This window comes from Elephas maximus, chromosome 20, assembly GCF_024166365.1.
Source record: "Elephas maximus indicus isolate mEleMax1 chromosome 20, mEleMax1 primary haplotype, whole genome shotgun sequence".
Taxonomy (NCBI): Eukaryota; Metazoa; Chordata; class Mammalia; order Proboscidea; family Elephantidae; genus Elephas; species Elephas maximus.
In genome coordinates, this window is record NC_064838.1 from 57,632,054 (window position 1) to 58,208,769 (window position 576,716).

General features: G+C 42.6%; 6 protein-coding genes and 1 non-coding gene across 20 annotated transcripts; 4 read left to right on the forward strand and 3 right to left on the reverse strand.

Annotated features, from left to right (window-relative positions):
- The first annotated feature begins 32,216 nt into the window (after nucleotides 1–32,216).
- LOC126064446 (U6 spliceosomal RNA) lies at nucleotides 32,217–32,323 on the forward strand. Its single transcript, XR_007514522.1, has one exon. It is a non-coding gene; the product is annotated as a U6 spliceosomal RNA (small nuclear RNA).
- Nucleotides 32,324–36,893: 4,570 nt separating this feature from the next.
- On the forward strand, nucleotides 36,894–423,388 carry CACNA1D (calcium voltage-gated channel subunit alpha1 D). 11 transcript variants are annotated; one of them, XM_049862927.1, is made up of 50 exons: nucleotides 36,894–37,338; nucleotides 38,906–39,007; nucleotides 39,234–39,543; nucleotides 43,551–43,656; nucleotides 258,422–258,561; nucleotides 268,119–268,261; nucleotides 272,873–273,025; nucleotides 273,548–273,744; nucleotides 281,057–281,160; nucleotides 314,938–315,107; nucleotides 330,537–330,624; nucleotides 330,904–330,963; nucleotides 332,187–332,213; nucleotides 336,172–336,332; nucleotides 337,372–337,597; nucleotides 337,730–337,937; nucleotides 340,522–340,642; nucleotides 344,666–344,780; nucleotides 345,310–345,379; nucleotides 346,239–346,305; nucleotides 347,042–347,189; nucleotides 349,493–349,622; nucleotides 352,623–352,682; nucleotides 355,874–355,980; nucleotides 357,640–357,727; nucleotides 358,331–358,438; nucleotides 358,529–358,581; nucleotides 360,868–361,014; nucleotides 363,055–363,256; nucleotides 365,430–365,588; nucleotides 367,388–367,498; nucleotides 375,694–375,777; nucleotides 376,251–376,334; nucleotides 382,576–382,620; nucleotides 383,030–383,158; nucleotides 385,451–385,516; nucleotides 385,858–385,949; nucleotides 386,898–387,057; nucleotides 387,655–387,782; nucleotides 387,919–388,015; nucleotides 390,386–390,488; nucleotides 392,015–392,116; nucleotides 397,344–397,474; nucleotides 410,870–410,983; nucleotides 411,681–412,048; nucleotides 414,022–414,171; nucleotides 415,771–415,931; nucleotides 418,762–418,883; nucleotides 421,205–421,525; nucleotides 422,558–423,388. In XM_049862927.1, the coding sequence occupies exons 1-50, from the start codon at nucleotides 37,275–37,277 to the stop codon at nucleotides 422,849–422,851; spliced, it is 6,696 nt and encodes a 2,231-aa protein (XP_049718884.1). In that variant the 5' UTR covers nucleotides 36,894–37,274; the 3' UTR covers nucleotides 422,852–423,388. The 11 variants fall into 11 exon arrangements, with proteins under 11 accessions (XP_049718884.1, XP_049718885.1, XP_049718886.1 ...); XM_049862928.1 differs by lacking the exons at nucleotides 281,057–281,160; nucleotides 382,576–382,620 and adding an exon at nucleotides 280,384–280,487 and having other exon boundaries at nucleotides 422,558–423,387; XM_049862929.1 differs by lacking the exons at nucleotides 281,057–281,160; nucleotides 330,904–330,963 and adding an exon at nucleotides 280,384–280,487 and having other exon boundaries at nucleotides 422,558–423,387.
- Nucleotides 423,389–429,273: 5,885 nt separating this feature from the next.
- On the reverse strand, nucleotides 429,274–465,933 carry CHDH (choline dehydrogenase). Of its 2 annotated transcripts, none has more exons than XM_049862938.1 (8): nucleotides 465,650–465,933; nucleotides 436,362–437,104; nucleotides 435,489–435,640; nucleotides 434,487–434,616; nucleotides 433,417–433,551; nucleotides 431,074–431,216; nucleotides 430,427–430,529; nucleotides 429,274–429,692 (listed from the first exon to the last, which is right to left on the reverse strand). In XM_049862938.1, the coding sequence occupies exons 1-8, from the start codon at nucleotides 465,931–465,933 to the stop codon at nucleotides 429,274–429,276; spliced, it is 2,109 nt and encodes a 702-aa protein (XP_049718895.1). The 2 variants fall into 2 exon arrangements, with proteins under 2 accessions (XP_049718895.1, XP_049718897.1); XM_049862940.1 differs by lacking the exon at nucleotides 465,650–465,933 and adding an exon at nucleotides 439,259–439,335.
- On the forward strand, nucleotides 442,709–443,216 carry LOC126064193 (60S ribosomal protein L32-like). The gene has a single exon (XM_049862945.1). It carries the CDS (start codon nucleotides 442,760–442,762, stop codon nucleotides 443,165–443,167), a length of 408 nt encoding a protein of 135 aa, XP_049718902.1. The 5' UTR covers nucleotides 442,709–442,759; the 3' UTR covers nucleotides 443,168–443,216.
- A 164-nt stretch (nucleotides 465,934–466,097) lies between the features above and the next one.
- Nucleotides 466,098–480,766, forward strand: IL17RB (interleukin 17 receptor B). Of its 3 annotated transcripts, none has more exons than XM_049862943.1 (11): nucleotides 466,098–466,167; nucleotides 469,206–469,230; nucleotides 469,948–470,046; nucleotides 471,693–471,820; nucleotides 472,204–472,330; nucleotides 474,416–474,463; nucleotides 475,655–475,797; nucleotides 476,142–476,207; nucleotides 477,194–477,293; nucleotides 478,368–478,466; nucleotides 479,833–480,766. In XM_049862943.1, exons 1-11 carry the CDS (start codon nucleotides 466,108–466,110, stop codon nucleotides 480,381–480,383), a joined length of 1,446 nt encoding a protein of 481 aa, XP_049718900.1. In that variant the 5' UTR covers nucleotides 466,098–466,107; the 3' UTR covers nucleotides 480,384–480,766. The 3 variants fall into 3 exon arrangements, with proteins under 3 accessions (XP_049718900.1, XP_049718899.1, XP_049718901.1); XM_049862942.1 differs by having other exon boundaries at nucleotides 466,107–466,167; nucleotides 469,906–470,046; XM_049862944.1 differs by lacking the exon at nucleotides 474,416–474,463 and having other exon boundaries at nucleotides 466,107–466,167; nucleotides 469,906–470,046.
- Nucleotides 480,767–483,846: 3,080 nt separating this feature from the next.
- On the reverse strand, nucleotides 483,847–499,754 carry ACTR8 (actin related protein 8). The gene is made up of 13 exons (XM_049862941.1): nucleotides 499,516–499,754; nucleotides 495,771–495,941; nucleotides 494,165–494,275; nucleotides 493,464–493,568; nucleotides 493,006–493,179; nucleotides 492,253–492,346; nucleotides 491,902–492,034; nucleotides 490,518–490,671; nucleotides 489,643–489,738; nucleotides 489,034–489,174; nucleotides 487,717–487,981; nucleotides 486,731–486,894; nucleotides 483,847–485,915 (listed from the first exon to the last, which is right to left on the reverse strand). The coding sequence occupies exons 1-13, from the start codon at nucleotides 499,636–499,638 to the stop codon at nucleotides 485,772–485,774; spliced, it is 1,875 nt and encodes a 624-aa protein (XP_049718898.1). The 5' UTR covers nucleotides 499,639–499,754; the 3' UTR covers nucleotides 483,847–485,771.
- Nucleotides 499,755–502,023: 2,269 nt separating this feature from the next.
- Nucleotides 502,024–507,976, reverse strand: SELENOK (selenoprotein K). Its single transcript, XM_049862548.1, has 4 exons — nucleotides 507,868–507,976; nucleotides 504,957–505,047; nucleotides 502,929–503,012; nucleotides 502,024–502,114 (listed from the first exon to the last, which is right to left on the reverse strand). The coding sequence occupies exons 1-4, from the start codon at nucleotides 507,884–507,886 to the stop codon at nucleotides 502,024–502,026; spliced, it is 285 nt and encodes a 94-aa protein (XP_049718505.1). The 5' UTR covers nucleotides 507,887–507,976.
- Nucleotides 507,977–576,716: the final 68,740 nt, after the last annotated feature.

Sequence of the window (576,716 nt, forward strand, 5' to 3'; positions counted from 1 at the left end):
TGTTTCTCCTTCACTACTCACATACTTCTGGTAACAGGTGACATAGAACATGTTCATTTCATAACGTGGCTTCATCTCTGTACCTTCATGTCATGAGATAGACAACGAAGTTAGTCAACATGTTGTTGTTGTTGTTAGGTGCCATCGGGTAGGTTCCAACTCATAGTGACCCTGTGTTCAACAGAATGAAACGCTGCCCTGTCCTGTGCCATCCTCGCAATTGTTATGCGTTTTTTTTTTTGCTGTGATGTTGCCAAAATCTGGGTAAGAAACCACTTATATTTTTTAAAACTGATTTTTACTACTGGTAAAATAAGATATGCACACTTTTTTAAAATTCAAGTAAGGCTAGTAACAAAAAACAACAGTGTCTTGGCTTCTCCCAGTCTAAGAGGCAACCACCATAAAGTTTTTTTTTAGCCATTTCTTGAGATTTTCCTTTATATTTTAAAAAATATTATTTATATACTACTGTCTCTTGAGTCATCACTTTTAGTCATTATTTGTTTACTTTATATGTGATCTACAGCTAATCATCGTATGGCCAGGTTTGGGCAGCATTTTGTTCTGTTGTGAATAGGGTCACCATGAGTCAGGGCCAACTTGAAGGAGCTACCAACAACAGTCATGATATATGCCAAGTTTACCTTTTAATTTAATTATTTCTTTCCTGGAAACATTCCTTCTGGAGCCTTCTGTCATTCTTTTCCAATCTTCCATTTCTTTTTATTTCTTACGACTTCCGTACAGGTGTTTTCCTAGGACTTCTGTTTGCCATTATTATGAGAATCCCTTCCTCTCTGTGTTCAATCCCCTGATTCGTGGCTTCTGTGTCTTTCTTCTTTCTAGGTTTACTCCTCTATTTTGGTGAAATACATCCTCCAGTAGCTTTCTGAAAAAACTTATATAGGAAATAAATCTTTAGTTTCCACTCTTGTTTGACTGGGCATAGAGTTCTTGGTTGAAAATAATTTTTATCACATCAGAATTTTGAGGGCATTGTTCTAATGTTTTCCAGCTTCAATGTTGCTATTGAGAAGCCTGATACCATCTGACTTCCAGGTCTTCATAAGTTACCTGCTTCTTCTCTCTGCATATTTTTAGGATCTTTTTCTCAATATCTTTTTTCAGCAACATAAAACGGCGACTATACATGTGGACCTCTCCAGATGGATTTTACAGGAATCAAATTGACTACATCTGTGGAAAGAGTTGATGGAAAAGCTCAATATTATCGGTCAGAAAAAGGCCAGGGGCCAACTGCGGAACAATCAATCAATTGCTTGTATGTGAGTTCAAGTTGAAGCTCAAGAAAACTAGAGCAAGTTCACAAGAGCCAAAATACAATGTTAAGTGTATCCCACCTGCGTTTAGAGACTATGTCAAGAACAGATTTTTTCTATTGTACTTTAAATGAAGGTTTACAGAACTAACTTCTCATTAAACAGTATGCATGTTGTTTTGTGACATTGGTTAACAACCCCATGACATGTCAACACTCCCCCTTCTGGATCTTGGGTTCCCCATTACCAGCTTTCTAGTCCACTCCTACATTGTAGTCCTTGCCCCTGGGCTGGTGTGCTCCTTTAGTCTCATTTTCTTTTATGGGTCTGTCTAATCTTTGGGTGAAAGTTGTACCTCAGGAGTGACTTCATTACTGAGCTAAAAGAGTATCTGGGGGCCAGGCTCTTGGAGCTTCTCCAGTCTCTGTCAGGCCAGTAAGTCTGTTTTTTTTTTTTTTTTTTTTGAGAGTTAGAATTTTGTTCTACATTTTTCTCCAGCTCTGCCTGGGACCCTCTATTGTGATCTCTGTCAGAGTAGTCAGTGTGATAGCCGGGCACCATCTAGTTGTGCTGGACTCAGTCTGGTAGAGGCTGTGGTAGTTGTGCTGTTAGTCCTTTGGCCAAATCTTTCCCTTGTGTATTTAGTTTTCTTCATTCTCTCTTGCTCCCGGTGGGGTGAGACCAGTGGAGTACCTTAGATGGCTGCTCAGAAGCTTTTAAGACCCCAGATGCCACTCACCAAGTAGAATGTAGAACATTTTTCAAGAATAGATTTGATGCATTGAACACTAATGACCGAAGACCAGATGAGTTGTGGAATGACATCAAGGACATCATACATGAAGAAAGCAAGAGGCCATTAAAAAGACAAGAAAGAAAGAAAAGATCAAAATGGATGTCAGAAGAGACTCTGAAACTTGCTCTTGAACATCGAGTAGCTAAACCAAAAGGGAAAAATGAAGTAAAAGAGTTGAACAGAAGATTTCAAAGGGCAGCTTGAAAAGACAAAGTAAAATATAATGACATGTGCAAAGATCTGGAGCTAGAAAACCAAAAGAGAAGAACACGCTTGGCATTTCTCAAGCCAAAAGAACTGAAGAAAAATTCAAGCCTCAAGTTGCAATGTTGAAGGATTCTATGGAGAAGATATTGACTGATGCAGGAAGCATCCAAAGAAGATGGAAGGAATACACAGAGTCACTCAAAATAATTGGTAGACATTCAACCATTTCAGGAGGTAGCATATCATCAGGAACCAACAGCACTGAAGAAAGAAGTCCGAGTTGCACTGCACTGAAGGCATTGCTGAAAAACAAAGCTCCAGGAATTAACAGAATACCAGTTGAGATGTTTTGACAAACGGATGCAGTGGTGGAGGTACTCACTCATCTAGGCCAAGAAATTTGGAAAACAGCTACCCGACTAACTGACTAGAAGAGATTTGTATTTGTGCCCATTCCAGGGAAAGCTGATCCAACACAATGTGGAAATTATCGAACAATTTCATTAATATCATACGCAAATAAAATTTTGTTGAAGATCATTCAAAAGCACTTGCAGCAGCACATCCACAGGGAATTGCCAACAGTTTAAGCTGGATTCAGAAGAGGCCATGGAACCAGGGATATCATTGCTGATGTCAGATGGATCTTGGCTGAAAGCAGAGAATACCAGAAAGATGTTTACTTGTGTTTTATTGGCTATGCAAAGGTATTGGAATGTGTGGATCATAACAAATTATGGATAACATTGCAAAGAATTGGAACGCCAGAACACTTGTATTCATGCTGAACCTGTACCTAGACCAAGACGTAGTTTTTCGAACAGAACAAGGGGATACTGCATGGTTTAAAGTCAGGAAACGTGTGAATCGGGGTTGTACCCTTTCATCATCCTTATTCAATCTGTATGCTGAGCAGATAATCCGAGAAGCTGGAATATATGAAGAACGCAGCATCAGGACTGGAGGAAGACTCATTAACAACCTGCCATATGCAGGTGACACAATGTTGTTTGCCGAAAGTGAAGAGGACTCAGCACTTACTGATGATGATCAAAGACTACAGCCTTTGGTATGGATTGCACCTCAACGAAAAGAAAACAGAAGTCCCCACAACTGAACTGATAAGCAACGTCATGATAAATGGAGAAAAGATTGAAGTCGTCAAGGATTTCATTCTATTTGTATCTACAGTCAACACCCATAGAAGCAGCAGTCAAGAAATTAAAGGATATATTGATTGCATTGGACAAACCTGCTGCAAAAGACCTCTTTAAACTGTTCAAAAGCAAAGATGTTATTTTGAGGACTAAAGTGCGCCTCAGCCAAGCCATGGTATTTTCAGTTGCCTTGTATGCATGCCAAAGTTGGACAATGAATAAGGAAGACCAAAGAAGAATTGACATCTTTGAATTATGATATGGCAAAGAATATTGAGTATACCATTGACTGCTAGAAGAATGGACAGATCTATCTTGAAATAAGTACAGCTAGAATGCTTGTTACAAGCAAGGATGGTGAGACTTTGTCTCACGTAATTTGGACATGTTTTCAGGAGGGACCAGCCCCTGGAGAAGGACATCATGCTTGGTAAAGCAGAGGGTCAGCGATAAAGAGGAAGACCCTCAATGAGATGGATTGACATGGTGGTTGCAACAGTGGGCTCAAGCATAACAAGGATTGCGAGGATGGCAAAGGACTGGGCAATGTTTCCTTGTGTTGTACATAGGGTCACTATGAGTTGGAACAACTCAGCAACACCCAGCAACAGCTTAATCCTATTGTTCTGGAAATTTATAATAATTTCCCTTTTATAGGTAGTTTTTCAGTCACTAAGTTGAATATATGATGGGTGAACCCTTTCAGTGCGGAGGCCTCTAGTTCTAGAAAGTTTTCCTGTATTATTTCTTAGACAGTTTCCTCCCCTCCGTTTTTTTCTGTTATCTCTTTCTGGAACTATTACTTAGATGTTCAACCTTCTGGATTATTTCTGATTTATTTTTCTTGTCTTTAGTTTTGTTCATTTCTTGATGTTTTTGTTCTACTTCTACTTTGTAGATGTTTTCCTATATTTTAAAATTTCATATATATATTTAATTTTATTTTTGGTGAAAATATACACAGTAAAACCCACACCCCTTCCACAGTTTCTAGACATAGTGATCAGTGACATTGGTTATATTCATAAAATTTTGTTTATTTTTAATTCTGAAGAGCTCTGTTTTGTTCTTGTATTGTTACTTTTAAATTTTTGTACTTTAAGAATATCTGATATTCTTAATGAGTTTTCTTCTGTTCCCGGAGTTGTGCCTATTTTTTCTGAGTTTTTGATTTTATTTATTTTCTCTTATCATATTAGAAATATTTATAATATTTCTCAAATGTCTGATGGTCCTAATCTCTCTATTCTTTGTTAAGGATAAGGTTTAAAATGCTGTTTGTGTATCTTAGAATATATCTAGAATCCAGCTATTTCTTGCCACCTTCACCTACACCATCTTGCTTCAAACTACCACCATCTCTTGACTAGATTATTGCAATAGCCTCCTAGTTGGTCTCTTTGCTCTCGTATGTGTTCCTTACATACTATTCTCAGCATGGATGCTAGAGTGATCTTTTAAAAATGTGAGTCATATTATATCACTTGTGCTCCAAATCCTCCAACAGCTTCGGATTTTATCCCAAATAAAACTTTAAGTCTCTACAATGGTATATTAGTTTTCTGTGTTGTATAACAAGTTACCACATTCTTAGCAGCTTAAACAATACACATTTATTATCTCACAGTTTCTATAGTTCAGAAGTCTGGGCGTGGCTTAGCTGGGTTGTCCTGGGCCTCAGAAGGCTGCAGTCCAGGTATTGGGCAGGATTAGGTTTTCATCTGGAGGCTTGACTAGGGAAGCTTCTGCTTTCTTGCTTGTGTGGTTGTTGGCAGCATTCAGTTCCTATGGTTGTAGGATTCATGGCAGCTTGCTTCTTCGAGACAGCAAAGGGATAAAGAGAGATTAGGGAGAGTCTTATATAATTTAACCTTTTATGGGAGTGACATCCCATCTCCTTTGTCATAATATTTCAGTTAAAAGCAAGTCACAGGTCCTGCCCACACTCAAGGGGAAGAGATTATATAAAAGAGTGAATAGCAGGAGGTGGGTATCATGGGGCGCCACTTTAGCAGTCTGTCTGCCGCTAATGGCCTGTAAGGCTCTGTGTTGTCTGGCTCTCCGTTACCTCTCTGACCTCCTGCAATTTTCATCCTTATTTTCTTTGCTACAGCCACAGGAGTCTTCTTGCTGTTTCATCATTCTAGTCAGGCTCATGCCTTAGGACTTTTGCACTTTCTGTTCCCTCTGCCTGAAACTCTCTTCTCCGGGATGTCCACATGGCTCGCTCTCCCATCTCCTTCAAGTCTGTGTTCAAGTGTCACCTTCTCAGAAGGTCCTTCCCTGACCACTTTATTTAGAATTACTGGCACTTCCTATGCCCCTTTCCTGCTTTATTTTTTCTCCATATGATATGAAATTTACTTATTTGTTGTGTTTGTTATCCTCAACTAGAATGGAAGCCCCAGGAAGGTGGGGATTTCTGTCTGTTTTGTTTACTGCTGAATCGCTTGTTCTTAAAATAAGGTGGTGATTTCATAAATATTTACTGAATGAATGAATGTGTTGTGAAAGACTTGTTGCCTGATGGACTTTACAAGAGGACAATTGGGTAGCTGCCTGGTTTTTTTATTAGAAACTCCAAATGTCCCATCTTTGCTCAGGTGTCATTCAGTTTCTTCAAGAAAGGACCTTCCAGTTTCCTGTCCAAGGTATGTAAAAGGTTTGGCTGCCATTATTTTGTGGTTATGCACTGTGAGGGAGCTGAGGTTCTCGTATTCACTATGCAGATTTTCGCCTTATCTTCGAGTTTTTAGCTCTTCTCCGCACCGACAACCCCTTTGCCTCTAGCCTGTTGTTCTCTAGGCTGGATCTTCTCTGGTTCATTTTCTCCAGACACTTTACTTTCTATTCCCTGTGGGAATGGGAGACAGTTGAATATGCTAGGTATAGGTTAAGGAACCCTGATGGTGCAACAGTGAAGCGCTCAGCTGCTAACTGGAAGGTTGATGGTTCAAACCCACCCAGTGGCTCTGTGGGAAAAAGACCTGGAGATCTTCTACCGTAAAGATTGTAGCCTAGAAAACCCTATGGGCAGTTCTGCTTTGCCACATGGGGTCACTAGGAATCAAAATCAGCTCGATGGCACCTAAAAGGTAGAGGTTGGGATCCGGGGGTTTCCGTGCTTTCTGTGGTTCACCTCTGCTTTCTATCTGGTATTAATATTTCCTGAGTTTTTTTTTTTTTTAAGAGTTTTTGAGAATTAGCTTCTCTTTCACTGACATCCTCTTTTATATGCCCTCAGGTCTGACCTTTCTCTGTTCTTAAAATCCTTCTTCCAACCACTTTCTGACTTTATGTGGGGTTTATGTTTTTTCTTTTTCTTCTTCTTTGATTTAGAGAGAGTTTTGAGGGGAGAGGAAGGCCATCTCGGTAGTTAAAATTCTAAAGTGTTTTTTTATCCAGATGTTTAACATCTTCTTGGGGGATAGATTTAAAGTCTTAGAATATTGACGGTAGGTGGAAAATCTTCAGAGGTAGCTAAATTCCATACGAAGGTAAACATTAGGAAAAGGATTCCAGATAACCCAAATGGATTAATGGTTAGATAATAGGTTAATCAATAACCCAAATGGGTTAAATGGAAATATAGGGGAAGCTGAGAGATACCTTCCACACACAACACTTCAGATAATTCATACGTTTTGACCCTGTAATTGCCATTCCATGACTCTATCTTAGAGAAGTAAGCAAAAACTTGGAAAAAAATAAAGGTGCAATCATGTTCACCACAATACTAGTTATATGGTGAAAATTGGAGAAACTAAAAAAAAAAAAAAAGGTACATTCATTAAAACAGAATGTTAAAAGAAAAACTTTTAAGACTGTAAACTTCTAGTAGTAGCATCGGAACCTGTCTCGATTCTTTAGTGATAAGAACCCAAAGCTGATCCCTGCAAGGTGGAGGTCAGACATACTTCCACTCTCAAACCTTTTTACCAATTCTGACACCAGCCATCCTCCCCACAGAACTCTTTATTTCTCTGCTAGGTTCAATAATTCATTGCAGTGGCCACACAGAGCTCACAGACCATTCTCAACAGTTAAGTAACAGGGTACGACTCAGGATTAGGATCAATAGGCTACAACTTGGAATCCGGAGCAGGAAGCATAAGACAAAGTCTGGAAGGCTCCCCTGAAGTGAAGAACACATCCTTTCTTCAGGACAACTTTCTCTCAGCTGTGCAAGCAAGAAAACCTTTTCCTCTGCCATGCATTCCTCTTCTCTCAGCCATGCAGACGTCGTCTCAGCCTCCTCAGGACAGGCCTTTCTCAGTCCCTTCAGGACAGGCCTCCTCTCCGCCCCGCACAGCCCCTCTCAGCCGTAAAGAACTTTCTCAGCCCCCTGAGGACAGGCTTCCTCTCGGCCTCCTCAGGACAGGCCTCTTGGCTCTGCACACCCCTTCCCAGCTGTATAGGCCTCTCTGCCTTTAGGCTCCCTGCCATCAGCCTCTCCACTGCTAACTGACCCAGCTCATAACCAGTGTGACAGCTTCGTTCAGTTCTCCTAGCTGCATTTCGAGCAGCAACTTTCTGCCATCACCACTGACTCTGCCACAGTGCCCCTTCTGGGCCTGTTACCACCGGCTCTGCCACAGAGCCTCTTCCAGACTGCTCACTGTCTTCAGAGTTACAGCCCTTTCAGGAGGTTCCTCACCCCCTCTCTCTCTGTTTCCTCTTCCTTATTGCCTCTTTTGCATTTTCTCCTTTCTTCCTTCTTTCTGAAACCTCTGTGGGGTTGGCTGCATATATACAAAAACTCCTTGTCAGTTTCAAGGCATGAACCTCACAGCAGATCCACTAACTGACCAATCCCCTTGGTGGACCATAGTCACTTCATTTGCATAATCTATAGTCACTTCGTTTGCATTGTCTATAGTATAGTATAGTGGGAAACCCTGGTGACATAGTGGTTAAGTACTAGAGCTGCTAACCAAGAGGTCGGCAGTTCGAATCCACCAGGCGCTCCTTGGAAACTGTGTAGGGCAGTTCTACTCTGTCCTATAGGGTTGCTATGAGTTGGAATCGACTCCACGGCAGTGGGTGGGTTATAGTATAGTGATCAATCCCAGCAAGGTGTGTAAAACAAACCAATCATAGGGCAGACTTCAGCCCAGGGCCAGAGAAAAATAATCAAACCATCAAGTTGTTTATAATTTATCCAGGAAATGTCAGTCAGCCTGGACAAAAGTATCAAACCCTCTATGGTAGAAAACTAGGGCAAAGGGAACTCTTCAGGGCTTAGGGAAAAAAATCTCTCAAGCTGTTTTTTCAAAGAACCAAGGCATAAGGCCACATAAAGAAACACATTTCACTACACTGTTTAATGACATGAGAAATGTTAAATGAGAAAAACAATATGAATGCATGTTTTATTTTAAGAAAGCTTTTTAAAGTCACAGCCAAATTAGAAACAATTTATTTTAAACCATTTAAAAAGATCCTTAAAGTACTCAAAATGAGTGTTATATAGACCAGAAGTTACCAAATTATGGTTTATAAATTAGTTTAAAAGAAAATGAAGATTTCCTTTCTTGGGTACCTATTGCTCCTATAGGTAGATGTGAAAGGGAATAAAGAAATTACTCCTTTTCAAGGAAGCCAGTTACCTTTCCTTGAGACTGGTAAACTTTGCTTTCCAGCTTTCCAAAATAATATTTGTACTTTAAAAGAACAGCCTTTTCTAAGAGTCTGCCAAGCTTTTAAAAAAAAGAACTATTCTTGACCAAGTTTGGGCAAGTACATAAGTATTCTCTTCAAATAAAACCAGTGTGTCCCATTTCCTAGGGAAATTCCCCAGTATGTAGGACACGTTTAGAGTATGCAGATCTGTACTCTACTGTTATTAGTGATTAGTGCTACAGCAGCTTAACTTAGGGAGAAATTTATTTACTTTGTGAAGATGTCAGTTCTTTTACATAAACCCTTAACTACATAAAACGGCTGTTGGAAAATGTCATGGCTTAGGAAATAATCATCACAATAAACTCTCATGCTTAGCCTGCATTCATCTCCCTGATTTGTAGTCATGGAAACTATGGAAGTTCTAAGAGGGTACTTCTGGCCCTTGGGGGAAGCAAGAGCTAGCCCACATGACAAGCCGAAGTTGAATTATGGTATATTTTGTGTCCCTGTTTCTCTTTCTGTTATTCTTTTTGTTCTTTCTCTCCTCCCAGCCCTGTCCCTGACCTCCACTAGAAATGGGAAGGATAAGTAGTTATCTCTTTGTATTTGTTGTTCTCGCCTCAGAAGAGCTCCAACACTCACAAACTGACTCTGACTATACAATTATGTATTTCTCTCGTTCATCTTCTATGTATATTTACTGAACAGAGCATTATGTGAGACACATGGGCCTAAGGAGTTTAGAATTGAGCTAATGATTCAAGGTAGTTCATTAATACTGTGTATAGTTTTTTTTATAGTGTAGGTAGACTGGGAGAGAAAGCATTGTGGGCAGGTGTCATAGGGAATAACTTCTTCTCTGGGTAATTAGCTTTTTAGAATAGGAAGACATTTTCTTTTGTTAGCTTGAATTTTATTGTTACAACTATGCTTTTATATATACCCCATGAAGCTGTATGTATTGGACTCAGGCTTATCAAGGCAATTTCTCTGCCTAAGCAAGTTGGAAGTCGACTGCTGCAAATTTAGAGAGGTGAATTTTCCCGGAGTTTCTACAGATTGCGAGGATTTGTTTGGTAGAAATGTTGACACAGGTACTTTAAAAATAAAGAAGCTGGACTAATTAGAAATATGTTGAATTTCTCAGATTTTGTATTAGTTTTAAACCTTTGAGATGTCTATGTTGAGAAATTTTACTGGCCATGCTCAAATATCCAAATTTGTCACTTTGGAGCTTCCATATTCCAGACACTTTAATTCTTTGACTTGCCTTTGGTGGACCTGGCATCTCTTCATTATTGTTGGATCTATGTGGCAAGGGTTATTACGTTTATAGGTTACATAAAGTGGGAGGTTTGGAAGGACAGTAGCATTTCCTAGTTTACTATTAAATCTTGCTCACAGGTCTCTAAATACAAAACAAATCATCTTAGAACCCCACTGCAATATTCTTGGCTGTGGAGATGAATTAAGTATTAACTTAGTCTGTCTTCAACCTTCAAAAAGCAAATGAGTTACTGAAAGGCACTTAACACAATACTATGCACACAGTGTCTGTGGAAGCAGCATTTAAGAAATAAAATGGCATATTGCATTGGGCAAGTATGTTGCAAAAGACCTCTTTAAAGTTTAAAAAATCAAAGATGTCACTTGGATGACTACAATGCATCTGACCCAAGCCATGATCTTTTTAATCATCTCATATGCATATGAAAGTTGGATGATGAAAAAGGAAGACAAAAGAATTGATGCATTTGAACTGTGGTGTTGGTGAAGAATATTGAATATACTGTGGACTGCCGAAAGAACAAACAAGTCAGTCTTAGAAGAAATATAATCAGAATGTTCCTTAGAAGCAAGGACAGTGTGACTTCGACTCACTTACTTTAGATAAGTCATCAGGAAAGACCGGTCGCTAGGAAAGGATACCACGTTTGGTAAAGTAGAGGCCCAGCAAAATGAGAGCAACCAATGAGATGATTGACAGAACAGCTGCAACAATGAACTCAAATATATCAACATCATGAAGATGGTGCAGGACCAGGCAGCATTTCGTTCTGTCATGCACGAGGTCGCCATGAGTCCGAGGTGACTCTGTGGCGGCTAACAGCAACAACAGCATGCACACCAAGCCAAAGCCCATTGCCGGCAAGTCTATTCCGACTTACAGCGACCCTTTACGACAGGGTAGAACTGCCCCATAGGGTTTCCAGGAAAGCAGCTGGTGGATTCGAACTGCCAATGCTTTTGATTCACAGCTGAGCTCTTAACCACTGTGGCACGAAGTTGCCATCATACACACAGTAGGACTTTAATAGATAGTAATCCCTTAACTGATGAATCTTTGAGGAGCAATACTGATATAACTTTGGAGAATTCTCACATATCATGTAAGGCAGTGATCTTTCTGAACAACTTGTTTGTGCAGCTACACAGGACCAAAAAGCTACAGCTGAAAGTAAAGAGATCCTTCTCTACTTATTGAAGAGAAAAGAAGGGAAACTTAGAGCCATTTCAGAGCCCAGCTTAATCCCATGAAGCCTTCTCTGTCCACTTGAGTGCTCATTATTCTCCCTTAGCTTTCAGATCTTACAGTCACTGCACACAGTTCATCGCTCGATACATACATACAGCAGCAGTTCTGGTAGCTGCTTCATGCCAGGTGCTATACTAAGTGCTGGATGAGCAAAGCAGACAGTGATTCCTGCCGTCCTGAGTATTACAAAGTAATGGGAGAGACAGACAAGGAGCAAGAAACAAGAACAGTTCATTGAGGGTTCTGAATTCCTTTGGATATCAACTTGAAACAGCTTTATTATTTTTTTTTTTTTCTCAGTAACTGCTGTCAACCGTGTTCATTCAATTTTCTGTCTCTTAGTGAATGTTTGACATATCCTATAACTTTCCAGTCTGCTGAGTGGTTAAAATGCAGTCTAGGCAAGCTTAAAATTCAACCTGATTTCTGATTCAAAGTAACCCCCTTCCCCATCACGTGCCGTACTTCTGACTCCAGGGACTGAGAGTGGGGCATGGTTTGCTCTTTCACTTCTTCTCTTCCTCCTCTTTCTGGGTCTACCTAGAGGCAAGGGTTCTCTTAATTGGCCAGATATTGGTGGCCCTATTCCAGTTTGGTTCCGTTGATGCTGGTGGCCTCTACTGATGTAACGGTCTTTACAGAGATTCTGCTCGTGGCTTTCCAGGAGCAGGTTCTCCATGTTACTGAAGACCACTTCAGAAAAAGGCTGATGTGTCTCCCTGTGACCCCACCTTTAGTCCATGCTTCCAGTGCCCTCAAGTAGGATATCATTTCACTAGACTTGGCAGCCACCTTGGCAACTCCACACTTCCCACCCCTCCTCACTTTCTTTCTCATTATCCTGGAGCTATGGAAACTGCTTGAGTCCTCTTCCATGCCTTTAGAAGGTCATCGAATGGTATGAGCAGGGGGTTGCTGTCATTCTTCTCCTCAGGATCAATACCATGGCCCCTTCAAGGCCTGCTGTCACTGGCTGCTCCAGTGAACCTCCTGTCTTCAGAACTCTCTAGGCCAGAAACAGGTCTCTGTGTTCACATATACCACACAAACCCAGGAAACACAGGTCAAGCTCTTTCAAGAACTCTCCTTAGCAGCCTAGCAAGCATCTAGCTAAGGAGATGCCACAGTCTCAGGTAGATGAAGAGAAACCTGTTTAAAGCATGTCTGAAAGGAACTGGCCAAGTGATAGATGGAAAACGAGGAGGGAATAATATCTTGAAGCGAAGAAAGAAGAGCATTTTAAGAAGGAAGTAGTGATCACCTGCAATGAGTGCTGCTAAGACGTTGAGTAATATGAGAGCTGAAAAGTGTCTGTTGGATTTAGCTATGTGCAAGTCTTTGAGCAGGCCCAGTGTTGGGCACAGAATTTACCTTGGAGTGAGATGATGAGTGAGTGGGAGCTGAGAAAGTGAGAACAGCACGTGTAGAGCAGCTTATGTAGATGTTTGGCTGTGAAGGGGAGCAGAGAACTAGGATGGTATTGGGTGGGGATGTGGTGTCAAGAGAACTTTGTTTTTGTAAAATTTTTATTTATTTGATAGCTTATTTTTTGTTTTAAGGATAGGCAATACTAGAGTTTCTTATATGCTGTTTGGAAATATTTATTAATAAGGGAGAGACCATCAATGGAGAATGAGGGGATAATCAATGGGCACCTTTGAGAAGGCAAGAAGGGAAGGGTCCAGTGCCCAAGTTGATGAGTGGGCCAAGTAGGAAAGACACTTCCTCCACTTTAACAGTAGAGAAATGGAGAATAGGTTCAGATGTGAGTCAGCTAATAGATTTGGTGGAGGAGAGATGAAGTGATTCTGATCAATGGCTTTTGGTTTCTCAACCAAGAATGAGACAAGGCTGAGGGTGAGGCAGGTAGTAGATGGTCTGAGGGCAGAAGAAGGTATGAAATATTCCTCTTAGAGAGTGTAAAAGCAAGATTAGCATAGAAATGCAATAGAATTTCCATAAATTGTTGAGAGCCATTTGAGGACTGAGACTATGAATTTAAATTGAAATCGTTCTGCATGTTTGTGGAGTTTCTTCAGCAACCTACAGTTACTCAGGGACAGACGTGTGAAGGAAGAGTCCTGAATATATCCAAGCAGGATTGAGGTTTTGTCAGGGGAGTATAACAATAGAGGGAAGGAGGAGCCAGAGTTTGGGGGGATTTGCAAGGAAGCGATTATATTTCAAGATGGAACACGGAATACAAAGGGTGTAAGGAGGAAAGTAGAGAAAGAGAGGCTGATGGGTTTTAGAAAGTGCTTTGCAGTTTCAAAATGATGTTGAAGAATTGCTGTAGTTGGGGTATTTGAGCAAATAGACCAAAAAAACAGGAGGTTGGAGTTTGAACTTGTCATGTTTCAATTTGGAAAAAAAGAAGTGGGGTGTGTGTGTGTGTGTGTGTGTGTGTGTGTGTGATGATGATGATAATGTCTAAGGTATTATCAGGAAGGTAGGTAGGTTGCTGTGGAGGATAGAGTCATTTTAGAAGATGGAGAGGCCAAAACACTCTTCTGTATTGTGTGATGTTTTATTTCATTGCAGTGTGTGTCTTTCCAACTAGACTCCAAGTTCTTATACTTGGCATCTGACACAGTGCTGAGCCCATAGTAGGGATTCAATGTGTACATGAGAGAAACAACCATAGGATCTAATGTTACACATGAAAAGAAAAAATATGAGATTCCAGACAAAGAGCTAGAGCTGTTTATTTAAACTGAGTGTACAGTGATACATTTATTTACCTGTTAGCAGATACAATGTCACAGTTTGTTAAGAGGCCAGAGGAGCAGCTATGGAGAATAAGTTTGACTATATGTTGCATCTGGCGGGATGACCGGGGAATAAGGAGGCAGAATGCAGAATCCTTACAGAGGTTTTATTGTTGTGTGTTATTTCCAAACCTACTTCTTTTCTTGTAGACAGTTGTCTGGTTAATCATTTTTAATGCCAAGGAGAGCCTTACAGATATTTCTTTTTCCCTTATGTTACAGATTTGTGTTACTTTTTTCTCATTTATGTCAAAGAAAATTGGGGATGCTTTCAATTTTGGGAGCACGAAGAAGCATCTTTAACTGGGGTGTGTGCCTGTCAAGGGGTGGCAGATTTTCCTTTGAGTGGTTGGCTATGCTGAAAATTCCTGTCACAAATACAGGTGTTTTCCTCCATTAAAGAAAGGGCTTAAAACACAAACTCCTAGAAGAAATAAAGTAGCCCCTACTATCCGCGGTTTCCCTTTCTTCAATTTCAGTTACCCACTGTAAACTGAGGTCAGAAAATGTTAACTGAGGAAAAAACAAAAAAAACAAACCCACTGCGGCCCAGTCGATTCCGACTCATAGCGACCATGAGATCTCACGCTGTCCTGCTCCTTTCTGCCTGGGGACCATACTCACATAAATTTTATTACAGAATATTGTTATAATTGTTCTATTTTACTATTAATTATTGTTGTTAATCTCTTACTCTACCTAATTTATAAACTTTAGCATAGATATATATGTATAGGACAAAATATAGTATATATAGGGTTTGGTACTATGCGTGGTTTCAGGCATCTACGGGGTCTTAGAACATATATCCCTGTGGGTGAGGGAGGACTACTGTATAACATAAAGCCTTAAATACACGCTAAGGTGCAAATGACTGAAACTAGAGTTTTTAATTTTTTTTTAATGATAGAGGGGTATATTGGGGAAGAGGGTCAGCAGACAGTGACGGTGTGGGTGTGGGGAAAAATTGCTCTAAGGAGATGGGAACGGGAAGCTGTAGTGCAGCAGCTAAACTTTTTGCCCAGTGCTGCTCTGCCACCTGTGAGCCTCTGGGCTATGAACATCGTTTGTAAACTCTGAAGTCATGACAGTACTCTCTGAATAATTTTGAGGTGAGTAGACATTTAGCCCCCTAAAGGATTGTGTTCACTTTCTCTCTCTCCTTTAGGAGTTCTCCTGGCCTGTGAAATCTACATTTCCTCAGATGCCTGAGAATTTTATGTCTGTCTAGTTTTCCTCTCTATGTATTCCAGTTCAGTTTTTCAACTGTTTTCTATAGCCCATGTATGTAGAAATGAGTCAGTTTACACAGGGGCTATTTAGTCTTCAACTTAAAGTGAGATTTGTCCAAATCCTGAAGACCTGAACTCTGAGCTGTAAAACAAGTAAAATCTTTTTAGAAACTCTTTATTTCAAGCTTAAATGAGTCAAAATTCCAAAGATCTGAGTTTTGTTTCTAGTTCTACCACTAAATAGTTGTATGACCTTCGATGAATTATTTTATGTTTCTAGGCCTCAGTTTCCTCATCACAATATGAAGATGAAAGAATTAATGCATGTGAAAGTGCTTGGTTATTAGATATTACTAATGTTGTGATTTGAATTTTGGTAAATATCCCAGAGTTCACAGTCGCTTTGGGGTATTTGGTTAGGCTGTTTCTCTCTTGTTTGGTTGTTTTTTGCGCCTGTTCAAAGCATTTGAGACCCACATTAGAATCATTGGTGAGCTCTTTTTCTGGGCATACTATCCTCTTGAAATCTAATTCCCAGGCTTATGAGTTATTGCTGAATCAGGTCTCCTCGCCTTTTCTCTCCTAGAAGTGGTGTTGATGTTTCTGGCTTTTTACTTCTGCTCTCCCTTGAGGCCTCTTAAGTTAGAGACTCATTTAATTCCCTGTCTCTAGCCAGGAGTGTTCTTGAGTTCTGCATTTCCTCCAAGATCTGTGAGGAGACTGCTTGCTTATTCCTAGATACTCTTTCCTTTATATTTTCAGAACCGAGCACACTACTTGACTTCTATTTTCCCTTCTTCCCGTTAGTCTATTTTCTACCCATTGCTACTTCCATCATGAACCTTTCTTGCCTTTGGTTAGATTCAATGCATACCGGACATCATGGCTCTTCCAAAGTATGTCATTAATATCCTAACTACTCTACTTCAGTTCAAAGACACCTGAAGAGGTGAAAATTTAGAAGTCACCTTTTCTGCTTTCTTTCCATTTCTAACCCTTATGACTCTGGCTTGACCAAGGGATCTGGCAGCATGCATAGAATTAAACCAATCTGTGTTTTAGGTGGACTGAGTTTATCTACCAACCTTGGTAGATAAGTGTTTTTATCCCAATTTGCCATTGACTTACTGTGAGATAATAGAGAATTCACTTAACCTCTATGAGTCTCCTGATTTCCTTATCTATAAAATGGGTGTAATAATTTCTTCCCTACTTTACAGAGTTATGAGGATGAAATGAAGTTCTGGAGTCTGTAAAGGACTATATACATGTAATTGGTCTTTGTCATTATTATTTTTGTTGTAGCTGATTTTCCATGAGTTTGTCATTAATATTATCAGTGGTGGTGCTCTGAGATTGGCTGACCCACTGGAAAGTAGGAAAGGGCATTGTGAGAATATTGGCAGTGTGGGCAGAGTGGAGCAGAGGTATCCAAGTTTCCAAATGTGAGCATGCTGCTAAGTAAGACAACAGATGCTATCTCTAGCCCCAAAATAAGGGCCCTTCTCCGCCTCAGTAATGCCTTCTCCAGTGTCTATAGTTTTAGAGCTCAGCATCAGCTTCTCAATTCCTGGAGTAATGGCTGTCCATACTACTTATCTGACTAAATCAGGGCAATATATGCTGTTTATCTTTTGAATTTTTGTATTATTTTTCCCCTACCAGATTACAAGTTTTTCAGGGCTAGGACCATGTATATGCATGTCTGTTATTCGAAAATGCATCACTGTTATTTATACCTGATAGGCACTGGAAATGTGTGGTATTTATGCAAAGCTGGGCCATGTTTTTTTTTGTTGAAGGTTGAAGAGAAGAAAGTCTTCTGTATGTGTTCTGTTATAATTTAATTTTTTTTAATTTTTTACAAAGTCAAAATGAATCTACATTAAAAAGATAAATAGTAGCAAAAGGCTTATAAAACAGTAGCCCCTGCCAACCATACTTTCCAATCTGTTCCTCAGAAGTTCTTAACTCTTCAACTGTCTTTTTTCCTCTTGATGTTATCTTCCTTATTTATAAATATTATATATATACTATTATCTCTTGGTTCACGTATTTTATGCATTATCTACTAACTTTATATATTGGTAAAACCAAAAACCAAACCCATTGCTGTCGAGTCAATTCCACTCATAGTGACCCTATAAGATAGAGTAGAGCTGCCCCATAGGGTTTCCAGGGAGCAGCTGGTGGATTCAAACTGCCAGCCTTTGAGTTAGCAGCCATAGCTCTTAACCACTGTACCACCAGGCTTCCTTATATATTGATAGATGAAGATTTTAGCTCTTTTTCACTCCCTGCCCCTCTTCCCGTAATCCCAGTGTAATTTTATCTAGGATTTTGGTTAACTTGATTGTCAGTATTCCCAGTTATCTATCGCTGCTTAACGAATCATAAGGAAAAGTAGTGGCTTAAAACAACGACAGTGATTTTACTCTCTCTCACAGTTCCTGTGGGTCAGGAGTTAGAGAGGGCTCAATTGGGGGGCTGTGGCTTGGGGTATCTCATGCAGTTGTAGTCAGGCTGTGGATGGAGGTAGAACGGCAGGGGCTAGCCAGGCTTCACTCTCTCCGTGTCAACTCAGGGCTTCTCTGCGTTATGCTTTTATTTCATTGAGTTCAGAATATTTTCTAATTTCCCTTCTGATTTCTTCTTTCATGCATAAGTTATTTGGAACTGTGCTTTTTGATTTCCAAATGTTTGGAGCTTTTATATATATTTTTCAAAATTGTGATTTAGGTGAAAGATTACAGAGCAAATTAGTTTCTCATTGAAAAAATTTGAACATGATATAGATTTTTAATGTTATTAATTTCTGATTTAATTACATCGTGGTCTGAAAACATACTCTGAAGTCTTTTTAAACTTATTGAGACTTGTAAGACCCAGTGTATGGTCTATCTTAATGAGCATTCAACGTACATTTGAAAAAAATGTGTATCCTGTAGTTGTTGTGTTTAATGTTCTATAAACATCAGTTAGGTTAAGGCGGTTGATAGTGTTATTCAGATCTTCAGCACAACTTTTGATTTTAAAAAATCTAGTTGTTGTGTTAATTTACTGAGAGAGGGGTGTTTAAACCCCAAACAGTGGTTGTAAATGTGTTTATTTCTCCCTTTAGTTCTTTCAATTTTTGCTTCATGTATTTTGAAGCTCTGTTATTAGACACACATTTATAATTGTTATGCCTTCTGATGACTTGACCCATATCATTCTTTGTCTTTAATAATAGTCCTTATCTTGAAGCCTTTTTAGAAAATTTATTGTATGTTAAGTGAAAGTTTACAAATCGAGTCAGTCTCCCATACAAAAACTTATACACACCTACTATGTAACCCTAGCTGCTCTCCAGCTAATAAGACAGCACACTCCTCCTCTCCATCTTGTATTCTTCGTATCCATTCAACCAGCTTCTGTTCCTCTCTGCCTTCTCATCTTGCCTCTAGACAGCAGCTGCCCACATAGTCTCATGTGTCTACTTAAGCCAAGAAGCTCACTCCTCATCAGTATCGTTTTCTGTCTTAGAGTCCAGTCCAATCCCTGTTTGAAGAGTTGGTTGAAACCTATTTTGGCTGATATTAATCTAGTCACTCTAAGTTTCTTATGATTAGTGTTTACATGATATTTCTTTTACCACCCTTTTACTTTCAATCTGTATGGGTCTTTGCATTTAAAGTATGTCTCTTGTTGACAACATATAGTTGGATTATACTTTTTTTTATCTAGTTTGAAATGTCTGTTCTGTTTAATTGAACTGTTTTGTCCATCTACATTTAAAGTGATTATTGATATGGTTAGATGTAGGTCTCATTTTTTATTTGTTTTCTATATCTCTGATATGATTTTTGTTCCTTGGTCATTCCTTTCTTGCATTGTTTTGGGTTAATTTAATAGTTTTTAGTATTATTTTTTAATTCTTCTTAGATATGTTGCTTTGCCCATTTTTAGTGGTGGTTCTAGGGATTATAATAGGCATTTTTAATCTATCTTGATCAGCTTACAATTAATACTGCATTGTTATTGTTGAGTGCTCTCGAGTCAGTTTTTGACTCCTAGTGACTCTGTGTCAGGGACAGATTGCCCAATAAGCAAGGTAGGCACGGCCTTACTTACTAATCTGTAGTGCACAATTTTGTGGTGAAACCCATGTGAAATTGTGCGCTACAGATTAGTAAGTAAACACAATTAAGCCTGTGCGTACCTTTCTTAAGGGGCCCTGGTGGTGCAGTGGTTAAGCACTGGGCTGCTAACCACAAGTTCCCAGAAAGTTAAACATAGGCAGCACCTGGGGATCTTGTTAAAATGTAGATTCTGATTCAGTTTATCTGGGGTGAAATGCAAATTCTCAGCAGGGAACTTGTTAGAAATGCAAATTCTCAGCAGGGGTTTGAACCAGAAGGAGTGGTTGCAAGCCCAGGTTTACTCTGGATATAGAAATATGAGTTGAATGATTTTTTTTTTTTTCTTTTAGCACTTTAAAGATACTATTCCATTGTTTTCTGGAGTAAATTATTTCTGATGAGAAGTTGTCTGTCATTTGTATTGCTCAACTTCAGTCTGTATGTAATGTGTCATTTTTGAGATTTTCATCTTTGGCTTCCAGCAGTTTGACCGTGATGTGACCTGGTGTGATTTTTCTTTGTATTTATCCTGCTTGGATTTTTCTGAACTCCTTTGATATTTTTCACCAAATTTGGAAAAATTCTAGCCATTATTTCTTCAAAAAAATTTTTTTTGTCCCATTTTTCCTGCTCTCGGTTTGGAACTTATATACTAGACTCACAAGTCCCTGAGTTTCTGTCAATTTTTCTTTAGGCCTTTTTCTTTCTGTACTTTGAATTGGATAAATTATTACCAATCAATCTCATTCATAAAGTCTTTCTTTTGTCATCTCCAATTTTTTCTTAAGCCCATACTAATTAAATTTTTATTTCTGTTATACTTTTCAGTCCTAGACTTGTCCTTTTTTAGTTTCCTTTTTTTTTTTTTTTTTTCTGGGACTCTCCATCCCTTCATTCATTAGCTAGTTTAAAAATCTTTCTGCTAATTCAACATTTGAGTCATCTTGAGATTGGTTTCTATTAATCCTTTTCCCTCTTGACTATGCATCACATATTTCTGTTTGTTGTATGTCTAGTAACTTTTGATTGCGTAGTGGACATTGTAAATAAATTGTATGACTCCGGATTGATATTTTCATTCAAAAGTATTGATTTTTGTTCTTGAAATCATTTTACTTCGCTGGACTCAGACTCTAAACTCTGAGATCAGTGATAGCTGAGATCTCCACTAAGTTCTTTCAGCTTCTAGTGGCTATTTTTGCCGAGTCTTCTGGAGTCTCCCTCATGCAGTAATAAGAAAACATCGGTCAGCCAAGGATTTGGGTAGAGTTTATAATCAGTTCCGTGGGATCATCCCCTGTGTGGATCCCTCCTTTCTGGGATTTCCCCTGTAATTTTCTAGCCTCTCTCCCAGCCTGAACTCTCTCCTCTAGCACCTCAAAGCAGTCAGGCTATAGGTTTTTGCCAACCTGCACTGTAGAGATAGGGGAGTGCCCTCAAGCAAAAAGCCATAGATACCAAATCTTACCCAGTGTAGGTTCTGTTTTTCAAAGGTTAACTTCCCTCTAGTTTGTGCTTCCTTTCGGTCACTTTTTAATGTCTTCATACAATTAAAAATCATTTTTTGGTCTTGATTTTATAATTGTTATCTCCCCAATTCCTGTGATTGTCTGTTCTTTTTGGGGGGTTGAATTGTTTTGCCTCTGTTAGAATTTCTCTCTGGAGTACTAAATTCTTATCTTCTTCTGCCCTGCTAAGTCATTTTCCTTTCTTCATGTACTTACTATCTTCATGTATTGTGGTACAGGGTTACAGATGTCTTTAAGTTTCATCAAAGAAGGATTTTGTGCTTTTTTCCCCCTTATTTTTAGAGTAATTTCTGGGAGGAGAATGGGCGTGGAAATATCTTTACTCTGTTGTTTGAAATCTGAAGTCTCTTTAATTATTCTTAAGTTTGTTTAGATTATAAATTCTTCTCGGACCAGCATAGCACCTCTTTTGTAGCCTCTCATCACCATGCATTTATAGGGGCTACATGAACAAAATGCGTGTTGAAATTCTGGTGCTTTGGGCATACAAAGCTCTCTGAAACGGATGGTGTTTGTGGCTGGTTTGGCATTGTTGCTGTATAAGAAAATAACTTCAATATTCCTGTCTTCTCTGAGCTACTGATCTTGGCCTCCACTTAGCCAGTTTTCTTACAGGGCTATAGTTGCCCTCTATGCTTTCAGTGATGTATGTATCATACTGAGAGAAAAATGCAAACCTTTTCAGAGGCAAAGCTGAAAGGTTCCAGGAAAAGTAACATACCCCAAGCCTTTAAGAGTAGAGGTGAGAGGGAGAAGCCTTAAAGTTCAACAGCAAGAAAATATGTTAATTCTCAAGTTTTCTCCTATCTAAGATCTTTCTGAAGAAAAAAAAAAAATAGTGTGAAGGACTCACTTCATATACCTGGTGACAGATCTGGGTAGACTGGGTAGACTGTCAGAGCACTATTTACCTTGAAGATGAATCTAATAATCTGGGTTCATGGTTATACTACATATATCTGAGTCACAGTTGCATCCATGGGTCTGCCCCTTTTAGCCTTCTTGAACCTATAAACTTCCCTGTGCCTAGAAGCAGCTGAGTGTATAGATACCCTCATGTGTACTGGAAACATGTCTGTGTTTCTGTGTAAAGTGTCAATCCAAAGCTGAAGGGTGGATGTGGGGACCTTTGTTTTTAATTAGTCTTTAGGACACAGCCTCTCCATGCCTTGTCACAACAAAAGGATCTTTGTTTCTTTGGGGAATAGTATTCAGATGCAAGAATTGGAATTGTATACATGTCATGTGTGAAACAGCTTTTTGTCTCCTGTTTCATCAGTGATCTTTGACAGCTGATCTCCAGTTCTTGCTTAACCATTTACAAGCTGTATAACCTTGGGTAAATCTCATCTCCCGGTTTAATGAATCTCCTTTACTCCTTTGTAAGCTGACAGTGATAATATCTTCCCTGCCCATCAACCTCAGAGGCTTTAAAGGGTAGCATGGACATGAGAAAGTGTTATAAAAATATAAAAATAAATTATTAATATCACAGTGTATTGACTGGACTGTAAGATAGACAATCATACTGGTGGTGAGTGAGCTTCTTGGCTCAAGTGGACACTTGAGTCTATATGGGCAACTCCTGTCTGATGGCGAGATGAGAAGGAAGGGGGGACAGGTGCTGGCTGAATGGACATGGGGAATACAGGGTGGAGAGGAGGAATGTGCTATCTCGTTAGGAGGAGAGCAGTTGGGAGTGCATAGCAAGGTGTGTATAAGTTTTCATTTGAGAGACTGACTTGATTTGTAAACTTTCACCTAAAGCACAATAAAAATAAAAAGAAAAAACATCACAGTGTTTTTGTTTGTCTTAAGAAGAGGGATAAATTAAAAAGGTAAATCTTTGTTGCCTCCTGAGAGAGCCCAATTCTTGGAGTAAAAACAGAGTATAGATCAATCAGAATATAGGACAATCTGAGTCTGTTAAAGGCATTACTGCTGCTGCTACCTTTCTCCTTCCCTCCCTTAGACCTCACAGCCCCACAGGTGGAGATAGTAATCCACACTGGGCAGGTCACCTCTCCTCTGTGTGCCTAGGCCACCTGTGTCTCTCTGTCTTGTCAGAAGGCTGACAATCAGCTCCCTGCTGCTTCCTCATCTTTTCAAATCCAATTAAACATCTCTAGCCACAGCGTGACAATTGTCTGGGCTCCACACAGTGCAACTTCACCTGAGGTGGCATCAGGAAGCCAGAAGAGGAGAAGCTCTTTTATCCTAGAAAGATCATGTCCACAGTTTTTTAAAGGGTGGAACCATTGTGAGGTCTGACCCTTGTTCAGATGGAGCAATTGCCTAGCACAGTTACAAACTTCAAGATCTCAAAGAGCATGTAGCAGATCTCACCAGGTCCACGTAGGCTCTTGCGCCCAGAGGCAATCCGGTGGTTTAAGAATCAGCAATGGCATAAGGAATTCGGGAGAAACAGTGAGTTTGAGTAGAATTCAGGGTGAACTAGGGAGAGGTACTGGAAGGTCAGGTTGGGGCCAGATTGTAGAGGACCTTGAAGCCAGGGTATTTTGATCTTTAGGAGCATTACACTGGGCTGTAGGCCCTGACCTTTTGTGGAAAGGCAAGAGTATTCTGCTATGGATGGATGTCCTGCCCTGCACATTGCCATCCTGGTAACGTCTTGCCTCTGAGCATGTTTCCTGAGGTTTGTCCAGGCCAGCTCTAGTCATAGTGCATTGGCACATTATTTGCTCAATACAGTAGTGGCTCCTCTTAAACACTTAGGAGGATGCTACCTCTAGGAGAATCAAAAACCTCTCATTTCAAAATGAATGCTGTGTGGTTATTGGGAAGAAGAAGCAGGAAGAAGACGGGGGCAGAGGGAGGGAGAGGAGGGAAAAGAGAGAGAGGAGGAAGAGGAAGAAGAGAAAGAGAAGAAATTTGGACTCTGGTCCTGAATCTGCTACTAACTGATTGGGTATGTGAGGAGCCTTTTTCTCTTCTTGGAACCCCAGCTTCCTTATCAATAAAATGAAAAGGTGACAGATCAAGTGATCTCTAAAGTTCCTCTTAACTTGAATGTTCTTGGGAATAGACTCACTGCTGGCATGTCTGCATTTTGTTTATTACCATTTGTCTTACATCTCCGTAGAATCATTCTGTTGGACCAAGTTTCTGAGGATGTCTGAAAGATAAAGTAAGTGACTTCAAAAGAAAGTACAAGATCACTGATCTAATTTAGCCTTTAACAGGTGGACTTTCACCTGCTAGTACTGCCTTGAAAGGGAAAGTGACTTAGCAGCAGTTACAATGTGTCGACAGTGGTACTCAGATTCTCTCTTTCTCTGTCCACTTCTCTTCCTGCTGTCAGTAACAGAGCTTATTATATGATGAGAAGATCACCACAATTTTATAGTTGTGGTAGACTGGAGGAAAAAAAGATTAATAAACCTCAGACTGGTTAACAAAAAAACCAAACTTGTTATTGAGTCAAATCTGACTCACAGTGACATTATAGGATGGAGTAGAACTGCCCCATAGGGTTTCCAAGGCTGTGATTTTTATGAAAGCAACTGCCACATCCTTCTCCCATGGAACAGCTGGTGGGTTCGAACCACTGACCTTTCAGTTATCATCCAAGAGGAGGGCCTGGGCTGGATTCTGACGGAGGAGTGAGATTTAACTGGGCAGAGAGAAGGGAGTCAGACATTCCAAGTAAACCAGGATGGTGAGGCAGGGCCTGAGGGTCAGGATGAGTCAGGAGTTGTCCTGATGAGAGCAGGAAGCGATGGGAAATGAGGTGTTAAAAGCAGGCAGAAGGGGAGATTACGTTTGATGCTCTAAAACTTTGATACTCAAAGTGTGATCTGGGAACTAGGAACGTCAGCATCACCTGGAAGCATGTTAGAAATGCAGTTTCCGGCCCCACCCCAGCTTTACTGAATCTGAATCTGCATTTTAACATCCAAAGGTGATTGGGTTTGAGATAAAGTTTGAGAAGTGCTGTAGTTCGGGACAGTCATTCTCATTGATACTGATGACTGAACCCCAACCTAGACCACTGAATCAGAATTTCTGGGGATGGGACTTGGACATTGGAATTTTGTAAAAGCTCTAATGTTTAGTCAGGGTTGAGAACTACTGTTTTCATGGCTGTAAAGCAAGAATGAAAATGTTGAATCAAGGAACAGCAAGGTGAAAGAAGATTTAATGAAGATGAGTCAGGTAGCAGTATGAAGAGCGTACTCAGGAAAGAGAAATTTGTGGCGACAAACTAAATATATAGAACAAAGGAGAAAACAACTCCACCATGTTGTGTCTTGACGGCTGGGCTAGAAGTTGCTGTAGGGAGCTGGCCTGTAGAGGATGATGAAAAGTTAGTTTGGTTTTAGATGGTGATACCATCTGGCAGGCATTAAGAGGTGTGGCACTGGAGGTTGGGTTCCAGGGCAGAACTAGAAGTATGAATCTGGAATCCATATAAATGGTTCAGGATGACCAGGTAACTGAATAAAATCTTTTTGTTCTGTAAAAGTTAGAATTGTAGTCTTGAAAGGAATTTTAGAAAACCTTAGGTGTAAAACTTCTAGAATCCTAGGAACAAGGAACTTGGAGTGAATTCTGGTTGTACATCAAGTGTGATGACCTCTGATAGTGCAAAGAATGTCTTTTTTGCTCGGCCTCAGCAATCCTCTGCCTAGAGTCATGAAAGGGCCAGACCCTGGGCCTCCCTGTAGAGCCCTATGGAGTCCATTTCTAGAAGGGCTTGACCTGTGTAAAGTTTCCCTGCCAACTCTGTGACTCATCGACACACTTCTGCAGTGATATTTTTGGAGTACAATTATGTGTAGCACAATCTCCTTTTCATGGCTGACATTGTTACCCATCTGTGATGTCATTAAGCTCTTGGGATCTAAAAGCAGGGAGGAGGTAAACTGCGTGAGCAAATTGGGAACCTGCGTGATTGATGGGATCCTGGGATTCACTCTCTGAGTGAGGGCTGTGTAGCCCTGGTATCCTTCTCTTTAAGGGGATGTGGGAGTTGAGTAGTGATGATGCTTACCTATCATGGTTCATGTCAACAGTAGGGTGCAAACCGATAGAAAATAGACACTGAGGTGAAAGAAGTACGTAGTAGAAAGACCACTGTGCTTGGAGTTGGAAAATCAGGGTTCAGATCTAAGCTCTGCCACTTACTGGCAATGGCCTTGTGCAAAGTTTCCACCTCGGTTAAAATGAGGAATTTATCTTCCCCGTAGTACTGTAATGAGCAAATGAGATATTGTATGCGAGAGTGCTTTTTAAGCTCTAATGTACAATATAAGTCCAATATATTTTTTAAAAAGGACATCAGAATATCAAATGAATTGATAGGTGAGGAAGAAGTGGACCAAATGAAACGGGGACATCCGTTTCTAAGATAGTGTTGGTTTTTTTCCTGTCTTTTCTAATGTACCGAAAAGTAGGAATCTGCCCCTTTGGTTCTGTTGTGTTCTCATTCTTCCTCCTTCAAACTGTGCACCTTAGATGCACACCTGGTTATATGCTAAGGTGACCTGGCCTTTGGCAAAATTGTGAAGGAAGTGAAATGTGCCTATAGTGTCCCTAGAAACTCACTTTGAGATATTCTTCCCAAAGCAGAAGTGGGTATTGCACTTCCTGAGAACGAGATATTTATGTTCTCTTCCTTCCCTCTCCCCTACTTGAGAAGTGAAGGACCTGAGGACATGTTTTGATGTTTTCAGGGATATTTGCTTTTCAGGTAGAGGAGCAAAGCTTTAAGCTGTGATGATGGAATTTTTTGCATCAGTGAGGTGGGGGGAGAACTGTAGAATTTGATCTTTCTGGTACTCTTGAAATCACAGTACATAGGCTTTCATCACATTGGGCTTGCCTTGTCGTAGAAATTTGCCAGCCCTCAAAGATGTCATCAATGATTTGATCCACATTATAAGTACTGTGGGGTTCTGTGAAATGGATCCAATTGCATTACTTTGTAGGGATTTTATGAGAATCAAGAAGAGAACAGAAGAGAATAAACTATTATGCTCGTCACACAATAAGTACCATTGAGTTACATGGGCACCAACTTTCCTTACACTGGCAGAATGTATTCAGAGCCATAGAAAGCTACAACCTGAAGAAATCTTATGAAAAGTAATTCATCTGTATAGTGCAATGTCGTCAAACTTTTGCATGTATCGGAAATCAGTAAGTGATTTGTTAAAATCCAGATTGCTGGGCCCTGCCCCCAGAGTTTCTGATTCACTAGGTCTAGGGTGACTTGGAGAATTTGCATTTCTGACAAGTTCTCAGGTGATGCTGATGGAGCTGTTGTGGAACTGCACTTTGAGAACCGTGGATCTTGTGCCTTACAATTGATAAAATACTTTCCCATACAGATCTCCTTTAATCATCATACATCTCGTGACCTCATGAGATAGGTACTTCATAGATGAGGAAGCAAGCTCAGAAGGACTTGAGTGCTGAAGTTCACATAGCTGGTGGAGAGCAGAGCTGGGATTCTGAGCTTCCTACTCTTTCAGTTCTTTTTCTAGTTCTAAATTATACTATTGCAGAATTCTAGAATGGCAACTAAGTGTGGCCAAAATGAGAACTTCGATCTTCTGACTCTTCCTGTAAAATTATTTTTATTAAATATTCTCTGTGATGGTCACCTACCTTCAGCAGTGAGCTATAGCGATTGGGACATTTTGGAGATGTATGAAGATATTTGGGGGAGGTAGTAAAATGACTGGAGGGAAGAAAATACCAAGAAGCATTGCTGATGGGTGATGAAAGAAACCTAGTTAGGCAGAAGGAGCTGGGAAAGGAAACCAAGGAGAAGCCTGATGAAGGGAAGGGGAGAGAGGGGTGAAGAAAGTTAAAAATCCTGAAAGATTCTTTATACCACTTACGCATTTAGTTTCACTGGACAAGATATACAGCCTTTTTTCCTTTAGCCACTTGGCTACTCTACCATATTGTGAGAGGTCTAGTCTGTGATGTAGTATAACAACATACAATTAATTGTGCTTGCAAAAACTCTCCCATATACCCTGGTGTTCCTTGTTGTTTGCCATTACAGTAGTGTCAGTCCCTGAAAAATTATGGAGCTCTTGATATGTTTCCTTTTCAGCCCCATGTGTTCCTTGTATTTATCAAAATGGAACACTAACAAATATTTATTCAGTTTTATAGACAAGTTGACAATAAAGACTACCATGTGTGTCTCCCTGCCATGGTGACTATTTTGCTCAAGACATGATTGACTGAGATGTCTTTAGTGTATTATAAACACATATTAAAAATAGCAACCTTAAAAAAAAAAAGATAAAACTGACAAGTAGAAAGCTCTGTATTTTTGGATGTACCACAGTGCCAACCTGGTTATTAGAACATGAAACATAATTCTTAATAAGTTGTCTAAGTTTGTATAATGATTCTTTTTAAAATAAGCTTTTTTTTGGCTCATACATTTTTCCTCTTCATTTATAACAGTTTCTTGAATTGGAACCTGTTTAAATATTGCATTTTTTTCTGTGTGTATATTCTAATAACCTAGGAAATATAAAGATCTGGCTATTTTTATAGAAATTTCAAACACAGTCCAATTCTCAACTCTTAGCATCCATTTATGACCATAACCATGAAGCTGAGAGAGGTTACTGTGTTTTTATATTGCATTTTTTTGTCAAACAAAATGTTCCTAAACGGGCTGCGTACTCTCTACTTTGTTAACCAAATGGAGCACTCAAGATCTGTGCTGTTTATTTCTAAGGGTTTTATTAGCAAAAGCGTGGAAATGAAGATCCTTAATATCTTTTTGATTGCCCATTTAATGCTCACCCCTCCCAAAAAACATTTATTTAAAAGTTGAAAAGGCTTCTGTCAGTATAAAGGATTTGTGACTTAGATTTTTTTTAAGTAGTAAGAAAAGGAAACAGGCCCATATATATTGTAGGTGCCAGGTCTGAGAGTTCTTGGTGTCATTTAAACTTCAGTTTTGTTTTGTGAATTAAATATTTAAACAATGGTTTTAAGAAACAAAAAAAGGAAACTGTAATGTTTGAACTATAAAATTTCAGACGTTTATTGACTTTTTGACTCTCCCAACCAACTTCCTGTCCTCATAAATTGCTCCCGCGGTTGATCAGAAGTGGATTTGTGTTATTTTTTTCCGTTACAGTGTGTGCACGTACCAGTTTTATTCCCAATGACTGGCTAATGCTTTTAACTAGAGGTGGTTGTGCAATAGTGTTGACTAAACTCACTGTGGGGCATGCTGTGTGTGCAGGTCCCCACTTTCAAGTTCAGCATGTGCTATGGGGGTGCACTCACATACGTGTTTGTAAATACCTATTTACCGTTGTCTCTGTCCTTTTACGTTAACTGCTTCAAGAGATATCGGTATTGATACTGGAAATTAAAATTAAACAAAACACAAGGACTATTCAAAAACCCACTGTCTTCTATTGCTTTGGGACTATAATGGGTGACAGAATGCTGTTAACAAAAAGGAGAGTCACTGCAGTGGATTGTATCTTAATGGAGTTGGGAAGTTAAGGGAGTTAAGTTCTAAAGTCGGGGCATAAAGGCAAGAACTGAGACCAACCAAAGGAAGGGCAGATTCACTTCTGCCAGTACCGTTTCAATGGTTCTCTTTTTTGGAATATTTAAATTCAAATATGCTGTATGATTCAGCTTGATAGTACGTGTCAGAGAATCTACAAAATTATTCTTAATTTTTACAATATATCGATAAGATGGGTGATATCATCCGTATTTTAAAGGCGAGAAAACTGAGGCCTCAAGAGGGTAAGTGACTTCTCCAAGGCCACCATAGCTAGTAGCCAGCTAGTAGGGCCAGGATTTGAGCCCAGATCTACCTGGTTCCAAAGTACTGGCTGTCCAGTATACCATATTAGAATATTAAGAATGCTTAGAGATCATGTTTTATAAGCAATGTATTTCACAGATGGGGAAACTTAAGACTTGCCCCTTTCACTGCTTCCCTTATTCAGCGTGGATAGTGGGGTATTGACTGTGTATACTAGGCTCTGCCAGGATTTCCCAACTGGTAGGGTATGGGGAGGATTTAGTGCATCAGAGAGTGATGGATAAAATTTAAGAATTGGGTCAAGGGGGGTGGGAATGAACCAGTTAAAGGAACTGGAATTACATAGTCTGATGTGAAATGTAATCCTTCTCTTCAAGGGAGCAGCGACTTGCTGAAGGATAAAGACCAGCTGGGCTGTACTTTCAGTGCAGCCAAAGCAAGAAGAAAAGACTTTAAATTGTGCTGGGTGGGTACTTATTTGAACCCTTGCTGAGAATTTTGCATTTCTAACAAGTACCTTGCTAAGAATTTGCATTTCTAGCAAGTTCCCAGGAAGTTATACATAAGAATCACCAGGGGACCTTTTACACTGTAGATTCTGATTCACTACATCCAGGGTGGACATGCAAAGCACTGGTTTGAAACCGCCACCGCCCCCCCCCCCCCCCCCCCCCCGCCCCGGCATGTAGTCAGTTGTAATTAAGAACTCCTGACAGTGGTGAAGGGATGTGGTTGCAGGGCTAGTTAACGTGAGGGGTTAGGGGAACTCATTCCTCTTTGGAAATTTATAAACTAGGATGAGAGCTACCCTTTGGAGGGTTTTCTGTTTTCCTGCCAAAACTTAGAGTAGTGTTGTCCTTCTCAAGAACTATAGTTAACAAGCAATATCTCAGTTGACTCGTCAGAACTTCCTGTGCCCTACAAATAATTTTACCCTCTGATTCCATCCTCCCCACTGGGGTCAGAGCTGTTTCATGAAACACAAATCTGATATCACTCCTCTGCTCAAAAATGGCCCAAAGCAGCTCTTTTCGAAGTGTGGTCTATGGATCCCCAAGGGGAAGTTTGTCAGTTGTAGCAAATAAAAATACAGGATGCCCAGTTTCATTTGAATTTCGGATAAACAACAAATAATTTTTTAGTGTAAGTATGTCCCTTGCAATATTTGGATGGGCATACTGTATTTCATCTGGCAACCCAACCCAGGGGTCCCTGAGACCCTTTCAAGGAATCTTTGAGGTCAAAACTGTTTTCATAACAACAATAAGACTTATTTTCCTTTTTCACTGTGTGACATTTGCAGTGATGGTTCTAAAAATACTGGTGTCTTAGCATGAATCAAGGCAGTTACACCAACTTGTACTAGTGGTCATTGTGTTATTCTCTATCAGACACTTCAAGTTAAAAAAAAAGCCAATTTCACTTAAAAATACCCTTGATAAAGCACTAAACATTAATTTTATTAGATCTTGATCCTTGCATAGATATGCTTTTAATACTCTGGATGATGAACTGGGAAGTCTGCATAAAGCACTTGTGCTACAAACAGTGACCGTCTCACTTGTGTGATGGTTTGAGGTGCAAAGTGGAACAGGTTACTTTTCACAGAACACCATTTTTGCTGACAGACTAGGGTTATTCAAACTTAGGCCTTTGGCAGCTATTTTCTTGAAAATGAATGAGATAAGCCAGTCACTTCAAAGAAAAATCTTGACAGTATTTGTGCCAATTGTAAAATTTGAGCTTTCAAGTGAAAATTAGACTTTTGGAAAACTTCTGTCTACCACTGAGAGCTTGACAGCTTCCCAATACTGAAGACCTTTCTGATGAGATTGGTGGTGATATCGGTGAATGTGATTTTTAAATATTGTATAATGAAATGTGTTAACATTTGGAAAATCAGCATAAAACTCCAAAACTGAAACCAAGCCCATCACCACTGAGTCGATTCCGACTCATAGCGACCCTACAGGACAGAGTTGAACTGCGCCATAGGGTTTCCAAGGAGCAGTTGGTGGATTCAAACTGCTGACCTTTTGGTTAGCAGCCAAGCTCTTAAGCACTGTGCCACCAGGGCTCCAGTTGAACCAATAATTTCCAAATGATCAATGTGTTATGTTACCATTCAAAGTGCAAAATAGACTGATAGATTTTAATGTAACAAAGTATGAGTGCTCACTTGGGCAGCACATATACTAAAATTGAAAGGATACAGAGAAGATTATCATGGCCCCGGTGCGAGGATGACATGCAAATTCGTGAAGCATTCCATATTTTTAATACTTTCTTTTCCAAGGCACATGGAACATTCTCCAGAACAGACCACATATTAGGCCATAAATTAGGCCATTAACAGAATCCAAAACATTGAAATATTACAAAGCGTGAAATATTTCACTAAAATAGTTTCAAATTCTACATTTCGACTAACCTTTAAGAGTCAAGTTTTAGTGTTTTATCAATGAAGAACATCCACAATTATCTACCTCTTCTTTTCAACTTCGTATCGTGTGAGGCTAGATATTCTTCATATACTTCAACCCAAACATTCTATCACTATGGATTGAATGCAGAAGCAGATATGAGAATCCAGTTGTCTTTTATCCAGCCAGACATTAAAAAGGTTTGCAAAAATGTAAGAGTACCACTCTTCTCACTATTTTGTTTTGGGAAACAGAGTTACTTTTCATAAAAAATATTAACATGTAATGGGCTTATTATGATGTTTACATGAATTAGTAATTTAAAAATGTTCTGTTTTAATTTTGAATATGGCAAACATCAATAGATATAATCTACATAAACAAAAGCTCATTGAAGTCTTAGATAATTTTTAAGAGTGTAAATGTGTCCTGGGTCCCAAAAGTTTGAGAACCCTTGGTCTACAGGATAACACCCAGACTTGTAAGCAGGACATTATAGACTTTCTACGATCTGGCTCCGTCCTGCCTTTGCAGCCTCACTTCTAAGTACCCCTAGGTTGCAGCCTAACTACCTACTTACTGATTTATACACATATTCTGGACTTTTCTGCCTCTGACGTTGTAGATATGGCACCTCTACCTGGAACACATGTGCCCACCCGCTTTGTCCACCTGTACCGGTTGTTAGTGGGTCAGGGCTAGGTTCTTAGCACAAGGGCCTGTGGATGGACAGCCTTCTTCAGATCTAACTTCACAGTATGTTTATGGATATATTCTGCATATTAGCTTTCTTTACAATTACCTTCAGGATCTGTTTGTCTGTCTTCCTTAATTGGAATTCTTGGAGGGCAAAGGATCCAATTTTCCATCCATTTTGTATTCTTACCATCTTAGAGCTAAGTGTCCTGCCATCAATGTTATGGAATTTTTGTAAATATTAGCTAACAATTTCTAGTCACATCTATGGGCTTTTATGATTCTGTGCAGGTTATTTAGTATCTGCTGTGAACATAACACTTGGCAGTTTGGACAGGGGGCTAAGGAGGTGAGACTTGCACTGTGGTTGGAGAGAGTACTTACGGCCAAGAAGCAATCAAACAAGACACAAACGGTATGTACAGTAGTCAGAGGGCAAACTAGCTGCTACAGGACTTCAGGGACGGGGCTGCATACATATAGGTGGATGGAGTAATCAGAGAAGCCTTCTGGGAGGAGGTAGGGACTTGATCAGGGTCTTGTTAAATAGGGAGGATTTCGTTGGGGTCAGCAAGGCAGGGATTTCAGGTCAGAGAATAAACACGAGCTGAGGCAGAGAATCAGAAATGAGTATAGCGTGTTCACGGCTTAATGAGAATGCTGACCACAGTGAAGGCGAGTGGTGTGAAATGATAAGGCTGAAAACTAGCAAGAGGAGTTTAGACTGGACATGGAAGGAAAGGAGAGCTCATAATATTTTTTGGTTAGGGTAGTGACTTGGTGTTTTTTGAATATAAGATGGATTATCTGTGGGAGGTGGAATGGAGATGGGCCATCTAACTAATGATCCAGGGGTATAAGGTGGTAAGGCTGTGGCATGGGCTTCTCAGCAAGGCTTTTAGAAATACATGCAGGGTAACCACATCTGAAATTACATCTCGCTGCTTTCAAGTGGCAGTGTTTTATATATAATGGCATGGGGACTAAGACCACACAACAGTGTATTAATGACATACTTGGGTTTTACCAGGTTTGGCTGACTAGAGCTGAAACATTTTATTCTAGTATTTTCTTATGTTTATTGTCTCAGCCACTGAGTAGTTGTGTATGGTTTTGGCCAAGTTACTTAACCCTTCAGTGCCTTAGTTCTGTCATCTATAAAATGAAGGTATTACTAGTTCCTACTGTGCCACCAGGGTTTCTGTCTTATAGTTAAACGTCTACACAAAGGAAGTCTTTAAAAAGATTAGCTATTTATTTATTCAGTAATGTTTAAATTACCCAATGTACCAAACATTCCAGAGCCATGGAGCTGAATGAGGGCCCTCAAAAAACTTGCTGGAGACATTTCAAGGATGGCACTCATTCAGAAGCTGGGACAGAATAACTTTAAAAACTCTAGTTCCATAAACTTATTTAGATCTAAAAGGTAAAACCTTTTTTTTAAAGGGAGACCTTTGTCACAATTTTAATCATGTCACTTATCAGCTTAAAAACCTCCACTGACTTCCACTGCAGAAAGGATGGATAAGCCATCTTTGACTGGGTCTGAGTCTGTCTTTCCAGCCTCCTTCCTTCCTACAGTCCAGGCAGCCTGTGGCTCAACCACAGTGTACTCCTGCTTATTGTCAACCTCATCCAACATTTCACACCCATCTCCCTTCTGCTTTTCCCCAAAAGCTTGTTCCTGTTACTCCTATTTCTACCGCTCTTTAAGAAGCAAGTAAAATGTTTCTTCTGTGAGAACTTGTCAGATACCCCCAATTATAATTAATCCCTTTGATGCATGCATAGTACTTTCTTTGTACCATTTTATTTTATTCATACCTCCTATGTTCTGTATGGTATTAGACATATAGACACACTTTTCTTTTTCCACTAGATCTTATGTCCTTGAGGGACCCTCTGTATCACAGATTTGTCCTGACAACACCTGGTCCAGACACAGGTGCCTTATGAATGTCGGCTGAACTGAATTGAATTGTAAGCAAACAGGGTAGAATTTTGTAGAAAAGGTCTCAATAGGCAAGGCTTTAGACCTGGATTCCTGAAAGTGACAGGTATACTGGAGATTTTCTGTTTGCTTCAGGCCTGAGGAGTCCTTGGAATTCTTTGAAGGGAACCTTCTTCTATTCCTTCAGCTGTTGGCTCAGAAGCAGCCTTAGATGAGGTGGCGCATGCCAGCTTTATATTATTACTACACCACAGGGCTATTCCTCTGCTGCTTCTCTCCAAAACATGAAAATAAAAAAAAAGGAGAGGGTTCCTCTATCCTTCCCGTCTGGACACCCCTCTCAGGAAGGATGTCTGGTCCCCACTCCCAGATGCCCCCCAAAATTGTGCATGCCCCCGTTGTTCACGCAGTGTGCCTTCTTTAGCCAAAGAGTGCCTTCTTATAAACACTTTAATTTTCTTAATTCACCCTGAGCTTTTTTGCTTTAAAAACAGTTCTAAAACGCTGTAGGAACATGTAGATGGAAACAAAAGCAAATAAACTGAATCCTGTGAAGTAACAAAGCAGACACGCTTCTATGATAGCACAAAGCTAAATGAAATTATCGGTCATCCACTAGATACAGTATTTTTCCTTTTAGACAGGAGCTGCCGTTTGCAACCCCCACCCCCAAATACAAAAGGCAATGAAGGTATCATAAAGCTATTCTCCACAGCTCCCAGAGGGGAGTCAACAGTTTCAGCAGCACTACCTATTTCTATAGGCAACCCAAGCGCTTTGAAAAATCTTGGTTTTTACTTTCTACTACCTGCCTCCAAACACACGCGTAGAAAGAGCGAGCAAGCACCCCCCCTCCCCAACTGCCTTTGAGCCTTAGAGTCCGCGGCGCCAGATCTGGCGCAGGGCTGAGGAGGGGGAAGGGGGTGCGCTCTGGAAACCCGATTAAATCCAAAGGTGCGGCTACCTGGGGGCAATGAGTGCTCTCCGGAGAGCCGGGCTCCCCCACCCTCCTCGACTAGAAAGAGCCAAAGGTAAAAAGGGCGCCGGCCCGGCTCCGGAGCTGTAGGAGAGCCAGGTAGAGAGCCCCGCGAGGGGGGCGCGTCGACACCTGTGCTTCCAGGGGCGGGGCCTCCTCCAGGTGTGCCGAGGGGGAGGATGATACCGACAGCCTAGCGAGGCCAGCCCTGGGACCCCGAGGTCCCTTCCCCCGCCCCGGAAAAAATGCAGGGGGAGGAGCGGTTAACCCGCACCTCAGTGCCGCGGGATCCACAGGCCCCGCCCGCCTCCTTTGGGGGACTGCGGGGGGAGCTAACCCTGCGGCGCGGAGGGGGTTAACCCGGCGGCCCGCGGCCGGAGCGCGCTTAACCCTTTGGCTCCGTCAGGTCAGCGGCGCAGGCGGCGGTGGCAGAAGCCCGAGTCCCAGGCGGCGGCCACCCCGACCCCACGGGACGTGCGGGAAGAGCCCGCCCGGCCGCCCCCAGCTGGGGCGCGGCGCAGCCGTGGGAGGCTCGGGCGGGCGGGCGGGCGGGGGAGGGAGGGGACGGCGGGCGCGCAGCGTCGCCAGGGCGAAGCCGGCGTGCGGCGCGGCGCGGCGCGGCGCGGCGGGCGCGGAGCGAGCGAGCCGGCGAGCGGGCGGGCGGGCGAGCGCCTGCCTCCGTCCCCGGATGTGAGCGGGGCTGCCCGCGGTCCCGAGCCAGCGGCGGCGCGGGCGGCGGCGGCGGCGGGCACCGGGCACCGCGGCGACGGCGGGCGGGCGGGCGGGCGGGCATGGGGGGCGCTCCGTGCGGCCCCGGCGGCCGGGCCGGCATCTCTGCGGCGTCCCTCCGCTAGAGAGGGGACCAAGCCGGTTCTCCTTTGCAGCAAAAAATTGCATGTATATATTATTAAGATAATATATACATCGGATTTTATTTTTTTAAAAAGTTTATTTTGCTCCATTTTTTTTGAAAAAGAGGGATCGTGGGTGGCGAGCAGTTTTTTTAAATTGTCCTTATTTTCTGTTATTTGTCCCCGTCTCTCCCCACCCCCTGCTGAAGGAAGACTAAGGGCAGGGACCGCGGCTCCCACCTATTAGTAACCCCCTTCCCCGTTCTTCCCCCGCCCCGACGCCCAGCACAGTGCCCTACACACAGTAGGCGCTCAATAAATGTTCGTGGATGATGATGATGATGATGATGAAAAAAATGCAGCATCAACGGCAGCAAGCGGACCACGCGAATGGTGAGCAGCCAGAGCCTGGGCACCCGCTGCCACATCTAATCCTTGTCATGGCCCTCTTCTCACCCCCTCGCCCCCTCCCGCCCCACACTTCTCCGTCTCTGATGCCTGGGTGGGTTGAGGGGGTTGGAGAGGATGCTTCTTGCCCGGTGTCATCTACATAGAAGGGAGAGATGCGTGAAAAAACCACTCCGTTCTCCCCTTCAGGCCCTGAATGTCGGAGTTAATTCTGCATTTGTGGGGTGGGGGCGGCCGTGAGTCTCTGGTGTTCTGTGCAGCAGGAGGGGCGAGCCGAGGTGATTCGGGTTCAGTGTCCTCGGGCTCAACTTTCCACCAACGCAGCCGAGTAATGAAGGTGGTGGTGGGGTTAGCCTCTTCTCCCTTTCCTCTCCTCCTTCGCCCCCTGGCTGACTGGGAAGGTCTCTGGTGGCATCCGGAAAATTCTAGGATTGCCGGGTTTCACTCTTCGCGCCGGTGGGTGAAGCATACCCCTCCCCTTGCGGGGGGAGGCCAGGTCTCAAATGGGGGGGGGGAGGGGCGGATGGAGCGTGTATTCCCACTCCCGGTGCCGGCACTGTCGGTAACCTAGCAATGCCCGGGGAGTCGCTGCCGCTGTGGGGCTCCCCTCCCCAGTCAGGGCACCACGTGCAGTTTCCACACCTGCCGGGGCTCTGTCTAGGGAGGCTGGAGCAGCTCCTGGCCAGCCCTCCCCCCTCTTACTTGGAGGTCACCAACCCCTCTCCGTCTCCCACTGGGCTCGAAGCCTTCCTGAGCTAGCGCTCTCCAAGGGAGGGCTTGGCACGACTCATCCTGGGCTCCCACTGTCAGCTGCCCTCCCCACTCTGCCCCCTTCTCAGGCTGCTGGGCAGCAGACCCGTGCTTGCTTTGACTCTGCCTTGCTCTTCACTTAACAGTAATTGGTTTTTCAAACGCTCATGCCCCTACCTCTCACTTTGGTCTCTGCCCTCATAAAGAAATTTTGGACAAGAGTGGGTGCAGATGCCTAGGATACCTGCCTGGGCTTTGACCTGACTCAAAGCTAGTGGGGGCTTCCCACAGAAGGTTCCCTTGGGGCTCTGCCCTTTGTGCACCTGGGTGCCAGACTGCACTCAGGTGACTCCTGTTCAGGCCTTGAGGGCCCTTGTCATAACCCAGGCTGTCATCCTAGGTGTAGGAGCGCAGGGTGCCTGCCTCTCTCTGGATGCTGGCTTGGCTGATGCTGCTGCAATTTAAAATGCAAAAAAGCCCTAAAGATGTTTTCTGTTTTCGGAAGCCTGTGGAGGAAATGAATCCCAAGCATCATGAATTTTCATTTGCAGGAAGCGTCAGTGCATGATCTAGATATTTGTTACGGGGCTTTTGGTAATGCCTGGGTGCCTGTGGAGGATTTTTCGTTTTTTCTTTCATGCTGAAAGAACTGCAATTATGGCTGTGGAAAGATATTGGAGAGATGATTAAGATTATTGAATTATTGGCACTGCCCCCCCCTTTTTTGTAGTGGTGGTAGTTATTGTAGAGCAGAGCTGTTGTACGTATCTGTTAAGTCATTAGAGATACATGGGTTTTACAGATTGGAAAGAGTGTGGAATAAATGTGGGCATGACCTCAGTTTGTCTGAAAATGCCTAAACGACTCCTGGTGAAGACACGGGTGTGGAGGGGCACTAACGATGGTGAGTGTAATGGTGTACTGCTCCTGGGTGACCGACCGACACTCAGGCCAGAGCTGACGGACTTTTCCTGCAGCTCTGGCTGACCAAATCCCTGCTTCTGAAACACAGCACATGAAGTTCAAAGTGGGCCCATGGGTGTGATCCCCCCTGTTTCTGTTGGACACAAGCTTGGCTTTTTTTCTAGACACTAGATACTCATTGTTATTTTTCTTTTCCTTCTCCCCAGAGGCAAACTATGCAAGAGGCACCAGACTCCCTCTTTCTGGTGAAGGACCAACTTCTCAGCCGAATAGCTCCAAGCAGACTGTCCTGTCTTGGCAAGCTGCAATCGATGCTGCTAGACAGGCCAAGGCTGCCCAAACTATGAGCACCTCCGCGCCTCCACCTGTAGGATCTCTCTCCCAAAGAAAACGTCAGCAATACGCCAAGAGCAAAAAACAGGGTAACTCGTCCAACAGCCGACCTGCCCGTGCCCTTTTCTGTTTATCACTCAATAACCCCATCCGAAGAGCCTGCATTAGTATAGTGGAATGGAAGTATCCTTTTTTTTGGAAAGTCTTTCTCATTTTCTCTTTTACCATCTGTTCTTTAAAAGGATTTGCTTTCTGAAATGGCACTTACCAAAGCTGCAGCGGTCTGGAATGTGAACCACAGAAGAAGCTGTGTGGAAGGGGTTTCATTGTATATACCTTCAGATCTCCTAGGGTTGCAGAGGCCTGGCTCTGTGGGTATATTTAGCCCACCCTCTGGGTGGGTGGGTGGGGGTGTGTGTGTGTGTAGAGCAATGGGGGGAGGGAGTATGTGTGTGTGTGTGTAGAGTGATGGGGGAGGGAGTAGCAGCCTAAAACTTCAAAGTGGCAGATAATTAAAGTATGAAAAGTAGTCTGGTCATTTGATACTCTGTGGTTAGTTTAAAATCCACTGTTGTTTTTTGGCAGTGGCATGCATTGAACCTATTATGAAGAAGCTACGCCAATTAAAAAAATAGTCTGCATGAGACTGTACTGGAAGTGAATACGTTTTTGACCTTTAGCAAAATCTTCTCATTCTGATGTTTTGGAATTTGCTTCCACAACACCAGTTAACACTAAGGTTGCTTCTTCCTCTGACATTAGGTGATTCTAGTTGTTTAGGTAGCTACATACAAGTAAGAACACTTGCTGCGGGGGGAAGGAGGGAGCACTTTTGAATTTTTCGTGTTTTTTTGGCTGATCAATGCTATGACCTCCTGGAATTTCCTTTTGACAAGCTCCAAGAAAGCCTATGAAACGTGAGCGTGAGGGGACACGTGAAGGGAGAAGTTTGTATTGCCTCTTCCCCCTGCGCCCTTACGGGTTGTAGAGCAGCCCTTGCTGTGGAGGAATTTGCAGTTGCTGCCTTTATAAAAAAATTGTGTCCTTGGACTGGAGTTACATTTCTGGGTGTCTCCTTTGTATTTTTAAAACTGAACTCCAAATGCCCCAGGATGGTTGTTATGTCCCAGATCTTGGAAAACTATTGTGATTCGGTTTGTATATCCCTTCCCCCAAATCTTGAGGCCGAGGTCCAGCCACTGCCCTCCTTCAGGAAGGGTTGACTGAGGCCTTCTTTCTGAGCAAACGGCTTTCTAATTAGTCAGATGATTCATTGGTCTGGGTAAAATAAAGCATTTCCTTTCCCTAGAAGTGTTTTTGGAGCTGGCAGGAACCTTAGAGCAGTTCAGTTCCTGACCATGGGAAGGAGTGAGAATATAGGGCTTTTCCCCCACGATTCCCGTAATCACAGAGGAGCCATGCTTGAAGGGGAAGATGTTGGCAGCCTGCTTGAAAGTGGAGCCGGAAACCCCCCAGTAACTTGATTACCTAGCTAGGCAGCTATTTGGATGCCCTTTGTCTTCTCTGGCTATTTTCTCTGCTTAAACCAAACCAAACCAAACCAAACCAAACTCAATTCTAAGTCAATTCCAACTCATAGCGACCCTATAGGGTAGAGCTGCCCTATAGGGTTTCCAAGGGGCTGCTGGTGGATTCGAACTGCTTACCTTTTGGTTAGCAGCTGAGCTCTTAACCACCATGCCACCAGGGCCCTTCTCTGCTTAAGGACAGGAGTTAAAATGAGTTAACTGTCAGAAAGGTTTTGGAGAGAGCAGTCTGGTGCTAGGGTAGGATATAGGGGGTTTTCATGTGCTCTTTCTTTTTGGAACAGATGTCTCTCCTTTCGAATGAGCTATGGCGTCTCTTACATAGCTGGGTTTGTGTGTGTGTTCCCTCTTTGAGTTCTTCTGTAGTCTGAGGACAGAACTTCAGTGTAAGCCCAGGAGGGAGCTAGGTAAATGGGCATTCTCTGGTGGCATCTCTGGATCAGAGGCAGTAACTGCACCTAGAAAGATCTCCTCCTCTGTAGGTTGGTTCGATGTGACTCAGAGTAAGCAGAGACCTCTCAGTGGGTCATTAATTGTATGCAGAGTGGGGTGGGAGGCCTGATGCTGTTTCTCTTTGTGCACAGTAATTTGTATATAGCAGTTTATGTGTACAGAGTGAATTCCTGGTCCTACTGCCATCTCCCTTTCCGGCATTGCCAGATACGTGTGTATAGGAATCAGAGGACATGGCTGCCAATTCAGGGAGAAGCCTGCTTACAAATGAGATTGTTCGTGAACTAGATTCTTAAACAACATATGATCCATTTGTTTTTTCCAGTGGCAGTTTCCTTCTAATTCAGGGAGCAGGTTCTAAAAATCCTCCTAAGGCCAGCTCTATCAGACCAAGTCGACACTGAGAGAGTGAGGAGCTGGTTTGCTTTTGCGGCAGACAAGGAGGAGTGTGCTGCACCTTGGAGAAGTAAGGGGTGCGCTCTTTGTTTTAGAAGGAGGTGATAGGATCAGACTCATCTATTTCTCTATCGTGATTGGCTTGTAGAAATCTTGTGGCAGTGGTGGTGGTTTCCACCAGACTTAGGGACCGAAACTGAACCAGCATAAAGAAAAAAGTACACCTTATGTTGTGCCTTCCTGAACAGTGTTAGTATTTCTCAGATGTGCCTGTTTATCATTTAGGTATCGGGAAATTTAAAAGGGAGGATGGTGGCGTGGGAGAATGTAGAGTAGAGACAATGTGTTTCTACTGAATGTTGGTTCAGTTGACTTCTTAAATTCTAGAGGGGAATTGCCAAAAGGAAAAATGAAAAGGGGATTCTGAAGGTGGACTGTCTTAAAAGTGGATCCCTGGGTAAAAGATTCTAACTTGCTAGATGAGTTAAAAGAATAACTATGAATTAAAGCTAACCAGCTTGAAAAATAAACCCATCAAAATTAGTAAGGGAAAGTGTTCATATCCTTATATCAAATATTGAAGTTCTTCAAGGGGCTGAGGTTTTATGAAACCCAAGGTATCTCCAGAGGAGTGAGGGATATTTGTTGCATTTATCATTTTTGGATCTCCTAGGAGGGTATCGGGATGAATGGAGAATAGTCTGTTGGCATTCTTGAATCTTTAGTACCTTGAGGTATTTAGTCAAGCCAGCGTATGATGGCCTTGCCTCTTGTGAGTGAATGTATGGAAGAGACACACACCATTGTCAAATCAGGCCTGGCAATTGGAGATTAGGTTGGTTACTCATGAAACTTCACGTTGGAAAGGCTGAAAACCAGAAGAAGAGTCATTTGGCAGATGTCAGATTTTGTATTGCTAGTTTTGACAGTGTCTCTTAATAACACCCAAATATTTAAGCAAGTATCTGTTGAAATCTGATCGCAAAGCGATTCTTCCAGACAGACCCCCAACATTTAGAATTGTTAAATAGTGCTTTGAAAGTGTCTGGTGCTGATTTCTTGTGGCTTTTTATTTAATTTGTTTATAAATTGAACACAGTAACAGCACATTATAAACTGAGCTCCAATCCAGCTCTAATCTGAAACAGTTTTAGTCATTTATTACTCTGGTAAAGAATGCAGAGGAAGAAGCTGAAGCCTGCCTTGCTTACTCCCGTGTCCGAGGTATTGGACTGTGGCCTGAGAGAGTCATAGGGAAAATGGAGAAGGTCCTAGTAACCTGGCCTGCCCCAATCCAGAGAGGGAGATTGAGACTGACCCAGCCAAGAATAGTCCCCAAGAAAATGGCTCTAACACATGGAGCCAAGGATCTGTGGAAGAGGTTTGTTCCATGATGACTTCTCTGTGTCTGCAGCAGCCGGGAATTTAGCTTTCCAAGCTAAATTTTAAAATTACAAGAAGCAGAAACTTGGTGCCCACAATTCCCTAATTGTTCATACTTTCAGATTTTAATATAAAATGTGCAGCAGTAGAATGAGTGTAACATGGTCCTTGCAACAGAAGAAAAGGACCTGGAGAGGTCATCTGATAGGAAGATTTACTATGAGATGACCGATGGTTACTTCTGCTGAAAACCTGGTAGTTGCAATAGTCAGTCAGAAAATGATTCGCATGTTTCTTTCTTTCTTTTTTTTTTTATCCTAAAAGAGATTCAAAAGTGGTGTGATTGGGGGTGTGATGAGAGAGATGGTTTATGTTTGCATAATACATATATACCTTAACACAATTTTTCAGACCATTTGACATATTTATATTATTGGCTATTTTTGCCAATTGTGTGGCCTTAGCTATTTACATCCCATTCCCTGAAGATGATTCTAATTCAACCAACCATAACTTGGTAAGTGTCCTTAGAGTTCTCACTTGTTCTCCTGTGTGATCGTCATTTGCCTCTATACTTGGGCTGCTGACTTTCTGAGCCATTGGTGCCTACAGCCATGCATGTGACGTTTCCTGGAGCTTTGCAGCAGTGTTTTTTTGACCTGTATTCTCAAATTTATACTCAATGGAAGTGTTGAAAGCCACGAATCTTGTGTAAATAGATGTGGAACTTTTTATGGGAGATGTTTGTAGCAGATTTTTAAAATAACGTTTTTTCTCCACGTAAGCTTTTGGTGTCTACCATCCTTTTTCTGATACTAGCTATGGTTATGTTTTTTTAAATCCAGTGTTATTTGGCAATGACCAAAATTGTTTGGTCAATTTTTCTGGTAAGTAAAAAGTTATCATTTGTACATGAACTGTTCATTCTTAGAGAAGCATTTGGTTGCTAACTGAAAGGCTGGGAGTTCGAACCCACCCAATGACTCTGCAGGAGGAAAGACCTGGTGATCCGTTCCTGTAAAGGTTAAAAAACAACAACAACAACAAAAAAAACCAAACCAGACACCGTTGAGTTGATTCCGAACTCATAGTGACCCTATAGGGCAAAGTAGAACTGCCCTACCCCCAAAAGTTTCCACGGAGAAGCTGGTGGATTCAAACTGCTGACCTTTTGGTTAGCAGCTGTGCTCTTAACCACTGTGCCACCTAGTATCACTGAAATTCCTATTCCTAGCCCTGGTGGTGCAGTGGGTTAAGCATTAAGGTTGCTGACAAAAAAGTCGGCAGTTCAAATCTACCAGCCGCTCCTTGGAAACTCTGTGGGACAGTTCTCTGTCCTATAGGGTCGCTATGAGTCAGAATCGACTCTATGGCAGTGGGTTTAGTTTTTGGTTTTTAGTCCTTTGAAAAGTCCCAAGATAAAATGAGTCTGTGGTTAAATAAATTGGTATACTTTAGTATAGTTTATTGCCCTGTTAAAGATTTACCGTGCACATTAGCCTAGCAAAAGCTCTAGGAAGGTCTGCAGCTAAAAAACAGTTCATTTTGTTTAATTCAACTAGTCCCCAAAAGTAATTGGTCATGAATTGTTTTGTGCATTTTCTTGGCAGAATAACATAATGGAATCAAGGTTCCATGGAGCTTTCCTTGGGAAAGGTTGATATAGTGGGGGGCAGGGGTAGGGAGGGGAAGGCCTAAAGAGCACTGGGCTGGGAGTAGCAGCTTGTTCTGCTTGCCATCAACTAGTTTTGTTTTGGGGCACTTCCCATGCCCTTTCTTCATTGCCATTCACCCATCTGTCACTTAAGGGGATTGGACTAGAAGATCAGTAGGATTGTTTTTACTTCTGACTTTCTGTAATCTTTTTCTGATGATTCAGAAGCCATTCCGAGATTTTCCTGGTGCCACAGCATCCTTCCTGGGAGGGTCAGTACTTTATAATTGGAGGTCATGTCAAATGGCAGATAAAGGAGGGAACCAATGCTGGTTAACAGGAACCTCCCTCCATTTTGGTGTCTTTGCTTTTTCCTCTTTGGCTAGTTCTTTTTGGTTTTTAGTAGGGTTGAATGCTGAATGTTCTTGACTAAGTGAGTGTTGTAAAGGCAAGACTACTGTGGGGAGCGTTCAGCTGGCTTCTGAGGATGTTGAAATTACGCTTTTGTGAATTTAGCCTTAATGGTTTACATATAGGATTTCATGGTACGTTTAAAATGTTGTGGCATATTTCTGATCTAACATGATTTCTATTTAGATTTGCACATTTGTAGTTTGATTTCTAGAGAATTAAAAAAAACTTTCGGATATTGTAACTGAAAATATGACTGTAAGTGGAAGTTAGATACAGATATGAATGCTTTCTGTTAGTGTCTATTTATATTGTGTTAGAGATTACTTGTGTAACTTTGGATATTTTAAAGAGCCTTTGATTTGGTTATACCCATTAGATGTGACATTAGATGATCATTTTAAAGGACAAGCAGAAGTAGTGAAAAGCCTCCCATCGATGGAGATGCTTCATTGTAGTGGAGGCCGCAGATGGTGTCAGCCTTGTTACCAAATTTAACGACGTGTATGGTGACCCAGTTTGTTGCTATTTGTTGCTCAAGAGAACGTGATTAAACAAACTTAGAAAATAAATGCCTTTCAGAAAGGCAGATTAATTTAGATCAATGGAATAATTAATGTAGCTGCATGTGTAAGCCAATTAATACTCTGATTTTTTCCCAGGGAAATGCAGGGCCCTGATGTAAGTGCTGTTGAACCATTTGAATTTTTCAGTTAAGAAGTGAGGAAATGCAATATTAAAGGAAATGGATAAACCTCTTTTCTTCCCCCTTGCCATCCCTCTGCCCTGGGTCTCTTAAAAACAACTTTTTTGGGGGACTGAGGGAGAAGGTGAGGGTTTTTGGTTTGGCAGGCCTTTCTAAAAACCAATGTCTATTCCGTTGACTTCTTTACTTAGTATTCTTACAGTCATGGCATTCAAATTTGTGTCTTATTTTCATTGGGATGGTCACATGACCAGATGAGTTTATACTCTGCTTGACTCTTTAAATATCCCCTTTCCCACTGTGGGAAGGGAAGATCTTTGTGGACCTCCCCCCTGACTCTTAGCAAGGTCCCATGCCATGTCAGCTCCCACCAGGGAGCTGGGTTTTTTTTATGTACATTTGACCCAATTTGTGCCAAAATGATTGCTCTATTTTTGGGATCGGTTTAGAGGCAGCTGAAGGAAGCTTATTTTTTATCTGTAGTAAATACCTTTCAATTAACGTGAATGGCAAAAAGACTGATATGAGTTTCTTTGCCTGATAGTTCTGTGGGAAATGTATACATCAAGCACTTAGAGTGAGATTCAGGGCCAGCTTTTGTGTAAGATGTTTCTGCCCATTAAAGATGGCTCATGTGAAATTATTGCTTTTGTTGGATAAGAAATGTGGCCATCCCCATTGGTCTAATGTGTGTCTGGTCTGGGTTTATATAGCAAAGCCAACTCTGGGGACTTAGAGACTACCTAGGGGGTAGTAAGTTTTCCCAGAGTTAGATTTTTTTTTTTGAGTATAAACAATCTCGAGTTTTTATGTAGCTTTCATTTGTGGGCTTGCAGGAAGTAGTGGAGGCTGAAGCCATGGAAACAGTGCAACTCAGTTCCCACAGTCGTATCCCTCTTAGTTGGATCAGTAGCAGTATTTCCTCAGTTCCACTTGAAAGACTATCATTTGTTTTCTTCTTAACAGAGGTGGGGGAGGGGGGGAGAGCTCTTCTGTATTGAGTATCACACCGGGGATGATTATAACACTGTATTTCACTGTGTTGAAAAACACTTTATTTTGTTTTTTCAAACTTAAGTTTCTCACAGACACGCTTTCGTGGTTGAATTAGTCAGTGCAACCTGTTCCTGACACTCTCTGCCGAGGCAGGCTACCTTACAGCTAGCTCTCTGTAGTGCTGAACTGCCTGAAAGTAGAAATGTCCAAAATAGGGATCGTCACCTGGCATGAGAAACCCTTCTTTGATATCTGTTGTGGACTGTACCCCTTCTTGCCTCTAAACTAGCATGAAGGGACTGGAGGGCCAGGCTATGGCTTGTGCCTCCCTATCCCTTCTTCTGGAAAAGTGCCTGGCTCATATCAGGTGTTCAGTAAGTATTGGTTAAACTGAACATAAAGTTTAACTGTGATTTGACCCTGTGGATCATCTTAGACCCCTTTCTCGCCCTTTTTCTCATTTTGTTGAGGCCCCTTGGTTGGTTGCTTTCTGTTTTAAGGCCTGTTGACATTTTACCTCTACAACATCCTTCATGTCTTCACCTTCCTCTCCATTCACACCACTGTCAGATGACTTTTGTGAGAAGAGTGATCCCAAGGCTTCACTGGCTACCCACAGAAGAAACACCCTACTCCATGGCTAGGTACTCCCTCTTTGGTGAGACCTTTTTTGGTTTATCCTCCATTCCTCCCTTTCATAGTTCCTACCGGAATTTCCTAAACATCCCCCACCCCTGACTTGTGTGCCTCCTGACTTTGCCTCCAACTTACTCCTTTCTGCATCTGAAATGCCTCTTGCTTGCTACCACCCCATCTTCCTGTGTCACTGTCCTTGCAGCTGTTCAGGGATAATCTCAAATTGTCTTTCTCCCATGAAGCCTTTTTTGACCCTGACCCTAAGTTACAACCTTGTCTGAACCTCTCTTGTGGCACTTTATATTTTGACCCTGAATTTTAGCTATTTGTATTTTTATGTTATCTTTCTCTTAAGATATCAAGCATCTTGAGACCATAATTCATAGTGAAGCATCTATGGATCCCCAGTAGTGCCTGGCATGGTGGCACATTGTATATGTTCAGTAAATGCATGTTGTTGATGATCACCAAATGAACAGCTCTCTCAGGAGAGGCACTGTCACTCATTCTTCTCTGAGCCATATTCAGAATTTGCTTGGGTGTAATATGCAGGTCCCTCTTGGGGGTTCTTGTGTGGGGGTAGATAGGAAGTTATAAACGTTTATTCCTGAAAAGTTTAGGGTCTTACTGTTGTTTTTCTTGTGTAGCTCTGGCCAGAGAAGCCCCCAGAGCTGGGTTTCAGAGCTGAGGAGTCTAGCATGTTCTGTGCTCTGGTTCTAGGACTAAAAGTGATAGAGAGTGGCATAGCGTCCCTGGGGACCAGCATTGGGCAGTGAATGTTTGTCAGTGGGACTGGATGCTTGAAAACTGCCAGGAACACTGTGGGACAGTCTACATTGATTGTATTCTGTCCACCGTGGCTGAGATTTCAATGTGCAGTGTTAACTGGACTTAAAGTAAGTTCATTGGATCTGCATGGTCATATGGTTTAGCATCTCATAGTTTTGCCCATAGTAAGGTAAATTTTAATACCTGAAACATAATTTTACAACGCAGTTCATTAGACTTAGCCTGTAAGGTGGGTGTTAGTTCTGTAACTCATCTACACTGTATCTTTGTTTTCTTTCCATGTGAGTTGAACGTTCTTATTTCTGCATGCCTACATTATTTCTAGAAACCTTGGTGATGTAGTGGTTAAGAGCTACGGCTGCCAGCCAAAAGGTCAACAGTTCGAAACCACCAGGCATTCTTTGGAAACTCTGTGGGGCAGTTCTCCTCTGTCCTGTAGCGCCACTTTGAGCCAGAATCAACTCGACAGCAATGGGGTGTTGTATTGTTTGTTAGATTATTTCTGTTCTTCTAGTATAGCGTATGTGCTGCCTCCTCCGTTAAGCCTCCTATGATTCTTGTCTCCTCCCTACCTCCCACTTTCACTCTAGACTGCCGTAAGCATGGTAAACTTTCCTCTTTACAGACACTGGCCCCTTTCCGTCTTGTTTTGAAGCTGTTATGGAAAATAGCTTGGTGTGCGGTGGGTCTGACAGCCTGGATTTAAATCCTGGCTCTTTGGCTGACTAGATGAGTGATTTTGGATGAAACTAGAATATGAGTTCCTAGAGACTGAGACTGGAGTCTGATTTGTCTCTATAACTTTGTGAGTCTAACCCTGCACCTGGCACACAGTAGGCACATCAGAAAATGTATGTTGAATGAGTAAGTAAATAAACACATGACCATACAAGGGCTCCACAGCGTATCCGTATAGATCATTAGTTAATTTGCAGCAACTGGCTATTGATTGCTGTTTGCCTGTGAGGCTAACATTGGTTGTCCAATATTAATGAGAATCCCAGGAAACACCTGTCAGAGTTTGCCTTTAATTTCAGGATTATATTATTCTTTCCTGGCAAATTTAACTCCTTACATCTGAAGCAGAAGAAAAGAAAGACTTTGTTGTACTTGTCCATACTTTTTGAGTCCCTGAGCCATAAAATGGTTCCTGCGTTCAGTGCTATACATTGTATTTGGGTAGATGTGTGAGCATCACATATCATGTAAAGATTGGGGGAAGGAGAGCAGCCGTGGCCAGAGCAGATGGGCTTGTGTAGTAAAACGTTACGCAGCTGGTTTCCTAATAAAATGTGAACCAGTTTATGTGCTAGACAAATAATTGCATCTCTTTTGTAGTCTTACCTCATTTTGACAAAGAAAAGGTTACCTAGCTTGATCTTTTGTTGAGCAGACATTACTTAGATTGAATATGGATGTTTTTTTTGAAAACCAAATCCAACTCTTAAATAGTCCACGTTCGCTATTACTAATGCTCCTTGAGAAGAATTTCAAAAGGGTTCTCACTCATTTGATATGTTTGTTGAAAAGCCAGTTTCAGTTTTTTATAGTCACACCTTATGCAGTGGAATCTCTCTGCTCTCAAACCCGTTAGCAAACTGAGACTGCCTTAATGTGAGGATATTTTGGTGTATATATGTTTTTACATATATGTTTCTTTAAATAATATTTTTAAATAATATTTAAATAATATTTTGGTGAAAGTTTACACAGTAAATTATGTTCCTATTTGACAGTTTCTATTCATATTTTTTTCAGTGACATGAGTTACATTTTTCATACCGTGTCAGTATCCTCTTTCATTGCATTCTGGCTATTCCATTTCCAGTACTCTAGTTTCCCTACCCCCGTATCTTCTCATCTTTGCTTTAGAGTAAATGTTTACCATTTTGTCTCTTATAGATGGTTTTTTAAGTAGAGCATTGTACTTATGGGTAATATCCTTTATTTTGTGTGCCACTCTGTCATTTTGCTAAAAGGATAGTTTCAGTTCAAGGTTTTCAGTAATCTCAGGGTAGTAGTCTCACGGAGTCCTCTGGGCTCAACTGGTCCAGTAAATCTGGACTTTTTAAGAATCTGACCTCTGTTCTGCATTTTTCTCCCCTTTTATCAAGGTCCGTCTCTTGTGGCCCTGATCAGAATGGTGAGTGTTGGTAGCCGGGCACCATCTAATTCTCCTGGTCTCAGGGTAGATGAGGTCATGGCTTGTGTAAGCTGTTAGCACTGTAGACTAGTTTTCTTCTCTGAGACTTTGGTTTTCTTCTTAGTCTTTTGCCCTTGACAAGTAGAGACCGATAGTTGTATCTTAGATGGCTGTTCTCAGGCTTTTAAGACCCCAAATGCTACTCACTTCAGTGGATTGCAGAACATGAAAGTTGTGAACTATATTATGCCAGTTGACTGAGTTGCTCCATGGACTAAGGTCCTAAGCCTTCAAACCTAGAAAAATATTTTGGTGTATTTTGGATTACAAGTTATAGAAACAACTGAAGTTGGCTTAGCTTGGAAAAAAAAAATGTACGTGTATGTGTGTGTAATTTATTATCTCAGCCAACTGAAAAGTCGAGGCCATAGAAATTGCATCAGACACAGCTGGAAAGGGGGTTTAAAAGATAGCATTACTAGTCCATCTCTGCACCCCGCCCTTAGGGTTCTGAGTGCAGAGTCTGACTGACTTCCAGTGGGTCAGTCTTACACACTGCCTTAAATGTGCTTCCTCTTTAGCCCATTTGGCGGGAGGTGGGGGCATGTGGGGAGATGCATTCCTTTTTAAACCTCAGCTCAAGCTCAATATTAAAAACACGATTATGTGAGCAACAGACCCCTGTAGCAAATTTGTGGGTAGTTGCCTTTTTTTTTTTTTTTAACCTTTCTCATCGGTATTTGTTTAATGAGCTCCCTCTCTTCATTTTTAACTGTTTGCAAAATGTGAGAACTGTCTGATACAGAGGGGAAAACTTGCCCAGCAGTAGAGACACTTACATTTCATTAAATACTGGTGGTGGGGAAAAACTCCCAAACAGACACCCAACAGTTCCTCACCAAAGAAAGTTTCTAGAGAAATTACAGAGCCTCTAGGATTCTCGTGACTGGGCATGTAAGAAAGGCCCCTGTGTGGTGCTTCTGTGGAGTGGAAGGAGGTGCTGTGTCTCCTGGGGAAGGAGAGGTTGGCAGGTGACCCAGGAATGGATGCTAGCATTTCCACCCTAGCGTCCTACCAGGCTCAGACCCCTGGGGCTCTCTGCCATCAGCAGTTGCAGGTGTGCCCCCCAGGCCTGCGCTGCTCATGTGACTGAAATAAGGAGAGTAGCAGAGGATGTCCTCCCTTTCTAATTCAGGTGAGATTGGTATTCTCGCAGCTGGGGTTCTTGCAGGCAGTGAGGCTGTTTGGCTCCGCAGGCAAAGCCAGGAATGGATGGTAGGAGGAGGAAACACTGAGAAGAAACTGAAGATGGAGATGAACAAGGAAACTGCTGTGGCGATCCAGCCTCTGATACCAAAAAAAGAAAAACCAAACCCGTTGCCATTGAGTCGATTCCGACTCATAGCGACCCTATAGGACAAAGTAGAACTGCCTGTGTTAGGCAATCAAAGTCTCTGTCTGTGTATGTGTCTGTGGGGGGGAAGCTGGGAGAAAGGTGGATGTAGGTAGGTGCATGATGTCGTAGATGCACATCTTTTAGGATGAAGCTGTCTGTTGGTCGTTTTAATTAAGCAGGGCCCTAGACACTGCCCACGGGCTGGGAAAATGACTTTCTTCTTCTCCAGAACCTCACAGCAGTTATTTCTGCTCATATTTTTTTCCTCCTCCCTGCTGGCTGAGTTGTAATTTTAGAAATCACAGGGCATCTGTTGAAATGATTGAATGAATGAATATGATGGTCAGGCTGGAGGGGGGCCGACCTGAGGGAGGGAAGGCAGGCTCCAGACTGCTCAGGGATAATGTGGTAGGATCCCAGGCTGTGGTTGGCCCTGGAGGAACCTAGCCTGGGAAGATGTCCTTGCATAGCTTTGCCTGGGGATTCAAAGCAGCTAGGTGAGAGGCTCACACTCTTTCTCTTTCTCAGCCTCAGTCGTCTTCTGAGGGAACAACTCTGCCTCTTCCCAGTGTCCATGGGGAATTCTGGTACAACTTAGACTCACAGAGATTTTCTTCAGAGCTCTTAGGGTTCCTGTTTATAAGAAAGGACTATAAGGCTCCTTTATGCAGCAAATGTTTGTTGAGTACCTGCTGTGTAGACAGAGCACATGAGCACCCCTGACTTTTAGGTGCTGCTGCTGCTGGCCTGCCATGCCGTTGCCACTTTTTCATTCAAGAAAACCCATAGCATGGGTTCAGAGGATAGTCTTATTTGTTTTTCATATTGCTTTCTAACCAGTGTGGTGTAATCCTCTCAGAATTGTTTTTTACTCTGTGTATGTGTATATTGTGTGCCCTGTGAGATATATATATCCACCAGCCACTCCTTGGAAACCCTGTGTGGGCAGTTCTACTCTGTCCTATAGGGTCACTGTGAGTCAGAATTGACTCTATGATAATGGGTTTGGTTTTGCATTTTGATATATATAGGTGTGTATGTGTGTGTGTATGTATATGTAGTTTCAGTTTTTGACATCATGCAAGCGGGAACATAATACATGCATTATATGATTTAGTTTTTCCCACTTAATGTGTCTTACAGATCTTTCCATATCAGTATGTAGATATCTAACAGCTTCTAAATGGCTGTAAAATATTCCATGTAATGAATATACCACGGTTTATTTAATTGTTCTCTTTCTGATGAACAATTTGGTTAGTTTCTAAAGCTTTGCTACTTCAAACAATGCAGCATTGAATATCCTGCATGTAAGTAAACATTTCTCTAGGATAAGCACCTAGAGGTGAACTCTCTGGGTTGGAGGGTATGAGCATTTTTAATTCCATCCTTACTGCCACGTTGTCCCACACTGAGCCTATGCCTGTTTACACTCCCACACCACATCTCATTGAGATCACAGTCAGTTTGCTCTGATGGTTCTTTATCTTTGGTCGTAGGAAAGGAAATCTTGGGGATAGGGTGTGGCTGCTCTTCTTGGATACTGGCGGACATCTGGAGACTCTGGTGAGGACAGAAAGCCCATGAGCCCTGAGTACTAGGTTTTGTAATCTCTTTTGAACCACTGACCCAGATAAAAGGCACCAAATGTTTCAAGTGAAACATTCATTCTGTGTAGCTAATAGGTAAATAAATTCTTTTTTTTTTTTAAATAATTTTTATTGTGCCTTAAGTGAAAGTTTACAAATCAAGTCAGTCCCTCGCACAAAAACCATATTGCTACACACTCCCAATTACTCTCCCCCGATGAGACAGTCTGCTCTCTCCCTCCGCTCTCTCTTCTCATGTCCTTTTCCCCAGCTTCTAACCCCCTCCACCTTCTCATCTCGCCTCCAGGCAGGAGATGCCAACCTAGTCTCAAGTGTCCACCTGATCTAAGAAGCTCACTCCTCACCAGCATCCCTTTCCAACCCATTGTCCAGTCCAATCCATGTCTGAAGAGTTGGCTTCGGGAATGGTTCCTGTCCTGGGGCAACAGAAGGTCTGGGGGCCATGGCCACCGGGGTCCTTCCAGTCTCAGTCAGACCATTAAGTCTGGTCTTAGGAGAATTTGGGGTTTGAATCTCACTGCTCTCCTGCTCCGTCAGGGCAGTCATCGGTTGTAGCCGGGCACCATCTAGTTCTTCTGGTCTCAGGATGATGTAGTTGCTGGTTCATGTAGCCCTTTCTGTCTCTTGGGCTTGTAATCACCTTGTGTCCTTGGTGTTCTTCATTCTCCTTTGATCCAGGTGGGTTGAGACCAATTGATGCATCTTAGATGGCTGCTTGCTAGTTTAAGACCCCAGATGCCACTCTTCAAAGTGGGATGCAGAATGTTTTGTTGATAGATTTTATTATGCCAGTTGACTTAGATGTCCCCTGAAACCATGGTCCCCAGGCCCCTGCCCCTGCTACGCTGACCTTTGAAGCATTCAGTTTATTCAGGAAACTTCTTTGCTGTTGGTTTAGTCCAATTGTGCTGTCCTCTCCTGTGTTGTGTGCTGTCTTTCCCTTCACCTAAAGTAGTTCTTATCTACTATCTAATTAGTGAATGCCCCTCTCCCACCCTCCCTTCCTCCCCACTCTCGTAACCACAAAAGAATGTTTTCTTCTCGGTTTAAACTGTTTCTCAAGTTCTTATAATTGTGGTCTTATACAATATTTGTCCTTTTGCAACTGACTAATTTCACTCAGCATAATGCCTTCCAGGTTCCTCCATGTTACGAAATGTTTCACAGATTCCTCACTGTTCTTTACTGATGTGTAGTATTGCATTGTGTGAATATACCGTAATTTATTTATCCATTCATCCATTGATGGGCACCTTGGTCGCTTCCATGTTTTTGCTATTGTAAACAGAGCTGCAGTAAACATGGGTGTGCATATATCTGTTCGTGTAAAGGCTCTTATTTCTCTAGGATATATTCCAAGGAGTGGGATTGCTGGATCGTATAGTAGTTCTATTTCTAGCTTTTTAAGGAAGTGCCAAATTGATTTCCAAAGTGGTTGTACCATTTGACATTCCCACCAGCAGTGTAGAAGTGTTCCAGTCTCTCCACAGCCTCTCCAACATTTATTATTTTGTGTTTTTTGGATTAATGCCAGCCTTGTTGGAGTGAGATGAAATCTCATTGTAGTTTTGATCTGCATTTCTCTAATGGCTAATGATCGTGAACATTTCCTCATATATCTGTTAGCTACCCAAATGTCTTCTTTAGTGAAGTGTCTATTCATATCTTTTGACCATTTTTTAATTGGGTTATTTGTCTTTTTGCAGTTGAATTTTTACAGTATCATGTAGATTTTAGAGATCAGGTGCTGATCAGAAATGTCATAGCTAAAAACTTTGTCCCAGTCTGTAGGTAGTCTTTTTACTCTATTGGTGAAGTCTTCGGATGAGCATAAGTGTTTGATTTTTAGGAGCTCCCAGTTATCTAGTTTTTCTTCTGCGTTCTTTATAATGTTTTCTATACCGTTTATGCCATGTATTAGGGCTCCTGACGTTGTCCCTATTTTTTCTTCCGTGATCTTTATCGTTTTAGATTTTATATTTAGGTCTTTGATCCATTTTGAGTTAGTTTTCGTGCACGGAGTGAGGTATGGGTCTTGTTTCATTGTTTTGCGAATGGATATCCAGTTATGCCAGCACCATTTGTTAAAAAGACTGTCTTTTCCCCCATTTAACTGTTTTGGGGCCTTTGTCAAATATCAACTGCTCATATGTGGATGGATTTATGTCTGGATTCTCAATTCTGGTCCATTGGTCCATGTATCTGTTGTTGTACCAGTAGCAGGCAGTTTTGACTACTGTGGCGGTATAATAGGTTCTAAAATCAGGTAAAGTAAGGCCTCCCACTTTGTTCTTCTTTTTCAGTAATGCCTTATTTATCCGGGGCCTCTTTCCCTTCCATATGAAGTGGGTGATTCGTTTTTCCATCTCATTAAAGAATGTCCTTGGGATTTGGATCGTAATTGCATTAAAGGTATAGATCGCTTTTGGTAGAATAGACATTTTTATAATGTTAAGTCTTCCCATCCATGAGCAAGGTATGTTCTTCCACTTATGTAAGTCTCTTTTGGTTTCTTGCAGAAGTGCACTGTAGTTTTCTTTGTATAAGTCTTTTACATCTCTGGTAAGATTTATTCCTAAGTATTTTATCTTCTTGGGGGCTACTGTAAATGGTATAGATTTGGTGATTTCCTCTTCAATGTTCTTTTTGTTGGTGTAGAGGAATCCAACTGATTTTTGTATGTTTATCTTGTATGCTGATACTCCGCTGAACTCTTCTATTAGTTTCAGTAGTTTTCTTGAGGATTCCTTAGGGTTTTTTGTGTATAAGATGTCTTATGCAAATAGAGATACTTTGACTTCTTCCTTGCCAATCTGGATGCCCTTTATTTATTTATCTAGCCTAATTGCTCCAGCTAGGACCTCCAACACAATGCTGAATAAGAGTGGTGATAAAGGGCATCCTTGTCTGGTTCCTGATCTCAGTGGGAATGTTTTCAGGCTTTCTCCATTTAGGGTGATGTTGGCTGTTGGCTTTGTATAAATGCCCTTTATTATGTTGAGAAATTTTCCTTCTGTTCCTATTTTGCTGAGATTTTTTATCATGAATGGGTGTTGAACTTTGTCAAATGCCTTTTCTGCATCAATTGATATAAATCATGTGATTCTTGTCTTTTGTTTTATTTATGTGGTGGATTACATTAATCGTTTTTCTAATGTTGAATCATCCCTGCATAGCTGGTATGAATCCCACTTGGTCATGGTGAATTATTTTTTTGATATGTTGTTGAATTCTATTGGCTAGAATTTTGTTGAGGATTTTTGCATCCACATTCATGAGGGATATAGATCTATAATTTTCTTTTCTTGTGTTGTCTTTACCTGGTTTTGGTATCAGGGATATGGTGGCTTCATAGAATGAGTTTGGCAGTATTTTGTCCTTTTGTATGCTCTGAAGTACCTTTAGTAGTAGTGGTATTAACTTTTCTCTGAAAGTTTGGTAGAACTGTGCAGTGAAGCCATCTGGACCAGGGCTTTTTTTTGTTGGGAGTTTTTTGATTACCTTTTCAATCTCTTCTTTTGTTATGGGTCTATTTAGTTGTTCTACCTCTGTTTGTGTTAGTTTAGGTAAGTAGTGTGTTTCTAGGAATTCATCCATTTCTTCTAGGTTCACAAATTTGAGTATAGTTTTTCATAGTAATCTGATGTGATTCTTTTAATTTCAGTTGGGTCTGTTGTAATATCACCCATCTCATTTCTTATTCGGGTTATTTGCTTCCTCTCCTGTTTTTCTTTTGTCAGTTTGGCCAATGGTTTAACAATTTCATTGAGTTTTTCAAAAAGCCAGCTTTTGGTGTTGTGAATGCTTTCGCTTATTTTTCTGTTTTCTATTTCATTTAGTTCAGCTCTAAGTTTTAGTATTTGTTTTCTTCTGGTGCCTGTGGGTTTCTTTTGTTGCTCTCTTTCTATCTGTTCAGGTAGCAGGGATAGTTCTTTGATTTTGGCCCTTCTTTTTGGATGTGTGCATTTATTGATACAAATTGGCCTCTGAGCACCGCTTTTGCTGTGTCCCAAAGGTTCTGGTAGGAAGTGTTTTCATTCTCATTGGATTCCATGAATTTCTTTATTCCATCCTTAATGTCTTCTATAACCCAGTCCTTTTTGAGCAGGGTATTGTTCAGTTTCCGGGTGTTTGATTTCTTTCCCCTGCTTTTTCTATTACTGATTTCTACTTTTATGGCCTTATGGTCAGAAAAGATGCTTTGTAATATTTCAGTGTTTTGCATTCTGCTAAGGCTTGCTTTATGACCTAATATGTGGTCTGTTCTAGAGAATGTTCCATGTGCACTAGAAAAGAAAGTATACCTGGCTGCTGTTGGGTGGAGTGTTCTGTGCATGTCTGTGAGGTCAAGCTGGTTGATTGTGGCATTTGGATCTTCCGTGTGTTTATTGAGCTTCTTTCTGGATGTCCTGTCCTTCACCGAAAGTGGTGTGTTGAAGTCTCCTACTATTATTGTGGAGCTGTCTATCTCACTTTTCAATGCTGATAGAGTTTGTTTTATGTATCTTGCAGCCCTGTCATTGGGTGCGTAAATATTCAATATGGTTATATCTTCTTGGTGTATTGTCCCTTTAATCATTATATAGTGTCCTTCCATATCCTTTCTGATGAATTTAACTTTAAAGTCTATCTTGTCAGAAACTAATATTGCCACTCCTCCTCTTTTTTGATTGTTGTTTGCTTGATATGTTTTTTTCCATCCTTTGAGTTTTTGTTTGTGTCTGTAAGTCTAAGGTGTGTTTCTTGTAGGCAGCATATAGATGGATCTTGTTTTTTAATCCATTCTGCCACTCCGTGTCTCTTTATTGGTGCATTTATTCCATTTACATTCAGGGTAATTATGGATAGGTATGAATTTAGCGCTATCATTTTGATGTCTTTTTTTGTGTGTTGACAACTTTTTCCCACTTGATTTTATGTGCTGAGTAGATTTTCTTTATATATTGTCCTTTCCTCATATTTGTTGTTGTAGATTTTGTTTCTGCTGAGTCTGTATTTTTCCCTTGTGTTTTATTTTGATGAGTAGGATAGTTTGTCTCCTTTGTGGTTACCTTATTATTTACCCCTATTTTTCTAAATTTATAACTAACTTTTATTTCTTTGTATTGCCGTATCTTCCTCTCCATGTGGAAGGTGTATAATTACATTTCTTAGTCCCTCTTTATTATTTTAATGTTGTCTTCTTTTATGTAATAACATTGCCATTACCCTGTGTTGGGCTTTTTTTTAAATCTTGCTTTGTTTTTTTTTTTCGATTTCCCTGTCTGGTTTGACCTCTGGTTGCTATGCCCAGTGTTCTAGTCTTGAGTCGATACCTGACATTATTGATTTTCTAACCAAAAAACTCCCTTTAGTATTTCTCGTAGTTTTGGTTTGGTTTTTCCGAATTCCCTCAACTTGTGTTTATCTGGATATGTCTTAATTTCACCTTCATATTTAAGAGACAGTTTTGCTGGATATATGATTCTTGGCAGGCAGTTTTTTTCCTTCAGTTTTTTAAACATGTCATCCCATTGCCTTCTTGCCTGCATGGTGTCTGCCAAGTAGTCCAAGCTTATTCTTATTGGCTCTCCCTTGCAGGTGACTTTTTTTTTATCCCTCGCTGCTCTTATAATTGTCTCTTTATCTTTGGTTTTGGCAAGCTTGATTATAATATGTCTTGGTGACTTTCTTTTAAGATCTACCTTATGTGGAGTTCGAGGAGCATCTTGGATAGATATCTTCTCATCTTTCACAATATCAGGGAAGTTTTTTGCCAACAAGTGCTCAACAGTTTTCTTTGTTATCCCTCCCTGTTCTGGTACTCCAATCACTCGTAGGTTATTTCTCTTGATAGAGTCCCACATGATTCTTTAGGTTTCTTCAGTTTTTTAAATTCTCTTATCTGATTTTTCTTCAAATATATTAGTGCCAAGTGATTTATCTTCGAGCTCAGAAATTCTAGCTTCTACTTGCTCAATTCTGCTCCTCTGACTTTCTATTGAGTTATCTAATTCTGTAATTTTATTGTTAATTTTCTGAACTTCTAATTGCTATCTGTGGATTTTTCCAGCTTATTAAACTTTTCATTATGTTCCTGAATATTCCGATGTCTTCAGTTGCTTTATCTGTGTGTTCCTTGGCTTGTTCTGCGTATTGCCTCATTTCCTTCCCGATGTCTTGAAGGGTTCTGTATATTAAACTTTTGTATTCTGCATCTGGTAATTCTAGGAATGCACTTTCATCTAAAAGATCCCTGGATTCTTTGTTTTGAGAGCCTGTTGAGGTGATCATGGCCTGTTTATGTGACTTGATATTGACTGTTGTCTCCGAGACATCTATAAGTTATTGTATTAGTTTATGCTTGCTTATTGTGTTGTAGCTGCCTGCTTTGTTTTGTTTTGGTATACCCCTGTGGGTTGCTTGAGTGGGCTAGCTTGATTATTTTCGCCTTTGGAGCTCCGGTGTCCTGTCCCCAGCTGGCTAGAGCTGTTACCAGGTGTATCAGTCTAGGAGTCCATTCAGTTTTCTTGTATGAATTCAGCTCAGGTTTCCAGGTGGCTGATATCAAGTGTGTGGTACAGGCTGTGTCCTACAGTCTTAGAGGGGGAGGGGTGATTGGCGTATATACCCATATCTGATTGCAGCAGGGGGTCACGCTCTGAACAAGGCAGGGGTCTGAGAACCAACCCCCAACTGTCTCTGAAGAAAACGCGTCTCTGTTCCCTAGAGCATGCTGGTGGGTGGGCTCTGCAGAGGGACCGTGGGCACCCAAAGTTTTTGTTGTAAGGACTGGGAGGTATCAGTGATCCCTGGACCCCTGTTGCAGATGGCTGGGCAACCCAAGTGGAGCCACCAGTCCTTAGGTCCCTGTTGTGGGTAGGTGAGGACCTTGTTTAATAGGCAAAACGATGTCAAACATCAAATACCCACCTTTCCACCACACCACTGAAATGGCTGGAGTTTGCCAACAAGGGCCTATTCTCCTGAAATAGGCCCACACAGGTCCATGCAGAAGGGAAAGGTGCTCAAGGTCCACGGACAGTTTATGCCTGGACAGGAGCTGCTTCTGTCCTGCGCTCCCCCAGTTAATGGAGCTAGCAAATTATCTTTCCCCTCAGTTGCAAATTTTTTCCTTCCCCAAGGCTGGGAGGATGGCTCTAGGTGCTCACCAGGGTCTATCTCAGGCCCAGGGATTCAGCCGCTGAAGCCAGCTTGGGGGTGGGGGTGGGTTGCAGTAAAATATACGCAAGTACTTAGCTTTTGCAGAGGGAGAGCCATTCTCCTCAGGTTCTGGAGGTGTGAGTGGGCTGTGTGGCTGGCTGCTTCTTCCTGAGGAAACTGTGGCTGAACGCTAGGATAAGCCTACTGCCGCCACCGGAGCTCCAGGAATGGTGCCTGAGGGCTCTCCACGATTCAGGTCTGGTAACTCCGCTTCTGAACGGCCTCTTCCTTCCCCTGCCCCTCAGTTCGTTGTCTAAGCTTGCCTTTGATGCTCAGGGCTCCCAGCTCGTCACAAATATACTCGTTTCACCTGTTTTTTTGGGTCTTTGTTGTAAGGAGGGCTTGTCAGAAGCGTCTGTCTATTCCGCCATTTTGGCTCCGCCTCTCAGTAAATAAATTTTCAATACAAAAACCAGGGTGTTCCTTCTGGAAAGTTAGCTTGCTGCAGTTCAGTTCTGAGATGAATACTGCTATTATGTCTGCATTGGTTGGGGAAGAAGCACGTCTAGTCTGGTATGTTTTGGCTGTCCCATGGTCTTTGATTATGAAGGATTTTATTTTCACATACAGTAAAATCTTGCTATTATTATAGTTTTGATATAGGGCTTTGCCCCTCCTACTTCTGAAAGCTCTGAGGTAGCGTAGAAAATGGAACTCGATGAAAACCAGGGCAATTGGAAATCAAAACAAAGTAGACCTATCAAGATACCCAAAGTGAACCAAGTGCTACACCTGGGCACTGAATTGGCCTTTAGTTATCCTGGCAGTTGCGGTAAAAGGGAACACATCGTAGCTTAGGTGGTTTTTATGCTCATAATAAGGGGAAACGTGCATTCATTCAGAAAAGTACTTTCTAGGAATCAAACCTGAGGAGAAATCCACAGAATGGGTCCTTGTGTAAGGTACATTGTTCAGGCACCAGGAGCCAGGTCTTCAGCTGTGCTTTTGTCAAAGAATCAGAAATGCTGTCAAAGCAGATGATCTCTGGATTCATATTTTCCGAAGGGTGAGGGCACATCACCCTTAAACTGGAATAATGAAGGCACTCCTACATTGTATAAGAATTTTGCTTTTGGATTATATAAATTAGTATAGAACTGAAGCTGGGAAGATTAAAGATGAGTAGTTTAACACAAACCCAAGAAACCAAACCCGTTGCTATCAAGTTGATTCTGACTCATAGTGACCCTGTAGGATGGTGTAGGTCTGCTCCGTAGGGTTTCCAAGGAGCAGCTGATGGATTCGAACTGCTACCCTTTTGGTTAGCATCCAGGCTCTTAACCACTGTGCCACCAGGGCTCTGGTTTAACACAGGTATCATTTAATCATTCATAAAGTAATTTTTTTGAGCATTTATTATGTGCAAAACATAGTCCATGAAACACATTTGTTCATTTTCCTAACTTGGTTTAAATCATATTATAAAAGGATAGTCTGAATTAATTCAAATACCAATAAAACCTCTCATTTTTGAAGCGATGTCATTTTATTATTACTCTCATGCAGACTAAGGAAGTGGCCAATATTTTTTAAAGATGACATCCTTGAATGTTCTTCAGTAAATAGATAACAATGGGGTATAATGAAACACTTATATTTAAATGACTGCTCCTACATTGTACAAAAACAGTTTAGATGGGTAAATGAGCAAAATGCTTCCCTTTCATGCCAGTAATTAGCCCCGTAGTCTTTTTTTCCATTATAATGCAAAAGAGAACTTCTCTTTGGGCTTTCACCAATTCTGAATTATTGAAACAGAAATTAAAGGTGAATCTATCTAAAGCTGCTATCAGAATTTTTATCTGGTAGGAGTGAAATTAAAACATCAAAAATTCTAAAGCAGAATGCAGAGAAGCAGAGACACCCAGAGAAAATTTGGAGAAAAAGGATTGTTTGATAAATCTTTTTATAGAAAGCCACATGGAGTAGTACTAGTGTGGTCGGGGTAGAGAAACCTCTCATGGTATGGTGAAAACTGCTTATATTTTAGGTTGGTCAAATGAATAAATAATTGATGTCATTAAAGCCAGTTGGGCAATAGTAGATTAGCTGGCCTGGTTTTGATTTACCCTCAGTGGCACTGAATGAGATTGAGATTGGAAAGAGCCTCAGAGACTTTAGATGGATCTCTTTCTTTTTTTAGGCCCAGCAGTGATGTGACTTGCCCAGGGCCACACAATGAGAGAGGAGTTACTTGGGGACTTAGGCCAAGACATCTGTCTGCTATTTCATTTTCTTCCCACTCCAGTTTTGGTTGTGAATCTGGGTTGAAGCCAGGCGCTTAGTACCTGACCTAGGGGCAGGGTCTGAGAACTGAAGGTCAGGAGCAACATCTGGAAAGTCAAAGGACAAAAGATTGTCTCTTCAAAGCAAGCTGGATATTGAGTCCACTTTGATTTTTTTTCTTTGTCCAGTCTTTCAAGAGATAGTTTTGATCATTCCCTCTTCCCCCTTTAACTGTATGAGTTGTTACTTTCTTTGTACATACCAACACACAGAAATCATTTAGCCCTACTGCCTCATGATTTCCTGGCCAGTGGCTATAGAAGGGCAAGAGAGGGCCAGCAGGGCTGGTTAACAAACAGCAGGTCTTTCCTCAGTTATCTTGTTTTAGTGTGTCTGGTGTGACCTGTCTTTGACCATAATTGAAGGCATAGAGATAGTTGCCTTTGTTACGAACTAATGGCTGACATTGACTGAGCTAGGTGGGCTTTCCATAAATTTCATTTAATCCTTACGTTACCATCCGGACATCCGCCTATGAGGAAGATACTGTTAAATATCTCCATTTTACAGGTAAGGAAACAAGGCTCAGAGCGTTTCAATTGCTTGTGCAAGGTCACACACCTAGTAACTGGCAGGGCCAGGATCACACCAGGACATTCTGACTCCATAGTGAGCCCACACTCAACCAGTAGGCAATGAAGGGAAGTCAAGGCTCACAGGCTGATGCCATCTAAACACTGAGCAGGGGAAGGTGAGGCCAAGGGGCAGAGAACCCCCGAGGACGAACATCAACACCTCAGGGTAGGTCCGACTGGGGCTTCCCATTCATGATTTTGGTCAGGACTTGAACCTGGACTGGGGACTGGCATAGAAACTGTTTCCATACCACCTCATTCTCATCACGTAGAGGCATTTCCAGACTTGTGGGCGAGAAGGAGGGGGAGACGGGAGGATTGTGGTTGGAGAGAACCAGGGCAGAGGTTTTTAGCAAACCTGCAGCCTAGCCGAACTTCTGAAGTACCTTCTGAATGATCAAATTAAAATGGAAATGATTAGTAGGAATTTACATTTGGGCATGAGATAGGTTTTATTGCATTTTAATTCTGTGAAAAGCACTTACCTGTGAATGGCAAATCCAGGACCTCTTTTAGTTCAGCAGTGTGTACTGAGCACTGGGACGTTAGACACTTAAGGTTATGGGCCTTGGAGTCAGGCAGGCAGCCCCTAGCTCTGTCATTCACTGCCTGTGTGACTGGGACAAGCTACTTTTCATTTCTGATACTGTTCCTTTTCTGTAGAAGAGGAAAAAACAGTAGATAAAGGTTTTAACCCAGGCCTTGAGTCCTGGAAAACATTCACTAAATGTGGGCTGTCTGTATTACTGCAAGCCACGGGTTTAACATGTCCTTAAGCCTCTCAGCAGTCCTGTGAGGAAGGCATTGTTGTCCTCACCTTTAGTGCAGAAACTGAGACTCCCAGTGGCCGACTGACTTGCTCCTGGGCACCCAGAATGGGGATTGGTGAGGATAGGATCCTTCTAACCACACCAGAAAAGTTTCCTGGACAGTTGCTGGCTTGGGGGTTTGCTTTCCAAAGCCATTTTAAGGAAGATGTTTTCACCAGACTGATCCATTCCATTTGTCCCACTGAACAGTAATAGTCATGGAGAGTGTTGTCGCAGAGATCTCATTGGGGTGGACATTGGTGAAGAAGTGAAGTGAAAGAGGATCTAGACCTGGATTGTTTAAACAAAAAAAAAAAAAACGTTGTTTATTTCCTTGGGGACACAGAGGAAAGGAAAGTGGCTACTTTAATGGTCAGGACTGATTCCATTGCAGCTGAGAAGACTGAAGCCTGCTTCTACATAGTGAGTTATTTTTAGGCAGGGTAGAAAAACTCAAAGCTTAACGCCTGGGTGTTAGCAAGATCCCCGGAGTGATTCTTGTATACATAAGAATCACCTGGGGATCTTGTGAACCTGTAGATTCTGATTCAGTATATCTGGGGGTGGAAATGCAAGTTCTCAGCAGGGGTTTGAACCAGAATGAATGGGTTTGAAACCCAGCACCCACCCATAGGTCTTGGTGGTGTCTACGCATACCACTTTCTCAGCTCACCTGGAATCCACGTGACCAGCTGTCTCTTGTTTTCTGCTTGGTCCAGGTGGCAGACCCCTGATCATCTATTGACTTAAATGTTGCTCAGAGGGCAAAGAAAACAAGAGCTAAGTATCAAAACAGACGTCAGGGGAATTTTGGCCTGATTCCTGTGCTCTGAGAAAGGAAGATTGGGCAATCCCTAGAATTAGAATAATGTCACTGTCATGGATTGAATTGTGTCCCCCCAAAATGTGTCAACTTGGTGAGGCCATGATTCCCAGTGTTGTGTGGTTGACATCTGATGTGATTTTCCTGTTTGTTGTAAATCCTACCTCCATAATGTTAATGAGGCAGGATTAGAGGCAGTTGTGTTAACGAGGCAGGACTCAATCTACACGATTAGGCTGTGTCTTAAATCAGTCTCTTTTGAGATATGAAAGAGAGAAGTGAGCAGAGAGCTAGGGGGACCTCATACCACCAAGAAATAAGAGCCAGGAGAATAGTGCGTCCTTTGGATTTGGAGTCCCTGCACTGAGAAGCTCTTGGACAGGGCACGATTGATTACAAGGACCTTCCCCCAGAGCCGACAGAGAAGGAAAGCCTTCCACTGGAGCTAGTGCCCTGAATTCGAACTTCTGGTATCTTAGATTGTGAGAATAAATTTCTCTTTGTTAAAGCCATCTGCTTGTGGTATTTCTTCTGTTACAGCAGCACTAGATGACTAAGACTGATGCTGATCACTAACACCTGTGTGGTCACATACAGCCTACACGGGTGCCTCTGTCATACTGCCTGGTTGCATTCTCACAGCTAGCTTGTGGGTATTGATCACTTGTTATAGAAGAGGCAGCCCAGGTTTGGGGCTGTTGAATGAGTTACCCCAGATCAAGCAGCCAGGAAGTGGCAGAGCCAAGGACGTAGACATCTTGGGCCCTTCTCATCACACTGCGCTCTTGGGCGTCATGGAGTCCATCTGACACCTTGTACAGGTAGAAATTGAGGCTCACGGGTGGCCTGTGACTTTTCAGAGCTAGGACTTGCCAGAACTCTCTTCTCTGCCGTGTGAACCTTGACCTCAGCTTCCTCACCTATAAGATGGGAATGATAGTAATGATATTAGTCTCACATTGTTGAGAAGACTTAAAAGTGATTTTGTAAGGGAACCTTCTGTGCAAGTGCTCTACCATTAATTTCTTGACACATTGGACCTCATCTTCTGGGGCTCTTAGGGCCAGCTGTGATCCGACTGCCCCTCCCCCCGCCCCCGCCCCCAGCCTGTGCCTTTCCTCGGAGAGCAGAGCCTTTGGAGGAAGACACATCTGCGTTTGGCTCCCAGGTTTGCTGCGGTCTAGCTTTGTAACTGAGCAAATTATTTAACCTCCCTTCGCCTGAGTTTCCTCATCTATAAAATAGGGATAATTATCCTTTTCTTATCATTAGCATGAGGTTGTTGGGAAGTTTCAATACAATAATGCCGTATTTTACCAAAGATGTAATTTGGTCAAAAATGGTCTCAGGGAGTGGCTTTTACCTCTCAGTGAGGTTCAGGGTTTGGCATTATCTGAGCATTGGGGGACCCTCATGTAGCTTCCTGTTCCCCTACTTGTAGTGCTGTAGGGTTTTTTAAATTCAAAATCATGGCACACCTGGGAAATCCCTGTGTTGGATTTCTTTGGCCCCATGATCTTTTTCATCTCATTGTGGCCCAGCTCATGGAGTTGGAAAGAGGAGCGTACCCCTTCCCTTTTCCTCAGTAAGGGGCGCATCACTGCAGATGGCTCAGGGCTGGCCTGCAGCAGGAGGAGCTGCATCGGAGCCTGGCGGGGCAGCCTCAGTGAGTGGTGCTGCGGGGACAGGCTGCTGTGGAGCTTGTGGAGGCACTGAGGTCAGCGTTTTCGGCAGCGGGGAGGCCTGCATGCACAGTGCTCAGTGACTGAAAGCAGAAAGACGGGCACAGTCTGGGGACTCTGCTGTTTGTGGCCACATCGATTTTTCAGATGGAAATGTGTTCCGCTGTGTATAACAAACCAGGGCCTGTGTCTCAGAGCTTGCACCCTTTGGTTTCAGGCCCCTGGCAGAACATTTTGTAGGTGTTTTCTTGTCTGATCTTCATAACAAGCTATACTGTTATTACGGTTGTTGTTAGTTGCAGTTGAGTCACTTCCAGCTTGTGGAGACCCCATGTGTTATAGAGTAGAACTGCTCCACGGGGTTTTCTTGGCTATAATCTTATTGGAAGCAGATAGCCAGGCTTTTGCTTCTGCAGTACTTCAGGGTGGGTTTGAACCATCAACTTCTAGGTTAAACAACCATGTAGCATCCCCATTTTGCAGATGAGGCAAATGAAGCTCAGAGCGGGTAAATGAAATGGCTCTTTGCTAAAGGAATAAGCTTTTAAGAATGTAAGTGGGCCTGGTAGCCGCTGTCTCCACTGTGTCGGTGGTGAGGTACGTATGGAAAGAGTGCTGAACTTGGAGGTAGGTGACCTGGCTTTGAGTTCCTGCTCTGTGACTTTACTATTGTGAAGGCCCCAGTTTTCTCATCTGTCATAAAGTAGGAATATTACTTAGGTTTATAGGATTTTCACTGGAGTCAAAATTCAAACAGAATAATACATATGAAAGTGTTTTGTGTAATCTAGAAAGCAGTATACATGTGCAAGGTGTTATCACTATTATTATTTGTCTGTTGAAAGAGTGATTTCCAAGGAGAAGAGTCAGTCCTCACCTTTCTCTTATAGAGACCAATGCAAGGCCCTGAGTCCCAGATCCACTCATGATGCCAGTACCACAGTTTTGGCCCCCACATGGACAGAAAGTTACGCCCATGGTGCAGTCACAGTGATTATGCTTGGGATACTGGGGAGTGACTGAGGGAGTGGAAAGGAGATCACTGTAGGGACTGAAAACGCCAATCCCACCTAGAGCTTGAGATGACCCCACATTCCCACCCAGGACTCCAGAGAGGAGCTGCTTTACTTCTGGTGAGCCTTCCCTTTGTTTTTCAAAGACCGGCTTTAATATTTGAAGTCTGGACTGTTCCTTGAGTCCCTGGAGATTTGTGGACTTCACCATGCTTGTAAAATTGCAAACCACGAACAGTTTTGCCTAGTGATGGATAGGCTTGTGACCCAGGCCGGCCTTTTAGGTAAGCGGACAATGTTTCCTGGTTTTAAATGTGAGCGCAGCGTAGTTAGTATCTTCCTTGTTTTTTGGAATGTGTCACATCTTTGTTCTGTTCCTAAATCTTTCTTCATTTTGTATGTGATGAAAAACTGAAGTACGTAATCGAAGGTCATGGCCTGAAGCTGGGTAAGATATCTGAGGCTGGAGGTCCTGATATGTGGGCCTTGACATTTTCCCTTCCCTTCCACCCTGGTCTTGCACGTAGTTTGTGAATAAAGCCAAGGCAGTGAAATCAGCCGGCGTATGCTCCTTAGAACTTAACGGGCTAGTCCACTGGGGTGGTAGCAGCCCTTAGGCATCTCAACCATAGACCTGGTGGTATTTGAACTTAAGCTGTTTTCTCATTATTTCTTACAGAAGCATGAACTTCTTGTGGGCAGAAACCCGGTCGTCTTTCTCTCTTAAACCTTCCATGGCTCCTGGCTTAGAGTATTCACTAAATGACTGATCATTAAAGAAGCATCACTGTGTCTACACCAGGCACCCAGAGGCTGTTTTTAATTGCTTTGACCATTTTCTTGACATGTGTCTGATGGTCTTTCTTTCCAGCTGGGGAGCAAAATTACGGAGGTAGAAAGATACCTTTGAGCGAGGTTGTGATTGCTTAATGAAAACATCAGAACTTACACAACCAAACAGTAGTGCCCCTTCACAGTAGTCATTCTAGGGGCTGCACTCTCATCCCAGGGGTACTGGGATGCTGGTTTTCAGAATTGTATTCAGAACCAGTTTATACTTTTCATTTTGCTTTGCTTCTGATGAAAAATAGGTGATCCAGGTTGATCACTGACCTTATTCACCAGTGTTTTCTTAAAGAAACTCTTGGGTATTTGTAAGAAAATAAAATCTGTCTTCATTGAACCAAGTTTTCTTTTCTTTGAGGATTTTCAGAGGAATATGTCATGGGCTCTGAAGACGGTCTTAAATTAGAGTTTCGGAAATGTTCTAAGGAATGGCAACATTATCGCAGCTCTGTGTGCAACTTCCCAAGCTTTCTGCTGTGAAAGGAACACCACCTGTTTGCATGGTTCTGGTGTGTTTTTTAGAAGCTCTGGTGGTGCAACGGTTAAGCGCTTGGCTGTTAACCGAAAGGTTGGCAGTTCAAATCCACCAATTGCTCTGAGGGAGAAAGATGTGGTAGTCTGCCTCTATAAAGATTTATATCCTTGGAAACTCTCCGGGGCAGTTCTACTCTGTCCTGTAGGGTCACTGTGAGTTGGAATCGGTTTGACAGCAGCGTTTGGATTTTGGTTTGTTTATTGAACAAAACTGCCTTACTACCTTGCAGTCACCCTTCTCTAAGCCTGTGATCTCTTCTGGCCTGATTTTGGCCTGGTGACAAGAATTCTTCCACCAGGGCTTTTCTCTTTAGCTTCTGGCCCCAGGAAGATGGGAAAGTGGGGTGTTTTACTTCGGCCATAGCCTTGTTTTTAAAGGCCTACCTCATTCTCTGGGTAAGGCACGTTTTCATGTTACCTCAGAGTTAAGGGACTCTGCTCTGGGGTTCTGCAGAGTAATAATACGTGCATGACTCTTGTAGGGGCTCGGGGGTCCTTGGGAAGAGATGTAATTGTACCGTTCACAGCTGTCGTTCTGGTGATTTACAGAAGTAGACAGAATTACTTCAGTTCCCAGTAGGTCTCCTTGGGCTCCACTCAGAATAAGATGTAAGCTTCTGAATTTCTTTTTCCTTGCCTTTTTTTTTCACATGCATTTTTGATACCAAGAAAGTTAGACATCTTAATCTTAGCTATAGCAGAGAGAGAGCTCCACCCTTGCTGCATGTGAAGCGGTGCAAGACAACAAAGATTGCTTTAAAAATAGCCCCTTGTTTATAAGTGAAGCATCTTTGACCCAAGTCAGTGTTCTGTAGCTTGAGTCAGGCGATCACCACTGATCAATGGCACCTGACATTGGGACTGGCTGGGAGGCGGAAGGAGTGGAGGGGGGCAAGGAATAAAAAAACCGTTCTCCACATGTTATCAGGAGGGACCAGTCCCTGGAGAAGGACATCATGCTTGGTAAAGTAGAGGGTCAGTGAAAAAGAGGAAGACCCTCAATGAGATGCATTGACACAATGGCTGCAGCAGTGGGCTCAAGCATAACACCGATTGTGAGGATGACACAGGACTGGGCAGTATTTTGTTCTGTTGTATATAGGATCCCTATAGAGTTGGGACTGACTCAACAAGACCTAATAACAACAAGAAGTAGATAGGATGGTGGCACGTATCTTTTTTTTTTTTTTAAGCAGCCTTATTGAGATATAATTCACATACAATACAATTCATCAATTTAAATTATGTAGCTAAATGGTTTTTACTATATTAACAGAATTGTGCGACCATTACCAAAATCAATTTTGGAGCAATTTTATCACCCTGTAAAGAAACCCCATACACATTAACAGTCACTGCCCATTTTTCCTGAACTCCCTCCCCCACCCCCCACCAGCCCTGGGCAACCACTAATCTATTTTCTGTCTCTTTGGATTTGCCTATTCTGGACCTTTCATATAAATGGAATCATACAGTATGTGGCCTTTTGTGTCTGGCCTCTTTCACAGAGCATAATGTTTTTAAGGTTCATCCATGCTGTACCATGTATCAGTACTTCGTTCCTTTTTGTTGCTGAATAATATTCCATTATATAATGTGTTTTTCCATTCTTCTGTTGACGGATATTTGAGTTGTTTGTACCTTCAGACTATTATGAATAATGCTGCTATAAGCATTCCTGTACAAGTTTTTGTGTGGACTTATGTGTTCAGTTATCTTGGTTTATATACCTAGGAGTAAAATTGCCGGGTTATATGGTAGCTTTATATTTAACATTTTGAAGAACTGCCAAACTGTTTTCCAAAGCAGCTGCATCATTTTACATTCCTACGAGCAATATGTAAAGGTTCCAATCTCTTTACATTCTTGCCAGCACTTGTTATTTCTTGTAGTAGAGCTTTGTAGTTTTCTTTGTATAGGTCTTTTACATCCTTGGTAATATTTATTCCTAAGTATTTTATCTTCTTGGGGGCTACTTTGAATGGTATTGATTTGGTTATTTCCTCTTCGGTGTTCTTTTTGTTGATGTAGAGGAATCCAAGTGATTTTTGTATGTTTATTTTATAACCTGAGACTCTGCCAAACTCTTCTATTAGTTTCAGTAGTTTTCTGGAGGATTCCTTAGGGTTTTCCGTGTATACGATCATGTCATCTGCAAATAGTGATAGCTTTACTTCCTCCTTGCCAATCCGGATACCCTTTATTTCTTTGTCTAGCCTAATTGCCCTGGCTAGGACTTCAAGTACGATGTTGAATAAGAGCGATGATAAAGGGCATCCTTGTCTGGTTCCCGTTCTCAAGGGAAATGCTTTCAGGTTCTCTCCATTTAGAGTGATATTGGCTGTTGGCTTTGCATAGATGCCCTTTATTATGTTGAGGAATTTTCCTTCAATTCCTATTTTGGTAAGAGTTTTTATCATAAATGGGTGTTGAACTTTGTCAAATGCCTTTTCTGCATCAATTGATAAGATCATGTGGTTTTTATCTTTTGTTTTATTTATGTGATGGATTACATTAATGGTTTTTCTGATATTAAACCAGCCTTGCATACCTGGTATAAATCCCACTTGATCAGGGTGAAGTATTTTTTTGATGTGTTGTTGGATTCTATTGGCTAGAATTTTGTTGAGGATTTTTGCATCAATGTTCATGAGGGATATAGGTCTATAATTTTCTTTTTTTGTAATGTCTTTACCTGCTTTTGGTATCAGGGAGATGGTAGCTTCATAGAATGAGTTGGGTAGTATTCCGTCTTTTTCTATGCTTTGAAATACCTTCAGTAGTAGTGGTGTTAAGTCTTCTCTGAAGGTTTGGTAGAACTCTGCAGTGAAGCCGTCCGGGCCAGGGCTTTTTTTTTTTTTTTGGAAGTTTTTTGATTACCGTTTCAATCTCTATTTTTGTTATGGGTCTATTTAGTTGTTCTACTTCTGAATGTGTTAGTTTAGGTAGGTAGTGTTTTTCCAAGAATTTATCCATTTCTTCTAGGTTTTCAAATTTGTTAGAGTACAATTTTACATAGTAATCTGAAATGATTCTTTTAATTTCATTTGGCTGTGTTGTGATGTGGTCCTTCTCGTTTCTTATTCGGGTTATTTGTTTCCTTTCCTTTTTTTCTTTAGTCAGTCTAGCTAATGGTTTATCAATTTTGTTAATTTTTTCAAAGAACCAGCTTTTGGCTTTGTTAATTCTTTCAATTGTTTTTCTGTTCTCTAATTCATTTAGTTCAGCTCTAATTTTTATTATTTGTTTTCTTCTGGTGCCTGATGGGTTCTTTTGTTGCTCACTTTCTATTTGTTCAAGTTGTCAGGACAGTTCTCTGATTTTGGCTCTTTCTTCTTTTTGTATGTGTGCATTTATGGATATAAATTGGCCTCTGAGCACTGCTTTTGCTGTGTCCCAGAGGTTTTGATAGGAAGTATTTTCATTCTCGTTGCTTTCTAAGAATTTCCTTATTCCCTCCTTGATGTCTTCTATAACCCAGTCTTTTTTCAGGAGGGTATTGTTCATTTTCCAAGTATTTGATTTCTTTTCCCTAGTTTTTCTGTTATTGATTTCTAGTTTCATTGCCTTGTGGTCTGAGAAGATGCTTTGTAATATTTCGATGTTTTGGACTCTGCAAAGATTTGTTTTATGACCTAATATGTGGTCTATTCTAGAGAATGTTCCATGTGCACTAGAAAAAAAAGTATATTTTGCAGCAGTTGGGTGGAGAGTTCTGTATAAGTCAATGAGGTCAAGTTGGTTGATTGTTTTAAGTAGGTCTTCTGTGTCTCTATTGAGCTTCTTACTGGATGTCCTGTCCTTCTCCGAAAGTGGTGTGTTGAAGTCTCCTACCATAAATGTGGAGGTGTCTATCTCACTTTTCAATTCTGTTAAAATTTGATTTATGTATCTTGCAGCCCTGTCATTGGGTGCGTAAATATTTAACATGGTTATGTCTTCCTGATCAGTTGTCCCTTTTATCATTATATAGTGTCCTTCTTTATCCTTTGTGGTGGATTTAAGTCTAAAGTCTATTTTGTCAGAAATTAATATTGCTACTCCTCTTCTTTTTTGCTTACTGTTTGCTTGATATATTTTTTTCCATCCTTTGAGTTTTAGTTTGTTTGTGTCTCTAAGTCTAAGGTGTGTCTCTTGTAGGCAGCATATAGATGGATCGTGTTTCTTTATCCAGTCTGTGACTCTCTGTCTCTTTATTGGTGCATTTAGTCCATTTACATTCAGCGTAATTATAGATAAATAAGTTTTTAGTGCTGTCATTTTGATGCCTTTTCATGTGTGTTGTTGGCCATTTCATTTTTCCACATAGTTTTTTGTGCTGAGACGTTTTTCTTAGTAGATTGTGAGAGCCTCATTTTCATAATGTTTAACTTTATGTTAGTTGAGTCGTTACGTTTTTCTTGGCTTTTTTCTTGAGTTATGGAGTTGATATTCCTTTTTGTGATTACCTTATTATTTACCCCTATTTTTCTAAGTAAAAACCTAACTTGTATCGTTCTATATCGCCTTGTATCACTCTCCATCTGGCAGTTCAATGCCTCCTATATTTATTCCCTCTTTTTGATTATTGTGATCTTTTATCTATTGATTTCCATGATTCCCTGTTATGTGTATTATTTTGTTTATTTATTTTTTAGAATTAATCTTAATTTGTTTGTTTTTGTGCTTTCCCTATTTGAGTTGATATCAGGGCATTCTGTTATGTGACCTTGTATTGTGCTGGTACCTGATATTATTGGTCATCTGACCAAACAATCTCCTTTAGCATTTCTTGTAGCGTTGGTTTGGTTTTTGCAAATTCTCTAAACTTGTGTTTATCTGTAAATACCTTAATTTCTCCTTCATATTTCAGAGACAGTTTTGCTGGATATATGATCCTTGGTTGGCAGTTTTTCTCCTTCAGTGCTCTGTATATGTCGTCCCATTCCCTTCTTGCCTGCATGGTTTCTGCTGAGTAGTCTGAACTTATTCTTATTGATTCTCCCTTGAAGGAAACCTTTCTTTTCTCCCTGGCTGCTTTTAAAATTTTCTCTTTATCTTTGGTTTTGGCAAGTTTGATGATAATATGTCTTGGTGTTTTTCTTTTTGGATCAATCTTAAATGGGGTTCGATGAGCATCTTGGATAGATATCCTTTCGTCTTTCATGATGTCAGGGAAGTTTTGTGTCAGGATTTCTTCAACTATTTTCTCTGTGTTTTCTGTCCCCCCTCCCTGTTCTGGGACTCCAATCACTCGCAAGTTATCCTTCTTGATAGAGTCCCACATGATTCTTAGGGTTCCTTCATTTTTTTAAATTCTTTTATCTGATTTTTTTTCAGCTATGTTGGTGTTGATTCCCTGGTCCTCCAGATGTCCCAGTCTACATTCTAATTGCTCGAGTCTGCTCCTCTGACTTCCTATTGTGTTGTCTAATTCTGTAATTTTATTGTTAATCTTTTGGATTTCTACATGCTGTCTCTCTATGGATTCTTGCAACTTATTAATTTTTCCAGTATGTTCTTGAATAATCTTTTTGAGTTCTTCAACAGTTTTATCAGTGTGTTCCTTGGCTTTTTCTGCAGTTAGCCTAATTTCATTTGTGATGTCTTTAAGCATTCTGTAAATTAGTTTTTTATATTCTGTATCTGATAATTCCAGGATTGTATCTTCATTTGGGAAAGATTTTGATTCTTTTGTTTTGGGGGGTTGGAGAAGCTGTCATGGTCTGCTTCTTTATGTGGTTTGATATGGACTGCTGTCTCCGAGCCATCACTGGGAAACTAGTTTTTCCAGAAAATCCACTAAAAAAAAATGCAGTCAGATCCCTATCAGAGTTCTCCCTCTGGCTCAGGCTTTTCGGATGTTAATGGAGCTGCCTGGGGAGGGTGGGGGAGGGATCAGAGAGCTAGGAGTGTAGCACCTCAGAATATAGCCAGAGTTGTTTGTCTTACTTGGAATGACTCTTATATCTGAGATTTCCGCGGGGCGCATCACCTATATGTACTGGGTGTGTGGAGATTGCCCCCCAGGGGGTCTGGCCCGCTGGCGTCACTGTCATATCCTCCGCTGTCAGCCCCACCCCCAAGGTTAAGCCTCCCTTACTGGGACGGTGCACTCCCGTCTCCAAAATCCGTCGCTGCCTCCCGGGGGCTCCCCGTCCCTCCAGCTGCGTCGCACGCTGCTCCCACGAACCGGGTGGGTGCTTCCCAGCCACTGCCTCCTGGGGACTTCTCCCTCCGGCGCGCCACGCCGCTCGCGCGAACTGGGTGGGTGCCTCCGGCACTAACGACTGGACCCCCCCCGGGGTCAATTCAGGGAAATGTAGGTGGTCCCCGCGCTCGCGCCCTGCCCTGCTTCCCGCCAAACTCCCGGTGGGACGGCTCCCTGGCTGGGACGGCTCCCTGGCTGGGACGCTGCTCTCCTTGCGCCAAGACCAGTCACTGCCTCTCGGGGACTTCTCCCACCAGCTGCGCCGCCACGCTGCCCGCACCAACCGGCTGGGCTCGCTGGCGGGATGAGTTCGGGGGCTAGGGCTGGGCCCCTTGTCTGTGCCGTCTGCCCCCCTGGGCTCTGCCCCAACTCGGGCTCTGAAGGTCACCTGCCTGGTGTGCTGGCTCCTGGCTCTGAAAACAATCGCTGTCTCCCTGTATTTGTTCGTTCTCCGTCTCTAAATCTGTGTTTGTTGTTCAGAGTTTGTAGATTGTTATGTATGTGATGGATTCACTTGTTTTTCCGAGTCTTTGTTGCAAGAGGGATCCGCGGTAGCGTCCACCTAGTCTGCCATCTTGGCCCCGCCTCTCCCCAGCACTTGTTATTATCTGTTTGATTATAGCCATCCTAGTGGGCATGAAGTGGCATCTCAGTGTGGTTTTGATTTACATTTCCTTGATGACTAATGATGTCAAGCATGTTTTCATGTGCTCATTGACCATTTGTATATCTTCTTTGGAGGAATATCTACTCAGATCATCTATGAATTTTTGGGGTATTTTTTTATTATCATTGAGTTGTAAGAGTCCTTTATATATTATGGATAATAGGCCGTTATCAGATACATGGTTTTCTCCCATTCTGTGGGTTGCTTTTTCATTTTCTTGGTGGTATCCTTTAAAGCACAGAAATTTTTACTTTTGATGAAGTGGCATGTATATTATCTTAAAATTTTAGAGTTGGATAGGGCATTCAAGATTGCCTGTTCTAACTCTCTTGTCTTAGTGATGGGAGACACTGTGGTTCAGAGAAGTGAACCTTGTTCAAGGTCATAGACCAAAAAAAAGAGTCAGGAGTGGAATGCGAGTCTCCATCTCGGGGCAACGTAAATTTCTACTCCACTGTGAAGATGGGAGAGATAGGGATATGTTTGTAGGGAAAGGGAATTGGTAAGCTGTGTGGCATTCTGGTCTCCTCTGAAGCACACAGATTCCTTACTCCACTCTGCTTATATGTGGGACTGACCCTAAGCCCCCTCACCATAGTTCATTTGCTTTAAAACAGAGAATGCTTCCATTAGAAATTTGGTCCTTTCCTACAGAGAGTCTACTACAATAGCTAGAGTGGTGCTGTCTAAAATGGTAATCACCAGCTACATATGGCTGTTAGAATCCAACGTAATTAAAATGAAATAAAATTTAAAATTCAGCTCCTCAATCACACAAGCTGCATCTCAAGTGCTCAATAACCATATGTGGTTAGTGGTTACCATATTAGACTGCATGCATATGGAACCTTTCTATCATTGTAACAAATTTCGTTAGATGGCACAGGCCTGTAGAAATTTGTATCCCCAACTCACTTGGCCTTCTGCCCATGCTCCTGACCCAGGGTGATGCCCTGACTTGTCCTCCATACACTCCTCATCCATCTGCCCCTCAGGCGTCTTATGTAGCTGCTTCTGGGCTTCTTGGCAAGCACCCTCCTCATACTAGATGGTTTGTAGGTCCTGCTGGCAGAGATACTTCTTTTGAGTAGTTCCTGAGCTTGGTTATCAGTAGAGACTAGTGCCTTCCCTCCCTTCAGCCGATAGATGTGACTTTGGGAAATATAGCTGCAAAATGCTTAAGAGGAGTGTGTTATGTCTTGGAGAGGCTAATTTCTAAAAGTGAATAAATAAGTAAATAAATTGGTGTACTCTTTGAACAAGGGGAGGACATTGAAAAACTCTTGAGTTTAGTTCTTTTGGCTGCATTAGTTGGTGGACTTTTGGGTGAGTGCTTCCTTTTAGAGGTTAGTGGTTCCGAGAGTTTGCAAGATTGCTAAGTACAAGAGGGTAGGAGACAGAAGTCGAGAGACACTGGGTATTCTGAGACAGTGATGTGGGAGACTCTGTCCTAGACCTGCTTAGTGCCTTGTATGGGGATTGCCATTGGCTCAGGTGCCTGTGATACTGAGGGCCATCTCAGCCATTGATCCGAAGGTCACCAGGACTACAAAAAGAATCTCAAAAGAAGTGCTGTATTTAAAAGGATATTCTACCTTGTCTTAGTAATGGGAGACACTGTGGTAGTACCAAGCTAGAATATTAGACCAGAGATGAACCAAAGAATATCTCAGAGAGGAAAAGGGTCTCACCCAGGGGCACAGCAAACTAGTTGTGACAAAACTGAGATTGGAATTCAAGTCCTCTGGCACCTTACCTTATGCACATTCCAGATTACCATGTTGTATGTCTTCAAACACACACACACAAACGCAACAAAATGACTTTGTGGGGATATCGCCCAGGCTTAGGTATTAATTTAACCCACATTTTTTTTTTTTTAGGCGCTAGGTCCTGCCTTATAAGCACTCCTTTGCTACTCTTGCAAATACAAAGTATTAAGAAGACCCTTCATTTAAACCAAGATGATCCAGAGTTCTCATTTCTTCTCTCTTCCCTATCTCCAGGATCTTTTTTCTGCAGGGAGGTCTGTCCTTGACTTTCAAGAAAGCATTAGGAAACAAAGACTTGTTATTTTTGAGTTAGTCTCCTCCACCAGACTGTGAGATCCTTGAGGGCAAGGACGCTGTCATCTTTGTCACCACTCAGGGACTGGCATGGAGTGTTCCTTGGGGGAATATCTGTTTTTCAGGAAATTTCCCCTTTTGTTGGTTTTCTGAGATATGTGGTCCCTTCTCCCTATGGTATTAAAACTTTTGTTGATTTGGAAATAGCGACAAAAAAAATGGGATAATTTTTCTGTCTGTTTAAAGGGGAGTTGCCCACTTTGTCTTTGAGCTTTATAAGAGCTGGAGAACTTTCACATTTGTGCTGCGTATGTAAGGGTTACCCCTTTGCTGAATTGAACAGTGGGTGGACGTAGCCCAACAGGACATCCTGGGAAGGATTCCCAGAGCAGTGAGGGGGCAAACACAGAATTGTGGAAGAAATTCATGCCATTAACACAGAATGTCTCCTTAATACTGGAAGTTTAATGCTTTCTCCTTTAGAGGTGGAAAACAGTTCTTTTCAAAGACAAGCTTAATGACTACTGTGCGAGCACACAAAAATACAGGATAAATTAATGTACCAGTTTAGCACTAGCAATGCAGTTTACAAAAGATCTGCACGAAATCTTAAAAACAGGTTGCAAGTGTCAAGCTCAGCTGGTGTACTTTTAGTTTAGTTATTAGGGACAGGGCTCTAGGGTCGAGATCATGGAGAGGGATGTGACCCAGGCCAGAGCACTTGTCTGTCTGGACTTTAAAGCCTCTTTTAGGGTTTGTTTTGATTAATTCCTTGTTCAGCTTTTACCAGGGACTAAGTTTCTCTGGTTGGAGCAGAGTAAGTTTTCAGGTTGAATACCTTGGATCGTTGCCTTTGTTTTCTTTTTCACATAGTCTGTGGATATCTGGCCTTTTCAGCCAAGGAAAATGGAAATGGGCTTAAACCCTCACTTGAGCCATGAATTTCAACCATGTATTAATTTGCTGCTTATTTTTTATTTTTATATCTTCTGAGAAGTGATGAAATGGTACTGAGGCAAGCCTCTGTTTTCAAATTGTTGAAATGAACTCTAGCTGGGTCCTTTGAAGGCCCCTCAGGGGCCTGGAGCTGGGGAGAGAGGTCAGGGGAGCTGCACCCTGCCGTTGAACTACCCTTCTTCCCTCCCTTCTGCTCCTCTCCCTTCCCCGCCTTTCCTCTCTCCCTTTTTATTCCATTTTGTGTGTGTGTGTTTGAGGTTCCTCCTTCCCCTCCTTTCTTCCCTCCTTCCTTCTTTCCATTCCTTATATATGTGTTTGAGGTTCCACTTAAGATTTCAAAGCTTCTGTTGGAGGCGGTATAGGAGAGATTGGTCTCTGTCTTCTCACTGAAGCAAGCCAGCGTCGAGCCTGGATTAAACCTTTAGGTCTTGGTTCATGTTGTTCTTTCTACCTTGCAGGGATCCACAGGGTCAGCTCTATATTCAGGTCTCAATTTTGCCTTTCTTACCTATTGCTTTGCTCTTCTGGGCAAAAAAAGTAAGAAACCTTGTTTTAGGAATGAGCAAGGCCCTGTTATAGTGAGTTTTTTCTGTGTATTATTAACATCTTGAAAAGTATACAGTGTTATCCCTCCCCATTTTGTATATAAAAAAAGGGCTAAGTCAGGATATGCACTGATACCTGTTTTCTTGCAGAACTTTTTTCCTAAAGAAGAGGAGATCCGGGGGATGAAGAGTCAATAGCAGGCTGTGCAAAACACGGCAGCTTTGCAGTAGGGGAGGTGGGGAACACGGCGGAAATAAGCTAGAACTAATGGTTAAATGAGTAACCATTAAATGCTGGTTTTTGATATTTTCTGCTTTGTGTGTAGGTTTTGCTCTGCAAAGCTGGGAGGTGGCCTATTTAATCACTGTATATTTTGAGCTCTCTGAATAGGCTAAGGATCAGCCCAATCCATGAAATATTAACTGAGGGAGTTAGAAGTCACCTTCTGACCACAAGAAGCTCATAGTTGATGGGAGGACAGGTGGCCCTTAATGAGTCTGGTGAGCCCTGGTGGTGCAGTGGTTAAGAGCTTGGCAGCTAACCAGAAGGTCAGCAGTTTGAAGCCACCAGCCACTCCTCGGAAACGCTGTGGGCCAGTTCTACTCTGCCCTGTAGGCTCTCAGTGAGTTGGAATCTACTCAATGGCAATGAGTTTTGATTGCAATAGGCCCAAAACCTGCAGAGACTGGATTAAATAAAGAAGGAATTTATTGGCTCATGTAACTGACCAGTCCAGAGACACATCTGGATTCAGCGCAGGGGCTCAAATGATGTCATAAGGATCTGGTTTCTCTCTCCTCATCCTGGATCGACTTCCTGTGTGTTGACTGTGTTTTCAGATATGCCCTCCCCTCCTAATGTAGGATGGGGGCCAGCAGTTCCTGGGCTAGGTCCTTCTTTCCACCTTCCTTCCAGCAAAATTGCTTCTGAGAGTCTTTGTCTCAGCTGTAGCAGGCAGTCTTGTTTCATTTCATAGGCTCAGGTTGGGTCATGTGTACAATCTGAACCAATCATGTGGTCAGAGGTATGTGAAACACTGACTGACTTAAGCCCAGGTCAGGTGCTTCACCCCCGAACCCAGGGCGGAGCCAACTGTACCCTAAGCCCCTGAGCTAAAAAAAAAAAAAAAAAAGATAGAGGAAAATTGAAGTATTGATTACTGGAGAAAGGTTACAGTGTCAGGCTTGAATCTATCCTGATCCATTGTTAGGGCAGGCTGAACCTGGACTGTATTCTTGGCTGACATACCCTTGAGTCATCATTTATTCCATTCTGAATATCACATCTTGTTACCATGTGGTTTTAACTGCACTACTTATTTAGACACCAAATCTTGTCTCCTCTGACAACATTGTTCTTTGGGGGGATTCAGGGACCTATTTTGGATGAATGTTAGGACCTTGACTCCCAGTATTAGATACTGAAGTACCATGGCGATTATATTTGAGATTATCCATTTATAAAGGGTAAATAAGGACCTTGATACAACGGCCTTTCCTCCAGCTGGCCTCGTTATTCAAGTTAACGTATGTTACTCTTTCTAGGGCTCTGTATAGCAGAATGGGGAACGGTACAGGCTTTGGAGACAGACCTGGGTTTACATCCTGACATTATCATTGAGCCTCTGGTTCCTTATGTGTAAAATAGTAACCACCTCATAGAGTTATTATGAGAAATAAATGAGATGATGGGAGAAAAAGTCAGTGCCCGGAACGTTGTAGGCAGTTCGTAGAGATAGCTATTGTTATTATTTTGTACTCTGTCAGATGAGTAGGGCAAACTGTCACATAATCTCTCTGAAGTTGTAGTTTTAACATTCTGTAAGTCTGTGAAAATTTTTTCTTCACTGTCCACTCCACTCAGAGTTTGAGAGATGCATCTTCACTGATGGAATGGTAGAGAGTTCTCAAACATTATAGCCCACACAGGGTGCAGCACTTTATAACTTACTGAGTACTTTGGTGTTCATTCTTTTATTTGATCCTTAGAACAGCCCTGTGAGGAAGCAAATCAAGAATCACAATTCCCACTTTATAGATAAGCAACTCAAGGCTTGGAGAAATGAGATGACTTACTCAAGGTCATAGTGGCTGACAAGTCGTAGGGCAAGGTCTAGGGCCCAGATGGTCTGACGTGTCCCATGCCCACCGTAGCATTGTGCTACTTCATTGTGGATTCGCCTTTCTAATATGATTTATTAAATTTGTTAGATTATCAGCCAGGTTTCAGATGGAATTGACTGGAGAGCCATATTGTGTAGTTCTTCAAAATAAGAAGCCTTGAATTTATTTAGTGAAAAATAATATTGCCCTTTTACTTCTACTTTTTTTATTGGCCTGATTTATCAATATTGTAACACAAACCTCTCCTCCCATTAAAGCAAATTAACTCTATTTGTATTGTATGAAAATACAAGCCAGGTTTACAACATTTCAAAGTTATATTCACTAGCTTCCTAATTAGAACTTGAAAAGTTTGCCTAGCTGAGGTTGAACTGTGAAAGACAGCTAAACCCTAAATTCTTGGTGTGTTTCTTCCTATCCACACCTCTCTTTCCAGCATTATGCATTGCTAGTATTTATGGTACTGGATAATAATTATGATGGCATTAATCATGTTGAGAAAAATTGAGTGTGTCAGCAGCCGACAGCCTCTTGTTAGAACATTATTAATGTTATTATATATGTGTTTCGGATGGACTTCTGTTTCAAGAGATGAAGCTGTAGACCCCTTTGTCAGAAGCATCATGCACGATAAATGTCCATGTGTGTGCCCTCTCGTTTATGGGTGGTGAAATGGTCACAAAAACAAGCAAAAGCCAGATCCTCTGGGGCAAGTTTATCAGTTGTTGGTCAGTTTTAGGGTAACATCTAGTTGACTGAGGGATGAGACTGCAACCAGATTACTGGGCTCATGATACACCAGAAACTGGTGTGTACGAAATTCTGTGAAGACACACAAGGCCTTGACCCAGACCTCTAGTCTAAAGGTCCACAAATCTGTCTGTGAAGACATTTCCTACAGGAGTACCTGAGACCAAGCACAGATTTCTTTCTTTTAATAATATTTTGTATTTTTGGTGAAAGTTTACATAACAAATTAGAATCCAGTTTTACAATTTCTACACAAATTGATCAGTGGCATTAGTTACATATTTCACGTTGTGTCAACACTCTCTTTAATTGTGTTCTGGTTGTTCCATTTCCAGTGCTTGCCCCCTTATCTTCTCATCTGTGCTTTACACATGGTTTTTTAGTTGAGCACCAATCTGATGGGTATTATCCTTTATTTTATGTGTCACTCTGCTTTTCTGCTAAAAGGTGATCTCAGGGATAGTTTCGGTTCAGGGTTTAAAGACCATCTCAAGGCCATAGTTTCAGGGAGTCCTCTGGTCTCATGTGGTCCAGTTAGTCTTGCCTTTTTTTTTGTTGTTGTTAAGAATTTGAGTTTGTACTGTATTTTCTCCCATTCTCACTGAGATCATCTGTTCTGCCCCTGGTCAAATTGGTCAGCCAAGTATAGATTAAAAAAAAAAAAGTTTTTCAGGTATGCCATACATACTGTGAGGTGCATCAAGTGCACAGCTTGGAAGTATGCAGCTTATTGAATTTTTATGTACATGAGCCCACATAACCACCTAGATCAAGATACAGAGCATTTCCATCATCCCAGAGGACACGTTCATGCGCTTGCCCACCCTACTCCCTCTGGCCCTCAGCCAGGTAATCGCTGTATTGACTTCTGCCAGCATCAGTTAAGCTTTGCCTGTTCATGAGCTTCATATAAGTGGAACCATATACAGTATGCACTGTCGTATGTCTGGCTTCTTTCACTCAGCACAATGCCAAAAGCACAGGTTCTCTGCGGTCAGATTTGATTTGTGAACTCACCAGGAATAAAAAGGTTTATATTGGTGGGCACATACATTCTGAGATAACAGACACCCTGGAACCATTATGAGGTGAAATCACGTAAAGACCAAGGAAAGCAGACATCCCCTAAGGAAGGACTTCCCTGGAATTGGAAGCTGCTGGTGCTGTACATCCTCTTTACCTGGTGCAAGGTATTCTCTTGTCACCTCCATGCTCTCCACATAGGGTCTGAATGGTCCTGGCTGCTTGTGTCTATCAGCGTGTGTAGTAGATAACATTCGAATGAATGTAATACGGGGTCGCCATGGGTCAGAATCAACTCAATGGTAGCTAGCAACAACATAATAGGGGTCCAATGAACGTTTTACCTGGTATTCTGAATCAATTTTATCCTTCTTATCTTGGAGTAATTTCTTCATATGTAACGTGAACACATGTAGAACTCAGGTTTGTTGGTAGCCACCTTTCTCTGTTTTTTTTATTATTATTATTACTTTGTTGTATAAGTTCCCTCTTTCTTCTAGACATTAGTTGTTTCCTTTTTTTTTTTTTTTTTTTTAATCCTCCAGAAACCTTGAAGAACCAGCCTCTGTTTTGTGCAGCTGGAATCCCTCAATTTGGAGAAGCTACGTCTTTGGTATATTTGGACATATTTTTTTTTTTTAAATTTTGATTGTGCTTTAAGTGAAAGTTTACAAATCAAGTCAGTCTCTCACATAAAAACTTATATACACCTTGCTACATACTCCCAATTACTCTCCCCCTAATGAGACAGCCTGCTCTCTCCCTCCACTCTCTCTTTTCGTGTCCATTTCACCAGCTTCTAACCCGCTCCACCCTCTCATCTCCCCTCCAGGCAGGAGATGCCAACATAGCCTCAAGTGTCTACCTGATCCAGGAAGCTCACTCACCAGCATCCCTCTCTAACCCATTGTCCAGTCCAATCCATGTGTGAAGAGTTGGCTTCGGGAATGGTTCCTGTCCTGGGGCAACAGAAGGTCTGGGGTCCTTCCACTCTCAGTCAGACCGTTAAGTCTGGTCTTTTTATGAGAATTTGGGGTCTGCATCCCACTGCTCTCCTGCTCCCTCAGGGGTTCTTTCTTGTGTTCCCTGTCAGGGCAGTCATCGGTTGTAGCCGGGCACCATCTAGTTCTTCTGGTCTCAGGATGATGTAGTCTCTGGTTCATGTGGCCCTTTCTATCTCTTGGGCTCGTAATTACCTTGTGTCCTTGGTGTTCTTCATTCTCCTTTGACCCAAGTGGGTTGAGACCAATTGATGCATCTTAGATAGCTGCTTGCTAGCGTTTAGGACCCCAGAAGCCACTCTTCAAAGTGGGATGCAGAATGTTTTCTTATTAGATTTTATTATGCCAATTGAATTAGATGTCCCCTGAGACCATGGTCCCCAAACCCCTGCCCCTGCTGCACTGGCCTTGGAAGCATTCAGTTTATTCAGGAGACTTTTTTGCTTTGGAGTTGTGCTGACCTCCCCTGTATTGTGTGTTATCTTTCCCTTTACCTAAAGTAGCTCTTATCTACTATCTAATTAGTGAATACCCCTCTCCCACCCTCCCTCCTTCCCCTCTCTCGTAACCACAAAAGAATGTTTTCCTCTCAGTTTAAACTATTTCTCAAGTTCTTATAATAGTGGTCTTATACAATATTTGTCCTTTTGCAATTTACTAATTTCACGCAGCATAATGCCTTGCAGGTTCCTCCGTGTTACGAAATGTTTCACAGATTCGTCACTGTTCTTTATCGATGCGTAGTATTCCATTGTGTGAATATACCATAATTTATTTATCCATTAATCCATTGATGGGCACCTTAGTCACTTCCATGTTTTTGCTATTGTAAACAGAGCTGCAGTAAACATGGGTGTGCATGTATCTGCTTGTGTAAAGGCTCTTATTTCTCTAGGATATATTCCAAGGAGTGGGATTGCTAGATCATATGGTAGTTCTATTTCTAGCTTTTTAAGGAAGTGCCAAATAGATTTTCAAAGTGGTTGTACCGTTTTACATTCCCACCAGCAGTGTAGAAGTGTTCCAGTCTCTCCACAGCCTCTCCAACATTTATTATTTTGTGTTTTTTGGATTAATGCCAGCCTTGTTGGAGTGAGATGAAATCTCATTGTAGTTTTGATCTGCATTTCTCTAATGGCTAATGATCGTGAACATTTCCTCATATATCTGTTAGTTACCTGAATGTCTTCTTTAGTGAGGTGTCTATTCATATCTTTTGCCCATTTTTTAATTGGTTATTTGTCTTTTTGCAGTTGAGTTTTTGCAGTATCATGTAGATTTTAGAGATCAGGCACTGATCAGAAATGTCATAGCTAAAAACTTTTTCCCAGTCTGTAGGTAGTCTTTACTCTTTTGGTGAAGTCTTTGGATGAACACAGGTGTTTGATTTTTAGGAGCTCCCAGTTATCTAGTTTTTCTTCTGCGTTCTTTATAATGTTTTCTATACTGTTTATGCCATGTATTAGGGCTCCTAACGTTGTCCATCTTTTTTCTTCTGTGACCTTTATCGTTTTAGATTTTATATTTAGGTCTTTGATCCATTTTGAGTTAGTTTTCGTGCACGGAGTGAGGTATGGGTCTTGTTTCATTGTTTTGCGAATGGATATCCAGTTATGCCAGCACCATTTGTTAAAAAGACTGTCTTTTCCCCATTTAACTGTTTTGGGGCCTTTGTCAAATATCAACTGCTCATATGTGGATGGATTTATGTCTGGATTCTCAATTCTGGTCCATTGGTCCATGTATCTGTTGTTGTACCAGTAGCAGGCAGTTTTGACTACTGTGGCGGTATAATAGGTTCTAAAATCAGGTAAAGTAAGGCCTCCCACTTTGTTCTTCTTTTTCAGTAATGCCTTATTTATCCGGGGCCTCTTTCCCTTCCATATGAAGTGGGTGATTCGTTTTTCCATCTCATTAAAGAATGTCCTTGGGATTTGGATCGTAATTGCATTAAAGGTATAGATCGCTTTTGGTAGAATAGACATTTTTATAATGTTAAGTCTTCCCATCCATGAGCAAGGTATGTTCTTCCACTTATGTAAGTCTCTTTTGGTTTCTTGCAGAAGTGCACTGTAGTTTTCTTTGTATAAGTCTTTTACATCTCTGGTAAGATTTATTCCTAAGTATTTTATCTTCTTGGGGGCTACTGTAAATGGTATAGATTTGGTGATTTCCTCTTCAATGTTCTTTTTGTTGGTGTAGAGGAATCCAACTGATTTTTGTATGTTTATCTTGTATGCTGATACTCCGCTGAACTCTTCTATTAGTTTCAGTAGTTTTCTTGAGGATTCCTTAGGGTTTTTTGTGTATAAGATGTCTTATGCAAATAGAGATACTTTGACTTCTTCCTTGCCAATCTGGATGCCCTTTATTTATTTATCTAGCCTAATTGCTCCAGCTAGGACCTCCAACACAATGCTGAATAAGAGTGGTGATAAAGGGCATCCTTGTCTGGTTCCTGATCTCAGTGGGAATGTTTTCAGGCTTTCTCCATTTAGGGTGATGTTGGCTGTTGGCTTTGTATAAATGCCCTTTATTATGTTGAGAAATTTTCCTTCTGTTCCTATTTTGCTGAGATTTTTTATCATGAATGGGTGTTGAACTTTGTCAAATGCCTTTTCTGCATCAATTGATATAAATCATGTGATTCTTGTCTTTTGTTTTATTTATGTGGTGGATTACATTAATCGTTTTTCTAATGTTGAATCATCCCTGCATAGCTGGTATGAATCCCACTTGGTCATGGTGAATTATTTTTTTGATATGTTGTTGAATTCTATTGGCTAGAATTTTGTTGAGGATTTTTGCATCCACATTCATGAGGGATATAGATCTATAATTTTCTTTTTTTGTGGTGTTTTTACCTGGTTTTGGTATCAGGGATATGGTGGCTTCATAGAATGAGTTTGGTAGTATTCCATCCTTTTCTATGCTCTGAAATACCTTTAGTAGTAGTGGTGTTAACTTTTCTCTGAAAGTTTGGTAGAACTGTGCAGTGAAGCCATCTGGACCAGGGCTTTTTTTTTGTTGGGAGTTTTTTGATTACCATTTCAATCTCTTCTTTTGTTTTGGGTCTATTTAGTTCTACCTCTGTTTGTGTTAGTTTAGGTAAGTAGTGTGTTTCTAGGAATTCATCCATTTTTTCTAGGTTTTCAAGTTTGTTAGAGTACAATTTTTCATAGTAATCTGATATAATTCTTTTAATTTCAGTTGGGTCTGTTGTAATGTCATCCATCTTATTTCTTATTCGGGTTATTTGCTTCCTCTCCTGTTTTTCTTTTGTCAGTTGGACATATTTTTCAATAATGTTAAATATGATACGATCCATGCAACAGTTTTGTTCCTTTCCAAAGGTCTTAGAACATTCTGAAAATGCTTTCATATTTACACAGCCAGACCATACTGAATCACAGTAATAACTAAAAAAGGAATACTTGAGTTTGAATTATAGACTATTTGAAGAGAAATCTAGTTTTACTACTTTTAATTTTGAAGTTAGTTTATTTTTTTCTTTTATGGTCTCTGTCTAAGGAAGTTGCAAAGATACTCTCCTATAATTTCTTCAAGAAGCTTAATAGGTTTAACTGTTTAGGTCTGTGGCACATTTCAAATTTATCTGTTTTCTATGGTATGAGGTACAGGTCAAGGTTCATTGTGGATATCTAGTTGTTCCAGCAACATGTATTGAAAATACTTGCCTGTTCCCATTAAATTGCTTTGGTAACTTTGTTGAAAATAAATTGACCATATAAATTTGGTTCTATTTCTAGAGTCTCTATTCTGTTCTGTTGATCTATTTGGCTATCGTTATGCCGCTTCTACACTGTTTTGGTTACTGAAGTTTTATTGTTGTAAGTCTTAAAATCAGATGGTATAAGCTCTCCAATTTTTGTTCTTCTCCTTCCCCTCTAAAATTGTACTGACTATTCTAGATCCAGAAACCCTGGTGGCGTAGTGGTTAAGTGCTACGGCTGCTAACCAAGAGGCAGCAGTTCAGATCCGCCAGGCGCTCCTTGAAAACTCTATGGGGCAGTTCTACTCTGTCCTGCAGGGTCAGTATGAGTCGGAATCGACACGACGGCACTGGGTTTGGTTTTTTGGTTTATTTTAGATCCCTTGCATTTCCGTGTAAATTTTAGAATCAACCCGTCAATTTCCACCAGATAGTGAGCTGGGATTTTTATTGGGATGTCACTGGATCTATAGATCAGTTTGGGGAGAAGGACAAGAATATTGAGTCTTCCTAATCACTGAGCACAATGTATCTTTGCATTTATTTATGTCTTCTGTAATTTTAGAAATGGTATTAGTATAGAGATTCTTGCACATATTTTATTAAGTTTATCTCTAATATTTTGTTTTTGTTGCTTTTATAAATAGAGTTTAAAAAACCAATCAGTTGTTTATTGCAGGTATATAGAATTATGTTTGATTTTTATATATTGGCCTTGTATCCTGTCTCCTTGCCACATTCACTTATTAGTTCCAGTAGTTGTTTTGAAGATTCGTTAGGATTTTCTTTGAACACAATCATTCTGCAGATAAAGATAGCTTCACTGTTTTCTTTCCAATATTTGTTTATTTTTCTTGCCTTGACTAGACTGTCCATGTAGTACAGTGTTGAAGTAGAAGTGGTGAGAGTAGGCATTCTTACCTTATTATTGAACGCAGAGAGGTGTTTAGTCTTTCATCATTGAGCACAACAATGTTAATCGTCAGTTTTGCATACGTAGATCTCCTTTATCAAGTTGAGGAAGTTTCCTTCCGTTTCTAGTTTGCTGGAAATTTTTGATATGAAAGGGTATTGTATTTTGTCAGATGATTTTTCTGTATGTATTGAGGTAATCATGATTTTTCTCTTTTATCTTATTGTGGTAAGTTTTCATTGAGTTTTGAATGTTAAGGCAACTTTGCATTCCCCGTGTATACCCTATTTGGTCTTGGTATAGCATCTTTTTTATATTTTGCTGGATTTGGCTTTTTAAAATATTTTGTTAAGGACTTTTGCATTTATGATTTTGAGAGATACTGGGTCTATAATTTTCTTTTTTGTAATGCCTTTGTCTGGTTTTGGCCTCATAAAATGAGAGATAGCCTGGTACCAGTAACTCCATCATGACCAGTGGCAGAATTCTAGTTTTCTTACTTTTAAGCGCGTGGAGTGATGGCTGTTAGGTAAAAGAAGTGGAATTATTTTAATATCAGCTAAGAATCTATGCTTATTAGCGTGAGATTTATATGGAATAGTATACTTGTTGTGTATGACGTAATGCATCAAAGATGCTGGAAGATAGTTCATTTTAAGTGGCTGAAGCAACTCACACTGTCTCTATGCTAAAATTGCATTTATATTGTATTAGCAAATTTTATCACTGAGGAATGACTTACCTAGCTGATAGCTACTTATTTGTAATTTACATAAAGTATTCAATTAATAAGACTTTATTGTATGTTAGTATTGGCATCTCAATTTTTTGGTTATATTTCTCCCAAATAGAAGCTTATATTCAGAAGTCATCTAGTATTTTACCTGTTGAGTTATTTTGTATAAAGGGGCTACATGGCCTCGGAGAAAATAATAATATTTTTTCATCTGTATTGGTGGCATTGTAGGTTGCCACTACTGCTGTGGTTTCTGTTTTTGAAAGACTTATGTGCAAAAGTAAAGATTATAAATTCAGTTTAATTCAGAGCAGAGGTTCAGTGTAGAATGGAGTTAAAAGAAAACACACCATCACTTTTGGTGAAGTACAAGTCTGGTGTTAAGTCAGCAATGGTGAGGGGGATTTGGGAGTACTCATCCTAGTTCCTATAGTGGTAGTGCACAGGCAGGGGAGTCCAGGCAAGTACAGGGAGAAAGGGTATACCTCAGGTGGAATAAGAGATTAAGGAAGAGGGGAACATGGAGTGGACAGAGGATGCTTCCTGGAGTAGGTAGGACTTTACTATAATCAGTTCCATTTACAGAGTATTTTTGCTCTGCTCTAGGTCTGTTTCCTATAGTCAAAGATTTTTTTTCTACTCCATTGAGGAGTAAACTGAGACTCCAAGAGGCTGTATTGAGATGAGTGTTTAAAATTTAGAGAGAAGTGTAAAGTGGGCATTTCAAGGTAGGAGAAAAGATTAGTAAGAACTTTTAAGCAATTTTTTTGTAATGTTAGAATTTTATTCTCTCTTGCTTTTAAAATAAGTGACCCAATGGCGAAAGTTTGAGACTTTTGTTATATTGTTAAATTAGCTTTTGCATGTGTCTGGCTTTTTTTTTTTAAATATAATTTTATTCATTTTGTTGTTTTTGATCATATACACAGCAAAACATACACCAATTCAATAGTTTCTGCATGTACCATTTAGTGATACTGATTGTATTCTTCGAGCTGTATAACCATTCTCACCCTCCTTTTCTGAGTTGTTCTTCCCCCATTAACATAAATTCACTGCCCCCTAAGGTTCCTATCCAATCTTTTGAGTTTCTATTATCAGTTCAATCCCATATAGATAGATAGTTCTTAAAAGAGCATAATATTCAAGGTAGACCTTTTTTTTTTCACTATTTGTTAAACTATCGTTTGGTTCTGAGAAGACTTCAGCAGACATTTTTGGTTTAAGGTTTAAAGATTATCTCAGGGCAGTAGTTTCAGGGGTCCATGTAACTGTCATGACTCTGAGAAGTCTGGAATCCATGAGAAATTAAAATTCTGGTCTTTGTTTCCCCCTTTTTGCTCAGAATTCATCTATGGAAACTTTGATTCAAGTGTTCAGTAATGGTAGCCGGGCACCATCCAGGTCTTCTGGTCTCATGGCAAAGGAGGCAGTTGTTCATGGAGGCAGTTAGCCACACATTCCATATCCTTCTCCTATTCCTGACTTGCCTTTTTCCTCTGTTGTTCCAGGTGGCATGTCTGTGCCTTTTAAGCTTTGATTTTAGTTTTTTCCAAACACTTTAAATGGATTGGATTTTGTATTTTTAAGCTTGATGAGGTAGATACTTTTGTAGCAGGAAATGGAGAGTCAGAGAGTGTGTTGAACAGAATGCAGTGAACTTAGATTTTCATCACTCCTCTGGTGTTACCTAACAGTGTGACTTTGTGCCTCATGTGTACCATGTCATTAAGGTGGGTGTTGATACTTAACATCTGGCATGGGAGTCAGGCCCAGCGGCCTTTTGTCTGGGACCTTTGACCAAACTCACATAGGGTTGTTGTTGGGAGGTGCACTCGAATAGACTCAGACTCATAACGACCACATCTGACAGAGTAGAACTGCCCCATAGGGTTTTCTTGGCTGTAATCTTATGGAAGCAGATTGCCAGGTCTTTCTCCTGTAGAGCAACTGGGTGGGTTTGAACCACTGGCCTTTCAGTTAGCAGCTGAGTGCTTAACCATTTGCACCACCAGGGCTGCTCTGCCAAGGTTTAGGAGAAGGTTTTTGTTCTGGTGACGTTGTCGACAACTGCACAGCCAGTTAGTGAGCACAGACAGTAATTAGACTGAGAACCTCACACTGCAAACTAAGCTCTTTACTGGATCAAACTTTCATTTTTTATATTGTGGCAAAACTATATATAGCAAAACATTTTCCATTTCAACATTTTTACATGTACAATTCAGTGACATTAATTACATCCATCATATTGTGTAACCATCAGCACTATCTGTTTTCAAATGTCTTTTGATGTCTTAACTCTGCCCCTTCTGAGTTATCTCTCTGTTAGAGTTGTTAGTATATCAGTGTTTCTCATCATAATTTCCTTCTTGTCTTGGCTTCAAAGTAGCTCAGAGCTAAATTTATTGCTTGACTGTAGTTGCTGGATTGGCCAAGGCTTTAAATAAATATATTTTATGTGATTTTTTTTTTTCTATTTTTATTTTGATACGATTATCAAAATTATATCTTTATTGTTTATCACCTTAAATCATTTTGAGAAGTAGGCTGGGTGTACATTTTAAAAAATTTCTGTGGGAGGAGGGCCATAAGACAAATGGAAAACATGTTTGGGTGACTTTGGTCAAAAAGTTTGGGACAGGTTTTGTATTTAAACTCTTTTTTTTTTTTAAATGTTATTCTGATGCCTAACGACCCTATGAGTCGGAATTGTCAAGAAGGCAGTGGGTTTGGTGGTTAGATTCCCTGTTAAATGGTCTGTATGGCTCGTTTTTCTTTCTTCTCACATGTGGTAAGAGTCAGAGGACAGTTTTTCTCTTTTAAAAATTATTTGTTTTTCTGATTATGAAAGTACTGGTGGGATAACCTTCAGTTCCGACCTTGTAGATAGACCTGTGATTCCCTGAGGTTGTGGGACCTACACCCCTGCTCTTCTTTGTGAAAAGCCTGAGGCAACTCCTCAGGAGTCCCAAGGTGGCCTCCTCCACTGCTGCTGCTGGTGGTGGGAGACGCAGAGCATGTGCCGCTGCTGGCTAATACAAACTCTTTAAATATGTCACTGGGCCTTTTTTTCAGTCTGAATCATAGAAGTAGCTTTTATTCACTTGACACACAATTATTTGGCATCTACTCTATGCTGGGCACTGATAGGGGTGCTGTCTTTTTAGGTGCTTAATGATGATGGTGAAGGAGCCTTGCTGGCACAGTGGTTAAGTGATCAGCTGTTCCACAGTAGAACTATGTGGCAGTCTGCTTCTGTAAAGATTACAACCTTGAAAACCCCATGGGGCAGTTTTGCTGTATCCTTAGGGTCACTATGAATCTGAATCAACTTGATGGCAACAGTTTTGGGTTTTGGTTAATGATGGCAGAGCTTCTGGGTGGTACAAATGGTGGACACTCAGTTGGTAACTGCAAGGTTGGAGGTTCGTGTCTTCTCAGAGGTGTCCTGAAAGAAAGGCTGGCAATCTAGTTCTGAAAAATCAGTCATTGAAAATCGTATGAAGCACAGTTCTACTCTGACACATATGAAGTTGCCATGAGTAGGAATTGACTCAACAACTGGTATAATGATAATGGCAGCATCATTAATAATTCTAAATATGATAGAATCATCATATAGGCAACCAATTTCAGAGGAATAATATTGGAAAGACTCATAGTAGCAGATGTAGGCAGCTTTAGTAGAGGGACTGAGGCCAGTGTAGAAACTGAGAGACATTGCTTATTCTGGGGCAATGGAGGGGAGCAAGATTCCCATTTCTAGGTTGTGTTACTAGCCTTCGAGGGCCTACATTGACACCTCTTGGCCATAATGGCAGATATTTAGGTTTATAAAGAAAAATACCATGGGCCAGACAGCCCTTTGGCATGACCTGGAGAGATCCCTTAGTTATTTCTTGAGGTTATGTTGGGGGTGGAGTATGTAAGATGGCTTGCTTGTTCCCCTCACCCCTTGTGGTTATCTCCTTTCTATAATTCAGCTGATTGCTTTTCTTTCCAAATTGCTGGCTTAAGCTTTATCTTATCTAATTTTATCTCTTCTAGCCTTGTACCTCCAGAGCGTCATTAGGGCCTGCGCTCATTCTGTCCCTTCCATTTCTCCTGTGTTCCCTCTGCAGCCCCGGAGGGACAGGGCTAGATTTGCATAATCTGTGTTTTATGGCACTGGCAGGGTGGCTGGGGAACTTTTTCTACCTCTGGAACCTTTCATTCATGTATTTTACCACTTCCAGGATCTGGCCCTGTTTCTCTTTTCTCACTCCGTTTCTTATGACCCCTTCTCCTTCCCAACCCCACTCTGCTTTCTTTTCTTCCCTTCCGTCACATTTACATGCTCACTATTTCTTTTTACTCCAAGCATCTGTTCATCTAAATCATGAACTGCAGCTGGTATAATTAAATATGTAATAATGTCTCTTTTAATATCAATATGTTACCTGATACACATGTTAGTAAGAGACTTGGCTGTAACCACTGGCCAAATCACTGTGTGCAACTGTCCAGTCTTGCCAGCTCCCCCTCAGGATGCTTGTTAAGCATTTTCTCAGTTCTTGCTCTTTCTGTGTCTCTTTGCACTGTGTATATCTCTCTGTGTTTGTCTTTCTCTCTGGCACAGGTCACTCAAATAGGCTCATACCTTTTCCTCTCCACAAATCCCTGGGTAAGTGGGGAGGAATACAAAAAAGTGTTCAGTCAAGTGGCTGCCCACAGAGCCAATAGTTAATTGCCATCAAGTCAGTTCTGACTCATGACAACCCCATGGGTGCATAGTAGAACACTGCTCACAGGGTTTTCAAAGCTGTAACCTTTCGGAAGCGTATCTCCAAGCCTGTCTTCTGAGGCACCTCGGTGGGTTTGAACTGCCAGCCTTTCAGCTAGTAGTCAAGTGCTTTAACCATTTGCACCACCCAGGGACTCCATACAAGAACCAATAGAGACTAGAATTTCATACCCACACCTTTATTGTCCTTCCCACTACCTCCTCTAATGAGGCGGCACTTTGATAGCTTGGAACTCAGAGCCTGGGCATGCTCCCCTGAGTAGATTGCTGGTGCAAAGGTGGGACAGCAGGAGCAATCAGAGCCTACCTTTGGCTGGGTTCCAAGTGGTCCCCTTCCCCAAATGAATGCAGTCAGAGCCTACCTTCAGCTGGGTTCCAAGTGATCCCCTTCCCCAAATGAATGCAATCAGAACCTACCTTCAGCTGGGTTCCAAGTGATCCCCTTCCCCAAATGAATGGTGGGGAAACCTGCCCATCTGTGAGGCATCTGGAGCAGAGTGACAGGAAGCAGAGGATCCAGTACTAGAATAGATTGTGATAGTTGCTTGTCTCTTCCATTTAAAGGTAAATAAAAAGCTACCTTTGCCTTAGGATTCTAGCCTCCTGGCCTGTGGGTGGATATTGACTGACAAGCATTACCTCCCATGTAGAAAAGACTTGCATGCAGGGATATAAATTAGAGCTCAGCTTTGGCTGTATCTTCTTTTTTTTTTTTTTCCGAGTGGAATTAGAACATGTAGTTTCTTTTGAGGTTACAAAAAGCAAACAAGGATCCCTTTCCCCCCAGACTGGAGGAAATAAACTAATTACTGAAATCCTGGTTTATCAACCATAAAAGATTAAAGCTGGGGCAGTTATATTAGAAGATCCTGATGTATCCCGGACCACAAAATTCGATTCCTTTTCAGGAAGAGAAAAACTTCATTTTAGACTTAGGTAACTGGGTCCAGCTTTTTTAGGATATCAGATACAAAGAACACTGGACTAAGGTTGTAGAGCTGAATTTTTGCACAGTGATAGGCAGTCAGTTACCTTCCCCGAGCTGTTTCCTTGGCTCTCTAAGGGGAATATAAAGTCCTGCCTCAGAGGTGGTAGTGAAGATCAAGTGGAAGAAGCCTATGCCAAGCACATAGTAAGTGTTCAATAAATATTAATAACCAATAAGCCCTTTGATGGGTCTGCTGCAGCACTGGGTGGTTCCTTTGTTTTTGTTGGTCGGTTTATTAATGACTGGACCTAAGTAAAGCGTGCTTCTTGTGCTTCTGTGGACACTGGTGCTTTTAGGGCCTTAACTGTATTGTTTTCATGGAAATTTTGAAACCATTCATGGCTCTGAAAAGGGCAGAAAAGCTTTGAATTTCCTTTTTTCTTTCTTTGCAAAAGATTTTGAAGCTTAAGTCATGTAATTAATAACAGGGGAGGTTAAAAGTCGAAGATTTTTCTCTTACTCCGGTCATTTTTAAAGCTGAACTTGGCATGGGTTGAAGCAAATTCGTGTCTTCTTGACCATTCACTTTTTTTTTTTAAACTGAGAAAATAGATTCTATCGCTAATAAAATAATTACAAACAGCCCTGTTAACATCTGGTACTGATTTTTCACAGCATTGTTGAAACACATGGGAACTACCAGGTTAAAAGATGTAAAAATAGACACCAATCCATATAGTCCAGATGATATCTCCAGGCTGGAAGGTCCAAGTGGCATGAGAAGCTGTCTAGAGCAGGGCTGGGCAAACTGTGGTCTGCACGCCACACTCGGCCTGTTGCCTGGAGTTATGCGGCCTGTGATCTAAGAAAGATATTTCACGTTTTTTGGTGGTTGGAAAAAAATCCAAATAATATTTTGTGATATGTGAAAATTATATAAAATTAATATTTCAGTGTCCATAAATACAGTTCATTAGAACACACCATACCCATTCATTCATGTATTGTCTATGTCTCTTTCCTACTACAATGGCAGAATTGAGTAGTTGCCCCAAATATTTATCTCTGTCCCTTTACAGAAAAAGTTTGCCAGTCCCTAGTCTAGATAATGAGGTGTTTTAGTTCTAATATGTATTAATTGATAAATGATCTCTTTTTAAATTTCAGCTTTTAACTTTAGGTTTTTTTTTTTTTAACTTTTATTTTTTACTTATAAAAAAGAAAAATAAACCTGGCCGATTAATAAATACACATGGTAAAATTTTTTCAGTGTAAAAAATGGTATAAAGTAAAAACCTGTCCCCATGCATTCCCCATCCCAATTCTTCTACACTATCAATAATTTAATATTTCAAAAATTGTTTTCTGGCTATACCAAGATGTATTTGTATATCTTTTTTTTTTTTTTCTTTCAGGTGAAGTTAACATTTAAATTGCACACATTAAAAAATTTTTTTTTACATTTATGTTTTTATGTTATATGTTCAGTTTTTCTAAATAATTTTTAGTATATAAGTCAAACAAAAAGAGAAGTTTGGATTCTTAAGGTTTTTGTGTATCTTCATCCACTTTCTTGCCTATGTTATTTTGAAGCAAAACCAGGTACATCTTTTGTCTATAAATATTTCAGTACTCATCTCTAAAAGATAATGACTTTTTAAAAAGTAACCACAAACCATTAACACTTCTTAAAAGTGACAGCCATTCCTTAATATAAATTTGTACCCTGGATATTACCTACAGTTCTCTCTCTCTTTTTTCCCCCACAGTTGTCTCTTATGTGTCATAATTTCTTTTACTCTTTCTTTGAATCGGGATCCAGATAAAGTTCACACATTGTGATTGGTTGCTATCTTTTTCTTTCTTTCCTCCTTGCTATTTATTTTACAAAGAAACAAAGTTTTTGTTACATAGTTGTTTAACATCTCTGTGCTATCATTTACATGTTCCTCTATCTTAAATTTCCTGTAAATTGGTAGTAGTTAGATCTAAAGGCTCGATCACATTCAAGCTTTATTTTATTACCATTTTTTAGATAGGCTACTTCATAGGTGGTGAGTTCTTCCAACTTCATAGGTGGTGAGTTCTTCCAACTTCATAGGTGGTGTGTTCTTCCAACTTCATAGGTGGTGAGTTCTTCCAACTTCATAGGTGGTGTGTTCTTCCAACTTCATAGGTGGTGAGTTCTTCCAACAGGAGGCGCTCAACATCTGGTTGTCTCTTTTTGTGGTGTTAGCACTTGCTGCTGTTTAATGCCTAAATTCAGTCATTCATTATCGTTAGTTGCTGTCACATCTATTCTAACTCATGGCAGCCCGGTGTGTGCAGAGTAGAACTGCTCCATAGGGTTTTCAAGGCTATGTGATCTTTTGGAAGCAGGTCACCAAGCCTGTTTTCCCAGGTGCTTCTGGGTGGGTTTGAACTACCAACCTTTCAGTTACTAGTCCAGCGCTTAGACATTTGTGCCACCAGAGGACTCCTAGTCATTCATTATGGGCTTTAAAATCATGATACTCTGTCATTCTTTCACCATTTATTGGCTGGAATGTTTGATTTGTCCCTATATTTAGCAGTCTTCAAAGTAATTAATTGGCTCATTAGCATTCCTTAACATTTAGTGACTGGCTTGGTTTTTTGGTTTTATTTATTTTGTAAGTATTAAGGATCTAAACATATTGTGTTTCAATTCATTGACCCCCACGTGTTTGTTTTTCCTCCTGTGGGGCTTGTGTATTGCTGTGATGCTGGAAGCTATGCCATAGGTGTTAAACTACTAGCAGGGTCACGCATGGTGGACAGATTTCATCTAAGTGCCAAGACTAAGACATATTAGGAAGAAGGACCTAGTGGTCTACTTCTGAAAAAGATTATCCTGTGAAAACCTTATAAATAGCAGTGGAACATTGTCTGATACAGTGCTGGAAGATGAGTCCCTCAGGTTGGAAGACAGTCAAAATACAACTGGGGATGACCTGCCTCCTCAAAGTAGACGTGGGTGGAGTCAGGCTTTTGGGACCTTCATTTGCTGATGCAGCATGACGCAAAATGAGAAGAAACAGCTGCAAACATCCATTAATAATAGGAATATGGAATGTATGAAATATGAATTTAGGAAAATTGGAAACCGTAAAAAATGAAGTGGAACTTATAAACATCTCAAAAGAGAAAAAGAAAAAAAAATCAGAAAAAAAAAAAAAAAGCAGAGCCCCCAGGGATCCCACCGGGTGCGGCTGCAAAGACGGGGGAAGTGCCTCCCAGGCCACACAGTACGACCTGGCTAGAAGGGGCTCCCAAGTTGTGAAAAGAAAAAGAAAACAAACAAAAAAGGAAATGCCCCCAGAGATCCCACCCAGTGTAGCTGTGGAGACCAGGAACTGGATCTCAAGCCAGGTGGTACAGACCAGCTAGAAGGGGCCCCTAAGCCTTGAAAAGAAAAAGAAGACAAACAAAACTGAACAAAAACACAAAAAGGCTCCGGGAATCCCACCAGCATGGTGGTGCGGTCCGGGGAAGCAGTACCCCAGCTGAGTGGTGTTTCACAGCCTTTCAAGAAGGAAAGCTGGCACATGGAACCAGGTGTTCAAGAGAAAGGGAGGGGGTGGTGAGAGGCAGGGAAGAAACCAAAAGAAGCCAAAAAGAGTAACACCAGCAACAAACAAATGATGGAGCTGCCCAGCGTGGAAGGGGCAAATCCAAGGGACATAGACCCTGGTCTTGATGTGCTGGAGGCCAAGCAGCAAGGGGGAGAAAGGTGGGGGTGGGAAAGTGCATATTGCTGGGTACTGGATGTTCTGTCTCCTACTGGGAGCTCTGTGAAGCTATTTTCCCATACTCCTTGTCTGCCGATCTCCGATGTGGGTGGGGTGAATCCAGGCGGCAGGGACCCTGCACTTCCCAGCCAGCCTAGTGACCGCAGCCAGCTAGGAAGCTGCAGAGGCTGAGCAGTGGGGAGAAGAATGGGGGATGGGGAAGCGTATATCGTATATCGCCGGTTACCAGGTGTTCTATCTCCTGCTGGGAGCTGTGTGAATCTGCTTTCTTGTACTCCTTGTTTACCGATCTCTGACTGGAGTCAAGATGGTGGATCCATCCTGTGTTAGCTGATAGGGGATCTCTGAACGTATCTCTCCTCGAGCTCTGTTCTCTGTTAGTTTTTTATTGCATTCAGTGCTTGGCTGAGTTCCTTATCTCTTCATTTGATGCTTAGGGTTCCAGGATTGATGTTTGTCTCTGTTTTACCTAGTTTTTTTGGGTCTTTGCTGTGGAGGGACGATGTGGTGCTTCTGTCCATAGTGCCATGTTGGCTCCGCCTCTGTTGTGTTTTATTGACTATGCAAAGACTTTCGACTGTGTGGATCATAACAAATTATGGATAACATTGCAAAGAATGGGAATTCCAGAACACTTAATTGTGCTTATGAGGAACCTGTACCTAGAACAAGAGGTAGTTGTTCAAACGGAACAATAGGATACTGAGTGGTTTAATGTGAGGAAAAGTGTGTGTCAGGGTTGTATCCTTTCACTATCTTTATTCAATCTATATGCTAAGCAAATAAGCGGAGAAGCTGGACTAAGTGAAGAAGAAAGGGCCATCAGGATTAGAGGAAGACTCGTTAACACCCTGTGATATGTGTAGATGACACAGCCTTGCTTGTTGAAAGTGAAGAGGACTTGAAGCACTCATTGATGAAGATCAGAGACGACAGCCTTCATTATGGATTACAGCTCAACATAAAGAAAGCAAAAATCCTTACAACTGGGCCAATAAGCACCGTCACGATAAACAGAGAAAAGATTGGTGTTGTCAAGGATTTCATTTTACTTGGGTCCACATTCAATGCCCGTGGAAGCAGCAGTCAAGAAATCAAATGATGCATTGCACTGGGCAGATCTCCTGCAAGAGATCTCTTTAAAGTGTTAAAAAGCAAAGACGTTACTTTAAGGACTAAAGTGTGCCTGACCCAAGCCATGGTGTTTTCAATCGCCTCATATGCATGCGAAAGCTGGACAGTAAGTAAGGATGGGCAAAGAAGAATTGATGCCTTTGAATTACGGTATTGGCAAAGAATGTTGAATATACTATGAACTGCCAGAAGAATGAATGAATCTGTCTTGGAAGGACGAGCAAAGAAGAATTGATGCCTTTGAATTATGGTATTGGCAAAGAATGTTGAATATACTATGAACTGCCAGAAGAATGAATGAATCTGTCTTGGAAGAAGTACAGCCAGAATGCTCCCTAGAAGGCACGATGGTGAGACTTCATCTCACGTACTTTAAACATGTTACCAGGAGGGACCAGTACATAGGGTACATTGGATCACTATGAGTGGGAACTGGCTTGACAGTACCTTACAACAACAATCTGTTGAAGTTATTCATGGTAAAATTGCCTCCTTTTGGCTAGTTTAAGCCTTTTCAAGTTGCACCAACTTGAAAGTCCTTTTGACATGACCCCTAGTTGTCTTTTTTTCTATCTGTTACAAGATGTTCTGGCTTCATTTTGCACATTTCTTGCCCCAGATAATGGAATCATCTGTTTCTCCAAGGAACCCTGCTTGTTTTTAGTGGGAATATGTAATTACCACCTGGGTGAAGAAACAGAACATGGCAGAAGTTCAGAAGTCCTCAGTGGGTCCTTTTCTGATCACAATCCTCTCCAGGGTCACCACTCTCTTGACTTTTATGGTAATCACTTCCTTTTCTTTTTTGTTTTATTATTTATGTATGCACCCTTAAGCAATATAGGTTAGTTTTGTCTGTTTTTGAATTTTATACAAATGGATTATACTGCTTGCATTATTTCATACCTTACTTCTTTCATTCAACATTACAAGATTCATTCATGTCTTTACATGTAGTCATAATTCATTTTCTTTGAAATATATTCCATTGGACAAATAGACTGTAATTTACTTACCTCTTCTATTGTGTATTTCAGTTGTTTCTAGTTTTGAGTTGTTACAAGTGCTGCTAAGACTTTCCTTGTACCTGTCTCCTGGTGCACAGGTGCATGTATTTCTGCAGGATAACTTTACATAGAAGTAGAATTACTGGGTCAAAAGGTATACATATTGTCTTTCCAAAGAGTTGTACCAATTGATACTCCTAACAAATGGTGTATGAGTATGCTTACTGCTTTATATCCTTGCCTGCACCTGGAATTTTCAGACTTACATTTTTGTCAGTCTTTCTGGTGCAAAGTGGTGTCTCACTGTGACATTAGTTTGGTGTTTTTTCAGATTATGGTGAGGCTGAACAACTTTTTATGTTTAACTGACAATTTGGATTTCTTTCTTTGTGAAGTTTGTGTTCAGGTTTTTGGCACATATCTTCAGTGGGTTGTCTTTTTCTTACTGATTTGCAGATGCTTTTTTATAAACCAGATAAAGGTTCTCATTGGTTGTATGTGTTGTGAATATCTTCTCTCATCCTGTGGCTTATGTTTTCACTTTACGGCATCTGTTGATTAACACAAGTTCTTATATCTTGTTTTTAGAAAATCTTTCTCTGCTTTAAATAGGACATATAATAGAGATAAAAAATACTATATAATAAAGTTATAGAGTAAAACATCTTTTAAAAGCTTTATAGCTTTACCTTTCTCTGCACATCTTTTTCTAAATATTTACACAAAAGAAATACTGTGACTTTGTTCTACACTTTACTTTTTCACAGAAAGTTTTATTTTACAGATTTTGCCACATCATCAAATACTGATCCACCTCATCCTTTGTCACGGTGGCATAGTATTCCATTGATGTAATTAAGGTTGTTTCCAGTTTTATTTCCTATTAAAATGGTACTTCAAGAACTTTTTTACATAATCTTAGCATAATTTTGTGAGTATATCTCTAAAGCACATTCTTAGCAGTGAATTTCTGTGTCAATTTGGTTGTTTTCAATACTGACAGATAATACCATATTTCTCTCAGTACATGTAAAAATAGTCAGCAGTTCATATTGTCTAAATTAGAATGTCCAGCTGGCCACATCCGGAGGAACTACTGAATGTGAAGTGATTTTTAAACCTGTTGTTGTAAGTGGCCGGTGAGCCAGCTCCGGCTCACGGCAGCCTCATGTGTAACGAAATGTTATACATGCTGTCTTCATAATTGTTGGTATGTTTTAGTTCGTTGTTGTGTCAGTCCATCTCATTCAGGATTTCTCTCGTTTTAGCTGACCTTCTGCTTTACCAAACATGATGTCCTTTTCAGGGACAGGTTAAGGCATGTGAGGGCCCTAAACACTAATGATCTCTGGTGCCCTTCCTGTGCTTACTCATGTATTCCAACAGGATACAGACGGGATATGTGAGTTATATGTATACATGTATATGTGTGTGTGTGTCTTCCCTATCCATCATGTAATTTCTTTTTAAATGCAACCATAGTATTAGCGATTGAACGGAAAAATGGTACATGCCATTTTAGCAGAATGAGGTGAACTGAATTATAAAATTTTTAGTGGATGTTGGGTACTAAGATTTTTACTATATACTACATTTTCTACAAAAAGGGTATTCCACATATTCTACAACAAAGAAAATGAGTCAGCGAATTTAGTCGTTTGAATAATCAATGTAAAACTCTATCTGCCACAATGAAAAATTGACTTTCACCAATTTTGCTTTAAATGGCTCATACTTCAATTTGATGCTTGTTTCATAATAATGCTATAATTATAAATGAACAAATGAAGATGCCATAAAAGAAAATTTAATGATCAGAAAACAAATATTACAACAAATTATTATATTTTTAGATAGATCTTTCATCTCTAACATGTTTTAATTAAAAACATTTCATTGTTCTTTGCTCTTACAAATTTTTCAGTGATTTTCTCACAGTTTAGCTGCCAAACAATACCTACTTCCATACATAATAAGGATAATGAATCGAATCTTTCTTGAATCATTGTTGTACACTGAAGGTTTTTGAATCTCTTTAGGGGTGGAAATGAGTGTTCGGTTGAGCAATTTGTAATCATTAAAATTAAGAATATGTGTAAAGCAATTCCAGCGTTTGGAAATACGAATTGTATTTTATCTTCTGTTATGGAATCATGCGTGCCTACATAAGTAAAATTTGCCTTTCCTGAGTCTGTAAACTTAGTTCTCATGTAAGACTGAAATTGTCGGACTTTTCCGTAAAGATTTGTATTTAAGTCATCAGGATCAGCCTGCACTAATTTCTTGGATGCCTTCATGCATTCTTCATCAGGTACATCCACATTGTTTAAGAAGGAAAATCTATTTGAAAGAACTTCATACACTTTTGCCCTTCTTTTCATGCAAGATTCACGTGTGTCAATGATGGTAGGATGTGGTTACGTGAGATTGATCTCTTGGCAGTCAGTACTTCTGGAGGACTTCAGTCATTTGTTTCTTCTGGATGCTTCTGCAAAGGTGAACTGCTTGGTAATCAGTACATGGCAGTGTTTGTTATTTTTTCAAAATCTGGCAGTGTTTGTTATTTTTTCAAAATCTTCTCTTAAATTATGTAAATACTTGTAATCTGTGCATGTCTTTAAATTTACTTTTGAATCTTGGAGAACTTGACTCATTTCATGAAAATGCTGTGATATGTTATTCCTCATAACTGACATAAATGCATGCTCTGGTGTTTACATTTTGTTGGCGATGTTTTCAGCTTCTCTGTTGGTATCTCCTTTTTGTGCTTGGTCTTCAGTCTTTTCTAAGGCATTTAGAATCTGAATGTATGATTTCAGGATTGCATTCGTTGCTACAGCATGTGCTTCCCAGTGTGTATTAGAAAGACATTTTAATACTCGATCATTGCCTAAATATGTTTTAAGAACTGTCCATAGGTAAGTAAAGGCAGCAAAAAATGTATAGAGTAACTGAACAGTAAAAAAATCAACTGCTTCCGGACAACAATTTACTGTGCTATGTCGTACAAGGTTAAGTGAATGAGCAGCACGTGGTGTGAAAATAGCATACTCATTATGTTCTAAAATTTTCTCTTGCATGCCTTTATTGGCAACATTGTCATAGGACTTGGCCTCTGCACTTCGAAAAATCAATTTTGCAAACTTCACATAAATAGTGAAGTACTTGGTTTGTAATTTCTTCACCAATATGACTTCTTAAGCTAGCAAATGTGGTAAGTCACTTGACATGTTTTTCATCTGTTGGAGATACATATCTTAAAACAATTCTTAGCTGATCTGTATGAGAAAGACCAGGAGTAGAATCTACAGACAAACTGAAATATTGAGGTATACTTATCTCGCTGAAAATAGTTGATTGAACTTTATCACTTAGGTTTATTAATTCTTCACATGGTGTTTTAGACATATATAATGGGCTGCCCTTTCCTGTGTTACAGTATTTTGAGATGTAACCTACTAAAAATGGATCAGACTGAGCAACAAGCAAATCCCCCAAATTTCCATTTTGTGAGGACCCAAACACTTCATTTCTTCCTCGAAAAGATAACTCAGGTTCAGCGATTGTTGTGATAGCAACAACATGTTGCAAAATGGCTTTCCAGTACTGATGTTCTTTGTTAATTTGTGTTTCCACTTAATGAGTTAAGCCAAACCATGTGTTTGGTTTGAATATGATAATATACAGTCTCTGTGAATTGAACCGTTTTCATGTTTATCAGTCATATTCAAGTTGCGTCAATTGCTAAATCCATCCATAGCAAATCGAGAATTAAATGATTTAGGACTGAATAGCTTGCAAACAAAACATCTGACTGATGGAAGATACTATGGCCACTTCCTCTTAAAATTTTCACCCTTAGCTTTGCACCCTAGGAATATATTCTGGCTACAGAACCTTGTTTGTTTACCGTCCAGAAATTTTTGACATGAATTTTCAAATGGTCCACTGTGATGTTGACAATCACTTGGCCCTCTTTTGATCCAATAATTTACATCATTAGAAGAAAAACTTTTCCACAAAGCAGGATTTGTATTTCTGTTGTTTCTGAGGTCTGCAGGTACAACAATTTCAGATTCTGAAATAATTCAACTTTCTACACTATTATTAATTTTTTTACTACAGGGAGGAATGGATGCAGAATTTGGAACAAATTCTGTCATATTCTTATTGTTATTAGTAATTTTAGCACTAGCGGTACTAATACGATGATTTGTACCCATTAAACTCGAGCGTTCAATGGAAGAAGTTTCTTCTGGTTCATTAAATTTTAGAAAGGAAGTTAATTTTGGAATTGTCTTTTAGGAATTTACAAATTCTTTTTATCTTCTGCGAGCTTTCGCCATTTCATTTTACCTGGATTTAAAATTACGTCACTTCTTAAATTTGGTTCTATTGTAGCAAATACATTTGAATAATAGAAAATAAATAAAATTTATAAAACAAGTAAAATTTGTAGTATAAAATTTATACACAAAAAAATTTATTTGAAAATTAGTAAGTTAAAAAAATGATTTGGAACATGAAATTTTATTCCTCAGGTCTGAGATAGTCAAAAGAAATAGTACTTTCGAGGTAGTCGGAAATAATTTTATTCATTTGTGGTACAATGTTTTTTGGTGGGTCCTTTGCAGATCTCACAAGCGTTTTTCATCTTGAAATAGTACTAAAAAACTTGCACTTGCAAACTCACTTTCCACTGATGCTGCGCCTTCACAGTTCATTGGGCGACTGCTGATACCTGCCTGGGGCGAAAGTGATCAAAAAGAGCATGGTAAAAATACAAGGGTGTGCTCAGTCTGGAGATGCATTTTGGTTCACTTTTCGCAAGACAGGACCAGATACATCCTGAGTCACATGATAATAGCACTGCATGTGTGTTCTTATGTGGTTGAAGAGAGTTGAATGTGAGGTTATACCCAGTGGGTCCAAAATGAGAAGGAAAATATAATTGTTGTCGTACACAAAATTTATAAAATGTACATTTTATTTGTGGAACTGTTCAACTCCCTTATTTGGAGATTTGTACATAATTTTCGTAACCATCCCACAACTTCTTGACTTGCATTTTTTTTTTTTTGTCGTAACAGTAACAATCAATTTCTTAAAAGGAAGTCGGCCTGAAAGGGAAATGAAAAATAAGTTACATTTATATAATTTTTATTTTCTAAGTATTGATTTAATTTATTTTCTGGAGGAATTGTTCAGTTTCCTTACATGGAGATACGTAAATATTCTGACAACATATAAATGTAACGTTCTGATAAACTCCCTTTGCTTTCTTGGAAGACGAATTTAGAAACACACTCATGCTTGCAAAACAAACATATTTTGCTCCATAAATAAATACTGAATTTTGCATCCTCTTAAGGAGTCCTAGTGGTATGGTGGTTAAAGTGCTCAGTTGCTAAACAAAAGGTCAGTGGTTCGAACTCAGCAGCTGCTCTGCAGGAGCAAGATGTGGCAGTCTGCTTCTGTAAAGATTTACAGCCTCGGAACCCCTGTGGGGCAGTTCTACTCTGTCCTGTAGGTCTCCAGGAGTTGAAATTGACTTGAAGGCAATGGATTTGGTTTTTGATAATGTGTCTAATATTAGCATATATATTATTAGCATACATAGACTAATGTTAAGCACTGTGTCCCACGCAACAGACAAAAAACAAAGCTCACTTGATACATAAATTAAAACTTTTTGTGTTAGGTAGATATTAATATTCCCAGTATTCTTTGGATGTTTGCTATGTTAGTATTATATTACATTATTACCCATGTTAGTATTATATTAAATGTATGCTAGGTTGTGTCCACATGTATGCCAGATGTATTTTAAAGTTATAAATATTGTTTACAAAACTTGGGACATAGCTCTGTACATAAATGCAATACAGTTAAAAAGTAACTTGAGGAATTCATTGCAATGGTCGTCTTACTTGAGTTCTTTTGCTTTTGCAAAGACTAGAGTTCCCGTTGGTTACTTACCAGGACGTGGATGGGCAAGAGCGTACCCTTGTGTTTGTATCACGGCAAAGGGCATTGCTGGTCCCCCTAACTGGAACTGCTGGATAAGCAGACGTGGATTATACAAGACAGTTCCCTCAAAGTGGATCAGAGACCTGTTGTCTATTAATATAATCCGTCCTTGTCCGTTAACCACTTCTGTTGGATTCCATTGTAGATTGGGTGAATGTAGCAAGAGTTAGACTTGACAGCCCACTGCCACCCCTTGTTTATTAGAAAGACATAGTATATGCTGAAGAGACCTGCCAAGAAAAGAAGTTTCAGTTATATGGGAGGGGACCGTAGGAGACAGATGTCAACGAAGGCCTCATAGCTTAAACAACCTTGTGCCTGGGCGCCCTCTTGATCCTTTGTAAACTTTATTTCTGGCCTGCACATTCTCACACAATGGAGCTGGTATCAGTTTCATCCAGTTGCCTTCTGCTGATATGCTTGCTTTTCCTTTGTCCTGTCTTCTTGGCATCTGTGGGTCTTTGCTTTGGACAACTGGTGCCCCTGTTTTGTTGATACCCTAAACATGTGAATACCTTGCTTATTGGGTAATCTGTCCCTGTCCTTCTCTAGAGATTGGTCTTTCATGATGATGTGTCCAAAGTAAGCAATCTGAAGTCTCACCATCCTTGCTTCTAAGAAGCATTCTGGTTCTATTTCTTCTAAGACTTATCTGTTCTTTCGGTATATTCAGTATTCTTCGCTAATACCACAGTTTGAATGCATCAATTCTTCTGTCTCCCTCTTTCTTTGCCCAGCTTTCACATGCATATGAGGTGATTGAAAAGACAGTGGCTTGGGTTAGGCACACCTTAGTCCTCAAAGTGACATCTTTGCTTTTCAACACTTCAAAAGAGATCTTTTGCAGCAGATTTGCCCATTGTAATAAGTCCTTTGGTTTCTTGACTGGTGCTCCCAGGGACAATGATTGTTGATCCAAGTAGAAAGAAATCATTGACAACTTCAGTTTTCTCTCTGTTTATTGGTCCTGTCATGAGGATTTTTGCTTTCTTCATGTTCAGGCATAATCCATACTGAAGGCTGTAGTCTAAGTGCTCAGCTACTAACCGGAAGTTTGGTGCTTGGAATCCATCTAGAGATACCTCAGAAGAAAGGCCTGGGTGGCTGTCTGCTTTTGCAAGGTCACAGCTTTGAAAATCCTATGGAGTGCATTTCTACTCTGACACACATGGAGTCACCATGAATCAGAATTGACTTGATTATAACTGAATTTTTAGAGGTATTCTGTATTAATTGCAATATGATTGTTTTTAAAAGGTTGAAACTTGCCATTCTCTGTGTTGCAAAACAAGAAATCTAACTTGTGCAGCCAAGCTAATTCGGAGCAAATTTTGTGGGAGAGTTCTGAGCTTGGGTAGGGTGAACATCATAAAGAACAGTAAGGCAGGCAGATACTTAATTGTGGTGTAAGGTTAGCACAGAGAGCCTCTTCTGTTGACTAGGTGTTCTTTGGAACAACTAAGTTGTGAGCTCTTGGCTTGTTGAAGAATCACCCTCCCCAAAGTAGGGCCTGCCACTAGCCTTTTGGATCTTTGAATTTATTCCCATTGAAATGTTTTTTTTTTTCTGTTGTTTTAGTAGTTCTTTGAATATATCTGTTTTTGTACCAAACATTTCCCTGAACAATTAACAGTCTTCTAGAGATTAGTAGATGCTGTGGGGGGAACTCCAAAGATTGATCATGAAATTTACTCTTCTCCAGCAGCTTGCCATCTCATCGAGGAACTCAAGGAGTATACTTATGTAACGGACTTTTACCATTAATGGGGTATTACCCCCTTCAAACTATCAGTTAAAGCAGTAGTTTTTTTCTCAGCTAGCTCAATGGAATTTTTCTTATAAGTTCCATGGTTACTTTAAAGAGTGGATTATATAGAATCCCAGATCTGGAGGAAGGGTAGTAAATCAGATACCAGTTAGATATAAGTGAAGTGGCCAGTTTACTTACCAACGGATAGGAAAATAGGAGTCGCAGCTGTTCAGATGTTCCTTTAAGAAGAGACAACGTCGTTAGTTCGTGTTGAAGGGCAAAAAAACCAAACCAAAACAAAAAAATCTCCCCAAAACCAACCTTCCTAATGCTTCTAACTCAAAGCTGTTCAGCTTCCCTGAATTGATCATTAACAAGGAGTTAAAATGGTACTTCCCCTTGTCACCTTCTCCCTGCTTTGTGAGGGTAAGCCTTTTTTGTTGTCGGGAGGGGATGGGGGCAGAGGAGGAGTAAAGAACTTTGGTGTTTACATTTGATTTAGTATTTGTTATTCCCCAAATTTGCAGAAATTAGGGCTGTCTCTTTGGATAGGTGTATCGTGTATACTTGGTATATATACACTACAATTTTACGCAGATCACGTGCTCCTTTCGTGTTTGTTTGCTGGCCGTGCCCTCCCCCCTGAAATATTTCTGAAAGCGTGCTATGCTCATTTTTTTTTTTTTTTTTTACAGCAACCTGTGGAAGAGGATTGGCAGGTGGCATTTGTTAAGCTGCCTAGTGGGGGGAGGGTGCAGCTGGGAAACGTACAGGGCTTACATTATTTGTGTAAAAATGTGGCACTCAATGTCTGTATCTTGCTACATGCTTGACCTTGTGTAAGACGCTCTGGGAGTACTCAAAAATATAGTACCCAGGCTGAGATAAATATGTGAGCAATAATTATTACCCTCATAGTAATAAATATTATCCTAATAGTGTTTACTATGTGCAATGGCTGTAAATTTTAAAGTTGTTGTAAATGCTGGGAAAAACCCTGTGGCAGTCAGATGGCTCATCTCGTTTAGTTCTCGCAGCTGAACTGGTGGAGTTACTCTTATTGAATTTTACAGGTGAGGAAACTGAGATTCAGAGAGGTTAGGTAACTTGCCCAGTGTCACGTGGCTGGTATTAGATTCACACCCAGATGTGTCCAGGGCCAGGGTATGAACTTTTTCTTGAGGTGGGGAAAGGGGGCGTGGAACTTAAAACATTTTTATTATACAAATAATACAAATTAAATAAAACGAAGTACAAAGAAGAAAATAAACTTACTCGTAATTCTACCATACAAACATGCCCATCTTTAATAGTTTTATTTCCTTCTAGTTAGTGTTTTCATGTCTTCTGATTTATTTCTATATCCAGCCAACCTCTATCAGCCTGTCAGTGAAGCCAGCTGCTAATTCATTAAAAGACCTTGGGACTGAGGACATACAAGTAATAAATCAGAATGCTTTATTTGGCTTCGGGGCTGGGGAGGACACAGACCTGACGAATTCATACCATGGTTCAGCTCAAGGAAGGACTTGCCCCAAAGTGTTCCCTTAAGCTTTCTCCACTCCCCCAACCATTAGACTCTCTCTACTGTGAAACAGTTGAAGAAAGCTGTCTATAAAGGGGCAAATTCCACAGCATGTACAATCATAGAAAGTCTGCCGTACAATATAGAAAAGGACAGGGCTAGCAATAACTACTTGGGGATTTCATAGAAGGGTGAGATGGTGGTGGGAGGTAAGGGCTGGCTAGAACAAAAGGGAAGCCTTCCTGAGACAGATGGGACCGGGGCTGGGTGTCATCCAGTTGAAAACCTGCAAAGCTGCGGGAGAAAGTTCCTGTACTATGTAAAGGTCGTGAGAACCTCCAGTCCTGGGAGGATCTAGGCGAGGGAAAAATCAGATGGGACTTTACTCAGTGAGCTGTCAGCCATTTGCCTGGTGATTGGTGAGGGTTACCTGCATGTCATGCCTATTTCCAGTGACAGAATAGAGCTTCCCCTTGTATTAATATCAAAAGAAGAGTTGTGTATTATGGATCAGTGTACATTTCAGGTATATGGCATATTTAAATGTAAAAGCTGGAATAATGGATGGAGTGGTTTGAGAATCGTGAGCCATGTTGGTTAAAGGATCAGGTCATCAGACCTTGGGTTCTAATCTCAGCTGTGCTACTTTCTAGCTGTGTGACCTGGCAAATTGCTTAGTCTCTCATTTGTAGAATGTGGTGCCACTAACAGCCCCTACTTCATAGAATGTTGGGAGGCTTAAGTGAGATAGGCACATAAAGCTTCAGCACAGTGCCTGACACAGAATAAGTGCCCAGTAAAGATTGGCTAATATTTTATAATTCCACAGAAGGGGGAGAGAGATATTAAGCTTTGAAAACAGTTCTGCATTCTTCCCTTTGTGCTCATGAATAAAACCATGCTTTGAGACTTCAGGCGAGTCTCACTTTACCATTTTGGGCCTCAGTGTCCTCAGTGGTGAGATGATGGGGTGGTTCTACATGACCCATGACTACAATGTTATGATTCTGTAGTTGTAAAGACTGTCTTACTGAATACAAAGTTCTTCTCAGAGTCTTTCCTCCCCACATGTTTGATCCTCCCCACAACACTGACAGGGCAGTGATTATTTCTGTCATTTTTCCAGTAGAGGAAGCAGGCTTGGAGATATTTAATGACTTGCTTTCACAAATCATCAGAGAGTATGTTCTAGAAAATGAAAGCTAGGTTCCCTTTAAAATGAACACATGTAAAATAGATGCACCTCGATTGAGTTTTGGCATTGTCATGAGACCGAGCCTGAAGGGGGTTCTTAGAGGAGCTGGGTGAGGATTTCATGAGAGACAGTTCCCAGTGGAGCTTCAGGCTAGGACTGTCACGGTGCGACAGTAATTTACAGGCCACTGACAGCGGGAAAAGGTCATTGTGTTCTTTATTTATAAATGAAAATATAAAGCAACTTGGGGTGCAGGGGAAAGTATAAGGGCTTATAAAGACACTGACCTGAAAATCCCTGGTTGTTTTCATGTAAAAATTCAATTTGTTTGATGCAATTAGCCAGATCTGGACTTTTTTTTTTTTTCCTTCTAAAGCAGTTGTGATTCAGGGCACTGGGTAAACACAGTGCTGGGCTTGGAGATGGAGAGGAGGCACTCTGGCAGAAGTGGAAAGTCTGATTCTTTCTATTGTGTGCCCTGATGTAATTCTTTTTCTACGTGCCCTTTGTGGTTTATCACTTTCCGTTCTGCACACCCTTTTTGTAAAGCAATTGTAATTGTTGTTAGGTGCTGGCCAGTTGATTCCGACTCAGCGACCCTGTGCACAAAAAGTTGCCTGGTCCTGTGCCATTCTCACAGTCGTTGCTATGTTTGAGTCCATTGTTGCAGCCACTGTGTCAATCCATCTGGTTGAGGGTCTTCCTCTTTTTTGCTAACCTGCTACTTTACCAAGCATAATGTCCTTCTCCAGGGACTGATCCTTCCTGATAACATGTCCAAAGTATGTGAGAAGAAGTCTTGCCATCCTTGTTTCTAAGGAGCATTCTGGCTGTACTTCTTCCAAGACAGATTTGTTTGTTCTTCTGGCAGTTCATGTTACATTCAATATTCTTTGCCAACACTGTAATTCAAAGAGGTCAGTTTTTCTTTGGTCTTCCTTATTCATTGCCTAGCTTTTTTTGCATGTGTATGAGGTGATTGAAAATACCATAGCTTGAGTCACGTGCACCTTAGTCCTTTAAATGATATCTTGGCTTTTTAACACTTTAAAGAGGTCTTTTGCAGCGGATTTGCCCAGTGCAATACGTTGTTTGATTTCTTGGCTGCTGCTTCCATGGGCGTTGATTGTGGATCCAAGTAAAATGAAATCCTTGACAACTTCAGTATTTTCTCTCTTTATTGTGATGTTACTTATTAGTCCAGTTGTGAAGATTTTTGTTTCTTTATGTAAAGCAATTACAGAAGCAAGGAAAAAAAAATAGCAGCAGTAGTGTGAATCAGTGCCTTTTGGATTGGATAACTGACATAGACTGGGCATCAGCTTGTAGAGGGTGAGGAATGTGTAAAGCCTATGGATGGGGGAGGGAGAGGTTTTTTCTCAGAGGGATGATGGTGGTCACACGGGTCACAGAGATTGCATATCAGGCCTCTTTGCAGGCCCTCCAGCACTTGAGTTCCTTCTGAGCTGCTCACAGGCTGCACGAGGACTGTAATTGAGATGTGACCACAGCTCCACCATGAAAGGTCAGGACCAGGCTGCTCTGTCGTCTTTCTGAGAAGGAGATGTGGGCCCTGGGGGAGCTGGAAGCTGGATTTGGAGTTCAGTTGATTTGGACACCAAAAGAGTGGTGCTGGGTCTCTCACCTCTGTGGGTCAGAATTTGGGGTGGGAGTTTCCTTTTTATGTAGGCACTTTATGTATTGCTATTTAATGGTCAGGGTTCAGAGTCTTCTTCCTCCTTGGTTTTTTTATTTTAGGGTGGCTTTTGGCTTAGACTTCTGGTGACCAGCTGCTCCTGTCCATAATGTAGCCTCTGAAGGCTGCGATAGCCAGGGTTTGGCTGGCAGGGATGATAGGAAGCCACCTCCAAAGAGATCCTGTAGCATTTATGATGGGGCATTTCCTGTGCATTAATTTTTGCCCCCTGTCTCCTACTCCAAGTCATCCTCCCCATGTCTTTAAAAGCCAAAAGTTTTGGGTTACAAGGTTCAACTCACCAGCTCAGCTCTGTCAGCGTGATTATTACTGTGTACACTGCATCTGAAGACACAGCAAGTCAACGGATAGGAAATGGCCATGCTTCCTAACAGGGGGCAAGGGACTTGACTTTCCTAAGTCTCAGTTTTTTTCATTTTCATAATGGGGATAATAATACCAGTTTACAGGTTGATTATGAATAAACATATGCATGAGTTATTCAAAACAATGAAATGTCTTACAGATTTAAGATGTCGTTTTCACATGTGAAGGGTTTTGTAAAATGAAACCTGTTCAAGAAAAGTGGTTTGTAGTGAACTGTGTTATCATGTAATATGCTTATGTAGTACTTATTTCGTTACTCCTTTTTGATTCCATCAACAGTCCCATGCAAGAAAGAGGTGGAATTGTTATCTTACCATTTTACAAATAAGGAAAACTGGGGCTCATGGATGTTGTGTGACTTTCCCAGAGTTATATACTGAATAGATGCCCAAGTCAGTAATACAAGTAGATGTCCTGAGTCCAGTGCTGTCATCATTAATGTGTGCTGAGTGCAGAGCATGAAGGCAGATGTGTGCTATTGGTTGTGGCCTTAATTGCTCACCTGCCTCTGCCTGTCTCCCTTCCATTCACTCACTAAGTAGCTATTTACTGAGAGCAGATGTAAGCCAGACCCTTTGCTGGGTGTTAGAAATAAAGTTAACAAGGCAAACATGGCTCTTGTACTCTTGGAGCCTACAATCTAGTGGGGTGGTGAGGGCAGATTTTAAAAAATAATAATATGTTGTCAGTTGTTCCCCTTTCCTTTCTGCATGCTGTGAATGTGCAGAGGCCCCAGTGGTGAGACACTTGGTCCCTTCATCTTGGGCTTTGTCTTACTTTCTCTCTCTCCTCTTCTGGGAAGCCTTGAGACAGCTTTTCAGATGGTGCCTCAGTTAGGGTCATGCCTGCCTGTATTTGAGGCTTTGTGTACTCGGCACTTGGAGACCATGGAGGTTCCATTTTTGTGGGCTGAAGGAATTTGAAAAAGACAAGAATCAGGGAGGTTTTTCCAAGAGGCATATATATATATATATATATATATTTTTTTTTTTTATAAATTTTTTATTGTGCTTTAAGTGAAAGTTTACAAATCAAGTCAGTCTCTCGTACAAAAATTTATATACACCTTGGTATATACTCCTAGTTGCTCTACTAATGAGACAGCATATTCCTTCTTTCCACTCTGTATTTTCATGTCCATTCGGCCAGCATGTGAACCCCTCTCCCCTCTCATCTCTTCTCCAGACAGGAACTGCCCATATAGTCTCATGTGTTTACTTGATCCAAGAAGCTCACTCCTCACCAGTATCATTTTCTATCCCAGAGTCCAGTCCAATCCCTTTCTGAAGAGTTGGCTTTGGGAATGGTTCCTGTCTTGGGCTAACAGAAGGTCTGGGGACCATGATCTCCGGGGTCCTTCTAGCCTCAGACCATTAAGTCTGGCCTCCCACTGCTCTCCTTCTCCCTCAGACGTACTTTGTTGTGTGTGTTCCCTGTAAAGGGCAGTCATTGTTTGCAGCCGGGCACCATCTAGTTCTTCTGGCCTCAGGCTGATGTAGTCTCTGGTTTATGTGGCCCTTTCTATCTCTTGGGCTCATAATTACCTTTTGTCTTTGGTGTTCTTCGTTCTCTAAGAGGCATATTTTGAACCAGCTTATCAAAGATAATGACGGAACTTGGTGAGGAGAGGGCAGTATGGAGTGGCTCCTTGTGGGTAGCTGCCTCTCCTGCTGGCTGACAGGAACAAAAGGTAGGCATGGGCAGCTTGACCTTTCATTGTTTCACTTGTGAAATTTCATTACTGCTCTGTTTTCTCTGAGCAGAGTTGGAAATGACGAGGCAGTGAAGTCCTACCTTATGCTTCTGTAACATCCTTTCTCAGCCAGCACCATTCCACCTGAGTTTGTATTAAAATGCTTACTATTTCCTTGGCATTGCTGGGCAGCCTTTCTAGCAGGAGCAATAGGGGTAGTTTCAGAAAAACAGGAGCCTCAGCCTAAGGAGGATTGTCCCAGATTTCACAGCTGGGTGGGTAGAAGGGTGGTCTGGGCTCATTAAATAATGGAAGTTTCTTTTCCTTCTATCAAGGAGTAGAGCTGACATGATTGAGTAATTTCTCTGTGTTTTTGGCTTTCCTCTTCCTCTCCTGGTCCTTTGATTCATTCTGCCTTATGTTTTTCTTTACTCTTCCTCTTTGCACCTTTCTTTCCTGAAAGGTCATTTGGCAGAATGGTTGCAAAAATCATGTTAAATACGCTAGCTTTGAGACTTGGTTGATGGTGCACAAAACAGCTGAAGAAGAAAACTCTCCTTGGCTATGTTCTTTTCACAGATCGCATTCTTCCAGAGAGCTGAATTTTCCAGAGTGCTGAAGCTGAATTTCATCCATCTTAAGCAACAAACATTTTCCTTATTTTTAAAAATTTCATTTTGGAAGAAAATTCTCTGAAATATATTACACACTTAATCCCCTTCTTCAGCAGACTGCTGGGAACCCAACCTGATGTGTTCTTCATCACGCACGGTCAGTGTTATGAACCCTGGAGGTTATGCCGTGCTACAGGAGTGATACCTTCAGGTCGTTTGCCCCTACACTAAATGGCTCCAGAGCCTTGCCTTTTGTTGGTTCTTGTGTCTGGTTCTGTCCTGTCTGGTTCTCACCACCCCCCCTCCCCCCACCTGTTAGGTGCTACTTTCATTTGTAATTTCTCTTCCCTTCTAATTTATGTATTCAGAAACAAGAGGATTTTAGTTAGAATTACAAGAACAACATCTACCATATAGTGGGTTCTTACTGTAGGCACTGATATAGTAGTTTACATGAATGTTCCCATTTAGTACCCACACAGTGCTGTGGGATAGGTACCGTTGTCCTTATTTTACAGAGATTGCTGAGCAGAAGAGAGTAGGGTGACCATTTATCCTTCTTGCCTGAAATGTAGGAAATCAATTCAACAGGCATTCATTGAGAGCTTCTTTTGTGGTTGTTAAACATCATTAATTAAAAAATAATTGGTGTTGGTGATGGAGGGGGGTTTGAGCAATGACAGTAAAAAGTTTGAATAATAAGAATATCTTAAATAGTCTGGTAATTTACAGGGCTTCATAAATCTTTGTGTTGTTTTAGAACACTTAAAGGGCTTTAAGAATGATAGAAACAGCCTGTAAATTAAATTAAAAGGCAAATGCAGTCTTCTTGCTGCTGCTGTGGGGTTCAGCTCTGAAGATCAGAGGGTAGCTCATTTCCCTGAGTACAGTAGTCATTTTTCATTTGTCACAGGTACTGATGTCACAATACATTGTGTTCATTTATGAGGTCTAATTGTCCTCAACTTGAATATGCTTTCATTTAAATCCATTTACATTGCTTTTGCTAGATGAAAAAGAAACTTTGAATTTGCGTATGCATAGGACCTTGAACCCTGTGGATATAGTGAACCCCAGTTTTACCTGTTACCAACTTGTTGTGGGACCTGAGCAGAGGCCACTACTTTTCTGAGCCTCCTGCTCCTCAAGTGTAAATGAGGAGATAAGGAAATCTGATGGAATTTCTAGGATATTCCGTGAAGATTCTGTCCTGAATCTCAAACGATTGCTACCAGAATTGTAGGTCCTTAGGTGCTTACTCTAAAGAGGACTGTTAAAAACAAGAGTGTTTAAATGTAAACCACTGACCACACTATGAGTTGGAATCGACTCCACGGCATTAGTTTTTTTTTTTAACCACTTACAAAATTCTCCAAAAGTTGCTTTTATTAAGGATATTATACTTTCCCCTTGGAGTCTAATTTATTTAAAAAAAAATTCCTTTTCCCATGTTCTCCATTGGCTTTTCAAGCATTTTCTTTGTAGACGGTGCAGGAGTGATATTCATACCATTTCAGATTAATTTATCATAAATTCTAAATAGATTTTCTGTTAATGGTCCTTGCATTGTGTGTTCACCTTGTGCGTATAACTTTGGGCAAATTAGAGAACATAAAAGTCTTCTTCCTTTCAGATACTCAAAGGATTATTTTTTCTTCTTGAGCAATTCTGGATGGGAAACCCTGGTGGTGTAGTGGTTAAGAACTATGGTTGCTAGCCAAAAGTTTGGTAGTTCGAATTCGCCAGGTGCTTCTTGGAAACCCTATGGGGCAGTTCTACTCTGTCCTATAGGGTCGCTATGAGTTGGAATTGACTTGATGGCAACAGGTTTTTTGGTTTTAGTTCTGCACGTCTGTATAGAATGAAGGTAGAATAAAGGGATTTAAAGTAGAAGAGATTTTAGTTGGATGCAAGGAAGAGTGAAAGCAAACTTGGTCACTGTCCTCAAACCTTAGCAGAGCTGCTGGGAGGAGGAGATGTTGTGTGGTGTTGATCTGTTCAGATTGCCACTCGTAAAAAAGAGCATTCTCTTTTTCCTCACTGGCATCCATGGTAGGGCCTGTTGGAGGAGAGAGTGAGCCCCTCCAGGGTTGCTGATGAGGGCAGATGGGAGCCACGGGGCTGACTGGCCTTCAGGGTCCTTTTCTACACATGAGGTCTGTAGATGCAGCTGAGATACAGCTTCCAGACTGGCAATGCAGAGAAGTGGTCAAGTTTTCCTTAGTGTTCTTAATGGTCCCTGATTACCAAGATGATTAAGGGCAGTGGGTAATGGTGCTAAATTACCTTGTAACCACGGAGCAGGGTTAAACAGCATAGATCTTTCCCTTCACCCCAAGCCCAGAATTCCCTGCCAGGACAAGATTTTGTTCCCTTAACACCATGGGTGGCACCCCTGGAGGCTGTGTGAGCTGCCCCCTTTGCATCCCTTGACTTTTAATGAACAATAAGGCTTTCCCCTATAATTGGGTCAGGGAGCCATGTGACCTACCCACTGCCAATATCTTCTTTGAAAAGATGTTTATTTTATGGATCGTTTTGATTCTTCATGAACATGCAACATGGTTTTAGAATGTTGGGTAATTTTTCGTTAGTTCTTTGAGATTGGTTGCTTTTCAGTCTTCTTTGCAGTGAGTTGCTTTAGGCTTTTTAAGGGGTTCTCTCTTACCGTCTTCATTTTATTGCTTTTTGTCTGAGGAAAACCACATGAGAAGTTCCCAGACCCATATGAGTCTAACCTGCCTGAGAGGTGGTGAGAGAGTATGCTTGAGGAAAATATTTTTGAGCTATGGATATTTTAAAAAGGAAGAAGAAAAAAAAGACTCAGAAGTGTTTTTTACTTAAATGAGCAATTATATTCTTAAGTTGGGGATAGAAATATGTTCTGAAATTTGTCAGCTCTCTCTGAAATAAAATTACAGTGATGATATCATTCCTCTTTAAAATGTTTGAAAAGGTATGAAGGCAAAGTGATTAGGACCTAATTGTTTGCCAGATTTTCTTAAAAGCTACATTTTTGGGGGGATTTCTATGCCAAAAAACATCTTAAACTTGAGGAACATATAGTTCTTCTCATGTATTTTGGTTTATTTTTAATTAGATGACTATTTTCATAGTTGAGGAAATAGATCTTTTCTTGGGCCTAAGCCCCAGAGTACCAGATTTCCATCCAGAAAAAAAAGTTCTCTCTTGGTTTAATGCTGACACAGACACTTAAGTAGCACAGGTGTGAGACGCTTTCCTTGGCCAAGGTCACATGGTGACTTCCCAGAGGCTTGGTTGGTTCCTGAGTTGGGCAGTTTTAAGGTCAACGCCCAGCCTGCTCGCTATCCTGAGGAGCCAACTCTCTAAAGCTCCCAAAAGCAAAGCCTTGAGAGGAAGTTATCCAGGTTCCTGAGCCTCTGTTATCCAGGCCAGAGTGACGTGAGCACAGTGGGCGTGGCTACAGAGCCTGCGTCGTCGTTGTGCAGTACAACCCGACCTTCATCTTGTGCCTACTCTCTGATGCCAGTGCTGTGTGAATCACCTGCTCCCTGCCATGTGCTTGTTCACAGTAGGTGCTTGTAAGTGAACCATGAAGTTATTTACTGTTTGCACACGACTGTGATAGACGCTGGGAGGAATACAGGAGCAATTTTCCTAAAACATACTTTGAAGCTTACAGTTATGAAATTTTGTGGTTCTTTGTTGACCCGCCTGCTCAAGAACATTCACTAGTTCCCTTCTTACAGAGGGTATGAAGGCTGGACTCCTGACTCCAAACCTTCCAGCTTATTTTCCTTTCTAACGCTGCTGTCCACTCAACAAACTGGCCTTACCTCCTCCCCCTGAACTACTGTGTTTGCATATTTGCTGGACTGGTTCTTTTCACTGGGCTGTAGCTGACAGTAGGCTTTCACTTGGCTTCCATGGTGAATGGTGAATTTTCCCAGACACCCGCCTGCCTTATCTGGAGCAGTGTGTGTTCTCCTGGGGCTACAGTTTGAGTACTGTGAATTGTTTTCAGTCCTCTTTTCTGCAATCTGAAGGTGCAGAGGTGGAGATGCTGAGTTGTGGCTGGCAAGGGCTGAGCATGCCTCTCAGCTCTTGTTGGGGATCCTGGTTCATGCTCCCTTTTTTGATATCCCTTTACTGACCTGTATCCAGCCCACTTTACCATCTGGGGGTGGATCTACCGTCTGAGCAGCTCAGTCCAGTGTTGTGCAAGATGGGAAACCCCAGGACACTTCTTGGCTTTGCCAAGGTCCCTTTGTGTTGTATGCATGGGTTCCACTCTGGAGGGTTTTATTTTGCGTTTTGGAGGCTGCAGGCTTACCTCCTCAGCCTGTTTTTCTCCAGCTTGATGCCTGTGAGTGAGAATGCTCTCAGGATTTTGTTGACTCCCATTTTTTTCTCAGAATTGTGCCCTTGCACCAGATTCTTCTGTCTCAGTTCTTGACATACACAATGTAAGATTGACTTCCTTTCTTATTCAATTGCTGCTTGTACTTTTTGGGGTTCTTTTCCTCTTAACTATCTTTTATTCATTTTACTTGGTATTGTAGTGGAAAGAGGACGTGTCACCAGTTCACTTTCCATTCCAGACTCAGAACTGCTGTAATACGGTTTAAAAGGGTTTACTCTTCTTGTAAATGTTCTTCCTTCCTGAACTATAAATTTCATCAGGTCAGGAACTACATTTTATTCTGTGTGTCTCCGGTGTACCTAACTCTACCCCCTGCACCTGCTGAGTGCTTCGTGTACACGAGGGAAAGAAGAAAGGAATGCTGAACTTGTAGAAGACAGCTATTACCTTCAAGTTGTGTTAAAAACTCCCAGGCACACTAAAAGATTACTTGTAGAACAAATCAAACTGCCTGCACATGGATTAAAGCAAATCCAGTAAAAACCACCATGAGATGACAATTTTGGCTTGGAAAGCAAGATTAAAGTAGTGCTGTTTTACTTATTTTAACATATTCTAGTTGACACTTTACACTGTTGCAGAATGGCCTTGTAACCAGTTAGTGGAGTATTTTAGTGAAGGTTTTCATAAATTCCTCATTTCTGCGGCTGACTAATTAGGCTTGTTTTCCACACAGTCCCTGTTTTTCAGTTATCAGGTTATAAAAAAAGGTGTTTACACTGTTTACTGCAGCAGCCTGTCTGTCTGCTTCACCACCTGGCTACAGAGTTTCCAGGAGCACTGCTGCTCCCCTGTTCCTCCTGCATTTTAGAACCAGCTCCCGTCAAGGGCGTATGGCGCTGGAGCCATGGAAATACTACTAGCACAGATAACACTGCCACCACCACTCACTCCTACCACCAGCGATAACGAGTGTTTGTTGAGTACTCCCAGTTACAACAGGTACTCTTCTAAGGTATTTATGCTTTTTGTTCCCATTTAAGCCTTAAAAGAACCCTATGAAGAAGGTGCTGTTATTATCCCTAGTTTAGAGGAAACTGAGGTTCAACGAGGTGAAGTGACTTGCTGAGGTCACATATTTGAAGGAGTAGGGTGATGGAGCTTTTTGTTTAAAGCTACAAGCAATGGACTGCAAGGTTATGAGAACCTACTCACTGGAGAAGCACTTAACACCAGCATGGGGGCCCAGGATAAACATTATTATCTTGATTGTAAATGAGACCCAAATGACTGGAGGTGGGGGTGGGATCAGGGAGGACCATCAGCTGAGAGGTACCTGTGGTTCAGGTGGAAAGTAGTGCAGGTACCAGAGTTATGATCAGAAAGTACAAATCTGAAATGCTACACCCACATCATAATGACAAAGGAAACATAAGGACTGGAAAGGAGGAAATACTGTAAAAATTTAAAATATCTTGAGTAAATACAGCTTATCTGTTCATATGCATGTGTAAACACATCTTTAGATTCATAGCAAGGAGACCCCATGGACTTGCTTACCTATCCATGTAATGTGTGTGTTTCCCAAAATTTCTACAAGGAACACTTTATGATTAGGAAAAAAGAGTTACTAAAAACTTGTGATGAAAACCATTCTCCCCCCAAAGCAATTGAAATAGTGTAACACTAAATATGGTCTTCTTCCAACTACATTACAAGTCACATGTACAGACGCCACATATGCCCTAAGGTTCTGTAATATTTAGCCCTATATGCAGTTGGCTTATCCGATTCTCCGGCAGTCAGCCTTTGCATTAGAAGAGGGTCACCACTAGATCTGTTAAGATGAAGTTCGTAGCATCCTCCGAGGGCTGTGATAAGCAATAGCAGCTCTCCATACTGGCTGTGTTACCTAGAAACTTGTGTCAAGTTGAGAACTACAATATAAAACACAACCATGTGTATACTTTTTGGAAGTTTCCTAAACTCTGAGTATGCATATATCTTTGTTTTAAAACTGCAACTTGCAGTTAGCACACCACAGGAAAAAAATATGTAAGCTAAATGACAAAACTGATTCATAAAAGCGGACAGAAATTGTTGTCGGTAAACTGCTTAAACAATAACCGGATTCAGTGCTATTAACAACCACATGTGATTCCTATCAATCATCCGGGATCAAGCCTCACACCACTCTGACAGATGGGGGAATTTTTCCTACTTTCTGTTCAAGCTTTTCCGCCAAACTCAACTTCTCTGTGAACCTTCCCTGATGCATTTAAGAAACTCGTTCCATCATGTCACTGTCTTTCAGCCCATGAACAGGATGGCCATTGAACGAACGTGTACTTGGGTTTCCTTACTGTTTCCTAGGTCTTTTTCAAATGCATTCACCTTTTCTTTTCATTATATTCCGGTCTCCTCAAGAGTAGGGGTTAGGTTGTTCGTCGTTCCTTCTGTGTTAGCACAGTATATGTGGCTTTCATGCAGGAGGTTAAAACATGTTGGCAGCTGGGATATTTACCCCTTTGTCAGTGACAGGATAATATCCATACGCCTACAAGGAAGACCAGTTAATACGACTATTATTCAAATTTACACAACAACCGCTAGGGCCAAAGATGGAGAAATACAAGATTTTTATCAGCTGCTGGAGGCTGAAATTGATCAAACATGCAATCAAGATGCATTGGTAATTACTGGCGATTGGAATGCGAAAGTTGGAAACAAAGAAGAAGGATCAGTAGTTGGAAAATATGGCCTTGGTGATAGAAACAATGCCAGAGATTGAATGATAGAATTTTGCAAGACCAACGACTTCTTCATTGCAAATACCTTCTTTCACGAACATAAATGGCGTCTATACACAGGGACCTCGCAAGATGGAACACAGAGAAATCAAATTGACTACATCTGTGGAAAGAGGTTGGAAAAGCTCAATATCTTCAGTCAGAACAAGGCCAGGGGCCAACTGTGGAAGAAACCATCAATTGCTCATATGCAAGTTCAAGCTGAAACTGAAGAAAATCAGAGCAAGTCCACGAGAGCCAAAATATGACCTTGAGTATATCCCATCTGAATTTAGAGACAATCTGAAGAATAGATTTGACGCATTGAACACTGGTGACCAAAGACCAGACGAGTTGTGGAATGACATCAAGGACATCATCCATGAAGAAAGCAAGAGGTCACTGAAAAGACAGGAAAGAAAGAAAAGACCAAGGTGGATGTCAGAGGAGACTCTGAAACTTGCTCTTGAGCATCGAGCAGCTAAAGCAAAAGGAAGAATCGATGAAGTAAAAGAACTGAACAGAAGATTTCGAAGGGCCTCTCGAGAAGACAAAGTAAAGTATTATAATGACATGTGCAAAGAGCTGGAGATGGAAAACCAAAAGGGAAGAACACGCTCAGCATTTCTCAAGCTGAAAGAACTGAAGAAAAAATTCAAGCCTCGAGTTGCAATAGTGAAGGATTCCATGGGGAAAATATTAAATGATGCAGGAAGCATCAAAAGAAGATGGAAGGAATACACAGAGTCATTATACCAAAAAGAATTAGTCGATATTCAACCATTTCAAGAGGTGGCATATGATCAGGAACTGATGGTACTGAAGGAAGAAGTCCAAGCTGCTCTGAAGGCATTGGCGAAAAACAAGGCTCCAGGAATTGATGGGATATCAGTTGAGATGTTTCAGCAAACAGATGCAGCGTTGGAGGTGCTCACTCATCTATGCCAAGAAATATGGAAGACAGGTTCCTGGCCAACTGACTGGAAGAGATCCATATTTATGCCTATTCCCAAGAAAGGTGATCCAACTGAATGTGGAAATTATAGAACAATATCATTAATATCACATGCAAGCAAAATTCTGCTGAAGATCATTCAAAAACGGCTGCAGCAGTATATCGACAGGGGACTGCCAGAAATTCAGTCTGGTTTCAGAAGAGGACGTGGAACCAGGGATATCATTGCTGATGTCAGATGGATCCTGGCTGAAAGCAGAGAATACCAGAAGGATGTTTACCTATGTTTTATTGATTATGCAAAGGCATTTGACTGTGTGGATCATAACAAACTACGGATAACACTGTGAAGAATGGGAATTCCAGAACACTTAATTGTGCTCATGAGGAACCTTTACATAGATCAAGAGGTGGTTGTTTGGACAGAACAAGGGGATACCGATTGGTTTAAAGTCAGGAAAGATGTGTGTCAGGGTTGTATTCTTTCACCATACCTATTTAATCTGTATGCTGAACAAATAATGTGAGAAGCTGGACTATATGAAGAAGAACGGGGCATCAGGATTGGAGGAAGACTCATTAACAACCTGTGTTATGCAGATAACACAACCTTGCTTGCTGAAAATGAAGAGGACTTGAAGCACTTACCAAGGAAGATCAAAGACCACAGCCTTCAGTATGGATTACACCTCAATGTAAAGAAAACAAAAATCCTCACAACTGGACCAGTGAGCAACATCATGATAAACGGAGAAAAGATTGAAGCTGTCAAGGATTTCCACAATCGACAGCCATGGAAGCAGCTGTCAGGAAATCAAAAGATGCGTTGCCTTGGGTAAATCTGCTGCAAAGGACCTCTTCAAAGTGTTGAAGAACAAAGATGTCACCCTGAAGACTAAGGTGCGCCTGACCCAAGCCATGGTATTTTCAATCGCATCATATGCGTGTGAAAGCTGGACAATGAATAAGGAAGACCGAAGAAGAGTTGATGCCTTTGAATTGTGGTGCTGGCGAAGAATATTGAATATACCATGGACTGCCAAAAGAACGAACAAATCTGTCTTGGAAGAAGTGCGGCCAGAATGCTCCTTAGAGGCAAGGATGGCGAGGCTGCGTCTTACATACTTTGGACATGTTGTCAGGAGGAATGAGTCCCTGGAGAAAGACATCATGCTTGGCAGAGTACAGGGTGAGCAGAAAAGAGGAAGACCCTCAATGAGGTGGTTTGACACAGTGGCTGCAACAATGAGCTCAAGCATAACAACAATCGTAAGGATGGCGCAGGACCGGGCAGTGTTTCGTTCTGTTGTGCGTAGGGTCGCTATGAATTGTAACCGACTCGACAGCACCTAACAACAACGACGACCACTCAGGAACCAGTACACGGCCTTACACCTGTAAACGATCAATAAATATTTTACTGATTAATGATTCCTATATGAGTCGAAACTGACTCAACGGCAGCTGGGGTTTAGGTTTGGTTTTTGTGTAATTAAGGTTCTAGGATCCTGGATTCAGTTGAGCACAAGGACTGTTTGCATTTTGATTGTGAATGGGAAGGGGCTCTGTTGGGTGGGGAGGGAAATATTATATGCTTCTGGACGCCTGTCCTTCATTTAATCCCAAATCACAACCTTCCTCTTTTTTTTTTTAGTTGTGGCAAAAATATAACAAAACATTTGCCAATTCAACGATTCTGACATGTATAACTCAGTGACACTGCTTGCGTTTAGCATGAACAACACCCTCTTTTGATTTACATTCTGAACGTTAATATTATTGGCAAGTATATAGGATTATATGAAATTTTAAAGGGCATATACTGAAATGTGCAATAAAGGTGAAAAAATTTTAATGACTTTGGAGCAAAACCATGTTTCCCATGCTTATATCCACACTATTTTAGTTAACGTATCCAACATTGTCCCATGAGTGTGCTATATCTGAATGATTGAACTAGAAAGTGAAAAAGACTTATGAGGCATTTAATGTCACAGATTTGAGAGATGAATCAATATTGGGATTTCCAGCTACATTTTTTTTTTATGGCCTCGTATTTCATAAAACCATGGAAAGTATTGACCACTTGAAAAAGGATCTCAATCATAGTGATATAACAAGGTCCAGGTTAGGGCTCTGCTAATGGAGTTTAGTTGGAAAGTGGCTATAGATTGTGGATAGTAAACCTCCTGCCCTTTTCCCTATATCTTTCTGGCTGCTTTTTCTGTTTTCTGATGGAGTACTTCCCAGGTAATGGAGAAATGAGTTGACAAAAGGGAAATATAAAAGACGGATTTGTAACTTTCTAAACCTAAAACTCAGAGCCGTCTCATTTAATGCTATGTTGACTCATCTCTTTCTCTCTTCATCGCATTCTCAGTGGTGGTGCATTTCTCATTTCCCCCCCTCTGTTATCAGTGGCTTATGACCAGTTGGGGGTGAAGGATCTTTAAATCATGTTTGCCTCTCAGCAGGTAGAGTGCCACCTTCATCTCAACAAGGACTTACTTTCTTTGCCCTTAGAGATTATTCTTTAGTCTGTCCAGCTTTTCCTCCCTTTTTCCCTCCCTCCCTTCCCCTCCTTTTCCCTCCACCTTCCATTCATTTTTTTGTTTTATTTTTTAAAAATTTCTGTGAGTTTTAACACACAAATAGATTCTTATACCCACCACAGCAATCTGGATACAGAACAATTCTGTCACTCCCGCGAAATTTACTCATCCTGCCTGTAGTCACCATAGTCTCACTCTCCCTTCATCCCTAACCCTTGCCAACCACTGATCTATTCTGTGTTGCCATAGTTGTGCCTTTTCTAGAATGTCATGTAAATGGAATCACTCAGCATAATGCCTTTAAGATTCATCTGTGTTCAGTAGCATGTATCAGTAATTCCTTTGTATTGCTGAATAATATTACATTTATGGATATTATTTGTTTAACCATTCACTTGTTGAAGAACATTCGGGTTATTTCTAGTTTTTGGTGATTATAACCAAAAAAAAAAACCAAAACCCAAACCCATTGCCGTCGAGTCTATTGCGACTCATAGTGACCCTATGGGACACAGAAGAACTGCTCCATAGAGTTTCCAAGGAGCGCCTGGTGGATTCGAACTGCTGACTTTCTGGTTAGCAGCTGTAGCACTTAACCACCGTGTTGCCAGGATTTCCTTTGGTGTTTATAGAGCTACTATAAACACACAGCTTTTTGTGTGAATATGAGTATACTCACGAATATGAGTATAAACTTTCATTTCTCTTGGATAAATACCTAGAAATGGAATTGCTGGATTATATGGTAAATGTATGTTTAACTTTATAGAATAAACTGCCAAACTGTTTTCCAGAGTGGCGGTACCATTTTGCATTCCCACGAAATGTCTGAGAGTTCCAGTTACTTTTCATCCTTGCCAACGCTTGATAGTATTTTTCAACAACAGTCCAGTTCCATTTGATAATGGGAATGGCATAGGATCATTGTGCATGGGATTGCCATGAGATGGAGGCTGATTCAGCGGCAGTTAATAACAACAATAGGTTTGTAGCGGTGTCTCATCTTGGTTTCAGTTTGTTATTTCCCCAGTGGCAGTGGCTGATGATGTTAAACTTCATTTCGTATGTTTATTTGCCATGCGTATATCCTTTTTGGTGGAGCGTCTGTTCCAGTCTTTTGTCCATTTTTTATTTTCTTATTGTCAGTTTTGAGAGTTCCTTATGTATTCTAGATCTGACTCTTTTATTAGATATGTGATTTGCAGATATTTCCTGCCAGCCTGTGGCGTGTCTTTTCGTTCTTTTAACAGTATCTTTTGCAGAGATATTTCGCTAATACCAGTTTTTCATTTTGTCTTTTATGGGATTATGCTGTTGATGTCATATACAAAAACCCTTTGCCCAACCCCAGGTCATGAAGCTTTTTTATTTTTTTCAAATTTTTTTTTGGTAAAAATTTTAAGTTTAGATCTGTGATCCATTTTGAGTTAGTTAGGTTTTGTATAAAGTATGAGGTTTACGTTGAGGTGTTTTTGTGTGTGTGTGTGTATGTGTGCATATCAATTATGTGTGCATATCAGTGTCCAGTTGTTCCAATAACATTTGTGGAAAAGACTGTTCTTTTTCGATTGAATGGTCTTCCTACATTTATCAAAAATCAATTGGCTATATTTGAGTCCATTTCTGGACTCTGTTCTGTTCTTTTGACCTATGTCCTTATCCCTTGACAAGTACTACACTATTTTGATTACTGTAGATTTATTGGAAGTCTAAGGAGCCCTGGCCCTTGTGGCGCAGTGGTTAAGTGCTTGGCTTCCAACTGAAAGGCTGGTAGTTTAAGCTCAGCAGAGACTCTGGGGGAGAAAGGTGTGACAGCCTGCTTCCGTAAAGACTGCAGTGTTGAAAACACTTTTGGGCGGTTCTACTCTGTCCTGTAGGATTCCTATGAGTTGAAATTGACTTGACAGTAGCGGGCTTGGGTTTGGGTTACTGATTATCACAAAAAAACAAAAACCTGATGTGATTTTGATTTGGATTGCACTGATTTGTCAGTTGATCAATTTGGAGAAAATTGACGTCTCAGCTATGTTGAGTTTTCTAATTCATGAACATGGTATGGTTCTCCATTTATTTAGGGAATTAAGAAAATCTCTTTTCATTGGTGTGTTTAGACCATTTACATTTAATATAATTATTGGTAGATTAGATTTAGGTCTGGAGCCCTGGTGGCACAGTGCTTAAGAGCTACAGCTACTCACCAATAGGTCAGCTGTTCGAATACACCAGCTGCTCCTTGGAAACCCTGTGGGGCAATTCTTCTCGGTCCTTTTGGGTTGCTATGAGTTGGAATTGACTTGATGGCAGTGGGTTTGGTTTTTACATTTAGGTCTACCATTTTATTATTTGTATTCTATTTGGTCCCTATGTTCTTCATACCTCTATTTCTTCTTTTCTGTCTTCTTTTGGATTATTTTTAATATTTTTTAGTATTCCATTTTAATTTATTGTTTTTGATCTTAATGGGAAGCCTTTCAGTCTTTCACCATTAAATATGCTGTTAGCTGTGGGTTTTTTGTAGCTTGACTTAATCAGGTTGAAGAAGTTCCCTATTCTAGTTTGTTGAGTATTTTTTTTTTTTTTCATGAAAGGCCATTGGAGTTTGTCAAATGCTTTTTCTGCTTTGTTTTGAAATGGTCATGTGATTTTTGTCCTTTATTCTGTGTTTTTACTTTATTGGTTGATTTTTATGTTATCAACCTTGCATTCTTGGAATAAATCCCACTTGGTAATGGTGTATAATCATTTTTGTATGTTCCTGGATTTAGTTTGCTAGTATTTTGTTGAGGATTTTGTGCCTATATCCATAAGGGCTGTTGGTGCATAGTTTTCTTTTCTTGAGATACCCTCGTCTGGTTTTGATATCAGGGTAATATTGGCCTCATAGAATGAGTTGGGAAGTATTTCTTTCTCTTCTGTTTTTATTGGACGAGTTTGTAAAGGATTGGTATTAATTCTTCTTAAACATTTGGTAGAATTCACCAGCTAAGCCATATGGGCCTAAACATTTCTTTGTGAAAAATATTTTGATGACTAATTCAATCTCTTTACTTATTATAGGTCTATTCAGATTTTCTGTTTCTTTTTGGGATAGTCTTGGTAGTTTGTGTCTTTATAAGAATATGTTCATTTCATCTAGGTTATCTAATTTGTTGGCAGCATTTATTTTACAGCAGGTCTTCTGGGGAATTAATTGTCTTAGTTCTCATTCCTCTGAGAATATCTTTATTGCACCTTCATTCTTGAAGGATATTTTTTGCCGGGTATAGAATTTGGGGTTGAGAGTTCTTTTCCTTCAGCACTTTAAAAGTATTGTTCCACTTTCTAACCTCCATGGTTTCTTCTAGGAAATCCATAGTCACTCAAATAATTATTCCCTATTTTTTTTTTTTTTTTATATATAATAAGTTGTTTACCTCTAGCTGCTTTCAAGATATTTTTTTTGTCTTTGTTTTTTAGTGGTTTGATTATGATGTGTTTGAGTATCGATTTCTTTGACTTTTTCCTCTTTGTGGTTCACTGAGTGTTAGACCTTTTGCTATTTTTCTGCAGGCCCCTGAGGTTCTGTTTATTTTTTTCAATTGTTTTCTCTTCGTTTTTTACATTGGAGAGTTTCTATTAGTCTGCTTCAAATTCAATGACTATTTCTTATATCATTTCCATTCTGCTGTTGAATCCATCCAGTGTCTTTTTTGTTATATATTTTTCATTTCTAAAATTTCCATTTGGTTCTTTTTTTAGGTATTTCTCTTCCTCTTCCTCCTTGTCTTAGTTATCTACTTCAGCTGTTATTGAAATACCACAAGTTGATGGTTTTAGCAAACAGAAATTTATTCTCTCCCAGTTTAGGACGCTAGAAGTCCGAATTTAGGGCACCACCTCCAGGGCAAGGCTTTCTCTCTCTGTCGGCTCTGGGGGATGGTCCTTGTCATCAGTCTTCTTCTGATCTAGGAGCTTCTCAGCACAAGGACCCCAGGTCCAAAGGACGTGTTCCACTCCTGGCTCTTCTTGCTTGGTGGTAATGAGATCCCTCTCCCATGTGCTCACTTGTCTTTTTTATGTCTCAAAAAAGTGACTGAAGGTACAACCTAATCCTATAGATTGTGCCTCATTAATGTAACTGCCTTTTATCCTGCCTCATTAACATTACAGAGTTTAGGCTTTACAACACATAGGATAATCACATCAGATCACAAAACCATAGACAACCATACAGTACTGGGAATCATGGCCTAGCCAAGTTGATACACATTTTTGGGAGACAGAATTCAATCCATAACTTTCCTCCTCCATCTTTTTTGATGAGACTTACTATCTTTCCATTTTTTTCAGCAGGGTTCAGTCTTGCTTTTTGGAACATGATTATAATAAAAACTACTTTAAATTATTTGTCTGATATTTCCAACATCTATGTCTTCTTGGAGTTTGTGTTTATAGATTGTCTTTTCCCTTGCAAGTTGAAATTTTCATGTTTTTTGTATGCTGAGTAATTTTGAATTACATTCCTGAAATTTTGAGTATTATGCTTCTCTGGGTCTTGTTTATATTTATGGAGACTATTTATTTTTTAAAGGAGACAACTGACCTGATCAGACTAAGGTTGCAAGTTCTGACCTGCCTTCTGTGGGCTGTGTTTCCAATGTCATTTTGCTTTTTAGAGCCTATGCAGTGCCATTTGCATCCGTCCTGCATGTGTGCAATCCGTTGATCAGTCTGGGACCTGGGCAGTGACGTGTCCCATAGAGTATATTTCAAAGCTGTTGGCATGTTGTTTAGAGTCAAATCCACGATGCACAACTTGCAAGTGAGCTCTGATATTCATATACCACTTTATGGAATAGCTCTCTTGAGCTCCCTTGTTTGTGAAATCTCTCTGACAGTTTCTGATTACCTGAGGCAGCCTTTTGCTGTCCTCCAGTCAGAAATCCAGGACATTGGTTTTCCCACTCTGCTGCTCACTTTCTGTGACTGTGTCCAAAACTAAGTGGCAGAAGGACAGAGAGAAAAACAAGCAGTGGAGAAAAACAAGCAATGGTGTTTGCCCCATGCTCTTGGGACTAGCATTTCTCGTGTTAGAGAGAAGCATTCCTCTTTCTCAGAGTTTTACGTCCTGTTCAGCGTTTAATGTCATTTCTCAGTCTTCACTGGTGCACTACTCTGGAATTGCCTGAGGCTTGGATGGGAGAGACCAGAAAAAAGAAAAAAAAAAAAAAATATGGAGGATTTCTCCCACTCTCTCCGAACCTTTGGAGTCTCTTTTCTTGTTAAGCGAGGATTTTTCTTGAATCTCTTTCTGTCCATACCCAATAAGTACTTCTGGTTTCCAGGCCACCTTTGAATCCAGGGTGGGTAATAATGAAGGGGGAAATTCACCACTGATTTGGTGATTCTGTTCTCTTTCCCCAGTCCACACGTGTTATGGGTTGAATTATGTCCCCCATATGATATGTTGAGGTTCTAACCCCTGGTACCTGTGAACATGACATTGTTTGGAAATCAAGTCTTTGAAGATGTTATCAGTTAAGTTAGTATGAGCTCTTACTGCACTAGGGTGGGTCCTAATCCAATCATAATGGTGTTCTTATTAAAGAGGAAAAGAGACAAAGACAGTCGGAAGGGAGATGGCCCTGTGACGATGGAGTTATGCTACAGCTGTGAGACAAGGAATGCCTGGGGCCCCAGTAGTCAGGAGAGACAAGGAAGGATGTTTCTGTAGAGCCTTTGGAGAGAAAACATGGCCCTGAATTTGGACTACTAACCTCCAGAACTATAACACAGTAAATTTCTATTCTTTCAAGCCACCCAATCTGTGGTACTTTGTTATAGGAGCCAGAGGGAACAGATACAACCTGCTACTATTTTCAGTGTCCTCAGGTGCTCCAAGTTTTCTGTCCATCTTTTATATTTGCATCAGTGGGAGAGATGGGGTGGATGTACTTACTCCATCTTGCCCAGAACCGGAGCCTCTGTTTTAGTCTTAACAACATCATTTATAAACCAAACCCTGCATAAGGGGGATTTCCCAAGCTTGGTTCTGTATCCAGAGGTTGGCACAGTGCCAAAGCTGTTGCTGTTTACGCTGTAGTACTGTACAGACTTCCTTTCAACATTTTGATTTGTCTCTGTACAAAAAGGTTTCATTGGCAGCTGTATAGGTCAGGGAACAACCTTGTAATCAGGACCCCTGTGTCCTGTTCTGGACTCGTTTGTGACTTATTGCATGAATCTGGGTAGTCTCTTCATTTCTATGGGTCTCAGTCTACCTGGCCATAAAATAAGGGATTGGACCAGTTAATGCCTGTTTTTGTGTTGTATTAGTTCTGTGGGTTTTGGCAGTGATTGTCATAGTGGTGGACAGCGACCCTGGGAAGAGGTGGTGCACCTCATCATTAGAAGGTTGGGGAGAGTTGTATAGAACAGGCTTGCTCCTGGGACTGTCCGCTTAGAGCTCCATAGCTAGAAAGGAAAATGGAGTAAACATATTACTTCCTTTTGATCTTTGGCTTTTCAGTTATATTCCTAGATTATGCTTTGCTTGATTTAGTGTTAGCCATGTAAGTTTGTGCCATTTTCTTTGAACTGTTATCAGTGGAAGTCAGTGAAAATGCTAAAGAAATCATGGGCCTTGATGAAATAGTGGTGCAACTTGTTTGAAGTCTGTTATATAAGTGGTAAAACATTTCTTAAAGACTTTATGCAATAGTGTAAAAATATTCATGGCTTTCATTCATTTTGGCATTTTTAAAAATCATGTGCACATTGGTTGTCTTGATTAGGTAGTTGATTTAATGTTCTTTCAATTGTGATGAAAAAGAAAAGCATAAACAGTCATTAAAAAATCAGAAGGAAGAGGAATGAGGTCACATTTTGAGTGCTGCTGTGTGCTAGATATTTTTGTAAATATTGTACAAAGCAGCATTCCCATTTTACCAAGATGAGTAAGACCTGATCCCTAATTTTAAGGAACTTAGAGTGTAATAAGCTTAAGGATTCTCAACTGGGGGCATTACCCTCCCTTGAGAGCATTTAGAAATCTGTGAGGCATTTGTAGTTGTCACAAATACTGAGGGATGCTGTTGGAATTTAGTGTGTGAGATTGCCTTACAATAAGGAATTGTCCCACCAAATATTCTTGTATAGTCCCTGTTGAGAAACACTGGGCTAGGTAAAATAATAATAATGATAATAATAAACATTTGTGAGTTGAGTACTTCCTGTGGGTTTCCAGAGCTCTACAAATACAGGTCCGTATTTTCCGATCTGTACCTCTAAATCAAAAAAATCTCTAATACTGAAAACTGAATTGGGTTTTTTATTAACTCATTTGGTTGCAAAACATGACCTGGACTGATACGAGACTGCCTAGAGTGTCCATTGGGAATATACGCCCCTTGTCTTGGAGCAATGTCACATAGAATGTGTATTACACCTTTTCAGGGGCAAACTGCTCTCTGCTATGACCCTCCTCATTTCAGAAAATATTGATGTTGCAAATAGCAGCTGTCAAATAAAACCAGTATTCTACATCATAGCATTTCCCAACCTGGTGGGTCAAAGTAAAGCATGATTAGGCTTTATGAAAATTTACAATTGCTGTTCCTTTTTTGACAAAGGGGCTGAGCACTCCTAGACAATGGGGAGACATTTCTGTAAGTAAAACCTGACAGACTGAAGTCTTTTCAGCCTTCAGACTGTGGTAAGGTCTTACCACGGCCCAGGGAAATTTGTGATCTGCCAGTGCTGCTGCTTCTTCATCTCTTAACAGTGTCCCCTTTTCACTCTGCTCCAGCCACAGTGGCTTCCAAATGACTGTTCCTCAAAATGCCAGGCGCACACACTCTCACCTCAAGCTTTGGCCTTTCTTTTTCTCTGCCTGGAATGTGTTCCCCCAGATGTATGTTTGGCTCCGCTCTGATCACTCGGGTCTCTGCTTAAATGTCATCTTCTCAGGGAAGTCTTCCCTGACCACCCTTTGAAATAGCTGCCTTCATGCTCCTCCCTGCCCTCCCACCCTGAGCTTTCTCCCCACACCCTTACTCTGCTTGTCACCACCTAACACGCTGTTCATTTATTGCCTGCTCCTCCCCCCCCCATGCCAGGAAGTTAGCCCCTCCAGGACAGGAACTTTGTCTTCTTCACTGCCGTATCTTTAGTGCCTAGAACAGTGTCTGGCACATGGAGGCCACTTGATAACTCTTGGTGGAGTGAGTAAAGCTGCTTGCTGAAAGGAGGAAGGCAGAGAAGATTGCCTCTGGGGCAGGCTTGTGTCTGCTACCAGCGAGCTGGCTCCTTCCGGAGAGCTCCTGCAGCATCCTGCTTGCCTCTCTGTTAGAATCCTCACACCATTTTGTTAGCTCTTTCCATGGATGTTTCTTCCATTACACTGCAAGCTTCTTGAGGCAAAGACCTGTCTTAAAGTTTTTCACCCTCTGTTATCCTCCCCCGTCTTCCTTCAGGGCTCAGGACTGAGCCTCATATGCTGCTTCGTTAATGGTAGTCTTTTTTTTTTTTTCTTCATTTTATTTTGGTGAAAATATACATAACGAAGCATATACTATCTCAGCATTTTCTACATGTACAATTCAGTGTCAGTGACATTGATTACATTTTTCAAGTTGTGTAACCTTCTTTGCTATCCTTTTCCAAATCATTTTACCACCAGTAACAAACTCAGTGCCTCCTAAGCAAAAACTCCCCTTTCCTCCCTCCCTCCCTCTCACCCCTGGTAAAGCTAATAATCTTTGGTGTCTATATATTTGCTTATTTAATATAAGTGAGATTGTACAACATTTGTCCTTTCTCATGACTGGCTTATTTTGCTTAGCATGATGTTTTTAAGTTCCATGCATGTAGACTGGCATGCATCAGGACTTCATTCCTCTTTATGGCTGAGTAGTATTCCACTGTGTGTATAGACCACATTGTGTTTATCCATTCATCTGTTGATGGACATTTTGGTTGCTTCTACCTTTTGGCTATTGTGAACAGTGCTGCAGTGAACATTGGCATATAGGTTTCTGTTTGTGTTCCTTTCTTCACTTCTTCTGGATATATACCTAGAATTCAAATTGCTGCATCATGTGATAGTTCTATGTTCAACTTTTTGAGGAACCACCAAATTGTTTTCCACAGTGGCTATACCATTTTACATTCCTACCAGCAATGGATGAGCGTTCCAGTTTCTCCACAGTGTTGCCAATACCTGTTGTTTTCCATTTTTTTGATCGTTTCCATTCTAATAGGGGTGAGGTGGTATCTCATTGTAGTTTTGATTTGTATCTCTCTGATGGCTAATGATGTGGAGGATCTTTGATGTGATTATTGTCCATTTGAATATCCTCTCAGGTGAAATGTCTGTTCACGTCCTTTGCCCATTTTTTAAAAAATTTTTTATTGTACTTTAAGTAAAAGTTTACAAACCAAGTCAGTCTCTCATACAAAAACTTATAAACAGCTTGCTATATACTCCTAATTGTTCTCTCTCTGATGAGACAGAACATTCCATTCCTCCACTCTGTATTTTTGTGTCCATTCGGCCAGCTTCTGACCCTCTCTGCCCTCTCATCTCTTCTTCAGACAGGAGCTGCCCACATAGTCTCATGTGTCTGCTTGATCCAGGAAGCTTACTCTTCACCAGTGTCATTTTCTATCCCATAGTCCGGTCCAATCCCTGTCTGAAGAGTAGGCTTTGGGAATGGCTCCTGTCTTCGGCTAAAAGAAAGTCTGGGGACCATGACCTCTGGGGTCCTTCTAATCTTAGTCAGACCGTTAAGCCTGGTCTTTCTACGAGAATTTGGGGTCTGCATCCTACTGCTCGCCTTCTCCCTCAGGGGCTCTCATTATGTTCCTTGTCAGGGCAATCATTGGTTGTAGCCAGGCACCGTCTAGTTCTTCTGGCCTCAGGCTGATGTAGTCTCTGGTTTATGTGGCGCTTTCTGTCTCTTGGGCTCATAATTACCCTGTCTTTGGTGTTCTTCATTCTCCTTTGCTCTAGGTGGGTTGAGACCAATTGATGCATCTTAGATGGCCCCTTGCTAGCGTTTAAGACCCCAGACGCCACTCATCAAAGCGGGATGCAGAGCGTTTTCTTAATAGATTTTATTATGCCAATTGACTTAGATGTTCCCTGAAACCATGGTCCCCAAACCTCCGCCCCTGCTATGCTGGCCTTCAAAGTGTTCAGTTTATTCGGGAAACTTCTTTGTTTTTGGTTTACTCCAGTTGTGACCTCTCCTGTATTGTGTTTTGTCTTTCCCTTCACCTAAAATAGTTCTTATCTACTATCTAATTAGTGAACACCCCTCTCCCCCACTCCCTCCCCGTTCTCGTAACCATCAAAGAATATTTGCTTCTCTGTTTAAACTATTTTTCGAGTTCTTATAATTGTGGTCTCATACAATATTTGTCCTTTTGCAACTGACTCATTTCACTCAGCATAATGCCTTCAGGTTCCTCCATGTTATGAAATGTTTCACGGATTCGTCATTGTTCTTTATCGATCCATTGTGTGAATATACCATAATTTATCCATTCATCCAAGCAACCTTGGTTGCTTCCATCTTTTTGCTATTGTGAACAGTGCTGCAATGAACATGGGTGTGCATATATCTATTCGTGCAAAGGCACTTATTTCTCTAGGATCTATTCCAGGGAATGGGATTACTGGATCATATGGCAGTTCTATTTCTAGCTTTTTGAGAAACCACCAAATTGATTTCCAAAGTGGTTGTACCATTTAACATGCCCACCAGCAGTGTATCAGTGTTTCAGTCTCTCTACAATCTCTCCAATATTTATTATTTTGTGTTTTTTGGATTAATGCCAGCCTTGTTAGAGTGAAATGGACTCTCATTGTAGTTTTGATTTGCATTTCTCTAATGGCTAATCATCATGAGCATTTCCTTATGTATCTGTTAGCTACCCAAATGTCTTCTTTAGTGAAGTGCCTGTTGATATCCTTTGCCCATTTTTTAAATTGCTTTGCCCATTTTTTGATCGGTCATGATAGACTCTTTAGCTCTGTGTTAACAAGGGATGCAGGGAGTAGCTGTCTTCCCAAAAGAGGAGAGCAGTAAACTAGGCAAAACTGTAATTTCTTTTGCAACTTCTGACTGAAGTAGCATTTCCATTCTGAATTTCTCTACGTACTTTTCTTGTAAGAAAATTTCATTGACTATAATCTTGATGAGAGAAGGGACCAGTCTTTTTTGTTCACTATAATATCTCTAGTGCCTAGCACAGTGCCTGGCTTATGATACCCACACTCAGTAAATGCTTACTGATCATTCATTGTTGAAATTAACTTTGCTTATGTGAAATTTATTATTACTATTAATGTCAGAAATTGTACCTTAAAATCACAGGAATTATTTACACTATACATACAGAATCTGTAGGCAGCAAGCTGTGTCTCATTGTGAAAGAACCTTTGTTGCTCACCTGACCTCCTGTGATGTTGGACAAAAGAGATTAGAGAGACGTGCTCCCCATACTGTAATTGGGGAATAATTAAATTTTCAGACCTCGAAGTCTCCTCTTAGTAAACTACTGCTTTTACTTCATTTAAAGGTGCCTTTGGGACCATAAAAAGTTTAAACATCTTCCAAAATAGAGCTCTTTTCCTACTGGAGTGCTTGATTACAGAGGATTGAGAACCTCTGCTCTAGGATTAACATTAGAGATCAAGGGGAGACAGCACAGCCACTGGTAGGAAAGTGTATCCCTAAAAAATAGGTAAAGCCAAGTATCTACACTTCATTCCAGAACATCCTCACTAATAAATATTTGATCGCAGTGAAAAACAGCTTAATGAGTTAATCTGCATGTAATTGTAGATATGTCTCATATACATTGCCTAAGAGTAGGGCTGGGTGGTGCCTAGGCCAAAACAAGGGCCCAGGCTTGTGCTGGTGTTCCAAGGCAAGATCTTGTCAGGAATTCCTAGAAGGTGAGGAGATCTAGTTTATGGTTTTCTTTCTGACTGGGAGTGGCATGGCACAGTGGACAGAGTACTAGGGTAGGAGTCAGAAGACCTGTGTGACCCCGAGTAAGTCATTTAGCCTAATTGCACCTCAGTGTCCTCACTTAATAGAGGCAGAAACATCATGGCAGGATGGGGGGGGGGAGGTGGGTGATGTTTGAATCAAATGAGATCATGTGAACTAAAACCGTTTGTGCTTTGTGGATGGTGAGATTCTGTGCAAAGAAGGTAGTGCAGTAGTCTTCATACTTGTTTGGCAGGACTCCAGGCTTGATTACCTGTAACTATTCACCTCTTCTGTACCTGCGCCCGTGCAGCTGAGCATGGCTGGAAACATCTGCAGCTAGGATGATTGGTGTTCTTTAAAATGGTCACTGACATCAAGCGGGTACTTAATGCCACTGGCATTGATACGGTTATTTATCAAACCCATTCTCTTTTTCTCATTTCTAGACAATTATTTCATATATTCTCTTTTCAAATCACCAACGTATCCTTTCTGTCTTCACTTTCTACCGATGATCTAGCTTCTCATTTTCCTGAGAAAATTGAAGCCACTAGAAGAGAACTTCTCCAAGCTCTCGCTGCCACATCCACCTCTGAGCTACATTTCTGTCCTTAGGTGCCTCTGTCTCCCCTGTTAATGTGGGTGAACCATCCACGACTGCATCCCTTCTGGCCTGCCCAAGTACGTGGCACTGCAGTTCTCCTGTTGCCCTCTTGCTTCATCAGTTTATTCTTCCAAACTGGATCTTTTCTATCAATACTCAAATGTACTTTTATTTATTCCTTTTAGAAACAAACCCTTTATCCCTCTGCAGTTATCAGCCACTACCCCATTTCTCACCTTGCTTCTGTAGCTAAACTCTTCAGGTTATTTTCTGTTTTCACTGTTGCCTGTTGCTCTCCTCTTATTCCTCTTTGAACTCATTGTAATCAGGATTTTTGTAGCACCACTCCACTCAAACTGTTCTCATCAAGATCACTAACGATCTTCATGTTGCTATATCCAGTGGTCAATTTTCATCCTTCCCTATACTTGATCCGTCTGTAGTATTTGACACATATAACACCCTTTTCCTTCATATGCTTTCTTCTTGGGCTTCCAGGATACCACACTGTCTTGGTTTTCACTGTGTCTTACTGGTTGATCTCTGTTTCCTTTCCTGATTTCCTTCTGGGCCTCTTCATGTTGGAGTGCTTCGAGGCGCAGCCATCAGACCTCTTCTTGTTTAGATCAGCGCTCACTCCTCAGTGATCTTACCAAGTCTTAACATCTAGAAGCTAAAACCCCATGTACCTCTAACTCAGGCCTCCCGTCTTCATTCCAGGCTCATGTATCCATCTGCCCTTGGAGGGGAACACCCTATCCTACTTACCTTGCTTTTTCTCCTCCAAAGCACTTACTACCACATGACGGGCTATGTATGTACTTGTTGCTTGGTGGTCGTCATCTCTGGGCTCTACACTAAAACATAAGCTTGACAAGGGAGGATTTTCTGTTTATTGCTGTATCCTCAGTACCTAGAAGAGTAACTGATACATTGTAGGTGCTTAATAAACGTTTACTTGGGTGGATGAATGTGTTAGGTCTTGATATATAGTAAGGACTAAAATAACTCACTGTTCCCATGCCTTGTCTCATCTCTCTCCATTCCCAGTGGTGCTGTGCCCCTTCATAGATGGTCCTTGTCTTGGAAATTTCTTAATTAATTTGGTAAAATGATGTGATTATTTCTCTCTCTAAAAAAAAAATTTCTTTATAACCCCGTTTGATTATATCAGACATTTTACTATGCAGTTTTAAGTATATTCTTTATGATTGATTTGGTGAGGTGATTTGGGGTAGTAGAAGGAGCTTTAACTTTAGAGTCAGATACCCCTGACATCAAATTCTTACTCTGCCATTAAATAGCTGCATGGCCTTAGAACAGCAGTACGAGGCCTTTGTTTTCTCACTTGTAAAGTGAAATGATACTTGTTTCATAAAGCTTTTGGGAGAATTAAATGTTGAATATATGAGATGCATCTAGCGTAATTCCTGGCACATAATAAGTATTCAATAATGATAACTCCTATAATTACTGTTCTTAGCTGTACAGATGGTCTTTAGGATTCCTTGTAATTCCAAACTCTCTGAAATAGAAATTTTATAGTTCTTCCTTTTAAATGTTGGCTTTTGGTCTTTGGTCAAGAACATAATTGTCTAATATAATATTGTGTGGTAAAAATTAGATTTGATTTACATTGTTGCAACTTACAGAGACTCTTTTAGGAATTTATTCTGCTACAAAATTCAAGGACTACCTTTCAGTAAAATTTACTTAACTAGAGTACTTAGGGATGGAATGTTCTAGAGAAATTAAATCTTCTAATTAATAAGAAGGGAACTCATTTTGTGGGGGAGGCTGTTTCTAAAATGCCTTTATATGCACACTGGACATAATTCCAAAGTGTACAGTGAGCCCTCAGTAGATACTTGTTGGTCACTTGTCTTTGACCCATGTATACTTCTGTGAGCTCCTAAATTGATTGCTCTGAGCAATAGCTATAGAAAATGTAGGCAATGCTACTATATACGAATTCACCCTGGCCTTAATAATATCTTGAAGGAGCTTTTTGGCTTTGACCCCTAAATATCAGTAGTAGCTACATTCATGGTTATTTATTGATTGTACCTGCTTAGGAGAAGGATTGCGGATGGCCCCAACTCAAAGGAAGTTGAGCAAAGAAGCTGAAAAAATACATGTAGGTACACATTCCATGTGTGTACATGTGCATACATGCACTGACACACACTACTAAATGCTAATGAAAGAGCAAAATATTAAGTGGAAGATAAAGTTCAATACGTATCACTGGGCAGTATGTATTAAGTGCCAAGTTAATAGGGTAAGTTTAAATACTGTAATTTCAAAGAAGACAAGGGCTAAAAATGATCAGGGAAGGCTTCCTGGAAAAATGAGATTGGAGCTGGGCATTGAAGGATGAATCGGTTTGTGTTTCATGATGCAATTTAGGAGATTCGCCCAGCCAGGGACAAGAAATGAGGCCTCAGAGCAGTTGATACCTACCTCTGGGAACTGGTGCAAATCTGGTAATCTCACAGCTTCCTTGTGAACACATCTCGTTATCCCTAACTCATGTCCTTGTCTGGCACTTGATTTGGGGCATTCGTGGGACTTGGGTTAAGGCAGGGAGGTCTTAAGCTGGTAGGGCAGGAAAGGGAGTTTAGGACCAAATTAGGAAGTGTTTGAACCATTAGTGTCCCGTGTTTGTCTGACTCTTTCTCTAGAGATGGGTCCATGAAGGCAACCTTTGGCTGTGGGTTTCTCTCTGGTGTTACGATTTGATGTGATGGATGATCATGCGGAAGAAGGAAAAGGAGATTCAGACTTGAGACAGAGAGAAACACGGCACCATTTGTAAATACTTTCCCTATGCCCTGAAAACCAAACAGATACATCAGGCCATGTGGCAGGGGCAGAAGCAGTGGGGTGGCTGGAGGGATTCTGAAGGTAGTGATAAAAAGGAATCCAAAAAATTCCCAGGTTTGCGGTGTCAGCACCTAGGTTGATGGGACTTTTTCCACTGGAATGGGGATGGCTGGGAGTGCCAGACTTGGATAAATGCCAGACTTGTCATGTATTGATTCTCTTGCCCAACTCCCTGGTTTGTTTACTTGGAAACTGTAGCCATTAATAGTTGGTTGTACTAGCTTGGTGCATGTGGTCAGGAACCCACAGTCTTCAGAAGGCATTTCACTTTAGTCATGAGTTGTTCTCTCTTGGCAGCCATAACATGAAATGGAAGCAGGGGAGCTGGAAAAGGAAGGACCGTGACTGTCCTGTTCCCATGACGATAGCCATGCTGCTCCAGAGAAACTGCAGCTGTAGCTGCAGGTTTAAGTTAAACATGAACCCTGAGCAGGGAAATAGCCTTGTCTCTTTAGGACCTTCTCAGCGTATGTGTCTCTCTGCATAAGACAGAGCTTCATGGCGCATTCCTAATTATGAAGAAGCATGTCCCATGTGACAGTGATTGTGAGTGTCTGGTACTGTTCCACTTTGACAGGGTACTGCCCACCATAGCTGGTGTCACATGGATATCTGACTCAGGCCTGTTTGGCAAATATTTATTAAAAGAATAGGTGGTGAGGAACTACTACTGACCCTGAGTGATTGGGACTCATACATCTCTGGAAGAACCTCAGAGATCACCTAAGTGTAAGCCCCTGGTTTTACAGCCAGCCTGTAGATGGATTTGTTTGAGGTCAAGAAGCTCTTCTTGTCTGTCTGCCTGCCTATCCCTGTTCATATACTGTCTATTTGCTCTTGATTCCTAAACTTATATATGTACCTCTGGCCTTCGTCAAAGTTATTCATGTTTCAAAGACACTTCAAACTGAACTCATTGCACGTGGAACTTGGATCTCCTCCCAGGTAGGGTACTCCCAGCCTTCCCCATTCCCGTGGACATAGTCCCATCCACCTAGGCACCACAAACCTGAGAATTTTTTGGATTCCTTCTTATCCCTGATCCTACGATCAGAATCATGAACCTGTCTTGTTCTCTCTGCCTCTGAATTTATTTTGAACCTCTCCACTTCTCTTTATCTCTACTTGTTGTTAGTCAGCTCTGTCTCATGGTGACCTCATGTATAACAAAACAAAACGTTGCCTGCTTCTGCACCATCCCCGCCAACTTTGGTATTTTTGAGCCCATTATTGCAGTCACCATGTCAGGCCACCTGTCTTGGAGGGTTTCCCTCATTTTCACGGACCCTCTGCTTTACCAAACATGATGTCCTTTTCTAGCAATTGGTCTTTCCTGATGATGTGTCCAGAGTAACCAAGGCAAAGTCTCAGCATCATCCCTTCTAAGGAACATTCTGGCTGTACTTCCTCAAAGGTGAATATGCCCATGGCATATCCAGTATTCTTCTCCAGCAACACAATTCAAGTGTGTCAGCTCTCTTTCAATATTACTTTTTCATTATCCAGCTTTCACACACATACGAGGCAGTTGAAAAGACCACGGTTTGGGTTAGGCACTCCTTAGTTATCAAAGTGACATCTTTGCCTTTTTAATACTTTGAAGAGGTCTTTTGCAGCAGATATTCCCAATGCGGATGGTTGATTTATTGACTGCTGCTTCCATGGGCGTTGGCTTTTGATCTGCTACTACCTCCCTAATCTAAGCACTTCCACCTTCTTCACACAGCGGCCACAAAGGTCTCTTAAAGTACAAATCTGAACATCGTACTCACCCATGTAAACATCCTTTTATAGATTGTTGCTATTCTAATACAACTCAGGATTCATATCAGGTTCTATGAGGCCCTATGTAAGCCTTGCCTTCTCCCATGTCCCTGTCTACTTTCCCCTTTGCCCATGATGCTTCAGCGACATTGACATCACTTTAGTTCCTTTAAAATAATAAGATCTTATTGTCACAGAGCCTTCAAACGTATTTCCACCACCTAGAAACTCCTTTTTAATCCATTAGTTCCTAGCTTAAGTGTCATCTCCTTAGGTATTCACTGATTATCTAAAAACTTCTCCCATTTTTTTCTGTATCATCGTACCCAGTTTCTTTTCTTGACATTATTTATAGTTGCTGTCAGAGAAGGTCCTATGTCTCTTTTGCTCGTGCCTGTGGAATCCCCCTTTGCCTCTGACTCATGCGAGGACCCTGTCTGTCTCCCTTGGTGCTCTCATTAGCCCCTTGGAGATTGTGCCGTTGAAGGCAGGGTGGTGTTTATTTTTAATTCTAAAGTAAACTAGATCACATTGAAAACAAAAGTGTGGGTCAGCATCATTGATTATGAAGTTCTCCTAGATGGGTGAGAAGCAAGGTTGTTTCTGTCCTTTAACAGTTTCTTCTCATGAGCTTGTTGAGTTCTACAGGAAATCTCTGCTTCTGTGCATAGCACCATTGCAGGCCCTTGCCTGGGGTAGCTGTGGTTTGAATGGGGACGAGCCCCTTCCAGATCAAGGCATCTTTACCCCTAAGCTCCCCTCCGCCTAGAAGATAGGAACATTCTTGGGTGCTGATTGTCATTCATGTGCACTCTTTCATGCAGATCTTCTCCCTCATGTCACTCATATGCGCTAACTAACCCAAGATGCTCAGCCTTTCAGTTTGCTTTACTCCTTGGGGGTTATGAGGGAAGAGCCATAGAGCTCAAAGCAAGTCTGGGATGACTTAACATTTTATGAAGCCTGCAGGGGTAAGTATCCTGCACTAACCCTCGTGAAAGGCTCATGCCATTCTCTATCTTATGTCCTGCTCTGTATTCTTCAGTGACATCACAGTGGTGGTGTTTCTTCATGACCCCATTGAAACTTTGAGACAGAAGAATAGGGCAGAAACATTGAGGCATTTGGGGTCTTCTCTGTTGGATTCTCCAGTATTGTGTATACCCTCATGGTATACCTGACACTTTATTGGGCTGGGGGTATTCAGAGAGAGGCCAGGCATAGACCTGGCCCTAGAAAAAAAAAAAAAAAAGGAGCTTATAATACAGTACTGCAGGTAGAAGTATGCATACCATGAGTGCGATGCCTGTTGTGTGCATAAAAAGCTTTGGGAGTTCCGAGGACAGAGAGAAACTTCCTGTGTGGAGTGGGGATACAGGTAGGTGAGGGAGGAGTTCACATAGGTACCTGTCAAAGCTAGAGGCCTGAAAGTGTGACCGAGCTTGGGCAGAGAGGAGGAGCAGGGAGCCAGTGCAGGGTGTTGACTGTGGTTCAGGGCAGCTTTCTATTTTGTCTTAGCAGTGGTAGATAGGAACTGGATTTAATTGGTCGGGCAGTGGTTAAGAACTGTGGCTGCTAACCAAAAGGTTGTCAGTTCGAATCCACCAGCCGCTCCTTGAAAACTCTATGGGGTGGTTCTACCCTGTCCCATAAGGTAGCTATGAGTCAGAATCGACTGGACGGCAACAGGTTTTTTTTTTTTTGGTTTATGTTCATTTTCTTTTGTCAACCCTAATCATTTGTTCTTTGACCTGCTTTCTGCCTTCTTAGAGATATTAGTACTTGTCAGGGAATTTCTGAATATCCACAGGTGTGGCTACAGTGCATGGCCTTGCCGGGACCAGATCAGTCATCATTTTTCTGGTAATGAAGTCATTCGGTGTTTCCTAAGCTAACACAAAATTACCCTGCCCGGTAGAAATACAAACACAGGGAATATCCCAGTGTCTCTTTAGGTTGAAATCTGTGACTTCCTGAGAGTAAAGACACATCATTTGCTTTAATCTACTTTGATAAATTTTTTACTATCAAATCAATTAAAAAAATTACCAGTCAGTTCTCTTTGTTTATCTAAAAGGTACTTGTACAAGCACACTTGTAGTTATTTATGTGAAAAGATGCTTGGCGTTTGATTGTTAATTGAAACATTTGATAATACTTGTGCTTTCACAGCAGAGTATGTGCCTTTACTTTTTGATCAGCAGAAGTCATTAAGGAAACCCTTGAAATGTCTTGTTGGGATGGTGAGAAATAGTCTTTAATTGGTTATATTTTATTTTATTTTTTTAATGTTCCTAATTAAGCTTACAAATGACTAAACAGATGATGAAAAAATTGTAATTGTTCCAAAACTATCTGTTAAATTCTAGTTAAGGGGGATTTCTGTATTCACTTCCCTCTCCCTATTGAAATTTGCCAAAGCACACAGTATTGATGCAATCTTTGCTGCCTTGGTTCTCCTGAATGTTTTGGTGAGGCAAGACACACAACACGGAGCGAGTATGCTGCTCTCTTTCAACTAGGAAATGTTACTATCTGATTCCATCACAGTAGTCCACGAAGGAGTTGGAAGATGCCACCGACATTTGTTACGTTACAAAAATAACAAGAGCCACATAGGTCAGTTTGCTTTCTTAGAACAAAATGACGACCAGTGGAATTTTTCCTGTGAGTGTACCCTCTGCAATTTTAAATAGATTTGAAATTATTTGGTCTGTGGATAAGATGATGCTAAGCAAAACCTTCAGTGTGTAGAATTACTAAAAGCCATTGCATCGAGTCCGGAAAGTCATTGCTTTCTGTAATGTTTTCCCGTAAGAACATGAGAATCTCCAGCCTCTGTCACACTAATGGTTTTTCTAGTCCAGGACGTGACGACCTTTCCTGCCATTACCTTAAAAATTTAGGGATGTGGTTCAAATATGTATAACTTGCCTTAATAAGCTCTTATGGAGCCATTACTCATATTATTCTTGAATTTGCCTAAAATGCTGTTGCAGCAGTTTTTATTTTTGGTCTTTACCATCTGGTAGAATTGAGTGGCCAGTCTGAGCAATAACCAGTCTGAATTTACCCATGTCACCCACAAGGGATTGCAGCCCTTCATTCAATTTTCATTCCTCTTTATTTGCTTCACCAAGCACCCATTACCTGTTGCTGTCTAGTGGATTCTAACACATATCAATCCTATAGGACAGAGTAAAACTGTCCCATAGGGTTTCCAAGGCTGTAATCTTTACGGAGGAGCCCTAGTGGTGCAGTGGTTAAGCTGTTTGTTGCTAACTGAGGTGGTGGACGTTTTGAACCTACCAGCTGCACCCCAGGAGAAACATGAGGCAGTCTGCTTCCATAGAGATTATGACCTTGGAAACCCTATAGGGCAATTCTGCTCTGTCCTATAGGGTCACTATAAGTCAGAATCAACTTGACTGCAACTAGCTTGGTTAATCTTTACGGAAGTAGACCGCCACATCTTTCTCCCTAGGAGTGGCTGGTGGATTCAAACTGCCGACCTTTAGGTTAGCAGCTGAGCACTTAACTGCTGTGCCACCAGGGCTCCTTTTCACTAAGTAGAATTGATGAATGCTTACATTGTTCACCTATGTGTCATTTTAGATCTTTCTAAGGGCACATTACTTTAAATCGTATCACCAGTACAGTTCATAATGATATTCGCCCCCTTTCATCTGGGTATAGGGGCTCTCAGAGCTGTAGAGCCTCTGGTTGGTAACTCCCATCTTAGAATAGTGAGATGTAGACATCTGAGCAGTGGCATCGCTCGGTGGGTGCGGACTGCACTGGGTGACACTTTCAGAGGGGGTGACACCAAAATAAGTGTCTATAAAAATTTTGTGCAGTGTTTCAGCAGAAATTTATTATTTTTTATAAAAATACCTCTGTAGTTAGTTACAACAGGTTTTTTTTTTTTTTGTAAGCCCAGCTTACATGTATCAGTATAGCTACAAGCCTAAAACCCTGTGCTAATTTACTTTTGAGCCTTCTAATGTACTCTGGTCAGAGCTGTTATTATTACCCAATTACAATGATGCTTAGAATCATGTGGTTTCCTCTGCATGCGCAACAAGCACGTGCTGTTTTCATCGCTGCAGGTGTTTTTATTGTAACTGATTTTGTCAAATTTTCTGGTGTTTTAGCTTACAATATTGTGGTAATTAGCATGGCGGGGCGATACCATGAGTTACTGCACTGGGTGACACCAACCCAAATGACACCACTGCATCCAAGGATTTAATTTCTGGCCCCGCCGTTGACTGGCTGTGTGGTTTACTGAATCTTCTTAAGGCTCAGCTTCCTCATCTGTAAGGCAGGACTAATAGCAGCTTCTCATAGAGTTGTAGTCATTCAGACTCCTCTAAGTTGCAAATGATAGAAGCCCTATTCAAGTGGAGTTATGCAAAACAAGGCATTATTAGCTCTTGTATCTAAGAAGCCAGGGGTGCAACTGACCTCAGGTGTCAGTACTCCATCCCAGATGCTCAAACCTTGAGGAGACTCTTTGTCTCTCAACAGCGGTTGACTCTCCTTGGCTTTTTTCTTAGACATGGTGCTAATGTGGCCACTAAAAAAAAAGCCCCAAATTCATATTCTACCAGCTCAGCAACCCCAGTCGAAAGAGACACCATTTTCCAGTAGAAAGATTAGAGAAATCCCATGGAAGTTTCTGAGTACATTGGCTTGGGACACATCCGTTTCTGTCCTAGTCACTGTGGCTGGGGGAGTGGAGTTTTCTAGCCCTGCAGTTGCCAGAAGAGGGAGTTACCTCCACCCAAATCACATATGGAAAGAATACTCCGCAGAAAAGGAGGTCCTTTGATCAGGAGAAGTGGTGGGGGGCATGCACAATAGTGTGGGTCAACGACACTGTCTATCCCTGGCCGTGATGAGTACTGTGACGTGATGCAGGCAAGGAACTTTGTACAGTGCCCAACATACAGAATTCCCAGTAAAATCGAATCACCTCCTCCATCCTGTCTTACTGATTTTACTACCTAAAGAATTAAACATCTTTATATTGGTCCTAAAGCCACCTCTTGAAATCATTAGGATGATTTCTACCATTAATACTTTTATAAAATTTTAATTTTGCTTACTTTCAACCTTTCTGTATTTTGAAGAGATGTATTTTGGGGGTCGGGGTGTGACAGAGAGACATTGAATTTAATCAGTTTTTGTTATCCAGTCAACAGTTACTCATGGAGAACCTACTATATACAAGACACGCTGTGAGTTCTGCGGAGGATGTAGAGGAAAGAGAGAAAGCCCTTTCCTGGGGTGTCTGCAGCCCAGTTGGTGTGGGTGGTAGGTCAAATGTATAGAAACTGTGGTATAAGGTGGATTATGAAAGAGTGCTGTTAAAGAAGTTGGAAAGTATAGGAAGTACAGTCCAATCCGCTGAGACAATTCCGACTCATAGCGATCCTATAGGACAGAGTAGAATTGCCCTATAGGGTTTCCAAGGAGCGCCAGGTGTACAGAGTAGGAGTACAAAGTAGAGCAGAATCCCATCCAGCTGGGAGAACACAGGACTTGATGGAGGAGGTGGTATCTGAGCCCAACTGTGAAGGAGAGATGTGGTATTACAGGGACAGGTTGGTAGGAAGCAAGATGGGGTCGAAGGAGGCAGCGGGCAAGCAGAGGTAAGGGAGAAGGAGCTAATTTATTCATTCTTGGGGCTAACTTTGCCCCAGGTTCTATGCTTGGCTTTGGATGTCCAAAAACAAATAACGGTTCCTTACTGTAGCAGAGAAGGCTCATGGGTGCCCAGACCAAAGTCTGTATGGGGTCCGATGAAAGCATGAAGGAAGAAATCATCCACTCTCATTCCTGATGGTAAAGGATATGAACAAAGGCATAGAGGTAGGGTGGTTTCTTAGGCTGGGCTCTCCAGAGAAGCAAAACGTACAAACATATATATAAAAATCTACGTCAAGAAAATAGCTCACATGGTTGCAGAGGCCAGAATGTCCCAAGTCTGTGGGTCAGGATAGAGGCCTCTCCCAATTCGTGTAGCTGTAGGGGCTGGCGAACCCAAGATGCACAGGTTAGAGAGCAGGGCTCTTGCTCACAAGCTGCGAAGACTGACAAATCCCAAGATTGGCAGGCAAGACCGCAGGCAAGCTGCTAGCTCAAGTCCCAAGAACTGGAAGTCAGACGAATGGAGTCAGCTGCAGGATCCAGAACGAGCAAAGCCCACAAGGCTTGCCAGGATATCCACCCATATTCAGTGCAGGCCACATGCTTAAGGAAACTGCCCCCCTCAACTGATGGGCCACCCATAGCAGATCCCACCGTGGAGGTGATCACATAATACCAGATCTCATCATGGAAGTGATGACAACATCATGCAACTGTCAAACCATCAAGAATCATGGCCCAGCCAAGTTGACAACCCCAGTTATCACAGATGGTGAAAGATGAATCTGTGAAATAGTTTTTTGTGTTTCTGGAGCATGAGGTTCATAAGACAGAAAGTGGAGCAAGGCAGTGGAGGAGCTCGAAGGCAAGGCTTAGAAGTTTGGCAGTGAAGACGGCTTGAGTGTAGGGGTCAGTCTGGCTCCAAGAGAATTTGAGCTGTGCACTCATACAGGGTAACGCACTTAGAAAGGCTCCACACTTGGTTTGATTCTTTGCTAATGTCATCTAAAAGTCCTTAATACTTTTTAAACAAGGGGCCGTACGTTTTCGTTTTGCCCTGGGCCCAGCAAATTATGTTGCTGGTCCTGGCAGGGAGTGGCATTCTATCTGTCTGAGCTGTACTTTGTGAGCTGTCTAGGTGAAGTGAAGAAGAGAGCAGAATCAGAGGTGGGGCAGTGGTTGGGAAGGTGTTTTTATAATTTTGAAGTAGAGAAAATAAAGGCCTAGATGAGGACTGGTATGTTAAAGATGGAGAGAGGTGGTGCATCTGACACCCTGTGCCCAGGCCAGAGCAGCAGACTGGATGTGAAGGGTTAGGGAGAGGGAGGAAGCAGAGTTGGCCTTTAGCTCTCGAGTTTAGGGACTTCGTGTGTTCGTTGCTGCTCCTCTGAGCCAGAGACTGCAGGTGATTTCCAGGGGAGAATGCTGGTTTCCCAAATTGAAATTTGGAAGTCTGTCTTAATATTTTTACTTACAACAGTAAGCTAAAGCTGACATTGGCAGGCTCATTCAGCGAATGTAAAATAACCAGAAAAGACATTCTTAGGGATTCTGGACTCAAACAGATGGACCAAGCAATCATGTTAAAAACAGTAAATCACAACTTGAACTTCAGTAAATCATAATCCAATGTCTCTTTTCTCGTTTAATTTTGAAACATCTTCCTCAGTAGTTCCTATTTTGGTCTCTCTTACTTAAAAGATCTTGTTATCATAGGGACACTCCAGTTAAAGATGCCTTGTACATGGCATCTGAACCAAGAAACTTTATCATTTAGGAAATGATATCCTTTCTGAGGTTTCCAAAGTGGTTATTTTGTCTCTTCCAAAGATTCATGAGGAAATTTGTTTCCCCCGTTCAGTTAACACAGAACATAAAAAAAGAAACAAAAACTGTATTTATTACCTAATGATTTTCAAAAACACCCTTCAAGTAAATCAAGATCCCTTGAAACTTAACCTAGAGTCCCAACTAGCTGCTGATTGGTCATGTCTTAGCAAACAGGACTTTGAGTAGTGGGTGAGAAGGGAGTGGGGTTTTGACCTGTCAAGTCTGGTTCATTAATACTGTACTCTGTTTCCTATCTGGTACAGACACAGGCAAAGCACCTTCATTGCAAGGTCACCAGGTTAAGGCAGTGGTGTTCAGGCCCCAGATACTGTGGTGGGTGAGTTATCTTGAAACTGAGTAAGCAGCTCAGTGCCAGAAGGAACCAGGTGAGGTTTGTGAAAAGATGAAAGGGCTTTACTCCATTCACACTCACAGATTGGTATACCTCTTCATAGTTTCATAGAAAATGGGCTCCAAGTAGGTAGAAGACACCACTGCACCTCCTCGTGCCTTGGTTGTATTGCCCTATCTTCAACTGGTCGTTCAGAATGACTTTCTCTGACTCATGCACCTTCTGGTACCATCTAGATGTGTCATACTCCAAAAATGAAGATTTTACCTGTTTCCTTTTTGAGGGGGTTGTGGAGGAGAAATAAATGATGTCATAAATGGGAGGCCCGTACAGTTTCTTAGATGAAAAATCAAGAGTTCTCTTGCTTTACTCTTTTGCCCTTAATGACTGAAATGTACTTGACTTCATCTCCATACTCCTGTTGACACTGACAGTTCAGTGCCTGGCGCTGGTAAGTTAGGAGAGTCATAATGTTTATCACAGTGAACAGAGGAAGTGCTTGGTAGACACTTGGGCAGCTCCTTTGTGACTTTCATGGTACCAAGTACCATTGTGTTTTATACGTTAAGCACTTGTTTGTAGGGCGAATAAGCAAATCTGCAGTTGAATTGTGCTTCGCTTGTCTAAATAAAGAGATATTCACCACCTGAAGACTATGGATTATGATTTCTTCCAGGTGTGGGACAGCTTTTTGCTGAAGTCCCCTCATATCCTCACTTGACCCTTTTGGGGACCAAGAGCTGTGAGAACATTTATTTCCCCATGCCTAGCACTGTGCCTGGCACATAGCAGGCACTTAATAAATGTTTGTTGAATGAATGAATACGTGAATTGGATAAACCTGTCTTCATTACATTACAGTGATTTATCATTACAGCAGAAACTTAATTAGTACAGAAAGGAGTCATATATGAATGTCTCCATTTAAGTTCTTTTATTTCTCAAGAACTTCATGTTTGGTATCTCCAGTGCCTAACACAGTGATTGGCACATAATGAGCATTCAGTATTTGTTCAGGAAATAAAGTTAATTAATAACAGTAGGTAAAAGAAAGTGCCCTGACTAGGCGTTAGAAGATCTGGATTCAAGTCCAGATACAGCCACTTAACCAGCCTGGAGACCTTGGATAAGTAGGACAGGTATCCTGTCTGGACCTGTCAGAGTGCTGATCTGTGACATCGGGCTACTTATTGCTGCTCTGCTTATCTTGAGGGGTGTTATGCAGCTAAAAAGAAAGAACACCTGGAGGTCATGGTCCCCAGACCTTCTGTTAGCCCAAGACAGGAACCATTCCCAAAGCCAATTCTTCAGACAGGGATTGGACTGGACAATGGGATAGAAAAAGATGCTGGTGAAGAATGAGCTTCTTGGATCAAGTAGACACTTAAGACTATGTTGGCATCTCCTATCTGGAGGGGAGATAAGAGGACAGAGGGGGTCAGAAGCTGGTAGAATGGACACAAAAAGAGAGAGTGGAGGGAAGGAACGGGCTGTCTTATTAGGGAGAGAGCAATGAGGAGTATATAGCAAGGCGTATATAAATTTTTGTATGAGAGACTGACTTGATTTGTAAACTTTCACTTAAAGCACAATAAAAATTAAAAAAAATGGGGGCAAAAAAAAAAAAAAAAGAACAGGTGTGAAATACTTGGGCAAAGTTAAGCCTTGTGCATGAATGAGGGCTTTTGTCACCAAAGCATGATGGATTCGCCTTTCGTGTTGGATGTGCAGCTAATATGTATGCCCCTCTTCCCGAGTCTACCCTGAGAACAGGTGGCTTTATTTTACATAAATAAATAGGATAAACTCTCAGCGTACAAAATTTGGGAATCTGAGAAAAATATAAATAAGGAAAGTTATCCATAAGGGATAACCAGTATTAACTTTGTGGAGTATTTCTTTTAGTACCTTTCCTAGATACGTATATACACGCATATACGCATGTGTGTGTGCACGCACACAGTAAGATTTCCATCACCTAGCAGGTTTTTTTTTTTTTTTTTTTTTATCTTATTTCCCCAGATAGATGGCTAATTGCTGGAGAAGAAAGAACATTGTCTTAACATTTCTTCTGTAACTTTTCCATGGCATGACAGAGCATTGCTAAACTACTTAATGGATTTCTAGAATTTAATAAAAGGTTATGAGTTATAATCTATTTAAAGCACAGGGACGAAAAGGGCCCGGGGCCCAGGACTGGACAGTGGCAGAGCTGGAACTCAAAACTGCCTGCTGTTTCCTTGTCCACTTCTACTCCCTGATAAGGACTAAAAGTGAAGATGCAGGAAGGTCTCCTTGGTTACTTTTAGCACATAAGGCAGTCAGTCGGTGGCTGATTCTGTCTGCATCTCTAGATCTGTGGTTATTGCTCTGTCCCAGGATAGTGTTGGATGTCTCGAAACAGCTGTCTCCAGTGGAGCCTTGGGACTGTTCTCACAACATTATGCTAATAATGTATCAGTCTACATCTGAGGGTTTCTTTCTGGTTTTTGTTATTTGTATTTTGTGTACAAACTCTGTACACTTTATTTAAAATTGTAGTTGTGGTGGAAATGTATTCTCTGTGTTTTCCATTTAAACATCCTAACATTTCTCTTTCCTTACCCTGCCTTTCAAGGACAGTGGAAAGGGGTCTGTCTTGGGCTGGGTTCTCTAGAGGAGGAGAAACCAGTAGAAATACACAAATATGTGTAGAGGGAGAGAGAAATTTATTTCCAGGAAATGGTTCACACAGTTGTGAAGGCTGGCAAGTCCCAAATAAGTGGGTCAGGCATCAGGCTGGAAGCTTCTCCTGACTCACTTGATTGCAGGGGCTGACAAACCCCAAATTGGCAGGTCAGACGGCAGACTGCTGGCTTATGTCCCAAGAACCAGAGGTCAGAGGATGAGGAGTCAAATGCAGGATCAAGAGAGGGTGAGCTTTGCCAGAGCATCTATATATATTGGATGCAGGCCACACCCCCCAGGGAAACTCCCCTTTCAACTGATTGGCTGCTCACATCAGATCACAAAATGGAAGATGATTATTTAATATCTGCCAAGCCACTGAGAATCATGGCCTAGCCAAATTGACACACAACCTTACTCATCACAGGGTCCTTTTTTCTACAGGTGGTTCTTCCCTCACACTCTCATCTGTATGTAACCCCTGCCCCTTTTCCTTTCTGTGACTGTCTTACTGGGCAATCTTTCATTCATTGACCACCAAGCATATCATGTTTAAGCCCCTAAGCTAGGGCTAGACTACAGAAGATTTAGCAGAGAAGCTTATGTGAAACCCTGGCCCTCAAAGATATGTCTAAAGAGATGGGAGACATGCGTATAGAAAAATTATAACAAAATTTAGAAAGCGTCCCAAAAGAGGGGCAGAGAAAATGCTGTGGCCACTGAGTAGCAGGAGCCCTTTTTAGGGATAGGGAGGGGGCAGACAGGGCTCTTAAAGGGGAAGCATTTGATCCTGACTTGGGAAAGATGAATAGGGTTTGAACCTTTGAAGGCTGAAGGAAAAGCATTCCAGGCAGAGGAAAGAGTGTAAGATGAGAAGGGCCAGGGTGAGTCTTGCAGTGGGGGCAGCCAACTAGGAACCGCAGGAATCCTAGGAACTGGGATTCAGTAGAGGCGAGTGAAGTTCTTCCCTTTTGCAGGCTGTGACTCAGGGGACACTTCATCTTCCCAAACCCACCCGCACTTTCTCTTTCCTGGTTTAAAACTGTTGGTACATAGCCTGGCAGTTTGGTACAACGAACTTTCCACTACTCGTCTGTCAATTCGTTCTTCTCTGGTGGCTTGTGTGTTGCTATGATGCTGGAAGCTTTGCCACCGATACTTCAAATACCAGCAGGGTCACTCATGGAGGACAGGTTTCACCAGAGCTTCCAGACTAAGACAGACTAGGAAGAAGGACCTGGCGGTCTACTTCTGAAAAACCTGTCCAGTGAAAACCTTACAAGTAGCAGTGGAACATTGTCTGATACAGTACCAGAAGATGAGCTCCTCAGGTTGGAAAGCACTCAAAATACGACCAGGGAGTCTCTGCCTCCTGAAAATAGAGTTAAACTTAATAAGTTGATGAAGTAAAGCTCTTAGGACCTTCATTTGCTGATGTGGCATGACTCAAAATGAGAAGAAACAGCTGCAAGCATCTGTTAATAATCGGAACGTGGAATGTACAGAGTCTGAATCTAGGAAACTTGGAAGTCATCAAAAACGAAATGGAACTCTTGAAGATTGATATCCTAGGCATTAGTGAGATGAAATGGACTGGTATTGGCCATTTTGAATAGGACAATCACATGGTCCACTATGCTGGGAAAGACAGTGGCGTTGCATTCATTGTCAGAAAGAACTTTGCTAGACGCATGAGACTATGTGGGCAGCTCCTGCCTGGAAGGGAGATGAGAGGGCAGAAGCTGGCCGAATGGACGCGAAAATAGAGAGTGGAGGGAAGGAGTGTGCTGTCTCATTGGGGGAAGAGCAACTAGGAGTATATATAAATTTTTATATGAGAGACTAACTTGATTTGTAAACTTTTACTTAAAGCCCAATAAAAATTTAAAAAATTAAAAAAAATTGATAACTTTTCATTGTTATATGGCACTTACTGAAGTACTTACACCTGACATGACGTGATCATGTCTAGAATTTGCTTCAAAATAATGTGAAGGGAGGGGTAGTTCTGAGGGTATAGCTGTAAGGAGATTGGCTGTGAATTGGTTGAAGCTGGGTGATGGGGATGGGAGGTATGGTCCATATACTATTCTCTGGACCTCTGTGTTTAAAATGTTCTATGATTAAACAAATCATAGAAAAAAAAAAAAACTTTACAGGATCTGTCCTGAAGTACAACTCTGTCAGGGATAGGATAATAGCCATATTGCTATAAAGAAGACCAGTTAATATGACTATTACTCAAATGTATGTACCAGCCATTAATGCCAAAGGTGAAGAAATTGAAGATTTTAACCAACTTTTGCAGCCTGGAATTGACCAAACATGAGATCAAGATGCATTCATAATTAGTGTTGATTGGAGTGTGAATGTTGGAAACAAAGAAGGATCTGTAGTTGGAAAATATGACCTTAGTGCTAGAAACAACGCCAGACATCATGTGATGGAATTTTGTAAGACCAACAACTTCTTCATTGCAAATACTATTTTTCAACAACATAAAACAGTGACTGTACGTGCAGACCTTGCCAGATGTAATATAAAGGAATCAAATCGACTGCATCTGTGGAAAGAGATGGTGTAAAAGCCCAATATCATCAGTCAGAACAAGGCTTGGGGCCAACTGAGAAACAGACCGCCAATTGCTCATATGCAAGCTTACGTTGAAGCTGAGAAAATTGGAGCAAGTCCACAAAAACCAAAGTACAACATTGAGTATATCCAACCTGAATTCAGAGACCGTCTCAAGAACAGATTTGAATCATTGATCACTAATGACCAAAGACCGGGCAAGTTGTGGAATGGTATCAAAGATACACATGAAGAAACCATGAGGTGATTAAAAAGACATGAAAGAAAGAAAAGATCAAAATGGATGTCAGAAAACTCTGACACTTGATCTTGAATGTAGAGTAGCTAAAGCGAACGGAAGAAACGATGAAGTAAAAAGCTGAACAGAAGATTTCAAAGGGCAGCTAGAGAAGACCAGGTATTACAGTGAAATGTGCAGAGATTTGGAGTTAGAAAACCAAAAGGGAGGAACATACTTGGCATTTTTCTAGTTGAAAGAACTGAAGAATAACATTCAAGTCTCGAGTTGCAATATTGAAGGATTCTACAGGGAAAATATTGAACAACGCAGGAAGCATCAGCAAGAAGATGGAGGGAATACACAGAGTCACCGTACCAAAAAGAGTTGATCAACATTCAGCCATCTCAGGAGGTAGCATATGATTAAGAACTGGTGGTACTGAAGGAAGAAGTCCAAGCTACACTGAAGGCATTGGTGAAAAGCAAGGCTCCAAGAATTGATGGAATACCCATTGCGATGTTTCAACAAATGGATACAGCACTGGAGGTGCTAATTCGTCTATGCCAAGAAATTTGGAAGACAGCTACCTGGCCAGGCAACTGGAAGAGATCCATATATGTGCCCATTCCAAAGAAAGGTGATTCAGTAGAATGCAGAAGTTACCAATGTCATTAATATCACACAAGTAAAATTTTGCTGAAGATCATTCAAAAGTGGCTGCAGCAGTATATCAACAGGGAGCTGCCAGAAATTCAAGCCAGATTCAGAAGAAGATGTGGAACAAGGACTATCATTGCTGATGTTAAATGGACCTTGGTTGAAAGCAGAGCATACCAGAAAGATGTTGTCATGGATTGAATTGTGTCCTCCAAAAATATGTATTTCAGTTTGGCTAGGCCATGATTCCCAATATTGTGTGATTGTCCACCATTTCGTCATCTGATGTGATTTTTGTATGCGTTGTAAATCCTACCTCTGTGATGTTAATGAGGTGGAATTGGCGGTAATGTTAATGAGGCAGGACTCGATGTACAAGATTGGGTTGTATCTTAATCAATCTCTTGTGAGATACAAGGGAGAGAAGCAAGCAGAGAGACGGGGGAACTCATAACCACCAAGAAAGCAGCACCGGGAGCAGAGCTCATCCTTTGGACCCTGGGTTCCTGCCCAGAGAAGCTCCTAGTTCAGGAGAGGATTGATGACAAGGACCTTCCTCCAGAGCCAACAGAGAAAGCATTTCTCTGGAGCTAATGCCCTGAATTTGGACTTCTAGCCTACCAGACTGTGAGAGAACAAACTTCTGTTTGTTAAAGCCATCCACTTGTGGTATTTCTGTTACAGCAGCACTTGATGACTAAGACAGGTGTTGGCCTGTGTTTTATTGACTGTGCAAAGGCATTCGACTGTGTGGATCATGACAACTCATGGGTAACATTGCAAAGAGTGGGTATTCTAGAACACTTAATTGTGCTCATGTGGAACCTGTACATAGACCAAGAAACAGTCGTTCAAACAGAAAAAGGGGATACTGCATGGCTTAAAGTCAGGAAAGGTGTGCATCAAGGTTGTATCCTTTAATGGTATTTTTTCACTCTGTATGTTGAGCAAATAATGCAAGAGGCTGGTCTATATGAAGAAGAATGGGGCATCAGGATTGGAGGAAGACTCATTAACAACCTCTGATATGACACAGCCTTGCAGATGACACAACCTTGCTTGCTGAAAGCGAAGAGGACTTGAAGCACTTACTGATGAAGATCAAAGACTACAGCCTTCAGTAGGGATTGCACTTCAACATGAAGAAAACAGAAATCCTCACAGCTGAACCAGTAAGGAACATCATGATAAGTGGAGAAAAGACTGAAGTTGTCAAGAATTTCATTTTACTTGTATCCACAATCAACGCCCATGGAAGCAGCAGTCAAGAAATCAGATGACATACTGCTTTTGGCAGATTTGCTGCAAAAAACCTCTTTAAAGTGCTAAAAAATAAAGTTGTCACTTTGAGGACCAAGGTGTACCTGACCCAAGCCATGGCATTTTCAGACGCCGCTTATGTGTGCTAAGCTGGACAGTGAATAAAGAAGACTGAAGAAGAATTGATGCCCTTCTATTATGGTGTTGTTGAGGAATATTGACTCTACCATGGACTGCCAGAAAAACGACCACGTCTGTTTTGGAAGAAGTACAGCCAGAATGCTTCTTAGAAGGAAGGGTGATGAGACTTCATCTTATGTACTTTGGGCATGTTATCAGGAGGCACCAGTCCCTGGACAAGGACATCATGCTTGGTAAAGCAGAGGATCAGCGACAAGAGGAAGATCTTCAACGAGATGGATTGACACAGCGACTGCAACAATGCCCTTCAAGCTTAACAATGATTGTGAGCATGGTGCAGGACCACGCATTCTTTTGTTCTGTTGTTCCTAGGGTTGCTGTGTGTTGGCACCAACTCATTGGCATCTAACAACAATGACTTAACCTTGGGATGGGGCTCTTACCCCACAGGGGTCCATGGACTCCTTTGGAACCCTCAGATGGGTTTCAGGTGATCAGAGATTCTCTGAAATTACGTATGAATTTCTTGCGTATAGGTACCATTTCCCTCCAGTTTTCAAAAGTCTCTGTTACTTTTGAAACGATATGCACCTTAGTGTTTAGAAGGAAGAAGATTGGCACGTGAATTAATTTCAAAAACTTACGTAAAGCAAAAAGCCTCTGAAAGCATGTAAAATTTCATTCAACGTTAAGGCTTCACTATTCTCAGGTTCAGTTAGTTTTTTTATTCTCAGGTTCAGTTAGTTGACCTTCTTAGATTTTGCACCCCAGTGGACAGGACTGATTTTATTCTCTTTCCCCCCAGGACTTGGCCTCTAACACTGATTATTTGTAATGTTTGTTTAGGGAATAGAGTATCTTCGATGTTGATATAAATCCACTGTATTTTGATTTGCAGTAGAGTGGACTTTTTACACCAACTCGCTAGGATCCTGAGGCCAGCCATGTGTGGGCCAGACGTTTCTAATGCCAGCCTCCCTGCTTGGTCCCTATCTGACCTCTCCTTTTACAGCACAGGGAATGAGCCTTGGCACATCCTGCCAGCAGGCTGAGTGCTAGGGCTGGCTGTCTGGCCAGCACCTGCCAAATGCAGTCCAAGGTGTCTTTTTTCTCAAAAAGGCTCTTAAGCTCCTTGCTCCCCAGGAATAGAGCAGAACCCAAATGTAACTGTCCACCTGTTGGAAGAGGGGCATGCCTGGAAATCTCATCTAGCCCCCTCCTTGCCTTGAGAACCGCCAGTGCTAGCAGCAGTCCATGCCCTTCTGTGGTGGCCGTGTAAGGACTCCTCTGGCTGCAGAGCTACCAGTTGGAGTGCTTCTCAGGGGCTTTCTGCTTGAGTGAGTCTGCACTCTGTAATCAGGAGCTCTTCCAGGTATATGTGGGGTGCCCAGCAGGGGATAGGGGTACTGGCAACTGCCTTGGCATTTTGTTAAGAAGGCATGCAAGTTGCTGGCCCACCAGGAAGCTGCAAGGTACTGGCCCAGCAGAGTCATTTTTTTTCCTTTCTGACTTAGACAGCTTTGTAACGCAGGGGGATGAAATCCATGGAGAAGAGCAGGTCGCTTCATAGTTTCTCAAAGTCATTTTTGCCTTTTTAGAAAAGTGCAAGAGAGAACATTTGGTTTCTCTTCTGTCAATGGCATTGGGCTCTCAAAAAGTCAGCAGCTGTTGTGTGCAGTGTCTTTGGGTGACGAGTTAAGCCAGGCAAGTCCTACCCCATGTTACTACTCTCATGGCCCTCTCCTCTAGCTAGGCTGTTCTCATTCATTCAGTAGCTCATTAAAGAGTGTCTAGTATGCCAAAGGAGCTTGGTGGTACAGCGGTTAAGTGCTCAGCTGCTAACCAAAAGATCAGCAGTTGGAACCCACCTGCCCTCTGAGGGAGAAAAGACCTGGTGATCTGCTTCCATAAAAATTATAGCCTCGGAAACCCTTTGGGGCAGTTCTACTCTGCTCTGTAGGGTCACTGTGAGTCAGAATCAACTTGACGACACGTAACAGTAGTATATGCCGAGCACAGACAGTGAGTGACTAGATGTAGACCTTACCCTCGGGGAGTTTTCTGACCAGGAGGGAAAAAACAAAAACAATGATCATGCAAGATGGTATGTGAATGTCTTAAGACACCTTGAAATCTGTGCTGGCAGGGCAGGCTTGTGGTGGGCTGAGGATGTCATCAGATCGATGCTCCTGATTCTGCTTTGTATTACGCCAAACCTACAGGATCTTTAAGAATTAGAGCACGCCACTTGTTCCCATCTCTAACATTGTATTGCATTTGTAACCTTCCTCCCTCCTCCCGCTCATCTGCCTGTTCGTTCCAGCCATCTCTTTATCCCCTAACACTTACAGGCCCTAACGCAGAAAGAAAGAAGACTCAGTCCCTGCTCCCAGGGAACTCCCCTCTAATTGCTTGCTCCTTGTCCAAATTGTATTGGGATTTCGTTCCCCAGCCTAACTGTAAACCCCTTGAAGGGCAAAGGCTTGTACTTTTGAAGTCGTCTGGGAATATTGAAAGACTGGTTGTTCAGTGGATTGCTGGAACTGTAGTCTTGGGTGTATTTACTTAATGAAAGGGTTAAAGTAAGAGTGTGTGTCTGGAAGGCATACCTACCTTCCTGCTTGCCATGCTGCCAAGATGTCTCTATTAGAGGCTCTACTTCTGGTTTGGAAATCCAGGGTAGTGGGAGGGAAGGGACGGACTTGAAAGAAAAATATAATTAATGTCTCAATAGGCAAAAATCCCCGAAGTATATCTGTGCTGGAGGCTTTCCTCAAGAATGAGAACCTCGATTCATGCCTTTTCTTTGTAATTCCACTTCCTTTTTTTTTTTTTAATAAAAGAAAAGGATGTGTCGATTTAAGCGCCTAATTCATTTTTAATATGGGTCAGAGCTGCCATCTTCACCCGCCTTTGTCTAATCACACCTAGACTTCTGCTGAAATGCTTGCTTCATAAATTAAGTTTAATTAATAGAAATGGGAAGGTGAAATTCAGGGTTGATGACTCTGGTGAGACACGACTTCCTGCCTGCCCAAAGAGGCCTTTGGGTCGGCACCCCTCCTGAGCCTGTCATCTGAGGCTGATTCACACTTTCGGGGCCAGGATCCTGGGAGTCAGGCTGGGGCATTCATCAACAGTGTGTGGCATAGATTTGTTTTTGCTTCTTAGCCGATGTGGCCGGCCCATTTACAGTCCTTATGTCAGAATTGGCATAATCTTAAAGAATTGTCATTGTCTTTAAAAAAAAAAAATCAGAGTCTGGGTTGAGGCCAGGTTTGAATCTTAAAGCAGGTTGACCTATTTTTATAACAGCATTATCAAAGCCTGCTTTGTGCTTCTGTCTCCCTAACATGCTTTTATTGGTGTCACATGAATTGAACACCTGATTCAAGCAGAAGAGTGAAGACCTTGTCAGGGGGGAGCTCTGTTTCCCACTGGGGCTGGAGAGCCCTCAGCTTTATGCTTCCCCAGAGTCAACCTGCTATCAGTCGCTCTCAGCCTGGGGGAGGTTTTCTGGAAGAGAATGAGAGTTAACCACCCCAGGCATGCAGGGTTTTACCTTTTACATCTCCCTCTTTGACCTTGAAGTTGCCCAGTGAAGGAGGCAGGCAGACGTTGTTATCTTTGTTCCATAGAGGAGGAAACTCACAAGGCAAGTGGTGAGAAGGCTTAGATGAGAATGTTCAACACTGCCACAAGGAGATATCAGAGCACCCACCCCAGGTCCCTGCCACCGGGAGTTTCTTCTTTCCAGATCCTTTGGTCTTCTCCTTGTTAAGTAGTTCCAGCCATGGCTCAAGAACATCGTAACCCACAAACTGGGTGTAAGATCTGGATAGTATCTGTGTGTAATAGGCCAGAAAACTCACTCTTCTGGAAAACATTGGAAATTAAACTCTGCTGAGCATCTTAGTGACATCGCTGGGCCCCTGGTTGATATGAGGAAAAAGGCTTCAGTTCTTCTTAGGTTGGGAAGACAACCCAACGGTAAATGCATTGGGCCAGAGGAATTCATGCAATGGAAAGGAGGTGAGGGGATTTTTCCACTGAGTTTTCCTTGCCTCTATTCTGTCTCCCTCATTCTCCCCCACCCTCAACACAGATAGCTCCTAATCCCAAGAGGATGTATCCTGTTTATTAGTAGCCTCCTTGTCTATTGCATAGGTTTTCTTTTTCTAACTTTTATTTATTTTGTGGTTATTGAGAATATATACAACAAAACATATACCAATTCAACAGTTTCTACATCTACACTTTAGTGACATTGATTACATTTTTTGAGTTGTGCAACCATTCTCACCTTCCTTTTCTGAGTCGTCCCTCTGCTATTAACATAATCTCATTGCCCCCTAACTTTTCTATCTATTGAGTTTAAAGATTGTCTCAGTGCAGTAGTTCTGAGGGTTTATCCACCCTCTGTGGTTCCAGAAAATCAAGAGTCCATGAGAATTTGAAATTCTGTTCTGCATTTCCCCCCTTTGATCAGAATTCTTCTATAGAATCTTTGATCAAAATGTTCAGTAGTGGTAGTCGGGCACCATCCACTTCTTCTGGTCTCATGGCAAAGGAGGCAATTGTTTATGGAGGCAATGAGCCACACATTCCATATCCTCCTCCTATTCTTGACTGTCCTTCTGTTGCTCCAGATGAGTAGAGACCAATTGCTGGGCCTACGATGGCCACTTACAAGCTTGTAAGACCCCAGGCACTATGCAGTGAAGTAAAAGGTAGGACAGAAGCACTAAACACATTATAAGAGCAGGTAATTGGGATGTCCCATGAAACCATGCCCCGGTGAGTCAGAACTGACCCAGTGGCACCTAACAATACACTTAATTCATTGCCAGGCCCCTTGGGAACCAAAAGGGTGAGGATATCAAATCTTATGACATATTTGGTTGTATCCAAATAAGCAGCCTCAGCAGTTACTTTTTTTTTTTTTTTCTTATTGTTGTAAATACATCTGTGATGGTTAAGGTTGTATGTCAACTTGTCCGTGATTCTCAGTGGTTTGGCAGTTATGGTACAGTTTGGCAGTTATGTAATGATGTAATCACTTCTATAACGAGATCTGATATAATGTAATCATCTTCATGATGAGATTGGCTATGAGCAGCCAGTCATTTGAAAGGGAGTTTCTTCGGGGGTGTGGCCTGCATCCAATGTATATGGACTTTCTGGCAAAGCTGGCTGGCTTTTGCTGTGCTCTGGCTACTAGATTTGGCTTATCATCATCTGACCTCTGGTTCTTGGGACTTGAGCCAGCAGCCAGCCATTTATCTGCCACTCTTGGATTCATCAGCCTCTGCAGCCCATGAACCAGCAGCCTGCTGTCTGACCTGCTGATCTTGGGTTCGTCAGCCCCTGCAGTTTTTGAGTCAGGAGAAGCCTGAAGCCTGACACCTGGCACACAGACTTGGTACTTGCCAATGTTTACAGCTACATGAGCCATTTCCTTGATAAATCTCTCTCTCTGTGTATGTATACTGTTATATATATACGTATACACACACACACACACATATATACAGACACACATGAGTACATACATATATATATGTAAAATACACACACACACATACACATAAATACATATGAAGCCCTGGTGGCGGAGTGGATAAGCATTCGGCTGCTAACCAAAAGGCTGGCAGTTCGAATCCACCAGCTGTTTCTTAGAAACCCTATGAGGCAGTTCTGCTATGTCCTGTAGTGGCACTATGAGTTGAATTGACTTGACGGCAATGGATTTATATATATATATAAAATACACACACACACACACACACACACACATACATATATATACACACACACACACATACATATATGTATATATTTATATATATGTACACACACACATACATAAAATATGCTTTACTGGTTTTGCTTCTCTAGAGAACGAAGCCTAAGACATTTGTTACCAGGAGTGGGGTCTAGTGCAACAAAATTGTAGGGATGAGTTTTCTAAATTGGTTCTTAAGCCTGCTTAGTCTTAAAGATGTTGATGACTGCTTCCAGTAGTAAAGAGGGCACTTGTAATCCATGGTGTGAGGTGGCAATAGATATATGCAAAATATCACCACCAATGGATCAAGTATTGGTGAGAGGCAAGGCTCTGGGTGATTGTATGCTTGATAACTTTTCTATAGTTTTGTCAAAATAAGAAGTATAAGGAAGCTTGTTGGTTGGTCCTATTTTGGCTGGAAAAAGTAGCAAAAGGAAGAGATGCACTCAGTCAAAGTTCAAGTGTCACATAAATGACCTCAGAGTTGCAGTTGTGTCCTGAAAGAAATCCTCATTTCTTGTAGTAACAGAACGGCTGTCTAAAGACACAGTTACGGTGCAGGGTTGGGGCAGTGGTCTCCAGGAGGCTATATACCCTCTAAATCAATGTCCAATATATGGTGCTGTTTCTCCCATAGCTAGGATTCATGGGTCCATGAATCAAGCGGTGGAAATGGGAGTGGTACCACCCACTGTTACCCCTAGTGACCCACTTGCAAAGTTTTTGCTTCTTATCCGTGTGACCCTATGCTTTGTGGATCTAGAGGTGCTACTTCCAAAGGGAGGAATGCTCCCACCTGGAGACACATCACTGATTCTGTTGAACTGAAAGCTAAGAATGCTACCTGGCCACTTTGGGCTCCATATGCCTCTGGATCAACAAGTAAAGAAGGGAGTTACCATGTTGGCTGGTGTGATTGATACTGATTACCAAGAAAAAATTGGATTGATATTACATAATGTAAGTAAAGAAGAGTGTGTCTGCAATGCTGGAGATGCCTTAGAGTGTGTCTTAGTACCACCATGCCCTGTGGTTAAAGGAAATTGAAAACTACAGCAACCTAATCCTGACATGACTGCTTATGACCCAGACCCTTCAGGAATGAAGGCTTGGGTCATCCAATCAAGCAGAGAACCACAGCCAGCTGAGATGCTCGCTGAGCGTATAGGGAATTTGGACTAGGTGGCAGAAGAAGGCAGTTCTAAATACCAGCTATGACCACATGACCAGTTGTAGAAATGAGGACTGTAATTGTTATGAGTATTTCTTCCTTATATGTTTTATCACATATTTTTGCCATTGCCTTCAGTGCAGCTTGTACCTCTTCCTTCAGTACCATTGGTTCTTGATTATATGCTACCTCTTGAAATGCTTGAATGTCAACCAGTTCTTTTTGGCGCAGTGACTCTGTGTATTCTTTTCATCTTCTTTGGATGCATTCTGCATTGTTCAATATTTTACCTGTAGAATCCTTCAGTATTTCAACTTGAGACTTGAATTTTTTCTTCAGTGCTTTCAGCTTGAGAAATGCTGAGTGTGTTCTTCCCTTTTGGTTTTCTCACTCCAGGTCTTTGCATATTTCATTATAAGCCACCATTTTGAAATCATCTGTTCAGCTCTTTTGGATCATCATTTCTCCCATTTGCTTTGGCTACTCAGCCATCAAGAGCAAGTTTCAGAGTCTCTTTTGTAACATCCATTTGGGTCTTTTCTTTCTTTCCGGACTTTTTAATGCTCTTTTGCTTTCTTTGATGCCCTTGATGTCATTCCACAGCTCATCTTGTCTTTGGTCGTCTTTGGTCATTAGTGTTCAGTGAGTCAAATTTATTCTTGAGATGGTCTCCAGATTAAGGTGGGATATACTCAGGGTTGTATTATGGCTCTTGTGAACTTGTTTTAATTTTATTCAGCTTTAGCTTGAACTTGCATACGAGCAGTTGATGGTCTGTTTCACAGTCGGCCCCTGGCCTTGTTCTAACTGATGATATTGAGCTTCTTCAACATCTTTTTCCACAGATATAGTCTGTTTGGTTCCTGCATATCCCATTTGGCAAGGTCCATTTTTTTTTTGGTATGTATAGTCACTGTTTATGTTGTTGGAGAAAGGTATTTGCAATGAAGAAGGCATTTATTTTACAAAATTCTGTCATGCGATCTCTGGTGTCATTTCTGTCACCAGCGCCATGTTTTCCATCACCCAGTCCTTCTTCTTTGTTTCCAACTTTTGCATTCCAGTCACCACTAATTATCAATACATCTTGATTGCATGTTTGATCAGTTTCAGACTGCAGAAGTTGGTAAAAATCTTCAGCTTCTTCATCTTTGGTGTTAGTGGTTGATATGTAAATTTGACTAAAAGTTGTATTAACTAGACTTTCTTGTAGGCGTATGGATATTATCCTGTCACTGACAGAGTTGTAGTTCAGGATTTTGAAATACCGTTTTTAATGATGAATGTTACGCCATTCCTTTTCAATTTGTCATTCCTGGAGTAGTAGACCATATGATTGTCTGATTCAAAATGGCTAATACCAGTCTGTTTCAGCTCACTAATGCCTAGGATGTTGATCTTTATGCATTTCCTTTCATTTTTGAGGACTTCCAATTTTCCTAGATTCATACTTGGTACATTCCACGTTCCAATTATTAATGGATATTTGCAGCTGTTTCTTCTCATTTTGAGTAAAGCAGCATCAGCAAATGAAAGTCCTGAAAGCTTTACTCCATCCATGTCATTAAGGTTGCTTCTAGTTTGAAGAGGCAGCTCTTCTCAGGTTGTATTTCGAGTGCCTTCCAACCTGAGGGCTCATCTTCTGGCACTATATCAGACAGTGTTCTGCCGCTATTCGTAAGGTTTTCACAGGCCAATTTTTTTCAGAGGTAGACTGCCAGTTCCTTCTTCCTATATATCTTAGTCTAGAAGCTCAGTTGAACCCTGTCCTACATAGGTGACCTTGCCTCCAGCATCACAGCAGCACGCAAGCCACCACAGTATGACAAACTGACAGATGAATGGCAGGATAATACGTATGGAAAACTGAAAGGTCAGTGGTTGGAGTCCACCAAGAGGCATCTCTGAAGAATGGCCTGGTGATCTACTTTGGAAAATTCAGCCTTTGAAAACCCCGTGGAGCACAGTTCTACTCTGACACATGAGTCAGAGTTGACTTGACGGCAACTGAAAAAAAAAAAAAAACCGAAAGTGTACATCTGTTACTATACTAGGTGTTAGGGAGTCACTGATGAACAGGACAGGCCTTGCCTTTGACTTCATGAAGCTTAGAATCTAATGTAGAAGAAAGACATTAAACAAATATAATAAGAAATATAAGACACTGAGGGATATGTAATAAAGGACCTAACATAGTCTGAGGAGTCAGAGTACGCTTCTCTGTGATAATGTTGAGTATATGAGACCTAGGTATTAAGTGGGCTTTTGTTAGGTGAAAACAGACATGAAGATTATGCATGACACATTCCAGGGCCTGGATGAAGCTTCAAGTGGATGGACAAGAGTGAGTAGGGGGGAAAGGGCCATAGAGTAGTCACGTCGTAGAGGGTCTTACAAGCTAGGATAAGTGGTTTGATCTTGTTCCAAGGGCTGTAGGGAGATGCTAAGAGTTTTAAGCTGTGGAGTGACACGATCAGATTTGTGTTTTAGAAAGACTACTTTGGCTACTGGGTGGAAAATGTGTGGGGTAGAGGAACAAGATGAAATTCAAGATCCTGATCGTGAGGCTGTTGGAGTCATTCAGGGTGGGACTAATGATGAGGTAGACTACAGTGGTGGCAGCGGAAGTGGATAGACTCAAGAACTACTGAGTAGTAGAATGAAGAGGAGTTTGGGATTGTTTCGCTGTGGCAGAGAAACAGAAGAAAAAGTAAAGACAGACTTTCAGGATTTTGGCTTAGATTGGTGATGGGGCCATTTTATGAGTTAGGAAACTCTGAGGAAAGGGTCAGTTTGGGGAAGAAGCCCAGAATCATGGACTGAGTTTGAGACATGCTGAGTTTGAGATGCCTGTAAAATATCCAAGTGGTCAAACATCACGTAGGAGCTTAGACAAGTGGGTTTGGAGCCCAGAAGAGAGAACTAGGTTGGAAGTACAAGGTTTGGATTTATCGATACATAGTTGTAATTGAAATCACAGGAGTGAGTTAGGCCACTAAATTCTGTGTTCTTTTACCTTTACTACACTTCTTGAGAGGATGTTAATACTCAAGCCCAGATTAGAAACCAGGCCTTATGGGAGATATAACCATGTTGGACTTTGTTTAACAAGGCTATTCCTCAGATCCCAGGACAGGCCTTGTAATGCAAAAGAAAAATCTAATGGGTAAGGGGAACCAAAAAATGAGCTTAATATTATATCTGAATGTTAATTTAATAATTAATAATAGGCTGAAGGAATGCTGGTACATGGTCTCTGTAGTGACATTTTTTATGGCTCTGTATATTCCACCAAGTTGTTCTACCACACTTTACTTAATTAGATCCTTGTGGTATACTTCACAATTAGAAATAATTCTGAAATACATTCATAGTGTTTTCAAATTTTGGGTTCTTTGGATGAATACTGAGAGTTTTACCTTCTTTGGTTATAGGGTACAAATATATTTATGACTGTTGTGTTATTGAGGCAGCCAGTTGTTCATGTCAAGAAGAACTCTAGACTGGCTGGGACAGGAGCTTTTTGGCCTCTCCTGCTGAAGCCCTCAAAGGGTTGCTTTCCCTGGGTTTCAAAGGACCCTCTCTGTGAGGCAGCCTGGAGAATTGGGAACCATCACTCATTCATTGACTCATTCATCAGCTTTCGATGAGCACCCTGTGTGCCTTCTCCCTTGCTTGCCACCAGGGACATCACCATGACTCGGACCTAGGCCCTGCATACAGCCTGGGGCCGGTAGCCTAATAGATGGTGGGTAGCTGTTACACAGGCGATGGCAGATGGGGACCAGCTCTGCTTTGTTTGAATTATAGATGAAGGGGTGGGAGTTTAGAGTAGGGAGACCTTCCTTCTGCCTGGGGGGTAGAGGAGTGCTTCACAGAGGTTATGGCAATACATTGAACTTGCAGGGTGATTAATAGCTTTCAACCCCCCATTTCAGTGTTGCACTGCCTGTGTGGGAGAGTCACAGAACTTTAGCTGACAGGACACAGAGGTCAGCCAGTTCAGCCTTATTTTGCATGCGAGCACTGTAGGGCCAGCGAGGTTGAGTGCCACATGCCTAGCTAGCTTTTTTTACCTTTTAGATTTTGTAGTGTGAACTTTTAGCCAGACATTTTCTGACCTTAAAGCTATTTAGTGTTCATGAGAAATTATTCTAAAAATATGTTTTACGTTTCTTGTGGTTGTTGAGTTGAGCCATAAATAACAGTAACAGATTCTGGTCTCCGTATGTGAAGAAAAGCAAAGATCTCGTCGAGTAGAAAAATGAAAGAAAGGGTCTTGATTAATATTTTGTCGTGTTCACATTTTCAGAGAACACCTTGTCCGTGTATGTTTCCATCTTGCTCAGCGCTGCTGCTGTAATTACTAAAGCTTCTGAATCAAGGCAGATGTGTCATTCTTCAGTTTTGCAAATCTGTTGGGTTTTCCCTCTTTAGAAATCAGTGTCTTTTTTTTTTTTTAGTTTAATTAAACCTTTAATGAACATTTTACAAATGAACATCGCATCTTGTATTTCATTATTGATGTTGTTTATGAGACCCTTTCTTCATTAGCATAATTTAGAAACCAAGACTTTACTAGAAAAGGAGTGATATTCTAGAGACAATGGATGGGAGTTGGTGAGGGAACACCTGTAGGTCCTGAACGGTGCAAAAATTGGCACTTAAAGATGCTGCAGGAGTTAGCTGGCTGCGGAAGTGTGTGTTTGACCGCGGGTGGCAAATCGAGCGTTTGTGTCTGTGAGAGTTGAGCTTTCCTAAGTGTGTGGCTGCTCCTGCAGTGTTTTGGAGGGAATGCAGCTTTGAGGTACGCAGAAAGAGCGTGACTGTGGAGACAGAAGAGCGGAGTGTGAGTCAAGGTTGGTCTCTTCCCAGGTGAGTGTCTTTAGCCAAGTCCTGCTTGCCCCCACTTAGGATCATTTTGTTCTGCCATTGCCGAGACAATCCACTGGTTCACTGATAATGCTGGCAACGAGCTCGGAATCTACTTCTCCACCTGTTTTGGCTGAACTCTGTGAATGTGCCATTCAACACTCTGGCCTCTCATCTCTAGGGACCTTCTTGCTACCCCCTGCCTACTCCCGCTATCATACCTTGACACTGTAGTCACGGGTAACTCTTCCAGCTCCTAAACCTCTGACTCGCATTCACCTCACTGCCTGTACCCCTCTCCTTCCACCTGCCCGGCACCTGTCCTCGCTCCTTTGTAACCCTCATGGACTTTTGCTCATCTTTGACCAGCTTAGAGTCTAGGTTTTTTTGAGTACACTTTTGCTTTTGTCCTTTTCCTTTCAGCTGAGCAGGAAATTTTCAGCCTTGGATAAATCCAGCTAGTTGTTCTGTCCTGCCTGCCGATCCAGCCTCAGCTCGTGCCTCCTTGTTCATAGCTCTTTTGCCACATTAGCCTTTTTTGTGTTCCTCTAGTTAATCATCTGCCCAGCTCTGGGCGTTTTTACGTGCTCTTCCCCCTGCCTGCATATCTCTTCCCACATGTCACGTGCTGCTGCTTTGTGTTCAAGACTCTCTGCTGCTTCCCAGGGCAGCCTTCCCAGACTACCTGGTTTAGGTCACATTTCTGTCCTGCTCTTTGCACCCTGTCCTTGTCTTTCCTATACTCAGGATTGTTACTTGTCATTTGTGTGCTTATCTGTTGAAGACCTGGCCCAGGTTTTACGGGACAGACCTGATTTCTGACCTGTTCTTTCATGCCCATGAAATGTCCCAGAAATCCTATTACTTTGGCATCCAAATACCATCGCCCAGGCTGTCCCTCATACTCAGAAGCAGCTGAAAAATCTTTTGCCAGCATGAGTGTCCTGATTTTTGGTTCATAAAGTGTGGGCATTGTAGTTATAATTCTGTTGTCTGGGATGCAATGCAGAGTATTAGTGAAGGGCATGGGCTTTGGACCAAATTGTTCAAGTTAAATTCTGACCTCATCGCTTATAACTGGGTGACCTTGGATCAGGTAACTGCTTAGAGCCCCAGTTTCCTCATCTACAAAATGATAATAGAGTACAGCCCCTGGTATTGTTGAGAGGACTAAATAAGCTGTTGCTCGTGTGGGGCACTTCGAGGCAGTCTAGGCACATGCCGAGCATCCAGGCAATGTTGGCTGTGGTTACTGTGAATTGTTCTCCATCACATGTAGTGGTACATAAGGCTCTGAGGCTCTGATGCCTTGGGCTTACTTTATTTCCCTTGCATGTAGGCTTTCAGTAAACGTTTGTGGATTGAAATAAACGGTTTCAGAAGGCATTGAACCCAGACCTTGGAGACTTTGATTCAGAACTCTTGCCACCTGTCTATAGCTCCTCTCCTCACTCCCCACATCACTCCAGTCAACCCCTCTTAGCATCACTCCTGTCATCTTCTCTCCATCCTTCTCACTCAAAACAAGGGGTCCCTCGTGTGTTTTCTTATTCTGTCTGTTTGGAACACTCTCTCCATTTCTTTTCTTGAGTTTTAATGTTCTGTCCACCACCTCCTTTAATGCCAACTACACAAACGTTCTTCAGCATGTCTTCACTGACTGTGTTGACCGTGTATGTGTTGCTCTGTGTCCACTCTGTGCTTTGTTGATTTGCCCTAGTTTGTTGCTTTGTTATTCTAAGACTCTAAACTATTGAATGGTGTTTCCTCTTTCCTGGCAAACACACAAAGCATAGAACTCATTTCTTCCTAGGCATTCAGGAAAACTTGTTGACTGAAGGAAATAGCCAGTTGACCTAGTTTTGGTATTAATTTCCTACACTTGGTTATAAGGTGTACCCTGGGATGCTTATTAAATTCCATGTCACTTAGCATGTTTTGTCACCAGCTTTTGGCCAAACAGAGTAGCAGGAACTCTGTTCCCCTGCCCCTTTCTTTTCTTTTCCCACTTTCTCAGGGATGCCTGATCTTCTTCTATACTACGATGTCATTGCTGTCATTCATTCATCAGTTCAACAAGAACTGCTGATTACCTACCCATTCAGGCACTGGTGGCAGGCACTAGTCTGAGCCACAGTGAACAAAACTGCCAGGGTGTCTGTTTTGTGTAGCATACGTTTTGGTGGGAAGAGGCAGACAATAAACAAATACACACATACACAAACACATTGCAAATGGAGCTTAAATTCTAGTGGAGGAAACAGAGTAAGGAAATGAAGAGAGAAGAAGGCTGATGCTACTGTACATTGGTTAGCCAGGGAAGGCTTCTTTGATAAAGTGATAGTTGAGCAGGGATGAATGAACTGAGAGAGCACACCTTATGGATTTCCAGGGAAAGGGTATTTCACGCAGAAGGGACGGCCCCTGAGGTGGGAGTGTGAGTTACCTTGGTAAAATAGTAAGGAAGTACTTTTGATTGGAATGGAGTGAAGTGAGAGGGGAGAATGGAAGGAGCTGGGGCAGAAAATTATGGGAGGCCAGATTATATAGGACCTTCCAGGCTCTTGTACGGGCCTTGTATTTTAGTCTGAATTAGATGGGAAGGCATTTGAGGGTTTTAAGGAGAGGAGGGACACAATCTGATTAATGTACTGTCACCTCAGGTACCCGATATGCTGAAGGAAATTGAACTTTCAGTTCATTTGTAGGAGGAGAGAAGTCATATTTGAACAGAAAGGTACTTGCCTAATTACCGTAAGGGTAAGGCCCATTCCGTTACAGGGTATCTCCTGTTCATTCAGCAAATATTTATTAAGTACCTGCTGTACATGAAGTCTTGGGCCAGACTGTGTACTCTGAATTGTAGCTGCAAGGGTCCAACCCTGGTTCTCTTACTTCCTTGCCTTTGCTTGGTCTTTGAGCAGGACTAGCAGTTTTCAAATATAACTCTGGTGTTCAGACAAGAATTAATATATTCACAGTTTTTTCATGGTCTGAGGAGCTAAGCAGGTACAAGATAAATGAAGGAACCAAACGACGTGGGACCCAAAGGCAGTCATTTGAACCAAAGTTTATAGTCACTGTTCTGAAACTGTCATTCCTACCTGTAGGTAGATGAGGAAGAAGTATTTTTGAAACATTGCCAAGAATCTTATTTTATGAGATAGCATGATGATAGAAGGAATAATGAAATGGTAGGTGAGAAGTATGGAATTCTGCATCCTCCAAATACCAGCCATCATTTCTTCCTTATGAGTTTCTTCCCTAGGAATTGTTTTAGGCCAAAATGATAAGCAAAAAGAACATAGCATAAGTGAAATTAAGTAACTCCCTCCAATGCCGTCTGCCTCTCTCTGTCACGGAAGATGTGTAAATGGTAAACACTATGGAAGAACTTCACCCGAAGCCCAGTGTGCCCACTTTACTCCCAAAGGCACTTGAGCATTTGATGGTGATGAGAATTCCGTTTATGACTGCCCTGTACATAAGGGTATGTCCCCTTTTCTCAGATGACTGTAAAATTGTCAGGAACATCCTGTTGGTGTCAAAGTCATGAGCAAATGAGGGAAAGGAGAGAGAGCAAGGCTGGTGGCTGTTCTTTACTCTTCAAGTATGAGAAGGGTGGTGTTCCAAGGCCACCCAAGCAGCTGGAGTTTGTTCTTTCTAAGACTTTCCCGACCAGCAGGTGGGTAGGGGTATTGCCTCACCTGCCTCTGGGCTGAGAAGTATGCCTTGTATCCTGCCTCAGTACCTCAGCACCAGCAGTGATGGCTGCAATCCCAGCCAGCTTTGCCAGAGCCTCGGTCAGAAACGATGATGTTAGAATCCATTCTTCAAGGAGTTGCTGCTTTTCTTAGAAGGTGTAAAAAGAGAAGGATGTATATGAGGTAGAATCTTAAAAGAAGGAAGAAACAGAGTTAAGTTCAGTGATAGAATCTATCAGATTTGGCAGAGCCTATTTTTTTTTTTAAGAGCCTAGGACTAGGAGTGTGTGAGGGAGTGTGTGTGTGTGTGTGTGTGTGTGTGTGCATGCGTGCATGAGCGTGTGCTTGCGTGTTGTATGTAAAGGCTAAAGGCATGGGAGACTCTTTAACAGCAAGGCCATCACCATAGGTGTGAAGTCTGGTTCATATTAATGGCATAACTTAGAGAACAGCTTTAAAGCATATAACTGTATTACTTTAAAGTGTTTGGACTGATCAAAGGAGCCTTGGTGGCACAGTGGTTAAAGCATTTGGAGTAATCAGAACTGGTGTAAAGGTGGCAGTTTCAAGCCTTACTTGAGGATGGGGACAAAGGCACTCAAATGCTCTGTGCTTATTGAGACTCAAGTCAAGACGAGAAATTAGATCCTAGTCCTCAGGCCATGCTTTTCCCACCAGTTAATCCCATCGCTTCCACAGACATTACCGAACACTCACTGTGTAGCAGACCCTGTTCTTGACGCTGCGGTATGCGGTGAACAGGCCATGTGTGAGGTTTACATCCTGCTGAGGGAGACAGACAGTAAATAGGTAAAGAAGGTAATTGCAGAGAGCACCCACTTTATGAAGGAAATAAAATAAGGTGATATGATAATAGCTGATGAGGAGGGGGCCGGAGAGCAGTGTGAGCCCATGTCTTCCCCGGGCAGTAACTGCCCCTCACTCCTCAGGCTGCTCTGCTGGACCTTGTGCAAGTGAATAAGTGGCCTGAGTGTAGGAACATTTCGCCCTGTAGGATGAGAGCAGAGATTTGGTGAGATTGGGGGAAGGGGAGCATATCAGGCTGAGAGGTGGGGCCAGGCAGCAGTGTCTTAGAGTTGGGGTGATCCAACTCTAAGGGAGGCCACATGGGGGTCTGGAGACCAAGTTTCCAGGCAGGAGGAAGATACAAAGACTTTGAGGCAGAAAGAATCGTTTTTATAGAATAAAAGGAAGGCCAGGTGATACTACTTTTCAGATGTAGAAGAGAACAGCAGTCTCCCTGAATCCTGCTTAGTTTTCTTGCATTCCAGTGCAGTTCCACAAACTCGTATGTACGTATCAGTCACTGTCGTGGGCACTGGGGACCCTCTTTTTCTAAGCCTCTTTTCTTCTTCTTGGCCAAGATGTAAAGATTTCCAATCAAAGCATGAAGTCCCTTGAGACTTGGAGGCTGTTTTCCTGTCATTTCCTTCCCGATATCCCGAATATGAAAATTAGATCGCCTTCAGTTTCTCCATTGATCTGCAACTATGCGTGGTGGGGGTTTTCTCCCTTGTGGCTTTAATGTCCTCTTGAAGAAATCCTATCGATTTCTTTCCTCAGGTTTCCATTTGGTTTTTTTTTCATGTTGTCTGTTCACTGGTTGTCTATTTTAGTGAAGCTAACTGTTTAACCTTTAAAATGGTGCATTAGTTTAGCATGATTACTACAAACAGTTGTTTAATAGGGAGTTTTTTTTTTAAAACTTAGTTTTAGTCCATCTTGGAGTTAGTAGTTAGGTTTGTAACAGCCAGCTCAGCCCTCTCCCCCAGCAGTTCAGTTTCCCACTGAAGAATGCCTAGGACGCAGTCATGACGGGACACTGGTGAGAAGAGCTTGGAGGGATTTGAGGGAGATATTAAGAATCTGCTGTATTTTCTGGGTCAGAATTTGGGTCCTGGGCTTAATCCTTGCTGCTCATTTGGAAGAAAAGGATGAGCACAATGTTGCACCAAGGAGTGAAGAAAAGAATGGCATTCTCTACACCTCCCCCCATGCCCCGCTCCACACACTCCTAGAACCCTCTCCCACAGTATAGGGTCATTTCTGAAGCCCTGGATCATAATGGAGACCCCTGAGGAGCTAGAAGAATATTCCGTTTGCCCTTAATCTCCAGATGGCCGCAAGAGCTATTCAGCATCTGGGATCACTTCCCCTGGTGCTCCCTGTTCTAAGGTGTTTGTCTGCTTGCCTTCAGTCACCTAGTTCCATGTGACCCTGCCTGGCTTCTAGTGACACCTGCCGTCTGACCTGACTCAATTTGTCTAGAATGGGAGATTCAGGGTAAGAGTTGATGAGAATTGTTTTTAAAAAGTGTTTTCATAGTTCTTGCTTTCAAGGAGTTTACAGTCCAGTTCTAGAGATGAGATTTGGCTTATTTAACTATAAAGGCATTTTGTCATATGTGCCCAGGGTGGGCAGGAGGGAATGCTGAGGCGTGCTGGTTAAAATGTTTTATTAAATGGTGGTATCTGTTGCCAACAATCCAGACTGGTATCAGTCTACCTTCTTGATCTCCTGGGATCTCTTTTCCATTGTAGATTTGTATCATCATTGAGGAAACAAGGCTTTTCAGCCACCTGTTTCCTTAAATATCAAAAATATGTAGAGAATGAGGTTGAGACCCATGGGCCTTGGGAGACTAGTGGCATGTGCATTGTAGAAACACCCTTCTGGCTGACAGAGAAGACAGTGCGACCTGGGGTGGGAGAACTGTTCCAGTCACATCATGCCGCAGGCTCACTGTATGACCCGCAGCTTTGTTCTCTGCCCTTTGAGCAGCCCTGTTTTCTCACTCTGCAGTAATAACCTCTAGTGTATGTGTGTGTGCATGCACACGTGTGAGTGTGCACACCCATAAGTTTGAAAAATGGGAACTCTAGTGTTGGGTGAGATTCTGCTAGGAGGCAGGCATCCGGGGTAATGGACCCCTCTTTGTCATTTACTAACTGTGTCACTTTGAGCAAAATCACTTGTGGTAGGTAGAAGAATGGTCCCTCAAAGATGTCCACAGAATCTGTGAATATGTTACCTTAAGTGGCAAAAGGGGCTTTGCAGATGTGATTAAGTTAAGGATATTGAGATGGGAGATTGTCCTGGATTATCCGAATGGGCCCACCAAGTCCTTATAAGAGGGAGGCAGGAGGGTCAAAGCCAGAGAAGGAAAACAGACGATGGAAGCAGAGGTCAGAGTGACGTGCCCATGCGATAGGGAATCCTGGCGACCTCTAGAAGCTGGAAAAGGAAAGGAAACAGACTTTCCCCATGAGCCTCCAGAAGGAATGCAGCCCTGCTGACACCTTGATTTTAACCCTATGAGATACATTTTGGACATTTGATTTCCCCAGAACTCTAATATAATACATTTGTATTGTTTTAAGCCACTTAATTTATGCTAGTTTGTTACAACAGCAATGGAAAACTAATTGCCACTCATACCCATCACCGTCAAGTTGATTCTGACTCATAGCAACCCTATAGGACAGAGTAGAATGGCTCCACAGGATTTCCAAGGAGCCCCTGGTGGATTTGAACTGCTGACCTTTTGGTTAGCAGCTCTAGCGCTTAACCACTATGCCACCAGGGTTTCCAGGAAACTAATACATCACTTTATTCCTCTGGATCAGTCGCCTCAGCTCTAGAATGGGGACAGAATATTTTATCTGCCTGAAGACCAGGAACTGGGCCATGTGATTTTTTTTTTAGTTCTTTCCAATTTGGTCCCATGAAATGAGGTAATAGACCTAAAAGTGCATTGAAAAGTTTGAAAGGAGAGGGAAGGAAGAAATGTTCAATTATTGACTGTCAGGTGTTTTACTGTGTTATGTCATTTAATTCTCACAACCATCTGAGAGATATTTTAGTATTCTCATTTTTTAAATTAATTCAGCAAGTATTTGGGCACCTGCTAGGTGCCAGACACCCCAGTCAACAAGACCGACTAGAATCTCTGCCCTTTTGAAGCTTATATTCTGCAGAGGAGATAGACGATCGTCCGTAAACACAATAGCGGAGTAAATTATAAACGATGGTGGAAGTCGGTAAGTGATGTAGAAAAAGGAAAAATAGGGTAGGTTGGGGGAACAGGCACACCCGTGCTGCAGATGAGAGAGCAGAAGCTCAGAGGGCTGAGCAGGTGCCCAAGCTTACAGCACCAGAAGATCTGTTGGAATCCAGAGTCCTGACGTGCTCTTCCTTTCAGTTCAAGAGCAGTCTCTGCTCCCCTCTGCCTGTTTGCATTTGCCCACGTCACTGAGGGAGAGGTGTCCCCACCGCCAGATATTGCTGTCAGTTTGGGCTTCATATTGTAAGTCCTTTTTCATTTCTTCAATAAAAAATACCAGAGAGTTAGGGCCAGTTCCTACCCTGGTGATGAGCCTAGGGTTACTGGCAGCCCTGGTAAGCTCATGCGTTCTGGCGGGCTTACACTGTTTCTGTTCCCTCTGAAAGAGATGTAACACCAGCATCTCCTCTCAGAACTCACTAGCTGGTTTTCAGTGCAGCTGAGGCCTGAAAGCGAGGCTATAACTCTGGGGGAAATGATGTTCAGTAATCAACAATTACTGCTAGTTTTCTTTGGCATGGCATTTTTCTGGGAGTTTGGTATTTATCGTTTCCTCTCATTTAGAAATATGTTTTTCTAGTGAACTGTCAAGGTCTTCACAGGGAAAACTAAAATTTGTTCCTTTGAACTCTTCCTTTATTAGGTTGGCTTCTCAATCAAATTCTGATTTGAAAATGAAAAGTTTTGGCAGTAAGAATAACGGAAGTAAAAATATTGACAACTAATAATAAGTTTTTAATTCTGGTTTCTTCACAAGCTCAAACAGTAGATTTTAGAAAGCTGTTTTTAGATGGTGCTCTGTCGAAGGGGGTTTGAGGAAGAGCCTTGTCCTATTGTATTCAGTTTGTGACTGTATTTCCCTTTTGTTTTTGCCTACTGCTGCTCCTATACAAAGCCAAAAGAAAGACTGCAGAAGAATTACATAGTCAGCCCCTGGGATTAACTGGCTGGGAAAAGAATTAAACATTTGATTAATCAGTGAAGGTTGGGATGCAGCTGGCAGAATGGGAACGGGACATGCACAGGCCTGGGAGTTGAGAGACTATGTCTTGGCATAGCTCTTCTACTGAACATCCACGTCATCCTGGATGACTTTTCTGGGCCTCAGTTTGTTCAGTCTCTACAAGGGAGACATTTTCTTCCTATCTACTTCATGGGGAGGGGGGGTGGGGAGTGTTATTCTAGGGTAACATTATTATTCATTAGGAATTTTTTCCTACTCTTGGGTGTGACTTCTAGACTGACTCAAAAGGAGTCAGACTTAAGGTGGGCAAGAGAACAAAGGACTTTGCGTTTCTTAACTTTTTCTGCCAACACTTACTTATTAGAAGAGGAAAAAGTATGTGCTATGTCCTTGTCCCCAAGAACACCCACACTAGTCATGGGCACCCAGATGTAGACCCAGAATTTAGCTACGGTGAGTCCAAAATATACTTGTCTTGGGACAGCCGAGACACTAATCATTTGAAAACATTCTTGAGGGCAGTAATAGTTTAGCCCATGAAGGAAGTAAACAAATTTTGGCTGCTCAAATGTGAATGTGTTATTGGTGTGCCCTTTTTTATACCACAGGTGTGTTTCTGGTAGAAAGCTGTGTGTAAATTCAATTTTAAGTAGTTTTCCAATGAACATAATCTTTCACTTTTTTATATATTAGATTCTGCTGAGGGGGCAGCTCCGTCTGCATTATCTATTTGATACTAGCTTATGAATATTTTAAAATAATGCATGTTCATTTCAGAGCATATAGGAAGCATGTATAAACAAAAATAAGCAAGATAATGTATTTTTAAATAAAATATGACCATTTAAAATAAACTCTTGAAACTGGACAACATACTGTGAATATCTTTTAGCATGTTGTGTGATCTTCTACACCTGTTCTGACTGACTGCTTCGTTTTCATTTTCCACTTAACTCATGTTCTATTCTTGGAACCCTAGGCTGTTTTTCTCTTTTCACCGTTACAAATCATGTTGTGTTGAATACCGGGCTTTGAACCGGTTTCAGTCGGTTCAGTCACGGCCAGTGAGGCAAAACCAGAACGGACTTGAATTTGTAGTTTGGGTGATCTGGAACAATAACTGGAAAAGGAGAAATTATGGTCCAAGCCCTGGAATGGGAGACTCAGAAAAGGTCTAGTGAGCCCTTTCAGGAGCCTGATGTGTGAGACTGGATCATTGGCAGGGCTGTGGAGAGCGACACACATTCAGAGTGGCACAGTCAGCTGCTGTCTTTGAGTAAAGCACCGCTGTTCCCAGGTCCGCTCAGAACCCTACGGACAAGACGTTTTTTTGCTGTGCCCCACATACGCTACCCTTGTTTTCTCAGAGGAAGACTAGGGCTCTAGCAGGACTTCAACCTGTAATTTTCCCCTTTCTGTTTATCGTTCCAGTTTACCCAAATTTTTAAAAATTTGGGTCTGTTCCGTTTTCACTTCCTTGGCTATCGCTAGACTGGGAAGAACTGGTTCAAGCCCTGATTGAATATCTTGATAGCAGTATCATGGTGCACATTCACAATTATTTCCTTAAAATAAATTCTTAGACATGAAATTACTGTGACAGTTTATAGAATTTTATGATTTTTGATTAAGTTGCAAAGTATTTGCTTTGTTGCTGATTTTTAAAAGGGATATACTTCACCCCAATAGGATGGCTATTATCAGAAAAAAGGAAATAACTATTGGTGAAGATGTGGAGAAATTGGAACTCTCCTGCATTGTTCGTGGGAATGTAAAATGGTGGAGCTGCTATTGAAAACAGTTTAGCAGTTCCTGAAAAGTTGAACATAGAATTCCTGTATGACCCAGTGGTCCCACTTCTAGGTATATACTTAAGAGATTTGAAAGCAGAGACTCAAGTAGCTACGCGTATATCAGTGTTGATTGCAGCATTGTTAACAATAGGCAAAAGATGGAAACAACCCAAGTGTCCATCAACAGATAAATGGATAAACAAAATTTGGTATATACTTACAATGGACTATTATTCAGCCATAAAGAAAAATGAAATTTTGATACATGATGTAATATGGATGATCTTTGAAAACATTATACTGAGTGAAATAAGTCAGACACAAAAGGACAAATATTATATGTCTTCACATGTGAAATAGCTGGAATTAGATATTCCTACATGGTGTATTAGTGGTTACCAGAGGCTGGAGGTAGGGTAATGAAAGTTATTGTTGAAGGGGTACTGAGTTTCTCTTTGGAGTGATGCAGGGCTTTTGGAAGTAGATAATGGTGACAGTGGCACAAAATGGCAAAGGTAATTGTACATATACAAATGATTAAAATGGCAAAATTTATTTTTATTGTGTTTTATTATGCTTTAGATGGTTTACAGAGCAAATTAATTTCTCATTAAACAATTAATACACATACTGTTTTGTGTCATTGGTTACCGATCCCAGAATGTGTTAACACTCTCCCCTTCTCGGCCTTGGGCTCCCTTTACCAGCTTTCCTGTCCCTTCTAGCCTTCTCGTCCTTGCCCCTGGGTTGGTGTGCCCGTTTAGTCTCATTTTGTATTATGGGCCTGTCTAATCTGGTGTTTTCTCCAGTCTCCGTCAGACCAGTAAGTCTGGCCTTTTTTTGTAAGTTTGAATTTTGTTCTACATTTTTTCCCAGTTCTGTCTGGGACCCTTTGTTATCGTCCCTGTCAGAGCAGTTGGTGGCAATAACTGGGTACCATCTAGTTGTGCTGGATTCAGTCTGGTGGCTGTGGTAGTTGTGGTCCATTAGTCCTTTATGTCTTTGGTTTTCTTCATTCTCCCTTGCTTCACATGAGAGGGGACCAGTGGAGTAGCTTAAATGGCTGCTCACAAGCATTTAAGACTCCAGATGCTGCTCACCAAAGTAGGATGTAGAACGTTTTCTTTATAAACTGTGTTATGCCAGTTGAGCTTGATGTCTCTGAGACCATAGTCCCCAGCCCTCAGCCAAGTAATCTGGTCCTTTAAGGGAGTTTGGATGTGTCTATGAAACTTCTATGACCTCGCTTTGGTCAAGTTGTGCTGATACATTATTCTCGGTTGGCAGTTTTTTTCTCTGAAGGTTTTATATATGTCATTCCAATGCCTTCTTGCCGGCATGGTTTCTGCCGAGTAATCAGAGCTTAGTTTTATTGTTTCCCCTTTGTGACTTCGTTTTTCTCGAACTGCTCTCAGGATTCTTTCTTTGTATTTGGTATTAGTGAGTGTGATTATGACATGTCTTGCTGATTGTCTTCTCGGATCTATCCGCTATGGGGTTCCTTGAGCTTCTCATAATATGAGGGAAGTTTTCTGTCAGTAAATCTTAACTGATCGTCTCTGTGTTTTCTGTTTTCTCCCCCTGTTCTGGAACTCTGATCATATGCAAATTTTTGCTTTTGATTGTATCCTACATCATTATCAGGGTTTCTTCATTTTTCTTTATTGTTTTCTCTAATTTTTCCTCAAACAGTGGTATCCAAAGATTTGTCTTCCATTTTGCTGATCCTGTCTCCCATTGTTTTAGATTTGCTCCTAAAACCTTCTATTGCACTGTCCATTTCTGAAATCTTGTTTATCTTTTGGATTTCTAATTGCTGTCTTTGTACGATTTCTAGTTGTTTAACATTTTGTTCATAAAGTATTTTTCTGAATTCTTCCATTGCTTTGTCTGTGTTTTCCCTCATCTTGTTTGTTCATTTTTTCATTATTTTTGTCTGTGTTTTCTTTCATCTCTTGGAGAGCCCTGACTTATTAGAGTTTTGAATTCCCTATCAGGTAGTTCCAGTGCCTTTTCTTCTGCTGGAAGGTCCTCTGGTGTTTTATTTTAGTTGCTTTCTGGAGCCATCTTGTCCTTTTTTGGTGTATTTTGATATGTCTGCTGTCTTCAGGACATTCAGGAATTATTTTCTTCATTTTTGATTGTAGATTTGATTGTTTTGTCCTGCCTTTTTTGTTTGGTTTGGTTATCTGGGCAGGCTGGCTGGGTGTGCTTTATTGCTTGCTCATCTGTGGGGACTATACTTCTTACCACCTTGTCCAGGTAGGCGGGGCTGATCACTCAGCTATGATGCAGCAAGGAAAGTCCAGCAAGGGCAGGGGGAGAGGCAGGAGTGGGTTGTTTGCAGCACATACTGGGGCCAATGAGGTGGGCTGGGGGCTGTGCAGGGTGGAGTCTGATGGTCCGTGCCTGTGCTGCTCAGGGAGCGGTGCTCAGTGTGCATTGCAGAAAGGGAAGGGAGTGGATGTGATGCATGGTGCTAAGTGGGTGAGAGAGAGAAGCAGAAGCAAAAAAGAAAAAAATGAAGGAAAAAAGAAAAAAATCATGGGATATGATTTGGTGGGTGGGGGCGGGGCAGACCTGGTGAGGCCCTGTGTCAGTGGCTCTCTAGGTGACTGGTGTGGCTTGGCCTGTTGAGAAGGGATGAGGGTGGCACACAGGACTAGGTGGGCAGGAGAAAGGAAAGAAGAGAAAGAGAGAAATAAACAACAACAAAAAACCCCAAAACAACAACAGAAATAAATGTGGTGCTGGAGGAGCTGGCTGTTGGAGGCAGGGCAGAACTGGGGTAGTGGTGAGTTAACATCTCTCTCCCTGGGCAGTGCAGGATGGCCTGTCAGGAAGGGGTGGAGGCAGCACAGGGCATAGATGGGAGGGAGAAGGAAAAGGGAAACAGGGAAAGATTAAAATGTCAAAATTTATGTTACATGTGTTTTATCACAATAAAATTAAAAAAGGGATAAAAACAGAACTTTTGACATTATAATAATTGAATAGCCAAGAGCCCAGAGTTTCAAGTTAGATACACCTGAGTTTGAAACTTAGCTTCGCTATAAGCAGCTCTGAGGCCCTGGGAAGCTTACTTTACATCTCTAAGCCTCAGTTACCTCATTTATAAAATGAGCATAACAGTATCCTTAAACAAAATGTCAACATTAATTGAATGATATAAGTACACTCTGTATGAACTCTCTATATGTAAGTTTTTATTAATTTGTATCTGAACCTTTCCTTATTTACCAGAAGAGTGTGGAATTTTAAACAGTATCTTCCCCATTCCACCCACAGCTTCGTTAGCAGTTACCTCAGGCACAGTAAGCTTGCCCACCATCTTGGTGCACTGTAACCAGGGTTGAGATGCCTGTCCTAATTTTGGAAGCCTGCCTTCAGACATTTATATGTTCAGACAAACTAATCAGGCTGAAATTTCTCATGCTTATTTGCAGCTAGATGAAGCAATTCATTTAGTTGTTTTGGAATTACCCAGGCATGGAGGAAATTGCTCTCTCAGCCTTGAGAAATTTTGTAGATACTGAGGTACAGACAGACACCAAGGCCAACTTGGTAAAATCAAATAAGGGAGCCTGGACGTGGACCTTAGCCAGGGCCTCTGCCCTTGGCAAAACTGGTGATTCCTCCAAGGATTCAGCATAAGCTTCAGCTCTCCATTTGGCCAACATAAATCATAAAATTACTTCTTCTCTAACCCTTTGAGGAACTCTGAGCTTCAAAGAATTTTCATATCTCATTAGGAAAACAGCTTTTATTTTTTCAGCTACCTCATTGGTCAATAGAAAGAAAGCATTCGCTGACTTTGTTTCTCTTTTTCCTAAGTGCAAGGCCCAGAAGTGCTCAAGCAGTTGTTTTCTGTTAAGACTACGCCGATAAGTATTTGGACTGCCACTAATGGCCGTAGGGCAGGAGGGCTTGAGTTTTGCTAGTCCACCTTCCAGCATGTGTTCCGTACTCTGGTCCCAGTGCTAGACTTCAGGGCTTCTGTGGCTAGCATTCTGTGTCTGTACATTTCTTCTAAGGAAAGGAGTTTTTGTTGTTTTTTTTTAGTCTCAAGGAGTGTGTGACTCCAGAATGTAAGGATGGTCCTCAGGCATCCTCTCTTTCTCTTTCACCTTCTTGTAGTCAGTTGCCCTTTGGGGTATAGCTCAAGTCCCAATTTCTCCCACCTGAAACGCAAATTCCCCAATACTTGAGTTTTTGTTCATTCTTCACAACTTGGGTAAGTGATATCTCCTGCAGGAAGACTTTCTTTTCCTCCAGGTCTTGGTTGGGTACCTTTTCTAGGAGTTTAGATACCATGGGGCTTTTCCTATTACAGGACTTCTCATACGGTATTGTAATTGCTTGTTCACTTGTCAGAATCGCCTAATAAACTGTAAGCTGTGTGAGACTGAAGGCCGTACCTCTTCTGTTCACAGTTGTATCTCTGGCTCCCAGCCAACAGTATGTCACCTGGTAGAAGTTTAATAGTAGTAGTGGTAGCAATAGCAGCATCTGTATCACTAACATTGGAGTTCTTACTGTGTGCCAGGACCTGTTTTAAGTTTTTTACGTGTAATACCTTATTTAATCAATCTTCACAACAACCAATGAGATAGGAACAGATTTAGAAACTGAGATACCAAGAGTAACATGTCCAAAGACGTGCAGCTGGTAAATGGCAGAACTGGGATTTGAATCCTTCAGAGTATGGTCCTGTTGTTGGTGCTGTTAACTGCTATCACCATTCCATCTTCCAATGAATATCTATTGAATAAATTTTACATGCGTCTCTTCCAAGAACGCTCCTTAAAATATAACATTTCTCATTTTTACCAGAATGCATCTGGTATCAATCTACACCATGGAATTTATCATTCACTCACCAATTAGCATGTAATCATTGTATGGGAGGATGCAAAGACAAAAAGATATGGTCTCTTAATTCCCATTAGGAAATGTTCATATAATAATAATAATAACAGAATCAACTAAAATAACTATAAATTATACTATGAAAATACCTCACCTGTCTAATATATAACCCTAAACCCCAAATTCTCTGAAGAATTTTGGTATGAGTAATCAAAATAGATGATTCTTACATAATACACATATATATCCTTTATGCATCAGATGCCCCACGCCCACCCTTCCTGAGGCCCTTAGATTCTTGTTGATTCTTTCCTTTATTGGAAGTTCTAACATGCTGGGTTATATATACAGCCGTGCTTATGAAAATACCTCATCGAAGGAGGGCACAGTTGAAAAACAAATATAGAGGGTATACATTATGCATAAAAATATGGTACCTAGGAGTGGAATTGCTGGGTCATAGGTAGTTCTATTTGCAGTTTTTTTAAGAAGTGCCACACTGTTGTCCACAACAGCTGTACCATTTTTCATTACTACCAGCAACGGAAAAAGGTTCCAGTTTCCCCACATCCTCGCCAACATTTATTTTATTTTTTAATCTTAGTTATCCTAGTAGGACTGAAATGGTATCTCATTGTGGTTTTCATTTCTAACTTTCTGATGGCTAATGACACTGGGAGACACTGGTGGCGTAGTGGTTAAGTGCTATGGCTGCTGATCAAGAGGTCGGCAGTTTGAATCCTCCAGGCACTCCTTGGAAACTCTATGGGGCAATTCTACTCTGTCCTATAGGATCGCTATGAGTTGGAATCGATTCAACGGCAGTGGGTTTTTAATGACATTGAGCATCTTTTCATGTGTTTGGTGGCAATCTGAATGTCTTTGATGAAGTGTCTGTTAAAGTCCTTTGTCCATTTTATGACTGGGTTGTTTGTCTTTTTGTTGTTGTCGAAGTTTTATAAATATTTTGGTTAGTACATTCTTATTGAATATATGGTTTCAGAAGATAATTTCCCTGTCTGTAGCTTGTCTTTTTTACTTTTTTGGTAAAGTCTTTTGGTGAATAAAAGTGTTTAATTTTTATGAGATGCCATTTACTTATTTTGTCTTTTATGCTTTGGACATTATATTAGATAATCCATTATTAAAAGTTAGGCCTGACAGCATTGCCCCTGCATTTTCTTCTAAGAATTTTATGGTTTTAGTTTGCATATGATAAGTATTGTATTACTATATCGCTCGAGTTGCCAAATCAAGTGAGGATGCTTTGTGAATTGTAATATACCATTCAGATACTCTTAGTGACAGAAGATGGATAGAATGGCCTGTCACAAACAATAGGAGTCCCTGGTTGGTGTGAACAGTTAAATGGTTGACTACTAACTGGGAGGTTGGTGGTTAGAACCCCTGCAGAGGTGCCTCAAGAGGACAGGCCTGGTGATCTGCTTCCAAGAGGTCACAGCCTTGGAAACCATCCGATGCTACTTTGCACACATCAGGTTGCCAAGACTGACTCAGTGGCAACTAATACCAACAACAGCATTCTAAACTATAATTTAATAGTTTATGCAGCAGCAGTAAAATTGGCAACTTGGGGATGATGGAGAGCCCACTGACACAGCGGTGTCACTAGAGAGGTGCAGGGGTGTGTGGATTGCACCCACTGACACAGTCAAAGGAGATGACACCAAAATGACCCCTGGGCTGGTACCATTGGGGGAGGGGCCTTCCAAGGCAATGGCATCAGTAGGGTTGGTGTCAGTGGTCACGCAGTGCAATAACTCCTCACACTCCCCTCTCCCCATAACCTGCCAGCCAGTGTGCAGTCGGCCAGGCCATGGCACCTGCCAGTAGGTGGAGAGGAGTGTCTCCACCTTGGCCAATGGGTGGGAGGCAGGGCTGCTCTGCTCATGGAGCAGGGGAGGTGGGGGGGCTTGCTGGCTGGCTCCACCCACCCCAGGCAGGGGTTGGGGTGGAGGTGACACCAACCCTAGTGTTGCCACTACACAGACATGCCAGGGCTCCCAGAGCTGTGATGCCTTAACTTGCCTGTCTGTTAAAGCCCCTGGGGAACTTAAGATACATATCCCTTGGTTACTTTCCAGAGCTCCTGAATCAGAATTTTGTGGAGTAGAGGGAAGAGTGGATCCAGACATTTTTTTTCCATAAAGCTTTCCAGGTAATTCTGATGCAACTGGTATGGACCAGTGTTTGGGCACCTCTGACTTGGGCTGTCTAAGGAGGTTAGTTGGTTATATTTAATAGCATGTGGGAGTACAGGGTCTGACAGCAGGTGTCTGCATTTAAATAAGTTTCATTAGGTCATGTCGGAGAGGCCACACAGGCAGGTTTGTCTGGAAGAAATTTTAGACATCTGCAGACACCTGAAGCCTGGAGCAGAGTCTGGCTCTAATTCTTATTGAGGTCAGTTTTTACTGGTTGACTGGTTCCCTTGCCATGGGGTAAGGTGGTGATGGAGACGTTAATTGGGTGAGGAGTGGGAAGCAAGAGTAATCGAAAAGAGATTTGGAAGTGGGTAGTTTTTGGATCTTGGATTGTATTAGGCTCAGTGGATTCCCACGTATGAATGTGCAGATGTAATGTTTGCGTGGGTGTAGGGTTTTGCAGAAATGGAAGCTGCAGGTAGAGGGAACAGTGCAGAAGATTCGGTGAGCACACATTTGGATGACCAGCCAGAAGATGGGAAGGAGCACTCAGTACAGCGTCATTCTAAACTCATTAGTCTGTGAGCAAGGAACAATCTGGAGGCTATGTGCTAAGTAAAATGAGGGGGCTGGCATACTGCAGAGGAAGATAAGAAGGCTTAAAATGGAGGGCTTTTTTGAGAGTCACCGAACACCCCTTCACCTCCTTTTCTCCACTTCTCCCTTTAGCTACAAAGTCTTATAAAGCCTCTTATTGAAGAGATCATAAAAGTTAGGTGAGATGCCAGAATGGCTCAATGGTCACACTTGTATACTAGCACCTAGCTAGGTTGGTTTGGTTTTGTAAGATGGGGGTAAATATACTTATTTTTCAGAGCTACTGTGAGAGTTGGATGAGATGATGTATATGAAAGTGCTTTACTAACTGTAAAGTGCCATTCACATGTATGGAAGCATTGTCTGTGACCAGGACGGTAGTATGGCCCTTGGTATTGGTAGGAGAGAGCTGGCTCTGCCCCTAGGCGGAGGTGCAGGTGCTTGAAACATTTACCAGCAGCTCTGTTTCATGGTCTGTAACATAAGAATACAGACCTTCCTAAGACCAATCACAGGGCAGAGCGCTGCAGTAATCCCTGATGGTTACAGCCGTTAACAGTATGTCTGTAATGGTTTCTCCCTCTGGACTGTTGCAGTTGGGCTGCTGGTTGTACCCCATTTCTAGAGCTTATGCTGTAATTCCAATCTTTTTTTCTCCTATACAAGAAAGGCTATCATACTACAGGTGAGCAGGAGTGGCATCATTAAGGAGGTAACCCTGAATCTATCTAACTGCCAAAAACAAAACAAAACACAGTAGATTATTCACAGGTTTTGATACTATATCATTAGAATTAAAGATTTAAAGCATACCACACAGCAGTTCTCAAGTTGAGAACCATGACTCCAGGTAGGGAGATCTTTCCAGACATCAGCAGTTAACATGCACGGTGAGACCAGCGTGGAGGCCTCCCCGTGACCTGGCACTGTGTAGAGCCCGAGGGAGACAGGTGGGGCCTCATTTGATGCTTCCTCACAGTAGCCTCTGCAGGAACACAGAAAATGATCCTGTGCCCAAACGAATGGCCAGGCTCCTAGGTTCTGTAGGAGTTGTTAAGAGAAAGAAGGGACTTCAACTAATTGAAGTAGCCCAATTGATCAGCACACTGGAAGATAGGTAGCTGGCTGTCCAAAACAGGAATAATAATATTTATGCAGAGCATTTTTCATTTTACAGTTTTTTTTTTTTAACAAGAATTCTGAACTTTGATGCCTTCAAGGAGCTAGACAAGTAACACAAATGAGAGCAGTTAGGATTACTTCAGTTAGGATGGTGGGGATTGTGGCAAACCAGAGAGGGAGGGAATAGCTCACCTGAAACCATGGCAACCCGAAATGTAAAGCAGAAGCATAACACATACTACTTCTGATTTTCAAGGAACTTTTACAAATATGATTCCATTTAATGTACACAGCATCCTTATGAGGCAGGTCTTAGTCTCCCCTTCCAAAGATAAGAAAACGAGCCCAGAGTGGCATTAAAAACCACATAAAAGTGGAGAGATCATGTGGCATCAGGTCTGCAGTGCTACTTGCCGGAGGTGTGAACTATTTCCCCGAGAGGCAGTGGCTCTGAGGACTGTGCCCTTTGGGAAGAAGGTGTTGTGCTTTCCGGAAGGGTCTACCTCCTCTCCCTAGAGCTGCTCCGGTTCTTGTCAGAGCCCAGCTCTGGGGAGATGGGCCTCTGGGCCTGTTTGTTTCTCCTCTTTCCCAGTTCCTTAAATGGACCCAGGAGGAAAGGGCTGGGAAACACTGGCAAGGTGGGTGTGGGAGTCAGAGAAAGCCAACAGCTGTGTCAATGTTCAGGTCCTTTTGGATCTAACAATAGGTGCAAACTGCTGAAATCAGCTTTGCTATCACATTTAATTGGCTGACTTCAGATTTCTCAACGGTCTCTTTATCTTTTAACCATCTTAGTCATATTTTAACTTAAAAAGTAAAAAGAGAGAGCTGTCCAGAGATCTCCATGGGGTTACTTGAACCCAAAGTGAAGAAATCCCTGCACCAGGGCTGGATTACCCTGAAGGAGGGAGGAGGTGTCAGTTACCATTAATGTGAGCAGCCTCTCTGGCTCTAGAGATACGGCCTCTGGTTACAGCAAACATGACAGCATGAATTACCTTCAATTATCATGAACTAAATTTTGCTACGTTATTGTCCACACACCTTGATGAAAGCTGGCTGCTTTGATAGCCTTGACCATAGAAGAAAAAGATAGGAGGAGAAACATGGAAATGATAGATACCTAGGATCTGGATCTGGGCCACAGTGGCAAGCCAGAGATTGTGGACTTTCCTGCCATCACCAGAGGTTATATATGGTTTGGGGTCTGATTTCCGCAGTGCTTGAGGAAGGGACAGTTACCTACTTAAAAAAAAAAAAAAAAAAATCACCTTTTCTACATATAATAAAATAGACACTTTTAAGTGTACAGATTCAAGAGTTTTGATAAGGGTATACACCCACACCACCACTCCAGTCAAGACGTAGAATATTTCCATCATACCATCAGATTCCTTATGCCTCTACCTAGTCAGTCCTCAACCCCAATTCCTGATCCAAGGCAAACATTGATCTGCTTTTTACTATTATTGATTAGATTTGTCTTTCGTAGAGTTTCATATAAATGAAATGATGCACTATGTACTTTCTTGTGTATGGCTTCTGTTGCTCAGCATGGTTTTGAAATTAATCCATATTTTTGTGTATATCATAAGTTTGTCCTTTTTGTTGCTGAGTAGTAGTCGATTGTATGGATATACCACAGTTTGTTTATCTGCTTAGCTGCTGTTGGACCTTTGGGTTGTTTCCAGCTTTTGGCTGTTACAGGTAAAGCTGTTATGAACATTTGTATACAAATCTGGAATGAATGTTTTTGTGCTCTGAAGTAACATAGTAAAGATTGTAACTGCTGGGTCATATGGTATGGTAGGCAGGATTTTGGCCCCATTACACTTGCCTGCTGTTGATATACCTGTGAATATGTTAGATTACGTGGTGTCTTAGTCCCGGTTCTCTAGAGGAGCAAAACCAATGACACACATATAGATATAAAGAGAGAGATACTTACTTCAAGCAAATGGCCATGCAGTTGGGACTGGCAAATCCCAAGTCTGTGGGTCAGATCACAGGCTGAAGAACTCTGCTTGCTCATGTGGTTGCAAGGGCTGACGAACCCAAAATATATAGGTCAGACTTCTGCAGGCTTAAGTCCCAAGGACTGGAGGTCAGGTAATGAGAAGAGTGCAGGGTCAGGAAAAGAGAGTGAGCTTTGCTAGAACATCCAGTTATATACTGGAGGCAGGCCACACCTCCAGGGAAGCTCCCCTTTAAACTGATTGGCTGTTCTCATCAGACCACAAAATGGAAGGTGATTACATAGTGTCTGCCAAACCACTGAGAATCATAGCCTAGCGAAGTTGAGATATAGCATTAACCATCACACATAGTAAAAGGAACTTTGCAGATGAAATTAAGATTGTTAATCAACTGACTTTAATATAGGGAGAATTCCTAGCTTAAATGGGTGGGCTCAGTGTAATCATATGGACCCTTAAAATCAGAAGAGGAAGGCAGGAGAGTCCCTCAGAGAGAAGTGGTTTGAAGAAGAGGCATGAGATATGAGGCAGAAGGAGAGGTCAGAGAGATTCGAAGAGTGAGAAGGTCTTGACCTGCCATTGCTGTCTTCGAAGATGGAAAAAGGCCACGAGTCAGGCAGTGTGGATGGCAGATGGGAATGATCCCTGACTGACAGCCCGCAACGAAAAAAGGGCCTCAGTCCTACAACCATATGTAACTGAATTCTGTCGTCAGCCTGAATGAACCTGGAAGCAGATTCTTCCCCAAGCCTTTGGATTTGAACTCAGGCTGGCCTACACCCTGATTCCAGTCCTGTGAGACCCAGAGCAGAGAAACCAGTCAAACCTACTGGATTTCTGACCTATAGGACTGTGAGATAATTTGTGTTGTTTTAAGACACTGAATTTGTGGTAATTTGTTATGGCATCAATAGAAGACTAATACAAATACATATAGTAAGTGTATATTTAACTTGATAAGAAATTGCCAAAATGTCTTGCAAATGCATTTTACAATTTTGAATTACTATCAGTGATGCCCATGAGTTCTGGTTGCTCCATATCCTTGTCAACACTTGATATTGTCAGTCTTTTTTTTAAATTCTAACCATTCTGGTGTTGTGTAGTGATGCTTCATTATGGCTTTAATTTCCATTTTGTTTATGTATCTTCTATTGTGATGTAAGGAGTCCTGGTGGCGCAGTGGTTAAAGGACTCAGCCGCTAACCAAAAGGTCAGCGGTTTGAACCTACCAGCTGTTCTACAGCAGAAGGATGTGGCAGTCTGCTTCTGTAAAGATTTATGGCCTTGGAAACCCTGTGGAGCAGTTCTACTCTGTTCTTTAGGGTTGCTGTGTGTCGCGGTTGACTCGACGGCAGTGGATTTGTTTTTTTATTGTGATGTAGCTGTTCATATCTTTTGTACATTTTTTACTGTATTGTTTGTCTTCTTATTGAGTTGTGTGAGTTCTTTATATATTCTGTGTACAAGTTCTTGTAAGACATATGTATTGTGAATATTTTCGCACTGTATGTGACTTGCCTTTTCACGTCCTCAATGGTGTCTTTGGAAGAGCAGTTTTTATTTTGAAATGAATTTTAATTAATTTATTTTTTTCTTTTATGGTTCATTCTTTCTGAAGCCTGAGAAATTTTTGCCTACCCATTATTTTTAAAGTTTGCTTATATGTTTTCTTCTAGAAGTTTATGGTTTTAGCTTTTATGTTTAGGTCTGTGATCCATTCTGAGGTAACTTTGTATAAGGCATGTGTGAGGTAAGAACTGAAGGTTTATTTTTAAAAAGGAACCAGTTGTCCTAGCAGAATTTGTTCAAACAGTATTCTTTACCTATTGAATTACTTTGACCTTTCTTTGTCAAATCAATTAACTGTGTATATATGGGGTTGTTTTTGGACTCTGTATTCTGTTCCATTGATCTATAGGACTATTATATGCTAATAATATATGCGAATAATGATGTATATGCTAATAATAATCATTATATGCTAATAATAACACTATCTTGATTATTGTAGCTTTATAATATGTCTGGAAATTAGGTAGTGTTCTTTTTCAAGGTTGATTTGGTTTTTTGAATTAACATATACATTTTAGAATCAGCTTATCAGCTTCTACAAAAAAGCCTTGCTAGATTTTGATTGGAATTGCATTGAATCTGTTGATCAATGTGGGGAGAATTGACATCTGAAGAAAATTGAATCTTCTGGTCCATGAACATGTATGCTTCTCATCATTTATTTAGATCTGATTTAAGTCTTCTCAATTTTTTTTTAGTTTTCGGTTTCAGATCTTCACATATTTTGCTAAATACATTCCCAAGTATTTTACAGCTTTGGATGCTGTTGTAAATGGAATTTATTATTTTAATTTCCAAGTGTTTGTATGTAGAAATAAAGTTAATTTTTGTACATTGATTTTGTATCCTGTGACTTTGATAAACTTTTATTAGTTCTAGTAGTTTTTTTTAATTAGGTGTTTCTACATACACATCATGCCATCTGTGAATAAAGACACTTTTAGTTCTTTTATGGTATGTAGGCCTTTAATATCTTTTTCTTGCCTTAATGACACTCTTTAGAACCTCCATTAGGATGTTGAATATTAGTATGGCAGTGAAATCTTTGCCTTATTCCTGATCGTAGGAGAAAACATTCAGTGCTTCACCATTAAGTATCATGTTAGCTGTATGATCACTGTAGATGTCCTTTATCATATTGAGGGAGTTTCTTTCTATTCCTGTTTGCCTGGACTTTTTACTTTGAATGGGTGTTGAATTTTTTTTCCAATGATTTTTCTTTATCTATTGAAACAGTCATACGGTTTTTCTTTTTCAGTCTGCTTATAAACCAAAAACCAAACCCATTGCCATTGAGTTGATTCCAAATCATAGCAATCCTATAGGACAGAGTAGAACTGCCCCATAGGGTTTGTGAGGAGCGACTGGTGGATTCGAACTGCCGACCTGGTTAGCAGCCAAGCTCTTAACCACCAGGGCTCTCTGCTAACATGGGGAATTAATTGATTTTCGAATGTTAAAACAACCTTGCCAGCCTGAGATAATCTTTACTTGATTGTGATGAGTTACCCTTTACAAAAAAAAAGTATATGTATAAAAAATTATTATTAAATTTGCTAATATTTTGTCAAGAATTTTTTATGTCTGTATACATGAGAGATACTGGTTAATAGTTTGTTTTTTTTTTTTTTCCTTTAACTATCTTTGTCTGGTTTTGCTGACCTCATAAATTAGGAAGTGTTCCTCTGTTTTCTGAAAGACTTTATGAAGGCTTGGTATTATTTCTTCCTTAAATGTTTGATAGAATTCATCAGTGAAGCCATGTCAGCCTGGAATTTTCTTTGTGGAAAAGTTTTTGATTAAGAATTTAATTTATAAATTAGATGTAGGACTACCCAGATTTTCTGTTTCTTCTCAAGTGAGCTTTGGTGGTCTGTATCTTTGAAGGAATTTTCCAACTTCACCTGAGCTGTCAAATTTACTGGTGTGAAATTGTTCGTAATACTCCTTACTATATTTTCGAAGTCTATAGGACCTGTAGTAATGCTCTTTCCTTCATTTCTAATATTAGTAGTTTATTTCTTATTTTTCTCTTGGTCAGTCTAGCTGGAGATTTATAAGTTTCATTGATGTTTAAAAAAAAAAAACCTTTTGCTTTCTTTGATTTTCTCTGTCCATTTTTAATTTTATTTATTTTTGCTCTTTCTATCTATTTTGGATTTAATTTGGTCATCTTTTCATCTTTTTGTAGATTCTGTGGCAGAAGCTTAGATAATTGATGTTAGACCTTCCTTCTTTTCTAGTATCAGAATTTAAGCTACAGGTTTTCCTCTAAGCGCTGAGCTAGCTGTATTTCAAAAATGTGATACGTTACGTATTATTTTCACTCAGAAATATTTTCTTAGTTCTCTTCTTTGGCACTTGGGTTATTTAGAAATGTGCTTTTAAATTTCCAAATAATTGGGGTTTTTCAGATATTTTTATATTACTGATGTTTAATTTAATTCTATTATTATCAGATAATGCTCTTTGTAGTCTTTCAGTCGTTTTCAATTTACTAAGACTTGTTTTATGACCCAGCATGTGGTTTATGTTGGTGAATGTGCCGTATGAAATTTAAAATAATGTGTATTCTTCTGTTGTTGAGTGGAATGTTTTCTAAATGTCAGGCCCTATAAATTAATCAAGTTGGCTGATAATCTTATTCCTATCTTTTACATACTTCCTGACTTTATTTGCTTTATCAGTTAGTTACTGAGAGAGAAATGTTGATGTCTGCAGCTCTTAATGATGGCTTTACTCATTACCACTTTTATTTTTCCCTCATATATTTTAAATTCTGTTGTAGGATGAATACACATTTAGGGTTATGTCTCTGTGATGAATTAACCAGTTTATCATTGTGAAATGTCTGTCTTTCCCCCTATTACTATTCTTTGTTTTGAAGTCTATTTTGTCTAATATTAAGATAGCCCCTACTGCAGCTCTCCTATGATTAGTGTTTGAAATTTATATTTTTATTATCCTATCATTGTTTCTTTTAACCCATGTATATTAATTTGGTCTTACTTTATTATTCATACGGCAACTCTGCCTGTTAATTAAACTTTTCAACCCTTGAGTTTTTGTGCATATTTCTTTTGTTCCCATCTCTGTCTCCAGTACTCCAGTTACATGTATGTTAGCCTAGTGTTTGGACTATTTATGTCAGTGTGGCTGATTTTAAGTTCTTCATTTTACTATTTATTTTCTATTTGTCCCATCTATTCTTTGTTCCTCTTTATCTCTTTTTCTGTCTTCTTTTTGAATGATTGAATATTCTTTAACATTCTATTATATCTCCACTTTTGCCATATTAACTCTACCTATTTTATATAAGTCTTTTACGATTATCACATATTTAGCATTTCTTCAGGTCTCTTCATTTCTTTGTATAGATCCAAGTTTCCATTTGGTATCATTTTCCTTCCATATGGAGACTCTCCTATAACTTTTTTTTGTAAGGCATTTCTTTTGGCAGTGAGTCCTCTTTTGTTTGTCTTACAAATGATTTTACTATTATCTGGGATAATATTTACACTGGGTGTAAGATTTTAGGTTGGCAGTTTTCTTTTCAGCGTTTTAAAGATGTCTTTCCATTTTCTTCTGGCTTGCATTTTTCTGATAAGAGCTTCGTGCCTGTGTACATAATATTTTTCCCCTGTTTTAAGATTTTTCTTTATACCAGCTTTCAGATATTTGATTATGTGAGGTTTTCTTTGCTGTACTTTTGAATATGTGGGTTATAACCCATTGCCTTTGAGTCGATTCCAACTCATAGTTGTCATCGGATTTGAAAAGTTTTTAATCATTAATTTTTTCAATATTTTTTCTGTTTTGACCTCTTTTTTCAGCACTCCAATTACATGTATTTTAGCTTAGTTGATGTTGTCTACAGATCACTGAGACTCTGTTCGTCTCTTTTCCCCATCTTTGTTTTTTTGATAATTTCTATTGCTATATTTTTACGTTCATTAATCTTGTACAGTCTGTGGTCCAGGGTTTGGCAAGCTTTTTCTGTAAAGAGAAAGACAATAAATATTTTAGGCTTTACAGGCCAGATGGTCTCTGTCACAACTGCTCAACTCATCCATTGTACCATGAAAACATTCATAGGCAATACACAAATAAATGAGTAGGCCAATAAAACTTTATTTATAAAAAAAAGTCTGTGGGCCACATTTTGCCCGTGGGCCATAATTTGATGACCTCTTGTCTAATCTGCTCTTAATTCTGACCACTGAATTTTTTTTTATTTCAGATACTTTTCATTTCTAGAATCTCCATTTGTTCTTTTCGATATATTTCATTTCTCTTTTCTCTGTGTTTTTTTTTTTAAGTACTTAATAGTTGTTTTAATATTCTTGTTTGCTATAATTCTATAATTTCTGGGTCCATTTCTGTTAATGTATTTTATATATTTTTTATTGCTTATGAGTCCCATTTTCCTTTTTTCTTGGCAAGTCTAGCAATTTTTAATTGGATGCTGGACATCACAAATATTGTTGAGCACTTGGTTTTCTTTTTTGCTTTAGAGAGTGTGGAACTCCTGGTTGGCAGCTGTCTGTGGTTCAGGGCAATTCTTTCAAAACTTGTTTTTAAACTTTGTTAGGGTGCTGTGAGTCAGAACTGACTTGACAGCAATGGGTTTGGGGTTTTGTTTTTTCTTTTTTGGTTTTGGGTGGACTTAGCCTTTTGCCGGCCTCTGCTGAATTCCCCAAAGGATCAGCAACATTTCTTGACTCTGGTGGGAAGTCAAATGATACGCCACCCTGTGTGAGCTCTGGCAACTGTTCAGCTCACAGTTTCCTTATTTCTTTTTGCTCGACCTCATAGAGTTTTACTTTAACATCTGTGACTTAGTATCCAACAAAGGCTGAAGGATTCTTCTATTCAGGTTTCTGGGTTCTTTGCCCCAACATTTAGCCACCTCAGATTCCCTGAACTCCAATTTTCCTCCTTAACTCAGTGAGACCTTTGTTCTCTGCTTGGGGTCTCCCTCCTACTCCATGTTACAGAATGTACCTCCAGGCAGAAAATCAGGGCAATCATAGGGCTTGCTTAGTTTTCTTCCCTTTTCTCAGGAATTAGAATCGTCACAACTGCCTGTTGTCCAATATCTGAAAACATTTTTTAAATGCATTTTGTCCAGATTTCTGGTTGTTTAAGGCAGGAGTATAAATTTGATTCTTTGTATTTTATCATGGCCAGAAGTGGTACACAGAAACCACCTTTTCAGGCAGAGCATGAATACCCCGAGAAATGCCGTTCTGTAGGATTAAAAGGCAAATTTCAAATCTGAGTTATTTGAAATGAGATAGTTAATAATCAGGACATGCAGCTAAGAAGGCACCTTGCTTCTGCGCAGACACCACAGATAGTGCTGTGGGATTGCTTTGATGTATCTAATCCTGAATGAATTAATTTAAGCTTGTAAATTAAATCGTCTGCAGCATCGAGTACCTACCTATCACCTGCAGGACAGAGCTGTTATCATTTTTCTATTCTTTGCATTGAATTCTGGCAATTAAGTTTCATTTACCCTTTTGACCACAAAGGAAATGGCCCTGTTCGAGACACCCCTCCTTCAAAATGCCTCACTGTATTATCGCTTTCTCATTCCCTTTCTTCCTCCAGCCTTAGTCTCCCAATAATGATGGTTGTCCTTGTTGTCTGGTAGAATGGAAAGAGCCTGGGACCTGAATAAGAAACCAGTCATTTTATTTGTAAGCCACATTTGACTTTCTGTGTGTATTGGGACAAGACACATAATCCCTCAACATCTTCTTCATTTTCCTTATTTATATAATTAACATAGTCATCCATGTTGTGTACAACTCTTTGTAGGTGTGGATTCAAATAAAGCAGTATGTGAGAGGTCTTTGGAAACCTTGACATCTCATCATTGAGACTTAAATAACCCCAGGATTGAAATGTCTTCTTCTAGTCCATCCAAACATCATTGCTAAATTACCATTGAGTCCTTGCTTGGACTGGAAACTCAATTCTCTCACGTTTTGACAGTTCTTTATATTATATTGATATATGGTTTCCTGAAGTATCTACTTGTCTGTTATAGCTAGGTTATGGAACCCCACACTTGCTGTATCAATCTGGGTCTCCAAGCAGGAGACGGAAACCACAGGTAAAGTTTAATATAAGAAATTAACAATAATGGGATTAGAGTCAGTACGAAGTAGAGAGAACTCTAAAACAGATAGGAATAGCGGGTATAAAGGGCAGGCACTACTCAAGAATACTCAAGGAGGACACCTTCCCAGGGCGTAGATCTAGATCTTGTTGGAGATAGCTAGGCTGTGGTTCAGTGAATGGCAGAGAAATGGTTTTAGTATCGTAGCGGGTGATGAAAAAGTCCCTCTGATGCTCTGCTATTGCTGGAAGTCTCTCCTCTGGAATTTGCCAGAAATTTACCCTCTAAGATGTTGAGGAAAGCTGTTTATGGGGAGATATCTTACTAGAGGCATTCCATTTTGAAATTGCCCAAGGTGGGGGTGGGGATGCTGAGGAAAGCACTGGCTGCTGGGTGCTGCTGTCCACCTTAAGCTGTAGGAGTTGGATGTTGGAGAAGTACATGGTATAAGATCTAGGCACTAGAGAAGCCACGTGCAGTGCTCAACCCACTACATGTGCAGTGCTGGAGCTTGCTAAATAAGCACATCAGAACCAGGAAGCACAGACCTTTGTTCTAGCAGTTTCTCCTCAGCACAGAGAGCTTAACATCATGCCAGTTCACAAAAGAAAATACTTAAAAGGCCCAGATACATTTTCATAGAGTGGACAGAAAGGACATGTTCGGAACTGAGAAGCAATCCGTTTGTACCCGGCACAGTCTACTCCTTTGGCTACTCAGCTTCTGCATACACCCTTCTCACACATCTGGACTCCTTTAAAAACACAAAACAACTCTGTTTCTACCTAACAAGATACACCTAGCTTTCTTACAAGTGAAGAAATTCTCACCCATTTCCCAAAATGAGAAGATACACACAGTCCCAAGAGTCATTGTACTCCTCTCTGCCTGTATTAATTTTCAGATTCAGTCACAGTCCCATTGATATTCTCTTAGCTAAATACTAAGTTGTACTTCCAACAACTTGAGCTAAGTTATCTTGCAACGACTTGTATATAAAACAAAAAATGGAAAGTCTAGAGAAGAAGGTAGCTAACATATGCAAATGAACATACGCATATATAACAGGTAAGTAGAAAATATGCAAAGCTGACTACAGTCCTCAGTTCTGAAATTGGTCACAAGCCTGCAGTTGACATTTGTGGCTTTGTTTTTCTACTACTGATTCTGTATTTTCCCTGCTCTTAGCTACAACCTCAGCTGGTTGGGATTCTTTACCTGGTAGAGCAACCCAAACTTTCCTGAAGGGTCTGAATCTTCAGTTTCTTGCCTATTTTTGGTTATTATAGTTTTCTGTTACCTTTTACTATTGAACATGAAAATACTAAGAGGTGACCTAGAGAATCCTCCGGGTTCCAACATAGTGCTTCTTGCCCCCATTGTGTAGTAACAACACGATTTCTCTTTGGTAATCAGAAACAATCACTACAACCAGTGGATTAACCCCTTTTTTTCTGCCAGTTGGTTTAGTACCATAAGGGCCCCCAAATGTCCAGGTGGTAGTCTCATGTTCAGGTTCATTGCAACCATTGTTGTGCCCCCCTGGTGGAAGCATTCCCCCCTTGGGATGTAATAGTGAGAGGAGACACCCTTACTCCCACCCCTTGATTTCCATACCCATGTATTTTGGTTATGGGAGAGATTGAACCGTATAATTGTTTCTGATTTTCAAAGCATATACTGGGTCCTATAAAACGGAATCCCATCCTTTCAGGTTATTTTGTCCCAGCCATCAGAAGTCACCATAATGAGTCTTTAGGAAGCTACTGCACATCTCAGTTAGGCCAGGAGCTCCCCAGTGATAGGGCGTTGACAGTTCTTGGCATTGTTCTGATATCTGGTTTCTATTTTGTTGTCCTTACAACTGGTTTGTTGACTTGCACACTTGCTTATCTAATCTTCTTTCCACTGTAACTTCATTTGCAACCGTAGGCAAGTCCTTTCCTCGCCCCAGACCTTTGAGTCTCCACCTGAAGAGTGAGAGGTTTGGACTAGATCCTTTAAGAACCTTTCACATCTAATACATTCTTGTTCCAGTGACTTTGCAGCGTTGTGAGATCAAATGGGACAGTGCAGGTAAAAGTGGATTGTCAACTCTAAGGCTTATGCACATGGGAGCAACCAGGCACGATATAATCTCTTCATTATTATTCCAGTTCCCAAGGCCGGACTTTGGTTCTGTCTGGAGCCGAGGAAAGGGAACCAGCCCTCCAATATCATCTTTCTTTCTCAGGACTCTGAGGATCAGTGCTCATTCCTGTGGCGGTGGGTTGGGACTTATAGGTGGTGGTGGGGGAGGGGCAACATTGTTTAGAGAAGGCCAGAAAAGGAACGTGGAGGAGTTTGACATTTCCAGCCTGTATCTTCTGCCCCCTTCCCACTCCTCCTTATGCAGAGGCACACACGCACACATGCTGGTGTTCTCTCTCTTTGTCTTTGTTTCTCTGTCTCTCTCTCTCTTTGCCCCAAACACATGCAGGCTGCTCTGTAGTCAACCAGACTTAATGAGGTGACAGCCATTTCAGTTGCTTCCTGCTCCCTCCTACCCGCTCCCTGGCCTAATGCTGTGCTTTGGCAGTTACAGCAGGCCTACGAGGGAATGCAGTGTGCTCTCCCTGGTTTTTCTGAGACGAAGACCTAAAAATATTCCACTTTGTAATTGGTTATCCAATCAGCCATGCAAATAAGCACTGTGCCAGAACCTATAGGAAATGAGGCAGGAGGCCTGAAACTTGGAATCATGCCAGCTTTGCCTTTTATTTTTTCTTTTTGCCTTTTTTTTTTCTAAATGTGCCTCTTGCAGTTGGGGTTTGGGGATTGAGGGAAGAGGATATACTGGGTGGGTTTCCATGGAGGCAGGTGCTGGGCACTGATTTTTTGTATTCCTGGTGGGTTGAGGGGAAGGGGCAGGGTCTGGTATCACAGGAGGAGTTATGGAGGTAGTCTTATTGAGTATGGTTGGAATGATCTGGTTTACTGTGTACTGAACTTCGATTCCGGTTTCCAGGCCTTTGTTCCATATGATGCCTACCTTCCCCAGTACATCTGGCCTAAAATGCCCTCTTTCTTCATTTCTGCCTCTCCAAATACTGCATATTCCTCCAGACCTAGCACTTACATGATAGCAGGAGGACCAACCATGCATAGCAATTGCTCCCTCAAAATGCTCACTGTGTATAACAGAACAGGCTCCTGGGTGGTGCGAATGGTTTGTGTTTAACTGCTAATCTAAGGGTTGGCAGTTTAACCCCCCCCAGCGGTGCTATGGAAGAAAGGCCTGGCGATCTCCTTAAATATTTCAGTCAAGAAAACCCTGTGGAGCCGTTCTGCTCTGTAACACATGGGGTCACCATGAGTCAGAATTGACTCTACTTTATAACAGAAATGCTACCCACCCCATGTGCTTGTGTATACAGAGTATGCTGTGACTTCCCTTCTCCATTGTCTCCCAACTCTCCCCAAAGCCCTCCCAACTCTCCCCAAAGCCCTCTGATATCAGTGTGGGGAGGGGAGAGTGGGAGGGGAAGTAGGAAGAGCTAGTTTTGTGTTTGAGCTAAGAACACATGCTTTGGAGTGACAGACTTGCCACTTCTGTGTGACCTTGGTTAAGTTACTTTACCTTCCAAGCGTGAGTTTCTTCATCTGTAAAACAGAAAGAGTAATATTTCCAGTTTCATAGGGTTTAGGATTGTTACAATTGAGTAACATGATGCCTATAAAAAGAGTTTAGCATAATGACCGGCTTAGAGTAAGTGCTCAATAAAGGTTAAGTGTTACTATTACAATTATCATCATTCCATTTCACAGTTGAGGAAAAAGAAGTGGGAGGAGAGTAGGCAACTCAGTCCACTTGTAATCAGTCAGAGGCTGCTGGCAAGGACCATAGATGGTCACCTAACAGGATTCTTCAGTCTTGGCTCCAAGCTCAGCCCAGTGCTAGGCCCTGTGCTGGAATAGTGACCTTAGTATGCCATGAGGGACGCCACTGGGGGGAAAGGACTCACACAGGCAAGCACCTCACGTGCTAGGAGAGACGTGATGGAGGCATCTGCCTATAGTGGGAAGAGGACTTGACTCTGAGATGGAATAGAAGCTCCAAAGGAGAGGGCCTGTGGGGTCACTCTCGCCCCTTGGTCCTTAGCACCCAGGACAGAGCCGGGCACATTGTAGGTACTCAGTAAGTCCCTGCCAAGGAGTAACCAGAAGCCCTGAGCCACTGCTTTGGCTGGGCCTCTGACTTGGGTGACCCTGAACAGCAACTTGCATCCTCTGAGTCACACAGGACACACAGGGGTTGAACCTTCAGGGCCCTGCCAGCTCTCGTGGTCTGCAACTCTCTGACTCGGTAGACTTGAAGCCTCCCAGCAGCCTCATACCATCTTTACCTCAGTAGTGCTTTTGGAGAATGAGGTGCAGAGGTGAGACCATGAGAGGCCCGAAAGGGCTGATCAGCAGCAAGGTCGCCCAGGTGCTGGCGGTGCCACACACAGCGTGCAGCTGTTCTCATATGGCCCAGGGCTAGCTGGGCTTTGCAGGAGTGCTTTAGCTTGTGGACATTCTTGATTTGTGCTGTTGCTGAAAGATTTCCCTAGCAGTCAGATTTGTTGTTGCTGCTGTTGCTACTGCCTACTCACAGTCAAGAGAGAGTTCTGACAACAGGCACCATACCTCAGTGTCTCTCCGCCTGTTGGAAACCTCTAATGTCTGGTTGACCACAGGATAAAACTTCTGAGCATGACATTTAAGTTCCTTGAGATATGCTGGCCCCCATCGGCATTTCTCATGGTACCTATGACTACCAATCCCCAGGCCCCAAGCCTGAGCTGCAGCTACCTTGACTATTTGCAGGCCCCCTATGCATCGCAAACCCTCCCTCTTGTGGTTTTTCACATAGGCCGTTCATTCTCATATCCCTCCATGCCTCCAAGGGAAAACCATTGCTCTTTGGGCTTCTACCCATCCCTGCTCAGCTATCTTCTTTCATAAGGAGTTCCCTCCCCTTGTTCAGAATTCTTTCCATCCATATAAACTCATAGCACCTGGACTGTGCTTTCCTCCATCTGACATTTATTACATCTGTGAGGTGTGGTATTTGCTGATGTTTCAGGTGTTGGCTTTGCTTTTGAACAGACTGGTATTCAAACTCTGGCTGCCATTTATTAGCTATATGACCTTGAGCAAGCGGCTTAACCCCTCTGGCTTTAGTATCGGTATTGCTGAATCAGGGTTCATAATTCTTCTGTCATAGGGTTTTGTGAGATAATGCGTATGTTGCCTTTTACAAGTGGCAACTAGTAGATCCTCACTTGGTAGCTCCCACCACTGTCATCCCTCTGTGTTGGTGCCAAGCCTGTTTCACCAACCAACTTAACCTCCTTCAGAGCAGAAACCACCCTTATCACTCAGGTCCATTCAGGAGGCAGAAACAACACAATAGGACAGGCACACACCCCATGCCTCTAATTTCTACACCTTCTCCCACCCTACAGCCCCTGAACCTTGCATAGGGCTTTTCATGAGCTAAGCCTCAATAAAAAGGGGTTATTATCAAACTTTGAATTTCCCCATGCCTTATTTCTCCTGGCCTGCAAAAAACTAATATTTAGAATTAGAATTAAAAATTCTAATATTTAGAATTAGAATTAGTTGTGGAAAATCTCCATTCTCTCGCCTTTTGTTACTCTGTGACGATCATAGCTGCAGGTTATTTTCCTTGAATTAATCAATTTGTCAAACCTTCATAAAGCACTGGTAATGTGCCTGGGGCTGTGACGTGCTGGCTATTATAGGCAGCATTCTTAGATGGGTGTGCATTTATTAAGCACCTTCACCGATGCTGACTGATTTGGCCCTCACAGTGCTTTGAGATGGCTACAGGGGCATTACTATTATTATTACCATTCTCATTTTACAGAGGCTGGCATTCAAGCCCTCATCTTCTGGCTCTAGGTGGGGGATCCTCTTTCTGCCCCACTTGGCCTTTCTTGCTCATTTCTCATTCCCTGGCATTTGTACCCTGGATTGAAGGGTTGGCGAGGACCCCTCTGCAGAGCTTCACAGGCCCACCTGTCCAGAGTGGAAGGCTTTCTTTTGATTCGTTTCTCCAAGAAGTGTGTAGAACACTGGGCAGGTGCAGAAGAAAGGGAAGACATGGTCCCTCTCTACCAAAAATGTGTAAACTCACTGCAGAGGACAGGACATGTACATCTCTATTAAACAAATATTTACTGAGTGTCTGCTCTTGCCTAGCACTCTGCTGAAAGTTAGCAGTACAGTGATGAACTAGACGGAGAAAACGTCTCTTACATTTCTAGTCTCAGGCACAGACAGTTAACAAGGAAAGATAAACAGGATCATGACAGATTGTTATAGGTGCTATGAAGAAAATTTATGAAAAACTAAATAGCAATACAAGTAGAACACAATAAAATAAGAATACACTAAGATAAATTGTAGAGTCATAATGTATCAGTTCTAGAAAGGCCCTGGCCCAGCCTCCCGCCCTTTATAAGGCTCTGAGAGAGTGGGGACAGAGCCAAGACTTAGACTTTAGTTAGTGATTGGCCATGGGCAGTATGTGTGAGGGGCTCTGGGGGGAGGCGTGTGGCCTTTTTGAGGTCGTTAATTTCTACCATTCAAACCCAGTCTGGTCCCTCTTTTAAGCAAAACTCACAGAAGAAAACTCAAAGGAACAGAATTTGTAATTTTGTGGTATGGGAACATTTCTGTCAAGTGGGAGCTCTCCAAAGCATTTGCAGTCATAGATTGGTCTAAGAACTTGATTTGCATGCTGCATTTTCGGGACGTAGCTATTACATAAAAAGATACACCTGGGTTTGCACAACAGAAAAGACTAGTTCAGGGTGGCTTCTGAAATATCGGGCTGTTGTTTGAAAGTGCTAGGAAATTTAACATCAGGTCGGAGTTCAGATCTGGGAGCAAAGCAGAGAAAGGAAGCAAGATGGGGGCTAGGGGAAGCTCAGGCTCTGAAGCCTGAGGAAGAAGCTGGATGTGGAAATTCTCCCATCCCAGGAATGCTCAAGCATAACAACGATTGTGAGGATGGCACAGGACTGGGCAGTGTTTCGTTTTGTTGCATGTGGGGTCATTATGAGTCAGAGGTGAATGGATGGCACATAACAACAGCCACCATGAGGGAGAACCGTGACACTGTGATAGAAGCGTAAAGAGGATCAAGAAGGTACTTCCTAAATTAGAAAGAGAATACACAGTTGCACACAAAACCTCAGACACTAGTTTGAAACTCTTATTTCCTCTTCTGCACCATTCCCCAGTAAGTACAAGCTTAGAGGATATACTTTTATTATAAACAAAAATATACCTTACTTTAAACACTGTGATAGACACCTGTAGACGCAAATAAAGGAAAAGAACTGACTAAACCACAGGCGTGAATTCATGGAAATCAATCTGGATATGACTAGGATACATCTCCCTCCGCTTCTCTCTTTATGGCCCCCTTTTGAGGTCGAATCTAGGCAGCCCTGTGTTTTTAATTCAGTGTTGTTCTGTTTCTTCAAAATTTCTGTCCCAGAACTAAGACAGAGCCATAGAGGTCAGCTTATGTCCAGAGGCAGCCCTGCCTGTTTTTCCAGTTTTTCCGTCTGCTGACAGTTCAGGTTGGTGGGGTTGGGGTGGAGGAGGAGGGTGGCGATGAGGAGAGCCAAGAGTATGCTGCTCGGAAGTTGCCTTGGGAGAGGAATGAGCTGAAGCAAATCCAGGTGACAAGTATAACAGAGTTAAATATGCTCACGTGAAAAGAACGAAGCACTAAGGCACAGCAAAGGTTTCTAAGACAGGGCACAGGGCACGATAAACATAAAAGAAAAAATTGGTACAGTAGACTTCATCAAAATTAAAAACTTTGCTCATCAAAAGATGCTCTTAAGAAAATGAATAAGCGAGCCATCAGTTGGGAGAAAATATTTGCAAAATGTCTTTCTGATGAAGGACTTCTGTCTAGGCCATATAGAAGCTTTGTACAACTCAATAACAAAAAGACACATTATCCAGTTTTGTAGATATTTTTTAACTGAAGATGCAAGTGACCAAAAAGCACATGAAAAGATTTCAGCATTATTGTCATAAAACAAATCCAAGTTAAAACCGTAATGACATACCACTACATACCCATCAGAATGACTAAAATGAGAAGGCTGAGAAATGTTGGTGAGGATGTAGAGCAGTTGAGAACTCTATACATTGTTGATGGGACTGTACAATGGTACAATCACTGTGGAAAAACCTCTGGCAGTTTCTTATAAGACCTATCATCTAGCGTTTTTATTTCTAGGTATTTACCTGAAAGAAATGAACACATATGTACACGAAAAGACTAATACACAAATGTTTATGGTAGCTTTATTATTATTATTGTGCTTTAGGCAGAAGTTTATAGCTCAGATTAGTTTCTTATACAAAAATGTATATACACATTGTTACGTGACCCTAGTTGCTATCCCTATAATGTGACAGCACGCTCCTCTTTTCCACCCCAGATTGCCTGTGGTTTAATGCCAGCCTTGTTGGGGTGAGATGGTATCTCATTGTAGTTTTGATTTGCATTTCTCTAATGGCTAATGATCGTGAGCATTTCCTCATGTATCTGTTAGCTGCCTGAATGTCTTTGGTGAAGTGCCTGTTCATATCTGTCTTAGTCATCTAGTGCTGCTATAACAGAAATACCAAAAGTAAATGGCTTTACCAAAGAGAAATTTCTTTTAATATAATTTTTATTGTGCTTTAAGTGAAAGATTGCAAATCAAGTCAGTCTCTCACACAAAAACCCATATACACCTTGCTACACACTCTCAATTACTCTCCCCCTAATGAGACAGCCCTCTCTGTCCCTCCACTCTCTTTTTTTGTGTCAATTTTGCCAGCTTCTAACCCCCTCCACCCTCTCATCTCCCCTCCAGACAGGAGATGCCAACATAGTCTTAAGTGTCCACCTGATCCAAAAAGCTCACTCCTCACCAGCATCCCTCTCCAACCCATTGTCCAGTCCAATCCATGTCTGAAGAGTTGGCTTCGGGAATGGTTCCTGTCCTGGGCCAACAGAAGGTCTGGGGGCCATGACCACCGGGGTCCTTCTAGTCTCAGTCAGACCGTTAAGTCTGGTCTTACGAGAACTTGGGGTCTACATCCCACTGCTCTCCTGCTTCCTCAGGGGTTCTCTGTTGTGCTCCCTGTCAGGGCAGTCATCGGTTATAGCCCGGCACCATCTAGTTCTTCTGGTCTCAGGATGCTGTAGTCTCTGGTTCATGTGGTCCTTTCTGTCTCTTGGGCTCGTAATCACCTTGTGTCCTTGGTGTTCTTCATTCTCCTTTGATCCAGGTGGGTTGAGACCAATTGATGCCTCTTAGATGGCTGCTTGCTAGTGTTTAAAACCCCAGATGCCACTCTTCAAAGTGGGATGCAGAATGTTTTCTTAATAGATTTTATTATGCCAGTTGACTTAGATGTCCCCTGAGACCATGGTCCCCAGACCCCTGCCCCTGCTACGCTGGCCTTCAAAGCATTCAGTTTATTCAGGAAACTTCTTTGCTTTTGGTTTAGTCCAATTGTGCTGACCTCCCCTGTATTGTGTGCTGTCTTTCCCTTCACTTAAAGTAGTCTTATCTACTATCTAATTAGTGAGTGCCCCTCTCCCACCTTCCCTCCCTCTCCCCTCTCGTAACCACAAAAGAATGTTTTCTTCTCAGTTTAAACTATTTCTCAAGTTCTTATAATAGTGGTCTTATACAGTATTTGTCCTTTTGCAACTGACTAATTTCACTCAACATAAGGCCTTCCAGGTTCCTCCATGTTATGAAATGTTTCACAGATTCGTCACTGTTCTTTATCGATGCGTAGTATTCCATTGTGTGAATATACCATAATTTATTTATCCATTTATCCGTTGATGGGCACCTTGGTTGCTTCCATCTTTTTTCTATTGTAAACAGAGCTGCAGTAAACATGGGTGTGCATATATCTGTTTGTGTAAAGGCTCTTATTTCTCTAGGATATATTCCAAGGAGTGGGATTGCTGGATCGTATGGTAGTTCTAGTTCTAGCTTTTTAAGGAAGTGCCAAATCGATTTCCAAAGTGGTTGTACCATTTGACATTCCCACCAGCAGTGTAGAAGTGTTCCAGTCTCTCCACAGCCTCTCCAACATTTATTATTTTGTGTTTTTTGGATTAATGCCAGCCTTGTTGGAGTGTGATGAAATCTCATTGTAGTTTTGATTTGCATTTCTCTAATGGCTAATGATCGTGAACATTTCCTCATATATCTATTAGCTACCTGAAGGTCTTCTTCAGTGAAGTGTCTATTGATACCTTTTGCCCATTTTTTAATTGGGTTATTTGTTTTTTGCAGTTGAGTTTTTGCAGTATCATGTAGATTTTAGAGATCAGGTGCTGATCAGAAATGTCATAGCTAAAAACTTTTTCCCAGTCTGTAGGTGGTCTTTTTACTCTATTGGTGAAGTCTTTGGATAAGCATAGGTGTTTGATTTTTAGGAGCTCCCAGTTATCCAGTTTTTCTTCTACATTCTTAATAATGTTTTGTATACTGTTTATGCCATGTATTAGGGCTCCTAACGTTGTCCCTATTTTTTCTTCCATGATCTTTATCATTTTAGATTTTATATTTATGTCTTTGATCTATTTTGAGTTAGTTTTTGTGCTGTTTTGCAGATGGATATCCAGTTATGCCAGCACCATTTGTTAAAAAGACTGTCTTTTCCCCGTTTAGCTGTTTTGGGGCCTTTGTCAAATATCAGCTGCCCATATGTGGATGGATTTATGTCTGGATTCTCAGTTCTGTTCCACTAGTCCATGTATCTGTTGTTGTACCAGTAGCAGGCTGTTTTGACTACTGTGGTGGTATAATAGGTTCTAAAATCAGGTAAAGTAAGGCCTCCCACTTTGTTCTTCTTTTTCAGTAATGCCTTATTTATCCGGGGCCTCTTTCCCTTCCATATGAAGTTGGTGATTTGTTTCTCCATCTCATTAAAGAATGTCATTGGGATTTGGATCGGAATTGCATTAAAGGTATAGACCGCTTTTGGTAGAATAGACATTTTTATAATGTTAAGTCTTCCTATCCACGAGCAAGGTATCTTCTTCCACTTAAGTAAGTCTGTTTTGGTTTCTTGCAGGAGTGTACTGTAGTTTTCTTTGTATAAGTCTTTTACATCTCTTGGGAGATTTATTCCTAAGTATTTTATCTTCTTGGGGGCTACTATAAATGGCATTGATTTGGTGATTTCCTCTTCAGTGTTCTTTCTGTTGGTGTAGAGGAAACCAACTGATTTTTGTATAACAGAGAAATTTATTCTCTTACAGTCCAGTAGACTAGAAGTTCGAATTCATGATGCCAGCTCCAGGGGAGGGCTTTCTCTGTCTTTCGGCTCTGGAGGAAGGTCCTTGTCATCAGTTTTCCTTGGTTTGGAAGCATCTCAGTGCAGGAACCTCAGGTCTAAAGGACGCACTCTGCTCCCGGCACTTCTTTCTTGGTGTTGTGAGGTTCCCATGTCTCTCTGCTTGCTTCTTTCTTTTATATCTCAAAAGAGACTGGCTTAAATCACCACCCAGTCTCGTAGACCTCATCGATATAATTGCTGCTCATCCATCTTATTACATCATAGTGATAGGATTTACAACACATAGGGAAGTCACATGAAAAGATAAAATGGTAGATAATCATACAAGGGAAGCATGACCTCGCCAAGATGACAGATACGTTTGGGGGACACAATTCAATCCATGACAGTATCCTTTGCCCATTTTCTAATTGGGTTATTTGCCTTTTTATGGTTGAAGTTTTGCAGTATCTTGTAGATTTTAGAGATTAGACCCTGATCAGATATGTCATAGCCAAAAATTTTTCCCAGGCTGTAGGTTGTCTTTTTACTGTTTTTGGTAAAATCTTTTGAAGAGCATTAAGTGTTTCATTTTTAGGAGCTCCCAGTTATCTAGTTTTTCTTCAGGTGTTGGTACATTGTTGGTGATGTTTTGTATTCTGTTTATGCCATGTGTTAGGGTTCCTAGCATTGTCCCTGTTTTTTCTTCCATGATCTTTATCATTTTATTTTTAGGTCTTTGAGCCATTTTGAGTTAGTTTTTGTGCATGGTGTGAGGTGTGGCCCTTGTTTCATTTTTTTGCAAATGGATATTCAGTTATGCCAGCACCATTTGTTAAAGAGACTGTCTTTTCCCCGTTTAATGGACTTTGAGGCTTTGTCAAATATCAGCTGCTCATAAGTGGATGAATTTACATCTGGATTCTTAATTCTGTTCCATTGGTCTGTGTATCTGTTGTTGTACCAGTACCAGGCTGTTTTGACTACTGTGGAGGTAAAATAGGTTCTAAAATCAGGTAGTGTGAGGCCTTCCACTTTGTTCCTCTTCTTCAACAATGCTTTACATCTCCGGGGCCTCTTTTATAGTTTTTTATTATTATTATTTTTTTATTCTTAATAGAAAGAGACTGAAAACAGTCTAAGTGTCCATGAATGGATAAATGGTGGTGTATTTGTACAAGGAAATACTACTCAGTAGTAAAAAGAGATAAACTAATGGTACAGAAACATCGTTATGCTCAGTTTAAGAAGCCTTTCATAAAAGAAACTGTGAGTCCATTTATATCAAGTTCTTGAACAGCCAAAACTAATCTGTGGTAGGAAAAGTAAGAATAGTGTTTGCCTCTAGAGAGAACATGGGATGTGAATTGGCTGGGAAGAGGTTTGGGGACTTTTTGAGGTGACGTTCCATATCTTGATTGGGCGATACGCATTTGTCAGAACTTAGTAAATGGTTGTCGTTAGGTGCCACCATGTTGATTCTGACTCATAGCAACCCTGTGCACAACAGAATGAAACACTGCCCTGTCCTGCACCATCCTCACAATTGTTGCTATGTTTCAGCCCGTTGTTGCAGCCACTGTGTCAGTGTGTCTCAATCCGGGTCTTCCTCTTTTTTGCTGACTCTCTACCTTACCAAGCATGCTGTGCTTCTCCAGGGACTGATTCTTCATGGTAACATGTCCAAAATATATGAGACAAAGTCTCACCATCCTTATTCCAAGGAGCACCCTGGCTGTAATACTTCCAAGACAGACTTGTTTGTTCTTTTGGCAGTCCATGGTATATTCAATATTCCTCACTAACACCATAATTCAAAGACATCAGTTCTTCGGTCTTCCTTGTTCATTGTCCAGCTTTTGCATGCATACAAGGCTATTGAAAATATCATGGCTTGGGTCAGGCGCACCTTAGTCCTCAAAGTGACATCTTTTCTTATCAACATTTTAAAGAGGTCCTTTCCTACTAAATGGGACACTTTTGTTGTTGTTAGGTGCCGTCGAGTCAGTTCTGACTCATAGCGACCCTGTGTACAACAGAATGGAACACTTCTCGGTCTCGAGCCATCCTCACAATCTTTGCTATGCTTGAGCCCATTGTTACTGCCACTGTTGCCATTTCATTGAGGGTCTTCCTCTTTTTTGCTTACCCTCTACTTTACCAAGCATGATGTCCTTCTTCAGGGACTGGTCCCTCCTGATAACATGTCCAAAGTACGTGAGATTAAGTCTTGCCATCCTAGCTGCTAAGGAATAGTCTGGCTATACTTCTAAGACAGGTTTGTTCATTCTTCTGACAGTCCATGGTCAGTGTTCTTTGCCAACACCATAATTCGAAGGTGTCAGTTTTTTCTTCGGTCTTCCTTATTCATTGTAAATGGTACACCAAGCTTTATGCATTTCTCATATATATATTTTACTTAAAAAAGTAAACAAATATTGAACTCTAGATAGTGATAAGCCTGCTGAAGTGTTTGGGGTGAAGTATATTGAGGCCTGCAACTTATTTTGAAAAGCATCAAAAATACCATGGATTGATGAATGAATTGAGCATCACATAGATATGTGATTTAAGCACGTATAGCAAAGTCTTAATTGCAGAATTTAGGTAGTAGATATACAGGTAAAAAAAATTTTTTTTTAATTCTTTCAGCTTTTCTGTTTGTTTGAAAATATTTATAATAAATGTAGAAATAAATATGCTGAAGTGGAGATATAAGTTGCATGAATGAAAGATTAATGTGCTTTATTACCCTTCATTACACAGTGCAATTTTACTTATCTTCTTCAAAGTGCTTTTAAAACCTGCCACGGGAGCCTCTGCAATACAGTTGGTTTATCAGATTCAGAAGAATCCTTCCAGCATCTCTAACTCGTTTGTATCACCTGAACACCTTTGAGTTCATTTTCCCACCACAGTATGATTCTTTTTCCCCCTTTGAATATGATCATCCCTAAGGTATATTTCCCTGAGTGTCGAGTGCTTGGAGTAGCTTTGGAATCGTTGCTCTCACTGTCCGTTGTTGTGGAGAACAAAGGTCCAAAAAGTAAAAGGAGATTGGGAAATAGTAACGGGGGAGGGCGTGGAGATCTCAGAATGATTTGAAAGATACTTAGTGGCCAAAATTAAGTTTTGGCTTTTCGACGAAGATTTTTTTTAAAAAGAATTTTTTTGAAAAGTGTATTGGTAGATAATGTCATTTACAAGGGTTGAGATGGTTATCATTTTAACTTTTAGGGCCTTCGACAAAAATGCCAGATATGCTGTTCAAGTTAGCAATATCAGGCAGCCTTTGTAGAGGGCATGGGAAGTTACAAACCACTGTACATAATCGCGAAATGAACTGAGGGCAGAGATTAGATCAATGCTCATTCCTTTTGTTGTTTTCTTGGCATAAAGTCAGAAGCAACATTGTTCTTATTTTTATTTGCAGTGAACCTAAGTTTTGAACTGTTCTATATAATAAATAAGTACAGGAAAGGAAAACTAGAAGAAAGGAGATTCAGCATATTGGCTCATTAGGCTTTGCATGATAATAAAAACAGTAAAAGAAAACACATCTAAGCCTTTTTGGCTAGTAAAGTTGGCTTTTCCCTGCTCCCATATCTCATCTACTTCTGCCATGCTAATGTAGAGACTGTTAGCCTTACCTGACCAGGTAGTTTTTTGAGGGACCTTTACTATCCCTCTTCCTGCCAGGTCAAGTCCAGCAGTAATAGTCTATCAGAAGGTGTTTTCTCCTGGTATTTACCTTCCATTGTATGGCACTTCACTTGGGAAATACTCCAGCAGAGACACTGGGTTGTATCCCAATAAACCCCTAATTGATATTACAGTTATTCTGATTATACAACATACCCCTCAGTTCTTGAGCTGTGGCCTTGATGAGTTCATTAATTGAAAACAGAATTTCAGGGAAGGACAGCAGTTCCCCAGATGATAGGCCTGAGATTGGACGTGTCCAGGTGGTGCCAGTGGAATTGTATAGGGGCATCATGAAATGAATGCCCTGTTGATACATTGAGAAACTCTAAGCATTCTGGTGACAGTGAAAATAGTATTGATAGGCTGTGGCTGTTAGAAAGCCAGTTGGTGGCTTTATTTTCATGGATGGGAAGAGGGAAAAAGAGAGGAAATGAGAAAAAGCAAGAGAGAAACAGAGACAAAGGAGTGTCATGGTAGCTGATGTGTTTCTTCTGTTGTTCTCAACCTGCCTCTGAATCACTGGCACTAGACAGCTCAGTACACTAGACTGTACTCAGAATGCAGAGCATCTAACAAGCAAAGGCCACACCACATTCACCTCTGGTCCTTGAGGTCCTGGCATTGAGAGTGTGCTCTGGAATGTTTGTTAAATGAAGGAGCCCTGAAGGGCAGTGAAGTTGGCTGAGACCAAGCACTTGTACTGAGGATGGTGAAATAAACTTCAAGGTCTGCCCTCCCTGAATTCGGAAGAGCCACCCAGTTATAAATGAACTGATGGCAGTGTTCACTGTGTCTCCTGCACTTTTCTCTTGACACTTTAGGTATGATATTTTCCTATTTTCCAGCAACCACCGAATATGTCTCTTGTCTCTAGCATTTCCCCCAAAGACCCATTTCTTGCTCCCTGTATTGATCTTTAGCTGTCACTGTGTGTGGGCCATAGTGGCACTGATCACTTTTCCAGGAAGCTTTGCTGCACTGGGAATCCTGGAAGTGTTCCAGGATTTAACCCTAAATCCACCTCTACACTACCCCTCCCCCATACCCCTTTCTTTTCCAAGTTTGTATCCTTTTTTTCTAAGGATGGTGAGGGACATTTTTTTTCCATATATTTGTTCACTAACAAGTTCCTGTGTTGTCAGGTGTAGACAAAAGGAATTTGCTAAAACTTTATACATCACCTACCATCACCCAGATTTCTGTTTGACCTTCAAATCCATTTATGAGTTTGCAGCAAATTAAGAAAATAAATCATATCGTGGGACAGCTGGTTACCTGATGATGTGGTGTTGTGTGACTGGGCTAATTGGTTGTAGCAGAGGTTTACAAGATCCAGTGCAGAGAGATCTTGGAGATACGTGGAGGTCATCTGGTTCAGCTTCCTGGCTGCACAACAGGAGGGGAGCCAATTGAGAAAATTCACAGACTGATTGTGGGGAGCTGGTTTAGAGAGCCCCAGGGCGGGGGAGGTATCTAGTCCTAGTTACTGGTTTCTTAGAAAAGGAAGTACTTAGGACTTTTTATTTTCAGCAGGAACCCTGCTTTCTAATACCTACGTTATAGGAAACATCTCACCCGACTTAGTGTTATGTACAAAATGAAAAATTCTGCCCTAACCCACATTGCCATGACTTACCCTAATATATACACATATCTACAAGTATCAAATGGTAGAACCTATACCCTTTGTTTGGGGCTATATTTGCATGGGTTTTGTGTTCTGTCTGTGATGGTATTATTTGTCAAAGTTGGAGGGTGACTTCTAGTAGAAGAATGGATGTTGAATCTTATTAAAGGCCAATCTTTCCCTACCACACATCTGTCAGTTTGTCATACTGTGGTGGCTTATTTCAAATAACAGCAGGGTCTACCATGGTGGATGGGTTTCACTGGAGCTTCCAGACTAAGAGAGAGCAGGAAGAAGGACCTGGCAGTCTACTTCTGAAAAAATTGACCAGTGAAACCCTTATGAATAGCAGCAGAACATTGCCTGATATAGTGTGGGAAGATGAGTCCCTCACGTTGGAAGGCACTCAGAAGATGACTGGGGGAGAGTTGCCTCCTCAAAGTAGAGTCAGTGTTAATAACGTGGGTGGAGTCAAGCTTTTGGGACCTTCATTTGCTGATGTGGTGTGACTCAAAATGAGAAGAAACAGCTGCAAACATCCATTAATATTCTGAATGTGGAATGTACGAAGTATAAAGCTAGGAAAATCAGAAGTCATCAAAAATGAAATGGACTACGTAAAGATCGATATTCTGGGCGTTAGTGAGCTGAAGTGGACTGGTATTGGCCATTTGAATCAGATAATCACATGGTAGTCTATGCTGGGAATGGCAAATTGAAGAGAAATGTCATCCCATTCTTCGTCAAAAAGAACGTTTCAAGACCTATCCTGAAGTACAACTCTGTCAGTGATAGGATAACATCCAAGGAACACCAGTTAATATGATTATTATTCAAATTTATGTACCATCCACTAATGCCAGATATGAAGAAATTGATGATTTTTACCAACTTCTGCGGTGTGAAATTGATCAAACATGCAGTCAAGATGCACTGATAATTATTGGTGATTGGAATGCAAAAGTTGGAAACAAAGAAGGAGGATCAGTAGTTAGAAAATATGGCCTTCGTGATAGAAATGACACCGGAGATCACATGATAGAATTTTGCAAGACCAACGACCTATTTACTAGAAGTACCTGTTTTCAGCAACATAAACGGCAGCTATACATGTGGACCTCACTGGATGGAAAACACAGAAATCAAATCGACTGTATCTGTGGAAAGAGATCAGAACAAGGCCAGGGGCTGACTGCAGAACATATCATCAATTACTCGTATGCAAGTTCAAGTGGGAGCTGAAGAAAATAAAACAAGTACGCGAGAGCCAAAATACAGCCTTAAGTGTATCTCACCTGAATTTGGAGACCATTTTTAGAATAGATTTGACGCATTGAACACTAGTGACTGGAGACCAGACAGGTCATGGGATGACATCAAGTACATCATACAAAAAAGAAAGAAAAGACCAAAATGGTTATCACAAGAGACTCTAAAACCTGCTTTTGAATGTTGAGCAGCTAAAGTGAAAGGAAGAAATGATGAAGTAAAAGAGCTGAACAGAAGATTTCAAAGGACAGCTCGAGAAGATGAAGTATTATAGTGAAATGTGCAAAGGCCTGGAGTTAGAAAACCAGAAGGGATGCACACACTCGACATTTCTCAAGCTGAAAGAGCTGAAGAAAAAATTTAAGCCTCGAGTTGCAATGGGTGAAGGATTCTATGGGGAAAATACTGAATGGCACAGGAAGCATCAAAGGAAGCTGAAAGGGGAATACACAGAGTCACTGTACCAAAAAGAATTGGCTAACGTTCAGTCATTTCAGGAGGTAGCATATGATCAAGAACCAATGGTATTAAAGGAAGACGTCCAAGCTGCAGTGAAGGCATTGGTGAAAAACAAGGCTCCAGGAATTGATGGAATACCATTTGAGATGTTTCAACAAATGGATGCAGCACTGGAGGTGCTAACTCACCTATGCCAGGAAATTTGGAAGACAGCTACCTGGCCAACCAACTGGAAGAGATCCATATTTGTGCCCATTTCCAAGAAAAGTGATCCAACAGGATGCGAGAATTATCTATTTAGTATCACATGCAAGTAAAATTTTGCTGAAATAATTTAAAAATGATTACAGTAGTACATCAACAGGGGACTGCCAGAAATTCAAGCCGGGCTCAGAAGAGGATGTGGAATGAGGGACATCATTGCTGATGTCAGATGGATCTTGTCTGAAAGCAGAGAATACCAGACTATGCAAAGTTTTCTTGACTGTGCAAAGGCATTTGACTGTGTGGATTATAACAAATTACGGATAACTTTTTGGAGAATGAAGATTCCAGAACACTTAACTGTGCTCATGTGGAACCTGTACATAGACTAAGAGACAGTCGTTCGAACAGAAAAGGGGATATTGTGTGGTTTAAAATCAGGAAAGGTGTTCGTCAGGGTTGTACCGTTCACCATACTTACTCAATGTGTATGCTGAGGAAATAATCTGAGAAGCTGAACTATATAAAGGAGAATGCGGCATCAGAATTGGAGGAAGACTTACTACACATATCACAACCTGTGATATGTGTAGATGACACAACCTTGCTTGCTGAAAATGAAGAGGACTGGAAGCACTTACTGATGAAGATCAAAGACCACAGCCTTCAGTATGGATTACACCTCAACATAAAGGAAACAAAAATTTTCCCAACTGGATCAGTAAGCAGCATCATGATCAACAGAGAAAAGATTGAAACTGCAAAGGATTTCATTTTACTTGGATCCAACAATTAATGCCTGTGGAAGCAGCAGTCAAGAAGTCAAATCACGTAATGCATTGAGCAAATCTGCTGCCAAAGACCTCTTCAAAATGTTGTGAAAAGCAAAGATGTCACTTTGAGGACTAAGGTGCTGCGCTTGACCCATAAATTAAAACCAAGTCGTGATATTTTCAATAGTCTCATATGCATGCGAAAGACCGAAGAATTGATGCCTTTGAATTATGGTATTGGCAAAGAATATTGAATATACCATGGACTGCCAGAAGAATGAACAAGCCTGTTTTGGAAGCAGTACAGCAAGAGATCATTCCTTCGGAGTGAGGATAGCCGGACTTTGTCTCACGTACTTTAGACATGTTATTGGGGGGACCAGTCCCTGGAGAAGGACATCACGCTTGGTAAGGTAGGGGGTCAGTGAAAAAGAGGAAGACCCTCAATGAGATGGATTGACACAGTGGCTGCAACAATGGGCTCAAACATAGCAACAATTGTGAGGATGGTGCAGGACCGGCAGTGTTTTGTTCTGTGGTAGGTAAGGTCAATATGAGTGAGAACCTACTTGATGACACCTAACAACAATCTCCCTTTCCCCCAAACCCTCACTGTTTTGGTCTGCTTTATGCTTACATCAGTGCTGAGAGACCAAATTATAGCACTCTGTAGCCCATTTCTAAAGGGTGAATGTCATGGCACTTAAAATATTTTGCAACAACTATTATTTAAACTCATTTTCACAGTGGTTATGGCTTTTTTTATAGTCTTACAGGGACTTTGGTAAAATACAGAGTAAAAACTCTAAGTGCCTTTGGGAATAATGGGGACTCAGCTCCTTCAAGGTCTTTTAAAAAATATTTTCTAAGTAGCAGTTTCTTTTGAGCCAGTAATTCAGAATTGTAGTGTATACCTCCAAACAAAGCTGGGTGCCGTATGTAACTGTGCACATGTGTGTTTTGGAAAACCTCAGCGGTCACTGTAATCTTAGTTCCTGTAAGTTTTCACAGGAGGCAGTAGGGGAAGGACTGTCAGAATCTGTTTTTAAAAATGTTTGTGTTTGCAGAGATTTCTGCTGGTATTCCACACATATCTTAAATATTAAGCAAAAATGTTACAGCATTCATTTTAGAAGAAGAAACAGGACTTAGACAATCATTAGCATTCTCTTTGGCAGGGAAGTGAAGGCCAAGAGCATTTTGTCTCACGGGCACAAAGAGTCTAGAGCAGGGACCAACAAACTTTTTCTGTAAAGGGCCAGATACTAAATATTTTAAGGCTTTGTGGGCTGTGCGGTCTCTGTTGCAACTCCTCAACTCTGCTACTATAGTGAAAAAGCAACCTTAGACAACACATTCATAAATGAGCTGGCTGTGTTACAGTAAAAGTTGGCTTACAGAAATTGGACTGGTGGGTCAGATTTGGCCTGTACATCATGATTTGCCAACTACAGGTCTAGTGAAAAGGACAAGTTTTGAATGGTCACTGATAGTCTAATCTAGCCCGTGAATGTAGCTCTGCTTGCCTGATGACCTTCACCCCAACCCAGGGCTTTCTAGCAATTATTAACTTGGACATAAGTTTAGGCTAGTCTTTAGGATGAATTTAAGAAAGCGCTCCTGTCTGCAGGAATTTTTGTTAAGCCTCTGGAGGGAGAGCCTGCATAAGAGCCTGAGAGAGAATCTTATTTTCTTTATTCGCTCTGCCTTGTGCACAGCAGATGCTCAGGAAGTGTGTATCAAACATAGAAAAAAATATAGAATGAAAGGATTTTGACGGTTTAAGCGGAGTCATGGTGGGGGTCAGGAGTTAGCAGTCTGGCACCTGGCTGATTTTTGTGGGGAACTATAAGCAGTTGTGAATTTCTGCCAGTAGCTGCCATCCTCCTTTCCCACATAGGATACTGGGCGGATCTTTCTTGCTCAAATGCTTTCTCTCCCTCTCTTGTGCTCATACACATTCTCTCTCTGTTTTCCTTCTTCTCTCCCCAGCATATGATGCCAACACACACACACACACACACGCACGAACATTTTCCCTTCCTCTGGTACTAAGAGGACAGAGGTGGGTGACATTGCATGTAACTTTGGAAAGTTTGCCAACATCGAGCCCAAGAACATAGGTGGTGGCACTTGATACTCTCCTAGTGCAGTCAGAAGCTGTCATTAAGAACAGAGTGGTACTTCTGTAAGTACACACTGCACTGCTGACTGATGATACATCTGAACTTCATTGTACTGTGTGCTGGGCATTGCACATTTATTCTGACTAACAATACTTTGAAGTATGTTGCATTCTTTCATTAGACTGGGAGGGCTCACGCTTAGGAGGGTGAATTGATTGCCCAGGCTTTTAAAAGTTGAGCCAAGTACGGATTTTGAACCCAAACTCTTTGACTCCAAATTCACTATGCTACCCAGCTGAGGACAAACTGGTGTCCAGGAAGTCATCTGGCTGGTTTTCAGTTTACCTCATCCCCTCCATTATTTCAGTCAGTTTAATGGGTGTCTCATCGTTTAAAAGTCAGTAGGAGATGAGTGGCATGCATGCCCCCTGGAGGCAGTACAGGTCAGTTTTTTTTTTTTTTTTTCCTAGAAACCCCCAGTGCCCACCCGTTTACCTTCTACTAGGTGTAATTAGGGATAGTCTTCTCACATCTCTGCCTCTTTCTCTCTGTAACTCTCATATGTCTGGGCCATTAAAAAAAATGCAGGATTAGATTTTACAGTGATTTGGATTTTTGAAGCTTGGCATTTGGGCAGAATCACAAGTTACAGAATAGTAATTTCCAGACATTTAAGGTCTGATTCACCAACATTACTTTTTTTTTTAAATTGTGGTAAATACATGTGTAACAAAACATTTTGCCATTTCAACATTCGTCACAAGTACAGTTCAGTGACATTAGATTATGTTATTTATGTTGTTCAGCCATCTTATCTGTTCCCAAAATTTTCCATCACCCTTAACAGAAGCTCAGTGTCTCCTCACCAGCATTTCTTCAGTGAAAGGAAAACCCGTATTTGTTTGCTGCATTTTATCCTAACTCACTAGGATATTTTAAAAATCATAAACCTAGATATTTAGAAAATAGCATCTATTTAGCTGTTTAAGCTTTCATGGGTTCTTTCTGTTATGATGTTTCAAAGTGATCCAAAGGATGTGAGTATTCCTGAAGACTAATTCATACGGAAGTGACACTGGGAAGTGAACTATACTGACATATAAAAAAGGCAGCTTTAAAATACAGGGTCTAGAAATTGAGTAGCTTGACAATTCCCTTAGAAGGTACATTTATGAGGTATAAAGCTCAAGTATAATGACTTCAATTGGTCACAGAATGTTAATGAATTTTGAATTGAGGCAGTTGTGATTAGGCCTGTTGCCTTTTCCAGCACTAATCATTGTAAAAATGATGATTGATCTCAGTGATTATGAAACGATTAAAAAGGCATCTGCCTGTGCCTGGATTAGCAAGATGGATGTAGTTTTGAGCTTTCAGTTAGCCCAAAAGGACTTTAATGGGTTGTGATTTCAAGGTGCATGTTTATTTACAATCTTCTCTGTGTTTTCTGAGCCTTCAATACTACTTTTTGTCATAGGATGCAAACACGGGGAGAGTAGGTACTTGGTGTGCCCCCTTTGGCCTTAGCATTGTGGCAGCTTTGAGTGAACCTGAGTTGGATGATTTTTCAACTTTCCAAAGCCCCTCCAGCCCTTGATTTTTGAGAGATTCCTCTCCCCTGGGAGCTTGTGGAGATTCTGCTTTGTAACATTCACAGCACAACAACTGTAATGACAGCAGCCGCTTTATTGAGTGCAGGCTGTGTGCCAAGCGTTTCTTGCCATCAGCGTTAATCCTTAATACCATGAAGTTGGTGTTATCATCCCCGTTGTGAGGACAAGGAAACTGCTGTTTGGAGAATTTAAGTGCTTTGTCTTGGGCCACACAGCTGGTAACGGGGCAGAACGGGTATTTGAACATGTTCTTTGTTTCCATGCAGCCTGGGCTGCAGCCAATCTTATACTTCCTTAAAAGATTGTTCTTTTGAGAGGACTCTGCATTCTGCTGCAAGAAAGCCGAAGGAGGAATTTATGTCATTCGGTGAATGAAGATGCAAAAACATGCTTTGTAAAATACCTTTGGCTCTGTAGAGCCTGCCTGGCTGCAGAGGCCCTATTATCCTGTGCTGACCCCTCTTCGCATAAAGCAGCCAGGTAAGAGGAGAGCTTCCGTTTCTTGGTTTCACCTTGTGGATTGCAAATGCCCCTCACTCAGACAGCCCTGTCCTAGCTAAGAGATGTTTGTGTGCCTGACTGTAAGCAGCGCCCTGCCTGCCAGAGGACACACACAACATGTGTCTTCTCTGGGTGCTCCTTGGCCTACAGGCTCCAGTCTTGAGGGAGGGACACGGTGCAGGTTTTCAGATGCCCCCACGCTGCCCTGCCCTGTTTCTCTCTGACCCTGCTGCCGTACCTTCAGTCCCAGTGGGAATGTGGGTTTGCTTCCTGTCCTGGACAGTTGTTCTTAAGAGCCATTCCCTATCTGGACTTGAGGTGGATAGGGAAAAGGAGCAGATCGCGAGGCAGATAACATCTGCTAGGTACACTCCCACCTTTCTGTGTCCAGCTCCCAGATGTTTGATGCTTTTTTTCCTGCCTCCAGCAGTGCTCAGTGTGCTGGTGCTGCCTTTTTCCTTTCCCTCTGTGGGTCTCAGTGTCTCTGGCTACTAAAGGAAAGTGTTATTTGATCTCCAGAGTGCCTTCTAGTTTGAACACTCTGGAGCTGTGATTCAAAGCCGTCAGTCTGGTGCTCTTGCTCATCCTGTCCTGCCTTCTACCCTCAGTGTACCATTGCAAGCATTATGTACTTCCCCTTCCCGTATAGACGCCCATCCTGGCCCCACCCATTCTCCTCTCTTTCCTCCCCAGATGACCCTAGAGATAGCTGACTCCTGAGATAGTCCCACCTTGAGCTCCTAGGATGGGCAGGGAATTCACTGTCCAACCCTGGCCTTAGTCTGTTTCCTTGTCTGGAAATTCAGTTCTTCCAGTTGGTTTCTTTCTTCTAGAAACCTCCATCTCTACCACAACCTGGGTTGGTCCCTTCTGAGTATTGAGTTTGCTTCTTGGGTACTTGGCTCTGCACATGCATTAATTAGAGGCTCTTTAGATACCTTATAAGTTTAGGTTGTTGTGTAGGTGTGTATGTGCGTGGAAGACAGAGTATACATTGGCAAGCATAAGAGGAAGACAGTTGATATTTAGCCCCAGTGGCGTCCAGTGGTGGATTGAGATTATTAGCTTCTACCCACCACCACCACCACCACCACCCATTGCTGTTGAGTCAGTTCTGAATCATAGCAACCCAGTAGGACAGAGTAGAACTGCCCCAAAGAATTTCCAAGGAGCAGCTAGTGGAGTCTGAATGCTGACCTTTTGGTTAGCAGCCGTAGCTCTTAACCACTATGCCACCAGGGGTGCTAGGACTTCTAGAGCTGGATTTTTCAACCTTTGCCAAAAGTAATGAATATGTTTTATATTGCAACTCCCAAATACGTATGTGAAACGTGAATTGATGAAAATAATACAGTCTTCACGAAATCCAGTGCATTCTGGTATTTTTCATTCTACTTTATTTCATTTTCAAAAACAGCTGGATGTAAACTACTAAATTAATTTCATATTCCATTTTTAAAATGCCCTCTCCTCCATTAGAGTATGAATTCCATGAAGACAGGCAAATATTCTACTCCTCATAATTGGTGCTCAATTCATTTTGCCAGTGGATTCCTTTCCCTGTGCAGATCTCTGGGGAAACACTTTTCTGTTCTGAGAAACAGTTTCATTCAAAAGATAAGGTTACTTCCATCACTGGTCTGATTTTTATCTTAACTGCTAAAAATCATAGACATATTAATAAATATGTCTTCACAGTATATATCTTATATAATGGTCTTATTTCTGTTTTCATTTTCTTTTCCTTCCTAGATATTTAGAGTTTCAGCTGATTTTAAAGTGAAAGATGTTCAGTGGGAGAAGCTCAAGCAAATATATATTTTTTTTTTTTTAAATGTAGAGGAGCCCTGGTGGCGAAGTAGTTAAAAGCTCAAGCTGCTAACCAAAACTTGGCAGTTCGAATCCACGAGCTGCACCTTGGAAATGGTATGAGGCAGTTCTACTCTGTCCTGTAGGGTCACTATGAGTTGGAATTGACTCGACGGCACGCAACAACAACAAAGGTAGAGTTATAAAATCCCCCAGAAGGCCACATAAAGCAGAGACTACATCAGCCTGAGACTAGAAGAAATAGATGGCGCCCAGCTACTGCCAGTGACTGCCCTGACAGGGAACACAACAGAGAGCCCCTGATGGCACAGGAGAAGAGTGGGGGGGACAACTCAAATTCACGTAAAAAGACCAGACTTACTGGTCTGATTGAGACTGGAGGAACCCCGGAAGATGTGGCCCCCAGACTCTGTGTTAACCCAGAACTGAAACCATTCCCAGAGCCAACTCTTCAGTTAAAGAATAGACTGGACTATAAGACTTAAAATGGTACTCCTGAAGAGTGTGCTTCTTAGTTCAAGTAGATACATGGGAATAAATAGGCAGCTTCTGTCTGGAGGCGAGAGGAGAAGGCAGAAAGGGATAGGAGCTGGTTCAAAGGACACAGGAAATCCGGAATGGAAAGGAGGAGTGTACGTTATAGGGATAGCAACTAGGGTCATATAACAATGTGTGTATAAATTTTTATATGAGAAACTAACTTGAGCTGTAAACTTTCACCTAAAGTATGATAAAAAAAAGAAGAAGTCCTCCATGACCTCGCTCTCAGAGACTAGCCTTTGCACTTGTGGGTGTGTGTGCTAGAGACTGGCTTATGAAGAGGTCAGCATCTTTTCAGACATCTAGAGGATTATATTATTTGTGCTATTCCTGTAACCATGTACCATGGACTCTTTTCCCTGCCCATTCAAATAGATCTGCCTTCCCTTTTTAAATGGCTATTTAGTGTTTCATTTCTCACCTATTGTTATTGTTGTTAGGTGCCGTCGAGTCGGTTCTGACTCAGAGCGACCCTATGCACAACAGAACGAAACACTCCCCTGTCCTGAGCCATCCTTAAAATCGTTGTTATGCTTGAGCTCATCGTTGCAGCCACTGTGTCAGTCTACCTTGTTGAGGGTCTTCCTCTTTTCCGCTGACCCTGTACTCTGCCAAGCATGATGTCCTTCTCCCGGGACTCATCCCTCCTGACAAGATGTCCAAAGTATGTAAGATGCAGTCTTGCCATCCTTGGCTCTAAGGAGCATTCTGGCTCTACTTCTTCTAAGACAGATTTGTTCGTTCTTTTGGCAGTCCATGGTATATTCAATATTCTTCACCAGCACCACAATTCAAAGGCATCAACTCTTCCTTGGTCTTCCTTATTCATTGTCCAGCTTTCACATGCATATGATGCGATTGAAAATACCATGGCTTGGGTCAGGCGCACCTCAGTCTTCAAGGTGACATCTTTACTCTTCAACATTTTGAAGAGGTCCTTTGCAGCAGATATACCCAGTACAATGTGTCTTTTGATTTCTTGACTGCTGCTTCCATGGCTGTTGATTGTGGATCCAAGTAAAAGGAAATCCTTGCCAACTTCAATCTTTTCTCCGTTTATCACGATGTTGCTCATTGGTCCAGTTGTGAGGATTTTTGTTTTCTTTCTGTTGAGGTGCAATCCGTACTGAAGGCTGTGGTCTTTGATCTTCATTAGTAAGTGCTTCAAGTCCTCTTCGCTTTTAACAAGCAAGGTTGTGTTATCTGCATAATGAGTCTTCCTCCAACCCTGATGCCTCATTCTTCTTCATATAGCCCAGTTTCTCGTATTATTTGCTCAGCATACAGATTAAATAGGTATGGTAAAAGAATACAACCCTGACGCACACCTTTCCTGACTTTAAACCAATCAGTATCCCCTTGTTCTGTCCGAACAACCGCCTCTTGATCTGTGTACAGGTTCCTCATGAGCACAATTAAGTGTTCTGGAATTCCCATTCTTTGCAATGTTATCCATAGTTCGTTATGATCCACACAGTCGAATGCCTTTGCACAGTCAATAAAACACAGGTAAACATCCTTCTGGTATTCTCTGCTTTCAGCCAGGATCCATCTGACATCAGCAATGATATCCCTGGTTCCACGCCCTCTTCTGAAACCAGCCTGAATTTCTGGCAGTTCCCTGTCGATATACTGCTGCAGCCGTTTTTGAATGATCTTCAGCAGAATTTTGCTTGCGTGTGATATTAATGATATTGTTCTATAACTTCCACATTCAGTTGGATCACCTTTCTTGGGAATAGATATAAAGAGAGATCTCCTCCAGTCAGTTGGCCAGGAAGCTGTCTTCCATACTTCTTGGTATAGACGAGTGAGCACCTCCAAAGCTGCATCTGTTGGTTGAAACATCTCAACTGATACTCCATCAATTCCTGGAGCCTTGTTTTTCGCCAGTGCTTTCAGAGCAGCTTGGACTTCTTCCTTCAGTAGCTTCGGTTCCTGATCAATGCCACTTCTTGAAATGGTTGAATATCAACTAATTCTTTTTGGTATAATGACTCCGTGTATTCCTTCCATCTTCTTTTGATGCTTCCTGCCTCGTTTAATATTTTCTCCACGGAATCCTTCACTATTGCAACTCGAGGCTTGAATTTTTTTTTTTTCAGTTCTTTCAGCTTGAGAAATGCTGAGCGTGTTCTTCCCTTTTGGTTTTCCATCTTCAGCTCTTTGCACATGTCATTATAATACTTTACTTTGTCTTCTCAAGAGGCCCTTTGAAATCTTCTGTTCAGTTCTTTTACTTTATCGATTCTTCCTTTTGCTTTAGCTGCTCGATGCTCAAGAGCAAGTTTCAGAGTCTCCTCTGACATCTATCTTGGTCTTTTCTTTCTTTCCTGTCTTTTCAGTGACCTCTTGCTTTCTTCATGGACGATGTCCTTGATGTCATTCCACAGCTCTTCTGGTCTTTGGTCACTAGTGTTCAATGCGTCAAATCTGTTCTTCAGATGGTCTCTAAATTCAGGTGGAATATACTCAAGGTCATATTTTGGCTCTCATGGACTTGCTCTGATTTTCTTCAGTTTTGGCTTGAACTTGCATCTGAGCAATTGATGGTTTCTTCCACAGTCGGCCCCTGGCCTTGTTCTGACTGATGATATTGAACTTTTCCATCCTCTCTTTCCACAGATGTAGTCAATTTGATTTCTCTGTGTTTCACCTGGCAAGGTCCATGCGTATAGGCACCATTTATGTTGGTGAAAGAAGGTATTTGCAATGAAGAAGTCGTTGGTCTTGCAAAATTCTATCATTTGATCTCTGGTATTGTTTCTATCACCCAGGCCATATTTTCCAACTACTGATCCTTCGTCTTTGGTTCCAACTTTTGTATTCCAATCACCAGTAATTATGAATGCATCTTGATTGCATGTTCGATCAATTTCAGCCTCCAGCAGCTGATAAAAATCTTCTATTTCTTCATCTTTGGCCCTAGTGGTTGGTGCGTGAATTTGAATAGTCGTATTAACTGGTCTTCCTTGTTAGGCGTATGGATATTACCCTATCACTGACAGCGAGGTACTTCAGGATAGATCTTGAAACGTTCTTTCTGATGATGAATGCAGCACCGTTCCTCTTCGAGTTGTCATTCCCAGCATAGTAGACTATATGATTTCCCAATTCAAAATGGCCAATACCAGTCCATTTCAGCTCACTAATGCCTAGGATATCAATGTTTATGCGTTCCATTTCATTTTTGATGATTTCCAATTTTCCTAGATTCATACTTCGTACATTCCAGGTTCCGATTATTAATGGAGTTTAGTAGCTGTTTCTTCTCATTTTGAGTCGTGCCACATCAGCAAATGAAGGTCCCAAAAGCTTTACTCCATCAGTGTCATTAAGGTCGACTCTACTTTGAGGAGGCAGCTCTTCTTCAGTCATCCTTTGAGTGCCTTCCAACCTGGGGGCTCATTTTCCAGCACTATATCAGACAGCGTCCTGCTGCTATCCATAAGGTTTTCACTGGCTAATGCTTTTCAGAAGTAGACTGCCAGGTCCTTCTTCCTAGTCTCTCTTAGTCTGGACGCTCAGCTGAAACCTGTCCTCCATGGATGACACTGCTGGTATCTGAATACTGGTGGCATAGCTTCCGTGTTGCTGTGATTTCTCACCTACATCACATTTTTATATTTTTGCTCCCTTAAGTTCAGCTTTCTGAGGTTTTTTTCTTTAGAGAAAAGCAGGCAATGAATAAAAAAAAATTTACTTTAAGAAGAAAAAATTGTTGTTATTGTTAGGTGCTGTTAAGTTGGTTTTAACTCATGGCCACCCTGTGTATAACAGAACAAAACACTGCCCAGTCCTGTGCCATCCCCTCAGTCATTGGTGTTGAGCCCATTGTTGCAGCTACTGTGTCAGTCCATCTCATCAAGGGGCTTCCTCCTTTTTTGCTGTTTCTTTAACGTTACCAAGCATAAAGTCCTTCTTCAGGGACTGGTCCCTCCTGATAAGAAGTCCAAAGTATGTGAGACTAAGTCTTGCCATCCTCACTTTTTTTTTTTAATTTATTTATTGTGCTTTTGGTAAAAGTTTACAAATCAAGTCAGTCTCTCACACAAAAAACCATACATACCCCGCCATGTACTCCCAGCTGCTCTCCCCTTACTGAGGCAGCACATTCCTCCTCTCCACTCTGTATCTCCGTGTGCATTCACCAGCTCCTACACCCCTCTTCCTTCTCATCTCGCCACCAGACAGGAGTTGCCTGCATAGTCTCGTGTCTACTTGAGCCATGAAGTGTACTCCTCACTAGCATCATTCTCTGTCTTATACTCCAGGCCAATCCCTGTCTCTAGAGTTGGTTTCGGGAATGGTTCCAGTCTTGGGCTATCAAAGGGCCTGGGAACCAGGACCATCAGGGTCCCTCTAGTCTCAGTCAGACCATTGAGCCTGGTCTTTTTATGAGAATTTAAGATCTGCATCCCAGTGTTCTCCTGCTCCATCAGGGATTCTCTGTTGTATTCCTTATTAGGGCAGTGATTGGTGGTAGCCAGGCACCATCTAGTTCTTCGGGTCTCAGGCTGATATAGTCTCTGGTTTATGTGGCTCTTTCTGTCTCTTGGGCTCATATTTACCTTGTGCCTTTGGTGTTCTTCATTATCCTTTGCTTCACGTGGGTTGAGAATAATTGATGCATCTTAGTTGGCTGCTTGCTAGCGTTTAAGACCCCAGATGCCTCTCACCAAAGTGGAATGCAGACTGTTTTCTTAATACATTTTGTTATGCCAGTTGATGTAGATGTCCCCTGAAACCATGATCCCCAGACTTCTGTCCCTGCTACTCTGGCCTTCAAAGCTTTTGGATATATAGAGGAAATTTCCTTGCTTTTAGTTTAGTGCAGTTGTACTGACTATCCATGTTATGTGTTGCCCTTCTCATTACCTAAAAAAATTTTTGTCTACTATCTAGTTAGTGAATGTCCCTCTCCCTTCCTCCCCACCCTTGTAACCATCAGAGAATATTTTCTTCTATGTTTAAACTTTATCTGAAGTTCTTATAATAGTGGTTTCATCCAATACTTGTCCTTTTGCAACTGACTAATTTCACTCAGCATAATACCATCCAGATTCCTCCATGTTATGAAATGTTTCACGGATTCATCATTGTTCTTAATCGTTGCATAGTATTCCATTGTGTGAATATACCATAATTTATTTATCCATTCATCCATTGATGGGCACCTTGGTTGCTTCCAGCTCTTTGCTGTTGTTAACAGTGCTGCAGTGAACATGGGTGTCCATGTACCCGTTCGTGTGAAGGCTCTTATTTCTTTAGGTTATATTCCAAGGCGTGGGATTGCTGGGTCATGTTCTATTTCTAGCTTTTTAAGGAAGTGCCAAATTGATTTCCAATGTGGCTGTACCATTTTACATTCCTACCAGCAGTGTATTAGTGTTCAGTCACTCCACAACCTCTCCAGTATTTATTATTTTGTGTTCTTTGAATTAATGTCAGCCTTGTTGGGGTGAGATGGAATCTCATTGTAGTTTTGATTTGTATTTCTCTATTTTTTTTAATAGCTAATGATCGTGAGCATTTCCTCATGTATCTTTTAGCAGTGTGAATGTCTTCTTTGGTGAAGTGCCTGTTCGTAACCTTTGTGCGTTTTTTAATTGAGTTACTTGTCTTTTTGTTGTTGAGTTTCTGCAGTGTCATGTAGATTTTAGAGATCAGGTGCTGTTCGGAAATGTAATAGCTGAGAACTTTTTCCCAGTCTATAGGTAATCATTTTACTCTTTTGTTGAAGTCTTTGGTTGAGCATAGGTGTTTGACTTTTAGGAGCTCCCAGTTATCTGATTTCTCTTCTGGTGTTTGTACATTTTTAGTAATGTTTTATATACTGTTTATGCCATTTATTAGGACTCCTAGTGTTCCTGTTTTTTCTTCCATGATCTTTATCATTTTAGATTTTATATGTAGGTCTTTGATCCATTTTGAGTTGGTTTTTGTGCATAGTGTGAGTTATGGGTCCTGTTTCATTTTTTTTGCAGATGGACATCCAGTTATGTCAGCATCACTTGTTGAAGAGACTGTCTTTTCCCCATTTAACAGACTTTGGGCCTTTGTCAAATATCAGCTGCTCATATGTGGATGGATTTATGTCTGGATTCTGAATTCTGTTCCATTGGTCTATGTATCTGTTGTTGTACCAGTATCAGGCTGTTTTGACTACTGTGGCGGTATAATATCTTCTAAAATCAGGTAGAGTGAGGCCTCCCACTTTGTTCTTCTTCTTCAGTAATGCTTTTCTTATCCGGGGCCTCTTTCTCTTCCATATGAAATTGGTGATTTGTTTCTCCATCTCATTAAAAAATGTCACTGGTATTTGGATCAGGATTGCATTGTGTCTGTAGATTGCTTTGGGTAGAATAGACATTTTTACAAGGTTGAGCCTTCCTATCCACGAGCAAGGTATGTTTTACGTAGGTCTCTTTTGGTTTCTTGCAGTAGTGTTTTATTTGTATAGGTCTTTTACATTTCTGGTTAGATTTATTGGTAAGAATTTTATCTTCTTAGGGGCTATTGTAAATGGTATTGATTTGGTGATTTCCTGTTCGACGTTCTCTTTGTTGGTGTAGAGGAATCCATCTGATTTTTGTATGCTTGTCTTGTATCCTCATACTCTGCTCAACTCTTCTGTTAGTTTTAGTAGGTTTTTTGAGGTTTCTGTAGGTTTTTCTGTGTATAAGATCATGCCATCTGCAAACAGATACCTTTACTACTTCTTTGCCAATTTGGATGCACTTTATTTCCTTATTTAGCCTAATAGTTCTGGCTAGGACCTCCAGCACAGTGTTGAATAAGAGTGGTGATAAAGGACATCCTTGTCTGGCTCCCGTTCTCAAGGGAAATGCTTTCAGTCTCTCTGCACCTAGGATGATGCTGGCTGTTGGCTTTGTATAAATGCCCTTTATTATGTTAAGGAATTTTCCTTCTATTCCTATTTTGCTGAGACTTTTTATCAGGAATGAGTGTTGAACTTTGTCAAATGCCTTTTCTGCATCAATTGATAAGATCATGTGGTTCTTATCTTTTGTTTTATTTATGTGATGTATTACATTGGTTATTTTTCTAATGTTGAACTGTCCCTGCATACCTGGTATGAATCCCACTTGGTCATGGTAAATTATTTTTTTGATATGTTGTTGAATTCTATTGGCTAGAATTTTGTTGAGGATTTTTGCGTCTGAGTTCATGAGGTATATAGGTATGTAATTTTCTTTTTTTGTGGTGTCTTTACCTGGTTTTGATATCAGGATTATGCTGGCTTAGTAGAATGAGTTTGGGAATATTCAATCCTTTTCTATGCTCTGGAATACCTTTAGTAGTAGTAGTGTTAACTCTTCCCTGAAAGTTTGGTAGAATTCTCCAGTGGAGCCATCAGGGCCAGGGCTTTTCTTTGTTGGGAGTTTTTAAATTACTTTTTCAATCTCTTCTTTTGTTATGAGTTTATTTAGCCGTTCTGTCTCTGTTTGTGTTCGTTTAGGTAGATAATGTGTTCCTAGAAATTTGTCCATTTCCTCTAAGTTTTCAAATTTGTTAGAGTACAATTTTTCATAGTATTCTGTTACGATTCTTTTAATTTCAGTTGAGTCTGTTGTGATATCACCCGTCTCATTTCTTATTTGGGTTATTTACTTTGTCTCCTGTTTCTCTTTTGTCAGTCTGGCCAGTGGTTTGTTGATTTTGTTAATCTTTTCAAAGAATCAGCTTTTGGTCTTGTTAATTCTTTGTTTTTCTGTTCTCCATTTCATTTAACTCTGCTCTAATTTTTATTTTTTGCTTTCTTCTGGTTCCTGTGGGTTTCTTTTGTTGCTGTCTTTCTATTTGTTCAAGTTGTAGTGATAATACTTGGATTTTGGCCCTTTCTTCTTTTTGTATGTATCCATTTATTGATATAAACTGACCTCTTAGCTGTGTCCCAAAGTTTCTGATTTGAAGTGTTTTCATTCTCTTTGGATTCAATGAATGTCTTTATTCCATCCTTACTTTGTTCTGTAATCCAATCTTTTTTGAGCAAAGTGTTGTTCAGTTTCTGTATGTTTGATTTCTTTTCCCTGATTTTTCTGTTATTGACTTCTGTTTTTATGGTGTTACAGTCAGAGAAGATGCTTTGTAATATTTTGATGTTTTGGATTCTGCTAAGGCTTGGTTTATGGCCTTATATATGGTCCATTTTAGACAGTGTTCCATATTCATTGGACAAGAAAGTATACTTGAATGTTGTTCGGTGGAGTGTTCTGTATATGTCTATGAGGTCATGTTGGTTGATCATGACATTTAGCTTTTCTGTGTCTTTATTGAGCTTCTTTCTGGATTTCTGTTCTTCACTGAAAGTGGTGTGTGTTGAAGTCTCCTACAATTATTGTGGAGCTATCTCACTTTTCAATGCGGTTAGAGTTGTTTTTTTTTTTTTGTATTTTGAAGCCCTGTTGTTGGGTGTATAAATATTTAATATGGTAATATCTTCCTGGTATATTATCCCTTTGATCATTATGTAGTGTCCTCCCTTATCCTTTGTGGTAGATTTAAGTTTGAAGTCTGTTTTGTCAGAAATTAGCATAGCCACTCCTATTTTTTTTTTATTGTTTGCTTGATATATTTTTTCCATCCTTTGAGTTTTAGTTTGTTTGTGTCACTAAGTCTAAGTTGTGTCTCTTGTAGGCAGCATATAGACGGATAGTGTTTTTTTTATCCATTCTGCCACTCTCTGTGTCTTTATTGGTGCATTTAGTCCATTTACATTCAGCGTGATTATAGATAGGCATGAGTTTAGTGTTGTCATTTTGATGTCTTTTTTTGTGTGTTGTTGACAATTTCATTTTTCCAGTTTTTTTTTTGTGCTGAGTAGTATTTGTTTGTAAATTGTGTTCCTCTTTTTCATTGTCATTGATTTTGTTTTTGCTGAGTCTTTATGTTTTTCTTGTATTTTATTTTGATGTGTAGGATTGTTAGTCTCCTTTGTGGTTACCTTAATATTTACCCCTGTATTTCTAAATTTATACCTAACTTGTATCTCCCTGTATTGCCTTGATGTCCTCTACATACGGAAGATCTGTGACTGCTTTATTTAAAAAAAAATAATAAAAGTCCATCTTTATTGATTTAATGTTGTTGTCTTTTACATAATGACATTGCTGATTCCCGTTTTGAGTATTATTCTATCTTGATTTATTTTTGTGATTGCTCTATCTGGGTTGATATCTGGCTGCTCTGTCCTGAGTTCTAGTGTCGGTATGAGATCTGATATTATTGATTTTCTAACCAGAGAACTCCCTTTAGTATTTGTTGTAGTTTTGGTTTGGTTTTTACAAATGCCCTAAGCTTCTGTTTATCTGGAATTGTCCTAATTTTGCCTTCATATTTGAGAGACAGTTTTGCTGGATGTATGATTCTTGGCTGGCCGTTTTTCAGTGCTTTATATATGTCATCCCATTGCTTTCTTGCCTGCATGGTTTCTGCTGAGTAGTCCGAGCTTATTCTGATTGACTCTCCTTTGTAGGTAACTTTTTGTTTATCTCTGGCCACTCTTAAAATTTTCTCTTTATCTTTGGTTGTGGCAAGCTTGATTGTAATATGTCTTGGTGACTTTCTTTTGGGATCTACCTTGTATGGGGTTCAGTGGGGATCTTGGATAGATATCCTTTCATCGTTCACAATGTCAGGGAAGCTTTCTGCCAGCAAATCTTCAACAATTCTTCCTGTATTTTCTGTTACCCCTCCCTGTTCTGGTACTGCAGTCACCTGTAGGTTTTCTTCTTGATAGAGTCCCACATGTTTCTTCATTAAAAAAATTTTTTTTATCTGATTTTTCTTCAACTGTATTGTTGCCAAGTGTTTTATCTTCAGTCTTGCTAATTCTGACTTCCATTTCCTCAATTCTGTTTCGCTGACTTTCTACTGGGTTGTCTGTTTGCCGTGCTTACTTCTAAGGAGCGTCCTGGCTGTACTTCTCCTAAGACAGATTTGTTCATTCTTCTGGCAGTCTGTGGTACATTCAGTATTCTCCGCCAACACCATAATTCAGAGGCATCAGTTCTTACTTCTGTCTTCCTTACTCATTGTCCAGCTTTTGCATGCATATGAGGGGACTGAAAATATCATGGCATGGGTTGGGTGCACCTCAGTCCTTAAAGTGACATCTTTGCTTTTTAGGACTTTGACAAGGTCTTTTGCAGCAGATTTGCACAGCACAGGACATTGTTTGATTTTTTGACTGCTGCTTTCATGAGTGTTAATTGTGAATTCAAGAAAATGAAATCCTAAACAACTTCAATCTTTTTTCCGTTTATTGTGATGTTGCTTATTGGACCAGTTGTGAGGATTTTAAAAAGAACGATAGAGATTATTAACTAATCCTAACCACCTAACCTAATTGAATCCTCTAGTAATTGCCTTGGGAACCACCAGATTTCCTGTGAATGAAATTGCTTATAGAAAGCCTATGTGGATTCTGAGTTTGGGGAATGGTGGCAGAGTCTCTCCTCCCATTTTGCCCCAGTCTATGGGAGACAATAAACGATGAGTGATGGCCAGGTATGACTGGCAAGACTCAATTGATGCTTCCTAGCTCAGAGTAGGTCTGCAGAAACTCATTTTTGCTCAGTAGTTGACTTGTTTTTTGTGTCTAGTTTTTAAGCTTCACAGTGTCTCTTAATTAACTCAATTTTACTTTATAATACTAAATCAGTGGTGTTATTAGACATGGAATTATTAGTGTTCTGAATAAATACATCAAACACTTTGTCTCAATTACAGACTTCACAATTTAAATATTTTAAAACTTTGATTCATAAATTTTCTTACAAAGAAATTACCTATGTTCCTATGGTCTTAGTACTTTTACTGGGAAAGAGATGACCACAAATTAGGGTTGTTCATCCTAAAGGAATAGTTTTTATGCTTTAGAGTAATGACTGGTGAGATGAATGTTGCTTGACCCCACTGACCCACAGGCATCCTTTCCTTCACCTTCACAATGAAGGGAGGGGGTAATGGGACCAGGGTGCTGAGTCCTTATTTCACCTTCTGACTAAAACTTTTATGCCGATAGACCGCAGACAGACTTTTGCTGTGAAATGATAACCCCAAGGATAAGAATCAGCACAAATCTGGTTCCTATGAGGTGGAGATAACATATACCCTTGTTCCCCAGCAACTCCACCATTTCTCACACCAGCTGTTCTCTTTCTTTTGGGTTTGATAATTTATGGCAATGGTCATAGAGAAATCACAGAAACACCATAGCTACAATAACAACTTTAATGACAGAGAAGGATATAAACAGAGGTATAAACAGGAAAACACATAGGGTAAGTTCTGGGTGGGGTCCCTGGAGCCTCAGCATCTCCAGGGGACCTGCTTACCCTTATAGATGTTCACTCTCATCAACCAGGAAACCATTCAACAAGGAACTGTTCTGTGGTGTCATTCAGTGGTTCTCTCAAATGGCTCCTGGCTCTCTTGGCTGGAGTTCAACCTTTACACTCTGCTTCCACCATCTCATTGTCTCTACCTCTTCTGCTAGCGTCTCAACCACGGCCTCCATCGTCTTTGCAAGTTTATTCAGTCTGAGAGGTTCTTAGCACAGGGCCCTCATGTCCAAAGGATGTGCTCCCTTCCTGGCTGTCATGAATTAGGAGGCCCTATCTGAGCCTCATGTTCTAGGGTTTTTATCAGTCATTGGGTGGGCCCCCTAGCCAGTCCTGGTAAAGGTCAACTACTAGACAGGGCCCCCCAGCAAATCCGGGTAAAGGCCAACTGTTTGACACTCCCCCCAGCCAATCTCGGTAAAGGTCAGACCTCCCACCCCAATCCCAGTGAAGGTCAACTACTGGCCAAGAGCTCCCCTATCAGTCTAGGTAAGGGTCAGTTACTGGGTGGGCCCCCAGCCATTCTTGGTAAAGGTCAGTGAGTAGGCTGGGCCCCGTAGCCAATCCATATACAGGTCAGCTGGGGCTGGGCTCAGGAACCAGGACTAAAAAGCCACAATGCTTTTGGTAAGGTGATTCCATAGTGCAGCTGAACAGACCAGGAAGGGGTGGGAGCAGGTTTAGTTGGGCATCCATCTCTAAGTGGAGCTAACCCTAACCTGGGGCAGGGCCTACCTCAGGGGAGATGTCTGCTCTTACACTGTTTGGACCTACAGGGTCAGCAGTGAGTTCAGTACATTGTCCTTGTACTTGATGAATATTTAGCAGTTACCCTGTGCCAGGCACTATTGCTGTTCCTGGGTAGTTGGGAGGACAGTGCAGAAAGTGTTAAACATAGGACCTGATAGCAGTAGCCAACGTTCCGTGACAATTTGCTACACGTAGACCCTGGCTCTGTGTCTTACATGTGTTGGCTCACCTAATGTAACAACAAACCTGGGTAGCTTCTGCTCTTATTATTCTCATTTTGTGATGAAGAAGCTTCAGTGAGAAGGGGTAGTCATTTGCTCGAGTCCAAACCCAACCAAACCCAAACCCATTGCTATCTAGTCAACTCCAACTCATAGTGATCCTATAGGACAGAGTAGACTGCCCCATAGGGTTTCCAAGGAGTAGCTGGTGGATTCAAACTGCCGGCCTTTTGGTTCACAGCCAAATTCTTAACCACGGTGCCACCAGGGCTCCTGCACGAGTCCACACAGCCAGTAAGTGGCAGAGCCAGAACCTGAAGCCAGGCTTACTGCCTCCACTGTGCAAGGTGAAAGTGAGTGGTTCTCATTCTAGCCAGTGACTGCCTTGTGGTAGGAACTCAGCAAATGTTTTTATATAGGAGCAGCCCCCTCCCACAAGGTACAGATACATTTATAGTTAGTGACTGTGACTTGGATGGCTCCACCTCCAAGTTTTATCCTGAGGTTGCTCATTGGAAGTTGGCTAGATCACCCTAACTATCTCCAGGATCCTTTGAACAGCTGAGATCATCCTGTCTGACCTAGGTGGAACAATGTGGAAGCCCAGGTGAAATTTGACAGGCATAGGATCATGGTGGAGTTGTGATTTTTCCTCACTAGTTGACTGTAGTCCGGTGTCTTCAAACCAGGGGCCGCTATTGCTCTTCCTAGTTCTTTTTGACTGTGGCCAGAAGTAACCCAATGTCTACAAATGTAATATGTGAAATGAGAGGATTTTAAAAATGAAATAATAATCCTTTCTCTGCTTATCTTACCCTGTATGTGGTTTGGAGAATCAACTGAGATAAAAGATGTGAAAGTACTTCCTTAACCCAAGTGTACAAGTATTGCGTTTATAGAAATAAGAGTGAGCATTAGGGAAATGAGATTTCATATCATAATAATAATACAGAAGTCAGTGAATTTAATCATATAATTTGAAAAGCTTTTTTTTTTTTTTTTGATCTATTAATGAAGAAGAGGAATGGGTGCTTTTTCCTTAAGATGAAAATCTTTGGTGGTAAACTTATCCGGTTACTGCCTTTTTGAAATGATTGCTCACTTTTTACTCTCAGCAAAGAGGGTAGATATGTTGGCGTATTAGCTGCAGGCTAAGCAATGCTAAGAAGAGACTTCTGAGATGATGAGTGTTTACAAGGATGGATTATCCAGTAAGCAAGTTAAGCCAGGGTTTACTTGTGTTTACTTACTAATCTGTACTGAAAAAATTTTCATGTTCACCACACCACATCAAAGTGAAAGCCTTGTGGAATTGTTTACTGCAGATTAGTGAACACAAGTAGGCCCATGCTTACCTTGCTTACTGAGACATCTGCCCCTGTCTGGGACTGTAAATTTGAAAAGAGGCTTTAATTCTGTAGGAAGGTGCTGTGAGATTGGGCGAGAGATAGATGCCAGCCATTCCTAGAAGCACAATCTTTGCTGTGGTGAAAAATGTGAAATTGTTCACTACAGATTAGTAAGTAAGCACAAGTAAGGCTGTGCTTACCTTGCTTATTGGATAATCAGCCCCTGGGTGTTTGCCAGTTGTCACATGGCATGGGCCTCATAGAGTACTAGGGAGACGGTGTGCTACTTTGACCAGCCCCATGTAGGGCCACGTAATCCCATTGCTATCCAACTTGATCTGAGCTGTCAGAATGGGATGTAAAGACCTGACATGGTTTAGGAAGAAAGGGTAACTGAACTCCAACTAGGGGAGCCAAGTGGAATTTTGGCCTGGGTGCTACAGCTGCTGTTAGAGCTCTTGGGTGGTAAGACAAGGTCTTTGGCCCAGGTACTTAGAAATGTAGCCTTGAGATCATGGCTATGTTTCTCCTTTTTTTTTTTTTTTTTTTGGATGAGGGATGGCATCTTGGTAAGAAACTAACTGCTCAGTTCCCTACGTGGTACTGTGAAGGGATTCTGCAGAAGTAGATAAAATGGTTCCTGTCCTCAAGGCACTGATAATTTAAAATAATATAAAGTAACGTATCAATAAGTTAATCTTTCCAAGTAGACTAGGAACTGCTGAAAACAGGGACAATGCCTTGCCCTTCGCAGATTTCTCTCATGGCCTTATACATAGTTACACTCCACAAATATTTGTCGATATCATTTATATTTGTGACTAAATACCAAAACATGTGGTATAACTTTTAACTCTGTGATGACAAACAGATTGAACTCACACACCAACTCCAACCAATGGGTAATGCCTGACTAGGGTGCCATGTGAAGCCACTTTAGGGCACAGTGGGAAAGAATGTCAGTTGAGGTGACTGATGGATGGTGTCTGCTACAGGGATGATGGGGAGCAGAAGCAGCAAGCCTGTGGTGGTCATTTGTTTATCTTGCTAAATGCCTCAGGCTTTCAAAACCCATGAAAAACCTACTGTTGAGTCAATTATGACTCATAGTGACCCTATAGGACTGAGTAGAACTGCCTTATAGGGTTTCCCAGGCTATAACCTTTATGGAAGCGGACCGTCACATCTTTCTCCCATGGCGCAGCTGGTAGGTTCGAACTGCTGACCTTTTTTGGTTCGCAGCTGAGTACTTAACCAGTGTACCGTGAGGGCTCCTTAGGCTTTCAAAAGAGGGGACAAAACAGTGATCAGAGGAAATGAAGCTCCCTGTTCTTCACTTAAAGGGTGGAGCAGGATTTAGATAAACAGAGAGAAGTGCTTTTAGTCATGGAGAAGAAAAACCACAAAGACTTTAAGTTCCACCGAGTATGATGTGTACACGGAGTGTTGTGGGAACTGGCAGACTGGAACAGAGGGAGATGGGGAGAAAGGGGAATGCGGTAGGGCAGGGGTCCTGTACACGGTGGGGCCATAACAGATAGTCAGTTGTTGGTAGGTAGAGCATAGACAGATTGTAGGGCTCCTTGGGGATGCCAGATGGAGAATTGTAGACATGATATAAAACCAAAATTCCAAACCCATTGCTGTTGAGTTGATTCCAACTCATAGCGACCCTATAGGACAGAGTAGGACTGCCCCATAGGGTTTCCAAGGAGTGCCTGGTGGATTCAAACTGCCGACATTTTGGTTAGCAGCTGTAGCACTTAACCACTATGCCACGAGGGTTTCCAGACATGATATAGTCCTACGCTTTTAAAGCAGCTTTCCAAAATGCTCTAGACACAATCGGTTTCTCTATCCCTGGTTCCATCGGAGGAGATTCCCAGTACTCTGCTTTAGCTTTGATTGTTGTCTGCTGTGTCTTGAAATCTTTACATATGCATCTGCTGCCCTCCTTAACGACATAAACGATATCTTAACCATCTTTGTATCCCTGGTACTTAAGACTGTGCCTGGTACAGAGTAGATAGAATGTTACTGAATTAAATTGAAATAGGGTGCCTAAGCCTCCAAACAAAATGGGATATAGATGGGCAGTGCATTAGAGGTGAAGCTGGGTGAAGAAGTGAAGGGCTGCTAACTGTAGAATGCACCCACTACCAAGAAAATACAGAGTCCATGTCCACAGCATGGATGGGAGGGGGAAACAAGATAAGTGTGAGGCATCAAGTTTATAGGAGTATATGGAGCACAGAAAACTGATTGAAATTGAAGACAGCAACCAAGAATGAACTAGATTGGAGAAGTACATTTGGAAAGCTGAGCCTAGGTGAACTTCCAGAGGCAATAACTTGCAGGGCTCAAAGGTCCTCTGTATAGAGAGCTATTGCTGAGCCCCTGGGTCACAGGGAATCATCCACGTTGAATCTCTTGAGGAATGAGGAACTACTGAAGATCCTCTCAGGTGCTTCAACTTTTTAGAAAAGCACAATGATTTTGCAGGGCCAGCGTGTTAGCTAGGACTTTTTTCGTTGCAGTTGACCAAAAACCCAGTCTAAACTGGCTCAATCCACTGGCTTTTGCAACTGAAAAGCCCAAGGGTGAGGGGAGATGTTGGCTTAAAGCTCAGCTTGATTCAGGGGCTCATACAATGGCATCAGGGCTAGGTTCTTGCCTCTGAGTTTCTCTGTCTGTGAGACACTCTCTCTCCCATTTTTTTTGGCTTGGCTTCCTTCGGTGTTGCACTTCCTATCCATGTACCCCCTGGCAACTCCAGGTTTATAGCCTCTCAGAGCTAAATCCAGCGAGTGACAGAACTTGTCTTGCTGCTGAAGTGAAAACTCCATGATGGGTTCTAATTGAACCTGGTGGGTTAGGTCATATGCCTATCCCTGAACCAGTAATGTGGACCACATGCCTACTCCCATAGCACCTGGACCAGGCGTAGGAAAGGAGCAGTGCCTGGAGAAAAGTCAGAGTGTGATAACTTGAGAGTTTTGCTGGGTAGCAAAAGCCATAGCTACCCGCCTCTCTCAAGCTGACTGCTTTAACCTTGGCAGCAAAGCAGCAGTTGACTCTGCTTTGCTGATGAGCAAAGAGACTACATCCAGAGACTATTTTGTGGATCAAACCAGAGAGAGTTCCCTGTCAGATTCTCAGCCCCAGGCCTGATGCTGACCCTCTTCCCATGGACTAGGTGTCTTTGAAACTGGTCTCCATGGAGTAGTCAGCCAGACCACCCCTGCTGGCCTCCTCTGTTTGTCATCTCTGGGCACATACTGGACAGTATCCTGGGCACTTCCCCTACCTGGGTGATCACTGAACTCACTGGGCTATTACGGAATCTCAGGAAAAACCTTCTTGAAGAGTTCTAGGCCCTCCTATCAGGGCTCTGTCCCCAGGGAGAAGAAGCTTATTTATGCTTCCCAGAGCCTGGGAGAACTGCCTGGCCTCTGTCTTCAACCAGGGTGAGCCTTTGTGCTGCAGTGATGATCCTTTGATTGTGGAATGTGTTACAGTTTGCAGAGCTCCTTCCAACCTTTTACTTAATCTGAATGTCACTGTAGCCTGGGTGAGTAGGACAAGGGTGATTATTCCTGTTTTCTAGATAAGTAAATTAAGAATAATCATAAGGGATAAATGACTTAACCAGGGTCACACAGCTGCAGAGACCAGAATTGGCCTCTGGGGGCACAAATGGTATCTACAATTTGTACTTGTAAATAAAAAAAAAAAAAAAAAAAAAACCAAAGGTGAAGAAAAAAAGCAAACTGACTATTCTAGCCTGTTTCTTCATGTAAATGTGGTGTGAACCTACCCATTGGAGGCCCTCTAAGTACGTATTTCATTAATACCTGCAGGGAAAAAAATTACCCCTGTTCACATCCAAGTGCTCTGAGCCCAGGCATACCTGCTGGTCACCCTCCTGTGGTTCACCCACCAGAGTTTTACTAGAAGTTAAATCAACTTATGGAAGCTGTGTAACAGCAGCACTGGGGTACCTGAGGTCACCTCTTTAAATGTGTAAGGCCAGTATATGGGAGGGTCTCTCAGCAGAACAGGCCTGGATGTGCTGCGGTAAGCTTGTATAACCCAGCCTCTTGGAAAAACAGCAGCTGCTCTCGTCCCTTGCTTGTTTTGGCTGCTGTCTTCCCGGGAGGTCTCGGGGTTCTCACAGAACCGCACCGTTAAGTCTGTGTTTGGACTTTGCTCAGCAGGTCACTGAGAACTGGGGTTTTACAGCTGGAAGATGATCTGGTTCATTCTGCTCATTTCACAAATGAAAAATGGAGACTAAACCAGTAATGTGGAACTTCAGCCTTTTACTGTCTCTGTGTAATCTGCCCCTTCAGCCTCACTCCTCTCCCTTCCTGCGCATTCCTCACGCCGATGCTCCAGCTGCTATGAACCTCTTATCACCCTTGAACAGTGTGCCTTTTGTGTGCCCTCCTCTCTCTGACAGGAAGAACCCCAGCCCCACTTTTCTTTAGTCAGAAACGCCATAGTTAGCCCGATGATAGCTATGTTGGGAGACTTTTTGCTGACATTTAATCATGGAAGTTTTTCGGGAACAGGGCAAAGCCAAGGCTGTGCTTGTATTATGGAACTTAGTAGTAGGAAGGGACATATGATAATGTTTAGTCAAAAATTCTCTTTTTGCAGAAGAATGAAGAAAACTAAAGACACAAGGGAAAGATTAGTCCAAAGGACTAATGGACCACATCTGCCATGGCCCCCACCAGACTGAGTCCAGTACAACTAGATGGTGCCCGGCTACCACCACTGACTGCTCTGACAGGGATCACAATAGAGGGTCCTGGACAGAGCTGGAGAAAAAAGTAGAACAGAATTCTAATTCAAAAAAAAAAAAAAGACCAGACTTCCTGGCATGACAGAGACTGGAGAAACCCTGAGAGTATGGCCCCCAGATACCCTTTCAGCTCAGTAATGAGGCCATTCCTGAGGTTCACCCTTCAGCCAAAGATTGAACAGGCCCATGGAACAAAACAAGACTAAAGGGGCGCAGCAGCCCTGGGGCAGGGACTGGAAGGCAGGAGGGAACAGGAAAGCTTGGTAATAGGGAACCTAGAGTTGAGAAGAGAGAGTGTTGACATGTTGTGGGGTTGTTAGCCAATGTCATATAACGATGTGTGTACTAACTGATGATAAACTAGTTTTTTCTGTAAACCTTCATCTAAAGTTAAAAAAAAAAAAATCCTTTTGTGCATTTATTTACCCATTTGTAAATATTGAGCATCTTTTATTTTGTGACAGCCCTTGGGAATACAAGGATCCATGGTGCAGAAATGATCTCTGATCTCAATAGAAATTATGATTTATTGGGGGCTTTTTTTTTTTTACTCATATTAAGTAGGTAATTAAAAATTTAAATTCCCACTGTGAATAAGGGCTATGAAGAAGTGTAAGGGGCTTTGACAACATATAACGAAGCCAACCCAACCCGTTGCCGTTGATTTGATTCCAACTCATGGTAACCCTATAGGACAGAGTAGAATTGCCCCATAGAGTTTCCAAGGAGTACCTGGTGGATCCAAACTGCTGACCTTTTGGGTAGCAGCCGTAGCACTTAACCACTACACCACAAGGGTTTCCAAATTTTGTCTAGGAGGTCAGCAAAGATCTTGTTGAGAAAGGGTCATTTAAGCTGGGCCTTGAATGACAAGTAGAAGTTAGCAAGAAAAAGAGGGGTGGGGAGACCATTCTCGAAAGAGAATAGGATGTGGAAAAGTTCTGCTGTGGCCCAAGGCCACAGAATGAATTAGTAGCTGAGCTGAGTCTAGCAGAGAACAGTTATTAAATCTCCAGGCTCTGTGTTCTTTCCACTCAGCTGTGCTGGGCTTGTTTCTAGCCTGTATCACAGAGTTGTATGCTTACTCTGTGTAAAGAGGGATGTTTACATACGTGGGAACAGGCCCTCTAGGTAGGCAAAGGCATGGAGATGGTAAGGCATCTGGTGTGCGTGGGAGATAGCAGATTGGCCCATGACCTGAGTGGAGGGCTCTTGCAGAAGAGAAGTAGGCAAGTTGGAAGGGGAAGCTAAGAGAAGGATGGGAGGGATGAGGACCTTCACTAGGGGGCTGCAGTTTGGGATTGAGAGGGAGGGACAGGTGAGATGTTAAGATCAGCTGTTGTCTCAGCAGTTGGACTGTTTATTTCTGTTTATTTGTTCTACAAAGGGTTTAAGGTAATTTAGAAAGATACATACCCTGTTTTACTTTTTGATAACATACACTGTGATCACAAAACCTCATGTTTTTACAGCTCCCTTTACGTCTTTTTTTTTACGTCTAGCTTTGTTGCTTTATACCTTTCCGTTTTCTTCCCTACTTTCTGTTAGTAATTATCGAGTACTTTATGTATGACCAATACGGTGCTAGGTGCTGGAGTTATAAAGACGCATGGGAGATGATCCCTGCTGACAGGTGGCCCAGGACTGCAGGACACTGGTAGGGCACAGAGAGGTGTGTGGGAATGGGTGGGAAGGTGCAGCCACTGCCAGGGCATGAGCTAGGAGTTGTTCCAAAGAATTAGGGCCATGTGAATGGATGAGGAATGCAAAGAGGTGAGTCTTACTGGCTGCATCAAATCTTTTTTGACCTTCTGACAGAATGATGGTTGTTTGAAAGGGGAGGCTTGACTGGCCCTGCCAACCCAGGATCCCCTGCCAGGGAAAAGTCATCCCTGCAGGTGGGTGAGTAGCATAAGCACATGGTTCTGGCTTGACAAATGGAGGGAGATTGGGATATAGGAATCATTTAAGCTTTTTGTTTAGCCTGAGGTAGGGTTTTTAAAAAATATAATTTATTATTTGTTGTTGTTTAGAATATACACAGCAGAACACACACCAGTTCAACAGTTTTTACAAGCACCATTTAGCGACACTGGTTATGTTGTTCGAGTTGTGCAGCCATTCTCACCCTCCTTTTCTGAGTTTTTCCTCCCCCATTAACATAATCTCATTGCCTCCTAATATTCCTATCTAATCTTTTGAGTTGCTGTTGTCAATTTGATACCATGTAAATAGATCTTAAAAGAGCACAATGCTCAAGGCAGACTTTTTTACTAGTTAATCTATTGTTTCCTTTTAAGAAGACTTGAGGGGGTATTTTCCGTTTAAGGTTTAAAGATTATCTCAGGGCAATAGTTTTAGGGTTCATCTGTCTTCTGTGGCTCTAGAAAGTATGGAGTTGATGAGAATTTGACATTCTATTCTATATTTTCCCTCTTTTGATCAGAATTCTTCTGTAGAATCTTGAAATGTTCAGTAATGGTAGCTGGGCGTCATCCAGTTCTTCTGGTTTCATTGCAAGGGAGGCAGTCATTATGGAGGCAATTAGCTACACATTCCATTTCCTTCTGCTCTTCCCGCCTCTCCTTCTTTCTGTGTTGCTCCGGGTGAATAGAACACCCCATGCTCTATGCAGTGAACTAGAGGTAGAATAGAAGCACTAAGCATGTTGTTAGGCCAGTTAACTGGATGTCCCATGAAACCATGACCCTAAATCTCCAAACTAAAGAACCAAATCCCATGAGGTGTTTGATGTACATAAGCAGCCTCAGCAGCCACTTTTTTGGGTTTTTTTGGTCATTGTTGTAAATGTATCTATCACACAACTTTTGCCAGTTCAACTTTTTACAGTGCATAATTTATTGACAGCGATTACATTAATCGCCTGTGCAACCCTACCCTTAATCAATGTGATTTTTCCATCACCATAAACTGAAAATCAGTACTCCTTAAGCTGTAATCCCCTCCCTTTCTCCCTCCCCCTCCCCAACCCCTAGTAACCACTAATAAACTTTGGTCTCTATACATGTGTCTGTTCTTTTTATATAAGTAAGGGCATATATTTTTCCTTTCGTGGTTGACTTATTTCACTCATCATAATGTCTTCAAGCTCCATCCATATTGAGGCATGTATCAAGACTTCATTTCTCCTACTTGCTGAGTAGTAGTCTGTTGAATGTATATACCACATTTTGTTTATCCATTCATCTGTGGATGGGCATTTAGGTTGTTTCCACCTTTTGGCTATTGCGAAGGGTGGTACAGTGGACATTGGTGTACAAGTATCTCTTTGCATCTCTGTTCTCAACTTTTGGTTATATACTTATGAGTAGAATTGCTGGGTCATATGGTAGTTCTATTTTTAGTTTTTGAGGAGCTACCACACCGTTTTCCACAATTGCTGTACCATTTTGCATTCCTGCCAGCAGTGGATAAGGGTTTCAGTTTTCCCACATCCTTGTCAACATTTTGTTATTTTCTTTTTTTTTTTTTTTTAATGTTAGCCATCCTACCCAGAACCAATGGTACCTTATTGTGGTTTTGATTTGCATTGCTCTCATGGCTGATGGCACTGAGCATCTTTTCACGTGTTTGGTGGCCATTTGAATGTCTTCTTTGGTAAATTGTCTAAGTCCTTTGCCCATTTTTTTTTTTTATTAACTTTTATTGAGCTTCAAGTGAACAAATCAAGTCAAACTGTCACATATAAGTTTATATACACCTTACTCCGTACTCCCACTTGCCCTCCCCCTAATGAGTCAGCCCTTCCATCTCTCATGATAATTTTGCCAGCTTCTGACTCTCTCTATCCTCCCATCCCCCCTCCAGACAGGAGATGCCAACACAGTCTCAAGTGTCCACCTGATACAAATAGCTCACTCTTCATCAGCATCTCTCTCCTACCCACTGTCCAGTCCCTTTCATGTCTGATGAGTTGTCTTCAGGAATGGTTCCTGTCCTGGGCCAACAGAAGGTTTGGGGACCATGACCGCCGGGATTCCTCTAGTCTCAGTCAGACCATTAAGTCTGGTCTTTTTGTGAGAATTTGGGGTCTGCATCCCACTGATCTCCTGCTCCCTCAGGGGTTCTCTGTTGTGCTCCCTGTCAGGGTAGTCATTGGTTGTAGCCAGGCACCAACTAGTTCTTCTGGTCTCAGGATGATGTAGGTCTCTGGTTCATGTGGCCCTTTCTGTCTCTTGGGCTCTTAGTTATTGTGTGACTTTGGTGTTCTTCGTTCTCCTTTGCTCCAGGTGGATTGAGACCAATTGATGCATCTTAGATGGCCGCTTGTTAGCATTTAAGACCCCAGACGCCACATTTCAAAGTGGGATGCAGAATGTTTTCATAATAGAATTATTTTGCCAATTGACTTAGAAGTCCCCTTAAACCATGGTCCCCAAACCCCTGCCTTTGCTCCGCTGACCTTTGAAGCATTCAGTTTATCCCGGAAACTTCTTTGCTTTTGGTCCAGTCCAGTTGAGCTGACCTTCCATGTATTGAGTATTGTCCTTCCCTTCACCTAAAACAGTTCTTATCTACTAACTAATCAGTAAAAAACCCTCTCCCACCCTCCCTCCCTCCCCCCCTCGTAACCACAAAAGTATGTGTTCTTCTCAGTTTATACTGTTTCTCAAGATCTTATAATAGTGGTCTTATACAATATTTGTCCTTTTGCCTCTGACTAATTTCGTTCAGCATAATGCCTTCCAGGTTCCTCCATGTTATGAAATGTTTCACAGATTCGTCACTGTTCTTTATTGATGCGTAGTATTCCATTGTGTGAATATACCACAATTTATTTAACCATTCATCCGTTGATGGACACCTTGGTTGCTTCCAGCTTTTTGCTATTGTAAACAGAGCTGCAATAAACATGGGTGTGCATATATCTGTTTGTGTGAAGGCTCTTATTTCTCTAGGGTATATTCCGAGGAGTGGGATTTCTGGGTTGTATGGTAGTTCTATTTCTAACTTTTTAAGAAAACGCCAGATAGATTTCCAAAGTGGTTGTACCATTTTACATTCCCACCAGCAGTGTATAAGAGTTCCCATCTCTCCGCAGCCTCTCCAACATTTATTATTTTGTGTTTTTTGGATTAATGCCAGCCTTGTTGGAGTGAGATGGAATCTCATCGTAGTTTTAATTTGCATTTCTCTAATCTTCGCCCATTTTATGATTGGGTTATTTGTCTTTTCATTGTTAACTTGTCAAAGTGTGATATATATTTTGTTTGTTAGATTCTTATTGGGTATATGGTTTGTGAAGATATTCTCTCAGTTGGTAGCTTGTCTTTTCACTTTTTTGGATAAAGTGTTTTGATGAACAAAAGTTTTTAATTTTTATGAGGATCCATTTATTTTGTCTTTTGCTGTTTGTGCTTTGGTTATTATATTAGATAATCCATTGTTAAAAGATAGGGCCAACAATGTTGCCCCTGCATTTTCTTCTAAGAATTTTATGGTTTTAGTTTTCACATTTAGATCCTTAATTGATTTTAACTTTGTTTTTGTGTATGGAGCGAGGCGTGGATCTTGTTTCATTTTTCTGCATGTGGAAATCCAGTTTTCTCAGCACCATAAGTTAAAGAGACTCTTCTTTCCCCATCAAATGGACTTAGCACCCTTGTAAAAAAATTAGTTGACCATAGATGTGTGGGATTATTTCCAGACTCTCAATTCTATTCCACTGGTCTGTGTATCTGTTGTTATACTAGTACCAGGCTGTTTCGATTATCGTAGCTGTATAGTATGTTTTAAAATCAGGGAGTGTGAGTCTTTCTACTTTATTCTTCTCTTTCAATGTTGCTTTAGCTATTCATGGCCTTTTGTTGTTCCATATGAAGTTGAGGATTGGTTTTCCTATTTCTGTAAAGAAGGCTGTCAGTCTGGGTACTGTAGAGAAGCAAAACCAGTAAAGCATATAAATATATAGAGATTTATAGCAAAGAAACAGCTCGTGTGATTGTAGAGGCTGGAACTTCCCAAGTCCGTGGATTAGGATAGAGGCTTCTCCTGATTCACATAGCCAGAGGAGCTGGCGAGCCCAAGATTGGCAGGTCAGAGAGCAGGGCTCTTGCTCACAGGCTGTGAATATTGACAAATCCCAAGATTGGCAGACAAGACCTCAAGGCTTCTCCTGATTCAGATAGCTGCAGGGGCTTTGAACCCAAGATCAACAGGTCGGAGAGCAGGGCTCCACTCATAGGCTGTGAAGATTGGTGAATCCCAAGATTGGCAGATAAGCTAATAGCTCAAGTCCCAAGAACTGGAGATCAGATGAACAGGAGGCAGCTGCAGGATCCAGAACGAGCAAAAAGCCGGAATGTCTGCTTATATGCTTGTATTTGGAGGCAGACCACACCCCCAAGGAAACTCCCTTTCAACTGATTAGCTACTCACAGCAGATAAACACTGAGAATCATGGCCCAGCCAAGTTAACACGCAATCTTAACTATCACAAAGGCTGTTGGAATTTTTAATCAGTATTGTGTTAAATCTGTAGGTCACTTTGGGTAGTATTGATGTCTTAGCGATGTTAAGTCTTCCCATCCATGAAGATGGACCATCTTTTCATTTATTTAAGCCTTCTTTAATCTTTTTCAGCAGTGTTTATAATTTTCATTATGTAAGTCTTACACATCCCCGATTAAATTTACTCCTGGCTATTTTATTCTCTTGATGTTAATGTAAATGGAATTGTTTCCCTGATTTCTCTTTCAGATTTCTCATTGCTGGTGTATAGAAACCCAACTTATTTTTGCTTGTTGAACTTATACCCTTCAACTTTGCTGAATTCATCTGTTAGCTCTAGAAGCTTTCTGTGGACTCTTTGGGCTTTTCTGTTATCTGAGAAAAGAGATAATTTTTCTTTTCTAATCTAGATGTATTTTACTTCTTATGTTATTGCTCTGGCTAGGGCTTTTAATACAATATTGAATAGAAGCAGTGATAGTGGGCATCCTTGTTCCTGATTTTAAGGGAAAAGTTCTTAGTTTTTCTCCATTAAGTATAATGTTGGCTGTTAGCTTTTCGTATATGCCCTGAATCATATTGAGGAATTTCCCTTCTATTCCAGTCTTCTTGTGGGCTTTCATTAAGAAAGCCTGTTGGATTTTATCAAATGCTTTTTCTGCATCCATAGAGATGACTTTTTGGTTTTTTTCCATTGTTCTATTGATGTGGTGTATTACATTGATTGATTTTCTAATGTTGAACTATTCCTGTATTCCTGGGATAAATCCCACTTGATTATGGTGTATAGCTCTTTTAGTATGCTCTTGAGTTCTGTCCACTTGTATTTTGTTGTTTTTCACTTGTATTTCTGTATTCATAAGGGATATTGGCCTGTAATTTTCTTTTCTTGTGGTGTCTGGTTTGGGTACCCAGGCTGTTTGTTTCATAGAATGAATTAGGGAATATTCCTTCTTTCTCTATCTTTTGGAAGAGTTTAAACAGAATTGGTGTTCTAAATGTCTAAATATTTTGTAGAATTCCCCAGTGGAGCTATCTGGCCCAGGATTTTTTGTTGTTGTTGTTGGGAGGTTTTTGATCCCTGATTCAATCTCTTCACTTGTTATGAGTGTATTGAGACTTTCTGTTTCCTCTTGACTCAGTTTGGATAGGTTGTGTGCTCCTAAGAATTTGTCCCTTTCATCTAGGTTATTTGGTTTTTTGTTGTACAGTTGTTGATAATAACAGTCTATCATAATTCTGTTTATTTTTATTGGGTCAGTTGTATGTGTCCTCTTTCATTTCTTGTTTTGGTTATTTGCATCTTTTTATCTTTTGTCAGTCTAGCTAACGGTTTGTCAATTTTATTGATCTTTTCAAAGAACCAACTTCTGATTTTGTTGATTTTGTTTTGTTTTGTTTTTATTTATTTCTGCTCTGCTCTTTGTTATTTCCTTTCTTCTGATTTAGGCTTAGTTTGCTTTTCCCTTTCTAATTCCTGAAATTGTCTAGTTAGGCTGTTGATTTGAAGTCTTTCTTCTTTTTTCATGTAGGTATTTACTGCTGTAAATTTCCTTCTTGAATACTGCGTTCAATACATTTCAGAAGTTTTGGTATGTTGTCTTTCATTTTCATTTGACTCTAAGAAATTAGTTAATTCTGTTTTGATTTCTTCCTTGACCCGTTGGTAGTTTAGTAGTGTGTTGTTTAATTTCCACGTATTTGTTTATTTTCCAATTTTTTTTTTCTTTCCTGTTTTTGATTTCTAGCTTCACACTGCTGTGGTCAGAGAACATGCTTTGTATGATTTCCATCTTTTTAAATTTATTGAGACTTGTTTTGTGGCTTAACATGTGGTCTATCCTGGAGAATGATCCGTGTGCACAGGAGTAGAATGTGTATTGTGCTGTCGTGGGGTGGAGTGTTTTATATATGTCTGTTAAGTGTAGTTGGTTTTTAGTGCCATTCAGATCCTCTGTTTCCTTGTTGATCATCTTTCTAGATGTCCAATACTGAAAATGGTGAAGTGTCAACTATTATTGTAGTCTCTCTCTTCAGTTCTATCAGTGTTTGCTTTATATATTTCGGTGTTCTGATGTTGAGTGCATATATATTTATGACTGTTAAATCTTCTTGATGACCTGATCCTTTCATCACTATATTATATCCATCTTTGTCTCTTCTAACTGATTTCCTCTTAAAGTCTACTTTGATATTAAGATTGCCACCCCAGCTCTCTTTTGGTTATTATTTGCATAGAATATTTTTTCCATCCTTTCACTTTCAACCTATTTTTGTCTTAGGTGTGTCTATGGTGGGGCTTTTAAGGTAAAGCCCCTGCCCAGGCCTCATAGAGAAGAGGCACATCATTTTACATCCAGTTTTTGAGGATTCCAGCTTGCCTTTCCTCCCTTCATACCATTCCTCATCCTTGCCATTGCTGCTTCTTCTGTGCTGTAGTCTGCCTCGACTGCAGACCTCAGTGTCTTCTATATGTGGTATCTTACCTGGCTTCTTCTGTGGGGTACGCATTTCCCACCTCACCCACTTAGGAGCTTGACTTTCTTGTTGGCTTATTTTTCAGATTACTTACTCAAACATTCTTGTCTCAAATAAACAGTTCTTTTGTAAAATAAATCATTAAGTTTCCTTCCCCTGATTATGTTGTTTTGTAATTTTTTATTTTATACTACATTTGCTTAATGTGGAGGACACTCGTTTCTTAGAAGTCCTTTTTGATGGTAGGATTGGGATGGCCCTGACTTCTAGGCAAACTGTGGTCTTTTGTGCTGTCCAGGCTATGATTGTTCAGTTTCCATTATGCTTGAATCTCTGTAATAAAAAATCACATTAATGCAAGGTTATGTTTCATCTTATAATCAATTCCATCAAGTAATTCTCTAAGAAATTTGGAAAGAGAAACCAAATTCTTTAAAAAGAAAGGGAGCAAAGGGTAAAGGGGAGGTGGATAAAAAAAACCCTAAACAATTCAGTTTTACTAATGGTTCTTGTATTATTGTAGCAAATTACTTTAAAAGCCAAAGAGGAAAAACAAGCAGTGTTGGGTAGGTGTACTCTCTGTTCTCTGTCTTGTTTTTCTGCTCTGAAGTATAGTGCAGTCTTGACGTAGGGATGTAACTGCTATGAATATTGATGGCAACGAAAGGCTTTTTTTTCCTGTCTGGCCTAGTAAATAAAGCAGAAAGGATAAAAAGGGGAGAGGAATTTTAAAGTGAATGTGCTGTTTTTAGCTTATCTTGTTCCCTTAGAACTTTGAATGTCAAAACATATTGATGCTCTACATTTGTTGTTCAGAGTCTAATTTCGGGGATTTTAGCTTTTCTTTTAACATTCAAAGTTAACATCACTCCCTCAGTGAAGCCTTCCTGGATCTCTTGTCCCTGTCCACTATCAAAGTTGGTGCCTATTCCTCAGATGATCCACAGTGGTGTGAATGTATGGTTCTTCCTCCAACAGATTATTTATTGTGTGCCTACTCTATGGGAGCACTCTGGGTGTACAGGAGTGGGCTGGATGACAGGCCTCTGGTCTTATGAAGCTTACAGGAAATACAGATGTTAAACAGAGGAATTCTTGTAGGTTTGTTGTGTGGTATAAAAAAGGGTAGACACACAGCTCTGGGAGTACTTCACATGGCTGCTCACCCCGGCCTGGGGATTGTGGCAGGTAAAGGGGGTGGTATTGTGGTCAAGGGACATCTTTACAGTTGGGCGAAGGGAGTGGATGCAAAGGATGAGCCAGGCTGGGACAAGACCTGTTGGATGGTCTGGAGGAAGCAAGAGTGTAGAGGCTGGAGATGGACTAGGCTTTTGAGATTAAATACACTGACTCTGGCTAATGCACACCAAAAAATGGTTCATTAGACAGACAGCTACGAGGGTGTTTCAGAGGATCAAAGTGAGCCCTGTAGGGCATATTTAGAAATGACAGGAATAACAATAGCCTTGGGATCTGGTGAATAGGAACCTGTGAACTAGTGTTTTGGGCATGATCGGTGGAGTTGAGAATGGAGGTAGAGGCTGGGATATGGCTGGATAGCTCCCCTAATGGTAAAGGGAAAGGATACAGTGATAAGACATGAGAAGTTCAGCCTGGGACTCCACAGGAGAGGGCTAGAGCCCAGGAGTGACTTAGGCAAAGTTGATATTTAAATGTAAAGGATACTGGGGCTTCTATTAGTTTCCTAGGGCCACCGTACCAAATTACCACAAGAGAAGTTTATTTTCTCACAGTTCAGGAGGCCAGAAGTCTGAAATTTGTTTGACCTCTTGCACCAGGTATTAGCAGAATTGGTTCCTTCTGGAGGCTTTGAAGGAGAATGTACCGCATGCCTTCCTCCCAGCTTCCAGGGGCTGCCAACAATTTTTGGCATTCCTTATCTTGTAGACATATCATTCTAGTCTCTGCCTTCATCTTCACATCAGCTTCTTCTCTGTGCACCCTCTTCTTTCTCTTTTAAGGACACTCTCATTGGATTTAGGGTCCACTTTTTTTTTTTTCTAGTCCAGTCCAGTATGATCTGATCTTAATCTTTAATTGCATATGCAAAGACCCTATTTCCAAATAAGGTCACATTCAGAGGTTCCAACTGACATGAATTTTTCGAGGGGACACTATTCAACAACAGAGCTATTGGAAGCAAATATCAGGTGGCAATTTTGTAAGGGTCAGGCCCGTGGAAATCATCCTAGAGTGCATATTTCAAAAATGTTTCTCTTTAGAAGCTCGTTGCCCTTAAAAAAAAAAAAAAAAATTATATTTATAAAAATATATCCACAATAGTCACATTTAACACAGCAAAATCCTTGCCTCCTCCTCCTCCTCTTAATGTTTTTTTTCAATCCATTGTGAAAAGGAAGGTTGGTGGATAAGTGGGCTTACTTTGCGCATCATCAGAGGGCTAAAGACACTCTTTGTCAACTACTTCCTTGTGACTCTTAGGACGTTCTCTGTGTGAACATCCAGAACACTCCCCTGCCCCCCAGACCAAACTTCCCAAGGACAGGTTCCACACTAGGAACTTTTTTCTGATCCTGGCACCTAGTATAGTGTCTGTCAGAAGGGGTGCTTACTAAATATTTCCAGAACCAAATTTATTTGACCTCTTGCACCAGGCATCTCAATAAGTGAATCATATGTCTTCCACATCCCTAAGGTATTGGTAACTTTACCCAGGTCTACAGAGTAGAATTAATATTAGTTGAGCACTTTGTGGCCCATATTGAAGAGTTTTAATTACTGATGATTTTTCATTTAGTTAATATTTAAGTAGCTTCTTGCCAGGGACTGTCTCTTGTAAAATTAACAATACACATCCCAGTCAGTCCATATTTCTGTCGAAACTGAAACTGTGTAAACCTTTTTAAGCCTTTGTAAACTGAAACTTGTAAACCTTTATAAAGGGGAAAAGAGTCAGAATTTTTAGCCCTCATGATTGATGTATCTTCCACAGCTCATAGAGTCATGTGAGTTGGGACTGGAAAGGTTCTGAGAGTCAGCTAGCCTCAGGAGGGTGGCATGTCAGAGGTCTATGGCAACTGGATGGTAACAGGACGGTGGCACGTCAGAGGTCTATGGCAAGTGGATGGTGACAGGGTGGCATGTCAGAGGTCTATGGCAACTGGATGGTAACGGGGGTGGCACATCAGAAGTCTATGGCAACTGGATGGTAACAGGAGGGTGGCATGTCAGAGGTCTATGGCAAGTGGGTGGTAACAGGAGGGTAGTATGTCAGAGGTCTATGGCAACTGGATGGTAACAGGAGGGTGGCATGTCAGAGGTCTATGGCAACTGGATGGTAACAGGAGGGTGGCATGTCAGAGGTCTATGGCAACTGGATGGTAACAGGAGGGTGGCATGTCAGAGGTCTATGGCAACTGGATGGTAACAGGAGGATGGCACGTCAGAGGTCTATGGCAACTGGGTGGTAATAGGAGGGTGGCACGTCAGAGGTCTATGGCAAGTGGATGGTAACAGAAGGGTGACATGTCAGGTCTATGGCAACTGGATGGTAACAGGAGGGTGGCATGTCAGAGGTCTATGGCAATTGGATGGTAACAGGAGGGTGGCATGGCAGAGGTCTGTGGCAATTGGGTAGTAACAGGAGGGTGGCATGTCAGAGGTCTGTGGCAACTGGATGGTAAGGCATGTCAGAGGTCTATGGCAACTGGATGGTAACAGAAGGGTGGCATGTCAAAGGTCCCTGGCAACTGGACAGTAATGGCTGCAGGGAATGTTAGAACAGAAGGATTCTAGGGCTTCCTGGGAAAGTGCAACCAGTCAGCAGTGTCGGTGTGGGTAGGCCTAGTGGCAGAAAGCGGGCAATATGTTAGTCATCCTGAATTCACTCCTCTGTGCAGGTGAAGGAACTTAGGTCCAGAGGAGGGAAGGGACTTATCCGAGGTCACCTTGCTCCTCAGTGACAAAGGTGACTCTGCCTTAGAAGTCAGACATAAACCCCAGAGGAAGAAAGGGTCAAAACAGATGCATCTTCAGTTCTTCTAAAGGATATTCTGCTCAAAGCTGCCGCTGGAATCTGTGTTGCACCCTTGCGCTTTTCTGGGCCTGATTTGGCACTCTCAGGAGGAAAACACGCTGCATCCTTCTGCAAATGTGTGTAGATAACAAACATGCCTGTTATGTACTAGGCAGACTCATTGTCCGCACATCAGGGCAGGTGCAAAATGCAGTCATGCAGCCGGAATGAAAAGTGTTTTACGTTTAGTCGCTTATGACAAATTCAGTGTTAGAGTTAAAATGCCTTCCTGACCCAGCTGTAGTGTAACTGTTCTGTTTCTCGTAATAAAACTTGGCTTAGATAAAAATGCTTAGATTTCTGAGATATTGATTCTAACCCCTGTTTTCCCCTTTCTTTTCCCCCTTTGTTTCTTTTCACAGGAAAAAGTAGAATATGCCTTCCTGATTATTTTTACAGTCGAGACATTTTTGAAGATTATAGCTTATGGATTATTGCTACATCCTAATGCTTATGTTAGGAATGGATGGAATTTATTGGATTTTGTTATAGTAATAGTAGGGTAAGTCTTTTTTATTTTGGGGGAAATGCTTATTTGGAAAATGGGAGGGGGTAACAGAGAACATAGTCTTTTGAGGGACTGTGGCTGCTCTTTTATGCCAGTGATGGTAGCCAAAACCTGTCAGTTCTTTTAAGACTGGTGATGCAGCTGTCAATCTCTGGGCAAAGACTGGTTTGAAATTCTCTCATTATTGTTACTCCCCTTTCCAGTAACATGCTACAGAAGGGAGCCTAAGCCCCAGATGTAAGAGGATTCATCTTGCAAGGCCTCAGATCTCCACAAATAGGCCAGTCCTGCAGATGATTAAAGTCAAATGCTCTTAATACTTTGCGCCCTGTTCAGTTAAATAAATAAATAAATGTAATAAAGCGTTCATAGCAGTGAGGTACTTTGCTATTTAACATCCTTCGAGCAAGGATAGAAATTTTTCTGCTGACTTGTGGGGAAAAATTCTGGCATGCTACTCTCCTATTTTAAATAACAAAAACAGTATCTAAATAATGTCAGATATATGGCATGAAACTGAATAAGGCAGAAAATGCAGAGAAGCCAGCTGTCTCCCTAAATCCTGTTATGGGAGAAGACACCGGTAGTTTTTAGTTAAAGGAGAACATTAGCATCAAGCATAGTGGCCTGCGTTCTTCCGGTTCTTCCACACGTGGAAATGCTGCCAGCAAGAGAAAAATGAATCAGTGTTAGAAGAATGCTGGGCATTTGGGCCAAATGCCCACTTAGGAAGATAAGGTATATCGCTTTGTTGAGTCTTAGTTATCCTAGCTGTAAAGTGGGTTACTCCTAAATTTATGCTCCTTCCTGGAGAGAGAGAGATTGTTAAATGGCCTCTTTTTTTCATCTCCATGGCTTTGTTCAACTGCTTTTTGCAGTTGAGCAAGGTTTTTTTTTCCTTTGGATTATTTTTTTATTATGAATCCTTTGGGTTTATGGGAGACTGATCCTGCTAGATGTTGAGAGAATAGGATAAATTTTGGACTTGTCCTTTCAACCTAGGAAGTTAAAATGGGATCCAAAGTGATAGCCCAGACAGTGGGATAGTTACACTTATAGGAAAAAAGATTAGCTTTGCAAAAGCTACCACGGTACTTTGACATCTAAGATGTTACTGCAGAGGTAGTATGTGCCACATTCCTATATTTGATGGGTTCTCAAAAAAAAAAAAAAAATTTTTTTTTTTTTCTCTTAGAATGGCAAGCAAGCCTGGCAGGTCTCTTGGCTTTGTAATAAATAACCTTACTGTACCTCTCCTGCCTCCTGGAGCTTCTAGTCAGCTAGAGCACGGAAATGCTTAGCTCCATTTCTTTTGCCCCCACCCCACGATTGTCTTCGCTTTCTGCCTGGAATTCTTTACAGAGTACAACACAGCACAAGAACAGAGAACCAAGCCACCTTAGTGGCATAACTGAGTTGACCAGACAGAGACAAGAGTTCAGGAAGGCTGAGATTGCTGACATTTGAGAGGGAGAATTGGGAGAGGAAGGAGCTATGCAGAGAAAGGGATTCATAAATATACCTTGGGGTCCCTTTGAATTTAAGCTGAAGACTAAGCAACACTTACATAGGGTTAAAGTCTCTGAGGCTAGGCAACTAACACTACTAGGCAAAATAGAAAAACTGGGGATCTTAATAATAACCAGAGCTCATACAGGGCTAAAAGGTGTTCAAGTTCTAACCAGTAAGAGTGGAAAAACTTCGCTGAACATTCAGCTTTCAGTAGAGACTCAAAAAGGGCCTTGTCTTACTAAATTAGCTCTAGAGCAGGGGTCAGGAAACTATAGCTGAACTGTAGCTGTTGGGCCAAATCCAGCCTGCCACCTACATTTATAAATAAAGTTTTGTTGGAACACAGATTCACTCAGTTGTTACATATTGTCTATGACTGTCTTTGTGCTGCACTGGCAGAATTGAGTAGTTTAGGCCCACAAAGCCTAAAGTATTTACTATCTGGCCTTTTACAGAAAAAGTTTGTTGACCCCCTACTCTAGAGTAAAAAAAAAAAAAAAAACCTTAAATCCTTGCTAACAATGCTTGCAAACAAGCCTGAAAAGTATCAAACTGATACACAAGTATTTTAACTACCTACCAAAACAAAACTCAACACCTCATTAAAGGAAGACAACAAAATCCAGACACTGAACAGAGTAACATTTACAGTATCCAGCATCCACTCAGAAATTACTAGACATGTGAAGAAATGTGATCCATACTCAGGAGGAAATTACTTCAATAGAAACAGATTGAAAAATGACAGAGATGATGGAATTAGCAAAAACTTCACACTACTTTAAAACAACTGTTATAAATAATGGTTTATGGATTTAAAGGAAAACATGACTATAATGAGGAGAGATGGTATTATATAGAAAAGAATCAAATGGAATTTTGAGAATTGAAAAATATCAGAAAGGAGACATTCCCTGGATTGGCATAACAGCAGATTAAACACTATAAGAAACTCAGGGAACTTGAAGACAAGGGATGACAATAACAGGAAGAGTAATGATTGAGAAAAAATGAACAACAGTGACCTGTGGTACAATACCAAGTGACCTAACAGATGTGTATTTGGAGTCTCAGAAGGCGAGGAGAGAGGGGAGACAGAAACAAATATTTGAAGAAATCACGACTCCACATTTTTTAAGTGTGATGAGAAATGTAAATTCACAAATTCAAGAAGCTCAACAAAGCCCAAGCAAAATAAACACGAAGAAACCACACCAAGGTACATCATAATCAAATTGCTAAAAGCCAAAGATAAAGAGAAAATCTTAGAAGCAGTCAGAAAAAAAACACGTCACAGTCTTTTTGTCAGCAACTACGCAAGCCAGAAGACAGTAGAGATACATCTTAAAGTACTGGGGGAAAGTGTCAACATAGAATTCTTATTCAGTGAAAATATTTTTCAAAATTGAAGTCACAATAAAAACTTTTTCAGACAAACAAAGCTGAGAGAATTCATCACCAGTAGACCTGCACCTCAAGAAATGTTTAAGGAAGCTCTTCAGGCTGTAGGAAAATGATCCCAGATAGAAATTTGGATCTACACAAAAGGAATGAAGAATACCTGAAAGGATAAGTCTATGGGTAAATATAAAGACTTTTTTTTCTCTTTCAAAAATCTTTTTGAAGATACTTGATTGTTTAAAGCAAAAAAAAAAAATACTGTATCCTGAGATTTATAGTCTCTGTAGAAGTAAAATATATGACAATAATAGCACAAGAGATAGGAGTAAAGAAATAGCCATATAGTATTGAAAAGTTATTATACAGTAGGTAGAATGACAAAATAGTATTTGAAGGTAGACTGTGATAAGTTAAAAAAATGTATTGTAAACCCTAGAGCCATGGGCCAGTGAATTATGGCCGGTAGACCAAATCTGTTTTACTACCTGTCTCCCCCTCCTCCGCACATTGACAAATTAGTTCATTTGCTGTTTGTTTTGTATATAAAGTTTTGTTATAACACAACCACACATATCTGTGGCTACTTTTATGCTATAATGGTAGAGTTGAATACTTGTGACAGTGACCCTATGGCCTGCAAAGCCTAAAATATTTACTATATGGCACTTTATAGAAAATTTTTGCTGATCCTTGCCTAGAGGAGCCACCAGAAAAATAAAGATAGCTAATAATCCTGTAAAAAAACAAACCCTTTTCCACTGAGTTGATTCCAACTAATAGTGACCCTATAGGACAGAGTAGAACTGCCCTATAGGGTTTCTAAGGAGTGGCTGATGGATTCAAACTGCTAACCTTTTGGTCAGCAACCTGAACTCTTAACCACTGAGCTACCTGGAGAAAAAAAAAAACCTGTTGCTGTTGAGTCCATTCTGACTCATAGTAATCCTATAAACCAAAAACCAAACCCATTGCCATCGAGTCAGTTCCAACTAATAGCTACCCTATAGGACAGAGTAGAACTGCCCCATAGGATTTCCAAGGAGCACTTGGTGGATTCGAACTGCCAACCTTTTGGTTAGCAACTGAACTCTTAACCACTGCGACACCAGGGTTTCTAGTAATCCTATATAAAAAAAAAATATAGCGCAGATTAAATGGAATCGTTAAAGCAAAACAAAACAAAACAAAAAACCAGCTTAATTTAAAAAAGGTAGAGAAGAGAAAAGCAACAATGGACAGGATAAATAAAAAACAAATAGCAAGATGGTAGAATTAAACCCAGCTATTGGAAACCCTGGTAGCATAGTGGTTAAGTGCTATGGCTGCTAGCCAAGAGATCAGCAGTTCAAATCCGCCAGGCGCTCCTTGGAAACTTAATGAGGGCAGTTCTACTCTGTCCTGTAGGGTCGCTATGAGTCAGAATCAACTTGACAGCAGTGGGTTTGGTTTTGGTTTTTTAAACCTCAATTAAAATCCAGAGATTATCAGGTTATATATATTTTAAAAGAGCCAGCTCTATACTATCTACAAAAAATCTACTTTAAATATAAATATGCAAATAATTTTAAAGTAAAAGGACAGAAGATTTACCACGTAAAAACTAATGAAACCTAGAGTGGCTGTATTAGTACCAACAAAGTAGATGTCAGAAAAAGGAATATTTTTAGGATTAAAGAGAAACATTTCATAATGATAAAGGAGTCATTTCAGCAAAATGTAACAAACATAAATATATATATTTGCATAGTAAAAGAGCTTCAAAATACATGAAGCAAAAACTGATAGAAATGAGAGGAATAGACGAATCACAATTTTAAATGTACAGTTTGATTTCTTTCTGTAATTGATAGAATGTGCAGACAAAAAAATCACTAAGGGTATAGGAGACTTGAACAATACCATCAACCAACTTGACCTAACTGACATTTTTAGAACACTGACATTTTTAGAACACATTCTCTTCACATGCACATGGATTATTCACCAAGAGAGCTAGTATCATTCTGGGCCATAAAATAAGTCTCAGTGAATTTAGGAGGACTGAAGTTGTGCAAAGTTATGTTTTCTGAATGAATTTAGCCATGTTCATGGATAAAAGGTCAGTATAAAAAAAAAAATTATGTGGATTTACATATACTAGTCATGAACAATTAGTAAATGAAATTTTATAAATATTGCCATTATGACATCAAAAAACATTATTTAGAGATTACTTTAACAAAATATTGCAATGAAAATTACAAAACCTTGCTGAGAAAAAATTAAAGAAGACCTAAATAAGTAGAGTGATCTACCATGTTCATGGATTGGAAGGCTCAATATTGTTATGATGTCAGTGTTCACCTAGATCAATCCATCAGTTGAACAAAATTCCCATCTAAATCCCAGAGGATTTTTGTAGAAATTGACAAGCATATTCTTAAGTTTGTATGAAATTTAGAGAGGATCTAGTCTAACCAAGGAAATCTTTAAGAACAAAGCTTGAGGAATTATCCTACCTGATTTTAAGGCTTACTATAAAGCCACAGTAGTCAACATAGTGTGATTTTGACGTAAGGAGTAGACGTAAAGATCAGTGGAAGAGACTAGGGAGCCCAAAAATAGACCCATGCATATATGATCAATTTATTTTAGACAACGGTACCTTTATAATTCAATGTGTTGAGGAAGTGTAATAACTATCCATATGGAAAAAAAAGAACCATTATTCTTACCTTATACCATATACAAATAAAAAAAATTTTTTTTTTTTTTGCCTTGAAATGGGTCATAGACCTAAATTAAAAGCTAAAATTAAAAAACCTCTAGGAGAAAACATAGAAGAAAATCTTTATGATCTTGGAGTAGGCGAAGAGTTGTTTGGACACAAAAAGTACCAGCCATAAGAGAAATAAACTGGGCTTTATCAAGATTTAACTTTTTTTTTTTTTTTAAAGACCATGAAGAAAATGAAAAGGCAATCCCACAGATTAGAAGAAAAATATTCTTTATACGTACATCTGACAAAGGACTTGTATTCAGAATATTTGAAGAACATTTATAACTCAGTAATAAGACAGACAACCCAATAAGTAAATGGGCAAAAGATTTGAACAGATCTTTACAAAAGAAGATATATGAATGGCCAAGAAGCACCTGAAAAGATGCTCAACATCATTAGTAATTAGAGAAATGCAAATTAAAACCGTAATGACACACCCACTCATCTTCCTCAAGGTAAAAAGACTGATAATACCAAATGTTATCCAGAATATGGAGTCGCTCTTGTACATTTCCTTGTAGAAATGGAAACTGGCATAAACACTTTGGAAAACAGTTTGCCAGTTTCTTCAAACGTTAAATATACACTTACCATATGATTATATTACTAATTCTATTCTTAGGTGTTTAGCTAAGAGAAGTGAATACACATGACCACAAACACACTTGTACGTTAATGTTAGTGGCAGCTTTATTTGTAATGGAGAAAAACTGGAAACAAGCATCCATCAGCAGTTGGGTGGATAAACTCACTGTGGCACATTCATACAATGGAACATTACTCAAATAATAAAAACAAATGAACTGCTGACAAATGCAACAACATGGATATATCAGAAACATGCTGAACAAAAGAAGATAAAGAGAACATACTGTATGATTCCATTTATATAAAATTCTAGAAAAGGAAAAGCTAACCTACAGCGATAAACAGTGGTTGCCTAGGACTGAGCACAGGGGGAAGATGGCGAAGGAGCATGAGAGAAGTTTCTGAGACGTTGCAAATGCTCTGTACCTTGATTGTGGTGTTTGTTACTTGTTCTTTGGTGCTTTTGAGTCGATTCTCACTGATAGCAAACCCATGTGACAGAGTAGAACTGCTCCATAGGGTTTTCTTGGCTGTTATCTTTACGGAAGTAGATTCCTAGGTCTTTCTCCCATGGAGCCACTGGGTGGGCTTGAACCGCCAACCTTTTGGTTAGCAGCCAAGTGCTTAACTGATTTAGGCTTATACATTTATCAAAACTCATCTCCTGGTACACTTAAAATGGGTGCATTTTATTATATATAAATTAAACTGCATTAAAGTTGATTTAAAATGTAAAAAATATCATCTAGTAAACTAGTTTAAAGAAAACTGGAATCATTGGCCTTTTTTTCCTCATTAAATATGGAAACCTTTAGAACATCAGGCTATTTATGTAAAATATGCATTAAATTGTAGCCAAAGAAAGAGCAGAAGAAAAGTTTTAAAAAAGGAAAGTTATTACTTGTCTTCATTTGAGTCAAGTTCCTACTCACTAAAGGTTCCAACAGCAGTCTGTAGCTCAATCCAGTGGACTTTCTGTTCCAAGTCCACAGTGACTTGTTGCTTTTGTAAAGATTCCTGTAATAGATACATTAAGAAAGTGACTGATACTTCTAAAATGTTAACTGTTAGCAGTGTGGCCACAAGAGGACTCAATGTATCTACCAGAGCCATTCCCTTTACAGAAAACGTTGGTGTGAACTAACTTTTACCCTACTCCTCTAATTTTTCGATAAACATCTATTTCAAGCATTCAAGCTCATTACTTCAGCTTTCGCACAGATGAACACGGGGTGCTCATTCTGGTGCTTCTGGCTTTTGTCAGTTTAGGCAGCTTCTCGCCTTCATCTCCTGTCTTAAGGTCAAACTTTTAATAAGAGCCTAGGACCAAATACTGCTTTCTCCTCATGATTTCATCTCTTCAGGCCTCCGGAGCTGGGTGGGGGTGGGAGTGGAGGGGAGTAGCATCACAGAATGGGCTCTGGATCATTTAATCCAGTTTCCTCATTTTACAGAGGGGGAGCCTGAGGCCCAGAGAAAAAGAGGGGCTCTCCTAATGCCTCAGAGCTCTTAGGAATGGAAACCAGCCCCAGCCCTTACATCCTGTGTTCTCCGGAAACAGCAGCCAGCCTATCTCTGACTCAGGTGCCCCTGTAATGAGAGAGAGAGATCATTCGCTTGTTTTCAAGGGCATTCCTGAAGAACAGGGTATAAAAGGACCGCAAAGCGCACATTGCAAAACAGAGACTTGAGAGCAGCCTTAAGTCACCACCTGCATAAATTACTCTCCTAACTTCCTGATCGTCATCCTTTGGGATGAAAATTCCTGTGGCGGCCACATTTCAGAAGAGTGTGATGTTTCCTTTCTTCCTCTTGCTTTGTTTTTGTGACACTAGGAACGTCTTTTGGAGGGATGACTTTTAACTTTAGCCTTGCTGCAGGGGGTTACAGTAATTAAAACACTATGCTAATGAGAGAGAAACCTGCCATAAATGTAATATATCTCTCCAGTCATAACTCCGGAGAGCCCACCATCTGAAGCTTTGGAAAGGTAGAGACCTAGCTTACTCCTCCCCCCCACACCCCCAAATGTCTGGTCTGTAAATGTCCCAGAATGACATTACTGCACTTGATCAGGACTGCAGTCAGACCACCCTGTGTTTTATGGAGGCAGTGTCTTGGTGATCCAGAGGCATGCCAGTGGGGGCAGTTTCTGCTTTGGCTGCTAATTAAACTTTAGAAACCTTTTCTTTGTTGCTCGGCCAATAATACCCACAATCTGATTGGCTAGAGATGATTCTATTTGAAATGGGCAAATTTATATTTATTCTGAAAAACAAGCAACAATTCCAAAGAATAAATATTTATTTGAAAGAGCAAAAGTAACTGTCAAATGAGCAGATTGCCTGAAAATAGCTTTATCCGTAAAACCTCCTGAGAGAAGGAAAAGATTTACCGTGGCTGCCAGATACAATATTATTCACATTTCGGAAGAGAGAATAAGGACATTAATGCTTCACCTTAGGTTATTGCTTTTAGCCTTTTCTAAGCTCCTTAGCATCTGTGATTTACATTATTCCCCTCATGTCCCTTTAAGTTTAAAAGTGGGGAGTGGAGAGAGGCTTCAGCATTGCCAAAATAATAGCAAGTTGGTGACTGTTGGAAGTGGTATTACATACTGATTTAAGATTTGGGACTTTGAAGTCAATAATTCTTCATTGATTTATTTATCAGGTATTTTTAGAGCACTCTTCATGTGTTGGGAACTGCTGCAGCACCGGGGATAACAGACTACATGCCCCTGCTGTCAGATAGCCCTCATTCTAGTGGGGGCAGCAAACCTGGGTTCATATGCTAGCTTGCCACTAGTTGTATAACCTTGGGCAACTTATTTCATCTCATTGAGTTTGTTCTGTCTTCTGTAAATGGTGTTAATAATCATTTCTGCTGCGTAGGGTTTTGTGAGGATCAATGAGATAATGTATATCAAGTGCTCAGCACATAGTGAGCTCTCAAGAAATGGTAGCTGCTATGAATATTGTCATTATTTCTGTTTGGGCAGTTCCCCTGTTCACCAATGGATTCCGAGTGAGTCCCCTCTTACATGGAAAGTGACTTGCTCTAGCTGCTCTGTTGGCATGAAAACAAAAGATTAATCCCTCTCCTAACTAATTTCAGATGTAGGGGTCATGCTCACATTTTATAGCCTCGCTCCTGCCTTTACCTTGCCTGTCTTTTTTTAAGCAGCTGCCGCGTAGAATTAGCCCTTGTTTAGAAATAACTACTATTACCGTTGTGTTTTGCTTCCCGGGGTGACAGACTAACGTTTCTTCCTCTCTTGTTCTTTCAGATTGTTTAGTGTAATTTTGGAACAATTAACCAAAGAAACAGAAGGCGGTAACCACTCTGGTGGCAAATCAGGAGGCTTTGATGTCAAAGCCCTCCGCGCCTTTCGAGTGTTACGACCACTTCGACTAGTATCAGGAGTGCCCAGTAAGCACTTTTTGTTTCCTAGAGTCAGGAGTTTGCTGATTGTTTCTTCTGGGTGGGTCTCAGAATTAGGAAACAGAGTGCTACAAGGTGAGTTGCTGTGTACCATTCAGGGGCTCAGCAGATGACCATATTGGCCTTCACAGTTTACAAAACGCTTTTGCTTGCATTGTCACTTTGGATGCCCATGACAACTCCAAGAGGAGGGCAGGTACTGATTGTTGTCATTTTGATTTTGTAGAAGAAAGGATTTTCTCTTGCAGAAGCAATAAGTAAGTGGTGGCATAATGCTTTGAGTTCAAGTCTGCTGATTGCAGCCTAGTTCTCCTTCTATGACAGTATGTTGCCATCATTTCCTCTTCATTCCCTGGCTTGCCTCTCTGAAAGTGGTGGGTTATGTGTGTGAGAAATATTGGAGGGTTCAGTTACAAGGTGGGAAGCAGTAGGGGACTGGATTCCTGAAAACTCTCCTGAGCACATACTTCACGAATTGTGCCTAACCAGCTCTGGGGGAAAGGGATGAATGCCCCAGTTCCCTCATCCATACACAGGGCACAGTAGTACCTGCCTTGAAGGTTGTTGTGACGACTGAATGAGATAATGTAGGGAGAGCCCCTAGCGCAATGTCTGGAACTCAGAGGAGGCTCTCAGTGAGTGATAGATGCTATTATTATCCGCTGGGAGCTATCATACCAGTCACTGCCAGGCCTGAATTTACTCCTTGGCTCCTTGCTTCAGACTTCCAGGCTGTGTTGAGCATCATCTGAGTTGGAACACATGCCTTGTCTATGCCCTGGACAGGAGCCTCAGGGCTCTTATCCTTCTGTAAGAAGCACAGGCTTTGCTTTGCTTCACCGGGGCCTGCCTTCTATAGATTAACTCCCACTGGGGCCTTCAGAGAGTAGAAGTCCTAACACCTTTCTAAAGAATGGTGGTTCTGAGATGGTTGCCTAGTCACAGCTAGAGGAAGGATACAGGACTGCAGGGTGTTCCTGGGGTTTTTTTTTTTTTTAACAACTCAAAGCCATAAGAAAAGCACGGATTTTTTTTTTTTGCCTTTCCGGAAGTTCTACATGAAAATTTATTAAACTCATTGCTGCTCACAATGCGACAAAAGTTCTCTGGAGGAAAAAAAAAAAAAAGAAAAAACAACTATTTCCAAAAGTAACGTTTTAAAGTGTAGGAAGTGGTGTTTTGTTTTTCCAGGTGCTTCATTTATTTTCATTGAAAAAGATCAGCACAAGTCAAAACCACAGAACTGTCTGGAAACAATTGAGAGAAATACAAATACCTTGAAAATGACTGGCTTTGTTAAGTGTAACATGATTAAGTAGAAGTTCAGTGAGCAAACATGTTCTTCAGATTTGGTTGTTATAGCTTAATCTAACTTCAAACTAACCATGACAACTTTTTCCCCCCAAAGAGCAAATGACAGGACAGCTTGCTCTTGGCATATGCTGTGAGCAAGACACCCCGGTGCTTCATGTGTGTTAAGACTCTGGCCAGTGAAAACTCTCAGAACTCACATAGCATAGTTTTGGCTCCATTGGCTAATGACGTTTTTACTAATTGGCTAGTGTAGCACCCCCAGATACTCCTGAGAATCGGTTATAAACTATATTTTTTCCTTTTCTCCAAAACATCACTGTTTGAAATTTGGCAGAGATCTGTATCTCACTCTTCTGCAGGTCGGCGGGGAGAAGTGGTGCTCTGAGTCTTATGTAAGGACTTTTAAGCCCATATTTTGACTGCCATGGTGGAGAATATCCAAGTTTCTCTTCAAACTCAAGTGAGCTTTTGAGGGAGGGAGTTGAGGGCTCTGGACCATTCTATCTCCAATGCTGGTGGGCAGCTGTGGCCTAGTGATTTCTTCTCAAGTACTTAAATTGTTAAAAGTACCTAGACATGTGTACACTTATCTAGGAATCATCTAGTCTCTTCTGAAGAGAATTGTCCTGTAAGACATGGTTTTGTATATGCATGCAAGTATGTATGTATATGTGAATATATAGTCATTCAGTGAAAGATAAATATATTTCAGAACATAGTATTTCAGACATCTGTGGAGTTCTTAACCTACTACACTCAGTTAGCTGGTAAGTGTTTATCAGAATCCTAGACCACCAAGCAGGAAAAAGCCCTAAAGATCACCTGGTCCATCTGCATCATCTTTTAAATGAGGAAACTGAGGCTGTTTAGTTGAGAAAGCTGTTGCACAAGTTCTCATAGCTAGTGGGTGGTCAACAGGACCAGACCCGTGTCTCCTCATTCCTGGCCCCGTGTTCTTTCTGCTACGTCCCACTGCCTCCTGGACTAGAGTCCTGTGGCATATACATCAGCCTGTGTACACACTGATTATGTTCAAAGGAGCTTAATGTAAGGAAAATATACACATTTACATTACAGTACAGCTCTGTTACCTCGTAAATTTGACCAATCTGAAATCAAGTTATTCCAAACATAACAATATTCGTTAAAATGTAGAAGAGCTAACTGCTGGATGATGGTTTTGGATGGCCCATCCATGTGTTAAAAAAAAAAAAAAAAAAAGAACCTGTCCAAGCACATTAGAGCAGATGTTTGCGTTTCCCCTTCATTTATTCCTTAAAGGAGGCAGAAACACTGCAAATCGTCCTGTTGATCATTCTTTTCTAAAGAAGCGATTTGAACATTTAAATATCCGAAGGCAGCATTTTAGTTGTATTGAAGATCTTGCAAAGACAGGGTCTTTGAGTCAGAAATCCTCTTACAGCCTTTCCTCCTCTTCCTCCCCCACCTCTTCCGACATGGTTCCTGTCACGGTGAACTTTGTTAGTATTGCTGAAAAGTATTCTCTTTGTTTGGTGTATACTGATTTCTAATTTATTTAACTCTCAGCGTCTTGCCTTCTTATATTCTTTCTCCCTTTGACTATGTTCAGGAAGGGAAAGTGAGAAGATACTAGAAAAGGGGCAGTTTGAAGGAGGGAGAGACAATGGGGAGGGAAAGTAAAAGAGAAAGAAAAAAGAAGAAACAAGCTATACAGAGCAGAAATAGTGGAAAAAGTGTGGATCAGGAAGCAGTTTCTTGTGTGGTTCTGGTCTGTTGCTTACCACTTTCCCTCAGTCCCCTGCTTCCCTCCATCTAATCCCAGCATCCACTTAGTTTAGTGCTGTCCCAGCATCTACTTCCTGTTAGTGCTTTTTCTCTTCTTTGTCAGCCTTACCCACGCCATGGCTCTGAGTATTAGTCTGTGGATAGCCTTTCCACATGTCCCTGCCTCATCTCTCCAGGCCCTTATTTCACAGGTGGACGCTTCCATTTCAGTGTTATGCTGGTATTCAAAATGCAGCAGGTCCAGAGTTGCCCCCGACTCCTTTCTCTGCCCTCCCTCTCCCACGTCCTCATTCCAGGAAATCCTTCTTTGTACTTGGTTGTTTTTTGTTCAGGGCATTACAGTTTGCCTCATGACCCTAGCTCAAGTAATTGGAGCACTCTATAGGCATCTGGTGGCACAGTGGTTAAGTGCTACAGCTGCTAACCAAGTGATCGGCAGTTCCTATCCGCCATGTGTTCCTTGGAAACTCTATGGGGCAGTTCTACTGTGTTCTACAGGGTCACTGTGAGTCGGAATCTACTTGTCAGCAGTGGGGTGGGTTATAGGCATCTGCCTGCCCCTGAACTCAGTTTTTAAGTTCTGATCTCCTGATTTTCTTCCGACCTAACTGGAGGGACCCAGGACTCTCAACCCAGGACTCTCAAACTACTTCTCCATCTGTCTTGCCTACCATACCACTGTCCCGTTGGTCTTTCTAACGCTGCTGTTTTTTTGCTGATGTACTATAAATCTGGCTCTGTAATTCCAATTCAAACCCTTAACTACCTAAAAAAAAAAGCTGGTAGTTATTTTGGTTTTTTTCCTTCTGATACTCTTTCCCTCTATATGACTTCTAGTCAAGACTCACCACTCCCAAATCCATGTTGTGCTTGCTCACTTCTGTGCCTTGGGTACCCGTTTCTCTCTGCCTGGAGTAGCCGCTCTCCTGTGCCCACCTGTGGAAACCCATCCTCCCAGCCATCAGGACTTGCGTGGAGGGAAGCTCTTCAGAGCCCTCTTTTTTCATACCATCCAGAAGCCATGCCTTTCTTCCCACTTTAGTTTTAACAGTTTGATGTTACTTGTGTAGAATCTGATATGCGCTACCTTAGAGAACAGTTATTTGTGTTTAATTCTTAACGTCTCCTTCTAGAATATAATTTCTTTGAAAAAAGGTCCTTTATGTAATACATCTTCATATCCCCAAAAGCACTAAGCCTTAAGCTTTCCCCATAGTAGATGTTCAAGGGATTTTGTTAAGTGGATGAGAGAATGTATAAATGAATGACTAACTTTGATATTAGTCTCTTCTCTAGGCCTTTGTTTTTCTATCTGCTAGGGGAGGGAGTTTGAGTAGTTATCTTGAAGTTTCCTTTTTAGCTCATCTCACATCAGGTTTAACGTTGATTAACATTTTTGAAGCACCTCTTTGAGTTTTATTACTGTGTTTGATAAATGGAGCAAGCATCATTCAGAATTGTATACGTGTATCATTGAAGTGTCTTCCTGGCTCACAAACTTATTTCTGTCTTTCCTAGGTTTACAAGTTGTCCTGAACTCCATTATAAAAGCCATGGTTCCCCTCCTTCACATAGCCCTTTTGGTATTATTTGTAATCATAATCTATGCTATTATAGGATTGGAACTTTTTATTGGAAAAATGCACAAAACATGCTTTTTTGCTGACTCAGGTAAGTAATGAAAATGGTAGCTAACCTGACTTTAAAAAAATTTGGTTTTCCTGAAAATAATTTCTGTGGTTTTAGGGTATCTAAAACAAAATGAGAGGGGGAAAATCCCAAATACACTAGCAAATCTACTGAGCCAGTTCTTACGGTGCATTATGTTCAGAATAGATGAGTTTCCTCATCCTGATTTCTTCTTCAATATGTCCTGTCAAATAAGACGAGGGACCACCCCCCAAACTAGAATATGAGACAAAACAATAGCATTGTTCTGTTTAGGCTTAAGAAACGTGATATAAGAGTGAGTACAGAAGAAAGCACTGGCTTCTGACTAAAGGAAACAAGGGAAATTCCACCAAGGAGGGAGTATTTGAACTGGACCTTCAAGGAAAAGTAGGATTCTGAGACAGCATCGAGGGGAGCTAGGGTGTTCCCTCTGTCCTCTGGCAAGGATCCGTCAGTGTCTGCTGGCTTGGGTTTCCTGATGTTCCTCTCCCAAGTGGTGAAGCCTTCTTGCTCTGTTTGCAGATATCGTAGCTGAAGAGGACCCAGCGCCATGTGCGTTCTCAGGGAATGGACGCCAGTGTACCGCCAATGACACAGAGTGTAAGAGTGGCTGGGTTGGCCCAAATGGAGGCATCACAAACTTTGATAACTTTGCCTTTGCCATGCTCACCGTGTTTCAGTGTATCACCATGGAGGGCTGGACAGACGTGCTCTACTGGGTAAGCAGCTCGAGGAGAGAGTTTATGGAGTGTTCTTTCATTGATTAAAAGTGTTTCAGCACCTAGAGCCTCACTGTAGACTTGACTGAAAAAGAGACCCCAAAAGTCAGCTCTTGAGAAGCAAAGCAGACCCTCTCTTCACTCAGCAGGCCTTGTCATCCTGCTTCCTCAGAGCCTTAATTTCAGTTCTAGAAAGCTGCTGTATGATGTTGGCTTCTGGCTTTTTAGTTCCCTACTCCTCAGTGCAGCCTGGGGATTATTGCAGAGTGTGCCCAGTGGTCTCTTTGGAGGAACGATAGAAGGCCAGGGTATGCCTTGATTAAACTCTAAGAGATCCAGAGGGTCATTTCCCAGTTAATAAGCTCCTGGACTTCCATAGGCTAAACTTGATCTTTTATAAATAAAGGCAAGGTTACTGTACTAGATCCTAAAGTTAGAGGGATGATAAGTTGGATCCTCATCATGTCTTCCATAACTTAGTACAACTGTAAACCCAAAATGAGTTTTTTCCCCTGTTATAATATTTCTCTTTTGCATATTCGGCATTACTGTAAATCAGTCCGCAACAAGCCCTTATCCTTCTTCCTTTCTCTTTGAAGTTATAGAACTCTGGCAGAGAAGGTAGATAGTGCACTCCAAGCTTCCAGGGCTGGTGGACCGATCCAACCCACCGTGAAAACAGTTGGACATTCTTCCACTGGCTTTTGAAGGGTCTCATTCCTCTTGTTCCTGACAGAGCCAGAAGGATTTTCTCTAAATAAAGTACAAAAACAAACAAAAAACTCAGAACCCATTGCTGTTGAGTCGATTGCGACTCATAGCGACCCTATAGGACAGAGTAGAGCTGCCCCAAGGAGCAGCTGGTGGATTCGAACTACCAGCCTTTTGGTTAGCAGCCACGCTCTTAACCACTGTGCTACCAGGGCTCCAAATAAAGTACCAAAAAACTCCAAAACCTGTTGCCATTGAGTCAATTCTGACTCATAGCGACCCCACAGGACAGAGTAGAACTGCTCCATAGAGTTTCAAAGGAGCATCTGGTGGATTTGTACTGCTGACCTTTTGGTTAGCAGCCGTAGCTCTTAACCACCACGCCACCAGGGTTTCCAAATAAAGTACAGTAGTATTTTAATTGCCATTTTTCCAGAGCTGAGTTTATTTGGTAGAATTCGAAAAAGCTCAGAGAACTTTAGAAATGGTTTTCTAAACAGTTGCTGTGAAAGAGATGCAGCAAGAAACAATTAACATGTAGATTTTGAGCCTCTGAATCCAAGTCCAGATGGAATTAGCCCTCATTCCAATACGAGTTGTTGGAAGGCAGTTAGTAGTAAAGTACTTCTGGAATGGGCACTCTAGTTAGAAGGCCTGCAAATTGAGAAGGAGCTCTGACAGCCTCCAAATTGTAGACACTTTCCAGGATGTCATTTTGCTCCATAACTTAAGAGAACAGGGTATATAATGTCCATAAATAGGTTGTTGCTTCCCTTCACCGGTGAAAACCATGCTTGCAGCGCTGTAGAAGTCCTTACATATTCAATGGTAGGCAAAGAAGGGGTATTTTATCTTTAGTCCCCAAGGTGTGAGTCTGTTTTGATAATGTGGTTTAAACGTCACCAGCACGTTATTGCTTGTCTCCCTCTTTACGCCCTCCTGATTGTCATAGAAGTGTGTGTGCTTGTGTGTGAGTGTCTGTGGGTCTGCATATCTGTTATTTATATTCATAAGGCAACCCCTTTTCATGAAGAGGAAAGAGGAGGGAGATTATATTACATGAGCTAAGACCACGGCTTGCAAGGAGACCCTCAAATTTATGTGAAGTGTTCATTTTCACTATTATCATCTAAATTTCAGCTCCCAGTCAGCTTAATTAAGGTCTCAATCCCAATCTGCCCTTGAAATTTTTGATAAATAGTAGTAAAAGCATCCTCCAAATAGTCCAAACTCTGATCCTTCCCCCAAAACAGTGCAGAATACAGCATTTTAATTTTTTTAAATAAAAATCTGTGACACCTCTCAGTTTGTTTTTCTGTCTGTGGTCACAGTGAATTGTTAACTGCTGATCCAACATGCCTTGACTAATGGACAGTTTTATACTTTATGTTACAGTTCTACACATTGATTCTTTTGTGGCAGTTTTTCTATTGTTAAGCAAGTGAAAACTCTGGGAATGTGTGATTAAGAAGGGAAAACCCCATGCCCTTGGAAACAAAAGTTTTCATTTGCTCTGCTAAGAACTTTTAAGTATTCCTAACCAAAAACAAACCAAACTCACTGCCATCCAGTCAATTCCAACTCCTAGTGACCTTATAGGACAAAGTAGAACTGCCTCATAGGGTTTCTAAGACTGTGGCCTTTACGGAGGCAGACTGTGACATCTTTCTTCCACAGAGCAGTTGGTGCATTTGAACTCTGACCTTTTCATTAGCAGCCCAGCGCTTAGCCACTGTACCACCAGGGCTCCTTAAGTGTGTTACCTAGGGTGATATAGTTATCTTTATTGTTCATGTAAAAATCACAGTTAATTATTTGACAGTATAATAATTAAATTCTTTAAGAATTATGTAGCATTTTATATTCTGATGAGAAACCCGAAGTAATTTATAGACAGTATCCTAGTACCTATCCCTTTATAGAAGGTATGAGATTTTGAAGATAGAGACAGTGGGCTAATAGAGAGACCATAGCAAGTGGTTGATCTAGAATAGGGGTCATCAAACTTCCTCTGTAAAGGGCCAGATAGAAAATATCTTTGCCCTTGTGAGCCATGAAGTCTTAGTAGTAACTGCTCCACTGTGCTGTTGGAGCACAAAAACAGCCACAGACAATACATAAATGACGAGTGTGGCTCTATTCCATAAAACTTTATGAACACTGAAATTTGAATTTCATATAATTTTCCTGTGTCATGAAATATTCTTCTTTCTTTTAAATCATTTAAAATGTAACAATTTTTAGCTCGAGGGCTGACAAAAGCAGATGGTGGGCCAGATTTGGCCTGCGGGTCATAGTTTGGCAACCCAGAACCCAGTCCTTTTTCCTTGGCATTCTACTTGTCAGAGGTTTGTAAACACTCCCAGAACACTAGGGGGCAGCTAAGTAATGTCTTCCAGAGTGTTCACTAACATCTTACACTCTGAAAGTCGTCAGGATTGTTTTTATTACTTGCCGATTGCATTTATTAACTTATCATAGAGATAGGCAGAAGCTGAGGCGCCAAGTCTTTGTAATATTTTATAGACCTTGGTTAGCTGGAAGCCACATAGCTGTGTTCCAGAACAGACCATCCATGCCTGGCACAACACCTGGCACAGAGCAAGTGCTCAAAATGCCAGGTGCTATTATCATCCCTCAAGTGTACCAGTCCCATTTTCTCAGAAGTGTCATCTCTCAAGTGTACCAGTCCCATTGCCTCAGAAGTGTAGATGGGCCACGCTTGAATATCTATTTTTATCCACAACTAGAGCATAAAGGGAACATCTTGAGAGATAAAGAAGGAGATTAAATCTGAAATACTGATTGCAAGCCAATTTCTAAATCCTGAAGGCATTCGTATATGGTGGATAAAGCCTTTGCTGGGGGTGTTTGACATCTAGTCATGTGTGTGTTCAGTGAGTGCCTTTAAGCTGCTTTATGCCTTCATTCTCAAGCATGTCTGGGAAATGGCTGGCATAGTCTTGAGAAGGGAAGACCAGGTGGTCCCAGGATGCAGAAAGATACACTTAGGACCATTTGGATGTGTTGGGGTTGGGATTATTAATTTCTGGTTAATTAAAAAAAAAAAAATTACTCTAGTGCTCTTTGATAAAGCGAGTTTTGTTAAAATAATTGAACTGTCATTTGTCTCACATATTTGGTGTCCACAGAGGCCATTGGGTGCAAAGGAAGAGCATGAAGGCTGGATAGGGCTGGTTGTGTGACCTTGCATAGGTCACCAGACCTCTTGGGGCTTTCATTTTCATGTCTGCAGGATGTAGAATTAGACTAGGTGATATAACTTTTTTTTTTTCCTTTCAACACAGAGGAAATGTTTTTAAATGTAGGAAATTAAAATATGGTTGGTTTCAGGAGAGAGCTATTCATGCAGATCACTTCTGGCCTCTTGAGCACTAGTCTCTTTTCTCAGTGAACTCTGATAGGACATACTCATGGTCAAACTGGCAATCTGCTTCACTCACGGCACCTGGGGAATTCCTCTACAGTTAATCAGCCTTTTGTGCCTTTCTATTATTCTCTGCTCAGAGGAACTACAACCAGTATACCCATTTTCCTGTAGTGTATCAACAATTAGAAAAAAACAAAAAACGTAGGTTGGTCTTTGAGACAAGAATGTGCAATCCAGCCTTTAAAGTGAGAAAAAATGGAAGCTAAGTAGAATATGATTTCCTGAGCACTAGGTATCACCACATGATGGCTTTGATATAAATATTTAAAAAATTAGTCTAAACTGAAATGCTTCAGCTCGTGCTGATTTCTCCACTAAAAACCATGCAGGCAAGATCCCAAGCAGAGTTCCTGTTTTCCTGTGGGAATATTTTGTAACGGTTTGCCAGTACTGACTTTTCCCTATATGTGTGGTAAACTCTAAGAAAGACTAGACTCTGAAAAGAAACCGGGCTGAGAAGGTTTAGTTGGGAGAAAGACTGGCCCTTAAAGCTTGAGTTGTGTTTCTCTTCCCCACCTTCTGGCATAGCGGCTGAGAGTCTCCTGTTGGCTTAGTTTAGCCTCCCCGGCCCCCACCGGTCATTCCAGGTGATACTTCTGATTTTTGAATGTGTATCTGCTGAACACCTACTCCTAAGAAATTAAAAACTTTTTTTTTTTTTTTAAATAAAATTTTCTCTCAAGTGGCACAGACAGCTTCTACTACAACTACTCTCCAGGAGAGTGAGGCCAACAGATGGCTTAGCCAGCCGACCTTCCCAGAGTTGTAGAGCAGTGAGATTTCAGGGTGGGAGCCCTGGATGCACCCTTCCTCAGCCTGCACTCATCTTCTAGCAGAAAAGAAGACAGATCTGTAGAGTTCTCCGTGCAGCTCCTGGCTGGGTTCTGGCCGCTACACCGGGCTGCCTGCTTCCTCTCCACACATGGGTTTTTAAATAAGTTTAGTGGTGTAGTTGCTTGGAAGAATTAGCCTCTGCCTTCCTGCTCAAATTAGTTTATCCAACTTAATTAGATCAACAATTGCAGCCACGGCCCTGGCTCATTCATTACTCTAATTGCCAGTGTAAGATGTGCAGACTGATATGAGTTCTATTAAGCACATCAATTTTCATGTGACCAAACAGGTGTTTCATAAGGGATTTAATGCCCTCTCCCTAGACTTCAGCAACAGATGTTAGATAATTTTTTTTTTTTAGGTTCTCTTTTCCTGCTTGGCTGCTGCGTGCGGCAAACATCACTAGTGAAATCCACAAGCTTATTCTATAAGGTGAAACCCTGCAGCCAGATACTGTGCAGGAAAGCATATGCTTAAGGCAGGGCTTTGGAAAGGCCTGAGGGCTTGCACCTGCAAGGCGGGGGTCAAGATGGCCCAGACTGTACGTGGTTCTTGTTGGCTGAAGATTCTGGGCGTTTTGGGAGAGTCAGGCCTGGGGTCATCCATTCTGTCATCTGACTGGCTGTTAACACCTCCCTCCTAGGAGAGGGGTTTGCCCAGTTCAGCACTGACTCTGTTGCTGGAAACTTCCACCCAGCTGTGAGCCTTAAAGCCCCTGTTGGCTCCAGCATGAAAGCTGCTCACTGCTAACCTCTCCTGGGAGGGCCTATCAGGGAGGCCAGGTCTGACTGTGCTGCTTGAGCTGTCTCAGCAGTAAGGGCACTGGGTTCCTCTGGCCAGTCCCTCTGTCACCTGTGATCCAGTCGGCCCACTGTGGGAGCCAGCTCTCCCAGGTTGAGTCAGCTCAGTCAAAGTTAGGTGTAGGGGATAAGGACTTCTTTCCTTTTCCTGAGTCCTTCCTGGTAGACTTAGGAAAAATCCCATTTCCAGAAGCACCCCTGAATATGTGTCAGCTAGTTGACCTCTGAAAATGTTTCTTTTTTTATGTTAATTTAGCTTTGCTTGCACTCACTGATTGCACATAATACAGATTTCAGGGAGCTAGGTTTCCTTGGATGGTTGGCTTCAGGTTGAAGGTCATTGTTTTAGGAGTTTTTTTAAAGAAAAGAATTTATAGAGTCAAATGTTGCCAGTTTGCCTCTATAATTAAGGCTTTTCCACCATCACAAATTTTAAAAGCAAAGAAAGTACTAACAACTTGGGCAGAATGGAAAGTAGGTTCCAGCTCAGCACTATAGTTTTCTCCCTCTGCCATGATCTTTTCTGAAAATCACTTATCAAGGCAGTTTCCCATTAGAGAGAGCAAGATCCCAGCCTGTTTGTGACCTGTGGCCCAAATCTGCTGTTATTTGGCTTGTGTGTGGGCTTGTACGTGGGTGTGTGTGCGTGTGTGTGGGTGTGGGGAGTGTGTAATGAATGTCCATTGGCTACTGTTGTCTCTGATTTGGCTGCTTTTGTCTCTGATTTGAATCTAAGTAAATGTTTAATTAAATGTATAGAATGCTGTCTCTAATGTGAACCTCTCTCTCTTTATTAGATTCTCTTATTAACCCGCTCCTATGAGACCATCTTATTTCTTACAGATGAATGATGCTATGGGATTTGAATTGCCCTGGGTGTATTTTGTCAGTCTCGTCATCTTTGGGTCATTTTTCGTACTAAATCTTGTACTTGGTGTATTGAGCGGGTAAGCTACACCTCTTTCATCTCAAAAGCAGAGTCCTAAGGACCGTTGCCAAGACCACACAGGCTTTCTGCTAGATGGGGGCCGCCGGGCGGGTGCCAAATGCTATGTCTGTCCTCCGAGATGCTTTCTCTTCTGCTAAGGCTTCCCAAATCAAGCTGTTTCCTGGAACCTCACCAGCCTTCATGAGAGAAAGCTATAGAACTAGCTTATTGACCAGAAATTAATCAGCTTTGTTGCATGGGATTTAAATACTTCCCATTGCTTGCCCTTTTGTCTGTCCTAAAATGAGATACATTTATAATTGCTCTATTGGTCTGGATCCAAATATAATGCAGATTAATTGGTACAAATCAGTAGCTAAATGAGTTGGTCCGGCCTGACTTTTGGTAGGCCAGATTTCAGCAGCAGAACCTTCTTTGTCTGAAGAACAAAATGGAACGACCTAGGCTCAGTCCCTGTCCCAGGAGCACTAACCTTCAGCCAAAGCTCTGAGTGGTCTGGCAGCTGCAACTGGGGCTCTGCTCTTTAGTAAATGGATAACTGATGACTGATCTCCTTACGTTTTACAGGTAAATGATGCAATAGGATGGGAATGGCCATGGGTATATTTTGTTAGTCTGATCATCCTGGGCTCATTTTTCGTCCTTAACCTGGTTCTTGGTGTCCTTAGTGGGTAAGCAGCTGGATCCGTGTTGCACATCCCCCCGCAGCCACATGGGAGGCGGCTCTGCGTGTCTCGCGGCTGCACCCTGGTGGCTTTCCTGCATGCGTTTGGGCTCCGATGTCCCCTCAGTGTGTCGCTTTGGGATTGAAATGTGACTCTTTCTGCCTGTATCTGTCTGTGAGATTATATGTTTCCGATGCTCCCAAACACTGTTAATAAAATGGAAGTGCTCCCCTGATGCTGGCCGTGTTCGCATGTGGATACGCGGAGGTGGCTCACAAGTGATGCCCTACCTTGGCCTTCCGTAGGAGGAGCCCTTTTGTCTTTGGTGATTTCCTTTCCCTTCATATATAGCCTGGCCCTGTTAAGCCCTTTGTAAAGTATCAAAAATATTTCCAGTGGTGTTACAGATTTTATTGTGAAGGAGAAATAAACCAATACTGAAAAATTTCAAAATCTTACATCCTTCAGATTAGGATCATTTATTAGTTTGGTAGGTGCTATCGTCATCAACAATTTTCCCTCTAATTCAGTTTGAATCTTAACTTAGAATCTGTCTTCAATGCAAGATGACGGCGAGCTTTTTAGCATACATTTCCTATGACCTTATCATAGTTCTCGTCAGTCAGTCCCCATTTTTGGAATCTCATCGATGGTATTTTGGAGCACCTCATCTCTGTGGCTTGACCCTCCACAAAGTGGGTTCAGTGAAGACTGTCCCAGGAAGGAGACACCCTGTGCTGCAGGGCTTTGCACTGTCTGTGGTTGGAGGTGCCATCCCAGTGTCCTTTAGGGCAGCCCTGCATTCTCCTCATCCCTTAGACACCCCAGGAAGGAAAGTACCCAAGAGAAGGAACCATTGCCAGGGATGGGGGAGCAGCTGCAGGCTCAGGAGGTAACCCTCTCCACCAGAGGAGCCTCTGTCACTGCACTGAGCCCAGACATCCTCAGGAAATACCTGTTGATGGACTTGATTCCAAATGAGTTTGTCTACTCCTCACTTACTTTATCTTACTCTCCTTGAGTTTGTATCTCAGGGAAGTGATGTTTTTATGTGTGCTAAGTGAGTCAATGGAGAGACCTTTATCTCATTTTTCTGAAATGCTGCCTTTTCTGGGGCCAAAAGCAGAGCTAGTAATCCATCTCTGCTTCCTTTCTTAATCTCCCCTCAAATCTGCCCTGCCTGTTTTCAGGGGAGAACACATTTTGCATTCTCCTTGATGTGGTTGGTGTTATACCATATGAAGCCCCTGCCCCAGTGAGGGGGCAGCAGGGCTGAGGCTGAGCTAGTTGTGTGGCAGCTCACCTCACCTCTTGCCAGTGCTGCCTTCTTCAGATAGCCGGCTCCCCAGGCTGCATGTCCTTTACTTAAAATGTCAAAAGTGCCTTCCTCCTCATGAAACTCCGTGGCCTTAGGTTAGTGTTGGGTAGAATTTATCCATGGAGAAACAACATTGTGTTTGATTTTGCCACAGGAACTGCCCGTACAAGGTTAACAGCAATTCTGTTTTGAATTCCTTGGCATCTCCTGTCCCCTAAACCCAACTAAACTGACGGAGGCCATGGAAACCACTTATTTAAACAGCGCCAGTGACATGCCTTATCTTTTAGCTTTCTTGCACAGGAGCCACCGCCCTGGCACGATGAAGAGGTAGGGGCCAGATCATGTGGTCCTTTAAAAAAGAAAGATAGGAGTAGTGGCTCTTCATGAGAATGGTGGGGGCTGAGTATGCAACCCTGTGGGGGTCCCCAAAGCTGGAGGATGAAAAAGGGCATGCAACCTCATGGAACAACCAGTTTAATGACATACCTTTTAGGGGAAACAAACTTAATTAATAAGTAATTTTAAAGCATTATTTTTAGTATCGAAACAAATCTAGATTCCCTTGTGAAAGGGAATGCAAATGTCCCATGGATTTCTAAACTAAAACACGAGGCTTCCCAGGCATTTTGACAGTTGGCTGATGCTGTGCCCCTGCTCTAAGAGCTGCACACAGACTCTTCTCCACCGGTGAGTCCATTTCGGTAGGAAATGCTGAGAGGGGTTTTGTGTAAAGTAAAAACCACGTCTGCAGAGCAGAGCCTCTCAACCGTGTTCATTTATATGGCCAACATTTCCTGAGTTCATACTGAGTGCCCGGCTCTGGGCCAGAGGCCAGGGATGCCAAAATGGCTAAGATGCAGACCTTAGATCTTGTGCTCAGGCATTCTTTGTCTGGTGGGAGAAACTGTTGTTTGAGCATTGTGCCATGGCAGGTGCAGGAGTGGAGGTGCGGACCAGGGGGTGGTGAAAGCTGCAGGTCTGTGGGATCTTGAAAGATGAGGAGGCACCTGCCAGGGGAAACTGATAAGGGGCTGGCAGGCTTCTGCCTTCCCTGACGATTCCCTTCCTTCTTGGTCCTGCACTCTTCCCTTCCCCCAAAGCAACAAAAAATCAAAAGACAGGTCATTTGTATTTGTTTTCTTGTTAAGGCAGATTAAATAAAATAAAAAAAAAATAAATCTTAAGATTTTTCCCCATTTTTTTCAGGGAACAGTAGAGGTGTTGCAAAAACAGAAGGGCATAAATGTTAAAAGGATAACGACTTAAGTTTCATAACCCCTTAGGGACCATCAGACCAACACAAACGTAATCCCACAAGCACTGATTCAAAAGGCTCACAGTTTAGAAATGGAAACCAAGACCATGTTTTCACATTCTAATGAAGAAACTTTAGATGATGCTGCATGTCCTTAAATCCGTTAACCATTTGGAAATATTTGTTTATGCTTTTTGGACCCTTCCTTTTCCGTATGGCCATGCCATCCTATTGTGGTCTTGGATCGACTTTAGCCTGCACATTTGACTTGGTGTTTATACATTTTTAAAACTTTGTGAGATTGATGCTTTAGAAAAATTTTTGATTATATAACACAGCCTTTTTTCTCAAGGTGAGTATGAAATTTATGATCTGTATACCCTGAGCAGTCGAGCATGAACACAGATGAACATTTTTCTCTCTGGTGACAGTGAAGTGTTCTGTGGGAGGAGCTGAGCATGTCTGTAACTAAAGCTGCAGTTTTACATTAAGTTATCATGGAGTAGATGGGCCCATTATGTCTGGAAATCAGAAAGAATGTCTCCTTTAAGGCTACAGTTTACATTATGTCTCATCTTTTCATGTGGGCTTTTTTTCTCTTTTAATGTTGTTCCTTTACCTCCTTATGCCTTTCGAGGGTTTCTCAGTAAACAGACATAATAAGAAGACATGTTGGTTCATTATTTTAGCATCACAGCTGGACTCCCAGGGGTAAGAAGGCCCTCGAAGGAGGTGGGCTGGTTGGATCTGTGCCTGCTGCTTCCAGCAGCAGTGATCTCCGATCTCCTGAAATAGAGGACTCCCTGGGTTCCCTAGATGTGCTTCAGACCCTTGAGTAAGGGTCTGGTATATTGGAAAGGCCCCTAAAGACCTGAGTTCGGGTTCTGCCAGTGTCACGCATTAACTCTAGGACTTCGCCTATGTAATCACCCTGAACCTCAGTTTCCTTGTTCTTAAAACAGGAATAAGTCTGCCATGTAATCTCCCTCTCAGGGTGGTTCACTTCAGATCTGCTACTGAGTATGGAAGTGCTTTGAAAAATATATAAAGGGTTTTTACTGTTTTAACACATCCTTTCAACATATTCTTATCCTAAATCCATAGACCTCCCTCACTGCCCTCCCTGGGTGAAGTGGGAACAGCTGAGGGGGCTGTTTGGAAATGCTGACATGTAGTGTAGCATCTTCTGAATTTCTCAGGAAGTGACCGAGAGAAACCGGATTTGTACACACATTGATAGTGCACTCTGTGCTGTGGGGGCCATGAAGTTCTTTGTCAGCTACGATGTATTATGCAGATCTAAGTCGCTGTTACTGAAGTTATATTTGACAGTGCTTTTTGTACAAACAGAGGAGAATGGCATCCTGTAACACAGTGGTTAAGCACATTGGCTTTAGAGCTGGACAACCATGACTTGAATCCTTGCTGTACTTCTTACCAGTTGTAAGATTTGGGGCAAATTAATTATCTCTTTGAACCTTACTTTTTTCATCTGTGAAATGGAGCTATTATAGTACCAATCCCTGGAGTTGTATGAGGATCCACTAAGCTGAAGAATGTAGAATGCATTGTCACTGTTCTTAAGAAAGAGTATATAAAATGGGATTTGATGCAAGAAAACAAAATCTAACCAATTTATCCTTTTAAACTAATTAATAATAATTGACCAAGGTATACCTGAATTAGTGGAAAGTAAGAGATATTGCAGAAATATTCTACAGTTTTGTTTTTATGGATACAGTGCTGGAAGTGCTAACAACAACAATAACAACAAAAGATATTTTTTTTACTATTTTAAAGTGTGTTATTACATATATATGTGTACATATATCAATTGTATATGTATCTCTATCTACACAAGCCAATGATTTCTAAAGTATATTACTATACAAATCACCTCTGGGCCTGCTTTAAAGAATAGATTAAAATAATCTGTAATTATCCTATAAATCCAAAGGTTTGGTTTTGCCAAAATGTTGTGAAAAAATCTTTGAAGCAGGCCTTGTGTGTTGTTAGAAGATATGTTCTTAGTAAGCCAGCTTTTGTGATAGAAAATGGAAAGTAAATCCAGCCAATGTCTGTAAGTTCAGAATCATTCAGCTCCAGATGAATTTGTATTCTCTCTGTCCTAGTAAGTTCCAGATTGGTCAGGTCACAGATACCTTTTTAAATCGTGAATCCGATTTTATCTTATTAGAGGCCTGTTAATCTTAGAGGTTTTGAAGGAACATGGATGAGGTGAAGCATTATAGAAGAGCAAGCCCGTTTTCACACAGGTTCAGCTTTCTGAATCTCACTGTTGGCACCCCACCCTGCGTACATCAAAACCAGGGCCTAGACAAAGACATAGGCGTGGCTGCTTTTATAAAACTTTTGGGAATTCTGGCGTAGAGAGTGGGGAGAGGGAAGGTGGTCATGGTGGTGGCGAGACTTATGTCCCTGTACTTTATTGGAATTTCAAAGAATGGAATCAGGTTTGGGGCATCGTGGTTTGCATCCTGGTCCATCTGAATCCACACTGTAATGAGCTGTTGTAAATCAGAGGTTGTCTGTGATTTCCTCTCCTTGAATGTTGGCCCAGTGGGCAAAATACAACAGGTAGATGGTTGTATTTCTTGTGGATATTTTCTAAGTGGAGACATACCCTCTGGGAATAGGAATTCTTAGAAATTATTCATGACTGGGATTAGATTTCTCTCTCATTGAACACCTTACCAGCATCTGCAGATAGAAAATGAACAACAGAATTTTCTCTTATACCACTAGCATATCTGCATCTTAGAAGGGTAGTTGAATTGCTTACAGAATTGAAAGGGATATTGTTGTGATCATAGGATATCCAGTGTTATTTGTTACCACTATATCCCAGAATCTGGTTTTTTTTTTTTTTTTTTTTGGGTAATATCACAGAATAAAATTGTACTGAGCTAAGGAGCTAATTCCACATCTTGGCCAACAGAGAATTTTTAGCAAAAGGCTAAGAAGGCACATAGAAGTCTAGTCTAAAAACCAAAGGACAGTGGAGGGCTTTTTGTAGATAGTTATTATGGTTAAAAAGAAAATATTTTCCGTTGTGTAGTTAGGGATGATCAAACTACTAGAATGTCAAAGACATACTTAATGATCACTTGTAGCAAAGCATTTCCTCACATTTAGCAGGGTCTGTCTTTGATCTGACTATGGGTTGGGGTCTTTGATCTGACTAGGCTAATACATGAAAGATATGTTCACACAATTGGGTGTCCATTTTCCCGAAGTTTGGAGTAATGTGAATGGAGTTGAATAGTGAGGTCAGGGTGCTGGAGAGAACCTAGGATACTTGAGTAATGTCGCATGGTTTGGCTTTAGTAGAGCAAGAAATTAAACCCCAATCTGGCTTTAAATGAAAGAATGTTAAATTTCCTTTTACTAATAAACAACCAAGCTAAACATTTATATATACTTTTAAACACTGAACTTTCTTGTTGCAGAGTTAAAAGGCTGTCGGGGGTAGCTGGCAGCTGGATCCTGGTGCAGTTGGTACTATGGTACCTGAAGTGCATAGGCTGGTAGCCACACCTGACATTAACAAGTGAGTGATAACCTCTCAGCCGCTGGCTCCCAGCTACTGTTTCCATAGAAATGGCTGTCGGGATCAGTGGAAACGAGGTGAGTGAAAGTTTTCCGCTGATCCTTGTTTCCATCAAACTGACGTCTGTTTCCCTGGCAACAGCAGTGGCCAGCAGCCAGGCACTAGCAATGATTCAGTATTGCTCTCTCACTTGTCAGCTGTGGCTATCATCTGTTCCTGACCAAGTTCTTTTTTATAGAGCATAGCAAAGACTGCTGAGGACCCAGAAGGCACCTCTGGCCACATGTGCCCTCCTGGGTGCCTATCTTGCTAATGGAGAGCCATGTACTAAGTAGACTGCTCTGTCAGCAGTCCGTCCTCCACCCGTGCTCTGGTTTGCCGATGTGCAGGTTAGGAGAAGGGGAGAGGTGGTTGAGGGCATCAGTGTTGCAGGGCAGGCTGATGAGTCTGTTGATCCCGAATCCTGCGGGGAGAGAATTCATTGCAGTGCCTCCGTGTACAGACCCGCCTCTCTGTAAAGCTGCTGGCACCTCAGTGGTCAAAATTAAAGCCATAATTTTCCTGTGTTGCCAATTTCAATTGGTGGCATTAACAATTGCCATCACTTCTACAATGAGAAAGATGTTTATGAACTTAATAATTTAACTTCTTTTGAGAAACAAATTGACAACTTCCTCTAAGATGCTGCTGTCAGCCTTGTGTGGTATTCCTTTACAGCCTGTGAAACCACTTCCAGAGATGAAATCTTGGTAAAGCAGGGCAGCTTAGTGTGCAAAGGCCAGTGTGTCTACAGCAAAGGAAACTCTCCTTTAAGTTCAGCAGTTGTTCCTTCCCTGGATTTTCATTTTATTATTTCTTCACATGTGTACCCAAGGTATAAATATCCTCCTCCCCATGTAAGGCAGTGCTCACAGGCCCCAGAGCACAAAGGAGCAGTCATTATTGCCTGTGTGCGAGGTAGGGAGCACAGGGAGGAGCCACAGAGTGACTTGTTGGGCACTTCTTGCTTAAAACCTTCCAAGATACCTTTTTTTAAGGTGTTTTCTCTGAAAACAAAAGAAAACTCTGTGTCTGAGAATAGAATGAAGACATAGGGCCACAGTATTATGAGAATTTAGATTGCCTCTGTAGAAGAGAACTGGGAACTGTGGATTCTCTGTCTTTGGGAGGCTTTGCAAATGATTTGTTCCTGACTCTCTGGGACAGGGCATCTGTGCTTGGCTTGGGAGCAGTAGGCAGGGCTGACACTGAAATACTTCTGCACTACCTAATTGGGTTCAGTATAGAACACTGGTAAAACTCAGGTAGATGCTTTTTAAATCTCCCTTAGACTTCTTAAAAAAGATTGACCATACATTTAATGAATATCTTTGAGTGCCTACACAGTAGTAGAAGTATTTGCCAAGCATGTTACTAGGCACTGGGGATGCAGTGATGAGACAAAACAGACAGCATTCCTGTCTTCACAAAGCTTGTATCTAATGGGGGGAGACAAAGGCTATGATTACAAACTTTTATAAATGCTTTGAAAGAAAGGTACATGGTGTGGTGAGAGTGTTTAGCAGGCACAACTGATGCCTAGGGGTGAGGGGAGGCGTCCTAGAAAATGTGAAGAATGACTGAACAGCCATTATATCCAGGCAAGCTAGGAGAAGGGACTGAGGAAGAGCATCCCAGTCAAAAGAAAAACTTAGGCAAAAACGCTGAAATAGGAAAGAATACAGGAGCCCCATGGTGCAGTGGTTAAAGCTATCACCTGCTAACTGAAAGGTAAGGGTTCGAAATCCACTAGTGGCTCCATGGGAGAAAGATTCGGCAGTCTGCTTCCGTAGAGGTCTACAATGTTGAAAACCCTATGTGGTTGCTATGAGTCAGAATTGGCAGCAGTGGGTTTGAGTTTGGGTTTGGGTTAGAAGACATTAGAGGAGTAAAGCCAGTGTGGTAGGAACATAAGGAGCTGGGAGAGGAGGGTGCAGAGGGGTCAGCAGAGTCCAGATCACAGGGCTTTTAGACCATGTTTTAGATTTTGGTCATTAGTTGAAAGGTAAGGGAAACCAAAGGAGCCCCAATGGCACAACAGTTAAGTGCTGGACTGTTGACCACAGGTTGGTGGTTAAAAGCTACCTAGCTGCTCCACAGGAGAAACATCTGGCAGTCTGCTGCCATGAAGATTATAGCCTATGAAAATTGTATGAGGGCAGTTCTACTCTGTCACACGAGGTTGCGGTGAGTCAAAATTGACTCAACAGCACCTGACAACAACAAGGGGCGCCACTAATGAATTTTAAGCAGAAGATGATATGATTTAAATTTGTGTTTCATAAAAATTATTTTGTGTAGTAATGTCTACAGCTTACCTTAAAATGCTTCAAAAATTATTTTGTGTAGTATGTCTATAACTTACTTACCTTGAAATGCATCCACAAATTGGTGGGTGGATAGAGGAATGTATAGATATGTGATAAAGAATATATAGCGGATGTCAGTTGTGGGGTCTAGGTGATAAGAATATGGGCATTCACTGTATAATTCTTCCTACTTTTATGAATGTTCAAAATTTTCTTAATAAAACCTTGGAAAATCTACATACAGAAATCACTCTGGACAGATAACAAGACTGGATTTACAGAGACCAATTTAACATTATTGTAACCTGCTTCCAGCCACAACATAGTAACATTGCCAGACTGGACCTTTCACATAAAAAAAACTGGACAAAATATACGAAATGACTTTTCAGAAGATGGGAATAGGCAGCACAGGACTCGGATCCTTAAGAGGAGGGGAACACATGAGGTAAACCCCACAGTTGTCCTGGTTTTCTGCCTGGAGACACTTTTAAAATTGTGGCACGGGAGGCAGAGCCCAGGCGTGCATGGTGGTCTCTCTGCTGAGGAGGCAAAAAGCAGAGTTCAAGGCTGCTGGGACAGAAAAATTCCAAGATGGAGTACTGGAGAAAGGTGTGCAGAGAAGGGACTCCAGAAGTATGTAAAGGAGACCTCTTACGTCTTTGACCATACACTAAGCTGCTTAGGTGCCAGGTAAGACTTAGATGAGACCTAGTAGAGAACAGCTACTAGAAGTCTGTGAGCCGCCAGAGGGTCTTACAGCTGGGGGACTTAAGGGATCTGACCAGTTGGAGTGAATTGACCTTGATGAATATGTTGGGCATTCAGTTGGGACCTCAGGAAAACCAGGCCTTAGGGGCTACTCTAGCCCAAAAATAAGAGCTACTCTGTACCTGCCCCAACAAAGCTTAAAGACAAGCTTCAAAAGAATCAGGTCAAATGGCCAATAAATGAAACACATGCCAGAACAAAATTCAACACCCTTTAAAAGAAGACACCAAAATTCAGACTTTACGAGATGTTTCCCCCACGTGATCAAAAATTACAAGATATGAAAAGAAGTGAGAAAACATGGTTCATAATCAAAGGGAAAGAGTCAATGGAAACAAATCAAGATATGACAGAGTTGTTGCCATCAGACTTGGAAATTACTGTTATAAACCTGTTTATAGACTTACAGGAAAAGATGGACATAATAAAAGAACAGATGGTAAATCTCAGTAGAGAAATAGAAACAATACAATAGCTGAATAAAAACAGATTAGACATTGAAGAAAGAAAAAGGTCAGTGAAGATTCAGTGATCTCTAGGACAATAATAAACAGTCTGTTATACATGAAATTGGAGTTCCAGAAGGAGAAGAAAGAGATATTGGGGAAGAAAATATTCAGGAAATTGTAGCTGAAAATGTTGCAAATTTTATGAAAACTGTAAATTCACACATCTGAGAAGTTCAACAAATCCCAAGCAGTGTAAACACAAAGAAAACCACATATAGGCACATTGAATTAAAATTGTTTTAAAACAAAGATAAAGAGAATTTTTAAAAATAAATCAGAAGAGAAAAGACATTACATTCTGGGGAAAATAATAAGAGTGTCCACTGACTTATTTTCAGAAACAGTGCAAGCTAAAAGACAATGGAATGGCATCTTTAAAGGGCTGAAAGAAAAAAAAAATCTAGAATTCTGTATTCAGTGAAAATATTCTTCAAAAATTGAAGTGAAATAAATCTTCAGATAAACAAAAGATTTGAATTTGTCACCACCAAATCTGTACTACAAAAAATGTCAAACGAAGTTCTTCAGGCTAAGGAAAAACAAAAAACGAAAAACACCAAGTGGAATGTTGTTGTTGTTGTTGTTAGGTGCAATTGAGTCAGTTCTGACTCACAGCAACCCTATGCACAACAGAACCAAACACTGCCCGGTGTTGCACCATCCTCAGAATTGTTGCTATGCTTGAACCCATTGTTGCAGCCACTGTGTCAGTCTATCTCATTGAAGGTCTTCCTCTTTTTCACTGACTCTGTACTTTACCAAGCATGATGCCCTTCTCTAGGGACTGGTCCCTCCAAATAACATCCAAAGTACATAAGATGAAGCTTCGCTATCCCTGCTTCTAAGGAGCATTCTGGCTGTATTTCTTTCAAGACAGATTTGTTTGTTCTTTTAGCAGTCAAAGGTATATTTGATATTCTTTGCCAACACCACAATCCAAAGGTGTCAGTTCTTCTTTGGTCTTCCTTGTTCATTGTCCAGCTTTTGCGTGCATATGAGGTGATTGAAAACACCATGGCTTGGGTCAGGTGTACCTTAGTCCTCAAGATAACATCTTTGCTTTTCAACTCTTTAAAGAGGTCTTTTGCAGCAGATTTGCCCAGTGCAACGGGTCTTTTGAATTCTTGACTGCTGCTTTCATGGGTGTTGGTTTTGGATCCAAGTAAAATGAAGTCCTTGACAACCTCAGTCTTTTCTCCATTTATTATGATGTTACTTATTGGTCCAGTTATGTGGATTTTTGTTTTCTTTATGTTGAGGTATAATCCATACTGAAGGCTGTGGTCTTTAATCGTCATTGGTAAGTGCTTCAAGTCCTCTTCACTTTCAGCAAGCCAGGTTGTGTCATTTGCATGTCTCAAGTTGTTAATGAGTCTTCCTCTAATCCTGATGTCCCATTCTTCTTTGTATAGTCCAGCTTCTCGTATTATTTGTTCAGCATACAGATTGAATAAGTATGGTGAAAGGATACAACCCTGAAGCACACCTTTTCTAACTTTAAACCATGTGGTATCCCCTTGTTCTGTTCGAATAACTGCATCTTGATCCATGTACAGTAAGTTATTTACATAATCTTCCGAATATTTTGAAAATTAAATAATACATTGCTAACCTATAATTCAAGGAGCCCTGGTGGCACAGTGGTCAAATGCTCACCTGCAAACCAAAGGTCAGCAGCTCAAACTCACCAGCCACTCCATGGGAGAAAGATGTAGCAGTGTGTTTCCATAATGATTGCAGCCTTCGAAACCCCATGGGGAGTTCTGCTGTGTTCTGTAGGGTCATTATGAGATGGAACTGACTCAATGGCAATGGTTTTTTTTGGCTAACCTATACTCCAAAGAAATTCTAATAAAAAATTAGAAAATATTTTAAACTGAATGATAATGAAAATATAAAATCTTAGAATTTGCATGCTTTCTCTAAAGTAGTGCTTAGAGGACAATTTATAGCTTTAAACACCTCTACTAGAAAAGAAAAAGGGTTTAAAACCAATCATTTATGTTTCCATAAGCAGAAAAATAATAGAGAGCAGAAATCAATAAAAAAGAGAGAAGTAATAAAGTTAACAAAACCAAGAATTATTTTTTTAAAAGCTTGATTGACAAACCTTTAGCAAGACTAATCATAAAAAAGGCAGATTCCAAATATCAATATTAGAAATGAGAGGCCATTACTACAGCTGTTATAGACAGTAAAATGATAATAAGAGAATAGAATAAACAATTGATGACAATAAATTCAATAACAAAGGAGAAACGGGCAAGTTCTTTAAAAATACATGTTGTTTGAGCTTAATAAAAAAGAAATAAAAATCTGAAGAGCCCTGTATCTACCTTTTAAATGGAATTCAAAATCACAAACTTCAGAGAAAACTAGAAGCCTAGATGGGATAAAAAGCAAATTCCATCAAACATTTTAGAAAGAAAGAATACCATTCCTAGAAAAACTTTTTCAGCTAGAGGAGGAAGGAATACTCCCCAACTCATTTTATGAGGCTAGGATAATCTTGATATCAGTACCTAACAAAGAAATTACAGAACAATATCCTTTATTGATATTCACAAAAACTTTCGATTAAGCATTAGCAAATGTAGCAATATGGAAAAAAAAAAACCTCATGACCAAGTGGAGTTTATATAGGAAATACAAGGTTAGTTCACCATTGAAAATCAGAGAGAGTAATTTATCATATTAACAGAAAAAAGGAAAAAAATTATATCTCAATAAATGCAAAAAAAAGAAAAATGGACAGTATTCTCTAATCATTCATGATAAGAACTCCTAGCAGACTAGGACTATAAGGGAATTTCCTTAATCTAAAAGAGGCCGTCTACAGAAAAACTACAGCCGACATTGTACTTAGTGGTGAAAGACTGCGTGCTTTCCCCCTATGATTGGGATCAAGGTAAGCATTCTGTTCTCACCCTCTTATTCACCATTATACTGAAGGTATTGGCTAGTGCATTAAGGCAAGAAAAGAATATAAAAGGCTTAAAGATTGTGAGGAAAGAAGTAAAAAACTGTTCCTATTCACAGACATGATTGCTTACGTAGAAAATCCCAATGAATCAAGCAAAAACTTACTTGAGTTAATAAGAGAATTTAGCAAGATCACATGATACAGGGTCAGAATACAAAAATCAATTTTATTCAGTACAAAAGTTGCATTTGGAAAATGAAACTTTTAAAAATATGATATACAGAAGCATAAAAAACATAATATAATATAATATATATTATAAGAAATCTGAGAAAAGATATGTTAGATCTCTACACTGAAAACCACAGAACACTGATGAGTAAAATTAAAAATGATATAAATAAATGAAGATATACCATGCTCATGGGTTGAAAGACAATATTGTTAAGATATCCATTTTTCTCAAATTGTATGTATTCAGTGCTATCCTATTAAGAAATATCAACAGGCATTTTTTTTTTTTTAAGAAACCGACACACTAACACTAAAATTTGTATGTAATTGTAACCAGAAGTCAAAACCAAACCCATTGCCTTCAAGTCAATTTCGACTCCTAGCAACCCTTTAGGATGGAGTAGAACTGCCCCATAGAGTTTCCAAGCAGTGCCTGGTGAATTCAAACTGCTAACCTTTTGGTTAGCAGCCGAGTTCTTAACCACTGTGCCACCAGGGCTCCATGTCATTGTAAAGGACCTATAATAGTCAAAACAGTCTTGACAAGAACAAAGTTGGAAGACTCATATAGCTGGATTTTGAGACTTACTGTAAAGCTACAGTAAATACAGTGTGGTTTTGGCATAAAGATACATATATGGTCAATTGCTTTTCAACAAGAGTGCTAAAATAATTCAATGGAGAAAGGATAATCTTTTCAGCAAAACAGTGCTAGAACAACTGGATATTTGGAGGGGGGACCCTTGACTCTTAGGTCATTGTAGACAGAAACGTTAACTTGAAATTGATCATAGATCTAATTCAAAAGCTAAAAATATATTTTCTGAAAAGATTTTTGCTCTTCAAAAGAACACCATAAGAAACGGAAAGGGGAAGCCATGTTCTGGGAGAAAATATGCACAATACGTATATCTGATATATTTCTTGTATCCAGGATATAAAAAGAACTCTTAAAACTAAATATAATAAGACAAACAGCCCAATTTAAAACTGGCAAAAGGCCCAAACAGATACTTCACAAAGCAATATATATAAATAGCCAATAATTACATGTAAAGATGTTTTTAGTCATCAGAGAAACGCAAGTTAAGACCACAGTGAGATACCGCTACACATGCAGTAAACCAAACCAAAAACCAAATCCATTGCTGTCGAGTCGATTCCTACTTATAGCGACCTATAGGACCGAGTAGAACTGCCCCATAGAGTTTCTAAGGAGCGCCTGGTGGATTCGAACTGCTGATATTTTGGTTAGCAGCCATTAACACTTAACCACTACGCCACCAGGGTTTCTGATACATGTGCAGTAGAATAGTTAAAATGAAAACTGACAGTGTCAAGTTTTGACAAGGGTATAAAAAACTAAAATAACCTGTAGAAATATAAAGTGGTGTAATCACTTTGGAAAATAGTTTGGAAGTTTCTCATAAAGTTAAACATATACTTATCATATAATCCCAGTAGTTCCTTTCCTAGCTATCTGTTTACCCAAGAGAAACGAAAACGTGTGTTCACAAAAAGAATTATACATGGACATTCATAGAGCTTTATTTATAATAGCTCCAAACTGGAAAAACCCAAATGTCTGGTATAGGTAAACAAATTACAGTATATTCAGATATTGGAATACTATTCAGCAGTAAAAAGGAATGAAGTATTGATACAACATTATCAGCTCAAACATACAGCTGAAAAACCTTTTGCTGAGGGAAAGAAGCCAAACACAAAAGAAAATGTATGGTGAAATTCTATTTATATGAAGTTCTGGAACAGGCAAAACTAATCTATAGTGATAGAAATCAGATCATTGGCTTTCTGGGTTGGAAAAGGGGGTGACTGGGAAGAGTAATGAGAAAACTTTCAGGGGGTGATAGAAATATTCTGTATCTTGATTGAGGTGTTTTTTACATGGATGTCAATATCAATCCAACTATATATTTAAATTTTGTGCATTTTATTGTTCATGTCTTGTATCTCAGTGAAGTTGACCTTAAAATCCCAAACTCATAGTGATGTCAGTCAGTCCCACCGTGTGACTTTTCTATAGCTATGCCTGGCTGCTCTTGTTCAGGCATGGCAAAGGGGAATATTTGAGCTCTTCCAAACTGAGGTTTTGCTAGCTGTATATTGTAAAAGATGAAAGGGCGTTTAGAGCATCACTGAGATGATGGATCATGAAATCTAAGGTGGATAAGGAAGAAAGTAGAGGCCTGATAGATTGGGAGAAAAAAGAGGGATCAATACACTGGCAATCTCAGGCGATAAAAATATTTATAGTGGGAGTAAGCAAAAAGGTCAGCTGGAATGAGAGGAGGTGTGCTCAGAGCAGAAAGCTTGAATTCATGATTTGGAGTGATAAAATTTAGGATGTGACAGTGGGATTGGGTGGCTGAGGTGGCAGGGAAGAGATGGTCATTGGAGATTAACACATTAAGGAATTGAGAAGCCAGGAGTTGGTAGGGTCACCCGAGAGATATTGGAGTCCCCCAGGATGATGGTAGAACTTGAGATGGAACCAAGATTATTGTTTGTTTGATTTTTATAGCAGGACGAGGGGATTTTGGTCTTGATGTGGAGAAACAGAGAAGCAAGGAGATCATCAACTCTATGTTGAGAACCTGAGGTAGGTGGGGTCTGAAAGGACTACAAGGGAAGCAAAGCAATGAGCGCTGGGATAACCTAGGTTTCAGTTACAGCAGGGAGACTGTGGGGTCCCTTTGAGGAGATTGTGGGTAAAAGAGAAATTGATGTCTGTGGAGCAACAATTCCAGAGGACTCAGGGAAGGATTGAAAAGTGAGGGAAAGCTTGAGGGGAAGGCCCAGTCAATGGCAAGAAAGTTCATGGTAATGTGGGGATGATGGTGTACTAGGTGATGGGAGATGCGGGGCTGGGCATGTGACACACTTTGGACAGCGACCCAAAGGCATTAGTGAAGAGAGGAGAGGCTTGGTGTAGTGAAGTTTGCTCATAAGGGAGGGCCCTTGGCTAACAGATGTGCCAGCTCACTTGGTCTGAAGTGCTGTTGTCCGGCAGCTGTGGTCTAAGCTTACCCAACTTGAGATGTGTGAGGATGCCAGAAGTTTCAGTCTCCACAGAGACAGTCTGAGGTGTTGATTATTTCAGCAGGTGTATCCTCACCACCTGGGCAGCCAAGGGTTATGGCAGTGCTTGTGGCCGTGATCTCTGTGTGTTGTCCCAGCCTGAGATGGCTGTTTTGGCCAAGGGAATTGCTAGTTGCTGTGGTTATTGATTTGTTACATGTTGTGGTAGAAAGAATACAAATTGAGAGGTCAGAAATCCTGACTCTGGTTCTGGCTTCATGCATACTAGCTAAGGTTTTCTTGTCCCTAAAATTGGAGAGTCTCATCTGCTGTGTATTTTTCCTCCCTAGGAGCCAAGGAGAGAGATCAGTGGAAAGGGACTTACCTCGTAAACTGAAGAGACCTTTTCAAACGTGAGGTGTGCCCAACATTAGGCTGGTTGTAGTCATCTTCTAGGTGAGAGTTTCTGCGAGTCTGAAAAGGCTTCTGACTTGCAGTCTGAACATTCACTTGCTGGCAGTTTACTCCAGGGCCCCACATCTTTCCAGGACCTAAAGTGGCACTTGAAGAATTAATCTTACGTCTTAAAGTCTGATTGTCATAAGAGCTTGGCTTGGTTTCAGGGATAAAATGTTAATCAGCTCAGAACTAGAACATTCTCTTGAAACTCTGCTTTAAAATGAATCCGGGTTTTTCTGTTGGCATCTTCAGAACCTCCAAGTGTTCGGGGCTTTTTTGCTTTTGAGTCAGGAATTGTTTGCTGCACCTGAGGCTTAGAACTCATTGGGTGATGGTATACCATGTGCTCCAAGGTGTGCTGCCCCCAGAGGCCCACCTGTCCTGTAATTATCAACTGTTTCTTATGAACAGGCCTACTGAGCCATGCCATATGAAGAACTCCAGGGCCCTGTGTAAATTCTGACACCTGCGCCCTCTCCCTCCTTAGCTTTGTCAAGTGTATTTTAGCATCAGATCTGTACTTTGGAGATTTGGCAAGTCAGAGAGGGCTCTCTTGAGAAAGCCAAACTCAGATTGGGCATTGAAGGATGGACAGGATTTGTAAGGATGGTAGAAAGGAGAGGATATTCCCGATACCAGCAAGTTGTGGGGAAAGCAGGGCCTGGTGCACCATGGTCATCAGGAACTAGCGAGCGTCCTGCTGGTAAGCAGTGGGAGAGAAAGCGGGGCTTTAGTTGGGAATGCCCAGTGAGAGAAACAGGGGTTTTTAATTTAAGTTGTGGGGAGCAGTTTAAGGTGTTTGAGAAATAAGGTGATTGATGAGAGCTGGGCCTAGAAGATAAAGCTGATGCCTCACAGGGTAGAGTGGAGTGAGGAGAGCCCTGTGGAAGGGTCAGGTGTGAGGTGATGGGAGTTTGGTCTAGGGTATGGTGGTGGACATGGCAGTGAAGGAGTAGATAGGAAGGTAGTTGTGGACCAGTGCCTCTCAGATGAGGAGAGATCTATGAATTTGATTGTCAAGTCCGTGGAATGCATTGTGTGTATTTTTCTTTATCACTTATAATTGTTAATACAGCAGCTAGGATATATGCCAGGCACTGGACTAGGTGCTCTATATGGATTAGTTCATTCAGTCTTCTCTACTACATTAGTGAAGTGTCCTTTGCCTCGGTTTTACAGACGAGGAGAGCAAGGCTCAGAAAGATTTATCAATTTTCTCAAACTCACATGGCTAGTAAGTAGTAAAACAAGGAGTTAAATCTAGATCTGTCTGTCTCTGGAGACCATGCTGCTTTTCTCATCAGTTGGAAGCCCTTTCTGTGTCTGGTGAGCGGGAACCCCCAGGCTCTGTGGGATGCCATCCACCCAGACTGAATCTGCGCTGATACATCTCAAGCTGCTCTGTTCATGCTTTGTCAGTTTCTTTTTCTTCCCGAAATTAATTACCCAAAGCAAAGAGGAAGAGAAGAACATGGAGGCTTCAGAGAATTTGATTTCTTTTTCCTTGCAAGGCTACTTGTGAACAATTCCAATCCTAAGTCAATAGGCCCTTCTGGACCCTGTTGCTGGAAGGTGGCTCTCTCTGAATCCCTGAGCCTCTCCCTGTAACATGATGTTAGGTCCCCTGTCCCCGTGACCTTTCTTAACTGAGTCTCGTAGCTCAGAGAGGCCACTTCCCACCTATCCTATCCTTTGGGGAGGAACTCTTACTGAGAGCAAGGACTCCATCCTTCCTGAGTGCCTCTTACCAGGTAGTTTGCATTTCATGTGGTCCATAAGCAGGATGTTGGCTGAAACTCCTAAAGGTATTGCTTTGGGGACACTCCAGCAGGTGAGCTCAGTTCCAGCTTTTCCCATGGGCCCACACTGCTGATCTACATCCCGAACATGCCAGCAGCTCTTTGGACAGGCAGATTCATCTGTCAGTTCATTTCAGGCACTTTTGCCAGGCCCTTAACACAGAAAGCTGTGTTGGTGCATAAGTAGGACGTGTCCTGGGGTTGCTCTGCCTTCAAACGTGTTTATATTTAATGGCTCTGCAGACCTCCCAAGTCAGACTGCTGGTACACATTTTCCTTATTTTCCTCTAAAAGCTGAAATCTGAGATGTCTAGCAAGGCGTGGACTTTTTAAGTAGCAGACAATATTTGAAGCCTGCCATGAAAAGGCGTGATGATGGTGATTTGGCTTATTTGATTGAGTGATCTGTTTCATTCAGAGAAAGTGATATCAGGCAAGAGAGCACATGTTTTTGAAGGATACCTCTTAAAATGTGTTTTTTTTTTTAAAAAAAAGGATTGAAACAAGAACTCTGTAACTTTTAGCATGCAACCTGTCTGGATTCTTACTATTGGAGGAAATTTTCTGCAAGAGGCATTGGAATGTCTTTGGTAGCCATGGAAACTAACCCTTCAAAGAGAGAAGCTCTTCTCTCCTCAAGTAAGAAAATGTAGTTGAGGGAAAGTACATCTCATTCTGAGATACCTGAGATACTTTATTTCTGTGTTTAATTTTTTTAAGCCTGTATAGGACTCCTGTGTTTTTTTTTTTTTAATTGTGCTTTAAGTGAAAGTTTACAAATCAAGTCAGTCTCTCATACACAAACTTATGTACACCTTGCTATGTACTCCTAGCTGCTCTCCCCCTAATGAGACTATGCACTCCTCCTCTCCACCCTGTATTCCCGGTGTCAGTTCAACCAGCTCCTGTCCCCCTCTGCTTTCTCATCTTGCCTGCAGACAGGAGCTGCTCACATAGCCTCTCATGTGTCTACTTGACCCAAGAAGCTCACGCCTCACCAGTATCATTTTATGTCTTATAGTCCGGTCCAATCCCTGTCTGAGACTTGGCTTTGGGAATGGTTCCAGTCTTGGGCTAATAGAAGGTCTGGGGACCATGACCTCCGGCATCACTCTAGTCTCAGTCAGACCATTAAGTCTGGTCTTTTTAGAGAATTTGAGGTCTGCATCCCACTCTTCTAGGACTCCAGTGTTTTTTGTTTTTGTTTTGCTTTTAATGGCACAATGGGTACAGTTTAGGTGATAGAAAGTTACATGGGCATTTGCATCCAGATACATCCAATGCAGAACCCACATTTCTGTGTCTTTGACATGACCATTATTATAAAATCCTATGAAAGTGTACTCATTCATTCATTTAACTGATTTTTATCAAGTAACTACTATGGGTCAGAGTTTGTAATAAGGACTCCGTATAAAAAAAGAAGACAGACATAGCTGCTCTCTCACAGAGTTTACAGTCTAATATGTACAAGAGGATAATAAATAACCAATTCCAGGGCTCTGAAATACGTGCTACAAAAGTGGGACTCTAGTTCAGGAAACTATTAGAACTTCAACAAATGTCCTTGTGTGCTGACCCAGTGGAGCAAGATGGTAACTGGAAGCGTGGTTGAGGGTTACTTAGGGAATACCTTGTGCAGTGACCTAGAGCAGAAAGAGAGTCTGTGCCTTGGAGAAAATGAGTGATCTTGGGGATGGCTGGAGTGCTGAGTTCAAGGAGGAGGTGGTCAGAAAAGAAGCAGGAGAGAGAGGAGAAGACCAACCAGATCATGCATTTGCCCACTCCATCCCCATCCCCGTTCCCCGTGTCCAGGGTCAGTTCGCCAAGTAAACAGTTCCTTAGGTGCAGTCTATATAGACATGCTCGGCTGCTTAGTCCTGCATTCCGTTCTTGGCAGATAACTCAGCCTAGTCAGTAAAGGCTAGGAAACACCTACTTTGAATATGGTTGTCTCCCCAAAAGGTGGAAACTTTTCTATTCAAAGTATCTTTACAGATTTTCATGTCAACAAAAGCAGTCAAGGACATGAAGAGGGGAGAATCGCTTTGAGTAAATATCATAATTCACCAAAACCTTAGCAAAGAGAAGGATTAGGAGGCACTGAACCCCTTTGTAAAAGGATTTACCATGGGGTTTCTTTTAGTAATGAGTTGCCAAAGAATTGTTATAATGTGGTTTAATGATTAAAATGTGGGTGCTTAACTTTTTCCTTAACATATTTACTGTTTAAAGCAAGGACACTCCCTTTTCTCTTGTCCTCTTTGCCAGCAAGTGGTTCCCATTCACTCTTTGGCATCCCCGCCACTGCCACTGAAGAACACTGTTTCAGGTTAGCTTTCTTCTTCCCCTTCACAAACGTGTCTGCGAAAGAGTAGAACTTAATGATGGAGTGCTGCCGTCCCAAGGCTCCTCATCCCCACCCCCGCCCCACCCCCCAAGCCTATTTGCCTTATGCAGAGAGAACATCCTTTGGCAATTACTGGTTTATTGTGGTTGAGGTAAAACCAGCACAAAGCCAGTGATTACATTACAACCCAAGAAAAGCCCTGTCTCTAAATCAGGACATTTCCAGTGGCCCATTTATTTTAAGGGGCATTTGAGAAATAAAGCATTCCAGGGCAAACTGTGGGTCATCTGTCTGCATATCTGGTGGTCACGTTTGATCTGCTCTTCCATTTGTGTGTGATGAGTGCTCTATACCCAGTAGTGCTGGCTGACTCAGGGCTCCCAGAGCTCAGGATATCAGGACCTGTAAATTCTGGGGAGCGTCAGGGTTTGGGGGCTCTCTGCAGAGTATGGGGCATTGCCCAGGCCCTGGGTGTCTCCATGAAGGGCTTGTCAGGAAGGGGCTGGCTGGTCCAGGCTGGGCTCCTTTCCCTGGAGTGTTGCCTCCTGAGAGGAGTGAGGGGTAAAAAAATTGTAGCAGGTGGGAAAACGAGCAGAAAGGATGCTGTCACCCCTTTTCTCCTCCTGGGTGTGTGCTATGCAGGAAAATCAGAAGGGGGTGGTAAGTGAGTACTTTCTGTCTCTCTCCTCCCTCCCTGATCCTGGCTACACGTCTCCTTAGTCCATTGGAAAGAACCATTGGTTTGGAGCCTGGCTCATAGCCCAGTGGTATCATTTATTGGGCGTATGGCCTGGGGCTGGTAACTTTATTTTGTCGAGTCTTAATTTTGGCCTTTGTGAAATGGGTGTGAAAATACTTGTCCTGTCTAGACAATGGATATAAAAATGCTCTGAGGACTCTAAATAAAAATCCAAATAAGAGGTTTATTTCTGTTATCGCAGAAGAAGGGAGCTGGCATAGACTCAGGCTGTCCAGCAGGAAACAAAGCCTGTGCCCCTAGCTATGCAGGCTCAGAGTTTGCCGAAGCTGCTGTTGGTTATGGGAGGGACCTGGGGCTGGTGCAGTCATGGGTGAAGGACTGCTCAAGGTAGACAGCAGGCTCAGGCTGTGCTTGTTTCAGAGGCTACAGCTTGTTCTGTTCTATGAATCCTTCCCATGTAAAGGCCTTCACTGGGGCTGTGTGAGCATAGTGTGGGAATGACCACCCCCATTGCTCTGTACTCAGAACCCCTTCACAGCATTTCTTCTGACCCTCTCAACCCTGATGCTTCTTGAGTGTTGATACCACCTAAGCCTCTTGGCTGCAAGGTGTGAGAGAGGGTGCCAGACTGCTGCCCAGGGGAGGGAACAGCAAATGAGGAAGGGGGTAGTCCTGTCAGTCAGGTTTGCTGCTTTTCCTTTGAGCCAGAGGCAGCAGGGAGGCCAGAGCTACAGCAATGGTTGAATATGACGCAGGGCAGTGTGTTGCCAGGTGCTATCCTGAGTGGTCCAGAGGGGATGCTGTGGGACATGGTCCATACAGACTGAAAAGACCCTTAGCATATCTGGGCTCCAGCTTCCCTGCCGGAGCTGCACTCCACTCGTTTCCACCAAAGGTTCTTATGTGCATCCCTTCCAGAAACTTGCTGCTTCCCAATGCAGCCTATTTCATCCTTGGCGAACTTGGACTAGTAGAAATTTCTTCCTTATATTGTGCTGAAATTATCTTCTTAGAAGACCCCCACACTCCCAGGGGCCACACAGCAAGTCTGACCCTCTTTAGCCTTTAGAGACTTGAGGACAGGAGTGTGGACCTGCTGCAGCATCCCTTCTCCACCTACCCTCCTGTTAGTCCTTCCTCCACACACTGGCTGGTCACCATGGTCATTCTCCCCTGACACGTAGGCAAGGAATGTTTACATGGCAGGAAGGCATCATCTGACCCTGAGAAGGAAGGTCCATGTTAGCAGAGAAGAAGACACTGGTGTACCAGACCTGGGGACCAGCATGAATAGGGCAGAAGTGAAAGTGACCCCATAGAGCGGGGAAAGCCTGAAGGTCAGAATACAGGCTCCACAGGTGCTTTTCTGAATAGTAGTGTAAGACAGTTGGGAATTTTATTAGAATCATGTTATTTTTAACCCATATTTTTACTGCTGTTAAATCTAACCCATTACCTAGTGTTTACTGAATGCCTTCTAGCCTCTCCACCACCAGTTTCTCCTTATTTTGACCTAATCTTCACACGTAACTCCTATAAACCAAAGCTGGTAATGACTGTCTCCTATCAGACTTCTGTGAGTTCCCCATTGCCTACAAGGAATCAATCCAAGTGCCCTAGTTTTGTATTTAAAGCCCTTCACAGATTGACTGTGCTCTCTTTTTGGACCCTTGTCTCTTCAAGCTTCTAATTTCTTCTTCCTCTGCTTCCTGCCTCTGTCTCCTGAGTGCACATGTTGAGGCACTTAAGAGTGTAGATTCAGGAGTTAGATGGGCTTGTGTGACCCACCTGCCTGAGCCTCAGATACCTCAGTTTCTGTGTAATAGGGGTAATAACAAGCCCTACTTCTCAAATCAGCATTCACCAGTGATGGAAGGAGTAAGACATTGCACTAGACTCAGTCAAGGATACAATGTTGAGGAGGCTAGCTGGAGTGGGGGGCACACTTGTATTCATGTCTTGGTGCTCAGCGAGGAGAGTGCACTGGCAATTCAGAGGAGGGCAGAACTCCTTTGGACAGAGTAGCCAAGGAAAGTGTCACCAGGAACGTGAGACCTGAGCTGGAATTTGAAGGTGGGAGAAAGCTGTCCAGGTGGATGGAATTCTGTGGACAAAGGGTCAGAGTGTTGAGGAATTGAGAGGAATGTGATCAAAGTACAAGGTGCACATTCCTGAGAAGGGGGAAATAAAATTGGAAGAGCAGGTGGGAGAAGGCTGGGAGGGCTTGAGTGCTAGGTGGAGGGATTTGACCTTGATTCTCGAGGGCAGCAGTGAGAAGCCATGAGGCATTTTAAGTAGGACCCCATGATGAAGTCCAGGTCTGTGATAGTATCCTGAAGCAGAGAGAGAGGCAAACTGATAAAACGCTCTGGCTGCAGCTCCTTCAGCTTCTTCAGTGGGTGAGGTGTATGCAGATGGGCCGGTGTAAGACACTTGGTTGTTGTCACGCTGGGCTGTCAAGGAGATCCCTCACTGAGATTGACCTGCAGAGAAGACTTTCTAACAACCTGGAGACAGAAAGTCCACCTGATGAGACCTGTAAATGGTAGGCTGGTGATGGAGGCTGCTCCAGATGGTATGTCTGTGCTTAGACCCACTTGTTTCAGGCTTCTCAGTGATCCTGGGAGCATTTGCTTCCTGTCTATAGCAGTGCATGCTGGCCTTTTAAGCAGTAGGGCTTGTCGTGTGCATTTGTGAAAGCTGGAACCTGTGTAAGGCGGAAACCCATTAGAGAAGGAAAACTCTGATATTTTCCACTAAAACGAGAGATAGAAAATTGTTAAGACTGCACCCTGTCAAAGGCGGAAAACTCATGAGACCCAGAAATACAAGGCAGCCCTGTCGAGTTCAGGCTCTTACAGAGTTCACTGTATAACAGCATACAATACTTTGATCTACTGTCCATATTCCAATTTTATTAATTGATCCAGTGATGTCCATTATAACATTAATTTTCCTTTAGTACAGGATCTGGTCTAGGATCAGGTATTATAAATGTAGTTTTCATTTCGCTTTGGACTCATTTAACCTGGTATATTTCCACAGCCTTTCTTTATCTTTTCTGACATTGAAATTTTTAAAGAATGCAGTCTCCCCTCTTTTGGGGAGGCTTGGCAGGTGTTTCTGCATGATTAGATTCAGGTTATGCGTTCCCAAATGGAACACTGTGTGAGTGATACAGTGTTTCTCAGGGCGTCATGTCTTAAGGCACATGCCGTCCATCTGCCCCTCATGGGTGATGTTGACTTTGATTATCCTTTGTGTAGATATGATTTTTTACGTTGTACCTAATAAGCAGTCTGTGGAGAAACTTTTAAATGCAGATATTCTGTTGTCCATCAGAATTTCTCCCTAGATTTAGCAACCATTGATGATTCTTTGCCTGAACAAATCTTTACTGTGATGGCTTCAAAATGTTTATTTTTTTTAAACCCAGTATTCCACATTCTACTATAAACGAGAACCACCCTTTCCCATCTATCCTCCATCTCTCAGGGGGTGTGGACAGATTTTTTAAAAAATAGTTTAAATTTCATTACTGTCCTTGCTTGTTTTGGTGCTCAGATTATCACATATTTGGCCAATGAGAGATGCTTCCCTGACTCCTTGACCTTGTGACATGCCCTCATCTTTTTTCTTTTCTTTTGGAGAACTTCCCTACTTTCTTCATCTTGTACCATCGCCCAGCCGTGGCATCAGCCATTTCTGCAAAGATTCCTGGTTAAAATGTGGGAAGTAATATTAGAAACCAAGATCTGGGCACCAAGTGTGCTCATAGTTACTGGGGTGTCTTTGCCTCTAGGTTCTTTCATCAGACAGAGCTAGGAAATACATGCATGTGTATACACATACACACACTTACATTTGTATATGCATACATATACTTCTTTTAAAATCATGAGTTCACACCAATATCTCCAATTTCAAACCATCTCCAGAGAGTTTTTTTCTAGTTTTCTACAATTTAATATTTTTATGTCTTTCCTAACACACTGAGAGCCCCAATTCCCAACAACATTAGCATATTTACTCATTTGTTAAATCCTGTAGTACATCTAAAGTAGTTTCAGAATTGTTTCATCCTTATCACTACAAAACACAAACTTACTAAAAAAGAGTTCAGCATTTATTTGCACTTCCTCCCTTAACTCCAGCTCTGCTCAAGACAGAGTAAACGGTCAAATACTCATAAACTACTTGAATTAGTTTTTTGTCTTTCCCCTTCAGTATGGTTATGGTAGTCATCTGAAATCCAGTCAGATTTATTTGCTTCAGTTCACTCTCAGTTTTAGGGTTTTATTTTTTCTTCATCCCATCCTTGTTGATTGAATAAAAAATTTTTAATGTGTAAAACTTTAACGTGGTCCCAAAAGTCAAAACTATAGAAAAAGGTATACTTAGAAGAGTCACTCCTTTCTTTATCCCTTCTGCCTCTTCGTCCCCCTACCCCTTGTTTTCTTCAGATACATTCAGATACGTTCTGCAGAAATATACACATTTTTTATTTCCTCTTTTATACACAAATATACATACACATACACACATATGTATGTGCGTATATATATATATACACACATATATATATACACACACATATACAAATATGTGTGTGTGTATATATACACACATTATTATTATTATTTTGTCCAAACACTTTTTATATCTTTCTTTTTTTGGTTGGACACACCCAAAACAAAGTTCTGATCTGGAACAAGTAGGCCTCTATCACCTAACAGTTGTTGGATTTTTAGTCACTTTCAAAAGTCTGATTGTTTCTACAAATAGCTTTTGTTAAAAGAACTTTGTAATAAAAAACTGTTATTTAATGTCTTAGGAATAGACTTCTAGAATATCATGAATTCTTATGCAAAATGAAATAACTCTTCAACCCCACAATAGTAGTTGGGAGACTTCAATGCACCACTTTCAGTTCTGGATAAAAAAAAAAAAGAACGTCTAAAAATAAGATCAGTAAGGATGTAGAGGACTTAATACCATAAGCCACTAGACCTAATGGAAGTATATAGGACACTCCACCCATCATCAGAACAATACACATTTTTCTCCTGTGCACTTGGATCATTTTCCAGAACAGACCATATGCTAGGCCACAAAATAAGTCTCAACAAATTTTTTTAAAAATTTAAATTATACATAGTATCTTTTCTGACCGCAAAGAAGTAATATCAGAAATTAACAGCAGAAGCAAAAATAGAAAGCACACAAATTCATGGAAATTAAATAACACACTATTAAATAATTATTGGGTCAAGGAAGGAACCAAGAGTGAAATTAAAAAATTCGTGGAGATAAATGAAAATAATAACACATCACACTAAAACTTCCAGGATGCAATGAAGGCGGTTTTCAGAGGGAAATTTATAGCAATAAATGCCCACATTAAAACAGAAGAAAGATCTCAGATAGTCTTAACTCTACAGCTTGAGGAACTGGACAAAGAAGAGCAAACTAAATCTAAAGCTACTGAAAAAAAAGAAATAATAAACATCAGAGCAGAAATAAATGAAACAGAGAACAGGAAAACAGAATCAACAAATCCAGAAATTAGTTCTTTGAAAAGATCAGTAAAATTGACCAATTGCTTGCTAGACTGACAAAGAGAGAAGATGCAAATAACCAAGATAAGAAATGAAAGTGGAGATATTACAACTGACCTAATTGAAGTAAAAAGGATCATAACAGAATACTATGAACAACTGTACTCCAGCAAAATTGGTAACTGTGATGAAGTGGACAAATTCCCAGAGGCATGTTACCTACCTAAACTGACTTAAAAGGACACAGAAAACCTCAACAAACTTGTAACAAGTGAATAAATTGAATCAGTAATAAAAAACCTCCCAACAAAGGTTCAAGATCAGACAGCTTTACTGGGGAATTCTGTCAAACATTTAGAGTAGAACTGGTACCAGTCCTATTCTAATTCTTCTAAAAAGTAGAGGAAGAGGGAATTCTCCCTAACTCTTTCTACGAAGCCAGCATTACCGTGGTACCAAAGCCAGGTGAAAGCACCACAAGAAAACTATAGATCAATGTCCGTTACGAATATAGAAGCCAAAATTCTCAACAAAATACTAGCAAATAGAATCCAACAACATATTAAAAGAATTAGACATCATGATCAAGTAGGATTTTATTCCAGGAATGCAGAGTTGGTTCAACATTAGAAAACCAGTCAATGTAATATACCACATAAATTGAGCAAAGGAAAAGAACCACATGATCATCTTAGGCTGGAGAAAAGGCATTCAATAAAATTGAATATCCTTTTTTGATAAAAACTCTTAACAAGATAGAAATAAAAGGAAAGTTCTTCAACATGATTAAGGGCATTTTTGAAAAACCAACAGCCAACATTATACCCAGTGGAGAAAGATTGAGAATTTTCCCCTTGGAAAATGGGTACACGACAAGGATGTCTACTCTCACCATTATTATTCAGTATTATACTGGAAGTAGTAGACAAGCAGCAAAATCAAAAACCAAACCTGTTGCCCTCAAGTGAGTTCCAACTCATAGCCACCCTATAGGACAGAATAGAACTGCACCATGGGGTTTCCAAGGAACGCCTGGTGGATTCGAACTCCCAACCTTTTGGTTAGCAGCCATAGCTCTTAACCACTCTACCATCAGGTTTCCAGACTAGCAATAAGGCAAGAAAAAGCAATATAAGTTATCCAAATTGGAAAAGAAGAAGCAAAACTATATTCACAAATGAGATGGTCCTATATATACAAAACCCCAAAGGATCTACTAAAAAGCTTCTAGAATTAATAGAGGAATTTAGCAAAGTTGCAGGATACAAGGTTAACATAAAAAAATTAATTGGGTTTCTATATACCAACAATGAGAAATATAAAAAGGAGATTAAGAAAACAACTCCATTTACAATAGCATCTAAGAGAATAAAATATCCAGGAATAAATTTACTCAGAGATGTGAAAGGCTTATACAATGAAAATTATAAAACACTGCTGAAAGAGACTAAAACCAAAAAACCAAACCCAGTGCTGTCAAGTTGATTCCGACTCATAGCGACCCTATAGGACAGAGTAGAACTGCCCCATAGAGTTTCCAAGGAGCGCCTGGCAGATTCCAACTGCCAGCCCTTTGGTTAGCAGCCATAGTACTTAACCACTATTCCACCGGGGTTTCCAAAAGAGACTAAAGAAGACCTAAATGCATGGAAAGACGTTCTGTGCCCATAGATTGGAAGACTTAATACAGTCAAGATGTCAGTACTACCCAAAGCAGTCTACAGATAAAACATGATCCTAATCAAAATTCCAACAGTATTCTTTACAGAAATGGAAAAACTAATGCTCAATTTTTTATGGAAAGACAAGAGACCTCTAATAGCCAAAGCAATTTTGAAGATGAAGATCAAGTAGAAGGCCTCATGCTTCGTGAGTTCAAAACATGTTATACAGCTACAGTAATCAAAACAGCCTGGTACTGGCTTAATGACAGACACATTGCCGATGGAATAGAATTGAAAATTCAGATATAAATCCAAGCATCATGGTTAATTGATTTTTGACAGGAGAACCAAATCCATTCAACGGGGAAAAGAATACTGTCTTCAACAAATGGTGCTGGTAGAACTGGATTTCCACATGCAGAAAAATGAAACAAGATCCATACCTCACACCATACACAAAAACTAATTCAAAATGGATCAAGGCCCTAAATGTTAAATTTAATACCATAAAGTTCTTTGAAGAAAATACAGAAGCAGAGCTTTTGGACCTAATTTTTTTTTCAGTGATAGATTAACAACCACAGCAACAAATGTCAAGCAACAGAAAACAAAGTAGATAACTGGAACCTCATAAGAGTTAAATTCTGAAACATCTTGGAACATGGGTGAACCTGGAGGATATTAAGTTGAGCGAAATAAGTCAATCACCAAAAAAAAAAAAAAAAACTGTTATGAAATGACACGAACAGGTAAATATACAAAAATTGATGTTCATTAGTGGTTACCACAGATGGGGATTCACTCTCTACCAAAAAATGATGTTCATTAGTGGTTACCACAGATGAGGGTTCACTCCCTAGATAGTAAAAACCAAACCAAAGCCAGTGCTGTCGAGTCGATTCCGACTCATAGCGACCCTATAGACACTTGTTATTTTTGGTGAGGGAAAGGTGACACTGAATGAGGGTGAAGTGTATACAGCTTGATGAAGGTAAATGATGTTACTAAAATGTACACAAGAAAAAAGGACCTATTGGTAATTGCTATGGCATGTATAATTGTGAAACAACAGCAGCAACCAAAAAAATACGTGAATATATATGTATGTATGTATGTAAGCATAAATTTATGCTTTATAAAAAATTAGGTATCTAAATATGCATGTATATATAGGTGTATGCATAAGTATATGTATATGCATTTATATGATATGATTTATATGCACATATATTCATATATAAAATAAAGCACATGGGGGCACAGTTACAGATACCCCTTAGACGTAACCAGTCACCTTGTGGGATTGATTTTCTAGGTTTGAAGGATTAGGACCATAGACTTGTGGGACAGCTCGGTCAATAGGCATAATATAGTTCATATAGTTATGTTCTACATCCCAGTTTGGTGAGTAGTGTCTGGGGTCTTAAAAACTTGTGATCAGACATCTGAAACACAGTTATTGGTCTCTACTCGTCCAGAGCAAAAGAGAAAGAAGGAAACCAAAGACTCCAAGAAGAAACTAGTCTACAGGACTAATAGGTTGCACAAATCACGGCCTCACCTACCCTGAGACTGGAAGCTAGATGGTAGGTACCCTACTACCACCACTGACTGTTCTAATCAGGGCCACAATAGATGGACCCTGATAAAATGGGAGAAAAATGGGAACAGAACCTCAAATTCTTAAACAAACCAGAAACAGACTTACTGGTCTGGTTGAGACTTGAGGACTCCCTGAGACTGTTACCCCAAGATAGTCTTTAAACCTTGAACTGAAACTAACCCCTGAGGTCACCTTTTAGCTAAATAAGAGACTAAAAAAAAAAACCCATTGCCGTCGAATAAGAGACTGGCTCACGAAACAATAAATATCACCCGTAAGTACTGTGCTTCTTTAAAAAAATCTGTATGAGACCAAATGGTCAACAGTTAACTTCAAAACAATTTGATGAGAATGTAAGGGGGCAGGGAAAGTAGATTAATGGAAACGGAACAACTAGAACGGAAATGATGAGGATGTGAAGAATGTAACCAATGTCACTGAATAATTTGTGTAGAAATTGTTGAATGGGAACCTAAACTGCTGTGTAAATGTTCGCCAAAAACACAGTAAAATATTATTTTGAGAAAAGTGAAATAACTATTTTTTTTACCACCCACTGAGGTTAATAACAAGATGCAGTGGACAGAGTGAGATTTTCTGGAACTGAAGGTTTATTGAAATGGGGATGAGTTACTTTTCACTGAGTAGATAGTGGTACAGGATTGAAAGGGAACTTGCAGTCTCCTCATGATGACTTTTAGCCCTAGGATCCTTCTGTATGTCTCCCAGTTCTGATGGGATCATGGCAGCTTAAAGTACATTCGGAGTTCTTCTCAATTTTTCTCTGCTGGATATTTGAGAAAGCTTCTCCAGTTGCTTTACATCTCTCTCATGGCTAGGTTCAACAATGAAGTATTATTTATACATTTGAATTTTACATTTGTGCAGTGCTTGGTGATTTTCACAGTATCATATTTAATGTTTTATTTAATTCCTATGAAACAGTAGAACAGATATTATTGTGTCTGTTTTGCAGGTGAGGGAACTGAAGCTCAGAAGAGAAAAGTGACAGATCGAGCTGGGACTAGAATCCAGGTGTTCAGACTTAGAGTCCAGTGTGGCTTAGGGAGGATCAAGGGGCAAATGGTTGTATCACAAAGACCCTACTCCTTGTGCGCTTTCCCTCCCTTGCCTGGTAGCTGACAGAAGACTCATGCCTTGTACATCTCAGCTCTGTCCAAGTCAGTAAATGTTATGTGCCTGCTAAGTATTAGGTCACTCAGAACTATCTAAAGTCAATTCTGAGGGTGTGTATTAACAGCTTTGTTATATGAACTTCTGTAGTAGTGACTATTATTTAAAATAAATGGGCCATAAACCAGGACTTGGCAGTGTTTTCGATTCTCAGGAATTTTAGTCGTAGTAGGATTTTACCTATTCCTGCTTTACTGTGTCCCAGCAACCAAGAATGTGCAACAGTAATGCAATCTGCTATAGAGGGAGTGTTTACATTTTTTTTTTAATGTAAAAGGGCTGCATAAAGTATGATATTAAAGCAGAATCTTTCTTGTACAAAGCCCTTAAGCTTTGCAGGATAACTCTTACTATCTTTGTTTTTTTTTTTTTTGTTTGTTTATTTTAAGAAATCAGATCATGATTTTCAGATCATGAATCCAAAATAAGAATACCCTGTTTAAATGTAGTCATCCTAATTTAGCACTGATTCAGAATCAAAACATACAAAAAAAAAAAAAAAAAAACGCATTTTACTAGGTTACTTTTTGGTAAATAATAGAATTGAAGACTCATTTACTTGTTGTTTACACTGTATTTAAGAAAACATTATGTAGTGCATTTTCATTTTGACACTTCACACTCAGAGGCGTCCTGTTGTTCCTCAGGGATGTGATACTGTAAAGTGTGACTTTTTCAATGTTCAGGTTAATCTGGTGAATTTACCAGGGCCAGGTTATACGTTTCCTACATCTCAGGAAATAGGTGAATTTACCAGGGCCAGGTTATACGTTTCCTACATCTCAGGAAACCTAAGAGGTCTAAAAAAAAAAAAAGAGGTCTAGAAGCCCCAAATCATTCTCAGGGTGTGGTTTGCTTGGGTAGGAAGACGCTGCTTGCTAAGCCCCTTATTTTTTGAGACAGGAAGGTATTCTCCCTGCGAGGAAAGGCGTTGGGGCTGGGCGTGCAGAGTACGTATCCGGGTCTTGGTCAGCGTCGGCCCCTCTTCAGAGCCCCTGAGACTGACTCCTCTGCGAGCTGGACTCAAGATGCCCCGCAGCCTTGCCTCACTCCTCACTTTCATAGGGTAAAGATGGAGACAAATCAGCCCTCCCAGAGCCAATGGATACGTGCTGGGGGTCTGGAAAAAGTGGGGCAATTTAGGAGCAAAGAGTGTGGTCTTTTCTAAATTTGGGCAGAGCGTGGCACTTGGCAGGGATTCCAGTTTCTTATTTGAAATATCAGCATCACTGGGTGTTCAAGCGACTGTTCAGCCCTTTGGCAGCCAGGAGCTGAGGGAGGGGAGGGTCGGGAGAGTGAGTAGGCCATTTCCCCATTTGCCGGTTGGGCTGGGTTAATGAGGTCCCTGAAAGGGGGATGTGCTGATTGGATTGGATTGGAAGCAAGACGAGAGGGAAGATAGAGGTCACCTGTGTAAGAATCTAGGCGTACGTGTGTGGAAGCTGCACGGCCTGCACCCTCACCTGCTTTCTTAGCACTTGCTGATTGTACTTATTAAAACCACAACTCACTTACCTTGGCTCCTGTAACAGTTCACTGTTGGAAATGCAGATGGTTCCTTGTATATGAAAATTGGGTAATCATCCACCTGACTCTCAGACTTGCCTGAGCAAATGTGGGTGTTGCATATATGCATCGATAGAGGATTGCAGACATGAAAGGTAGGGTAAACAACGAACAGTTGGGAACATTTACACGTCTGCCAGACTTTCTGTGGCAGGTGTTCCCATAAATGGGCAAGAAGCTGTACTGCCTTTTCACCTCCTACAGGGAAGACTGTGAGAAAGATCATGGCAAGAAGCAAGGGTTAAGAAAAATAGTAGTACTTTACCATGCTTGATTTTCTGTCTGGGAGAGGAGAACTGGGGCTTGAGGGGGCGATATTCTATGACCTTGTCTAATTCTCTGGCCTGGACCTGCAGGTGGTGGGAGGGGAGCCCAGTGTGGACAGTGGGAAGGATCACTTTCCACTTAGTACTCTTGGCTTAAACAAGGGGTCAGTCAGCATGCAATATGAATAAAGAGTTTTGCCCAAAAGTATCAAACGTGTTCTAAACTCAGTGCTCTTTTTGACCACAGCTTAGGCCTCTTGGGCTGTTTCTCTTTGAAATGTGATGCCGGGTATTTGAGGAGGCTCAGGAGGAGGTGGGATATTTGTGAGTTCAGGTTCCTGGTGGGAGGTGTCAAGAGCCCCTCCATGACTCCACAGTCTTTGGCCTAGACTCCTTGAGATTGCTGTCACACTAAAAGGAGCTCATTTTCTAAGACATGATGCATGTGTGTTGGTTGACACCCACAGTCTTGCTTAGGAAGACACTGTCATATGTTCTGTACACGTGTGTGGCTCCTGTTGCTGTGCTAATGTGGCTGTACTCTATGCTGTGTGTCCTGCCACAAGTCTGTTGTGCAGCAGGGCAGATGGCTCATGATGCAGGTCCCCAAGGATGCCCTGACATGTGCTTGTTCTCTTTGCCTCCCTCAGAGAATTTTCAAAGGAAAGAGAGAAGGCTAAAGCACGGGGAGATTTCCAGAAGCTCCGGGAGAAGCAGCAGCTAGAAGAGGATCTAAAGGGCTACTTGGATTGGATTACCCAAGCAGAAGACATCGATCCTGAGAATGAGGAAGAAGGAGGAGAGGAAGGCAAACGAAATAGTATGTAGTACCTTTCCTACTCTTGACTAGACAGGCCTTGTGTGCAACTCAGACGCCCAACAGCAGGCACTTATCGCCTTTGACTCAGTCTGTGAGACAGACAGCCTCCTCTCAGCCATCCGGTTCCTTCTGTCTGAGTGTATGACAGAGAACGAGTGTATTTACCCTGACTGAGGGTTGGGGTTTAGGATCACATTTACTAACGTGGCTTTGTAGTTGAGGATGATCAGATAGACTCACTCTTCGCCCTGGTGATTTAGTAACCCCGTTTCTGTGTGGGCAGAGGGGATGGTAAGATAAGTATTCATCTGGCATCACAGGAGAGGAAGTTGTGGTTTCCTTTGCCTCAGAGTGAACGGTGTCATTGGGCACACATTTGAAGACCAGGGTCCTTCTCGACCCCTATGCTACCTGAAGTGGTTCCCGCCTGTGCTATCCATAGGAAGCCAATGCTTAGCCCATGAGGGGCTGGGAAAAAACCAGTTCACCCTTCCGGGCAATTATTAAGAGGCATGAGATTCCGTGATGGCCACTTTGGAGCCCACCAACCCATTCAGTACCCCCACACTGGGTACCCTAGAACACTGTCTGTAGCAAGCAGGGCCTAATGCTTACTCAGCCATGGAAATTGATTGCCATTGTCAAACAAAGATTCTCTTCTTATCATGTGCTTTTCCTGCAGACTTACTCTTCTGGGGGCCATGTGTGCTTCAGGTAAAAGTGGAGATTGAAATGCTATAGTGGACTTGGCTAAGATGTTTCTGATTTGAAACAATCTCAAGCAGCTCATAGCAAGGGCAGAGAACAGATTTCCTCTCCATTGAGAGGCCTGGGAAACGAGTTAGCCCTACTTTGTAGAAGAAGGCTGACCAAGTCCCCACTTGAGCAGGGCACCTCTGATGCCATGCATTCATTTAGCAAGGCCTGGTGCTGGCTACCAGGAGAAACTCTGAGGTGGGGAGGATGTGGTTTGTTCCCTTGGGAGACTTGCGCCCTTCTAGGGAAGGTCAGGCCTGTACACAGATAAATGCAGGACAAAGAGGCAGACACGGGTCATAAGAGGAGGCAGACAGTAGGCTGCAAGAGCTGAGAGGGGGAGTTGCTGGCTGCAGGACCTAGGATAGAGTATGGGGGGCATTTGACCTAGGCATTGAAAGATGGATGGGGCTGAGATATGTTACAGTGCAATGGCAGGAAAAACATTCTGATCTAAGAGAATGGCATGAGCGAGCACGTGGAGGTGAACCGAGACAGGCCCAGGAAGGGAAACAGTGGGTCGTTCCATTTGGCTGGAGCACAGAGGACCTGCACGTTGGAATGAGATGAAGCAGGAAGGGTGGGTCAGGTGAATCTGTGCTTCCTATAGACAGTGGAGTGTGGAAGCTGAGGCTGAGAGACCCATGGTGGAGGGATTCCTGATTGAGGTGGCCTTTATGTTTCTTCTAGCCTGGGACTCTGCGCTTGTGCTTCCATGGGGAGTGTTTTCTGTCATTGCTGATTCATGAAGTGGACTCAAACCTGTGTGCAAATGGTGTGCTAGCTGCTGTGGAGAAACCAGCAGAGCATAGGCTCTCTCTTCTCCTCTGCCTCCCTGCTTCTTCTCAAGCCCACGGCCATTGCTGGTTCAGGGAAGAGGTCCTGAGTTGGCCCGGGGCTCATCAGCTGAGGATGAGGAAGTCTGCTGGTAGAAAACTATGGGAGGATTTCTAGAGTTGACTGTGTTTGTTGAATATGAGATTGGAATTTATAAATGGATGTTCATTTGAATTCCAAACTCAGTGATGTGCCCTCTGGGTGATTAGACAGGAGGAGAAACGTGTCTCTGCACTTCCTCCTCAGCACAGCTCTGACTTGGGCGTTTGAGCCAACCTGAATCCCCATGACCTTCCCAGGGCTCTGCACCTACAATATTGTCAGCAATGAACCATGCAGGTACAGCTTGTTCCTTCTTTACTTCCAAACTGCAGCTTTGATGCTAACCTTTGGAGGTCCACTAGCCGTCTGCCTCACCTCTCCTAAGCTTGGCATGTAACATATGTTATGTACACCCGTGAAAGTACTGTTCCTTCTTTCTTGGCTCGTTTCGAAAGGGAGCTGATACCCTCTTGCAGACTGATATCCTTTCATCTCCTTATTGCTCCACCTGTAGAAATAAGCAGGGATCCGAGGAGGGTGCAGTCGATGCTGGAGGGTGAGAGTGAGCAGGTGGATGGGTGGGAAAGCAAGGAAGGCTCTGCAGCAGAGGTGGTGTTCCCACTGAGCTCAGAGGAATGAGCAGGCTTCGACACAGAGGTGGTGAGGGCTTTTCAGGCCGAGGAAATGGCATGAACGAGGTGCGGAGCATTACAAGATGTTATAAGCTTTAAAGTGCATTATTTGGTAGGATAATCAAGGGAGGAAGGCCCCTTTAAAAGTCTAGATTTTCAGAATGAGCTTTTTACTGGGCCTGCAACCCCACAAAAAAACCGAAAGCTGCCCCGTATCTTTGGAACATCAGCATTATGGTTTCTGCTCCACACGGTGATATGTGACCCGGAACCATTAGCTAGCTTAGCTTTGATCCAGGATAACAAGTGTCTTTGTGGTGCCCCTTGTTCTTTACTGAGCTCATTTTTCCTGGTGCTGGAGTTTCTGTGGAGCCAGGCTCACAGTATTTCCCAAGTCATCAGATTTCCAGAACCTCGATGATTACGGTTTTAAGTAAAGACAGCATTCTTAGCCTGGGCAAATCACATTGAGATCTAACTGACCTCCTGATGAGGAGGTGGTGAACCTCCCTGAATACAGACCTCAGTATCCCAGGCCTTCTGGAGATGGCAGTGGTATTGGAATTTCCCTGGAACCTCCCGCGGGTGACAGCCGTTTTCTTGTCACAGCCAGAAAGCCAGAGGAGAGGTGTCAGTGAGGGCCTACGTGGTCTTCCTAACCACACAAACTGTAGTTGGTTTGCCACCTGCACCTTCCAAGTCACTTAGGTGCTCTCAGGTGTTGATTGTCTGTTGCTCTCTGGGACCGGGCGCAGTGCAACTGGACCAGCAGGAAATGGAAGTATGATCTTGGCATCATCCCTGGGTGTGTGAGATCCATCCCCACATCTTACACCCTGGCCCTGCTCTTGTGTCATCTACAGGGAATGGGGTGGCGCACTGCCTTGGGCTCCTGACTTTATCCACACCTGCTTAGGATGCCAACTGGACTAGTTGTCTTTTTTACCTGGGTCCTAGATGTGCAGCGTCCTCCCAGATACTGAGGAATTAAGTGCCATTGTGAGAGGAAGCCTTTCGTGATGGCTGAGCTTCAGCCTAGATGAGCAAAGGGGGTATAGGAAGTCATTAACAACAGCAGCTGTCCCTGAGTCCACAGGAGGCAAGGGCTTGTGCTGAATGGGATGTTGATGCCCCTTCTCTGGAGTTGGTTTTAGTTGAGTTTTGTGATTTGGAATTTGAACTTTAGTGTTAGGCAAATTAACCAACATCTCTGAGCCACGGTCTTCTTGTCTTCAAGGAGGGGATGAAAGTATCTACTCATGGGGTAGTCGTGAGGGGTCAGTGTTCAGTAACTCGCAGAAATTATTGTAGCGGTAGTAGCACCTGCTGTTGTTATCAGAAATGAGTAACATTTGACCTAAACAGAACATTTTTTACAGATTCTACTAGATCCCTAACCAATCTCAGGGTGAGACCTCTTTTAGGGCCGCTTCCCTACATTTTTTTCTGCTCAGAATCTGGAAGATTCTCAAATATTGTTGGAAAACACACCTGGCCATTTTTGGGATATGGCTGCACAGCTTTCTGGCACTTGAAGTCCATTTCTAGTTTGTGCTTGGTGTTGGAGAACAGATGTCAAATCAAGTACTTGGAGATTCCTTCACATTATCTTTTCTCTCTGATTTACTAAATGTCACTGCCTGCATCTGTGGTTCCCAATGCTGACTGTCCATTAGACTCACCTGGAGAGCTCGAGCTTATTGGTGCCCTACCCCTACCTGATTTAGTTGCCCTAGGGTGGACCAACGTGTGGCCATTTTTTTTTAAGCACCCCAGAGGTTCTAATGAGAAGCTAGGGTTGGGAACTCCTGAGTCTCAAATGCTCTCAGTAGCTGAATATCACACTGTTTCAGGCATTGACATCAAAGAAGAAAAAAGGGATGATCAGGTCACTAACTGAGCTGTCTGGTGGCCACGGTGACAGGTAGCTCTAGCTTGTGCGTTCATGGACTATTTGAAATGTCAGTTCCATAAATTTTCTGGTAGAAAGCTGGTGTTACCCAAGTGAGTGGACAAAATTCCCTTAGAATTTGGGAAATTTTCAAGGATAATTTATTTAACATTTTGCTGAGCTTCAAGTTTCTTCAGAAACTCTGCCAAATCTCCAAGTGATTTTTTTAGACGTATGCAGCTGTTTCTGAATTAACAGTGGAGTTTTTCTAGGACCATTAAAATCTGGAAGCCTAAAATTCTATTTTAAACTCTTCTCATTGTCAGTGATTAGCCCAAAAAAAAAAAAAAAAAAAAAAAAAAGCTCTGAAAATAATGAAATCGTTTTACAAGGGAGCTGATTCTAAAATTCTGGCCAGAAAAGCAGGGAAATTTCACTTTGGGAACCATTAAAGATCAATAATCCCTGTAAGTGAGGGTATTTGAGGGAAAGCATACCCGAAACGCCAGCTCTGCTACTCCCCGGCAGCTTCAGTGGTCCTAGAGGTTTGTGGGCATTGCCCCTGCCAGGTACCCCCTGGGACTCAGCCCAGCCTAGGTCTCCATGCGCGAGGCTGCCGTAGTCACCACCTCCTACCCTTCTACACATGCCACCTGGATGACCTTTACTGGGGTGTTTGATTTGGGATGGGTAGAAAACTTGTGATGGGAGAGTTGTTTGGAAGCATAAGGCAGGGCAGTGTCCTATTTCAGAAGGTTCTGTTTTTAAAATCTGACTTAAAACTGCTCTCCTCACAATTAGACTACCTCAGTATATGAGTTCAAAATTGGAAGTGATCAATTACAAGGTATAAAGCAAACAGCGGTTAACGGTGGCACATAGTAAACATATGTCCAGGCCAACTGCCCTCTCTGAGGAGGCTGCTGGAGGCGCTACGACGGGGGAGGGCTCAGCGCTGGAGCCAGCTGCTGGACACTGTCTCCACTGGGGGAGTACTGGGAACGATTGTTTGCCCTGGTTGTTAACAGGGGCACTGTCCCCGCTAGGGTAGCACTGGGAACGATTGTTTGCCCTGGTGGTTTACAGAGGCACTGTCCCCACGGGGGTAGTACTGGGGACGATTGTTTGCCCTGGTGGTTTACAGGGGCACCATCCCCACTGGGGTAGTACTGGGAACGATTGCTTGCCCTGGGTGGTTTACAGAGGCACTGTCCCCACTGGGGTAGTACTGGGAACAATTGTTTGCCTGGTGATTTACAGAGGCATTGTCTCCACTGGGGTAGTACTGGGAACGATTGTTTGCCCTGGTGGTTTACAGAGGCACTTGCACATCTTCCATCACCATAAGCCTGGGTCATAAGAGCTGTGAGGACGTGGATTTAGGGATTATTGCCCCACCATTGAGTCGAAGAGGAGCAGATATACCAGCCGGATTGGAGGATTCCCAAGTCAGAATCTTGTTTTTTAAAATATATTTTAATTCTAAAAGTAATACTTGCTGCTGTAAACAATTCACAGAATATTTAAGTACATAAGATAAAAATAAAATAAAATTCCTTCTTCTTAGAGGGAACCAGACTTAGCAGTTTGAGGCATATTCTTTCATTCCGTGCACGTGAGAACATAGGGTTTTGCATAGGTTCCTTATAGGTTCCCACCATAAGATCATCCAGCTGAAATGGCTCTGCAATTTACATTTTTCACTTAACTATGTGCCATAGACATCTTTCCATGTTTTTGACAATATTTTGGCTATTTTCAAGTAATCGCCACGATAAAAAAAAAAAAAAAGCTACGCTGAACTATATACTCTCTAGCACCTGGACTTCTATCAGTTGTCAGAGTTGTGGGTTTACACTCCTTTGTGTGGTTATCTGGTTAATGTCTTTCTCTGCCACCAGCTCCATGGGGGCAGAAACAGGGTCTGCTCCCCTCTGTTGTGTCTCTGGTACCTAGCACAGTGTTTGTCACACATGTGGGCACTCAGTGACTATTTGTTGGATAAAAGACCATAGAATAATAATACCTATGACTATTAAGGACTTATTTTTATGTGTCAGACACTGTTCTAAGGGCTGTGGATGCATTATCATTCTTCATAAATCTCTGTGCGACCAGAACTTGACAGATGAAGAGATTAAAGAACAAAGAGGTTAAGTACCTTCCCAAGGCTGTGTGACTGTTAAATAGCAAAACCAAAAAAAAAACAAAAACAAAAACTTGTTACCATCAAGTCGATTCTGACTCATAGCAACCCTATAGGTCAGAGTAGAGGTGTCCCATAGGATTTCCAAGGAGCAGCTGGTGGATTCAAACTGTCGACGTTTTGGTTAGCAGCCAGGCTTTTAAGTAGTGCACCACCAGGGCTCCATTAAATGGCAAAGCTGGGATTTGATCCAGGTTCTGCCAGAGTCTGCACATTCACCACCATGCTGTAATGCCTCCCTACAAACACACACACCTGTGTCTGCACGCTTATGTTCCTGTAGGAGAGGCTACAAGAAAGCATTTTGGTGGTCAAAGAGGATGCCCGTTTTAGCAATCTGAGCGTGACTGCCCAGTGAATCTAGTTGACATTCCTAGCGGTAGTGTGTGCAAGCGCTCATTTCCTAATGCCCTTGCCAGCTCCTTCGTTCCTTCCGCTGCCTCACACTGCCTCAGCAGCTCCCTTCCCTGTAGTGTGTGGCTTTTACTCCAGAGATTAGCCAGCTTGGAGTGATCGTGGGATCACAGAGCTGGAAGGGGGTTAGAGACCCTAGCTTTGTTTTGCTTCTGGCCTAGTGGTCGGAAAGTCATAGTGTAATGTTAATAGTTAACAGCTGATACATGTGCAGACCTCATGCCCTCCAAAGCTGAGCATGTTGCTATTGGGTTATTTATCTCTTAAAACAGCCCTATGAAGGGTAGATCCAACTAAAGGTAAGGTTTAACAAAGTCTGCTAACCTGTCCAAGGTCATCTGGCTGGTAAGTGGCAGGCCTGGAATTAGAACCTGGTCTGTCAGAGTCCAGAGCCCACCTTGTTAACCTCCACATGTCTTGCCACATGTAGCTATCAGTATCCAGGCCCCTGACTCTGCCTAAAGTACCTTCTCCCTAACTCCCTTCTTCAGTGGAAGGCATTCACTGAAAACCTTTGTCTAGGGTGGGTTAGTTGGTTCCTTATTTAGGAAAGGTTTTTAAAGACAGGCATTTTGTATAATAGCTGTAGAGAGTACATTTCCCTCTACCATTCAGATCCGGAATTGTAGGTTTCTACTTAGGAGGAGGACAGTTCCAAGTTTTGTGTCATGGAGCCCGTTCCTCTGGCAGCCTCACTTGTACAATGGGGCTGCACCTAGCCAGCTGAACTTGCCTTGCTTGGCCCCTTGTTTTGCATTGCTCTTGCTGCCCTCTACCGTATCATAATGAAATTGCCTGTGTTCAACCTAAAGGAGTTACATTGGCGGACTTGCTCCAAGAGGATAAGAAGAAAAGGAAGTTTTGCTGCTTTCGGCAACGCAGGGGTAAAGATCACGGTAAATTACTGAGATGGAACTTTCTCTTCAGAAGACTCTTTTCCGAAGATCTCTGTTGCCTTTTCCTTACACGTAGGCGTCGTGTGAAATGCATGTGCCCGTGTGATGTGCTTGTCAAGGTGCCTGTGTTTTCATTGCTTGATTTCTTTGAAACTTGGTCGTGTTTTCTCCTTGTCTTTCCTCAGAATGTGTGTCTTTACCGAAACAGCATTGAATTCTCCTTTTTGTTTGAACTGTACTTTTTAAAGAAGCAGATGAACTGCCTCAGAAACTTTGATTCAGGCATGAATATTCTTAGACTGGAAGACAGATTTTTTAAACACTTTTCCCCAAATGATCCTTTTAAATCTAAACTGTTTATAAATTCCAATAATGTTATTTGATTGATTTTTTTTTCCAGGTTAACATTTTTCAAGTGGCCTCTTGGTCTTTTTTTTTTTCTTGGTCTTCTGGGCTTTGGCTGGTTTGCCAGGACCATGCTACAGCTAGTAATGACGATTTCAAGAATGAAGTTAAAAATATACCTCTAGGATGCAAAGATTTTTGAGCACTTGCCTTTGTGAGTGGACTGAGGGAAGAGCTCATTTAAGCTTTAAGCTATGCTCTATCGGAAACTCTGGGGTTAGCAACCCTGCCCTGTCAAAGTCATTGTGATTCAGCAGCAGCTCAAAGCTTTGCCTGTGCACACTGGCACAGTCGTCCTAGTTACTGCCACCAAGATCAGCCCTGATTGGATGACTCCGGATGGAGACTATTTGAGAAGATTCAAACCGAAAGGGCGCAAAGCCAACTTCTAAGAGATCAGAGTGGACATGTGGCACTGTTTTCTTTGAAATGGCCTCTGCCACCTATGGGAATGCTGAGCTCAGGGGTTATGGGAATTGGGCTTGGACAACCCACAGATGATCTGACTGATGGTGGTTTTAGGACCTACTGTCACAGAAGGCCTGAGCTGAAAAGAATAGAGATGTTGTCAGACATACACCGCTCGTCATTCAGAGAGGACAGCATGGCCCCAAGAGAAAGAAGACCTTGCCTGAGGTTGGGCAGTGAGTTGGGAAAAGAGACAGGGATAACCTCTTTAGCCTTAATGTTTACAGAGGGTTTATGAAGAAGGGCCTGGGCTTGATGCATTTCCTGAAGGCTTCCTCAAGAAGAGTGGCCTTCAACTAATTAGGAAATACTGTCAGATATAAGGAAAGATTTTTTAAAGACTAACTTAAGAATATACCTGTGGGTAAGGAATATAGTATAGCTGTTGGAAGATGAGTAGTTCCTGTCCCCAGAAGAGAAGAGACCCACCCACAGGCACATGAATGCTCACCCTACTGATGGGGGCTTGGACCTTGTGACTTTTCAAGGATTCTTGTGCGCTTATAAGATCTACAGGGAGAGCTAGCAGCCGATATTTTCAGGAGATTTCTTTATTTTGAGTAGGGGTGGCGTTTTATTAACTGAAATACCCAGTGACCTTTAGGAAGGACCCTCCTGGCAAGGATGGGGCTTGGGCCCTTGTTTGGATGCTGTGCCACCCATGCCACCAGGTCATATAGAAATCATTATTGTGTGAGTGTAATTTTTACTTTAGACCTAGAAACTTTGGTTTGGCCTTGACCCGTATCTCCAAAAAGGATCTGGCCACTTTACAACAATGGTAGTCTGTGCTGGCGAAGCATAGCATGAGTAGCAAACACATGAAAATTCCTTCAGGGGACGGATAGGGTCCTTTTGGATTTGGCAGGCATACCACATCGTGACACTGCTCATGCTTATCGTAAAAATAAGATAAAAACACAAAATCTTGGCTTCAAAGCCCTTCCCCTATGAAAGCAGCTGTGAGTCTGCCACTGCTCACTTGTCCCACCTCATACCCCCACCCCTTTGAAAAGGGAGAGTGAGAAGCTTTAGGCTGCCGGGACATGGAGGCAAGGGCTGAAAGAAATTCCTGAGTGTACAAGAAAGCCTGCCCTTTGGAGAAGAGCAGAGGAGTGAGGCTCACAGATGTGACATTTTCCAGAAGGAAGCTGGGGAGCCTCTGAGCTCAGTTTGGCGTATAGCAGGTCTTCCCTTTGCACTACCTTGACTAGAAGGCATGAGTCTTCTGTGGCTGGCTGAGAAATCTCAGGAACTTCTCAGGCAGTAGGGAACAAGCCTGCCTGGAGGTGACTTGAAAGTAGTTCTCCCGGGCAGGCTGCTGGACTCCTGGCTAACCCTCTTAAGGAATGGCGGGCAGGGGCTTTCCAATACTTCTTGCTCCCTGCTCTCCTTTCAGAGCTGGGGGAACATTGGGAAACCCCCTTGATGTTGATAGTAAAACCAGACAACTTGTAGGTGTTTCCTCTCTGCCGTTATTACAGTAGGTCAGAGGTAAATGGATCTTAGATGTGATATTGCCCAACAGCTCATTTTAAAAGACTAGGTAACCAAGCCTAGGGAGAAAAGGGGATGTGTCCACCACGTCACCTGACGATGAGGACCAGGCTTTTCTGACATCTCGTTTTCTTTTAGCGTCTTTGACCTTATTAGCCTCCATCAGTGAATGAAGTTGGTCTGCAATTTTCACATGCCTGTTAGTGGTGAAAATAATTGTGTATGTGTGTATTGATTTTCCTCTCAGTTTACTGTCTAGCCATATGTAGTTGAATAGTGTATTGTTATTCAGAATAGGAGTAGATAGAGAAATCTTTGCATGTTGGTGAATAACCACTAGTAATCATGTCGGCCTGAGAAACAAGTGTAAACTCCTTGTTTGTTTTGTGTGGCATTGCCCATGATGGCATCCAGGACCGGGACAAGATCTTAAAGAGAAAGAATGTGACCTGCCATCCATGAGTGTTCCAAGTTGGGGCCCGGCCCAGGCTGCCTGGGCAGGCCTTAGCCCCTCTTGTCTGCAGTCCAGGATGTGCTGGGCCGCTGACAGACAGCACCCAGGACCTCTTGTCAGCACACCCACACCCTAAGCCTAAGTGTCTACCCTGGAGCTCTCCCCAGAGATCCCAGTACTTAGACTAGATTGCAAAGCACAGGCCGTGAGTGTCCCCAGATTTTCAGCAGGCGAGTTGCAGTGGAAGTCAGCATCCCATTACAGAGGACAGGCCGTTCCTAATGTCATATCTCACCCAGAGTCACTGAAAATAGTTTTCAGATTTACAAAATAATACTTCCCCAACAAAGCCCTGAGGTTCCCTGGAATGTGTCAGGGATGAGAATTTATGGCTTCTGCACATGCAAGTGGCCCTGGCTCAGTTCTGCAGAAGGGACTTGGTGCCTGCAGGTGACACGGTAGAATCTGAGGGGGTCTCTCAGCCTGTGCCCCTCGTGAAGTCTCTCTTGCCACTTATCAGCAAATAACACCAAATCCCTGTTGAAGGATAAAGCGTCCACCCTCCACGGGGCAGTCATGGTGCTATGGCAGCCACCTAGGAGAAGGGTGCACACTTCAGTAACTTGCCCATCAGTAATTCTTCCTCTTTGGATTTCTGTGCACTCCCAGTAGTCACCATAGCAGCTTGATTTTTGTGCTAATCTTCTTTTTTTTTTTTTTTCTAGCAGTAGTCTGGCTATGTCAGGTTTCCAGGGGTTAATGAAGGTCATCGCTATAGCATATTCACACTGATGGATAATATACCTACTTGGCTTTTGGAACTTTTTGATGGTGGGATTTTAAGTGGGGTGTACCAAAAACACAAGGGCGGTAGAGCATGGTGGAAAGAACACTAGATGGAAATCAGGAGAGCTGGGTTCTCGTCTCAGCTTTGTCACCTCCAAGCTGTGTGTCCTGAGACAGGTCGGTCGGTCCTGGCGTCTGTGAAGTCGCAGAGCTTGTTCATATACTCTCAGAAGGCCTTCCAGTTGTAGCAGCCTATGGGCCTACGAGTCTCCCGCCTTCATTTTTTAAAACATAGGTGAGATCGTATTGGGTTAAGTGAAGTGAAACTCATATCCATTTATGAAAATTTAAAAAAAGAGAAAAAGAAATGCCTAGTGCAAGTGAAGGGTAAGATGTTTAAATGACCAAATGAGCTCTTTGGTTATGCCTGCTGGGCCTGATTTTTCCTACAGTGCTGGAAAAGGCAGTGCTGCCCCAGGGTAGAGAGGGTTGAGGCTGGAGCAGGTAGAGAGGCTGCCGGGGCCTGTCAGAGCTTAGTTCCTCTGCTGAGTTTTAGGGACCAGACCAAGGTCTATTCCCCAGATGAAATGAGGTCACCGTGTTCTGGCGTAGTCACTGTCCCCTTCCTCCTCCTTCCCCCTCCCTTCCTTCTCCTCAGCCCAGGTGCCATCATTCTGGAATAGATTATTTTGTGCCTGTGGCTGTGTAGTGTCAAATAACTATGATAGAAAAAGTTGCTCTCCCCAGAACAAACCGAATTAGACAATAATAACTCAAGGCAGAAAAGATACATCCAAGAGTGGTGGCCAAAATTGACTGAGAAGCATGGATTACTCACAATAGATGCCTCTGTGGGGTGATAGTTTTAAGGGCCAAGTGAGGCTGGATTTGAACCCTCCAGGGAGGGCTGTTTTTTCTCCCAGGGGCTCCAGGAGAGCTTTTCTGGGGCGTAGTGAGAGTTAACGTTCAGCTTCACTTACCGCCTATGTGCCTTCTCTCGTTTATTTCTGCCAACAGACCACCTCATGAGGTAGGTACTCCCGTTTCACAGATGAGAAAAGGGAGGCTTGGAAAGGTCAGATCACTTGCCCAGAGGTACATAGCTTGTAAGTGGCAAACAAGGGGTTAAACTTAAGTCTGGCCAGCCCACTGCCCCACCCTGAAGGATGGCTCAGCTCAGAGAGCAGGCATAAACGTCCCCTGCTTCAGTGCAGTCCTGACGTTGTCCCACGCAATTACTTGCCTCCCAGGTGCTCTTTGGGGAGCTCGGTTTTATTGCTGATCTTTCCCTGCACTTGGCTGGGAGCATTCACAGTAGTTGGCACAGAGCCAGAAATGCAAACCACTGTCCCCTTTTTCCCACAGGCAATTTGTAATTTATCGGTTTCAATCGCATCATTTGAAAAACAGCCTAGGAATGAAATGCAACAACTATACTGACACCAGTGTGAGATGTGGCCCCAGCGAGTAAAAAGCCACAAAGGTTTAGTCTGTTCAGGGGAAGCTTGCTATTTTTAAAGTATTGACTAATGTTTCTATGTGATTAATATTAGAGCTATAAAATATTAAACTGTTAGAATGGGAAATGACCCTCGAGATTGTGGAGTTAGTGTCATCATTTGATAGGAAACTGAGGCCTGGAGAGGTGGAACTTTGCCCAGGGGAGAGTTGGAACAGAAGCAAGGCCCGTGGATTCCCCCAGACAGTTTTCTTGCCATATCATTCTGCCCTCAACTTCTGGTTCCTTTAGTAATCGTAATAACCACCGAGAAGAATGTTTTAAAAAGAGATGACTCTCAGGTTTAAAACCAGTTCTGGTGGTTACTTGCTACCATAGTTGGGGATCTGCACTGTCCAACATGGCAGCCACCAGCCACATGTGGCTCTCAAGCATTTGACATGTGGACGTTCCCACTGAGGAAGTAAATAATTTTATTCTAATTAATTTAAATTAAAATGAAAATGGATAGTCAAATTCATTATTGGAAAACTTTTAAGAATGTTTGGAACAACTTGAATGTGTGAATATTTTTCAGCTGTAAATTTTATGAAATCTAACCACAGATCATGTATTTCCGATGAAAATATAGCATTCAAATTGAGATGTGTTGTTAGTATAAAATACATACTGGATTTTGAAGATTTAGCGTGAAAACGTGAAATGTTTCATTAGTAATTTTTATACTGGTCACACATTAGAATTGTGTTAAATAAAAAATATATAACATAAAATATATTAAAATAAAAAAAAGACAACTCATGGTCATATATGTAAAAGGTCTCCTGCTGTGATTTTCTTTGACCTGTATCTATATGTGAGAGAAACGTCCTAACAGTGAACTTCATTGAGTTTTACAATCTTTTAGTCTTTCTGCTGAGATCTGAGCACAGAGCAGCTTCCTGTGTGTGTGTGTGTGTGTGTGTGTGTGTGTGTCTCTTAATGGGTTTTTTGTTAAAGCTCTTTCCAGGGTTGGATTGTGAATTTTATTTGCTTTTGTCTGTTTTTTTGCATGGAGTGGTGAAAAAGTGAATCAAAGTTTGGTGTTGGTTTCTTTTGATTTAACTAAGGAAGGAAGAAAAGGGTTGTTCTATGAGAATACCGCTAGTGTAATATGATTCTATAATTTTACTCATTTGTTCTTTGCTTTTGAAAGCTTTGCATAAACATTTCTGGACACGACAATTGCTCCCAGCCAGGCAGGCTCAGTTCCTTGGGTGCTCACTAAAGAAAAGAGATCTTCTCCTTTGGTACCCTCAGAAAAGATGATTCTCAGATATATTGGCTCCTTGAGTCATTTTGGGCTTCATCCTTGTCATTAACTTTATTACGTCTCTCGCCTAAGTGGGGTCAGCAGCCATGTGGTCCTAGCACCTGTTCCCTCCGAGCCCAGGCTTGGCCTTGGGATTTTCGCCACAGCACTTCAGGTGCCACCACCAGCTTCTTGCAGATGAAACCGGAGGCCTCGTTTTTAAGAGAGGTCACACAGGCAGAGTCCCAGGGGGAAGGTCTTCCAGTTAACACCATGAAGCTTATACAGCCGCTACGATTCAAAATTATGCATCAGGGAAGAAATACATGTGTTTGGGTGACTCTCCCACATTTCGATCCTTGGTGACCTCTTCTCCTATACTCAGAGCAAAATTAATCATTCCTGACTCTGTGCCTATAGAACTCCTTGCACAGGGCCTTTTTCACAGTTAGTTGAAATGTGTCGGGGGATTGCCTCTCCTATGTCCTCCTGGGTAGGTGTAGCACCTTGTTCCTTTTTGTGTCCCCTCAACTCCCTCACTACCTGGTCTCAAGCACATGTTTGTCGTCTTTATAGAGTTGAGTCAAATGGATAAGAAAAAATGCCCATGTGTCACATGGAGGTTCTGGGTGGGACCCTGGGCCTCCAGGCACTGGTGGGTGTATTTCCATATTTCCTCTACTTCTGCTGAAGATCTACTGTGGAGGAGTGAGATGTGCTCAGGTGTCCTGGTGGCACTGGAACCATAGTCAGCTCTGCCCTCTGGTATCAGATTGGGAGAAAACCTTCCCTTGGCCCTTCCCCTTCTCCTGCCCCTAAGACTATACTTCCTCAGGGCTCTAGTGCCAGCTTATTTGGTTAAGAGCCTTCTCCCTGTTGGATTAACACCTGCAGCAGAACTTAGACATCAGATCAATTAGCTAAAAATGAGTAGAGTTCTTAGATTTTTTAAAAGATTTTGTGCACAGTACCTTCATGCACTACCTCCTTCTCCCCCATCCACAATACCTCTTCTCCTTCAAATAGGAATTTATTTATAAATGATGGAAATATCTTAATGTAAACCTGGAAATCAGGAGAATAAGAAGGTTCAGGCATAGTGGCAGGATTCAGTTTGGCCCCTAGGCTTCTTTTCTTGGGAAGTGTCTGGAGGGACAGAATTTTCTTCTGGTGGAGAATTCCGTGGGCGTCCTTGGCAGGTGTCGTGGAAGCAAAGGCTCTGCTGCATGGAGCTGCCTGATTTCCCGTCCTTCTGCTGGCCAAGCCCTGGAGGGGCCCTTCATCACCCCTCCAAGGTTCCCAGAGAGGCTGCCTGGTGGCAGAGACCTGCATCTGGCCCGCTTCCAGGTGCCAGTGCCTCTACACAGTGTCTGAAGTGTTTCCTTCTCCCCACAGCTAGCATGCCCACCAGTGAGACCGAGTCTGTGAACACGGAGAACGTAAGCGGCGAAGGCGAGAACCAAGGCTGCTGTGCAAGTCTCTGGTGAGTGAGGGACCATTTGCCCTCATTTCTCTTTATATCTCCTAGAGAAGCAGACAGTGGGGGAGACACCCAAGATTTTAAGGGGGAAACCTAGAGCCATTAGCTTTAGGTGCAAGAGGGGAGAGTGGGCTCACCCTGGAGCCCTCAGCATTCTTATCTCAAACCACTCCAGACACCCCAGCATTTCACATGCCTTCCCTAAAAAGGAATCCCTCCTGCTGAGGGAGAGCCTGCTAAAGAACGTGCCATTTAACCCAGCAATTCCACTGTGTTCACTAGGTGCTGGTGGAAGAGAAGAGGTGCGGCCAAGGCTGGGCCTTCAGGGTGTCGGCGGTGGGGGTAAAAGGCCTGATTCTTCATAAAGTGTGGTTTTGGCATCAGTGCTTTGGAAGAAAAGCTTGTAAAACAGAGCTGCTGACTAGAATGTGCTACACATTCAAGTTTTTCTTCACTCATGGGGTTTTCCCAGCCTCATGCGTACTGGCTGGATAAACGAGGCCCTGTCCTCCTCTACTAACTGCCCTGTTTCTTTGGAGCACTGCACCTCTCTTCCTAACAATGGAGGACACCGTCACATTAACACACAGTTGGCTTCTTTCTGGAGCCCTGATGGCACAGCTGTTAAGTGTTCAGGTGTTAACCAAAAGGTTGGCAGTTTGAATCCACCAGCCGCTCCTGAGAAACCCTATGGGGCAGTTCTACTCTGTCCTGTAGGGTCACTATGAGTCAGAACTGACTTGACCGCAATGGGTTTTGGTTTTTGGTTTGGTGTTTTTCCAGATGATTTGGGCTGCGGCAGTAGGGGAACCAGCAGCGTGGAATGTGCCTAATACTGCCTGCTTTGGGGGAGCCCTTGTGCAGTTCTGTTGATTGATTTATTTTGCTTCCTGCTGATATCCTTTAGGTCTTATCTCACAGTTACGGTTGTCAAGAGAATTTGATCTTCTTGGCAGAGTTTAAAAAAAAATGTGTTACGGGCAGAGTGTTCAACAGTTTACAGAGTGATCCTGCTCATCCTTCCCTACAACATCATGAAGTAGTCAGGGAGTCAATTTGTCTTCCCCATTTTACAAATGAGAACACTGAGGCTCAGAATGGTGTGCTGCTTATCCACGATCGGCCAGTTAGTGAATAGCAGAGCTAGGATTTTAACTGGGCTCTCAATTTCTAGCCCAGGACACCTTTTGCTATAGTAGTAACAGATGCTGTTGTTGAGATGAGTGACTGATTTATAATCAGAAGCCCAGCTGATTTTAGTTTGGAGAATATGGGGTGGGGAAGAAGAATCCCTGGCATCACCTCCTGTTGCCAGGGCCCCCAGGGAATCTTGCTAAGAGCCTTCTCTTGTCTGGGTCCACTGGGGTGCTCAGCCTGGCCCGTCTTGCACTGACAGCACCTCGCCTTCTGCTCCATTCTTAATCCAGCTGATGTGCTGCAATGACCAGGGATGCTAAGTCCAGGCTTCTGTGCATGGCTTCTGTGATAGCTCAGCTGAAATATTGGGGGAGATTATGCTCCAGGATTCCTAATGGGAAACTTACTCTTTTTGTCTTTCTTTCCAGTCAAGCCATCTCAAAATCCAAACTCAGGTCAGTATTGTCTTTCTACTTTTGTTTTTTTTTTTACCCTGCGTATTGGTTCGTTCCCTTCTGAGTTCTGAATTTTACATAGAATTGCTCTAGGTTTGGTTTTTACTATATGGGTTATAACATTGATATCAAAGATCAATCTGTCCATTAAACATTAAGCACCTATGTTAGGTGAGAAGTCTATTAGATGCTGAAGATCTCCCCCCGCATAAACAAATCTGTGAAATGCAATAGAAAACAATTTTCCACCTACCAATTAGCCCTTCATATTCCCTCCCAGAGTAATTTCTCTGAGAGAGAGATTTCCTGTTGCTTTTCTGCTGAATAGCTTTCCATAGACAGAGATTCAAGAGATCTTTCTGAGGTGCTGAGAATGTTCTGGTTCTTGATCTGGGTGCAGGTTACATGTTCACCTGGTAAAAACTCATTGAGCCATCTGCCTGGGTCATGTGCTTTTCCACATAAATGCGATTTTTTAATTAAAATCATCATTTCACCACCATATATAAAAATTAACTTGGCATGAACATAGACATAAATGTAAAACTATAAAAATTCTAGAAGAAGACAGAAAAATCTTCATGACCTTGAGTTAGGCAAAAATTTCTTAGGTACAACACCAAAACCACTCTTCAGAACAGAAAAATTGACAAATTGGACTTCATCAGAATTGAAACATCTGCTCTTTGAAAGATACTGTTAAGAAAATAAAAAGCAAGGAGTCTTGGTGGTGCAGTGATTAAGAGCTTGGCTGCTAACCGAAAGGTTGGTGGTTTGAACCTGCCCAGCCACTCCATGGGAGATTACAGCCTCGAAAGCCCTGCGGGGGAGTTCTACTCTGTCACATGGGGCTCCTGTAAGTCAAAATCAACTTGAGGGCACCCAACAACAACAACAACAACAACAACAACAACAACAACAACCTCTTGTAATCAGGAAAAACACAATAAATGTTTTTTTTTTTTTTAAAGAAAGTAAAAAGACAAGCCACAGATTGAAAAAAAAATATTTGCAGAGCACGTTCTTAATAAAGGTCTGGTATCCAAAATATATAAAGAATAGTGTCAGTAATAAGAAAGCAACCCAATACAAAAATGTGCAAAAGATTTGAACAAGCATATCACCATAGAAAAGATATGGATGGCAAATAAGCACACATGTTACATGTGAGAATTTTAAGATGCTCAGTACCATTAGTCATTAGAAAAATGTTAATTAAAATCACAGGGAGCTACTACTACAAGCCTATTAACTGAAAATCAAACCCATTGCTGCCAAGTTAATTCTGACTCATAGCGACCGTATAGGACAGAGTAGAACTGCCCCATAGAGTTTCCAGAGAGTGCCTGGTGGATTTGAACTGCTGATATTTTGGTTAGTAGCCGTAGCACTTAACCACTATACCACCAGGATTTCACAAGCCTATTAGAATGGGTCAAATTGTTAAAAAAAATCCGACAGTACCAAGTTTCTCAGGACAGTAGGAATTCTCAGATCTGCTTATGGAAAAGTAAAACAATTCAGCCATTTTAAAAAATAGTTTGGCAGTTTTACAGGAAGTTAAACATGTATTTACCATATGACCCAGCAATTCTACTTCTAAGGTATTTTATCTAAGAGAAATGAAGACAGATGCCTTCACAAAAACCTTTTACGTGAATGTGCCTAGCAGCTTTATTCATAATTGCCCAAAACTGGAAATAACTCACATTTCCACTAAATGGTATGTATCTCACAAATGAGTAGAGTTCTTAGATTTTTAGGTAAACAAATTGTGGTTTATTTGTATGATGGAATACCACTCAGCAGTAAAACGGAGCAACTTCTGCTTCTGATACATGCAACAACACGGGTGCATCTCAAAAATATTTTTGCTAAGTGAAAGAAGCCAGTCTCTCAAAAGGCTACATATTATATCATTCTGTTCATATGATATTCTGAGTGATGAAAAACTGTAGGGACAGAAAATACATCAGTAGTTGCCAGAGACTGGGGCTGGGAAGATTGGATTTATAACAAACATTTTTTAGTGGTGGAAATACTCTATGACTTGATTATGGTGGTGGTTATAAACTGTCTACCTAAAGATCGTACATTTTACTGAATGTAAATTGTACCTCAATAAACCTGACTTAAAAAAAAAAAAAAAGAAGGCCCTTCTGTGATTCCTTGTTCCCCAAGCACATGTAAACTCCTCATCATTCCGCCCTTGCCTCACCCTCCGGCCTCACCTCTGACACCCTCCCACACTACCCATGTCGTAGCTGGAGTGGGCTGCTCTCAGGCTTCAGATGTATCACACACTCTGTTTCTTCCCACCTCAGAACCTTGGGGCGGAGTGCCTCAGAACTCCTTGGGGTGGAGTGCCCTTCTCTCTGTCCGCTGGCTAACTCTTACTCAACTCTCAAGATGTAGCCCAAATGGCAGCTTTTTGGAGAAGCCTTCCCTGACTTTTCCAAAGAGCATTTGTGGCTTCCTTCTTTTTGCTCTTGTACCCTGCATCCTGGGGATAGCTCTTGGTGTGTATTTAAAATTGTTGATTTGCCATGACCCTGTATGTCTTTCAGATGGTCTCATGAAAGTGCTGTGGGCTTTCAGGGGATGGGCCAATGAGGTTATGTGGATTTGGGAGACACGTGTGACTCTCACGGCAGCATAATTGTTGCTCCAGCACCCCACCCTACCCCACCCCTATGGCTAGGTCCACCTCAGGCCACCTTGCTTGTGTGTGCTGGATTATGCATCACAGGAGAAGCCCAACCTTGAGGGAGGCAGTCTTCTCTGTCCTTGTTAGAATTTTTCAAGGCTGGTCATTGTGTTTCTAGGTGTTCTTACCACTGGAACCACATAACAGGAGCAATAACAAAATGCACCTTGCTTTTTCCAGGTCTCGGTGAAGACTCTTTCTTTGCACAGTCCTAGGTTACGTATTTTAACATAGCCACTCAGCTGAGTCAGCCAGGGCTGCAGCTTGGAGACAGCCTGGAGATGCCCCTCCACCCAGGCCCCTTGGGGACGTGCCACCCCACTGCTGTCAGTGAGCACGGCCTGGAGAGCACTGACATCATCACTTAGCAGGCCATTCCCTAGGACCCAGGGCACCAAGCAGCAGCCCATGGCACAGTTCATCAAAGCAGCCCCTTGTGGCAGGGAGCGTTTTCCACAGGGAGGCAGGCAAAGGGAGAGAATGTGTTCCCTAATTACAAACAGGCACTGGAAGTGGGTGGAGGGTGTGCTACTTGTCTGTTTGGCTCAGCTCATTTTATTTTTATGAAAACATGATTCAATATTGGCTCTTCCCTAAAGGTATATTTTGAGCATTATTAGTTAGAAAGGGCACCTGATGACTCAGTATGAAGCCTCATGTCCTACTCAGTCTTGACAACTCTGCCAGGCGCCGGAGGAACCTCACAGATTTAAGAAAGGATTGAAGGTGCCCTAAAAAGAACACTCTGGTTTTGGAGCACTTTGCTGCCTGATAAATTCGATGTGATGATTGGGATGCTGGGAGAGATGTGTATAATAAGCTAAATGACTCTTCGCACTGATAGCTCACACAGATCCATGTACCACATGGTGGGTATATGAAACATATATGTGTACCAGTGCAGTTTTGCATCTGCATATGAATTGATGAATACCTAGATTTTATAACCCATTTGAGGGTTGCATATGACAGTTCTGCAGTTATCTAAAACCATAGAAAAGAAACTGATAGAACAATCAAGTCAAGATTTTACTTTTACAAGTTGTTTATTTTAAGCCCGATACCTTTTTCAGTATGAGATCTGTTGATTTCTATGCCATTTGTTCTCTTCTCTCCTTCCTGCACCGCCCCCCCGCCCACCCCAATCTAGGCCTCCAGAGTGAAAGCCAAATTATTTCTCAGTAACATTTCTAGGACACTCAGGTGCTGGCAGCTGTCATCCAGGGAGAATAACATTTGCTTTTCTTGCAGCCGACGCTGGCGTCGCTGGAATCGATTCAGTCGAAGAAGATGTAGGGCTGCCGTGAAGTCTGTCACGTTTTACTGGCTGGTTATTGTCCTGGTGTTTCTCAACACCTTAACCATTTCCTCTGAGCACTACAACCAGCCTGACTGGTTGACACAGATTCAAGGTACAAGCAGAGGCCCTGCTTTTTTTGTTCTGAATTAGAGATTCCTAAGGCTGTCCAGCTACAGTTCAGTCTTACCTGAGCAATATTTAATAATGTATAGGAACATTTCCAGGGAGAACTGGAAACCTGGAAGGTGGTAGGATCCGTCTAAACACAGGTGGCTTTCCTCTCTGCACGCCTGGAATGGGTGTGTGGTCTGTGCCTTGTACCGAAGTCCCCTTGAAACTCATTAACGCCAGAACATCTCATCGTCCTAACCCTGTGACAATCTAAGATCAAGAAATCTTGGCGTTAGAAGAGACCTCATATCCCTTCTCCCTGCCCCCACCAGAAGCCGATTTTCCTACATAGTACTTTGGACAAGTGATTGTTGTTCCCCAGCAATGGGGTAGAAGAGAGCTTGTCCATGGACACAGTCCCCTCTGCATTTGACAGTTTCTAGTTATTGAAAATTCCTTCTTTACATTGAGTCAGATCTGCTTCCATCTAACTTTCCAACCTGCTTGCTGGTGTTTTCTGCTAATAGAAATGACACTGATATGCGACTGCTTCTCATTTCATGGTACTAGGAGCAAGGCCCAGGCAGGTCTTTTTTCATGTGATTGATACAAAAAACAGCATGATGATCTAAATGCAGAATCGTAGAGTTTTAGGGCTAGAAAGCTTCAGAAGTTATGTGATAAACTGCCCCTCCCTGTTGATTCAGAATCTACTCAATGGCAACTAGCACCAACAACCCCATTTTACACTCAGTGACACTGAGACCCAGAGATACCAATGAACTTGTCCAGGATCACACATCTAGGTAGCAGCAGAAGCAGGACTAACCCTGGCAGACCAACAGACCATACGCATTAGTACCACACTGTTGCCCAGGCCTAAGATACTGTAATGGGTGAGGTAGAAGAGAGAGGGGCAGAGGCACTGGAGGAGATCGTGTTTCCTGTAGGGACAGGTGGGGAGCCAGTTGTGAGGACAGACAAGTCTGAGCATCCCCACAAGGAGATCGCAAGGACATCGTGTCCCTTTGTCTTTGCAGATATTGCTAACAAAGTCCTCTTGGCTCTGTTCACCTGTGAGATGTTGGTAAAAATGTACAGCTTGGGACTCCAGGCGTATTTCGTCTCTCTTTTCAATCGGTTTGATTGCTTCGTGGTGTGTGGTGGAATTACCGAAACTATTTTAGTGGAACTGGAAATCATGTCTCCCCTGGGAATCTCCGTGTTTCGGTGTGTGCGCCTTTTAAGAATTTTCAAAGTGACCAGGTAAGGAAACCTATATCTTGCTGCCAGTGTTTCTGAATATGAAGTGGAGACCAGTTCCATCCCCTGGTCATGTGATGTTCTGCTCTGTCCTGCTCGAGGTGTTGGCACTCACGCCCTTGTCTTGACTTATAGGCACTGGACTTCCCTCAGCAACCTCGTGGCGTCCTTGTTAAACTCCATGAAGTCCATCGCTTCACTGCTGCTTCTGCTCTTTCTCTTCATCATCATCTTTTCCTTACTTGGGATGCAGCTGTTTGGCGGCAAGTTTAATTTTGATGAAACGCAAACCAAGCGGAGTACTTTTGACAATTTCCCTCAAGCGCTTTTAACAGTGTTCCAGGTAAGCCCTCCCTTCGCCCTCTCCCTGAAAAGCACATCGTGAGCAGTACCCAGAGCTGCCTTACTTCCTGTCTGTTCACAGCTCAGTGAGAAGACCTGGTGGCATCTCATTTGTAATCTCTGCCTAGTCATACTCTGGTACATTTTGTGCTGTTGAAGTCATTCGTTCTGTATTGTATCCCAGCCATCTGTGTGATGTGATCTCCTTGAATTGTCTCTTTTTCTGTATTTTTAAGTCTACAGGATTTATCACAAAGCAGTTAACTAAAACTTCTTGTTTGATTTGGTGAGGTTTCTGAGATTTCTGTGGGACAGGCTCTAAAATACTCTTCTTTGCTAATTTCTAACTGAAAGCAAGTTTTGTAATCCTTGGTATGGCTGCTCTATGTAAAGAAGTGAATCCCGAATCCCTGATGCTTTGGTGTATAGTCAGAGGAATTGGGGTGATCAAAGAGCGGTGAGAGCCTCCCGCCCCCTTTTGTCCTCCCTCCTGCGATGCAACAGGGACACGCACAGAACCCAATGATGCCTATGCTGTTGGACCTTTACTGGCACTGGGCTGGGAAAGGCGTGGTAGTGTCTTAGGGGCGCACAGACGGCTGTGCCTCTCAGAGCAGTGTTTTGCTCTCCGCCCCACCTGACTAGAAGCTTAGGTGTTCTCGACCCCCTCTTTGTATGGTGCGAGCTGAACCCCTTGACAGATGAGTTCAGAAGATGCCTCTGCTCTCATTGCTTTTCACATGCAATGTCTGTGAGCATTAGAGCTGTGCCAGAGAGGCAGGGTGGTGTGAAGGGAAGGATTGTGGGCACCTGGCTTCCATGGGGGCTCTGACTGTACCCAGTTCTATGATCTCAGACAAGTCACTTATCCATTTCTGAAACAGTGAGAGACTGACTAGAGGGAATGATCTCTAAGATTCTTTCCCACTTGGTCATTTTGAGGTATATGGAATTACTGTCACTGCTATGGGTCATGGTTTTAGTTTTTGAATTATTGTTAGTGTTTGGCCACTGATCACTTGTTGTTGCTGTTGTTTTTGGTTTCATTTCTCTCAGAGAAATCTTTCTCCCACTTTCTCTCTGTAATGCATGTGTATGGTAGAAAATTCAGGTATTACAAAAGTTGACAAGTCTCCCTCCCACCTAGCCCCCAATTTCCTTTTCTAGGAGGCAACTACCATCAAACAGTTTCTTTTGTATTATTTTGTATTTGTTCATAGATATAAATCTGTCTACGCCTATCTGTCTGCCTGTGTACCTACCTGCCTAACCACCTGCCCACCTATCCACCTACAGATGAATTTACATAAGTGGTGGTCACTTTACATACTGTTCTCCACCTTGCTTTTACCACTTAAAGTGTCCCGAAGAGCTCTCCTTATTGGCCTCTAAATGTTTGACCACTCCTTTTAAAGCCTGCATAGATTTTGTGGTGTGGATGTGCCGTAATTTGTAACCCATCCCCTTATTTAGGTTGTGTCCAGTCTTGTGCTTTTATAAAGGGGGCTGCAGGAGGTGACCTTGAAGGTACCGCATGTGGCACTTGTGTGAGAGTGAGTCTATAGGATAAGTTCCCGGAAGTAGAACTGCTGGTTTCAGGGGTATGTCCATTTTAAACATGGAGACTGTTGCTGGAGCACTCTTCTGAAGGGTGTATTTATTTACAGTCACACCACCAGCCGTGTGGAAACTACCTGTTCTGGCTACCTTTCCACCACAGTGGCTTTTAACTTTTTGATTGTTGTCTGTCTGATAAGTGAAAATGGTACCTCATTATAGTTTTAATTGGTATTCCTGTTATCAGGAGTGAAGTTAGATGTCTTTTCATACGGCTTAGAGCCATTTCTAGATCTTTTGCTGTGAGTTGAGTTACCTTTTCAAGTCCTTTGCTCATTTTTCTGATTGTGATCCATGACACTTTAAAAATTGAGAGTATCTAGTCCAGGTAGAAGATAAAGTAGCTCTCTTTCTCTGGAAGATAGCATTTTTAAAATTGTTATGCATGCTTATTTGTAAATCCCCTGCTTCTAAAGTGTCATAGATATAATTCTGTATTCCCACAGCTCATTAACTTTGTGGAATATTATGTAGCAGTTAAAAAGAATTAGATGAACCAACGGACATAGCCCTGATGGTACACTGGTTAAATGCTTGGCTGCAAACTTAAAGGTTGGCAGTTCAAACCCACCTAGTAACTCCATGGACAAAAGGCCCGATGACTGCTTCTGTAAATATTACAGCCGAGAAAACCCTTTGGGGCAGTTCTGTTCTGTCACATAGCGGTCTCTATGAGTTGAAAATCAACTCGACGACACCCCACAACAGCTGACATAGAGGGCTTCCAGAGTAAATTATTGAGTGGAAACAAAAGGCAAGTTGCAGAAAACTTTACATAGTACGATATTTTTCTATTTAAAAAGCCAGAGAAGACACCAACTGCCTGTTTGCTCTGGGTGCATCTATGTGTATGTAAGTGCATAAACCAAGGTCTGGAGAGAGACACATCAACTGTGTACTCTCTGGGTCGGGGACAAAAAATGTGGGTGGTGACTGCCTGCCTGGCGATAGCAGCTTTGGCTTCTTAGATCCTGACAGGTGAAGACTGGAATGCTGTGATGTATGACGGCATTATGGCGTATGGGGGCCCGTCCTCTTCAGGGATGGTCGTCTGCATCTACTTCATCATCCTCTTCATTTGCGGTAACTGTATCCTTCAACTCGCCAGGGCTTTGTTGTTTTGTTTTTCTCTCTCTGAATTTCCCTGTGGTGGTGGTGGTAGCAGTTGTGCTGGGGACGTGGACGCCCTTACCTTGTTAGCTCAACACCTGCTTTTTCTTCATTACTGCTACGGGGACAGTGTGGTGTAAGCAGAGCTCTAGTTAGGTTTTGAGGGATGAAAGCTGGCTAAGTGAGAGCAAGTCAGGGGAAGGGCAGAGAAAGCTTATGTGCTGGGTGAGCATCCAACTCAGTGTCCAGTCTCCTGTGTGGGCCTCAAGGGATGGCTTAAGGCAAAACTAAATGACTTGTTCTCCATATCATCATCTCAGGAGGTTAGGGCTACATCTATGTCTTCTTAAGACCCTTCATAGCTGATGGGCACCATCTTTGGTGGCGTAACCTGAGCTGCCTTGAGCCTGTTTTTGCTTCAATGATCTGTATGTCTTTTGGGGTCAAGTGCCCACTGGCTAGCTGCTATACCATGCTGGGTAACTTTTCTGTGACTCCTTTTCCCTGCCCAGAGACTCCCTCTGATTCTAGACTTCTGAAATCTGTTTCAGATCTCTGCTTGCCCTGATCCAGACCTTTCATTACCCTGTAACCTTCAGTTGTATCTGTTTTATATCTTAGTTTGCCATGTCTAGCACAAGACCAGGCATACAGAGGCCCTCAATAAATTTTTGGTGAATGAGTAATTGTACAAACATAAATACCACCTCTTGATCTTCATCCTTTCACTTTAAAGAGTCCTAATTTGGATTCTCCAAAAGAGTCCCAGTGATGGCGTAGTGGTTAAGTGCTACAGCTGCTAACCAAAAGGTCAGCAGTTTGAATCCTCCAGACGCTCCTCGTAGAAATTCTATGGGGCGGTTCTACTCTGTCCTATAGGGTGGCTATGAGTTGGGATCAACTTGACGACAGTGGGTTTGGTTTTGTTTTTTTTTAAAAGTCCCACATTTCTGTAGGTGTTTTCCCCCTTAATCTTCTTTTACTTGTTAATGAATTTTCTTTGGTGTGGAAACCATAGTGCAAACCCGCCCTGATTTTCTTCAAGGACAGTGCAGTGTGCTAAAGATATTCTTTGGAAACTCCCATCTCAACACATGTAAATCCTATAATTCTGTCTTAGTTGTCTAGTGTTGTTATAACAGAAATACCACAAGTGGATGGCTTTAACAAAGAGAAATTAGACGTTTATTCGTTCACAGTTTAGGAGGCTAGAAGTTTGAATTCAGGGTGGCAACTCCAGGGGAAGGCTTTCTCTGTCCATCAACTCTGGGGGAAGGTCCTTGTCGTCAACCTTCCCCAGTCAAGGAACTTCTCAGCGGAGGGACCCTGGGTCCAAAGGACATGCTATTCTCCTGGTTCCTGTCTCTCTGCTGGCTTTTCTCTTTTATATCGCAAAAGAGATTGACTTAAGATAAAACCCAGTCTTGTAGATTGAGTCCTGCCTCATTAACATAACTGCCTCTAATCCTGTCTCATTAACATCACAGAGGCAGGATTTGCAACACATAGAAAAATCACATCAATTGACAAAATGGTGGACAACCACACAATACTGGGAATGATGGCCTAGCCAAGTTGACGCATATTTTGGGGGACACAGTTCAATCCATGACAGCGTCATTTGGCTCAGCTCTAGTGCTTGCTCCTCCAGGAAGCCGCCTCTGTGCTGTCTCCTGCCCAGCAATGAGCTCTCCCCACACTGAGTTCCCATCAGACTTTACCCAAAAACCTCTCAGCGCACGTAGGTTCTGCCCTGTATTGGCGTTTGGGGTGGGTGCTTCTCTGTCCCCCTAACTAGATGATAAGTGTCTTGAGTCAGGAATCTTCTCTTTTTCACGTCACTCATGGCTTACAGTACAGGATCATGCACATAGTTGGCCCCTAGTAATGTTTGCTAATTGAATGATTTAAGTATTTTCTTTTTCTGCTTTCCCCATGATTAACTCTTTTGACCAAGCAACATACTGGACTTAAGTCTGCAGAGAAGTATTCCCTGGCTGCTCTATCCTGTTACGTGTTGTGTTTTCTTTGTAGCACCTATCACCATCTGAAATGTTTAGTTGTTAATGTTCTGTTTCCATCAACTTGGATGAGCACTCCTTGGGCGCTGGGACTCCAGTCCTCCGTGTTTCCTCCTGTCTCTCCAGCAGAACCTGGCCCATCAGAAGGGCTTGGTAGATCTCTTTGAATGAATTCCAGAGCACAGCATTGTTTAGGAGAATCTGCATGGTGTCTCTAAATGCAGATGATGGGTATTTGTTCATCTTGGAAACCATCTGTTGCAAGCTTAAAAGATTTTCCTGTAGTTTATTACTATTCGGAAGAGTTTAATGTCATTGTAAGGCTAGAGATAACATTATCTCTTCATTGATGGGAATACTCAGTAAAGTTCCAGCCCTAGTTTCTATCTAAGTCACAATTACCACATGTCCATCCAGCAGAGCCTCATGTTACCAGCCCGCTTCCCAGCCCAGGGCAGATTGCTTCCCTAGGCTCATTGCAGCTTCATTAAAAAAATAGTGTATCAAAGGCATTTCAAAAGTCTAAATATAATTCTCTCACATTTTTATCCTCTTTAAAGACTTGAATAGATTAGTCAAGCATGACATCCACTCTCAGCTGTCTCATCAGTCTGTTGTTCAGTTATGTTTGTTTATGCATTCAGCAACTCCTCCTGAGACTTCAGAGTGCACAGGTCTTGTGCAACAGTGGTGCACCTCTCCTGTCTCGGGGCCCCTGGGCTCCCGGCGGTCTTGCTTGCAGGTGGCACTGGAGCCTTTTGAGAGAAGCCTTAGAGAAAGGGACCATCTTGACTTACTGCCCTCTGATCCCTGCAGTTCTCAAAAGGGTACTTAACTGCTGCTGAGTCAGAAGCAGGCTTCTTTTGATTTGAACACCTTGCTCAGGATACTTTTTTAAACATTCAAGGGAACCAAGCATACAACTTTATAGTAAGAGCTAAAGACCTGAAAATCAGCTGTTCAATCACCTAACTTTTTACTGTTTGGACAAATCAAATTCAACCACCATAGTCAAAGATTTAGCCCCAGTGGGAATACTCAAAAGAAGAGTCTAAGCATCATCTGGCAGTAAGTCAAGCATATTATAGTCAGTAGCCGACTCTGAAGGGCACTTCCAACAAGCAAGTCTCAGGCTGTCTTGTGCAATGGGATCATCGTTTAAATAATGTACAGCCTTTGAGGAGTCTATTTTGAAAGAAAAGGGGCCATGGTGGCAGTGGTTAAGCACTCGGCCGCTAACTGAAAGGTCAGTGGTACGAACCTACCAGCTGCTCTGCAGGAGAAAGATGTGGCATTCTGTTTCGATAAAGGTTTACAGCCTTGGAAACCCTGTAGGGCAGTTCTGTTCTGTCCTCTAGGGTCGCTATGAGTCGGAATCAACTCAACAGCAATGGGTTTTGGTCTTATACACCTTGTTTATGTTATAGATAGCTAACTGAAAGGTTGGTGGTTCAAAACCATCAGCAGCTCTTCAGGAGAAAGATGTGGCGGCGTGCTTCCGTGAGATTTACACCTCTGAAATGCTATGGGGTCACTATGAGTTGGGATTGATTTGATGGCAGTAGGTCAACAATGTATATCATAGCTATACACACATGTATGAATGTAAATACATACACACATAAAGGCAAATGTAGGTTTTCATGGGCTTTAGTGAATCTTAATTTTGCTTCTTTACAGACTGTCTTCTACAGGTTTCTAGTTTTCTTGACAAAAACTGTTTCTCATAGCTCTGACTCTGTGGTTTTACCAAGAGAATAGAACTAGGGACAGTCACCTGCTACTGGCACCTCACAGAATGTATGTAGAGGGATTGGCATTGTTGGCCATAATGCAAAATTTGAGAGAATTATATTTAGACTATCAAAACTCATTTGATACACTATTTTTTAAATGGAGCGGCAATGGGCCTAGGGGAGCAATCAGCCCTGGGCTGGGAAGCATTTGAAAATGTGTTGTACCCTTAAAATTTTCAAATTAGATATTCTGTTGAATGTCTTCTTGGCCATCGCCGTGGACAATTTGGCTGACGCTGAAAGTTTGAACACTGCTCAGAAAGAGGAAGCAGAAGAAAAAGAGCGGAAAAAGATTGCCAGGTAACCCCATTTTCACCTCAGGTGTTTGCTGATGGGCTGTACTTGGCAGCTCCCTCAGGGAGCCCAGCCACAGGTAAGGCCTGGTGTTTTTGGCGGAGTTGCTCTTACTCCTTAATAGCTCAGTCCCCATGTTGGTGTTTTGCGGTGATTGTGTGGACCACGTTGGGCAGACGGAAAAGGATGGATGGAAGCCAGACCCTTGGCTCTCATTCCCTCAGAGCTGAGAGCAGGAGCACACATCACCACGCCTAAAGAAATGCTGCAGTTAATTTGGCATCATAAAATAAATGATGCATTCAGTGCTGATTAGCTCTTGGGGGAGAGTTCTAATAAGATGGTCTGTGTAGTGAATCCAGCACGTGGAGATTAACAGGAAGCTCTGAGTTCGGGTCATGCTGTGTTCTTACTGTTAATGTTGTTTTCAATTAAGTTCTGTCCTTCACCGGGGCACTGTTGACTCAGAATCTTGATTAGTATTTTTATACATAGCAATATGGTTCTTTGGTTCCTTGTGTTCTTTTCTCTGTAGAAAAGAGAGCCTGGAAAATAAAAAGAACAACAAACCAGAAGTCAACCAGATGGCCAACAGTGACAACAAGGTATTTATTCTGAAATACTTCTCTCCCTTTTGATTCTCAGTGATTCAGTCCAGTGGGTATCTCCATAAATGCTTCATTTGGACCATGAACATGTCTTATGTGATGCCTTGTTATGAGCATATGAAACACCACATAGACAAGTCCTGGAGGATTATGGTTGAATTTATGCAGTCAGCTGGTTGTTGAACCAACATTTTGCCAGAAAAACAGTATGATTAATACTTGACTGATCTGATGACTTATTTTTGCTTATTGGAATTGTGTGGTCAGGATGATGTTAGCATCTTCCAGTACAAATTAAAATCAGGGATTATTAATAGATGTCTGTTCCCAGGGGTAGTCTCAGAATCAGGTGGTCTGGGTGCCCTCAGGACTATACTGAGGAACTGTATCCCACGAAGGACAGCTCTAGATTTTTCATTCATTTGTTCACTGAGTCAGCAGCTGCTGTAAGTCAGGCACTGGGAATTCAGGAATGTACAAGACTGACGAGGTCCCTGCCTTCATGGAGCTTTTAGTCTCATAGGGAGACAGGAAACTAAAAAGCAGTTATTGTGTGGTGTGTGTGACAAGTGCTGAGACAGGAAAAGGACCGGGTGCTTCTTGGGGTGGGTTAACCTGACTGAGTAGGGGTTATACCAGTTTTCCTCATCTGTCCTCTTCCCCTAGACCTTCTGTCTTAAGCAGAATCACCATCTTGGGGACATCTGCCTGTCCCTTCACACGTGCACACAGACACACACTTTGGAGGGAACTTTTCTGCCCTGTGCTGAATGACGGATTTGATTCTTCACTTTGCGTCTCTGACGTGCATTGATTCAGAGCCTCCCCTTCCCTCAAGACACCTCTTTCACCCTAGGTTACAATTGATGACTACCGAGAAGAGGATGAGGACAAGGACCCCTACCCACCTTGTGATGTGCCAGGTATGGTAGTGGAGACCAGAGATGGCTATCAGCTCGCGAATGATGTGGCTTTACCACGACACTGTGATCAGCTGCTGTGTCTGAGGCTGGCTAGCCAAGCTGGGTACACACTGGGCAGCTGAGGTGACTGAGGTCATGGATCCAGTCCCCCAGGGGACCAGCTAACTCCATTTTTCCCTCCGTCACAGGCAGCATATGTAACACACGTTCCAGGTGATGAGGAGAGAAAGTGTGAGTAGATTAGGGCAAGCCTAACCTCTGCTGGGAAAAGTCGGCAGGAGGCAGCCGAGAGTTTAGGAGGTTCTTAGTCAGCTGGCACTTTCACTGAGTTGGCTGATTTAGGTGGGACTGGGGAGTCTGGGGAACTGATCATAAGTGACCTTGAAGTCCCATACAAAGTTTTTCAGGCAAAACTGAGCAAGAGGGCTACTGGGGAAATAGCCAGCTCTGGGAGGATGGCAGTGAGACTCCCACTGCTGCCACCTTTTATCTGTGGTCACATCTTAAACCAGTTGGTAGCCTCATTCCCACAACTAAGCACACACCAGATGGGGACACTTCTCAGCCCCCTGTGCACACTCAGTTCATGTTCTGAGGAACCAGGACGGCTTTGATTAATGTATACTGGTAAATACTGTTAAAGTTTAAGCTGAATTTTAATGTCAAATTGAGAAAAATAATCCCATATGCGATCATTGTTTATTTTATGCCTATTAAAAAAATGTTTCATTTAAAGTAGGGGAAGAGGAAGAGGAGGAGGAAGAGGATGAACCCGAGGTCCCTGCTGGTCCCCGTCCTCGCAGAATCTCAGAGTTAAACATGAAGGAGAAAATCATTCCCATCCCTGAAGGAAGCGCTTTCTTCATTCTTAGCAAGACCAACCCGTAAATACACCCTTTTCAGCCCCATCACTGGCGCATCTCACCGTGACCCTACGTAGTTGCTTAAGGGTGGCTGGGGCTGACATTGAGGGAAAGCAGCTCTCTCAGCCCCTTCAGAACCTGAGCATCTCTGGTGCCCCTCAAGTCAGCTTCTGGCACCATCTCTGGTGCCCCCCAGCCCTCTCCTGCTCCAGTCTTGCCTTTCCCCTCTGTTCATCTCTTCCTAGCCTTCTCTTTCCTGGACAAAGGGGCTGAGGTGTGACAGGGTTCTGGGAGGAGCAAGATTCCCCTCCTCGCTTAACCCCCACACTGGTGAAAGCAGTGGTGAAATGCTTTGTGCTCATCAAGATGTTCTAGCTGGAGCCCACTGCTCTGGTGGTCCGTGTGTTGTCACCTGTGAAACGCTTTCCATTCCATAAGACCCTGTTCTAATGAGTGAATCTTCCGCTCAGATGCTTTGTGGATGAGAATTTTGTGACCAAGTTCTGCACAGCATCTTCCTCCTGAGACCCAGTTGGTTGATTGTTTTTTCCCTATTGAGTTTTCTAACAATAAAGTAATATTGCTCAATAATGTTTTATAAAAAAAAAAACGTTTTATAGGTTGTAGCTATTCGAGTTAGCTCTATGACACTCTGCTTGAAATAGCATTTTTCATACTAAAATGATGAGGTGTTCACCAGGAACATGGTAGTTATTCATAAATACTGTAAGAGGGAGAAGTTTATTTACTAGCTGGTTTCTAGGTTTTAAATCATCTGGGATAAAGTGAAATGCCAGAGGGAATATATGGCTCCTGGGAAGGTGTCTAGAATTGCAGAAGTAGTTCTTGTCAGAGAGAAGAGCTTTGTATATTCACAGGCCCTAGGGAGGGAGACCCAGGTGCGGGAAGCAGGGCATGCCGGAGCCTTTAGAGACTTGAAGATTTGATGGTAGTTTTTCACAGCTCATCACTGCTAAGAATTTGGGTATCCCTTTAAAATAGGTTATTAAACCGATGTTGCTGACACCTGTAGCTCACCGTGTAATCTGTATGTTAAAGGAATGGACTAATTTTCCTCTAAAGCTGTGAGCACTCCTGCCCTCATTGCCTCAGAAGGGTTCCCCAGGCTTGGCTGCTAATTAGCTGGCAAGCATCCCGGGGGTCCATCTCAGCATTAAGCAGCCCTGAAACGGAGGATTTCAAGTGAGGAGTCATCTTCATATCAAGTTGACTCCGAGTTCTTTTTTTTTGGTTTGTGGTAAATATATATGTAACACATATTTTGCCATTTCCGCATTCTTCGCGTGAACAGTTCAGTAGTTCAGTGACGTTAGTTATGTTTATCATGTTGTTCCACCATTGATTCCAGTTTTGAAGATGAAAAAACATTTTCAAAGAAAAGCCTACGTGTATTCTATAGATAATAACAGTCTATAAATTCTAAAGTCAGGTGTTGAGGTTAGGGATCGTCTAGCACTAACTCCCCTGCAGGACACCAGGGGCCATAGCAATTCGGGTGGCACACAGAGCCCTCACTGGATGTTGGGGTCTGTGGTGCTGGGCACACACACTGCCCTCCCTTGCCTTCTGGGGCCGAGGACTCTGTGAGGATTCTAGGACACAGTGCAGTAAGATCCTTGCATGTTAGTAAATGACATTGTAACTTTCACTTAACTTTCTAAGGAGTACTTTCTGGAGGTCAACTCCAAAATAAAAAATAAAATAACATTTATGACAAAATGTCCACATAACATGAGATTTCACCAAATCTTACTTATTGCAGATCATATATTAACAAAGCCAGACCACAGTACAAGCAAGGAAATGGTCTCATTCTTTGTGAACCGTTGAGATGAGGTCTAACCTTGCTCTCCTTTCTAGAAGTAGGAAAAATAAGTGGTTGGGCTTCATATTATAGTGGAAAAAACATTAGAGTCAGACAGAACTGGATTGGAAATCTTCCCATGGTCCTTAGTAGTTGTGTCACCTTGAAAGTTTTTTCACCTCCTTAAGCCTCAGTTTTCCCATCTTTAGGAGGGTGGTATCCCCACTTTTAAGGCCTAAATGGTCTCTGAGGAAACCTCAGCAGAGAGCCATTTGTACCACCTACTCCCAGGAGCTATGTCTTTGGGTTTCATAGGGCTGATGGTCAGGTTGTTCAGGTTTGCACGGGTAGCATAGCAGACAGCTCTCATCTGCCTTGATCTTTCACCACAGAGTGGCCACATAGCCTTAAGGGTCCCCAGAGGCTGGAGTTGCTTGCCGGTCTGCTCGGACCCTGTCTGGGACTGTGTCCAGTCCATGCAATGGCTTTTCCCCTGCAGGATCCGCGTGGGCTGCCACAAGCTCATCAACCACCACATCTTCACTAACCTTATCCTGGTCTTCATCATGCTGAGCAGCGCTGCCCTCGCGGCCGAGGACCCCATCCGCAGCCACTCCTTCCGGAACACTGTAAGCTGTAAGGGGACAGGTGGGCGGGGTGGGGGGCTCTCTCTGGGATCTGTGCTGGCCTTCACCTAAGCAGAGACTGTCATCAGGATAGGACCTTGAGAGGCCCATGAAGCTGAAACCTACAGTAGGCATCTCGTTCACCTCAAGACATTCTGTGTTTGAGTCTGTAAGTGCCAGGGAGGTTTCATTTCATCTGCATGAATCTTTATGGAATTATTTATTTTAAACTTTGTTTTAAATACTCTGTGGTAATTTCTGGTATACTCAGGGCCCCTGCTTCTCTTCTTCTTTACCCTGAGTTGCCAATATTTTGGCCCTTCTTTCCCCTCCCCAGTCAAATTCATACCTAGGTTTATTTTGAGATTTCTTCCCCGTGGAAGCATACAGCAGGGAGAGAAAGTAAAATTGAACCAGGTATGTCACGTGCCCAGGAACTCTTATTGAGGAGTGGCGGGGGCTTAAAGGACAAAAGGTTATTAATAAAGCACTTTCAGCTCCATTACTGAGGAGAGAATAGGATGTTGAGTTGAGTGGTTCCATGGAGAGGAAGAACTGTAGGTTGTGATGGGACAAGAGGTGGTAGAGGCTTATTATTATTGTTATTTAGTTTTATAATTTAGGAATAGTGCCCTTTTACTGCATCCATGTTGGAAAGAAACTTGTATGCACATTAGTTCTTGCTTAAGCAGTCCCGTCTTAGTAGTTGAGCGATAAAGTACTGAGAGAAATCCAAAGGAGAGACAGCTTCAGAAGGCCTGTTGACTCTCTGGGCTAGATATTATAGTGCAACTTCAGGTTATTATGGAGAAAACCTCCATAATCAGATCTTTAGAGATTTGAGGGTTAAAACAAACGATTAGACCAGAGCCCCCAGGATTTCTGTCTTGAGATCGAAGCCTCGTGTCTGTGTTTCCAGCGCTCTTGATTTGGAAGCCTGGCAAATCTAATCTATCTGACTGAGAAAACACGCACTCTGACATAAAGAAGATTAAAAGAACTTCCCCCTGAGGTGGCTTGTTAGTATAGATATGAAGATGAAGGCCCCTGAGCCTTAGACTGTACTTCACAGATTAGGACTTTTGATAGAGGCTCCAGAGGCCATCTCTGAACATTCAGATGGAATGGAGAGCTCTGCGTCCTGGAGTCGCATCCTGAAAATGAGACACAAAGGGGAAAAACTGTTAGGGGAAAGATATCCTTAAGTGACAGCCTGGGTCAGGAGCTAATGTAGACCACACATTGACAAGGAGTTAATTTACATTGGGACCTTGTGGTCTTAATATTTTTATTATAGTAACTTCTTAGTGAGTTGATATCCCTGCTACTTTTCCCCAAGAATGTTGTTGTTCCTTTTGAATAGATGCACATGTGTGTACACGTATTGTTTTTAAAGCACGGTACTGTTGGGGTTTTTTTTTTAACGTTGGTGCATTCTTAGTGTAAAAGAGAATGAAACTGAGGGGGAAGAACTACTTAAATCTAAGAACCATGACTCCCAGGCATCAGGTTGTTGACTTGTAGGTAGTAGTGTTTTTCTCGGCTGCCCAAGTGCTTTAACAGTGATAGCCTTGCTGTGACCCAGGAGGGAATAGGAGGAAATGGCAGGATCCTGACCATGTACTGGAAAATACCTTCCATTGCCTGGCCAGGAACACAAATACCCAGAAGTGCTCAAACAAAACTTATAAACCCAAAAGCAGAAACCTTTGGGAAAATGAATACCCTCTGAAGAGAACTTCCTTTGAGGAAAGCTGGGCTTTGAAGCAGAGGTCCTTACCTTACTGTAAAAGAAGCAGTAAAGGACTACCCTGAGGCGGATCACATACTTAAAACAGGGGGCCCTGTGGTTCTAGAGTGGCATTTGGGAGTCGTAGCTCCTCACTCAGCAATGCCTATAACTGGCTGTGCTGCATGAGCAGGTGCCCCCCTGCCTTGTCCCCACAGCTTACATCTGTTCAATGAAAGGAGTTGGCTTGGGTGGTCTCCGTGGTTCCTTCCTGCTTTGATCTCTTCAGCTGTCTCAGAACCTTAGAGCAAGAAACCATGGAGCATACTTGTCATGAAGATAAGCAGCTAAGATGGTTTCTCTAATTGACAGAGCCTTGGCTACCATTTTTGTGGTTGACAATGTTGTGCTCAGCAGTTCCCTGATAGCAGCCTTATGTGAGCGGTCAGACTTCTGGCTGATGGCCCACTTGCTGCTCCTCATGGCTCTGAGGAGGATCAGGGACCCTAGAAGGGTTAACAGGCCTCAGTTGGTGGGATAGTAGATAGTATCTTCAGAAATGCTCTGAGAGTAGCCTGGACTGATTATTCAAATGCCATGTCAGCCTGTTCTCCAAGTGGGCCCAGTGAGGTAAAAACCTGTGTCTGGGAAGAGCTGTGTTAGATGGCAGAGCAACGAGCAGAAGGAAGGTGGTAAGTACAGCTTTGCCTTGCAGACCTAGCCAGCCCAGCACATGGGTGGGGGGAGAGCATTTACTCCTCAATTACATGGAACTGAGGGGACACGTGGAAACTTCTGGCTCAGCTTGATGCCACTAGCATCTTTATTTACATCTCTCCACCAATCTGAATCTCATCTGGAAGGCAGCGTACTTCATTCAGCCAAAGATGCAGTTACAAACCCAAAATATGTTTTAGTCTCTCATTTATGTGGTGCCACAAGGAATTTGTAGATATAGTGTTCTGAGGAGAAAAGATTATTAATAAAGTACTTTCAGAAATGAGCCTCTGTCTGTCCAAGACATGAGCCTGGGAAGTGAGCGTGGGTGGCTAAAGGAGGTAGGGATTCCAAAATGTTCTTTTTTGGTCAAAAAGAGGAGCTATGGTTGGATCAGCGTGGGGCATTTATAAGCATCTCTGCACTTAACTCCAGGGTGGCAGGGTTTTCCTGGGCGAACGGGTCTCTGACTGCTCGTGGGGGTCTGTGCATGTGCCTGTAGCTGTCAAGGCTTATCCAGATGCCTTTTTCTCATTTCCACATGTTGTGCCTTGCAGATACTGGGTTACTTTGACTATGCTTTCACAGCCATCTTTACTGTTGAAATCCTGTTGAAGGTAATGGATTTTTCTTTGATCCTCACATTTTCTAAAGCAGCTCTAGTAGTAATAGTTGCAATTCTTTGTTTACCTTCCAGATGCTAGGTTATGCAGATTATGTCTTCACTGGTACTTTTGCATTTGAGATCATTTTGAAGGTAACAGGCTACACAGCAGTGTGTCTAAGGGACTCCTCCTGTGTGTGATACACAGGAACGAAGCTTGAAGTGCTTTTGACTTTTTATTTTTTTATGTCTCCTGTGATTAAGATAAACTTTTCCTTAACCAAAGGATTTTTTTCTGTAACTATTCCAGCTAATTTTTGCTGTTTCTTTTTAACTTTTGAATGCATGTAGGAGCTGATTTTGCTTCATGAAACTGATTGGCAATTATATTTTGCTCCTTTTAAAAAATGTATATATGTATATATATGTATCCTTTGACATTTGTCAGTGGGTAATTGATACATCACTATGTGTGAACTTCTGCCCACCCTTCCTTGTGTCAGTCTGCCAGAGGCAAGGCATTCACCCTGTGAAGGGAGCTATACCTTTTCTCCTTTTCTCTGCCTGAATTCTGTTTTCAGTGGTCTAAAATAGTGACACGCTGTTTTCTTGCAACAGGATTTACAAGATAACTTGAGTCTTTGTGTTAAGATATTTGATATCTTTTTTTGATGGATGGGCTTACATTTACACAACAGAAACAGTAGAGGTGTAGCTAGAGTAATGAGCGCCCAGGGGAGTCTCTAAATTTGCCACCTCCTTGTTGAGGGGGGTGATTAGCCAGGGGCCCTTGTCTGGAGCCCCCTTGGACTTGCACTTGAGGATCAAATGCCACCCCCTAACTCCCACCTTGGAAACCCTGGTGGCGTAGTGGTTAAGCGCTACAGCTGCTAACCAAATGGTCTGCAGTTCGAATCCGCCAGGTGCTCCTTGGAAACTCTGGGGGGCAGTTCTACTCTGTCCTATAGGGTCACTATAAGTCAGAATGGACTCGATGGCACTGGGCACTGGGTAACCCCCACCTTGATGCACCTCTGAAAAAGAGTAACTTTTGTACCCAAAAAATACCCATTGCCGCCAAGTCAATTCTGACTCGTAGTAGAACTGCCCCATAGGGTTTCCACGGTGCGCCTGGTGGATTTGAACTGCCAACCTTTTGGTTAGCAGCCTGAGCTCTTAACCACTACGCCACCAGGGTTTCCAACTTCTGGACAGGGAGACCTAAATGTACTGCCTATGCATGAGCTGACAGTTGCCATTTGCTGCATGTAGTGTGTGTCCTGATTGTGAAGGCTCCTCTACAGGGGAGCTCATTTCCTATGTGCTTAGCGGTCTGGAAACAAGAGCTGAGGACTTGGACCCTCCTGAGACTTGCTGAGCACCATGAGGCGTGAGCCTTTGCAGTCCTGTGAGAACATGGCCTGTGAGAGCAATCGCAGCTCCTAGCAGAGACATGAGCTGCAGAATTTACACTTCTCACCATGATTTTCTTTAAACCACTTTGGTTTTTGTGTGTGTGCATCTCGGGAAAAAGTGTGTTTTATGTTAGACCACTGTGGAACTTGGGTTCTTTACAAAATCATCTATAAAATGAAACCTCGATTAACATTACCAGGGAATTGGGCATTTATTTCTTTTCTCTTTTTTTTTTTTTGTTCTTGGTAATGAAAACATTAGTATCAAACCAACCAACCAGCCAACCTCTGTATAAACCTTTGTTTAAAAGTCTTCTGAAATTTCAAGTTCATTTTTTTTGCCTTTAACCCGGTGAATGTGGATGACAGTTCTCCCCAAGCGAGAATGGCACCCTGGGCTGGTGACCACATTCTAACAGTGGTCTCAGTAAGGGGAACAGTTGTAGAATGCCAAGGGCCAGGTGTGCTCCCACACCCAGCCTTTGCTGGTTCCTCAGACCAGCTGCTGCTTTTTTTGTAACTTGCCTCCTTCTCTACAGACTGAATGGATAAGTAGTCTACTTAGTTAGCCTGCCTTCTGGGGGTTTTATTTTACTTTCCACAGTCAGTTGCTAAGTGAATGTAGTTAAGCTTTGGAGCAGTTGAGACACAGGGCTATTAAAAAAAAAAAAAAGAGTTGCTTTTTAATTTTGGTATATTTGCTTCAGTGACTTAATTATTGTGAGCCATTCTCCATTTGAAAGGTATTTTCAGAGAGTGGAAAATAAGCTAGAACAAGAAGGATTCGGAAAATGGAGATCCAACAAGAAACATCTAACATCTGAAATGGTGGTTCCTGGTGACCTGGGGAGGATTCCAAGAGCTATTTGGTTATTTGGTTAAATCATACAAACAGCCATTCATGTAGATCAAAAAGGATTGAATATGGTTCAGTGTAATTATTTCTCATCTTGGCCTCTCCTCTCCTATACTTACCTGAACCTCTCCATCCCCTCCCCCCCCTTTTTTTTTTATAAACAGTGAACTCTGGATATTTTGCTGTTTTTATTCTGGGGAAATTCCTCACTAAGCTCTTCTTTTGTAGCCAGTAGAAACCTCACTGGAGCACCCATCCCATTGCTCTAGTTACCTACTTGGCATGCCACTGGAAAGCAAGAGACTGACTTAGGTGAGACTCCATGTGATGGCTTCCAAGTCACACCTTGCACTCCAGCAGTGACTAGGCTGGAGGTGCTCTTTAAAAGGGGTCTGTCGCTAAGGACTGGATATGCAACAAGGCATCTGTGTGGGGAAGATGACATATGTGTCTGTATAAATAGAACCAGTGAGCACTCCAGACTCCAGTGCTCTTTCTAGCCCCCACTGGGAAGGCTGAATTGGATCAATGTAGGCTCTACAAGGGTCTCAAAGAGGACAGGAGCCAGCATTTTGCAGGGGAAGCTGCGTTATCTGGGTAACAATTACATTCTAACAAATATTCTCATGGGCATTCTCTCCTGAGACAGGGCTCTTTGGACATGCCAATAATGCATTCATATTTGAAATCTGCCGTCACTGTAATAAACCCTAAATTGGTCTCTTCTTTAAAAATGTATCTGAAATAAGCTGCTGTTTTTCCGTTTTTGTTTGAACAAATTATTCTGCAGCTCAGCCCTGTTGGTTTACATTTCTGGCTTCCTAACACACACTTGTTAATAAAGTCATACTTTCCTTAAGGTTTTGTAAAGAACTCTGGTTTCTTTTCTTCTGGAGGGAAAAAACAGTAAATTACCCATGATTCTGCTTTTAGATGACGACTTTTGGAGCTTTCCTCCACAAAGGGGCTTTCTGCAGGAACTACTTCAATTTGCTGGATATGCTGGTTGTTGGGGTGTCTCTGGTGTCATTTGGGATTCAGTAAGTAATTGTGTGTGTGTGTGTGTGTGTGTGCATGCACATGCCTATACCTAGGACTGTTGGGTCAGATGGTTTATGTAGAAATTTCAACATAATTCTTAAAGTCTGGGCATCGTTTTGATGACCGCATTTAGTTATCCAGGGGCTGCTTAAATTGCTCTCGTGCCAGAAAGCATTTGGACAGTTCATATTTTCTTGTGTTTCTTTTTCTTTCTTTTATGTGTGTGTGTATGTATGTGTGTGTGCGTGCATGCATGTGCTCATGCTAGGTTATGTTTATTACTATCTATGAAATTTGTTATCAGAGGATGAAAGAGTTCTTGACTAGAAGGAAGGAAAGCCAGGTCCTAGTCCCACTTCCTTCAGGACTGGCTGCAGGACCTTTAGGGCATCCCTTACTCTTAGGACCTTGGTTCCCCATCTCTAAGGAGGGGCTGGGACCAGGGGGCTCTCAGGGCCCTTTTAGCTTAGACATTGAAAACTTTCCTTCATCTCCAGGATGCAGCATTTACGATGACCTTTTTCCTTAGGACTTTACAATATTTAAGCTAGGAAGGGACCAAGGCTGCAAGTCAGGGCCTCAGCTCCTTTTCATGGCATTTAGGGATTTTTGGTGGGGAATAGCCAGGGCTGACCACTGTCTGCCTGCCATACCCGCGTTTCTGGGGTAGAGGCACCAGTGGGAGCACCCACGTGTGGCCTTGCTTTCCTGCTCAGGTGCTGACATCAGTATCCCCATATGCACGCAAGCACGCATGCGTGCAACCTCTAAGTTAAAGGTAAATGGAGAGGGTCTTTCCCCCTCAGAAGATGAGAACCCCTGCCTGAAACAACCCCCTATTTTAGTTTTCCTCACTCCCACTCCTACCCAGGCGTAGGGAGTCATGCAGTCATAGCTTGGAAGTATCTTTTCACTAGTATCTTTCCAGCTCCCATAAACTCCCAGGCTGCACCTGCCCTCTGGAACTGCAGCCCTTGCCCACTTGCTCTGATCATGTGCTCCGGCCACCCTGAGCCATTAGTGGTGCTGCACATGAGCTGTATTTGCTCTCATTGAGGCCCTTTGTACATGCTGCTCCCTTGGCCTGGGACCTTTCTCCTTTGTCTTAGCTAACTCTTCCTCTGCCTTTGAGACTCACCTGAGCGTTATCCTCCCTAGAGGCCTTCCCAGGCCACCCCCCCAAGGTTGTGCTCCCCTAGGAGAGCACTCTGCATTCACTTACCCCTACCATCATACATACCACACTGGATCACAAATGCCTGTCTCTTCTACCAGATTGTGAACTCCTCGATGGCCAGAGAAGCCCAACGCTAAAGCACTGTGGCAGCCTAAAGCCTAAAAACCAAGTACTGCCTAGTGTTTACATTGAGTAAAAAGAACAAAGACAATTCATAAATTGGTCTCTGCCAAGGTTAGCTGCACTAAGTTGTCATCTGTGAGGGTCCATGGGCTTGGCTTAGACGGCACTGTGTGTTGGGGAGAAGGAGAAGATTGGTAATGGTATGTAAGTCACAGACAGAGGGTAGTTCAGTCCACAGAGATCTCACACAAGTTCTGTAGTGGTATCAATGTGAAGATCAAGTGGAATAATTAATCTCAAAGTATTTTATCCAGTCATCACTCATTGTGCTTTCTCCCTTGTCTCTTCTTTTCCTTAGATCCAGCGCTATCTCCGTTGTGAAGATTCTGAGGGTCCTAAGGGTCCTGAGGCCCCTCAGGGCAATCAACAGAGCAAAAGGACTTAAGGTTTTGACCCTCTCCTGGGCTTTCTTGGATCAGGGCTAGCTGTAATTAGTAGATTTTCTGGGCCAGAGCTGAGCTGAGGCTCTGTGGGTTATACATGTGAAAAGGAAATTTCTAACCGACTAACCTCTGTACAGAGAACATTTTTAAAATTATTGTTTATTTTCTTTATTTTTAGTAATTAATTTTTTTGCTTTATCTAATTACTGTTAATCTTTTTCTTTATCTAATTACTGTTTATTTTTTCCTTATTAATATTTCTTTGCCTTTATTTTAGTCTTTGAATTTATTCTCATGCACGTGGTATAAAAGGCCAGAGGATTTTCCTAAGTCTTCTTTGGGGTGGAGAGCAGCTTTTCGGCCCATGTGCCGGACAGTACTGCACATGTAGCATGTCTTTGGAAACCAAGGAGGGCCCCACATACACTTCCCATAGGTAACTCCCTGAAAAGCAAAGCAAAACGGGCCGAAAAGTTGGAAAGTCATATAAAAATGACCATAAACATAGACACTCTTGGAGGTGTTCATGAACCTTCCCTCACCTATGAGTAAAATAACAAAGGAAAGTTATGCTCCTCCCTGCCACCCTTGCTCTTCTCTCCCCAGCATGTTGTCCAGTGTGTCTTTGTGGCCATCCGGACAATCGGCAACATCATGATCGTCACCACCCTTCTCCAGTTCATGTTTGCCTGTATTGGGGTCCAGTTGTTCAAGGTAGAGGGCAGTGCCTTCAAGCTTAAACTCTGCAGCTAATTTCTTTAGGGAGAAACCTATTGAGTATTTATCTGTCTGTTTCGTATCCAGGGAAAGTTCTATCGCTGCACAGATGAAGCCAAAAGTAACCCTGAAGAATGCAGGTGAGTGCCCTGGAAGTGAGAATGGGAAATTTGGAAGAACAAATAGAAAACTTCAAAGATTTGCTCGTGCTAGATTTTCAGAAGTTTTTGTCATGAAAGAAAAGAGGCTTATATACTCAGTTCATGACTTTTGATGTTCAGTACGGAACCTGTATCCTGAAAGAAGGGGATACTGCATGGTTTAAAGTCAGGAAGGGTGTGCGCCATGGTTGTATTCTTTCACCATACCTATTCAATCTGTATGCTGAGGAAATAATCCAAGAAGCTGGGCTATATGAAGAAGAACGCATCAGGATTGGAGGAAGACTCATTAACAACCTGCGTTATGCAGATGACACAACCTTGCTTGCTGAAAGTGAAGAGGACTTGAAGCACTTACTAATGAAGATCAAAGACCACAGCCTTCAGTATGGATTGCACCTCAACATAAAGAAAACAAAAATCCTCACACCTGGACCCATGAGCAACATCATGATAAATGGAGAAAAAATCGAAGTCATCAAGGATTTCGTTTTACTTGGATCCACAATCAACAGCCATGGAAGCAGCAGTCAAGAAATCAAAAGATGCATTGCATTGGGTAGATCTGCTGCAAAGGACCTCTTTAAAGTGTTGAAGAGCAAAGATGTCACCTTGAAGACTAAGGTGTGCCTGACCCAAGCCATGGTATTTTCAATCGCATCATATGCACGTGAAAGCTGGACAATGAATAAGGAAGACCGAAGAAGAATTGATGCCTTTGAATTGTGGTGTTGGTGAAGAATATTGAATATACCATGGACTGCCAGAAGAACGAACAAATCTGTCTTGGAAGAAGTACAACCAGAATGTTCCTTAGGAGCAAGGATGGCAAGACTGCATCTTACATACTTTGGACATGTTGTCAGGAGGGATCAGTCTCTGGAGAAGGATATCATGCTTGGCAAAGTACAGGGTGAGCGGAAAAGAGGAAGACCTTCAGCGAGGTGGATTGACACAGTGCCTGCAACAATGGGCTCAAGTATAACAATGATTGTAAGGATGGCGAAGGACTGGGCAGTGTTTTGTTCTGTTGTTCATAGGGTCACCGTGAGTTGGAACCGACTCAACGGCACCTAACAACAACAACAATGGAACATGTAAACTAGAGGAGAGAAAAACGGATGTAATAATTATTAAATGCCCCAACAAGCTCCGCCTGTAGCCATGGGGAGGATGTCTTCACAAATCAGACTTGAAGCTTGACTCTCATTTGTTCAGGAGCTGGCTACCTTCTTCTGGCAGATTGTCTAGGCTTCCTCTTGTCTTGCTCCTGCCAACCACATTTTGGCCATATTTCCACTCACAAGAATGGGCAGAGGAGAAAAAAGGTGGTAAATATCCACACTTCTTGTTAACAGATGTCCAGAAGAATATTAAGGCAGAGGTGGAAACCATCACTTCAGGTTTTGAAACTGTATGGAAGCACACTTTCCTTGTCCTCTAAAGATGTAACTGACAGGTTCAGCTGCTTGCATCATTGTGTTGGTTCCAGGGTTCTTTGTAAGCGTGAGGTGTGGTGCAAGGAACACCAGTTGCAAAGCTGACTGTGGGCTGTGCAACTCCAGAGGCACCATTCCCACAGGCGGTGGGGGGGAATGGCGCCCCCTGGAGTCAAGCGGTGCCTAAGCAGTGCGGAGAGACCCTCCTTCCCCTCTCCAACCTCTGCTTCCTCTTCTATAAAATAAAGATATTGGACTTTATCTCTTGGGTTTCTTCCACACATGAAATTCTGTGAGGAATGTTGTGTGCCAGAAAGTATGGAATTTTCTTGGAAAAGAAAATCAGAAATACTGTTAGTTTGAAGAGGAAGACTTTGATTAGAACTAAAATGCAGATAAGAGTATACCTGGACTCATTCCCCAGAGCTTATGGAATTCTCCACTGCTGAAGCTTTTCACTCTTTGGAGTGCACTTTTACGCCATTGTGTATGAGTACTATTTCTCCTCAGTAGTTTTCACTTGCTAACAGACATACACTGGGTGTCTACCTTGTTGCTCTGGAGAATACACCTTTATACTAGTAGTGACTGGATGGTTAGTTGAACTCTAAAAAAAAAAAAAACTAGAGCAGATTAAATGCAGGGAGAGAAAAAAGAAATTCAGACTGTGTGAAGCTTGGGTCTGGGGCCTGACTGGCAGGCTGAGTGTGGTGGCTGAGTGTGGTGGGGCCTCGAGCTGGAGATAGGGCAGATGTGACTGACGTACTGCTGTGTTCACTTTCCACATGTGAAGCCAGAACAAACCACACTTCTTTTTCCTCTCTAGGGGGCTTTTCATTCTCTACAAGGATGGGGAGGTCGATAACCCTGTGGTGCGTGAGAGGATCTGGCAGAACAGTGATTTCAATTTTGACAATGTCCTATCTGCTATGATGGCACTTTTCACAGTCTCCACATTTGAGGGCTGGCCTGCGTAAGTATAGAGAATGTAGTCTTACATTCAGGGTTAGGGTCCTCTCTGCTTCTCTGCCCTCCTTGCTTCTTGGGTGGCTCTGGGCTGAGCCATCTCTTCTGGAATGGGTCCCATTTCTGCTGCTCTCCACAATCACAGGCTTTCCCTGTGATTTTTTAAATTTTAAGCTGCTTATCAATCACTTCTTAGCCCATAAACCAAAAACCAAACCCATTGCCATTGAATTGATTCAGACTTTAGCCACCCTGTAGGATGGAGTAGAGAACTGCCTCGTAGGGCTTCCAATCCTGCAGTCTTTACAGAAGCGGACTGCCACATTTTTTCCCACAGAGCAGCTGGTGAGTTCAAACCACCGACCTTTTGGTTAGCAGCTGAGTGCTTAACCACTGTACCACAGGGCTCCTTCTTGGCCCATAGGACTCCTCTTACGATTAGGTAAATGACTAACCTTTGTGATCAACTAATAGGACTCTTTGGGTTTGTGAAACAGCAATGGTATAGGTCCCAGGCCTCTCAGTTAGCTCCTCAGGAGCTTCTCTGGATGGAATGGGGAATCCCCATTTGCCACAGGAACTCTTATGTCTGTAAAGCTGCCATCCCACTGTTCCTAAAGAAGGTCTTGATAGCATTCCAAACCATTCATTCATCCATTCATTCCTTCAGTCAGCAGGTCCTTACTGAGTAGTAGTATATGGTAGACATGGACTCTTGCCATTGTGCCATTTCTTTCACTGACATACTCATTCACTCATCCATAAAACATGCTCTTGATATCTGCTCCATGCTATGTTGTGAAGTTCTATGAGGAATGTTGTGTGAAAGAAACAGTTATATAGACATGGTTCCTCCATTAAAGAGTCCAAATCTAGTCAGGGTATCAAGTGGTCCTACCAGACAGGAGGTTGTGGTATATCATAGATAGCATAAAGTGGCTGGGAATTTGATGGGTAAAGGAAGAAAAGTGGAAAGAAGGGGAAGGTAGAATACACAAGGGAGCATCTCCCATACTCTTATGTTACCCTCTGCCCTCTAAGTCTCCCAGACACCCCCAGCTCCTGCCGTCAGAACGTGTATATACATCAGGGCCTCTCAGGCTGGCAGAGCTCTCTGGATGCATGTGAGAGTCAGGGCTATTTGCAGGTGTTCCAGTGGAGTAAAGCGGGGGCTTGTTCATTAGGGAATTGGTCCTAGCAAGAAGAGATGCATAGAGTTAGACCCTTCATTCTGTAGAGGCACTGGCTGCAGCCTCAGGTTTTGAACACTGTGTTTTAGCAAATCAGGGTGGCAGCTGAGGGCTAACGGAACAAGCCTGGGACTTGGGATTCAGAAGAACTTGGCTCATCTCCTGACTGCCACTGAGGACATGTGACCCTGCACACTTAGTTCCCTCTCTTAACTTCCATAACATGAGGATTATAGTAATGCCTGCCTTCCCAGATGAACGTGAGGATTAAGTGAGAGGACATGAGAGTGCCTAGCACAGTGCCACCCGTGGGGTGGAGGCCCCAGAAGTGTTGAGTTTACATCAGAATGAAATTTGGGGTGTTACAATAATTTCCGCCTCCTGTTAAGAGTTCTGCTGTACATATATTTAACTTCAGTGCATATTTCAGTTTGGAGAACCTCTCTTAGTTCTTTGGAGATAACCTGGTTGATTGCTTGTTGTCTTTGCCCGCGTGTACATAGTTTTCAGTTCTACCAATGTCTTACATGAGCTGCTCTTCCTCTCTTCTACCTGTGAATAGAAAGGAATGCTACTGGATATTTGTGAAGTCTTTTGGTTTTCATTCCTCAAGACAGTCAAATAACACACCCCAGGTGCTCTCTCCTCTAGATGCCGGGCTAACTGGGATGCTAAGGGGGAAGCCCCAGAGACTTGGCTTGTGTCCAGGGGCCTCGGAGTGGGCTCCCAGCAAGGAGTTCGACAGTCATCGGTCACAGAAAGAGTACAGAAGAGGACGATGCCTGGGAAGGCAGCAGGGCTGGGCCATTGGGCTGAGTGGGGTTGGCAGGTGCTCACTGGGTTTCTTTGCTCTCCAGATTGCTGTATAAAGCTATTGACTCAAACGGTGAGAACGTCGGCCCGATCTACAACTACCGCGTGGAGATCTCCATCTTCTTCATCATCTACATCATCATTGTGGCTTTCTTCATGATGAACATCTTTGTGGGTTTCGTCATCGTTACGTTTCAGGAGCAGGGAGAAAAAGAGTATAAGAACTGTGAGCTGGACAAAAATCAGGTTAAAGTCACACACTGTTTGGGCTTCTGTCCCTTGAGCAAGAAAACAGCACCTTCTGTTTTGGCTGTTTTCCCCATGCACAGAGAGGGGTGCCCACCTACTCTCTGTCCCTGGTGCTTGGGGCCTGTTCAGAGCACATTCTGAGTCAGTTTGAGTCATCACTGCTGAGAGATAGGTTTCTAGGTACATATTAGACTTTGTAATTATGAAATCTATTCCCAGACCTGTGGATGAAAAATCATAGAAGGCTTAGGTCACCTTTTGTGGTCATGACCTACCAGTGACAGCCTAGAAACTTACTGAGTGGTATGCCCAAGGGCCAGGAAGCACCTGCCCAAACTTCCACAGTCCCTACTAGCAGAAAATCTTCTATATCCACTTTGGGCAGGGTTTCTCGGCCTTGGCAGGATTGAGACTCTGGGCTGAATAGTTTCCTCTTGTGCATCCTGTGCATCGTAGGCTGTTCAGCAGCATCCCTGGTCTCTGCCTGCTAAATGCTGGCAGCATTCCCACCAGTTGTGACAACCAAAAGCAACTCCAGACATTTCCAGATGCCCCTGGGGAGCAAAACTGCCCCTGATTAAGAACCACTGAATTGGGGGAAGTACCCTATAACAGCACAGGAAAAGTCACTCCCTTTGAACTTGGGACTAAGGTAGCTGTGGTATCTTTCACTCTTTACCCATCTTGTTTTTACCAGTCTGATAGAGGTAGGGGTGCTTGGCTCTGATTACATGATAATACGAGGGAGTCAGGAGACCTGAGTTCTAGTCCTGCTCTACCTGGGCCTTCACTATAACTTTGGGTGGATCTGGGGCTTGCTCCCTTATTTCTAAGTTGAGGGCATTAAGGAGTTTCTCTTCAGAGGTTCATTTCAGCCCTAAAAAAAGAGTCTGTAAGATCTAGATTCTGTTCTGGGAGTCCCCCCAGCTGCCCGCCAGGTTCTCTATCTTTGTTCTGATAATGACTTTAGTGGGCAAGAATGATCTGCCTGCCAGGACTCCTGAGGGGAAGTGACCATGGTATGATGAGGCGGTCTGTCCTGTGATGCACTTGTGCCCACTCGGGGAGATGTGAGGGCAGTGCTTGCTTGGCTTATAGGAAGATATTACTTTGAGTTGTCCAGGTGTCCCTTCAGATTCCACCAGTGACAGTCAGAGAAAGGCCTGGACCAGCTCTTTGGCTACCCAAGGAAAAAGAGTGTCAGGGCAAGACTCAGGCCCAGGCCAGCAGGCCTAGCCAGAGGTATAAGCGTTGACGTCCAGAACAGGCTCTAGTAGGGGATTCCTGGAGTCAGAATGCGAGGCCAGAGCAGGGCCAGATTCCCATCTGAAGTCAGAACTGAGAATCAAAGCAGGAGGGTAGGTAGCAGGCCTAGAATCTAGGAACAAGTAGGACCTTGATTCTGAGCGGGAGACACCCTCTGACCTTGCTAAAAGAATAGACCAGCCTCAGCCCCCAGGGTGGGTGGGAAAGAGAGTGCTCTGGCTAGATCCCCATCTGCATTCAGTTCAGCTATTGTTCCTGGCAGAATCTGGGGGATTCTAAGATGAGCATGACAAGGACCCTAGCCTCAAAATCTCCTGGATGGACACATAGTGCATCATAAGACAATTATGGTTAACTCGTTCCAGCTCCTGAGAGGTGCTCCCTGTAGGTTCATCCTGCGGAAGTTGTGGGCCGACAGCCTCAGGCAGTGATCCCAGCCCGTCTGGTTCTTGAGGATTTCTATGTCTCTCATTATTGGGCTTCCTGTCTTGGATAACAGCATAGGCATGAGAGCTAGAGATGTAATCCACCAGTTGAGGAGAAAGGAAATCCTAAGGCCTGGCTTAAGTCCTTACTCCTCTGTATATTCACTGAAGGATTTCAGGCAAGACAGGTAAAAGCTCTGGGCCTCAATTTTTAGTCAGTGAAATGGGGGCCAAATGGGTGTTCTGCTTACCCCCAAGGTGGCTACGAGGATCAGATGGGGTAAAGGAGGAGGGACCCTCTCCAGTGACTCTGAGCAGTGCCAGTGGGAAGAACGGTGGTTGCTCATAGCAGTTTGCACCAACATCCATGGGCACTTCTGAGTAGGTGTTGAGTCGGCTCTTTCAGAGAAGATGTGAACTGTGTCCTCTTTCCGTAGAAATGTGCAAAACTCTATTTTTGCTCTTTTCTGCCGTTGCAGCGTCAGTGCGTTGAATATGCCTTGAAAGCTCGTCCTTTGCGGAGATACATCCCGAAAAACCCCTACCAGTACAAGTTCTGGTACGTGGTGAACTCCTCGCCTTTCGAATACATGATGTTTGTCCTCATCATGCTCAACACACTCTGCTTGGCCATGCAGGTAAAAATGGAGACAACTGTAGGGATCAAGTCTGGGGCCTTCTGCACAGCCCCATGCCTCAGTCCTGAGGATAGAATGCAACCCTGCTTGCAGAACAATGGGGTTGATTTTCTGATGAGTCTGGGCTACATACAGTCTGTCCAGAGCTCTATGCTAGTTAACAGTTGTCGTGGTAGGAGTTTAAGATTGCTTTTTGTTTACAAGGTAAACAGCATGATGGCAGGTTATATTTTTATGGAGGCTGAGTGTGGCACTCAAGTCTATAAACATGTATTATGGACCTCCTGTGGCCAGGTACTGTTGGGGACTCAAGCTCTGGAAGTAGATAGGAGTTTCAGTTCTAACTTTACTCCTTACCAGCTGGATGGCCTTGGGAAAGTTATTTAAATTCCTTGGACCTTGCTTTCTTTATTGGTAAAATGGGGGTGTCTATTGTATACCTCAGAGATGAGGGTCAAGCTAGATAATTTGTGTTAGTCACTTAATTCTGGGACTGACATAGAGTGAACACACCAAGAATAAGTCACGTTTCTGTCCTTAAGGAGCTCTCAGAACGGTGGTGGAGAATTTCCCAGTTTATGAAGAATCCATACTTGACCTGACCTGCATTACAGTTAACTTCTTGCTCACAATGGGGTCCAACAATGCAACCCACTTTAACTGGCTGAGTTGAAATACAGCGTGATATTAACAGTGAACATTTCCAGAAGTTACGTTGTCCAGTAGATACTGCATTAGGACAGAAGGCAGAGGCCAAGGTCTCTATCTAGTTTTCTAGCCAACTTTCAGAACTTGGGTAAAACAAATTACCCCTCAGTTCTGTCTGAAAAATGAGTCTAAGGATATTGTTATTGTTATTAGCTGCCATTGAGTTGGCCCCCGACTCATGGTGACCCCCCTGACTCATGGTGACCCCATAAACAACAGAAAGAAGTGCTGCCTAGTCCTGCACCACCTGCATGATAGGTTGTGGATCAGACCACTATGATCCATAGAGTTTTCATCGGTTGATTTTTGGGAGTAGATAGCCAGGCCTTTCTTCCTAGTTTGCCTTAGATGGACGCTCTGCTGAAACCTGTTCAGCCTCATACCAAAACACAGCCTCCGCTGAAAGACAGGTGGTGGCTGCAGTTGAGGTACGTTGGCCGGGAATTGGACCCAGCTCTCCTGCATGGAAGGCAAAGAAGGATTCTGCCACTGAACCCCCACACCGTTAGGTCTAAGGATAGTCAAGGAGAAAATTGGGGGCACTTTTCTTAAATTTAAGAATTCTTTATGAATGAGAGGGACCATATGCTGATAGTGTTTTGTGCTGAGGGAAAATGTGAATTCAAGGTCATACCGCCTTTTGTTAAGCATAAACTAGCGCTTGTGTTAAAGCCATTAATGTGAATGGCATAAAATTTATCCGTAACCAAATTCTACCTTTATTCACAGACGTTTTGGTGGTTTTTGTATAGTGTCTTGATCTAGCCCTGACATATAAACGCTACCTGAAGAGAGGGTGACTTCTCTTTTTCCTGAACAGAGAAAACGGATGTATTTTCCCCCTTTATTATTAGATCATAATCTCCCCATTCACCTTTGTCTCATCAATGAATTTTTGCACTTTGTGGGGAGTTAGCCACGGGACTTGGACCTCTCAGTGCCCATCAGATCAAATCATTGAGAGAGGCTTGGAGAGGTTGCCTCCGTATCTGAGCACAAGACACCTGCAGGGACTTAGAGGGCTGGGGAGCTTTCGTCTAGAAATCTCTGGAATGGGCATCCGAGAACCATGCCTCTGTCTTCCTCCACAGCACTATGAGCAGTCTAAGATGTTTAATGACGCCATGGACATCCTGAACATGGTCTTCACTGGGGTGTTCACCGTTGAGATGGTTTTAAAAGTCATTGCATTTAAACCTAAGGTGAGTCGCTGAGCCCTCTTCCCAAAGGCTGTTGCTGAATCCTCAGAGAAGCACCCACTTCCTGTTAGTCTTGTGTTACTGCGTTGTGCTGAATTGCTCTAGTTGCTAATTGGGTTATCACCTTAGAACATTAAAATCTGATTAGGGCATCTGTATACATGTGGGAAAATAAATCTGCAAAAACAATTCTGAGAAAAAGGAGGGAGGAGAGAATTGGGAATTTGTAAAAGGGAGATTGTTTCAAAACCTGATTTTCTGTTTCTAGAACAGCATGATCATGCTGTCTCAGAGAAAATTGCCTAATTACTTGAGTCCTGGAAGAAGTAAATTTTTAACATACTCCATCAGAAAGAATAGAATTGGGCCCCGATTTCACTTTCAGATTTTGAGCATAAAGACTGGTTGTATTCGTTCTTCTTGGTCTACGGCATTCTTTACACCTTTTAGGGACACACACCTTTTTAGGGAAGTTGTAATACCAGCTGCAGACCTCTCGTCCATACCAAGTGAAAAACCAGGATCCCCTAGACTGCTTCAGGGTCTTTTGTTTAATTCAGAAAAATTTTCACTTTAAAACAAAGCAAGACATGAAATTTGTTAAACTTTGTTAGACTACTTAGCATACTGTGTCTCTGCAAAATGAGGATGCCAGCAGCCGTATTTCATAGGGTTGTGGTGAGAAGCAGAGAATTATTCCATGTGCAGTGCTTAGGAGACTGCCTGGCACGTAGCGCGGTGCTATCCAAGTGTCAGTTACTGCTGCTGTCACCCTCACCATCAAGCAGCGACATTCCCTCATTCTAAAACCCGAAGCAGAGGAGCAAATCCTGGCTGAGCTGTGGGACTCCTGACCCTCAGTTTCTTATAAAGCAGAGCCCCAGACTGTCCGAGTTAGAGAATGACAGAGTTCAGTGACCCGGTTATTTGTTTAACTGTGCGTAAGGCAGCCAATAAGACTAAGCAATACGTAGGTTACACAACGGATGGGTTCACATACTCCGTAGTTACCTGGAATTCTGATTCAAAACTGTTCCTTTCTTTAATTTGAATTAACTTCTGTGCGATCTATATCAGATCTTTGTGGACCAAAAAGAAAGGACACTAGTAAGTGATGAATTGGGGTGATTGCAGTGGGGTCACATTCGGCACTTCATGCATGGCCGGACGTTATTTACTGTGACTTGTCCAAATCTACGTACATAAAAATTTCCTCCTTCTCCCAATTCATTTTAACTTCCTTTGAGATTTTGGTTTGCTTCCCTCTCACCTTTGCTCCTTTGAACAATATTTGTCTCTACTGATGGAAAGGTTGTAAGTCAGAGTATTGAAAGTACTTGAGAAATGCAATCAGAACGTTTCCTAGACGCCCTGTGCTGTGTCTTCCCTCGCCTAGGGATTGAGCTCCAACGTTTTTGGAAGCTTGTTCCAGGCCGAGAAGAAAGCATGCTCACCCACAGCGTGCGTGCGTGTGTGTGGGTGTGGGTGTGGGTGTGGGTGTGCACGCGCACGCGTGTACGCGTATGCTTCTAGCAGGCCATTGCATTGGTTATCCTGTAGCACACTGCTTTTCCCAGTAAATTGCTGACACCAAACCAAGGAGAGCCCAGTGACGTGAGAGCAGATCAGTGATACCAAGGAGGAAATGAGTTGCTAATTTATAATCAGCTCTGCTAGATCAGAATTGTAAAATGGGTGATTTCCACTAGAAATTGTGCTGCTTTGTCATTTTACTGAGCAGGATATTTTGGTAGCATAAGATAACCACAGATTACAATTGATAGAAGTTTTGAAACAACAATAACGGCATCTCTATGCCTGAAGAGATTGTTGCTATGTTTGCTGAAGCCAGGGCAGATAGCTTTTCTACAGTTATGTGCCTGGAGGAGTGGGAGAGTATCAATTCACCGAGAAGTAAAGCTCTTCGTAAAACCCTCCCTGATATTGTTTCTTGTTCGTCTCTTCAGTATTAACAGACCAAACCTAAGTGAAGAAACAGCCTTTCACGTAGAAGTCGGTGAGGCCTCGCTCCTTCCTAATTGATGGGATAGTCAGGCTGAAGAATGGTGTTGTAAAAGTTAGAGAGGGAAGAATCTTCCAAGAAGAAGGCCACATGGACCAAAGGGTTGGGTAACTCTGGCACTTCATTTTCTTCTCAGGAAACACTGAAAGGTGTTGTGAAGAGTTTTTGTACAAGGGGCCTTATTTCCAGGCTCCCTTGGGGCATCTTGTCCGTATCTCTGTTAGGAGAAACAGGGGTTGTAGTATAATTTGTTTTGTAATACGAATACAGAAAGTGAAGCTAGACAAAATTCTTACTGGTAGGTGAGAAGGAATTTGGGGGAACAAGGGCTAGAAATGAGAAACTTGACCCTGAGGGCTACTTTTAATTAGCAGAGAACACGCTGGACGAAAAGAACAAGGTGAGATGGCCCAGCACCTACAGGCTAGGAGGGAGGGGGATGGAGGTAGGAAGCAGAGCTGGCATGGTAGAGGAGGCAGTGTCATTTCATGGGAGTTGTTGTCTGTGAGCACTGGTCAGGCAAGGGTGGAAGGTGGTGAGAAGCTGAAGAGAAAAGGAATGAGGGAAAAGCAAGCAGGTTATTTATTGTATCTGCTCCCCAAGGGAAGATCCACCAGTTGGAAACTGACCTCACGTACTTTAGATTGTGCTTTCTATTTGGAGCTGACTACGCCCCCACAGGGCTTTGAAAAGTAGGCCAAAATTTAGGAATAGACAAGCCCATCCCCCCTCGCCTTTCCCTCTAGTACCCCAGGGGAAGCCACTGGAACTCTCCAGTGAATTCTTTTGCTCCAAGGAGGGAGATTCAGGAGGAAAGGCCTTTGCCAAAGTAGCAGCTCCAGTGGGTATAAAGAGCAGTTCTGTGGAGTCAGAGAAGGTCCTGGTTTGTCTCAAGTTCTCTCCTCAGGCTTCCAGATGTCATCTTCCTGGTGTTCCGTCCAACATGTGTTCTGGGCCAGGCTACCTGCCTTGGTTGTGGGCTTTTCTCCATCAAGCCACACTTTGTTCCCGAGTCTTAGTCTTTAAAGCATTTTGATCTTGATTCGACCTTGAAAAAGTCTTATTTATGCTCCTAGCCACTTGAGCTTGGAGAAAGTAAGAACAGTGGGGATTGTGTGAAAAAGAGAGTATTCTGGTGCTGTCCTTGTGCTTCTGGGCAGAGCTGCTGGTTAGTTTCACTGGGTCATCTGGTCCTGTCTGCTCCCAGGGCAGTGCTCTCTGTTACAGGTCCCTGAGAGGAACAAGGCTCCGTAATAAAGCCCCAGCAGTCTTCCTAGCATACATTGTCCACCTCCTGTGTCCTCTCACTTCTTCAGTGGTCATACGTTTTCTAGGTGATGTGTTTTAAAGCCAAGTAACACTTGAGACCAAATATTCCTGCCCATAACTAGAACTTTATGTTGGGTTTCTTCATAGGCTCCAGCCCCTCAGCCTGTGCCTTCCCTTCTCACCTTGCAAAATGCCCACATGCCCAGGGCCTCAGTGGTCACCTCCAAGTCCTCCAAACCTATACTGCTCTTCTCTCCCTCGAGACTGGCTGCTTTCTGGATGATCTCCCTGCCTCTGGCCTCGGCCCCTTTGCCTTTATCTTCTACACATTCCCTTTGTAAACCTAAAGCTGAACATACTACTCTTCTGATGAAATTCTGCCACTGGCCACCTATTGCTTACTCTAATTTTCAAAGCCCTCCACCAAACTCTGTTTGGCCCCTTTTACATTTCTGCCTCGTTTCCTGCCATTCCCTCTTCCTTACCTCTCATTCCCAACTATTATTGAACATGCTAGACCTTGGTATGCCCACATGCTTCTGCCTGGAAGCCCTCCTCTCAACCTCATCATCCTTTAAGGCCTGCCTGAGATATCCCCTCCTCTGTGATGCATCCCTCCCATCCCAGCCAGAGGCGGCCCTTCCCTCTGCGTGCACACCTGTTAGGTGCTCACCATGGAGTGTCGTTATCAATACTTCTCCATTTCTGTCTCTGCATTAGCTAATGAGCAGCTATGTGAGTTTATGGGCTAAGTCATCTTCATCTTTGGGTCCCCAGTGCTTAATAAGATGCCTGATGCATGACAGTTAGTAAATATTGGTAGAATGAAGAAAATAATAAATGGCTGAGCCTGTGTAGGTGTAGCTTCTTGAGTTGGCTTGAGACAGTGCCTGTTTTTCTGTCATAGAACATTTGGACATAGGGACAGCGTAGAGTAGCCAAAATTGAATACGTTTTACTTTGTCCCCATTTGACCTTTGGAAAGGCTTATGCTAGTTAGAAAGCTGCCAGTTACAGTTTCTGCCAAGAGTTGGCACCATGAATCATCACGTGGGTGAAGTACTCCCTGAAGAATCCCTGGCAGAATTGGTAAGTGATCTGGTTGCTGTGGTAAACAGCAAAAGAGGCAGGTCACTTGTGTGGGCTTCTTCAGATCTGTAAATGCGAATCAGGCATCAAAAACCTGGGCTTGGGCTGCTTTTCTTGCTTCCCATTTCCAGCCATTCCACAAACGTTGTCCCACTACCACATGCCAAGCCTGTGCTATGTCCTGGGGGCCTAGGAACAATCAGAACCCAGGATCTACCCTCCAGAACCACAGTCTAGCAGAAGACAGACATTGACAATTGGAATAGGGTTCTTAAAGATAGAGCTTCCTGACCCTAACGCCCACATTAGCCTGGTTTATGATTTTAAATTTCCAGAGTCAGACATGTTTCTGAGTAATAGATATTTTTGCATGTGGTTGACTTGTTTGCTCTTTTCAGGCAGGTGGAGCTGGACAGAAGATAATAAAAATTTGACTGAAGGGACCCTGGCCTCAGAATTCAGCTGTAGGAGGACATGCGGTCATTGGCCAAGAGAAGAGAGCATAGAAATGGGCCCTCTGCCAGGCGCCCGTGTCTTATCTTCTAGTTATTTTCTATCTTATGGTGACTTTGGTAGGAACTGAGTCATGTTCACTTGACAGTGATTTTACTAAATAGGAGACTACTAAACAGGGAAACAGCATGTGGGAAGAAAGGGAGGGCTGGCATTTCCTGCCTCCCCTGGGCCCCTCACAGAGCCACCTGGTCAGAGCCTGTGATTCAAGCCACCTGCACCAACTCAAGCTTCTTTTCACTTAGATTAGGAGTGTCAGCCTTTGGTCCATGAGCTTTCTAGAATTTACAGAATTTTGTGAGTGTGAGGGATTTTCTAGATAGTTGATGAGATTGCCAAAAGGTTCCATGACCCAGAAGAGGTGTTAGCCCACGTCGTGGCGGTGTAAAGTGGTTTTTATACCACAGTGGGCCAGAATCGCCTCAGTGGAGAATAGTTTGTAGGCTGACAGGAAAAAGTAAGAACATTGATCATTGTGGAGAAGGGAGCTGTTCAGGAATAAAGTCTCAGAGTAGATGAGTGGAGATGATGTTCAGTGCAGAAGCGGTGGATTTGCTCTCTAGGAGGATCATGTACCACGGATGAGAAGCAGAGCATCTGGCACAGATGTGGGCAGGGGGGGTCACAGATGAGAAGCAGAGCATCTGGCACAGATGTGGGCGGGGGGGTCACGAATGTAACAGGAGGGAAGCGGAATAGACGGTACAGATGCAGGCAAGGGTGGTACATGTAACTAATAACCAAGTATATAATTAAGGCATGAATTCCTCCCTAGAGGAGAGGAGGGGATCACCACACACTTTTTAGCTTTTGAGTTGCTATTAAATCCATGAAGAAAAGGGCAGGCCTTGTCCCTCAAAGCATAATCTATGGCATAGCTGCCAGTTAGTGAACCGTTTCTGACGTGTTCAAGACTATGTAAATAATATAAAAGAGGGCACGGCATGCTTATGACCCAGGTACGTCAACTACAACGCTAAGCATACTGTTTGATTCAGCTGACTTTTTGTTACAAGACTTCCTCAGTGAAGGAAGCAGCATATTCTTTTATGTCCTGGTACAGGCTCTTTATCTCATCTCTGTCCAGAATGTTGAGACGCACTAGTCTAGACCTCAAAGATGGCCCATCTTTCATCACTTTTTGCAGCCAAGAGTCATGAATTCATGAGAAGAAAAGCTAAAAGATGTAAGATGGGGTATTTTTTGAATAGGCCTTCCGATTAGACTTTTACGCACAAATCTTCAGAGGTAGTGCAGGCTAACTCTTTTTGTATAGCTGTGAGATGGCTGAGACAGGAGTCTGAAAGGGTAGTGGTCAGTGTGGTAAAGTGTGAAAGAGGCGTGATGGTTGTAAGAGGGGAAGACAGAGCAGATCAGAAATCAGGGTAGTTGGGTGAGAAAGTCTTGTATTATTTAAAATGGAATTAGAAAAATCAGTCACAGTGTCATAACTCCCCTGTAAATGCACCTGGAGTGATTAACAGTAACTAGAAAAACATCCCTATTCCAGTTATAAGGCCAGCCAACGTGTGCGCATTTTCTGTGGTGTCACAAAAGGCAGGCCCCTGCAGTGACTTCCTCTGGGCCTGCATTCAATCCCAAGTTCATGGGGCCTGGCACTTCAAAGTACCTTCTGTGCTGGTTTTCTTTAAACAGCACTGAATGTACGAGGTTGTAAGCATGCTGGGCCCCTTTTTATATAATTCGGACCTGAATTTTTATTTCCAAAACATGTTACAGCTTTTTGAAAAGACACAGTTGGTTTACAGACAGAGTTGTTGACCTTGACAGTCTTTCTCTTGAAACCAGAAGCCTCCGGCTCTGTGTACTGTACTTCCCTGTCACTCCCTCTGATGAAGGACTTCCCGGGGGTGTTGGGAGTCAGCAGGCACTAACTTCACGCCTGACGTGCTAAGCCCGGAAGATGTAATTTGTATGACATGCGTTTATAGATTTTTAAGTCACAATAATAGAGTCGTTGTGCCTTCAGACTTCCTATAAGATATGAGGACCTGAAAAAAAAAGACCCAGGCAAAGTAGGGTACATGTTAATTGAAAAAAAGAGACAGCTCAGTGTGCCCAGTACTAACGGGGCTCAAGGCCCTGGGCTAGGTAGTGGGCTTGGAGGTGGGACAGAATAAATATATGCAATCCTCACCCCTGAGGGCTGTCGTTGTAGTAGACCTGTAGACAAAGACCCAAAGTTCAGCAGTGAATACACGAGAGAGGTACAGAGTCAACGCAGTGGTGGATAGGGGCAAGTCGGGAGGGTCTGAAAAGGTTCCATCAAGGAGTTGGCACTTGATCTGGCCTCAAAGGAGGGAGAGAAATGGGATATGTAGATTTGGGTTGAGGAGGTTAGGATTACAGAGGCATCAGGAGGTGGGGAAGAACCTGGTGGTATTTTTGAGGGAAAGAAAGGAGTCCTTTATGGCTGGATGGTTAAGGAGGAGGGGAAAAGAACAAGGGTTGAGGTGGCAGAAGGAGCCTGTTGGCAATTTGGGGGTTCTCTCAAGGGCACGCTCTTCATCCTTCAGTACTCCTTTCCTCTATGAAACCTGCCTTGACTTCCCTACACCGAGCCGTCCATCCTCACATCCAGAGCACATTTCTCTGCCCTAATTCTGTATCTCTGACCAGTGAACATGACTGTGAATCTCCCTGTAAGCTGTGTCTGTGTCCTTGTTAGGCCCAGAGCTCTTTGAAGACAGGGACTTGGCTCTGTCAACCTGCCACAGGGTAGGTACATACTTTGTAGTACCTGTTGGACTGGCAATGAAGGGGAAGCATTGTTGGTTTGTTTGAAGGGTGACACATCTGCTTATTTGTAGAAATAAGAAGCTGTGAAATGCCTGGTTACAGTCCTCTGAAAGTTGGAGAAGATAAAGAAGTGGAGTGACTGTATGTCCTGTGGAAGGAGTGGGAGAACCTTACTCTTTGGCAGCTCATGAGGGCTTGAGGTCATCACTGTAGGTGCCAGGATAGGGTTGCCCAAATGTTCCTTCAGCCCCGCAGACATTCCACTTGGTTTGGTGCTTCTCTGAATCATGAGGCTATGGGCGTGAGTGTGTGGGTGTGTGTGTGTATGCATGTATGTGTATGCTCCCTGTCACACATACAGGTGCACAGCTACCCTTCTGTGCCCCTTTCCACCAGTGGGCAGTATTGTTGCCTCTCCTTTGGCTTTCCCACCCCGCCTGATTGCCATGGGTGCTACAGGGACTTGGCTGTGTCCCCATATGGTCCGTGTGGCGTTTCATACATACATGCTCATAAACGTCTGCCCCCTGCCTGCTCTGTCCAGGGGTATTTTAGTGATGCCTGGAACACGTTTGACTCCCTCATCGTAATCGGCAGCATTATAGACGTGGCCCTCAGCGAAGCGGACGTGAGTATGCATGGCCCTGGCCGCCCACTGCCTCTGTGTCCGCTTGTCTCTGTCTCTGCACATTCTGCTCCCTGCCCTGTCGTGTCGTCACCTGGACAAGTCACAGGTCCCAATCTTACTTGGTCTAAAACTAGGAATGTCCTAACAAAAGGTGGATAAGAGACAAGTTGAAAGAAGCATTTTAGGGTAGAGCCTTACCCTACAACCTTTTTAGGAGTCCTGACCTTTTGCAGCATTTACCCAGGTCCCTGGCAGGCAAGGTGAGATAGGGTATCTCTAATTGTTTTTTTATCTGCTGTGTCAGAAGCAATACCCAAATTGACATATCTGTAACATGTTTGTGTTAAGGCACATTTTTCAAGTAGCTAGGTGGTGTAATTTTAGAGTGTTCCCCTTTGATAACACTGTCCTTTTCTTCTTTTTCCCTGTTGTGCTTCCTCTCCCCTGTGTCTTCTGAATGCTTGCCCTAACAGCACTATTTCACTGATGCATGGAACACTTTTGATGCCTTAATTGTTGTTGGTAGCGTCGTTGATATTGCTATAACTGAAGTGAATGTAAGTAGCAAACTTCGTGTCCTATAATGTAATTGTTTTCATTCAGTCTAACATTCAGGAGCAGAGGTCTTACCTGTGAATCTCTATACACATCAGAAATTCAGATGTAGATTTTTTTCTGGAAGATTAAGAACAATTTGTAGTGCCTCCTCCCCCATGCCCCGCCCCGGCCCCTTCACCATATCCCCAAAAGAAAGTAGGGAAGTAAAAATCATGTTCAAAGTGCCATTTCAGAACTAAAACGGTATTTTAAAAGGTGATCTTATTGAAGTTTGAATTGTGTGAGTTTGAAGACGTTCTCACTCAGTAGCTGTGTGACCTTGGCAGGTCGCCTGAGTGCTTTGTGCCTCAGTTTTTCCAGCTGAAAATTGAGTTAATGATGTGTGCCTTGTGTGCTCACCATGGTGCCATGAAGCCATGGGAGAGAGACCCTGCAGCTGCGCCCTGAGCACGTGGTCACTGTTGGTAGTCCTCACCTGAATCTTGTGTCTCCTCTGAGTCCAACTGATGACACTGGGGAAAACCCACCTTCCAGCTTCCCAGAGGGTGTGCAGATTAGACGGCTGCCTGGACTGCCGCATGCTCAGGACCAGAGGAGGGAGGGCCTAGTGCATATCAGGAGGGGGTGTCAGCACTCCTTTGTCATATTCAGTTGAACCATTTGATGTGGGGGGAGGCACAGTAGCAGCATGGAAGGGGGAGGGACCTCCCACAGGAAGCGTCCTGAGTACCCCATTCACAACTAAGAGGCTCAAGAAAGGAAAGCACCCCACCCCCTCATCCCCCCACCTCCTCCATCCTGCCAAGGCTTCTCTGGGATCTGGCAGATGCCTGGACTGGAAGGGCCTGGGGCAAGGAGAAATGGTCCTGTCCACATGGTCTGTCACCAGTTCATCAGCGAGTCTTAATGGGTGTCCAGTGTATGCCAGGTGGCACAGGACCCTTCCCAGGGATGAGCAGTGCATGATGAGGCTGTTGTGCAGTGTCAGCTTTCTGTTCCACGTTGCCAGTCCAGCACCCCTCCTCCCATGCCTGGCCGGGAAGGGGCCGCCACGCCATACCTGCTGACCTCTGTGGGACTATGAAGTCCATCCTGGTGCCCAGACACCCTGTATCAAATAAGGACAGCAAAACTCTTTATGCCTCTGGTTTGGGGGACAGTCTGACTCTAGAGCATAGACTGGTGGGGCAATCCTAGCCCTAGTCCAGAACTCACTTGTTGGAACTGGGCCTCAAGTTTCCTCATGTGTCAAATGGGATGAATAATATCTGCCCTCCCTGCCTCATAGGTATTTTGTGATGATAAAATGATGTGAGTGTTAGTGAAAATTTATGCTAAGAACTCAAAAGTGTTACGCATTATCGCAAGTGTAGGTTTTCCACGTTGTGATAAGTGAATGAACTAAGACATTATGCATGCCCAAGAGTGTGATGTAAGCCGCATTGCACTCAAATTCATGCCACAACTAGAACGGGGCGTTTTACTAGACCTAGATACACACATCCCCAACCTCCATAAGACCAGATTTATGTAAACTCTGCTTTCTATGAGGTATTCCTTAAGTCAGCTATAAAATTGCCATAGTTCAAAAAGTATATGTGATGTGTGTTCTAAAGCAATCTGATGCTAATGGGAGACCAGCAGGACCCTAACTGGCTTCCGTGGACTCTATCCTGAGTGTTCATGATCAGGCATCTGCCTGCTCAGTTATCTCACAATGGAAAGTGCTGTGCTTGCCATCTACATAAGAGTATATATACTTACATGAAAATTCTGGAACAGACCTATATAAGTCAGAGTGGGGTGGAAATGCTTAGTTTCTGGGCACCAGGATGTGGCCAAGGTTTGTCCACCAAATGGACAGCCCAGCTTTCGAATGCCTGACGCACCTGCTGGCTGGTGGTGTGTGGCTGCTGCGGGAGGTGCTCACTGTACCTGTTCCCTCTGGCCCAGCCTTGCTCCTCAGCATGTCTGTGTTGTCCTTCTTCATCTTCCATCAGTCAGGAAGTGCCAGGTCCACAAAAGTCCATGCGAATCAGCATTCGACAGTGGGGCATCTATACAAAGCAGGCACTCAATTAGACTTTAAAATTACACTGGTAAACATTCCCATATGGTTCTTCCAGTCAGTGACCTTCCCCCTGGTTAGATGCAGCCTGAGACCAAACTCTCCCCAGCTGGTAACAATGCCAGTTCTCCACCCTGGGCCAGTAGAGTACCGCCTTAGGAGACTGCAGTATTTCTGCACCGGGGCCCTGTGAACTTTGACACAGAGGGAATTCTCAAGGCTGCCTTGTCATGTATTCATTTTTTTCAACACACATGTATTGGACATCTACCATTTGTAGGCCCTGGACTAGGCTTTGGGGAGGTACAAAGGTAAAAAGACCAAATACCCTTAACCTCTGATGATAATACATATAAGAGTGAGACTTGATTCCTGTGCCTCTCCCCCTCCTCACTGCACACACAGACAGCTCCCAGGTCACCTGAACATGAACACCCTCAGCTCATCGTTGGCTGTTTTTAGCTGCCATAAGTCATCATTATCACAATATTTCCCCTGCTGTGCTCTCTCCCCCATCTCTGTTGATCTTTCTTTTCTGTTGCCTAATTGATTTTCATGTTGGTTTTATTTTTGGGTGCTCTCTCCCCCATCTCTGTTGATCTTTCTTTTCTGTTGCCTAATTGATTTTCATGTTGGTTTTATTTTTAGAAAATTGTAGCGGCAAGTATATATAAACATATATACGGTGGAGTCATTGCTAAAGCCAAACCACTTCTAAAGACTGTATACTTGTTTTTTGGCTTACCTACCTTTGTTTTTCACCGAGTTTCACGGGACATGCCAAGAATTGGTCGTGGTCATCTAAATTGTTTCACGCTCCTTATTTTGTTTTCTCCAGCCTCAGGCCTGATCTGGGGCCATCTTGGTCAGCCACACTTGGCTCTGTGACTTGCCAGCATAGTCTCTAAGAATGAATTATCTGGCCTGAAAATGAGGGGGGAGCTGACATTTGTATTCTTTGCAGAAACATTTTGGATGGCCCTTTCTGCTGTCCTCCTTGCATGCTCACCCAGCCCTCTCCTTGTGGCTCCCCCCCCACGCCCCACCCTGCTCTGCTCATGGTGTGATAGCTCTCATGGACTTGTCTTCACCACAGTTGGTCATAACATCACAAAGCTGCTAAAATGTCAGGATGACTGGCGGGCTCACTTTTGCTCCCTCTTTAATGCCTGTTTGCTCCTTGAATGGTGAAATGACCCAGCAACATACTCTCCCTAATGTGGGAGGTGGCTGTCTGCCACGTAGACTTTGCCCATTATCATTATTGCTCGAGAGGCAAAATACTTATTTAGAAACCATGTCTGCCTTGTTATTATTTATTGAAAAGAATGTGAAAAGTCTGTAGGGAGCTCACTCCCAGGGATTGTCAAATTTTCCCTGACTTGTCAAATACCTGGTTTGGACCAGGTGCCCAATGGAGTCATTTGGCATCTTGCCTTGAACCTGTGGTCAGCTTCTTTAGACTTCTCCGCCCCCATTCCTTATCTAACCCTTTTCCACAAACTGGGTCATCAAGGTACTGATTTGCGGGCACAGATATAGAAATCCTCGCCCGCAGAGGTATTACATTCCAGGTCAGAAGCAGTCACGGGAGGCTCTGTCAGAGTCTTCCCCCAGGAGACTGGCTTCTCCAGGATGCATCAGGGGAACTGGCCTACAAGTTCTGTCATGCTGATTTGCTTCCTGTGTGGTTTGGAAAACTGCATATGCTTAGCTCTTTCAGGCTAAGATGGGAATTATTACAGAAAGTGCAGACTGATCCCTTTGATTTCACTTGGGAAATTCAGGGCTGATTTGGCTTCCACAGCTGCAGTGGGATGGCCCAGAGTCTGTCCCTAAAGATCTTGCTTGAGACTCCGAGAGAAGGGATGGAGAGGAACATCAGGAGAGTCCCAGGGTTCTCAGGAGCTTTCTAGGCCCAGCCATGTAGCCTGACCTACTGAGGCTGGGGGGCCTTCTTCCTGCAGGTGTGCCCACCTGGAGATTGTGGCATCTCAGAGTTGGAAGGAGCTACTAAGGCCATGTGGTCTAGTCCCTGAGATGACCTGGAATTCTCTATTGAGAACTGATCACTCAGTCCCTAGTGGATGTCTTTGGAAAGCTACCTGGGGTGTGAACTCTTCCACAATCTTGTGTCCTCTAGGGGTGTCCTGTGGTTAGAAATGGGCTGCCATTGATCCCAGGAGTCCAGTTGAGCATCACCTCACCAATGCTCCATTTCCACTCTTTACCAGTTCCCTTTGTTCCCAACCTACCTCCATCCCTTGTAAGGAAAGTGAGGATGGAGCCTAATCTCTTTACAGGGCTGCAAAGCCTATCTGAGTACAGAACCTTCATCAACTCCACAAGACCCCAATTCTCAGCTGTCACAACCTGAGTGGGGTTTTCTGATGGTCTCATTCTGAAGGGCCACACCAGACCTAAAGGGAATTAGCTGCCATGGTCGACCAGCTGAAGACTGGCCCAGCTTAACCTTGGCCTGGGATGATGGTTTTCAGCTCTGGTGGCACATTAGAAGCACTTGGGAGGTTTTAAAATTTCCAGTGCCCAGGCACACCCAGCTCAATTAAATAAGACATTTTGGGATGAGACCTAGGCATCATTTTGTTAAAAGATCCCTGTGGTCTCAACGTGCAGCCCAGGCTGAGAGCTACTGGGCAGCACTTTTTGTCTGGCTGGCATTTGTAGCTTGGGCAAAACCATCCTCAGGGCACTTCCAGTTTGTAAGATATTTTGGCATCTTATGCTGTCCCCCAATGCTGCCAGCCACGTCCTCCCTGAGCCATCCTTCCTGCCCAGAGTGGTGGGGAGGAGGGAGGTGCCGCAGGTGCACTGGGGGTGCATGCAGTTTGGCGTGCTGTCTCCTCTTTCCTTCCTTTCCTGCATGGTGTGCTGCCTTGTTCCTCCTCAAATTGCTCTCTCCCCCTCCTTTTTGCTTTTTAAAGAAAAGAATACCGTGGTTTGACATTCAGAGCCCACGATTTGTCATACTTCAGAGATATCAGTTGAAAAACAGATGTTCACTTCAGGAGTCAGTTTGGCTACTAGCTTTCCCATACCACGAGGACAGGTTGGTGAATGGTCTCTCAGGCTTGGAGCAGGACAGAAAGGGGCGAGCAGAAGGAGCGGGGGGCCAGATCATGGTCAGCAAGAGTGTCATCCCCAAGCAGCAGTCCTCCTTATTCTCTGATCAGGTCCAACAAGTCAGGCACATTTTCAAAGTATCACTGTGGAGCACTCTATCTTAGGTACACTCTCTGGTCCCTGCGCATAGGCAGGCAAGGGCACGTGTGTGTTTGTGAGCACATGCGCACACCGGCATACTCTACCCATGTGGGCAAGAGTGAAGCCTCCCTGTGCAAACTCCTTAGGGAGATGGTACAGGAGACAGAGGGGACTTTGGAAAACTAGTTCCTTCATTTGTTAAAGCTCTTAAAAAAAAAAAAAAAAAGTCCCTTTAAAAAGATGTCTTTTGTTTAGAGGTAAGGTAATAGAAGAGGAAAATAGAAATAGCAAGCCAGGGCTTTGACAAGCCCATGGTGGACTTCACCTTCTAAGCATCCCAGGTGAAGTAGAGACCCCCTTTAACTCTCCCAGAATCTGTTTGTCTTGGGTTCCTAGTGACATTGCTGTGTTTCAGTTGTTCTGTGCCAGGGAAGGCATCATCAGGCACACTTGGTCCGATGAGAACAGAGAGCGGTCCTGGAGGTTTGTGGGCTGCAGGCAGGTGTAGCTCTGTTTGCCTTGTCTCCTAGAGCCATTCTGCTCCTCAGGATCGGGAGTGGCCGGTGCAGAGCCAGTTACCTTCAGAGACCTAAGCCTGACTAAGAGAAGAAAGCTGATCCCCCTAGAATACACGGAGTTGCACTCTGCATTTCTGCCTTTAGGGAAAACTAAGACCTTGCAGCATTATTTTTTACTGGTGTCTGTCAGCCTTGGACCATCATGTCCTTGGATGTGATTAGACAGTAGTGTGTCTGTGCCTGTGCCAATGGCTGCCTACTCTCAGACCTAGTGCTCCACGTAGTGCCACTGGCATCTTCTCAGGGAGAGGACAGGTGCCTTGCCCTCAGACATTAACCACAAATTTTTTTAAATGGGGAGAATGTCCTCCTGAACCACTACTTCCTTCCCAGTTCATTAATACATTTTCAATCTCTGATTTCTTAAAGCCAACTGAAAGTGAAAATGTCCCTGTCCCAACTGCTGCACCTGGGGTAAGATCAGTAACTAGTTCCCAGGGGCTGGGCCTTTTCCTTGAGTTTATTATTTGGCCATGTCGAGTTTCCCATGGGTTTTTCTGTATTCTCCATGATTGTCCTTCCAGAACAGTGTCTGCAGTGGTTTGCATTCATCATCAGTGTCCAGTACTCTTGACCAACCCAGCGTTCTCCTCTTAACACAGTAGAACACGTGGACGTGCATGTGCTGTGTGGACACAGTTTTCCAAGCCCTGTATTGTTAGCATGTGACTTTCCCTTCATATCGTGCTTTTTAAGGTGAAAAGGCCCTAGAAACACATCTTCAGTTCTTACCTCTGTCACCTTTGCATCCGTTGCTGTTTTTCTGAAAGTGTTGCATGTTCTACTTCCCGTTGGGTTTGACCTCTCCATGATAACCCTTCAGAACTCTGAAGAGAGCAATAGAATCTCCATCACCTTTTTCCGTCTTTTCCGAGTGATGCGACTGGTGAAGCTTCTCAGCAGGGGAGAAGGCATCCGGACATTGCTGTGGACTTTTATTAAATCCTTTCAGGTAAGAGCCATGCCAAGGGCCTCTGTCTTTGTCTCTGAAGATCATTTTTAAGTGAGTGGTTGTCCCCTGTCCTAGAAAATCCGGACTTCCTCCCGTGTCCCTTCCTAGGACACTATGTAGACTTAGGTCAATAGAGAATATGGAATGCTGGAGAGACCTGACCTAACACTACTTGGGCAAATCCAAGAGGGTTACTTGCCTAAAGGAAACAGAAGAGAAAGCAGTAAGGACACATAGCTGAGAGATCTGCAACATTTTCCAGTAGAGATGTGGAGCCTTCAAGCTCATCCTTCCCAGGGTGCCAGTGGGGAATGACGATGTCTGAGAGAGTGAGGGTCGTAGCAGACTCCCTGGCAGCCTAACAGCCTCTCTCTGGGGTGGCATCTCCTCACAAGGCTGGGGCAATCCTGTCTGTCAGCTAGTCTGTATAAGAATCAGAGACCACTTCACCTGGGCCAGCATATACCCATCATCAGCCTCTGGGTTGTCTGAGGCCTGGAAGGATTACAGAGTTCAGGACATTTAAGTATAAGCCAGGTCTCTTTTGTCACCTTTGATTCTACAAGCTGATGTAGCCAGGCTCTACTCTGCTCCTGAACAGAACCCAGCTTCTCCTGTACCTTCCAGCCTGAAGCCGCTGTGGGGAGGGGTACAGATTCTTGTTAGAAGGTACACTGGATATGTGCAAACGTTAGAAAGTGAATCATGAATCTTCTGTTCTTTATTATTTGACTTTTTTTAATTCAAAAGTCATCAGTGCTCATATAAGCAAAGCTATCTAAAGATCTAGGAAAGGAAAGCTCAAACTTGCCCCTTCCCAACTTCCGAGGTGACCAGTGTTCATATCCCAATACGTGTTTTTCTACAGTGGGTGGGATTGTAACAGGTAGAGAAGAAAAGGAATGGAATCTGGGGGAAAGGGATACATGCACGAGCCCAAAGAAGGGAAGTCAGAAGCCCTGTTAGAGGAGAATGAGGTAGAGGAGCCAGGCCTGCAGCTCTGAGAAAGGCAGGGCAGAGTAAGGCCCTCAGCCAGTGAGTCTGGTCAGCTGGAAGGGATGAAAGCACAGTCTTTGTTATCAGTAATAAAGTACCAAAGCTGGTTAATTAACTGCTGTAAGGTACAATGAAATCGTGCCTGTATCTATAATGTCACTATAGGTAAGATGTTCGTCTCGCAGAATAGCACCTTATGAAAACCGAGAAATGATCCCCCAAAAAGTCTTAAGTACTCATTAACCTAGGAAGAAAGTGCATGTGGTTAGGATGAGGAATGGATGAAACTAACCCTGTGGGAGTCCGTTAACCAGTCCAGCTGTCGGGGATGGTGCCTACTACACTGGCCCAGGCTGGCAGTCCCAGATCCACAGCTAGCCCAAGTTGGGATGTGGCATAACTTGTTAGCTGCTGAGTTCCTGATAACCTTCTCAGATAGGAGAGAAAGTAGATGCTTTAAGAGTATGTGCTAGAAATTAAGCATCCCCGTGCATACAGACATCTTCCACCACGTGGTGAGATAGAAAAGAAGTTGAGGAGCATTGGATTAAAGGATCAGGGTCTGATCAGACACAGTCACTTGTATTTGATGTTGTTGAGGAGAAAGAACCCAAGCTTGGTGCCCACCCAGCTAGCTCCTTTTCTTCCTTGGTCCAGCCCCTCGCTTTGTGGTTCTTCCAGAAAGCGTGCATTTTAAGAAAGGTGTATTGCATTTTAAGAAAGTTGTGTGGCATTCTACAGCAACAGCCAGAAGGTGGTTCTTTGCCTCTGACCCAGTAGTTCCACCTCTGAGACTTCACCCTAATTAAATCCCTTGGTTAGAAGCAAGGGGATTTTGCATAAAGATGCTCCTTTACAGCATTATCTACAATATCCCCCTGCCCCCACAAACATGCCCATATAAGAAAGAAGTAATCTAAATTTATGCAGTGTTTTCGAATGGTTTGATAAATTATGATAATTTCACAAAGGAATACAGTGGTGACTTTAAAAATCATTAAGTCTCTGTTGGAAATGCTCAGGGATGCAGTGTTAGTGACTGTGGTAAGCATGTCCTGACTGTGGCTTCTTGACACTAGGTGTGCATATGGATGGTATACCCCGGGCTGAAAATAGTTGTGCTACGATAGGTAGTAAGATACAGGATTAAAAAAGTTCTTTCTCATTAATGGTGTCTTTTCAATATAACACATGAAAAGAAAAGAAATGCCTAGCACACGTGAGATCTTCGCCATCTGCTCCCGAGGATTCACAGGGGCAGGAGGCAGCACTGAGCCAAGTGTTTCTCCCTTCCAGGCCCTCCCATATGTCGCCCTTCTCATAGCCATGCTTTTCTTCATCTATGCTGTCATCGGAATGCAGGTAAGCTCCAGCCACCTTCAGGCCCCCCTGTGCTGAGTAGCCCCAGTCTGCAGCAAGGTGCACCTCTGCAGAGTGAGGTGGGAAGATGAGGTCATGAGTTTTCTACCAAACCCATTGGCTGTTGAGGAGATAGGGAGATGAGAAAGATGTGAAAGTGCCTATGCCAGGAGAGACCCAGGCCCAGAACAGCACTCTAAGATGGGCAGGTGGGGGGGAGCAGCTTTGTGGAATGAATGAAGTGCCAGGTACCCTGGGAAAGCCCTAGTTTTAAATGTACATGTGGGGTCTCTGTGTGTATAACAAAATCTATTAATTTTTCCTAATAACTTCTCCCCCCACAGATGTTTGGGAAAGTTGCCCTGAGAGATAACAACCAGATCAATAGGAATAATAACTTCCAAACCTTTCCCCAGGCGGTACTGCTGCTCTTCAGGTGAGGGAGCCCAGCACGGGTGGTACTGCTGGGGCGGGGCTGGGTGGGATCTAGCTGTGGGCCCTGGAGCCACCTGACCTGTCTAGAGTGACGGAAGCTGCATGTTACTAAAGTAATGTGGCCTCTTCCAGTTGATCATGGTGGCTTTTTGTTTCTGTATGTTTTTGTATTTTTAAACAGACTAATATTTCAGTCACACAGGAATTTCGCTGGATTGTTAAAACTGCTGAGGTTGTTCTGATTGTGGCTGGCTTAAAGTTTATATTTTCCCCGTTTGAGAGTTAGCAGATGGATTTAAAGGCCCTCAGGAAAATTGTAGGATTTACGCGTCTGCGTGGGAGCATGCCCTTAAATACACCCAGGAAAATGGAAATTTACTAGAGACCTTTTGCACAGTCAGTGGGGAACATCCTAATATGAGCAATTTCAGATTCCACAGGATGGTTTTTAACCCGTTTGTTAGCTCTGTAAGCAAGTTGCCTCCTAGTAAGAGAACTGCTGAGAAATTGTGAAAGTCATTTCTAATATCTCTAGTAACTGAGTAACAAATCATTCGCAAGTTAGGTGGTTTCCAATCCTTGCTTTAAAGAAAATTGAACGGGCATCTAATCATGTTTTCAGATACAGATCATTCAAAATAATTAGTAGTAGTTAAAAAATTGTAATATAAGTGTTTATAACACAAAGCAAATATGCATTTATGTGAAAAGAATTGGCATGCTTGCTTCCAAGTATTGTTGTAAATCAAGGAGACTAATAGCAGCATCATCAGTTATTGACATAAACGTTGCATTTGAAAATCAGTAGGAATTACAGATTTTCGCTAATTCAGACTGGCTGTTCCCAAAATTAGCTAGGTTTTGCTCTAAGATTTTTTTCCCCATAGGTCTAAACCTTAAAATCCTTCCTTCCCATATTAAAGTCCATTCTTTTTTAAATCTAAAAAAGGTGTGCCACTGGGGAGGCCTGGCAGGAAATCATGCTGGCCTGCCTCCCTGGGAAGCTGTGTGACCCAGAGTCAGATTACAACCCCGGGGAGGAGTACACGTGCGGGAGCAATTTTGCCATCGTTTATTTCATCAGTTTTTACATGCTCTGTGCATTTCTGGTAAGTGACAAGACTAGCTCCCCGTGTCAACTTAGAGATGTTCATACAGCATTTGGGGTTCAGACCAGTGATGTTGCCTTGTCAGTCACTGTGGAATATTCCATGTTGCTGAGCACTCTAGGTTCTACCTTGTTGCCCACGAGTTTTGTTCAATCACACAGGTGTCGCTACTGCCTTCGATATAAGCAGAGGTTGGGGTAAACCAGCTCGGGTAACCACCACTACAGCTTCTTACGGCCGCTGGCTCCTTTTTTTTTTTTTTTTAATGTCAATGCTACTACACATAGCACACTGTTAAGACTGTAAGTTATTTGGCAGCAAATGAAATGGTAAAACTGTATTGTCTTCAGGGCCGGCAAATGCATCCTCCTGCCCTCCCTGGAACTGTACCAAAGCCATTTCGGAAAGCTAGAAGCTGCTCCTTTTCTTAAACGTTCTCCAGTAGGAAAAAATTGACAACCTCTCTTGAGGAAATGGGTTCAAAGGTTTCGTGGCCCACATAGTTCGGAAGCAATTACTAGGGCCTAACCCCGTTTTTTTTTAACCCCGTTCTTCCCTCTGCAGCTGAAGCTCCCTCCTTCTTGTTTGCTTTTTCAGATCATCAATCTGTTTGTGGCCGTCATCATGGACAACTTTGATTATCTGACCCGGGACTGGTCTATTTTGGGACCTCACCATTTAGATGAATTCAAACGAATATGGTCAGAATATGACCCTGAAGCAAAGTAGGTTGACAAGGATTCCATCTGGCTTGCATGGGCTGTTCTGGAATGTTGGCTACAGTTTCTGTGGAAGGTGGATGGGCCGAAAGCTTAGTCTAGCCAGTGCCATCCTGGACCTCATGCTGTGCTTTGCTTCCAGGGGAAGGATAAAACACCTGGACGTGGTCACTCTGCTTCGACGTATCCAGCCACCCCTGGGGTTTGGGAAATTATGCCCACACAGAGTAGCATGCAAGGTGAGTGTCCCATTGGCATGCCTGACAGCCTGTCTTGGGGGTTCACTGCTTCATTCAACATTTACTAAGAGGAGCTCTTTGAAGCCTCTGCTAGGTGCTGGGGATACAGAAATGAGTGATAATGTGGTTCCTGCCTTTTGGAACTTTCAGATTTGTTGCTCTTGGATTACCCCGTCAACCAACAGTACGAATAGGAAGGGAATTATTTAATCTTTCATCGAGTGGATGGTTGGGAAGGTGACAGTTGAGTCAGGTCCAGAAGGGGAAGTGGGAATTTATCAGAGAAGAGGGCATTCCAAGAAGGCAGCACAGAGAGCCCAGCAATGGAGGCTGAGGATAGACATCATAGCAGCAAATGGTGAGTCGTTTCTGTGGCTAGAACTCAAGAGGAAGTAGCAGATAGCCACAAGCACAGGCTGAGCCTAGCTGTAAGGAATCTTCTATTCTGGGCTGAGTCCCATGGAAAATGGGGAGGAACATGAGTAGATTTCCAAATTAGAAAGCTGACCCTGTTGACAATGTAGAAGTAGACTGGAATCAGTGGAGCCAACCAGGTTATCTGAGTCTGAAATAACAACAGCCCGCCTGAGGGCCATGGAAGCAGGACTAGAGAGGAGGGCGTGCTTCAAAGATACACTTAGGGAGGAGAATGGAAAAGACTTGGTGACCTGGATGAGGAGAGGGAAGGGTGAGAAGGGGCAGTATTTCCCTGCTTGGGTGGTGGTGTACTCGTGTTGCTGTGGTTCTCATGACCCCCTTGCTTCCAGACCCCCTGTGGCCATTGGATACAGGGGACCTCCTTTCCTGATGATCCCTGCATCAGGCTGGGGCCTCACGGAGCAATCCAAACCTCCCAGCAGCCCATTTCTGTAATTTGGCTGCTTTTTTTTTCTCTGGGAGCCCTTTTTGAGGTTTGTTTTCCCTCCATAGAGCTCACCGTGAACTATCTTGTGTTATTTGTAGCAACAGAAAAGAATTCCCTTTCTCAAAGGTGAAATGTAAGATTTGCTGGTTGAAACTCTACCTTTTAGAAATGCAGCCAGTCTGCACAGCTGCACAGGGGCATCTCAGAGCCTGGAGTTTTATGACCAGCTGTTGACAGAGCTGAAGGTAGCAGAACAAAGTCTAAAATGTATTTTGGACTTTCAATGAAATCTGAGCCAAACTGATTGTTCCCTGCCCAGAAAACCCAGAAAGCCTCATTAGCAAGTCCTCAGGGTCCTTGCCCTCATCTTTGCCTCTCCGCAGGCTGGACACTGGACATAGGAACAAGCCACAGAAGTTTACTTTTCCATAAATTCCCCAATATCAGCCTCTTTCTCTTTTCCAATACAACCCGGCTTCCAATCTTGTATCCAGTCTGATGTTTTCTTGTGCTTGGATTTCCAGGCTCTTACATAAAGGGTCTAAGTGTTCTTAAGGCAAAAGTGGTCCGTTTTGCTGACCACTGGAACTTGCTGGGGAAAGTAAATGAAGAGCCAGGGCATTCTGGCTGCCTGAGCTGGCTCTGTAGACAGGGTTGCCTCATAACAGGACTAGGAATTTAAATGGGATAGGAATTGAGAACACAAGGTTCTAGCCTGGCCCGTAAATAAGGAGAAGAAGAATAAGACCTCTTTTTCTTGGGACACCCTGACAGCCAACAATAAGAAATTTTAAAATACTGATAATGCACTGGGCTAAAATAATCGTGATCATCTTTAATCCTCGTGAGGCCCATTTGACGTGGGTACAGCCATCTGCATTTATAGATGAGGCAACTGGGGCCCGAGAATGTGAGTCACTCCCCAAAGTTCTCTCTGCCTTTCATTGCTGCTGTTAGAGGGACAAAAGAGATGTAAAAGAAGCAGGAAATATGGATCCTTCTCTGAAAGACTAACTACTTGAAGAAGACACGTAGATTCATACAAAATACTATACAGTGGTCTTACTGGAGGGAAGGTACCTTGAGGGACATCCCTGTGTTAGAGTAGTGGACACTGCTGGGTGAGAACCAAAGTTCTAGGTCTTGTGCCTGGCCCTCTGTACTTGTTAAGCCGTTTAACCCTTAAGGATATGCCCAGGATGGAGTTCTGACCCCAAGAGATTTGGTTAATGTAAAAGGGGAAAGAATGATTGAACAGTGAGGGTTAACTATTTAAAATACAAAAAGAGCACACAGAGTGCCAGCATTTATGTTTCCTGACTAAAGCTTTGATCTTTGTTGTCCTAGAGCCCCCTAGATGGTCCAGCTCCCCAGATGACTATTGAATTGAATTGAGGGTGGGCTAGAAAAGAGCGGAGGGATAAATAGAGAATAAATATCAGAAAGAGATATGCCTGCCAACAGTCATTCCCATTCTATTAAAATTTTTTTCTTTCTGTTTACAGAGATTAGTTGCTATGAACATGCCTCTCAACAGTGATGGGACAGTCATGTTCAATGCAACCCTGTTTGCCTTGGTTCGAACTGCTCTTAAAATCAAGACTGAAGGTAAGCATTCCCTGGCAGAAGGACAAGTAGTAGAAGAGGGAGGAGATGGCGTATCCCACCCTGCATTCTCCCATCTCAGCCTTTTCTTGTCAAACAGGAAGCCCTGGGGAAGGGGGCAGTGAGTGTGATGAGAATGTCTGCCTGGCTGTCTGGTTGTCCCCTGCCTCCCTCATTCCTTCTCTCTTGCCTTTGTGATTCACCTTGTCCTGAAAAGTTTTGAGGTAACTTGTCCCACCACTTACTACATAGCAGGAGAAACAAGTGAGAGGTCAGGACAGGCATAACCACCATAACTGAGTTCATTCCAGCTGCCACTTACTAGTTGTGTGACCTTCGGCAAGGTATTTCACTGTTCTGAACGGTAGCTTCTTTCTCTATAAAAAAGGAGATGAATATGCCCACATCAGGGCAAGTCCTGAGAATTAAATGAGGTGGTTTGCAAAAGCATCTATACAGTGTCTGGCACATGGTTGGCACTTGGGAAATACTGTTGGGATGAGTGTCTTCTCAGGTGAAAGCCCAACCAGAGTGGCTTTCATGGCCATGCTTATTTTAAAAAAAAAAAAAAAAACGCCAAACCTGTTGCGGTCCAGTGGACCCTGACTCATAGCAATCCCACAGGACTGAGTAGAACTGCCCCATAAGATTTCCAAGGAGCAGCTGGTGGATTCAAACTGCTGACGTTTTGGTTAGCAGCCGTAGCTCCTAACTACCATGCCACCAAGGTTTCCCTGGTATAATCCTGGTGAAACAAGCGTGGCCACTGAATTTGGCTCAGCAGTGACTTTAGAGGTGAGATGGAAAGCATGTTGAGCAGGTTGAGGAGCGACTAGCAGGTGAGGGAGGGGAGACCACAAGGAGAGCTAAGTCTGTGAGGCACTTGGCTGAAGAGAAGGAGAGGCGGCCTCAAGGCGTGAATGTGGAGTCAGCGGGCAGCTGTTTTCTCGAAGCACCAGGCCTCAGGGTTAATCTATTCAGAAGTTATCTTCAAGCCTCATTAACATGGACTCCTTGTGGCATGCTCAGCTGTACCTGGTTTATCTGTGAGTTGAGAAGACAAAGCACATGCCTATGAAACATCAACCCATAGAATAAATGATCAGCTGAGTATATGCAGTAGGAATTCAGAGAAGTCTCATTTGACTGAAATTTAGGTTGGAACTTTAAGGTTAGAGGCAGGGTTTAGAACAGCCAGAGAAGGAGAGGGCATTCTAGGCTGGGATCCAGTGGGAAACAAGTAGGTCTTGGCTGTGGGAGGGTAGGGTGGGACCAGATTGTGGTGGACCTTGAATTCCAGGGTGAAGAGTGGTAGTTTCTATAGTGGAATGAGTGGCCCATCGGAAGGGCTTGAATATAGCAAGTATGTATGACCTTGAGTGGGGAGCCTGGTGGAGAGGGATGCCCCATCAGAGGCCAGTGCACTAATCCAGGCCAGGCTAGGGCAGAGCGGCTGTACTAAGAACAGGGAGGGAAAGCTACGTAGAAGAAACAAAGCTTGTCTTTCCTTTTTTGCTTTTTGAATTCAGGAAACCTGGAACAAGCTAATGAAGAGCTCCGAGCTGTGATAAAGAAAATATGGAAGAAAACCAGCATGAAACTGCTTGACCAAGTTGTCCCTCCAGCTGGTGGTCAGTGCAGTGTGTTTCCTAAGTAGTTCTTGGCCAGTGCTTTGGTTTCCATGATAGTGTTTCCAGACAGTCCAGAGAGCATTTGTGGAATGCTTTATGATCAGCCAGGGCATTATGGCAAACAACTAGGGAGAGCCCTTTGGTGATTTGGTACATTTATTTGAGGCCATATGAAGAGCATTCCAGACAAAGGAAAGGCTTCATGTGGGAAGGAAACCCAGACCCAGATAGCTTGAGCGCGGTTTTCTTGTAGGTGGCGGCATTAATGTTAGAGAACAAGCTTGCTGTCTCGAAACAAAACACCTGCCTTTTTTTTGGTCCTAATGAAATGTTTAAAATCAGTTTCCAATTATCCTTCAACCTATTGTTGAAAACTTTTTACAAAAAATAGATCACTTTCAGGAAATCATATTTTTGAAACGGTCTTATGAGGCTAAATTTACTACCATATATATATACACACACACACACACATATATATGTATATATCTAATATGTATACATATATATACACACACACACATATATGTATATATGTATACATATGTATACATATATATATACACACACACACACCCCCCCAAAATGTCCCTTTAACTAGAATTTAGAGTAGGGACAGAACTAACAAGCATGTCTAGTTCCTCTTGTTACTTATTATAAAATAACTGACTAAACTATTTTCAGACTTTATATATATATAATATATATATATATAATATATAATATTTTTCCATTTTTGTTTAAATACGCGTGGACTTAGAAGTTGAGGTGGTTGTTTTGACTGTTTTATTTTCAAGTTTTAAAGGTGCAGGATCCATTTACTCGGTGCCACCACAACAGCGTTTTTAGCCACCCCAGCCCTGGGCTCACTCTAAGCATTCAGTGTGTTTTGTAACCGACCGAATTTTATAGTGTCACTGGCCCTGCAGCTTTCGAGATTGGTCTGGTTCAGGTCTGGAAGTCATCTCCGGAACCCCTGGGCAAGGACAGTGGCCAAAGCTGCTCCCTCTGAGAAGGTGACAACCTCTGGCTCTTGGAGGGCAGAGAGAGCAGCATGCTGGCCGCCAGCTCTGTTCCTCAGCATGAAGCAAGAAGCAGTATGAGCTTTTGTCGCTGGGGGGAGCCACTTTTAGCTGGCATGGCCACCAGCTCAAAGCTGGGGCAGATGGCCCAGAAGGAAACCATAGAAGGAAAACAAAACGGGGGGAAATTCCGCCTAAAGCACCTGGCTCTCCACGGGAGAACTGATCCTGCACATTTAAAACCACTTTTTGGTTTTAGTTCTTTTCCTTTTAGCCTCACATCCAAGTGTTCGCATGGCTTAGATGAACTGCTTTTTTAAATTGTTTTAACGATCTGCTTGAGCTTTTTCTGCAGCTTCCATTCCTTTCAGCTCTCAGTCTTTCAGAATATTCTGAAGCAATTCTGTTTTAGGGTGGTGGCATGGAATCAGAGTTATCTCTTGCCAACTGTATTCCCCTACGATGTTTCTTGAAATACGGATGCATGCTTCAGAATAGCAGGCTGTGCCTGTCTGTGTAAACCTTCCTCCCGCCGTCGGAGGACCCTGCTCCTCCCTTGCTAACCCTCAGTTCTCTCTTGAAATGCCACCTTCATTCCCACCAATCTAACTCACACGCTAATGCCCGTCCTCCTGGGACTCACTGGGAGACCATCACCCTCATTATTGTGAAACTTCATGTCTCGTAACTTTACCAGAAAAAAAGTCCAGAATTTGGCTCATCATCTGAACTCCCGTCCTTCAAAAAGCTGCTCAGCTTTTAGTTCTACTAGATTCTAATAAAAGATAAATATTCTTCACCTTTCCTGGTTCAACAGCTGGACCTGGATTTTCCTCTGTATTTCTTAAGATGAATTGGGGTTTAGAATGAGAAGTGTTCATCTGTTCCAAAAAGACAGCAAGAGACATTGTGACACCCAAGAAGAAAGAAACAGGGCCTTAGTGGGAGGTAGAGTGCTCCAGAATGTCACTCTTATTGTTTATTTACATGCCTAGTAGAGAGCTGATCCAGGTTGAAGCTCAAATAAGCACTTTTATCGCTGAAGAAGTTCAAAAGGCAGTGACTTCCAGGCATCGCTGAACAGACTCAAACAGTTGCTGGGGAAGGTTTTAGAATCTGGCATTTGTTGCTTGTCTCTTTGTCCCCTTGCATCTTTTGGTAGACGAGTGGTTCCCAATCTTTCCAGCATCATGGTACACTTAGAACACTGGGCAAACACGCGTAGCCCCCCGAGGCCAAAGGCTTAAGTGTCCCACACACTGTAAGCTGGTTAGAGCAGCAGGCTAAGTATGGCCAGCCTCCCCTGCTGCCCGGGACTGGCAGATGTGAGGTCTCAGGGATCCCTTTATAACCCTGGAGACAGAGCAGACTAGGATGCTTGTCTTAGGAGGCTTTGCTGGTGTGGATGTGGTCTGAGGCGCTACCCGGGTCATCATGAGCTTGATAACAAGGCATTGTTTAGCAGTGGACTGTGGGCTACAAGTCCGGAGTTTCCCTTCTCCACCTTCAGGAACCCAGGGGCCTTTGGCCTCAGGGACAGTCTGACCACTCTCTCTGTCATCAGTGCTGAGCTGTCTCATTTCGCAGCTCTGCACCTCAGCTTGTGTTCTCGCCTCCATTCTTGAGGGATCCTTCCCTTTAGAAATCCCCTCTCCTCCCCCAAGACCCGCTGTGCCTTCGGATCTGCATTTCTTGACTTGAATCATTTACTCCTTTTCCTTAGGAGCACACAGAGCTGATTGTCTCTCTCTCTCCAGCCCTGAGCCTAGATGCCTCACAGTATTCATTCCTTCTCTTCCTTCCTTTTCTGTCCTGCTATATCTTTGACTGTTCTTTTTCTCAGAAACACTTCCTAGGGCCTAGTCTCCTAATTAGCTCAGCATCTCAGTGGATTTAAGACCAAGTGGTCCTTGAATCCTGGCTGCAGAGCCCTGAGCGGGCCTGCCTCTGCTCTGGAGCCACCCCTCGGGCAGAAACACGGTGAACCCTCTGCAGTGAGTACACTGCCATGCCAGGGAGAGCTAAGACCCTCCTGCAGGGGACTAGCATGATTCAGGCTGAAGGGAGGTGAGTCTTAGGCCAATGTTTGCTGGAAGCATCTTAGGGTCTTCTGCAGATAGAGCCAGTGCCCTTTCTGGGGGCCTGTGGAGAAAATTTGGAGCCCTGGACTTCAGGCCAAGGCAGTAACAGGTGAAGAATCTCCCTGGGTTCCTTGGAGTCCACCAGTCAGTCAGTAGGCGGCCCACATCCTGTGTGCAGCCAGTAGAGAGATACTTGTACTCTGGCAGAGCCAGTTCCAAAGCAGGTGGCTATCGTGGCCAGAGTTCAGCTGTCCCTTAGGGCAGCGGTGTGGAGGAGAAGAGCCTGGGCTCAGGAAGGCACAAGCCTGGGGTCAGACCCCAGCTCTGCTGACTTTGGGCAAGTCACTAAACCTCTCTCTATCTGTTAAAGGGGTGAACAGATCCACCATCTCTGAGTCCTTGTGAAGAGGCCATGGAGTACACACTGAATTCCTCCCACACAGGGCCTGGCACCTGTACGTGCCTAGCAGTAGATAGTACCAGACTGTCCAAAGGCACCCTGGTCAAAGTGGAGAGAGGCTCGAGAGTGAAGCAAGCGCGGAGATGTCAAGACCTGAATGCTCCTTGTTCATCTTTCACCTTCTAGCCTATGGACAGGGCATCTTTAGGTGTGTTTTGACAAGCCTGAGACTGATTAGGGACTAGGCTTTTGCATGCCCCACAAAGCCTTAAGTTTACATTGGTGGCCCCAATACCACTCCAGGACTTGCCCAATTTGGGTTTAGGCAACATAACACACTTCTCGAGGCCAGACCACCCCCAGCCGTCCTCAGTGAGTAGCTTCAGACAAGGAAGCTTGGAGAGGCAGCCCTGAGTGGCCCAGCAGTCTCCAGACAGGGACCATGAATGGGAGGCACCTGGGCACTAAATGAAGCCCACGCAGGGTTCCGTTAGTGCATTCAGTGGGCCCTAGTGTCCCCTCAGCCTGTTGTGCTCCAGGGTCCGTTTCAGTAGATGCCGCTGTTGGTACGTTGTAAATAAAGTGACTGTGGTGGCTCTCGGTTCTCAGGCCCCAGCACTTAGGATGACCCAGGCCATGGCTGAGTGCTTCATGTGCCTTGTCTCACGTAATCCTCCTAGCTGCTCTGAGAGGCTAGTGCTCCTATTATCCCCATTTGACATCCAAGAACATAGGCTCAGAGAGGTTGAAACCCTGCCCGAGGTCAGCCTGTAGCTGGCAGGGCAGCCTGGCCAAAGTTTCGCTGTCCTAAAGCCTGAGGACCAGTAGCTATTCCTCCTTCCAGCTTTTGCAGGTTGGGCCTCATGGTAGGTGGGCTAGTAAGGTGGCCTTAAGCTTTCACCCAGGAGACCTGAGCACACTATGGGTGCCCTTGGGAGAGCAGGGCTTTTGGAGACCCCCGGGGCAGGTTTACACTTCCATGGTGGTTTACCATGAGACAGCCAGAGCCTCTATTCTGCCTCGTGCATCACCTCTGAAACCGCCAGTCAGGTTCTGATTCCCTAACAACACATATGCATACTGAGGGTTGTTTCTGAACAAAGCAAAACTAAGCCCAGCTCGATGTTGAGGTTAGCTCGAACCATCTCTGCAATACAGAAAACAAGCAGTTCTGAATTACAACCAAGAAATGGTATACGGAGGGTATTGGCAGAGAATAAAGGGGACAGATGAAAATCCGGACTTTTCTGAACCTTCCTGTCCTCAGTGAGCTCGTATGTAACCTTTCTGAGATCTCTGTCTCAAGGCATCGGGATTTGGATGGTTAATTGTTCTTGATGATGTTCACAGTAATTACACATGCAAATCCCTGTGGGTGAAAATATAGTCCATGAAGCCTTTTTTGCTTTGTAATTTTTATTTTGAGTAAATAACCAAGACAGCATTTTGGAGTTTTACTAATATGCTGCTGAATTAAAACGCATTACAAATATATTATTTTCTGCAATTCTGAGTATCAGTTCGTTTAACTGACCCTATTTTGGAGCCTTAATGCTTTGCAAAACCCTGCTTTTTGCTAGGTTTAGTCTCCTGTATTGTGAGCTGAGAGCTTAGTGCCTTCTGCACTGTCCCACCCTGCCCCTGCTCCCGGCCAGAGGCGAGTGTTTAGGCTCTTGGTCCAAATATGCTGATTCGGGAGAGCTCTGTCTGGTCTCTCCGTTTAGATGATGAGGTAACCGTGGGGAAGTTCTATGCCACTTTCCTGATACAGGACTACTTTAGGAAATTCAAGAAACGGAAAGAACAAGGACTGGTGGGAAAACACCCAGCGAAGAACACCACAATTGCCCTACAGGTGAATTATCGTTTGTTTGTTTTTCTCTCTTTCCACTAACAATTTTGCAAGCTTATTTGAAATACTAGAGAGCTGACTATTCACGGTTGAGCAGTACCACAAGGATTTTGTTAAACTGAGATACTACACACTCCCCAAAATGTGGACTGGTCATTTCTGGGCCACAAGGTAAGTGCCTGCATCTCCTTGCTTCCTCAGTGGTGTCCCGCATCTGCTGCTGGCCTCGCCCTGTGGGGCAGGACCCCAGAACAGCCCTGCAGGCACATCCCTGGGGGGAGGGAAGTCAGTGCTTGCACCCTGTCCTCCAGGCTTCCCCAAGGCAGTGTCTTCTAGGCAGGCAAGTCCAGCTGCTGCAGAGAGGTCCCAGGGTTTCCCCACAGCCCTAGCTGCCCAGTGAACAGCTTTCCATCCAAACGCAAGTGCTTCGTTTTGTTTCTGTTTGTTTCTTACCCCACTGCTTGTTGGTTTTCGGTCCATTTCAGTAACATCCATCACCTCCTAGTGTGTACAGTGTGCGTGCATGTGCGTGCGTGTGTGTGTGTTTGGTGTGTCTTGTCTGCGTGTTGTCGCCTGATGGCCTTGAGGCTTGCTGTGCAAGTGCTTCTCTCTTAGGAACCAGGCCAGCCTCTGGCCCCTCACCTCCACTCCAGCCCTGCCCCCGCCCCGGGCTCCTAGAGTGTGGGTGTGGCTTCAGGAACCTCTGGTACCAGCCAGAGTTAGTACAGTCAAGGGAGATAGAACCCCAGGTAAGCCCATGAGGATAGTAAGCACAGACTTTGAGATGGGAAGCAGGTGTGTGTAGAAGAAAGGGAATCACAGTAGAGAACTGCAGATATTGGGGCTGGGAAGCTGGTTTGTGAGTGCCATGATGGAGAGAGCAGGCTGAAGGAAGAATGGAAAAAAGGCACTAAGAGCCTGAAGAAGGGAACTACAGAGGTTGGCAAGCTGTCAGAAACAACTGTCCAAACCTTTTGAAAACCCTGTCATCCCTTCTACCCAAAGTGCCTTAAATCCATTGTGAGTAAGATAAAGAATCTTTTTCCTTTTTTATTCATTTACTCTAAAATCACTTTTATGTCCCTCTTGTCACCGTGTGTCTTATATTTGGCCTCGTAGGTATTGATGAGGTTCAATGTGGAGCAGGCATTCTGTTTTTTTTTTTTTCTGGAGAAAAATGCCCAGCATTGTTGTGTGTTCAAAGTGGTGGTAACTACCAAAGCGGAAGCTTGTCCATGATCTTGCTGAGAGAATATGAGTATGAATATGGATGACAATGAGTGAGCGAATGAATCAGTGTGGAGTTCGTATATATGAGTGTGGAGTTCGTATATATATATGGTGAGTTAGTGGATGTTAATTCAAGGTGAAACCTCTGCTGTGCCCAGAAAGCCGCAGGGGTTGGGGGAGGAGGTGTACGTGGAGGGAAGGAAAGCCACTGAATCGGAAGACAGTCTCTAGTTTGTTTCTCTCTGATCACCTAGCCTAAAGGAGCTCAGTGAATCCCAGGCCCAGTTAAATAGCTCAGGTCATAGAATTTGTGCGTAAAGCTCTTTTGCCTCTGGTCGATCCAGTTTGCAAACTGACAGTCCTCCTGGACCCCTGTGCACAACTAGCCTTAGAGGAAGCAAACTGAAAAGATGTGTGTAAATTTGAACAGGCCTCTGGTCCATATGTTCTTGAGGGAAGCAAGGACAAGTTGGGTGCAAGGAGAGGGTATGATTGATGTGTTTTTGAAGGCTCTTCTCTAAAGTAGCCCTGAGCTTGGAGGTCTAGGGCTGGCCAGATATCAGTTATGTGGTGCCCTCTATTTATAGGGAACTGCTTGCATTCTGGAAATCTAGTTAGTGGGGTTGAAACGTGTTGAATTTTCTGGCGGGGGAAAAGACTGTTTCATCGACGCCTTGTGTCTTAATTTAGCTCTGTGTAATGAGATTTCTGTTTTCTGTGGAAAGCATGTATGATAACCAACTAGGTCCGATTATACCTTTCTTCGGGCCCCTGATACTTCTCAATTAGATGGCTTCAGTATTTGCTGTGGTGGCTGGATCTAGTTTTTTGATATTTTAAAACATGCAGAAACAACACATGATTAAATAATATTCATGTACGGGGTTCACTGAGTCTTAAGTCAAATGATGCTAAAACTGCATTGATAGATCACGGGTTAAAAGACTCTATTACACGGTGTTAAAATAACGTCAAGGGTTTTTTTCATCTAAACATTTTTCATTCTGTTGTTTATGGAAAGAGTTTTATTTCCGTGGTAAAATTCAAATATTTCCACTTAGATGATAATATCAATACACTTTGACATAGTTCCCGTGGGAGTTGAGGCTATGTCTATATTTTATGTTGAGTACACAGCATAGAAAATTAAGTTGTGTTCATAATCTTGACAGATAAATTCTATAAATGCATTTGATTCTGAAACAAACATTAAAAATAGAAAATTCCTGTCTCTTTGAAGGATAATTCTCATTACATTTTTGGCTTCCTCTGCTGTAGAAATGGCTTTAGATGTGATTTGTTACTCTACGTTAATTAGCATGAAAAGGTTCTTCTCTCTGCATGATGAAGTAGTACATGGTGATAAGGCGGTTAGGGGAATCGGGTCCACAGCAATGGGAGGAGTGTACCAACACTGTATCTAGGACAAGCACACGTGTTCACAAGGAAGCCCCTGAAAGTGGGCATAGCATGTTGAGAAGTGGGGTGACTCACTTCTCCCCTGACAGGGTACCACATGGCGAACGGACTGATTGCTGCTGGAAAATGGAGTGTGGGCATCCTAGTGTGAGCACAGGAGCAGAGACGTAGGCATGTGTGTGCTTGTGCTGCGTAGAGTGCAGTCTGTCGGAACGGGTTTTACAACTGGTCCAAATTGTCTGCGTCCCCCTCCGGAATGGTTTTTAGGAGCACACAGATGTACTACGGTTTTCAACCTGCAGGCACCGTCTGATTGCTCTATTCAGACCAACTGCAGTGTTGCCTTCTACGTGAAGGAGAAGGGCCTGAGGAACTCCTGGATCCGAGTGTGGTCAGGAGCTCGGCATCTGGGGCCCTCTGACCAATGTGATCTGGATGAGTGTGTAGTTTTCATCTGTCCATTCATTTTCATCATTAAAACCAACCTTCTCTCAAGTCCCTCTCCAAAGAGGGAAATAGAGAAGCTGCATCTGGCCTTGCTTTCTTTCTCCATCCATCTCTGACATGCCATATTCACTTTAGTTTGACTCAGCATTTGCTCTTCATCCATTGTTGGCTGCCTCCAAGTGACCTGCAAGTTTCCACGAGGAGCAAATTAAAACAAACAGCTAAGCAGCCATGAAAACAGTCCCCTTTCCAGCAAGTAGTAATGCCCATTGAATGTCCCATCATTCCCTCCAGACACAGACACGAATTAGTCCAGTATATGATGGATAAGAATAAGAAAAGATCCCAAAGTGGGAAAAGTTTTGTTCATTTCTCTTTCTTTCAACACTTAAGAATTTCCCTTAGGCAAAAGACATGGGCTCTGATGGAATCCGAGGAGATGCCTGTTCTCCACTCATCCCAGATGGGAGCCTGTCCATCCAGTGACAGTAAAATTTTATAGGGATAGTCTCTTTTACCTGTTTGGAAGTTGTGTTTAGGGAGGAGGCCATTATTTCTAGCTATAAAGAATTAGGTTGTTAAACCATGTCATTTTAAAGCCTGTGCCACTGCCAACAGATGGTGATGTAGGCGGTCCAGTGGAAATGTGGGTGGTATACCAGAAACAAATGACTCTTTGTTCCTGATGTGCCTTGATGTTGCCTTCTCAGGGAGGTGTAAAAACAGAGAACAGGCCATTCCACAGACATTTAACTGACAGCGTCAGACTCCTGTTGTCAAGCCACTTTAGCCTAAAATGTAGTGAGATTTTTTTGTTTTGTTTTGTTTTTTAAAGCATGATTCCATCTAAAGCCATAAAAAGGCTTTTTTTAATTTAAGAGGAGAACAGATGCTAACAGATAAGATTTCACCGGCTGATTCATTTGTTTCAGATGCTTGAACGGATGCTTTAGAATTTTCTGCCTGAGCTACGGCACCAAGCTGGTTAGTCGGAAGGCGTTTGTGGCTAAGGCCTTGAAAGGGAAAAGTCTCAAGTGGGCTTATTTCTACTGAAACAGCATTTCAGGAGAAATGCAGGAAAAAGCAAACCCAAGGCCCCGGGGAGACCCCTTCCAAGCAAAGCACTCCTCCAGAGGTGGAAGCGGGCTGTGGCCCATCTGCGGAGCCACGGCCGCCTGTCACGGATGCTGCTCACAGTGGCTCTTTTTCATGAAAGGGAACATACAAGGCTTAACAGCTTTGGCTTCCAAGCAGAGACTCAGAAAGGGAAAGAGAGAGAGAGAGCAAAGGAGGGGGGCAGCCGCCCCACAGAGAAATGAAATGAACACAACTTCCTGATGCTGGCCAGTAAAAAAAAAAATAAATTTTTAAATAATAAAAAGAATAAGCAGACCTGCTTAAGATGGGCAGCTGACTCCGTTCCAAAGTCCTGCATCCCTAGTTTGCCTGAACGCCCAAAGACTGGCAGGCCCCTTGGCACTGAGCTGACAGAGTTCCTTTTATATCCCAGTACGTCATGACCTCCTGACCAGCCAGCTCCTGCTCTCTGCAGTCTCCCAGTTCAGATCGCAGTGAGAAATGGACAGGACAGGAAGCTCAGATACACCCATTTAAACTAACACATAACACCTGCATGCCAGCCAATCCAGGCAACACCTCAGGTTCCATCTTAACGTGTCCACGGGAAGTACCACCACACCCAAACCTCATTTACCATTGTCCGTCTTTAATTTGTGCTCAGAGCCAGTCTGGGGATGCCTCTTTGGAAACTGTGTGGTCTAGTTTCAAGGACACTGGGAGTCAGGAAACTTGGGTTCTAGTCCCAGCTCCAGCGTTCACTTGCTGTGTGACTTTGGGCAAGACACTTAACCTCTCTGTGCCTCAGTTTCCCCGTCTGTAAAATGGGGGTAATAATGTCGACCTACCTCACAGGGCTGTTGTGAGGAATAGCTAAGTGATTGTAAAGCACTTTGAACGTATAAATGCTTATTATTAAGACTACAACAATAATATCATATGCCTGTTTACTATCAGAACTTTAAGAAATTCTTGTTTTTCTTTTACCTCTTTTCTGTTCTGTAACTCTAGTTACCCATTGAAAAAGAGAACTTTCTCCATTTTAAGATATCTAGGAAATGCATAAAGATGTAAACAGAGGTAACAGTACAGATTGCATTTTCAAATCTCAAGAACTGTAGGTTTTTGCCCAAGAAATCACTTGATGAGCTTAGTTCTGTGCCTGCAAGTGTCAAGGCGTCTGATCTGAAAGTCTCAGCCAATTCTAAGCGGTGGTGCAAGAAGTCTGCACAACCGATGCTGAGCCAGGATACTCAAAATGGCCAATTGGAGTTTTAGAATGAATATTCAAAAGTAATCTTAGTGCAAAAACAATGGGGAAGAATCTAAAAACTTGAAATCTCTCAACCATCTAGAAGAAGGAAGGGCACGTTAGCCCCTTTCATCTGCTGGTCTATGCAGACTGGAGGCTGTGTGTGTGTGAGTGTGTGTGTGTGAGAGAGAGAGAGATGGGCAGTGGAGAATGTGGTGGAGAGAGCCAGCAGAACCTGGGGGAGTGCTGTTCCTGAGTGAGGTGAAAGCTCTTCCAGTGCCCTGGGAATGCAGGGAGCCCTGGAAAGCAGCCAAGGATGAGCAGTGGCACCTGTGGGAAGGACACTCCTACAGGCCCATCCTGTGCATTACTGACAGCAGAATGACTCCCAGCCTGGAGGTCTCTTCCAATGAGGTCTTTTGTGCCTGTGGGCATTTGGCCTATTCCTCTCGTGGCTCACCATACCAGGCGATCTGACCCGCTTGGGTTCAGGTGGACCTTGTGGCCTCAGTGTTGAACTCGCCCAGCCCCAGGTTCTGCTCCCACATGTGCAGAACATAGTAAGCCTAGGCACCCTCAGTGGCTGTGTGGATTCTCATGCAGAATCCATAGGGCCTGAGAGCAGGTTTGATTTCTCCATAGTGCTCCATGTGTGGTGGTGTGGAGAATCGGGTTGAAAGTCAGCCAAACAGACTCTAATATGGCTGGACCACTTGTTAAGATGTTGAAACATGTCAGTACCTGGTAGTTGACAGCCTTGCCCCTAGCACCTTGAGTCTCCTCAGCCTTGCCAACATCCCAGCCCCTATCCCAGACCCCTCTGTGATCCAACAGCTAAAGGGCTAATGCCTGGAACAGCAGGGGGCCTCAGGGACCCGGGTATGGCTGAAGGCCTGCATCTGCTCTGATTGGTCACTGCCAGAGATATACCAGTTACTAAGAATTTGGTGCATTGTCTCTGAAAGGGAGCTGGTCATCCCTGTGGTAACAGGGAAGGAGCTGATCTCCATCTGAGTAATGGTCCCTCTGTTTGTCTCAAGTTTATGAAGCACTAAGGAACAATATACACCACTCCACAGCCTATATCACCCCAGTCTTGCAGGGCCAGTGTGACCAGTTGTCTTCTAGATCCAAGTCTTCACACACAAAACCTCAACAGAAAAGCCTTGAACAATTCACATGGGCAGTGTTTTGACTTGGCTTTCTCCACAGTCCTTCCAAATAAGTAGCTGGAAAGTGGCAGCTTTCTAGGTGGGACTTACAGGAAACCAAAGAGACTCTTGCCCCACTTGGGCTTGCTCTGTTGCTAAGTAACAGCATTGGCTGTGGTTGGTAGCTAGGGCCAGTTTATGAAAAAGACAGCTAGAAATAGTGAAGGCTACCACCCTGGCTTTGACTTGAAAGGGAAATAAGGCTTCCTGGAAACTTGGTTTAGAGTCAGACTGAGGAGATGCCTTTGTCATTTCTCTTGGACCTTGGCAGAATATAGCTTCAAATGTAGAAAGAGTTGTAAGAGACTAGTTAAGTCAGTTATCTCAGAATCTTCATAGACACACACAACAAACTAGGTGTTAAACTCCTGAATTTAAAAAACAAAAAGTTTCAGGCCAATGTCCCATCTACGGGAAGCAAACGACAAGACGGCCTCATCTCAAACAGCCTGTACTATGGCATAGCCCCCTCCGGATAATCCGTAAGATTGTCGGGTATTGTGTTTTATACACTTTCTGAAGAGGGGTGATTTTTTCCCTCTTAGAATAGTAATGATTTTCAAAAGTGTTTGAGAAGATAGAATTGCTGAAAATAAAGGCAACTTATATTATGCAGTAGTAAAAAGATCTTAAATATTGTAGAACGTTATTTAATAATATCTACCTAGTATCTCTGCCTAGCCCAAATGTGTCACAATCCAATTATCCACAGGAAGGAGCTTGCCAAAACTTGGTGACGGTTCCATGGTACCTGGGTGAATTCATTCTTTCTGGAATGTCTTAGACCTAAAAAAGATGTCTGTTTGGGGAAATGGGCGGGCATATCACTCTAAGGCAGTAGCAAAGGCAACCCATTAAAGAATGCCAAAGGCTAGCTCAGAGAACCCACATGAAGGACATTTCTTCTGGACGTGGAGAAAGCTCAGCAGAATCAGAGGAATCCTAGACAGGGTGAGGAGTCGTGTGCTTGAGGAGAAGATAGTGTTGTCTCTCTGAGGGCAGCTTGGTCTAGAGCAGCAGTTCTCAAGCTTTGTGGTCTTCGGACCCTTTTGTACTCTGAAAAATTATTGCAGACTCTTGTGTATCCATGTTTACTGTATTGTAAACTAAAACTGCTTTGGTCTGTAGGTCTGCTTCTGTTCTCCATCTGCCTGAAGGAGCTAGGTTAGGGAGAAGAGAAATTCTTAAAATACAGGAGTATGCAAGCACAGATGCCAGAACGATGCTGTCAGCACACATCGTGTGGCCTTTGGAAAATGCTGCAGTGTGCTCATGACAGAACAAGGGTGTAAGAGGCAAAGAGCGTCCTAGTATCATTATAAAAATCACATTGACCTCATGGACCCCTGAAGATGTCTTGGGGATCCCCAAGGTTCCTAAACCACACTTTGAGAGCTGCCGTTACAAAAGAACAAGCTAAAATCGCCCTTAAAGCAAGAGGGCGTTTGGGGTCTTTTTATGATTTCCCTTGTTAAAGGGCCTCCTGTGTAGTAGCACTGCCCCTAACCTGACCCTTTCCCTTCTGCATCTCTCTCCAACCCCAACCCATTTATGTAGACAGAAGCTGCCCGTGCCCCATGTTATCCTCCTAAGTTTAGGCTGAGGGTCCTATCACACTTGCTCAGGTCTTACTACCTGTGCTGATCTGGGGAGTGATGGTCTGGATTAGTGCATGACAGAGCTTTTTTTAAAAATCTCAGCTCCTTAGGGTACAACTGAGGCTAAGAATGTGTACCAACATAGGATTAGTTTTAATGACAACTCATGATAATTTAGTTATAAATGTTGATTTAGTTATAAATGAGTTCTGCTAAGTTACTTGAAAGAAGATGAACTTTGATTAAGTGGTACCCCCCAGTCAGGTTCATAGGTGAGTGAGGGCATGGCAGACTTGATTCCAGCCTCTTTCCCAGCAGATGCAATGACTTTCTCATGGTGGTGGTTGAGGTGGGAGCTTGGGAGAGGAGAGCCCAGCATAGTGTCATGGGAAGAGAAGGCCTAGGAGTCAAGAGTCCTAGCTGAGCCTCTGCCTAGTTTGGGCAGATAATTTAACCAAATGAGAATTACCTCGGTCTTCCCTCCCTCCCAGGATGTAGTGAAATAACATCTGTGAGACCGCAATGACAGGTGTAAAAGATGTTATCAGAATAGAAGTTGTGATTTGTAGCTTCTGCTGAGCCAACTTTTATGTAATACTCTTGCCATTACCAGGAAACTGGCAAGAATTTGTGATTCTTGTGTTAAAACTACAGCCAAGAATCAAGATAGAGCAGGGAAAGGTCCTGTATCACTTTAGGTAATTTTGGCAAAGTTTTCTTTATCTTTCAAAGTGATGGTTAAAAAAAACCTCAATATATCCAGCTGAGCCCAACCCTGGGGGAAGGCCTGGCAGAGTAACTTAGGGGGTAATGCCACAGCTGGCTTCAGTAAGTGTCGGAATCACCACGGATAGCTAATAGAGTGTTGTGCTCATGATTCGCAGCCAGTATATTTAACGGAGACCTGTTCACAATTTTTTTTTTTGTTGACAATTTTTTTTGTTGTTCACAATGGACAAAAAGGCCACACTGTCACATTTTCCCTGGAGGAAAACAATAACAAAATAAGGGGCGTGTCAGTGTGTGATGTGATGTGTGGATGTGAGTGCGCCTGTGTTTGTGTGTGTGGAGGAGGCAGAAGACAGCTTGTAGCTGAACAGGTTCTGTAAGAATTTAATCTCTCATTCTTCCTTCTCACAGAGCTAGCCTAAAAGTATCCCCTCTAATTTGGTATGGGCCGAAACCTACTAAAGGGTTAATCAGAACCAAGATGACTGTGTGGGGGGCCAGCCTTGGCTGAGTGAAACCTGCCAGTGATGGAGAACAGACTCTGCCACTGTAGGGCTCTTGGGCTGGAGACAGAAGGCCTGGTGCTCACGTCCCGAAGATGAATGGCCTGGCCCAGTCCAGACTCGAGAGCTGCATCTCCTATCTTCACTGTTACAGTGTAGGTCCAGGAGGGTGCCTTGGGGGTTTAGCTTGCTGTAGTGGTGTGAGAGGTGGTGGACGTGTGTATCTGATGGAGCTATCTTTCCAGGACAGGCTGTGGAACCATTTTAAATGCATCCAGGTAGGCAAAGTTTAAAATAACCCTAAAAGTCATCAAAAGAAAGGGAGATAATGAATGTTCATATTTGATGTTAAAATATCATAATGGTATGCTATTGCTTCAGAAATGTTTAGAGAGATTTCATGGTTTGTTGGTTTTTTTGTGTGTGACTTAATCATTCATTACAGTAAGTATCTATAAAATTCCAATTAAATGGTGTCTAAAATTTAAAGCAGCAGTCTACAGGCAAAGCGCCAACATTTCTTTTTTAAAGAAATATTTATTATAACATCTAGCATTTTAAAATCAACCAGAAATGAGGCTTGATTCCGTTTAATATTTTATAAGATTGGACATCTTAAAACAAGTCAATAATGTTTATATTTTATAGCAATTCTGTGTTTATTCAAAACCATAATACTACTGTGATGTTAATGGAATGACTTTATATGGCTTTAATTGTGTTGGTTTAAGTGCTAATGACCACATTTCAAATTAAAATAGTATTTTCTGATAGAGGTAGACAGAGATACGAAATATGAAAGACTAGACAGTTTTACTGACTGTAAAGTATTTATTTCAAGGGAAATGTTCTTTTTTTTTAGAGCTGTGGGGAAAAAGTACATTTTTCAAGAGTTTAAGGTAGTTTTCTGCGTTTTTTGGAATTGGACCTTGTGCCTATGGAATTTTTGGAGCAGTTTAAGCTACCTTGAAGCTCGATACATGTGCTAGAAAAACTTCATTTTCATGTTTTATGATATGTAATAAATTCAGGGTGCTGCCCTTAAGCTTCATTTCAACTCAAGTTTGGGAACATCTGTTTCCCTGACTCCCAGCCATGGCAGACACCCCGCCCTAGTTGCACCCCACCCTTGTCGTCCTTCCTGAGTTCACCCGTGGAAGAGTAAAGGCTCTCCCTGACTCTTAAAAGGGGTGTGTTTGCCTGTGTGGGGCAAGCAAAATATAACCATGATTACTGAACCTCCGCTTTCGTGTCTGGGAAGAGTGCTGCCCCCCTCCCATGTCTCTTTAATAAATATGTTGTCATTTTTTTTCCTTTGGAAGTGGCATCTGGGGCCACCTCTCAACTTTCTCCATGATTATGTTGCAAACAAATGATCTGTCCTGTGTCTGTTCACTGCATTACCCTGTCATCCAACCCTGACCTTGTGTATCAGTGAAGACGTGCTGGAGACAGTTTTTGTTTTTATTATGCAATTATATGTGTATTTCAATGAAATGTCAACAAGTCAACAAAGGATGATGTTAAAAATTATCCAAATAAATAGTTTTCTATTTCTTTTAATTGGACCTAGTCCAGTCAGTTGAATGATGGTAAAGAGGATTATCTGTTTTTGTTTAAAATCAAGAGGGTACCTGGCCCGTACTGCCTTGTAACATGGATTAATGTACATGATTTATTTGGGGGTACTGACTTAGTATGTCGTTACTATGCTAATTTTGTGGAGACAGCGGCAGGTGTCTCAAACTCTGTCCCTTCTTGTTTGTGGGCCTCAGATCTGAAACAGACCTTTCTTCCTAGTTAATTCAAGATCAGACTCTACCAAACCCTTGCTTAGCTTAGCTTGTCTTGGTATTTGTACCCTAGAAAAGTCTGAATGAACTGCAGGCCATTTAATACTGTTGAGTACCACCTTTCTTCACAGGCCTGCAGCTCTGCTGTGTAAGCTGTTACCAACATGACATTAGACTTGGCTTCTTGATGTTGTAAGTGGATCCACCTCAGAACCAGTGCAGCCCCAAGCTCAGATGTGCCGGACTTGGGAGTCCTAAGGAGAGGGGTGTGTGTGTGCGTGCACGTGTATGTCTCATGCCTGTGATCAGAGGGACAGGAGGGTGAGAGGCAGCCTCGCAGACCCGAGAACTGCCCTGGGTTTGGCCCTGAAACATGACTTCCTTTTCCTTACAAAACCACAGCATCCCTAGTCAGGAACCTTAAAGCTTTGACTCCTGGCAATTCTTTCACTCCCACAATTTGCGAACTAGAAAGATCTGCTGCTCCTGTACTCAAAGAGTGGTTTAAACCAGACCCATTTTTAACAGCAGCATCTTATGGGCTTGGTGCTTTTACAAAGTAGGCCATTTTTCTAAGATCCTCTTGGGAAGTTCCTGTGCAACTTTACATTTTAAATTTACCTCACCAGTGACCATGGCATCTGCAGAAGACCAGTTCTGAGAATCCTTACAACAGCAGAGCCCAGACCTGCTGACACCTCTCCCCACTGTTCGGTTTTGTTTCCACTGTGTGTCTCATGACTCAAGCATAGTCCTGATGTTTTGTCTGTGTCCTTGCCACAGCTGCGCACTCACCACTGGTGTTGTGGAGGAAGGACAGGGCAGTGGGCTCCTCCCCTGTGACCTGCCACTTGGCCTAGTTCTCCTGTGGAGACCTGCACAACCAATGTCTCAGACATTCTCTAAGACTTTTTCAGCTGCTAAGTAGCTTTTTTTTTTTTAAGTAGCAGGCAACTGACAGCATGAGGAGGCTCCTGCCTGGATACAGGATGGGTGGCCATAGACCTAGGGGCCAAAAAGGAAATGCCTTTCAGATGCAAGTCTTTTTGTGCAAAAGGATAAAGCAGCTGTATAGTCCCTATTAGTCTTTCAGTTAGCATGCTATTTCTCTTCAAATTGGTGGTCAAAACATAATTTCACCTCAGCCAGCTACCTCACCTTCCCCCACATATAGTCCGTAACCATCTTAGAATGCTTCCCTAACAAAGTTGTAAACAGTGGAAAGGCTTCTCCCAGGCCTCCGGCAGGGGAAGGTTCTTTCCCGATAGAGCAGGGACCCAGGGTGGAGAAGGCTGGCTGGGAGGGCCCTGGGGAAATGCAGAATGTCTGTGAGGGGCCTGGAGGAAATCACCTGGTGGCTTCTCAAACTGACTGCAGGGGGTGGTGAGCCACTTTAAATCTGTTGTAGTCTTCAGGAGGATACTGAGTGGTTTATGAGTTCTCAGCCTGCACTCAGGCTGCAAGCCAGGGCACGTGGGTGGTCGTGGAGGCTGGGCACTGCACAGCAGCCCAGGTCTGTATGCATGTCGATCGTTGTGTCGTGGTCCTGAGTGTGCGGGCGGCTGTGGTTGTCGTGTCACTCCCTCGTTCCCATGGCTTTTCAGCAGAACCAGGGCCCTGATGGCTACTTGGTCTGCCTGCTTCTCTGGCACCTGCCTCTAGGCTTCCTCATCCTGGAGAACCAGGGAGTCCTAGTACCCTCTCTAGAATGTCCTGGCTGTGCTCTGTAGTATGTGGGCTCAGGGAGATGCTGCTCTGCAGGCGATCCCTCTGAAGAGTGTCATTTAGACAAGGGTGCGGGCCCTTGGCCCTGGTGAGCCCCAGTACTCCCCCTGGGGCCTTGATGCCCAGATACAGCCAGGCAGGTGGAGGCAATTGAAAAGGAAGTTACTGGCTTGAAGGCCTCAAGCATTCCAGCCTGGGACCATCCTGACCATCTCGAACTCCTGACCATGCCCAGCAATGCTTAGTCTGCAGGGATACCTTCAGTTACATTCAACCAAGTAGTGGGTTCCCTGGATTTTCCTTTGGAGAATTCTTCCCCTCCCACAGCTGATTCAGGCAGGAGCAGAGCCGAGACCCAGGTCAGATCCAGGCACACGTGTTGTCTAACCTGTTCTGCCATTTTCATTGATCTAGGCGGGATTAAGGACACTACACGACATTGGGCCAGAAATCCGACGGGCTATATCCTGTGATTTGCAAGATGATGAGCCAGAAGAAGCAAACCGAGAAGAAGAAGATTTGTTCAAAGTAATTATTCCACGCCTAGCTACACACTGGCCACCTGGAAGTACCAGGGCAGGACTCCGATTTGGGCAGTTAATGATCTACAGAAGAGTCTGGAGAATACAAGCCAGCCCCGGGGCCTAGAGGGACTTGCAGACCACGCCCCCATAGGCCCTCCCACTCACTGGCACCTCTTCGAGGGCCAGGCCTGCTCATTCTCTGACCTTGCCCCCCTTCCCCACACTGTCAGCTTCTGGGGAGTTTGGCCACAGCCACTGACCAGTTGTGGGTGAGCATCTTGGGTCCTTCTAGAAGCTGCCTGTATCACCCCCCTTCTTCCTTGGGCTAACTATTCGATCTGCCAGCTGGGCCTCAGCCCTGCAACCCAGAGAGCATACCCATTGCCCAACCTCTGGGGCTGCCAACCAGCCCAGATGGTTATAAAAGTTACTTCAACTTGGAGAGACTGGAAGAGTACACTAGAGTGGCAGCTAAGAGATTGCTCCCCTGCTCAGGAATCAGTAACCGTCCTCATTTCAGGGGGGACCAACTGCTACATGAACTCGTTCACCCTGATGATTCAGACACCCAGATTGTTTTACAGGGATCCTATGGAGCTTACCTAGAATTTATTTTTCATGTAGAAAATAATTACCTAACTTAGCTAGCCTGCGTCAAATACTTGTTAAATTACCTGGTGTTGTCTCCCATTATTTTGCAGAGAAATGGTGCCCTGCTTGGAAACCATGTCAATCATGTTAATAGTGATAGGAGAGATTCCCTTCAGCAGACCAATACCACCCACCGTCCCCTGCATGTCCAAAGGCCTTCAATTCCACCTGCAAGTGATACTGAGAAACCGCTGTTTCCTCCAGCAGGAAATTCGGTGTGTCATAACCATCATAACCATAATTCCATAGGAAAGCAAATTCCCAACTCAACAAATGCCAATCTCAATAATGCCAATATGTCCAAAGCTGCCCATGGCAAGCGGCCCAGCATTGCGAACCTTGAGCATGTGTCTGACAATGGGCATCATTCCTCCCACAAGCATGACCGTGAGCCTCAAAGAAGGTCCAGTTTTAAAAGGTAACATTTAAAATGTGTTTGCGCTTGGTAATGTGGCATCTGCCTATGTCTCCTCTGGCCCCAAGGAGTGAGGTGGTCCTTTCTCCTCTGAGCTCTGGAACGTGGAGGAGAGTCTCCATAGCACCTGTGAGTGCTCCTGAGTTCTCAGCCTCTTCAGGCACTAGCCACATGATGAGCCTCATGGATAAAAGGCCCTCTGCCCTTCCATCTCCTGCTGTATATGGTACCCCTGAAACAGCAGCTGCAAAACCTACTGTCCCCAGTTGTGTTGACATAATCTGGGTCAGAGGTTGGCAAACTTTTTCTGTGAAGAGCCAGATGGTAAATATTTTAGGCTTTGCCATATGGCCTCTATTGCCATTGCTCAGCTCTGTCAGCATCGCTAGAACACAGCCATAGATGATATGGAAATGAATGGGTGTGGCTGTGTTATAATAAACTTTATCTGTGGACACTGAAATTTGAATGTCCTATATTCACACGTGATGAAGTATTTTTATTTTGATTTCTCTTCAGTCATTTAAAAATGTGAAAACTGTACAAAAACAGGTGGCAGCCCGTATTGTGGCTTGTGAAACAGTTTGCCAACCCCTACCCTAGGAGGTGGCCTGATAACTGCATATTATATTTGGTTGGAAATATTTAACTTTTGTCTTCTGCCTCCCTCCCATTTTATGCCGTTCCTGGATAGAACCCGCTATTATGAAACTTACGTTAGGTATGTGCTGGTTGCCTCTGTTTATGCGGTAAATACAATGGCGTTACGGGTGTTGCCAACTGGCCTCCTCGACTGCTGAGGAAGGAGAAAAATTCCTTGAGCCATCTAGCGTAATGGGTTATAATAGGGCTGCAGACTCAGGGGTCAGAGGTAGTTGGCTTCTTTCTAAGCAAGAGAGCTTTCAGATCCTGTCTGCTAGACTGTTAGTATCCAAGGACTGATAGTCGTGGGCCAGGCATGCCCCATGGTCTAACTCCTGCAGCCTCACAACAGTGCTGGGAGGGCCCGCTGTGCGCCGATGGAGTGCCCAGGCTTGTGAAGCTGGGCAACTCTTGCCTGCTCTTTGGGTTCAAGTTTCTTGGGGTAGGCAGGGGTGGTTAGTAAATGTAAGACCCAAACCTCCTGAAGACCAGGACCAGGACTTCTCCATTGTCCCCTTACAGTCCTCCGCATAAACCCACTCCGCATATACACGGTATAATCTGCTGTACATGTATCAAACTGAGTTGCATTGTGGGCAGAGTGATCATTTCATTGGGGGCAGGGGAACTAGGTCTTCTAGTTTAATTTTATCGAGAGAAATCAGAAGCAACTTGATCCAAAGAAGGGTGGTGAGAGAGTGGAGAACTTTGAGGACATACAGTCCTTTCTTTGGGGAGAGTTGATGTCATTGGGCCCAGGGCAGGCTGACTTTCGGGAAGACGTTATACCAGGCCTCCAACAGAGTAGTCTTTGAAAACTTGGCAAACATTTCCCATGGATGTTTCCCCTGTGACACTGTACTCAGCAGTCCTTCTCCTTGGGTTTAATAGAGCGGGAAGTCAGTGGTAAAGAAGCCTCTGCGCTCCATGTTCTGAAGCCACACTGGGTTGGGGCTGGGCTGGGCAGGAGAGGGGATTGGAGTAGATGGCAGGGTCCTCCCCGTACCACCATCACTGTTTGCAGCCCTCTGGGTCCATTTTCCTGGCTCAGTTCCCCCAATTACATTTACTCCTTTGGCTCCCTGGCCTCTGGCACAGGGGTTTGGTACCCGCATTGGGCAGGGTGCTGAGGGAGAGTCCTCTCTCTTCCCCTGTCCAGATACAGCACCGCTGCCAGAGGCCTTAGCAGCTCAGTCCAACCTGAAGAGGTGCATGTGGGTGTGGGGGGGCAGGGGGAGCCAAGCACGTGGGCGGGGATGCTGGCCTTGTGCTGAGGGCATGGCTGCATGAGCTGTCACCTCCCCAGGCTCTCAGATCCCCTCTCCCTACTGCAGGTCTGACTCTGGAGATGAACAGCTCCCGACTATTTGCTGGGAAGATTCAGAGATACATGGCTACTTCCAGGACCCCCGCTGCTTAGGGGAGCAGGAGTATTTCAGCGGTGAGGAATACTACGAGGATGACAGCTCGCCGACCAGAAGCAGGTAACTGGGAGCAGGTAACCAGGGGCAGGTAACTGGGAGCAGGCAGCTGGGAGCAGACAACCGGGAACAGGTAACTGCGGGCAGGCAGCCGGGAGCAGGTAACCAGGGGCAGGCAGCCAGGAACGGGCAGCCGGGGGCAGGTAACTGGGAGCAGACAGCCAGTAGCTCTGTGCTTGGGCTCACAGTAAGTGCACCCTCTCCCCCTCCACTACATGTTTTCTGCCCCTGGTGTTCTGCCTAGCCATGAAGCCAAAGGGCTACCTACAGCTGACTCTGGATTCCCCAGAAAAGCAAAATGGAGTCCAAATTCCAGGCCAAAAAGAGGCAGAGCGGAGTTGACTTATTTCCACCAGGGGCGTCTGAGGCCTCTCTGTAAAGGCTTGGGCCTGCTTTGTGGCTGGGTTAGGCCCTTTCCCTCAGTTCTTCAGAGATCAGTCTTTATGTAATTAACACTGGGAACTCTGGCCTGGGGACTGTTTGCAGAGCAGCTTGTCCAGCCGTAGCCGTAGGTGGGGTATTCGTGGGCAGCATCCCCTTCCTGCCCCAGTCAAGGGGTCTCTCCTGGAGCTGGAAGAGACAAGAGGTAACAGTGGCACTGTCTCAGCAGAGGTGCCTCTCCCAGCTCCGTCCTGTACAGACTGCTGGTGGTTACAACAGACACTTGCTTTAGGACATACAGGGAGCAATGTGGGGCCACGCAGGTTACTGCCACCCTTTCCCTGTAACCGCATCTCATCATGACCAGGCAGCCCCCTGACGGTGAGGTGGCACTGCAGTGAGGTCACTTCCAGCATCTAAGCCGTTTGGAAATGCCAGCCGTGTATTCCAGGCCTTCCACTGCCTGACCCTCATCTGCCTCTCCAGCTGTTCCTTCATCAGCCGCCCTCAAATGCCCAGCTTCTGGTCAGATAGCCACTGATTCTGAGCCATGTGTGCTCTGTGTTTCCGTCTGTAGGGCTTCTCTCTCACCAAGTCCACCACTTGGATGCCCTTAGCCCATCTTTGCATGGCCTAACGCCCCCCTCTTCGAGGGCCTGTCCCAGTGCCTTACTTTCCCATTCCTCTGACTACAGTCCCTCCCCCTACCCCACTCCCAAAACACACCCAGAAGCCATCGTGAACACTTCTTGTCTAACACTGACCTTTTCTAGCTAGTACTGGACACCTGTGTGTGTGTGGTGTTTTCTAAGCTCCTGGGGGACCACGTTTTGTACCTTGTTGTGTCCCTGGCACCGGCCTAGCACCTGGCAAGAGCAGGCACTCGGAAGAGGGTTCTCAATGAGGAAGTGAGTGGATGATAGGCTTCTGTGGCATCTGAAATCCACATTTGACCCTGGTCTGAGGCTGCCTCTGGGATGGAAACTCCCAGCACATCACTTGTCACGGGCCTCCAGTCCTGAGCCTTCCTGTGATGGCCCTTGCTCTCCGTTTAGAATCTTCTGTGAAGCCGAGGATTGTGTTGTTCTCAGCCAATCCAGCTGTGTCCCAGGCAGGTAGGAGAGGACTATAGATGTGGGTCAGCCAGAGCCCTCAGACAAGGCTTGTTGACTAGAATCATGCATGCCCCTTACTCTCTCTTCTGGCCTTTCTGACTGTTAGGCATAACAATGGCTACTACAACAGATACCCAGGCAGCAGCTTGGACTTCGAAAGGCCCCGAGGCTACCACCACCCCCAAGGCTTCTTAGAGGACGATGACTCACCCGTTTGCTACGATCGGAGATCTCCAAGGAGACGCCTACTACCTCCAACCCCAACATGTGAGGCCAGATTTTTTGCTTTGGGTGAAGCCTCCTAGAGAGTAGTGTGCTGCTTCCTCTTCCCTGCCCCAGGGGATGTCGGCCCATGTGAGCCCGCCATGGCAGGGACCGCCAGCTGCTCCCCCAGGGCTCCAGTTGGGAGGTGGCATCGGCCTTCCTTCCCTTCTCATCCATATTGCACATGATGGACTTTCAACCACTTCAGCACTGTTTTTGACTCTTTGAGAATAGAGAGAGGTAGTACCTGGCTCTAAAATTAGTGGACACCGTTACTGCCTCCAAGCCTCTGCTCCATCTGAAGAGTAAGCAAGATGTTCACTTTTGTTGTTAACTCCACGGACAGGGCACCTTAGAGAGGGGAAAGGTGGCTCAAGTGCAGAGTGGACTTGGAGCAGGCCTATTTCACAAAGCCCCCTGGGCCTGAGGGCCCCCAGGAATTCTTGGTGTCCATCTCTCCAGAGTTACTTGCCAGGGTTAATCTCGTTCTTCCTCATCTCTCCATCCTCCTTTTCTCTCTTTTCCTCCTCTTCTCTCATCTTTCCCTCCTCTTCTCTCATCTTTCCCTCAGGTCTCCCAGTGCCCTCTGCTCATGGGACAGGTTTTGCCCTCTTAGGTGGCCCTCAAAACTCCATTGAGGTTGCTTCTAGGATAGGTGGCTCCCATTCCAGGGCCAGGGGAGCCCCAGACTGCTGAGAAGGGGCAGGGGCTGGCTGCTCCCCCACCCAGTTTTCTTCTGCAGCTATGCTGTAACCGGCGCCATCAGGAGACCTGAGTCAGCTGAGCACCTGGGAACAGACCACAGCTAGCAGTAGAGAAAGAAATGCGGGGGCTCCTGCCCGCTCCCAGCTGGGCACTTTGACTTGGAGCATGTGGGCATTTTGTGATGGTTAAAGAATATCCATTTTTGGTATTTTTGAAGAATGAAGCGTATCTTTGTGCAGGACTCTAGTCAGTAACCAAAAATAGCCGAGACTCTGGCTCCTGAGTCTGCCAAGCTACATACACAATAAAGAGTTGGATTGGGTGGTGCCCGGGGCCCTGTGCCTCACCCCAGCTGTCACAGCTCTGGTGGGAAGTATAGTCAGGCCCATTTCCATGGTTAATATTTAATTGCTTAGCCCCAAACACATGCTGGAGGCAGGATTCCTTTCTCCATTAATACTGGATAAAGCACTTGCAGGTGAGGCTTTTTTTTGGGGGGGGTTAGGTGAGGCCAGTCGGAAGCCTCTCACCTGTGGGATTTCCATTGCCTTCCTTGGATCTTGCTTGCCTTTGCTTATGCAGCTGTCCAGCACACTCAGTGCCCTCAGCAATGCCAGCCATTCCCAGGTGCTGTCCTCAGTGATGGCGAGGAGCCGAGGCAAGCAGGAGCAACTGCCCTCTGTATTCGTAGGCGGTGTGCATTGCTGCCCATCAGCTCAGACCTTGGGCAGGGAGAACATTAAGCTCCACAACTCCACGGGCATTACTTCCTCTTTCAGAGATTGTCCTGCACAGTAAATAAGGTGATGGGTATACGTGGATCCATTTCAAAAACTGAAAAGCACTATGCAGATGAGAGGGACTGCTGTTTTACTTTCCCATCTCTGAGCCTCTGGCCTCTGCCATCTGATCTTGGAGCTTAGGGGTTGTGTGGTGCTCAGATGGAAGGCTTTCTGATGAAGACCGTGTTTGTTGCACAGCTGTCTGTGCCCACGTAGCCAACTCAACAAGGACTCCTCAGCACGTGCCACGGTATGCACTGGGCTGTCTGTCCTCTCTTTTTGGGAAGTGGCCAACTAAAGACTCAGCCTGGTCTTCATGTGCTCCCCGTTTCTGGAGCGTTGTGTAGAGTTCCCCAGTGCCTGGGACGCTTCCCAAGGCTAGTCCTTGAGGGTTTCCAATACAGTTTTACTGGGGCACGGGCAACGTAAGCCTAGAAAGCAGAGGTCAAGTAAGGTCAAATAAGCAGAGGTCAAGTAAGGAAATGACTCAGTCACTGTCTTGCAAACTATAGGCAAGGCTCCCCCGAAGCAGCTTCTGCAGTGCCAGACCCCTGCTAGGATGGAGGAGTTCCCAGGAGGAGGCCTATCACTGTGAGTGTAGGGGTCTAGAATTCAGACTTACCTCCTGGGTTGGTGCACTATCATATCAAACTAAGAGCTAAGGATCATCTTGGTGTCACTGAACCTGTGTATTAGCCTCTTCAGAATGACTATTAATAGGACAACTGTTTTCTTTAGTTTGAGGTGTTCTTTTCTTTTGACTTCAGTGCTAAAGAAGTTGGGTTTTCCTGACAAAAATACTTATTACCTGGTTGAACTGATGAGGGCAGGCAGCAGGTCACTCCCTTTAAAATAAAGGTGGAAACACGGAAGTCCTAGGAAGATACTGCAGCCTTCAGAGACTTGTAGGATAGCCAGGTGAGAGAGGGGTAGTCAGGAAATGCTTGTGGGATTCTAGAATGACATCATGCTTCGGAACTGAAATGTTGGTTTCCCAGGGGCTTCTGGAAAAAGAAAAAAATTTTTTTTTTTCTGAGTCAGAAAGCTTTGCCTTCTGGGCTGCCTTTAGCTTCTCCTGAGAAGGCACAGACAGCATTTAAAAGTGGAAAAAAAAAAAAAAGAAAGAAAGAAAAAATTGCATGTTTTAAAACCATCCCTCAGTTGGGCCTTTTCTCCTTTCGCCTCCTGAAGTTTTGAGGCCTAAGAGTTCTTTCTTTTGGACATACTGCTTGCTTCTTCACGAGGTCCCTGTTGAAGGTCCGGTACCTTCACTCCAATTCCTGAAAGCCCCAGTGTTCTGACAGAGGACTTGTTCCACAACTGAATGCTCTGCTTTGACTTCTCAGCCCACCGGAGATCCTCCTTCAACTTTGAGTGCCTGCGGAGGCAGGGCAGCCAGGAAGAGGTCCCGCCGTCGCCGGCTTTTCCCCACCGCACAGCGCTGCCTCTGCACCTCGTGCAGCAACAGGTAAGTCGGCCCACCTTGCCTCCCTCCCATGTGCCTGGGCCAGGCTTGGCAGATGGGTGCCTGCCTAGCCCTCACCCACAGGACAGCCCTGCCCCTTGGCTGCTAGCTTCAGGAGGGAAGGTGGGACTTTCACACAGTCTGGTTTAATCCTTGTGACGGCTGTGCCACAGAGATACTATTACAAGCCTGTTATACAGATGAACTCATCAGGGAGGGTATGCAGTGTGCCCGAGCTCACACAGGAGGGAGTGACCAGGTCACTCCGTGTTTTACACATCCCTCCTCAGCACTAAAGACACAGCCCGGTACAGTCCCTGACTCAGTGGCAGCGCTTGGCTGAGTCTTCACGATCCACGCGGCCCTCTACTTGCTCCAAGAGGTTGCTTCTTCAATGATGCGCATTTGCTGCACCTCTGTGAGCAATGTGTTGTGGTCATTGGGGGAGTGGCCCCCCGACCCTGCCTGTAGTGAGAGCGTGGTCTAGGGAAGAAGTCCTCCCAACGGTGAAGGCTGGGCAGGACCAGGGCCCACTGGCCAAGGCTTGGCCTCAAGGGCAGGAAAACAGGACAGCAGAGATGCTGTCCGTGTGCATGTGTGGTGTGGGGCACTCCAGGAATACATGGTGGAACGAGCACCCAGTCTGCCAGCGCTGCAGAGCCAGGCCTCCTGAGCACACGAGCACTCAGTGCCATCTCAGGTTTTCTGTCCATGTCTCTGCCAACTTTTTACTGGTCTGCCTTTAATTTTTTTTTCTTTTTTTGTGGTAAAGTATACTTAAAACTTACCATTTTAACCACTTCCCAGTGTCCGTTTCAGTGGCATTAAGCATACCCACCATGTTGTCCAGCCATCACCCCAGACAGAACTCAGTGCTCCTCTAGACAGGAACTCCCCACCCTGCCCCAGCCCCAGATAACCTCTGCTCTACTTTCTTTCTCTGTAATTTGCCTATTCTAGATACCTGATTTACAACTGGAGTCATACAACATTTGTCCTCTTGTGACTGACTTCACTCAGCCTGATGCTGTCGAGGCTCAGCCATGTCATAGCGTGTATCAGGACTTATTTCTCTTTATGGCTGAATAACGTTCCATTCTATGTGTGTGCCACATTTTGCTTATCCATGATACCTACGGTTGGAATTGCTGAGTCATATGGTAATTCTGTGCTTAACATTTGTGCAGCTGCCAAAGTGTCTTCCACAGTGGCCGCACCACGTTCTATTCCCACCAGCAGTGTATGAGGGTTGCAGTTTCTCGACACCCTCCCCAACATTTATATGCCTTTTTTTCGATCATAGCCATCGTCATGGGGATGAAACGATCACTGTGGTTTTGATTTCCATAATGACTAATGGGAGCCCTGGTAACGCAGTGGCTAAGCATTCGGCAGCTAGCCAGAAGGCTGGCAGTTCAAATCCACCAGCCACTCTTTGGGAACCCTACGGGGCAGCTCCACTCTGTACTATTGGGTGGCTATGAGTCGGAATCGACGCAACGGCAATGAGTTTGGTTTTGGGGGTTTTTTTTAACGATGTTGCTGAGCATCTTTTCATTTACTTACTGTCTGGGTTTTTTTTAACGATGTTGCTGAGCATCTTTTCACTTACTTACTGTCTTCAGTTTTTATGTTATTTCTGTCCTGTGTTATCATGGAAGGATAAACCTTTGGAAGGCCCAGACCATCAAAGGCTATGAGCCAAGTAGGCCTGGAGAAAGAGAAGATGCCTGACCAGGCCACATCTTGTTTGTGTGAACTGCCTCCGTGGGGCCATAGGCCTCTGTTGCTGACTCAGACAGGACCTGAGTGCCCCTCTGCCAAGTGGGAATCCTAGGCAGGTCTGTGGGCATGAGCAGCAGGGCCTGTACCCAGTGCATTAGAATGAGCAAATGTTGCCTACACAATGAGTTACGATAGAGCAAAAGGAATCAACTGTGTTTTCCTGTGAGTTCTTAGAACTGTTAGTTTTTCCTGAATGTACTTAAAAATTTAAACTGGGTAGTATATTCATACATCACAGCTTGCATGTCTTCCCTGATTCTTCATCATTCTGAAGCAATTTCATGAATTTAGCAACTGATTCCTACTGGAGAACAGGCGTAGAATATGTAGTATGGATTTCAGGAAAAAGAAAACAGTCTGCTAGAAGGCCAGATTTTTCTTACCCATTAATTTAACTTATTGCAGCCTGCTCACGTTCTTCTAAATTCTTCTCTGCGCTGCCCCATAAAACAGGACCTCGTGCTTGGGCCCATTTGAAGGAAGCATGAGGGCTAGATATGTGAGGCACTCCGTCTCTCCACCTTCTCTTCTCTCCTCAGATCATGGCAGTTGCAGGCCTAGATTCGAGCAAAGTCCAGAAGTACTCACCGAGTCACTCGACCCGGTCATGGGCCACCCCCCCAGCGACGCCCCCCTACCAGGACTGGACGCCCTGCTACACCCCCCTGATCCAGGTAGAGCGGTCAGAGTCCCTGGACCAGGTCAATGGCAGCCTGCCGTCCCTGCACCGCAGTTCCTGGTACACAGATGAACCTGGTATCGCCTATCGGACTTTCACGCCAGCCAGCCTGACTGTCCCCAGCAGCTTCCGGAACAAAAACAGCGACAAGCAGAGGAGTGCGGACAGCTTGGTGGAGGCAGTGAGTATGGCTCTTGGCCCCAGGAGGACAGGCTCTGTGGAACAGCAGAGGTGGCACCATGGCGAACTGTATACTGCAGGGAGGGGGTGGCGGTTAGAGCATGGTGGGCGCTGGACCTAGGCTGTCTGGTTTGGGTTTTGACACCTTCCACTTCTTAGTAGCGTGCACTTGGGTTAAAGAGAAAGAGGAAAAGCTGTGCAGTTGAATGTTCCTTATAACATGCATTTAAAAATGGGCCATTACTGCCAATTCTCATAAATTCTCTGTACTAGCATCATGTGAAGGAGCCCTGGTGGCACAACAATTAAGCGCTCAGCTGCTAACCCAAACGTCAGCAGTTTGAACCCACCAGCTGCTCCAAAGGAGAAAGATGTGGCAGCCTGCTTCTGTAAAGGTTTACCACTGAGGAAACCCTATGGGGCAGTTCTACTCTGTTCTATAGGGTTGCTGTGAGTAGCACTTCCCCATAGTGTTATCTAGTCTGTAATCTTCACAATAGCAGATTGCTGGGTCTTTTCTCCCATGGAGCCACCGGGTGGGTTCGAACTGCCAACCTTTGGGTTAGCAGCTGAGCGCTTAACTGTTGCACCACTAGGGCAGATATTACTAGTTTATACTGCTTTCCACAGTGGGGCTCATTCTTCTTGGGCCATGTGTGGAGCCCTGGTGGCACAGTGGTTAAATGCTCGGCTGCTAACCCAAAGGTCGGCAGTTTGAATCCACTAGCCATTCCTTGGGAACCCGATGGGGCAGTTCTGCTTTGTCCTACAGGGTTGCTATGAGTCGGAATCTACCTGACGGCAACGGCTTTGGTTTGGTTTTGGGGCCACATGTAGTTTTGAGCTCTATGACATCTCTAAAGTCAAACCCACTCACATTCATATGCACTTACCACATATGAGATCTAGTAAACACGGTCGGGCCGAGTCCCGGAAGCACAGCATGCAGTTAGTGCTTGAGTTGTTGTTCTCTCCTGTGTTCTCAAACCCTTATCATGCATTCTTGTCATTGATCCTCTTGCCTTTAAAACAGGTCCTCATATCTGAAGGCTTAGGACGGTATGCAAGGGACCCGAAATTTGTATCAGCAACAAAACATGAGATTGCCGATGCCTGTGACCTAACCATTGACGAGATGGAGAGTGCAGCCAGCCACCTGCTCAACGGGAACGTGAGTCCCCGAGCCAATGGGGACGTGGGCCCCGTCTCACACCAGCAGGACTATGAGCTACAAGACTTTGGTTCTGGCTACAGCGATGAAGAGCCAGACCCTGGGAGATATGAGGAGGACCTGGCAGATGAAATGATATGCATCACTACCTTGTAGCACCTAGCAAGGGGGCAGACTGGCTCTAGCCACAGGTGGGGCAGAGGAGGGCCAGGGGAAAAAAAGTGCCTCGTAGTTAGGAAAGCTTAGGCACTAGTTTGGAGTACATATTCAATTAGACTTTTGTACAAGTGATGTCACGTCTCAAGGAAGCCATAAACCTGGTAGGGAACAGGTGCCGAGTGGCCGAGCACAGTGCACCACGTGCTCAGCCCCTGCTGCGGCTGCCCCTCATGGGACCCCTGTGGGAAACAGCAGGCCCAGCCCCAAAAGAGAGGTTGGGTGAGGAGGCACACCAGGCGGATGAGTGAGGAGGCAGACAGGGGACAGGTGAGGAGGCAAACGGGATGAGTGAGGAGGCAGATGGGGCAGGTGAGGAGGCACACAGCGGGGACTGGGATGGGTGAGGAGGCAGACGGGATGAGTGAGGAGGCAGATGGGGGGACGGGTGAGGAGGCAGACAGAGAGACATAGGGAATGGGTGAGGAGGCACACGGGGGATGGGTGAGGCAGAGGATGGGTGAGGAGGCACACAAAGGGGATGGATGAAGAGGCAGACGGGGATGGGTGAGGAGGCAGATGGGGTGGGGGAATGGTTGAGGAGGCAGACGGGGGACTGGTGAGGCAGACAGGGGATGGGTGAGGAGGCACACGGGGGTGGGGGGGACGAGTGAAGAGGCAGACACACATTCTTGTTTGTTCAGATGTACAGTGCTGTGGAGTGTGTCACAGTGTGCACACGGAGCACCCACCACACGCCCACCCACCCACCCACAGGCACAGTGGGGAAGGATAAAGGTGATGACCATCACCACACCTGTGTCATTACCTCAGCTACCAGTCTAGCATATCAGACATTCACTGGGCCCAGCATATCCATTTTTAAACCCTTCCCCCAAATACACTGCTTCCTGGTTACTGTTTGGCTCTTCTGAAATACAGTGTGTATGTCAGAATCTACCTACCAGCGGTCATTACAAGAGGGGAGGAGGACCTTACAAACCAGGTGTTGTGTTCTGTGACACCAGTTTACATAAGAGAATATTACTCAGACGGTCCGTTTCTGAGTTACGTTAAGGGCAACTGTAAACTGGAATAGCAATGCACTGGCAACCAGGTAAACTTAGATATACTAGTTTGTTTCAAAATTCTAGATTTCCTGTACATGACTTGTAATATACTATAATTTGTATTTGTAAAGAGATGGTCTATATTTTGTAATTATTGTACCGTATTTGAACTGCAGCAATATCCATGGGTCTTAATCACTATAGTTCCCCACTGACATCCAGAAATCATTAGTATTTTTACTTGGACTATACAGAAGTAGAGGAAATAGAGCCAGTGCTCATTTATCCAGTGAAAACCTTTTGGGGGTAAAATTTTGAGTTCAAGAGAACTTGACACTACAGAGATTTTTCTAAAATATTTTGAGTCACTATCAATCTTTACACAAGGTATACCAGATGACTATTTGTAGTCTTTTATTTGGGCAAGAGTTCTATATTGTACTTTTTGATCCACTGTGGGTTGCAACTGTTTTGTTTTTGTTGTTTTTTTTTTCACTTTAACGCTTTGATAAGAGTAGGTCAGACTGGTTCCTTTGACCCTGTGGCATTCACAGTGCTGGTTTCTCAGCTGCCCATACAGGACACTTCTGAATCTCTGGTGCAGAAATAACTGCACAGGTGAATGAAACGAGTCTGCTCGAGTCCCCTGGGAACCAGTGATGCTGCTTGTCTTAGTAAGGGGTGGAAGAAGGACTGTGCAGACATGATCCACAGGATTAGGGTGTCCGGGTCTGTACAGATCGTACTGTTGCCTTTCTACAAAATGTTGCTGTACTGTGTTCTCTTTGAGGGCTTTATATGCAAATGATGAGGGCTGCTATTTCCATTAGAATGCACTCGCTCTGATCGTCTCTCCTGATGAAAACCCACTTCTGGAGGATTAGAACTGTCAAGGCCTCCTTTTCTGTTAACAGGATCTTGCTGACTTTGTCAGGTTACCTTGCAGGGATTCCCTGCAGTCAAAAAGACAGGTAGCAATTTTTGGTTCCAATTTTTAAATATTACATAGACAACCTGTTCATTGATGTCTTTTTGTAAATACTTTGCTATGAAGACCTTACAAACCTCTTCTTAAGACATTCTTACTCTAGATCCAGGCAAAAACACTTCAAGGTTTGTAAATGACTGTTTCCTGACGTAAATCCTTTTTTTATTAAAATGCAAAATGTTCTTCAGAATAAAACCGTGTAACAACTTTATTATGCTGGGGAGCTCTCCTTGCAAGGAGCTGGCTTTTGCTAGCCAGAGCTTCCGAAGGGGTTCTCTGTGAGGGCGGCTCTGTAAGGATGTCAGTGTTTCCTCATCCTCAGGGCTCCTCTGATGCCAGTCACTTAACACCAGCTGCAGAGAGCACTGATTCTCCTAAAGGGCTAGCCCCCCGTCAGCCATGCCAGGACTGTTTTCTGGTATTGGTGATCATTTGGCAATTTTATGGGCAGCACCACTCCCACTATGTCCCCTTTGAGCCTGGTTCAGCCTCTCATCTAATACTAAATTTTTCTTTGTTTCAGGAAAGTTTCAAGATTAACTCTCTCCCTTTTGGTTTCCCTTCCTTCACCCGCCTCCCAAAAAAATCATTTTGATGTGTCCACAGGAACAGTAGTTATTTAATCTATCTTGTGCTTTTCATAATATCACAAAATGGAAACACAGCCATGATTTGACTAGGAACCAACAGTGAGCACCCTCCTTAAGAACCGTCTTTGACCAGCGTGTTGACCCTGATTTCTATCAGACCACTGGACTCTGCTGGGTCAGGCAGTGTAGTCCTACTTTATTCCAAGATGTTCCAGAACCAGCCGCAGCCCAGGGACGGTGGGCTGTGAAGGCACTGGAAGCCTCTCCTTGGGGTGTGGGCTGTACCTGCTGGCGAGTCTGACGAGGTGACTGCAGATGCGTGGGCCCCTACCTTGTGAAAGAAACCAGAGCAGCTGCCAAGAAATTTATTTCATGTTTTAAGTGTCTTCGCCAATTGCCTGTTTTTCCTATGAAGTGTTTTAATGTTATGATGGGCCGTTGATTTATTTTAAATACTGCTTAGCAGTAGAACTGATGGCAGGCACAGCGCCTCCACACTAGCCTCCCCCCATCGTCAACACAGACTCCAGCCATCCATGCTTTTATCGAAAAATTTTGTATTCATGTAAAACGATGTTTCTTCTTTCCCTTCTCTGCTGGTGATTAGGAGACAGGAGAGCGAAGAGCAGGCCTGGGCACTAGCTTCAAACACCGGAACAAGAGTGAGAGGAAGACCTGAGGATGTCCTGTGGGGAACTGGCAGGAAACGGTAACTGCCTGTATCACATGGCAGGGCCGATAGGGAGGGTGGGTATGCTTTTCTAAATTTTTTTTTAAAGAATGTGTTATTAGATCTGATGTTCAGTTGGCTTATCAGTGGAAATACGACTACATTAGCCTTTGGGATGAGGAACATGGTTTTGCTGAAGAAAAGAATCCATTGGAATTTATGGAAAAAGTCCTCCAGCTTTTTTTTTTTTCTGTACTGGAAGCAAAAAGGCCGTAAGCTAAGGCACTGGAACTTCCACTTATAGGAGCTGCCATTTCCTGGTCACCTGGTGGATGCTCTTGGCCCAACCATGCAGCCTGCTCCCACGGATTTGCGGGTTCCATCCCTTATTCCATCAGGAAGAACGTTCTACTGACAAAGCTTAAATGCAGGCTTCAGAGGAGTCAGATGCTCCCCAAGGTGCTGTGAGCACTAGGCACACAGGTTTCTGTCAGCTTCTTGCAGTCATCCTGTGGAAAGTACATTCCTCCACTTCTAGGCCCAGCAGGCAGGCTTCTTCTAAGTGGCTTACCTAACGAGGTCAGCCTAGTTCCTTGAGAACTGGGGTGCGGCAGGCCTCACATGCTCTGCTGGCCCCTGGCTTTGCAGTCCTGCTCCCACACCGTCCTCCTCCTTCCCCACCTGCATCAGCACGTCTCCCCCACGTGAGCTTCTTCAGTCAATAGCCTTTTTTTCTGAGGTCGAAGGTCCCCACCCCCCGCCACCCGGCAGTGGAGCTTTCCAGCAGCTCTGTCCTTAGGACGTGAGCCACTGCTCTACGGTGCTGAGCGCCCACTTGTGTGATACCCAGTCTCGTAACAGCGGCTGTGCTAACTTGCAGGGACTCATGTGAAGAACTGTCAAATCAGAACTCTGTTCTGTGTCTGAACCCCAACAGCCCAGTGTCCACTTTGACTTTTGCAGCTCTGGGTATATGACACGCACAGTCTTTTGGGAGGTATTTGCATCTCTGGTTAAATCATGTGATCACGTAGATGGAACAAGCCTCAGTTAGCGAGAGCGTTAAGAGGGGCCTGGAGGTAAGCAAGTGATACACTGGACAGGCTCATTTCATCAAGTTTATTTTACTTATCTTAAAATACAGCCACTGTACCTAATCAGCCATTGTCTCAGAGGCTGAGTCCAGCAAGGAGCCCAGAGATGGTAAGATTACATCACAGTATCACTTGTCATGTTTGCACCAGAGAAGGTGGTGGGCGATCAGAGTCAGGCTTGGACACACCCCCTTTACAGACACATAACTTTTCACTTCTGACCCAAATCAACAGGCCTTCCAGGAGAGGCGCACCTGGCCCTGAGCTGTGGAGCAGGTACCTCACTCCTCTGCTGTTGATCGCCACAGGCAGCCCACGCCCAAGAGGTCTGACCACTGCTAGCAGGAAGAGGGGGAACCTCTCCAGGAGAAAGAAATCTTTTGGCAAATTTAGAATTTTTTTTCTTGACCCTCCCCTGGAACAGAAAATAAAGCAAGATACAGATAAGATTAAAAAAGAGCTGCTTAAAATTTCAAATGGAAGGAGCTATGTGATGGTTTTCTTTTCTCCACTCTTCTAGAAGGAGTTTTTTCAGAAACCTAAGTTGTGGCTGTCAGGCCTCCATGGCATTTGCAAGCCACCTCATTCCACTCTGATCCCAGTGAATCCTGAAACCCCTCATCTCTCCTTCCTTTATTCCAAGCCCAGGATAAGTTGCCAGATGGCAGCTCTCTCCTTCCCATCCATAGCTGGTGGATTTGGATATCTTGAGAAAAAAATTGATCTAAAATGCATTTAGTTTTCCTTACCTTTTGTAAGAACAGTCTGGATAAGGCATCTTAGTTAAAAAATAAGTAACTCGATTACATTATTGAATTTTAAGAAGTCAAAAGATCAAAGAGCTATTTTAAATGCTATTTGTGTGTTTTTTCTTCAAAAACTCAACTCTTTGCTCATTTATTTTTCTTTCAATTGTATTTTTACAGGATCAGGGTGCCTGGTTTCACTTAACTGCTTTTCATACCAGTCTCAGCACCAGCCTGGTCTGTTCCCATGCGTGTCCAGAGAATAAGGATGCCCCCGCCCCCTGCCTCTGAGAGGGTGCTCCTGCTGCTGGGTCATTTCCAAAGGCTGGTAGGAAAGAGTCCTCTCTTGGGCTCAAGGGTGAGGGCGGCTGCTTCAGAATGGAGGTGTGGGGTCAACTCTGGGTTTCTGTGTTTCCTGGTAACAAGAAGATCTTTTAAAACCCTAAATCGTGAAACTTAACAGTAGTGAAACCAATGTGGCATTCCCTCCAGACTCTTCTCTCCTTGGACCAGGTCCAGAAATCCTTGCACTGGGGCTGTTCGCGTTGAATGAGAACAAGAGCACCTGACAGCCAGGTGGAAAGCTCCTCTGGGTGACATGACCCAGCACGAGTTCCACCTCACTCAGAGAGTGAAGCCAGGAAGTGAAGAGGAAAGGAAGGCCTGTTCTTCCAGCAGGCACGTTTCCCCTCTGAACAGGGACTCCAAGGACTTACATGCAATCCCAGCCTACAACTGTGTGACCCCTGGCCTCAGCTTCCCTCCCTTCTGTAAAACAAAATGCTTACAGCCTGACGTTAGTTATGCCCCTTCTTGGTGGCATCCGGCCTATGCAATAGCACCTTGCTCTTAGGGGCTCACCTTAAGAAGAAGGCCTGGGAAGGAAGTCAGCAGGCAGCCAGACCCTGGGTTAGAGAATGCCATGTGACTAGGAGACAGGGACATTGCAGGAGTTCACTGTCCTCTTAGAATACCCGCTCCCCTCTGCTGTCCCCCCTGGAGGTGGGGAGGGAGCCCTGCCTGACCACCGCCTTCCCCCAAAGGGCCCACAGGGAAGTGACACGGGGAAACTTGATTCACTGACCAGTACTGGTCTCAGATCCTAAGAAATTATCCAACTGTCCATCCCTGAGTGGGGCACCACCAGGGTCCTAATGTTCTAGATGGTTACAGGAAACAGCATTTGGAGGAAGGGCTGTGGTAGCCTTCTTGACTTGTCCTTTGGCAGGGGGCTTCTCCGGTCATCCTCCAGGCAGGGACTGCCTTAACGCTGGGTGGCCAGGGTCTTGGGCTTGTAGACAGGGACATCCTTGTCCCAGAGTGCAGGCTGCCCCTTAATAATGTCAGCTGCTTTCTCTGCAATCATGACTGTGGGGGCGTTCAGGTTGCCGCTGACCATGCTGGGCATGATGGAGGCATCGACGACTCTCAGGTTTTCCACCCCGAGGACCCTGGTCTGTGGATCCACCACAGCCGAGGAGTCGGAGGGCTGGCCCATCTTACAGGTGCAGGAGGGGTGGTAAGCGCTGTCTGCTTTTGCCCGCACAAAGGCATCTATCTCTTTATCTGACTGCACGTGGCTCCCTGGCTGGAGCTCTTTCCCCCGGAATGGATCCAGGGCTTTCTGTGCAAAAATCTCTCTGGACAACTTCACGCACAGACGGAAGTCCTTAATGTCGGTTTCTGTCGAGGACAGAAGACACAGGTAAGACGCCTCCTTTCACCATGCTGGGTTCATGGGAAGACTCGCGGCAGGGGAGGCTCAGGAAGCTGCCCAGGAGGCCACAGTTAAGGGACAAAGAGGACAGAGCTGCCAGGGTGCTTGTTACCTACCTGTGGGCGGTTAGACTGCTACTAAGCAGAGCCCCATGATTCTCAAGCAGGCGGCATGCTAGATGGCCACAAGCCTGCCCCAGAGGCCCCGGTGTAAACCAGGGCCTGACTTCTCATCTGTATAACAGCATGGCTGCGAGTGCTGGGGAGTCATACTGGGTCTGAAGGTGCCAGGTCAACTGGCCAAAACTGCCCAATGCAGCGCTCTTGTTTTTGCTGCACGCAAAGAGGCAAGCCAGGGACATAATTCCCTCTTAAAGGATGCTCAGAACCATGGTGGGAAAAGACATAACATGAACTAGACGCAGAGCTGGTACGCACACAGCCAAACCTCCCTGTGCCTTCAGTAGATCGTTCTGAAAACTGCAACTCTCTCCTGTGTAAAGTGATACTCTGCAGTCACCCCTGTGAGCAGGACACCACTTAGCAGCATGTGGAAGTTTACAGCTAAGGATGATGGGGCAGGAGCGACTTGTGTCTCAGAAAATGTGGGCCAGGAACCAATATGAGCCCCATAGAAGGATCCATTTACTCAGTGAATGGCAAGCCCAGGCCGGGAGAGATGGAGGAGGCTGGTGAATTACCTGTGGACAAGTAGTTGGGTTGGATCACAGGGTGGTCCCGGGGGTTGGCACTTCTCAGTTTGAGCCAGCCCACACTCGTGCCCCGCATGGTCCCCACATGCACCTGGAGGAACCAAAGACGACCGCAGTGGCCCCATCAGCCCCACTGACTAAGGAGCTTAGAGAGGCCTGGGTTTCCTGTAGGGTGGGACTCCATATCCCCAATCAGTTAAGAGCAGATAATGACTGTTTTAGCATCTGCAACTTACCCACCCTTCTTGTGGTTAAGAGCCACCTCCATGATTGCCTGGAGAGAAGGAATTATTCCTTCTACCTTGGCTTTATACCGGATCATCTAAAACTTTCAGGTCCTGGCAGTCTGGGGGCAGTCTGTCTATTTCTGTTGCTCAAGCCCTTGAACGTCTGACCTGGGCCAGGCCAGGGTCTTACCTTCCAATGTGCCATGCAGACTCACGCTTTCCTCTCCCGGCACTGCCTGGGGAGATTCTGCCTCCCCCTCTACCGCCCCCCTCCCCACACAGACACACTGAGCAGCTGGAGGGCAGGTGATAGGCTGCTGTGCCCACCACCCTGAGGGCCCTGTGCAGTGAGAGAACATCTTCCCTTAAGGGAAAGAAGGGCCCCATGGAGCTGAGACACCTTCTCACCTGGTAAGCCTCCTGCTGGGTGGGGACCCGCCCATGGTCAATCACTTGGGATGGTAGGAAATGGAACTGGATGTCTGGATGGGGGACCCCAGGCTGGCTCCGGATGAACCCACCTGTTTCTAGGTGGGCGGTGGCACCATCCCCTGAGGACCAAAAGAGGAAAGAGGACAAGTATGATGGTTAATTTTATGTGTCAACTTGGTTCCCACTGTTTGGCCAACACTAGTCTAGATGATGTTCCACAGTGCAATCTAATGTAAACTGTAATATAATTACTTTCCATAATGTAATCTAATGTGATATAATCAACCAATTGAAAGGGAAATCCCTTAGGGTGTGGTCTGTCTCCAGACACAGTAGATATTTTGGCAGAACTTGATCTCTCTCTCCACTCTGCACTCTTCTGCTACCTCATCTGTAGACCTTGGATGCAAGCCTGCAGGGGTCTCCAACCCCAACTCCTCCCTCCTCCTCTTCACCTACGCCCCACCATCTGACCTATCAGAAAGTCTCATCAGCTGCAGTCTAAAAATCTCCCTTGAATCCATCTACTCATCATTACCATCTGTCTTAGTCCTCTAGTGCTGCTATAACAAATACCACAAATAGATGGCTTTAACAAAGAGAAATTTATTCTCTCACAGTCTAGGAGGCTAAAAGTCTAAATTCAGGGTCCCAGCTCCGGGGGAAGGCTTTCTCTCTCTGTTGGCTCTGGGGCAACGTCCTGGTCATCAATCTTCCCCTGATCTAGGAGTGTCTCAGCACAGGGACCAGGGGTCCAAAGGACACGCTTACTCCCAGCTCTTGTTTCTTGGTGGTATAAGGTCCCCATGTCTCTGCTCGCTTCTCTCTTTTATATCTAAAAAGAGATTGACTTAAGACCCAATCTTGTAGATTGAGTCCTGCCCCATTAACATAACTTCCACCTATCCCACCTCATTAACATCATCAGATGACAAAATGGTGGATAATCACACAATACTGGGAATCATGGCCTAGCCAAGATGACACACATTTTGGGGGGCCACAATTCAATCCATAACACCATCTCCCCCCTACCTTGGTCCACACCCAGGTCATCTCTTAGTTGGTGACTCCAGTCACCTCCTTGTTGGTCTCCAGCCCATCTCTGGTCCCTCCTGCAGCCCACTCTTCACACACAGCTAGTCCTGCACCATCGGGCTCACAGCCTCCCACCACTGCTTGCTTCAGCCTCCCTGGACCAACAAACCAGCTCCTCAAATATGCCTACCTCCAGGGCTTTTTTACATAGTCTTCCTCCTGCTCAGATCCCCTTCCCTCTGATTTAGATAGCATTCTGGATTTCAATGAACTTAAAACATAGCAAGTTTTAAATTGTGTTCATGTCCTTGGTTTCTGTTTTTCCCACTAAAAAATAAACTCCCTCCTATGGATTGAATTGTGTCTCCCAAAAAGATATGCTCAAGTCCTAACCCCTGGTGCACGTGAACATGACCTTGTTTGGAAATGGTGTCTCTGCAGACATAATTAGTTAAGTTAGCATGAAGTAGGTCCTAATCCAATCTGAGTGGTGTCCTTTTATAGGAAGAAGGAGAAGACACACAGAGAAATGGAGACAGGGGAAGAACAGCACCTGAAGGTGTATCTACAAACCGAGAAATGCCCGTGGCTACCAGAAGCTGGGAGGGAAGAAGAGAGTCTTCTCTGGAGACTTCAGAGAGCATGGCCCTGCTGACACCCTAAATTTGGACTTCTGGCCTCCAGGACTGTGACACAATCAATTTCTGTTCTTAAAGTTCTTGTAAGGTGCTGTGTTAAGGCAGCCCTAGGGAATTTACTTTGTTGGCTCTTCCCATCCCTAACACAGTGCACAGCACATGGTAGGTGTGCAAGAAATACGTGGTGAATCTGAACAGTATTTCAAAGCTCCATTTCCCGACCAAGGCAGTGCTCAGAGATTCAGCTAGACAACAAGCTGAAAATGCTGAACAGTGGATCCTGATTCTGTAATCCAACACCAAGAACATTCCCTCTGTGTCCCTTTTCCTGGCTCTTTGGACCCCAGATGGTTTCTAGGCACAAGGCCATCCCGTCCATCTGTAAGGAAGAATACACCTAAGCCCTGAGGAGCCGGGCCCTGGGCAGCGTGTTATCATGTGTAGTCCTCACGCCAACCCAGTGGACAGGACCTATGCGTCCCCATTTTGCAGAAGGGAAAACTGAGGCTGAGAGAACAGTGGTAAATGGCATAGGCTCAGCTTAGAACCCAGCAACCTGAAGACTGAGTCCTTGCTCGGCACCTCAGGAAGAAGACTGTGCCACTCACAGACTCTCTACCACGCTCACTAGGCGCTTGCATACCTGTGAACTTCCAGAGCCACTCCAGGCCAATCTGGACCTTCCGCAAGGGCTTCTGTGCTGAGTGGAGGGTGATGGGGCGGGTACACGCCTGCTGAATATATATTTCCAGGTGGTCTTGGAGGTTCTGGCCAACTCCTGAAAGGGGAGGGGGTGGTTAGGAAACATGGCTACCCTGGGGGGCTTAGCTGGCTTTTTAATATCCCCCTGGTTTTGAAAAACTCTCCCCCACACTTATCTAGCCAGCTCCTGCTTACTCCCTGGGCCTCAGCTCCTGTGCTTCCTGATCTGGCCCTGTCTCAGATGCTGCCAAAGTCCCTGCCCTTGCTACTCACTCCCGGGGCAGCACCTGTAAGCATCCTGGTGTCCTCTGTTGACCCCTGCTGTGAAGGCAAGGCCACCCCTGCAGTAGGTCCCACTCTGTGAGCAGTCCTTAGCTGGCTGGTTGGCAGATGGACAGCAGCCCTCCCCACCCCCTGGTCTGGGGAAGGGGGTGCAGGCTCTACCATGCTGTGAGCACCCTGCGTGAGCTCATCTAAGCTTGGGGCACTGGGTTGGTCACCATCACTGACTAGCATAGACCTCTGATGATGGAGCCCACAAGCAAAAAGGCCCAGCCCTCAAGAGGGCCAGAGCCACACCCTCAAGGGCATCAGAGACAGTTTATAAATTGACTGTTGCCTGGAAGAATTGTCTCAACATGAAAACCAGACTCTGGAGCATTGAGATGGCCTCTTTAATGCTCAGGGCTGCTGGTGAGTCCTATGGAGAGGGGGTATGGACCCCCCTCACCACAAAGCAGCCCTGGGGACACGCCCAAGCCAGACTGGGGGTCCTCTGTTCCAAGTGGGTATGATGGCTGGGGAGGGGAGGACAGAAACAACACGAAGACTCGGGTCCCCAGGGGCACAGTGTCTAGGGAGGCTCTTGGGGAAAATTTAACAGTCCCAGGGAGAACGCTTGTCTGCTCCTCACCCCACGCTAACAAAATAAAAGCAAACACTTCACTTAGCAGGCCCAACTAAGTCTCTTAAGCAGAGGTGCTCTGTGGAGCAGTGAGGAAGGGAGCTCACCTGGAAGGTGGCACACCACAGGGAGGCTCAGTTTCTTCAGGTCATCAGCGTTCCCGACGCCTGACAGCATGAGCAGCTGCGGTGAGTTGATGGCGCCTCCACTCAGAATCACCTCCTTGCTGGCATAAGCCTGGGAGGGTAGAGTAGGTGGCCAGGTCACAGGGTGCAGAGGGGGACACACATGTTCACACTGCCCTTCCCAAGACAAGGCATGCACCAGTTCACAGACCAGTGACAAACTCTAGCCAGACAGACAGAACCACAAGAAGGCAGTCTTGTGATGCAGGACAGTGACAGCACGTACCCCGAGTGGTGATCAGGAATGCCACCACTGGTGCTGAGATCCTGGCTCCCAAGTCCCAGGGCTGAGGCCGCGGACACTCACTGTACAGCTATTTGAGAGCAACCCACCCATGCAGCTGTGGAGTGTGATCCTAAGTAAGGTGTGGTGCATATTTTAATATATCCTGCCACAGCCGAGACAGTAAAGCTGGTCTTCAGAACACGATTACAGAGCCTAAATGAGACCAATGAAAACGGGCATGAAAGTGAGCGGTTTCAATAAGGCAGAGCCCGATCTACCTGTGGTGATGTAGAACTGTCCCTGCGTACTGTTCAGCAGAAAACAGCATAACACAGACTATGCTTTCTGTAGGCCAAGGCCCTGACGAGGTATGGATGGGCACTGGGGAACTGCCCTAGGGTGGGGAGTGGCAGACAAAGACTCACAAGGTCACTATGGGCAGGTGTCTGGACCAGGGGCATCCTGATCTCTAGCAGCCCACTGCCTCCTACTAGGCCCTGGGACAGCTCAGCACCACTGCTGCCAGCTGCTCACTCCTCATGGGGACAAGACGCAGGGCTGACGGGGACGAAAGCCTGCAGCTGGGGAGGAGGGTGGGGCTTCTGCCCACACCAAGCATGACCACTGGGGCCGCCGCCCACTGCTTTCTTGGTGTCTTGAGCTGCCACCCCCCACCCCCCGAGCTGTCACTTGCTTACCCTGTGGTTCTGGCCGTTCTTGACATACTCCACACCCACTGCACGGGTGCCTTCAAACAGCACTCTATTCACAAGCGTCTGGACCTCCGCCTTCAGGTTGGGGCGGCTCAGTGCTGGGTGCAGGTAGGCGCAGGCCGTACTCCAGCGCTTGCCTGCAGGACAGAGCAAAGAGATTAGGCGCAGCCCACTCCCTGTTCCCCTGATATCTGGGGCAGAAGGAGAAAGGGGGCTGGAAAAAGAGGGAGCTTGACTTTCCCCAACCATGCAAACCCTGGCTTCAAAGTGAGACTGAAAGACCCTGCCCGACTGCAATCCATATCTGTCTGGGGTCACCTGGATGCAAGTAGGAAAACATACTTCATCCTCGACAGGATCACGTGGAGGAGGCCAGAAGCAGCTGATAAAAGGGGGTGAAAACCTGGAGGAGGCAGTAAGAGTCCTGAGTTGACCCTGGCCTTGCCTCTGTCCTGCTGGGAGCATGGCCCTTCACTGCTCTGTGCCTCAGTTTCCCCATCTGTAACAGGGACAGGTCTCGAGTAAGGAAAAGAGAAACCAGGGACCTGGAGAAAGAGGGCTGTGTGGTCCTTGCTACTGCACTGTGCCTCATTTTCCCCATCTACAGGCCTCTGGAGGACTTTGGGCTCTTTGGCCACAAAGTGGGCTCTGTATTATCCACACCAGCAGGGGCCGGGGGCTCCAAGGTGTCACCACCCCAAGGCATTCTCGTTGACTTGGGGTTGTGTTCTGTGGCCTGTGGGGTACAATACATCACGTCCCTTCCACCTGATACCAGTACCGTTTTGTCCACACCTACTGACTGTGAGGGATGGAACCAGGGAGATCTGGGCGGGAAGGGGAGGGGGCATACGCTACCTTCATGGATGGTCATGTCCATCCAGCCGAAGCCTTCCTGCTGGAAGCCGTTCATGTCCTCAGTGAATGGGTAGCCGGCCTGCTGTGCCGCCTCCAGGAAGGCCTGGTGCAGTGGGTGGTTGCTCCTGCCCCGGGTCACACGCAGGGGGCCTTCACCGCCACGGTACCTGCTGGCACCCAGCTCGTGGCCCTGTGCCTTGCGGAAGTAGGGCAGGCAGTGCGCGTAGTCCCAGTCCACAGCGCCTTGGCGGTGCCAGCGGTTGTAGTCCTCAGCATGCCCACGGATATAGACCATGGCATTGAGTGATGAGGAGCCGCCCCAGACTCGGCCACGTGGCCAGTATAGCACACGGCTGTCCAGGCCCGGCTGTGGCTCTGTGTGGTAGCACCAGTTGTACCTGTCGTCGCACAGGTTGGCCACAAGGGCTGCGGGCATGTGTATCTTCCACAGGAGCCGCTTGCTACCTGCGTACACGTCCTTGGGCCCTGCCTCCAGCAGCAGCACACGCTCCTTTGGGTCCTCTGAGAGCCGTCCAGCCAGCACACAGCCTGCCGAGCCAGCACCCACCACCACATAGCTGTACTCATCCCTACTCCTGGAGCCCACACTGGCCAGAGTCCGGACTCCCTGTGCCAGGGCTTGATGTGGGCATCCTCGCCTCCAGCCTCGCAGGACACACCACATGTTTCCAGCCCCAAGTCCTCTTATGTCCAATGAGGGTAATGGAATGATAACACTTTTCCTAAAACAGGAAAAAGGGCTTTAAAAACCTGAACTCAGCATAACATACAGAATCAGCCCAGAGCTAGGGCAGTCCTGCTGGTGCAACACAGGTCTGCTGCAGGCTTGCAAGCGCCAACCAAGGGCTGCCTGTGTGCTCCCTGCCCTGGGGAACTAGAAGGAGGCAGAGTTATTAAGCAGGAGTTTCAGTAATGTAAGATCTTCACCAGACAGATAAGCCCAGGGCAGGGGAAGTAGGAAAGAGGCTCCTCCTCAAACTTGAGGGTCCCTGAAAAGGCTTCCCTATGACATCTATGCGTCAACCTGGGCAAGAGTCAACCTACAGGGAGGGCAGGGCAGGGCTTTCCAGGCAGAGAAAGAAGGCAGGGCATTTGCACTCACTCACCCACTTATCCATTCAAGGCAGTTGCTGAGCACCTACCATGTGCTGTTTTCATCTCTGGCAACACAGAGAACAAGACATCTGCCCTGGAGGAACTGATGGGCTAGGGGCAGGGAAGATGGATAGGACTTGAATAAGGAACTGAAGGAATGTTGGGGTAAGAGACAGGAGACTGCAGAAATCAAAGGCTTTGACCTGAGGGCTATGGGAGTACTAGAGAAATTTTAAGGAATGGGGTCAGAGCTACAATCTTCAAAGCACACTCTGTAAAATGCTACGGTTTAACAAAATACGCCAAGAGCTCTTGGAGGGTCCTTTCCCAATAAGGTTCAAATGAATCCCAATATGCTCAGTGCACAGAAGTGGAAAAGAACCAGGGAATCCCACCAAGACCCCACTGATACAAGAACATCTGGAAAAGCCCCACTCATGAGGCTTAGACACATGGGGCCTAAGACTGAGGCCAAAACAGAACTGAGAATCCCCAAGAAAACTCTGATAAATCTCATGTCTGCATGAGTCCTGTACAAATTAACAAGGAACAGCAGCAGCCTACTACTTGAGGCAGGGTGAGAGTGGGGAGGAAGAACCCCTTCCCTATGGCACAAGCACAGGAGAAAGAGGTGGCAGAGCCTTCTGAAACCGAGTCTGGTGGAGGAACACTGAGAAAAGCCGTTCATCACTCCAGGCCCTAAACTAAGCACAGGTCACAGCAGCACACCACTGGGGAATTTAAAGCCTGTGGTGCACTAAAGAAACCGTACCAACAGCAAAACTCAAACTCCACTGAACTCCTGAATAGACTGACTCAATGCCCCACAACAATGCCCCAGCAGGATAAAAGACATGCCCTTTCCCAGGCATAAAAACTATTCACCTCAGTCTCTACTATCTTGTTACACTCAAGATCCAGCATTCAATAAAAAATTAGAAGACACACAAAAACAAGAAAAATAAATGAATCACTGTCAACAGATAAATCAGCCAAGAGAACCAGACCAAGAAGTAACCTACCCATGTATAGTACAGAACCACATATAGAACCAGCAAATACTTTAACATAATCAAGATTAATATTTCAAAAGATCTAGTGGAACTGGCAGACAACATGTTGAACAGATAGGCAATTTTGGCAAAAAGCTGGGAACAAAAAAACTCAAACAGAAATGCAAGATTAAATTCAGTATTGGAGATGAATAATTCATTTCACTAACCTGTCAGCAGATGGGATACAGCAGAGAAAAGAATCAGTGAAACTGACCATTAGGTCAACAGAGATGCAGTGCAACTGATTACTTTTGTGTGGCCTTTCTAGCCATGGTCTTGTAACTCCCAGCCAGGTGACTGGGCAGGGCTGTATGACAGGGTCACTCCAGGGGATTGGTCAGTTTTGCCTTAAAAGAGAGCCAATTCCAGAGCAGAGGAGGAAGAGCCCACCACCACCAAGGAAGGAGAGACCAGCAGGAGAAGGCACAGTAGGCTTCCTGGCCGGCAGAGAGAGAAAGCTGAGTGCATTTGAGCAGAGCCTGAGGGACCAGGAGAGGCATGCTTGTGAGCACAGTGTGGGGAGGCTATCCTGATGGAAGGGCTGTATCCTGAGTGTTCTTGAGCCTGAACTGTAACTATTACTTCCCTAATAAACCCCATAAGTGTATGGTCTGTGAGTTCTGTGTAGCCATTGCAGTGAATTATTGAACCCAGTAGAGAGTGCTGTGGGAGGGATGGTTGGTGTCAGAATTGGTAGAGAAAGCTGAGAAAGCAGGCTTGTCTGACCTCAACCTCGTGGGAGTCAGCCTTGTGGTGTTGATCTTGGTTCTCCTTCCCCCTTGTGAAGTTGGAGGAGTCAGACCTTGCTCCCAAGCCATTTTTACAGAAATTATCCAAACTGAAATATAAAGAGAAAAAAGAGAGGGAGGAGATGATAGAGATGCACCAAGAACACAGATCAGTCAACCAGAAGCTATGGGACAATATCAAACTATTTAAAGTATACATAATTGGAGTCCCAGTGGAAGAAAGAACAGGGGAGAAGACAATTTTAAGAGAGAATTGCTGAGAATTTTCCAGTGTGATGCAAGATAAAACATCACAGATTCAAGAAGCATGGAGCATCTCAGGCTGGATTAATACAAAGAGAAGTACATCTTGGTACACATAGTCAAAGTGCTAAAACCCCAAGATAAAGAGAAAATCATGATGGCAGCCAGACAAAAAAAAGAAATACAGACACATATAAGTGATAGCAAACTTCCTGTCAGGAAGCATGCAATCCAGAAGATAACGGTCTGCTGACTTTAAAGTACTGAAAGGAGGAAAAAACAAAAAAACAAAAACCTGTAAGCCTAGAATTCTCTGTACTCAGTGAATATATCTTTCAAAAATGAAGGAGAAGTAAAGACGTTTTCACAGAAAAGTTAAGAGAATTTATTGCCAACAGATCTGCACTGAAAATAAAGTTGTTCAGACAAAAGAATGTAATACCAGATGGAAACTTCAATCTATACAAAGAAATGAGAAGCAATGGAAACAGTAAAAGTTGTAGGTGTATTAGTTTCCTCTGGCTGCTGTAACAGATTTCACAAACTTGGTGGCTTAAAACAACACAAATCTATTCTTTTAGTTCTGGAGACCAGAAGTCCAAAATCACTTTCACTGAGCTAACATTAAGGCATCAGCAGGGCTGGTGCCTTCTGGGGGTCTAGTTTTCTTGCCTTCTCTAGCTTTTGTAGGCTCCCTGCATTCCTTGGCTCATGACCTTTTCCTTGCATCACTCCAACCTCTTGCTCTGTCATCACATCTCCTACTTCTGCCATAGTGTCTCCCTCTACCTCCCTCTTATAAGGACATTTGTGATTACATCATTGGGTCCACCCGGATAAACCAGGATATTCTCCCCATCTCAAGATCCTTAACTTTATTACATCTGCAAAATCTTTATTTTCCATATAATGTAACGTATTCATAGGGTCTGGGGATTAGGACATGGACATTACGGGGAGTCATTATTTAGCTTACCACTGTAGGTAAACATAAGACTTTTTTTTTTTCCCTATTTTTTATTTCTTTATAATTGATAGTCTAAAGTAAAATACATTATAGGCTTTAAATATATGTAACATTAAAATGTATAACAATAGCACAAAAGTTGGAAATAGAAGTATACTTTAAGATTTTGCACACAATACATGAAGTGGTATATTACTCAAAGGTATACTGTGAAAAAATCAAAGATCTATATTGTAAGCCCTCGTAAAACCAAACCCACTGCCTTCGAGTCCATTCCAACTCATAGTGACCCTACAGGACAGAGTAGAACTGCCCCATGGAGTTCCCAAGGAGCACCTGGTGGATTTGAACTGCTGACTGGTTAGCAGACATAGCTCTTAAGCACTATGCAAAATAAAACAAATGGTTGTAGCTAATAAGCCAATAGATAGAAAATAATCAAAAGAGGTAGAAGAAACTAAGAAGAGATGACAGAGAACATATAGCAGGTTGGCAGATTTAAATCCAATTGTATCAATAAATACACTAAATGTAAATAGTCTAAATACTCATTAAAAGACAGAGATTGTCAGATGAGATTTGAAAAAGCAAGACTTACATATATGTTGGCTACCAAAAAAAAAAAAAAAGGTAAAAGTAAGAGAATGGAAAAAAATGCACCACATAAACGCTAAACAAAAGAGAGTTGGGGTGTTTATATTAATATCAGACATCTAAGACTTCAGAACAAGGGATGTTATCAATTTTGAGAGACAATTCAAAATGACAAAGGGGTTAATTTATCATGAAGACATAATTCTAAATATGTCTGTGCCTAATAACAGAGCTTGAGAATTCATGAAGCAAAAATTGATAGAAGTGAAAGGAGAAATGCAGGAGTCCTCCCTTATCTGTGGGAGATACGTTCCCAGACCCCCCGTGGATGCCTGAAACTGTGGATAATATCAAACCCTATATAAATTATGTTTTGTCCTATACATACATATGTATAATAAAGCTTAATTTATAAATTAGGCACAGTAAGATTAACAACAATAATAATAAAATACAACAATTATACCAATATACTGTAATAAAAGTTATGTGAATATGGTTGACAGAGTGTCAAAGTGTGAGATTTCATCACGCTACTCAGTTAACATTTTCGGACTGCAGTTGACTGTGTGTAACTGAAACCACAGATGGGGCAGGGGGAGCTACTGCAGATAAGTGGAGCCCTGGTGGCATAGTGGTTAAGAGCACAGCTGTTAACCAAAAGGTCGGCAGTTCATATCTACCAGCTGCTCCTTGGAAAGCTATGGGCAGTTTTACTTTGTCCTGTAGGGTCATTATGAGTCAGAATTGACAGCAATGGGTTTGATTTTTTGTTTTGGTTACTGTAGATAAATCTACAATTACACTTGGAGACTTCAACACTCCCCTCTCAGTAACCGATGAATAAGTATGCAAAAAATCACTAAGGATACTGAATACCTGAACAACATTATGAGCTAACTGACCTAATTAACACTTATTGAACACTCCACCCAAACAACAGGATAAATGCTCTTTGCAAGTGCACATACATCATTCACCAAGACAGGCCTTATTCTAGGCCTTAATACAAACGTAAGCAAATATGAAAGGAATAAAATGATACCAAGTATGTTCTCTTACCACAAAATAACTGACTTAGAAATTAATACTAAAAAGATATCTCCTAGCTAGAGCAATTAGGCAAGAAATAAAATGTATCCAAATTGTAAGGGAGGGAGTAAAACTATTTACAGATGACATTATCCTGTATATATAGAAAATTCCAAAGAATCCACAAAAAAGCTTCTAAAGCTAATATATGAATTTGGCTACATTGCAGAGTACAAGATAACAACAGCAACAACAAAAAAAACAGTTGTGTTTGTAGACACTAGCAATGTACAATCTGAAAGGGAAATTATTAAAACAGCTTCATTTACAATAGCACCTAAAGAATAAAATACCCAGGAATAAATTTAATCAGGTAGGTTAAAGACTTGTAACTGAAAACTAAAACCCACTGCCGTTGAGTCAATTCTGACTCATAGCGACCCTATAGGAAAGAGTAGAACTGCCCCATAGAGTTCCCAAGGAGCGCCTGGCGGATTTGAACTACCGAACTCTTGGTTTGCAGTCATAGCACTTAACCACTATGCCACCGAAAGAAACTAAAGAAGACCTAAAAAAATGAAAAGACCCTTCTCTCTTCCTCGGCGCTGCCTACGGAGGTGGCAGCCATCTCCTGCCGGCATCATGGCTGCCCTCAGACCCCTGGTGAAGCCCAAGATCGTCAAAAAGAGAACGAAGAAGTTCATCCAGCACCAGTCAGACCGTTATGTCAAAATTAAGCGTAAATGGCGCAAGCCCAGAGGCATCGACAACAGGGTGCGGAGAAGATTTAAGGGCCAGATCTTGATGCCCAACATTGGTTATGGGAGCAACAAGAAAACAAAGCACATGCTGCCCAGCGGCTTCCGGAAGTTCCTGGTCCACAATGTCAAGGAGCTGGAAGTGCTGCTGATGTGCAACAAATCTTACTGTGCTGAGATTGCGCACAATGTTTCCTCCAAGAACCGCAAAGCCATCGTGGAAAGAGCAGCCCAGCTGGCCATCAGAGTCACCAATCCCAACGCCAGGCTGCGCAGCGAAGAAAATGAATAGACAGCTCATTTGCAAGTTTTATTTGTGCTAAATAAAACCATAAAAACCCTGCAAAAAAAAAATGAAAAGACATCCTATGTTCATGGATCAGAAGACTTAATACTGTTAAGACGGCAATACTACCTAAAGCAATGTATAGATTCAATGCAATACCAGTCAAAATTCCAATAGCCGTCTTTACAGAAATAGAAAAACCAATCCTCAACTTTATGTGGCATGGCAAGAGGCCCCAAATAGCTAAAGCATTGTTGAAAGAGAAGAACAAAGTAGGAGGGCTCACACGTACTGACTTTAAAACAGACTATACAGCTACAGTAATCAGAACAGCTTGTTACTGGTATAATAGTAGGTACACAGACCAATGGAATAGAATTGAGAATCCAGAAATAAATTCATACATCTATGGTCAATTAGGAGCCCTGGTGGCATGGTGGTTAAGAGCTCAGGCTGCTAACCAAAAAGTCACAGTTCGAATCCACCAGCTGCTCCTTGGAAACCTTGTGGGGCAGTTCTAATCTGTCCTATAGGGTTGCTATGAGTCAGAATCGACTCAACAGCACACAACAACAACATGGTCAATTGATATTTGACAACAGTATCAAGTCTATTCAGTAGGGAAAGAATAGTCTTTTCAACAAATGCTATGGGACAACTGGATTTCCACAAGCAAGACAATGAATTTGGGCCCATACTCACACCATATACAAACATTGACTCAAAATGGATCAATACCCTAAATGTAAGAACTAAAAGCATAAAATTCTTAGAAGAAAACATACGAGTAAGCTTTAGGACCTTGTTTTATACAATAGATGCTTAGATACAACACCAAAAATACCAGCAACAAAAGACAAAATAGACTGCATCAAAGTTAAAAACTTGCATGCATCAAAGGGCTTTATCAAGAAAGTGAAGAGACAACCTACACGATGGGAGAAATTGTGGGGGAACTATATATCTGATAAAGGTTTAATATCCAGAATATATAAAGAATTCCTACAACTCGAACAAGAAAAGCACAAATAACCCAATCAAAAAATGGGCAAAGGAATTGAATGCACATGTCTCCAAAGAAGATATACAAATGGCCGATAAATGCATGAAAAGATGATCGATGTCATTAGCCATTACTCACTGCTGCTGAGTCAATTCCGTCTCATAACAACCCTCTAGGACAGAGTAGAACTTCACCCATAAGGTTCCCAAGGGTGTAATCTTTATGGAAGGGAGTGGACTGCCACATTTTTCTCCCAAGGAGTGGCTGTTGGGTTTGAACTGCTGACCTTTCATTAGAGGCAAAGCACTTAATCCCTGCACCAAGGGAAATGCAAATCAAAACTACAATGAGCTACCACTTCACCGCCACTAGGATGGTTATTATGAGAAAAACAGACAATAACAATAATGCAGAGAAATTGGAAGCCTCATCCTTTGCTCATGGAAAGGTAAAATGGTGTACCCATGTGAAAACAATTTAACGATGGTTCCTCAAACTATCATATGAACCAGCAATTCCACTCCTAGGTATATGCCCAAAAGAACTGAAAGCAGGGACTCAAAGAGATACTTGTACATCAGTGTTCATTTATGCATTACTCACAATAGCCAAAAGGTGGAAACAACCCAAGTGTCCAACAGATGAATGGGTAAGCAAAATGTGGTATATACCTACAAGGGAATATTAAGCCATAAAGAGAAATGGAGTTCTGATGCAAGCTCTAATATGGATGAACTTAGACAACATTCTAAGTGAAATAAGTCAGACACAAAAAGACAAACACTGTATTATTCCACTTATATGAAATATCTAGAATAGGCAAATGAACAGACATGAAATGAAAGTTTACTACTGTTACCAGGGGCTGAACTGGGGGAGATTACCACTTAATGAGTATTGAGTTTCAGTTCAGGGTCAGCAAGCTTAGCTCCACCAAGTGCCTGGAGGCGCCCTACTCTGCCAGCAAGCCTCCTACCCAAAGGTATTCAGCTTTCTCGTTCCGTGGTCAAGGAAGCCCACCACACAGTCGCCTGCCAGTCTTCTGGTTCTACTGCCTCTGCTGCTGCCGTTTCTCCACCGCTGCTTCTCGCTGTCTTGCTGTCTCCAGTGTTACAGCTTTCTCTCTGTCTCTCAGGTCTAGGAGGGTCTCAGCCCAGGGATCCCAGGTCCAAAGGACATGTTCCGCTCCTGGCTCTTGTTCTTTGGTGATGGTGAGATCCTCTTTTCCTGCCTAGGTATGGCTCATTTTAAGCCCAACAGAATGGCAAAACTGACCAATCCCCACTGTGGGCCACAGTTACCTTATTTGCACAGTCCCACCCAGTCACTTGGGTGGGACTTACAAGACCAGGGCGAGAAGGGCCATCCAAAAGCGATCTATCGCACTACAAAACCAAAATCACAACAAGATACCACCTCACCCCCACTAGGATGGCTATGATCCAAAACAAAGAGAAAAGAACACAAGTATTGGTGAGGATATGGAACAACCAGAATCCTTATCCATTGTTGATGGGAATGCAAAATGATACGGCTGCTATGTAAGTTTGGTGGTTCCTCAAAAGCAAAACATAGAACTACCATATACCAGCAATTCTATTCCTAGGTATATGACCAAAAGAATTGAAAGCTGGAACAGATACATGTACACCAATGTTCACTGCAAAACTATTCACAATAGCCAAAAGGTGGAAGCAGCCTAAAAGTTCATCAATAGACGAAAGAATAAGGAAGATGTGCTCTATACATACAATGAAATATTACTCAGCCATTGTTATGAATTAAATTGTATCCTCCAAAAATGTATATTGACTTGGCTAGGCCATGATTCCTAATATTGTATGATTGTCCACCATTTTGTCACCTGATGTGATTTTCCTATTTGATGTTAATGAGGCAGGATTAGAAGCAGTTATGTTAAGGAGGCAGGATTCGATCTACAAAATTAGGCTGTATCTTGAGTCAATTTCTTTTGAGATATAAAAGACAGAAGCGAGCAGAGACACAGGGGGACCTCCTCAAGAAAGAAGCACTCGGAGCATAGCGTAAACTTTGGACCCGGGGTCCCTGTGCTGAGAAGCTCCTCGACCAGGGGAAGATTGATAACAAAGACCTTCCCCCAAAGCCGCTGATAGAGAGAGAAAGCCTTCCCTGGAGCTGGTGCCCTGAATTTGGACTTCTAGCTTCCTAGGCTGTTAGAGAATAAATTTCTTTGTGTTAAAGCCATCCACTTATGGTATTTCTGTTACAGCAGCCCTAGATGACTAAGACAGCCATAACCAGAAATTAAGTCTTACTACTATGCCGCAACATGGATGCTCTTGAAAACATTATGCTAAGTGAATCCAGTCACAAAAGGACACGTATGATTCCAGTTATATGAAATATCTAGAACAGGCAAATGTATAGAGACCAAAGTTCATTAATGATTACCAGGGGCAAGAGGGAGGGGGGAAGGGAATGATGGAGTCACTGCTTGGGGGGCACTGAGTTTCTGTTAATGGTGATGGAAAATTCTGGAAACAGTGGTGATGGTGTACAACATGATGAACATAATAATGTCACTGAATCGTGCATGTAAAAAATGTTGAATGGCAAATGTTTTTTTTTTACAATTAAAAAAAAAAAAAAGAACCAGGTAATCGAAATAGCTATGTATTTACTTAAAAAGTAAATTCATAGTTAAAATTCTTCCTACAAAGAAAATTCTAGGCTTCGCAGGTAGAATCTACCAAACATTTAAGATTAAACAGTACCAAGTCCATAGAAAATAGAAGAGTAGACAACACTCGTCAACTCGTTTTATAAAGCCAGCACTACTCTCTTTATAAGGAGTCCTTGGGTGGTGCAAACAGTTAAGCGCTCAACTACTAGCAGAAATGGCGGTGCGAACCCACCCACAGGCATTTCAGAAGACAGGCCTGGTGATCTGTTTCCGAGAGGTCGTAGCCTTGAATACCATATGGAGCAGTTCTACTCTGCACAGGAGGTTACTGTGACTCAGAATCAAACAAAGGAAACTAATAACAACCTTGTTTATAAAGCCAAAGACATCACAAGGAAGGAAAACCACAGACCAATATCCCTCATGGACAAAAATGAAAAAATCCTTAACAAAATTTTGGCAAAGAGAATCCAGCAACGTACAAAAAGGATAATACATCATAATCAACTAAGATGTACTCCAGAAATGCAACTGTCTCAACATTTGAAAATCAATTTGTTTAATCATATTAACAGACCAAAAAAGAATGATCATCTTAATAAATGCAGAAAGTATTTGACAATATTCAACACCCATTAATGATAAAATCTCTGTCTAAATAACAAATGGAATGGAACTTCCTGATAAACAGCATCTATGTAATACCTACAGCTAACTTCATCCTTAAGGGTGAAAGACAGAAAGCTTTCCAGAACAAGGCAAGGATGTTCACCTTTACCACTTTTATTCCACATTGTACTTGGGGCTCTATCCAGTGAAATAGGTTAATTAATTAATTTGTTTAAAAATTAAAAAGCATACAGATTGGAAATGAAGAGTTATAAATGTCTTTATTTGCAGATGACATGAGCATCTACATAAAAAACCCCAAAGGAATTTACCAAAAAAATGCTGCTAGAATTGACAAGTGAGCTTGGCAAGGTCACAGGAGTCCCTGGGTGGTACAAACAGCTAAGCACTTGGCTGCTAACCAAAAGGTTGGTGACTCACACCCACCCAGAGGTGCCTTGGCAGACAGGCCTGGTGATCTACTTCTGAAAGGTCACAGCCACTGAAAACACTATGGGGCACAGTTCTGTCAGAATCAACAGGATAGCAACAGGTTTGGTTTGGGATTTAGCAAGGTCACAAGATACAAGGTTGATACACAAAACTCAATTGTATTTTTCTACACCAGTAATGAACAATTGAAAATTTAAATTTAGATAATATAATAAAGAGTATGACTCCATTTTTGACAGGTGACGGCTTTCAAGCCCTACCTTTCCCTCTTCCCACATATGGGCAAGCTCCTAAGAAACCCTGGCATTTCTGACGCTTTCCTTTCCCTCCATTCAAGCCATTTCAGACCAGCCTGGGGGCCTACCCTGCTCTCTCCCCAGAGAGCCCCAGTATGTGAGCAGTCCCTCCTGGTGTGTGTAAAGTCATCAGTCTCAACATTCAAACCAGTTTTGGGCGGTGGGGGGGTTGATCCCTGCTCTGTGAGGCAACCACAAGACAGAACAATACCACTCATGATACCGAGAAATATGAACTACTTAGGAGTAAATTAAGCAAAAGCTGTAAAGACCTGTATGCTGAAAACTACAGAACACTGTTGAGAGAAAGATGGCCTAAATAAATGGAGAGAGCTACCATGTTCATGAATACCATATCCTCTGCCGTGCAGTCAATTCCTACTCATAGTAACCTTATAGGACAGAGAAGAACTGCCCCCTAGGGTTTCCAAGGCTGTAATCTTTACAGAAGCAGACTGCCACATCTTTCTCCGGCAGCTGGTGGGTTTGAACCACTGACCTTTCAGTTAGCAGCCAAGCACTTAACTGCCGTGCCACCAGGGCCCAATATTGTTGTGATGTGAGTTCTCTCCAAACTGATGTATAGATTCAGTGCAATCCCAATAAAATCTCAGCAGGATTTTCTATAGAAAGACATGCTGATCCAGAAATTTATAGGAAGATAAAAAGGAGTTAGAATAAGTTGTGGTCCAGTCATAAAAAGGAATCCCACCTAGTAGTGAAAATCAAAGAGCCACAGCACCTCACCTTAATACCAGCAAATCCTAAAAAGCAAACTATGGAAGGTTTTGGCCTGAAGGACACTGTTTATATTTAAAATTTAAAACTGTGGTATTCAATTCTGGATATCGTTAAGTGAATCAAACCTAAGTTTACGAAAAGTATAAAGAAATCCCAGATAGCTGTTACCTCAGAGTGGGGAGGGTACTCAGGGGGCTTCATCTGCACCTGTCTCCAGCTAGGTGACAGGCACAAGTGTTTGTTGTACAGTTTTATTGCAGGTCTGACTGATAATACGATTAACAGACGACACAGCAGCTTCACCAGGAGGCACCGAGACTAGTGGGGAAAGCTGAGACAGACCCCCTTCTTCTCAGGGTGGCAGCGGGTCTTTTACCCTTCTTGGCCCCAGTCACCCCCACATCCCACCTCCTATCACAGCTCTGCCTCCTCCCCCAACACGGACGAAATCTTTAATAATTCTGAAAAGTTCTGGGTCTGGCCCTGAACTAGGCACACATCTCTCTGGCACAGTGGGGGCTAGCAAGGTGGGGCTAAATGAGGGCATTTCTGCCCTCCCCTCACCCTGCTGAGGGGAAACTCCCTCAGATGCCTCTGCCTCCCCCTACAAATCTCCACACAGGGATCTGCTGAATAAAAAAGGAGTGAGTGCACTACCTACCTAAACTAACACAAACAGAGGTAGAACAACTAAATAGACCCATAATAAAAGAAGAGATTGAAATGTTAATCAAAAAACTCCCAACAAAAAAAAAGCCCTGGTCCACACAGCTTCACTGCAGAGTTCTACCAAACTTTCAGAGAAGAGTTAACACCACTACTACTGAAGGTATTTCAGAGCATAGAAAAGGACGGAATACTACCAAACTCATTCCATGAAGCCACCATATCCCTGATACCAAAACCAGGTAAAGACACCACAAGAAAAGAAAATTATAGACCTATATCCCTCATGAATGTAGATGCAAAAATCCTCAACAAAATTCTAGCCAATAGAATTCAACAACATATCAAAAAAATAATTCACCACAACCAAGTGGGATTCATACCAGCTATGCAGGGATGGTTCAACATTAGAAAAACAATTAATGTAATCTACCACATAAATAAAAGACAAGAATCACATGATTTTATCAATTGATGCAGAAAAGGCATTTGACAAAGTTCAACACTCATTCATGATAAAAACTCTCAGCAAAATAGGAATAGAAGGAAAATTTCTCAACATAATAAAGGGCATTTATATAAAGCCAACAGCCAACATAGCCCTAAATGGAGAGAGCCTGAAAACATTCCCATTGAGATCGGGAACCAGACAAGGATGCCCTTTATCACCGCTCTTATTCAACATTGTGCTGGAAGTCCTAGCCAGAGCAATTAGGCTAGATAAAGAAATAAAGCGCATCCAGATTGGCAAGGAAGAAGTCAAAGTATCTCTATGTGCAGATGACATGAACTTATACACAGAAAACCCTAAGGGATCCTCCAGAAAACTACTGAAACTAATAGAAGAGTTCAGCAGAGTATCGGGATGCAAGATAAACATACAAAAATCAGTTGGATTCCTGTACATCAACAAAAAGAACATCAAAGAGGAAATCACCAAATCAATGCCATTTACAGTAGCCCTCAAGAAGATAAAATACTTGGGAATAAATCTTACCAGAGATGTAAAAGACTTAACACAAAGAAAACTACAGTACACTTCTGCAAGAAACCAAAAGAGACTTGGCATAAGCGGAAGAACATACCTTGCTCGTGGATAGGAAGACTTAACATTATAAAAATGTCTATTCTACCAAAAGCAATCTATACATTTAATGCAGTTCCAATCCAAATCCCAAGGACATTCGTTAATGAGATGGAGAAAGAAATCAGCAATTTCATATGGAAGGGAAAGAGGTCCCAGATAAATAAGGCATTACTGAAAAAGAAGAACAAAGTGGGAGGCCTTACTTTACCTGATTTTAGAACCTATTATACCACCACAGTAGTCAAAACTGCCTGGTACTGGTACAACAACAGATACATGGACCAATGGAACAGAATCGAGAATCCAGACATAAATCCATCCACATATGAGCAGTTGATATTTGACAAAGGCCCCAAAACAGTTAAATGGGGAAAAGACAGTCTTTTTAATAAATGGTGCTGGCATAACTGGATATCCATCTGCAAAAAAATGAAACAAGACCCATACCTCACTCCATGCACAAAAACTAACTCAAAATGGATCAGAGACCTAAATATAAAATCTAAAACGATAAAGATCATGGAAGAAAAAATAGGAACAACGTTAGGAGCCCTAATATATGGCATAAACAGTATACAAAACATTATAAACAATGTAGAAGAAAAACTAGATAACTGGGAGCTCCTAAAAATGAAACACCTATGCTCATCCAAAGACTTCACCAAAACAGTAAAAAGACTACCTACAGACTGGGAAAAAGTTTTTAGCTATGACGTTTCTGATCAGCACCTGATCTCTAAAATCTACATGATACTGCAAAAACTCAACTGCAAAAAGACAACCCAATTAAAAAATGGGCAAAAGATATGAATAGACACGTCACTAAAGAAGACATTCAGGTAGCTAACAGATATATGAGGAAATGTTCACGATCATTAGCGATTAGAGAAATGCAGATCAAAACTACAATGAGATTTCATCTCACTCCAACAAGGCTGGCATTAATCCAAAAAACACAAAATAATAAATGTTGGAGAGGCTGTGGAGAGACTGAAACACTTCTATACTGCTGGTGGGAATGTCAAATGGTACAACCACTTTGGAAATCAATTTGGTGCTTCCTGAAAAAGCTAGAACTAGAACTACCATATGATCCAGCAATCCCACTCCTTGGAATATATCCTAGAGAAATAAGAGCCTTTACACAAACAGATATATGCACACCCATGTTTATTGCAGCACTGTTCACAATAGCAAAAACATGGATGCAACCAAGGTACCCATCAACGGATGAATGGATAAATAAATTATGGTATATTCACACAATGGAATACTACGCATCCATAAAGAACAGTGAGGAATCTGTGAAACATTTCATAACATGGAGGAACCTGGAAGGCATTATGCTGAGTGAAATTAGTCAGTTGCAAAAGGACAAATATTGTATTAGACCACTATTATAAGAACTTGAGAAACAGTTTAAACTGAGAAGAAAACATCCTTTCGTGGTTACGAGAGGGGGGAGGGAGGGAGGGTGCGAGAGGGGTATTCACTAATTAGATAGTAGATAAAAACTACTTTAGGTGAAGGGAAAGACAGCACACAATACAGGGGAGGTCAGCACAATTGGACTAAACCAAAAGCAAAGAAGTTTCCTGAATAAACTGAATGCTTTGAAGGCCAGCATAGCAGGGGAGGGGTCTGGGGATCATGGTTTGAGGAGACATGGAAGTCAACTGGCATATTAAAATCTATTAAGAAAACATTCTGCATCCCACTTTGAAGAGTGGCATCTGGGGTCTTAAACAGTAGCAAGCAGCCATGTAAGACGCATCAATTGGTCTCAACCCATCTGGATCAAAGGAGAGTGAAGAACACCAAGGACACAAGGAAATTACGAGCCCAAGAGACAGAAAGGGCCACAGGAACCAGCGACTACATCATCCTGAGACCAGAAGAACTAGATGGTGCCCGGCTACAACCGATGACTGTCCTGACAGGGAACACAACAGAGAACCCCTGAGGGAGCAGGAGAGCAGTGGGATGCAGACCCTAAATTCTCATAAGACCAGACTTAATGGTCTGAGACTAGAAGGACCCTGGTGGTCATGGCCCCCAGACCTTCTGTTGGCCCAGGATAGGAACCATTCCCGAAGCCAACTCTTCCGACATGGATTGGACTGGACAACGGGTTGGAGAGGGATGCTGGTGAGGTGGACGCTTGAGACTATGTTGGCATCTCCTGCCTGGAGGGGAGATGAGAGGGTGGAGCGGGTTAGAAGCTGGTGAAATGGACATGAGAAGAGAGAGTGGAGGGAGAGAGCGGGCTGTCTTATTAGGGGGAGAGTAATTGGGAGTGTGTAGCGGGGTGTATATGGGTTTTTGTGTGAGAGACTGACTTGATTTGTAAACTTTCACTTAAAGCACAATAAAAAGTACTGGAAAAAAAAATTAAAAAAAAAAAAAAGGAGTGAGTGCCCAGTCTCACTTCACCTTCTCTAAAGCACCTGTGTCTAGGCCTCCATTCTAGCTTTCCAACTCCCACCATAGCGGGGCGGGGGGGGGGGTTGCGGGGGTGCGGGGGCTCTCCCCTTCTCCCCAGCAATCCCAGCACCCAGGCCCAGGGGAAGCTTCCATCTCTGGGCAACATTTCTCTGCACTCAGACCCATCTGAGCACCTGAGGGGCCGCCTTGCCTTGCCTTGCCTTGCCTTCTCTTGCCTTCTTTTGCCTTGCCTTGCCTTCTTCTTTTGCCTTGCCTTGCCTTCTTCTTTTGCCTTGCCTTGCCTTGCCTTCTTCTTTTGCCTTGCCTTGCCTTCTTCTTTTGCCTTGCCTTGCCTTCTTCTTTTGCCTTGCCTTGCCTTCTTCTTTTGCCTTGCCTTGCCTTCTTCTTTTGCCTTCCCTCCCCTCCCCTCCCCTCCCCTCCCCTCCCCTCCCCTCCCCTTCCCTTCCCTCAGACCCATCTGAGCACCTGAGGGGCCGCCTTCCTTTCCCTCAGCCTGGGCTGGGATGTGAGTCAGTTGAGAGCCCAGCTCTCAAGGGCTATGGGTCTGTGGAAGGTGGGAGGATAGGAATAACAAGAAGATGGACGGGGCCACTACCCAAAGGGAAATCTTTCCAGGAGCAGCCCCCTGAGTCCCTAGTGCACTGCCCTCTCAGGCTCCCAGGCTGGGTGGGTGGACAGACTGACTGACAGGTAGGGCATCCCTGGGCTGCCTGTGGAGGGAAGGGGCCTCTGGCATTGGCAGAATGGAAGGAGGGATGGGGTAATGGGACCAGAGGAGGACAGGATAGCATGTGTGTTCATTTGGGTAGGGGGCAGAGTTCCCACCATGGTGTGGGGGTTGAAGTGGGTGGGGTGGCATTCAAGGCCCCCTTCTGACCGGGTGCCCGTACCCCCAACCCACCCCGGTTCCTGAACCAAACTTGCTGGCCCCCGTTTAGGGCTCTGTCTGTGCCTGGGCTCTGGGCAGTAGGAGAGTGTGGGCATGGCCAACCACCTGCAGGTGGGAGAGACCTTCATGCCACACACGTCTTCCTAGGACATGGGTAGCCCCACCAAGCTCCACCTGCCACCCGGCCAGCCAGCAGCAGCAATGCCATGCTCTCTGCTGGGCACCTGGTCCTGGCCCCTGTGGCACCTCAGTCTGGGATGCCAGGCTTTGGCCAATTTAGACCCCTACCCCACTGCCAGTGATGGGCACGTGGATGAGCCGAATACAGAGACAACATTAAATGCAGAGTAACAAACACGGGAACCTCAACCACCAGGTTACTGCATGCCGTCTTTATCACCACAGTCCTCTGGTGCATCAGCTAGCCAAATGCAAATTAGTACTTGAAAATCAAAAAAGTTGCCTAATAACATTTTGTGGTCAAGAGAACTGATGGCCCTAGATGATAGGATAGATTACAAGTAATTCTCAGCTCTTGACCAACTGCACAACACCTCTATAATTGTGGTCAAGCTAAACTGCAAAAGAATTGTTACCAGAATAAAATGCTTCCCACCATTTCATGAGTGCCAGTACTGGGGTTACAGTCTGTCTCTTGAGTTGAACAGCTGGAGAGCTGGCGAAACTTTCCAAAAGGACTCTCTGAACACAGTTTATAACTCAACTCTTTCTTCCTCACAGCATCCTTGGTGTGTGTGTGTGTTTCCTTTCTGGCCTTTAGCCGGTGCAGTACACTCTGCTGGCGTTAGATCCTCTGAGCCACCAAAGCCCTGGCTGTAGTGGGTCATCGAAGAAGACACAGAGGCACCTGGTGGGGGGGACTGGACAATCCGCACCAGGCCCTGCGCACGAACAGGTAAGTGAGACCTGCTTCAGCCTCTGAAAGTTCAGGTGGGAGCAAAGCCAAAGACAAACAACGATTCTGCTTCAGGCACTGCTGGTGAGCGTGTGAATCTTCGCAGAGGGCAATGGCTGCATTACAAGTTTAAATGTCTTGGCAACCTCACTTCTAGGAATTTAACTCAGCACAACTGTGAAAAAACAAGCATGAGAGGTCCGTCCCCATGGTGTTTACACTGTTGAAACATAAACAACCTAACTGTCCACCGGTGGGGGACTGCTTAGTAACATGTCAGTCTATCCACACAAAAGGAACCTGTTAGCCCATTTAAAAAGTGACCACGTAGCCCTGTCATTACAAACAACAATGCCGACAACCTTCTGCTGAGTGGAAAAGCAGGTTAAACAACCGTTTATATAACGGTGCAAACAGTGTGTGCTCAACTACTAACCTAAAAGCTGGCAGTTCAAACCTGCCCTCTGGTGCTGTGGAAGAAAGGCCTGGCGACCCAAATCCTCAAATACTACAGCCAAGAAGACCCTATGGAGCAGTTCTACTCTGAAACACATGGGGTCACCACGAGTCAGAGCTGACTGGACAGGAAAGGGCTTGGGTTTTTGTTTTATATTCCTTCATCGTATACATCTTTGGTAGGGAGTTCTCCAAAACATGCGTGTTTATTTCCAGGCTGGATTTTTAACTCTTCAGTGTATCTGTATTGTCTGAATTTTTTATTAGGTTGAGCTATATGGAATCGCCATTTTCTGTTCCTCAAACATGGTGACGTATCAGCAACCTGATAAGGCTCAACCTAACGCAGTGAGCATGCAAATGTTATGTGTCACGTGAGGAGCGTGGCCACCGGAGATCCACATGCAGACGTTACGGGAAACAAACCTCGGACTGAGTCCCCCTTGACCAGGCAGCAAAAGGAGAAGGGGGACCCAGACTGCAGAGGAAGCCTGGGCTCTGCCTCTGTTTCACAGCCAAACACAGAGAGAAAAGGGGCTGATGGGTGGCCTGGCCTGAGTTCCAGGTTGGGGGGCAAAACATTTTGCAGGGGCCTCTGGAAGAGTCCCACCCACCCCATGAATTGGGCTCCCACACTCTTTCCCTCCCACCCTGCCCAGCCCTGGCTGCCTGAGCCTGGCACTGCCCACTCTATCACCTGGGGAATGGCCCCCCCAGCTCTGCACCCCCTTCCTGCCTCCGCCCACCCACCACACGTGGTGCCCACAGGGATCCTTCCCTGTGTCATCATCGCCATTGCTGTCAGCCTCATGTCATGGGGTAGGGGGTGAAGATGAGCTCCGAGAGGTCAAACCCCTGCCACCCCTTACAGGCCTGACCAGAGCCTGACCAACAAAATCATGTCACACCACAAGAAAAAGTGCCCACACCAGGGCTCTGGAGGCCGTGACAGGAATGAAGGTCTGGCTGCTTACCCGCAGCCTGGCAAAGCTGTCTAACTGCAGGGCTCTGTGGTGGGCACAGGTGAGCGCAGGGTGGTGGGCCCAGCGGGGAAGGGTCTCAGTCAGGATGAGACCTGCCAGGCTGAGAGGTGGTGCCAATCCAGTGTGTGACCTTGGGCAGCTGCTTCTTCCTCCCACAGGAAACTCAAGGCCACCCATCCCCAGCTCCTCCTGGCCCCCATGGCCCCTCATGTCCCTAGAACCCACTTGGCCTGGCCCTGCCCCACCTACCCTGTCATCCCACCTCAGTCTCCTTCTCTGGGCTCCAGGTACACAGACCACCTTCTGTTCCCACCTGGACCCTTGTATGTGCTACTCGCCCTCCAGGTACCTTCCCCAATCTCTTTACTCAGCTGACACCTCACCTTCCAAGGCCCAGCTCAGGCTTTGCTTCCCTGAGAAGCCTTCCTCAGCCCCTGGCCCCATCCCTCCTGGGACTTCTCCTTTGCACCATGTACCAAGACCTCAACAAACCAACAGAGAGATAAGCTGCTGAAGGCTCATCTCCCCAGCCCCAGCCAAGGGGCTCCTGGACCCCCGCCATGTGCCCAGTGCCCGGCCTGATTCTGGCCTGACGTGGTCAACTGGACAAACGAGGGGCCCAGGCCTGTGACTCTGAGCCCTGGGCTGTCTGAGATGTGAGATGCTGAGCTCACGCGTGTGTGCCAGGACAGACACCTCACAGGAGGGCACAGGGACACTCTGGGTCCTGACCTGTGGCAACCTGGGGGTGGCCCCAGGACAAACTCCACCATGCAGCAGGGCACTCTGTACGCTGTGCCTCAATAAAAAAGTTTAGAAATTAAAAAAGAAAGCATTTTCTTTAAAAGTCAAGTTTCTCCTCGTAGAAATCTCATCTCCCACATATCAATGCACAAAAAACAACAGAAAACAAATTTTCTTCTTTTCTCCTGAAGTAACTAACCTTTGACACCATCAACCCCAACTATGCCGACTCCTGGGCAGCGTGACAAGGCCATGCTGGCAGATCTGCACCCTGGCTTCCTGTCCCTGCCAGGGCTGGGCCCATGTCCCTCTGCGTGCTCCTGGGAAGTAGCTTAGGGTCAATGTACTACAGGCCGCCAAGAAAACCCCACATCTGACACTGCACCAAAGGCTGGCTTTTGTCCCCCATCCTGCCCAACTCACCGTGTAACCCTGGGCAGGTTTTCTGTTGGTAGTACATGGGCTCTGGCCTGAGGACACCTCTGGCTTTGGCAGGTCCTCAGGAGCCAGTCTGCTCTCCTCCCTCCCTCTGTCTCCATGGCACCTCCGGGAGGCCCACAGGCAGCAGGGCCCCTTCTCAGACCCACAAGACTGGGGCCCTGAATTCCAGGCCACTGCTATAGGGTTGCTATGAGTTGGAACTGACTCAATGGCAACAGGTTCCCCCACGCCCCAGCCAGCCTCCCTCCCCTCTAAGACCCCCATGGTGATATGGTGATGTCCACCAAAAGTGAAGAACAAGGCAGGGAAACCAAGTCCTAACACCTGCTGGGCTGCAGCACTTGCAGGGGCAGCTCCATGGGGTCACCTGCCACTCCACCCCTCGGAGGTGTGCCTGTGGATCAATCAGAAGGGCGAGGTACACACGGGGTATTTAGGAAGGAATCCTGGGAAGCAGGCATGGGGGAACAGAGAGAGCCAGGCTGGGAGGAACAGCCAGCGACATCGAGGTGGCTACTGTGGCGGGGGGCGGGGTACTATTTCCCTGGGCCATGATGTGAGGGTGGGCAGGGAGATGGAGCATCTGGGGCCATTCCCTGTGGAGAGGGCACCCTCAGACACGACTCCAACACTCCCTGCTGCGCTCCACCTGCCGAGCAGAAAGTGGAGACCTGGGGGCACCCACTGAAGGCAGCACCAGGCAAGACTCAGCCGAAATCAGAGGTAGGCCAGGGACGCAAGCCCTCCTGTCTTGGCTCGTGAGCCTCAAGGACAGAAAGAAGAATGGAACTGTTGCTTCCTTTTCATGAGTGTTGAAGGCCCTCCTCAGGGGGCCAAGCAAAGTGGGAAGTTCACTGGCCACCTGGCCTGTCCTAAGCCCAGAAGACTGGAGGCCTGGTGGCCCCGAGTCACCACAGAGCTGGAATTCTGCCCACGTTCATTTCACATACAGTCAGCAATGGGGCAGCTCATGGCTCCCAGAGCCAGGCACACAACAGGCGCTCAATAAAAGTTCGATATGTGCCTGTTGCTGTTAGGTGCCATCAAGTTGGTTCCGACTCATAGTGACCCCATGTACAACAGAAAAAAAACACTGCTGGTCCTGTGCCATCCTCAAAATCATTGTTATGCTTGAGCCCATTGTTGCAGCCACTATGTCAATTCATAAATCATTGAGGGTCTTCTTCTTTTTCGCTGACCCTCTACTTTACCAAGCACGATGTCCTTCTTCAGGGACTGATCTCTCCTGACGACATGTCCAAAGTATGTGAGATGTAGTCTCACCATCCTTGCTTCTAAGGAACATTCTGGTTGTACTTCTTTCAAGACAGATTTGTTCATTCTTTTGGCAGCCTATGGTATATTCAATATTCTTTGCCAGCACCACAATTCAAAGGCCTCAGCTCTTCTTTGGGCTTTTTTATTATCATGCAGCTTTGGCATGCATATGAGGCAACTGAATACACCATGGCTTAGGTCAGGGCACCTTAGTCTTCAAGGTGACATCTTTGTTTTCAACCCTTTAAAAGGTCTTTTGCAGCAGATTTGCCCAATGCAATGTATCTTTTGATTTCTTGACTGCTGCTTCCATCGGTGTTGATTGTGGATCCAAGTAAAATGAAATCCTTGACAACTTCAATCTTTTCTCTGTTTATCATGATGTTGCTTATTGATCCAGTTGTGAGGATTTTTGTTTTATGTTGAGGTGTAATCCATAGTGAAGGCTGTGGTGTTCAGTCATCAGTAACTGCTTCAAGTCCTTTTCACTTTCAGTAAGCAAGGTTATGTCATCTGCATAATGCAGTTGTTGATAAGTCTTCCTCCAATCCTGATGCCTGTTCTTCATAGAGTCCAGCTTCTCGGATTATTTGCTGAGCATACAGACTGAATAGGGATGGCAAAAGGATATATAATCCTAATGCACACTTTTTCTGACTTCAAACCACACAGTATCCCATTGTTCTGCTCGAACAACTTTCTCTACAGAAATACCACAAATGGATGGCTTTAACAAAGAGAAATTTATTTTCTCACAGTCTAGTAGGTTACAAGTCCAAATTCAGGGTGTCGGCTCCAGGGGAAGGCTTTCTCTCTCCGTCGGCTCTGGAGGAAGGCTTCCCCTGGTCCAGAAGCTCCTCAGGCGCAGGGACCCCAGGTCCAAAGGATGCACTCTGCTCCTGGTGCTGCTTTCCTGGTGGCATGAGGTCCCCTGTCTCTCTACTTCCTTCTTTTATATCTCAAGAGATTGCCCCAAAACACAGTCCAATCATGTAGGTTAAGTCCTGCCTCACTAACACAACTGCTGCCCATCCTCCCTCATTAACATCAGAGAGGCAAGATTTACAACATACCAGAAAATCATACAATACTGGGAATCATGGCCCGGCCAAATTGATATGCACATTTTGGGGGGAACGTAATCCAATCCATGACAATCCACATTCGCTCTCATACCACCACACAAGCCACATCACAGCAGTATAAGAGGACCACACTCCGCCATACCCCAGCAAGGCCCAGGCACGTGTGCCAAGTGCCCAGCTGGTCAGTGGCCCTGCAACACCTCATGCTGGAGTGGCCGGCTGGGTAGTAGGGGCTTCTCTGCCTGGCATTTTCGTTTACCAACAACTGGAGCAGTAGTGAGGTATTGGTTAGCCAGTTCTTTCACAAACGTGCCCACTTCTGTTTCCCTTTCCAACTTCTGGAACACTAACTGCAGAAGGCCCTAAGGCAGCAAGACGAGACATTTAAAAAACTCCTACCACTTCTTTGTGTGAACAGGAAATTCATCTATCACTGATGTGGGGAAATAAACCAGGAGCTGGGAAACCCTGGTGGTGTAGTGGTTAAGTGCTACGGCTGATAACCAAAAGGTCGGCAGTTTGAATCCGCCAGGCACTCCTTGGAAACTCTATGGGGCAGTTCTACTCTCTATAGAGTCGCTATGAGTCGGAATTTGCTCGATGGCAGTGGGTTTGGTGGGGGCTAGCGTAAGATGTAAGACATTGACCAGCACCATGGCCCCTGGTTTTAAGGCTGTACTCAGGAAAATAGCATCACTGTTCTCATACACACAAAAAAATTGCAAATACGAACTTAAACACACTTGTGGATTAAATTATCCAAATATGTCCCCCCAAAAATGTATGTATCAACTTGGTTAGGCCATGATTCCCACTATTGTGTGGTTGCCCGCCATTTTGTGATTGTAATCTTATGTTAAAAGGATTAGGGTAGGATTGTAACACCACCCTTACCCAGGTCACCTCCCTGATCCAAGGTAAAGGGAGTTACCCTGGGGTGTGGCTTGCACAACCTTTTATCTCTCAGGAGATAAAAGCAAGCAGGAAGTTGGGAACCTCATACCACAAAGAAAGAAGCACCAGGAGCAGAGCAAGTCTTTTAGACCTGGGGTTCCTGTGCCTGAGAACAGAGGAAGATTGAGGACAAAGACCTTCCTCCAGAATCAACAAAGAGAGAAAGCTTTCCCCTGGGGCTGACCCCTGAATTTGGACTTGTAGCCTACTATACTGTTAGAAAATAAATCTCTCTTTGTTAAAGCCATCCACTTGTGGTATTTCTGTTATGGCAGCACTAGATGACTAAAAAAAAAGACAACACTAATATGTAATATTTTAGCTATTCTACATATTGGGGATCCATGTTCAAGGTTCACTACTCTAAAAAAGAAGGGAAAAGAGCTGGTGGCTAAGATCCTTGAGTGAAGCCCCAACTCTGTCATTGCCCACACTGTGACCCACAGCAGTCACTCAGCACTTCCGGGCCTCAGTTTCCTTGTTGATAAAATGGGGATTCAGATGTCCATTTGACAGGCTTGTTGTGAGGGCAAGGGGAAACAAGAGCTAAAAACACACTTCAAAGCCAAAAGCATGTGGTGACTGTATGAAGCTCACAGCCCGGCCTGACTGCAAGCCATGCTTACTCATTCCCTGCAAAGCCTCATTGTCCCCTCATCCATAACGCATAACACTGCAACTACCAGTAATACTAATAACGGAGTAATTAAAATACTGTAGATCAAAATAATATACCACTGACTCTTTCCAGAGTCCTGCTGCATGTGCCCACCCTGTGCGAACTGCTTTGTCCCTGAAATTTTGAGTAACCCACCAAAGAACCCATGAGGCCGATTCTATCAGTCCCATTTCCAGATAAGGCTTTCAGAAAACAACAGCAGTACCTGCCTTCTCTGCATTCTGGATTTTCTGTAAGGCCCCAATGTGATAACACACTTGAAAGCCAACAGCAAAGTCCCGGGGACTGAGCAGGCCCAGGAACTAGAGCCACCACCAAGATGCTCAGGTTGTCACCTCACTGGTTTCTGCCCTCGGAACTGGCAGGTGAAGTCCTAACACTGGGTTAACACAGTGGCCAATGTCTGTGGACTTTCCTGGGCCAGCCCCTGCTCACTGTAGCAGAGTCAATGTCTGCAGTGTTGTGGCCTTGCTGGGACAGTGGTGCACAAGCTCCCGTCCTGGGTGTGGCTTCAGGGTCTCTGGCTCAGAGTTGGCATTAAAGTTGACTCTGCCAAGCCCAGCCAGCTGGAGCAGAACCTGGGGGCTGGGGGGAGCACAAAGGGTGGTGGTGATGGTAGGGTGGCCCTAGGAGGCAGCCAGGATTTGCCAGAAACGGCTTGCTGCTCACGAGACAATGAGTCCACTGTTGACTGGCCAGGGCCTTAGATTAATATTTATTTGCAAGAGGAATGAAGTGGAAAATTCCACCTGTGTGGGTGGAGGCCTGCTTTGCCCAGGATAGGTCTACGACCCCGATTGCCTTGTTCTGTCAGAGATAGATGGGGCAGAGACATAAAGGCCTGAATAGACAGAACCTGGGTGTGGGCATTGCTCTGGGGTCCAAGGGAACCTGCCTATTTGGGTCACAGAGATGTTAGTTTGTGGGTTTTTATATTGTCCTGTCTACCACCCCAACCCCTCAATCTACACAGCGTGTTTAAACCTTCACCTTACTTTCCTATTTCCTGTCTCTTCTGAGTCTCCCAACAGACCTGCCAAGCAGTTACAAATGGGGAAACTGAGGCTCCAAGAGATTCACCCAAGGGCGTCAGCTGGTGAGTGAGTAGCAGAGCTAGGCAGTCTGGAACCCAGGTGTTGCACCCCCAGCCAATGCCCAGAGCCTGTCCTAGGGAGTCTGGGGTCAGGGGTCTTGGTTACGGGACAGAGGAGCCCTCCAGGCTCCGGCAGAGGCCCTGCCCATCGCCCATCCAGCTCTCCAGGGTAGGTGGGCTTTAGAAGCGGCCTTGGAGGGGACGATCTGAATGCATTCATTCATCACTCAGGAAGGCCGATGCGCCTTTCACCAGCCCAGGCCTTGCAGGATTCCTGACTGAAGGGGAGGTTAGAGCAAACCCAAAGGCCACTTCCCTCACAGACTCAAGTCACCTCACTTAGCCATCGCCACTACCCTGTCTCACCAGCTCCATCTTACAGGAAAGGAAACTGAGGCTCTGAGAAGGGCAGTGACTTGCCCAAGGTCCCAGAAGGAGGGCTGAGACCTCTGACCCATGGTGGTCCTGCCTCCAGTTTACAAAGCTACAAAGTTACTGGGCTTAAGCATTTAAACAAATCACGCCCCTTCCTGCAGGCCATCGCAGGAGGCTGCGTGTTTAATTCAACAAGTGGCTCTCTTGGAGGAACACTTTTGAAATGACCACCCAAGCCAAGGCAGAAACCCTGAGAAGACAGATAGGCACATCTTGTTTGCCCACTGAGATCAGCAGCTGGGTCTGCAGAGCCCTCCTCACACCCTCTCCCCTGCAGCCCTGTCTGCGGAGCTGGCTGTGGGCAGCACTCGGGCCAGGGCTAGGTGGTGTCACCTCTGTGCCTGCACACCCCCAGTCCTGGACCTAGGGTGCCGGGTACTACCCAGGCCATGTCCTGACTCAGTGTCCAGTGCCCCTTGCCCATGTTACCCCCCACCCTTCTGCTCCTCCTAGCCACATGCTCAGCTACTTCCACACCACACATGCCTTACCCTTCCTCTCTCCTCCGCCCACCAGCTTCTTCTCCTGGAGAACAAACCTCAGTCTCTCCCTTTCTTAAAACAACCCCCCACTCCCATCTCTGAGCTCACTTCCTCCTATGCCCACCCTGTCGCCTCTTGCCAAGGCTACCCCGACTGCCATCTACCTAATCCAGGGACCCACCTCAGGCCAGGCCACCCCTGGTCAGCCCTGCCTGACCCCACAGGCTGTGCCCTCACCCCTGGTTTTCCCAGCAGAGCCCCTGCTAATCCTCACCTCCGAGAAGCTCTCATTCCCCAGGGCCCTGTCCTCTTCTCTCCACCACCATGGGGATTTAACCGACCTCCACAAATGGCTGGGAGTCCCTGGGTGGTGCAAACAGTGAAGACCTCGGCTGCTAACTGAAAGGTTGGAGGTTTGAATCTACCCAGAAGAGCCTCAGAAGAAAAATCAGCCACTGAAAAGTCCATGTGGAGCAGTTCTGACGTTCACGGGGTCGCTCACCACACTTGGAATGGACTCCACAGCAACGGGTTTGGTTCTTTTTGTTTGGTTTTGGTCATAAATGGCTGACTCAGAAACCCCGTCTCCAGGCCTAAACTCTGTGTCCCTGATTGTCCGCAAAGCTCTCACTCAACAGCCCCAAGCTCACCAGGGCAGGGTCTGGTCTGGCACAGGGCTGTAAAGCCAGCACACGACGGACTTGGACATCCATGCAGCAAACACATTTTGGTTACAGCTGCCTCCTCACTGGTCTCAGAGGAGCTACCCCCGCCCCCCCCACAGCCACCCAGGCTGCCATTCTAAAACTGAAAACTGACCATGGCTTAAAACCCTCGTGTGGCTCCTCAGCTTCAGGGGACAAAGTTCACAATCTCGAGCTAGCAGCCGAGGCTATTTCCACCTGCGCATCCGTGACCGGGCGCATGAACCTTTGCTGTGCTCACCCTGAGTGCAAGAGCACGTTCTGTGTCATTCACCTTTGCACCCCCAGTACCTGGCAGGATGCCTGGCACTCAGCAGGTGTTCGCTGAGCAGAAAGACAGACTTTTAGAGCCAAAACTCACCCTGCGACTACAGGACCCAAAGCCACTCAGAGAGGAAGAGTAAGGGGCCCAGGGTGGCCCGGCTACAGGCAGTAAGTAGTGAGTGGCCAAGCTGTCACTTGAGCGACCCTTCTCCGTCAGGGACCAGACCAATCCACCCACAACCCCACATGCACACTATGTGCTGGAGCCCCAGGGCATGCCTTGAGGCTGGGGGCTGGGCACTGCTCCACGCACACAGTAGGGCCTCAGGAAACACAGGACAACCTCTCCAGAGCTGACGACTCCATCCAGAAGTCCCACATCCCTCTCTAGGCCTCGGTCTTCTCATCTGTAGAACAGGGCTACCCCAGCCTACAGGTTTGGGAGACCCTGAGTGGTCACCTCCAAGCCTGTGGTTTGTTAATGGAAGGAGATGAAGCAGCCGCGTTCCAGCCTCTGTGACTTCACTATTATTAGTCCACCTAGCTCTTTAACCTTCCCTCAAGCCCTTTCTCACGGGGTAGTCTCTGGACCACCTACACCAGGATGACCAGGGGGGCTTGTTAAAATGCAGATCCCAGGCCACCCTAGACCAGCGGAGTCCGGCCCACAATTTGCATTTTAGGCAGCGCCCTGAGATCTGGGCACAGTGAAATTTGAGAGGCGAAGCTCCAAACGACAGTGCCCAGGCTTCCGCCTTGGAGACCAAAGCGTTACAGTCAGACCTCATTTTGTAGAACTAGCATTTACCAGTACACCGGGGGGTGGAGTGGGGTATTTCTATTACTCTAATAACGCCTAACTTAGTTCCTGCGAGGAACTAGTTCTCTCAAAGAACTCAGTAAGGTTTCAACTGCCCGGCCTCATCCCTTTTGGTCTCCAGGGGCTCGGCCATTGCGTAAAGCGGGTCCCCAGTTCGGCCCGGGTCCTCCCGACCCACCAAACCCTCGGCCCGTTGCCGCCCGGGGCTCCGCGTCTGCGCCCCTCGGGCCGTGCAGGGAGGGACGGCGGGCTGCGGGACAGGTCGGCCCGGGGGGTCTGGGCGCGTCCCCCACTACTCACCTCGGAGCTCGGCCAGAGTGCTGCGAGTGCCTGCTGGTGCGGAGGAGGAGCGCGAGGGGGCGGCGGCCGCTGCACTTCAACCGGCGGCGCCGGCGCACCGCGCTCTCTGCGGGCAGGAGGGGACCCGCGGGCCGCTGGGCTTGGGGTCGCGGCTGGGACGGGGACTGGAGCGGGGCGGAACAGCGTGCGCCGGGCCCGAGGGCGTGGGCGCAAACGGCACACCTGGCTCCCTGCACGCACGTGCCCTGCCCACCCAGGGCCCCGCGCCACTCGGACCCGCCCATCCCTCGGCGTCCCGGAAGGCTAGGGGCGTTGTGACTCCCACCCACCCGGGAGGGTGCGCGGGCCCCGGCGGGGTCGTGGGAGGTGGAGCCCGGAGGGGGCGGTCCGGGGCGCCGGGATAAGAGCGTGGCAGGTTGCGGGATGCGGCCCGCGCAGTGGCCCGCCGTTACCCCGCGATGTCGCTCGCGCTGCTGAGCCTGGCCGCGCTGTGCTGGGGTGCCGCGTCCCCGGAACCGGTAAGCCCCCGCCGCGCCCCTCTCCCATGTTCTGGCCTCTGCAGCCCGAATCTGATGGCGCTCGACCCGCCTGCCCATGCCGTTCCAGGGCGTCTGTGGACGGCCACCTGGAGAAGGCAGGTCTGCACCTTCGGTGCAGCTTCGATAGGCTTCAGACCTCCATCGGCCGGGTGCTCCCAGCCGAGCAGGCTTAGGCGCTGAGGCTGCTTGAGTCAGAGGCGTGGGAATCAGAAAGGCCTGGGCTCAAGTGCCACCGAGTGTTTTTGATTCAGTCATTTGTATTCACCGAACCTCGGTGTCCTCATCTGTAAGAGGAGGGGTAATAACCTAACTCACCTGCAGAACAACCACAACGCCTGCAACGCGGTGCACAGAGCCTACCTAGCATATCCTACGTGCTCGATATTCTTCCTGCTTGGGTCTTGGGGTCTGTTCACCTATGGGGCAGAAGAACTGCCTCTCCATCGCCACCCACCTTTTCTGCCATGTTGATTTATGAACTCACAGACAGGTTTCCTTTCTTTCCCAGTGCCTTGAAGGGTTGGGGGAACCTTCTGGGTCTCAAAACCAAAAAGCTTATCCCCAAAATAGCATTCGAAATTAATCTCTCTGCCTTTAACTCTGGTGGTAGTGGTTAAGTGCTACAGCTGCTAACCAAAAGGTATGCAGTTCGAATCCACCAGGCGCTCCTTGGAAACCCTATGGGACAGTTCTACTTTGCCCTATATAGGGTTGCTAATGAGTCAAAATTGACTGTACGGCAGTGTTTTTTTTTTAAATAGCATACAGCATAAAAGCATGATGGTACTTGTTGATGGTTATGAAAAGACAAACCTCATTCACTACCCAGAGGTCTTCGCTTCCTTCTTTGCCATTTGCCTCAGTTTGGGGGCCCCTTTGGCCTTTTCCACCAGAGGAAGATATCACTTCCTTTGCCTTAGTTGCTGTAAGGCCAACAATTGAACTCTGTAAAGTTTAGAGCCCTTGCTTTGCTTAAAATTTGCCTCATCAGCCCTTTGACAAGAACTCAGCTAGTTTGCTGGTTTATTGTTTAAAAATATTTCTGAGGATAACTCTTGGAATTCAGCTTTAAAAAAGACAAAGATGACAAAGATGAGTGACTGGTGACCTCGCCCAATTCCAGCTTACCCAAACCGTCAAGTCTTGTCCTCTGTACGAATGGCCTGCAGGCAGCAGCAAACCTCCTCCTCAGGCTCACGGGGTGGCGGGGGGCGGGGGGGGGGTGGTGGGCGCGGAGAATCATTGTCAGCATCCATGGGCCAAAGCTGACCGCCCTGAGGTGGAGGTCAGACTTACCTCCACCCTCTGTTTTCACCAGTTCGGACACTAGCTGTCCCTCTCTACTTCTCTGCTGGGTTCAGTAACTCGTTGCAATGGCCACCCAGACAACACAGTTATGGAGTTTATTAGGGAAGTGGTCAGGATCAGGAACAACTGTGCATACAGCTCTCTGATCGGAACAGCTTCTTCTCAGCTGTGCCTGCATGCAGGTCTCTCTTTGGCCGTCAGCCTGGCCTCTGCTGGGGCAAGTGTTAGAAAGCTCTTTAGCTCCACCAAGAAGCGCTGGGGGCACCCCCCTGCACCAGTAAGCCTTGGCCCCAAGGCAATAGCACACCCACCGTAACCACCTTGCTCCATGAGCCAGGAAGCCCACTGCACCATCTCACACCAGTCTCCTGGTTCAGCTGCCCATTTCTCTGCTGCCACTTCTCACCATCATTCTGTCTCTGTCTCCTGGGTCTAGGAGGTTCTCAGCACAGGGATCCCAGGTCCGAAGAATGTGCTCTGCTTCTGTCTCTTCTGCTCTGGGATTGGCTGTCTTTTAAGCCTAGTGTGATGCCAAAACCGACCAATTCCCTAGGCAGGGTTCCATACACGTTATTTGCATGGTCCCGCTCCCACATTATCCCATGTTATTAGAATAGTCCCACCGAATCACTGTATGGGAGTCACAAAAACTATGGCTAGGAGGGCCATATTAAGTAATTCACTGAACCACATCCTTTTTATCTTGCCAGGCATATGGAAACCCCGAGGCAGAGAGGAGTCAGGTCCCAGACTGGTGGAATTACCACAATGAGTCTTGTCATTGGAACTTAGTGCTGCCTAAATTTATAGCTTTTAGGTTCAGTATTTTATTCCAAAATAATGAAAAAGTACTCGTTATTTTTTCTTATGACAAGATAAGGAGCCACGGAGGTGCAGTGGTTAAAGTGCTTGGCTGCTAACCAAAAGGTAGGCAGTTCAAACCCACCAGCCATTCTGCGGGAGAAAGATGTGGCAGTCTGCTTCCGTATAGATTTGCGGCCTTGGAAACCCTATGGGACAGTTCTACTCTGTCCTACAGAGTTGCTACAAGTCAGAATCAACTTGTCGGCAGTGAGTATGGTTTTTGGTTTACAACAAGAAATGTGGTTACGTCCAAAGGGTTTACTACTGGCCTTTCTTGGATACTGATATTTAATTTTTTGAAAGGTCTTTAAAAAAGGTAACATGCTGAAATCACAACTACATGTGGTTTTCTAAATAGCTAAGGCAAGTCCTTTTGTATCAGATGAGGACTATTTTAAAGAGCGAGCTCAAGGAGGCTCCATGGGCTGAATTCTTAGATTTCTTCTGTTAATCTTCTGAGCACTGCCAGTTCTTAACCTGAGCAAACTCAGCTAATACGTCAGACTGTCCTGAAAACCTAGAGCTAAACATGGGAATGTGAGGGTCCTTCATGGTGGTCTGGAGTCATCCCTGCTTATAGTGGAGAAGGCCAAGGCCCTGAGAGTTGGGATCCACCTCTGGCGGTTAAGTGAGGTGAATGGCAGGCCTCAGGGCTGGGTGTACTGCAGGTTAATCTCTGGTCTCTCACAGTTTGCCTACCATGGGGAAACTTAGTTGATTCCACACTGTGAACTGGAAGCAGCTCATCTTTTCTTTGAAAGTTTGTCACTTGTGTATTTAAGGTAAAAAGAAGCTTGTGGTTTTTTAGCACTCAACATGACCCTTGTTTTCTTTCTCTCTTGCAGACTATTCAGTGTAGCTCTGAAAATGGTAGGTGTGTTAGGGAACAGGTAATTGGGGTTCTTACACTGAAGGTACAGTTCGACTCTTAGGGGGCCGAATCCAGGCAATAATAGGTCCTCGGCAGCCAGGCGCAGGGTGAGCCGTAGCTTAGTTAGCTGATGTGGATGGAGCCTCTGTCCACACAAGGCAGAACCCCTGGGGAACAAAGAGGTGGTTCAGATGGGCCGGCTTCTGGCAGGAACGGAGGCATTGGCAGGGTGGGAATCCTCATGCCAGGTGAGAAGGATGCCTGCCCCGCCGCAGAAGGAAAGCAAGTGCTGTGGGAGGGAGACCGCTTAGAGGTGAGGACAGGAAGAAAAGGTTATAGAAGGTGGGGTGTTTGAGATGGCAGTGTGTGAAGAATGGGTGGGCTTCTGCCTAGGAAATGTGGGCGGGAAGAGTGAGCTGGAGGAGATGGCACATACGTACATACGTGTGCATACACATACCCACCTGCACACACAGGCACTTAGAATGGCCCTGCAGGGCTGGGCCGGGAGGTTGGGAGTATTTCTCTCAGGTCAGCAGTCACCTCAACTGTGAGCTCAGAGAGAAGGAGGGGTGGTGCCCTGGGGGTGGAGTTGGATGGGGCGGGTCACCTGGAGGAGATGGCACTAGCCAGGCCGGGAAGGGGAGTGTTATGGGGAGTCTGGCCTTTCCCAGGGCCGTCACCAGAGTGGAAGGTCCATCACGCTTTGACCCCAGGAGACTTGCGGGAGCTCCGAGTGGAACCTGTTAAAACCCGTGTTGCACCAGAGGAGCATTCACTTTTGATGAACATAAGCTGGATACTCCGGGCAGATGGTAAGTTTGCGTCAAAGATGAGGCCCAAGGGGTCTACTCAAGCTGAACATGTGCAGACTACAAAAAAAAAAAAAAAGGCAAACCCACTGCTGTCGAGTCGATTCTGACTCACAGTGACCCTATAGCACAGAGCAGAACTGCCCCACAGGGTTTCCAAGGAGCGCCTGGTGGATTAGAACTGCCAGCCTTTTGGTTAGCAGCCGTAGACTTAACCACTGCACCACCAGGGTTTCCTGTGCAGACTGCATGACCCGCTGATCGCATTCCTAGGCATATGCTGTTGCTGGGTACCATCGAGCTGATTCTGACTCACAGTGACCCCATGTGACACAGCAGACTGCCTCACAGGCTTTCTTGGCTGTAATCTTTACAGAAGCAGATTGCCAGGTCTTTCTGCTGTGGAGCCAATGGGTGGGTTCAAATCATCAATCTTTTGGTTGGCAGCCAAGCCTTTCACCTTTGGCACCACTGGGGCTTCTTCCTAGGTGTATACCCAAGAGAAATATGTACATACATGCACCAAAAGCCACATACCAGAAGGCTCATAATAGCACTATTCATAGTAGTCAAAAACTGGAAGGCACTCATATGCCCACCAACAATAGAATAGAATCCAACACAGCAACGAGAATGAACAACCTGTACTACACACAGCAATATGAATGAGTCTCAAAAACATAAGAGGCCAGACTCAAGAGTTCATATATATACATACTTAGCATATGTACTTAAATTCAGATATATCATTATGATTCCATTTACAAAAAGCTCCAAAACAGGCAAAATTAATCTAAGCAATTACAAGTCAGGATAGAATTACTCTTGGGTGTGGAGGAGGGGCGGAATGGAAGCACAAAGGGGAACCTGGGGGTGTTGGAATGTGCTGTTTCTTAACCTGGTTACCGATTATGTGGGTGTGAAAATTCATCCGGTGGGCCATTTGTATCTGTGTACTTTCCTGTATGTATGTTACACTTCATGGAAGAAAAAAGTTATGACCAAAGATGATTCCCCCAAGCTAGGAAAAGCAGCTGCTCAGGTAGTGGGTTACTTTCCACTTCCTGAAGGGCGTCGTGAAAGTCTTAGCATTTCCCCAAGATTACACGGCAAGGCAACTTGTGGTTTCTCTCGAGGAGCCCATCCTGCATCAGCTGGGTCTTGAAGGAGTAAGCCCTGGAGAGGTAGGGAGTGGGAGGAAAGGGCATTCCAGGGAGAGGGATCAACAAGGACAAAGGTACAGTCAGTACTGGCATGGTTTGGTGAGGACATCCGGGGGGGGGGGTGGTCTCTGCAGGGTTCCCCAAGGCAGGCCTCTTCCTGTTAAAAGGCCCAGGACATTGCAGGGCTAGAGTCTCCTTTGCAGGTGTCCTGTGAAGTCCAGGCTCATCTGTGATGGGGAAAGACTTTGTGCTTTGGAATTGGCAGCCATATTCGCCAGTGACAAGCTTTGTAGGCAGACTTTGGCAAAGTTCCTTGACACCGCCCAAGTGTTACTTTCCCCAACTGTAAATTGGGGACAGTAATAGTGCCTACGTTTTAGAACCGCCATGACTATGAACTGAGATGAGGCATACAGAGTGTGTAGCATCAAGTCTGCCACATATCAAGTGCTAAATAAACCACTGCCCTCTCGCCTGTCTTGGCAGCCAGCATCCTCATGTTGAAGGCCACCAAGATCTGTGTGACCAGCAAGAACAACTTCCAGACCTACAGCTGCGTGAGGTGTAATTACACAGAGGCCTTCCAGAGTCAGACCAGACCCTCAGGTGGCAAAGTAAGCACTTTCAGGCACTTGGCTAGACCCTTTGCGGGGGGAGCATGGGTGATGGCCTGTACAAACAGGCTGGGGGCAGCTACGACACAGAGCTCGGACCAGGATTCCTGGGTTCGAATACCACTTTGCTACTTCTCTGCTGTGTGCCCCAGGCAAGTCAGTATTCTGGGCCTCAGCAAAGCGAGGAAAGTTGGATTTTATACTTCTCTGATTCTAGGGGTTTCACTGGCAAATCGTATGGGGTCCATTCCCTAAATAGATGTAACAAGTTTCAGCAGTGGGTTAAGGAGATAAAGTATAAATGAGAAGGGAACACACAAAGGGACTGCTGCTGCACTGCACAGCGTTTCAGAAATTCAGGGGTTCCTTGCTTTGCCTTTCAGTGGACGTTTTCCTACATAGGCTTTCCCGTAGAGCTGAACACAGTCTATTTCGTTGGGGCCCATAATATCCCCAGTGCAAATATAAATGAAGATGGCCCTTCCTGGTCTGCGAATTTCACCTCACCAGGTAAACATCCTCAATTCTTGTCATTCACTGTCTTGCTGGGATGCTTGCTATGTGGTTTGGTACAGAGCTCCTGGGGGCTCTGTATACAGTGTTTGGCCTTGCCAGTCTCAGCTTGCTCATCTATAATATGGACACAATAGTACCCCCCCCCACCTTGCTCACAGAGTGGGGGTGAGGATTAACTCAGGACGGATAAAGGAAAAAGCCTGCTCTCCGTTCCTGCATGCCCGGCACTGTGAAGTACTTGATATGTGTCATCCTGGTTAAGCCTCCCGACACCCCAGAGGTTGGGAAAGACCCCTTTTACAAAGGCAGAAATTATGAGGTTATGTACCTTGCCCTGGGTTCACACACAGTAAAAGTGAGGCTGCCACTCAAACTCGGGTCCTTCTTGATCAGTGCACTTCAGCTCCTCTTCATGCCATTTCGCGCAGTCTGCTCCAGGCCTGGCTCTCTGGTCTGCTGTTTAACAGCATGTGGCTGGTTCTTTGAAGACCTGTGGCCTCCACCAGGCTCTTCCCCTGAGCTGTCCATGAGTGGGAGCGTGGGACTGAGTTGAATGCTGGGTTTTTTTACCTGTTCTATGATACAGGAGGAAACCCTGGTGGCATGGTGGTTATGTACTACAGCTGCTAACCGAAACGTTGGCAGTTCAAATCCACCAGGCACTCCTTGGAAACTCTATGGTGCATTTCTACTCTGTCCTATAGGGTCACTATGAATCGGAATCTCCTCGATGGCAGCGGGTTTTTTTTAATGATACAGGATCACTTCGTTACTGTCACACCTGAAGTGTCACACACAGGACTGCCGTGAGGATGAGCCAGGATAATGCATGTGAAGGGCCCAGCACAGAGCCAGGCACAGCAGCTCTCCCTCCACCCTATCTGGATCTCCTGCTTGCACCCTAGTCCCTCTTGTCTCTCTCAGGTGAAGCACTGAAGCATCAAAGCCAAATGGCAAAGTGCCACTTGGTTGTTCACTGAGATTGTGACTCAGGGAATTCTTGGTGCCATACAACTTAGTAGACAAGTTCCCAGCTTTCTGGATGACACCATTTTTTTTTTTAAATAAACTTTTTATTTTGGAATAATTTTAGATTTACAGACAAGTTGCAAAACTAACACAGAGTTCCCATATAGCGCTTACCCAGTTTCTCCTGTCGTTAACATCTTACATTACCATGGTACTAAGAAGTCAAAACTAAGAAAACACACTGGTACATTACTATTAACTCCAGACTTTATTTAGGTTGTATCTGTTTTCCCATTGACATCCTCTTTCTGTTCCAGGATCCAGTCCAAGGAACTGCTTTGCACATAGTCGTATCTCCCTAGTCTCCTTGGTGACAGTTCCTCAGTCTTTTCCTTGTTTTTCATAACCTTGTCTACAGGTCAGCCAGCCATCCTGTAGAATGTCCCCCAGCCTGGGTTTGTCTGATGTTTGTCTCATGACTAGACTGGGGTTGCGGGTTTGGGGAAAGAACAGCACAGAACTGAAGTGCCCTTCTCATCACATTCTATTGGGAGGCACATGACATCACTGGTGATGTCAACCTTCATCACTCCATCGAGGCAGCGCTTGCCAGGCTTTTCCACTGTGAAGTTACCATGTTTCCCTTCCCTGGCTCTGTTCTTTGAAAGCCAGTCACTAGTGCTACCTGACCCTGGATGGGGGCGGGGGGGGGGGTGTTGTAGAGGAATAAGCTCCACCTCCAGGAGTGGGGAGTATCTGAATATATTACCAAACCCCACTTGTAAAGGATGGCCGGGTTCTATTCAGTCTCTCGAGTCTTCACCTGGGGGCCATAGATGCTGTTTGGATAGAAACAAAAAAAAAAAAAATTTTTTTTTTTTTTTTATAGAGGCTGTATTTAAATTAGACTCTGGTTATCACTTCATGGGCAGGTGACTGTTTGATAGTAAAATGTTGGCATCCCACATAAATGCGTTATCTCACATCTGGAATGTTTTGCTAGTTCATTACAGGTGTGTAAGCATATATGTGTGCACACTTGTTGCCAAGGTATGGAGGTGGAGAAGACATCCCTTTCTCTAAAACAAAAACTTTCATTCAAATTTCCAGGCTGCCTAGACCACATAATGAAATACAAAAAGAAGTGCATCGAGGCAGGTGAGTAAACAGGGCATTTGCTCTGTTATTAGAAGGAAGCCATAGCTTGAGCCAGGACAGCTGAATCCGTCATGTTACATGTGAGGACACAGGGGCCCAGTTATTTATCCAAGGCACTCAGGGAAGGCAGAAGCTCCTGGGGTGCCCGACTCCCCGAGTGTTCTTCCCAGTGAATTCAGCAGCCTGTCTGGAGAAGGACAGACTCTTAGTAGGCTTATGGAGTGGAGCAAGGTGACATGAAACTGCCTTTTCAGGATACTAAGTCCCAAGGGTTCAATTTCCAAGGAGTTGTATAAATTTCTGGGTGATATAGAGGGTCACTGAGGCTAGTGGTATTTAGGGGGATCGGCACCCATCTTATAGGCACCCACCCACAGGCCCCTCTTTGCACTGTGTCCCACTGAGCTGCAGCATGTGTTCTACTTGTGGCAAGTGGACTTGGAGCTCTGTGCTTCCTCTCCTGCCTCCTACCCACCGAGAGAGATCTGTAGTGATGTGAGAGTTCTAAGGGCCTTGATCAATCCTAGCCCTGAACTCCTAAAGACATTTCTGAGCGACAGCCTGAAATGATCTCCTCGGTGAGCAAAACTATTATTCATCACGTTCCTGGAAACTAACCCAGTCCTTATTTGCAAGTCATATGAATGAAACAACTGACTTTTTCAGGCAGAGTCAACCTATCAGAGCAGCCTCTAAGCCATGAGGCCGTCCCTTATTTCTTCACGTCCAGTAAAGCTGGCAGAATGGTCTGATGGATGAAGCTCCAGAATGTTCTAGTAGTTGTAGTGCTGATCCTGAATTCATTTGCTCTATGATCTTAGACATAAATGCCCCCTAACTTGTGAGTCCTTCTCCCCAGCCTGGCAAAGAGAAAGTACTGACCCCAGCCTTTGACTCAAAACAGATGTCAAGAATAGAAGTGAGTAGTAGAATCTAATCCATGGTTCCTACCACCCTCAGCCCAGGGAAGCTACTTTTAGCTAAGCAGTGACTTGGGGCTCCCAAACTTTCTCAGGCAGCAGGTACTTTGAGATTCCTGAAGCAATGATAAAAGTGTGCCGTGTAGTCAGGTCCCTATCTCTTGGATGTGTGACTGAGAACTTAGATTTGATGTCGTAAAGTCCTTTGGGGATTTAAAGAAAGATTAAAAGAGTCAGCAACTCATCTATGGGATTATCTCTTGACTCATAGGAAGTCTGTGGGATCCAAACATCACTGCTTGTAAGAAAAACGAGAAGATGGTAGAAGTGAATTTTACAACCAGTCCCCTTGGAGACAGATACATGGCTCTTATTCAAAGTAACGCTGTTCTTGGATTTTCGACTGTGTGGACGGTATCTTCCCCCTCATTTCCTTAGCATCAACCTCCAGCCTTCCTCACCTTATTGAAGAAAAACTTGGACACTCCAGGGGAGTGCAGATTTTCCTCACTTACTCTTGAGAGAACAGAGGATTGTCCTTTGACAGATTAGAGAAGTCCCTGTGGGCATCTTTGGAAATGTCACTGTGAATCTAATATCAACCAAAGGTAGCAGTTTCGGAAGTACGAAATGAGTCCTTATTCACACATGGTCTAATGAATTAAAAGTTGGTTTGGGAAGAATGGCTCCTTCATTGGCAGTCCCTGATCTGTTCCCTCATTTGGCTCTTAACTCTTTTGTCTTGCTAATCTGCACAGAACAAGCTAACCCGGACTTCTGTGGTGATCCCAGTCACTGGGGAAAGTGAAGGTGCTGTGGTACAGGTAGTTTAATGAGGTTCTTTGTGGAGGGGAGGGCACAGGAAGACTGGTCCACCATTAATTGCTTTTGATGAGTTCTTTTAAGTTGGAAATTTCTCTAATTTGCCTCTGCCAGCAGTCCCACACTGAGGGACGTTGATAGGGAAATCCTTTGTCGCAATCTTCACAGGAAGCTGACCTTGCAGTTATGGTCCCTTTCACTTATATCAGCGACTGCTGACTTCCCAAAGTGCTTTAATATCCATTTTCTGTCACAGAGCCTCAGAGTTTTTCTGAGATAGAGTACCATTTTATTTCCCCAAGTGAAATAACGTGACAAAGGATTTGAAATCAGGTCTAGGTCCCAGATCAGTCTGTGAACTCTGAAGAGCAACTGCCTGTCCTCTCAGGCCTCAATTCACTCAGCTGGAGAACAGGAAGTCAGACCAGTAAATGCTCTCAGGTCTCCTTCAGCCGTTGAGTTTACAATAGGGGGACACAGAGGAGGGTCCCACTGAGACACAGCCACACCCAAACCCAAAGGAGTCAAGGGCCTTTGTTTCATTCCCTGGAACACAAAGACCACAGCAGAGGGAGCAGGCACCTGTCAGCACATTAGGACTGCTCCCTTTGCCAGGAACCTGAGACATTCCTAGACCTAGGGGACCTGCAAGTTTTAAGATGCTGACTTATGTTCTGCTGTTTTAGAGGAAGTATTTGTGTATGTATTAGCACATGTCCTAATCCTTTTGGATAAGGGAACCAACAAGTTAGTACAGAGCACAAAGTTTAGGTTCGGAACGCGGGAGTCTTAGGTGTTTCTGCCTCGGTTCACGGGTTTGGAATCTAGGGCTTTGTTACAGACTTTGACCAAGGAAAAAATGTCCTTTTAGAATGCCAGCAGTGGGGTTGAAACCAGAAAAAAAGGGAAGACAAATTTTGGTGGAAGTAAGAATAATATTGCCATTTTCCTCTGAAGCATGATGTGAACTGAGTCTTTTTTACCTCAGTTGGTTCCATATTTCCGTACTTGTGGCCACGACTGCATCCGACACAAAGGAACTGTTATGCTGTGCCCCAAAACAGGTTTCCACAACACTCTGGATAACAGTAAGTACCAACCATTGGTGTCCCCATTCAGTCTGCGGCAGGAGTGTATGTCTGTGGGGGTGTAAGGGAGAGAGTTCCTGCTATGTCTGCTGAGCTGGGTGCAGAGGAAGATGTCTCTGCCATCCCAGAGAGCCTATGGTCTGAGTGACCACGACCCTTTACAATGTAGGATATACAAAAGGGGCCGGAGGGCGGGGGTAAAGTACAAAATGGATGTTCAGAGTGCCACAGAATCTTCTGGAAAAAAGGACTGGGTTTATACAGGAACATGCAGTTCACTGCATTTTAATTTGATTCTCTTATCAGTCTCAGTGGTCTAGGCCTGCCTGTTACTGTGACGTGATGTGGTCACACGGCGAACATTTGGGTAACAAATCAGGAACAATGGCATCAGAAGACACACCTCAATGGTGCCTGAGAGCGGCACGTTCTGGGAAACGTCTCTGGATTAAGATATGTTTCAGTTAGTTTTTTCGTTACAGGTGGACAAATATTTCTGAACTAGCCCAGGTGTGGGTCAAAAGTTGGCAGGTGTTATTTTCAAAAATCTCAGCCAAACAAACTAAAGGCAATCCAGGGGCCTAATGATCCTGGTTATGGCTTCCTGAGCACTTCTGTGTGTGTGAGCCTGCCTGACCGTCAACATTCTTGGAAAGGAATGGCATTAGGCCCCCGGACCTGTCAGTCCAACAAGACAGCCTTTAATAAATGCCAAATATATGTACTGTGTATGTAGGAAATTGCACCAAGAATAACATCAGTTCATCAAAGAACAAAAAACTGAACATAAACTCTGGTTACCACACTTTGCGAGTGCCTGTGCGTTTGTGGAGTAAGAAATCCCAATGATTTTTGAGGACTGCTTCTTAATCTCCTGAGTCCCACATGTCTTTTGAGAATCTAATGAAAGATCTGGACAGTCTATAGAAAAACACCCAATAAAAAAGACCCCCATAGGGATCTACTGGCCTCAGGTTTTAAAGGGATCTAAACTTCTACAAGGTAGAGTAAAAATCTCAGTTTTCAAGTGGGAGATAAATTTGCTTTTCACCTGCTAAACTTTGTTTTCTCCAGACAGAAGGGTGTTGGGAGGCTGGCTGCCTCTCCTCCTGGCGGCTCTGCTGGTGGCCACATGGGTGCTCATGGTTGGAATCTATCTACTGTGGAGGCATGGTAGGGTTATAATTCAATTCTTAAAGAGACTTTAATGAGGAAATAATGCAAAGAGTGTTTTAAAGACAATTCCTGCAGAAGCAGTCACATTATGGCATTTCCCAGAGTCAGACTGCATTTATTTCATGCCTTAAACAAACCAAAACAAATCTTGTTGCTATCAGTTCAACTCATAGCAACCCCACAGGACAGAGCAGAACTGCGCCATATGGTTTCCAGGGAGTGGCTGGTGGATTTGAACTGCCGACCTTTTGGTTAGCAACTATAGCTCTTGACCACTGTGCCAGTGGGGCTCCTATTTAATGTCTTAGAGCTCCCCTAAAAAGATTGATAATAACTAAGTTGCAACTGCCAAGTACACCAAGTTCAGTGAGGGATCAGGACTGCCAGGTCTGGTGAGTGGCACCTGTCACATTTTTACCACTGAGGCAACTACACAAAGTACTGGAAAGGGCAAAAAGTGACTAATAATTGAATTTTACCTGTGATAGGTAGTCTATGCTAGTTCCTACTTTTTAAGGATAGTTCTTTTGGTTTCATATGCTCTGTAAGGTCCTTGTAAACTCTAACACATTGAATATACGAATACAAAAATCAGGGCATTTATATAGACACATGGCCAGAGGCTGACCCATTAAAAATGTAACTCTCCTTCACATGTACAAAATCCAATATAAACCCACCCTTTGAGTTGTTTGTGATGCTATAGATAGAAAACGATTAACCCAGCGTTCTAATGTAAGAAAGCCATATGGAAGCTTTATCTCAGGAGTACTTATGTCCAGCTGATGTTGTCTGACCTGTATTAGTTACAGTACTTTCATAGTTTCTGCTTTATAAGACAGTCTAGGGCAGAATTCCACAGGTAAGTCCCAGAGGTTGACATGGGACACCACTCAACTTTATGGAACTATAAGAAAACTCTGCCCCCTGCAGGCAGAAGATGGCACAAACAACTGAGTGTACCCAACTCAACACATGATGTGAAGGGCAGAGGTCACATCTCCCTGTTTACACGTAAAACTAAGAGTACTTAAGTTACAACAACCTACCTAAAACTAAGTATTTTAAGCCTAAAGTTTCTATGAATTTGAGAAGATACAGCTTGACCAAAAGGACCACGTTAGTGATAGGGATTTAGAAAACACATCTCTCAAAACATTTTTAAGTTTGAAGCATCTGTATTTCAGGCTATGTGTTCAAAAGGACTATCCGGGATACTTTCCTCCCTGTTTGCTGTAACAACGTCCCTGGTGCTCTGCCATCAGTCTCTAGTGAGGGACCGTTTATCAGCAATGGTTTGTGTACTAGAGTGACAGCCTGATGCTTACTGTGCATAGGTAACAAATGTCCTTGTCCCCCACAGAGAGGATCAAGAAGACTTCCTTTCCTGATACCACCCTACTGCCTCCCATTAAGGTTCTTGTGGTTTACCCATCTGAAATATGTTTCCAACACACAGTTTGTTACTTCACCGAATTTCTTCAAAACCACTGCAGAAGTGAAGTCATCCTAGAAAAGTGGCAGAAAAAGAAAATAGCTGAGATGGGCCCAGTGCAGTGGCTCACCACTCAGAAGAAAGCAGCAGATAAAGTAATCTTCCTTCTTTCCAATGATGTCAACACCACGTGTGACGGTACCTGTGGCAGGAGCAAGGGCAGCCCCAGGGAGAACTCCCAAGACCTGTTCCCCCTTGCCTTCAACCTCTTCTGCAGTGATCTAAGAAGCCAGACTCGTCTGCACAAATACATGGTGGTCTGTTTTAAAGATGCTGATACCAAAGACGATTACAGCGCTCTCAATGCCTGCCCCAAGTACCACCTCATGAAAGACACTACTGCTTTCTGCAAAGAACTTCTCCACATCAAGGAGAATGTGTCATCAGAGAAAAGGTCACAAGCCTGCCATAACTGCTGACTCTGCGTGTAGCACACCCATGAGGAACAAGAGATGTTGAAGCCTTCCTACGCTACCATGTTTCCCTCTGTAAGGAAAAAAGCATTTGTGATGATCTTGAAGCTTACCGTATAGGCTACTTGGACGGAAGATTATGTAGACTGCTTTATTTATTGTTTTCACAATAAGACTACAGAGGACTCATACTGAAAGTATATGCCTTAGTTTATATAATTTTTTTTTTTTAGTAATTATATTAATTCAATTTTTTATGGAAAAATAAAGATTAGCTATGATGGAAACCACGACCATTCTGACAATACAGTAATAAAGCATCTTCCAGCCAAACGCCCAGTCTTGAATAGTCCATGCACTGCACTGTAAGTAGAACTGGTTAGTTTGGTAACAGTCTAAGTTTAATTAATGAATACCAAGTTCCAGAAGCCTCTGGTCATTCACGCAATAGCTTATTGTCTTTAGGTGCCACTGAGTTGGTTCCAACTCATAGCGACCCTATGTACAAGAGAATGAAACACTGCTGGGTCCTGCGCCATCCTCACCATTGTTGGTAGTTTGAGCCCACTGTTGCAGCCACAGTGTCAGTCCATCTCAGGTCTTCATCTTTTTCGCTGACCCTCTACTTTATCAAGCATGATGTCCTTCTCCAGGGACTGGTCCCTTCTGATAGCATGTCCAAAGTAAGTGAGACGAAGTCTCACTGTCCTTGCTTCTAAGGAACATTCTAGCTGTACTTCTTCCAAGACAGATTTGTTCTTCTGGCAGTCCACAGTATATTTAATAAACTTCAACAACACCCTAATTCAAATGTGTCAGTTTTACTTCAGTCTTCCTTTTTCATTTTCCAGCTTTCACATGCAAATAAGGCAACTGAAAATACCACTGCTTGGGTCAGGCACACCTTAGTCTTCAAAGTGACTTTGCTTAACACTTTAAAGAAGTCTTTTGCAGCAGATCTGCCCAATGCAACACGTCATTTGATTTCTTGACTGCTGCTTCCATGGGTGTTGATTGTGGATCCAAGTAAAATGAAATCCCTGACAACTTCGCAATCAACTCTATGGCAAGGGGTTTGGTGTTCTGGTTTGCTTGACAACTTCAATAATTTGTTTGTCTTGATGTCCCTTATTGGTCCAGTTGTGAGGATTTTTGTTTTATGTTGAAATGCAGTCCATAATGAAGGCTGTGGTCTTTGATCTTTGTCAGTAAGTGCTTTACATCCTCTATGTTTTCAGCAAGAAAGGCTGTGTCATCTACATATCACAGGCTGTATAGGAGTCTCTGCAATCCCAATGCTGTGTTCATCACATGGTTCAACTTCTCAGATTATTTACGCAGCATACAGATTGAGTAAGCATGCTGAAAGGATACAGCCCTGACACACACCGTTCCTGATTTTAAACCACACAATATCCTCTTGTTCTGTTTGAACTGCTGCCTCTTGATCTATGTAAGGTTCCTCACGAGCAAGAGTAAGTGTTCTGGAGTTCCCATTCTTCACAATGTTATCCATAACTTGTTATGATGCACACAATCAAATGCTTTTGCATGGTCAATAAAACACAGGTAAACATCCTTCTAGTATTCTCTGCCTTCAGCCAAGATCTATCTGACATCAGAAATGATATCACTCATTCCACATCCTCTTCTGAATCTATTATCAACACGGTTGAATGTCAACCAGTTCTTTTTGGTACAGTGACTCTGTATTCCTTCCATCTTTTGATGCTTCCTGTGACGTTCAATATTTTCCCCACAGAATCTTTCAATATTGTAATTTGAGGCTTGAATTTTTTTCTTCAGTTCTTTCAGCTTGAGAAAGGTTGAGCATGCTCTTCTTCCCTTTTGGTTTTCTATCTCCAGGACTTTGCACATTTCATTATAATACTTTACTTTGTCTTCTGGAGCTGTCCTTCGAAATCCTCTGTTTAGCTCTTTTACTTCATCATTTCTTCCACTCATTTTAGCTATTTGACGCTCAAGAGCAACTTCCAGCGTCTCTTCTGCCATCCATTTTGGTCTTTTTTTTTTAATGACCTTTTGCTTTCTTCATGTATAATGTCCTTGATGTCATCCCACAACTCATCTGTTCTTCAGTCACTGGTGTTCACTGTCAAATCTATTCTTAAGATGGTCTCTAAATTCAGGTGGATTGTACTCTGGCTCTCATTCACTTGTTTTAATTTTCATCAGCTTCAATTTGAACTCGTATATGAGCAAGCAATTGATGGTCTGTCTGCATTCAGCCCCTGGCCTTGTTCTGACTGATAATACTGAGCTTCTCCAAAGTCTCTTTCCACAGATGTAGTTGATTTGATTCCTGTGTATTCCAACTGGAAAGGTACATGAGTACAGTTACTGTCTGTTGTTGAAAAAGAGTATTTCCAACAAATAGGTCCGTCATCTTGCAAAATTCTATCATGTGATCTCTGGCATCGTTTCTATCACCAAGGCCATAATTTCCAACTACTTATCCTTCTTCATTTCCAACTTTTGTATTCCAATTACCAGTAATTATCAATGAATCTTGTTTGCATGTTTGATCAATTTCACACTGCAGAAGTTGGTAAAAACCTTCAATTTCTTCATCTTTGGCCTTAATGGCTGGTGGGTAAATTTGAATAGTCATATTAACTGGTCTTCCTTGTTAGGTATATGGATATTGTCCTGTAACTGACAGCGCTGTTCTTCAGGATAGTGAAATATTCTTTTTGACAACTTCTCATTTTCCTACATTCATACTTCATATATTCCACATTCCAATTATTAATGGATGTTTGCAGCTGTTCTCATTTTGAGTCAAGCCACATCAGCAAATGAAAGTCCCGAAAGCTTTATTCTATCCATGTCATTAAGGTCTACTCTACTTTCAGGAGGCAGATCTTCTCCAGTCATCTTCTGAGTGCCTTCCAACCTGACTTAGAGCTCATCTTCCCACACTGTATCAGACAATGTTCTGCTGCTACCAATAGGTTTCCACTGGCCAATATTTTTTTAGAAGTAGATCACCAGGTCCTTTTTTTCAGGTCCCTCTATTCCACGTAAAAATCTTCATTCTTCTAAGCTAACCAAAGTAGGGAATAAGCTGAACCCACATTTGCTGACCAGATGGCGTAGTGTACAGGTAATCACTTGCACTATATCGTATTTGCATAGGATGCCCCCTCTCAGACGTAGATTCATGTCCTATCCGACCCTCATTGCAAGTGACTTTTAACGCGAACAGCAAATACATTACCTGGAGACTGGATGTGTACGTTTGATCTAAACTACCTAAGAGAGGACACTGTCAGAGTCCTTAGGGTTTCTCAGTTATGATATAATTTTTCATGTTCAACCAAAAATAATTCTTGTTAAACTGAAAATTAGCCCCCTTCAGGTGATTCATCTTTTTATAAATCAGGTATCATAATGGTTTACGTAAACGAAAGACAGAAGCTATCACTGAGTTACAGAACATAGAGGTACTTTTTATTTTTCTAAAAGCATCTTTTTCTTAATGCAAAGGTCACAAAAATGTACTTATTTCTATTAGCATACATACTTTTCTATTTTGTCTATTTTTCTACATTGTCTCTCTCATACAGTGCAATACTGACTCTGCTCTGGAATGTGGATCAGTTACAGGTGGCTAACTGTTAAAATGTATTATATTTGCAGATTAGCCTTAAAGGACCATGGCACTCCTTCTAATATATATCTTATACATAAAATACTCAAATAAAGAAGCATAGGGTGAAAACTTACCGTGTCCAGCTTCACAAGTGGATACTTAGTGAAGGCTGACGCAATGTGTTTAATGTGGTAAAGCTCACTTATCTGTCATGATCAGTTTTCACAGTGCTATAAGCGCTGGTAAAAGACGGACATGGCTTATGTCAAAACTTAGACTGGAAACCAACTTCCTGTGAGTCAACATCTACCAGTTATAAGGGCAATATGCTGTTATGTGAAAAGCTATTAGAAATATACTTTTGAACATAGGTAGCCAATAGCAAATTATGTTGAAACAGCCCAGAAACATAAATAAAATCAACATTGTATAAATTTATTTTGCTAAGAAATTAAAAAACATAAAACATAACAGTTTTTAAATTGAAGGCACATATCCCAAATGGCATTAGCAAGTTGAAATTATTTTGTTATACTGGTGAACTCTTCTTTGTTCCTGACCTACCGAGCAGACATGTAGGGCACTGTCATGTACCTAAAATGCCCTAGTGCCGGCATTTCTCCTTGTCCTGGGATTTCTGGCCATCTTTCTTATTTCTATGTTCCATTCTTATCTCCAGCTCTTCTCAGTTCCTGCTTTCGTCCTTCCCCGGGAGACGGTGGAGGCAGATGCCTAGTGGTGTGGCAAGCATCAGACATTCGCCCATGCCTCCCCTCTGACTGGTTCCTGATTCAGGACAGTGCCTTCTCCTCCTTCTGTTGGGGGCTCAAAGGCCTTGCTAAGGCTTGGGCCAAGGTAGTAGCAGCTGTTATTTAGATTTTGTTTCATTTTGCTCAGTTTAAGGTCAACTAAATGATCATACTAAACACAAGGAATTCTAAAAGCATCTACCTGGTTCTTCAGGTAAAGGAAAATTTGGGGGCTTAATGATTACGTCAGTACTAATTACAGCTTAGTCAATTTGTTTAACTTGTATAATACAAGTTAATTCTGTAAATTATACCTAAATCATTTCTATTAGGGTTTAGGAAAGAAACAAGACTTTCTTTTCAGCTTTTACCCTGTGTTGGTCAAATAATAAATTGTTTTCTTTCCCTAAGCAAAGCCTAGAGCTTGTCAGGTGACAAAAATCTGCCCAGTCTTAAATCTTTGCTTCAGGAAATCTAGACATGAATGGGTCCAATCTTTTTTGTTCTCCAACAGAATGAAAATAAAAAAGGAAATTTTCTTCCTACTTGGAATTCCAAGGGGCCACGAGTCAAGTTACGGGTACAAGTAACTCCAATGACCTTAGAATCTCACTCCCATATTAGGCAAGGGGGGAAATGGCATAGCCAGACAGTTCTTTTCTTGATCCAGGTACACAAGTCACACACCTTCGGCCGCATGAGACTGCCTAATGACACTTAGAAGTCAACTTACAAAATGACTTCAACATGTTAAGACCTCTTCAACAGCAACATTTTACATCATTGGAGTGTTTATGAGATCCTGAGAAAGGGGCAGGAGGGTGGAAAGTTTGCATTTCTCAATTGTCCTGAGTACAAAAGCAGCTTATTACAAACCAACGTCATGTCCTCAAAATAAAGTTGAACTTCATTTCTTTTCCATAAAACTTAAGCATCTAGGCTAATAAATTAACATATGCATATTCCATAAGAGTCTTTTATACCATGAGGCTTATTTTTGGTTTTCGGCAGTGACTTTTTCTCCCCGTCTCACCACACAAAAGCAGCCCGCTCTCGTAACATGCGGACACCAAAGCGTTGCCATTCTCGCTGATAAATCCACAGTTCCTGTGTCGTATCCAAACAAGCCAACACTGCCCCTCCTTTCCATGCAATCAGCCGGGGATCCATGTCCTAAAGAGGAGGTAAGGGTATTTGCGGCATAAGCAGACCATACAAGGTGTACATGTAATCATTTACTTGAAATGGGGGGAGGAGGGGACCTGCCATGTCAATAGACAATAAGCTGGATCTTCAACCTGCATGAGATAGGACCCATGAAGCTACACACATCTCTGTTTCAAATCACAATAAATTTTTACATTATTACTGAAGATGCTGCTCTGACAATTATTCCATGAACAGTCAGGACCTAGAGACAGGAACATATGTAAGGAAATAGCTTATTCTGAAGTTTGAGTGGCACAGATATAGTCCCACGATCCCTCCATCAAGAAAGAACGTTCCTCTAGAATCCCCACTGAGATTTCATAAAATATAGACAATCTGTTTCTAAATTCCTGAGTTTAAATTTCTTTTCAAAAGCCATAAAGATAGTTCAAGTCAAAAAAGTCCTTAAAGACCATCTGGTCCAGGGACCAGCAGTACATCCTTAATATAAAGAGAGAAAAATGGAGCTGTTGTGATTGACAGTGCATGAGGCCATCTTCTGCCTGCCCCACCTGGTCCTTTTACAAAGGCAGAAGTTAGGTGTGCTTGCCTGGAGAGCACAACAGGGGCTACAATGCCTGGTCCACAGTTCCTCCACCACATCTCCCATATCTATGACCTGCTAAAAGTTATTTTTCCACTTGCCTCAATCTCTTTAAGAATTCCCTAGACACAAGCCCACGCATCCCCGAATTTTCTGTTTACATACATTACAATTAGAAATAATTCAAGCTGGTTTCATTTGCATGCAGTCTAATTTGCAGTGTGAAACAACACACCTTAGGCCTTGTAATCACGTCCACATTTTCAATAATTCTCCTGAATGAAGGTGGCATTTTGTTGAGTATTCTGTGCTGCAGGAATTCTTGAGCTTTATGAAACATCAAGCCACCTCCTACCACCAGGATGGAGCTGTACATCTTCTTTTTGGTATCATCAGATGCTGAAAAGACGATGACGATCCAGTTTTTCTCCATATCCATCACCACCCTAAGCTAAGTCATCACCACCTCTTGCTTGGACAACTACAACAGCCTTCTCAAGGATCCCCTTCCAACCCTTCCTCCACATGCAGCCAGAATAACCTTGCAAAAGAGAAATGTGAGCAGGTCGCTACCCTAACTCCCCCTACCCTGCCCACATTCTCACTGCTCGTAGGATTAAGACCCAAGTCTCCAAGGGGCCTGCCAAGTCCAATGTGGAGTAACACTCACCGACTTCTCAAGCCTCATTCTCATATCAGTGTCCTTCAGCTCTCTGCAACCAGCCCATCTGGCCTTTGCCCCTCCTACCACACTGCCCTTCACAGGCTCCTTCCTCTACTTGGAAGGCTACACCATCTGTGGCTGGCTGGGCCCAATTAATCCCTTTAAATTTCTCTCAAGTGGCTCTTCCTCAAGGAAGCCTTCCCTGCCCCCCACCTGCCGTGCCTCTCCCTGGTTAGTAAAAATCCCTTATTAAATCTCTCAAGTAGAAGCTCTCACAGTCCATACCCTTTAGTTTTGCTTTGTAGCACCTGCCATAGTTTTAATTTCACATGTGTGTGATTACTGCACTTAGTTTGGTCTCTTCCACTAGGTTATATGCATAACGAGCCCAGGAACCCATGTGATTTCCTCAATACTGTATTCCCAACACCTGGCAATGAAAGCACAAAAGTTAAGTGCTGATAGTTTTTGAATGGCTATGCTACAGTGCACAACTATAACCTAGTCTGAAGCAATTCGCTTAGGTTCTAATGCCTGGTCTCTCAAAATGCACTTACAACAGCAGTCTATGCTATGAAGGATGGCTTTATCCAGGCCCAGGGCTTTCCCTTCAAACAGTGAGATGGCAGTCTTCCTGGACATCAGTGCAGTGAGGGCCTCCTCAGAATCATTGCCCGCCATCAGGCAGTCTCCCTGGGAGGATCCCAAATCCACCTCCTGGGAATGGAGTCTTTCTGGAAGATCAGAGGACTGGCCACGAAGATCCCCTTCAAATCCAATGGGTTTGGATGCAGACTTTCGGTCAGCAGTAGCTTTTGCAGACTTTAAATGATCAAAAGGATGATCGAGTAAATGATGTGACTATGACAGAACAAAGCTAATATTCTCTAGCGAGATCCCACCCCCATGCCACCCTACCATTATAAAAGAAAGCCTATTACTGTGGTGCAGAGAGGAAATACACCACAGTATGTAAACCACCATCCAGTACTCACTCCCAGATGTCTCAGGAAAGGTGGTATACAGAAGGTTAAGGGTGCTCTGACAATCCCAAAGCCAGCACGGGCAGGCAGGGTAGGCCTCAAAACCTTACTATCATTGGCTGCATTTTAAATTGGAGTGTGAGTGTAGAAGGACTTTTTTCCCCCTTGAGTTTTTAAGTGGAATACTTCACCGGGATTCATGGGCCAGTGGCTGTTACGGAATCCTCATCTTGAGATCTTACCTAACCACCTTGTTTTTGCCTCTGGGATAGGAAAAAAAAGACTAGAAAGAGTTAACAGCCCTCTTTTACTCTCTCATGAGCTGCTGCTGTTTCATTAGCTGTTAAGAACTTTAATTTGCACCCCATGCATCAAACATCCTATTACTGGGACCGTTTTTGAAAAAGGAGTTCAGCTCTTTGCCTCAGCCACAACCCTTTCACATTAAAAAACAGGTGAGATTTTACTAATTTACTTATTACTGGATATTCAGAATTATAGAATGTAAGTAAATAATGGAAACCCTGGTGGCATAGGGATCAAGTGCTACAGCTGCTAACCAAAAGGTCAGCACTTCGAATCCACCAGGCGCTCCTTTGAAACTCTACCAGGCAGTTCTACTCTGTCCTATAGGTACGTAAATAATACGCATTAAACGGAAGTGTCTCCGTTAAATTATGTTTTAAATGTGTGGAGTAATATTCTGAAAAATGGATTAATGTCTGCTGAATAAATAAATCTGTAACCTAGACTTTAAATTTAGACTCCATTTCATCTACAGTTCTAAAAATAGCATCACCGTTAGTACGGTGTAAGATTACAATGACAGCAATAATCGGTGAATTCTGAGCAAACTCCTCCCTCAGGGCACACCCCAGGATTACTGCACACCTGTTCCTGCTTGCTCTGAGTGGCCAGGAGATAATGTTCATCATGAGGGTCCTCAGGATCACCCTGGGACCTGTGCTGCAAACTTGTCATTTTCTGTCCAACAATTCCAAATGTTGCTGGGTAGAACAAAGCCATCGGAGCCTGTGCATGAAAGGACAAGAGCGATGAACAAAAGATACTGCCTCTTGAGATAACGGATCCACTGAATTTTGTTCTTCCAAAAGCAAAACCGGCAGGTCAGATCCTATCAGTAAGATGGGCAGCATTCCCTTTTGGGAGTAACATTTTTTCTTTGGTGCACAATGGGCCATCCAATTAAATGGGTGATAAGACACCATGAGAACTCTCAAAGCAAATGTAAAACATGTGCCTAGCAATCTATTTTACAATTTCCTAATAAGAATAGTGCAATCACATAATGGCTGATTAAATATGGTCCTCAGCTCTGTACTAGTTGGTACTCTATGAGTTGCTTAAATGTTGGTTTAGTGGGTCATACACGACCAGTCGACATTCTGACCTCAAGTGGGTTCCAGCAGTGCATATTCTCTCAGAGTGACTGATCCTGGATTGGCTCTTTCTACCCGTGAAGTACAGACCCAACATTACCTGGAGTTTCTCATCTCCTAATCGAAACTGGTAAAGCAGGGCTGGGGAATCAGGATGTCGAATCTGAAACTCATGGTCCTGCAGCCCAGAGATGTCCTGATTCCAGGAAAAATGCAGTCGGTAAATCAGTAAAAGTGCACGGAAACACTGCAAATTACTCTTAGTTAAACCTCTCCACCATCTAAATCTCTCCTATGAAAAGGGCACCCTACAACTTTCTACCACTCCCACTGTAACATAATAAAACAAGAGTGTAGTTATACCTTGATTCCTTTTCTCACTGTTTCTGAAATTTCCGGTATCTGCATTTCTGTTTCCTTCGTTATCAATATACTCTAATACAAACAATAACCCAAATCAATAAGCAAATTCCCTCCTATAACTGGGAAATATTACGTCCTTGAATGCTTCTCATTTTTTTGTATAGAAAATTACATTACTTGAAAAAGATTTTTAAAAGTGTAAAAAAGTAGCAATCCATATATGGCATTAATTAAACACTGTTCTATCACAATACTAAGAATGTGCTATGCTCCAAATTTGCCTTTTTATTAAACGTCTGTACCTATATGTTCACCTGTTACCATTCATTATTCCTAAAGATTTATCTTCATCCTTTACCAGAAAGGTCACAAACTCCTAAAGACAGAGAAACCTGCTAAACCCTCTTTCCTAAAATAACAAACTGTTTTCCAGAGTCTGAAACACATCCTCAGTGCTCTGCCCTTAGCACAAACTCCCACTACTCCTTAAGAGGTTCCGCTTACAGCTTTATCAACTTGGCTTGAAATGGTAACATAATATTGTTAAATTTTTAAGTATCTTAAATTTTTCTTGGAAACGAAAATGATCAGCAATATTGACTTTGCTCCCACCTGATCTAAATGACAAAAAGTTTCTTTAAGGTGCTGCAGAAGAAGGCAATCCATTTTGTTTGTTAACTGGCATTCTCTGTATGGGAACCCAGCTCGCTGCATTAACCAATAGAAACATCTTGACACATCAGATCCGCCATATGCCAGACAGAGCCTGGAGTTAGGAGAAAAGGGTGGACGGTTCATATGTTGGTTAAAAAAAAAAGAGGGTGCAAAAGGTGTTTCAAGAGCTCAGTCAGCCATAAGGAAACACGGTAGGTTTCAACAAATGGTCATTGTAAGAAAAGATTAAGGATAAAAGAGCAGAACTGATGGATGGAAGAAAAGGTACTCTGGCAAAAACCAGTGGTGGGGCATGTTGAATGGATCATGTTGTTTGCAAAAAAGTATCCAAGAAACAGAATATTCACAACTGAATCGACATTGTTGCCAAGTCAATACGTTTACCATACAAGAGCTGTCTGACTGTCTTCACTAGCATCTAATGGTAGCAGACACTGACACCAAAAGACAAACTTATGGGAGAAAAGCTTAAAGAAAATTCTGCTCACTAACTGAACGTGCCCATGACACGGGGAAAACCACTGTTAGACTATCTTATTGGTAGGAGACTATTCTAGTGGTAGAAGAACTAGGCTTAGAGTTTTCTCCACAACTTAAGAACCAATGGCAGCAGATAAATGAAACCATGGATGAATCAAAAAACTCACACGGGGTTTCAGAATGCATTGTAATTAGGGGTGAAAGGTAGAAGACTAGCCTTCCTCATGGACTGCTTGAGTCCTCTTTAAAATGTTTTATACCTGGAGACATACACTATCTAATGTGGGGACAGGAAGGAGACGTCTCAGGGGCACAAAATGCTGCCGATGACCTGGGTGTGCTCCCTTAAGCTGGGCTTGCCTGCTTCTGATAGCTAATTTACTCACCCCTGTATCGGTGATGACATCATTAAAGGACTTGGCCACCATGAAGTTATCTGTCACTCACTGAATGCCACTGTGACAAGAAAAACACTCAAGACACTAACTAGCTAGAGAATTCAGACGTCAGACTTGTCTAAATAAAGCTTTACTTTGTGTGGTTGGTATCTCTATGCCAAATGCAGTAAAAGACATAGAGCACGTATGTGTCCTCTGAGGGAAGCACACAGTACATACCAGGACTTGCAGGATTGCTGATGTGAACTTCTACTGAAGAGTTCCAACGGGAAAGGTAAAAGTCACTTGTTTTGGCTTTGCTAGAATTCACACTCGGACAATCTTGCTGGTTTCCTATGCAATGGTTTCGCATATATAATTTCTTTCTAACTTGTGACACTTTAAGAGCTGAAGAGCCTGTATGGGGAAAGCGAGTGAGGAATGCCTCCGCCCAAATTCCTCACCGAGTGTTGCGATGAGAGACCCCATCCTCCACACAGCACACGCTTGTCTTCTGGTCCCCAACGTCTACAATACATGTGCTGCTCAAGCCACTTCCAAAGGTGGCACACACAGACTCCTGATGGACCACGATCCCTAGAGAACAAAAGGCAGAGGAACGATGAGCTGGGAGTAGCAAAGATCCTTAAAGAGATGATCAGCTAGTCAGAAGCATAGGAACTTCTGGGCAAGGGTCTAAGCGGATTTGACCCTCTCAGAGTAAACATTCAAATACATCAGTGAATTAGTTTAACTCCGTCATCAAAAAGATAAAAACACACTCAAAGTAGGTTTCACTGAAATATCAGACATACCTGAAAAGCCCATTTTCATCAGTATCATATTCACTAATTCTTTCACATGCTGTTTATTATAGATATCAGGAATTAACAAGATACATCTATAATACTAAAAAGTGAGGAAAAAGAAAAAAAAAAGGGTTAATACTCAATTCCATTCAAAACAAATTTTACCACACTTGTCTTCAGAGAAGATTTTCCCCGAGAGTAGCATCTTTGGCTAAAGGCTCAGACTAAAAGCTGATCTCTCTCTGCTACCTTTTGGGTTTTATAAAACAGAAAATTATGTTTTTTTAGTCCTGAATTATTTAAAACTTGAGAAATGAAAAACGAGACAACTGGTGTCTGGATAAGGACCAGAGAGAAGGCATAAACATAAATAACCTTCTTACACTTTTGCTTTGCCCCCACTTATTACAGAGCAAGAGCGAGACAGAGAGAGAGAAAGAACGAGAGCGAGCGAGAGAGCGAGAGCGGGTGAGAGAGAGCAAGCAAGAGTGAGAGCGAGAGAGAACAAGAGAGGGAGCGAGCGAGGTGAGAGAGCTAGAGAGAGAGAGAGCAGGAGCCAAGAGCGAAAGAGAGAGCCAAAAAGAGTAAGAAAAAGCACCAGAAGGAAATTAAGTGGAAAAAAAAAAAAAGGATATCCTCAACACCTCAAGGCCGTGGATGCTTCAAGAAGGGCACTGTGTTATGAAGAACGCACTAATGTGTGCTCTTACTGACCAAGAATCTTAAAGATAATCCAAGTAACTGGGAACTGTAGCTCACCTTTAAATCTTTCAGTGGGATTTCCAAGTATTTTTGTATTGCATGAGACCATATTACTTCAATATCTGCCAGAACAGCCGTAAGGGAGCCCCCAGGTCCTGGGTGAATATTTAACTGACCTCTTCTGATGGGCCAGTGAATATTATAACAGTCCAATGGATTAACATACAAGGCCTAAAAAAGAAGGGGAGGAGGTGTATCGTGAAACCTCTTCTCTTGGAGTTTTCGGAAGATTCACATCCAAAAATCTAAGGCCAGAAATTATCATCAACATCTGCTGAGTGTTCTAAATGTTCGGAGTGGGGTATCTAACATTTCAGAAGGCAGTGTGAACATGTGCAGCCAGTGTGAACATCTGGTCCTCAAAGGACTAGGGAGAACTGGCAGGCAAAGTAAATGCATTTTAGGACTAGGATCAGGTGTCTCTTCTTCCATTTCGTTGTAAAGAAATTTCCTACCTCTTCTCCTACCAAATACTCAGGGTGATGAGATGTGTTTGTCCACTTATTTCCAGAGCAGTGATCTAAAATTGCAGGTCGCATCTGCTTGTTATAGGATCGTGCCTGAAAATAAAGCATCAGAAAATTCTCTGAATTTATGAAAGAAAAAAAGGGGGGGGAGGGGGTTCAGTCCAGTATAAGAGTCTCTTTTTCTCCTCTAACAGATGAGATACAGTGGCAAATTTTAATCATAAATCTAAGATATTTGGTAAAATGTTAACCAATCTTGATTTTTTCCTGTGATTTTAACACCTAGGCTGTGAGCCAGTCTAAAATTGGTACCATAAGCTGTTTAAAGTTGGATACAAATTTATACACAACATTCATTTCTAAAAGCTTGTACTGTTTATTGTACTGAACTGAAGAACGTGGTAAGAACAGAGATTCCCAGCATGATTCTTGAATTGTATACTTAGCTACATGAGGCTCTCAGGTAAAGTGTAAATTTTCATCAACCTGCCTTAAGAACACCTTATAAATTATCTGGTTTGCAAAAGTACTTGTGACACTGATTTAGGTATTCTGTAGGTGACTAAATGGTTTTTCTTACTTTTTAAAAGAACTTCCATTTTGCATTCCATAATGACATAGGAGATCACGTACATGACATTAGAAGAGAGGCAGTAAAAGAATAAATCTGAAAGGAGCGGACACTGAACCTGTTCCGGGGTCACAGGAATCCGTCTGGTACCATTTGACATCTTTTTAGACCATATGGCTTGATCCACCATTTTAAGACCATTTTGTCTTTGTTCATTACTTTCAGGTTTCTGGGAAGAAAGAAAAAAGGTGACTGGTGTAAAGGATTTAGTAAAAAGAGAAAGCAACTTGGCAAACTACTAATGTAACCCATCAACAGGAAATGCTTCGTCAGTAAGCGGCATTTCCTTATTCTTCTGTCATGTGTATTAAGAATACCATGTAATGTTTTTATTCTTTATAAAGAAGTAAAAAAGGAACTCTTGCCATAAACCCAACTATTTGCAAAAATCTATAACCTTTTAGTTGACTAAAAAAAGTCATAGCACTAATCAAAGCTTATGTTATTGTTAGTTGCCACCAAGTCAATTCTGAGTCTTTATATTTTCGAAGTATTTCAGAGACTCTTCCACACATCTATGTAATTGTCATGTTTGTAATTTTGTAAGAGCGTCATTTTTCTTCATAGATTTTATTTTGTTTAATGAACAAGTATTTCAGTTATTGTGATACTGCAAACGCATTCATAAATACCTTTGTAGAAATGTTGTTTTGTTTTGAATTTTATTCCTAAGATTTACTCCCTAAAGTAGAATTATAAGACGCAAAGGTATAATGAGTTTTAAACTCTTATACTCTCAAATGGTATTTAAGCTACTGGACTTACATACAAGCAGCCCTGGTGGCACAGCGGTTAAAGGGCTCAGCTGCTAATCGAAAGGTTATGGGTTCAAACTCACAGCTGCTCCATGGGAGAAAGATATAACAGCCAGCTTCCCTAAAGACGTACAGCCTTGCAAACCTCATGGGGCAGTTCTACTCTGTCCTACAGGGTCAAAAAAGAGTCAGAATCAACTCAAGAGCAGCAGGTTTTTGTTTTTCTTTCTTGTTTGGACTTCCATACAGTATGCTAGGCATGGTTAAAAAAAAGGAAACTTAAGGCTTAATATCAGAATTACAGAAACTGCAAGTTCCTGAAATTATCCTTGATTTAAAACTTGAGAGTTAAAAGTGAACTGTGATGCAATCTACACACTTAACACCTTTCATGAAAAATGTTCCTAATAATTACCATCTGTAAACCAGGGTAAAGGAAATGCTTACTCCAAGGAAATACAGGTTTTTGTCTTTAAATTATGGTTTGATATAAGATTGTAATGAGTGCTCATTGTAGTAATTAGATCTGTTAACAGGCTGAAAATGTGAGCTCAATTTAAACTCTAAGTATCTCAAAACAAAAATACAGTGGTCTGTTAATAAAGGCACAAATGTATCATTTTAAATATGTGACAATTCTGTACCTTCCATTAAAGATCACATTCACCATCCCTGAATTCATTTGATGGGTTTAAAAAACTGAGTTTACTTTTGTTATAATGAATTCTTTAATCATCCATAATCACTAGCTCAGGTTAAAAATGGTATTCTATAATACTGAATGTTATTATTTTAAAACACACTAAAGCTTGAAGATATTTCAAGACTACCAACTATACCTGAGCATCTAAGCCCTCCTAGAGATAAAAACCTTGGGCTTTCTCTCCAGGTCTTCTGTTTTTGACTTACATTTAGTCCCTCCCTTAGTAGCCAGTTGTCCTTGTATAGGGGCTGCCCTTGTTGTTTGTGTCTTCGTGCAATGATGTGAGGAATGCTGGCAGGCAGTGTGTCTGTGGCTCGACCAATTCTCAAAGTTGTTGAACCTGGATGAATGACAACGATGAAGTTGCTCTGGATTTGCTACAAATATAAAACACAGGAGCATGAGTTAGTAAATAATACGCAGATGACAAGTTAAATAACATATAAGTAACAAGCTAAACTAAAAAAAATTAGTTTCCTGTAATGACTGCTGAACTCAAAGGTATCAAAACAATTCAGTAAACGGTATTCTTCGAGAGGTATCTAATCACTGCTTACTACCTGCCTAGACGCTAACTCATTCTGTGTCTCTGTATGACTCAGAGAGCTTGACAAATACTTTAAATGAAAGAAACCAAAATTATCTCATGCAAATCAATATATAATTATTGAGCTTCTGTGTGCTAGGCACTGTGGGTACAGTGGTGACCAGGGCAGATTAAGTCCCCGTCATCAGAGAACTTCCCATTTACCGAGGAAGACAATTAGCAAGTAATCACAGCACGGGGACGACGAGCACTGTGAAATCGTGGGTTCTAAAGGAACACACAGTCCAGGGTGGTAATTGCCAAGCCTATCCTTAAATCTGAACCACCTAAAAACTTAAAACAACAACGACAACAACAAACAGATCCTAGCATCCACTACAAATTTTCCCACTCAGAATCTCCAGGGAGAGGGCCTAAGAATCTGCCATTTCAAAAAGCTCCTGAGGTGACTAGTATGATCACTCTGGTTTGATAATCAGTGGTAGGAGGGGCCATGGAAGAAATTAATGTGAAGACAGAATTACTATTTTATAATGTTGAAAAGTAAGACTTTATATATCAACTACTTTAGAGGGAGTTTATGAAATACATTTTAGTCATTGTTTTTAAAAATACCATTTCCCCTTGTTGGTTCTATGCTACTTAGCTGATCTGGCAAGAGTTTGGGATTAAATAGCCGGAGTTCTAGCCCCTTATGTCAGAAAACTTTGCGGCATTTCACAATCAGCCTTGGGTGGCTATTCTTAAAAAATTCATACTTGGGAGATGAGTGAGCAAGGACTGATAAAACAGCACAAATTCAGGGGAGTGCAGTGGTAACTGTAAGCTCTCCTATTAGACAATTCTCTTAGCTCTGTAATTCTCAAGGGCACGGAATATTACCTGAAACACTTGAGGAATCTTTACTACATACACCTGTTGAGGAGCTCAGAGTTTTGGGAGGAATGACTGGAGGAAGGGACTTTGACAGTCTGACAACAGGAATCCCTCTGCTGAGAACCACAACTCCACCCAGCCCTTGAGCTACAGTTGTGTCTGCTGCCCTGGCCTCCTTTTAAAACATTTCAGTGGCTTCCCAATAACACGAAGTCCAGAGCCCTCCAAGATCTAGACCCCGCCTTCCTCTCTAGCCTCACTCTAGAACCACTTCCTTTTCAGTCTCTTCAATCTACCCAATCTGGATTTTTCTTGATTCCTTTTGCCTGCAATGTTCTATCTCCCAGCTAAAATCTTACTCCACCCTTCAGGTCTGAAGTTAAATGTCACTAGAAGAGGTTTGGTGGTCCCCTAGCAATACAATTTTATAGCACCCTTTCTTCTCTTTTCATGATGCTCATCACTCTTACGATCATTTGTCTGCCTTCCCAACAGACAAACTTCACATGAGAAAGGCCCACTTCAGTCTGGCTCACTGCTCATCCCAGTGCATGGCACACGCATTGGCTGAATGATGACATTACACTCCTGTGTCATGGTGTTCAACAGTACTTCCCAACCTTGTTTGTGCTAGAGCAGACAAAGGAAAGAACCTCTGCCCAGCAGATGAGGCTGCCCACCATCAGTGATAACAGCACCTCATTAATGGCACACAGGCTGCAGCACACTGATTCAGAAGCTCTGAGGTAATACATGTGATACGCTAAATAAAGTATGTGAACAAACATTTTAATAATTACCTATTTATTTTAATGTGTATTAGAAAAAAAAAAAAACTAGCCAACAGCCCACATATCATTTCCTGAATATTACTGCTTATGATGAGATTAAGTATTTCTATATAGGATCAAAATGACAACAGCAACTGGAAAGATTACAGAGAAACCTTCGCTGGCAGGGAGTTTATGTTAATGGAGAGGAACAACTCAAAAAAGGAGAGTAATAATGGCTGCACAACTCGAAGAATATAATTGAATTGTACACACAAAACAGGTGAATTGGTGTCCGTTTTGCTGTGTATATTCTCAACAACAAAATACATTAAACAAAAACAAGATTCTGTTAAATAGTTATTAAGCAAATCACAGTACAGCTGCCATTTGAAAAAACCAGTGTTTTAAAGTGACTGAAGTTAAAAAAACATTGCTCTAGTGGTTAAGGGCCCAGGCTCCGCATTCACAGATCTGGCTTCAAATCCAGGCTGCGCCACTTCCTCGATCTGGATGAAGTTCTACCTCATACTTATTGTGAGAATTAAATAAGTTAATCACGTAGCTCAGAGCCTGCCCACAGTAAGCATTCAGTAATGCTAGCCCTTAATATGGTGAAGTCTTCCAAGGGTCTCCACTGCGTTCAGGAGAGTCCAAGCTTTGGCTTATGTGGCCCTCATGATATGATAGGACCCTTGCTAGAATCTCCAGTCTCATCTCCTGCTCGCTCCTCTTCCTCAGTTCCAGAGGTCCTGATACACTGTGTACCTCCAACACTTCACATTCTCTCTTGTTCCCAGGTCTCTTCCACGCTGTTCTTGCTCCCTGAGATTCCCCCCTCTCTCTGGCTAAATCCTAATTATCCTGGTCTCAGTTCAGATATTACAACCTTTGAAAAAACAGTCCCTGACTACTACTAGGGCTTGGAGGGTAACTGCTGTGTGTAACCAGGACCTCTGTACAGCCCTCCGCACAAGCCCATTCCACACCATGGTCTGTATATGTCACCCTATCCCCAACTCTGAGCTCTCCTGGCTATCTGACTTAATCTTATTCTATTTTTTGACACACACGCTCTTAACGTTTATTTAGACAAATGACTGCCTTTTGCTTGTTCTTACACTTGAAATGACTTTTTTTAACAAAGGAAAAACCCGAGTCTCTAAATATCCCTTAACAAGTATCTGCTGATGCCCCCGGTACGTTCCCGAGCAAAACTTTAGCAGCGATCTTCTTTTAATCCTCACAGCACCTTGGGAGGTTAACAACAACAACAAAAACCCGTTGCCGTCGAGTCGATTCCAACTCACAGAGACCCTACAAGGCAGAGCAGAACTGCCCCCCAGGGTTTCCAAGGAGCGCCTGGTAGATTCCAACTGCCGACCTCTTCCTTAGCAGCCGAAGTCTTAGCCATCACGCCACCAGGGCTAACGTGGGAGGCAGGTGATAGCAATGCCCTCGTTTAATGGAGGCGAAAGGTCCTGCTCAGAGGTGAAGCCCTTGCCGAGCTCACAAGCCAGAGTGGGGACAGGCGGTCGGAGCGCCGCCCGGCGGCGACCTCACCCTCCCCGATGCGCGCCGCGCTTCTTCGCCCTCAGCGCCCCGGCGCGAAACTATCCGGGGGGGAAGGGCCCCTCGCACCACTCGCCAGGGTTGAGGTCAGGAGAACAGGTACCTGAGCCCTTTCCGACGGTCACCACGCCTCCCCCGTCCCCGCCGAGCTCGGCGTCCCCCCCCAGCCCGCCCCCGGCGCCTCACCTCCTGCAGCGACTCCGGCACCAGCGCGGGCACGATGGGCCGCTTCACACCGCGCTGCTCCTTCTCCTTCTCCCCGCCCTTCTCCTTCCCGTTTTCCGTGTCTCCCTTCTCTGCCTGGGTCATTGTGGCCACCAACCTCCTCCCTCAGGGCCGCCGCCGCCGGGACCCCCAGGGCGGAAGGGCTACCGCGCACGCGCAGCCTCCGTGCCGGCCGCCCAAAGTCAAAATGGCCGCAGCTGGAGTTGCCCCAGAGCATTCCGGGAAATTGGGATGGGCGGGGCTGCCAGGGAAAGAGGGGGCGGGGACGGGGTGTCCATTGCGTGGATGTTGGTGCGACACCTGCAACGTGATATACATGTTAACTTTCTTATTTTTGGAGCGGCTTACCGTGGGCCTGCGTTGTCTCATTCGGTTGTCACACCTGTCTCTTCCCCTGGCTTCCCAGACACCATACATACTCCTTGTTCTCATGCCTCACTGAGTCGTGCTTCCTCAGTCCAGCCTCTGACGCTGGGATTCTTTTGGGGCTAGGTCTCTTCTCCACACACTTCTTGGGAGACTTTATCCAGTCTCATATGGCTTTAAATATGAAAATGACTCCCAAATATGTATTTCCAGTTTGCACTTCTCCCTGAGATCTCAACTTATAACCAACTGCTGATTTGGTGTCTGCTTGGATTTCTACAAGGCATTGCAATCTTAAATACGTTCGAAATACAACTCTTGATTCCTGCCCTCCCCCATCCAAAAAAAAAAAAAAAAAAACACTGCTCCCATTTTCACTATCTCAGTAAAGGTTAATCTGATTCTTCACTTTTCCTCCTTCTCTACCTCCAATCCATCAGCAAGTCCTGTATTGTCTAAAACGCATCTGGATTCATCCACTTCACTGGATGCAAATGTAGCTGGGAGCTCTGGGTTAAGCCTTGAGGGATAAGTCCAGCAGCAGTCACCCTGGGAAGGTGGGGATTGCACAAGGCAGCCATCAATAACACTGAGCCACCATCCACTAAGACTCTGCCATGGTCTCTTACTACAGCATAACGTTGAAGATTTGACAGAATGACTTTGCCATTCACTAGCCATACAATCTAGGTTGTTACTAAGCTTTCCTGAGCCCTTACACTTACCTGTATAACATAGATATCGTCTACCTAACTAGGTGTATCAGAATTAAAAATATACAAAAGATAAAATATCTGACAGAATCATAAACTGTTGCTATTATCATAATCCTTATGTAAAACTTGTGTTATAATTGCTTGTTTCTTAATCTTTGAAGACCAGTGTCTTATGCCATGGCACCCCCATTTTCTGGCAAATAGCAGGTTTGAATAAATGCTGGTAATGGGATATAAAAAGGTTTCTACTTGAAAATTTTGGTTTCAAAGCCTGTTAAACACTAGAAGTAGGACTACTGGTATCATTAATTTTTCCAGTACATATTTCAGTGACTATTATGACTAGATACTATTCAAAGTACCAGGGTAAACAAGACAAAATCCCTAGCCTCATGGAGCTTCCATTCCAGTGGAAGAATATGCAAGTGACTAGCATTCAGATGGGGTTTAACGCTAACAGGCACTATCTTAAGCAATGGTTTAGAATTCATATTTGAAGCCCAGTATTTTATAGTACCTAGCGTATCTTCATTCTGTAGCTTAGTTTGTTGGTTATGGCTCTGTTAATAAATACCCTGATAATTACATCTATATAGCAGATCCAACACATCAGGTTTATGGGACAAAAATGTTTCAAAATAAAAATGAATTCAAGAGCAAATACTATATGCACACAAAAAATAAATACAATGTATTTATAAATGAGAGCAAATTAACAATGAACATTATTTCAGAAACTGAAAAAGGAGACACTAGCAGTACTGAGTACACAGACTTTTATTTTCTTCAGATTCAGATTTTTTGTGTTTTAATTATATAAAGATGAGGAGCCAGTTTACAACCTAAAAATATTTACTTATTAAAACTATATTAATACTTTAATAAACTATACAAAAAGATAATGAGACAAACATGTGCATTTATGGAACTGCATGTCAGCCATGCCAGATCCCTGCAGAGGGAATTCCCAGCACAGCCTCATCCGTCTGTGGGGACACAGAGCAGTCTTTGTTTAGACATACACATTCATCTACTTGTCCAGTGCGATCAGCACTCCACTTCTTGATGGTTTCCTTCTGCTATGAATGTGCACGTCCAGTTGTCTGCTACTTAGAGCAGACGTTTACCTAAAGGAAAAAGTTGTTAGTTATTACTTTGGATCATTTTGAAAAGAATCCAACAATCATTAAATGTTAAAAAGCCATTTTTCAAAAGACATTTTAATAATAAAAGCCAGTAAATTTTACAAGGATTATGATTTAAGAGTTTCAAATAATGATGTCTGTGTAATTACAAAATGCTGGGCAACTTCTGACTTCTTAAAGAAAACCTTCCTAAGGAAGCATTTTCAAAACAAAATGCTTGCGAAATAATTTCATATTTTAAGTTACCTTCCTCATCCACCAGCCATTGGAGGAGGGCTAGGGCCACGCAGATGATTGATTCTGCCCATTCTTCGGGGAGGGTTTCCAGGTGGCCTAATAAATGGAAAAGTTAATATCTACTGTTTGGTAGACAAACTTCAATTGGTTCCGTTTAAACACTCATATAGGCCCTTTTCTTTTTCAATACCCAGAACGGCACCCTAAAACATTACTTACAACAGGAACTACTGTTTAGGTTAGAAGTCATAAATTCAAATACTTATAGGGATCAGACCCATAATGTACACGAGGAAAGTGAGTTCAGCAAAGATTGTGATGAATTGAAGAGCACCTCCTGTAAATGTCTAACTGGAACTCAGTTTCAGCTGATTTTTGCCATGTGGAAACACAAGCCTAGCACAGTGTTGCCTGATCTTCCAAGTTTTTCAATAGAAACTAAAAATCTAGGTTCTGAAGAGAAACCTCCAGATTTTAACGTTGGCTACCAGCTTTCATCCTCTCATTTAGACTTTTCCTATAGGATACCTGATGCACATTCGACTTTGCCAGGTTAACTCTGATTATCACATCAGCAGCAACTTGACTTTTAACTTAATGTACTCGTTTTATGAAATAGGATTTAAACTTCTGATTTCCGTAAGACTAACTATATACAATACGTAGTTTAATTAAGGAAACCCTGGTGGTGTAGTGGTTAAGTGTTACGGCTGCTAACCAAAGGGTCAGCAGTTCGAATCCGCCAGGCACAACTTGGAAACTCCATGGGGCAGTTCTACTCTGTCTTATAGGGTCACTATGAGTCAGAATTGACTCAACAGCACTGGGTTTGGTTTTTTTGGTTTAGTTTAATTAAAATATACCACAGAAAGTAAAAATATCTATTAAATAAACAAAAAACAAGCTATACCCTCTTCCATCATCGTATCTGGAATCAGATGAGCTTCCGTAGCCGCCTCTTTTCTTCACATCTTGCTGAAGCAGAGTTTTGAAACTGAAACAAGGGGCAGAAAACAATGGAGGAACCTCCCACTTTCAACAACATAACCACATATATTTCTAAGGCTTCAACTATCCTCTCTGTGAGAGGATGACTCTAAGCCCACATTTCTCACAGCCAGCTGGACACTGCCACCAAGTGCAAGCACATGTCTAAAAGAGGATGTGCTATGTTCTGTGCCAAATTCACCCTTCCTTGCCTTTCTTATTTGCTAATAACTCCTTGACAGAGCCGGAAACCTAAGTCATCTTCAACTTCTTTCCTCCACTCTAAATCAGCTGTCAGGTTCTAAAGGCTGTTTTTGCAGAATCTCACGTTCATGGCCGCCACATTTCCCCTGCCAATACTCTAACCTAACGTTAACTTGGGGACGGAGAGGCCTAGGGTGGTATGCCAGAGGTACGGGACTTCTGGGGATCCATTTAAATAGAATTTTCCTTATTTGTGGAGGGAGAAGGATTTAACTAACATGAAACAGTTTTAATAAACAACATGGAATAGGTAAAATTTCTAAGAGATTTTAAAGAAGTTTTGTACTTGGTAATGAACTTAGGTCCTTTCTTGTCCTCTGCTATATATTTCTATGGAACCATCTCTTCCGTTTTACATTCTACCCCTTCTAATTTATGACATATGCTGTCATCAGATTACTCTTTCTAAACCACAGCTACAATCAAATTAAGTGTAAACATCATAGCCTGACATCTGAAGCCTAATACTACCCATGCACCCCCAGTCCCCATCTTCCTACCTGAAAGTCAAACTTTTATACCGTCCTTCATGTACTTTCTTCCACCTGGAATAACTTCCTCTCATGTCCACCTCCACAGTCATACCCACCCCAATGCCAAATGTAACATGAAGGCATTTACTGATCTTAAAGTCACTGAAGGAAGGGACCGCCCCTCTCAGCTATGCATCCCTGAAGTTCTCTATACATAGGGGACACTCAGCTACATCATTACACTTGGAGAATTAAGACTTGCTAGTTGATGGAGCCCTGGTAGCACAATGGTTAAAATGGTTAAGCGTTTGGCAGCAAACTGGAAAGGTTGGTGGTTCGAACCCCACCCAGCTGCCCCAAGGGGGAAAGGCCTGGCGATTTGCTTCCGTAAAGATTACAGTCTATAAACTCTGCTTTCTGGTTCTATTCTGTCAAATGGGATCACTGAGTTGAAATCGACTTGATGGCATCCAACAACAGTAGCTGATGAACAATTTTCATAAAACAAACAGCATTTGTGAAAGACCAAAAAAATGCATTAACTAAGAACTATCTGAAATTATGGTCAAGTTTAAATTTCTGTCTCCTCTGTCATCGACTCTAACCTTTGATTTAAAAAAAAGCTCACTATGTAGGAGCTTTGTAAATCAAGGTATAATTCCTCTCCCTTTGTTTACTTGAAACCCATTGCCAGCCAATCCCATGGCCACTCCCTGTGTTTCAGGTTAGAGCTGTGCCCAAGGGGGTTTTCAACGGCTGTAATCTTAGGAAAGCAGATCACCAGGCCTTTCTTCCATGGCACCACCGGGTGGATTCAAACCTCCAAACTTTTGGTTAGTGGTCAAGTACAAACAATTTGCACCATCCAGGGACCTTTTATCTACTTCTTGCATAATATGGAATAAAAGCTATATGCACACACACAGGTTAGTGAAAAAAGTAGTTATTTGGCAACAGAATGGGCAGCCTGGTTCCACGGCTGCAGATTGAAATGGTCACCATCAGAGCTAAAGCAAGATCAAGCTACCAACTAACATATAATCATAAGCTTTACCACTCTTCAAGTCTTAATTTCCCTTAGTAAAGCTATTAATAAAAACAGAAAGTACTACAAGTGAAAGCGGTCTTAGGAAAGGTGAGACACACAACATAATGTATCTAATGCACACCTGTCACTTAAATATTAGGGCTATTAAGGACGCTATTATACTTACAACAAAACCACAAACTCGGCTATTCCCCAGAAGAAATCTGTTATGAAAGATAATCTCCAAGGGGACTGACTTCGGCTATCCAACACTTGTCCTGAAATAAGGAAATTCAGTTAGTGCCACAAACCCCTGCCACAGATGCATTACATTTAATTAGGCAGGTAACAATCACAGACTCAGGTTTCAACTTATTCTCTGTTCCAAATGGTCAACACAAGGAGAAGCCTACTATGTACACATTCTAAAGAAAGGTTCAGAGAAGTAAAGCTACAGAATCTAGGGGTCATTCCCTTAATATGTCAAATGGCTACTTATAGTTTGTAATTTTGGAGGGTGACTTCAAGTAGTTTGAGGAAACAAATGGGATGGGTAAATCTAATGGAATATCCACACCACCTCCACTTTCCTAAATGTGTTCAAAGGATTTCTTTCCACTTGGCAAAGTCTCTTGCCAATATAAAAAAGATTGTTTATACCTACTTTTACAAGCTTTTAGAATCAATTATTACAAAACTTTTGTAAATCAAAGAATCTGTGTACTCTAAGTACTGAGGAGAATTTGGCTTGTTCTTCATAAAATGATCACTGTTTTCTAAAACAGGATTCTCTTAGTTCTAATTACAGACAACAGCTTTACTTTAATCAAACCTGGATCTATTTTTAAAACATCTGCAATCACAGAAACCAAGCAGGAACAGTTAGTACTCTAGAGTTCCAGCCGTGCAAATCAAGAAGTCAGAATACTCTGGGGGAAGAACAGCTGTCTGTCAACTACCTCTCCTTTCCGTTATCTCAAGGACTTCACCATGTTCATTTCCACTACCCCCTCCTGTTTAACTTGTTCTCTTTCCTCAGCCAGCTCACTTTCAGGTATCCATTTAGACCTCAGCTCTCACAGAGCTACTGAGAACAAGGGACTACACACTGAAAAGTCAGAAGAACATGGGTGGCAGGCTTGGTTTTGCTACTTGCTAGCTCTGCTTCTTTAGAGTGATGTGACATAACTCCTTCTCTGTGAGAAATGATGCCAGGATTTGTCATCATATAAGACTGTTGAAAAAAAAATCATTTGGACCGTAACAGAAACGTTTTGTCAATTATGAAGTGCAAATACAGTTCTTCTATCTAAACAAATGGATATAATCACAAACCATCAATTCTTTGTGACGCTAAAAAAAAAAATTTGCCTTTGAATTGACTCGACTCATGTGTGAGAGTAGAACTGTGCTCCACAGGGTTTTCAATGGCTGACTTTTTTGGCTGTAGACAGGTCTTTCTTCTGAGGCACCTCTGCATGGACTCAAACTTCCAACCTTAAGAATCTATTGCATACACTTGCATCATTCTATCCTGCTTTTTGCACTTTCCCCCAGCTCCTGAAGGCAGACCACCACCACCCCCAACGTCTTCGCAACAGCGGATATAGTACTTAATACGATAAACATTTCTGAGCCGTAAAAGTCGAGATAAAAGGTCCTAACAGGACATTTATGTGGAACAAACCCAACAATGGATACATAATAAGACACTACATATGAAAAGAATTACTTCGTAATGGCTAAATACAAGCTGACAGTCAGCCTCCACCACAAAAGCAGCAGCACAATCTGAAGTCTGCAAGTACCCAAAACCACATTAAAACTTTGACACTTTTCTTTAAAGCTTTCTAAGTGTAAGATGACGAGGTGAGAGTGCAAGGAGGTGCTGAAGAGCAAAGAAAAGAAAAGCACTCAAGAGAGAAGACTCCTTAACTGAATAGCTTACGCAATCATCTTTCTGTTTGAATCATCTCTGGGGATAAAGAGATGATTCAAACAGAACCAGGACCTAGTTCCAGTGACCCAAGAACTACTTGTTAAAACTGAACCAAGGAAATCCACTTGAAACCCTGGTGGCATAATGGTTAAATGCTACGGCTGCTGACCAAAGGGTTGGCAGTTCGAATCCACCAGGCGCTCCTTGGAAACTCTATGGGGCAGTTCTACTCTGTCCTATAGGGTCGCTATGAGTCGAAATCGACCGACTGGACAGCACTGGGTTTGGTTTTTTGGTTTTGAAACAGGTGGTGAGGCAGTTCCGGCATTGGTTTGACCCAGTCATGTTGTGGTATTCGTTTCCAGGCATTTTCCTTGCGAAACAGCAGAATTAACTCTCTCTCCGATTCTCTATGCTGGGAATAATGAGCTTGCTGATAAAAGGAATGATGCTTCTTCCTGTGCCCCTTAAAATTTAGGGCAAAAAGTTGCATACATGTATGACTGACCACCTACCCTCTCCTGGGATAAGCTCCATTTAAATTCTTCCATCTAATTCTCATCCTAGTTCAGCTCTATCTTTGTACACGTTTCAGTATAGTATACAGTACAGTAGATAACAGCAAGGACTCTAAAGCCAGCCTACCTAGGTTTGAATCTCGACTGTGTCATTAACTCCATCTGCGACCCTAGAGAAACTATTTAATCTCTCTGCGCCTCAGTTTCTCAACCCGTAAAACCGGTATAATAAAAATACCAACTGAACGGGGCTGTTGTAACGACTACACGAGTTGGTAAGCAAAGAGCGCCAAAGCTGTGTCCGAACCAGAAGCGCTAGGTAAATGGTGTTAATTTAGTTGTCATTACTAGTTTCGAACGCGGGCGTCCTAGAAGAGCATCAGTTTTCGCTAGACCCTCGCCTGGGTGGCAACGCTCAGCTTTAGGCCACCGTCATCACTCTAGAGGCCGCTGAACCTACCCGCGGGCTCGCGGACTGCCAGCTGACCGGCCGCAGGCCCAGGTGGCTTCGCATCCGGCCCACCCAGGGCGCAAAGCCCGAGAAAGCCGGAACGGGTGTTGGGCCCAGTGGGCGAGGGTGGAGGGAACCCGGATCCCGGCCTCCCATGTCAACGGTCGCTCCTGCAGCTCCTCGAACTTACCATTCGAGATGTAAACCATCTTTCCTCCGGTTCCCCGCTCCCGGAGCGACTGTGGCTCTAGGCCCCGCTCGGCTTCCGTATCTACCTCCGCGCTCCTCCCCCGGAACGTCACAGGCAACGATTAGACAAAACGCTGACGGAGGCATAAGGCGGGCAGAGCCCATTGGCTGCCGGGAGGGACACGCCCCGTACAGATGTTTCGCCTCGTCACGCCGGCGACTTATGGGAGTGTGGGTTCAGCCGGGCAGGTGTGACCGGATGTGACGGCTGGATTTCGTTTTGTAAGTGCGCCACTTGCTCACTGCTTTTTTTTTTTTTTTTTTTTTAACTTGGGGCGCTAGTTGGCACAGCCCTGTGAGGAGAAGCAGCGTTTTAGTTGTTTGATAAGCCCAGAGCCGGAGTCAGGCAAAGCTACCAAGTGTGAACTGGAAAGAATCACTGGCAGGAGGAAACTCCTCAGAATTTTCCAGAAGTGCTGATATTTGAGGGATTTGTTAGGAAGGAATTTCCCTTCCAGCTGAGGCAGTAACCAAACCTTAAGGAACTTTTTAATTTTAACAGAGTATTCATTTCGGCATCTCATAAATGTACTCATTCTCTTTTAAACCAGTACTTTTCTTCTGAGTTCACCTGAAGTGAATGGGGATTTTATCAACTCTTGTGAGGCAACTGTGAAAAAAAAAAAATTGAGTGCTGTAGTGCAAGACCTTCCTGTGCTGTTTCTTACCCGTAGCTACTGCGTGCCAGCATTGTTGAGGTGACAGAGACAAATAAGACATCTCTTAGCCTTTCAGTGAATATGGACTACATATCACGTGCTTATGGATATTTACTCTGCTCCAGCTATTGGGCTAGTTTTATTCTCCTGAGGAACAGAGTTTTAATTACCGTGGAATCCAGGTGTCTGGAGCGGTGGGGGTTGAGATAACCCACACAAGCTATCTCCCTGGGATGATCTTTTTAACCTTTAGTCTTGAGAAAGCTAGTTCCATAAAGTCACCTTTAAGTCAAACAGTGTTCTTGTGTGCCCTCGAGTCGATTCTGGTTCAGTGCCCCTATAGGACAGAATAGAACTTCGCGAAAGGGGTGCATAGGTTGTAATCTTTATGGGAAGAGATAGCCAGGTCTTTTCTCCCTTCGGAGCCTCTAGTGGGTGGAACCGCTGACTTTTCGGGTTAGCTGGCAAGTACTTAGTCTTTGCGCCACCAAGACTCCTTAAAGGTGTCAAACTGTTGTTGGGTGCCATCAAGTCAGTTCGGACTCATACTGACCTTATGTGTAATAGAACAGAAAGTTGCCTAGTCTTCTGCTGTTCTCACAATTGTCAACAATAGCCAAGCTTAATGTGTAAGGAATGTGAAGAATTATATCTATGCGCAAAAAGTTTTGAAAAACAGAAACTCCAAGGTCACACTAAAGCTGTGTTTTAGGGGAAATTTACTATAGAAACACCGTCCTGGCCCTGTTTTCATGGCAGTGTATAATCACTATTGATAAGATGGGATATAAAAATCTGAAAGACGATTCTTTGTTGGAACATTTTTTACTTTTTAGTCATAAGTGTTGCCTGATTTGCAAATTGTATATTAAGTAAACTTCAAATAAATTTTTATTATTGGCTTAATAGTATTTTTGGTTTGACGAAATCTTCTTGGTTCTCCTGGGATCCAGATTTCTGGGTTCATGGGATTGGGGCATTAACTCATCCACACCATCGATTCCTAAGTGTCCTTTTAAACTTTGAAGGAACTGGCTCCCTGGAGTCACCTTCAAGTCAAACGGTAGTTTAGCAGGCAGCTTAGTGAAGAGCATTTTGCCTTGGGTATTAGGTTCTTTTGGAAAATCATCTATGTGCAGCCAGCCTTGAGAAGCAGAAACTTCAGGGTCTAATTAGAGGCTGGTTTAGGATGCATGGCATGTCCTTGGTGACTTTCTGTAACCTGCCCTGTGCTTCTTCAACCAAATGCGGGTTCCTTTGCTGTCCTATTAGCCAGTCAAAATAAGACAGATGCCACACCACCAGTTGCAAGGGAAACAAAGTGGAAATTTATCGTTTCCACAAACAAGGAGCAACCTGGGGCCTAGCAGCCAAAAGACCACGCACTTCCAACCCCAGGGGGGCTTGGGTTGTCCCCAAGGGCCAGGATTGGAGCCCAAAATCTCACACCCCAATCCCTCTCATGTCCGTATTTTCAGGTACTGAGTCATTTGTACAGGAAGGGAACTTTCGCTTTACAAATGGGCTCAGGTCCAGCTGTGTGCTGAAGTACATCTTCCTCTTCGGGGGAAGTTCAGGTCAAGGGTCAAGTTCAGGGCCACGGCTCTTCAGGTCCTGCGCTTGGGCCAAGATCTTGGTTTGGGCATGCGCAGGGTTTTGGTGCCAAATTCAAACCGTGGTTAGGGCTCAGCAGTGAGGTTGGGCTGGGTTAGAAACCACAGTTTGCCAGGGAGATGGAGAGATGTAGCGGAGCTGGGGGAAGCCTCGGTGGCGGCACCAAGGGTTACAGTGGAGCCCTGGTGATGCAGGAATTAAGCGTTCAGCTGCTAACCAAAATGTCGGCAGTGCCTATCCACCAGCTACTCCTTGGAAACCCTATGGAGCAGTTCTACTCTGTCTTATTGGGTCGCTGTTAGTTAGAATTGACTGGATGGCAACGGGCTTGGCTTTTTTTTTTTTTTTTTAAGGGTTGCTGTGGCAGTGTCTCACCCAGCTGTTCTGTAGAATTAATCCCATTTTACACACAGAGAAACAGGTTTAGGGAGGAAGCAAGTCTAGCACTCTGTTTTCCTTCCCTGTCCCTCAAATGCAGCCTTGTGCTAGGAAAGACATTTGATGCATTTTGGGGATTAAATGGGGGAAGGGATTTATTTCCTGAGCACAAAATACATCAGAAATTAACCAGTTACTAAAGATTGTCCTATTAAAAGGTATTTAAAAATTTTTATCATCAAGTATCATTTGGATCCTGACTGCTGCTTGGTGATTATAACATTAATCTCTTGTTGAATTTTTGGCAGATTCCCCTTGACAACTGTTTCGTACCTTTTTTGTTCTTCTCAAGCCTTCAGCAGATAGGACCTTTTCTCTTAATTTACTGAAATTAGGGTATCCAACAATGGGTTTCTTCATCTATGTATTTAGACTGTTTCTCCTTTGAGACACAGTCAGGTCTTCCTTTTTTTTTTTTTTTTTCCTTTTAAGCTTTGGCCTTAGAACATCCTTATTGGACCATGTCATCCCTCCTCTTCCCCCTGCGCTTCTGCCCTCATTGGATTTCTACCCACTCACTGTCCTTAATACTTGGTAATCTAGTTTATGATATTACAACCAGAATTTGTGATGCTTTCTACCGCAGAAATCTATTTATATCCCCATCTTCCCCATGTCCATAAATGTTACCACCAGCTAGCTGGTTTCTTAAATCAGACACCCGGGATTGATTATCAACTCCCCCCCCCGATTCAATCCATCAATATTCTTCTCAATTTTAGTAATAAAATAATAATAGTCAGTGTTTATACTACATACTAGGCAATGCACTAAGAATTTTGCAAGTATTGTTTAAGCCTCGTACCAACTGTATAAGGAGCTCTGGTGGCACAGTCATTAAGTGCTTGGCTGCTAACTGAAAGGTCAGTGGTTCGAACCCATTAGCTACTCTATGGGAGAAAGATGTAGCAGTCTACTTTTTTGAGATTACAACCTCTGGAATCGTTGTACTCTGCCCTGTAGGGTCGATATGAGTCAGAATTGACTCCACAGCAATGGATCGGGTAGTAGTCCAACCCTATATACTTGATTCTGTTATATATATTTTTTCTTTTTAAAGTTGAAGAAATTGAGCCAAGTGAGGTTACAGAGCTAAAGTTACATGGCTAAAAAGAGGTGGAGCCAGAACTTGGATTCAGATACTCTTAGAGTTCAGACTCTCAAATAGTTCACTTTTGCCCATCTCTACTATTACTGCCCTAGACCGTGCCACCATCATAGAGCATAGACAGTGCTGTACTCTGGTTGTCTTCCAACTGAAATCCTAGCTTCTGCCTTTACCTGCCTTTACACTCCAGCAAGAGTGGTCTTAAAATGGAAGTTATCTCATTCCCATGACACTAAAATTTAGGAATTTCCATTGCTTTTAAAATAAAATCCACTTTCTTGTCATGGCCTACAGGCCCATCATGACCTGTCCCCTAATTGCCCCTTTCATTATACTTCATGGCACACATTCCCACCCAAATTATGCTCCAGCAACATTGTTCTTTTAGTTTCTTGAATACCCCAAGCTCTTTCACGCCTCCAGGACTCTGCACATGCTTTCTCTTCTACCTGTACCACTCTTGCTCTGACTCCTTGTACATCCAGCTCCTTTCATCCTTTAGAAATCAGCTTAAGTATCACCACTTGAGGGTGCCCTTCCATAACCACTCATACTTGTGATTATTTTGATGAGAAATTATTTTGTGTATCTGTTTACTTGATTTTTGTGTCTCTCCCCAAGAAAAGAAAAGATCTAAGAGGTCAGGAACCCTGCCTGCCTTGTTCCTAATTATATTCTCAAAGTCTAGTATAGTCCTTAGTAGGTAGTAGGCACGCAGATATTGATTGGTTGGTTGGTTGAATCACACAGACTCCTTTCTAAAAAGTTTCTTTAAAACTCCTGGATCTTTATCAACAAAGTAAAAGGACAACTTACATATTGGGAGAAAATTTTAGGGAACCAGATATCAGATAAAGGCCTAATATCCAATGTGTATATGTATATGTGTGTGTATATATATATATTCATATATGTGGGGGGGTGTGTATGTATATATATATATATATACACACACACATATATGTATATTTTCCACAACTTAACAACAGAAAGACAAGAAACCCAACCAAAAAATGTGTAAAGACTTGAACACCAAAGAAGATAGATTGTCAACAAGCACATGAAAAGATGTTCAACATCATTAGCCATTAGGGAGATGCAAATTAAAACCACAGTGAGATATCATGTCACCCCCACTAGAACGATGATTAAAAAAAAGGGAAAACAACAGATGCTGGCAAGGTTGTGGAGAAACTGAACCCCTCATCCATTGCTGGTGGGAATGTAAAATGGAAAACAGTTTGGCTGTTCCACCAAAACTTGGACATAGAAGTACCATATGACCTAGCAATCCCAACCCTATGTATATACCTAGAAGAAATGAAGGCTGAAACAGAAACCTGTACACCACTGTTCATTGCAGCACTTTTCACAATAGCCAAAAGGTGGGAACAACTGAAATGTCCATCAGCAGATGGATGGTTAAACATTCCCTTTTTTCATAAAGAGAAATGAAGTTCTCATGCATGCCGCAGCGTGGATGAATCTTGAAAACATGCTAAGTGAAGTCAGTCACAAAAGGACAAATACTATGTGATCTCACTTTTATAAAATAAGCAAATGTATAGAAACCAAAGATAGTCTCCAAAAAGGTGGAAGGAGGAGGGAAAGGGGAGTTTTTGTTTGTGGGGCATTGAGTTTATGTTGATGGTGGTGAAATATTTTGGAAAACGTAGCGATAATGGTGGCACAACATGAAAAATGTGATCAATGTCATTGAGCTGTAAATGTGGTAGTTGTATTGGTGAATGTTTTGGTGTGTATATTTTCACCACAATAGAATAAAAAAGGAAACTCCTGGATCATCAAAGGAGGAAGGAAACTAACATTGGGACCCTTTGAGAATAAGACGTTGCTAGGCTTTCTCTTTTTGGTTTTTTTTAGGCTTTCTCTTCCTTTCTGTTTCTTCATGTGGATCATTTCTTCTGAGGTTTAGTGCATGCATGTCCTGACAGACTGCCTGTAGCCTCTCCCTACTCCATTTTATGCTATGTTCGGCTGCCAGTGTAATCTGGTCTTGCCAGTTTCCTGCTCACAAACCTTCAGTTTCACCCCAGCAACTGCCATAAAATACCCAGCCTCCCTGGTCTGGCACTGAAGGCCTCCCTGATATATCATCTTAGGTTTATCTCCCTGACTTCTAATTCCCTAAGAGACCCCCTTGTTATCCTGTTTTGTTACTTTGCCCATATGGTTCCTCTTGATGAGAATTTAGTTCACCTGTTAAATCTAACCTATCTTGCGAGGCAAGACTTGTTCATATAAAATGAAATAATGTAGATGAAAGGACTTCTCAAATTACGTAGGTATGTATATGTATGTGTGTGTGTGTGTATAATTAGTAGAAAAGTGGCGTGGGAAGCAAAGCTAATATTCCCCCCTGTGATGGTTAAGATTATGTGTCAACTTTGCTGGGCCACGATTCTCAGTGGTCTGGCAGTGGTATGATGTTGGCATCACCCCCATGATGGGATCTGCTGTGAGTAGCCAGTCAGTTGAAAGAGAGTTTCCTTGGGCATGTGGCCTGAATCGAATATAAGTGGACATTCTGGCAAGGCTCGTGGCTTTTTGCTTGTGGTGGATCCTGCAGCTGGCTTCTGTTTGTCTGACCTCCAGTTCTTGGGACTTGATCTAGCAGCTTACCTGCAATCTTGCCTACCGATCTTGGGATTCATCTATCTTTGCAGCCTGTAGCAAGAGCCCTGCTTTTTGACCTGGTGATCTTGGGTTTGCCAGCCTCTGCAGCTACGTGAATCAGGAGAAGCCCCTATCCTGACCCATGGACTTGGGACATTCCAGCCTCTACAACCATGTGATCCATTTCCTTGATATAAATTCTCTCTGTATGTATTTATATGCATTACTGGTTTTGCTTCTCTAGAGAACCCAGCCTAAGATACCCCCTCTCTCCAATCTTCTTTTACGTGTAGAGCTTCATGTTAGCCACTAGCCACATGCAGCTGTGGAACACTTGAAATGTGGCTAGTGTGAACTGGGATATCCTGTAAGAGCAGCATACACACTAGGTTTCAAAGACAGAACAAAAAGAGAATGTAAAATAGCTCAATAATTCTTTTTATTGATTACATGTTGAAATGATAATATTTTGGATGTTGGATTAAATATGTTATTAAAAGTAATCTTACTTGTTTCTCTTTTTAATGTGACTACTAGAAAATTTAAAATGACGTACGTTGCTCACACTTATGGTTCACATTACATTTCTGTTGGATAGTACTGGTCTAGAATGTAGACATTATTGGCCTGGCACCGAAAGATAGTTGGTAAATATTTTGTTGAATGGATGAATGAATTAATCATTAGTATTAATAATGGATCATATTTATACAGGATTTATGTCAGACACTATTCTCAGCACTTTCCATTTAGTAATTTATTTAATCCCCACAACGACAGTAATAAGAGCGAACATTTATACAGCACTTACCCTGTGCCAGGCGCTGTTCTGATTTTAATGGATTAATTCATTTAAAACTCAACACTATTAAGTGGGATCTATTATTATTCCCATTTTATAGATGAGGAAACTGAGTCATAGAGAGCTGAAATGACTTGCCCGAGGTCACACAACAAGTTACAAACAGAGCTGAGATTAAGTTCAGGAGTCAGTCTAGCTACAGAGTTTGTGCATCTAACTCCTGTGCTATACTGCCCCTTCACAAATAAGCAGAGGTATTGAAAAAGGATATATTCTGACGCGGTACTGCTAGTATAGAATGGGAGGTGATTTCTGGAGGCTGTTAGAATGTATCTCAGTTTTCTCAAAGTTGAAAAGTAGCTGCCCATGATTTCGTTCTTCTCTAGACACCCTGGCAAAATTCCCCTAAGCATCTCTGAGTGGATTACCTTCCTGTCTCATACTGGTCTCTCAGCCAGAGGAATGGGCTATTACTTCTCAAGTTGGAGTCAATCCCACTTGAACCATGTAGCCTGGAATTGGAGAGGGATAGTGTTTACCACAAGATGGTGAAGGAATGCTAAGTTATATCAAAACAATGAGGTACCTTTAATGCTATCTCAGGGAACATGGAGAACAGATGGCCTTTATATTCCTTATTAACCTTTTATGGGTTTGTTCTTACAGTTATTGCCTTTTTATACTTTATTTCATCAGGGTTCAGAAATCTTAGATTTTTAATTGTCTGATTTTTCTACCTTATACTATTTATTGTTGCTTTTCATAGCAACTTCGCTTTTTTCTATTTATTTTAAGTTATGCAGCCTCAAACTGAACACACTGCACAGATGCTTCCTTTTTGAACCAATAAGGATCTTATCCCTTTAGCTGAATTGATGATTGTGTTGTTCTACAAGTCACTTTCTTAAACTACCTGAACTCATTTTTTCTGCTTCAGAATGGAAAAATGTTCATGAAAATTCACAGTGCTATCTTCCTTGGAGAATTTAGTTGATTAAAAAGTTTGGGATTTCACATTTAGTCCCTAAAGTATGTCACAAAGTTAATTACATTGTCAGTTTCATTAGCGAGGCTGCGTGGTTAAATTTAAACAGTCTATCTTTCAGTGAATATGGGACATCTAGATCTCAACCTGTGGTTCCGTTACAGGAAGAGAAATGTTATTCCACTTATAATTTCCATGAGTTCAAACACATGAATCGGTTTTAGCAATCATGGTAACTCTAATGGAAACCGGTACGGGGTAGATGGAGGGGAATATTGGTCCAGAGTTTTGAAGGGAAACCATCAGAGATTTAGGAGTTGGTTGCCTAGGGGCATTGACTGAGCATTAAAAGCAAACTTAATATTTTTAGAATTGTATTCTATGGTACCAAAAAATATGTGTTACTTCCTATGCCTTATTGCTATTGTTAGGTGCCATTGAGTCGCTTCTAGCTCATAGTCACCCCATGTACAACAGAACAAAACACTGCCCTGTCCTGCACCTTCCTCATGATTGTTGTTATTCTGGAGCCCGTTGTTGCAGCCACTGTGTCAGTCGTTATTGCTAGATCCTTAAATTTGGAGTATAAGAAATATAACAAGTGTATATTTTATCACTATGTCTATTGATCTCAAGATAATTTTGAGCTTTATATTTTGAACAATTATAGATATGTGCCTGTGTGACTCAAAGGAACTTATATTTATTATTCTTATTCACCAAATGGTTTAGAGCAGAGTATTTGGGCGTCCACATTTTTTTTTTTTGCTTTAATGTGGTACTTGTACATAATATAAAAATCAAAAGATACAAATAGATATTCCATGAAGAGTAAGTTTCCTTTCTTCCCCTGTAACCCATGATTCTAAATTTTGATCCCTTAGTGGTGCAGTGGTTAACTGCTTGGCTTTTAGCTGAAAAGTCAGCAGTTCGAACCTAACAGCGACTCAACAGGAAAAAGATGTGACAGTCTGCTTCCGAAAAGATTACAGCCTTGGAAACGCTATGGGGCAATTCTGCTCTGTCCCATAGGGTTGCCATGAGTTGGAAACGACTAGACGGCAATGTGTTAGCTTAGAGAGACTGTCATAAGTACTGCTTGGCAAATTCCTCTTAGGCACCAACCCTGTGCTGTCGAGTCAGTTCCAGCTTGTGACCACCCCATGTGTTACAGAGGAGAACTGCCCTCTGCGGTTTTCTTGGCCATAATCTTTATGGAAGCAGATTGTCAGGCCTTTGTTCCATGGCACCACTGAGTGGATTCGCATCACCAACTTTTTAGGTTAGTAGTTGAGTGCAAACCGTTTGTGCTACCTAGGGGGCTTTTTTCGGGCAACGGTAGCCTCAAATCACAGACTCCATCTTCTGTTGGATGTTGGTCCAGCAGTTCCTCACTCTCTTGTTAGCTTTTACTACTTGTAGAGCTTTTTCCCCATTATTTTGTCCAGATTTTTTTAGTTGTCTCTAGTAGGGGGTTAGTACGAATTATTTAATCCTCCGTAAGAGAAGTGGAAGTTGATACATTTATTTATCCACATCAACACTAAATTTAGATTAAGTCTTAGATTAAGCACCGTTTTGCTTTTAAAACTTCTGTTATTTATGTATATATTTTCCAGAGCAACTGCTGCTTCTCTAATATATACAAAACACAGAAAGATAGCTATAAGTGGTCTACAATGTATGGGTGATTAAAAACATTCATTTTGCAGGTGAACATGCCAGTTTCAATCTTCCCACATCCAAACCGATGAATAAAATCTTACTTTGTTTTAACCTTTTAAATGGTAGTTTCAATGAAAATATGTTTATTTTATAGTCACTGGGGGAGAAGCTTGTTCTTTATGGCCCAGTGATGACTGTTCATAGAAGGAATTGTTAGCTAGACTTGAAAGGATACTGCCAGGGGATTGCTGTGGCCTGAACTAGGTAGCTGGACAGGCTGTTGGTGATGATACAACATTATCTTTTTCTTACTAAAACAGCTCAATTAATACTGGGGAAAAAACAAACAAAACCCGTTACTGTTGAGTTGATTCTGACTCGTGGAGACTCCGCGTATTTCAGAATAGAACTGCTCCATAGGGTCTTCAATGGCTGCGGCCTTTTGGAAGTAGATCACCAGGCCTTTCTTAGGTGTTTCTGAGTAGATTCAAACCACCAGTCTTTCCAGTCCTAGCTGAGCACTTTACTGTCTGCACCACCCAGGGACTCCTCTATTAAAATTACCCAAAGTCAAACATGGTTCTCAACTTCATAACAATCATCTTTTCATGATTATCAGTAACTCATCTCTTGCTGTGAAATTCTAACTTATTTTTAATGGGAAGTGTGGAACAGAAGCTCTGAAAATGGAATCTGGCAACTGAAGAAGTGTTACTTGATATTTTTTCCTTCTTCTTGAATGTATTTAGCTACTCCTCAGGGTGCCCAGCCTTTCATGTTCAGATGGAGACATTTTACAAGTGTGTTGGAGACCATATGTGCAGAAAACCGGAGAAGCAAGTGGAAATGGCTGTAGCCATGTAGGGTGCCAACCTGTTTAGTCTCTCTAGTTCCTGTGCCATCCTCAGCTGGCCAGCGGGAGAAGGGGCTGACAGCAGGGCTGGCACACAAGACAGAGAGCTCTTGCTCAGGTTTGCTCTTGTAGCAGTGGGGGCAGCATGAACAGTTCACACTGGGGCTTAGTAAGCTAACCAGGTACTTGGGTGCTCAGCTTTCCCACATGGGAAGGCCACCCGGAATACAACTCTAGCTGTTTAAGGAGTCACTGTTTTTAGAAATGTAAAATCCCAGGGAAACCATGCTAAGTTATATTTTTCATTGTAAGTCTTAAAAATGTTCTTGTCCTTAACCCAGAATTCCTATTTCTAGAATTTATTCTAACGAAAAAATGAGACATGTTCAAACAGATTTATGTGCAAGGATATTTATCCCAGTGTCACTTGAAAAAAAAAAAAAAGAGCTAAGCCATTTAACTGTGCAACAATAGGGATTGACTAAGTTATGGAACATGGTAACACACAGTCCATTAAAATAGAAGGAAATCATTTATGATATGTTAGGTGACAGAAGCAGATTACAAAACAGTATGTACAGTATGATATCACTGTAAAAAAAAAAGTAAATGTATATACATGGAAATATACTAGAAGTTGGGCTATAGGAGCTGTAATTTTTTTCTTTGTTCTTTTCTATAGTTCCCAAGGTCCCTGGGTACAGTTTGCTCTCAGCTACTAACCCAAGGGTTGGAGGTTCAAATCCACCCAGTGGTGCCATGGAAGAAAGGCCTGGCAGTCTGCTTCTGTAAGATCACAGCCATTGAACACCCTGTGTGGCACAGTTCTGCTCTGAAATAGATGGAATTGCTGAGTCAGAATTGACTCAATAACAATGGATTTTATTGTTTTCAAATTTTCTACAATAAGCATGCATTCCTTTTGTAATTAGAGTGTCAATAACTTTTAAAAGTTACATTTAGCCTTTAACAAGAGTGTCAGCCCATCCGTTGAAGCTTTGAAGCCAGGCATTGATTTCTCCTTAAAACTTTTAGCTATGAAAATTCTCGATGGCACCTTCTTCCAGTATAAGGCTGTTTTGTCCACGTTGAAAATCCGTTCAGAGTGGCCCCCTTCACTGACTGTCTTACGTTGAAAATCCGTTCAGAGTGGCCCCCTTCACTGACTGTCTTACGTTGAAAATCCGTTCAGAGCGGCCCCTTCGCTGACTGTCTTACGTTGAAAATCCGTTCAGAGCGGCCCCTTCGCTGACTGTCTTACGTTGAAAATCCGTTCAGAGCGGCCCCTTCGCTGACTGTCTTACGTTGAAAATCCGTTCAGAGCGGCCCCTTCGCTGACTGTCTTACGTTGAAAATCCGTTCAGAGCGGCCCCTTCGCTGACTGTCTTACGTTGAAAATCCGTTCAGAGTGGCCCCTTCGCTGACTGTCTCAGCTAGACCTTCTGGGCAACCTGCTGCAGCTTCTCCGTCAGCACTTGCTGCTTCACCTTGCACTTTGATGTTATCGAGACGGCTTCTTTCCTTAAACCTCATGAATCAACCTCTCCTGTCTTCCAGCTTCTCTGCAGCTTCTTCACCTCTCTTAGCCTTCATGGAATTGAAGAAAGTTGAGGCCTTGCTTGGATTAGGTTTTCGCTTAAGGATTGTTGTGTCTGGTTTGATCTCCCCAGACCACTGAACTTTCTCCGTATCAGCAATAAGTCTGCTTCGGTTTCTTATCATTCGTGTGTTAGTGGAGTAAGTAGCGCTTTTAATTTCCTTCAAGAGCTTTTCCTTTGTATTCGCAACCTGGCTACCTGGCTCAAGAGGCCTGACTTTTGGTCTGTCTTGGCTTTAGACTTGCCTTCCTCACTAAGCTTAATCATCTCTGGCTTTTGATTTAAAGTGAGAGACGTGCAATTCTTCCTTTCACTTGAGCACTTAGAGGCCACTGTAGGGTTATTAATTGGCTTAGTTTCAATATTGTGTCTCAAGGGATAAGGAGGCCCAAGGAGAGGGAGAGAGACAGGAACAACTGGTTGGTGAAGCAGTGAGAACACACACAACATTTATCGATTAAGTTCACCGTCTTATGTGGGCACAGTTTGTAGCTCCCCAAAACAATTACAGTGGTAGCATCAAAGATCACAGATCACCATAACAGATGTAATAATAATGAAACAGTTTGAAATATTGTGAGAATTACCAAAATGTGACAAAGAGACACGAAGCAAGCACATGCTATTGGAAAAATGGCGCCAATAGACTTGCACGATGCAGGGTTGCTACAAACCTTCAATTTGTAAAAAACACAAATATCTGTGAAGCACGATAAAAAATGAGGCATGCCTGTATTGCCCTGAGATAATCTTTAAACCTCAAATCAAAAATATTCCCTGAAGTCTTAAAACCAAGCAATAGTTTAGCTTAACTAGTAAAAAAAAGATCTGCCTTGAGCATTATGTTGTTTTTACTATATGGGATCAAATCGTCAACAGCAACTCAAAAGATTAGATAGGAACCTTAGGGGCAGGGAGTTTATGTTAATGAGAAAGGAACAACTCAGAAAAGAAGGGTGAGCATGTTGTGTAACTCGAATATGATCGGCATCACTACACTGAACGTGTGGAAACAGTTTAAAAATGTGCTGTTTCAAAGAGTCGTGTTATACTACTAAATTAAAAGAGAGAGTTGTGAATTGAGCTACAGACCTTTATAGATCTTTTAGCCCTTCTTTTGGGTAGCAGACGGATTGTTGGTAAACACTGGAATCATCATCTCAGTATTTTGACCATGCTGAAAAAAATGACCTGGGAATCAAGAGAATTTATGGAATTTGATATATGATAGCAAAAAAAAAAAAAAAAAAAAAGAACACCTGGGGGAAAAAACAGACCCAAAAGATTGCTGTGTGAGTGTCTGGTCTAACCAGTCTTACTTTAATAGAATTTAGAGGGTATTAAAAACAAAAAACAAAAAAACACGTTGTGGTCACTGACTCTTATTTTTAAGGGAAGAAATTCAAGTCCAAATCAATGATTTTTGCCTCCTAGCTGGAAAGCACTCTCTGGAAATAGCATGCAGGGAATCAATGCTGGAAATAAGTAATTTCTTTTAAGCACGCACACAGCAAAATACAAGACTCAAGCTGTCTTCTAGAATAGAGTGGAGAGAAGGGCTGCAGAGACCCTGGTTTATGCCTAAGGCTCTGCAAGGGCCAAGGAAGTTTGGGGAGGCTGCCTCACACTGTGCCCACCAAACATGCCCTGAAATACCCTATGGGCGATTTGTTTTCTTTAGCTATCAATTCCAGATAAGCAGTATTTCACCTTTGGGGATAAAGAAACTATTTTTGATATCTAACACCAGTGAAGGAAATGGCTTTCTTTGATTGTCTGGGTGATGAGAGGCCTATTTAAGAGCTTGCCTGCCTTTTATGATATGAAAAAGACTTGTGGATGCTTTAGGGTATTCTCTTTTCTATCCTTTTTGATGAGGTATAGATTTCAGGAGCGAACTTCAAAAAAGTTCTAGGCACTTTACTTTTTACTCTAGATCTTAAAGATCCATTCACGTATTCAATCACCCTTACTATGAATTAGTTTAATTTGACAAAGGTCTACTAGACTTTTACTATATCCAAGAGGAAACCCTAGTGGCGTAGTGGTTAAGTGCTATGGCTGCTAACCAAGAGGTCAGCAATTCGAATCTGCCAGGCACTCCTTGGAAACTCTATGGGGCAGTTCTACTCTGTCCTATAGGGTTGCTCTGAGTCAGAATTGACTCAATGGCAACAGGTTTGATTTTTTTGGTTTTTTTTATATACAAGTAATTTTGCTAAGCAGTGGGAATGGTAATAATATCTAATATTATTTAGCATTTACTTTGTGTCAGGTGGCACACCGATTCAAGGTCTGGGCTGCTAAAAAAGGGCTGGCAGTTCGAATCCACCACCCGCTTCTTGGAAACCCTATGGGACAGTTCTACTCTGTTCTATAGGGTCACTATGAATCAGAATGGGCTCTGTGGCAAAGGGTTTGTTTTTTTGTTTTTGTTTTTGTATGTGCCAGGTACTGTTCTAAGTACTGTCCACATGTAACCAGCGTGTTCAACAAGCAAGAGTTGTAGGTTGTGATAAATAATTTTACTTTTGTCTCCTTTACGTTCTATTAATGGCACAAGTTCCTCCATGCTCCTAAGTGAAAACTTAGACAAGCCCCACGAATTCTCTGGTTTCTCTGAGGTTACACTGTCTCAATTTAATAAGTGGAATGTCCAATCTAAGTCATAGTAAAAATTTCTTATCTTGATTTAAAGTTGAGGCTTTTCCCTTCCCCAGCTGAGGCTTTCTGTAGACAGGAAGTGGCTAGATGCTTCTCTCCCCCTCCTGCCCCTGTATTTTTACCCCACCTCCTCAAGCTGGCTTACTATGGCTTCTGCCCCTTCTGCAGGTGGGAGGGGGAGGTAAAGGGACTAGACAAGATCTTACCCCATGTCACCTTTGTAACTTGGATTGGTGCTCTCTGGACCCAGGTTTTGTGGGTTCTTTGGAAATTCCCACAATTGCTGGGAATCTATCACAAATAGAACCCTAAATATGGCCAAAGGCATCTCTATTCCAGCTCTTGGCTTCGTCTTTGGTTACTGGCAATCCATAGTCTACCTCCAGCTTTTTCTGCTGGTGTCCTTTTGCCCTGCCATACAGCCATTGACAGGACCCAGATCCACCCAATGCCAGCTCTCTCCCACATCCTTTGCCCAACAAATGCTAGGATCAGCAATATAGCAGAAATTTCTTCACTCTTATCCTTAAGAGCTTGGCTGCTAACTAAAAAGTCAGTGGTTTGAATCCACCAGCTGCTCCTTGAAAACCCTATGGGGCAGTTCTTCTCTGTGCTGTAGGGGTGCTATGAATTGAAATAGACTCAACAATGGGTTTGGTTTGTTTTTTTGGTTACCCTTATGGCAGCCATTGTGACCATCACTTAAGTTTTAAGTTTTCCAGGCAGGAGTCTGACCAACGTACTGGGTCTGTGTCATGTGAGAAATTACCTTGATGCCGAGGTAGCCTCTAATACATTACCAGGCAAGCTATCCCAGAGGTCACAGACTAGAATGACTCACAGACCAAATTGAGATGCTCAAAACACATGGCTTATTGAATTAGTTTAAAACACAGTGAAAAACATGGTTAAAGAGATGGGGGAGATTTATCACACTCAGCAGAGTGGAAGGACTACACTATGTGAATCCTTTGTTATTCAATGTTAATTTGTTCATTCCCCTTCATATTCTCTCTCTCTCTCTCTGTCCCTGTCTCTCTCTCCGCTACGTCAGCCTTCCACTGAGAACCAGATTTAAGGATGAGCAAGTGAGCAATGGGGCTCACAGATAGAAGGTCAGAAGACACTGCAGTCAACGTGCACACTCTATAGAAAGGCACATGGGCCTGGCCAATAGCTGTAGCTTGCCAAGTAGCCTGTTGAGCAACAGTGGATTTTATATGAATCTCTTGAGCAGGGCACCAAAAAGCAAACCAAACTCATTGCTGTCAAGTCAGTTTCCATTCATGGCGACCCCACGTGTTACAGAGTAGAGCTGAGTTCCATAGCATTTTCCTGGCTATAATATTCATGGAAGCATATCACCAGGACTTTATTTTGTGTCTCTGATGCGTGAATTCAAACTACCAACTTTTAATAGTTGAAGTTATTAGTTGAGTGCAAACCATTTGTGCTACCCAGGGACTGTGGACGGAGCACAGTGGGTCCGTAGTGGGACCATAACGGTTATCACCAGTGGATAGCCAATTTAGGAATAACATAACTGTCAGTCTGGAGGTGGCATGATCCATTACCTTGTGATTTGGTCTTCCCGTCCTTTTCTATCCATAAGAAATGCTATTATTGTTCTGTTTTTTTTTTTTAATTTATCACAAATCATTTATTCTCTTTAACATGTCTTATGGTTACTAACCTAATATCTTTTGAACATTCATCCTGTTTGTTTTCCTTGTCTTCTATAGCAGAGTTGAGTAGTCTTAAATAATATAACAAGCACATATTACAGTCTTTCTAAAACTTGTTGTTGTGTGCCATCACATCGATTCTGACTCAGTGATCCTATGGGACACAGTAGAACGGCCCACAGGGTTTCTAAGCCTGTAGTCTTTATGGAAGCAGATTATCCCATCTTTCTCCTGTAGAGCGGCTGATGGGTTCGGACCACTAACCTTTCAGTTAACAGCTGAGCACTTAACCACTGCACCGCCAGAACTTAGGGGGGCATATTCAGCTCCCTGTGTTGCTTCCTTAAAGCCACTCTCTTGACTTGAGGTGAAAGTGGCGAAACCCTCTACCCATTATCCTTAGAGTTGTGAGAGTCATAGAATAATTGTCTCCAAAGAATTCTCTTTAGAAATTCTCCTTTTTTGCACTCTTGAATCCTTCTGTATCTCCATGTAGGGAGGAGCTTAGGAGTTAAGGAACTGATTTCTAGATGCCTACTTTGTAGTTACATCTTGCTCTAGTTCTCCTTTTGAAATATTGTAGCTATTATATCCAGTTACCTCAGTCAAGACTTCCACTTTAACATCTTATTACACATGCATTCTTCCACTGAATCTTTAGAGCAACCTGTGAAGTTGGTACCATTATCATCTCCATTTTACAGATGAGGAAATTGAGGCATAGAGAGCTTTAGTAACTTGTTCACAGCTTGCCAGCGGTGGGACTGGGATTGAAACCCAGGCAGTCTGGCTGCAGAGTTTCTGCCATTAAGGAACTTTCCTTCTGCATAAGAATGAGGGTGGTTGTTAAGTGTACAAATGACTAATATAAGACAGAAGAAGGTCAAGTGCCATAAGGGAATCACACACTCAGTACCAATAGAATATGGAGGGGTTAGAACATATACCACCTGGATGGAATTGGAAACAGATTCCTGAGAAGTGGCAGCTGAAATGTATTTCGTAAGACAGTATTTTGACGGGAGCAATAAGAAGCTAGAAATGAAATGAAGGGTATATGATGAGAGTGCATCTGTCATCTTTCAGAAATCCTTTCACTTTCAGCCATATTTCCAAATCATCACATACCTTCAGCCTAGTAAGATTCGTGATGGGATTAATTTGATTTGACTGATTATTTTTGGCATTCTGTTTCAATAGCTCATCTTATGAAAGGCAATTGTCATTGACTGATCCTTGTTGTTTATGTTTTAAACCCTAGCCTATAGACTGTGACCTTAGATTTACATGTTCTAATTGGCATCAAGTCTTGTGTAGGATATTTTTCTGCACAAGATATTTTGAATGCTGTGTAGATGAGTGAAATGTTATATTTTAAATCAGTTTTGTTCTTCAGCAGTTAGCTGCAGCATACATTGGTTAAACTGAAGTAAACTTTTTTGTTATCGTTCACTGTCAACTCCTACTGTCAGCAAGTTGTTGAAACACAGTAAGGCAGGAGTGGCACACTTGGGTGCCTGCAAAGGCCAGGCAAGTGGGAACTGGCAAACATGGGTGGGGAAAAAAAAAAAAAAAACTGTGGAAAATAAAGAGTGCCTTTTCTCTCAAGGAGGACAGAAACTTTTCTGCTCCAGTCGTTTGTCACCTTGTGAGATGCGGTTCCATTTATAACTAGAGCTTCTGATGATTTCAAGAGAAAACCAAAAGCAGAATGATTTTCTAAAATATCCCTGCTTTTAAATGCTATTGATTAATTCAGATATACTGTGATAGCCAAACAAAACATGCATATGGACTGAATACAACTCATAAGCCACCAGTTTGGAACCTTTCCTCTATGATATGCCCACTAGAAGTTTTTAAAATCCCTCACAGATCCAGGCTTAAAGGAACATAATATTAAAAAAGAAGAAAACAGTATGGGTAGAGATGGTGAGAATGGTGACATAATATGAAGATCATAACCAACGTCATTGAATTGTACATGTAGAAATTGTTGAATGCGTGTGTGTTTTGTTGTGTATATTTTCACCAACAAATAATAAAAAATTTTTTCAAAGGAAACAAAACAAAAAGCACCCAGTCTTTTATTATGGAAAATTTCAAACATTAAGAAGTATAATAGTATAATGAATCCCCTTAGACCCATTACCCAGCTTAGACAATTATCACCTCATAGCCAGTCTCGTTCTTCCATACCCCACCTACTTTCCCCCATCTCCTTAGATTATATTGAAGCAAATCCCAGATATAGTTTAATCTGTAAACACACTGGCATACATATCTGAAAGAACTTTAAAAAAAAATATCTCAATGACATTTTTCAACCAACAAAAACATTAATAATAATTCCTTGATATTAAATATCCAATGCTCAAAAATCTCCTGATTATCAGAAAATTTTTTTTTTGTATTTTTCTTTTTTGAAATGAGGATTGAAATTTATTGCAGTTATTTGGTATGTCTTGAAAAATCTTCAAACCTACAGATGAACATAACATTTTAATAAAAGTTAAAAATGTTTGGTAAAGAAGAGAAAACCAACAAAACTTCGTGTCCATGTGAAAAAATTCAGTGTTCTGGTGATTTGGTGAATCATACTGTGATATATTTTCTGAAATACAGGAAAATACTGAATAACATGTAGGTACTCTTTTCATCACTCTATTACAAGAATACTTTTGAAACAGTAATATTTTTTAATGGAGCCATGGTGGTACAGTGGTTAAGCACTTGGCTACTAACCAAAAGGTTGACAGTTTGAACACACCAGCCACTCCATGGGAGAAAGACGTAGCAGTCTGCTTCCATAAAGATTACAACCTTTTTTATTTTTTTTAATAAAAAAAGTTCATAAAAAAAATTTTTTTTTAAGACAGTGGCAAAAATGGCAGAGCAAAGGCATCCAAAAAATTCTTTCCTTCGTAAAAGCAACATGAAAACTGGCAAAAAATGTCAGAATCAACTTTTTCAGAAACCTAGAAAAAAACCAGAGACTTGCAGCAATCCGGAGCACGTTTATTCAAGAAAACTGACTGCATCTTGATAAGAACAGTGATTTTGTGGTGTTTTAACTTACCCTGTTCCCATTCCTCCCTCTCTAGGTCTGCAGGAGCCTTGAAACCAACAGCCCTGCAATCACCAGAGGGGACAGAATGGGGTTGGAGCTACTGCAAAGACTTATTCCCCACCCCACCCCCCCATAGTATTATTAGACCTGTGTGGTTATTTCCTGGAAGACTCTACTTGTAGGGCTGTCTTTATTTGATTTGTCTTGGAGCTTACCCAGAGTGGGAAAGACTTTTCTCTGGGATGTTTGTAAAAAACAATTGCAGGCAATTGATTAGCTTTTTGGCAGCTTGAGTTGGTGTATAACAGTTGAGACAAACAATAGGCTAACCAAAAAACTTAAAAGAAAAAGCTGGAAATGAGATGTCCATAGGGGCTTTGGAAAGCTCCAACATATTCTTCAGAATCTAGAAGACCACCTGCATGAGTAGGGCTGTGTGAATGCCCAGGGCTGTTTGCATGCTCATGAAAGACCTGAGAAGGCCCTAAGCTCTCACCTCTTCTGGATCTCGAGGCTCTGCACAAGCAGGAAGTGAAGGCTAAGACAGAATTGTCAGCTGCCTGACTGAGCATTGAAGGTATGCTGCGACATGCACACAGCCCTTCAGCTAAAACTGGGAGATTTATCGGTTCCATGCGTTAAAGGAAATCCTCTGTCCGGTCATTAGCTGACCAGTAAGCTAAGCAGAGACTTCAGCAGCTACACATGACAAAGAATACAGACTTAACAGAATCAGTTCAGAAAACAAATAACAACCCCAGGTTGGAGGGGAGAATCATATTTCCAGAATTCCACTGTATGTTATTGAAAGTGTTCCATTTCAACAAAAAACTATGACCCATGGAGGGGGGAAAACAACAACAATCAAAAGAAACTGCCCCTGAGGAAGTCCAGCTAGACAAAGACTTTAAATCATATAAAATTAAATATGTTTAAAGACCTAAGAGAAACAATATCTAAATAACTAAAAGTATCAGTATGGTATCTCACCAAATAGAGAATATTAATGAAGAGATAGAAATTATTTTAAAAGAACCAAGTAGAAATTTAGAAGTTGAAAAGTAAAATAACTGAAATGAAAAATTCACCAGAGAGACTCAACAGCAAATCTGAGCAAGCAGAAGAAATAATCAGTAGATTTGAAAATAGATGAGTTGAGATTATCAGCCTGAGGAACAGAAAGTTAAAAGAATGAAGAAAAACTAACAGAGCTTCATAGACATGTGGGACACCATCAAGCATACCAACATACACATAATGAGAGTTCCAGAAAGATTGGCAAGAAAGGCAAAAAAGAATATTTGATGAAATAATGGCACCAGACTCCCCACATTTGAAGAAAACATTTAATCTACACATTCAATGATTAGACAAACTCCAAGAAGGGTAAAATCAAAGAGATCCAAACATAGATACATAGTAATCAAACTCTGTGTTGAAAGACAAAGACAGAATTTTGAAAGCAGCAGAGAGAAGCAACTTATCCTGTACAAGCAATTTTCAACGACATTAACACCTGACTTCTCATCAGAAACCATGGAGACCAGAAGGCAGTGGGATGACATATTCAAAGTGTTGAAAGAAAAAGATTGAATTATATATCCAGCAAAAACTATCCTTAAAAAAAGAAGAAATAAAGACATTCTTAGGTAAACAAAAACTGAGAGAATTCCTTGCTAGAAAATCTGCTTTACAAGAAATACTGAAGGGAGTTCTTTAGGCTGAAATGAAAGGACACTAGGTAATAATTTGAATCCACATGTAGAAATAAAGAGTACTGGTGTATTTGTTTCCTAGGGCTGCTGTAACAAATTGTCAGAAACTAGGTGACTTAACAGAAATTTACTCTCTCAAAGTTCTGGAGGCTAGAAATACAAAAGGACCACACTACCTCTGGGGGCTTTAGGGGAGAATCAGCTTCTGGTGGCTGCCACAGTGTTCCTGGGCTTGTAGCTGCAACACTTCAAATTCTGCCGTTGTCTTCACATCCCCTTTTCTTCTCTGTCTTCTCTTATAAGGACATTTGTCATTGGATTTGTGGCCCACTCAGATAATCCAAGATGATGTCCTCTTAAGGTCCTTAAGTTACTTACACTTGCAGAGAGTCTTTTTCCAAATATGGTAACATTTATAGGTTCTAGGGATTAGGATGTGGAGATGTATTTTTGGGGGCCACCATTCAGCCATTTATCATTCAGCCAGTCACCATTCAGAAAGTGAAGAGAACTTGAAGAGGACTTGAAGCACTTACTGATGAAGATCAAAGACCACAGCCTTCAGTATGGATTACAACTCAGCATAAAACAAAAATTGGACCAATAAGCAACATCATGATAAATGGAGAAAAGATCGAAGTTGTCAAGGATTTCATTTTACTTGGATCTGCAGTCAACACCCATGAAAACAAGAGTCAAGAAATCAAAAGATGCATTGGGCAAATCTGCTGCGAAGAATCTCTTTAAAAGTATTGAAAAGCAAAGATGTCACCTTGAAGACTAAGGCGCGCATGACCCAAGCCATTGGTATTTTCAATCCCATATGCATGTGAAAGCTGGACAATGAATAAGGAAAACTGAAGAATCTGGATTGTGGTGTTGGTGAAGAATATCGAATGTACCATGGACTGCCAAAAGAATGAACAGATCTGTCTCGGAAGGCGTACAACTGGAATGCTCCTTAGAAGCAAGGATGACAAGACTGCGTCTTACATACTTTGGACACGTTGTCAGGAGGGATCAGTCCCTGGCGAAGGGCATTGTGCTTGGTAAAGTACAGGGTCAGTGGAAAAGAGGAAGACCCTCAATGAGATAGATTGACACAGTGGCTGCAACAATGGGCTCAAGCATTAAGATTGTGAGCATGGTGCAGGACTGGGCAGTGTTTCATTCTGTCAAACATAGGGTCACTATGAGTCAGAACCAACTCGATGGCACTTAACAACAATAACAGTTCAGCCCAGTATAAATGGTAAAGATAACTGCATGAGTAAATATAAAAGACATTATAAATGTATTTTTGTTTGTAACTCTTTTATCTGATTTAAAAGACAACTGCATTGAGCAATAATTGTAAAATCTGTATTGGTGGGCAAACCATGTATAAAGATATAATTTATATGACAAAACAGCACAAGGAGTGGTGAAACAACTATATAAGCACCATTTTTATATACTATTGAAATTAAGTTGGTATCAATCCAGTCTGTGTTATTAAAAGCTAAAATGTTGCACAGTAGCAAAAAAGTGGAAACAACCTAGATTCCCATCGACAGATGAGTGGATAAACAAACTATGGTACGTACACACAGTGGAGTACTATGCAATGATAAAGAACAAGGATGCATCTGCAAAGCATCTTACAACATGGATGAATCTGAAGGGCATTATGCTGAGTGAAATAAGTCAATCACAAAAGGACAAATATTGTAGGAGACCACTACTATAAAAACTAATGAAAAGGTTTACATACAAAAAGAAACAATCTTTGGTTACCGGGGGTGGGGCGATGGAAAAACACTAAATAGGCAATAGATAAGTGGTAACTTTGGTCAAGGGTAAGACAGTACACAGTACTGGGGAAGACAGCACAACTTGTACAAGGCAAGGTCATGGACGTTCCTTAGACACATCCCAACTCCCTGAGGGAACAAATTGCTTGGCTGAGGGCTGTGGGGATCATGGTCTCAGGGAATATCTAGCTCAACTGGCATAACATAGTTTATAAAGAAAATGTTCTACAATCTACTTTGGTGAGTAGCATCTGGGGTCTTAAAAGCCTGTGAGTGGCCATCAAGGATACTCCACTAGTCTCGCCCCTTTGGGAGCAAGGAAGAATGAAGAAAGCTAAAGATACAAATGAAAGATTAGTCCAAAAGACTAATGGACTGCATCTACCATAGCCTCCACCAAACTGAGTCCAGTACAACTAGATGTTGCCTGGCTACCACTGCTGAAGGCTCTGACAGGGATCACAATAGAGGGTCCCAGCCAGAGCTGGAGAAAAATGTGGAACAAAATTCCAACTCAGAAAGAAAGACCAGACTTGCTGGCCTGACAGAGACTGGAGAAACCCTGAGAGCATGGGCCCTGGACACCCTATCAACTCAGTAATGAAGTCACTCCTGAGGTTCACTTTTCAGCCTAAGATTGGACAGGCCCATAAAACAAAACAAGACCAAAGGGTCACACTAGTCCAGGGGCAAGGACTACAAGGCAGGAGGAAGTAGGAAAGGTTGTAACAGTAAATCCAATGTGGAGAAGGAAGAGTGTTGACATGTCGTGGGGTTGTTAACCAGTTTCATAAAACAATATATGTAGCATTTAATGAGAAGGTAGTTCTGTAAACCTTCATCTAAAGTACAATAAAAAGCTAAAATGTTAATTTTAATCCCAAGAGCAGCCATGAAGAAAATAAGTTAAAAAAAAAAAGAAAAACTAATTTACATAATATACTAAAAAATATCTATTTAACAAAAAGAAGTCAGTAATTGGGGACTACAGGAATAAAAATGACGTAAGACATAGAGAAAACAAATAGGAAAATTGTCAACATAAATCCTGCTTTTGTAATTACATTAAGTGTAGATGGATAAACACTCCAATTAAAAGGCAGAAATTGGCAGCATGAATAAAAAAACATGGTCCAGTATACGCTGCTGTGACAATTTTAACATATCAGCTTGTCTAGGCTGTGGTTACCAGTGGTTTGGCCAAACACTAGTTGCTGCTCTGTAATGTAGTGTAGGGAACCCTGGCAGTTAGTGGTTAAGTGCTATAGCTGTTAACCAAGAGGTCAGCAGTTCAAATCCACCAGGCGCTCCTTGGAAACTCTACAGGGCAGTTCTACTCTGTCCTATAGGGTCACTATGAGTTGGAATCGACTCGACAGCAGTGGTTTTTTTTTTTTTTTTTTAATGTATAGTGTAATATAATATAATCCCTTTCCATAACCTAGTCTAATATAACTCATTGCTGTCAAGTCAATTCTGACTCATAGTGACCCAATAGGACAGAGCAGAACTGCCCCATAGGGTTTCCAAGGAGTGGCCGGTGGATTCGAACTGCTGACCTTTTCATTGGCAGCCATAGCTCTTAACCACTGTACCACCAGGGCGCCAATCTAATATTGTATATTAAATTAATCAGTTGAAAAGGGAGTTTCCTTAGGATGTCTTCTGCCTCCAGAGTTGTTAATGGATATTTTGGCAGAACTATGTCTCTTTTTGCTCTGCGCTCTTTCCATCACCTGACCTGTGGATTTTGGGATGCAATCCTGCAAGAGTCTCCAGCCTGCTGCCTGACCGATGGCTTTCGGACTTGCCAGCTCCCAGAATCATGTGAACCAGTTAATTCCTTGAAGCAAGTCAATCTCTCTTTCTGTTTCTCTCTACATATATATCTGAAATATATTTTTGTTTTTCTACAGATTCCTAAGACAGCTGCCTATAAGAGATACACTTTAGATTTAAAGATAAATAAGTTTAAAGTAAAAGGATAGAAAAAGATGTACCATACAAACAAAAGAGAGCTGGGGTGGCTATACTAATATCAGACACAATAGAATTTAAAGTAAAAATTTGTTACTAGAGACAAAAAAGGACTTTTTATAATGATAAAAATGTCAACCCAACAAAAAGAGATAACAATTATCAACATATCTATGAGTCGGAATCAACTCAGTGGCATACAACAACATGTGTCTAACAACAGATTCCCAAAATATATGAAGCAAAAACTGGCAGAACAGAGCGAAAAATTGGCATTTCAACAATAATAACTGAAGATGCCATTGTCGTTAATGGCTAGAAAAACTAGACAGAAAATCAGCAAGGGAATGGAAGACTTGAACAACACTACAAACCAAATAGACCTAATGGATATCTTTCCTTTTCTTTTTCGTTTTTCTCCAGCTCTGTCCCAGTGCTTCTATTGTGATTCCTGTCAGAGTGGTCAGTGGTGGTAGCCTGGCACCATCTTTTTGTACTGGACTCAGTCTGGTGGAGGCTGTGGTGGTTGTGGTCCATTAGTCCTTTGGACTAATCTTTCCCTGTGTCTTTGGTTTTCTTTATTCTCCCTTGCTCCAGATGGGGTAAGACCAGCGAACTATCTTAGATGGCCGCTCACAGGCTTTTAAGACCACAGACGCTACTCACCAAAGTAGAATGTAGAACATTTTCTTTATAAACTATGTTCTGCCAGTTGAGCTAGATGTTCCCCAAGCTAACGGATATCTAGAACACATCACCCAACAGCAGAATACACATTGTTCTCAAGTGCACGTAGGACATTCTCCCAAAATCCAAACCCATTGCTATCACGTGGATTCCACATTCTACAGGAAAGATATATATTACATCATAAAATAAGTCTTAATACATTTAAAAGATTGAAATTATACAAAGTATGTTTTCTGACCGCAATGGAACTAGAAATGAATAGCAAAGAAATTTGGGAAATTCATAAATACATGGAATTTAAACAACACATTTCTAAATACCAGTAAGTCAAAGAAGATATCACAAAGGAAAAAATATTTTTGAGGTGAGTGAAAGTGAAAACACAACATACCAAAACTTATCAAATTCAGTGAGTGCAATGCTTTGAGGAAAATTTATAGCTCCAATTCCCTGCATTAAAAAATAAGAAAGGTATCAAATCACCTAACCTTCCACCTTAAGAAACTGTAAAAAGAAGTGCAAACTAAGCTCAAAGCAAGCAGAAAGAAGGAAACAAAATTTATCATGGAAATAAATGAAATAGAGAATACAAAAACAATAGGGAAACTCAATGAAGCCAAAAGCTGGTTCTTTAAAAGATCAACTAAATTGACAAGTCTTTAGCTAGACTAACTACCAACAAAGTAATAGAGAAGACTCAAATTATTAAAATCAGGAATGAAAGAGGAGACGTTAATACCAACCTTACAGAAATAAAAAGGATTATAAGGAGATACTATGAACAATTGTATGCCAACAAATTAAATACCCTAAATGAAACAGACAAGTTCCTAGAAACACACAAACTACCGAAACTGGCTTAAGAAGAAATAAAAAACCTGAATAGACATATAAAAAGGAGAGACATCAAAATAGTAATAAAATATATTCCTACAAATAAAGAGTCCAGATCCAGATGACTTCACTGGTGAATTCTACCAAATGTTTAAACAAGATATTCTACCAATCCTTCACAAACTTGTCCAAATAGAAGAGGGGGAATACTTCACAACTCATTATATGAGGCCAATTCTACCCTAATGCCCAAAACTGATTAAGATATCAAAGTAAAATGAAATTAAGGACCAATATTCCTGATAGATTCAGAACACAGATTCAGAAATTCTAAAATAACAACAAAAAACACTAACAAACTGAATCCAGCAGCGTATAAAAAGGATTATAATCCATGACCAATTGAGATTTATCTTAAAATACAAGGCTGGTTTGATATCTAAAATCAATCAGCGTAATACACCATATCAATGGGTACAGGACAAAAAAGCATGATTCTGTAAATAGGTACAGAAAATGCATTTGACAAAAGGTGCATCCAACACCCTTTCTTTTTTTAAAAAAAATAATTTTTATTGTGCTTTAAGTGAAAGTTTACAAATCAAGTCAGTCTGTCACATATAAGCTTATATACACCTTACCCCATACTCCTACTTACTCTCCCCCAAATGAGTCAGCCCGCTCCCTCCTTCCAGTCTCTCCTTTCATGACGATTTTGCCAGTTTCTAACCCTCTCTACCCTCCTATCTCCCCTCCAGACAGGAGATGCCAACACAGTCTCAAGTGTCCACCTGATACAAGTAGCTCACTCTTCATCAGCATCTCTCTCCAATACATTGTCCAGTCCCTTCCATGTCTGAGGAGTTGTCTGTCTTCAGGAATGGTTCCTGTCCCGGGCCAACAGAAGGTTTGGGGACCATGACCGCCGGGATTCTTCTAGTCTCAGTCAGATCATTAAGTCTGGTCTTTTTATGAGAATTTGGGGTCTGAATCCCACTGTTCTGCTCCCTCAGGGGCTCTCTGTTGTGCTCCCTGTCAGGGCAGTCATCGGTTGTGGCCAGGCACCATCTAGTTCTTCTGGTCTCAGGATGATGTAAGTCTCTGGTTCATGTGGCCCTTTCTGTCTCTGGGGCTCTTAGTTATCGTGTGACCTTGGCCAACACCCTATCTTGATTAAACAAAAACAAACTAGGAATAGAAGGAAAATTCTGCAACTTGATAAAGGTTAAATACTTAATAGTGAAAGACTGAATGCTTTCCCTCTAAGATCATAAACAAGACAAGGATTAATTTTCACCAACCCTTTTTGATATCGTGCTGGATGTTCTAGCCAGGGAAGTTAGGAAGAAAAATAAATAAAAACCATACCAAAACCAAACCAAACCCACTGTTGTCGAGCCGATTCCGACGCAAAGCAGTCCTATAGGACAGAGTGGAACTGCCCCATAGAGTTTCCAAGGAGCGCCTGGTGGATTCAAACTGCTGACCTCTTGGTTAGCAGCCACTATGCCACAAGGTTTCCTAAAACCATACAGATTGTAAAAAAAAATAAAAAAAAGATTTAAAACGATATTTGCAGATGACATGATCTTGTATATAGAAAATACTAAGGAGTGCACACACACACACAAAAATATTAGAGCTAATAAATGAGTTCAGCAAGGTTGCAAGATCAATATACAGAAATCTGTTGTAATTGTATACACTAGCAATGAACAATCCAAAAATGAAATTAAGAAAACAATCCTATTTATGATAGCATCAAAAAGAATAAAACATTTAGAAATAAACTTAACAAAAGAAGTACAAGACTTATGCAACAAAAACTGTAAAACATCCTTGAAATAAAGATGTAAACAAATGGAAAGATATCTTGTGTTCATGGATTGGAAGACTTAATACTATTAAGATGGAAATACTATCCACATTGATTTACAGATTCAATACAATTTATAGCAGTTTTTTTTTTTCTGAAGTTGACAAGCTGATCCTAATATATGAAAATTCAAAAGACCCAGAATAGCCAAAACAGTCTTGAAAAAGAAGAATAAGTTTGAATGATTCACACTTCCCAATTTAAAAACTTCCTACAAAGCAGCAGTAAACAAGGTAGTGTAGCACTGGCGTAAGTATAGACATACAGATCAATGGAATGGAGTTGAGATTCCAGAAATAAACCCATATAACTATGGTCAAGTGACAAGGATGCCACGACAATTCAATGCGGGAAAGAACAGTGTTTTCAACAAATGATGCTGGATATCTTCATGCAAAAGAATGAAGTTTGACCCCTTACCTCACACCACATACAAAAATGAACTTAATGTGGATCAAATACGTAAATATAAGAGATAAAAAATATATATATAAGAGATAAAACTATAAAAGTATTAGAAGAAAACGTAGGTTTAAATCTTCATGTCCTTGGTTTTGGCAATGGTTTCTTAGATGTGACACCTGAAGGTAAATTGAAATAGGTGAATTGGACTTTATCAAAATTAAAAACTTTTTACATCAAAGGACACTTAAGACTGTAAAAAGCCAACCCAAGAAATTGGGGAACATTTTTGCAAATCCTATATCTATGTATATCTATATTTGTATGTATACCTCTTTATCTTTCTCTGTAAATAAAGAACTCTTACAATTCAACAATAAGAAAAGTAACCCAATTTAAAAAATCAGCAAAGAATCTAGGCATTTCTCCAAAGAAGATATACAAATGGCTAATAAGCACACAAAAAGTGCTGAACATTGTTAGTCATTAGGGGAATTCCACTCAAAACCATAATGAGATACTGCCTCACACCCAGGACATAAGTGTTAACAAGGATGTGGAGAAATTAGAACCCTTATACACTGCTGGTGACAATGTAAAATGGTGCAGCTACTTTGGAAAACAATCTGGAAGTTCTTCAAATGGTTAAACATAAAGTTACCATATGACCCAGCAATTCCACTCCTAGGTATATACCCAAGAGAATTGAAAACACTTGTTCATACAAAAACTTCTATAGAAATATTCATAGCAGCATTATTCAGAATAATAAAAAAGCAGAAACAACACAAATGTTCATCAGCTGATGAATAGATAAAAAAAAAAAATGGGTTTATCCATACAATAGAATGTCGTGTGGCCATAAAAGGGAATGAAGTACTCATACATGCTACAACATGCAAACCTTGAAAACATTATGCTAAGTGAAAGAAGCCAGACACAAAAGCCCACTTATTGTAAGATTCCATTAATATGAAATGCCCAGAAAGTAGATTAGTGGTTGCTATGTGCTGGAGGGGAAAGAGGACAGGGAGTGACTTCTAATGAGTACAAGGTTTCTTTATGGGGTGGTGAAAATGTTCTGGAATTCGATAGTAGTGATGGTTGTACAACCTTCTGAATACAGTACACTAAAAACCACTGAATTATACGCTTTTAAAGGGATGAATTTTATGCCACATGACTTATGTCTCAATTTTTTTTTAGGTAATACATTAAAGATGCTATTATACAAGGACACAAAAGTCTTGCCAAGGTAGGGGAATTCCTTCTTGACTCCTTAGGCAGCTTTTGTAGATTATGAATAGGATTTGCCTAATCACATGCAGTGATTAAGAGAACTTGGAGCCCTCGTGGCACAGTGGTTAAGAGCTCAGCTGATAACCAAAAGGTCAACAGTTTGAATCCATCAGCCACTCCTTGGAAACCCTATGGGGCAGTTGTACTCTGTCCTATAGAGTCGCTGTGAGTCGAAATCGACTCGACACAATGGATTTGGTTTGGTAAGAGTACTAAATCGTATGTTGCAGACCTGTATTATTCTGCTTTCATATTAGACTGGGATGCAGAAGAAATTCCAGTTTTTTTTTTTTAACAGTAAAGATCATTGAAGAATATTTGTATAAATCTAATGAATCAGGTACACGGATCAGGTTAATTTTCTTGCTGTGATTCAGATGTGTAAAGTAAAGATTCTATGGCTGAAATGCAAAATAAAAAGTAACACATTAACTAGAAATTTTGAAAAGTACAAGAAGTATATGTTATTGCATACCATGGCAACATGGCATGGGCAAGCTTATCGTTTACTATTAAGGCCATGTCTAGTAAACCACTGAATAAAACTCAGTTAAGTAGTCTCTCCCTTCCTCTCTCCTTGCCTCCTTTCTTTTCTTGGTGGCTAATGGCCAGAAACTCCTTTGTGACCAATTTTATTGCAGGTTTTTATTTTCTTTGGTAGACCAGCTTCAGTTCCGTGGCTTAAGTGGCTCAATGCATCATCAATGGGGGTTAAGAGAACAAAATGTAGCTCTCATCTGGTCTCATCTGATTGACTTGGTAGAAGAAGTTTTGGTGATTTACGGTCATATTTAACCTTCAAGTGGTGTTGCATTCATCATCAAAAAGAACATTTCAAGATCTATCCTGAAGTACAAGGCTGTCAGTGACAGGACAATATCCATATGCCTACAAGGAAGACCGGTTAATAGGACCGTTATTCAAATTTACGCACCAACCACTAAGGCCAAAGATGAAGAAATTGAAGATTTTGATCAGCTTCTGCAGCCTGGAACTGATCGAACATGCAATCAGGGTGCATTGATAATTACTGGTGATTGGAATGCGAAGGTTGAAAAAGAAGAAGGATCGGCAGTTGGAAAATATGGCCTTGGTGATGGAAACAATACCAGAGATCGAATGGTAGAATTTTGCAAGACCAATGACTTCTTCATTGCAAATACCTTTTTTCACCAACATAAATGGCAGCTATACACATGGACCTTGCCAGATGGAATACACAGGAATCAAATCTACATCTGTGGAGAGAGACAATGGAGAAACTCAACATCATCAGTCAGAACAAGTCCAGGGGCCAACTGCGGAACAGACCGTCAATTGCTCATGTACAAGTTCAAGTTGAAACTGAAAAAATCGGAGCAAGTCCATGAGAGCCAAAATATGACCTTAAGTATATCCCACATGAATTTAGAGACCATCTCACGAATAGATTTGACCTGTTGAGCACTAATGACCGAAGGACATCATACAAGAAGAAAGTAAGAGGTCATTGAAAAGACAGGAAAGAAAGAAAAGACTAAAATGGATGTCAGAGGAGACTCTGTAACTTGCTCTAGAACATCAAGCAGCTAAAGCAAAAGGAAGAAATGATGAAGTAAAAGAACTGAACAGAAGATTTCAAAGGGTGGCTCAGGAAGACAAAGTATTGTAATGACATGTGTAGAGACCTGGAGATAGAAAACCAAAAGGGAAGAACATGCTCAGCGTTTTTCAGGCTAAAAGAACTTAAGAAAAAATTCAAGCCTCGAGTTGCAATAATGAAGGATTCTTGGGGAAAATATTAAGTGACGCAGGAAGCATCAAAAGAAGATGGAAGGAATACACAGACTCATTATATCAAAAGGAATTATTTGACGTTCAACCATTTCAAGACGTAGCATGTGATCGGGAACCGATAGTACTGAAAGAAGAAGTCCAAGCTGCACTGAAGGCATTGGCGAAACACAAGGCTCCAGGAATTGACGGAATACCAATTGAGATGTTTCAACAAATGGATGCAGTACTGGAAATGCTCACTCATCTATGCCAAGAAATTTGGAAGACAGCTACCTGGGCAACTGACTGGAAGAGATCCATATTTATGCCTATTCCCAAGAAAGGTGATCCAACTGAATGTGGAAATTATAGAACAATATCATTAATACCACACACAAGCAAAATTTTGCTGAAGATCAGTCAAAAGCAGCTGCAGGAGTACATTGACAGGACACTGCCAGAAATTCAGGCCGGTTTCAGAAGAGGATGTGGAACCAGGGATATCATTGCTGATGTCAGATGGATCCTGGCTGAAAGCAGAGAATACCAGAAGGATGTTTACCTGTGTTTTATTGACTATGCAAAGGCATTTGACTGTGTGGATCATAACAAATTCTGGATAACATTGTGAAGAATGGGAATTCTAGAACACTTAAGTGTGCTCATGAGGAACCCGTACATAGATCAAGAGGTGGTTGTTTGGACAGAGCAAGTGGATACTGAGTGGTTTAAAGTGAGGAAAGGTGTGTGTCAGGGTTGTATCCTTTCACCATACCTATTCAATCTGTATGCTGAGCAAATAATCCGAGAACTGGACTATATGAAGAAGAACGGGGCACCAGGGTCGGAGGAAGACTCATTCACAACCTGTGTTGTATAGATGACACAACCTTGCTTGCTGAAAATGAAGAGGACTTGAAGCACTTACAGCCTTCAGTATGGATTACACCTCAGCATAAAACAAAAATCCTTACAACTGGACTAATAAGCAACCTCGTGAAAAATGGAGAAAAGATTGGAGTTGTCATGGATTTCATTTTACTTGGATCCACAATCAACAGCCACGGAAGCAGCAGTCAAGAAATCAGGAGACGCATTGCATTGGGCAAATCTGCTGCAAAGGACCTCTTCAAAGTGTTGAAAGCAAAAATGTCACCTTGAAGACTAAGGTGCACCTGACCCAAGCCATGGAGTTTTCAATCGCATCATATGCGTGTGAAAGCTGAACAATGAGTAAGGAAGACTGAAGAATTGGCCCCTTTGAATTGTGTTGGCGAGGAACATTGAATATACTGTGGACTGCCAAAAGAACAAACAAATCTGCCTTGGAAGAAGTACAACCAGAATGCTCCTTAGAAGCAAGGATGGCAAGACAGCGTCTAACATACTTTGGACACTTTATCAGGAGAGACCACTCCCTGGAGAAGGACATCATGTTTGGTAGAGAGTAGTGAAAAAGAGGAAGACTCTCAATGAGATGAATTGACACAGTGGCTGCAACAATGGGCTCAAGCATAACAATGATTGTCAGCATGGCGCAGGATTGGGCCATGTTTCGTTCTGTGGTACGTAGCATCACTATGAGTCAGAACCGACTCGATAGCACCTGAGAACAATAACCTTTAAGCTGTATGGTATAAAGATTAACAGGACACTGCGTTCAGACTATTCATGTTGTGTCCTAACATTTGGAGACATAAAGTATCTTAGAGTCAGTTGGAACCTGCTTGGTTCTGAGGGATCCAATCACTGTTTAGCAGGTTCATTGTTAAGGTTCTGACAGGATTAAATTCCAGTCAGCACATTTCTTGTGCATCTACTGTGTCTGAAGCATTGTGAGCTAGCCCCAGATTGTGATGATATTGAATCTACTGGTAATTATGTTTATAAAGAGGCTCCAAAGGAAAAAGAGTAAAAGGAAAATTTTGAAGGTCTCATCCCGAACCTATCATTTCACTAAAGAATTTCTAAACTACTTTTATGATTTTTTGAAGGCAGCCAACTCTTTAACAAATCTATAGACGGCTGTAGAACTGTGAATATTTTTATTTTGTCATTTTTAAAGCTTGTAAGAATTTACAGATTAATTCTATGTCATGAATCTTTTCTTAATGGAGTTCTAACTTCATGCAGTGAGGAAATAAATCTTGCCCTTCCCTCATTTCTTTCCATTATTTAAAATGAGTCCTGTGACGTGATGCTATCAGCTGGGTTTGTACTTTCATGTATCACCCTCAAAAGGAAGCTCACTTTTGATGTTATTCTACTTAGGACTCATCAAAGGTTTCAGGGCATCCGTATTTCATGGTTCTTGACAGAACCACCTGCAACATAGCTGAGGTCTGAAAGCCATCTTCTCCACAGTGTCTCGCAGACTGATTTGTAGGTTGCTGAATGTGGCTAAATTGAAAACTGCCATATTTGAAATGAAATGGATGTCATCCATCCTTTTAGAATATCAAAAGCTACAGGACAGCTCACAATATACAGTGGCTGCCTACAAAGCCACGGGTAGAGCAGCGGCACGTGTAATCTGCTGAATTTTATTCGTACACTTGAGGTATTGGCTATAAAATAATTTCATTTTGAATACAAAAAAAAAAAACAAAAAACCCGTTGCCATTGAGCCAATTCCGACTCATAGAGACCCTATAGGACAGAGTAGAACTGCCCCATAGAGTTTCCAAGGAGCACCTAGCAGATTTGAACTGCTGACGTTTAGGTTAGCAGCCTTAGCACTTAACCACTACGCCACCAGGGTTTCCCCATTTTGAATGCCTCTTTCTATATTTCACAGCCTGTGCCATTGTTTACATAGACAGTGAAAGAGAAGCCTCCCATTTTTTATTAAATTGTGGCCCATCTTGTACTAGATCCTTAGGGTAGAATAGACAGACAGCAGGCCTAGAAGAAATTAGCTGGTTCCTAACTGATTGCAAGACACAGTCAGCTGTGGCAGTGAGCTTTCAAGCCCTGTTTCCAGGCTCTTTGATGTTGAGAGACTTGGAGCTGTAAGCAAGTGAAGTGGGCCTCTGGAGTGTTTGGGTCTCTCTAAGCCTTCTGCATTCCTGAATTAACCCAGAGATCTACTCCGCACCTGTGGAGATGGCGGTGGGTGGGCTTGTCAAGTCTTTCACATGTATAGAGATGATTATCAAAGCTGCTGAGAGCACTTTACTTGTGGGACTTAACGTTTTTATGCAGTGATTAAGAGAACTAAATCTTACGTTGAAATGCTGCTGCTGAAACCAAGCTGCAGGGTGGGGGTGTGGAATCTGCACCCATGCTGTTCTGTGTGCACATGAATGAATAGGACGCTACGACAGAGATGGACCTCCCTCTGGGAGGGGAACAGGATTAGGAGGCAGAAAGGCCAGCATTCACATTCTATTCTATATTCTTCAACATAGTTTGAATTTAAAAAAAGAGAATATTTGTATTATGTAATTTAAAAAAATCAATAAAGATAAAAGTACTGAGCAGCAAATAAAAACAAACCCCAAAATACTTGGGTTATTATCACCAAATATTTTGGATTTTCTAATGAGTGAGAGTAGACCTATTAACAGACAAAATTTTCTTTTTTCTCTCCTTCCTGACCCTCATGTGATGTGACACTTTTTAAAGTGCTGTCCCCACAATCCATAAAAAATAACAGCAGCCTGCACTTACTGAGCACTTACTTAATGTGTTGGGCACAGTACTAAGTGTGTTGCAAATATCCTCACCTTTAATTCTCCCCAGAATCCTATAGAGGAAAAAAGAATAAATGTTAGAGAGGTAACCACGTAGGTATCAGATGCACTTAGTTACTGCATCAAATGCATTGTCCTTAGGAATGTGTTGTAAATACTGAACTCTACAAAACGTCATTCAGAGACAGCTCCAAATTATTTTTCAACTGTTTGCTCTTGTAGTCTTGTGCCGTTGAGTTGGTTTTGACTCATAGCAACCCTATAGGACAGAGTAGAACCACCTCACAGGATTTCCTGGGCTGTCTAATCAAGAGGTCAGCAGTTCAAATTCACCAGACGCTCCTTGGAAACTCTATGGGGGCAGTTCTACTCTGTCCTATAGGGTCGCTATGAGTCAAAATCGACTTGACAGCAGTGGGTTTTTTCGTTCTTTTAATCTTTACTGGAGCAGATTGCCAGGTCTTTTCTTCCACAGAGCAGCTGACAGGTTTGAACCACGAACCTTTCAGTTAGCAGCGAGCACTTAACTGTTGTGCTACCAGGTCTCCTATGTTTGCTCTTATTATGTAAGAATGTAACTGATGTTTGTATAGTAATCTATATCTATTGGATTTACTATCAAAATGATGGACTGTTCAAGCAGGAATAAATGTAACTGCCTTAATAATTGCCATAATTTCTCTTTCAGTTATCCTGTTGTGGCTATAAACCTTCGATGGTCATATCATGATGTCTCCCAACATGCCTGCAGAGTTAGCTTATGTTTTGGAGTCTTGACTTGAAGATCATATCCCAGGCTAGAAGGAACAAAATGTCAAGATGTATCCAGAGGTGAATTTAACAATACATGATACTCTAAGATAGACTTAAGATAGACTGAGCTATCCCACAAAGTAAACTCCTTATATACTTGAAGTCTGAGCATCAAAGTTTGTAAAGATTGGCCTTTCTAATGGAAGTCTTTCAAAATTACATATTATGCCTTGTGGTAAACAGTATACTACTTGTAATTTAATCTTGATAACACAGACTTAACGTTATACGAACATCCATTATTGTTCTGTGCTAGAATGTGAAACAGTGCAATTAATTTCAAAGGCTCTTGTAACACATACTTCCTATTGGATATGGTGCTTTTCAAAATTGTCATCTTTTGAGGTTTTATGCTATTCTAAGAATGCTATTACTGTGTACAGCATATTTGAGACTCTTTTTTAGGAATGTCCTACTTAGCCTTAGTCATATTAGTTCAAATTTCCTTAGTGGCAGAATAGTCTCATCTTTTGCGGGTAAATTTGATTTTTGGAAATAATGTGTAGTCACTTGGAACCAAGTCTGGTACACACACACACAGAGTAAACCTGTGAAAGCTGGAACCTGTATAAGGCGGAAACCTGTCAGAGAGGGAGAACTCAAACATTTTCCACTAAATAGAGAGGGATAGAAAAGTGACTGCACGCTGTCAAAGGCAGAAAACTTGTAAGTCCTGGAAAAACAAGGCAGTCCTGTTGAATTCTGGATCTCACAGGTTTCACTGTATATAAAATGCATTGGCTACTGTGCTAAGCATGTTACAAATGTCCTCGCCTTTAATCCTGCCAGAATCCTAGGGAGGAAAAAAGGATGAATGTTAGGAGGTAACCACATAGGTATCATTTGTAGGCCAAGGTATCAGTGTGCTCCAAGTGAAAATGAATACATGTATATATATAAAAAAAAATATATATATATAGCCCTCTAATTTTCAACTGGGGTCACAACCAACCTGTGATTATTAAGCAAGGAATGTAGTTTGTCACTTACCCTAGGCCTTTGTATTTGCCCTTGGCTTGCCTTTGATATCTGCAGTTGAGATCACCATTTTTCTTGAAAAAATTAGGTGCATTTCCTTACATTCTAGAACAGAAGAATGATGGATATTCACAATAATAACCTGGGTGTCAGAGCCTTGGTGGCACAGTGGTTAAAAACTCAGCTGCTAACCAAAAGGTCGGTAGTTCAAATCCATCAGCCACCCCTTAGAAACCCTCTGGGGCAGTTCTGTTCTGTCCTATAGGGTCGCCAAGAGTTCAAAGCTGACTTGATGGCACCTAGCAGCAACAACAACAAGCCGGGTGTGGAACTTTGAGGGAATCGGTAAGTAGAGGATTTGTAAGAGTTTTTGCTGTGTGCTGTGTGATATAAGCTGTCCCTCCCAAAAGACCTTTGATGAAACTTATACACGTTCTTTTCCCAACTTTTTATTATGAAAAATTTCAAATGTACAGAAAAGTTGAAAGAATTTTATAGAGAACATCCATATATCCAGCACCTAGTTTCTGCTGTTAACATTTGATTATTCTTGCTTTATCTCTCCATCAGTCCATCCCTCTATTCACCCATCAATCTTTAATTTTTTGATATATACTATATTAAACGTTCAACTTTGTTCTTTCTTTTTGGAATGTCTTTGGCTATTCTAGGTCCTTTGCATTTCTCTATAAATTTTAGCATCAGTTTATCAATTTTTGTAGAAAATCCTGCTGGGACTGTGATTGAAATTGCTTTGAATTTATAGATCAGTTTGGGGAAAATTCACATCTTAATACTACTGAGTCATCCAATTCATGAACATGGTATATCTCTTCATCTATTTAGGTCATCTTCAGATTCTCTTAGGATGTTTTCTAGTTTTCAGTATAGAGGCCTACCATGTGTTTTGTTAAATTTATTCCTATTTAATTTTTTGTGGTATTGTTTATGGAATTGTTTTAGTTTTTTTTTTCTGATTATATTCCAATTCTTATATACTAAGAATACAATTGGTATTTGTATATTAACCTATATTCTTTGACCTTGCTGAATTTACTTAGTTCTAGCAGTTGTTTTGTAGATTCTTTAGGATTTCCTACACAAACAAGCATACTAAAACCCATTGCTATTTTTCCAAGGGTTTCCAAGGCTGTAATCTTTATGGAAACAGACTGCCACATCTTTCTCCTGCAGCATGGCTGGTGGGTTCAAACTGCTGACCTTTCTATTAGCAGCCAAGCATATCACCTGTAAATAGAGACAGTTTTACTTTTTCTTGCTTCATTGCAGTGACTAGGACCTCCAGTACATTGGTGAATAGATGAGGTGATGGGGGGCATCCTTATTTGTTCACACAGTTAGGAGGAAATCATTAGCATTTCACCATTAAGTATGATAGAGAAACTGTTGAGCTGGTGTATGTTTTGCTGTGTATGTTCTCAATAGCAACAACAAAATAAATAAAATTTAGGGGGAAAAAAAAAAAAGATGTTCCCTATAAATGTTTCATAGACGCCCTTTATCAGATTGAAGAAGTTTCCTTCTACTCCAAATTTTCTGAACTTTTTTTTTTTTTTGAATCATCATCTGGATTTTGCTAAATTTGCTGAATTTGATTTGCTATAATATTTTGTTAAGGATTTTTCTTATCTATGTTCATGAGAAATGTTGGTCTATAGTTTTCTTGTTTTTGTTTGTTTGGTCAGGATTCCAAAAGTTCGGAAGTTTTCCCTCTTCCTCTAGTTTCTTCAAGTTTGTGTAACAACCATGCTATTTCTTCCTGAAATGTTTCACGCAACTCACAAATAAAACCATCGGGGGCTGGAATTTTCTATGTGGGGAAGTTTTTGCCAATAAGTTAAACTTCTTTAATAGGTATACCAAAAAACCAAACCAAACCCACTGCCGTCAAGTCAATTCCAACTCATAGCGACTGTATACGACAGAGTAGAACTGCCCCATAGAGTTTCCAAGGAGCGCCTGGCGGATTCAAACTGCCAACCTTTTGGTTAAGAGCTATCATATTTTCCATTTCATCTCCTGACTGTTTTAGTAAGTTGTATTTTTTAAGGACTATTTCATTTCATTTAAGTTGTGAAATTGGCATAAGTTTATTTGTTCAATAACATTTTCTTGTTATCCTTTTAATTTCTTCCATTTCTGATATTGATTATTTGAATCCTCTCTTTTTCTCTTGATTAATTTAGCTGTGGGTGTATTCATTTTGTTGATCTTTTCAAAGAACCAGGTTTTACCTTTGTTAATTTTCTCCATTGTTTATCTGTTCTCATTTTATTGATTTCTGCTCTTACCTTTATTGTTTTCTTCTATTTATTTTGCTCCTATTTTCTCAGCTTCTTAAGTTTAAACTTTTGATTTTAGATCTTTTTACTTTCTGATTATAATCGTTTAAAGCTGTAAGTTTCCCTCTAAGCATTGTTTAACTGTATCCCACAACATTGTGTTTAATTCCTGAATATTTGTTTTCTAGTTTTTTTTCTTTTATTATTGATCTCTAATTTAATTCCATTGGAATTAGAGAATTCTGCATGATTTCAATTCTGTTACATTTATTGAGTCTTCTGTTATGGACCTACATATGGGCTATCTTGGTGTACATACTACGTGTACTTATAAAGAATATGTATGCTAAAATTCACTGGTTTATTGTTCTGGAAATATTACTTAGGTCAAAGTGGAAGATAATATTGATGAGCTCTTCCATGCCTTTACTGATTCTTTTTTCCCCAGTTATTTCAGTTGCTGAGATAGAGGTGTTAGATTCTCCAACTATGATTGTGGAATTGTATATTTCCCCCTTTAATTTTGTCAATTTTTGCTTAATGTATTTTGAAACCATTATTATAGGCACATACATATTAATGATTATGTCATCCTGATGAATTGACCATTTAAACATTATGGAATGCCATTTTTTTCTCTCTTAATACTCTTTATCTCAAAGTCCACTTTATCCAATATTTATATATCTAGTCTAGCTTTTTTATGATTACTATTTGTATGGTATATCTTTTTCCATTTATTTACCCTTCATCTATCTGTATCTTTATATGTAAATACTTCCCGTGTAGACCTTGAGTAGCTGGGAATTGCATTTTTATCCATTCTGAAAATCTTTGCCTTTTAATTGGACTGTTTAGACCAGGGCTGATCAATAGGACTTTCTGCAGTGATGAAAATGTTCTGTACCTGCACTGTACAACACATGGTAGCCACTAGCCACAGGTGCCGACTGAGCAGTTAAAATGTGGCTATTGCAACTGAGGAAATGAATTGTTAACCTGATTTCATTTTAGTTACTTTAAATAGTCACAAGTGGCTAGTGGCTACCATTTTGAATAGTGCAGGTTTAGTTCATTACCATTTAGTGTAATTTTTAATACGGTTAGATTTAAGTCTACAATTGCATTATTTCTTTTCTTGTTGTCTTCTCTGTTTTTTATTCCTCTGGTCTTCTTTTCTTACTTTTTAAAAAAAAACATTGAGTACTTTTTAGAATCCAAGTTTAATTTCTGTTAACTTTCTAGCTATATCTGTCTTCATTATTATTTTCATATTTGTTCTAGGGGTTACAGCATACACCTCTAACTTTTCAGTCAATTTAGAGTTAATATTTTACCACTTTGCTTAATATGTAGAAACTTTGTACCTGTCTAAATCCACTTAACCCTCCCCACTATCCTTTATGCTATAGTTGTCAGAAGTAGTACATCTATATATGTTAAAACTCCACAGTACGGTTTTATAAGTTTTGCATTAGTCATTTGTATTTTAAGAAATTAAGAGGGAAAATTGTCTTTTATATTACCTATACATTTACCATATTTGACTCCATTTATTCTTTCTTGGAAATTCACTTTCCCAAATGGCATCATTTCTCTTACTGAAGAATTTCCTTTAACATTTCTTGTAGTACATAGTACAGGTCTTCTAGCAATGAATCCTCCTAAGTTTCTTTTATCTGAAAATATTTTATCTTTCATTAGACATAGAATTCTCTGTTGACAGTTTTTTTTCTTTCAGCATTTTAATGATGCTATTTTACTGTTTTCTCACCTCCATTGTTAGTGATGAGAGCTTAGCAATCATTTAAATTGTTTTTGTATTACTGCTTTAAGATTGTCTCTTTACCTTTGATTTTCAGCAGCTTGACTGTTATGTACCTTGGTTTAGTCTTTTCTTAAAATATCAGTCTGCCTTGGAGTTCGCTGAGCTTCTCGAATTTATTTTTTTCATTAAATTTTGGAAATTTTTGGCTATTTCTTACAATTTTTTTTTTTTTTTTCCCTGCTCCATTATCTCTCCTTGTCTGGTACTTCAATTGTACATATATTAGACCTTCTGATACTGTCACACAGGCCCTTGAGGCTTGGATTTTTTTCCCCCAATCTTGGTTTCTCTGTTCCTTAGGTATTTCTTTTGCACTCTCATCAACTTCATTTAATCTTTCTTTTGTCATCTCCATTTTGCTGTTAAGTTCAGTGAATTTTTTATTTCTGATATACTTTTCACTTGGCTCTTCTTCATAGTTTTTGTTTCTCTGCTGAGATTTCCCTTCTTTTATTTCATTTGAGGCATATTTTATTTTCCTCACTGAACACAGTTATAATACCAGCTACCAGTTTTTGTCAGTTCAATTCCAACTTATGACAGTCTCATGTGTGCAGAGTAGAACTAAACTCCATAGGATTTTCAAGGCTGTGGCCTTTCAGATACAGATCTCCAGGTCCCTTCTGACGTGCCTATGGGTGGCTTCAAACCACCAACCTTTCGGTTAGTAGTTCAGTGTTTACTCATTCGTGCCACCCAGGTACTCTGTATAATTATAATAAAACCAAACGAAACCCACTATTGTCTAGTTGACTCCGACTCATATTGATTCTATAGGACACAGTAGAACTGCCCCGTAGGGTTTCCGAGGCTGTAAATTTTTACAGAAGCAGACTGTCACATCTTTCTCCCATGGAGTGGCTGGTGGGCTCAAATTGCTGACCTTTTGGTTAGCAGCCAAGCGCTTTAATCACTGCACCAGTAGGGCTCCTATAGTTATAAGAGATGCTTTAAAATCTCTGTTAGTTCCAACATCTGGGTCATATCAAGATTGGTCCTTAAAGCTCTTGGTCTAGCTGGATTTGACTCCTCATTACAGGTTAGCCTCAGATCTGTTCCATGTGTGTTCATTCTGAGGCCTAGTATAAAAGGATGGTTACTACCTAGAAACCAGAAAAAGCTCTTTTCACGGCCATGACAAAGACAAAAGACGGTAAGCCCAAGCATGTAATCACATTTCAAACTCCAGCTTGCTTTAGGTCTGCTAACATTCCATTGTCTAAAGCAAGATACAGGGCTAAGCTCAAATCAGTGGGCAAAAATATATGCCTCTCATAGAGGTTGGCTTGGTGTGGTGGGAGATAGGGAGTGAACTTTTTTGAACAGTGATCTACCACAGGAGTATACCATTGGCTAACAGAGACAAATAGACACAGACTAGTGTGCTTGTCCTATATTGGATAACCTGAAGTTTCCTAGAAGACTTTGACTATCTTTAGGCATAGTGACAAGTGACTTGTTGGTCAGAATATCTGATTTTAAGACCAGCTAACTACTCTTTTATTAAAGCCTCTTCACCTCCACCCTCATAAAATAAAAAAAAAAATAGACATCACTTATTCTCTCTACAAAGCCTGTTTTCCTGAAAAAGGATCATATTGCCTCAAAGAAACAGAGAAATGCTCAGTTCAAGTTTGTACAGCTCCAGAACACTACGTGTCTTGCCCATGGCCTGACCTGGATTTCTATCTCCATCTCGTGGACCATCATGATGTGGTAGATGGATGAGAGAGAAGGAATAAGATCCAGACTTTAGCTGGGTTATTTGGTTCTAAATACCTGACTTCCTCAGTTCAGACTTCCAAGTCATTCATAGTCCCTGAGAGTGTAGCAAAGAGAAATAGATTTAAATTGGTGCATTAGGGAATTTGATTAGACATGTTCTTCTCCAGAGTGTAAATTATTTCCCCCAATTATTCATTTTAACCCCCAGGGTGAGTGTGGTAGTCATTTACCTTATATGAACCCACCTCTCTGGCTGTAGTTGACCTGACCAGAGGTGACCGTCTGACCTAAGTTGAGCCATTTTCTCTCTCAAGCACTAATATCCTATTGGATAAATACTAACCTTCAATCATATTTTCATAAAGCTTTTTGGAACAATAGGCTGGGGTCACTTAAGACTAGAACTGGTTTTGATTGGCCGTCACTTTTCTTGAAACTGGTTTTGGGAAGTCACTGAATTTTTCCCATTTTAACTCTGATTTCCAGATATGTTATTTCAAGTACGTTAAGTACAGATGCTTTTCAGTCCTTGAGTTTTCTGGCTTCCTGTTCAAATACCACCCTAGATATTTCCTCCATGAAGACTGTAAGATGTCTGTTCATGAGGCCATACTGGCTGTTCTTCAGCCTCCCCCTGCAGGTAGTAGGGGACAGATTTTTATGATTATTATAAAAAATTTAGAGGCTCAGTTGAGTAGTTTGACCCTGGCAAGTGTTAGTGAAGGAGGTTAAAAAACAAAACAAAATGAACAAACAAAAAACAACCCTTGGAATTCTTAAAGGCAGAGCCTGAGCAAGACTGTGAGGGTGACAAAGGCTTCTTGGGTTCTTCCTGCTGTTCATTCCATTTCAATTCCCATCTCTCCATTCCAGGGCTTTGTCCTCCCCACGACTTCTTTTGCTTTCTTTTCATCAGAGTCTAGAGCTCAGCTAGTTACCGTAACCAGGCAAAGAACTCTAGAAGTCATTTAGTTTGATCCAATACATAAATTCTCTTTTTAGCTTCTTTAATAATTCCCCTTCCTTCCTCAGAATGTTCTTAGGTCAGGTTAGGTGCCGTCGAGTCAGTTCCGACTCATAGCGACCCTATGCACAACGGAACGAAACACTGCCCAGTCCTGCACCATCCATACCATCGTTGTTATGCTTGAGCTCATTGTTGCAGCCACTGTGTCAGTCCACCTCGTTGAGGGTCTTCCTCTTTTCCTCTGACCCTGTACTCTGCCAAGCATGGTGTCTTCTCCAGGGACTGATCCCTCCTGACAACATGTCCAAAGTATGTAAGATGCAGTCTCGCCATCCTTTCTTCTAAGGAGCATTCTGGTTGTACTTCTTCTAAGACAGATTTGTTCGTTCTTTTGGCAGTCCATGGTATATTCAAAATTCTTCACCAACACCACAATTCAAAGGCGTCAACTCTTCTTCAGTCTTCCTTATTCATTGTCCAGCTTTCACATGCATGTGATGCAATTGAAAATACCATGGCTTGGGTCAGGCACACCTTTGTCTCCAAGGTGACATCTTTGCTCTTCAGCACTTTGAAGAGGTCCTTTGCAGCAGATTTACCCAATGCAACGCATCTTCTGATTTCTTGACTGCTGCTTCCATGGCTGTTGATTGTGGATCCAAGTAAAATGAAATCCTTGACAACTTCAATCTTTTCTCCGTATATCATGATGTTGCTCATTGGTCCAGTTGTGAGGATTTTTGTTTTCTTTATGTTGAGGTGCAGTCCATACTGAAGGCTGTGATCTTTGATCTTTATTAGTAAGTGCTTCAAGTCCTTTTCAGTTTCAGAATGTTACCAAGGCTTAAACTGTCACCCATTTCAGATTCATGTGTATTTAGTATATATTATTATAGGCTGCAGAAAGTTTCCAAGTACCAGAAGAATTAGCCACAAAATGGTGGAAATTTGGACCCTGAGATAGATAAGGAAGGAAGCATCTGGGGAACAAAGAAGTCTTTTCAGATTTCCTAGTGTCTCAGGCTGAGTTCTCTAGAGAAGCAAAACCAGTGAAGTGCCTCACATAGCCACCTGGGCTGTCGAACCCAAGATCCAGACCACGGAGGCTTAATGAATCCAAAGATCGGCAGGTAAGCTGCTAGCTCAAATCCCAAGAACCAGACGTCAGATGAACAGGAGCCAGCTGCAGGATCCAGAGTGAGCAAAAGCCAGCAGCCTTGCCAGAAAGTCCACCTGTGTTGGATGCAGGGCACACTCTGAAGGAAACTGTCTTTCAAGTGATTGGCTACTCAGAAAAACTCAGAGGTGATCACATTATACCAGAGCTCATCGTGGAGGTGACTGCATCCTTATTTGACTGCCACGCTACATCATAACTGCCAAACCACTGAGAATCGTGGCCCAGCCAAGTTGACACGCAGCCTTAATGATCACACCTAGTATCAGACTAAAGTAGGCTGTTTCCTAGTCTGCTCATTCCGAAAACCGGCCTGGTCAGCCATGGAGTAGACCTACTTAGACAAAATTATCCTCTTGCTGTAAGTGACATAGTCATTTTTAAATGGTCATCTTCAAGTTTCTCTCAGGTCTAAAAAAAAAGTGTCATTTTTATGGAAGAAGTTTTGGACAGAGTTTATTAACGTCTTACCTCTCTGCTTTGATCACAAGGTTTTAAAAGGAGTTTAGGCTACACTTGTTCTCAGCAATAGAGGCAAAATTCAGGAGCTTTTAAATTGGAACTTGCCTGCCTCCCCACCCAAAAGACAATCTTGCCCACCCAAAGGTGCAGTTTCTATAACCTTCATAGAAATTGAGTCGCTCGGAAGAATTTTTTCAGGTCCTTGTTTGGGTGCTATTCTTCCTTCTACCACTAGGTGTCGCCACACTACACAGTAAGGAAGGGACGTTACCTGTAAGTCGAGTGTGACAGGCTTCTGGACTCTATAGAGAAATGGTTGTGTTTAGGTTAGCAGCAAATTGGGCATAATTAGTTTATTTAATAACCTGCATCTTTAATATATGAAAATCTGACATAATCAGGCGGGAAAGTCTGTTACCTCATTCCTTCAGTCTCTTAAAATGTTTTCAGTCCTGGATACTCAAGCAGAGAGGAGCTTAAAGTCCTTTGCTGTGTCTGTACAAAACTGGGCTGGATTAAATCAGCTGATGACCCTGTGTGGCTGAGTGGATCTCACCCACCCCTCAGGATATTAAACCTCTTTGTTGAGAGGTTGGATTACTGCTGGATCCCTTTATCACCAAAGCTGAGCTCCTGCAGCTGCTAGGGATTAGACATGATCCTTCTCCATCCTCAGAGCTCTCCACCCTTGTTCCTCCTAGTGCCTCCTTTGTGGTCAGTCTTTTGTGAAGGCGAAGATAAGATGCCAGAGATAAGGAGGAGGGAAGGTGGCTGCCTCCACAGCATTTCATTTCCAGCGCCCTAGTTGCCAAGTAGTCCTGCTGGGAGTATAAAAGGCCCTTCCTATTGACTCTATGGCACTGGGTTGGGATCCCCTGAACATCCAGCCTCTGGGGCCAGGCCCATGCATATCAGCTTGATCTCAAATCTAATTTAGGATATAGGGATGCTTGGTGGAAAGCAAAACCCATTGCCGTTGAGCCGACTCTGACTCATTGCGACCCTGTAGGACAGAGTAGAACTCCCCCATAGGGTTTCCAAGGCTGTAATCTTTACGGAAGCAGACTGCCACATCTTCCTCCTTGGAACTGCTGGTGGGTTTGAACTTTGGACCTTTCAGTTGGCAGCCGAGCACTTACCCACTGTGCCACCAGGGCTCCCAGTGGTAAGCAAAGCACAGCTAATTCAGCCTATCTCACAGGATGAGTGATACATATTCCTGTTTGGTATCTAAATCTAATGAAGCTCACCTCCCCTAGGCTGACCCCTTTCATCTCCAAGACAGACCCTCCAGGGATATGGATAACAATTTAACGTCCAGGGTTCAGAGAGCTGGTGGTTCAGTGATTTGCCTCTTGAGCTTCTGCTCTTTGACAAAGATAAGGATGCCACTGACACCTGGCCTTCCTTTTTTGTCCCAGGCCTAAAGTTTCATTTCAGGTAGGTCACCTGAGATTGCTTATAAAAATGCCCTGGGAATTTGCAAGCTCTCAGAGAGAGAATTGGGGTTTAGCTACCATCATCAGGGCCAAGGGCCAAGCAGCCATTATAAAGTAACTATCTGTGTCCAAAAGAGCCTGACTGGTGCTGGTGCTTTGCAGTCAGCTGCTAACCTAAAGGTTGGCAGTTTGAACCTACCCAGAGGTTCAGCAGAAGAAAGGCGTGGCAATCTGCTTCCTAAAGATTACAGCCAAGAAAACCTTATGGAGCAGTTCTACTCTGTGCTACATGGGGTCACCATGTATCAGAATCTACTCAGTGGCCATGGGTATCGGTGTCTAACCTAGAGTGGGTGTCAAACACGTTTTAATCTGAGGGGAACACCACGCTGCCACAGGCTTTCCCCCTAAAATGAAATCGTAGGCAAAGCCATGCTGCCGTGGGTAGTTGTGCACAACTCTAGGGGGTGCTGTTTACACTGTTGTCTGCATAACCCTTGGTGGTGGCTGGGAAGCACCTCAGCATATAAAACGGATAAAAGCAGGGTCTTATAAATGTAAAAATTGTACATCCCAATTTTGAACCTTTATTTAATAGACATCAGTAGGAAATACCCTTTTGATGAAAATGAAAATTTGAAATCAGGAATTATGACTGAAAATTTTCACCAGCTTCAGCATCTCAGGTGATGCAGGTAAACAGTTGGACTGTTAAGAACCCTTTAATTGAACAGATCCAGAAGCTCATAACTAAGAGCAGCAGAGATCACACATTTTAAACTAGCTAATCTCTGTGGAGGGGAGAACACAGCAGTATCTATCAAATGCGCATAGTGTTTAACTCTGTAATCCTACTTCTAGGGTGTTATCAGATATACTCTCAAATATGAAAAATGATCTATATACAGTTATTCGTTCCTGCATTGCTTGCGACAGCAAAAGACTAGAAACAACCTGAATGTCCAGCAGAGGACAGATTACACAATGGAATCCTTGGCAGCTATCACAATGAACGAGGAAGCTCTTTATGTACTCGTATGCGATGGTCTCCAGATACAGGGTCCCATGGAAAGAGCAAGGTGCAGAAATGGGTCTACAATATGTTCTCTTTTCTCTGTATGTGTGTTCACTTATTTGCCTGCTTGTGTATGCATAGGAAATCTCTGTCAAGAGACCAATAGCACTGCTTGTCTCCACAGCAAGATATTGACTGGTGTGGCATGGATAGAGGGCATTTACCTTATTGTATAACCTTTTGTGCCTTTTGAATTTAGAATCACATGAATGTATAACTTATTCAAATAATAATGATAATAGTAATATTAATAACAACCATATCCCCCTCATACACCTCAAACTTATGTTTATTATTGTTGTTGTTAGGAACTGTCATGTCAGTTCTGACTCATAGTGACCTGTACAACAGAACGAAACACCTCCTGGTCCTGCATCATCGTCACAGTCTTTGTTATGCTTGAGCCCAATGTTGTAGCTACTGTGTCAATCTATCTTGTTGAGGGTCTTCCTCTTTTTTGCTGACCTTCTACTTTACCAAGCATGATGTCCTTCTCTAGGGACCGACCCCTCCTGATAACGTGTCCAGAGTATGTGAGAGACAGTCTCATCTTCCTCACTTCTAAAGAGCACCCTGGCTATACTTCTAAGACAAATTTGTTCATTCTTCTGACAGTCCATGATATATTCAATATTCGTTGCCTACGCCACAATTCAAAATCATCAATTCTTCTTCGGTCTTCCTTGTTCATTGTACAGCTTTCACATGTGTAGAAGGCAATTGAAAATACTATGGCTTGGGTCAGGCACACCTTAGTCCTCAAAGTGACATCTTTGCTTTTTAACACTTTTTTAAAGAAGTCTTTTGCAGTAGATTTGCCCAATGCAACGCGTCTTTTGATTTCTTGGCTGCTGTTTCCATAAGCATTGATTGTGGATCTAAGTAAAATGAAATCCTTGACAACTTCAATATTTTCTCTGTTTATCATGATCTTGCTTATCTGCCTAGTTGTGAGGATTTTTATTTTCTTTATGTTGAGGTGTAATCCGTACCGAAGGCTGTGGTCTTTGATCTTCATCAGTAAGTGCTTCAAGCCTCCTTTTACTTTCAGCAAGCAAGGTTGTATCATCTGCATATTGTAGGTTGTTAATGAGTCTTCCTCTAATCCTGATGCTGCATTCTTCTTCATATAGTCCAGTTTCTGGGATTATTTGCTCAGCATACAGATTGAATAAGTATGGTGAAAGGATACAACCCTAACACACACCTTTCCTGATTTTAAACCACGCAGTATCCCTTTGTTCTCTTCAAACGGCTGCCCCTCTTGGTCTAAGTACAGGTTTCACATGAGCACAATTAAGTGTTCTGGAATTCCCAGTCTTTGCAGTGTTATGCATAATTTGTTATGACCTACACAGCTGAATGCCTTTACATAGTAAAAAAAAAAAAAAGTAAACATCTTTCTGGTATTCTCTGCTTTCAGCCATGATTCATCTGACATCAGCAATGCTATTCCTCATTCCACGTCCTTTTCTGAATCCAGCTTGAATTTCTGGCAGTTCCCTGTTGATGTACTGGTACATCTATTTTGGGATTATCTTCAGCAAAATTTTACTTGCGTGTGATATTAATGATATTGTTCGATAATTTCTGCATTCTGTTGGATCACTTTTCTTTGGAATGGGCACAGATATGGATCTTTTATAATTGGTTGGCCAGGTAGCTATCTTCCAAATTTCTTAGCATAGACGAGTGAGCGCGTCCAGTGTTGCATATATTTGTTGAAATATCTCAGTTGACATTCTGTCAATTCCCGGAGCCTTGTTTTTCACTGATGCCTTCAGTGTAGTTTGGACTTTTTCCTTCAGTACCATCAGTTCTTGATCATACGCTACCTCCTAAAATTTTATCACTGTAGTAGTCTAAAATACAATATTCTCAGTGTAGTCAACCTGTCATTAATTCACTTTGGTGAATTAATGAAAATAATTTATACCAGGATCGGCTCACCACAGACAAAACAGTGTAATTTAGTGCCAAGGGATTAAATATTGTCTCTACTACTTATGAGCTGTGTGACCTAGGGCAAATTTAATGAACTTCAGTATGCCTCGGATCCCTTTTTAATAAATGATCATAATTCCTACTTTGAAGGGTTACTGAGGGGACCAGATGAGTTAGTACATGTTAAGTGTTTATAAAACGTTTAAAAAGAACACAGCAGAACAAATCCGCCACAGTGCCTGGTCCTGGTCATGGTGTACACGGGCTACGGTGGTATCATTGCTAAGTAAGAGAATGTAAGTGGAGCCCTTGACACACAGTATTTAATAAACATTGTTCCCCTGCCCACCCACACTTAATGGAGCTGCCAGGGGCTTTACAGACTCTCTTTCTGAGCATACTAGAAAGTAGTTTTCTAGTGGACACATTTGTGAACTCTACGTTTTAGTCTGCAGATGGACCCTTTGAGCTATCTTACTCTGGGTCAGGGTGCTTTTAAAATGAAGAATCTATTTGGCTCTATTGTTTTCATGTCAGTTTCTTACACTTATCTAAACAAACATTTCCACATATATTTCTTTGTCTTAAGTTTTACACGGATTAAATTGTCGCAGTGGAAATGCATCATGCTGCGGAATGGAAAAGAACCGAAATCTGTGGCTGTGACTTCAGGCATAAATTGAAGGAGAGACATAAGGCAATTATATGGATAATTCTTAGAAACACAGGAAACCTCTGAAAATATGCTTAGGAAACTAATAGCACTGCTTATCTCCAGAACAAGATACTGATTGGTGTGGGCACAAATGGAGGGCATTTAGTATATAACATTTTGTACAAAAATAAAAATAAACAGACAATAATTTTGGAATGTTAGGGATCATGCCAGGCACTTTATAAGCTTTATCTTTAACCTCTTTAAGGTAGTTACTTTGCTGAGTTCTAGTTTACAGTTGGGAAAATGGAGGTAACTTGCCCAAGGTTATCCATGATTTCAGGTCCCAAGTTTCGTGTATGCCATCTCCACTGAGATAAATCATCGTGAAGCTGAATTTATAAGCCTTAAACAGAAATTGCAAATTGATTTTAGGATATAGTTTCTAAGTCAGGGACGGACTATCACTCATTTGATCTTACTGTGTGCTGGGCTCCCTATATGCCTTGTCTTACTGTGTGCTGGGCTCCCTATATGCCTTGTCTTCTGTAATTCTTACATTAACCCTGTGAGTTAGGGGTTGTCCTCATCTTCTAGGTTAGGGCTGAAACTCAGAGAAGCCAGGTAACTTGGGTCACACAGCAAACAGAGGAGAAGGCATTTAAACCAAGGCCTGTCTGTTTGCATAACCCCTATGCTTGTAGTTCTGTAGGAAATTGTAGTCATATTCACGGACTTGTCTTGTTTTTCTCAACCTCCTGCTTGTCTTGTTTTTCTCATGAGTTCAAAGGAAATGCAAGATCCTCAAAACCAGTCTCATGGAGTTCTGTTTTCCCTAGTCTGATACCTGTGTGACTCAAAATAAAAAACAGACTTTCACACTGAGATGAGATACATCTCTGTCTCTCTGTAGCTAAATTCCATGTACCCTGTCTCTGACAAAATATCTCATTAGAATATACACGTGTGTCATAATTCCTATAAGAATAGTTCCTGCAGTTCTTTTTCTGTAGCCTGAGTTGTCAGGGCCTTAATTAGGTGGAACAAAGAATTCCTTTCAGATTAACTATCTGACAGGGTTTGTTTGGATTTCCTTGACCGTGGCTGGTTACAACCAGGATATTCCCCATCTAGGAGTTCCTGGGTGGTGCAAAAAGCACACTCAGTTGCTAACCAAAAAGTCAGTGGTTCAAATCCACCCAAAGGTGTCTTAGAAGAAAGGCCAGGTGATCTACTTCCAAAAAATAAGCCATTGAAAACTAGCTCTGCTCTAACACACATGGGGTTGCCATGAGTCAGAAGTGACTCAGTGGGAATTAGCTTGACTTTGATATATTCCTGGAGTGCACTAACCTGAGGGGACTGACAAATGATGAGGGGAGATCCTGATGCTGACTGAGAATACTGAGAATGCTCCCCTTACTGAAAGTGGGTATGGTCTGGACTAGCTGAGAAATCCTTGGTGAAGAGAGTGCTGGAATGGTTGTTGAGTTCTGGACTGAGCTTTGCTGTTTTCTAGCACTGGATTCTGGGCAAGACCCATCCCTTCTCTCAGCCTCCATGTCCATACCTGTGGTATAAGGGAGGTTGGGCCAGGTGGTCTCTAAAGTAGGCATGAAACCTAGAAACTAGATTATGGCCTATGGCAGAAGGTGGATGTATTCTCTGCATATGATAACTGAGTGTTTACTTTGCCAGGTAATATGCCAGATATGTTTCAGGGACTATTTGGCATAATCCTCACATCCACGCTGAGGTGGGTTCTGTTATTACCCTTATTTCACAGATGAGACATTTGAGATTCTGAGAGTTTCAGTCATTTCACCCAAGGTCCCATAGCTAGTAAGTGGAAGAGCTGAAATTCAAACCCACACCCCCAGCTCAGAAGCTTGCACCTTAGCCACTGAGTTCTAATGCCCTGGTGCAGAAGGTATTACCTGCCATCCCACTGCCCAGAGAGAGACCATTGTCTGTGCAAATATATTCACATGCATACAGTAAGTAAGACTTAGATCCTAGTGCTCCCACTGTTGTATAATATTTTTTCACTTAACAATATACTCTGAAGTTTATCTCCATTTTTAAAGTAACAGCCCTCACTTCCCTCTTGCAGCGTTCTCCCCTAGAGCTTGGCAGAACAAAGGGTGGGATGCTAAGAAAAGCACAAGAGCAGCTTGGGGCTCACTGTTTGGGCTATATACATGCCAGGGCTTTTGAATGACCCCCAAACAGCCAGATCCTATTCAGAAAAGGGAGGGGAAAAAAAAAGAGAAAAGAAAAAAGAATTTTCTTGGCTGTGTTTTGTAGCTTCCATTAGCTTAACTGTCATAAAGAACAATGCTGAGTCAGGTCCTGAATTATCTTTTTCTCTGCCTGGGTTCTTGCCTTTGGCTTACTGCCATTCTCTGCGTTCTACAGGGCATGAAGACAGGTCTCCACCTCATCTGTCTCTCAAGAAAATGACTCACGTAAGTGATAGATATTATACGTATATTTTAACGGAGAGCAGTATAACATACGGTTTAGGCAAATGCATTCAAGTCCTGGCTCAGATACTATGTCCTTGAGCATGTTACTTAGTTTCGAGCCTTGGTTTCTTCATTTGTAAAGTGCAGTTTCTGAGACTACCTCCCTCCTAGGCTGTCGTCAGGGTGAAATGAGATAGGCACAGAAAGTACTTAGCACAGTATCAAGACATTGGCCCCATGCCAGGCTGGGGGAAATTCCGCTCTGTGCTCTTCAGGGGCGCATAGATCATGTGGCTGCTCCCAAGCCACTTAGTGGGCTGGTTGGGACCTCTCTGCCTAGACCTGTATCACCATGGAGAGCCTGGGGAACTCTGGGGTTTGCTATCTCCGAGGTTCCCTGGGAACAGGGTCATAGCTCTCCTCTCCAATCCCCCAAATTATCTGTAGGGGATCTGTCCTCCCCTTCACCCAGAACTTGGCCCCCGAAAGGCAGGATGCAGAGCCCCTTCTCAGGGATTGGAGAAGCACCAGCATCTATAATTTTTTTTTTTTTTTTTGCTTCTCTTCTTTCTCATTTCTTCCTTCCCAGAAAGCCTATGGAATTTTTATGTAGCTTGGGGCGGAGAAGGGGGAGTTGTTGGCAAGGAAGCCAGCTCCCATCATGCATTCTTTCAAATATTTTAACTAATTTAAGGATAGGCTTTGAAACTCAAAAGCCAAGCGCTGACTTCTGTGTTCATTGTGTTTTACTGTTTCAGAATAGTGTCCTGTCACAGCAGCTGGGCTTTATTTTATGGAGTCTGCTGAAGAATTTAATACCTTTGGCTGTCTGGCTAATATCTATCTATACGTACCGGCTATTTTTTAGACTTCTTGTGGGCACCATGAGCCTGTGAGCACCTCATTCCTTGGCACCTGAACAGTGTCTGCCTGACACAGAGTAGACACCCCAATCATGTCTGTTGAGTGACAGTCTATTTTATACACAGATGTTCCGCTCAGCTTGTTAAATGTGATTCTTTAAAAGATCCTCAATGGTAGTTCTGCTGCACAAAAGAGATTTTTCAGAAGTTTCTTTGATTTTAAATTTGTCTTTGATTTATTAAAGTTAAATTAAAAAATCGCCTGTATTTCTTAAGCTTTTAAGTTTAGATTATAAATCTTTTTATTTTGTTTATAAACCCAGCAAGTTCTAACAGCCACTTTAAGGGACTTTTGATTAATGTTTGGTCCCATTTACAAACTTAAACTGCTTTTAAACTGCTTTTATAAATTTAATATATTCAATTTCCTTTTAAGTACTGTAATTGTCTGACTTAGCAAAACCTCCCTGAATACTTAAATAACTCTTATAAATCTAATACATTAAACTTATAAATATGGCAAACCTTTATTTCCTTTGAATTGTTCAGCTCTGTACATAAACTTTTTATGATTTCAACTTAAAATCACAAATCTAAATCAATTGAATATCTAAAATTAGAATCATAAGGATGACCTCTTACTCCACTCAGCTAAATTCTCTTTAGTATGATAAGTACATAAAATACCAAAAAAAAAAAAAACCCACACAGTTTTTAAACTGAAAATACTAATACTATAGGTCTGAGGCACTTAAATATTTCTATACTTATTTTTAAATTGCCCCAGAGTTAAAAGATGCTGATGCACCAAGAAAATAACCCTGCTATCCCAATGACCTTCCTTCTTTTTGTTTGTTTCCTAACCAACCTGACTACATGTCAATGAGGCCTTGCCACCAGCTGGCTCTATGACCTCAGCTAAAGTTACTGCTCTCTTAGGCCTCCATTTTCTTTACCTATAAAAAGATGGATGGCTTAGGTTATATGATCGCCAAGGCCTTGGCCATAAATTCTGGAATTCTGTATTTTCTGTTTACTCACTTTTCACACCACTAGTATGGTTCTCCATTTAGGCTAATGGCAATGAGCAAAATTACTGCAAAACAGCATCCACTGCTCACGGAGAATGCTTACTATTCCACGTGTTATGTTTGCAGCCTCTCCTGTTACAATGTCCCTCATTTGGTTGTGAGGACCCTAATAACGTTCACAAACTACTCCAAGAATCGGCTTTTTTACCTCAGAGCACAGGCAGTCAGGAAGTCACACCTGGGAACATCTACAAAGAGCTTTAAAACCAGGAGGCTCCATTTGTAAAGTATATGTTCTAGTTTATTTTGAAAATGTCTCTAATTAATGGCTTATGTCGTTGCTACTCCTTTTGAGAGCTAGACTGAACTAACCTCTTTGTATCTGCCATTTTATGCCTGGTTTCTGAAACGGCATATGAATAATAAATAAGTGAGTAGAGGTGGTATACGTAACAGTAAAGATCGAGGGCTTTGGATTAGGCCCCCTTTTGTTTAAATCCCAGTGCCACTCCTTAAAAACCCATGACTTTGATTAGCAACTTTATGCCAACAAATTTGACAACTTAGATGAACTGGACAAATTCCCAATCAGACACTACTGAAACTGACTCAAGAAGAAATAGAAAACCTGAATAGACCTATAACAAGTAAAGAAATTGAATTTGTAATTAAAAATCTTCTCACAAAGAAAAGCCCAGCACCAGGTGGCTTCACTGGTGGATTTTATCAAACATTTAAAGGAGAAATAATACCAGTACTAAAGAAACTTCTCCAGAAAATAGAGGAGGATGGAACATTTCCCAATTCATTCTGTGAAGCCGGTATCACCCTAATACCAAAGCCAGAAAAAGACCTTACAAGAAGGGAAAGCTACAGACCAATATATCACTTGAATATAGATATAAAATTCTCAGCAAAATATTAGCAAACCAAATCCAACAATATACCAAAGAGATTATATACCATGACCAAGTAGGATTTATTCCAGGAAGATTGCAGGATTGGCTTAACGCTCAAAAATCAACCAATATACTGTATTAACAAAATAAAGAACAAAAACCACATGATCATCGTAATAGATGCAGAAAAAGCACTTGACAAAATACAATAACCGTTTGTGATAAAAACTGTTGACAGACTTGGAATAGAAAGGAACTTCTTTATCCTGGTAAAAGGCGTCTATGAAAAACCTAAAGAATGTCTTCCCTGACCATTAAAAGCATCTCTTTTAAGAACTATCTATATGGGATCAAATTGGCAACTCAAAAAATTAGATGGGAAACTTAGGGGTCAGTGAGTTTATGTTAATGAGGAAGGAACAATTTGGAAAAGGAGGGTGAGAATGGTTGTACAAATTGAAGAATATAATCAGTGTCACTGAATTATACATGTAGAATTGTTGAATTGGTGTGTATTCTGCTGTATATATTCTCCACAACAACATCAACAAACAACCTACAGTGAACATTATACTGTCATCACCTCTTCTGTTCAATGTTTTACTGGAGGTTTGAGCCAGTGAAATCAGAGTAAAAAAATAAAAAAGCATCCAGATTGGAAAGGAGGAAGTAAATATATTTTTATTCACAGATGTCATAATACTGTGTAACAAAAATTCTAAGAAATCCACCAAAAACTATTAGAACTGAAAAGTACAGCAAGGTCGTAGGATACATTATCCCATATATAAAAATCAATTATATGTATATATATAAAAAAAAAATTTTTTTTTATACAAGCAATAAACAATCTGAAATGAAATTAAGAATACAATTACATTTACAATAGTATATAAAGTAATATAATATTTAGGAATAAATTTTTAAAAAGAAATGATAGAACTTATACACTGAAAATTACAAAACATTGCTGAGGGAAACTGAAGATTTAAGGAAATGGAAAGACATTTCATCTTTATTATTTGGAAAACTCAATTCTTCCCAAATTGATCTATAGATGCAATGCAATGCCTATTAAAATTCCAGCAGGCTTTTTTTTTTTTTTTTTTTTTTGCAGAAATTGACAAGCAGATCCTAAAAATTCATATGGAAATGCAAAACACCTATTATAGCCAAAATAATTTTGAAAAAGAACAACGAAGTTGGAAGATTTTTACCTCCCGATTTAAAAATTTACAGTAAAGCTATATAGTTATCAAAACAGCGTGGTAGTGACATAAGGGTAGATACATAAATTGATAGAACAGAATTGAGAGTCTAGAAATAAATCTTGATAGTCAATTGATTTTTGACAAAGGTGCTAAGGGATTTTTGGGGGGGGAAGGATAGTCTGTTTAACAAATGGTTCTGGGACAATTGGATATCCACAGGCATAAACTCATCTCACACCATACACAAAAAACTAACTCAAAATGGGTCATAGACTTAAATTAAGAACTAAAACAACAAAACGTTTAAAAGAAAGATGGATGAGAATCTTTGAGACCATGGGTTAGAAAAAGATTTCTTAGTTATAGCACCAAAAACACAGCCAATAAAATAAAACGTTGATAAATTAGACCTTATCAAAATTCAGAACTTTTGCATTTCAAAAGACACTTTAAGGTAACGAAAAGACAAGAAATAGACTGGGAGAAAATATCTGCAAAACACATAATCAGCGAAGTACTTCTATTTAGAATTTATAAAGAACTCTTATAATTCAATAAGAAGACAAACAGGCAATCAAAAAGTGGACCAAAGATATAAGCATACTGGATTGTTGAGGTTGTGTGTCAGCTTGGCTGGGCCATGATTCTCAGTGGTTTGACAGTTATGAGTCATTTGGCAGTCATATAATGATGTGATCACTTCCATGATGAGATTTGATATAATACGATTACCTCCATAATGGAATCTGCTGTGAGTAGCCAATGAGTTGAAAGGGAGTTTCCTTGGGGATGTGGCCTGCATTGAATATATAAGCGTACTTTCTGGAAAGACTTGTGGGCTTATGCTCCCTCTGGATCGTGCAGTTGGCTCCTGTTCTTCTGACCTCTGGTTCTTGAGACTTGAGCTAGCAGTTTACCTGCTGTCTTGCTTGCCGATGTTGGGATTCTTCCATCTTCGCAGCCTGTGAGTGCTGTCTAATCTTGGGCTCGCTAGCCCCTGTGTCTACATGAATCAGGAGAAGACTCTATCCTGACCCACGGACTTGGACATTCCAGCCTTTACAACCAAGTGAGCCATTTCCTTGATATAAATCTCTTTCTATATATATTTATACGCTTTACTGGTTTTGCTTCTCTAGAGAACCCAGCCTCAGACACGTACATTTCACTGGAAAAAGATATATGAATGACTAAGAATTGCATGAAAAGATGCTTAATGTCATTAGTGATTAAACCAGAAAAACCCAGTGCCGTCGAGTCCATTCTGACTCATAGCGACCCTATAGGACAGAGTAGAACTGCCCCATAGAGTTTCCAAGGAGCGCCTGGTGGATTCGAACTGCCGACCCTTTGGTTAGCAGCCATAGCACTTAACCACTACGCCAGCAGGGTTTCCCATCAGCGATTAGGGAAATGCAAATTAAAACCACAATGAGATGCCATTTCACACCCACTAGAATGGCTACAGGAAACCCTGGTGGCGTAGAGGTTAAGTGCTACAGCTGCTAACCAAAGGGTCGGCAGTTCGAATCCTCCAGGCGCTCCTTGAAAACTCTATGGGGCATTTCTACCCTGTCCTATAGGATCGCTATGAGTTGGAATCGACTCGACATAACGGCACTGGGTTTAGAATGGCTACAATAAATAAATCAGATAATAACAAATGTTGGCAAGGATGTGGAAAAATGGGAACCCTCATGCATTACTCTTGGGAATGTACAATGGAGCAGCAACTTTGGAAACATTTTGGTAGTTTCTCAAGAAGTTAAAAATAAAACGATTATAACCATTAAAAACCGTTGCTCTTGAGTTGATTCCAACTCATAGTGACCCTATAGGACAGAGTAGAACTGCCCCATAGGGTTTCTAAGGAGCAGCTTGTAGATTCAAATGGCCACCCTTTTGGTTAGCAGCCATGGGTGTTAACCACTGCGCCACCAGGGCTCCAAAAAAACCAACTATACAACATTGCAGCTCTATTCTTAGGTATCTACCCAAGAGAAATGAAAACATAAATTCACTTAAAGACTTGCACACAAATGTTCATAGCAGCATTATTCATAATATTCATTCAATAAAGGTCCATCATCTGGTGAATGAATAGACCAAATGTGGTATATCCATATGGTGGAATAGTATCCAGAAGTAAAAAGCAGTGAACCACGGATATGTATACTACATCATGGATGAATCGCAAAGACATTATGCCAGCAGAAAGAAGTCAGACACAAGAGACCGCGCATTTTATCATTCAATTTATATAAAACTTCTGGAAGAGGAAAGTTTACAGAAACAGAAAGTGAATTAATGGTTGCCTGGCGCTTGAGGTATGAACAGGGATTAACTATAAATGGGCATGAGGAAATTCACTGGAAGGACAAAAATGTCCTGGACCTGGTTTACGGTGATGGTTGCACTGCTTGATAAAGTTACGAAAAATCACTGAGTTGTACATTTGAATTGGTGAATTTTATGATACATGAAGTATACCTCAAAGCTGTTAAAGCAAAAGCAAGCGACTTTGGATAGGCGACTTCTTTGTGCTTTTGTTTTTTCATCTGTAAAATTGGGACACAGTCACTGGCAGATTAGATGAGATAATATATACATAGTGTTTAAAATTAGAGTGCCTGACATATAGTAAACATTCATTTAAATATTAGTTTATATGACTATTATGAAACATAGAAAAAAGGTCTGAAAGAACGGAAGAGGCTTGTTTCTTTTATGGAAGATCCTGTAATATATTAAAAGCCCTCTTTTCTAACCCTAAATTCTCTAATGTGGCACTGAAAAACTGAAAGAAAAGAAAAATAAGCTTGTAGGAAACAGTTAAAATTTGGTCAAACAGGCTGAATAGGCAAAGAATTCAGTTTAAGGGATAATGAAACTAGGATTATTTCCATGTAATAACTCCCGATGTCGTAAAAATGGAACATTTTGTTAGCCAGAGTAAACTTGCAACAAGATGCAGTAAATTTTTTAAAATTTAGAATGTAAATTTGAAATAATATATGTAAAACATTTACACGGTCCTGAAGGCAAAACTACACAACAGGATACCTTCAGAGATGTCTACTTTCCATGTCTATTCCTTCTCCCTTGTCCCTTCCATCCCTCTAACTATGATAATCCATTAGTTTTTGGGTTATCCTTGTCCCCTCTGTCCCTCTAACTGATTGTAATCCATTAGTTTTTGGATTAACCTTCCATTTTTCCTTTTTTGGAAATATAAGCAAATATGTATATTTTTATGTATACTTTATATTTCTCCCCCTTTTCTTTCCCTGGAGCATCATACTATGAACTTTGTCCTCTTGCTCCTTGCTTTTTTTTTTTTTTTCCAATTAACAATATATCCTGGTGATTGTATCATCACAGTAGAGATCTTCACCATTCCTTTCCTTCAGCTGCATAGTATTCCATTGTGTAGATGCACCATGGTTTATTCAGCCATTTTTTTGGTACTGATCATTTGGGTTGTTTCCTGGTCTTTTTCTGTTATACATAATGCTGCAATGCATAGCCTTGAAGTTACAGTACATTTAAGGTGCAACTATGAACATTCCTTGGCATCTGTCTTAGTTATCTAGTGCTGTTGTAACAGAAATACCACAACGTGGATGGCTCTGACAAACAGAAGATTATTCTCTCACAGTTTAAGAGGCTGGAAGCCTGAATTCAGGGTGCCAGCTCCAAGGGAAGGCTTTCTCTGTCTGTTGGCTCTGGAGGAAGGTCCTTGTCATCAATCTTCCCCTGGTCGAGGAGCTTCTCAGAGCAGGGACCCTGGGTCCAAAGGACATACTCCTCTCCTGGTTCTTCATTCTTGGTGGTAGGAGGTCCCCCACCTCTATGCTCGATTCTTTCTTTTATATCTCAAAAGAAATTGACTCAAGATACAACCTAATGCTGTAGATTGAGTCCTGCCTCATTAACATCATAGAGGTTAGGATTTACAACACATAGAGCATTCATGTCAGATCACAAAATGGTGGACAACCACACAATACTGGAAATCATGGCCTAGCCAAGTTGACACACATTTTTGGGGGGATACAGTTCAATCCGTGATAGCATCTGAATAATTTTGTTCTTTGGCGAGCCAAGTTAGCTATTGTTTATATAACTGAGTTAGTACTGTTTGTGAGGAAATTCCATTTGGAACACCCATTGGTTTGAATTACTTTGAAATAATTAATTTTTCTAAGCTAGTGTAGTATTTTGGGAAAAGTCCTTGATAATAAATACTATTTCTTACTATCTTATGTTAATATTGAATTAACAGCTACAGCCAAATTATTTGACCAGTATTGTCTTTACTTAGTATTTCTATGACTTTCCAATTCATTGTACTAAGAATAAACACTAAATAGTCTTCCACTTATTCAAGGGTGAAAGCTCGGGGTCTAACAAAATTTATGAAGTCAAGGGTCAGGTATTTGGAGTTTGATGGAACCCTAGATATGTTTTGCAAACACATTTAAATGCCCTTACTCTTTTACAAACATTTATATTTTTAACTTAAAAAAAAATTTCTTTTATACAAGTTATCTGTGCTCACTAGAGGAAAATTAGGAAACATAGAAAAATTAGACAAAAAAGACAAAAGAAAAATACTAATAATCCCAGTCCCCACAGAAAACCAGTTATAAACCAGATTAGCATTTGGATGCATATGCTTCAAGACTTTTTCAGTGAACATAAACACCTTCCACCCCCTACACACAAGCATATACAATTTCTTTGTCTCTTAACCCTTCAAGGGAGATTTAATCTTTTCCACTTATTAGGTCTTATGCCTAACTTCGCTTCTCGTACCATATAGATGGTCTTTTTTTTTTTTTTTCCTGTTTCTCCATCAAAATTAGCTTTCTAAAAATTTCTCTCTATGGTATTTACCTTACAAATAGAAAATCAATGTTTATTTTAAATAAAAGAATTGAATAAATGATTTAAAAGACCTCCAAATTTGGTTTTCGTGATCTTCTGAGCCACCGAGCTGCCCTCTGTGTGTTGTTCGCCTGGGGGCAGCTTATTGACTCTTAGAAGGAAATAAGCCTACAAGATCAGGTTTGTAGAGAGATTGGTTTGGCAAAAATGGAAATTAAGCAGGTTCTCTGTGATCCTTTCCTGCTATTCAAAGGGTATATTGGAAAAAAAATAATTCTTGAAAGTGCTTTCTGTGATCATGGCTGCCTATATCTTATTCTATTACCGATACCAACACTGAATAATTAGAAAATGAAAAGTTTAAATAGCTGAATGTTTCAGCATCACATACCAAAACATAATACCTAATAATTAATGGAATATAAAATTTTTTGTGTGGAGGAATTTTGACATTTTTGCATACTAAAGTTGTGTGACTGGTGTGGAAGGGTGGGCATTTTTTCCTGCCATGGGTCACTGAAATCTAGGACCATGTGGAAATAACGTAATTATCTTGTTTTATTTAATTAAATTTATTTAAGAGAAACATATGAAGGATAAAGCTATCTGATTATTAATTTAACGAGTAGAAACAGAAAACTTGATTCATAATAAGTTAAATTTTAAACTATGTTTTTATGTTGTGTTATAGTCAAGTTCAGCTAGGTGGTAAAAGGATCACCTAGTAGTAGTATCACCCACAAGTCTGTCAGTTTGTTGTACTGGGGGAGCTTGGCTGTTGCTGTGACGCTGGAAACTATGTCACGTGTATTCAGATACCAGCAGGGTCACCCATGGAGGGCAGGTTTCAGCTGAGCTTTCAGACTAAGACAGACTAGGAAGAAGGACCCAGCAGTCTACTTCTCAAAAGAATTTCCCAGTGAAAACCTTATGAATAGCAGAGGAACATTGTCTGATATAGTGCTGGAAGATGAGCCTCCCAGGTTGGAAGGCACTCAGAAGACGACTGGAGAAGAGCTGCCTCCTCAAAGTAGAGTTGACCTTAATGATGCGGGTGGAGTAAAGCTTTCGGAACCTTCATTTGTTGATGTGGCATGACTCAACATGAGAAGAAACAGCTGCAAACATCCATTAATAATCAGAACCTGGAATGTATGAAGTATGAATCTAGGAAAATTGGAAATCATCAAAAATGAAATGGGACACATAAACATCGATATCCTAGGCATTAGTGAGCTGAAATGGACTGGTATTGGCCATTTTGAATTGGAAAATCATATCGTCTACTATTCTGGGAGTGACGACTTGAAGAGGAATGGTGTTGCATTTATCGTCAAAAAGAACATTTCAATATCTATCCTGAAGTACAAAGCTGTCAGTGATAGGATAATACCCACACACCTACAAGGAAGACCAGTTAATATGACTATTATTCAAATTTACACACCAACCACTAAAGCCAAAGATGATGAAATTGAAGATCCTTACCAGCTTCTGCAGTATGAAATTGATCGAACATGCAATCAGGATGCATTGATAATTACTGGTGATTGGAACGTGAAAGCTGGAAAGAAAGAAGAAGGGTCAGTAGTTGGAAGATATGGCCTGGGTGATAGAAATGATGCCTGAGATCGCATGACTGACCTTTGCGAGACCAATGACTTCTTCATTGCGAATACCTTTTTGCACTAACGTAAACGGCGACTGTACATATGGACCTCACCAGATGAAATACACAGGAATCAAATTGACTACATCTGTGGAAAAAGACGATGGAAAAGCTCAATATCATCAGTCAGAACAAGGCCAGGGGCTGACTGGAACAGACCATCAATTGCTCATATGCAAGTTCAAGTTGAAACTGAAGAACATCAGAGCAAGTCCACGAGAGCCAAAATATGACCTTGGGTATGTCCCACCTGAATTTAGAGTCCATCTCAAGAATAGATTTGATGCGTTGAACACTAATGACCGAAGACCAGATGAGATTTGGACTGACATCAAGGACCTCATAGATGAAGAAAACAAGAGGTCATTGAAAACAAAGAAAAGACCAAGATGGATGTCAGGGGAGACTCTGAAACTTGCTCTTGGACATCGAGCAGCTAAAGCAAAAGGAAGAAATGATGAAGTAAAAGAACTGAAAATTTCAAAGGGTGGCCCGAGAAGACAAAGTAAAGTATTATAATGACATGTGCAAAGGGCTGGAGATAGAAAACCAAAAGGGAAGAAAACTCTCAGTGTTTCTCAAGCTGAAAGAACTGAAGATAAAATTCAAGCCTCGAGTTGCAATAGTGAAGGATTCTATGGGGAAAATATTTAACGACGCAGGAGCATCAAAAGAAGATGGAAGGAATACACAGAGTCATTACACCAAAAAGAATTAGTTGACGTTCAACCATTTCAAGAGGTAGAATGTGATCAGGAACCGATGGTATTGAAGCAAGAAGTCCTAGCTGCACTGAAGGCATTGGTGAAAAACAAGGCTCCAGGAATTGACGAAATATCAATTGAGATGTTTCAACAAACAGATGCAGTGCTGGAAATGCTTACTTACCTATACCAAGAAATTTGGATGACAGTTACCTGGCCAACTGACTGGAAGAGATCCATATTTATGCCAATTCCTGAGAAAGGTGATCCAACAGAATGTGGCAATTATCAAACAATATCATTAATATTATATGCAAGCAAAATTTTGCTGAAGATCATTCAAAAGCAGCTGCAGTAGTATATTGACAGGGAACTGCGAGAAATTCAGACCAGATTCAAAAGAGGATGTGGAACCAGGGATATCATTGCTGATGTCAGATGGATCCTGGCTGAAAGCAGAGAATACCAGAAGGATGTTTACCTGTTTTATTGACTAAGCAAGGGCATTCGACTGTGTGGATCATAACAAATTCTGGATAACATTGTGAAGAATAGGAATTCCAGAACACTTAATTGTGTTCATGAGGAACCTGTACACAGATCAAGAGGCAGTCGTTCTAACAGAATAATGGGGTACCACGTGGTTTAAAGTCAGGAAAGGTGTGCGTCAGGGTTATATCCTTTAACCATACCTAGTCAGTCTGTATGCTGAGCAAATAATTGAGAAGCTGGACTATATGAAGAAGAACAGGGCATCAGGATTGGAGGAAGATTCATTAACAACCTGCCATACACAGATGACAAAACCTTGCTTGCTGAAAGTGAAGAGAGGACTTTGAAGATCAAAGTCCTCTAATGAAGATCAAAGACCACAGCCTTCAGTATGGATCACACCTCAGCATAAAACAAAAATCCTCACAACTGGACCAATAAGCCACATCATGATAAATGGAGAAAAGACTGAAGTTGTCAAGGATTTCATTTTACTTGGATCCACAATCAACACCCATGGAAGCTGCAGTCAAGAAATCATTGCGTTGGGCAAATCTGCTACAATGGGCCTTTTTAAAGTGTCGAAAAGCAAAGATGTCACCTTGAAGACTAAGGTGCGCCTGACCCAGTCCATGGTATTTTTAATCTCATCATATGCATGTGAAAGCCGGACAATGAATAAGGAAGACCAAAGAAGAATTGACGCCTTTGAATTATGGTGTTGGCAAAGAATATTGAATATACCATGGACTGCCAAAAGAATGAACAAATCTATCTTGGAAGAAGTACAACCAGAATGCTCCTTAGAAGCAAGAATGGCAAGACTGCATCTTACATACTTTGGACATGTTGTCAGGAGGGATCAGTCCCTGGAGAAGGACATCATGCTTAGCAGAGTACAGGGTCAGCGGAAAAGAGGAATACTCTGAACAAGATGGATTGACACAGTGGCTGCAACAATGGGCTCGAGCATAACAAGGATTGTAAGGATGGCGCAGGACCAGGCAGTGCTTCATTCTGTTATATATAGGGTCACTATGAGTTGGAACCAACTTGATGGAACCTAACAAAAACAACAGTGGTAGTATATTGTAGAGAGAAGTGAATAATAGACCAGGAAGGAGGGAAGGAGACAGAAGTGAAAAGAAGAACGAAAAGTGAAGGAGACAGATGAAAAGGGCAAAAGGTGGGAAGACATAGTTTAAAGACCATCCCCAACAGCGGAAGAGGAACAAGTGTAGAAAAAAAGAGGAAATTAGTTTCCTAGAGCTGCTGTAACAGAAATACCTCTAGTGGGGTGGTTTTAAAGAACAGCATTTTATTCTCTCACAGTTTAGGAGGCTAGAAGTCCGAACTCAGGGTACTGTCTCTATGGAAGCCTCTCTTTATGTTGTCTCTGAGTTTCTATAGACCTGGATTCCTTGTTGATCTCCACATGACCTGTATCCTCCCCTCCATTTATTCTTGCTCTGCTGTGCCTATTCAGCCCTGCTGGCACAATGGTCAAAATGCTCGACTGTTAATCAAAAGGTCGGACAATGGAAACCACCAGTGAAGCAGTCTGCTTCTATATAGATTTACAGCTTTGGAAACCCTGTGGGGTCGCTATGAGTCAGGATGGACTCCACAGCAGTGGGTTTAATCTGGTATTTATATATCTCAAAAGTGAGTAGGTTTAAGACACACCCTGTGCTGATACGGCCTCATTAACATAACGAAGGAAACCCTGTTACAAAATGGGATGATATCCACAGGTATAGAGGTTAGGATTCCAACACATATTTTCGGGGGACATAGTTCAATCTCTAACAGTTATGAAAATCTTTTAGAGAGCAATTTGACAGTATCATATTAGAGAGCAAATACCTATGAAAAATTTAAGCTGCCTCTTTAACCCCGCAGTAGTACCTCTGGGAATTGATGCTGCAGAAATGCCCACATGGGCATGCAAGGATGTTTGTTGCAGCAAGTTTATATTAGCAAAAATTATAGACAACTTGTACGTCTAACAGTAGAAAAACGATTGAATAAATAAAGGTACATCCATTTGGTGGAATTCTAGGTAGCCATTAGAAAGACTAAGTTTGTTATTTTTCCACATCAGTAAACGTAAGGACAGTTATATTTACTGATGTGGAAAAATATACACCAAAGTGATGGAGTGAAAAAAACACGTGGTAGAACATAATGTATAGTATGATCTGAATTTTGTAAAAAGGTAGAGTGTGTATGTTTATACATGGAAAAACAGTCTGGATGGATACACACTAAACTCTTAATACTTTTGGATGGCAATGCTTGAGTTGTCCCAATGATATTTATTTGTCTTTGACAAGATGAAAATGAGAGAATAAGTAAGGAGCTTGAATGTTTTGGAAAGAGATTTCACTATTGAGATTGAATTGTTCTCTAAATTCCAGTAGGAACCCAGACAATTCATTTTAGGGCTGAATCAAGCCTGTAGGTTTCTGTTTCCCATCCTAGTGGCTACCAACAGAGCCCAAACCAAAAACCAAACCCACTGCTGTCAAGCCGATTCCGACTCATAGCGACCCTGTAGGACAGCTCATAGGGTTTCCAAGGCTGTGAATCTTTTCAGAAGTGGACTGCCACACTTTTTCCCACAGAGCGGCTGGTGGGTTCAAACTGTCGATGTTTGGTTAGCAGCCAAGCACTTTAACCACTGTACCACCAGGGCTCCTCCAACAGAGTCCATACCCATGTAATTCACTTCTTGGATATTAACAGACAATTTTCCTTAAAATTATGGCATTTTTGTGTGTGCCTCTGAAGGACAGGAAATTTCATCTGTAATTTGAGGATAATAATTTTTGCCTGAAAGGATTATTTTGAGTGTTAAATACAGTGACGTATATAAAAATCCTAGTTCAGTGCCTGGCACAAGGTCAGGATTTCTAAATAGTAGCTATTATTGTTATTAATATTTTGGAGAAGTTCAAGATCAAACTTCCATTTTTCTAGCTCTTTATTTTCTTTATTTATTCTTCCTGCCCTTGCAGCACTGTGAGCAATTTGATATATGGAATTCCTACCCACTACCACTGAGTCGGTTCCAATTCACAGTGACCCTATAGGACAAAGCAGAACTGCCCCATAGGGTTTCCAAGGCTGTAAGTCTTTACAGAAGCAGATTGCCACATATCTCTCCCGTAGAGCGGCTGGTGGGTTCGAACTGCTGACCTTTTGGTTAGCAGCCGAGCACTTAACCACTGTGTCACCAAGTCTCCTTATATGGAACTAGAAGTAGACAAAAATACTTAAGATTTCATGCTAGACCATCAGAGCTCAGGTTCTGTGTCTGTATGGAGAAAAGCCTTTCATTCACTTCAGCTCCTCACCACAGCTCAGTTACTTACCTGACC

Bases quoted from the DNA above. Each gene is read 5' to 3' on its own strand.
- CACNA1D (XM_049862927.1), top strand. From the start codon at position 37,275: ATGATGATGATGATGATGATGAAAAAAATGCAGCATCAACGGCAGCAA. The intron at 349,623-352,622 runs GTAAGCTGTAAG...TGTGCCTTGCAG, and splicing joins GCCACTCCTTCCGGAACACT to ATACTGGGTTACTTTGACTA. The intron at 352,683-355,873 runs GTAATGGATTTT...TTCTGCTTTTAG, and splicing joins CTGTTGAAATCCTGTTGAAG to ATGACGACTTTTGGAGCTTT.
- LOC126064193 (XM_049862945.1), top strand. From the start codon at position 442,760: ATGGCTGCCCTCAGACCCCTGGTGAAGCCCAAGATCGTCAAAAAGAGA.
- CHDH (XM_049862938.1), bottom strand. From the start codon at position 465,933: ATGGGCGGGTCCGAGTGGCGCGGGGCCCTGGGTGGGCAGGGCACGTGC. The intron at 434,617-435,488 runs GTAAGCAAGTGA...CTACCCTCCCAG, and splicing joins AGAACGGCCAGAACCACAGG to GCTTATGCCAGCAAGGAGGT. The intron at 430,530-431,073 runs GTGAGAAGGTGT...TGGTTCCTCCAG, and splicing joins CCCAGCAGGAGGCTTACCAG to GTGCATGTGGGGACCATGCG.
- IL17RB (XM_049862942.1), top strand. From the start codon at position 466,108: ATGTCGCTCGCGCTGCTGAGCCTGGCCGCGCTGTGCTGGGGTGCCGCG. The intron at 472,331-474,415 runs GTAAACATCCTC...TCAAATTTCCAG, and splicing joins TGCGAATTTCACCTCACCAG to GCTGCCTAGACCACATAATG. The intron at 476,208-477,193 runs GTAGTTTAATGA...TTTTTACCTCAG, and splicing joins GTGAAGGTGCTGTGGTACAG to TTGGTTCCATATTTCCGTAC.
- ACTR8 (XM_049862941.1), bottom strand. From the start codon at position 499,638: ATGACCCAGGCAGAGAAGGGAGACACGGAAAACGGGAAGGAGAAGGGC. The intron at 494,276-495,770 runs GTAAGTCAAAAA...CTTTCTTCCCAG, and splicing joins TACTAAGGGAGGGACTAAAT to AAACCTGAAAGTAATGAACA. The intron at 492,035-492,252 runs GTATGTCTGATA...TTTGTTCTCTAG, and splicing joins GATGAAAATGGGCTTTTCAG to GGATCGTGGTCCATCAGGAG.